At 36.4% G+C, this 527,613-nt stretch overlaps 70 protein-coding genes, 9 long non-coding RNA genes and 30 pseudogenes across 140 annotated transcripts; 47 read left to right on the top strand and 62 right to left on the bottom strand.

The window, feature by feature from the left end:
• Positions 1–7,942: 7,942 nt before the first annotated feature.
• On the top strand, positions 7,943–9,629 carry LOC147926427 (uncharacterized). Its single transcript, XR_015581353.1, has 3 exons — positions 7,943–8,390; positions 8,636–8,813; positions 8,930–9,629. It is a non-coding gene; the product is annotated as an uncharacterized LOC147926427 (long non-coding RNA).
• A 1,182-nt stretch (positions 9,630–10,811) lies between these two features.
• LOC104746177 (uncharacterized) lies at positions 10,812–12,102 on the top strand. The gene is made up of 3 exons (XR_760831.3): positions 10,812–11,244; positions 11,413–11,451; positions 11,669–12,102. It is a non-coding gene; the product is annotated as an uncharacterized LOC104746177 (long non-coding RNA).
• A 646-nt stretch (positions 12,103–12,748) lies between these two features.
• LOC104746176 (putative F-box/LRR-repeat protein At3g18150) lies at positions 12,749–20,034 on the bottom strand. Of its 7 annotated transcripts, XM_087489366.1 has the most exons (9): positions 19,802–20,029; positions 19,361–19,425; positions 18,761–18,971; positions 15,924–16,186; positions 15,732–15,799; positions 14,750–14,924; positions 13,594–14,040; positions 13,345–13,518; positions 12,749–13,225 (listed from the first exon to the last, which is right to left on the bottom strand). In XM_087489366.1, exons 6-9 carry the CDS (start codon positions 14,780–14,782, stop codon positions 12,944–12,946), a joined length of 936 nt encoding a protein of 311 aa, XP_087345492.1. In that variant the 5' UTR covers positions 14,783–14,924; positions 15,732–15,799; positions 15,924–16,186; positions 18,761–18,971; positions 19,361–19,425; positions 19,802–20,029; the 3' UTR covers positions 12,749–12,943. The 7 variants fall into 7 exon arrangements, 4 of the variants coding, with proteins under 4 accessions (XP_087345492.1, XP_087345493.1, XP_087345491.1 ...); XM_087489367.1 differs by having other exon boundaries at positions 15,732–16,186; positions 19,802–20,019; XM_087489368.1 differs by lacking the exon at positions 14,750–14,924 and having other exon boundaries at positions 13,157–13,225; positions 13,345–13,415; positions 13,501–13,518; positions 15,732–16,186; positions 19,802–20,034.
• LOC147926426 (replication protein A 70 kDa DNA-binding subunit D-like) lies at positions 15,831–18,441 on the top strand. Its single transcript, XM_087487061.1, has 9 exons — positions 15,831–15,851; positions 15,944–16,208; positions 16,288–16,384; positions 16,474–16,598; positions 16,719–16,803; positions 17,245–17,334; positions 17,446–17,480; positions 17,684–17,773; positions 17,861–18,441. The coding sequence occupies exons 1-9, from the start codon at positions 15,831–15,833 to the stop codon at positions 18,439–18,441; spliced, it is 1,389 nt and encodes a 462-aa protein (XP_087343187.1).
• Positions 20,035–20,471: 437 nt separating the features above from the next.
• Positions 20,472–21,821, bottom strand: LOC104748293 (F-box protein ETP1 pseudogene; annotated as a pseudogene).
• Positions 21,822–22,121: 300 nt separating this feature from the next.
• LOC147926425 (carbamoyl phosphate synthase small chain, chloroplastic-like) lies at positions 22,122–26,691 on the bottom strand (annotated as a pseudogene).
• An 8,897-nt stretch (positions 26,692–35,588) lies between these two features.
• On the bottom strand, positions 35,589–36,701 carry LOC147926424 (putative F-box protein At3g17620 pseudogene; annotated as a pseudogene).
• Positions 36,702–37,534: 833 nt separating this feature from the next.
• On the bottom strand, positions 37,535–46,925 carry LOC104767607 (putative F-box/LRR-repeat protein At3g18150; annotated as a pseudogene).
• On the top strand, positions 39,812–46,319 carry LOC147926423 (uncharacterized; annotated as a pseudogene).
• Positions 46,926–51,113: 4,188 nt separating the features above from the next.
• On the bottom strand, positions 51,114–52,713 carry LOC147926422 (putative F-box/LRR-repeat protein At3g18150 pseudogene; annotated as a pseudogene). Its single transcript, XR_015581628.1, has 3 exons — positions 51,830–52,713; positions 51,581–51,754; positions 51,114–51,461 (listed from the first exon to the last, which is right to left on the bottom strand). The product of XR_015581628.1 is annotated as a putative F-box/LRR-repeat protein At3g18150 pseudogene (transcript).
• Positions 52,714–53,816: 1,103 nt separating this feature from the next.
• Positions 53,817–55,074, bottom strand: LOC104748292 (F-box protein ETP1 pseudogene; annotated as a pseudogene).
• Positions 55,075–65,670: 10,596 nt separating this feature from the next.
• Positions 65,671–66,741, bottom strand: LOC104748290 (F-box protein ETP1 pseudogene; annotated as a pseudogene).
• Positions 66,742–72,753: 6,012 nt separating this feature from the next.
• Positions 72,754–74,178, bottom strand: LOC104748289 (F-box protein ETP1 pseudogene; annotated as a pseudogene). Its single transcript, XR_015582216.1, has one exon. The product of XR_015582216.1 is annotated as an F-box protein ETP1 pseudogene (transcript).
• A 2,418-nt stretch (positions 74,179–76,596) lies between these two features.
• LOC147926421 (uncharacterized) lies at positions 76,597–77,406 on the top strand. The gene has a single exon (XM_087487060.1). The coding sequence runs from the start codon at positions 76,597–76,599 to the stop codon at positions 77,404–77,406; it is 810 nt and encodes a 269-aa protein (XP_087343186.1).
• A 564-nt stretch (positions 77,407–77,970) lies between these two features.
• Positions 77,971–78,476, top strand: LOC147926420 (uncharacterized). The gene is made up of 2 exons (XM_087487059.1): positions 77,971–78,422; positions 78,467–78,476. The coding sequence occupies exons 1-2, from the start codon at positions 77,971–77,973 to the stop codon at positions 78,474–78,476; spliced, it is 462 nt and encodes a 153-aa protein (XP_087343185.1).
• A 103-nt stretch (positions 78,477–78,579) lies between these two features.
• LOC147926419 (uncharacterized) lies at positions 78,580–90,641 on the top strand (annotated as a pseudogene).
• A 7,544-nt stretch (positions 90,642–98,185) lies between these two features.
• Positions 98,186–101,263, top strand: LOC147926418 (uncharacterized). Its single transcript, XM_087487058.1, has 4 exons — positions 98,186–100,414; positions 100,502–100,721; positions 100,959–101,020; positions 101,105–101,263. The coding sequence occupies exons 1-4, from the start codon at positions 98,186–98,188 to the stop codon at positions 101,261–101,263; spliced, it is 2,670 nt and encodes an 889-aa protein (XP_087343184.1).
• Positions 101,264–101,498: 235 nt separating this feature from the next.
• On the top strand, positions 101,499–104,457 carry LOC104746175 (target of rapamycin complex subunit LST8-1). Its single transcript, XM_010467592.3, has 10 exons — positions 101,499–102,526; positions 102,647–102,748; positions 102,838–102,950; positions 103,158–103,227; positions 103,380–103,457; positions 103,543–103,659; positions 103,754–103,836; positions 103,913–103,992; positions 104,071–104,130; positions 104,216–104,457. The coding sequence occupies exons 1-10, from the start codon at positions 102,419–102,421 to the stop codon at positions 104,320–104,322; spliced, it is 918 nt and encodes a 305-aa protein (XP_010465894.1). The 5' UTR covers positions 101,499–102,418; the 3' UTR covers positions 104,323–104,457.
• A 152-nt stretch (positions 104,458–104,609) lies between these two features.
• LOC104746174 (small ribosomal subunit protein RACK1x) lies at positions 104,610–106,279 on the top strand. The gene is made up of 2 exons (XM_019237387.2): positions 104,610–105,661; positions 105,971–106,279. The coding sequence occupies exons 1-2, from the start codon at positions 104,783–104,785 to the stop codon at positions 106,070–106,072; spliced, it is 981 nt and encodes a 326-aa protein (XP_019092932.2). The 5' UTR covers positions 104,610–104,782; the 3' UTR covers positions 106,073–106,279.
• A 350-nt stretch (positions 106,280–106,629) lies between these two features.
• On the top strand, positions 106,630–107,740 carry LOC147926417 (putative F-box protein At3g17620 pseudogene; annotated as a pseudogene).
• Positions 107,741–108,001: 261 nt separating this feature from the next.
• Positions 108,002–113,019, top strand: LOC104746173 (pentatricopeptide repeat-containing protein At3g18110, chloroplastic). Its single transcript, XM_010467589.3, has 4 exons — positions 108,002–111,630; positions 111,772–111,972; positions 112,109–112,199; positions 112,350–113,019. Exons 1-4 carry the CDS (start codon positions 108,104–108,106, stop codon positions 112,854–112,856), a joined length of 4,326 nt encoding a protein of 1,441 aa, XP_010465891.2. The 5' UTR covers positions 108,002–108,103; the 3' UTR covers positions 112,857–113,019.
• A 45-nt stretch (positions 113,020–113,064) lies between these two features.
• On the bottom strand, positions 113,065–117,192 carry LOC147926416 (uncharacterized). 5 transcript variants are annotated; one of them, XM_087488881.1, is made up of 8 exons: positions 116,447–117,103; positions 116,000–116,046; positions 115,535–115,929; positions 115,225–115,424; positions 114,918–115,070; positions 114,468–114,782; positions 113,600–114,103; positions 113,065–113,512 (listed from the first exon to the last, which is right to left on the bottom strand). In XM_087488881.1, exons 3-8 carry the CDS (start codon positions 115,802–115,804, stop codon positions 113,200–113,202), a joined length of 1,755 nt encoding a protein of 584 aa, XP_087345007.1. In that variant the 5' UTR covers positions 115,805–115,929; positions 116,000–116,046; positions 116,447–117,103; the 3' UTR covers positions 113,065–113,199. The 5 variants fall into 5 exon arrangements, with proteins under 5 accessions (XP_087345007.1, XP_087345005.1, XP_087345008.1 ...); XM_087488879.1 differs by adding an exon at positions 116,285–116,325 and having other exon boundaries at positions 115,535–116,046; positions 116,447–116,545; XM_087488882.1 differs by lacking the exon at positions 116,447–117,103 and adding an exon at positions 116,285–116,325.
• A 282-nt stretch (positions 117,193–117,474) lies between these two features.
• LOC104746171 (DNA-directed RNA polymerases IV and V subunit 2-like) lies at positions 117,475–123,122 on the bottom strand (annotated as a pseudogene). Its single transcript, XR_015582100.1, has 8 exons — positions 122,989–123,122; positions 122,313–122,741; positions 121,561–121,788; positions 120,558–121,439; positions 120,001–120,292; positions 118,979–119,859; positions 118,576–118,883; positions 117,475–118,212 (listed from the first exon to the last, which is right to left on the bottom strand). The product of XR_015582100.1 is annotated as a DNA-directed RNA polymerases IV and V subunit 2-like (transcript).
• A 288-nt stretch (positions 123,123–123,410) lies between these two features.
• Positions 123,411–126,301, bottom strand: LOC109124589 (beta-glucosidase 44). The gene is made up of 12 exons (XM_010467580.3): positions 125,875–126,301; positions 125,732–125,790; positions 125,582–125,657; positions 125,427–125,498; positions 125,255–125,342; positions 124,903–125,155; positions 124,705–124,820; positions 124,377–124,597; positions 124,215–124,246; positions 124,036–124,138; positions 123,741–123,921; positions 123,411–123,654 (listed from the first exon to the last, which is right to left on the bottom strand). The coding sequence occupies exons 1-12, from the start codon at positions 126,116–126,118 to the stop codon at positions 123,558–123,560; spliced, it is 1,542 nt and encodes a 513-aa protein (XP_010465882.1). The 5' UTR covers positions 126,119–126,301; the 3' UTR covers positions 123,411–123,557.
• Positions 126,302–135,631: 9,330 nt separating this feature from the next.
• Positions 135,632–136,971, top strand: LOC147926415 (uncharacterized). The gene is made up of 5 exons (XM_087487057.1): positions 135,632–135,662; positions 135,963–136,045; positions 136,396–136,504; positions 136,640–136,785; positions 136,888–136,971. The coding sequence occupies exons 1-5, from the start codon at positions 135,632–135,634 to the stop codon at positions 136,969–136,971; spliced, it is 453 nt and encodes a 150-aa protein (XP_087343183.1).
• Positions 136,972–167,711: 30,740 nt separating this feature from the next.
• On the top strand, positions 167,712–168,311 carry LOC147926414 (uncharacterized). Its single transcript, XM_087487056.1, has one exon. The coding sequence runs from the start codon at positions 167,712–167,714 to the stop codon at positions 168,309–168,311; it is 600 nt and encodes a 199-aa protein (XP_087343182.1).
• A 2,855-nt stretch (positions 168,312–171,166) lies between these two features.
• LOC147926413 (uncharacterized) lies at positions 171,167–175,579 on the top strand (annotated as a pseudogene).
• Positions 175,580–180,462: 4,883 nt separating this feature from the next.
• Positions 180,463–184,348, bottom strand: LOC104746169 (ABC transporter E family member 1). 4 transcript variants are annotated; one of them, XM_087488464.1, is made up of 10 exons: positions 184,092–184,348; positions 183,156–183,273; positions 182,916–183,001; positions 182,618–182,833; positions 182,445–182,534; positions 182,054–182,358; positions 181,763–181,958; positions 181,459–181,644; positions 180,846–181,361; positions 180,463–180,761 (listed from the first exon to the last, which is right to left on the bottom strand). In XM_087488464.1, the coding sequence occupies exons 2-10, from the start codon at positions 183,256–183,258 to the stop codon at positions 180,642–180,644; spliced, it is 1,818 nt and encodes a 605-aa protein (XP_087344590.1). In that variant the 5' UTR covers positions 183,259–183,273; positions 184,092–184,348; the 3' UTR covers positions 180,463–180,641. The 4 variants fall into 4 exon arrangements, with proteins under 4 accessions (XP_087344590.1, XP_010465884.1, XP_010465883.1 ...); XM_010467582.2 differs by having other exon boundaries at positions 184,097–184,346; XM_010467581.3 differs by lacking the exon at positions 184,092–184,348 and adding an exon at positions 183,624–183,989.
• A 6,388-nt stretch (positions 184,349–190,736) lies between these two features.
• Positions 190,737–193,489, bottom strand: LOC104746170 (beta-glucosidase 43-like). Its single transcript, XM_087488463.1, has 12 exons — positions 193,258–193,489; positions 193,102–193,160; positions 192,932–193,007; positions 192,762–192,835; positions 192,604–192,691; positions 192,269–192,521; positions 192,063–192,178; positions 191,756–191,976; positions 191,596–191,627; positions 191,397–191,499; positions 191,124–191,304; positions 190,737–191,027 (listed from the first exon to the last, which is right to left on the bottom strand). The coding sequence occupies exons 6-12, from the start codon at positions 192,455–192,457 to the stop codon at positions 190,931–190,933; spliced, it is 939 nt and encodes a 312-aa protein (XP_087344589.1). The 5' UTR covers positions 192,458–192,521; positions 192,604–192,691; positions 192,762–192,835; positions 192,932–193,007; positions 193,102–193,160; positions 193,258–193,489; the 3' UTR covers positions 190,737–190,930.
• An 8-nt stretch (positions 193,490–193,497) lies between these two features.
• Positions 193,498–196,602, bottom strand: LOC104746165 (actin-interacting protein 1-2). Its single transcript, XM_010467579.2, has 6 exons — positions 196,053–196,602; positions 195,707–195,868; positions 195,428–195,614; positions 194,735–195,160; positions 194,130–194,537; positions 193,498–194,038 (listed from the first exon to the last, which is right to left on the bottom strand). The coding sequence occupies exons 1-6, from the start codon at positions 196,442–196,444 to the stop codon at positions 193,781–193,783; spliced, it is 1,833 nt and encodes a 610-aa protein (XP_010465881.2). The 5' UTR covers positions 196,445–196,602; the 3' UTR covers positions 193,498–193,780.
• A 1,046-nt stretch (positions 196,603–197,648) lies between these two features.
• On the bottom strand, positions 197,649–199,985 carry LOC104746164 (putative GPI-anchored protein At4g28100). Its single transcript, XM_010467578.3, has 2 exons — positions 198,895–199,985; positions 197,649–198,183 (listed from the first exon to the last, which is right to left on the bottom strand). The coding sequence occupies exons 1-2, from the start codon at positions 199,561–199,563 to the stop codon at positions 197,842–197,844; spliced, it is 1,011 nt and encodes a 336-aa protein (XP_010465880.1). The 5' UTR covers positions 199,564–199,985; the 3' UTR covers positions 197,649–197,841.
• Positions 199,986–200,985: 1,000 nt separating this feature from the next.
• LOC104746163 (mitogen-activated protein kinase 9) lies at positions 200,986–205,506 on the bottom strand. Of its 2 annotated transcripts, none has more exons than XR_015582275.1 (11): positions 204,782–205,406; positions 203,610–204,018; positions 203,379–203,506; positions 203,230–203,289; positions 202,961–203,118; positions 202,491–202,646; positions 202,229–202,366; positions 202,014–202,087; positions 201,822–201,923; positions 201,466–201,697; positions 200,986–201,370 (listed from the first exon to the last, which is right to left on the bottom strand). XR_015582275.1 is itself a non-coding variant. In XM_010467577.3 (11 exons), exons 1-11 carry the CDS (start codon positions 205,133–205,135, stop codon positions 201,305–201,307), a joined length of 1,869 nt encoding a protein of 622 aa, XP_010465879.1. In that variant the 5' UTR covers positions 205,136–205,506; the 3' UTR covers positions 200,986–201,304. The 2 variants fall into 2 exon arrangements, 1 of the variants encoding a protein (XP_010465879.1); XM_010467577.3 differs by having other exon boundaries at positions 202,969–203,118; positions 204,782–205,506.
• Positions 205,507–209,816: 4,310 nt separating this feature from the next.
• Positions 209,817–212,917, top strand: LOC104746162 (uncharacterized). The gene is made up of 4 exons (XM_010467576.2): positions 209,817–210,541; positions 210,710–211,603; positions 212,123–212,188; positions 212,312–212,917. The coding sequence occupies exons 1-4, from the start codon at positions 210,272–210,274 to the stop codon at positions 212,621–212,623; spliced, it is 1,542 nt and encodes a 513-aa protein (XP_010465878.2). The 5' UTR covers positions 209,817–210,271; the 3' UTR covers positions 212,624–212,917.
• A 1,058-nt stretch (positions 212,918–213,975) lies between these two features.
• On the bottom strand, positions 213,976–217,621 carry LOC104746160 (pentatricopeptide repeat-containing protein At3g18020-like). The gene is made up of 2 exons (XM_010467574.3): positions 214,791–217,621; positions 213,976–214,652 (listed from the first exon to the last, which is right to left on the bottom strand). The coding sequence occupies exon 1, from the start codon at positions 217,555–217,557 to the stop codon at positions 215,503–215,505; it is 2,055 nt and encodes a 684-aa protein (XP_010465876.1). The 5' UTR covers positions 217,558–217,621; the 3' UTR covers positions 213,976–214,652; positions 214,791–215,502.
• Positions 214,321–215,290, top strand: LOC104746161 (phosphopantothenoylcysteine decarboxylase). The gene is made up of 2 exons (XM_010467575.3): positions 214,321–214,662; positions 214,799–215,290. The coding sequence occupies exons 1-2, from the start codon at positions 214,321–214,323 to the stop codon at positions 215,081–215,083; spliced, it is 627 nt and encodes a 208-aa protein (XP_010465877.1). The 3' UTR covers positions 215,084–215,290.
• Positions 217,622–219,613: 1,992 nt separating the features above from the next.
• On the top strand, positions 219,614–222,071 carry LOC104746159 (WUSCHEL-related homeobox 1-like). Of its 2 annotated transcripts, none has more exons than XM_010467572.3 (4): positions 219,614–219,964; positions 220,063–220,422; positions 220,544–220,605; positions 221,341–222,071. In XM_010467572.3, exons 1-4 carry the CDS (start codon positions 219,829–219,831, stop codon positions 221,830–221,832), a joined length of 1,050 nt encoding a protein of 349 aa, XP_010465874.2. In that variant the 5' UTR covers positions 219,614–219,828; the 3' UTR covers positions 221,833–222,071. The 2 variants fall into 2 exon arrangements, with proteins under 2 accessions (XP_010465874.2, XP_010465873.2); XM_010467571.3 differs by having other exon boundaries at positions 220,060–220,422.
• A 3,172-nt stretch (positions 222,072–225,243) lies between these two features.
• On the bottom strand, positions 225,244–228,562 carry LOC104746158 (phosphoethanolamine N-methyltransferase 1). Its single transcript, XM_010467570.3, has 11 exons — positions 228,209–228,562; positions 227,815–228,068; positions 227,566–227,703; positions 227,331–227,474; positions 226,833–226,943; positions 226,596–226,737; positions 226,222–226,502; positions 225,982–226,143; positions 225,841–225,894; positions 225,673–225,747; positions 225,244–225,564 (listed from the first exon to the last, which is right to left on the bottom strand). Exons 1-11 carry the CDS (start codon positions 228,222–228,224, stop codon positions 225,466–225,468), a joined length of 1,476 nt encoding a protein of 491 aa, XP_010465872.1. The 5' UTR covers positions 228,225–228,562; the 3' UTR covers positions 225,244–225,465.
• Positions 228,563–235,155: 6,593 nt separating this feature from the next.
• Positions 235,156–236,539, bottom strand: LOC104746157 (protein C2-DOMAIN ABA-RELATED 4-like). The gene is made up of 4 exons (XM_010467569.3): positions 236,430–236,539; positions 236,060–236,303; positions 235,858–235,953; positions 235,156–235,758 (listed from the first exon to the last, which is right to left on the bottom strand). Exons 2-4 carry the CDS (start codon positions 236,201–236,203, stop codon positions 235,468–235,470), a joined length of 531 nt encoding a protein of 176 aa, XP_010465871.1. The 5' UTR covers positions 236,204–236,303; positions 236,430–236,539; the 3' UTR covers positions 235,156–235,467.
• Positions 236,540–236,671: 132 nt separating this feature from the next.
• LOC104746155 (outer envelope protein 64, chloroplastic) lies at positions 236,672–240,869 on the bottom strand. The gene is made up of 13 exons (XM_010467568.3): positions 240,527–240,869; positions 239,910–240,062; positions 239,654–239,778; positions 239,018–239,143; positions 238,657–238,839; positions 238,434–238,572; positions 238,184–238,352; positions 237,944–238,078; positions 237,582–237,782; positions 237,363–237,490; positions 237,223–237,274; positions 237,046–237,115; positions 236,672–236,952 (listed from the first exon to the last, which is right to left on the bottom strand). The coding sequence occupies exons 1-13, from the start codon at positions 240,727–240,729 to the stop codon at positions 236,870–236,872; spliced, it is 1,767 nt and encodes a 588-aa protein (XP_010465870.1). The 5' UTR covers positions 240,730–240,869; the 3' UTR covers positions 236,672–236,869.
• On the top strand, positions 236,695–239,607 carry LOC147926412 (uncharacterized). 2 transcript variants are annotated; one of them, XR_015582274.1, is made up of 2 exons: positions 236,695–237,847; positions 237,918–239,607. It is a non-coding gene; the product is annotated as an uncharacterized LOC147926412 (long non-coding RNA). The 2 variants fall into 2 exon arrangements; XR_015582273.1 differs by having other exon boundaries at positions 236,712–237,804.
• Positions 240,870–244,925: 4,056 nt separating the features above from the next.
• On the bottom strand, positions 244,926–246,417 carry LOC104746154 (uncharacterized protein At3g17950-like). 3 transcript variants are annotated; one of them, XM_010467566.3, is made up of 2 exons: positions 245,914–246,417; positions 244,926–245,686 (listed from the first exon to the last, which is right to left on the bottom strand). In XM_010467566.3, exons 1-2 carry the CDS (start codon positions 245,986–245,988, stop codon positions 245,123–245,125), a joined length of 639 nt encoding a protein of 212 aa, XP_010465868.1. In that variant the 5' UTR covers positions 245,989–246,417; the 3' UTR covers positions 244,926–245,122. The 3 variants fall into 3 exon arrangements, with proteins under 3 accessions (XP_010465868.1, XP_010465869.1, XP_019092657.1); XM_010467567.3 differs by having other exon boundaries at positions 244,926–245,679; positions 245,914–246,052; XM_019237112.1 differs by having other exon boundaries at positions 244,926–245,660; positions 245,914–245,969.
• Positions 246,418–246,929: 512 nt separating this feature from the next.
• Positions 246,930–249,032, top strand: LOC104746153 (uncharacterized). Its single transcript, XM_010467565.3, has 5 exons — positions 246,930–247,313; positions 247,424–247,473; positions 247,784–247,910; positions 247,998–248,105; positions 248,189–249,032. Exons 1-5 carry the CDS (start codon positions 247,196–247,198, stop codon positions 248,809–248,811), a joined length of 1,026 nt encoding a protein of 341 aa, XP_010465867.1. The 5' UTR covers positions 246,930–247,195; the 3' UTR covers positions 248,812–249,032.
• A 60-nt stretch (positions 249,033–249,092) lies between these two features.
• On the top strand, positions 249,093–250,419 carry LOC104746151 (uncharacterized). Its single transcript, XM_010467559.3, has 5 exons — positions 249,093–249,373; positions 249,487–249,635; positions 249,760–249,849; positions 249,922–250,080; positions 250,164–250,419. The coding sequence occupies exons 1-5, from the start codon at positions 249,274–249,276 to the stop codon at positions 250,242–250,244; spliced, it is 579 nt and encodes a 192-aa protein (XP_010465861.1). The 5' UTR covers positions 249,093–249,273; the 3' UTR covers positions 250,245–250,419.
• On the bottom strand, positions 250,303–255,994 carry LOC104746152 (uncharacterized). Of its 9 annotated transcripts, none has more exons than XM_010467562.3 (12): positions 255,234–255,906; positions 255,030–255,136; positions 254,667–254,924; positions 254,219–254,461; positions 253,961–254,110; positions 252,518–253,686; positions 252,095–252,171; positions 251,914–251,995; positions 251,711–251,836; positions 251,520–251,626; positions 250,839–250,996; positions 250,303–250,754 (listed from the first exon to the last, which is right to left on the bottom strand). In XM_010467562.3, the coding sequence occupies exons 2-12, from the start codon at positions 255,087–255,089 to the stop codon at positions 250,545–250,547; spliced, it is 2,640 nt and encodes an 879-aa protein (XP_010465864.2). In that variant the 5' UTR covers positions 255,090–255,136; positions 255,234–255,906; the 3' UTR covers positions 250,303–250,544. The 9 variants fall into 9 exon arrangements, 6 of the variants coding, with proteins under 6 accessions (XP_010465864.2, XP_010465865.2, XP_087344587.1 ...); XM_010467563.3 differs by having other exon boundaries at positions 255,036–255,136; positions 255,234–255,904; XR_015582261.1 differs by having other exon boundaries at positions 250,359–250,754; positions 251,922–251,995; positions 255,234–255,891.
• Positions 255,995–256,092: 98 nt separating this feature from the next.
• Positions 256,093–257,205, bottom strand: LOC104746150 (F-box protein At3g17710 pseudogene; annotated as a pseudogene).
• Positions 257,206–260,415: 3,210 nt separating this feature from the next.
• LOC104746149 (uncharacterized) lies at positions 260,416–261,746 on the top strand. Of its 2 annotated transcripts, none has more exons than XM_010467557.3 (4): positions 260,416–260,939; positions 261,040–261,136; positions 261,240–261,294; positions 261,393–261,746. In XM_010467557.3, the coding sequence occupies exons 1-4, from the start codon at positions 260,805–260,807 to the stop codon at positions 261,511–261,513; spliced, it is 408 nt and encodes a 135-aa protein (XP_010465859.2). In that variant the 5' UTR covers positions 260,416–260,804; the 3' UTR covers positions 261,514–261,746. The 2 variants fall into 2 exon arrangements, with proteins under 2 accessions (XP_010465859.2, XP_010465858.2); XM_010467556.3 differs by having other exon boundaries at positions 260,707–260,939; positions 261,037–261,136.
• Positions 261,747–262,082: 336 nt separating this feature from the next.
• Positions 262,083–265,661, top strand: LOC104746147 (uncharacterized). 4 transcript variants are annotated; one of them, XR_015582271.1, is made up of 6 exons: positions 262,083–262,564; positions 262,648–262,697; positions 262,780–262,867; positions 262,957–263,073; positions 263,226–263,346; positions 264,179–265,661. XR_015582271.1 is itself a non-coding variant. In XM_019236879.2 (5 exons), the coding sequence occupies exons 1-5, from the start codon at positions 262,157–262,159 to the stop codon at positions 263,274–263,276; spliced, it is 714 nt and encodes a 237-aa protein (XP_019092424.2). In that variant the 5' UTR covers positions 262,083–262,156; the 3' UTR covers positions 263,277–263,534. The 4 variants fall into 4 exon arrangements, 1 of the variants encoding a protein (XP_019092424.2); XR_015582269.1 differs by having other exon boundaries at positions 263,773–265,661; XR_015582268.1 differs by having other exon boundaries at positions 263,617–265,661.
• Positions 263,421–264,077, bottom strand: LOC104746148 (mavicyanin-like). Its single transcript, XM_010467555.3, has 2 exons — positions 263,886–264,077; positions 263,421–263,779 (listed from the first exon to the last, which is right to left on the bottom strand). The coding sequence occupies exons 1-2, from the start codon at positions 264,067–264,069 to the stop codon at positions 263,574–263,576; spliced, it is 390 nt and encodes a 129-aa protein (XP_010465857.2). The 5' UTR covers positions 264,070–264,077; the 3' UTR covers positions 263,421–263,573.
• LOC104746146 (kinase-interacting family protein-like) lies at positions 264,162–265,557 on the bottom strand (annotated as a pseudogene). Its single transcript, XR_015582267.1, has 2 exons — positions 265,430–265,557; positions 264,162–265,254 (listed from the first exon to the last, which is right to left on the bottom strand). The product of XR_015582267.1 is annotated as a kinase-interacting family protein-like (transcript).
• Positions 265,662–265,721: 60 nt separating the features above from the next.
• On the top strand, positions 265,722–269,850 carry LOC104748286 (putative cyclic nucleotide-gated ion channel 19; annotated as a pseudogene). The gene is made up of 12 exons (XR_015582264.1): positions 265,722–266,462; positions 266,630–266,758; positions 266,930–267,106; positions 267,187–267,285; positions 267,376–267,513; positions 267,609–267,857; positions 267,963–268,211; positions 268,306–268,451; positions 268,545–268,622; positions 268,713–268,842; positions 269,043–269,289; positions 269,390–269,850. The product of XR_015582264.1 is annotated as a putative cyclic nucleotide-gated ion channel 19 (transcript).
• LOC147926411 (uncharacterized) lies at positions 269,838–270,480 on the top strand (annotated as a pseudogene).
• A 323-nt stretch (positions 270,481–270,803) lies between these two features.
• On the bottom strand, positions 270,804–273,772 carry LOC104746145 (surfeit locus protein 1). Of its 2 annotated transcripts, none has more exons than XR_015582265.1 (6): positions 273,367–273,709; positions 273,177–273,277; positions 272,446–272,690; positions 271,824–271,998; positions 271,321–271,604; positions 270,804–271,218 (listed from the first exon to the last, which is right to left on the bottom strand). XR_015582265.1 is itself a non-coding variant. In XM_010467552.3 (6 exons), the coding sequence occupies exons 1-6, from the start codon at positions 273,560–273,562 to the stop codon at positions 271,149–271,151; spliced, it is 1,065 nt and encodes a 354-aa protein (XP_010465854.1). In that variant the 5' UTR covers positions 273,563–273,772; the 3' UTR covers positions 270,804–271,148. The 2 variants fall into 2 exon arrangements, 1 of the variants encoding a protein (XP_010465854.1); XM_010467552.3 differs by having other exon boundaries at positions 272,452–272,690; positions 273,367–273,772.
• A 76-nt stretch (positions 273,773–273,848) lies between these two features.
• LOC104746144 (uncharacterized) lies at positions 273,849–278,837 on the bottom strand. Of its 2 annotated transcripts, none has more exons than XM_087488462.1 (11): positions 278,544–278,837; positions 277,950–278,246; positions 277,778–277,855; positions 277,155–277,687; positions 276,321–276,939; positions 276,079–276,233; positions 275,495–275,685; positions 275,262–275,395; positions 274,585–274,916; positions 274,374–274,477; positions 273,849–274,215 (listed from the first exon to the last, which is right to left on the bottom strand). In XM_087488462.1, the coding sequence occupies exons 5-11, from the start codon at positions 276,936–276,938 to the stop codon at positions 274,145–274,147; spliced, it is 1,605 nt and encodes a 534-aa protein (XP_087344588.1). In that variant the 5' UTR covers position 276,939; positions 277,155–277,687; positions 277,778–277,855; positions 277,950–278,246; positions 278,544–278,837; the 3' UTR covers positions 273,849–274,144. The 2 variants fall into 2 exon arrangements, with proteins under 2 accessions (XP_087344588.1, XP_010465853.2); XM_010467551.3 differs by having other exon boundaries at positions 276,321–276,932.
• A 4,435-nt stretch (positions 278,838–283,272) lies between these two features.
• LOC104746142 (uncharacterized) lies at positions 283,273–284,031 on the bottom strand. Its single transcript, XM_010467549.3, has 2 exons — positions 283,606–284,031; positions 283,273–283,510 (listed from the first exon to the last, which is right to left on the bottom strand). The coding sequence occupies exons 1-2, from the start codon at positions 283,906–283,908 to the stop codon at positions 283,349–283,351; spliced, it is 465 nt and encodes a 154-aa protein (XP_010465851.2). The 5' UTR covers positions 283,909–284,031; the 3' UTR covers positions 283,273–283,348.
• A 1,383-nt stretch (positions 284,032–285,414) lies between these two features.
• LOC104746141 (F-box/kelch-repeat protein At3g16740) lies at positions 285,415–286,992 on the top strand. Its single transcript, XM_010467548.3, has one exon. It carries the CDS (start codon positions 285,685–285,687, stop codon positions 286,885–286,887), a length of 1,203 nt encoding a protein of 400 aa, XP_010465850.2. The 5' UTR covers positions 285,415–285,684; the 3' UTR covers positions 286,888–286,992.
• A 68-nt stretch (positions 286,993–287,060) lies between these two features.
• Positions 287,061–289,288, bottom strand: LOC104748284 (TPR repeat-containing thioredoxin TDX-like). Of its 3 annotated transcripts, none has more exons than XM_087488773.1 (6): positions 289,270–289,288; positions 288,794–288,858; positions 288,495–288,635; positions 288,305–288,418; positions 288,052–288,082; positions 287,061–287,566 (listed from the first exon to the last, which is right to left on the bottom strand). In XM_087488773.1, the coding sequence occupies exons 3-6, from the start codon at positions 288,594–288,596 to the stop codon at positions 287,232–287,234; spliced, it is 582 nt and encodes a 193-aa protein (XP_087344899.1). In that variant the 5' UTR covers positions 288,597–288,635; positions 288,794–288,858; positions 289,270–289,288; the 3' UTR covers positions 287,061–287,231. The 3 variants fall into 3 exon arrangements, with proteins under 3 accessions (XP_087344899.1, XP_087344898.1, XP_010468253.2); XM_087488772.1 differs by lacking the exon at positions 289,270–289,288 and adding an exon at positions 288,952–289,027; XM_010469951.3 differs by lacking the exon at positions 289,270–289,288 and having other exon boundaries at positions 288,794–288,876.
• Positions 289,289–289,415: 127 nt separating this feature from the next.
• On the bottom strand, positions 289,416–293,184 carry LOC104746140 (F-box/kelch-repeat protein At1g24800-like). Of its 3 annotated transcripts, none has more exons than XM_087488769.1 (7): positions 291,893–293,184; positions 291,156–291,270; positions 290,795–291,069; positions 290,211–290,484; positions 290,042–290,136; positions 289,788–289,882; positions 289,416–289,655 (listed from the first exon to the last, which is right to left on the bottom strand). In XM_087488769.1, exons 1-2 carry the CDS (start codon positions 292,937–292,939, stop codon positions 291,169–291,171), a joined length of 1,149 nt encoding a protein of 382 aa, XP_087344895.1. In that variant the 5' UTR covers positions 292,940–293,184; the 3' UTR covers positions 289,416–289,655; positions 289,788–289,882; positions 290,042–290,136; positions 290,211–290,484; positions 290,795–291,069; positions 291,156–291,168. The 3 variants fall into 3 exon arrangements, with proteins under 3 accessions (XP_087344895.1, XP_087344896.1, XP_087344897.1); XM_087488770.1 differs by having other exon boundaries at positions 290,211–290,665; positions 290,765–291,069; positions 291,893–293,153; XM_087488771.1 differs by having other exon boundaries at positions 289,788–289,874; positions 291,893–293,153.
• A 6,737-nt stretch (positions 293,185–299,921) lies between these two features.
• Positions 299,922–301,563, top strand: LOC147926410 (uncharacterized). The gene is made up of 4 exons (XR_015582257.1): positions 299,922–300,158; positions 300,387–300,570; positions 300,672–300,877; positions 301,077–301,563. It is a non-coding gene; the product is annotated as an uncharacterized LOC147926410 (long non-coding RNA).
• A 5,503-nt stretch (positions 301,564–307,066) lies between these two features.
• Positions 307,067–308,978, bottom strand: LOC104746137 (uncharacterized). Of its 3 annotated transcripts, none has more exons than XR_760823.3 (7): positions 308,601–308,978; positions 308,469–308,509; positions 308,237–308,388; positions 308,063–308,112; positions 307,695–307,809; positions 307,324–307,405; positions 307,067–307,247 (listed from the first exon to the last, which is right to left on the bottom strand). It is a non-coding gene; the product is annotated as an uncharacterized LOC104746137 (long non-coding RNA). The 3 variants fall into 3 exon arrangements; XR_015582741.1 differs by having other exon boundaries at positions 307,324–307,398; positions 308,601–308,927; XR_015582740.1 differs by lacking the exon at positions 308,063–308,112 and having other exon boundaries at positions 308,601–308,966.
• Positions 308,979–309,603: 625 nt separating this feature from the next.
• On the bottom strand, positions 309,604–312,935 carry LOC104746136 (protein TIFY 6B). The gene is made up of 7 exons (XM_010467545.2): positions 312,493–312,935; positions 311,258–311,463; positions 310,888–311,102; positions 310,689–310,779; positions 310,290–310,596; positions 310,138–310,198; positions 309,604–310,066 (listed from the first exon to the last, which is right to left on the bottom strand). The coding sequence occupies exons 1-7, from the start codon at positions 312,575–312,577 to the stop codon at positions 309,964–309,966; spliced, it is 1,068 nt and encodes a 355-aa protein (XP_010465847.2). The 5' UTR covers positions 312,578–312,935; the 3' UTR covers positions 309,604–309,963.
• A 3,088-nt stretch (positions 312,936–316,023) lies between these two features.
• On the top strand, positions 316,024–323,323 carry LOC104746135 (putative serine/threonine protein kinase IREH1). The gene is made up of 18 exons (XM_010467543.3): positions 316,024–317,079; positions 317,452–317,516; positions 317,618–317,800; positions 317,879–319,219; positions 319,315–319,487; positions 319,638–319,881; positions 320,030–320,122; positions 320,198–320,338; positions 320,421–320,513; positions 320,689–320,893; positions 321,187–321,272; positions 321,518–321,606; positions 321,705–321,756; positions 321,836–321,892; positions 321,976–322,152; positions 322,268–322,345; positions 322,691–322,879; positions 322,986–323,323. The coding sequence occupies exons 1-17, from the start codon at positions 316,362–316,364 to the stop codon at positions 322,775–322,777; spliced, it is 3,882 nt and encodes a 1,293-aa protein (XP_010465845.2). The 5' UTR covers positions 316,024–316,361; the 3' UTR covers positions 322,778–322,879; positions 322,986–323,323.
• An 812-nt stretch (positions 323,324–324,135) lies between these two features.
• Positions 324,136–326,074, top strand: LOC147926409 (uncharacterized). The gene is made up of 2 exons (XR_015582256.1): positions 324,136–325,492; positions 325,896–326,074. It is a non-coding gene; the product is annotated as an uncharacterized LOC147926409 (long non-coding RNA).
• A 318-nt stretch (positions 326,075–326,392) lies between these two features.
• On the bottom strand, positions 326,393–329,273 carry LOC104746134 (putative inactive receptor kinase RLK902). The gene is made up of 2 exons (XM_010467541.2): positions 327,625–329,273; positions 326,393–327,234 (listed from the first exon to the last, which is right to left on the bottom strand). Exons 1-2 carry the CDS (start codon positions 328,982–328,984, stop codon positions 326,663–326,665), a joined length of 1,932 nt encoding a protein of 643 aa, XP_010465843.1. The 5' UTR covers positions 328,985–329,273; the 3' UTR covers positions 326,393–326,662.
• Positions 329,274–330,509: 1,236 nt separating this feature from the next.
• LOC104746133 (uncharacterized) lies at positions 330,510–333,586 on the bottom strand. Of its 3 annotated transcripts, none has more exons than XR_015582254.1 (11): positions 333,036–333,420; positions 332,886–332,954; positions 332,683–332,781; positions 332,465–332,589; positions 332,024–332,219; positions 331,743–331,939; positions 331,530–331,659; positions 331,292–331,452; positions 331,151–331,212; positions 330,986–331,067; positions 330,510–330,878 (listed from the first exon to the last, which is right to left on the bottom strand). XR_015582254.1 is itself a non-coding variant. In XM_010467540.3 (11 exons), the coding sequence occupies exons 1-11, from the start codon at positions 333,300–333,302 to the stop codon at positions 330,698–330,700; spliced, it is 1,548 nt and encodes a 515-aa protein (XP_010465842.2). In that variant the 5' UTR covers positions 333,303–333,586; the 3' UTR covers positions 330,510–330,697. The 3 variants fall into 3 exon arrangements, 2 of the variants coding, with proteins under 2 accessions (XP_010465842.2, XP_087344584.1); XM_010467540.3 differs by having other exon boundaries at positions 331,743–331,918; positions 333,036–333,586; XM_087488458.1 differs by having other exon boundaries at positions 331,743–331,918; positions 332,683–332,792.
• Positions 333,587–334,700: 1,114 nt separating this feature from the next.
• LOC104705262 (glutamine synthetase cytosolic isozyme 1-3) lies at positions 334,701–337,053 on the bottom strand. The gene is made up of 9 exons (XM_087488457.1): positions 336,729–337,053; positions 336,419–336,458; positions 336,230–336,333; positions 336,079–336,127; positions 335,887–335,993; positions 335,698–335,785; positions 335,410–335,613; positions 335,278–335,331; positions 334,701–335,197 (listed from the first exon to the last, which is right to left on the bottom strand). Exons 1-9 carry the CDS (start codon positions 336,800–336,802, stop codon positions 334,853–334,855), a joined length of 1,065 nt encoding a protein of 354 aa, XP_087344583.1. The 5' UTR covers positions 336,803–337,053; the 3' UTR covers positions 334,701–334,852.
• A 5,861-nt stretch (positions 337,054–342,914) lies between these two features.
• On the top strand, positions 342,915–344,132 carry LOC104748282 (putative F-box protein At3g23420). 2 transcript variants are annotated; one of them, XM_019236878.1, is made up of 2 exons: positions 342,930–343,529; positions 343,770–344,132. In XM_019236878.1, exons 1-2 carry the CDS (start codon positions 342,930–342,932, stop codon positions 344,130–344,132), a joined length of 963 nt encoding a protein of 320 aa, XP_019092423.1. The 2 variants fall into 2 exon arrangements, with proteins under 2 accessions (XP_087343048.1, XP_019092423.1); XM_087486922.1 differs by having other exon boundaries at positions 342,915–344,132.
• A 9,810-nt stretch (positions 344,133–353,942) lies between these two features.
• On the bottom strand, positions 353,943–354,527 carry LOC147926408 (F-box/kelch-repeat protein At3g16740-like). The gene has a single exon (XM_087487054.1). It carries the CDS (start codon positions 354,525–354,527, stop codon positions 353,943–353,945), a length of 585 nt encoding a protein of 194 aa, XP_087343180.1.
• A 13-nt stretch (positions 354,528–354,540) lies between these two features.
• Positions 354,541–354,993, bottom strand: LOC104748281 (putative F-box protein At2g11200 pseudogene; annotated as a pseudogene).
• Positions 354,994–355,845: 852 nt separating this feature from the next.
• LOC104748279 (putative F-box protein At3g16820) lies at positions 355,846–357,133 on the bottom strand (annotated as a pseudogene).
• A 1,494-nt stretch (positions 357,134–358,627) lies between these two features.
• On the top strand, positions 358,628–361,146 carry LOC104748278 (uncharacterized; annotated as a pseudogene).
• Positions 361,147–362,471: 1,325 nt separating this feature from the next.
• Positions 362,472–365,106, top strand: LOC147926407 (uncharacterized). Its single transcript, XM_087487053.1, has 8 exons — positions 362,472–362,966; positions 363,057–363,260; positions 363,335–363,424; positions 363,490–363,597; positions 363,692–363,917; positions 364,006–364,355; positions 364,442–364,732; positions 364,819–365,106. Exons 1-8 carry the CDS (start codon positions 362,472–362,474, stop codon positions 365,104–365,106), a joined length of 2,052 nt encoding a protein of 683 aa, XP_087343179.1.
• A 13,074-nt stretch (positions 365,107–378,180) lies between these two features.
• Positions 378,181–380,835, bottom strand: LOC104746129 (dihydropyrimidine dehydrogenase (NADP(+)), chloroplastic). Its single transcript, XM_010467537.3, has 7 exons — positions 380,104–380,835; positions 379,618–379,881; positions 379,354–379,524; positions 379,140–379,252; positions 378,860–379,046; positions 378,664–378,773; positions 378,181–378,577 (listed from the first exon to the last, which is right to left on the bottom strand). Exons 1-7 carry the CDS (start codon positions 380,386–380,388, stop codon positions 378,421–378,423), a joined length of 1,287 nt encoding a protein of 428 aa, XP_010465839.1. The 5' UTR covers positions 380,389–380,835; the 3' UTR covers positions 378,181–378,420.
• Positions 380,836–381,479: 644 nt separating this feature from the next.
• Positions 381,480–383,622, top strand: LOC104746127 (UV-B-induced protein At3g17800, chloroplastic). Its single transcript, XM_010467535.2, has 3 exons — positions 381,480–381,911; positions 382,073–382,365; positions 382,709–383,622. Exons 1-3 carry the CDS (start codon positions 381,771–381,773, stop codon positions 383,505–383,507), a joined length of 1,233 nt encoding a protein of 410 aa, XP_010465837.1. The 5' UTR covers positions 381,480–381,770; the 3' UTR covers positions 383,508–383,622.
• On the bottom strand, positions 383,519–385,455 carry LOC104746128 (purple acid phosphatase 17). Its single transcript, XM_010467536.3, has 3 exons — positions 384,780–385,455; positions 384,504–384,660; positions 383,519–384,423 (listed from the first exon to the last, which is right to left on the bottom strand). The coding sequence occupies exons 1-3, from the start codon at positions 384,954–384,956 to the stop codon at positions 383,768–383,770; spliced, it is 990 nt and encodes a 329-aa protein (XP_010465838.2). The 5' UTR covers positions 384,957–385,455; the 3' UTR covers positions 383,519–383,767.
• Positions 385,456–386,407: 952 nt separating this feature from the next.
• On the bottom strand, positions 386,408–387,994 carry LOC104746126 (uncharacterized). Its single transcript, XM_010467534.3, has 4 exons — positions 387,668–387,994; positions 387,421–387,503; positions 386,798–386,853; positions 386,408–386,712 (listed from the first exon to the last, which is right to left on the bottom strand). The coding sequence occupies exons 1-4, from the start codon at positions 387,837–387,839 to the stop codon at positions 386,634–386,636; spliced, it is 390 nt and encodes a 129-aa protein (XP_010465836.2). The 5' UTR covers positions 387,840–387,994; the 3' UTR covers positions 386,408–386,633.
• A 4,113-nt stretch (positions 387,995–392,107) lies between these two features.
• LOC104746124 (putative 3,4-dihydroxy-2-butanone kinase) lies at positions 392,108–396,539 on the top strand. 2 transcript variants are annotated; one of them, XM_087488244.1, is made up of 19 exons: positions 392,108–392,385; positions 392,802–392,939; positions 393,025–393,137; positions 393,218–393,265; positions 393,381–393,452; positions 393,527–393,616; positions 393,845–394,018; positions 394,116–394,199; positions 394,283–394,338; positions 394,518–394,648; positions 394,727–394,819; positions 394,909–394,967; positions 395,073–395,216; positions 395,303–395,346; positions 395,451–395,534; positions 395,610–395,683; positions 395,769–395,881; positions 395,974–396,069; positions 396,155–396,539. In XM_087488244.1, the coding sequence occupies exons 1-19, from the start codon at positions 392,346–392,348 to the stop codon at positions 396,281–396,283; spliced, it is 1,782 nt and encodes a 593-aa protein (XP_087344370.1). In that variant the 5' UTR covers positions 392,108–392,345; the 3' UTR covers positions 396,284–396,539. The 2 variants fall into 2 exon arrangements, with proteins under 2 accessions (XP_087344370.1, XP_087344371.1); XM_087488245.1 differs by having other exon boundaries at positions 392,119–392,385; positions 395,303–395,343.
• Positions 396,540–396,703: 164 nt separating this feature from the next.
• LOC104746123 (glutamate decarboxylase 5-like) lies at positions 396,704–399,293 on the top strand. Its single transcript, XM_010467532.2, has 7 exons — positions 396,704–396,744; positions 397,126–397,224; positions 397,364–397,568; positions 397,670–397,870; positions 397,976–398,444; positions 398,526–398,578; positions 398,669–399,293. Exons 2-7 carry the CDS (start codon positions 397,142–397,144, stop codon positions 399,137–399,139), a joined length of 1,482 nt encoding a protein of 493 aa, XP_010465834.1. The 5' UTR covers positions 396,704–396,744; positions 397,126–397,141; the 3' UTR covers positions 399,140–399,293.
• A 673-nt stretch (positions 399,294–399,966) lies between these two features.
• On the top strand, positions 399,967–405,077 carry LOC104746122 (uncharacterized). 2 transcript variants are annotated; one of them, XM_010467531.3, is made up of 9 exons: positions 399,967–400,484; positions 400,575–401,343; positions 401,527–402,142; positions 402,403–402,932; positions 403,010–403,120; positions 403,480–403,837; positions 404,021–404,246; positions 404,435–404,656; positions 404,748–405,077. In XM_010467531.3, exons 1-9 carry the CDS (start codon positions 399,991–399,993, stop codon positions 404,890–404,892), a joined length of 3,471 nt encoding a protein of 1,156 aa, XP_010465833.2. In that variant the 5' UTR covers positions 399,967–399,990; the 3' UTR covers positions 404,893–405,077. The 2 variants fall into 2 exon arrangements, with proteins under 2 accessions (XP_010465833.2, XP_087345108.1); XM_087488982.1 differs by lacking the exon at positions 399,967–400,484 and having other exon boundaries at positions 401,200–401,339.
• Positions 405,078–406,336: 1,259 nt separating this feature from the next.
• LOC104746121 (NAC domain-containing protein 54-like) lies at positions 406,337–408,349 on the bottom strand. Its single transcript, XM_010467529.3, has 3 exons — positions 407,999–408,349; positions 407,574–407,851; positions 406,337–407,031 (listed from the first exon to the last, which is right to left on the bottom strand). Exons 1-3 carry the CDS (start codon positions 408,153–408,155, stop codon positions 406,723–406,725), a joined length of 744 nt encoding a protein of 247 aa, XP_010465831.1. The 5' UTR covers positions 408,156–408,349; the 3' UTR covers positions 406,337–406,722.
• Positions 408,350–412,256: 3,907 nt separating this feature from the next.
• On the bottom strand, positions 412,257–415,979 carry LOC147926406 (putative cyclic nucleotide-gated ion channel 20, chloroplastic; annotated as a pseudogene). The gene is made up of 11 exons (XR_015581627.1): positions 415,819–415,979; positions 415,616–415,763; positions 415,403–415,501; positions 415,178–415,315; positions 414,838–415,065; positions 414,474–414,719; positions 414,225–414,370; positions 414,044–414,121; positions 413,800–413,914; positions 412,751–412,998; positions 412,257–412,649 (listed from the first exon to the last, which is right to left on the bottom strand). The product of XR_015581627.1 is annotated as a putative cyclic nucleotide-gated ion channel 20, chloroplastic (transcript).
• An 839-nt stretch (positions 415,980–416,818) lies between these two features.
• Positions 416,819–420,648, bottom strand: LOC104746120 (putative cyclic nucleotide-gated ion channel 20, chloroplastic). The gene is made up of 11 exons (XM_010467528.3): positions 419,814–420,648; positions 419,521–419,712; positions 419,324–419,422; positions 419,097–419,234; positions 418,749–418,997; positions 418,406–418,651; positions 418,127–418,272; positions 417,952–418,029; positions 417,701–417,830; positions 417,313–417,559; positions 416,819–417,211 (listed from the first exon to the last, which is right to left on the bottom strand). Exons 1-11 carry the CDS (start codon positions 420,306–420,308, stop codon positions 416,934–416,936), a joined length of 2,298 nt encoding a protein of 765 aa, XP_010465830.3. The 5' UTR covers positions 420,309–420,648; the 3' UTR covers positions 416,819–416,933.
• Positions 420,649–423,107: 2,459 nt separating this feature from the next.
• On the bottom strand, positions 423,108–425,187 carry LOC104748275 (putative cyclic nucleotide-gated ion channel 19; annotated as a pseudogene). Its single transcript, XR_015581626.1, has 8 exons — positions 425,173–425,187; positions 424,869–425,117; positions 424,554–424,771; positions 424,297–424,442; positions 424,138–424,215; positions 423,920–424,049; positions 423,499–423,737; positions 423,108–423,382 (listed from the first exon to the last, which is right to left on the bottom strand). The product of XR_015581626.1 is annotated as a putative cyclic nucleotide-gated ion channel 19 (transcript).
• Positions 425,188–434,811: 9,624 nt separating this feature from the next.
• Positions 434,812–438,551, bottom strand: LOC104746115 (putative cyclic nucleotide-gated ion channel 19). Its single transcript, XM_087488858.1, has 11 exons — positions 437,806–438,551; positions 437,522–437,713; positions 437,346–437,444; positions 437,129–437,266; positions 436,787–437,035; positions 436,451–436,696; positions 436,195–436,340; positions 436,025–436,102; positions 435,808–435,937; positions 435,376–435,622; positions 434,812–435,262 (listed from the first exon to the last, which is right to left on the bottom strand). Exons 1-11 carry the CDS (start codon positions 438,256–438,258, stop codon positions 434,985–434,987), a joined length of 2,256 nt encoding a protein of 751 aa, XP_087344984.1. The 5' UTR covers positions 438,259–438,551; the 3' UTR covers positions 434,812–434,984.
• A 699-nt stretch (positions 438,552–439,250) lies between these two features.
• On the bottom strand, positions 439,251–443,115 carry LOC104746118 (uncharacterized). 4 transcript variants are annotated; one of them, XR_760820.3, is made up of 6 exons: positions 442,664–443,115; positions 442,531–442,580; positions 442,361–442,448; positions 442,155–442,271; positions 441,882–442,002; positions 439,251–441,611 (listed from the first exon to the last, which is right to left on the bottom strand). XR_760820.3 is itself a non-coding variant. In XM_010467527.2 (5 exons), exons 1-5 carry the CDS (start codon positions 443,069–443,071, stop codon positions 441,952–441,954), a joined length of 714 nt encoding a protein of 237 aa, XP_010465829.2. In that variant the 5' UTR covers positions 443,072–443,115; the 3' UTR covers positions 441,697–441,951. The 4 variants fall into 4 exon arrangements, 1 of the variants encoding a protein (XP_010465829.2); XR_760819.3 differs by having other exon boundaries at positions 439,251–441,455; XR_002035354.2 differs by having other exon boundaries at positions 439,251–441,049.
• On the top strand, positions 439,339–441,066 carry LOC104746116 (kinase-interacting family protein). 2 transcript variants are annotated; one of them, XM_010467524.3, is made up of 3 exons: positions 439,339–439,466; positions 439,665–439,735; positions 439,927–441,066. In XM_010467524.3, the coding sequence occupies exons 1-3, from the start codon at positions 439,339–439,341 to the stop codon at positions 440,823–440,825; spliced, it is 1,098 nt and encodes a 365-aa protein (XP_010465826.1). In that variant the 3' UTR covers positions 440,826–441,066. The 2 variants fall into 2 exon arrangements, with proteins under 2 accessions (XP_010465826.1, XP_010465827.1); XM_010467525.3 differs by having other exon boundaries at positions 439,420–439,571.
• LOC104746117 (mavicyanin pseudogene) lies at positions 441,159–441,816 on the top strand (annotated as a pseudogene). Its single transcript, XR_015582434.1, has 2 exons — positions 441,159–441,342; positions 441,449–441,816. The product of XR_015582434.1 is annotated as a mavicyanin pseudogene (transcript).
• Positions 443,116–443,477: 362 nt separating the features above from the next.
• Positions 443,478–444,524, bottom strand: LOC104746114 (uncharacterized). Of its 4 annotated transcripts, none has more exons than XM_010467521.3 (4): positions 444,277–444,524; positions 444,091–444,190; positions 443,934–443,988; positions 443,478–443,835 (listed from the first exon to the last, which is right to left on the bottom strand). In XM_010467521.3, the coding sequence occupies exons 1-4, from the start codon at positions 444,409–444,411 to the stop codon at positions 443,715–443,717; spliced, it is 411 nt and encodes a 136-aa protein (XP_010465823.1). In that variant the 5' UTR covers positions 444,412–444,524; the 3' UTR covers positions 443,478–443,714. The 4 variants fall into 4 exon arrangements, with proteins under 4 accessions (XP_010465823.1, XP_010465824.1, XP_087344982.1 ...); XM_010467522.3 differs by having other exon boundaries at positions 444,091–444,187; XM_087488856.1 differs by having other exon boundaries at positions 443,478–443,849; positions 444,277–444,500.
• Positions 444,525–447,820: 3,296 nt separating this feature from the next.
• Positions 447,821–449,822, bottom strand: LOC104746113 (putative ADP-ribosylation factor GTPase-activating protein AGD15). Its single transcript, XM_010467519.3, has 8 exons — positions 449,383–449,822; positions 449,227–449,285; positions 449,043–449,133; positions 448,897–448,951; positions 448,716–448,806; positions 448,418–448,616; positions 448,118–448,274; positions 447,821–448,033 (listed from the first exon to the last, which is right to left on the bottom strand). Coding segments are annotated over exons 1-8 (705 nt in total). The 5' UTR covers positions 449,434–449,822; the 3' UTR covers positions 447,821–448,031.
• Positions 449,417–453,051, top strand: LOC147926405 (uncharacterized). Its single transcript, XR_015582516.1, has 2 exons — positions 449,417–449,842; positions 449,993–453,051. It is a non-coding gene; the product is annotated as an uncharacterized LOC147926405 (long non-coding RNA).
• LOC104746112 (putative metal-nicotianamine transporter YSL5) lies at positions 449,953–453,202 on the bottom strand. The gene is made up of 6 exons (XM_010467518.3): positions 452,388–453,202; positions 451,983–452,140; positions 451,778–451,875; positions 451,559–451,693; positions 451,272–451,461; positions 449,953–451,169 (listed from the first exon to the last, which is right to left on the bottom strand). Exons 1-6 carry the CDS (start codon positions 452,812–452,814, stop codon positions 450,042–450,044), a joined length of 2,136 nt encoding a protein of 711 aa, XP_010465820.1. The 5' UTR covers positions 452,815–453,202; the 3' UTR covers positions 449,953–450,041.
• Positions 453,203–453,307: 105 nt separating this feature from the next.
• Positions 453,308–455,033, bottom strand: LOC104746110 (uncharacterized). The gene has a single exon (XM_010467515.3). The coding sequence runs from the start codon at positions 454,736–454,738 to the stop codon at positions 453,545–453,547; it is 1,194 nt and encodes a 397-aa protein (XP_010465817.2). The 5' UTR covers positions 454,739–455,033; the 3' UTR covers positions 453,308–453,544.
• Positions 455,034–455,428: 395 nt separating this feature from the next.
• LOC147926404 (uncharacterized) lies at positions 455,429–457,103 on the top strand. Its single transcript, XR_015582514.1, has 4 exons — positions 455,429–455,893; positions 456,005–456,291; positions 456,543–456,611; positions 456,709–457,103. It is a non-coding gene; the product is annotated as an uncharacterized LOC147926404 (long non-coding RNA).
• A 221-nt stretch (positions 457,104–457,324) lies between these two features.
• Positions 457,325–457,708, top strand: LOC147926403 (uncharacterized). The gene is made up of 2 exons (XR_015582515.1): positions 457,325–457,463; positions 457,550–457,708. It is a non-coding gene; the product is annotated as an uncharacterized LOC147926403 (long non-coding RNA).
• A 429-nt stretch (positions 457,709–458,137) lies between these two features.
• On the top strand, positions 458,138–459,977 carry LOC104746109 (nucleosome assembly protein 1;2-like; annotated as a pseudogene). The gene is made up of 6 exons (XR_015581624.1): positions 458,138–458,172; positions 458,570–458,604; positions 458,695–458,745; positions 458,849–458,910; positions 459,009–459,310; positions 459,398–459,977. The product of XR_015581624.1 is annotated as a nucleosome assembly protein 1;2-like (transcript).
• Positions 459,978–467,031: 7,054 nt separating this feature from the next.
• On the bottom strand, positions 467,032–470,408 carry LOC104746107 (cation/H(+) antiporter 19). Its single transcript, XM_087488851.1, has 4 exons — positions 470,105–470,408; positions 469,623–469,935; positions 468,529–469,530; positions 467,032–468,444 (listed from the first exon to the last, which is right to left on the bottom strand). The coding sequence occupies exons 2-4, from the start codon at positions 469,818–469,820 to the stop codon at positions 467,242–467,244; spliced, it is 2,403 nt and encodes an 800-aa protein (XP_087344977.1). The 5' UTR covers positions 469,821–469,935; positions 470,105–470,408; the 3' UTR covers positions 467,032–467,241.
• Positions 470,409–470,583: 175 nt separating this feature from the next.
• On the bottom strand, positions 470,584–472,222 carry LOC104746106 (rhomboid-like protein 14, mitochondrial). Its single transcript, XM_010467510.3, has 2 exons — positions 471,771–472,222; positions 470,584–471,600 (listed from the first exon to the last, which is right to left on the bottom strand). Exons 1-2 carry the CDS (start codon positions 471,984–471,986, stop codon positions 470,812–470,814), a joined length of 1,005 nt encoding a protein of 334 aa, XP_010465812.2. The 5' UTR covers positions 471,987–472,222; the 3' UTR covers positions 470,584–470,811.
• On the bottom strand, positions 472,211–473,136 carry LOC104746104 (transcription factor HY5-like). The gene is made up of 3 exons (XM_010467506.3): positions 472,920–473,136; positions 472,641–472,833; positions 472,211–472,539 (listed from the first exon to the last, which is right to left on the bottom strand). Exons 1-3 carry the CDS (start codon positions 472,984–472,986, stop codon positions 472,335–472,337), a joined length of 465 nt encoding a protein of 154 aa, XP_010465808.1. The 5' UTR covers positions 472,987–473,136; the 3' UTR covers positions 472,211–472,334.
• A 2,945-nt stretch (positions 473,137–476,081) lies between these two features.
• Positions 476,082–477,597, top strand: LOC104746103 (auxin-responsive protein IAA31-like). Its single transcript, XM_010467505.3, has 4 exons — positions 476,082–476,627; positions 476,725–476,936; positions 477,041–477,125; positions 477,225–477,597. Exons 1-4 carry the CDS (start codon positions 476,503–476,505, stop codon positions 477,277–477,279), a joined length of 477 nt encoding a protein of 158 aa, XP_010465807.2. The 5' UTR covers positions 476,082–476,502; the 3' UTR covers positions 477,280–477,597.
• A 174-nt stretch (positions 477,598–477,771) lies between these two features.
• Positions 477,772–480,317, top strand: LOC104746102 (chromatin structure-remodeling complex protein BSH). The gene is made up of 10 exons (XM_010467504.3): positions 477,772–478,017; positions 478,110–478,198; positions 478,322–478,416; positions 478,739–478,810; positions 478,922–478,969; positions 479,045–479,128; positions 479,235–479,273; positions 479,393–479,475; positions 479,567–479,629; positions 480,072–480,317. The coding sequence occupies exons 1-10, from the start codon at positions 477,968–477,970 to the stop codon at positions 480,169–480,171; spliced, it is 723 nt and encodes a 240-aa protein (XP_010465806.1). The 5' UTR covers positions 477,772–477,967; the 3' UTR covers positions 480,172–480,317.
• A 1,334-nt stretch (positions 480,318–481,651) lies between these two features.
• LOC104746100 (uncharacterized) lies at positions 481,652–482,408 on the bottom strand. Its single transcript, XM_010467503.3, has one exon. The coding sequence runs from the start codon at positions 482,345–482,347 to the stop codon at positions 482,102–482,104; it is 246 nt and encodes an 81-aa protein (XP_010465805.1). The 5' UTR covers positions 482,348–482,408; the 3' UTR covers positions 481,652–482,101.
• Positions 482,409–489,760: 7,352 nt separating this feature from the next.
• Positions 489,761–492,427, bottom strand: LOC104746099 (putative F-box/kelch-repeat protein At3g17570 pseudogene; annotated as a pseudogene). Its single transcript, XR_015582512.1, has 2 exons — positions 492,011–492,427; positions 489,761–491,147 (listed from the first exon to the last, which is right to left on the bottom strand). The product of XR_015582512.1 is annotated as a putative F-box/kelch-repeat protein At3g17570 pseudogene (transcript).
• Positions 492,428–492,882: 455 nt separating this feature from the next.
• LOC104746096 (putative F-box/kelch-repeat protein At3g17570) lies at positions 492,883–495,351 on the bottom strand. The gene is made up of 2 exons (XM_010467499.3): positions 495,132–495,351; positions 492,883–494,278 (listed from the first exon to the last, which is right to left on the bottom strand). The coding sequence occupies exon 2, from the start codon at positions 494,257–494,259 to the stop codon at positions 493,096–493,098; it is 1,164 nt and encodes a 387-aa protein (XP_010465801.2). The 5' UTR covers positions 494,260–494,278; positions 495,132–495,351; the 3' UTR covers positions 492,883–493,095.
• Positions 495,352–495,405: 54 nt separating this feature from the next.
• LOC104746097 (putative F-box protein At3g17560) lies at positions 495,406–496,603 on the bottom strand (annotated as a pseudogene).
• A 2,163-nt stretch (positions 496,604–498,766) lies between these two features.
• Positions 498,767–499,889, top strand: LOC104746098 (RNA polymerase II C-terminal domain phosphatase-like 5 pseudogene; annotated as a pseudogene). The gene has a single exon (XR_015582513.1). The product of XR_015582513.1 is annotated as an RNA polymerase II C-terminal domain phosphatase-like 5 pseudogene (transcript).
• Positions 499,890–500,020: 131 nt separating this feature from the next.
• On the bottom strand, positions 500,021–501,368 carry LOC104748274 (putative F-box/kelch-repeat protein At3g17540 pseudogene; annotated as a pseudogene).
• A 4,088-nt stretch (positions 501,369–505,456) lies between these two features.
• On the bottom strand, positions 505,457–507,185 carry LOC104748273 (putative F-box protein At3g17560 pseudogene; annotated as a pseudogene).
• A 406-nt stretch (positions 507,186–507,591) lies between these two features.
• Positions 507,592–508,857, top strand: LOC104746095 (uncharacterized). Its single transcript, XM_010467497.3, has one exon. The coding sequence runs from the start codon at positions 507,737–507,739 to the stop codon at positions 508,673–508,675; it is 939 nt and encodes a 312-aa protein (XP_010465799.1). The 5' UTR covers positions 507,592–507,736; the 3' UTR covers positions 508,676–508,857.
• A 7,484-nt stretch (positions 508,858–516,341) lies between these two features.
• Positions 516,342–520,458, top strand: LOC104746094 (CBL-interacting serine/threonine-protein kinase 1). The gene is made up of 12 exons (XM_010467495.2): positions 516,342–516,972; positions 517,075–517,137; positions 518,242–518,313; positions 518,408–518,515; positions 518,601–518,681; positions 518,772–518,951; positions 519,046–519,264; positions 519,357–519,461; positions 519,561–519,677; positions 519,782–519,844; positions 519,951–520,025; positions 520,134–520,458. The coding sequence occupies exons 1-12, from the start codon at positions 516,763–516,765 to the stop codon at positions 520,194–520,196; spliced, it is 1,356 nt and encodes a 451-aa protein (XP_010465797.1). The 5' UTR covers positions 516,342–516,762; the 3' UTR covers positions 520,197–520,458.
• Positions 520,459–520,828: 370 nt separating this feature from the next.
• LOC104748272 (putative F-box protein At3g17500 pseudogene) lies at positions 520,829–521,971 on the bottom strand (annotated as a pseudogene).
• Positions 521,972–527,613: the final 5,642 nt, after the last annotated feature.

The following is a 527,613-nucleotide window of genomic DNA, read 5'->3' as shown; positions in this document are numbered from 1 at the left end:
AAATATGTTTTAACAATTTATTTTTACTAATGAATAACCAAAAAGACTCTTTATCTTCCATCATTATTTCACTGACTCCAATTTAGAACGAAAATTTATTTTTATAATTCTATCAAGTGTTTATATTATCCAAATGAAATTCATATTTTTTAACAGAGATTAAAAAAAAAAATTGGTCTTTATTCAAACAAACAAAAAAAATTGCCCAGAATACGGATTTGGAAATGACTTCTACAAGTCGTTAAAAATAAATCATTTTAATTAAGTTAGAAAAATAATTTCCCCTAAGAACCAGTCGGAAAAAAGCAGCTAAACATTTTTTTGGGAGATTTCGTAACATTTTTTACAGTTGTGGTCATTTGATTTGCGCTAGACTTGAAACACAAGAGCACATTTGTGGATGATAAGAACTGCTTACAGCTTTTCCTAAATCTATTTTTGTGATAATTCCATCCTCTACAATGATATAAGCAGCTATGTAGCGTTCTCCCATTTCTCTGTACTCATCAAAAACAACGACAACTTTCTTCTCCTCGTCAACAAAGAAACTCCCACAGCTATCCGAAATCTTTAAAACTTCCACCGCAAAGAACAGCTTGCTCCACGACACTGTTTCGGGATCAATCTCTGTCGTAATCCATATCTCCGTATATAACACTGCAAGTTGCTCATCTCTAACACTAGATAGACTTATAGTTTCTCCCGTATAAGGGAGAAACAGTGCCGTGCCAGCCTTTCTAGGGGCTTAAGGCAAATTTTAAAGTGTAATTATTATTTTTAACTGATAATTAACATAATATATATATCTTATATATATATATAACTAATAAAGAGGTCTAAAACAACAATTATACGTCTAAAAGATCTTAAATTTTATCTTTTTTTTTCTAAAACATCATATTCATTTAGAAGCATGTTCTGCATTTTTTTTTACAAATTCAGAAAACATAAATAGTAACCAATATTCATGTAACAGGAAAACTAAACAAGAATCAGTCTTTATATGTTATAAACAAAATCAAAATATAGCAAGTTAGCATAAATTGTAATACCACTATAAAACATGAAACATAAATTATAATATACAAATACAAGAAGACTTCGTAGAAACACATTTGAGAAAACAAAAATAGTTAGGATTCTTAGATTCTTAGAGCTTAAATAAATAAATAAAAGAAATATTATTTTTTTTTATATAAGAATTTGGTTTTGAACTCAAGTAAGAAACATAAATTAAATTTTGTTTTGAACCATTAGACCAAAATTTTATATATTATGTGGGGCCTGAGGCTAATGCCTTTTTGTTACACTATAAGCACGGCCCTGGGGAGAAACGGTAGACTTAGATGCGGTCCAAATGTCTCTCTTGTAAAATCAAAACAGACTAAGAAGAATACTCTTCCTCCTTCATTAGACTTTGACTGAGAATACCAATAAGTATTTCCTTTGAGAGACACGCCACGTTGATGATAAGGTATAAACCAGTCCGCAGTGATAAGCGTATTGATATTATCCATCCGCGTTACAGAGTTGATATAGTCAAGTTCATAAAAAACGTATCCCGGAGTACATTCACCAAATCTTAAAACTTTATAGCTGCGGCCGCTCGATTCTCTCGTCTCGTATCCAATAGCATACTTGTCCATCACGTGCTTTCGGTTGAAATACCGGGTTTGGCCGCAATACGGATTCCAAACAACGAACCTAGTGCGGTCTCTTGTGATGCATAACAATAAACCATCGCAGTGAAACACTTCAGACATATCGACTTCATCTAAATCGGTTAGGCTAACGAGTTTACCTAGATGGTTTATTGATGGGTTAACGTTATTGTGAATTCCATGGAGGTTGACGCTCATCAGATTAACTCGATCATTCATCACCACAACCACCTCTCTTGCTGCTGCTGCTTTGGCTCGAGCAACGTGCTTCTTTGGTTAACGTGTTCCACTTTTTGCAAACGAATCGCACTGCTCTCATCGATGTTACTGGAAGCCTAACGAGCACTTTCTCTACCAAATCGCTTGGAAGATCGGAGAGCATCATCAGCAAAGATTGGTGTAACACAAGTAAGTTAGGTTAAAACTTAGAAGCTTATGAAGAAAGTCTCCTCTGCTTCTGGTGGTTACAAATTTTGAAAGACACAAAAAAACCCTAGCTCAAGTGTGTGCGCCAAGGACGATCGTCGGCTAAAGAATCTTAACTAGTGGGCTTTTAATGTGGCCCAAAATAATATTTAGACGAGCGAGACTGAGAAAGGAAGAGTGATATTTGTTAGTGTCCCTGCTGTCCGAGGTTTTTTTATTAACGATCACATCTTGCACCAGAACCGCAACATTAGAGTAGTTAAATGATGGCAGAACCGTGAAGATTGAACCTTTCTAAGACCAATCCAAAGATCAGTAATGTAATTGCAATCAAAATCGTCTCCTTTTAATACAGTGATTAAAGTATATATAATTATATGTATACGAAGTGACAAGATGAAACCAACTATAATTCTATTTGAAGATGTGGCTTCGTCTGATCGAATCTACTTCAACTCTTTAACGAGAAAAATAAAGAGGATTTTAAGGTAAATGTACCGGTAAGGTGTTGCCGATTATTGTGTGTACTGTTAGCGTCTTCAAATCAGGTGAGTTTTGTAATATCCTCTCTATACCAATAATAACATTACGAGAAATCGATGTCTTAAGAGTCAAAGCTTTGACTTTGAACATCGGCAAAGGAACACCAAGTAACTCAGCAAGAGATAAAACCTAACAAAAATCACGTTAAAGTTAGTGAGCATGCGCATAACATAGACTCATAGAGTTAGGCATGTCCTTAATATAGAGAATCAATCCATCGATCATCACTCGTCGTGGAGTGTACAACCAACCTACTCATTCAACATGCGTAAAAGTATATATAATTATATGTACGAGCAGGAGTTCTAGGCATTAGAGAATGCAGAAATAAAGGTCAAAAGATACCTGAAGAAGGATTTCCTCAAAAGTAAGCTTCTCTACATTTGTTGGATATGGGTTTCACCCAGCCTTAACATACTTTCCCACATGCTCATTATTGAAATAGTCACCCCAAAGTCCAGAAATATTGGCTGACCAAAACTCTCTTATCGAGCCGACAAAGCTTTTAGAAGACCCAATTGAGACGGACAGCCCAGTAAATGACGGCCCACATAAGAATGACCGCCAACTTTGCTTGGAGACAATCCCACATTGATCCCGAGGCAGAGAGATGAAGCGTCCCATCAACTATAAATACCAAGAGAGCAGCTTGTAGAAGGCATCAAGTAATCAGGGGCAAGATTCTGGAGTAAATCTGATTCTAAGCTATAGTTCTGTTAGTCAATTTGAAAATACAATTCTCTGTAATTAGCCGATCGGCTTATAACGGTTATATTGTAATTCAACGATCTTTGACTATCTTAATAAAAGTCCTTTGTTTCGCCTCCCTTAATTAATATTCCCGAGCTAGTAGTCCCACTCATTCAACAATTCTGCAACTCTTTTAGCAGCTTTAGCACCATGTTTTGAAGAATATCAGCTTCAATGTTATATTGGAATGGGCTAATGCAAATGGTCAGTTTAGCTTCGGCTAAAGACGAGACATCAACTAAAGTAAATAATGAAGACTTAGTGCTTGTCAATATGAGACAATGGAGATGTGGCGACACAATCTGCGTTGGCCCATAACCCGAAGCGCTTTCGTTGATTTCTAATGTTCTCAAACACATCGATTTGCTGAGATCAAGAATCCTGAGTTCACTGTAGAAATCCAACTTTAAGCTCTCAAGAATCGGACAGCCAGATAGAATCTTAGCAATGGATTCATCAGTGAGAAAACAATGACGCAAGTACAACTTCTGCAGGGATGTCCAAGACACGGGGCATCTAGGAGGTCTCGTAGCAGAAATGCATAACCTAATGCTGAGTTTCTTGACAGATGTATTGATGTAGAAGAAATCAGGAAAATTATACTCAGTTAAATCCAGGGATATATTCTCCACGTTACGGGACATGAACTTGATCCATTTGCAGATGCCGATGAAAGTGGTAGTATGGAGGTGAAACTTCATCATCTTTAGAGCTGTGTAGTGAGTAAGGGTTTCGCTAACTAATATTTCGGCATAACTATTTTGTCTTTCACGTTCTGATTATGCTAGTCCAAGTCAATCTATCAAAGAGTACTAGTTTCGATTTAGTATAATAAATTGATGTGCGGTAGACAAAAACTAATTAATTAAGCTTAAACTTCTATGCCAAAATCAACCACCGAATCGCGAAATTTTTGTTTTTAGCTTTAACCTAACTTTAAGCACAAGTACAATCTCATATATAGCGTACCTTTTCTTTTGTTTACATGACTGACAATGATGGCGCAGCAAGAAACGCAGCGTACCACCAGTCACATTAAATGTTGTTTGAAAAGTGCTTATCGGCCATATCAATCATCTTAATTTAAGAATGTAATAACATTTAGTTATATGAGTGCAAAAAAAACAAAAAAAAAGCTCTCTCCTCCTTTTTTCTCTCCACCTTCTCTCTAAAAACCTAAACCTAGTTTTGAGCCGCCGCCTTTCCGGTTGCCCTCCCGGCACCGGAGAGGGCTTTTGTTCCCCTCTTTTCTTAGCTGCTTCTACTGTCATCGTCACCCTCTGTGAGGTGGTCCTTCGTCTCTGATATGGTTCTCTTGTTGGTGGTTTCCGGCGATGTCTAGGCGCGTGAAGTGGAGTCTTCTTTGGGAGGTGTCTGCTAGTGAAGGCTCGACGGACTTGCTTGAGGACGGCAGCGTTTGTTCGTGGCTGGATTTGGCAGATCTGGGTGGAAGACTTTGTGTGTTGGGACTCGCCGAAGGGTTTGTTGGCTTTGGTGAGAAGTGAGAGCCGCGGCTTCTCTTCGGTGAACTCCGGTGGTCAGATCTGGTGTTTCTCTCACTGGATCTTGACTTCTCTCCGTCCAGTCGAGGCGTTACTTCTCAGTTGGGGTTGGCTTCTTTGACAGGTAAGTTTGGGCGGTTCTTCATTGTGGGTCTTGAATCTACAAGGGGAAGGCAGTGGTGGGTGGTTTGCATCTCCGGCAACAGAGGCGTGGTTTGTCTTCCTCTGATGCAACTGTGGCTTCGGTTTGGATGGTCGGGAAGCTTCTAGATCAAGCCGCGTTTGGTCGCGGTGGAGCTTTTCCCTTGGTTCACCCATCCGCCAGAAGCTGCGGTTGCGGCGGAAGTCGGAGGAGGGCAGGAGGGTATTGTTGCATTGTTGCGGTGGTTAACCTAGATGTTTGACATCCTTAGGGGCTATCATGGGATCCGGTTTATGGAAGATGGATTGAGCCATCATCCTCTGTAAATCGCCATGACTTTGTGTCCACCAGACCGGATTGAAGCAAACCTACCTGGAGGTTGCGGTGGTTGCCGGAGCTGGAAGAGGCGTGTTAGATCTGAGTGAGCGGGTTGCTAGGCACGGGACCTGTCTTCGCGGAGCCTGTCATTGGTGGTTTGAACTTGTTGAAGGATCTGTAGCGGGTCAAGCAGTACACCGGAGAAGAACCTGAGACAGAGTTTGGTTGCGGATGTCAAGGGTTTCGATTTGGTGTATCCGCCGCAAAGCCGTGGATCCTGCAACCACCGGCGTTCTTGTTCAAGCTTCTGTTTCAGGTCATTCAGCAGGATCCGATCGTTTTTCCGGCGAAGGCATCGACCGCCGTTTTCTCCTTTTTGTAACTGCTGGACCTTTGTAATTAGTTCCAAGGCCGAGCCCATTAGTGGTAGGCCCATTATCAATACTAATATTAATAGAAAAGTTTTTTTTTTTTAAAAAAAAAAAAAAAAAAAAAAAAAAACATTTAGTTATATGTGATCAGAGTCAGATAGATTGATTCATTCAGAAGCAAACATAAAATAAATGATTCACAATTCGTGATTGTGCGGTGACATGACACCCATATGGTCATTGGAGGACAAATTTTCAAGATATTCTAAGCAAAGAAAATGGTATTTGTGGGATATATATATACACTAGATTAGGACCGTCCGATGTGCGGGTTTAGAGTTTTTAAAATGAAATTAAATTTAATAAAGAATTTAAAATAAATATTTTTAGTAAGTAAAAATTATCTATAAAAGTCGATAGATACACCGAAGTGTCCAATGTGGTATTTGTTGTAATAAGTGTGATTCTGTGGTTGACACTATTAATCACGTTTTCTTTGAATGCCCTCGCTCTTGTGAAGTTTGGGATTTATCTCCGACTCATGTCTCGTCAGAGGGTTTTCCATATGAGTCGGTGTACTCGAATTTGGATTTTGTTTTCTAGAGCGATAAGTTAGCCTGGGAAGAGGCCTCTCTTTTATAGCGGTCATGTCAGCTCCATCTCTGTCTTCGGATGTCCAGATTTCTTCACCTCGTTGTCAGAGTCATGGTTCTTTGAAAGCAACCAATTTGCATTCAGGATTGGACTAGCGGTGTCGCGTTGGTGAAGAGCAAACCTTGTTGTTGGGGGCCAAGTCTCTAAGACGGAGCCACACCCCCTGCATTCAGAGTTAGAAGCGTTGTATTGGGCCATGGAGCGGATACGTGCTGCAGGGATCGCTTGTCAACATTTCGAGACTGATTGTGCTGAGTTACTCACTATGGTTCAGTCCCCTAAAGATTGGCCGTCCTTCTCCAACGTGCTCGATGAGTTCAACTCGCTGGAATCCTTCCAACTATTCTCCATCTCTTGGTTCCCGCGTGCGTCAAATACGAAGGTGAATTGTCTTATCCGTGTTTCGCGTTCTCTTATCTCTGAAATTTCTTTTGTAAACCCCTTCTCTCCGGCTATGGCAACTAACCAAGAAATTTTTTTTAATTTATTGTTTGCATTGAAAAAGTAAACATATACACTTTTAGTTAAGAAAATAGTTGTACATGAGTTCAAATTTATTAAAATTAAATTAAATTTAACAAAGAATATATATTTATTTAATTATTTTCGTAAGTAAAAACAATGTATAAAAGTAAAGAGATAAACTTTTAGTTATAGAAAATAGTTGTTTTTTTGCTATAATACACTAATGTATATCCATTTACAAAATCTACATTACCATTTGAAGTGTATTTGTACACACAAATATATTTTAGTGTTAAAATATATTCATTATTCTTTACTATTATCAACAAATTGTCTTTATGAACATATTAAATAATCTATTATATGTCTCTTCACTTTAACATTTTTATAGTTACCAAAACGCATACGTTAATCTGACATACTCCTATCTTATATGTTACAATAGCAGTCGTTTTAAATAAATTATTTGATTGCTGAAAAAATTATGAAACGATCTATTTTTATTTTAAATCTTTTACTTCAAAAATCTCTTTCTTTATGTAAATGTAAGTATATACATTTTTCTAGAAACAGTAATTAGTTGTATAATTTTCACAATCATATTTTTATCTTATATGAAAAGTAATCATTTTTTTGTAAAATTAACAACTTAAAATTAAAATAAGTAAACGATATTACAATTTCGAATTTTTGATATATATATATATATATAATTTGCTTATAATGATTTTTTTTTATGGTAGGTTTTGTATTTTTACGTTTTCTTTTCTAAAAATTTAATAATTTTAGAATGGACATGTGTCAACATCCGAATGATCTAATTGATATGTGTCAAGATTTTATTAATTAGTAATTTTGACATCAAACTTTATATAATAAGATATATGTAGCTGCAAATGTCATGTGGCTGGAAATTTTTACCTATACAGGAGAAACCTCTTGACTAGTCCTACATGTCGATAGTGTGGTGAAGATACTGAAAGCAAAAATATAATCTTACAAAATCTTACCTTACACTACAAGAAATATAGGCATTGGTAGCATATTATTGTAGCGCAAATTTACTAACTGCTACTAAAAGTGTCAAAATCATCGGAAGTGAACTCTATTATAGCATTATTGTAGCGCTATGAAAGATTTTCAATAAGCGGGAATCCAAAAATCATTATTGTAACTGGAAAATCATCGAGGAGGCAAAACACTTACCCAAATTTCTAGTTTGTCCGCCAAATTAAAACTTAGCTCATCTTTTTTTCCCCTAAAAAACAACATTTATACAAAAAAAAAAAATTCAATTCATTTATCCCTAATCTAAATCGAAGAAAATTTCCCCTCTTCTCTCCACTTCTCCTCTCTCTCCGATCTCTACTCTCCCTCTCAGTCTCCGTCTCTCTCCACGTCCGCTTCGTCGGCGATTTCTCTTCCTCCGCCGCCACCACTTTCTCCTCCATCATCTCAGCCGCCGTCACCAGAGGTGGCCGTTCACGGGGTTGCGAAACTGAGTCTCATGACCAGCAACTCGCCAAAGCCTTGACCTTTCCTCACTTAATCCCAATTGGTACTCTTATTATGAACTAATCAATCTTCTCAAAAATACTAATTTTTAGGAATCGATGTTTCTTTGTAAGTCAATGAATTTCTCAATCTGATTTTGTGTCTGTAATATCTGGGTTTATAAAGTCTGTAGCTTTTTGTTTGTTTTTCGCTGTCCTTATGTAAGATATGATAACAAATTATGTGTATTTTTTGTATTTGGATGTGTTCTTCGCTAAACATCAGAGTTTTGGTTTGTAAAATTTTTAGGTGTTGAATCAACAATTGGAGCAGGGGTTTATATTCTTGTGGGAACAGTGGCGAGAGAGCATTCAGGACCTGCTCTAGCCTTTTCATTCTTTATAGCTGGTGTTTCTGTAGCACTCTCTAGCCTTTTTCCTTCAGCTGGAAGTGCCTATCACTACTCTTACATTTGCTTTGGTGAAGGGTATCATTTCACTTGCTTGTTTAGTTATCTAGCAGTTTGTTGCGGTTTCATTAACCACTCGTTGAAGGATTTGGAGCCTTTAATGTTTTGCTTTTGAATTTTGTGGGATTCTGCAGAGTTGCGTGGTTAATTGGCTGACACTGATTCTGGAATACACTCTTGGTGGTTCAACTGGCGGAGGGAGAAGAAGAAGAAGTCCTTATCTGATTACGCGTCTGAGAGACGGGGCGATGTTATTCGAAGATCTCATCGAATGTTGCGATGGCAAACTCAATCCCGTCAAATTCTTTTCTGCTGATGAGATCTGCAAAGCGACCAACAATTTCAGCGACTCGAATCATATTTCTGAATTATCTGATTTTGGCTACGAATGGTATTCAGGTCAAACAGAGAACCATCACAAAATATTCATCGATAAAGTTGTAAGAGGTCCAAATTTGATGAAGTTTACTTTGACACGACATAGCAGTTTCATCGATGGTGAGTGGTCACAAAAGCTTCAGGAAATTGATTGGATGTTGTCTTGAGTTTGCTGGTCGAGTCACAGTTCTTTGCCTACATTGGATTTGATTCAGTTGCAAATATGGCAGACGAGGTTAAAGATTGTGATGCTAAACTTAGATAGAATACTTGCAAGAATGTGGGACGAAATGGGGATTTGTGAGAGTTTAGTATATGAGACTTGTGAGTTGTGACAATTTTTATTATATTTAGCATTTTGCATCTTTTTATAGGAAATGTATTCTGAATTATGCAAATTTTATACTACTAACGGTTTGTGATAATTCAATAAAATAAGTTAGAGATTTTTTTTTATATCAATCTCTTAACATTCTCCAGAATCACTAAAATAACATTATCAACTCACAACAAAAATAATTCATGATATTTATGAAATATCATTAATGGTTAATATTTGTAGAATATTTTTCTGTTTCAAAATTAAGAAAAAAAATATAACGAATTATTATTTCATACTAAAAATATAAAATAAAATAAAAATTATTACAAAATACAAAATAATAATAAAACGTTAGTTGAATTTTTGATTTAGAATGTAGGATTTATGGTTTGGGATTTAAGGTATAAGAGTATATAAGGTTTGAAGTATATATAAATCTACTTATAATATAAATACAAATACTAAACTTTTAATTGTAAATTATTAAATTTTCTACTTAGAATAACAATGAAAATATAGAAACTATTAATGTTTTATATTGTCTTATTACAAAATAGAAATAAGAATGAAAGCAATAGAGTCTTTGATGTTAGGGTATAGGGTATAAGGGTTGTGATTTAGGGTATATGGTTTGAAACTACTAACTCTTAACCATAAACACTAAATTTTTAATTGTAAATTATTAAATTTTCTACTTAGAATAACAATGAAATTATAGAAACTATTAATGTTTTATATTGTCTTATTACAAAATAGAAATAAGAATGAAAGCAATAGAGTCTTTAATGTTAGGGTATAGGGTATAAGGGTTGTGATTTAGGGTATAGGGTTTGAAACTACTAACTCTTAACCATAAACACTAAATTTTTAATTGTAAATTATTAAATTTTCTACTTAGAATAAATATAGAAACTATTAATGTTTTATATTGTCTTATTACAAAATAGAAATAAGAATGAATGCAATAGAGTCTTTGATGTTAGGGTATAAAGTATAAGGGTTGTGATTTAGGGTATAGGGTTTGAAACTACTAATTCTTAACCATAAACATTAAATTTTTAATTGTAAATTATTTAACACCAATATCATAAAATATATCAAAAATAAAAAAGATTCAAGTATTACAAAATTAATCTAGTAATTTTGAAAATATATATTTCAAGTATTACAAATTTTAAAATGTAAATAGAAAAGCTGGTTTCTGATTGGTTGATCCATAGAGTTAAGGATCACCCCTTATCTAATACACACCGTTGATTTTATTTAAATCAATGGACTACCTTCCTTCTTTCTGACTTCCCTTTGCTGTCTCACTCACGCTCCTCTTTTCTTCTTTTTTTTGTTTGTTTGTTTGTTTGTTTGTGTGTGCGAGAGAAACTCTTCCTCTTCTCTTCCTCTATAGCTTCTCTCTATGTCCACGATTTTTCATTAGCTTCTCTCTATGTCCACGATTTTTCATTAGCTTCTCTTCTTTGCCTTTGAGCTACCGTTCTCATCTTATCCCTCCCATCTCCAGATGATTCGCCGAAGACCAAACCCAAGGCAAAATCGGATCATTTGTAGCAATTGGAGGAAGCGAAATCACAATACCACCACCGAAACTTACTTGTTCATCGGAATCAAACACACTCAGTATCATTCTGTGATTGATTTTGGTTTCCGTTTGTTATTCCCAGGGACTGATGCTGGTTCACTTTCTGGGTTTTCAGCCAAAGGTCTTTCTAATTTGGATTCTCCCCTTCTCTTCAGGTCAGATTTGTTTTGTTCTAGCTTTTGTTCTTGTGATTTCGATTAAGTTAATGGTTTGAATCTTCTGCTAGTTTTTTCTTTCTCGTTTAGGTTATTAATTAAGATCGAAGATGAGATTTAGTATGGCTTTTCTCAGATTGATTTTGAATCTGATTTATGTGTGTGTAGGAGCAAGTGATTAGAGTAGCTGAAACGGAGACATCACATGTATATAACTCAGTTTTCTTCATGAATTGTGAAGTTCTTTGTTCCTCTTCCTCTGATCCTTCTAATAGAGGAAGGATTTACGTTGTTCTGTGTTTGGTATTTGGTTTTGTTTATTTACGTTGTTGTTTGATGGTGAACTTTGCAGAGAAAAACTTCAGCTGGTGATCCTGGGACCATATGTCTGTCTGCTTATGTTATTTCGGTTTCTTGATTTCAGGTTGTTCAACAAAAAACTGCTTCTTGCTTGTGTTTGATAACTGTCAAGAAGGAAGACAAGCTTGAGTTCAGGAAGATCCTTGAGGTATGGCAATTGTTATTGGTCTCTGCATATGCGTTATGACTCTATGAAGAAATAGAGAGTTCACACAAAGCCAAAGGCTCTAAGGTGATCTGCTGATGGAATGGCGTTGGCTGTTAAATGGTATGAGTTGGAGATCTACTAGAGCTGCTTTGGTTTCTTTATGACTTGGTTTGGTGAAGAAATGTACTTGCCTTTTTTTTATGACTTGGTTGGTGATTCAAGCATTTGTATTTTTTGGGTATTTGATAGAATGATTCTATATAAAATGTATGGTTTATAAATTTAATGTAATATTAATTTTATTTATGAATCAATTTGCAATTTATATTTTATGCAATATAGGTTTCAAATAATTGAAATATAGCACATAATAATATACATTAAACAGCATTAACAAAATGATACAAAACAATATTTTACAGCACTAATAAAAAGATACAAAACAATATTTTATAATACTAATAAAATGATATAAAATAATATTTTACAACACTAAAAAAAAGTTATGAAAAACTTTATTATAGCATGAATCAAATGTTACAAAAGATTATTTTATAGCAGAAGATTAGCGCTATAATAGCTCTGACTATCGTAGCATTTAAAAAATGCTATGGTAAGGAGGGGACCTACTATAGCTCCTCATTATACAGCGTTTTCAAATGCGCTACGAAAGTCCTTTAGTAGCATTTTCCGTGTGCTACCAATGTCCATATTTCTTGTAGTGTTAGTAAATCAAACCAGAAAATTAAATCTTACACTCTATAGTCTATACACTATTACAAGCTCACTTGTAGTAAAATCAAAATAACATATCGCAATATATACGAATGTATCATTCATTAATTATATTGGATATATAAACCATAAGCCAATTCTTCACATAATTAAACACATTCTCTTATTTCCTCCACAATACTCGTTATAAACTTATAATCATAAATGTGTGTATATAAACCCATCATTCAATGGCAATGAAAACTTAGGGTTGAGAGAATATATAAGAAGAATTTTACATTATATCCTAACTTGTTTTACAAATAACGAAATGTCTTCTTCTACTATATATGAGGTTCGATGTAAAATATTCAGTAATATTAAATAAAGTATTACAGTACCCATTATCAAAGAAAAACAAATATTCAAGAAGATTCGGAACGAACCTATATATGACTCACCACTCATCATCTGATGTCAGGGATCGGTTTGATTATATAGGAGCGCAATGGAGACGTTCTTGTGGGAAAGTGTTGGAACGACCACCTCTTCTAACTTAAACGAAGGGTAACGTTCATCAAATATTACGGCTATATTGTCTAATGTCTTTGTGTTTTTAAGCACGAGTTCCAACAGTGAAGTCACGTGCTTTGGCTCGATAGAGCAACCGACCTTGTTAAAAGAGACCCCATCTTTTGACCTCCAACATTGATCCGGGTTAAAGCCTTGCAACTCCAAGTAGTCGTCTAGAGCATAGTCCTGCTCAACAGAAAGAAGATACAAAAATGGTTCTTGGATATATATTCGAACTGATCAGAGATACTTAGAAGAGATGTCAAAAGGAAGGTAAATTAAAAGAGGTTAAATGGTAACTATACCCGTATGTAGTTGGAGCTCTTTACGCGTACTGTTAGCTTCTTTAAATCAGGTGAGTTTTGCAACAGTCTTTCTATACTAGGAATAACATATTGAAAGATAAGTGTCTTGAGAGTCAAATCTTTCACCTTCAACTTAGGAAAGGGAACACTACGAACCTCGGCCAAAGATAAAATCTATCAAAAAAAGCAAAGATCAAATTAATTATGATTAATTAGAGAAATGCAATAAGGAGGACGATCGATACTTACATGAAGAAAGTTTCCCCCAAGAGTAAGCTTCTCTACATTCTGCAACTTTTCTAGCATCTTTAGCACTACGTCTTGAAGGAAACCAGCCTCGACGTTGTTCAATACGAAAATGCAAATCTCCAGCCTAGCTTCGGCTAAGTACGAGACATCAAAAGAAGTACATGCTAACTGTGAGTTTATTACCAATATGAGATTATGTACATGCGGTGCCAGAATCTGTGTTGGCCCCGGAACCCAACTGTAGGGGTATATATCTAGTGTTCTCAGACACAATGATTTGCTGAGATCAAGAACCTTCAGTTCACCACACGTATCCAATGTTAAGCACTCGAGAACCGGACAACCAGATAGAATCGCAGCCATGGATTCATCAGAGAGAGCACAATCACCCAGGTACAACTTCTTCAGAGATGTCCAAGACACCACCGAGCATCTGGGAATCACCATCTTACAATTGAATTTAAAGGTGAGTTGCTTGACAGAAGAACTCATGTAGAATACATCAGGAATCTTATACTCATCGGAATGAATATTCCATATATCCAACAATAGATTCTCCACGTTACGGGACATGAGGAACTTGATCAACCTGTCTATGTCTTGATCGTCGCCATCTCTAATTTATCTAAAAGCTATTTTAAGATTTTCTAGGGTTTTGTTTTTATGATACCGCTCAACTCTACGGAATTTTTTTTTTGACCAAAAAAAAAAAAAACAGAACAGAAAGTGAGTCTCCTCTACTATTAGGGCATGTCTATTGCACATAATTTACATGAAATGCACAAAAGAAAGAGAGAAAAATAAAAAAAAGAATAATAAAAAGAAAAAAAAAAAGAAAAAGAACAAAAGTTGGAAAGAGAGAAAAGAGTGTCTCTGCCGAGACACAAAAACACTGAATCTAACATGTGTCATCATTTAACTGGCTGGGGGGAAAAATAATAATAATTAATTAGATTAAAATAAAAATATTATTATTTATTCTCTTTGACACCCAATTGGCAGTATCACCAATGAAATTGCTCTTAGGCCCAAATCTATAAAACAACAGAAATAAATCTGTAACTAACTAAAGTTACTAAAACAAAAAACTCAAGTTAAATTTCGAACAAAATTTAATTTCCTATCAAACAATATCATATATCAAGGTGTATTGTACCATCGTATATATTTGGTGTATACGTGCCTCCATCGTTTCGACAAGACGGAAGTTCTGATGGCGAACTTGGTCGGAATAAAGGAGAGGATGTGTTGTAGGGTTGCATCGGGTAATTAAGAGCTTATCAAGTCGTCTACTCCTTTTGATCACATACGTCTACTGCTCCTTGGTTTTTCTGGCGACGTTTGGCAGACGTAAATAAGTCAAAAGACGACACATTTATATTTGCATAACTTAAGGTTAAACGACGACAAATCAAAGAGTTTATCATGAGTAAACATCTTCTGATATGTTTCAACTTTGGATGGCCCAAAAAAAAACGTGTGTTTTTGTGAATGGGTAATGATGACTTCTAGTTGTTGTACAACTTGTACTTAGGTGAAAAAGGAAGACAGTTTTGTCATCTTCTTATAATTAAAAGAGGAGTACGTTTTTATTAATGTCCGAAATTCTCACTGTATTTACAGCAATTGCCACTGAATACATATAGAAGGACAATCAATCGATTAACTGAGCAGGGTAAATGTGTCAGAAATTATTTAAAAAAAAAAATCACCCACACAGCAAGGATCCGCGTGTTTTTAAGAAACCCGGCTTCAATTACCCTAAGGCCCAGATTAATACATATCAGCCATATTATCAATATCTATAGGTTTTAAAAATTATCCACAAGCCCAATACACACTTAAAAATATGCGAAGGTATTTTTTTTGGTAACTATTCAAACAAAATCTTCTCAATCAATCCCGCCCTCAAATCTCTCTAATAATCTTGAAAATCAGCAAATTCTATCAGATACATAATATAATCCTAATCATAACCAAAAATCCCGCAATTATCAAAGCAAATCCTATACGATACCCTAGAACACTCGACCACTATAAATAATCCAACATCAAACACATTCAAAACTCATCAAGCAAAAATCAATTCTCAAGCAAAATTCAGCAAGAAACTATCAATGGCTGCAGCTTACGCTTACCTTCGCGACGTTAAGCCTTACAAGACTTCTTGGAAGGTCCAAGTAAGGGTTCTTCATTCATGGAAGACCTACTCAACAAGATTTGGTGAAACTTTCGATATGGTGCTCTCAGATGTCCAAGTAAGTTTAAATATTGCTGTCTTCCATCATTCACCTCTAATTTTATTTTTTTGTAATGCAACTACAATGTACCTTATAACTTCTTTTACCAGGGGACGAAGATTCACGCTTCTGTCAAGAAGGACTTGATCAGTCGTTTTGAAAACAAGGTCGTGACCGGTCAATGGAGAACTGTCGAGAACTTTGGTTTGAGTATCGCCACTGGTCAATTCAAGCCTACTGCCCATCGTTACAAGATGTCTTTCATCACTCAAACCATTGTCAGTAGGATGGACTCTGTGTCTGATGATCCGTATTTAACTCTGTCCCCATTTGTTTCTGTCCTGTCCGGAAACCTGAATGAAAACCATCTGATTGGTGAGTTATTTTAATTTTACCATATCGAATGTTTAAAGAAAACTAATAAATTTGCTAATTCAATGACATCATTCATCAGATATTGTTGGTCAAATTGTGAATGTTGGGGAGATGGAAACCATCGATGTCAGCAACAGACCCACTAAGAAGATCAGTTTTGAGCTTCGGGATGAGAGGTAACATTTTATTCTAAATACGAAATGTCTGAAAACATATGTCATCCTAACATTCACAACATATTTTAATTGTGCGTTGCTTTTATTAGTGATGATAGACTACCATGCACTTTGTGGGGTACATTTGCTGAGCAAGTGCATAGTGCTTGTGATCCTGATGCTCAAGCACGTGTTATTTGTCTGGTGAGATTTGCAAAAATCAAGACTTACAATGGTAAGTTTTAATCATTTAACCTTATCATAGAGTAGTATTTTTTTTACTTAAAAAACCGCAATGTTGTAAGTTTTAACCAGTTCGGACCTATAAAATCTTCAATGTGTTTTACTCTTATAGAGAAGAGGAGTATCTCCAATGCTTTCAATGCATCTGTGGTGGTAATTAATCCCGACTATGCAGACATCCTAGAGTGGCAGAATAAGTAAGTTTAACTACATATATTTAAAACCACGTTATGCTTAGTGTATATTGGGTTTTATCAGCCCTACTCAACATATATATATATATATATATATATATATATATATATATTTGTATAAATGTTAGGTTGCCAAATGATGGGCTTGCTATTACCTTAATTGAGAGGAGACAAAGGAATAATTTGCAGTTAGCAAATGTAGGCGAGTTCTACCAGAACTTCCCAAGGAGGAACATACAAGCTATTTTGGATATGACTGAGGTAACTAAGGGAAATGTATCAGTGTGTTAAAATTATTAACCTTATAATTTTGTTCCATTCAAATTATATCAGTGTTTTCCCAATCCGAATATATACATATGTGTAGGAAGGAAAGGTCAAATTGATATGTACTATTTATGCCATAGATTGTGATTGGGCTTGGTACTATATCTCGTGCAAAAGGTGTAACAAGAAGGTTACACCTATCAACGCAATCACCAATGGTTCTGTCTCAACTGCAAAGAAACCCCAGTTCTGGTGTATGGGTGTCGAGTACATGTTACTAATGTTCTCGCAAGGTATACACATTGAAATATTTTATCAATTTATACACAATTATAGGTGTATAATCTCCATACTCATCTTTGAACGTTATGGTCCTAGGTACAAACTACATGTCAACGTTATGGATAATTCTGGTGAGTTGAAGTTGATGCTCTTTGATAGCATGGCCACATAGATTGTAGGCTGCTCAGCAAACTCACTCATTGATGGTCAATTTTATGAGGTATTTGATATGATTAACATACAGCAACAACTTAATAAGGGAGTTTAGTTGATCCTATTGATTCCATAAGTAGGGCCGTATATGGTGATTTGGAAATGTTGCATACAAAAACAGATCCGAAGTTTTTCCAAACAAGAGCTATTTTATGTCCAACAAATAGTGATGTTAACACCATCAATGAAAGACTGCTTGAGAAGCTCCAAGGTTAGTTTCTACTTTTAAATCAGGCAAATTTTTAGTTTTTCCGATCTTAGTTAAATACAATAATAACGTGATCATATATCTATACAGGTGAAGAAATGGTGTACTTAAGTGTTGATAGTATCGATCCTCAGGACAGCGAATCATTAAACAACCCTGTTTTCAGTTCAGACTTCTTAAATAGTATAAAGCTCTCAGGGTTGCCAAATCACAGTCTTCGTCTTAAGATTGGTGCTCCTGTAATGTTACTGAGAAATATATATCCTAAAGGTGGTTTATGCAACGGTACACGATTGCAGATTACTCAGATGGGGATTAATGTCCTTGAAGCTTGTGTTATTACCGGTAAAAGAGTTGGAGAGAAAGTGTTAATTCCAAAGGTTTTAATTAAACCGACTGATACTAAACTTCCTTTCCGGATGAGACGAAGACAATTTCCATTGTCTGTAGCTTTTGCCATGACTATAAACAAGAGTCAAGGACAATCACTCGAAGAAGTTGGTCTTTTTCTACCTCGACTAGTGTTTTCTCATGGCCAGTTATATGTGGCCCTTTCTAGGGTCACATCGAAGAAGGGTTTGAAAGTGCTTATCTTAGATAAAGATGGAGGGACAACAAAGCAAACGATGAATGTTGTGTTCAAGGAAATTTTTCAAAATCTATGGAAGTAAGGTCTGGTTTGGTGTTTTTTGTTTTAAATTTTTTAATTTCAAGGGTGAATTTTGTTTTTGCAGTCTTCTATTAGTAAAACATTTTGGGGATGTTTGGTTTGTTTCGTATTTGAAGAAATTTACTTAATATAGCTCTTAATATTTCGTATTATACTGTTATCTAAACTAAGCATAGACCATATAAAACAAAAGAATGCTGTTTTAATTTCTAGGTTTAGATTTAGATTTTGTTTTGTGTTCGTTATTTGTAATCAAATGACCATTCATTCATAGAATAATTTACCAAACAAAGCCAAAAACAGAGAGCCATGTAACTAACCGAGTAAGATGTCATCAGTGTTTCCTTTTATTTGACTGTAATTGTTGATTTATAAGTCCAGCTTTCTGCAGAAACGTTGTATACATGGATAGACCATATATTATTGAATGAGGAAGTTTACAGAATATTGTAATTTATGTAAACGAAATCAAACTCAAACTTATCTTGCTTTGGTGTTGAATGATTATACTTTACCAACCCCAGTTGTCACCTGTAAGAGATAAATTGGTTAAGATCTGAATTCATCTTATTATAAAAATTTTCAAAACACAGACCCTTAAAATCAAATTTAAGGACAGATTGTAATAGAGTGAATTGAATATATCGATATAACCCTCTTTACTAAAATTTAGACTCTAAATTCGAACTTAGATACACTTACGATGAGAACAACAGTTGAAAGGGACTAAAGAAATTTGCTTTATATTTAGTATTATACTGAGTTCTGAACAGAGCATAGTCGGTTAAAAACATCTTAATGCTGTTTTGATTTATTTAAAACTGGTTTTGGTTTTGTTTTCGTTCTTTGTAAACACATGACAATTCCTCGAAAGTCTAATTTAGAAAAGAAAGGCAAAAAAAGAGAGTCATGTTACTAACCAGTTTAGGACGTCATCTGTATTTGCTTTTAGTTGACTGTAATTGTTGATGTTATAAGTATCTGTCTACACAAGAGTTGTAAACATGGAAAGAACATATGTTAGTGTATGACGATGTCTACAGAACACCATGAGATCTGAAGCTGAAATCAACATCGAACTTATCTGGCTTTTCTTTTGAATGAATATACTTTTATAACATAAGGAAATACCTCGAATTGAATGATTAAGATGTTAGATAATCTTATAACAAAAAAGCCCAAATCACAGTCGCTAAATTCAGAATTTAACAACAGACGATAATATATGTATATTCGTTATTCGCTTCGAGAGAATAATACAGTGAGTTTAAAATACATTTATAAAGAAGACCGAATGGAGAGAGTTTAAAATCTAATTATTAAGAAGACCGAATTGAGAGAGTTTAAAATCAAGAACTTACCAACCAACAAGATCCGAGACTGAAATCAACAAACTCATTTACTGGGTTTGCAAAACATCCGATTGAAATCTTCAAAGTAGACCAATAAGTAATTAAATATAGAAATCACGGAGGTGAGAATTATAGGATTCCAATCGGGATCTAAGCCGCAGAAGAAAGAGTGAAGGTTGATTAAAAAGAAAAAAGGAAGAAGGTTAAAAACAATCAGATAGACTCCCGAAGAAGCACACCAAAAGTCAAGTATCTTTTTATTATTTTAGTTGGGCCTTTTTATTTTTTTTTGTCCTAATGTCTATATTATTTATAAGATTATTACAAATGTTTTACTAATGATTTCTACAATATCCCAAAATATACTTCCAAAATGAAATACAGAAACACAACTTTGCACTATATATTAATTATTAATTATACACACCAAACAATTCAATGTATCACCACAAATAAAATAAAATAATAAACTTTAAAAATTGTACTCAAATTATAACTAAAATTTATTATAATTTTGTTAAATAGTTATTAAATAATTACAAAACAAATTTTCTTTGTAATAAATATAAAAGTTCAAAAGTTCAAAATTTTAAAACATTTGACCCGCGGTGTACCGCGGGTTCGAACCTAGTTGAATTATAAAAATGCTTGAAATTTTAGACATAAGACACTTATTCTTTCAATAGACATACGTTTTGATCATAAAACGTAGTAGTGTTTTAAAGCAAGCAAGGAACAATACAAAACCACACATCTGGCTGGGGTTGTTTAGTCAATTGGTTTTCTTTTGCCTCCAGCAGGTAGCTCGATTTGGACCAAACTTGGAACGTAATAAAGAGGAGCTGGCCAAGGTCCTGTCTGATGTGTAACAAGCGGATCACAACCAGATTGACTGACTTGATTGTTCTCCCCGAGAATGAATATCTTATCGATGCAGTGGATGTAGCAGTCTTCTATCCATCTATCACAACACACGGCGAGTTTCTTATCCTCGTCAAGCACAAAATTTACTAGATCAGTAATTTGAAGATGAGGGCTCAAATCGAATGCTAAGACCTTGTTCCAGGACACCGCTTTGGTGGAGTCATTACCAATCTTACTTGTCACCCATATCTCAGCCTTGCATGTAGAATCGGGCTGTAAAAACACGGAAAGTTTCTCGTCTCTAACAACAGAAAGACTCAAAATTTTATACAATGGACACTGATAGGGAAGAGGCACAAACAGAGATGATTTCTCAGTAGAGAAATCAAATCTGAGCAATGACCAGCCAAGTTGCGGTTTTGATTTCTCCTTAGCAATAAAGTAAGTATTTCCCTTCAAAGGCACGATGTCTCCAGAGATCATACCGTCCCAGCCTGGTGGAGTGAGATCACCATCAGGAATCCTCCTCCACGAATCAGAGGAGTTAAGGTCGTAGATTTCGGTATCTTCGCCACCAGGATTATAGCACAAAATTTTGTAGCTTCTTTGACTGCAGGAGGACTTGTTGTTCTTCTTCTTGTAGTACCCGAGAACAAATGTGTTGGTATTCTTCCAACGATTGTTGGCTTCGATCCACCTGGTTTGACCAGTAAACGGGTTCCAAACCACTATTTGAGATCCGTAACTGCGGGTGCCTTCCTTGACGCATATCAATAAGCCGTCGCAGTGAAAGACTTCTGTTATATCAAACTGACGTGCATTTTTAAAGGGACACGGATGTGGTAGGCTAAGTTCTCTTTTTACCTCTACAGATGGAAGAGGAGGAACATCGTCTCCATGTGGGGGAAGATTGATTATGCTCAACGGACAAATCCGGCACTTCTCTGTCAAGATGAGAGAGTGAATCTCCTTTGGGGCATTATCAAAGTGCTCTCTTGCGAATCTCCTATCATCTTTGAACAAACGGTTCCATCGTTTGCAAGTTGCTCGTAACCGTTTCAGGGATGTGGCCGGAACGCGACAGAGTATCTCATCTACTAAATCGTTAAGAAGCTCCGGTATCGCCATCGATCTCAGTCTCAACTCCAAGTCTAGCTAGTGTTTTTGCTCTTGCTGACAAGGAAATTAAAAGCTTTTATGGTTGGAATTTCTGGTTTAGTATCGGTCAAAACTAAGGTCACAAATCTCTCAATCTCTCAATCTTTGTTCTCTCGTAAAACTTATATGTTATGCACCTTAGTTGCATCCCTATTTATATAAAACCAAAACCTACTAATCCTAATCCTATTTGGTAATGTATGTTTAGATAACTCCAAAACAATTCCAAGTCCTAATCTCTCTAGGAATTTTACTCCAAATAGGTTTAGGATAGCTTAAGTCTCAAGCTCCCTTCAAGCTTAAACCTTTACATAAGCTCCACAAACTCTCCAAATGCTGCATGCATGCAAAGATTACGAAAATTAGTTCGCATGATTTGTAACCAGACAATAAAAAAAGACAAGGGTACTGAAAAATAATGGGTTTCAATACCGTTATCCCAGTCTCGAGGTCCAGGAGAAGCCTCAGGGTGGTACTGAAGAGACATGGCGTTCATTGCCGGAAAGAGAGACCTGCGCAACTTCCGTCGTTTAGATTGACGTGAGTCATTTCTACTCGTCCGGGAAGAGAAGTTGGATCCACTGCATACTTATGGTTCTGCCATATAAATAATCCGTACTAACAAAATCAATCCCAAATCTTAACGCAAACACGCAACATTTACTGTACTAATAAGTGTGAAAAGCTGATTTTGAGAGACAAGTATGTAACTACAAGTTCTGAGAGTTTACATGTATAAACTAAGTTTTGATTAATATTTTTTAAGCTCACATAGCATTTAGACCAGTAATTGGACCATAGGTAATAATAAACTATAGATAGTAATTGGACATTTGGACCATACCTGATCAGCACTGATCTCGACATGGCCAGTACTGTTGTTACGAACTGGATGGTTTCCTCCATGATGACCGAACTTCATCTTATAGGTTTTACCTCCAAGGGCTTGTCCAAGTAACTGATGCCCCATACAAATTCCTCTTTTACTGCATAAGGCACTGCAGAAGGATCTCCTGGACCGTTGCTGAATATTATCACCATCTGTATTCATTTTTAGCGCCTCAGAAGCTGGCCACGTGGATGGGACAATCGTGACTTCACAGCCATATGATGCCAACCTGTCTTAGGATGTTTTGCTTGATCCCAAAATCATATGCATTAACCTTTTTGAAGTGGAAGTATGCAAAACAGAGTTAGAAGGTAGTGAGGAGTGAGGAAATCGATGAGAAGGTGAAATTAGAGAAGAGAAAGTAAAACTCACTCTGTAGGATTTCCTTGTGGTCTGAGAAGATTGTCTCAAATTCCCATTCAGTATTTGTTTTGTCAAACCATTCGTAGGGAGATTCACATAAATTAGTATTTAGAACCAAAAAAGCTTACAGATTCCCATAATGTTTCTCTCTGCTAGATAGTCACCAAGTATTTTCGTACATCTCCAGTTTGAGGTACTGCAAAGATTGTGACAAAAATATTATTTGGATGTATGCAATGAGGTATCAGACTTGATATGTTTACCTGATGCTTAGACTTCTTATCACGAAACCAGCCAAAAAAAACATTGCCTTGACTCTTCATCATCTGGGAGAAAGGAAATTATAACATATCTCAACCTGAGAAGTCATAACAGCGTGCAGCAAAAGTTTTAAAACTTCTAACTGGAATTTGCACTCACCTGGATTCACACCGGTGTTACCGATCTGAGGATTTGTCAATAGCACAAACTGGCCAGCATAACTAGGATCAGTTAGAATTTCTTGATACCTTTAAAGAAAAGATACAATGCGAGTCGGAGAAGCAGTACAACTCACTAGAGAGGTAATGTTCTGACTTTTATACAAATTTGTTAGCTTTCATCAGAATGAAATTATATTTGTTTAACAACTATTTCGTTATTATAGGCTTATTTATAAAGCCAATCTGAAGAATCTGGAAAGTCAAAGTAACCGGATGTACTCGAGAACGTCAACCAACCACTCTTTAAGCCAGCTTTGTCCAAATCCAGATTGGTTTAGATTTCGGTTATTGTTCCCAGTTTAGGTTTGTGTGTTTCTCTTTTACTCTGTCTTTTGCCAACTCTGTTAATGAGCAACTCTGTTTCGAACCTTCAATTACTCTCCCTTTAGATGCACATGAAATTTCTTTTTTCTGCGATGTTATCTTTACTTTTCCTATTAGGCTCTCGCACATATATATACGTGTATGTCCATTGTTCATATCAATTAGTTACAGAAATACCGAGAAATTATTTTATAAACCTTATACATGCATGGATAAGTTATCAGAGAATGAGTTTAGGAACTTCACTGCTCCAAAGTTCTTGGAGACATTCAGAACTTCAGTTGGTGCTGGAATCGTCTTACCAACTAGTGTATTCCGTATGGAGGTTTGGTTCTCATCACTACTCTCCCTTTTATGCATTTTTATCGAATGAGAAAGTGCAGTGATTAACACCAAAATTATCCATCGTTTTGTTTTGTTTTTGTTATGAGACAGCTTAACAACCACTGCCATATATTGAAGAAACAAGAACACGATCAAGCGAGATCAGGGGTTTGCGTCACATTCTCTGCCTCGTTCTGAGAAATTTTAGCTGAAGAAGGTACTCAAATATGATATTATGGCATTTCATTTTTTTCCAATCTTAAATCCGTGTCCCAGTGACTGGCAGAATATTTTGATTTGATTGTTGAATCGTGAAAACTTTACAAAGAGAGTTGATTTTTTTGTTATGTTTGCATGGATTTCTCATTTCTGGATCCACGAGGAATGTTAATAAAGAAAAAAATTGAACCACCGCTAATTGGTTAAATTACATTCGATTACAGCCTTTATCTTTTAGCTAAAAACTAGTTGAGTAACAAGTTGAACCACCATTAACAAAGAACTACTAACAAGACTGTCACGTCATCTCTCCTTTGAACTCAAATTTGTAGTTTATATATAGGCTTATCATGCGTCCACCTCTGCTTCTCCCGCTTCTCCCTCTCTCTCTAGAGTTATATATCTCAGCAAATTTTACCCCTAACAGAGAAGTTATGAGCACAAGGCAAAGAGCCATCACTTGGCTACAGATCTGGCATTTAAATTCTGCATGACAGTTCAGATGCTACCACCATTGCCATACTCATTGTGCTAAATATTATGCATTGATGCTACCACCATTTGCCATACACATATCAATGCTAACTTTCTTAGTTACGTTAACCCTTTTGGAAACATTGACTCCCTGATACTAAAAGTTCTAGGGAATCTTTAGCTTGAACCTCTCAAGTGCAAAAACTTATTCCACTTTCTAGAAATGATAACTTCAGATAGTTTAGGAAGGCACAGTCTAAAGGTATAAACACAGTGCATAGTGCATCATCTGCGCTAGATCTCATTCACCAGCAAGGGAGTAAGCTATGCAATTTACACCAAGTGCTAACAAAAAACTTTTGGATGTATACGCTGATTTCCTTACTGTGACAGAAAAACAAGTTCAACTTAATTTCAGCTAATGTCAGTAACTCAGTGACAACTGCAGAAAATCTTAGAGATAGCTTAACTCTCTAGGATATTATATATCAATAAAGCAATTTCAGTGTAAAGAAAAGCATTACATTTCACCTTTTCTGGTACATTTTTATATATAAGAAAAATTGAGAAAGATGTTGCGTACAATGGAGTTTGGCTCAAATAACAGCTTACCTGACAACCTGAACAGGATACCCCAATTTGCAGCCAAGTCTCAAAGCTTCGTTTGACTTTTCAAACTTCTGCTCAAAAGAAGACCGATCCTTTTTTTGTTAACAAAAAAAAAGAAAAAAAAAAAAAGAAAAGAAGACTGATCCTTTTTAGCAGTGTTCAAGAAAGCGCTAGACGGTATGTCAGGTGATGGTCCAGCGCCTAACGCCTAGTTAGGATTTAGGCGTTTTTAGGCGGTTAAGGCGTTTACAATACAAAACATTGTATATATGATAGTATATATAAAATTATGTAAAAATATATATTAGAAGAAACAAATAATAATAAATCGTAAACTAAAATTAGTCAAAATATACTTATTTAATTTAGATTAATAATATATGAACATTTATTACTATATATATGAATATAAAATTTAAAAATATATGTAGTTAAAAATAAAAAATATATATTAAAATAATATTATGTGATTTTAGGAGGTCTAAGCGGTCGTCTAGGCGTCTGATGAGCGCCTAGCGCCTAGGCGGCCGCCTAGACCGCTTTCTTGAACACTGCTTTTTAGTACATAAGGAACAATTGAGCTTTTGTTCAAGCGCAGCTAAAACATCAACATCAAGACCCGCGCTACTCTGTTTCTCTTCTTCTTCATCATCGTCATCACCTTCGAATTTACCACTCCGTGGCTCTTGCCTCTTCTTAGCCTTAGTAAACATCTTCTGATAATGAGTAAACATCTTCTGATATGTTTCAACTTTGGATGCCCACCCAAAAAACGCAAGCTCAGCTGTGATTTAAAATCGATGGTGGGTTGTGTTTTTGAGAATGGGTAATGATGACTTCTAGTTGTTGTACAACTTGTAGTTACTTAGGTGAAAAAGAAGGACTCGGAGCAGGAAGCTGAGACACTTTTTGTCATTGAATATAGAAATGCTTGAAATTTTATTCTTATTTCTTTAGACATGTTTTGATCATAAAACTTAGTGTTTAAAAGCAAGCAAGGAACACTACAAAACCACACATCTTGCTGGGGTTGTTCAGTCACCTCGGTTTATTTTGCCTCCAGCAGGTCGCTCGATTTGGACCAAACTTGGAACGTAATTAAGAATAACTGGCCAAACCAGCTGACCAAAACCAAATTCACTGACTTGATTATCCTCGCCGAGAATGAATATCTTGTCGATGCAGTCATCCATCCATCTATCACAACACACGACGACTTTCTTATCCTCGTCAAGCGCAAACGTTACCAAATAAGTAATTCAAAGATGAGGGCTCAAATCGAATGCTAAAACCTTGTTCCAGGACACCGCTTTGGTGGAGTCATCATCAATCTTACTTGTCACCCATATCTCTATGACAACCCGTCCCATTGACCCCACTAGCCCACTGCTAGCTTGCCCCCATAGGCCCGAAGCTGGCCCTGCAGGGCATCGATCCTAACCCCTCACTGGGCAAATGGAACTATTCATCCAAATCCACAGTAGGTTATTGGTGCGCCAGGCGTTCCTCGAACCCTGGTCCCCACCCTTTAACAACCTTCCCACAGGACAAGTTGCCACCAATTGACCTGGCAATAGCATATTATAAACGTTTATACTCTATGGATGATGTGGATCAAGAGGTGGCGAAGTTACCTTCGTATGGGTTTGTACACCTTTCAGAGTCAGAGGTTCTCCAGTTTCATAAACCGTTTACACTGTGGAGGTGGAACATTCTGTGCGGAGTATGGGGAAGTATAAAGCACCGGGACCATATGGGTTCCAACCGGTGTTCTATCAGGATGGTTGGGATGTGGTAGGAGACTCAGTGGTCAGGTTTGTGTTGAATTTCTTTGAATCTGGAGAGCTTCCGGAACACATGAATGATGCTTTGGTGGTTCTGATAGCTAAAGTACAGAAACCGGAGCTTATAACACAGTTCAGACCTATAAGCTTGTGTAATGTGTTATTCAAGACCATTACCAAGGTTATGGTGATGCGACTAAAGAGTGTGATGCCCTCTCTGATTGGACCAGCTCAATCAAGCTTCATCCCGGGAAGATTAAGTACTGACAATATTATTATTGTCCAAGAAGCTGTTCATTCAATGCAAAGGAGCTTAAGTTGGATTTGGAGAAGGCTTATGATAGAATCCGATGGGATTTTCTTGAAGACACAATTCATGCAGCAAAGTTCCCGGCACAGTGGATAGATTGGATCATGAAATGTGTTTCAGGTCCTTCGATGAGTATACTTTGGAATGGGGAGAAGACTGCTTCGTTTAAACCTTCCTGAGGTCTAATGCAGGGAGACCCCTTATCGCCGTACCTATTTGTGCTGTGTCTTGAGCGTTTATGTCATTAGATAGACCGGTCCATTGAGCTGAAGAAATGGAAACCGATTAGTCTCTCGCGGGGAGGACCAAAGCTTTCACATCTTTGCTTCGCAGACGACCTTATCCTGTTTGCAGAAGCTTCAGTAGCCCAAATAAGGGTCATTCGGTCAGAAAGTGAGCCTGGAGACTTTCTGTATTGCCTCTGGTCAGAAAGTGAGCCTGAAAAAGTCCAAAATCTTCTTTTCGGAGAATGTTAGTCGTGATCTGGGGAGGATGATTAGTGAGGAAAGCGGTATTAAGAGGGCATGGGATCTTGGTAAGTATCTTGGGATGCATATTTTGCGTAAGAGGATTAATAAGCACACATTTGGGACAGTTGTTGAGAGGGTGTCCTCAAAACTTTCAGGGTGGAAAGGTCGTGTGTTGAGTTTAGCACGACGCATTACTCTAACAAAGTCTGTGCTGTCTTCCGTCCCAGTGCACTCGATGAGCACTATTCTGTTGCCTAAATCCACTTTATCAAGACTGGATGCGTTGTCACGAGATTTTATCTGGGGGAGTACGGTGGAGAAGAGGAAACAACATCTAGTTGCCTGGAAGAAGATATGCTTACCACGACATGAGGGTGGTTTGGGTATTAAATCTTCTGACAGGATGAATAAAGCTCTGATCGCTAAGATTGGATGGCGCATAATGTCTGATAGAGTGAGTCTGTGGGCTTGTGTGCTTCGTTGTAAGTATAAGGTGGGTGATTATCCAGATATTACTTGGACTAGACCTAAGAATACGTGGTCTTCGACCTGGAGGAGTGTAGGATCAGGGTTGAGGGATGTGGTGTTCCCTGGTTTGAGGTGGGTTGTGGGTGATGGACAGTCAGTGAAGTTTTGGACAGACCATTGGCTCGGTGAGGAATCGATGGTTAACGGGAGGATTAGGGATATTCCCGTGGATCTGCTGGAGTTGAGAGTCTGTGATCTCTGGGTGGATGGTTTGGGATGGGACGTATCTCGCATTATACCATTTGTTTCTCCGTTGGATAGGCTACGGTTGGGAGCAGTGGTGGTTGATTCAGTTACTGGGGCCAAAGATAGGGTGGCATGGGGTCCAACATCGGATGGTCGGTTCACGTTGAGCTCTGCTTACAGCTTCTTATCGAAACAGTTGGAACCAAGAGCGAGTATGGGTAGCTTCTTTGGTCACATTTGGAGTTCCACCCTTCCAGAACGGGTTCGTGTCTTCTTATGGTTGGTAGCTAGCCAAGTGATTATGACAAATGCGGAACGTCATCGACGCCATTTGATTGACTCTGGGGTTTGTCAAGTTTGTAAAGGTGGAGTTGAAACAATTCTCCATGTCCTTAGAGACTGTCCGGCCATGTCAGGACTCTGGAGTCGAATCGTTTTTCCAAGTAAGAGGGGGTTGTTTTTTAGCCAATCACTGTTCGAATGGTTGTTTGGAAATCTGGGTGATATGGTCTTGCGGTTTGAAGTACCTTGGGCTACAATTTTTGGGATGGCAGTATGGTGGGGTTGGAAGTGGAGATGTGGTAATGTGTTTGGAGAGAATGGTAAATGTCGTGATTAAGTGCGGTTTATTAAGGATAAGGCCAAGGAAGTTTTGCAGGCACACGAAGCATTAAGACAGGGGACATCTACGCAGGTGATGATGGTGAGACACATTGCTTGGGTTTCACCAGTTGCTGATTGGGTTAAGTTGAACACGGACGGCGCATCGCGTGGGAATCCAGGGTTAGCTACGGCCGGGGGGTCCTACGTGATAGTGAAGGGTGCTGGTTGCGGGGGTGTGTGCTGAATATAGGGGTGTGCTCTGCAACGTTGGCGGAGCTCTGGGGGGTCTATTATGGACTGGTCTTTGCTTGGGAGAGGAGGGCTCATCGGGTGGAGTTAGAAGTGGACTCGGAGGTTGTGGTCGGGTTTCTTAAGACTGGGATCAGTGACACTCATCCCATGTCATTCCTAGTACATCTGTGCTATGGCTTTCTTAAAAAGGACTGGTTAGTCCGAATATCTCATGTGTTTAGAGAGGCGAATCGGTTGGCAGACGGGTTGGCTAATTATGATTTTGAGCAACCGCAGGGATTGTATCCTCTTGAGGATTGTCCTTCTTGTGTTTATTCAATTCTTGTCGAGGATACTATGGGGACGACGCACCCTCGTCATGTGCGTTTGTAGTATTTTTTTCTTTTTGTTTTGAATAAAGTTTGGGAGACATTGTCTCCCTGTTTCACACCAAAAAAAAAAGTAGGCCCCCACATGTTGAAGAAGGAAAGCACTTCAGTCCTAACGTCAATTTAAAAACATTCCGACTGAAACTTAGAGAGGGTTATTGGTTCTAATGGATTTAGAAAGCCAAACAAAAATCATTTATTATTTAATCATAGATTTGAAAATACTTATCAAAATCATGTGTTATTGGTTCTATGATTTACAAATACGTGTTAAAATCCCATGTTATTCATTTAATGATTTGTTTTTGGATTTCGAAATCCATGTTATGTTTTTAATGGATTTGAATGGATTTGAAAATGTAAAATAGAAGGATTCAAATCAAACATGTTATTTCAAAATCCATGTATTTTGATTTTTAGAATTTACAATTCCATACGCAGTGCCGGCTTAGATAGGGGACAAGCGGTGCGACCGCCCCATGTTCATAGATTAAGGAGACAAATAATGTAAGATAAAAGGACACAAAAAATAAAAATAATGCAAGATAAAGAGGTGATATATCATGGTTTTCGTGGTTTTTAACCATGATATAAGGAGTCTTTTAGAGTTTTTTGATTTGTTTTCTAGGATTTTTTTGAGTCTTTAAAGGTTTTCTAGGATTTTGGCATGAAAGGAACAAAATGGAGCAATTAGAGATATTTTGGAGCAATTCATCAAGGAAGAGAAGTTGGAATCGGATCAAAGCAATGGAATCAATCGACACCACTTAGGAGCATCGATCGACACCCTCTTCGGCCGATGAAGAATCACAAATTTGGAAGTTTTACAAATCTGCCCCAAAGTTTTCCATAATTGCAACTCAAGTCCCTGACGTGTTTTAGGACATATAAATAGTATTTTTAGGTTTTGCAAACAATTAAGTTTTATTCTAGCAAGTTTTATTTTTCTGCAACCCTGTGAGATTTTGAGAGCTTTGGAGAGAGAGATGTGCTTTGTAGAGAAGAATTTCTTGAACTCCCTTTTACTCTTTTAATTTCAATTGCTTATTATTCAGAAAGATGTTTTGTTCTTCATTGATTATGTCTCAGTAGTTTGCTTGTTAGGTTTAGGGTTTTTCACAGGGATTTTATGAATTAGTAGATCTGATTATTTAGGATTCATTATCTATCTAGATATTCATCTTAGGTTGTTCTTCATATTAATTCTTGATTGATCACCTAGAATTAACACTTTAGGAAAATAAATTGATATGAGAATATAATTGATTTTCCTGATAAAACCATTGATGAGCAAAATTACTTTATGCAAAGAGATTTGATTTAATAATTTTGTGAACAATCTAAACTTGATTTTATTGCTGCTTTTTAACCTAGAATTTTACAAAGAGATTTGGATTTTCTGGTTTTAAATTTAGATATTATTTGCAGTGAGAACTGATTTGATTTACAAACGTGTTTAAAGTTCTAGATCTGTTCTTAATTGTTTGAATCCTATTTATTCCCTGATTTAATAATTCATAACTTCCTGAGAAATTCCCTAGGCCTAGCTTTTTGATTTTCTGAATTTACAACAACTTTTATTTAATATTTTGCATTGTTTATTTTAATTCAATTTAATCTGTTTAGCATAATTATAAAACTCTATAATTTATTGTGTAGACTTGAGTTCTTGTGGAATTCGACCCCTAACTATTACAGTGATCTCTTAATTTGAGAGAGTAGCTCAGGGTTAAATTTGAGCATATCAAGAGGCACAAAAAAAGAAATAATGCAAGATAAAGGGGCACAAAAAAATCTATCTTGAAGTACATTTTTGTGCCATCCTCTCTTATCTTTGTATCCAAACAAGTCCCAACTAAATTTTCTACAATCATTACAACCAAACACAATCATTTCTTTATTTGATAATATTAATTTCCTAAAATCTATCCACCTAATTTAAAGCAATATGTTATATTAAAATAGAATTCTCCTTTCACTTTTATTTAATCTTATATTTAATTATTTGAATTACTATTTAATACAAAAAGTTAATAAAATTTTAGATTTTTTTTCAACATATGATGTGATTTGAATTTTTATAAACAGATATATATTTTAAAAATTATATTAGGATTTTTGTAACCAAACAAGTATTTCCAGATATATATTATTTTATATTTCAGTTATTTTAATATATAATAAATATTTATAATTAAAAGTTAAAATAACACGCAATGAAATTATATTGTGCGAATGATTTGGATCAATATGAATATAAATTTAATTATCATTAATTTGGTGTTTACACAGATAATCTATCATTTCATTATTTTGCTAACATTATCAATATTAGAATATTAGGTATATTAAATTGAGTAATCTTATTATATAAAGTTGGGTTTTGAAAGTTAGTTATTAACAAGATTTTGACATGTGTAAAAGTTAATATTTAATATGAGAAATTTGATTACAACAAAAATAAAATATTATGTTTTAAAAATATTAATAATGTGAAAAAGATAATGAACAAAAATTACAGAATTTATAAAAAAATACAAAGTTCTTTAAAATAATTATAAAAGATTATATATATATATATATATTTCATAAAATTCGAAATTATAATAGTATTTACTTATTTTTAATTTTAAGTTATTAATTCTACAAAAAAATAAAAAAGGGATTAAACAAAATATACAGTTAATTATCAATTCTAAATTTTGTAAATACTCACTTCTATATAAACATAGATCATATCATATTTAAATAATTTATTTAAAAAAACACTTATTTCAACTTTGTTTAATTGGGCAATTTTCTTTAATGGGAAGGTAAATTTTTTTTTTTTTTTTAAACCAAAATTTTCTCCTACTTTCTCCTTTTTTAGTTGGGAATAGATAAGATTAATATGTTGACCCGAAAAAAAGATTAATATATGCATCTTTTTTCCTAATACTTTATTTTAAAATTTCTTGTAGTATTATTAGATTGTTTTATTTAGTTTATATTTTCACCTTTGAATTATTTGGGATTCATATATTACCGTGCTTATAATTTTCTATTGTTTTTTAATTATGTCAAATTAATTTTCTTCTAATTTCTCAAGCTCGATTGGTTGGTCATAAATCCTTTTTTTTTGCGAACATAATTGTTACCATTATTCATTCAATCCCAAAAAAAAGATGACGAGTAGAAGCTTATCAACCTAATAGATGGATAAAATAGGCTAATCAAACACAAGCTTACAACAAACATAGATAAATATATTAGAAAAACATATATTATTGTTGATAGATCAATAGGAGCTCAAAGACTGTGACACCCTGATTTGCAGAAAGCTTTAAAAGAATTGATTTGGCCACATATGACACGAAAATGCACTATTTTTCAGTCAAGGGTCCTCAGAAAATTTCATGAAGGGTGACCTTCCTGGAAGTGATTGTCAGAACTGTGCGAGTGAGGACAAAACACAGAAAAAAATTATTTGTTGATTTGTAGGGTCGGTAAACAAGTTTTTAAAGTCTCCCAGACATAACAAACCGGCCATCGAATATGGATGGGACCACGGGCCGGGAATAGATGTAGAGCCCACTTAGGAATATGGGCCCATAGACTGAGAGTGGACATGGGCTCATTAAGGTGGCGGTTGAGGCGTTACAGAGACAGAGGCTACATCATGGTGTGACAAAGACACTTCCACAAATACTTTGAGAAATTTAACATTAGTTATTATCAAAAGATTTTGTGACGTTAGAAAAAAAGTTTTTTACTTTCATTGGTTGTCGGAGGCTCAGAGCAAGCCATTTTGAGATAGCAAAAAGACGTGAACATGGTCTCTCCAAACAGGAGGAGGACAAAGCCGATGTTCTTTCTATGGTGGAGAAGCTTGGACACAAGGTTATCTTCCCAAGGGAGGAAGGTAGAGGAGGTTGGATGCAAGGTTATCTCCCTAAGGGAGGAAGGTGGAGTCAAGGTTTTCGCCATGGTGGAGAAGGTTGGGCACAAGGTTATCTCTCCAAGGGATGAACGTGGAGGAGGTTGGATGCAAGGTTATCTCTCTAAGGGAGGAAGGTGCAGCCAAGGTTTTCTCAATGGTGGAGGAGGTTGAAGGCAAGGTTCTCTCCATAAGGGATAAGGGCATGGTGGTCATACATTATTGTGATTATACATCATTGATTAGTATATGATGTAATATATTTTTTATTCAAAATATTTTTTTGAGCTAATAATTTCCGTAATTAAAAAACTATGCAGAAGTGAAAGTAAAATAGTTGGTTTAATGTGTTCATATAGACATTTTCTAGGTGGTGATAAATGATATATTTGTAACATAGAGTATATTTAAGTGTAAAAAATACACTTTTATTGGTAACATACATAAAAGATTTGTAAATAGATATAAATAGTGTATTATAATAAAAATAAAATTAATAAATAACGTACAACAAATTGTAATATATTTTTGTTAAATTTAATTTAATTTCTAAAACTTTAAACCTGCACATCGAGCGGATCCTCATCTAGTATATATATATATATATATATATAGATATATTTTTCTTTAAAAGTTTATTAGGACTTAGGAGTAAGGATTAAGAAATTAAAAAAATGTTTGCCTAAAACCATGGCTTCTCCGTAACTATGTTCAGACCATAAGCATGTTACAGTGATTGATGTACCAGTTATTTCTCTGCAAAAACATGATTCCCTAGCTAGCTTCTAGGATTTACTAAGATCAAAACCCTCTGAATCACTTGAATCAAATATTGCAGAAACTGAATCTTCTTTGCTTCATAACCTGATACCCTTTTGATTCAACCTTGCAGTCAATCTCATCAGCTCGTTAAGAACCACTTAAAGCTTACAACAACCTGTTTCAATAAACTAGAGCCTGAACATAACCTTGTTTATGATAATGTAGAGAACAAATTATTTTGCGGTAAACTGTGTGTTAAATCCTATAATTAATATTCAAATATAATTATATAATCTTACACTAAACAAATCTAACACATAAATATAACTTAAATTTTGATATATTTGTTATAAATAATTATCTGTTAATTTCTTCAGAATGCACGGGGTTATTGATTTATAAAACAAACAAAAAAATTAAAAGAAATGGACCCGTGGTGTACCACGGGGTAAATCCTAATAATATAAGATAAAAGAGACAAAAACAAAATTTGTAACACAAAAATAGTTCATTAAAATATGTTTTAACAATTTATTTTTACTAGTCAATAACCAAAAAGACTCTTTATCTTCCATAATTATTTCAACTGACTCCAACTTAGAACGAAAATAAATTTTTATAATCTTATCAAATGTTTATATTATCAAAATGAAATTCATATTTTTTTAACATATAACAGAGGTTAAAAAATAATTTGGTCTTTATTTAAACAAACAAAAAAAATTTCCTAGGGACCCATGAAAACCTTGAGCTGACACTGTCCATACGGATTTAGAAATCACTTCTACAAGTCGTTAAAAATAAATCATTTTAATTAAGTTAGAAAAATAATTTCCCCTAAAAACCAGTCTCTGGAAAAAAGCAGCTAAACATTTTTTTGGGAGATTTCGTAACATTTTTTACAGTTGTGGTCATTTGATTTGCGCTAGATTTGGAACACAAGAGCACATTTGTGGATGATAAGAACTGCTTACAGCTCTTCCTAAATCTATTTTTGTGATAATTCCATCCTCTACAATGATATAAGCAGCTATGTAGCGTTCTCCCATTTCTCTGTACTCATCAAAAACAACGACAACTTTCTTCTCCTCGTCTACAAAGAAACTCCCACAGCTATCCGAAATCTTTAAAACTTCCACCGCAAAGAACAGCTTGCTCCACGACACTGTTTCGGGCTCAATCTCTGTCGTAATCCATATCTCCATATATGATGTATCTTCATTCTGAAATAACACTGCAAGTTGCTCATCTCTAACACTAGATAGACTTAGAGTATCTCCCGTATAAGAGAGAAACGGTAGACTTAGATGCGGTACAAATCTCTTTCTTGTAAAATCAAAACAGAGTAAGAAGAATACTCCTCTTTCTTCATTAAACTTTCGCCCAGCATACCAATAAATATTTCCTTTGAGAGACACGCCACAATGTTGAAAAGGTATATACCAGTCCCTAGTGATAGGCGTAGGGATAATCTCCATCCGTGTTTCAGAGTTGATATAGTCAAGTTCATAACAAACGTATTCCCGAGTACATCCATCAAATCTTAAAACTTTATAGCTGCGGCCGCTCGATTCTCTCGTCTCGTATCCAATAGCATACTTGTCCATCACGTGCTTTCGGTTGAAATACCGGGTTTGGCCGCAATACGGATTCCAAACAACGAACCTAGTGCGGTCTCTTGTGATGCATAACAATAAACCATCGCAGTGAAACACTTCAGACATATCGACTTCATCTAAATCGGTTAGGCTAACGAGTTTACCTAGATGGTTTATTGATGGGTTAACGTTATTGTGAATTCCATGGAGGTTGACGCTCATCAGATTAACTCGATCATTCATCACCACAACCACCTCTCTTGCTGCTGCTGCTTTGGCTCGAGCAACGTGCTTCTTTGTAAAACTCTCTTCTTTGGTTAACGTGTTCCACTTTTTGCAAACGAATCGCACTGCTCTCATCGATGTTACTGGAAGCCTAACGAGCACTTTCTCTACCAAATCGCTTGGAAGATCGGAGAGCATCATCAGCAAAGATTGGTGTAACACAAGTAAGTTAGGTTAAAACTTAGAAGCTTATGAAGAAAGTCTCCTCTGCTTCTGGTGGTTACAAATTTTGAAAGACACAAAAAAACCCTAGCTCAAGTGTGTGCGCCAAGGACGATCGTCGGCTAAAGAATCTTAACTAGTGGGCTTTTAATGTGGCCCAAAATAATATTTAGACGAGCGAGACTGAGAAAGGAAGAGTGATATTTGTTAGTGTCCCTGCTGTCCGAGGTTTTTTTATTAACGATCACATCTTGCACCAGAACCGCAACATTAGAGTAGTTAAATGATGGCAGAACCGTGAAGATTGAACCTTTCTAAGACCAATCCAAAGATCAGTAATGTAATTGCAATCAAAATCGTCTCCTTTTAATACAGTGATTAAAGTATATATAATTATATGTATACGAAGTGACAAGATGAAACCAACTATAATTCTATTTGAAGATGTGGCTTCGTCTGATCGAATCTACTTCAACTCTTTAACGAGAAAAATAAAGAAATCTTCAAAGTCTCTATTAATTAGAATGATGATGAAAGTAACTAGATTTCTTTATCCATCCAGCTTTTTTGTTACTTTCATTCTCAAGCCCTTTGCTCCAAATAGAATTATAGTTGGTTTTGAAACTGATCAAAAATTAAAAGCCTCTTTCCAAATGATAAGTCTACTTCGATCTTCTCTAGAGAGTGTTCATCATCTCAAATAAAGAACCACACCAAAAGTGACAAGTTATCCAATGAATCCATGATTGAAAGAAAAAAACAAAAAAGAAATTTAAAAAAAAAATAATTCGATAGATGTCTATGATTCACTACTAATCTAATGTCATGGGGATGGTTGAGAGAACAATAGAGACATTTTTGTTGCGAGAAAGTGTCTTCGAAACCAGCTTTTTAAACGTACTGTAAGGGTATTCTTCCAACAACACGACCATTTTCTCTATTTTTTTTTGTGTGTTTTAAGCATAAGTCTCATGAATGAAACCACGTGCTTTGGCTTTACCTTCCAACGTGATCTGTTCCAGTTTGCCCCTTCTTTTAATCTCCAACACTGATCCGGATTCAAGCCTTGGGAAGCCACGTATTCGTCAAGTTTAACCTTCTGTACAACACGAAAAAAACAACTTGCTTCTTGGATACAACATTCAAACTCAATTATAGTTGTGTCAAGAAAAAAATAAAAGGTAACTGTACCGGTAAGGTGTTGCCGATTATTGTGTGTACTGTTAGCGTCTTTAAATCAGGTGAGTTTTGTAATATCCTCTCTATACCAATAATAACATTACGAGAAATCGATGTCTTAAGAGTCAAAGCTTTGACTTTGAACATCGGCAAAGGAACACCAAGTAACTCAGCAAGAGACAAAACCTAACAAAAATCACGTTAAAGTTAGTGAGCATGCGCATAACATAGACTCATAGAGTTAGGTATGTTCCTAAATATAGAGAATCAATCCATCGATCATCACTCGTCGTGGATTGTACAACCAACCTACTCATTCAACATGCGTAAAGTATATATAATTATATGTACGAGCAGGAGTTCTAGGCATTAGAGAATGCAAAAATAAAGGTCAAAAGATACCTGAAGAAGGATTTCCTCAAAAGTAAGCTTCTCTACATTCTGCAACTCTTTTAGCAGCTTTAGCACCATGTTTTGAAGAATATCAGCTTCAATGTTATATTGGAATGGGCTAATGCAAATGGTTAGTTTAGTTTCGGCTAAAGACGAGACATCAACTAAAGTAAATAATGAAGACTTAGTGCTTGTCAATATGAGACAATGGAGATATGGCGCCACAATCTGCGTTGGCCCATAACCCGAAGCGCTTTCGTTGATTTCTAATGTTCTCAAACGCATCGATTTGCTGAGATCAAGAATCCTGAGTTCACTGTAGAAATCCAACTTTAAGCTCTCAAGAATCGGACAGCCAGATAGAATCTTAGCAATGGATTCATCAGTGAGAAAACAATGACGCAAGTACAACTTCTGCAGGGATGTCCAAGACACGGAGCATCTAGGAGGAATCGTAGCAGAAATGAATAACCTAATGCTGAGTTTCTTGACAGATGTATTGATGTAGAAGAAATCAGGAAAATTATACTTAGTTAAATCAAGGGATATTTTCTCCACGTTACGGGACATGACGAACTTGATCGATTTGCAGATGCCGATGAAAGTGGTAGTATGGAGGTGAAACTTCATCATCTTTAGAGCTGTGTAGTGAGTAAGGGTTTTGCTTATGGAGTAAGCCTGATCAAGTCGATCATAATCAAATGAAAGGGAAGGTATATTCACTACAAGAAAATTGGGTTTTAATAGCATAGTAGTATAGCGTTTTTGGCAATAATGCTATCGTTAGTAGATCTTTAATTTTTAGATAGCGTTTATGTATATGTAAACGCTATGTTATATTACATTAAAAAATGAATAAATTTTTTGTCTATTTCGGGGCTATGTTTAATAGCAATACCAATTAGTAAACGCTATGATAGTGTTAGGCGGTAAACTAAAAATTTGATCCCGCGACACTTAGAAAAATTTGGAGGCTATCTTTTCACTTCTCGACAAAAATCCCCAATTACCCACGAACCCTAAAATTTCATTTCTTCCCTCTCTCTTTTTTTTTGCTCGATTTTCACTGTCTATTTCCGAAATCCGACTTGTGTCCGACACAATTTTTACTCTCCCAACACAGATCTCCGACAATTTCACTCTCCGACACAGATCTTACTCAAAGTCTTTGCCAAATCGGATTGTCTCCCGAGTCTTTCCAGCTTCCCCTCGGTCGATTGTGGTTTTATTTTTCTGGTAAATCTCACTCTTTTGTACGAAATCTCAGTTTTGTTCATTCTTTCGATCTAAGGTTTTATTGTTCTGATTCTTCTGATATGTTTCTAATTTGTTACTTTCGTTTTTTTGTCGGTCGATTTCAAGGAAAAGTGAAGACAATCTAGAAGGTATTTCACTCCAACTTGGTCGATTTCGTTTTTTTGTTTTTTTTTTGTCGGTCGATTTCGTTCTTTTTTGTTGTGACTTAACGTGAGTGTATCTGATTACTTGTGTGCACATTTGGTCGGAGCTGTTGTAACATGGATAAAACTTGGGTCTGGTTACCAAGGTATTAACTTGAATGTTCTTCATCCATATCATTTCAGATTTGGGTTTCTTAGATTTTGTTTCTCTGATTACTTTTGTACGTTTCTTTATTACTTACAGGAATAGTCTTGAGTATGAGCTAGGAGCAACTAAATTTGTGTTTGATTCAGCAAGATGTTTGGGTAATCTATCAGATATGTTTTGTCCTTGCGTTGACTGTCGCAATGTGGTTCATCAGTCAAATGAGACAGTGTTGGAGCATCTGGTTATTAGAGGGATGGATCTAAAGTACAAGAGAAGTAAATGTTGGAGTAAACATGGGGAGATAAGGAATGAAAAGACAGCGGATGCTGATACATCTGAGTACGAGGCTTTTGAGTTGATTAGGACAGCTTTTAAGTCGAGTGAAGGCAAGAAATTGTCTGAGAATCACAGTGTAGAAGAGTTGGAGGGTATTGACAGTAAAGAGGAAATCGAGTTTAGAAAGAAGTTAGAGGATGCAGAAACTCCCTTATACTTGACGTGTGCTAACTACACAAAGGTTTCTGCAATCATGGCACTTTACCGGATAAAGGTCAAGAGTGGGATGTCAGAGAACTTTTTTGATCAGCTACTGACAATAGTACATGACATGCTACCTGGAGAGAATGTGCTGCCTACGTCTACGGATGAGATGAAGAGATTTTTGAAGGTTTTTGGTTTTGGTTATAATTCCATTCACGCCTGCATAAATGATTGTATCCTTTATCGGAAGCAATATGCGGAGTCAACAAGCTGTCCAAGATGTGCTGAATCAAGATGGGAAACAGATAATATAACCGGTGAGGAGAGGAAAGGGATTCCAGCAAAGGTGCTACGGTACTTTCCAATAAAAGATAGATTTAGGAGGATGTTTAGATCAAAACGGTTGGCTGAGGATTTGCGTTGGCACTTTACTAATGCTAGTGAAGATGGTACAATGCGGCATCCAGTGGACTCCTTGACTTGGATCCAGGTAAACGATAAATGGCCAGAGTTTGCTGGGGTTGCTAGAAACCTTAGACTAGGAATTTCTACTGATGGGATGAATCCATTCGCTATCCAAAACACCAAATACAGCACATGGCCGGTGTTCTTAGTCAATTACAATATGGCTCCAACGGAGTGTATGAAAGAAGAAAACATCATGTTGTCAATGTTGATACCTGGACCAACCGCACCAAGCAACAATATTGATGTATATCTACAGCCGCTGATAGATGACCTAAAAGAGTTATGGAATGATGGTATGGAGGTTTATGACTCGTTTAAGCAGGAGAGTTTCACTCTAAGAGCTATATTGTTGTGGAGTATCACTGACTATCCAGCATTAGGTACATTATCTGGATGTAAAGTGAAAGGGAAGCAAGCGTGTATTGTCTGTGGGAAGGATACACCTCATAGGTGGTTAAAGTTCAGCCGCAAACATGTATATATGGGTAACAGGAAGCGTTTGAGACCTGGACATCCTTACAGACGTAAGAAAGGGTGGTTTGACAATACGGTGGAGGTTGGTACTGCAAATAGAATTCAGAGTGAAGCAGAAATACTTGAGAGCCTTAAAGATTTTAGGAATGAATTTGGTAGACCTTTAGATAAGAAAGGCAAGAGAAGAAGAGTTGAGGCAGATGTTGATGATGCAAGTTCAGCTGATGAATATGAAGAAGGCGATGATCAATGGCGGTGGAAAAAAAGATCAATCTTCTTTGACTTACCTTATTGGAAGGTTAGTAGAAATTAATAAATGAAATTTCAATTTGGTTCTTAAATTTAACTACTATAGTGTGTTTTTGATTTTCACTTGTTGAATGGATATTGCAGTATCTGCCTGTGAGGCATAATATTGATGTCATGCACGTGGAAAAGAATGTGTCTGATGCACTATTATCTATTCTAATGCATAGTGGAAAATCCAAGGATGGGTTGAAAGCAAGGAAAGATTTAGAAGACATTGGTATTCGAAGCAACTTACATGCGGAGATACGTGGGAAGAGAACCTACTTACCTCCAGCTGCGTATTGGCTTTCTAAGGAGGAGAAACGTAAATTGTGCAGAAGGTTATCCAAATTCAGAGGTCCTGATGGATATTGTGCCAACATCTCCAATTGTGTGTCAGTAGATCCTCTCAGCATTGGTGGTCTCAAGTCACATGACCATCATGTCATAATGCAGAACCTGTTTCCGGTGGTTTTGAGAGGTTTACTGCCTAAAGGACCTCGTATAGCAGTGAATTGAGTATGCAATTACTTCAACAGGCTGTGCCAACGTGTAATTGATCCAGAGAAGCTAATTACACTAGAATCAGAGTTCGTGGAAACAATGTGTCAGTTGGAGAGATACTTTCCACCATCTCTTTTTGACATTATGTTTCACCTGCCAATACACCTAGCAAGAGAAGCACGCTTGGGTGGCCCTGTACACTTCAGATGGATGTACCCTTTTGAGAGGTAATTTCTATGTTCTATATATTTAAGATGTTAAATAATCTTGTATGGCCATAATTATAATGAGTTTTCTTATGTACATGTAGATACATGAAGACACTAAAGGCATATGTGAAGAATTTTGCAAGGCCAGAAGCTTGTATGGCTGAAGGCTACTTGGCGGGTGAATGCCTTGCGTTTTGTTTAGAGTTTCTTCAGAAGTCTGTTCTAGTTGAAGAAACACTTGCTCGCAATGAAGATGTTGAGGTAGATGAACATGTCCTTGAAGGTCGACCACTGCAGAAAGCCACAGAAAAGATTCTCACAGATAAAGAGCGAGACATAGCTCATCGGTATATTCTCATGAATACAGCAGTCATGGAACCATATATTGAGTACGGGTAAATTTGATTGAGTTTTATATTTACAATCTTGGACTTTTAGGAAATATGAGTCTAACTATGTGTAAAACAGGTTGCATTTGGAAGAACTGCAAGCTACAGATGCAAGATGCGCAAAGAATTCAACTCTATTATGGAAATATCATAACGAAAGGTTCCCACAGTGGATTAAAGAAAAGGTTAGAAGAATGTCAAATATCAATTTGTTAGTTATAAATTTGATTGTGGTTGTGTTCATGACAAATAATTGTTTTTTGTTAACTGTTAGATACCAAGTAACTCGAAGGACCATTCTAGTAGGCTGAGATGGCTTGCTTTTGGACCAAGACATATCGCTCAAACTTATAAGGGTTTTGTAGTAAACGGCCATCGCTTTCAAACAGATGATGTCAAGAGGAAGACTCAGAATAGTGGAGTAACTTATGAAGCATTCTCTATGTGTAGAGCTAGTTCTAAAGATACGAGACAAATGGCAGACATAGTAGCATTCTATGGAGTGATAAAGGAGATCGTATTGATGGACTACCACATGTTCCAGGTTCCATTATTTAGGTGTAGTTGGGCTAACAAAGGGAATGGAGTGAAAGAGGAAGACGGGTTCACACTTGTCAATCTCCATATGAATCAGACATCATTCTTAAATGATCCTTTCATTCTGGCATCGCAAGCTAAACAAGTTTTTTACTCCAGAGATGATGAGAACTCACCTTGGTATGTTGTTATGCGGGCACCACCAAGAGGGTACAACATGATGGACACAGTAGATGAGTTAGTTCCTGCACAATCATCAGTCCAGCCAATTGAAGATTTAGGAGATCATGAGACTGATGATGACAGTTTTTGTGTTAGGGATGATTGTGAAGGTGTTCTAGTATAAGATTTAATTAAAAACTTGATTGTGTTTCAGGTAACCAAAGACGATGAAACTTGTAGCTGATAAAGTAGTTCGTCGCAGTAAGCGCCAGGCGGGAGTTGATGTGAGTCCTGTATTATCCTTGAGGAAGAAGAAAAACAAGAAGGCTCATGTAACTGAAGGAGATAATAGTGCAGAGGAACCAGATCAGAGTGTTGAGATAATGCAAAATGTAACTGAAGGAGATAAGAACGCAGAGGAACCAGATGTTGGAGAAAGAGATGAGACTGAAGCAGAAGAAGACTCACCCCGTGTACAAGAATCTAACGCCTCTGAAACACAAACACAACAATCAGATAACATAAAGAAGAAGTCAAGAGGTCCAACGAGAATGCGCAAAGTGGCAAAGCATGATGACGATAAGGTGGATGTGGAGTTTAATGCTATGGGTGAGCATGTTGGCAGTGGATCAGTGACACTCTCCTCTTTCCTTGGTCCTCTTGTGAGAGAGCATGTGCTAGTACTGCTAGATGACTGGAGACATCTCGATGAAAGGACAAAAGACGTGATGTGGGAAGAAATTCAGGTAAGCTTGACTAAGTGTATATCTATCTATTAATAATCTGTAAATGATTTTAATGTTTTAAGTTGGCAATGTCTGACAGGTAAGGTTCAATTTGAAAGAAGATTGGCAAAAAGAAGCACTCTTAAGGCAAATGGGTGGGTTGTGGAGGGCTTCTAAATCTACGCTTTCTAGAAAAGTTCGAGCTACTAAAAGCAAGGTCAAATTACAGGAACTAAAGCCTAGCAACATCCAATGTGCATCAGCTTGGAACAGTTGGGTGAATAAATTGAATAGCACAGCTTCTAAGGTTATTAAAAAACTTCCCATTGATTATTTAACTTTTTTTTGTGTATATTACTTATGGCCATTTCTTTGTGTCAATAGGAGAAAAGTGAAAAATTCAGACGTATGAGGAAGGGTCAAATTCCTCACACCACCAGCCGCAAAGGAATGGTTCGCTTAGCTCATGAGATGGTATGTGTGCTTCTATATTGAATTGGTTGGTTGTATGACTACTTGAGATATTATAGAATTAGTTGGTTGTACTTGTAGAAAAAAAAGAGTTCTGATCCTAGGAAAGTTACTAGAAGTAAGGTGTGGATAGCAGGACATACACATTCTGATGGAAGACCTGTGAGGGAAGAATTTGCAGAAACGATTGTAAGAATCACCAATCATAATATTTGTTCTTTAAGTTATTTGAAAGTAGTTTATATATGTTGTGTATCAATTTTTATTTCAGGAAAAGATCAAGACAATTGATAGTGAAATGGACTCCACAACCACGGATAATGTTAGAGACGATGCTGTGAGTCAGGTACTTGGAAAAGACAAACCAGGAAGACTTAGGGGCATGGGCAGAGGCGCTACTGTTACCAAGATGGCATTCTTACAGACTAGAGACTCCCATGTCCAGAAGCTTGAAGCTACTCAAGCAGAATTACTTACCAAGATTGCAGATTTGGAGAATGTGGTCAGTAACTTAGCTGGTAAAAAGGTAACTATTTTAAACTGGTTCTGTCATGATGTGAAATTTTAAGATGTAATTTTGATTTAGATACCAACTTATATGGATGTTTTGGTTATCATGTCCTTGCAGAGTCATGATCCGGTTTCGCAGTCTGACTTAAGCGATGCTACCAAAGGAGGAATTAGGTGCCAGCTACTGGATTGGTGTTCGGCTAATGATGTGGTTGTTGGTGAAGGAGAATACTGTTCCAGTGAACCTACATATAAGATTGGTCGCATTCCATTGGGTCCTAATGCAGCAGCTGTAATTGTGAAGTATGCATCAATCCCAGAAGCATATATCTGGAGACCTACTCCAACCATTGTCTCCCTTAGTCAAGCTGTAGGAGGTAAAATCGCATGGCCCACTGACAAGATAATATTAGACGATCCCCTATCCCAACCTCCTACCACTGTTAGTGAAGAGGTAAATTACGACTGCTGTATTTCTCTCTAGAATAATGTGAATTAGATTATAATTTGACTGTATATTTTTTGCGACTCGTTAGCAAACGGATGCATCACTAGGAAGAGTTCACATCTTTGATTATTGGAATGGAAATGGGGATTTGATTGCTGAGGGTCTGTTGTTGTCAACTGATGCTAAACATTTGGTGAACGATATTGCACTGGGACCAAATGCTGCAGTTGTTAAGGTCCAGCTAGTGGTAAACCCGGATGCTTATTTATGGAGACCAATGCCTGAATTCTCAATCATGGGTGATGCACTAAATGAGACCATAGCATGGCCTATTGATAAGATAAACCTAATCCAAACACTTCCAACCGATGAATCAACCAGGAAATCAAGTCAGGTAAGTTTTTGCAACTAGTTTTTTTGCATGTCTGAATGGTTGAAACTTTGATTGCAATTGTTGATCTGATGATGTGTTATAATTTTTGGTTATAGAGTGCTAGTCCCAGCACTGGTAGTAGCAGCAAATGTGCCAAACAGAAGTGTATTCTGTTGGATATTGATAACTCTGGGCAGAGAGTTGCCACCGGTCGTGTATCCTCAACTGATCCAGCAGAGAAGGTTCATTTCGTCCCTTTATGTCCCAATGCTAGCAAGGTATGGGTAGAGGTTTCAAAGGTTGATGGTGCTAGAGTATGGAGAGCAAACTCTGAGGTTGAATTCATAGCTGATGCAGTCGGAACCACTGTGGCTTGGCCTAATGACAAGATTATATTCATTTGAGGCTGACACATTTGAATTTTATGTAGTACTATGAACTTGTATCTTTAGAATGTCTGTGGCTTTGTAACATTCAATCTTATTGGATATTTTAAATTTCTATTAAACAAATCAGAATTTCTATCAATTAAAAAAAATAATATAATTAAAAAATAAATAATTAAAATAAATAATAAAAAAATAAATGTAAACAATTACATTTATATAAATGCTATATTAATATTTAAAACAACAATTTGAAAACGCTGTTATAGAATATTTAATTGCAGACGCACAAACGCTATGGTAGCCGCGAATACGATAGCAGAACAAAAAAACACTATATAAAGTGTCTGACCTATAATGACGGGCGCAGATATAGCGTTTGTTAAAATGCTATGATATTGATAGATAGCGTTATTCAGATGCTATTAAAACCCAATTTTCTTGTAGTGATTGCACCATACATGCCTCCATCTTTTTGACAAGAGGGAAGTTCGGATGGCGAGCTTGGTCGGAACAAAGGTGAGGATATCTTGGAGGATCACATCAGGTAAGGAGCTTATTAAGTCTACTGCTCCTTTGATTCTCCGGGAGCTGCGACGACGACCTTTGAGGCGGCGGCCACCGACTCTTAAAGCGGCGGTGGACCTGTCGCCTGCCATCAAAATTTGCCTCTGTCTTTAGGGTTTATTATTATGGAACATCTTTGTTTTTTTAAAGCGTCACACGTTTTTATTATGGATCGCCTCTATCGTTTTTACACATACACTATCTCCTATCGTAATTATATATTAGGCCCTATATAATTAATATGTCGGCAGAACTATTTTGTCTTTCACGTTTATGCTAAAGTCCAAGTCAATCTATCAAAGAGTACTAGTTTCGATTTATTATAATAAATTGATGTGCGGTTGACAAAAACTAATTAATTAAGCTTAAACTTCTATGCCAAAATCAACCACCGAATCGCGAATTTTTTTTTTTATAGCTTTAACCTAACTTTAGGCACAAGTACAATCTCATATATAGCGTACCTTTTCTTTTGTTTACATGACTGACAATGATGGCGCAGCAAGAAACGCACCGTACCACCAGTCACATTAAATGTTGTTTGAAAAGTGCTTATCGGCCATATCAATCATTTTAATTTAAGAATGTAATAACATTTAGTTATATGTGATCAGAGTCAGATAGATTGATTGATTCAGAAGCAAACATAAAATAAATGATTCACAATTCGTGATTGTGCGGTGACATGACACCCATATGGTCATTGGAGGACAAATTTTCAAGATATTCTAAGCAAAGAAAATGATATTTGTGGGATATATATATATATATATATATATAGCTGCAAATGTCATGTGGCTGGAAACTTATACTTATACAGGAGAAACCTCTTGACTAGTCCTACATGTCGATAGTGTGGTGAAGATACTGAAAACAAAAATATAATCTTACAAGTTACAAAATCTTACCTTAGTAAATCAAACCAGAAAATTAAATCTTACACTCTATAGTCTATACACTATTACAAGCTCACTTGTAGTAAAATCAAAATAACATATCGCAATATATACGAATGTATCATTCATTAATTATATTGGATATATAAACCATAAGCCAATTCTTCACATAATTAAACACATTCTCTTATTTCCTCCACAATACTCGTTATAAACTTATAATCATAAATGTGTGTATATAAACCCATCATTCAATGGCAATGAAAACTTAGGGTTGAGAGAATATATAAGAAGAATTTTACATTATATCCTAACTTGTTTTACAAATAACGAAATGTCTTCTTCTACTAAGGTTCAATGTAAAATCTATATATAATAGCAAACCCACTTTTTTTTTGTCAACTTTTAATCCAACAGATGAGATTAGTTCCACTTTTAATTCAATGGTTTAAAAATATTACTCGTGTCTTTTCGTCGCACCCCCATCTTTCAAAAATCACACCTCTTAATTTTTGCATCTTTTTGTTGTACCTCCTGGTTTCAAAAATCACATCCATTAATTTTTACACATTTTTATTTCACACCTCTATATGTTACACCTCTTTGTTGTACCTCCATGTTTCACATCTATTAATTTTTACACCTTTACATTTCACACCTCTATGTCTTACACCTCTTTGTTTATTATATATAAACTTTTCTTGATTACATAAACAAGTTTCGAAAAATTGTTTTCAGAGTACTAAATAAAGAATTGTTATATTGAAGTGTTTTTTAACTATATATAATAGCAAACCCACTTTTTGTGTCAACTTTTAATCCAACGGATGAGATTAGTTCCACTTTTAATCCAACAGTTTAAAATTATTAATCGTGTCTTCTCGTTGCACCCCCATCTTTCAAAAATCACACTTCTTAATTTTTGCATCTCTTTGTTGTACCTCTTGGTTTCAAAAATCACATCCATTTTTTTTTACACCTTTTTATTTCACATATCTATGTGTTACACCTCTTTGTTGTACCTCCATGTTTCACATCTATTAATTTTTACACCTTTACATTTCACATCTCTATGTCTTACACTTCTTTGTTTATTATATATAAATTTTTTTTTACTAGATTACAAGTTTCGAAAAATTGTTTTCTGAGTACTAAATAAAACTAAAGAATTGTTATATTGAAGTGTTTTTTAACTAACTATATAATAGCAAACCCACTTTTTTGTGCCAACTTTTAATCCAACGGATGAGATTAGTTCCACTTTTAATCCAATAGTTTAAAATTATTAATCATGTCTTTTCGTCGCACCCCCATCTTTCAAAAATCACACCTCTTAATTTTTGCATCTCTTTGTTGTACCTCCTGGTTTCAAAGATCACATCCATTAATTTTTACACATTTTTATTTCACACCTCTATGTGTTACACCTCTTTGTTGTACCTCCTTGTTTCACATCTATTATTTTTTACACATTTACATTTAACACCTCTATGTCTTATACCTCTTTGTTTATTATATATAAACTTTTTTTGACTACATAAACAAGTTTTGAAAACTTGTTTTCTGAGTACTAAATAAAACTAAAGAATTGTTATATTGAAGTGTTTTTTAACTAACAAACATCAATCTCTAATTCAAGGTAATTTTATATATTTTCGCTGCGAATGACCTGTTAGTGTTTCTTATATATGAGTGTATGTGGCTTTTTAATTTGCTAAGTTGTGAAAGAGTATATCATTCAAGCATACGTTCTATTACAAAACACATGCGGGCATGTGGATTAATCTGTTCATGCATTGCAGGACAGTACTCCCAGAAAGTCAAAATCAATAGTGAGGCATGATGACATCCAGTGATGCCTAGAGTTACGGATAAGACAAAATTTTTTAACAAACATGGTATAATTTTATATAAGTTCTATTATTGACTTATTTAACCTATTTAATTTTTTTAACAAACATGGTATAAATATAAAAATATTTTTATTTTTTTGTTATGTAGGATGTCCATTAGATATAAATGATCCAGGTTAGTTTCCATTTTTTGTAAATAAAATTTTTAAAATTTTAGTTGAATTTTAATTTCTTATACTTTATGGGTATCAATCATTTTGATAATATATAGAAATATTCCAAATGAGCATGGAAATAGAGAGTGCCGAAGAAAAAGCCAGACATACTTGTGACAACACAAAATCAAATTCTAGAAAACGTAAACACGACCAAATGATAAATCAAATTAGGAAGAAAAGATCTTCTAGAGGTATCTTATTTAGTCTTTGGTGACTTTCTAATCTGTATATACAATTTTTTAAAAACATAATGTATAGGAGTCAAAAGGTGAGATAATATTATCACCTGTTTCACCAAATCGACTTCGTTTTCAATGTCATTGATTGAAGAATATGATGGCACCGATTCATAGACATAAGTGGGAAATCAATTCCTAATATATGGTGGTTCTGTACGTAATTACGCAAAACAAAAAATGTCAGGAAACCTAGAATTTGCAATAGGAGATATATTAAACCCATTAATTAGTTACTACTCACTAGAAATGGGAGTATCTAGGTTCATCCTACAAAATATTAACTTAGAGGTTTCAAAATAAAATATATCGAGAAATTTCAGCAACAAATTATAAGAATGCGAACAAAGGAGGAAATAAGGGAATAAACTTCTCACCACTACTGAACTAAAGTTTTCCATTAGAGCTCTACGCTTCGTCTCTCTCTCTCTCAATTTTTTTTCTGTAGATTTAGCAAATGTGAGTGGTTTGTTTTTTGTGTTTTCATTATTACGGTTTCGCGCGCTAATTAATAAACAAATTGGTTATTTGAATGTAGGTAAAAAACCTGTATCATCAAAAAAAATGAAACGGAATCAATTAATAAGGTATGGGGATTGTGATGCGTTAGTATGGCCTAAGGAAAGTACTGCAAAGGATCGGCAAACAAAAAGAGCTATATTTACAATATGTTGTAAACAAGGGCGTGTCAAATTGCCTAACATTCAAGAACCTCCGCTTCTGTTAAAAAAGATCTCTCTGATCTATCTTTCCGAAGACACATTAGAGTATATAATTCTATGCTCTCTATGTGTTCTATGGGTGCTGACATTGATTATTCAATTTTAAATTCAGCAGGTCTTTTTTGTTTTAAAGTGCATGGTGAAAATTATCATAAACTTAATAAATCAGAAAAATGAATACTGTAGATCCAGTTTAGAAACTTTAAAATCGAAATACTCTCAATGAGAGAATTATTATCAAAATTCCTCTCTAAAACATGACTTAGAGATATTAATTTCTTTAAACTTTCATTTTCCCGTGTGGCAACGCACGGGCCCGCTTCCTAGTATTCAGTAATATTAAATAAAGTATTACAGAAAAACAAATATTCAAGAAGATTCGGAACGAACCTATATATGACTCACCACTAATCATCTGATGTCAGGGATCGGCTTGATTATATAGGAGCGCAATGGAGACGTTCTTGTGGGAAAGTGTTGGAACGACCACCTCTTCTAACTTAAACGAAGGGTAACGTTCATCAAATATTACGGCTATATTGTCTAATGTCTTTGTGTTTTTAAGCACGAGTTCCAACAGTGAAGTCACGTGCTTTGGCTCGATAGAGCAACCGACCTTGTTAAAAGAGACCCCATCTTTTGACCTCCAACATTGATCCGGGTTAAAGCCTTGCAACTCCAAGTAGTCGTCTAGAGCATAGTCCTGCTCAACAGAAAGAAGATACAAAAATGGTTCTTGGATATATATTCGAACTGATCAGAGATACTTAGAAGAGATGTCAAAAGGAAGGTAAATTAAAAGAGGTTAAATGGTAACTATACCCGTATGTAGTTGGAGCTCTTTACGCGTACTGTTAGCTTCTTTAAATCAGGTGAGTTTTGCAACAGTCTTTCTATACTAGGAATAACATATTGAAAGATAAGTGTCTCGAGAGTCAAATCTTTCACCTTCAACTTAGGAAAGGGAACACCACGAACCTCGGCCAAAGATAAAATCTATCACAAAAAGCAAAGATCAAATTAATTGTGATTAATTAGAGAAATGCAATAAGGAGGACGACAGATACTTACATGAAGAAAGTTTCCCCCAAGAGTAAGCTTCTCTACATTCTGCAACTTTTCTAGCATCTTTAGCACTACGTCTTGAAGGAAACCAGCCTCGACGTTGTTCAATACGAAAATGCAAATCTCCAGCCTAGCTTCGGCTAAGTACGAGACATCAAAAGAAGTACATGCTAACTGTGAGTTTATTACCAATATGAGATTATGTACATGCGGTGCCAGAATCTGTGTTGGCCCCGGAACCCAACTGTAGGGGTATATATCTAGTGTTCTCAGACACAATGATTTGCTGAGATCAAGAACCTTCAGTTCACCACACGTATCCAATGTTAAGCACTCGAGAACCGGACAACCAGATAGAATCGCAGCCATGGATTCATCAGAGAGAGCACAATCACCCAGGTACAACTTCTTCAGAGATGTCCAAGACACCACCGAGCATCTGGGAATCACCATCTTACAATTGAACTTAAAGGTGAGTTGCTTGACAGAAGAACTCATGTAGAAGACATCAGGATCTTATACTCATCGGAATGAATATTCCATATATCCAACAATAGATTCTCCACGTTACGGGACATGAGGAACTTGATCAGCCTGTCTATGTCTTGATCGTTGCCGCTATAGCTGTTATGGAAGTGAAACTTCATCATCTTGCGAGATGTGTAGCGAGTTAGGGTTTCGTTTATAGAATCAGTCTCATATACTTCATCTTCACCATCGAATGAAAGAGAAAGTGTATCGCACCATACATGCCTCCATCGTTTTGACAAGATGGAAGATTTAATGGCGAACTTGCTCGGAAAAAAGGTGAGGATATGTTGTAGGATCTCATCAGGTAAAGTGCTTATCAAGTCTACTCTTTCACCGGCGGTGTTGCTGTCGTCCGCCATCTCTAATTTATCTAAAAGCTATTTTAAGATTTTCTAGGGTTTTGTTTTTATGATACCGCTCAACTCTACGGAATTTTTTTGACCAAAAAAAAAAAACAGAACAAAAAGTGAGTCTCCTCTACTATTAGGGCATGTCCATTGCACATATTTTACATGAAATGGACAAAAGAAAGAGAGAAAAATAAAAAAAGAAAAAAAAAATTAAAAAAAAGAAAAAAAAAGAACAAAAGTTGGAAAGAGAGAAAAGAATGTCTTGCCGAGACACTCAAAGACACTGAATCTAACATATGTCATCATTTAACTGGCTGGGGGAAAAAAAAATAATAATTAATTAGATTAAAATAAAAATATTATTATTTATTCTCTTTAACACCCAATTGGCAGTATCACCAAAGTTACTAAAACACTTAGGCCCAAATAAAAATTGCTCTTAGGCCCAAATCTATAAAACGACAGAAATAAATCTGTAACTAACCAAAGTTACTAAAACAAAAAACTCAAGTTAAATTTCGAACAAAATTTAATTTCCTATCAAACAATATCATATATCAAGGTGTATCGCACCATCGTATATATTTGGTGTATACGTGCCTCCATCGTTTCGACAAGACGGAAGTTCCTAATGGCGAACTTGGTCGGAATAAAGGAGAGGATGTGTTGTAGGGTTGCATCGGGTAATTAAGAGCTTATCAAGTCGTCTACTCCTTTTGATCACATACGTCTACTGCTCCTTGGTTTTTCCGGCGACGTTTGGCAGACGTAAATAAGTCAAACGACGACACATTTATATTTGCATAACTTAAGGTTAAACGACGACAAATCAAAGAGTTTATCATGAGTAAACATCTTCTGATATGTTTCAACTTTGGATGGCCCAAAAAAAAACGTGTGTTTTTGTGAATGGGTAATGATGACTTCTAGTTGTTGTACAACTTGTACTTAGGTGAAAAAGGAAGACTCGGAGCAGGGAGCTTTGTACACGAGGGACAGTTTTGTCATTGAATTATAAAAATGCTTGAAATTTTAGACATAAGACACTTATTCTTTCAATAGACACGTTTTGATCATAAAACGTAGTAGTATTTTAAAGCAAGGAAGGAACAATACAAAACCACACATCTGGCTGGGGTTGTTTAGTCAATTGGTTTTCTTTTGCCTCCAGCAGGTAGCTCGATTTGGACCAAACTTGGAACGTAATAAAGAGGAGCTGGCCAAGGTCCTGTCTGATGTGTAACAAGCGGATCACAACCAGATTGACTGACTTGATTGTTCTCCCCGAGAATGAATATCTTGTCGATGCAGTGGATGTAGCAGTCTTCTATCCATCTATCACAACACACGGCGAGTTTCTTATCCTCGTCAAGCACAAAATTTACTAGATCAGTAATTTGAAGATGAGGGCTCAAATCGAATGCTAAGACCTTGTTCCAGGACACCGCTTTGGTGGAGTCATTACCAATCTTACTTGTCACCCATATCTCAGCCTTGCATGTAGAATCGGGCTGTAAAAACACGGAAAGTTTCTCGTCTCTAACAACAGAAAGACTCAAAATTTTATACAATGGACACTGATAGGGAAGAGGCACAAACAGAGATGATTTCTCAGTAGAGAAATCAAATCTGAGCAATGACCAGCCAAGTTGCGGTTTTGATTTCTCCTTAGCAATAAAGTAAGTATTTCCCTTCAAAGGCACGATGTCTCCAGAGATCATACCGTCCCAGCCTGGTGGAGTGAGATCACCATCAGGAATCCTCCTCCACGAATCAGAGGAGTTAAGGTCGTAGATTTCGGTATCTTCGCCACCAGGATTATAGCACAAAATTTTGTAGCTTCTTTGACTGCAGGAGGACTTGTTGTTCTTCTTCTTGTAGTACCCGAGAACAAATGTGTTGGTATTCTTCCAACGATTGTTGGCTTCGATCCACCTGGTTTGACCAGTAAACGGGTTCCAAACCACTATTTGAGATCCGTAACGGCGGGTGCCTTCCTTGACGCATATCAATAAGCCGTCGCAGTGAAAGACTTCTGTTATATCAAACTGACGTGAATTTTTAAAGGGACACGGATGTGGTAGGCTAAGTTCTCTTTTTACCTCTACAGATGGAAGAGGAGGAACATCGTCTCCATGTGGGGGAAGATTGATTATGCTCAACGGACAAATCCGGCACTTCTCTGTCAAGATGAGAGAGTGAATCTCCTTTGGGGCATTATCAAAGTGCTCTCTTGCGAATCTCCTATCATCTTTGAACAAACGGTTCCATCGTTTGCAAGTTGCTCGTAACCGTTTCAGGGATGTGGCCGGAACGCGACAGAGTATCTCATCTACCAAATCGTTAAGAAGCTCCGGTATCGCCATCGATCTCAGTCTCAGCTCCTGTAAAGTCTAGCAGTTATGCTTTTGGTAATGTGAAGACTGAAGACTCTTTTTTATCGCGGGAGAAGAAAAAAACTTGACAACTTCGACTTAAGTTTAATCCAACCCTAAACAAAACTCTTTCGCTTGATCACTCACGGCTTTCTTGTTTTTAGAAAGAATGAAAGATTAAGAACTCAAAAGAATTATAAAGCGTCACTCTCTTGTAAATTTATTAATCCTTAGAAAATCACTCAAAACTAAGGTCACAAATCTCTCAATCTATCAATCTTTCTCTTGTAAACTCATATGTTATGCACCTTAGTTGCATCCCTATTTATATAAAACCAAAACCTACTAATCCTAATCTTATTTGGTAATGTATGATTAGATAACTCCTAAACAATTCCAATTCCTAATCTGTCTAGGAACTTTTACTCCAAGTAGGTTTATGATTTTTACTCCCTTCAAGCTTAAACCAACATACTTTACCCGTGATTTTTAATTGCTCCGTTTAAATCTTTTCATAAGCTCCACAAACTCTCCAAATGCTGCATACATGCAAAGATTACGCAAATTAGTTCGTATGATTTGTAACCAGACAATAAAAAAGACAAGCGTACTGAAAAATAATGGGTTTCAATACCGTTATCCGAGTCTCGAGGTCCAGGAGAAGCCTCAGGGTGGTACACTGGTACTGAAGAGACATGGCGTTCACTGCCGGAAAGAGAGACCTGCGCAACTTTCGTCGTTTAGATTGACGTGAGTCATTTCAACTCGTCCAGGAAGAGAAGTTGGATCAACTGCATACTTATGGTTCTGCCATATATATAATCCATACTAAAAAAATCAATCCCAAATCTTAACGCAAACACGCAACATTTACTGTACTAACAAGTGTGAAAAGCTGATTTTGAGAGACAAGTATGTAACTACAAGTTTTGAGAGTTTGCATGTATAAACTGAAAGCTAGAGTGAAGAACCCTAGTAAATAAGATAAAAGCGGCTCAAAATGATGATCTTTTTTGATAAGAAACTTGTTACATCACATAGAGTATATATAGCAAGGACTAGGTTTACAAGTCTTGATTGTTCCCGACACTTGTCATCATCTGCAGAGGATTGATGATCCAAGAGGAGCATATTTGTTCTTAACTTGGATCGTAGCATGAGCTGTCCTGATCGGTTTGACTGTACGAACTGATGCACATGGTGTAGGCAATGGTACACTTATGTTACCGTTGAAGGAGGCTTCATTGCTCAAAATCTTGATGGGCTTAACATTGTCGAGGCCCGCTACATTTCGTTTCTGGACCGAAACAACAAGGGCTGTTTTGTTGTTGTTCTGGTTTACATCCCCCCTCAAACTTGGTGTGGGAGGTACGATCACACCAAGTTTGTACTTCAAATCCTCAAACACCGGTATGGGCAGAGACTTGGTGAAGATATCAGCAAGCTAGTAGGCAGAGGGAATGTGATAGACGGTAAGAGAACCTTCTGCAACCTGTTCTCTAACATAATGGTAGTGAGTCTTAAAATGCTTGGACTTTTTGTGGAGAGTAGGATTCGCTGAGAGATAAACTACAGAAAAAATTATCACAGTACATTTCCGGAGTCTGTGTTAATGGCATCCCAATGTTTTCTAGGACGTCACGGAGCCAGTTGACCTCAGCTGCAGTGTCAGACAGACACCGATACTCTGCTTCAGTTGAGCTTCGAGAGACTGATGGTTATCGCTTAGCAGACCAGGTAATGAGATTGGTGCCAAGAAAGGTGCAGAAGCCACCTGTAGACCGACTAGTGATTTGACAACCACCCCAATAACTGTCACTATATGCTCACAGAGTAGAGTCAGTGTTTGGAGTAAACGAGAGTCCATGATCGATGGTACCTTTGATGTAGCGTATAACTCGTTTCAGGAGACTAAATCAGCTATAGTCGGAGAGTGCATCCTTTGACAGACCAAGTTAACAGAGAATTGAATGTCTAGTCTTGTCAGAGTGAGGTATTGCAGTTTACCTGCCAGGCTTCTAAAGAAGGTTGGTTGATCAAATAGTTCCTCTTGACCCTTAACCTTTTGAAGTTCAAGAGGTAATGGTGTAGGAGCAGGTGCACAATCAGTCATTCCTGCAGCAATAAGAAGATCCTTTGCATACTTGTGTTGATTAAGAAATAGACCATCATAGTGATGATGAGCTTGGATACCAAGAAAATAGCTTAATTTTCCCAAGTCCTTCATTCAAAAAACTTCACTTAGTGATCGAAGAAGCTTGTCAACCAGAGCAGGATTGCTGCCAGTTAGAACCATATCATCGACATAGAGTAGTAAGATGATAAGACCATTATCGTAATCATAGACAAATAGAGACGGATCTTTCAAGTTGCATGTAAAGCCAAACTGCAGGAGAAACATGCTAAATTTGTCAAACCATGCTCGAGGGGCTTGCTTTAGACTGTATATTGCTTTGTGCAGTTTCCAGACATGAGAAGGATTGACATCATCAACAAAGCCAGGAGGTTGTTGCATGTAGACTGTTTCTGTTAAGTCTCCATGGAGGAAGGCATTCTTCACATCAAGTTGTTTAAGTGGCCATTTGTAGAAAGTTGCAGCATGAAGAACAAGACGCATCGATCAGTTCTGACAACAGGACTATATGTTTCAAGAAAATCGACCCCTTCTTCTTGATCATATCCCTTGGCGACTAGGCGAGCTTTAAGCTTATCCAAACTGCCATCAGCATTGATTTTTGTTCGAAAAATCCACCTTCAACCAAGAACATTCATCTCTTCTTCATGTGGAACTAAAGAAAAGGTTCCAGTTTCAACAAAGGAATCGTATTCTTCTCCCATCGGCCATGCCCATCCTGGATGCTTCAGAGCTGCAGCAACAAATTTAGGCTCTTTAACAGTGGTATGAGTGATAGTAAGAGCATATTTAGGATTTGGTTTTCGAACACCATCCTTCCCCCTAGTGATCATAGCGTGATCATTAACAACTGGATCAGCAAGTGGAGGAAAGTCATGCTCAGAAAATAACGGAGCTTCATTGCTTGACTCAGTCTCTGAGATTTCTGGTGATTCAGGAACCGGGGAATCAACAGGTAAAGATGCAAGAATTGTAGTCTCAGGTTCTAGAAGGGTTGGTTCAGTTTCTGCAGGTGTGATAACCGAAACAACTTCTTGAGGAGAGACAGAATCTGCAGACGGGAGAGACTGAAAGCTTTGCTGCCAAGCAGAGAGAAGAAGCATTGTTGCTGTTGGAATCAAGTGAGAGTAGTCATCCACAAAGGGAAAAGCTTGTTCATCAAAGAGAACATGTCTACTGGTATAGACACGTCCAGTAGGAGGATAGATAGATCGATAACCTTTGTATTTATCGTTGTATCCTAGAAAAACACACTTCAAGGATTTAGGATCGAACTTGTTTGCTCCGTAGGCACGGAGTGTAGGATAACATACACTGCCAAAAACTCTCAAGGCAGAATAATCAGGCTTGAGTTGAAACAAGGCTTCATAGGGACTCTGAGAGGATGGTAGAACAGAGGAAGGAAGAAGATTACTTAGATTGGCAGTAAACAAGGCTCCTTATGCACCCTGAGGAGAATTCTCATCTTCATAGACCAGACCGTGTAATTGGTTGTGGTAAGCATGGGGCACTTGATCGAAGAAGAGGAGGAACCTACCTCCTTTACTTTTGCTAATGTCGTGCTTGATGACTCCGTGATCTCTCCCATGGTATCGTTACAATCAAAGCTCTGATACCAAATATAGAATTTATATTAAGAACTCACTTAGAATTTAAGAACAACACTAGAAGAATTACTCTCTTCTTATTAAATCTTTAACAAAAATCTCTCAAAAACCTAAAGCTCTCTTGTTCTCTCAAACTCTCTTGTATGTATACTACACCTTGGCAACTCTTTATGTAGAGAGATCTCTAGAACAATTTCCTTTTCAAAATAGGTAAACTAACATTATTTAGTCGATGACTCCTAAATAGAAATAATCATATTTCATAACTTGGTAGGATTTGGATAGCTTGCACCTCAAGCTATCTTCAAGCTTAATCAACAAAAACTTTGCAAAGAGAGTTGATTTTTTTGTTATGCTTGCATGGATTTCCCATTTCTGGATCCACGAGGAATGTTAATAAAGTAAAAAAATTAAAAGAAAAAAATTGAACCACTATTAATTGGTTAAATTACATTCGATTACAGCCTTTTATTTTTTAGCTAAAAACTAGTTAGAGTAACAAGTTGAACCACCATTAACAAAGAACTACTACCAAGACTGTCACGTCATCTCTCCTTTGAACTCAAATTTGTAGTTTATAAGGCTTATATTATAAGCTCATCATGACGTTCTTTGGTGCACGTAGCGTGCGTCCACCTCTGCTTCTCTCTCTCTCACTAAAGTTATCTCAGCAAATTTTACCTTCTAGGCATGCCTAACAGAGAAGTTATGAGCACAAGGCAAAGAGCCATGCATCACTTGGCTACAGATCTGGCATTTAAATTCTGCATGACAGTTCAGATGATTTCACCATTGCCATACTCATTGTGCTAAATATTATGCATTGATGCTACCACCATTTGCCATAGACATATCAATGCTAACTTTCTTAGTTACGTTAACCCTTTTGGAAACATTGACTCCCTGATACTAAGAGTTTTAGGGAATCTTTAGCTTGAACCTCTCAAGTGCAAAACTTATTCCACTTTCTAGAAATGATAACTTCAGATAGTTTAGGAAGGCACATTTCAAAGATATAAACACAGTGCATAGTGCATCATCTGCGCTATATCTCATTCACCAGCAAGGGAGTAAGCTATGCAATTTACACTAAGTGCTAACAAAAAACTTTTGGATGTATACGCTGATTTCCTTACTGTGATAGAAAAAAAAGTTCAACTTAATTTCAGCTAATGTCAGTAACTCAGTGACAACTGCAGAAAATCTTAGAGATAGCTTAACTCTCTAGGATATTAGATATCAATAAAGCAATTTCAGTGTAAAGAAAAGCATTACATTTCACCTTTTCTGGTACATTTTTATATATAAGAGAAAGTGAGAAAGATGTTGCGTGCAATGGAGTTTGGCTCAAATAACAGCTTACCTGATACCCCAATTTGCAGCTAAGTCTCAAAGCTTCGTTTGACTTTTCAAACTTCTAGTCAAAAGACTGATCCTTGTTAGTACATAAGGAACAATTGAGGTTTTTTCCAAGCGCAGCTAAAACATCAACATCAAGACCCGCGTTACTATGTTTCTCTTCTATTTTCTTCTTCATCGTCATCACCTTCGAATTTACCACTCCGTAGTTATTGCCTCTTCTTAGCCTTAGTAAACATCTTCTGATAATGAGTAAACATCTTCTGATATGTTTCAACTTTGGATGCCCCACCCAAAAAACGCAAGCTCAGTCAGGCGGCTCTCAGCTGTGATTTTAAATAGATGGTGGGTTGTGTTTTTGAGAATGGGTAATGATGACTTCTAGTTGTTGTACAACTTGTAGTTACTTAGGTGAAAAAGAAGGACTCGGAGCAGGGAGCTTTGTACATGAGAGACACTTTTGTCATTGAATTATAGAAATGCTTGAAATTTTAGACATAACACTTCTTTCTTTAGACATGTTTTGATTTAAATGCAAGGAAGGAACACTACAAAACCACACATCTGGCTGGGGTTGTTTTTAGTCACCTCGTTTTCTTTTGCCTCCAGCAGGTAGCTCGATTTGGACAAAACTTGGAACGTAATCAAGAATAACTGGCTGAGGTTGTTGGGATAAGCTTGAAGAAGAAGAGAGATTAAGTTAAAGTCTATCCTAATCCTACCGAGTAATGGTTTCCCTAAAGGATTATGATTAGATGAAGTTTAGGAGTTATCTAAACACAATTATAATTTGTATTAGGAATTATCTCTAATCTCTATAAATATAGAGTTGCCAAAGTTGTGGTAAACCTATGAGCTTGAGAGATTAAGATAGAGAGATTGTGAGAGAAAGCTTAAAGTTTTGAGTTAGTTACTTTAAGCTAATATAAGAGAGTCATTCTTATAAACATTCTTGTGTTCTTAATTCTTTCTTGCTAAACTAGATTTGGTATCAGAGCCTCCAGGTTCGTTATTTGAAACATGAGTGAGATAACCGAGACTAGCATCAAACCAAAAGAGAACGTACCTTCATCGATAAAATGTCTGATGCTAACTCCTATCAACTATACGGTTTGGGCTATGAGGATGAATGTTGCTCTGCGTGTTCACAAAGTTTGGGAAGCAATCGATCCTGGAACAACAGAAACGGAGAAGAATGACCTTGCAAGAGCTCTCTTATTCCAGTCCATACCAGAGTCGATGATTCTGCAAGTTGGTGATCAGGTTACTGCTAAAGGGGTATGGGACTCGATCAAAGCAAGAAATCTTGGAGCTGATCGAGTAAAGGAAGCAAAACTGCAGACTCTCATGGCTGAATTCGACAGGATGAAGATGAAAGAGACAGATACTATTGACAACTTTGTCGGTAAACTCTCAGAGATCTCCACAAAATCTGCATCATTGGGAGAAACCATTGAAGAAACTAAAATTGTGAAGAAATTCTTGAAAAGTTTACCGAGAAAGAAATACATACACATCATTGCAGCACTTGAGCAGGTCCTTGATCTGAAGACAACAACGTTTGAAGACATTGTTGGGAGATTAAAGACTTACGAAGAACGGATCGCAGAGGAAGAAGATTCACAAGATAATCAGAGTAAGCTCATGTATGCAAATTCGGATTCACAATCCTATGAATTCAACTATGAGGGAGGTAGAGGAGGAAGAGGTTCTTACCGTTGGAGAGGCAGAGGTCGAGGACGTTCTGGTTTCCAACCAAGAGACAAGTCGAGAATTACTTGTTATAGGTGTGACAAGGTTGGACATTATGCATCTAACTGCCCTGATCGTCTCCTCAAATTAATCAAAGCACAAGAAACTTTGAAGAAGGAAGATGAGGATAACACACAAGAAGCAGAGTCTCTTATGATGCATGAGGTGGTATTTCTCAATGAGAAAAATATGCAGTTAAAGAAGTATGAAGATTGCTCAGACAATACTTGGTATCTGGACAATGGTGCCAGTAACCATATCACTGGAAATCAAGCATGGTTCAGCAGAACTGACACTATGGTCACAGGGAGAGTTTGTTTTGGCGATGACTCACATATTGACATAAAAGGTAAAGGTTCGATCGTGTTTATTACTAAAATTGGAGAGCGTAAGGTGTTGCAGGATGTCTATTACATACCAAACCTCAAAAAGCAACATCATTAGCTTAGGACAAGCTACTGAAGCCGGTTGTGAGGTCAGGATGAAAGGAGGTTGTCTCACCTTGTATGATCGAGTAGGAAACTTGTTGTTAAAGACATTAAGGTCGAGGAACAGACTCTACAAAGTAGTATTGGAAGTAGACAATACTAAGTACCTGCAACTTGTGGCTTCTAATGATTCGAATATGTGGCATGAATGCCTAGGACACGTGAGTCTTGAAACCATCAATACCATGGCAGAAAAGAAACTAGTGTTTGGAATTTCGAATTTGGCAAAAGAGAAGGAGATATGCGAATCATGTTTGCTTGGTAAATAAACAAGAACAGTCTTTCCAAGAGCAACATCTTATCGAGCAACACAGGTTCTTGAGCTTGTCCATGGAGATCTTTGTGGTCCAATCTCACCATCTACACCTGCACACAAGAGGTACATTTTCGTCTTGATTGATGATCATTCTCGGTATATGTGGTCTTTTCTTTTAAAAGAGAAGAGTGAGGCATTCGGAAAATTCAAAGCATTTAAAGCAGTAATGGAACAAGAGTCTGGAGCTATGATTAAAACATTTAGAACAGACAGGGGAGGTGAGTTCATGTCTCAAGAGTTTCTGAGTTTTTGTGAGAAAGAAGGCATCAACAGGCACTTCACCGCACCGTATACACCGCAACAAAACGGTGTAGTCGAGAGGCGGAATAGGACACTGCTCGAGATGACTAGGAGTCTGTTGAAGCATATGAACATGCCCAATTACCTATGGGGAGAAGCGGTAAGGCATCCGACCTACATCATCAACAGGGTTGGAACACGAAGTTTGGTGTTTCAGACGCCATACGAATGTTTTAAGAAGAGGAAACCGAATGTAGAGCATCTTAGAGTATTTGGCTGTGTTGCCTATGCTAAGATAGAGAATACACATCTCAAGAAGCTCGATGACAGATCGAAAATGCTTGTGTACCTTGGAACAGAACCAGGCTCCAAGGCATATCGACTTCTTGATCCGACATACCGGAAAATCACAGTCAGTAGGGATGTTGTGTTTGAAGAGAATCGAAGCTGGAAGTGGAATAAGTCTCAAGAAGAATCTGCAGAATCAGGCTCGTTTACTCTCAGTTTTGGTGAGTTTGGTAATAATGGGTGAGAGAAACTGCAGACACTATAAACGAAACAGAGGAGAATGAAGAAAATGGAGAAAATAATGGTGATGTTCTTGGAGATGATGAAGCTACAGAATCTGAGACCGAAACTGCAGAAGAACAAGAACAGACACATGAGTCCTCTGTGTTGTCGCAGAACCCTGTTACGGACCAACAGCTGCAGCAGCCACTGGTTTTACGACAATCAGCAAGACAAGTGAAGAGACCTAGTTACCTGAATGACTATGTGTTGTTAGCAAACATTGAAGGAGAGAATCTTCTGTTGGTGACTAATGGAGAACCGTGTAATTTCAGAGAAGCAAGCGAGTTAAAGGTGTGGAGAGATGCTTGCGAAGAAGAAATTAGTTCGATAACAAAGAATAAGACTTGGAGTCTAGTTGATTTACCATTTGGAGTCAAGCCTATTGGTTTGAAGTGGGTTTTTAAACTGAAACGTAATGTGGACAACAGCATTAACAAATATAAAGCGAGGCTTGTCGCAAAAGGATATGTGCAGAGGCATGGGATAGATTTCGACGAGGTTTTTGCTCCTGTTGCTAGAATTGAAACAATTCGTTTCATTATCTCCTTAGCTGCTTCAAGAGGGTGAGAGATTCACCACTTAGATGTGAAGACAGCCTTTCTTCATGGTGATTTAAGAGAGGATGTTTATGTTCGACAGCCAGAGGGATTTGTTGTTAAGAACTGTGAAGAGAAGGTCTACAAATTGCACAAGGCGCTCTACGGGCTTAAACAAGCACCTCGTGCTTGGAACATCAAGCTAAACAACATTCTTGGGGACTTAAACTTTGAAAGGTGTACCAAAGAGCCATCTCTGTATAGAAAACGATACAATGATCAACTTCTCATCGTAGCAGTCTACGTGGACGATTTACTTGTCACTGGTTCGAGTCTTGGGCTGATACTTGACTTCAAGAAAGAGATGGGTGGAAGATTTGAGATGAGTGACTTGGGAAAACTCACTTACTATCTGGGAATCGAAGTTTTCCAAGGAGCTGATGGGATTTGGCTAAAACAAGAGAGATATGCGAAGAAGATCTTGACAGAGGCAGGAATGAACGAGTGTAACTCTGTTCTTATACCAATGGAGACTGGTTTAGTTCTTTCTAAAACAGAGGATCCTCGACGAATTGATGAACGAGTGTATCGAAAGAATATTGGTTGCTTAAGGTATTTACTTCACACTCGGCCTGATCTTTCATATGCTGTAGGGATTCTGAGTCGTTATCTGTTGGAGCCTAGAGAATCACATGGAGCTGCATTGAAACAAGTTCTGAGATATCTTCGTGGAACACTCGATTTCGTACTTCATTTCAAGAAAGGAGATCAAACTGGTTTAGTCGGATATAGTGACAGTAGCCATGGAGTGGATGTTGATCATGGAAGAAGCACAGCCGGTCATGTTTTTTATTTCAACGATTGTCCTATCACTTGGTGTTCGCAAAAACAACAAGTGGTGGCCTTGTCCTCATGCGAAGCTGAATTCATGGCGGCAACAGAGGCTGCTAAGCAGGCTATTTGGCTTCAAGAACTCTTTGCTGAAATCGTTGGAACCACTTGTGAAAGGGTGTTAATACAAGTCGACAACAAATCCGCTATTGCACTTACTAAGAATCCTGTCTTCCACGGTCGCAGTAAACACATTCACCGGCGTTATCACTTTATATGGGAATGTGTTGAAAATGGACAGGTTGAAGTGTTACATGTCCCAGGAGTTGAACAGAAAGCTGACATTTTGACCAAAGCACTTGATAAGAACAGATTCAAGGAGATGAGGAATCATATTGGAGTTCTCAGCATGTCAAGGAAAGATTTCAAGCTTAGAGGGGAGATTGTTGGGATAAGCTTGAAGAAGAAGAGAGATTAAGTCAAAGTCTATCCTAATCCTACCGAGTAATGGTTTCCCTAAAGGATTAGGATTAGCTGAAGTTTAGGAGTTATCTAAACACAATTATAATTTGTATTAGGAATTATCTCTAATCTCTATAAATATAGAGTTACCAAAGTTGTGGTAAACCTATGAGCTTGAGAGATTAAGATAGAGAGATTGTGAGAGAAAGCTTAAAGTTTTGAGTTAGTTTCTTTAAGCTAATATAAGAGAGTCATCCTTATAAACATTCTTGTGTTCTTAATTCTTTCTTGCTAAACTAGAGAGGTCCTGTCTGATATTTAACCAGCGGATCGAAACCAAATTCACTGACTTGATTATCCTCGCCGAGAATGAATATCTTGTCGATGCAGTCACCCATCCATCTCTCACAACACACGACGACTTTCTTATCCTCGTCAAGCACAAACGTTACCAGATCAGTAATTCGAAGATGAGGGCTCAAATCGAATGCTAAGACCTTGTTCCAGGACACCACTTTGGTGGAGTCATCATCAATCTTACTTGTCACCCATATCTCAGCCTTGGATGTATCATCGGGCTGTAAAAACACGGAAAATTTCTAGTCTCTAACAGCAGAAAGACTCAAAATGTTATACCCACTCAAACAGAGATGATTTCTCAGTTAAGAAATCAAATTTGACCAATGACCAGCCAAGATGCGGTTTTGATTCCTCCTTAGCTAAAAAGTAAGTATTTCCCTTCAAAGGCACGATGTCTTCAGAGAACATACCATCCCAGCCTGGTGGAGTGAGATCACCATCAGGAATCCTCCTCCACGAATCAGAGGAGTTTAGGTCGTAGATCTCTGTATCTTCGCCACGATAATTAAAGCACAAAATTTTGTAGCTTCTTTGACTCCAGGAGGACTTGTTGTTGTTGTTGTTCTTGTAGTACCCGAGAACAAATGTGTTGGTATTCTTCCAACGATTGTTGGCTTCGATCCACCTGGTTTGACCAGTAAACGGGTTCCAAACCACTATTTCATATGGGATGTTATCATCGTTGACGCATATCAATAAGCCGTTGCAGTGAAAGACTTCTGTTATATCGAACTGACGTGAATTGTTAGAACACGGATGTGGTAGGCTAAGCTCTCTTTTTACCTCTACAGATGGAAGAGGAGGAACATCATCTCCATGGGGAAGATTGATTATGCTCAACGGACAAATCCTCTGCTTCTCTGGTGCTCTTTCGCGAATCTCCTATCTTCAGTGAACAAACGGTTCCATCTTTTGCAAGTAGCTTGTAACCGTTTCAAGGATGTGGCCGGAACGCGACAGAGTATCTCATCTACCAAATCGTTAAGAAGCTCCACCGGTCTCGCCATCGATCTCAGTCTCAAATTAAGTTAGGGTTTTGCTTTTTACCTTTCCTCTTTCTTTGCCAACAATCAACATATATAATTGGATAGGAGCAACTAAAATGTTAATTTATGTTGAGAATGGAAATCTGATTTTATTTATGTTTCGAATTGTTGGTTTAATGTCGGTTCAACAATTGAATCGAGAGGTCTGTCTGAACCAATTAAACCATACCGCCATAATAATTCTCAGAATGGCTTCTTCTTCTTCTTCTTTTTTCCGATTGGGATAACATATATAGGGCCTTCACATAGTGATGCAGCTCATCACATGAAGTACAGAGTCAGGTCAGTTCAAGTAGTGACTGGTGGCGGTGTTCTTTTGTTTGAAACTTTATATATGTATATTGCTTATCTTGGTTAGGATTAGTATTTGAAATGGAAGCAATCGCCACATAAAGTATCTCTCTTTCTTCATGATGTGGCAGGAGATCTTCAGCTAGAGAGACCATTTGAAAGACAAGCTTATGGAAATCAATTTACTCTAATCTCTCTTTACATATGTTATCCCTTCACATTATTTAGTGCATTCTCTTACCTCAAAGTACTCTGCTTTTTGAGCGAGGGGTGAATTAATACAATAAACTCACAAATCAATCGCGAAACTGAATAATACGCTTAATTGACACCGGAAACTCTCGATGTTCATGAAAACACGGAGGAATCCTCACCGGCTCTCGAGTTGAGAGAAACCCAGCGATTACAGAAACAAGTTTTTAAGAGAAAGTTTCACAAAAGATCTATGACGATATGAAAAAGAGAAGATGAGCTAACAAGTGCTCTTTATGCTTCTAAAAAAGATTCTAACAGCCTCCCGCATCCAGCCGTCCACGTGTTATTTGAAGACTCCCACTTGCATTCGCACGTGTTGCTCCGCACGTGTGACTCTGCAACATAAAAATGTATCAAATCTCCCTCCTTTGCAGAGCCTTGTCCACAAGGGTCTTCAAACCTCAAACTCAGGAAACTTCTTGCGCAAGTCGAACAGAAATTCCCATTTCGCTACCTCCACAGGCTCATTAACCCACTTCACAAGAACCTTAGTAACCGCACGCCCATGTCTGTTAACCATCTTCCTCTCCAAGATCAGTTCCGGTTCTTTCTCAAACACATCAGGCAATATAGTAGGAAGGCTTGTAGCAGTAGGCACATTACCAACCAACTCCTTTAATTGCAAAACATGAAAGACAGGGTGTATCTTAGTCCCCTCAGGTAGATCCAACTTATAAGCCGCTTCACCACAACGATCAATAATCTTGTAAGGACCATAGTACTTTGGGGCAAGCTTTTGATTCGACCTCAAAACCACAGAATTCTGGCGATATGGCTGTAGCTTCAAGTAAACAAAATCACCAACATCAAAGTCTCTCTCAGAACGACGTCTGTCAGCCAGCTGTTTCATTCGATGCTGAGCTCGCATGAGATGAAACTTCAAGAGTTTTAACATATTCTCCCTCTCCTGTAAGGATCTGGCCACCACGGCTACCTTAGATTCTCCGGGTAAATAAGGAAGATGCACCGGAGGAACCTGACCATAGACTGCTTCATATGGTGTCATGCGAGTCGAAGTATGGTAATTAGTATTATACCAGTACTCTGCTAACGCGAGCCACTTACACCACATGTGTGGTTAAGCATGACACATACAACGCAGATATGCCTCCAAACAGCGGTTAACCACCTCCGTCTGACCATCACTTTGTGGGTGATACGCTGTAGACATCCTCAACTCCACTCCTTGCAATGTGAAAAATTCCTTCTTGAAATCACTGGTAAACACCGAGTCTCGATCACCCACTATCGAAGTAGGACAACCATGATGCTTAAAAACATTATCAAGGTAAGCCTGAGCCACTGTCAAAGCGCTATATGGGTGAGATAGAGCAATGAAGTGGGCAGCCTTACTGAGTCTATCGACCACCACCATAATAACAGACTTATTGGCGGACATGGGAAGACCCTCAATAAAATCCATCGAAACATCACTCCACACTGCTTCAGGAATTGGCAAGGGTTGTAATAGGCCAGGTGATGCAGCATTGTCAGTTTTACCGCGTTGACACACCTGACAACTTCGAATGTACGCGTGAATATCAGTGATCATACCCTTCCAATAAAACACCCCACACACCCTCTGATAAGTGACCTCACGACCAGAATGTTCCCCTACACCAGAACAATGAAGCCATTGCAAAATCATTTCACGAATCTTAGTATTATTGGGAACCACCACTTTGCTTTTCCTGCGTAACATGTTCTGCATCCATGAATAGTGCTTCTTACCATTGGGTTTCTCTTCAAGCAGCTTAATTATCTCCTTCAATTCTCCATCTTCTTCATAAGCAGCCTGAATCTCCTTCATCAAATCGCACTCCACTACAGTCATAGCCATGTGCAAAACCTCCGAACCCTCCACACGAGACAGGGCATCAGCAACCAGATTCTCCTTACCCTGCTTGTATTGTATCTCATAATCGAATTCAAGGAGCTTGGGTAACCGCTGCTGTTGAATTGGAGTGTTTAATCTCTGCTCCAACAAATACTTCAAACTCCTCTGATAAGTTTTAATAACAAAGTGAGCTGGTAACAGATAGTGTCGCCACTTCTGTACTGCGAAAATTACTGCGAGCAACTCCTTTTCGTAAATAGACAGGTGCAACTGCTTTCCCTTAAGTTGTCTACTTATGTAAGATATCGGATGTCCCTCCTGCATTAACAGTGCACCAATACCATGACCACACGCGTCAGTCTCTACCACGAAAAGCTTATCAAACAATGGTAACACAACACTGGTGTCTGGCACAGAGCTCGTTTTAGACCCTCATAAGCTTCCTGAGCCTCATCATTCCACACAAATGCATCAGTCTTAGTTAAAGCATGTAATGGTCTTGCGATTATACCGAAATTCTTCACAAACCTTCGATAGTAGCCAGCCAAACCTAAAAAACCACGCAACTGTTTAAGAGTATTGGGTTTCGGCCACTCCGCCACTGCTTTGATCTTCGCTGGATCCGTAGCAACCCCTTCACCACTAATAAAATGCCCCAAGTATTCAATTCTGTCTTCAGCAAAGTCACACTTACTCATTTTCGCAAATAAGCTCTCTTTTCGCATTGCCTCAAACACCATACGAAGATGCTCCACATGCTCAGTAATGTTCTTGCTATAGATGAGTATATCATCAAAGAATACTAAGACAAATTTCCTCAAAAACTCCTTAAACACCGAATTCATTAAGCTTTGAAAGGTGGCTGGTGCGTTAGTTAAACCAAACGGCATCACCAAATATTCATAATGCCCACCATGTGTCTTGAAAGCTGTTTTAGGAATGTCTTCTACTCGCATTCTCACTTGATGATACCCTGCGCGTAAATCAATCTTCGGAAAAACCTTAGAACCACCCAGCTCATCAAGTAAGTCTTCAATCAATGGAATTGGAAACCGATCCTTAACTGTTACACCATTCAGTTCTCTGTAATCCACGCATAACCTCCAAGTGCCATCCTTCTTCTTCACAAGAACCACAGGTGATGCAAATGGACTAGAACTTGGTTGTATCGTACCCCCTGAGAGCATATCTTCAACAATCTTGTCAATTTCATTTTTCTGATGAATTGCATATTTGTACGGCCTCTGAATCAAAGGGTTAGCTCCCTCCACTAACTGTATTTTGTGATCATGATTCTTCCGGAACGGGGGTAAAGCTTTTGGCTCCTCAAACACATCCGGAAAAACTTCTACTAACTCTTCAATCACCGGACTTGTAATTGTCTTACCACTTATATAGCATTCAATGAAGCGACCATAGTACTCTTCTCAGTCAATACTTTAGATACGCAAATCATTGACACTTGCACCTCATCATCCTCCATCTTCTTCAACTTCTTAGCTTTCACATCACGTACAGAACCATTCTGTATTCCATACAACATCACCCTCTTGTTTTTCCACATAAAGCTCATCTCTAACAGCTTAAATTCCCAGGTGATAGGACCTAAAGTTTCCAGCCATTGTACTCCTAATACCATGTCACAACCTTGAAGGGGAATCAACATCACATCAGACTTAAAAAATGTTGTCCTGAACCTCCATTGGAATCCTTCTACCTTTCCCCGAACTCCCAACTTCCTTCCATCGGCCACAGCTACTTTTGTCAGCTTAGAAGCCCTCACCTTGCACCCCAGCTTAGCCGCAACCTTTGGATCAACAAAATTGTGCGTAGATCCAGAGTCTAACAACACGTATATTGGCTTATTCCCATATAACCCTTTCACCCACATAGTCTTGTAATCTGATATACCCGAGACCGCATTAATCGAAACTCTTGGCATAAGCTTGTCATCCTGTTCACAGTCTTCCCAAACTTCTGTCTCATCTGCATCTTCCACTTCCATACTGTATAACTGTGTTTTCTTATGTTGTTGGTAATGCTCAGGCGTAAACTTCTCATCACACCAATAACAAAGACCCTTTGACCTCCTGTCACTCATCTCTTCCTTAGACAAAAATTTCTTTGGTGCACCCTCATTCACCTTGGCAACAGTACGAACTCCTTGAGGATCTCCCTTGGCCACATTACTTCCCTTAGTTGACTGCCAAGCTTGTGGTACTTGCTTCTTAGGGTGTGCCTTCTCATATAGCCTTCCCAAAAGCAAACAATGCCTCACAGTTTGTGGTTGAAACATTCTCACATGCATTTGAGTATCTAATCGCAACCCTGCCAAATAAAGACTCACCAAATATTCTTCAGATAGATTCACTCTTGTCTTAATAAGATCAAATTTCTGATGGTAATCAATGATTCCATCTGTTTCCTGTAACTGCTTCAGTTCAGCCATGGGATCATCGCATTCATCTTCAAATCTTTCCTTCAACAACTTCACATAACCATCCCAATCATAAAGCACTTCTAACCCAACACCAGACTGCAGAAACGAATAATGCCAAGTTGCAACATGTCCATCAAAATGAATTGCAGCCATCTTTACTCGCATCTCCCTAGGTGTGTAATCAACTCCAAAAAATTCTTCAACCTTAAACAACCACTCCTTAATCTGATTACCATTGAATCTAGGAAAATCATTTTTTTCCAAACGAGTCAAGTTACCATAGTGATAGTGAGCGTCAGATCTCACTGGATCAGATCTGATAACCTTTGGGGGATCCAAATGATTCGATCGAACCTCCTGCGACAGAGAAAATTCTGGTTCAGTTCGTCGGCTTCTATTACTGTTCTCACTACGATTATACTTCTCTTCTTCACGATCAGCTTCTCTCTGAACTTCCTTGCCACGATTAGCGGTAGTACGACTAAGAGCTTCGAACATCTCCGCCATATGCGTCCTCATCTGTTGATTCTGTTCTGCCATATGCTTCTTCATTTGCTCGTTTTGCTCCATCACCAAATCCTCCAAGCGCGTCATCCGCGACTCCAACGGATCTACCGGCGCAACTCCTTGGTTTCGAACTTCGATCACCTGAGAACGAGTTTCCACTCCCATTTCCAAGAATCGTGCTTGCTCTGATACCTTTAATACAATAAACTCACAAATCAATCGCGAAACTGAATAATACGCTTAATTGACACCGGAAACTCTCGATGTTCATGAAAACACGGAGGAATCCTCACCGGCTCTCGAGTTGAGAGAAACCCAGCGATTACAGAAACAAGTTTTTAAGAGAAAGTTTCACAAAAGATCTATGACGATATGAAAAAGAGAAGATGAGCTAACAAGTGCTCTTTATGCTTCTAGAAAAGATTCTAACGGCCTCCCGCATCCAGCCGTCCACGTGTTATTTGAAGACTCCCACTTGCATTCGCACGTGTTGCTCCGCACGTGTGACTCTGCAACATAAAACTGTATCATGAATATATAAACATTGTAGATTCTTAGAAACACTCGTTTATGTATTTGTATGGACTTGAGAGGTAAAATAATTTCCATCATTAGAAGCTGACCGCCTTTTGTATCAAATCACTTTGCAAACATTTTTAAAAGTCTCTATTTTGTTTGTAGATTCGTTTAAGACATAACACTTATTTGTTAGACATATGCTGTACGAGACATGTTTAGACCATAGTACTTAAATAAAACCGTGTTTTAAGGCAAGCAAGAAACACTACAAGACCACATCTTGTAGAGGTTGTTTTTAGTCTCCAGCAGGTAGCTCGATTTGGACCAAACTTGGAACGTAATTAAGAGGAACTGGCCGAGGTCTCGGATATGTAGTCGGATCAAAACCAAATTCACTGACTTGATTATCCTTGCCGAGAATGTATATCTTATCGATGCAGACTGTAGAGGCTGTCGTCGTAATCCATCCATCTCTCACAACACACGGCGACTTTCTTATCCTCGTCAAGCACAAACGTTACCAGATCAGTAAGTTGAAGATGAGGGCTCAAATCCAATGTTAAGACCTTGTTCCAGGACACCGCTTTGGTGGAGTCATCATCAATCTTACTTGTCACCCATATCTCAGTCTTGTATGTAAAATCGGGCTGTTAAAACACGGAAAGTTTCTCGTCCCTAACAGCAGAAAGTTTCAAAATTTCCCACCTTGGACGCTGATAGGGAAGAGGCACAAACAGAGATGATTTCTCAGTAGAGAAATCAAATTTGAGCAATGACAAGCCATGTTGCGGTTTTGATTCCTCCAGAGCAAAACAGTAAGTATTTCCCTTCAAAGACACGGGGTCTTCATGGAACGTACCGCCCCAGCCTGGTGGAGTGAGACCACCATCATCAGGAATCCTCCTCCACGAATCAGAGGAGCTAAGGTCGTAGATTTCTGTATCTTTGCCAGCAAGACCAAAGCACAAAATTTTGTAGCTTCTTTGACTGCAGGAGGACTTGTTGTTGTTGTACCCGAGAACAAATCTGATGAATGGCTTCCAACGATTGCTGGCTTCGATCCACCTGGTTTGACCAGTAAACGGGTTCCAAACCACTATTTCATAATGGCATGTGGTGGTGCTGATGGGGAAATCGCGGACGCATAACAATAAGCCGTCGCAGTGAAAGACTTGGGTCTCAAGTGACTTGTTAAAGGAATCTGGTAGGCTAAGCTCTCTTTTTACCTCTACATATGGAAGAGGAGGAGCATCATCTTCATGTGGGGGAAGATTGATAATGCTCAATGGACAAATCGTCTGCTTCCCTGTCATGATGAGAAATAGAAACTCCTTTGCGGCTTTATCCCGGTGCTCACTCGCGAATTTCCTATCTTCTTTGAACAAACGGTTCCATCTTTTGCAAGTAACTCGTAACCGTTTCAGGGATGTGGCCGGAACGCGACAGAGTATATCATCTACCAAATCGTTAGGAAGCTCCACCGGTCTCGCCATTGATCTAGTCTTAGCTGCTGTAAAAAATCTAGGTTTTTGCTCTTTCTTTTAAGGGTTTGTTTGAATTTTAGTATGTTTACTATCCTACTATATTAATTGAGAAGTACAAATATGAAACTAACCTTAAAATGTGTAAAAAATTACACTCAATTGCCATTAGAAAAACTTGATTAAGATTAATTAATTAAATAAATAAATATAATTAATTAAAAACGAAAATTGGGGACACATAAAATAAAATAAATTGTAGAAAAATAAAATAAAAACTATTAGAATCAAAACTAATTCATACTTAAAAAAACTAACAGCTAAGATTTTAAAAATCTAATCGAATAAAATCTATATAACCTCAAATTTTATCAAAAAACTTTTCCAACACGGGTTAAATTTTTTTATCAAAAATCTAATCGAATAAAATATATAACAGTTCTGTTTAACGGATTAGATTGTAAAAATTAATAAATAAAAGACAAAAGATATAGATATAGTATCTTATCTATTTTTAAAAGTTATATTACTTTTTAGCCACAGTTTTTAGAAAAATAAAATTAAGTTGCGATTTAAATATATTCAATGCTTGAAGGTGCTTATTACAGACAAGAAAAGGAAGACACAGGAAAAAAAATCATTATTTTTAAAGAGTTTATTCAAAACCTTCACTACCTATATTTAGTGCTCTTTTTACATGTCAGTTATATATTTTTACTTACTTCATAACTAGAATTGCGTTTAATTGACAAAGGTTTAAACAATTTTATTCATTACAGCAAATGTTTTATTGACATGTTTTCAATAAACACTTTTAAAATCCAAAAATATTAATATAAGCAAATCAAATTTTTAGTCATAAACCATTATAAATAATATAATAACTAAATAAACGATTACAAATTTTCATCAGAAAAAGCTCAGCCCGCGATTTTCTGCGGGTTGGTACCTAGTTCCCAATTAGAGAAGCAGTCATTTAACTCTGTCTGTCTTAGATATAGTGAGAAAACGAAGGAGAAAAGAAGGTGGCTGAGTGAGAGAAAGGAAAGTGGATGGGTGACTGAGAGGTAGAGGGGAACGTAGAAGTGAGAGAGAGGAAAGTGGGTGGTTGACTGAGAGATGGAGGGGAACGTCGGGTCAGCATCAAATTTTTTTTTGTTTTTCTCTCTTTTCTTATTTCATCTATATATTTTTTTTTATTTTTTTTTCTATTTTACTGTTACACCTCCTATATAGGCATGTAAATGGAGCGAATATCCGGTTTTTTTTAGATATCTCTATCTATAACCGTATTCGTTTTATCTGTAATTTGTTATCCATATTTGTATCCGAAAATTTCAGAAATCCGTTATCTGGATATCCGTTAAATATTCGATTATCCGCGAATATGCACGGATATTCATAAAAAAATATTTTTTAAAAATAATACGTATTTTAGACTCAAATACAGTGTATTTGTATAAAATATCACGTATTTTGGACAAAAATACCGGATATCCATAAAAAACAAGTATCCGCTTAAAATTTAGTATTATATGTATCGGTATCCGTATATAATACAGGATATCTAGGAAAAACGGATATCCGTTATTCGTTTTAAAATTTAGCACGATCTGTATCCGTATCCGTTTTATCCGCTAATTCACTATCCGTATACGTATCCGTTTGTCCAGATATCCATTTTCTTGGAGCGGATTCGGATACGAATATGAATATCCACGAATACCGGATAATAATCTCAGGCCTATATCTAAACCTAAAATACATTCTAATATAAATTAGTTTTTTTTAAAAAATTCAGATACATAAAAATCTATATTTTTAATAATTTGATATGCATTTTATTTTATTGTTTTAAATATATGTATATGATTGTTTTGTACACATTTATTGTTACATGGTTTTTAATCCGTACACACTTATTGTTGGTTCAGAATAACCATATACAACAATAAACAATATAAATCAGTTGTGATATAGAATATATTTAAAATAATAAAAATGCATATAAAATTATATTAAAAAAAAAGATAGATTGTTTTTGTATCTGAAAAATCGGTATGAAACTAAACTATATTATCTAATATTAGACTAACTATATAAAATAAAAAAGATTCCTAGTCTCTAGTATGTAGAAAATAGTATTAAGGATAACAAAGTTGGCAATCAAAAACAAGAATCCCTTATTTGGGCTCAAGACCTTCTTTCTGATCTTGTGTCTTCGACTAGGGTAAGAATAGAACTTTAAGACTGGAAAACCTTTTCTCTTCAGCCGTTTTCGACTGTTTATCCCAAAAAGTTGCTTAAGTTGCTAAGTTGTCCCAAGATTTTAGGGTTTGTGATTGTGGTTCTTCATATCTCAACTCAAATTCCGTATTAGTTCTATCTAACCCGTCTGTTCTGAAGGGGTGTGGAGTGGTTTTCTTCTGTCCCGGTGGTTTTAGTATCTCTGGTGTCGCTAGTGTGGAGTTGTCATGTCGTCTGCGATGGATAAAGCTATGTTGGCAATGACTCTTGAAGAAGAAGAAGAAGATCTTCCGTTTGTAATGCCGGATCTACTAGATTTTTTGTCAATGGAGAGGAACGCGATGAGTTTGGTGGGGCGTACTCTTAATCCAGCTCGCCAACCTATGAAGAATTTGATCCGGGATATGCCTAGGAAGTGGCAGAAGCCTGGTCGTATGAGGGGGGTAGCTCTATCGTGCGAGAGATTTCAGTTTATCTTTGACTCAGAGCACGATCTGTTGGAAGTACTAGCTAAAGGTACTCATACTTACAATGATTGGGCCCTTGTGGTGGATAGGTGGTACGCTGATCCTCCGACAAACTATCTTCAAGTCTTTCCTGTCTGGGTTCAAATTTGGAACTTCCCGATCAATTACTATACTGTCAAAGCCATTACAGCTCTCGGTGAGATTCTGGGGGAAGTCAAAGAGGTTGCCTTTGATCCGGAGAAAGCTCAGGTTCAACAATTCGTCAGAATCAAAGTCTTATTTGATGTATCAAGACCCCTCAGAGGGTCTAAAATTCTCAGTCTGCCTAAGGGTCAATCCACAACTGTGAGATTTCAATATGAAAAATTGCAGAAAAGGTGTTATGCTTGTCAGCGTCTTACTCATGAGAACACTGAGTGCCCTTTCTTGCTTAAAAGGGATGAAGCTTTGGCTGAGGCGAAAAGAAAAGGAGATCTCCCTATTAAACAAGCTAAAGAAAACTTTATCAAAGAATCAGACCCTCTTTTTGGTGTCCTGAGAGAGGATCAGGTGGGGATAGATAAGTCGATTGGAAGACAGTGAATAGCATCTGAGGTTTTGGAAGGAATGCGTCAGTATCTCATGGCTGAGACCAATGAAGATTGGTATGTTAAAGTGGAAAGAGTGAAAAAATCAGTTAGAGAGGTGGAAAAAGATCCGATTGCTAGTAAAGCGATTCTCAGGCTTGAAGAAGTGCCAATTGTCCACTCAGATGTGAATAAGGAAAAAGGTTTGGTCTTTGATTACTCAAAAAAAAGCGATCTGCAGGGAGCAAAGTCAAATGATCCAAAGGGCTCGAAGTTGATGGCAGCTGCAATCAAAGCAAACTCTTCTAGTCAGTTGTTAAGGTTCGAGGATAATCTGTCCTTAGGTGAATCCGGTGAATTCCTTGCTCTATCTCAGCCTTTTCAGGATAGTGCAACGGTTTATAGAGCTGGCTTCTATGAAGCTAGCTCTTCCGGCACTCATCCGAGAAAGAGGAGATCATTGGATACAATGTCGTTTGATAGTAGAGGAGATCATTGGATACAATGTCGTTTGGACTAATCCTTTGCAAACAAAGCTTGGTTTGATCAATTCCCAGAAGCCAATCAAGCCTTCCTAGATATGAGAGGATCTGATCAAAGACCGGTTTTGCTAAGCCTTATATCCTCCCAATCTGCTTATAAAGGTCATTTCCGCTTTGATAGAAGTTTGTTCCGCAAGCCTGAGGTTAAAACTGCTGTAGTCAAAGCGTGGAAACCAAGTGTTGGAGGTGCTGGCTTCCGGGTTTCTCAAAGGATTCATGAGTGTAGGAAAGCTCTAAGTGCTTGGAAAAAGAAAAACAGCTCTAATTCCCTGGAGAAGATTCATCTCTTGGAAAAAGCTTTGGAGCGTGTTCAGTCAGAAAGATGGCCTAATCTCCATCAATTGCATATCCTCAAGAAAGAATTAGCAAGAGCTTACCGAGCTGAGGAGGATTATTGGAGACAAAGGAGTCGTCAAAAGTGGTTGAGATCGGGGAACCGTAATTCAAGGTTTTTTCATGGATCAGTAAAAGGGAACAGGGCAAGAATAAGGTTAGAAGTTCTGAAGGATTTTAATGGGAATGCTCAAAGATCAGAAGCAGCTAAAAGGGAGGTCGCAATTGATTATTTCACCAACCTCTTTAAGTCTTCCAATCCATCCCCATTTGAGGAGTGGTTCTCCGACTTTCAGCCTAAAGTCTCTCAGAGTATGAATGATGATCTAATCCAAAAGGTGACGGCAAAAGAAATAAAAGCAGCGACCTTTTCTATTGATGCCAGTAGTGCTCCAGGTCCCGATGGTATGTCGGCAAGTTTCTTTCAACATTATTGGTCTACGGTAGGGCCACAAGTTGTAAAAGAAGTGCAACTGTTCTTTGAGTTTGGTTCCTTTCCGGCTAAGTGGAATTATACGCACTTGTTCCTACTGCCTAAACCTCATCATCCCTCTGAAATGAAAGACCTGAGACCAATCAGTTTATGTACGGTGTTATACAAAATCATCTCCAAGGTGTTGGTGAAAAGGTTGCAACCTTTGTTGACACATGTTATGTCAATTAACCAAACGGCTTTCGTACCAGAGAGGTTAATCACGGATAACATTATGGTGGCTCATGAAGCGGTTCATAGTCTAAGTGGGAAACAAGCCTTATCTGACAAATTCATGGCTGTCAAGACTGATATGTCCAAAGCATATGACCGTGTGGAATGGAGCTACCTGAGATCCTTGTTGGTTGCTATTGGTTTTCATCCTCTGTGGATTGAATGGATCATGTGTTGTGTCTCCACGGTCACTTACTCCATCCTCATCAATGACCAACCTTTCGGTATGGTAACCCCTCAGAGAGGTTTAAGACAAGGAGACCCTTTATCTCCTTTTCTTTTTGATCTGTGCACAGAAGGTTTAACCCACCTGCTCAACAAGGCGCAAAAGGAAGGGCTTTTAGAAGGGGTAAAGTTTGGTGATAATGGTCCGGAGATACATCATTTACTCTTTGCAGATGACAGTCTTTTCATCTGTAAGGCCACCTTGAACCAAAGTCATGTGCTTCAGTCGATTCTGCTGAGATACGGGAAAGTTACAGGTCAAGAGATCAACTTATAAAAATCTTCGATCACTTTTGGGGCAATGTAAGTGCTGAACTAAAAAGGGGTATCCAGAATAAAATTGGAATCTATAGAGAGGGTGGAGCGGGGTCTTATCTGGGAATGCCAGAGTGTTTCAGTGGATCTAAAGTTCAACTTCTGAATTACATCAAAGATAGAGTCCAATCAAAAACGAATGGGTGGTATGCCAAATCTTTATCTCAGGGGGGTAAAGAAGTATTGCTGAAGTCAGTTGCTCTGGCAATGCCAGTCTTTGTCATGTCGTGTTTCAAACTTCCCAAGATGACATGTGCAAAGCTAGCGAGTGTGATGGCGGACTTCTGGTGGAATAGTACAGAGCATGCTAGCAAAATTCACTGGCAAAGCTGGGAAAAACTGTGCCTGCCTAAAGATCTAGGGGGAATGGGGTTTAAAGATATTCAAACTTTCAATCAAGCTCTCTTGGCCAAGCAAGCATGGAGGTTATTATAGTCACCTTTGTGTCTTTTTGCTCAGGTAATGAAGAGTAAGTATTACCCTCACTCCAACAAATGAGTGCAAAATTGGGAGGACGTCCATCCTTTGCATGGAGGAGCATTCTGCATGGTAGAGACCTCTTGGTGAAAGGCTTAGTCAAGAACATTGGCAATGGTAAATCTACAAGAGTGTGGATGGACAACTGGCTCGAAGATGGGGAGATGAGACCGCCTTGGAGGAAAAATAGTATCTTTACTCCAAATCTGAGAGTGGCTGAGTTAATAGACAGGCGAAGAAGAAAGTGGGATCCTCAGAAACTACACGATAACTTTCTTCCTTGTGATATCCAAAGAATCATCAAAATCAAGCCTGCTGTGGACATTGAAGACTTTTACTCTTGGAAATTCAATAAGAGTGGTGACTTCTCCGTCAAATCAGCCTATTGGTTAGCTTCTCAGTTCAATAACATCACTCTTAGAGAGCAGGCTAATCAACTCGATTCGACAAATCCGTTGAAAGCTCAGGTTTGGAGATTCCCGACTGATCCAAAATTAAAAGTCTTTCTTTGGAAAATCCTCTCAGGGGCATTGCCTGTTGCTGAGGCTTTAAACAGAAGAGGTATGCACATTGATGAAGTGTGCCAGATTTGTGGCAACGAAGTTGAGTCCATTAACCATGTCTGTAACGCTCCCGAACCGCTCTATGACCACAAAGGTCATCGGGCAGCCACGAGACGCCACTTGCGGAACTGCACCGAGGTGATCCGGCCGAGGGACGGAAGCTGCAGACTTCCCGACCGGTCCTCCCTAGCACAATCCCACCCGCTACCGAGGTTGCTTAGGCTTTTCAACCCTCGCGGCCTGGTGCGTTGTGTTGGCCCGGACAAGGCCGAGTATCATTTGCAACTTGCCATGCTTTCCTGAAAACCGAATATATCACTTTAATAAAATATTTCCTCAAAAATAAATCATCAAAGTAATATATATAGATAGTCGGAAAACTTTACTCTTAGTCGTTTAAGAAAATATAGGGTTTTACAAGAAACACAAGAAAACCCTATCCGGTACCCTAACGTTTGCTCCGGCTCTAGACTCACTTAGGCTTTCCTGCAAGGCCAAAACGAAGAGTCATGAGTAATCTAGGATTACTCAGTGAGTCAGGATACCCCCTTCTATCCTAAACAGGATACTACTCTTCCCAAGCCGACTACCCCGGCAATCAAAGAAAGCTAGCAAGCCACAAAGCTAGCAATAACATCAAAGCAACACAGCTGGAAGCTTTAGCGGAAGCAAAACAAATCACAACCAAGCGAGGCAGATTCGATCACTACAAACCACTCGGAAGATCTCAACTCGCTACTCACCATGCAATACGACTAAAGAACACTTTAGACTCTTACTTAGACCCACTTGCTAAGACGTCTAGCATACTTGAAATACCGTAGACTCTTAGACCACACGCAACACGCAACACGCAACACGCAACATGCAAAGACGACTAGACATAATCAAGGAACACTTGAATGCTCTAGACTCTTTACACCTAGGGCCCGTCGATACCCTGTTCCATTCCAACACCTGCTCCATGCCGAGACCACACAGGTCACCAGCATGAGCCCACACACACTCAAGCCACATCGTCATGCAGCAGTCACGCCGGTAGCTAGCCAGCCGTGACAGTATCCCCGCGCGAGTGGTCTTCGGGAACTCACGCTTGACACTAATAATTGGAACAGCGGATCGATACCTTACTAGCTAAGACTCAAGAAACGAATTCAAGAGACTAAGCTACCACCACACACACACCATCCTCAATTCAAGCCGTGATATACCAAGCACACCAGCTTTATATCACGCAAGAAAACTAACATAGAATAATCAACAAGAAGCAAGAAATTAAATCAAGCAACTTTAAGATTATTCTTACATGCATGCACCCTTCATGCTTAAACCATTCAAATCCACTTCTCCCATGTAGATTCAGTCGCTTTAACCACTTACATCCCTTATATCCAACTCACGCATGCGATCAATCTCAACCAAATTTTTATGCATTAACATGCAATCCACTTTACTTCCCAATTCATGCATGAACCCGTTTTTAAGCAAAGCTTAACATTTTCAAATCCCTCCAGGATCAATCATGCATGTAACTCTTAAACCAGCCTTTAAGAGTTCAATTCACCCAATCTCTTCTTTAACCGCACGTCAAGTGAATCCTCCTTATTCACCGTGCAAATCAACTTATTCTCGCATGCATGCAATATCCTTTAACCGCAACAAAAGAAGCGACTCTACATGCTTACCACAGACTCACCTTTACGCGTCGATGATTTCCCTCGGACTTCACTGCACCTCACGATCAGACAGCTTCTCCTCTTGATCAACTCGATCCACAACCAACGCCTCTCCTTCGATCTCTCTCTCGATCGTTCTCGATCTCTTTCTCAACAATCACTTCGACACAATGTCGATGATTTCTTTCCCTCTCTCGATGATCTCTTCTTATCTCTCTCTCGATATAACTTAAGAGCTTTTGAGTGTTTTTGTGCTAAACACCCAAATGAAATCGTTTGCCTTGTATTTATAGGCAAAATTTCGAGGCTTCTTCCTTAATGCCCTTTGACAAGTGTCACCTACACCCCTTGCATGTGCTGCGTGAATCCCACCTCCAATGGGAGCTCGCCATTAATCCACTAATCCCCCTTGTATTAGTACATGAAAACTCCTCCATTAGTGCATGTAAAACTTCTTATTAGTGCATGTCACTTAATCAAGGCTTAATCTTAGCTCTCAGCCAATAGAGCTCCGCCAAATCCTCTTAATCGGCTTGATTAAGTTAATCCTCCCACTATCTCCTTAATCTCCTTAATTTTTTAATCCTTCCACTAACTCCACCTTAAATAAAATAATCTTCCCACTTTCCTTACTTCCCATTGGTCAGAATTTTGAGAAAAAGAATTTTCTCCCCAAACATTCGATCCTTTGTTCGGCACCTTCGACTACGTGTCTCGGACATCTAGACACTCTTTCTCGGGTCATCGGCAAAATTTCTCGGGCTCTCAACAATTTTCTCGAGTACTCGGCAACTCCTTCGATCCTCGATAAATTTTCTCGAGTACTCGGCATCTCCCTCAATCCTCGACACATTTTCTCGAGTACTCGGCAACTCCTTCCATCCTCAACAATTTTTCTCGAGTACTCGGCATCTCCCTCGATCCTCGACACATTTTCTCGAGTACTCGGCAACTCCTTCGATCCTTGACACATTTTCTCGACCAACTTTCCTCGACCTTCTCGGCCCTTTTTCTGTCTCCTGATCGGTCTTAGGGTCTCGGTCGTACATCCGGATACTCCGGTCTTTGGCTCGGCCATTGTCCAACTTACGAATATTTTCTCGGGCTTCTCTCGGCCATTCCCTTTTGTTTTCCTTCTTACGTCTTTTCCGGGCCATTTCTCCGATCCTTCATTTTAAGATTTCTACTCTTGGTGAGGGTCACTACATTCTCCCCCCCTTATAAGAATTCGTCCCCGAATTCTCACGCCTTCTCCTTCTCTTGGTGGTGTTACTACCTCTTTACAAAGGTATTACTATCTTGTGATTGCTATCACCTCCTTATTTTTTTCCGAAACCTCCTTTGTTTGGCTACCTCCTCTCCAACATCTTATACCACGCCTATAACACCGTTTCACTTAAGCACTCGGACCCCATGCTTATGCTTCTTGGAAAACTCCTTCATCTCCAACATATACTTGGCTCCTCTTGAATCCTTATGTTCTTTAAACACTAAGGCTTTTATCGCGATGCACCATGGCTTATTCGCTACTTTAACTTCTTAGCTCAATGCTTCTCTTTCTTCAGCTTGTTCCTGACTCTTTTCTTTTCTTCTTCAATTTATAGCTTGATTCCTTCCAATGTCTCGATACGTTTACCGTACTACTTCTTGTTCTTCCCAGCACATTATTTGCTGCTTTTTGCTGCGTTTTGCCCCTCTGGCTCTTCCCATCTCTTTACCAACAATCTTCTCTCTCCAATTCGTTTAACCTTGCCTTCCTTAAGGTTTTAACTTCTCCAATCTCCTGAGCCTCACGCTCCTTTGGATTCTACCTCCTCTAATTTCTTTAGCTTCACGCTCCTTGGGATTTCAACTTCCCAATTCCTTTGGCTTCACGCCCAAAATTTATTTTGCACTCCCCATAACCTCTTCCCATCTTACTTTGAATTCCACTTCAAACTTCTTCCTCGACTCTCATATTCTAAAGTTTGACTTGATATCTTTGCCCATATCTTGCCCCTTAGCATAGAAATGCTGTTTCTTTTGCCGTCGATTATTTTCTTGCACCCTCTTTGTCCATTCATAAATTGTTCTTCTTTCACGTATTATCTTCTTGCATCCTTTTTGTCCTACTCCTGGACCATGCACGAATTTCTTGCACTTTTCTGGTCATATATATTTTTTGACCTCTTTAATTTCGCCATTTTCAATTGATTTGCACTACTCTTTCCTCCCTGACTTTCTTTGCCTTCGACTGAACCTTCATCATCATTTCTTTTCTTTTCTCTTCTCCATCTTTCAATAATCAACTCGAACTGGCTGTTCTGGTCGGGTCGAACTCTCTCATGCTCTTTCTTGAGCTTCTTCTCTTTTGTCTGATCGTGCTTAGTGGTGTCTTACGTGAATCCTCATCGATTGCGTGCAAGTTAATCATGCAAATGCTTATGCAATATATTAACTATGCAAACCTATAAAACTCAAGCAACAATCAAAGCAAGTGATAAAACAAGCAAGGATTAGCATAAGTTTTATATAGCACAACACCACAACCACGGCTAGAGAAAATAAGGTACTTTTTACAAACCGCTTGAAAAAGCTACACAAGTTCTACACCATCCTAGCCGAGAATACTAAGGGTTCGGATCCTAGACACCAACAACATGGTTAAGTCTAGATACCAAAAAGAAATCATCCAACCCTTTACACTTACACCCAAAAAAACTTCCTTTACACCCCAGCATCCTACTGGTTTCTGAGCCTAGTACACGCCTCGCACGTGCACACCCACTCCCTATCTGGCTCATCAGGTGGCGGTCCGGCGGGAGATTCGGTTGAGGTAGAGGCAGCAGACAACGAGGCTCCAACTTGCTCCGTGGGACTTACACCACTCCGGCCGTCTCGGCCTGACGGGTTCTCTCATGTCTCTTCCATTCGCTGGTTAGCGCTCATCCTCTCTCGCACCATCCGATATGGACATTCATGAACATAATGTCCTCTGCCACCACACACGGTGCATACCATATACTCCGAGTCCAGAAAATGCTGAGGTCTCGTCCTCCAGCAATGATTGTTCGGATGTCCCGGTTCTCCACACGCCTCGCATCTCCTCCAATATCTCATGCCACTCGGGTTTGGGCAGCGATAGGCAAAATGCCCTCGCTCTCCGCACCATTCGCAATCCTCCTTTGACGGGTCACACATGCGTCTCAACGCCGGTCTCCAACAATGTTTTGTCCAATGACCGACGCCCTCACACAACTCGCAATAGGGCGTGTTCCTCATGTGGACTTGGTTTGGGTAGACCACCCTCTTCCTTGCAGTGGCTCGCACTCTCAGCCTGCCTCTTGGTTGGAACGTTATGGAGTGCATCTCCAACTCCCCTTTCGCCTGCAACTCTTGGTAATACTCCCTTGTTCTCTTCAAACTCGAACTACTTTCTCCAATTTCCATCCTTAGTTGCTCTCGGTTCTGCCTTCTCAGCTCGTACGCCTTAACGAGCATTTCCAAATCCACGTCAATTGGTTCCTCTTCTTGCTCCTCCTCTTGTCCCGGCAACACCATCTGCAATGGCACGGCTCTAATGGGACTATTGCGCCTTAGCACAATCTGATTTGACTCCACTCGGTCCGGCACAATTTGGTTTGGCATTAGGAGATCTGGCTCCTCTCGGTCTCTCGCAGCTTGACTTGATTCCCCTTGTTCTCTCATGACTTGGCTCGAACTGGCCCATCGCCTTACCCTCTCTCTAGGCTCCGTACTAGCCTCAATTTCTCGGTCTTGGTCTCTCCTTGGTTCCACTATAAAAGTCGGAATCCCCTCGTCGTCACTTGACACAAGATCGATCACCTCTAACTCCTTGGTCGGCTTCTCGGTCTTAGAGTCTCCATCTACCGGATTCCCTTCTCCATTGGCTTCCGGTACTATGACTTCCCCGTCATTCTCGTTTACTCGCTCCGGTGAGCGCATCCCATCTATCATAAGTACGATCCTTGCAACCGTATCGGGTCTCTCTTCCGCAGGTCGCTCTTCACTAATGTCTCCGGTTTCGGGTACCACACCCGCACCACCAGCATTACCTCCTTCCTCCGGCACATACACGTCCGTCAAGAAATTTAGGATTTTATCAACCGCCTCCGGATACTCCCTCATATAATTTTCGGGACTGATATCATCGCCCTGGTCCTCCACAAGATCCAATAGCAATTTCTGTAGCCTGTCGGCTAACTCCACTTCCGCCTCTCTGTGATCTCCAACGGGAAGCGTCTCAAACTTGCCTTGCGCGTCCATTCGAACTTGAAGACGGCTCGGCTCCCCAATCTCCAACACAATAGTTCGATCATCTTGATCAACTTCCACTTCCCCCATTTCATCTAAACACTCAGACGGATCGGTCTCGATCGACCAATTGGTGTCGTCCGCGTCGAACACCCCGTCCTCATCCCAGTCATTCGAATCACTCGGCTCTCGACTGGTTTCTGATTCCGTCGACAAATACCCATTGTGATGCCCACAATCCTCATGTCTCGGCCCCTTATCCCCTGAACCATCCCCGCAACCTGAATCACCTGAATACATCTAAAACCCACAAGAAACAAGGTTAGATGCTTAAATCATTCTAAGGTTCAACTTAGACTAGACAAGCAAACGGTCCGGATAAAATTCCATGCTCTTGCGACACATTACTTGATAAAACATTGAAATGCACAAGTGCTCGCGGGTTCGAAAACACCGCTCTGATACCACCGTTGTAACGCCCCCGAACCGCTCTATGACCACAAAGGTCATCGGGCAGCCACGAGATGCCACTTGCAGAACTGCACCGAGGTGATCTGGCCGAGGGACGGAAGCTGCAAGCTTCCCAACCGGTCCTCCCTAGCACAATCCCACCCGCTACCGAGGTTGCTTAGGCTTTTCAACCCTCGCGGCCTGGTGCGTTGTGTTGGCCCGGACAAGGCCGAGTATCATTTGCAACTTGCCATGCTTTCCTGAAAACCGAATATATCACTTTAATAAAATATTTCCTCGAAAATAAATCATCAAAGTAATATATATAGATAGTCGGAAAACTTTACTCTTAGTCGTTTAAGAAAATATAGGGTTTTACAAGAAACACAAGAAAACCCTATCCGGTACCCTAACGTTTGCTCCGGCTCTAGACTCACTTAGGCTTTCCTGCAAGGCCAAAACGAAGAGTCATGAGTAATCTAGGATTACTCAGTGAGTCTGGATACCCCCTTCTATCCTAAACAGGATACTACTCTTCCCAAGCCGACTACCCCGACAATCAAAGAAAGCTAGCAATAACATCAAAGCAACACAGCTGGAAGCTTTAGCGGAAGCAAAACAAATCACAACCAAGCGAGGCAGATTCGATCACTACAAACCACTCGGAAGATCTCAACTCGCTACTCACCATGCAATACGACTAAAGAACACTTTAGACTCTTACTTAGACCCACTTGCTAAGACGTCTAGCATACTTGAAATACCGTAGACTCTTAGACCACACGCAACACGCAACACGCAACACGCAACATGCAAAGACGACTAGACATAATCAAGGAACACTTGAATGCTCTAGACTCTTTACACCTAGGGCCCGTCGATACCCTGTTCCATTCCAACACCTGCTCCATGCCGAGACCACACAGGTCACCAGCATGAGCCCACACACACTCAAGCCACATCGTCATGCAGCAATCACGCCGGTAGCTAGCCAGCCGTGATAGTATCCCCGCGCGAGTGGTCTTCGGGAACTCACGCTTGACACTAATAATTGGAACAGCGGATCGATACCTTACTAGCTAAGACTCAAGAAACGAATTCAAGAGACTAAGCTACCACCACACACACACCATCCTCAATTCAAGTCGTGATATACCAAGCACACCAGCTTTATATCACGCAAGAAAACTAACATAGAATAATCAACAAGAAGCAAGAAATTAAATCAAGCAACTTTAAGATTATTCTTACATGCATGCACCCTTCATGCTTAAACCATTCAAATCCACTTCTCGCATGTAGATTCAGTCACTTTAACCACTTACATCCCTTATATCCAACTCACGCATGCGATCAATCTCAACCAAATTTTTATGCATTAACATGCAATCCACTTTACTTCCCAATTCATGCATGAACCCGTTTTTAAGCAAAGCTTAACATTTTCAAATCCCTCCAGGATCAATCATGCATGTAACTCTTAAACCACCCTTTAAGAGTTTAATTCACCCAATCTCTTCTTTAACCGCACGTCAAGTGAATCCCCCTTATTCACCATGCAAATCAACTTATTCTCGCATGCATGCAATATCCTTTAACCGCAACAAAAGAAGCGACTCTACATGCTTACCACAGACTCACCTTTACGCGTCGATGATTTCCCTCGGACTTCACTGCACCTCACGATCAGACAGCTTCTCCTCTTGATCAACTCGATCCACAACCAACGCCTCTCCTTCGATCTCTCTCTCGATCGTTCTCGATCTCTTTCTCAATAATCACTTCGACACAATGTCGATGATTTCTTTCCCTCTCTCGATGATCTCTTCTTATCTCTCTCTCGATATAACTTAAGAGCTTTTGAGTGTTTTTGTGCTAAACACCCAAATGAAATCATTTGCCTTGTATTTATAGGCAAAATTTCGAGGCTTCTTCCTTAATGCCCTTTGACAAGTGTCACCTACACCCCTTGCATGTGCTGCGTGAATCCCACCTCCAATGGGAGCTCGCCATTAATCCACTAATCCCCCTTGTATTAGTGCATGAAAACTCCTCCATTAGTGCATGTAAAACTTCTTATTAGTGCATGTCACTTAATCAAGGCTTAATCTTAGCTCTCAGCCAATAGAGCTCCGCCAAATCCTCTTAATCGGCTTGATTAAGTTAATCCTCCCACTATCTCCTTAATCTCCTTAATTTTTTAATCCTTCCACTAACTCCACCTTAAATAAAATAATCTTCCCACTTTTCTTACTTCCCATTGGTCAGAATTTTGAGAAAAAGAATTTTCTCCCCAAACATTCGATCCTTTGTCCGGCACCTTCGACTACGCGTCTCGGACATCTCGACACTCTTTCTCGGGTCATCGGCAAAATTTCTCGGGCTCTCGACAATTTTCTCGAGTACTCGGCAACTCCTTCGATCCTCGATAAATTTTCTCGAGTACTCGGCATCTCCCTCGATCCTCGACACATTTTCTCGAGTACTCGGCAACTCCTTCCATCCTCGACAATTTTTCTCGAGTACTCGGCATCTCCCTCGATCCTCGACACATTTTCTCGAGTACTCGGCAACTTCTTCGATCCTTGACACATTTTCTCGACCAACTTTCCTCGACCTTCTCGGCCCTTTTTCTGACTCCTGATCGGTCTTAGGGTCTCGGTTGTACATCCGGTTACTCTGGTCTTTGGCTCGGCCATTGTCCAACTTACGAATATTTTCTCGGGCTTCTCTCGGCCATTCCCTTTTGTTTTCCTTCCTCTTCCTTCTTACGTCTTTTCCGGGCCATTTCTCCGATCCTTCATTTTAAGATTTCTACTCTTGGTGAGGGTCACTACAATGTCCTTTTTGGTTGTTCGCTGGCTAGACAAATCTGGGCTATTGCTGGAGTTCTATCTCCAGAATTTGGTTTCCACAATGGTTCAGTTTTCTCTAACTTACACTATTTGCTAGAGAACCAGGTTAACAAGCAATGGCTTGAGGAAATTAGAAATTCTTTCCCTTGGGTTCTGTGGAGATTATGGAAAAACAGGAACCATCTAGCTTTTGAAGGTGAATGTTTCTCTCCACTGGATTCGGCTCAGAAAGCTAAAGATGATTGGATTGAGTGGAAGGAAGCTCAAATAGTCAAGGATCAGGAGGATAGACCCAAAGGTTATCATCAGGGGGAAGGGGTAAACAATCAGTCAGGAGGTATCATTCAAGAAAGTGAAACTTGGTTACCTCCTCCTATGTTTTGGCTAAAATGCAGCATAGGGATCTCATGGTCCAAAAGGAATAGTTTGGTGGGTGGCGCATGGGTTCTGAGAGATCACTCAGGAAATGTTTTATTACATAGTAGGAGAGCATTTTCGAGAGTTGCAGATCAGAAAGAAGCACAACTTCTCTGTTTACTTTGGGCCATTGAGAGTATGCGAAGTCACAAGGTTGAGAAGGTATTCTTTGCTTTTCAAGGAAGTTTTTGTTTTAATGCTATCAACAGACCGGCCGCCTGGCCTTCCTTCAGATATCAATCAGGGGGGGTGTGTGCAGCTCTCGGTACCTTCAAAGCTTGGAAATTTTTTTTGGAAAACTCAATTTCAAACAGAGGTGCGCTCTTAATAGCGCAAAGTGTTACCAATGATGGCAGGCTCAATTCGTATGTTGCAGCAAATTACCCAGTTTGGTTGCAGCAGGTATTCATAAACGAAAGGCCGACTCAATCTGGATGATCTTGAGTTTTTTGGTTCTTGGTTGTGACTTAAGAACTTTCTTTTTGGATAAGCACTATCCGTGTTAGTGCAATGTTTGGTTGTAAGTAGGAAGGAAAGGTAGTTGTCGGTTGTGTAGGTTTTTAGCAACAACTGTCTGTAAAGTTAACCAAATCTATGATCCAATATATAATTCCAGTTGACCCAAAAAAAAAAAAGATTAAATTTATCTTTTTTCTCTCTCACCCACACACTATTGGTTTCCCTCTCTCACATAATTTTCTCTCTCTCACCTATAACTCACACACTATTTCTTTCACAAATGGACCCTACAACTATTTTGCTAATTGCAAATAGTAAATGTATTACTTTCCTAATAATCTTTTGAAAATGTACTAAAACTCAACTTATCTCTTTCTTTAATGGGGACAAATTTTTAATTAAAGCTTGATGGTTGGAATTTCTGGTTTAATGTCGGTTTGATATGAAGCAAGAAGTGATTGAATTGGTTCTTCTGCGGTTTGCAGTGGTTAAAGAGTTAGGGTTTTGGTAAAGTGAAAGACTTTGGTAAAGTGAAAGACTCCTTTTTATCGCGGGAAAAAACTGGACAACTCCGACTTTTGTTTAATCCAAACCTAAATAAAACTCCTTCGCTTGATCACTCACTGCTTTACCCGTGATTTTTGATTGCTCCATTTATATATTTTCATAAGCTCCACAAACTCTCCAAATGCTGCATACATGCAAAGTTTAGGCAAATTAGTTCGTATGATCTATTTAGCGTATGACTGTAACCAGACAGCTAATTAAAAAGACAAGGGTACTGAAAAAGAATGGGTTTCAATACCGTTATCTATTGGAAGATATATTTACATATTTATGTTATATGGGTAATATACTCTGTTGTAGTTTAGGAAGTTGTATAACTTGGTACACAAGTCTAGTATATTCGTGTCTCTCTTGTGTATATATATCGGCTGTATTGGTTCAAGATTAATAACACAAATATTCTGAATACCTAGCAATCTCAAGTTTAACATGGTATCAGAGCCAAACACCTAAAATCTCGTTTTCTCGATTTGTTTCTCTCGTCTCCGTTTTTGTTTCTTCTCGTTTTGGTTTCTCTTGTTTCAAGTTCTGTTTTGTCTTGTTTCTGTTTGATCCATCACGATGGCAGAAGAAAAAGCTGTTGTTTCCAAGGTCTCTGACTCCACCGTAGTCACGCCTTATACTTTGTCCTCTGCTGACAATCCAGGATCCATGATATCTTCGGTCTTGTTGACAGGAGAAAATTACTATGAGAGGGCGACAGAGATGTTCAATGCCCTGCGCGCCAAGAGGAAGATTGGTTTTGTTGATGGATCAATTCGTAAACCTCTTGAGGTTAGTTCTGAGTTGGAATCATGGACGAGTGTGAATTCCATGGTTGTTGGGTGGCTGCGCACGTCGATCACTCCGCGTGTGTGATCTACGGTCTCTTTTATTAGTGATGCAGCAGACTTGTGGGAAAACTTAAAAAGCCGTTTCTCTGTTGGAAACAAGGTGCGCATACATCAACTTGTGTGTCAGCTTGCATCATGCAAGCAGGAAGGTCAGTCCGTCATGGACTACTATGGACGTTTAGTGAATTTGTGGGATGAGCTACAAAGGTATCGTCAACTACCGGTGTGTACGTGTGGTGCGGCTGCGAAGATCGCGAAGGATCGAGAGGAGGAGAGAGTTCATCAGTTTGCCATGGGACTGGATGAATCTTGGTTTGGCAATGTTATTTGTCAGATTGTTGATGCAGACCCACTACCCGATTTGGCGCAGGCTTATTCAAAGACTGTCCGTGAGGAGCAGAGACAAACTGCGAAGAAGAAAGAGTAACAGTATGATACAGTCGGTTTTGTTGCTCAACAAACTGTTTCAGTTGGCAACGAAGTAGTGGAAGCTTCTAGTTTGGCAACCCATTCTGGTCCTTCGAATTTCTCTCAAGGAAACAGTAGGAACAGAGAACGCTCGCTGCTCTGTTCTCATTGTGGAAGAACAGGGCATGAAAAAGATTTTTGTTGGGAAATCGTTGGATATCCTGAATGGTGGTCAGATCGAAACAAAGGAAGCCGTCAGTCGGGACGTGGTGGTCGTGGTTCGAATTTCGGGGGAGCTGGACGTGGTAACAATTTCTCTGGTCGTGGTCATGGTTATGCGACGGTTGCTCATGCTACCAGTCCACATGCTTCCTCGTATCCTAGTTTTACACCAGAACAGTGGCAAGCAATAAGCAAGATGGCCTCGGAGAAGTCCATCTCCAGCTCAGACAAACTATCCGGTAAGATGTTTTCCGTTAAGATACACGAAGAACTTATTCTTGACACCGGTGCATCACATTATATGACTGGGAATCTTACGTTGTTAGTCGATGTAACAACGACTCCGGTGTGCTCCGTAGGTTTTGCTGATGTAAGTAAAACGACTTTGGAAAGCATGGGCGTGTTCCATGTTTCCGATCAGATTACTCTACATAATGTTTTATATGTTCCAAATTTGAACTGCTCCCTGATCTCGGTTTCAAAGTTGTTAAAACAAATTGGTGGTATTCTGTTGTTTACTGATACATTGTGTGTTGTGCAGGACCATTTTTCGAAGACGCTGATTGGAGCCGGGGAAGAACGTGATGGGGTCTACTTTGTTACGGATGTGAATGATGTGCGTGTGAACAAAGTTGAAGCAAGAAGTGATCCTACATTGTGGCATCGACGGCTCGGGCATCCTGCATTTTCAGTTTTATCTACTTTACCTTTGAGTTCTGGTGTTTTCAATTTGGCTAGCTCTGGTCCTTGTGACGTTTGTTTTAGAGCTAAGCAGATAAGAGAAATTTTTTCCGATAGTTATAATAAAGCAAAGGAATGTTTTCCATTGATTCATGTTGATGTTTGGGGTCCATATCGAGTTTCAGCTTCCTGTGGAGCTAGATATTTTTTGACTATTGTTGATGATTTTTCTAGAGCGGTGTGGACACATCTTTTGCTCGAAAAATCAGAAGTTCGTCAAGTTCTTGAGAATTTTTGTGCCTATACTGAACGGCAGTTTAATAAACCAGTTCGCATGGTTCGAAGCGACAACGGGACTGAGTTTTTGTGTCTTACCAAGTTTTTTAAGAGTAAAGGCATTGTTCACCAAACATCATGCGTGGCTACCCCGCAGCAAAATGGACGGGTGGAAAGAAAGCATTGTAACATTTTGAAAGTTGCTCGGTCACTCCTCTTGCAAGCCAGTCTTCCAGTTTCGTTTTGGGGAGAGGCAATTCTAGCAGCCACGTATCTCATTAATCGAACTCCTACCAAAGTCCTCCAAAATAGAACTCCGTATGAGCTTCTTTATGGGGAAAAACTTTCCTATGATCATATCAAGGTTTTTGGTGCATCGTGTTATACACATCGTCGTGATCGTGATAAAGATAAATTCGGAGAGCGAAGCCGCAAATGTATCTTTCTGGGATATCCTTTTGGTAAGAAAGGATTGAAAGTATACGATCTTGACACCAAAGAATTTTTCGTCTCCCGTGATGTCATATTTCAAGAAGATCAGTTTCCTTTTGCTTTACAAACTGGTGCTCATGATTCACCGACCTCGTTTTTAAATAGTGATGTTATTGATGATGATTGGTTGGTTCATCTTGCTCCCACGTCTGACGAAAGGGGGAGTCCTTCTCCTGTTTGCGATCAACATGCAATAATTAATAATGGATCTCCATCGCCTACAGGTTTTGTATCTCCTTCTCATGATTCCCCTGCTCAAGAAGACACTGCTCTTCCTGATAATGCTGTTGTGACACCTTCTGTTGATGATGAGCTAGGTCGTGGACGGAGGCAAAAGACTCAGTCAGTTTGTTTGCATGATTATATCACATATTCAACGCGTTGTCTTCCTGACCCCCATCACGATTCCCCCGACTTCATCTCATGCTCTTCGTCTACGGTTCAAGGTACACATACTCCATATCCTCTCACAAATTATATCTCTGATGAAAAATTTTCACCTGCACATCGAGCGTTTTTAGCAGCGGTTATCGATGGTGTTGAACCGACATCGTTTAAGCAAGCTATGAAAGATCCTCGTTGGACTAAGGCTTGTGGTACAGAGATTGCAGCCATGGAAGACAGTGGTACGTGGAGCATTGTGGATTTACCTCCTGGCAAAGTTGCTATCACAATAAGTGGGTGTTCAAACTTAAATATAATGTTGATGGCTCCTTAGAACGTTACAAGGCCCGGTTGGTTGCTTGTGGTAATCGTCAAGTCGAAGGTGAAGATTATAATGAGACATTTTCCCCGGTTGTGAAAATGACTACTATTCGTAGTTTACTTTGTTTAGTTGCTGCTAAAAATTGGGAAGCTCACCAGATGGATGTACACAATGCTTTTTTACATGGGGATCTCGACGAAGAGGTCTATATGAAGCTTCCCGTTGGTTTTCATCATTCGGCTCCAAATAAAGTTTGTCGTCTTCATAAATCTTTGTATGGGCTTAAGCAAGCTCCGCGTTGCTGGTTTGCTAAGCTTACTAATGCATTAGTACGATTCGGTTTTGTTGAGTCGTATGAAGATTATTCTTTGTTTATCTACTCCAAGAATGGGATTGAGATTCGTGTGCTTGTATATGTTGATGATTTGTTGGTGTGCGGCAATCATTCTCATATGCTTAAGCGATTTAAAGAGTATTTGGGGCGTTGTTTTCATATGAAAGATTTGGGTAAGGCAAAATATTTTCTTGGGCTTGAGATTGCTCGGAGTTCTGAAGGTATCTATATGTCTCAACGGAAGTATGTTCTCGACATTGTGTTTGAGGTTGGTCTTCTTGGGTGTCAGCCTTCACCAATTCCAATGGAAGAAAATCATAAAGTGGGTCTAAGTAAGAGTGCTTTTATTCCCAATCCGGAGGTGTATAGACGTTTAGTAGGACGTCTAATTTACCTTCTTAATACGCGGTCGGAACTGTCTTTCTTTGTTCAACTTCTTTCCCAGTTCATGAAAGCTCCGCGCGTCGATCATTTGGAAGATGCGCTTCGTGTGGTGAAATATTTAAAGGGCACTCCGGGACAAGGGATTCTTTTAAGCTCCGATTCAGATTTAACTCTTACGGCTTATTGTGAGTCTGATCATAACTCTTGCCCGCTCACACGTCATTCGTTAAGTGGTTTCGTCATGTTTTTAGGTGGTTCTCCTATTTCTTGGAAGACAAAGAAGCAAGATAAGGTGTCTCACTCCTCTGCAGAAGCTGAGTATCGATCTATGAAGAATGCGTTGATGGAAGTTTTATGGCTACAGAAATTGTTTATCGATTTGGGCTGTTCTCAGTCTCAGCCAGTTCGTTTGTTCTGTGACAGTCAGGCTGCTATCCATATCGCATCTAATCCGGTGTTTCATGAGCGCACTAAACATATAGAGTCTGATTGTCATGCGGTTCGGGATGCTGTTCAAGATGGTACGCTCATGTTGGTACTGAAGATGAAATTGCTGATATTTTTACCAAGGCTTTAGGACGTGTTCCGTTTGAAAGATTAACATCCAAGTTGGGATTTGTGATCTTCATGCTCCAACTTGAGGGGGAGTATTGGAAGATATATTTACATATTTATGTTATATGGGTAATATACTCTGTTGTAGTTTAGGAAGTTGTATAACTTGGTACACAAATCTAGTATATTTGTGTCTCTCTTGTGTATATATATCCGCTGTATTGGTTCAAGATTAATAACACAAATATTCTGAATACCTAGCAATCTCAAGTTTAACATTATCTGAGAAGGCACTGCAGAAGGATCTCCTGGACCGTTGCTAAATATTATCCCCATCTGGATTCATTTTCAGCGCCTCAGAAGCTGGCCACGTGGATGGGACAACCATGGCTTCACAGCCATATGATGCCAACCTGTCTTAGGATGTTTTGCTTGATCCCAAAATCATATGCAATAACCTTTTTGAAGTGGAAGTATGCAAAACAGAGTTAGAAGGTATTGAGGAGTGAGGAAATCGATGAGAAGGTGAAATTAGAGAAGAGAAAGTAAAACTCACTCTGTAGGATTTCCTTGTGATCTGAGAAGATTGTCTTAAATTCCCATTCAGGATTTGTGATATATCATGGTTTTTAGGTGTTTTTAGCCATGATATAAGTCTTATCTATAGAGTCTTTTGGTGTTTTTAGAGTCTTTTTGAGTCTTTATAGGATTTAACATGGATGGGAGCATAATGGAGCTAAATAGGAGGATTTGGAGCATAATCAAGCATTGAGGCTGAGTTGCAAAGTTGGGAGACGAAATTGAGAGAGTGCATCGATCGACACATTGATAGCATCGATCGATGCTAGGCCAAATACGAAATTGGAAGTTTTCCCACAAGTTTTGAAGATTTACAAATCTGCCCCAAAGTTTTCCATATTTGCATCATTAGTCCCTGGACGTGTTTAGGAATATAAATAGGATTTTTATGGTCATTGTTTAGACCTAAGCTTTATTTTTTTCCCTGCAACTTTTTGAGAGCAAAACCCTGTGAGATTTTTAGAGAGCTTTGGGAGAGAGAGATCTACTTTGAGAGAAGAATTCTTGAACTCCTTTACTTCTTCTTTAATCTCTTGATGCAATTTATTCAGAAGATGTTTTGTGTTTCATTGATTATGTCTGAGTAGATCTGCTAGTTAGGTTTAGGGTTTCTCATTAGGGATTTCATGGATTATTAGATCTGTTAATTTAGGATTCATTATCTTTCTTGTTCTTCATCATAGGTTGTTCTCAATGCTAGATCTTTGATTAGTCATCTGGATTTAGATCTTAGGATTATTAATTGATATGAGAATATAATTGATTTTCCTGATAAAACCTTTGGTGAGCAAAATTATTTTTTGCAAAGAGATTTGATTTAGTAATTTTGTGAACAATCTAAACTTGTTTTTAAAGCTGATTTATTACCTAGAATTTTGCAAAGAGATTTGGATTTTCTGGTTTTAAATTTAGATAATATTTGCAGTGAGAACTGATTTATTTTATAATTGTGTTTAGAGTTCAAGAACGGTGCTTAATTGTTGAATCCTGCTAATTTAATTAATTGATCTGATTTTCCATGATTTCCTGAGAATTTCCCTAAGCCTAGCGTTTATTCCTATTGATTTACAACTCCTTTATTTTCTGTTTTTGCATTGCTATTTAAATTTAATATTTTGATTTAGCATAATTAAAAGAGTAATAAGTCTATTGTGTGAATCTAGAGTTCTTGTGGATTCGACCCCTAAGTACTACAATTGATCTCTTAATTTGAGAGAGTAGCTCAGGGTTAAATTTGAGCATATCAAATTTTGGCGCCGTTGCCGGGGACTCTTTTGATTTACCATTAGATTAAAGTCTTTGATTTTGTCTAAATTTTTCTTTTTCTATTTTACTCACACGCTTTTGTTTCTTTTCTCTTGTGTGTTTCAGGTACATGCCTAAGCCTAGCACCAGGAAAAATCCTACTGGTCCGGTTGTTAAGCTTACAAACCAAGAGTTAGGACAACTAGAGCGTGAAAACACAAAAGCAGCCAAATCAGCGAAGATGGCCAATATAATCATATTGAGACCTGATGAGGCTGGGGTTTTGAAGGATCAAGAGGGTAATGTGTACAACGAGCAAGGCCAGAAACTTGATGCTGAAGGACAGGTTATTCAGGAAGAACTCGTCGTGGTTGGTGAGAATGCAGATGGCATCGATCGACGCAACGTCGGCATCGATCGACGCAACCAGGACGGCATCGATCGATGCAATGCTGGCATCGATCGACGCAATGCCGGTGCCGGTGCGAATGGTGCAGATTTGGGTGGCAATGACCAGCAGATTGTTCAGCCTAGACGGGACAACAATGGAGAGCTTGTCAAGACTCTTGCGGACTTCAACAGACCAGACTTATTCTATGAGAACCGTTCCGCAATTGTCCCTCCTCCATTCCCAAGGAATGACTTTGAGCTGAAGCCTGCCTACTTCGCTCTTGTTGGACAAAGGCCATTCCAGAACTTGCCAAATGAGAAGCCTCTAGATCACATAGAGCACTTTGAGGACATAGTCACAAGCATCAAGGCTAATGGAGTCACTGAAGACTACCTCTACTGCAAGCTTTTCCCCTACTCTCTTGCTGGGGAAGCTTCTCATTGGCTAAGGCAGCTCAAACCAGGATCTCTGACAACCTGGCATGACATCAAGGTGGCATTCTTGAACTATTTCTATGATGATGCGATGTCTGATGAGCTGAGGATCAAGCTTTCCACCTTTAGACAAGGACCAACTGAATCTTACAAAGCTGCTTGGGTGAGGTTCAAAGCATACCAGAGGGACTGTCCACATCATGGATTTTCAGAGGTGCAATTGATCAGTATCTTCTTTAGCGGGATTGACTGGAGGTATCAGATGGCTTTGGATGCTGCTAGTGATGGGAACTTCAAGACAAGATACCCAGATGATGCTGAGAAGTTGATAGAAAGGCTAGCATCAAGCGACAGTACCAAGAATGCAGACTTAGAGCGGAAAAGAGCACATGAAGGCAATGGTTCAAATCAGTTTGCTGCAGCGAATGCTAAGTTGGATACAGTGCATAATCTTCTTGTGGGAAAGAAGTCTGTCCATTTTGCTGAAGATGTTGAGACTTTTGAGCCAAAGCCAGAGATTACAGAAGATGTCAACTATGTATATGGAGCTGGCTATCAAAATCAGAGATTTGGTCAGAAGAATTCCTTCACAGGAAATCCAAACAGCAACTTCACAAGGAACTATGGTTCTTCATCTTACCAACCCCTCCCTCCACCCAGTTCAGAGAGCAAGATGGAATCAATGGTTGAACAAATTCTTCAAGGTCAGCAGAAGTTAACAGTAGACTTCAATGGAAAGATTGATTCTGTTTACACTGAGCTGACTGGGAAATTTGAAGCTCTAAACACTCATGTCAGGAAGCTAGAGAATCAAGTGATTCAGACTGCTGGGTCTGTTAAAAGACAAGAGGAACTTCTTAATAGAAAAACTGAGAACCCCCACCATGCTTGTAATGCGATTTTGGTGAAGGAAGAAGATGAAGATACGACAGTCGGTCCAGCATCGATCGACACTACTCAAGAGCATCGATTGATGCAATCATCACCAAGTGTCGATCGACACAATGTCAGCATCGATCGACACACCCCACAGACAACTACGGTTTCTGTTCCAGTTCAACCATCCGATTCACAACAAGCCTACAAGCCTAAGGTTCCTTTTCCTAAGCCTAGGAGGTCTAAGCAGGAGATTGAAGAAGCTAGATGCAAAGCTATGATGGAGAAGGTGATGATAGAAATGCCTTTGATTGATGCAGTCAAGTTTTCTCCTGGTATTAAGAGATATGTGAAGAGGATGGTCACTAATGGTTTAAGCCCTGAGGAAGGAGCTTTGCTTACAAAGGATGTCAGCTCAATTCTGTTGAAGCAGCTCCCACAGAGGAAGAAGGATAAAAAGCAGGAAGTTGTTGTTTCTAAGGAAATTAGTGCAGTGATTCAGAGTAGGATTGCAGAGAAGTTACCAGATCCTGGAAGTTTTGTGTTAGATTGCTCTATCTCCACAGGAAGGTTTCCTCACTCTCTTTGTGATCTTGGTTCTAGTATCAATTTAATGCCACATTCTGTTGCTGTGAGACTTGGGATGACGGATTTCAGACCAACTAAGATATCTCTTATCTTAGCTGATCGGTCCAGAAGGATTCCTGAAGGTGTCTTAGAGGATGTTCCAATCAGGATTGGAGATTGCATAATTCCCACTGACTTTGTGGTGCTGGAATATGACAAAGAGCCTAATGATCCTCTCATCTTAGGACGCTCTTTCTTGGCTTCATCTGGTGCCATCATTGATGTTAAGAAGGAACACATAGCTCTGAATGTAGAAGATTTGGTTATGAACTTTGAGATGGACAAGTTGAGAAGGGTTCCAACTATTGATGGTCAGACATTTTCTGTGGAGGTTGTTTCTGATGACAATCTGATCATTGAGCTTCATGTAGACAGTACTGCTGGGTATGTCGAGGAGTTGGAGACTATTGAGAAAGTGAGCAAGCAAGCTGTTAAGCTTGAAGATTGGAGTGGGGATCATCTAATCAGTACTAGAGACCATGATGAGGTTCTAATGCATGATAAGTCGCTGGTAGATGACGTTTTTGTGATGGAAACACAGATTGCTGAGATTAGTTGCAGAAGCGTTGAAGAAACACGAGTTCAGAGACTTGCATCGATCGATGCAGCTGTTGCATCGATCGACACTCCTTCCAGAGACGGCTCGGACTTGTCCAAAACTGAAGATTCTCGCGTTGGATCCTTAGCTGCAAGTGCTAGACCAGTTGTAAAGCTGAAATCTCATCATTCCACAGTCCAGAACCCAGAGGTAAGGCCAAGGTATGCATCTCCTTCTCCCAAACCTTCTCCTATCATCAATAAGACTTTCAAAGGTACAAAAACTGTTGTGCAGTTAACCAAGCCGCGAGATTATCGCAGTGTGCTTGTTTCTTCTGTTGATGATTTTCCAGGACTTAAAAGAAAGCCACCCATCCCTCAGTCCCGTCCTGGTCCTGCTCCTCACATCCTTGTCAAACCTCATGCAGCTAAAGCCTACACACCCCTTGGATGAAGAGGACATCCTCTCAGAAGCATTCACTGCCATGTTCCGATCCACCGGATGCCTGAGATCCGACACAGTCAAGCTAATGACTGAAAACTTATGATAAACCAGAAGCACCAAATGATTTAGCCGACCACACAGAACCGTCTTCTAAATACAAGCCTAGCGTAGTATGATCTCCAAGGTTTCTCCAGAAGACCTATAAAACCAGTAAAATTAGGAATTCACACACCAAGTGATAAGAAAAGAACTTCTCTTTATTATCTGAATGAACTGTTTACAACTGATAACGAGATCGGCCTCTAGTCGCAGCTAGATCATAACCGATTACTCAAAGTCACATAAGACTCTGTTTCAACCAACAAACAACATACCAACTAACTCCTTTTTACAAAGTTTATATACAAAAAAAAAAATCTTCATTTACTCGCACGTGTTCTCTTCCTGATTCACACGTGCTCCTCCTTCTCTATTCTTCCTCCTTGTGTAGAGCTGATGGGGCTTATCACACACATCCTCATCTCATATATAATAAACTAAAAGAAACTATTCCCAAAAAGGAGGATTAAATCACTAATTTAAGAGCCAGGATTGATAAGAAGGTGAGAGCGTTACCAGATGCAACGAGCGTCTGTAGAGGTGAGCGAAGAAACAGAACATTGGACGACGGAGACTTTTAACTCCTTCACGACGGTTCAACGACGGGTGGGATAGACAAGCCCGTCGGAAAAACTTCTAAAAAGCTTCCAAAGTTTCACTGAGTTTCTCTGTTTTTAATTTGATCCTCATAAAATATCAAAATGGCCCCTTTACTTATTCAGACATGTCTATATGACCCCAACAAATAAATATTTATACAAAAAGCTCCCCGCGTTATTTTTTTCTAATTATGATCAGTAAAACCCTATTATTTCTTGTCTTCGTCTTCTTCTTGTTCCACTTTCTTTTGTCTTCCCCTTTCTCTCCAATTTATTTACAGTTTTTCGTTTTCTTCAATTCGCGAAACACACACTAGCTTGAAGATTCTTGTTGGGATCAAGTACTCTTCCTTATTATTTTTTTCGAGAAAAGGGGTTTGATTGGTTTTGGGGGGAAGGAATCAGCAAAAACAAAATTACGAAATGGTAGGTTCATGATTTCGATCGGGTAAAAAATCGATCGAGAATGAGTCAGCCTTCAGTGATTCTTGCTACGGCTAGCTATGATCACACGATCCGATTCTGGGAAGCCGAAACTGGTCGATGTTACCGTACCATTCAGTATCCTGATTCGGTTTGTTTTTCTCTCTCTCTCTCTCTCTCTCTCTCTCACTTGACTTTGTGAATTCTGTATCAGATAGCTTATGGAGTACAAGACTGATACAAATTACTGTTTTTTTTTGTATTGATTCAGCATGTAAATAGATTGGAGATAACCCCAGATAAGCGTTATCTAGCAGCAGCTTGCAATCCTCATATACGTCTCTTTGATGTCAATTCCAACAGTCCTCAACCTGTAATTATCCTTTCTTTCTTTTTTCTTCATTTTTGGTGTTTTCTTTTGTATTTTTCTATGATTTTGAAGGAGTGTTGGTGCGTAATCAGGTGATGACCTATGATTCACATACCAACAATGTTATGGCAGTAGGATTCCATTGTGAGGGTAAATGGATGTATTCTGGATCAGAGGATGGCACTGTTAAGATTTGGGACTTGAGGTAAAGGTTATGTCATCTTCTTGTTTGTTTCTTTTAGCTTAATGTTTAATAGGTTCATTCATTCGATGTGTGGATTCTAGAAATGGACAAGGATACTCAATACAAAGTTACGAAAAATCCTTAGAACATTCCTGAAGCATACAGACCTTATTAACTTGATTTGTATTCTTAGCAACAAGTTTGCTGACTTGTAAACCAAAAATGCAGGGCTCCGGGTTGCCAAAAGGAGTATGAAAGCGTTGCCGCAGTTAACACTGTTGTTTTGCACCCAAATCAGGTACATCAAACTATCCCAGTCATCTGTTAGTGTCGTGCTGTCTTGGTAGTTTGTTTAAAGAGAGCTGCGGTGTTACTGCTATTGAAACAGTTGTGCTTGTTTTTCTGGTAGGTATCTGTTTGGTCTTTATCTGAACTTTCTCTTTTGTACAGACTGAATTGATATCTGGAGACCAAAATGGAAATATACGTGTATGGGATCTCAGAGCAAATTCGTGTAGCTGTGAACTGGTAACCGCCTTTGACACGTGTTAATATCTTTATCCTAGTTACATTTCTTAGAATCCGTAGATAATCACTTGGGGTGTAAATATAGGTGCCAGAGGTTGATACAGCTGTACGGTCTTTGACGGTTATGTGGGATGGGACAATGGTGGTTGCTGCTAACAACCGTGGAACATGTTATGTATGGCGCTTGCTGCGTGGAAAGCAGGTAGTTTTCTGATATGTAAACATTTCTTTAGTCATGCAACAGTCGCGTTCCTGTGATTTCCCATGCCACTAAACACTCATTTATCTTCTTTCAGACACTGACCGAGTTTGAGCCCCTTCATAAGCTACAAGCTCATAATGGTCACATCCTTAAATGCCTCCTCTCTCCCGCAAACAAGTAATGTGTTTCGTTTTCTTTTTCTTGAAACCATTTACTTCTTCTTCTCTCTTCAAAGTTGTATATTTGTTAGCAGATATCTAGCGACCGCGTCATCTGATAAAACCGTCAAAATATGGAACGTCGATGGTTTCAAACTAGAGAAAGTTTTAACAGGTATGGTCTCCATGTTTTTTGCTAACATGATTCGTTCTCCCTTTACCTTTTCTTACAGTCATTAATCTTATTGAACAGGACATCAAAGATGGGTCTGGGACTGCGTATTCTCAGTTGATGGTGAATTTCTTGTAACAGGTACTGATCTCTATCTTAACTTAAAGCAAAAATATAAACAGAACAATCTTTCAAACTGTTTGTGATTTCTGTATTATCTGAACAGCATCATCGGACATGACGGCTAGATTGTGGTCAATGCCAGCGGGAAAAGAAGTGAAGGTGTACCAAGGTCATCATAAAGCCACTGTGTGTTGTGCACTCCACGATTAAAAACCTTAAGAAGAATGAATAAAAGCTAAAATTATGAACAACAAACAAACCACGATTGTGTTCTTTGTATTGTGTTTTAGAAAAACTCTTGGCAGTGTACATCATTATTCTCAATCGGAGTCGTTTTTAATTGCTCTTCTGATCTTTCTGCGATGATCAAACATTTCTCAACTCCACAACCCAAAAAAAAAACACAAACAGCTCCAACTAAAACTAATATCATAAGAAGCCCATGTACGGCCCAAATTCTGACAAGGAATCGTCGTCGGCCCAAATAAGCAGTGTCTCCTTGCTGAAACCACCGCACACCTAAACCCTAATTTCTTCAGTTTTCTTTTGACCTAGAGTATAAATAGCGACATTTCACTGAACCTCCAAATCTCTCGCTCTGTTACGCCATTTTCGTGAGTAAGAAGAAGAAACACTAGAGTCTCTCCCCCCCACACCAAAACCTCTAACCATGGCCGAGGGACTTGTGTTGAAGGGCACTATGCGCGCCCACACCGATATGGTAACCGCCATCGCTACACCGATCGATAATTCCGACATCATCGTCACAGCGTCGCGTGACAAATCCATCATCCTCTGGAAACTCACAAAGGACGACAAGTCATACGGTGTTGCTCAGCGTAGGCTCACAGGTCACTCTCATTTCGTTGAAGATGTGGTTCTCTCATCTGACGGTCAGTTCGCACTCTCCGGAAGCTGGGACGGTGAGCTTCGTCTCTGGGATCTCGCTACCGGCGTCTCAACCCGTCGTTTCGTCGGACACACGAAAGATGTGCTCTCCGTTGCGTTCTCCGTTGATAACCGTCAGATCGTATCTGCGTCTCGTGACCGTACGATCAAGCTGTGGAACACACTCGGTGAATGCAAGTACACGATCTCCGAAGGTGATGGTCACAAGGAGTGGATTAGCTGTGTTAGGTTTAGCCCCAACACGCATGTGCCCACCATTGTCTCTGCTTCGTGGGATCACACCGTCAAAGTGTGGAACCTACAGAACTGTAAGCTGAAGAACTCTCTTGTTGGACATACTGGTTACCTTAACACTGTTGCTGTCTCGCCTGATGGTTCGCTGTGCGCCAGTGGTGGTAAAGATGGTGTTATCTTGTTGTGGGATTTGGCTGAGGGAAAGAAGCTTTACTCGCTTGAGGCTGGCTCTATCATTCACTCGCTTTGTTTCAGTCCTAACAGATACTGGCTTTGTGCTGCGACAGAGAACAGCATTAAGATCTGGGATCTTGAGAGCAAGACTGTTGTTGAGGACTTGAAGGTTGACCTCAAGGCTGAGGCTGAGAAGGCTGATGGTGGCGTTGGAACTGGTAACCAGAAGAAGGTATGTCATTATTCTTACAATTTCGACTTGGTTGTCCGATAGTGATTGGTTCTCTTGTTTATACGAATCAATTGTTTGTGCTGCAATTGATTGTTTTAGTGAATGCACCAAAAAGTAGTTATGAATTTGTACTAGTGTTTATGGCCAAAAAATGAATTTTTGGTTTGAAATTGCATAAATATATGTTCCTAGGATTAGCTTTCAATCTCTGAAATGGTACTCTGCTCCAAAGGTTTTGACTTTGATGTTAACAGATAGGAAGAGATTGATTGATTATGTTTCTAAAGGGATTGTGTAATGAAAATGCAGGTGATCTATTGCACAAGCTTGAACTGGAGTGCAGATGGAAGCACATTGTTCAGTGGTTACACTGATGGAGTTGTCAGGGTCTGGGGTATTGGTCGTTACTAGAGACAAGAAGAAGAAGAGGATGAAGAAGACTGATGAGTGTTACGAATTCTCCAGAAAAAAAATTAGCTGTTTTTTTAAGTTTCTCCAATTTTTCCAGACTGGGTCAGTAATGTATTAGTCCCTCCCAAAACCTCTATGTTGGCAATTTTTGTTTAAATTTCCAGAAAGAACAACAAAGTCAAAACGCCGATACATTGGTTATCATTAGATCACTGTCTTAAAAGGGCACGATTTTGATTGCTATTTACATTACTGATCTTTGGATTGGTCTTAGAAAGGTTCAATATTCACGGTTCAGCCATCGTTTCACGACTATAATGTTGCGGTTTTGGTGCAAGATGTGATTGTTGACATCTCAGTCTCGCTTGTCAAAATATTATTTTGGGCCACATTAAAAGCCCACTAGTTAAGATTCTTTAGCCGACTTGGCGCACACACTTGAGCTAGGGCTTTTTATGTCTTTCAAAATTTGTAACCACCAGAAGCAGAGGAGACTTTCTTCTTAAGCTTTTAAACCTAACTTAGTTGTGTAAGTGTAACACCAATCTTTGCTGATGATGCTGTCCGATCTTCCAAGCGATTTGACAGAGGAAGTGCTCGTTAGGCTTCCAGTGACATCGATGAGAGCAGTGCGATTCGTTTGCAAAAAGTGGAACACGTTAACCAAAGAAGAGAGTTTTACAAAGAAGCACGTTGCTCGAGCCAAAGCAGCAGCAGCAAGGGAGGTGGTTGTGGTGATGAATGATCGAGTTAATCTGATGAGCGTCAACCTCCAGGGAATTCACAACAACGTCGACCCGCGAATAAACCATCTAGGTAAACTCGTTAGCCTAACCGATTTAGATGTCTGAAGTGTTTCACTGCGATGGTTTATTGTTATGCATCACGAGAGACCGCACTAGGTTCGTTGTTTGGAATCCGTATTGCGGCCAAACCCTGTATTTCAAACATAAGCGAAAGCACGTGATGGACAAGTATGCTATTGGATACGAGACGAGAGAATCGAGCGGCCGCAGCTATAAAGTTTTAAGATTTGATGGATGTACTCGGGAATACGTTTGTTATGAACTTGACTATATCAACTCTGAAACACGGATGGAGATTATCCCTACGCCTATCACTAGGGACTGGTATATACCTTTTCAACATTGTGGCGTGTCTCTCAAAGGAAATATTTATTGGTATGCTGGGCGAAAGTTTAATGAAGAAAGAGGAGTATTCTTCTTACTCTGTTTTGATTTTACAAGAAAGAGATTTGTACCGCATCTAAGTCTACCGTTTCTCTCTTATACGGGAGATACTCTAAGTCTATCTAGTGTTAGAGATGAGCAACTTGCAGTGTTATTTCAGAATGAAGATACATCATATATGGAGATATGGATTACGACAGAGATTGAGCCCGAAACAGTGTCGTGGAGCAAGCTGTTCTTTGCGGTGGAAGTTTTAAAGATTTCGGATAGCTGTGGGAGTTTCTTTGTAGACGAGGAGAAGAAAGTTGTCGTTGTTTTTGATGAAGAGAAGAACAGAGAAATGTGGGACCGCAACATAGCTGCTTATATCATTGGAGAGGATGGAATTATCACAAAAGTAGATTTAGGAAAAGCTGTAAGCAGTTCTCATCATCCACAAATGTGCTCTTGTGTTCCAAGTTTAGCGCAAATCAAATGACCACAACTGTAAAAAAAAATATATATTTAGCTGCTTTTGTAAAATCTCTATTTTGACAACTTTTGTTTCGTTTCAATAAAAGAACCAAGTGTGTGTCACAAAAGCTAATTCATGGGTTATATCATCATATCAATGTATCAAAAGGTCCCTCACCACTGTTTTGGTTGCGTTTTACATTCTTGATCGTTTTGATCTAACCTCACACTAAAACGGCAAGGTGTGTGTTTATAATAATCTCAGACAGCACGGAGTTTTTTCCACAGGGACACTAAAAATGTATCATTGTCTCTCTCTCTCACAGATATCTTATTAACGGCACAAATGGCTGCAACGGATTAATGAAGCCGAGAGGAGAAGATAGTAATGGCGGTGGTTTCTGCAGGTGCTTTAGCTTTTCCTCCTTCTTTATCCGTCCGCGCCACCCTTAATCCTGAGACTAAAGATGAACAACAACAAGGGAGCACTAGCTCTACCCAGAAATTTACTTACAGTCGAGCTTCTCCCGCAGTCCGATGGCCACATTTGAATCTCCGTGAGACTTACGATTCCACAACTTCATCACCGTCGCAACCCGTGTCCCCCACCGATACAACGGATTCAGGCGAAGTCGTCGATTCGATTGGCTTTAACGAGCAGGAAAAGACGAAAGACGATGAAACCGCCGCCGTCGCCGTCGTGGCGAGTCGGAGAAGGAGAGTGAAGAAATTGAACAAAGTGGCGCTGATTAAGGCCAAGGATTGGAGAGAGAGGGTGAAGTTTCTTACGGATAAGATTCTGAGCCTAAAACCTAATCAGTTCGTTGCGGACGTTCTCGATGCTCGTCCCGTTCAGATGACTCCTACGGATTACTGTTTCGTTGTTAAATCAGTTGGTCAGGTGAGCTGGCAACGAGCTCTTGAGGTTTTCGAGTGGCTCAATCTCCGTCATTGGCACTCACCTAACGCTCGTATGGTTGCGGCTATACTCGGTGTTTTGGGAAGGTGGAATCAAGAATCGCTTGCCGTTGAGATTTTCACTAGGGCTGAGCCAACGGTAGGAGATACTGTTCAAGTGTACAACGCGATGATGGGTGTTTATTCTCGTAGTGGCAAGTTTTCGAAAGCACAGGAGCTGCTCGACGCAATGCGTCAGAGAGGGTGTGTTCCAGACCTTATTAGTTTCAATACTCTTATTAACGCTAGGCTTAAGTCTGGTGGGGTGACTCCGAATTTAGCTGTTGAGTTATTAGATATGGTTAGGAATTCGGGTCTTAGGCCTGATGCTATCACTTACAACACTCTGCTCAGTGCGTGTTCGCGGGATTCTAATTTGGAAGGTGCTGTGAAGGTTTTTGAGGACATGGAAACTTATCGTTGTCAGCCTGATTTGTGGACTTATAATGCCATGATATCTGTTTATGGAAGATGTGGGCTTGCTGCTGAAGCTGAGAGGCTATTCATGGAGTTGGAGCTTAAAGGTTATTCACCTGATGCAGTGACATACAACTCTTTGCTCTATGCTTTTGCTAGAGAAAGAAATACAGAGAAGGTGAAGGAGGTGTACAAAGAAATGCAGAAAATGGGGTTTGGGAAAGATGAGATGACTTATAACACGATCATTCACATGTATGGCAAGCAGGGACAACTTGATCTTGCGCTACAGCTTTATAAAGACATGAAAGGTCTGTCAGGTAGAAACCCTGATGCTATTACTTACACTGTTTTGATCGATTCACTTGGAAAAGCAAACAGAACCGTGGAAGCCGCAGCTATAATGTCTGAGATGCTTGATGCTGGGATTAAACCAACTCTGCAGACGTACAGTGCTCTAATCTGCGGTTATGCCAAGGCTGGGAAGCGAGAAGAGGCTGAGAATACTTTCAGTTGCATGTTGCGCTCAGGTACTAAACCTGATAATTTAGCGTATTCTGTAATGTTGGATGTATTACTAAGAGGCAACGAGACAAGAAAGGCGTGGGTTTTATATCGTGATATGATTTCTGACTGTCAGACACCGTCTCACAGTCTGTATGAGTTGATGGTACTTGGACTTATGAAGGAAAATAGGTCAGACGACATTCAGAAAACCATTAGAGACATGGAAGAATTGTGTGGCATGAACCCACTAGAGATTTCATCAGTTCTTGTGAAGGGTGAATGCTTTGACCTTGCTGCTAGACAGTTGAAAGTGGCTATCACCAATGGGTATGACCTGGAAAACGACACTCTATTATCTATCTTGGGTTCCTACAGTTCATCAGGCAGGCATTCAGAAGCGTTTGAGTTACTTGAATTTTTGAAAGAACACGCCAGTGGATCTAAAAGTCTTATAAATGAAGCTCTAATTGTTATACATTGCAAAGTTAACAATATTAGTGCTGCTCTAGATGAATATTTTTCTGACCCATGTGTTCATGGCTGGTGTTATGGCAGTTCCACCATGTATGAGACTCTATTACACTGCTGTGTAGCAAATGAACATTACGCTGAAGCTTCTCAAGTTTTCTCTGACCTGAGACTATCTGGCTGTGAAGCTTCAGAAAGTGTTTGTAAAAGCATGGTTGTTGTGTATTGCAAGCTTGGCTTTCCAGAGACAGCTCATCAAGTGGTTAATCAAGCTGAGACAAAAGGCTTCCACTTTGCCTGTTCGCCTATGTATACTGATATCATCGAGGCTTATGGAAAACTAAAGCTATGGCAGAAAGCGGAGAGTGTGGTTGGCAACCTAAGACAAAGTGGACGAACACCTGATCTTAAGACATGGAACAGCTTGATGTCGGCTTATGCTGAGTGTGGCTGTTATGAACGGGCAAGGGCTATTTTTAACACTATGATGAGGGATGGTCCATCTCCTACTGTTGAATCCATCAATATCTTGTTGCATGCTTTGTGTGTTGATGGGAGACTTGAAGAGCTCTACGTTGTTGTTGAAGAATTGCAAGATATGGGCTTTAAGATTAGCAAAAGCTCCATTCTTTTGATGCTTGACGCATTTGCCCGGGCTGGAAATATTTTTGAGGTAAAGAAGATATACAGTAGTATGAAAGCAGCTGGTTACTTACCCACAATTCGCCTTTATAGGATGATGATTGAGCTTCTCTGCAAAGGGAAACGAGTTAGAGATGCTGAAATTATGGTCTCTGAAATGGAAGAGGCCAATTTCAAGGTTGAGCTCGCTATATGGAATTCCATGCTGAAGATGTATACGGCTATCGAGGATTACAAGAAGACAGTTCAAGTATACCAGAGGATAAAAGAAACTGGACTGGAACCAGATGAGACCACTTACAACACTCTGATTATAATGTATTGTAGAGACAGACGACCAGAAGAAGGGTACTTGCTGATGCAGCGAATGAGAAATATTGGTCTGGACCCAAAACTGGACACATACAAGAGCTTGATCTCTGCTTTTGGTAAGCAAAAATGCCTTGAACAAGCTGAACAACTGTTTGACGAGCTTCTCTCCAAAGGTTATAAACTAGACCGTTCATTTTACCACACGATGATGAAAATATCCCGAGATTCTGGAAGTGACTCCAAGGCAGAAAAATTGTTGCAAATGATGAAGAGTGCAGGAATAGAACCAACACTTGCTACAATGCATTTGCTTATGGTTTCATATAGTTCGTCAGGAAATCCCCAAGAAGCTGAAAAAGTTCTTAGTAACCTGAAAGAAACAGACGTGGAACTAACAACTCTGCCTTATAGCTCAGTTATTGATGCTTACCTTCGGAGCAAAGATTATAACAGTGGAATAGAAAGGCTTTTGGAAATGAAGAAAGAGGGCCTGGAGCCCGACCACAGGATATGGACTTGCTTTGTTAGGGCAGCGAGTTTCTCCAAGGAAAAAAGTGAAGTCATGTTGCTGCTGAAAGCTCTTCAAGATATTGGTTTTGATCTTCCTATCAGGTATGGATGATCTGATGTATTCCATAAAAATGATTGGTCTGTTAGTCATGTTTATGGTTTTATTATTAAAGATATTATAATTTTGATACAGGATCATCATATGGTACTAATAATTATGTGTTTTTTGATGATACCTACCAGGCTTTTAGCTGGAAGACCTGAGTTGTTAGTTCCTGAGGTGGATGAATGGTTCGAGAAACTGAGACCCATAGAGGACAATGCTGCTCTTAATTTTGCTAATGCTCTTTTAAATCTTCTTTGGGCGTTTGAACTCAGAGCTACTGCATCATGGGTATTCCAATTGGCAATCAAAAGGGGTATCTTCAGTCGCGATGTTTTTAGGTCAGTCGTCTAAACATATGTCATGAATGGTGTCAACACTCACCCTTAAACTGGTCAACACTTGTTTCTCGTGAAAACGTTTTCGAATGCACCGAGTATTTAGCAGTCACATTTACGATTGACGTTGATTTTTCAGGGTGGCGGACAAAGACTGGGGTGCTGATTTCAGAAGATTGTCGGGAGGTGCAGCACTTGTTGCCCTGACTCTATGGCTTGACCACATGCAGGCAATTTCTCTCTTTCTTCTCTCTTAATTTCTCTGCATCTTCGCATCATATTTCACAAATCCCTTCATAACTGAAGATCGTATGACATATAATCATCTCATATTCACCAATAACCCTCAACCTCTGCTACAATTCTTTTCCCATTTTCAGGATGCATCACTTGAAGGGTACCCAGAGTCTCCAAAATCAGTTGTCTTAATCACAGGGACCGCAGAATACAACGGCATATCCCTGGACAAAACGCTGAAGGCATGTCTCTGGGAGATGGGTTCTCCATTTCTTCCCTGCAAGACGAGAACTGGGCTTCTAGTGGCCAAAGCTCACTCTCTGAGAATGTGGTTGAAGGACTCACCATTCTGCTTCGACTTGGAGCTAAAAGACTCGGTGTCCTTACCAGAATCAACCTCAATGGACCTGATCGACGGGTGTTTCATAAGACGTGGACTTGTTCCTGCGTTTAACCACATCAAAGAGAGACTTGGCGGATTTGTTTCACCAAAGAAGTTTTCGAGACTGGCATTGCTACCAGACGAAATGAGAGAACGAGTGATAAAGACAGATATAGAAGGACATAGACAGAAGATAGAGAAGATGAAGAAAAATAAGGGAAATGAAGTGATTAGTGTTAACCCTCGAAAGAAGTTCGTCAGAAAGTAAGTAAGTGATGTCATGATATCGTACTATCATATTACACATTTGTAATTATTGTATACAGTTTCGATTTTTCTTATTGTCATTAGAAATTTAGAAATAAGCGTCTTCATGTAATATTTATCAATAGGATTAATAAATTAAAAAGAGTACTACAATTTACATCTAACAACTTTTTCCCGTTGAATTAAAAATTGTACTTAGGTTCAACTTATTTATTGTTAAATTCAAGATATTTTCTTTGTTGTTAAAAAATCAGTGAAACTATTGGTTTTCTATAAAGATGCGTGGATTAGACGTATTTTATACATACAACAAATTTCAAAATTTTCAAGAGCGAAAGAAACACCTAATTTGGTGTGTCTTGGTTCTCGATAGGAACTACTGCAGACACTTTCCTTCTCCTCCTAGGCGTAAGTTTTTTTAAACCAGTGGTGTTGTTCGAAGTTTCTGCAACACGTTTGCGCCTTCGTCTTTGTTTCTCCTCTGCAATGTCTTGGATCTCGTTAGACGGTTCCACTTCCAACAACCTCTCCTCTCCTCCATTGTTTGGTTCATTTTCACGAACAGTCTCATTCTCTTGTCTACATACATCTCCTGAGCATTTCTCTAATCTTTTCCTCCGTCTCTTTGGTTGCCTCTCTGCATCTGACTTCTTCTGTCTGCATCAACAAAACAGTGAATTTAGATTCACAAAAGCTGTGCAATTGCGTGTGTGTGTGTGTGTAAGGAATAATCTATTAACTTACTTGGCTTTGCCTTTCTTCTTCAGGGCTACACTATCGGGTTCTGGCTCTGGAGATATATCCGGTAGTGCCAATATAGCGCCTGTGACAAGAGCAGGACGCTCTGATTCCCGGTCAACAAAATTACCTACAATAGCTTCTTTCCGTAACCTTCTAGCTTCTTGTAAAAGAGCCACTTGATGAGGATATAAAGTCTTCCATCTCCTCAGGCACTGATTGTCAGTACGACAAGACAGATCCGAAGCCACCTTGGACCAGCTATATCCATGTTTTGCAATTGCTTCTCTCAACTTTTCATCCTCTGCCTCAGTCCACTTTCCACGATTTAATTTGGGCTCTAAACAATTTACCCATCTCTCTCGACACTGAGTCGCAGTACGTCCAGGAACAAACTGAGAAATCTTATGCCAGTTTTGAGATCCGAAGAGTGTCACAGCTACTTTCACACGTTTGTCTTCCTCTAAGCTCCATCTTCCTTTTCTTGTAGGGCGAAGGGACTTTTTCCATCTGCGAATAGAGAGGAAGGAAATCAGATAAACCATTTAAACATGCATCTGAATGCATAAACAAACACATTCTAAAATCCTAGAAAAATGTCATCAATGGGTGTATATTGAGGTTATGATAAAATCCCACATCGGCTAAACATGGACTTGATGGGTGGTTTATAAAACCCTATAGACTTTTTTTTTCCCTAACAAACTAGCTATTGAGACAATTGATCGGACTAAAATATATTAAATTCATATAATTTGGTAGATGGAGGGAAACGTACGAGGCTACCTCTTCTTAGACAAAATAGTCAAACATACTGCAGAATTTGATATCTATCTCATAAAGAAAGGAGTGAATGTAAAAGATAAAAACTGACCTATTTGAGCACTGAGGTCCAGTTCTTCCTTTTAATACATTTGCAACAGATTGCCAGTCGTTATCGCCAAATAACTTTACTGCAGCACGAAGTTGATCATCTTCCTCTGAAGTCCATTCTTTCTTCAATATGCTTGCATTCAAGCTTCTCTGATATCGAGCCAAACATTGAAATGGGGTCCTATTTGTCCCTAGTGATACCGCAATATCAAGCCAATCTGTAAAACCCTTTTCTTTTATAATTAGGAGTAGGTTTTTGTCCTCTGCTTCAGTCCACGGACCGTGGTTAATCAATGGATCTTCCGAGCTCATCCACCTACAATGAGGCAAGTTAAAAAACTGAAATCTCAAAATAAGAGACAGAGTGATGGTATATGAAATGTGCACTCATAGATATGATTAAAGGCTGATTTATCTTCAAAACCAGAGTTCAACTAGAGGAGGAACTTACCGAGCTTCACATTCTGCAGCAGAACGGTCTTTGATATCCAAGGAATCCCAATTAATTTTCGGAAGAAACTGCCTAATCATTTCTGGTGTTATCTCAAGATTTCGGATCGATTCATTGATGGCGTCTATATCATATGTAGATCCTTCCAAATCACTGTTAAGAAATTGCGGTCAGTCAAACTCTTTCAGAAAAATATAACGAAAAAACTTGAAACTAATTCTGCATCTGAAATTATCAAAGCAGCAGATTTAAGGGTACTAGGCACCAGAAGATGATAGCACTTTAAAAGAGGATGAGCAAGTAGTACCTGGACTGTTCAATAGCTTCATAAAGTAGTATCTTTTGAACTTCTTGTTTTAGACCTTTTGCAAGGTTTTTGTTCTCCTGAGTAGACCATTTTCTCCGTTCCACTGAAACTGGATATTTCTCTAGTGCCATCCTATAATCTGCAACACAAGGGTTTTCCGGTGGACCCAACAGCAACGGATATGTCTTTTTATCATTACCCTAACAAAAAAAACATGGAATTTAAGATAAGAAATTTTTTCCATCAGAGTCTAGAGAAAAAAAAGACTACAAAACAACAGCAGAGGCAGGAAGACAGATCAAAGTATTACCTCGGAGCTATCACAAGGCACAGATTTTCGTGTTGAGATTAACTCCACACGAGGATCTTTCCTCTGAACAAGTGCCAGTTTCGTTCTTCTCTTGCAAGAAGCTTGAAAATCTTTTACTATTTTAACATTTTTCTTGTGTTTCTCGTTCTGCTCGATTGTTGCTTCAAGTACTTCCAATTTTCTTCTAAGAAATTTCTGATATGCCCTGTTCTTCCTGATTGCATCAACAAAGGCTTGTGCAGCTTCAGGGAAAGTTGAACTCTCTGGCATAAGAGATAACTGGCTTGTCTCCAGGTGGTCATGATGCTCAGCGGAAGTATTTTCATGTACATCAACAGAACGGCCATCTTGTACATCCTCAGAATCTGGCACTGTGACAATCGATTTCCCGTGATCTGGAAAGCTTTCACAAGTATTAGATCTACTCAATATTTCGCGTGAAGGTTCATTATCCGAGTCATGTACCTGCTTTTTCTTCCCGGCAGAATCATTCATGAAATTTCCCTCCGGATCTGCAAAAGAATAGTAAGAAATGACCAATCATAAGCATATTTTCCAATAGAGGATAAAAAAAAAGACAAAGCAAGCCCACATTCTAACACACGAATTCATCATATCATCAATCAACAAACATAAGAACAGAGAGCTTCTAACTGATTCCATCAGGGACAATACATAGATGCAAAAAATACACTGTTCAACCTCAAGTAAATAATATGAAACCTCCGACACCTTTCTCACTGAGTGTACCTTCTATATAGAATCATACAAAGAAGCTTGAGAAGCAGAGTCTTCAGATAACCATAGAAGGAACATTTCCAGAAGTTAACACAGAAACAATAATCTAACGAAATCAGTAGCTATAACCCAAATAGAAACAAAGTAAAGACAAAACTTCACAATTGAGCTCACCAAAATTTGCATAAGCAGAGAATCGTCTACGAATAACACGAAGAGTTTCAAAGGCGCCATCTTCGTCATCGTCATCATCGTCGGATAAACCAATGGGAGGAATGGGCACATCCATAGACAATGCTAATTGGCTCGTAATACTACGAATCATCTCGAAATCATCTTCACTCTCCGAATCCGAGGGCAATGATAAACCCACGGGAGGACCACTACTCAATTCCGAATCCTTGGACGATGCGAATTGGCTATTAATGCTACGAAGCATCTCGAAATCGTCCTCGTTCTCCGAATCCGACGGCATCGTTTCACCACCGCCTCCATCAGCTTCAATTGAATTGGTTTTAGCAGCGAATTGATCGGAATTAGCGTCGGAGACCATACAGGCGCGTCTTATGTCCTCGAAGTCTTCAATGTCGTCTTCCTCGTCATCGTCATCATCGTCGTAAGCCTCGTATAGGCTATTCCGGTTCATAGCGTTACAGATTGAGAAAAGTGTCTATTAGGAAAGCGAAATCGAATCAAAAAATCGAAGAACTTGAGAAACGGCTCCGAGAGAAAAGGTTTTTATGTGTATGCCTCTGGGAGAAGAAGAACGAAGAAGATGAAAAGGTTTCTCATATAAGGGTTTTATTTATGTTAATATGGCGGCATCATAACAAACGGATCGGGTCGAGTTGGTTCGGATCGGATGTTGATTAGGTCGTAATCGTTTGGGACAATTGTGAAACCTTTGGGATATTAAACACGAAATTTTAATTCATTTAACAACCAAAACATATAGAACCGGATTATATTGTCTACCATTAACGGTTAAAGAGTCAAATCTCACAAAAGTGGGTTAGTTCATAAGATCATCATTAGCGGTAGCAACAACAAGGGTTACTCAAAATAATGTATTTTAATTATTTTCTTTAAATATTATTATATATTTAAATAATAAATCAATATAAATAAAATTGACCAATCATAGACTAGTATACTAAAGAGCAACGATTCTTCCGAGACTTGCTAAAGGAACGTTACTCACCTTTTTGTTTGGTTTATTATTATTTTTGAATTTTTAGGAGAAAGTACCTTTAAGAGTATCGATCAGTAAAGATGCTTAAGGCTTGGTTTTTGGTTCGGATATTTCCTACCGAATCAACCAAAACCAACATTAACCAGAACTGAAACTGAATTAAACTACACATAACATGGTCTTGTAGGTACTAAACTAGGCCATATATACCGATAAAGTATAGACATAAATACTAAAAGAAGGGACTCAGCAGAGCTTGGTGTCGAAGTTGAGAGTGATTCTCATGCTGAACAGCTCCTGACACAGAAGCTTAGCTCCATAAGGAACATAAACCCTTATTACATGGTCTGAGGATTCGCAGACTCTACAGTATGGTCCTCTGATCTTTCTTCCACTGCTTGGAGTCCTCTCGATCACATTCGCATATGTTTTACATTTCCTGCAGATGTGCATCTGAGAAGAGTCACTGAGGGTGAAGAGACGCTCGTGCAGATTAGCAGAAGCACCGTGAGCAATCAGGCAGTCTCTCTCCATTTCTCCAAACTTTATCCCGCCGAACCTCTTCCTGTCTGTAACTGGCTGCCTTGTGAGCGGGTGGACTGGTCCAGTGTTTCTGAATTTCACTTTATACTCTGACATGTGGACAAGTCGCTGGTAGAAAGTTGGTCCCATGAATATCAGAGAGCGCATCATCTCGCCTGATCTACCGTTGTAGACCCTTTCGTTTCCCCATCTTGAAAACCCAGCCCTAACCACAAATATTTACCATTGGCTTTTCAGTCTTACATAGATATTTTCCCATCATATATAAGTCATGCTCACTTCTAGTACTCCTAGGAAACAAAACAAACATCCACGATGATCCACGATGACGAGTTTCAAGTAAGGTGCTCAAATCTAGTTTAGTGCCTATCATGTCAACTTTTAGAAATTTTGTAGCCAAAGTACCCCAAGTTCAAACATCTTCAACAAAGCAATATAATTAATAATTAGTTCTTGCCCTTAAAGTTCCAGTTGAACTCCCTAGGAACCAATGTCAATATATAAGAGCATATAATTCAATATTCCGTTTTACGAGCTAAAACCAAAAGTCAAAGTGTGAAGAACGTACCTGTGAAGCTGCTCTGTGATTTCAGTGATACTCGGAGTGGAGAAAGGAGTGGCATGACGTGTCAATTTAGTGTATGCGGCAGAGCTACCCTCCTTCTTTTGAATAGGACAAGCTATTCCTTTGGAGAGAGCAGCCTCCAAGAGTTGACCCGGTGTTTGCCTAGAAGGGAAAGCGTGCGGGTTTATCACAATATCAGGAACTATGCCTTGGATTGTGAAAGGAAAATTCTCTTGTTCCTCTAGATAGCCTAAAACACCCTTCTGGCCATGCATACTGGAAAACTTATCTCCAAGGCATGGAGAACGAACCTGCAAGATGTAAAAGCCAATCAATGATACATTTGAGTCATCATAGGAATGCATTCTCTGAAAGACAGCTCGATGCAGTATGATCTAGAACTTACCTGTCTCAGAGAAACTGCAGCAAAATTCTTTCCATCGTCATTAGATGATAATACCACTTTTTGCTCAAATCCTTTCTCAGTGTGCTTAAGCTTTATACTGTGATCGGCCCCAGAATCAGTGCATCTGCCAATGACAATATCGCCAGTACTCATGTTAGCACCAATGAAAGGAAACCCGTCATCATCAAGGCTGTCTACCCTGCCGATTTTGCTCTGTGTCTTTCCAAACTGAACAAGCTCATCCATCTTCTTCCTCTTCTCCGAGTCTTTGCTATCAACCTCTGATTTGTAGCTTCTAATCTGCTCTGAACGGAACATACCACGTTCCAATGAAGCCTTGTTCATCACAATGGAGTCCTCTTGGTTGTACCCAAGATGAACATTCACAGCAACAATTGCATTCTGGCCATTAAACAGCACTTCTTTTTAAAGACACTCTGACGCCAATGTCTTGAAAAGTGGCTTCTGGGGATAGTACAGCTGCTGGGACAGAGTACCGCAGCAGATGTTAGGGTTCGTTGATGAGAACCCAATGGCTTGTTGGCAATGCTTTTGAGACTGGTAAAGAACTCTTCTCCCATGATCGTGATTTGCAAATGGGACAATTGCACAGCTCACACCCAACAGGAATGACAGGTCCAGTTCGAAATGCGTGTAATTCTTTGGTTCCTTCAGAAGATGATTGATTCCCCATGCCGTATTACAGTCTTCTTCTTCAATTCGAGAATCCCTTGGCCAAGAAGATGGTCAAAAGGATATTGCGTTGGTTTGTCTTGCTTCAACTTGTGGAGATTTTCCACAACCAATAGAGGTCGGAGTAGTCTGCCAGCGTCCGTGAAGATTCTCACCTCATTGTCATCTTTATCTCGCTTGATTTCCATCTGCAAAGAATGTTGTGATGCATATATTTATTAATGATATAAGACACAGATACATTTCTGAAATAGAAAACATCTAAAGCAAATACCAAGCAGCACAAGAATATCGAAATAACGCAAGACATTTGCTGAAACAGAAGATACCTGACGAAGGAAATCATTTTGGCGCCGCACTCTTTTTAACTCAGCGACAAAGGATTCAGAATTGTTACATAATCCTACCCAATCTCCATTGAGAAGAACTTTTTGTTTGCCACACAATGGTGTGCTAGTATCATCCATCAGCTCTTCCATTCCACAATCGAAGAACTTCTCCACCACATGTTCCAAAACTTGAGTGCTAACAAGTCCTAGAAGAGACATGTTCTTCACAAGGCCACAGTTTTCGCCATCTGGACTTGACAAAAAGCATACTCTGCCCCAGTGAGAAGGATGCCTGTGGCCAAGGGACAAAAAAACAAGAAAGACAGTATCAGGAAAAGTTCAACAGATAAATTGGCTAAGGGACAAAGAAACAAGAAAGACAAAATCAGATTTTCTTAATAGCAATATCATCGGATTTCCAGTATCATCTATACAAGATCAGTATTATACACAGATGGGACTCTCCAGAAACAGTGGTGGCGACATTATATAGTAGATTAAATAAGTTAGTACGAATATCTTGAAAACATTCTGAAGACAATGTAAAAATCACTTACGAATATCTAGCATCTCCAACCTTTGCCGGTATAGAGAACTTGCTGCCGCGTTCTCCTCAGATCAATCAGAGTCTGCAATGGATTCGCACGACCCAGGTTAGCTACATCACCTGAAACCCTTTCCATCTTCCTGAAAGGGTGAGACCATGCTCCAGTGGAGAAGGCTCTATTAAGCCCATTTGTCATTATGGAAGCATCCAAATAATGCTCAATAGGCTTCAAATCACCCTCGCCTGCAAGGTGTTTCTGCATGGCCTTGGTCATGCTTCTTCTGGCATGTGTCAAATGCACCCTTATCTCCCTCTCCAACAGTTCTCCAGCGAGTTCAATTCGCTTGTTCCTGAAATTGTCCCTGTTTTCACATTTTCTTTTCCCAGAATATGCGCTCAGAAGGCTTTTCACCATATAGCCAAGGAATCGGGCTTTTTTCTTCAAACCTTAGAGGCCTGGAAACAGATATAGGCGGAGGCAGTAATCCACACTTTCAGCAGGAGGGAATTTGGTGCTTTTAATCTGTTCTTCAACATATGCTAGCACTCTGTTCCCATGGCGAAAACCTTCACAAACTGCATCAGCTTCATGGACAAAAGCAATGAGACTATTGGTAATGCTTGCATCATTTCCATCAAAAGCAATTAGATCCATCGTTTCTTTGTCTGACAAAACACCCAGCGCAAAGAAGAGGAGCCAGACTGGAATCTCAGTCGACAAGAAGTACACTGTCAGTACTTTCTCCTTTCTCCTATAGTCTTATGATTTCTGATTCTCCGCGAGGCGCACAATAAATCTATTCCTTTTAGTTTCAGACCTGAAGGAGACTGTCCACGGTGAATTGGAAATCCACAGTCTCTTTGTGCACATATGTTCTTGAGTTATAAACACCTGCAAAACAAAATATAATCTCGTTAGAAAATATTTCTATTAATCTATGCACTAAGATAGTTCAAAATAGAAATCCTATGATAGCGAATATGCAAAGACATCCCAAACTGGTTAAACTCACCTTCTCAGCCCCCTTGATCACAAAATATCCACCCTGATCAAATCCACACTCCCCCTTTTTGCAGTTGTCCTTTCCTTTCTTGCTAGTTTTGCAAAGTACAGATTTCACCATGACAGGTATACTACCAATGAGAATGTCCTGCTTTTTGACATCTAGAACCTTCTTCTCGACATATTCATCTTGTCCCGTCTTGAATTTGTCACTTTTAACAACGGTTTTTGTGAACACCTAGTCAATTTATAAGGTGAAGAGGCAGTTAGACAATAAACTAACCCGCAATGAGAATAAGATACATGGACAGAAACAACAGAAACAACATCAAAAGTCTGTCAGTATAAGAATCATTACAAACAATCACGAAACACTCAATTAACGCACAGTGAGGGAATGGAGAAGAACTAAACAACTAAAAAGCGTGAGATGTTTTTCTTTCTATTTCAAACCAGGTGTTGTTTCACACTCGACTACAAAGTGATATTTAGCTGGCCTTTGTGAGTTATCATCAAAAGTCTGACGGTATAAGAGTCATTGCATACAAGCATGAAACACTCAATTAAAGCACAGTGAGGGAATGAAGAAGAACTAAAAAACGTAAGATGTTTTTCTTCTATATTTCAAACCAGGTGTTGTTTCACACTCGACTACCAAGTGATATTTAACTGGCCTTTCTGAGTTTTCAAGCAAGGGGAATCAATCATCAAAAAAAGACAAGCTTACTTCAATTCAGACAAAAATTAAGTTAGTTATGTTACCTCAACTTGGACATTTACTTTCATCCTTGCATAGTATGTCATGTTCTGAAGCCTGGCATGCCATGGGAAAAAATCAAGCTCCTTGTCATCCGAAAAGAACGTGGGCTTCTCCAAGGAGACTTTACCGAATTTCACAGTTGCGTATCTCCAACCAGTTTCTTTCTTATTAGCTGGTTCAAAAGACGGTTCCACGAGCATCTCCCCAAAGGATTCAAACACGTTCTGAAGCCCGTGTTCAATAAAGAAGTTGTCGGAGTTGAGCTGATGACTTATGAGTCCATACTTGTCAAAAAAGGATGTTGCAGCTTGTTTGCAGAACCTCTGGAGAGAACTTTCACCAATCTTAGAGAGATTGATCTGCCCAGCAGCCTCGATCTCGTCAATATCCATCTCATTAATGTCCATCTCTCTGGTATACCTCAACACACACTGTACGAACAAAGGAACCAAAAACCCCAAACACAGACAGATTAAATGATTAATCAAGTCGTGAAAAAAAAAAATCATGAACCACGAAAATGCATGTTGTGATCTATAATGAATACAGCTAACTAACACATGATACAACCACAAATTTCAACCCTTAGAACCGAATTATTCTCCAAAACAAAGGAAACCTAAAGCATATTCTCAGGAATTTTTTCAAAAGCTCAAAAGCAGAATCAAAGCGTAATACCTAAATCGGGTACCTGAAATTGCTTAAGCTGGCACGAAAACGGAGTAAAACGGCGGTGTCGGAGGAACAGAGAGTAAACGTCGCCGGAAAATCGTTGAAGATGCGGAGAGATTCGCCGAAGAAGACGAAGAGAGTACTAAAACCCTTAGCCTCAGTGCTTTAAGCGAAGCCAGTCAAGACCGAGTGTGATGAATTAGAGAGAGTATCGCTTGTTTTAAAATGACGGCTATGTCCTTTAAGTTTGTTCTCGCGTTGGTCTCCATTTAAAGGGTAATTCCTTCAATTTGAATAAGAACTCTTGTTTATTTTTTTTTAACAATTTTGAATAAGAACTCTATGCTGCAACTTTAGAAATTTGTATGTCCTCCAAATGCGTTACGTTCTATATGTGGATATGAACAAGAATGCAGAACGCAAATCTATTACTACTTAAAAACTTTTTATTGCCGTAGAAAATAAGAGTTACAAGGTACAATTCACTCCGTTCAAAATAAACAAAGCAACTGTTATTTATTCAACGATCTATCTCCATCCCTTAAAATCTAAAACCATCCATGGGCACATTGAGATCATTTGTTGTTTCGTTTCAGAAGTTTCCTAAACCATCGAGCAGACATCTTGGGGTACCTCTTCAAGGTTTTGTAATCAACATAGACGATCCCAAACCTATATATAATAAATGAAAAAAAAATATATTATAACTTGTTAATTCTAAATATCATTTATTGGTATCGATTTTTTGACTAGCTTACCTTGAAGTGTATCCTGATAACCATTCGAAATTATCAAGCAAAGACCACGCAAAATATCCAACCACATTGGCTCCATCATCCGTGGCCTTCTTAAGATTGGTTAAGTAATCTCTATAATACTTGATTCTCGTCGTGTCATGTAGTCCTTGAGCTAGAGTCACGTTTCCCGGATCATCCATACCTAATATAAATGTTCAACGTACCAGTTATAAAAACTCTTAACATCTCTATTAATCTCAGAAAAAAATTAACAAAACAAAAAGAATTTAATTGAAATATTTTGTTTCTCTAGTACCATTTTCAGAGAGAATCATAGTTGGGTTGCCGTAGCGTTCCTTTATATACATCAAGGCCTTGTACATTCCCCATGGTACGTTGTATAACCATGTCGAGTGAGCCTATAATATAAATCGTTTAATTCATAATTTGAGACACTTGTATATTGATTAGCCATAAAAAACGAGTTTATCTCACCCTTGGACCAATTGGCTTCCCCAACTTAGCAACTGCAAGTGGATAAAATATCTATTTGTCAAAATCATATAATACTCATGACTTTCACGATCAAAATCTAAAGATTAATTGTAAACAAAATCCAAAATCTATATATTCGTAGTGAATGCTCCAAAAACTTACAGCCAAACTCTACGTTCCAATCTTGTTGATAACCCAAATCCTTAGGTTTGGTGGTAGGATGTGGTTCGGACATGTAATAAGTCGTGTATTGGTTTATTCCCACGTAATCTATGGAACCTTTCACCATTTTCACTTCTTTAGCTGTGAATTTTGGAAGCCTATCTTTCACAATGTTCTGCATTGTCTTTGGATACTCTCCATATACTAATGGGTGAATAAACCTTTCAACATTACCCGAAAACAAAATATATCCCTATAAGCTCACCAAATTTGATGGTAAAATATGATTTTTCTATATGTAAAAAAAAAAATAGTTTGAACATTTTACCATCCGATATGGAAGTCTCTTGCTCTTTGAGCTGCATAATTATCTGCTTTACTTCTAGTAAGCGGCTCGTACCAAACGAAATCTAAAAGTATCCCAATTCTTCCCTTTTGTTTAGCCTGCAGGCTCATACCAAAAGAGTCATATAAGTTTATTTCATCATATCACATCAAGAAAACATATAAGAAGTTATTTGTTTACTTGATAATATTTGCGGTATCTCTGGACTGCTGCTGCATGGGCCAAGATAAGGTGATGAGTAACAATGTATGGCTCGGTCGCGGAGTTTCCTTCAGTGCAATTTCCAAATGCTTTAGAGCATCTACCCGGAGCAAAAATGCCGTTATCATAACCTAAAGCAGCTACAACACGCGGCTCATTAAACGTCATCCAATTCTTCACTCTGTCTCCAAATGTCTTGAAACAAAACTCTGCGTAATCCGCAAAATCATTCCTGCAAATTTTGCATCATCAAGTTTGTAACTTTTGTGGGATTTGTAAATGAGACTGATCGAAAATGAGTATATATTTAGATATAAAGGTTGGTGCTTACAGTACTTGTCTACCAAGCAAGCCTTTATACTTCTTTTCCAAAGCCAATGGAAGATCGTAGTGGTACAAATTTGCATAAGGTGTGATCCCTAATTTAGTGTTACATTAGATATGTTATACTTTATTTTACAATCAAATCAGTTTTATACGAAACGTTATGATGATTTTAATACCTTTTTGAACCAAGTAATCGATCAATCTATTGTAATAAGCAACTCCTTTCCAGTTGACTTTACCGCTCCCCTCTGCACTCATAAGCTTTGAAGTCACTATTATACTAATCTTAATCAAAAACCATATATGATTTTTTACTTATATTTAATAATACCAGGGAATATTCTGGACCATGAAATTGAAAATCTGTAAGCATCGAAGTTGAGTTTCTTCATCAAATCCACATCTTCCTAAAATGTAATTAAATCAGAATGTATAATAAAGTATATATGTATGATTCTTAAGGATTAGTAGTTTAGTGTACCTTGTAACGGTGATACTGGTCCACTGTTATCTCAGCCGTGGCATTCTTGGCGATAGTCCCTGTTTTGATAATTTTTAATAGTGTTGAGAAAATATGATTAATCAAGAAACCTTTCATGATTAGCAGTTCAAAGTGTAAATTACCAGGAATCTTGACGAAGGCGTCCCAGATGCTTGGGCCACGACCATCCTGATGAGTCTCGCCTTCAACCTGATAAGCTGAGGTGGCGGTTCCGAACAAGAATCCTTTTGGAAAACTCTTTCTACTGAGACCTCCGGTGTCCAATTTGATGTTTTGTATGGACGGAGAGGATTCGCCGGAGGTGAGAGAAGAGAGGAGGAGGAGAATGAGGAAGATAGGCCATGGATGTGAGATAAGGTGTCTCATTGTGAGTGAGTTTTGAGTTGACTGTTTGGTTTGGGTGTCTTAAGGATATTTATAGGCTTTTTTAATTAAGCATCTGTTCATGATGTGATAAGATGAACAAATGGCTGGGACTAGTCACCATTTAGATAAAAAAAAAGAATATAATCCGATTTAACAATATGTTTCTAAAACATTTTAATAATTATCTAAATGTCTAGTCAGTGAAATAAAAATGAGATTTGTTACCACAGAGATATTATTTCTATATGATTTTCGTTACAAAAATAGATTTGTTACCAAATTATAAATTTAAAGTTATGGATGTTGATCCATTCGGGATTTACTGCCACTATTAGATGAATTTGTTTCATGCAACATATAATTTATGCATTGTTTTATCATATATCAAACTTTTTAAATGTATGAACCTTTATGAACTTGACTTGAGCAAAACTTTTCATGTTTGAAGGCCTAAATTTCCGGGATGTATTAGAGAGAAAAAGTTACAATTTAGAAATGATCGCCAAATAACTATTTTAATTTAACTTTTAACATGTTTTTCTGTACATCATAAAAATATAAACTTTAACATGTTTTTAAGTACGTATGTATGTTATATATAACAAACGCAGATACTTCTTGTTTTCTTGTGCTGCGATGAAATGTGGATCATTTTCAAAACCGTACGTATCGATGATATTTATTTTGGATTTTTTCTTGAATCGTTTTGAAATATACTACAAGGATTGCAGAAATTACTCTGTCTTCTTTCCTCCAGAGTCCAAACTATATAATAGTATAATCCAGTTACAATGTTGCTTATCTAATTAACAAATTTAACCAAATCGGTATATGTCCCTTTTTATAACTTTTCTCATAATAACATATTAGTAAGTAGTAATATATACGTACGAGAATTTTTTTTTTTGAAAATAAAAGAAAATACGTACGAGAATTAGAGAAGGAAAAAGACAAGAATGCTCGGAAGAGAATTATCGTGTTCCGGTCCACAAATTGAGAAAAGACAGCACGCGGATCGTAAAGCGCCAAAGGGAAAAAAACGTGAAAGCACAGAAGACAACAAGGCCAAACTGGTCAAATCACAATCCATTAAGTTCAGTCCTCGTGGACCTCAAGACAGGACCATGCATGCCCCATTTTCTTAGACTTGTCCCCCCATCTTCACGTGACTACGTAATTTTTTTCTTTTTTTCTTCTTCCTATAACTCTCGATCGAAATCACAACAAACGGTGAGTGAATAAAAACAAAGAAGAAATCAAGAAAATAATTTGTAGCCGACACATTTCAAAGAACGTTCATTAGGCTTATAATTAATATCCATTGATGTGATACACGATACGGAAAACGACTAAGATTTTTTTTTGGTCTAAGAAACATGTGATCTGAACTGAATCGTGTTATAAGATTTTCCGTGGTATAGGAATATGATTACATCCATTATTGAGAGTTGAGTGACTTCGAGTGTAGCAAAGCTTTGTAGTATAGCATCTTATTATTTAATATCGCAACGCGACAGTTTATCATGATTCATTTTTGTCATTTACATGCAACATTTTCTGATAAAGGTGTCATTTATACATATACGAGCTTGGTAAGTATATTCTAAGTTACCCTATAGATTTAATTAACATCAACATATTTTTCTCGTAAAGGTGATACACTGATACAGGCCCGGCCCATAGCACAATCTCGTGAAGCAAGGGATTAGGGCATGAAAATATATGGGGCATATTGTAGAATTATTTTTGTAGGTTTTTATGTTTTTTTAAAAAAATTAAGCTTTTTTGTTGATTTTGCAGGCAAAAGTGTTTAAAGAACCATATTTTAAAAATAGATTTTGTTTTTTACCTTTAATTTTATTCAAATACTTGGAGATTACATTTTTACATATAAGGCTATAATTCAGATTTTTTTTTTTTTTTTTGGGCAAAAGGCTATAATTAAGATTTGAAGTCATCTACACTAAGAAAATAAACCCAGTGAAATTTGCTATAAGGCTATAAATAAGATTTGAAGTTCATGTTGAACCAACAGTAATATAATAAATTATCACAAAAATATACTGAAGATAACTAAAACATATAAAGAGTGTAGTTAAACTATATGTAACTATTGTAAGCATGCTTGAATTTTGATTTAAATAACTCATAAAATCAAACAAGAAGGGTATTATTTTTGTTGTGAAAGGATTTTGTTCTTCTTTCTGGTGATTTTGTTAATTAGTTTTAGTTGTGAAATTACGAAGGGTTTAATTAATTACTCTTAGTAAAGTTTACTATAGATGGGACCTCTAAAATCTATTTTAACAAGGTTGTAGACCAAAGTCAGAGGAAACACGACATTTGCTACCATTCACCATTATCTCTCACTCTCATTCTCGCAATTCTGATTTCCCTAATGTTGATGTATGAAATCGACAATATAAATGATAAGAATATAAGTGGGATGAATCGGATCTGGTCCTTTTATTTAACGTAGAATCTTACCGAAGGGTTTTCAGAAAAATGACAATTACAGAGCTAAACGCAGTTAATACGAAAATAATTGATTTTCTCCCAAAAAGTGGATCCCGAGCTCAGACAATGACCTCTGGTATTTATAGTGGGCCACTGACCTAGGGTCCCTCTGTCTCTCTGTAAAATGACGATTTTGCCCCTACGGCCCGATGGGCCAAATCCAAGACTTCAGGCCCAAAACTTTTTAAGATCTCCTGTGTGGACTTCTGTAAATGTTGGGGGCGAAGCCCATATCCAACAATGGTCTCCCCCTAGTCCGATGAGCGATGGCTTGCTTGAGCTCGTTGGGTACAGTTCCGCGTCTCTGGGTCCGTCGTTTTCCTAGATGTGGTGGATTTTGAACGGGAGTTTTAAAGGGTCTTATGCGTAGCCGTATCTGTCGATCGGATCCCGTGGCGCCATGGTCACACGGTGTGAAGATGGTTGAAGAGACAGAGGTCTCGCCGTGATTATGGTTGTTGCGCGATGGCTTGTTGAATTGGAGTCTTGTGAAACATTCAAGGTTTTGGCGCGATAGAGAGGTGGTGCACAGAGTCCGAAGGAGTGCTGGTCTCAGCGCGATGGAGCATTGACGCACGGAATCCAAAGGCTCGCTGGTATCGGCGCCTCGTCTCGTTGTCTGTTCCTCTAGGAGCCTTGGATTTGTTGACCTTGTAACGAGTATTGGCGTTGAGCGGCTTGATACGAAGCATAGAGCGACTTGATACGGGGCGTGAAGTAACTTGATACGAGGCATGGAACGACTTGATACGAGACGCATAGCTGCTTGACATGAGTCGAAGAGCTGCTTGACATGAGTCGAAGAGCTGCTTGAGACGAGGTGCGCTCGAAATCTTGGCATGTTCACTGTTGGGGGACGCAGCTGGAGCGATGTTTGGGGGCGCCAGCAGGTTTGCGGTGGAGACAATGTCATCCGCGAGATAGCTTGTTGCGTGTGATAAGTGTGCTCGAGCATACGTGTGGGCAGTACGGTGTGATATGCGTTGTTCATGGGCAAGCTGATTGTCGGTGATAGCGAGCTGCGAGGTGACGAGCTTGAGGTTTGGCGTGCGAGATGGCGTGCTCAAGGACTTGTCCTGGTGCCTTGGTTTTTTGGTCGTGGTCAAGGCTTATGCCGTCGAGACTCTGCGAGATCGAGACTTTTGCTGACGAGGTGACTCAATGGATATCGTACGGGAATGTGTATTTCAAGTGGCGAGATGACAAGGATGAGATCACGATTCTTGGTGACGAGGTCAAGGTGACGAGTACGAGGGTTAGCGAGATTGATCCTGCGGGTTCGAGATTGAAAAGGTCCGTGTTGCGGATTCGAGATTGTCGAGCTACAAAGCGTCAAGCTCGGGAGTTGCCGAGCTAGAGAGTGGCGAGCTCAAAGCTTGTATACGAGATTGCAGCGAGCTCAAGACTTCTGCGTATGAGAGCTTGACGAGCTCAAGTTTGATGACGTTGTCATGTCTTGGCGAGATCAATTTGGCGGGGTCACCATATAATGAGATCACCGCTTCTGGAGAAAATGATGGGCTTATACGAGTCGAGACATGCGCATGTAGTAGGACGGTGCGATGATATGGCTTGACGTGGCTTGGAGCATACGTGACGCTGTGGTGTCGAGGCGTGCATACGAAAATGGTTAGATGACTTTTGTGATTGCGCCTAGACGTGAAGTCGTTTCGTGAAGATGATCTTCGTGTCTCCGCCTTGATATGAGGTCGTGCGACTTTTGGATTGGTTTCGAGTTTGGATATGTCGTTATTTCCATTCTTCATTGCGTGTATTCAATCGTGGGGGTAGATCATATACTTTGATAGAGGCATGCTTCTTTGCGATGTTCATGTTTGTTTTGCAAGGTCGCATCTATGTCTCGCTTTTCCATACTTATTACTTTTGCTGAGAGTTGATGCGAGAATGTGGTGCCGCCTCTTCGTGACGATGATCTCGAGCCCTTCTCGGAGCTTGCTATCTGAGGAGCCGCCAAGACTGCCCAAGAGTGATGTGTCTTCGTGTTTTCGTTTATTGCTTTTGTTCCTTTTTTTTTGTTGTTTTTTTTATTGTGAACTCGATTGCTGATTGCTTTTGAATTTTTCTTTTTTTTTTGTATTGAAAACTTGATTGCTTTATGAACTTGGTCATTCATACTTTATTGATGATTTTTGCGCAAAGGTTGATTATTGCCGATTTGTTCGTTTTCTTCATTATAATGAAGTTGCTTTGAATTTTTATTTTTTTTTGTTGCGGGGCATATTTTGCGGTGCAGGACGTCTCCTGGCTTATCCTGGATATGTTATTTCCCGTAACGCTGAGAGCAGACAAGACAGACTTGTCGTACTAGTTAGGTGCGTTCAGTCGTGACCGGCTTACCCTGTAGGTGCTGCAAGAATAGCGAGAGTGTGCGAGTCGGGATCTTCGGCTTATTCACTCTGCTCTTTGCTAGCTTTTGCGAGTCTGGGCTCGGCTTATAAGTCCTTACCAAAGTAAGGACGTGGATTATTTCACCACTGCACCCATGCGGAGCGCTTGCGAGTATGGACTCGGCTTTTATTCTTTACAAAAGTAAAGTTTGTGGATTATTTCACCACTGCACCCATGCGGAGCGCGTTTAAAATCGTACACCTGGCCAGGGCGACGATGTGACTCATTGGGTGCGGCTTTTGCGTCCAGCTTATCCCGTGAGTACTTAGAGCACGACATTGTCGAGCGTGTGTGTTTTTTTTTTTTTTTTTTTTTTTTTTTTTTTTTTTTTGGCTTGAGAGGTTCTCGTTGCGCCAAATATGGCAAGTATTGCTCCTTGATGCGTGATGGTGAATGTGCGGTGGTTTGCGGGCGGCGCTGTCTGGTGGGTGCGCGTACGATCTCCGCGTGATGGTATGGTAGTTGACGCAGATGCAACATGGCTCGTGTGACGATTTGTCGATTCTAATGCGTGTTCGATTGGCGTGTTAGTAGATGTCGCATGTTGCGATGGAGAGGGTGCGAGATAGAGAGTGGCGAGATCGAGAGTGGTGGGCTCGAGCGAGAGTCGCGAGATCGGAAGTGCGAGATCGTAAGTGGCGAGCTCGAGCGAGAGTTGCAAATGTACGTTGCTTGGTCCGGCTCATTGGCATCTTCGTATCTGCGAGATGGTGAAATAGTCGTGTGGGGGCGAGATGCTACTTGGCGAGATGGTTTGATAGTCGGCGAGGTGGGGAGGTAGCAAGGTCAAGATTCTCGATGGTGAGGTGGCAAGGTCGAAATTCTCGGTGGCGAGGTGGATGTGCTATTGGCGAGAAGCTTGTTCAGTTTGTTTGTTCGAACGCTGTTCGTTTGCAAGGTTGATGGGTACGAGATAGCGCGGTGGCCCTGTCGTGATGGCTTTGGTATGTTGGCTGTTGCGGTAAACGCGATGGTGTGGTAGCGGATGATGATCTCTGTGGCGAGATCAAGACTTTGCGTACGAGACTTATGGCGAGATCAGGGGTTCGCGTACGAGACTATGGCGTGCCTGACTTGGCGAGATCGAGGTCGTGCTTCAGAGATTGGTGTGTTTGCGAGGCCAAGGCTTAGCGAGATTGATGTTTCGAGTTTGAAACTGGCGAGCTCAGGCCTAGCGAGATCGATATTGCGGGTTCGAGATCGACGAGCTCTGTATTGTGGATTCGGAAGCGTCAAGCTTGAGGGTTGCCGAACTACAGAGTGGCGAGCTTGAATCTTGTATACGGGATTGCTGCGTTTGTCGTTGCAAGATTGCAAGACTGTGTCGCGTTGGCGCGCTCAATACTTCTACGTACGAGACATTGGCGAGCTCAACACTTCTCCATACGGAATCATTGGCGAGCTCAACACTTCTCCGTATAGAATCATTGGCAAGCTCAACACTTCTCCGTATGAAATCATTGGCGAGCTCAATACTTCTCCGTATGGAATCATTGGCGAGCTCAACACTTCTCCGTATGGAATCATTGACGAGCTCAACACTTCTCCGATGAGATCATTGGCGAGCTCAACACTTCTCCGTATGGGATCATTGGCGAGCTCAACACTTCTGCGTATGGAATCATTGGCGAGCTCAACACTTCTCCGTATGGAATCATTGGCGAGCTCAATACTTCTCCGTATGGAATCATTGGCGAGCTCAACACTTCTCCCTATGGAATCATTGGCGAGCTCAACACTTCTCCGTATGAGATCATTGGCGAGCTCAACACTTCTCCTTATGGAATCATTGACGAGCTCAACACTTCTCCGTATGTAATCATTAGTGAGCTCAACACTTCTCCGTATGTAATCATTGGTGAGCTCAACACTTCTCCGTATGAGATCATTGGCGAGCTCAACACTTCTCCTTATGGAATCATTGACGAGCTCAACACTTCTCCGTATGTAATCATTGGTGAGCTCAACACTTCTCCGTATGTAATCATTGGTGAGCTCAACACTTCTCCGTATGAGATCATTGGCGAGCTCAACACTTCTCCGTATGGGATCATTGGTGAGCTCAACACTTCTCCGTATGAGATCATTGGCGAGCTCAACACTTCTCCGTATGGGATCATTGGCGAGATGGTGTGACTTGCGTCATTGTCAGACAGAGCGATTGTCGGCGAGATCGAGAAGTTAGCGAGCTACGAGGTGACCAGCTTGAGGGTTCGCGAGATGCTGTGCTCGCGAGATGCTGTCAAAGGTGTTGCATTTGATACTTGTTGTGTTTGAGGGCTGATGAGGTCGAGATTGTGGCTTGATCGATGGTCACACGTCCGGATGCTTGACGAGGTTGAGTGTCGCGCATAGTGTCCATAGCGTCGCGGTTGTTCGGAGTGTCGCCAGCACCTATACGATCAGGAGGGATAACGCCATTGGTGACGCCATTTGTTGGAGCGACACGCGTAGCGCCTACGGCTTAGCGGTTGGTTGGGTTGACGCAAATGGTTATACGAACAGGGGACGTAGCGCCTACGGCTACACCATTGGTGGGAGCGACACGCATAGCGCCTACGGCTGTGCGGTCAGTGAGTGTTGCGTCCTCGCCCGTAGCTGCTTCGGTCATGTTGACGCTTTGGAGCTGGTTCATCCTCGCACGGGTGCACCCCCATATGGTGCGCCTGGGAGATACGTCGCGGGCGGCGTAAGAATCGACGCCTTCGTTGCTCGGGAGATCGGTGTGAGACATGCTTCTGGTTTTTCGAAAACGCCTTATCTTCAAATTCTCTTCGTCAAAATGAAAGGATTCCGTTCAGCCCCACGGTGGGCGCCAAATTGTTGATGTATGAAATCGACAATATAAATGATAAGAATATAAGTGGGATGAATCGGATCTGGTCCTTTTATTTAACGTAGAATCTTACAGAAGGGTTTTCAGGAAAATGACAATTACAGAGCTAAACGCAGTTAATACGAAAATAATTGCTTTTCTCTCTCTAATTGCCCAAAAAGTGGATCCCGAGCTCAGACAATGACCTCTGGTATTTATAGTGGGCCACTGACCTAGGGTCCCTCTGTCTCTCTGTAAAATGACGATTTTGCCCCTACGGCCTGATGGGCCAAATCCAAGACTTCAGGCCCAAAACTTTCTAAGATCTCCTGTTTGGACTTCTGTAAATGTTGGGGGCGAAGCCCATATCCAACACCTAATAGGTTGCAAGTTTCTTTACGGCTCACGACTCGTTCAGGTGGTCTTGACCAAAAGGACTAAACAACAAAACATATATTTTTCCCACACAAAAAAAAAAGTCAATCATCATCATGAAGTTCTCAATCTCAGCACTGAAGCAGGTACAACCAATCTTGAGCTTCAAGAACAAGGTTGTTAAGTGATTATCTCGCCGATAACTCACAAAGAACTTTGAATCGAACACGAACCACACAGAAAACAAATGACAATCAGAAAACAAGAAAGAGAACAGAGACACCGCGAGTTTTACGAGTTCACGCCCAAATCGGAACGCTACGTCTCGCCGGAGGTTTTCTCCGGAATCCACTAGAACTTCTTTTAATCAGAACCGATTACAAGATCTCTCAAACTCTTCTTTTTCTCTCGTTTTGATCTAAAACTTCAGATCATAACAAACTCTCAGACCTATCAAAAAACGATAAAACTCGAGAGACCTTTTAAACAGAGTCAACGATGACTACAACTCTCACGTACGTGCGGGATTGTTTGCAAAACTATAATTCCTATTCCTATCTCTTCATTCCCTCTTTTGGTCTATCTACATCCCCTCCGGAACCGGTAATCTCCGTTTGATTTCCTTTCAGCAGGTGCGCAGCAACTATTCTTTCACAAGCGGATTACAGGTATAAAGGTGGCAAATAAATGTCCGCCAATTACACATCTGCTATTTGCGGATGATAGCCTTTTTCTGCAAGGTTTATAGGGATCAATGTGGGGTTGTGTTGAGTATTTTAAAGCAGTACGAGGCGACCTCGGGACAGCAAATAAATTTTGAGAAATCTTCAATTCAGTTTGGTCATAAGGTTGACGAATTGTCTAAGGCGGAGATGCAGGGGGTCCTCGGGATAACCAATTTAGGTGGCATGGGGTCGTATTTAGGTCTCCCGGAGAGTTTTGGGGGGGGGGGGGTCCAAAACGAAGGTCTTCTCTTTTGTTAGGGACCGGTTGCAGAATAGAACAACTGGATGGTCCGCAAAACTATTGTCGAAGGGGGGAAAGAAAGTGATGATTAAGTCAGTTGCGACCGCTATACTTACTTTTGTGATGTCTTGTTTTCGGTTACCAAAAACAATAACATCCAAACTTACGAGTGTTGTGTCGAATTTTTGGTGGAGTTCTAATGGCCAGTCAGGAGGTATGCACTGGATCGCCTGGGAGAAACTTTGCTGTAGCAAGCAGTTGGGTGGTTTGGGTTTTAAAAGTGTTCATGATTATAATATGGTTTTGTAGGCTAAACAGTTATGGCGGTTGATGGATTTTCCGGACTCACTGTTTGCTAGGGTTTTTAAGAGTAGGTATTACCGAAATTCAAATCCTATGGAACCCATACGGTCATATTCTCCTTCCTATGGATGGAGAAGCATCGTTTCAGCTCGCTCTCTGGTAATTAAAGGGCTTATTAAAAGGATCGGCTCTGGGGAATCCATTTATATATGGGATGATCCCTGGATTCCAGCTCAATTTACGAGACCAGCTTTTAGTAACGGTCCTTTAAGAATCCAAATATTCGATTGACTCATTTAATTGATCGTCAAACGAATACTTGGCTTAGTGATTTGCTCTTTGAGCATTTTGATCCCATGGACGCAGCCTTGATAGAAGCTTTGCCTTTAAGTAATTGCTTGCAGGCTGATTAATTAGGTTGGCATTTTATTAAACATGGAAAATATACGGTTAAATCAGGGTACGCGGTGGAACATTCAGGGATACCGCATACCTTTCAGGCTTCTGGGGCCGGTCCAGAGATTACTTCTCTTCTTGCTAAGGTTTGGCGGGTCCCATTCCCACCAAAATTACAGCATTTCATGTGGCAAGTCTTGACGGGCTGTATTTTGGTATCGGCTAATTTGAGACGACGCGGGGTGGATTGTGAAGCCCGGTGTGCATGATGTGGGCAAGAGGTGGAGGACATTAATCATGCCATTTTTCTGTGCCCACCGGCTCACCAGGCCTGGGCTTTAGCACATTTTCCGATGGGGCCGCATCTGTTCCCTACGGAGTCTGTTTATACTAATGTGGATCACTTTTTGAGTTCTACAAACCCGGGTTCAAAAGTGGTAGCCTTTCCCTGAAAATGTGGTATATCTGGAAAGCACGAAATGCTCGGGTTTTTTAGAATCAGGTCGAACGACCCGATGAGGTTGTCCGGGTGGCGGTAGGTGAGGCACAGACTTGGCAGCATGCACAGGTGGAGGCAGAGTTGGACGAGATTCCCTCCTCTCCTAGTATTTTGCCTTCTCGGACTCCGGGATGTCATGCTCCCCTCCCATTGGTGTTTTCTGGCCATCATTGCTTTGTGGATGGTTCTTGGAAAGCAACATTTTTTGCAGGTGCATGATGGGTGTGCACTTCTTCACAAGGGTCCCCTATGTTACACGGCGCAACCAACTACCGGCGTAGTCTTTCTCCGTTACATGCAGAAGTTGAAGCATTCATTTGGGCGATGCGCTGCATGATTGGACATGATTTCTGGGAGGTGGTCTTTTTCACGGACTATTCTGATTTGGTGAAGATGGTGTCTTCGCCCTAGGATTGGCCCGCCTTCAAAACTTACCTAGACGATATCCTGATTGAGAGGGAGAAGTTTTCTTCTTTTTATTTGGTTCAGGTTTCTAGAAACGCTAATGTACGAGCGGATTCTTTGGCACGACGAGCGCGTTCCTCTCCTCATAAATTGGCTCGTTTGAGCTAATTTCTTTTTGTTGACAAAAATAAAATAAAATGCATTTTAATGTAATTTAATTTTTATTTTAAATTGGTTTTCAAAATTAAGCTGGATTTATTTATTTGTTCATAAAACTGTGAGGAAAAATATGCACAAATATTAACTGTAATTTCCTTTTCTTTGTTTTTTTTTCCCTAAAATAATTATAAAGAATCAGAAATTTAGATTTGATTTATTATGTATTTACAATGATTTCCTTATTTAATTCTGATGTATACTTTCGATTTGTTCCTGTTTGAAGGTTTGTTTGTGTTTGATTAGAATTTTACTTTTGATTTGTTTGTGTTTGAAGCTTTGGTAAGGATAAGTCAAAACTTATCTGAAAGATTACAAAAGTGTTTACAAACAAGTTTGATGGGTCATATTACAGTTGGGGTTGTGTTTCTAATCAATGAAGAGAAAGATACTTCATGGAATTCGCAGTAAACTTCTACTCCTTTCAATTTGATTTCTGTATTTATAGCTTTTTTTGGTTTTTTGATCACTAACACTAGTCTTCTTTTGTAGAAAACACACACCTGGGATCCCTCACTAACCGGTGTGGTTCAAGAAAAGTTATATGCCATTTGTAAAAACCGTATGAAAGACATGGTTTCCAAGGCAGCAGCTCAGCGAGATCAAGTGAAACCGACTTGGATTGAGAAAGCTATTTGGAAAGAATTTTGTGACTATTGGAACACAGAAGAAGCCATGGCAAAGAGTGCAACCACTTCAGCAGCTCGAATGTCTGACCGTAATGGTCTTGGCCCTCACAAGCATGTACCAGGGCCGAAGTCTTACTTACAAATCGAACAAGAGATGGTGAGTTAACCTTTTCATTGTTTAATAAGTTACATCAGATGGTTCCTAACCTTTTCATTGTCTAACATTTCAGAAAGTGGAATTGGGAAGACCGCCAACTATTCCTGAAGTTTTCTTCATGAATCATACCAAAAAAGATGGTACTTTTGTGGATAAGAAAGCGCAAGCAGTTCATGAGGCATATAAGAACAAAAAAAGGGAAGCTAAGTTGGCTGCTCTGGATAATGATGAGTCTTCTGATGATACTTCACGTTGATCAGAGCTATCTCACGAGGAGGATGATGAACTCTTTCTTCATGTAATTTTGTTTCTTTCTAATAAGCTAATAAGTTTTTCATTGTTAAGTAATTATGTTAACTTTTTCTCTCTATTTTGTTATGGAGTCTACTTTCATAAATGATAGAGGAACATACTTTGGAGTTGGAAGCCTAGGGAGTTACATCAACGGGAAGCGGAAGTTCCCTGGAAGCTTTTCTTCTGTCACAAGCCTGCAAAAACAGCTTGAAGAAGCTAACCGCAAACTAAAGCAACAAGCAGCTCTACAAGCAGAGCGTGAAGCTGAAGCTTTACGGGTTGCATCTGAGCAACAAGCAGAGATCAAATGCTTGGTGAGCTTCCTCAAGACTAACCCAAACTATGTCGCCTTCCTCGAGTCTCAAACCAATGACCCCGACCCTGCTAATGTTCAAAGTTTGGTTCCTTCACTATCCCTCCTTCCCTCATGACCTTAAAAACTTTTGTGATGGTTGTACTTAAACTCTTGGAATGGTTATTTAGATGTTTTCTAGAACTTATGTATGTTGAAACTTATGTCTTTTTTTAATTTCATGTTTGTTATGTTTTAGTTATAGTTTTCATATTCAGTTTTGGTATTACAAAATTAAATAATTCAATTTGCCCGGATTAAAAGAAAATTTGATAAATCGATAATTAAACAGTCGTAAAACAGTCACCAAAACGTACACAAATCAGTAACCAAAACTGTCGCAAATGAGTAACCAAATCAGTCGCTAAAGCGTTGCAATTCAGTTGCCACTTTTAGCTACTTTCAGCGAGAGAAAAACGACCAAAACTATCAGTCGCCAATTAGTAACTCCGTGCCGACTCTTTAGCGACTGATTATTTTAGCGATGCTCTGTTTAGCGACTACGTCAGTCGCTAATCCGTCGTTCCTAGGTAGTTTGCGACTGTATAGTGACTGTTTTTGTATTCGGTAATTCCATGTTTTCTTATAGTGGCACGGATTGAGCAGGCGCCACAGGTGTACACTACTGTGGAGACAGGTGGAACTAGTGCTGTGGCGATCACATGTATAATATCTCGTACCCAAAGTTTGTGAATTTTAGTATGTTCAGATTTTGTGTTTTGCCTGTGATAAAGTGTTAGGTTCTCAGTACATGAGGTTTATGTAGGGACCTCGTTGGTGGGCGGGTTTAGGTCCCATATTATGTTCGATTCTGGAGTGCGGCAAGGGCGCTAATATCATAGGAGATCCTGAGGAGGGAGCGGGAGTTGTCAGAGGTTCGAGAGGCAATTTCCTAAGAGTTCTTGGACGAGCGAGGGGAGTTGATATTGAGATTACAGTGGAGTCGTGGCCAGCGGATTTGCTTTCAGCCCGGTGGAGTTGTATGATGTTATCCTGGGGACAGATTGGTTGCATCGTCATATGGTTCACCTTGATTGTCATCAGGGTAGAGTTGAGTTTGAGCGTAGAGGAGGGAAGTTTGTTTTTGAGGGAGTTAGACCAACTTCAGGGAGTCTCGTGATCTCGGCCATGCAGGCTGGGAAGATGATCCAGAAGGGACGAGAGGCTTATTTGGTCACGATATCGATGTCGGAGTCAGTGGGGGCAGTCTACGGTTATTGTTATTCAAGTTGTTGAGGAGTTTGAGGATGTGTTCTAGTCGTTGCAAGCGTTACCACCTTCTCGGTCTGATCCTTTCACTTTTGAGCTAGAACCAGGGACAAAACCGTTATCCAAGACTCCTTACAAGATGGCTCCAGCAGAGTTGGCAGAGATGAAGAAGCAGTTGGAGGATTTGTTGAACATGGGATTCATTCGTCCTAGTGTATCACCGTGGGGAGCACCAATGTTATTTGTTAAGAAGAAGGACGGGAGTTTCCGCTTGTGTATTGATTATCGGGGTTTGAACTGGGTCAATGTTAAGAACAATTACCCTCTTCCCATAATCGATGAGTTGTTGGATCAGCTGAAAGGTGCTACTTGGTTCTCCAAGATAGATATGGCGTTGGGTTTCGATCAGATTCCGATAGATGAGGCAAATGTGAGAAAGACTGCATTCAGGATGAAATTGGGCATTATGAGTTTGTGGTGATGCCGTTTGGGTTGACTAACGCGCCGACAATGTTTATGAGGTTGATGAACAGCGTGTTTCAGGAGTTTCTGGACGTGTCTATCATCATTTTAATCGACGATATCCTGGTTTATTCCAAGAGTCCTGAGGAGCATGCAGTGCATTTGAGAGCAGTTCTGGAGAAGCTGTGGGAGTAGAAGTTGTATGCTAATTTGAGCAAGTGTAGTTTCTGGCAGCAGCAGATGGGTTTTTTTGGGGCACATTTTGTCTGCAAGGGGAGTATATGTAGATCCAGAGAAGATTCAGGCCATCAAGGATTAGCCTAGATCGCATAATGCCACATAGATAAGAAGTTTTGTTGGATTGGCAGGTTATTAGAGGAGGTTTGTGCAGGGTTTTGCGAGCAGAGCACGAACGATGACTAAGTTGACAAGGAAGGATGTTCCTTTTGTTTGGTCACACGAGTGTGAAGAGGGTTTCACAAGCCTGAATGAGATGCTGACTACTATGCCAGTGTTGGTGTAATACCCGAACTCGATATCCCGAGCTGGTCAGTGGGTTGACTCCCTGGCCCGGCCCAAAATACGCTTCCGCTGTGAAATCACTGACAATCCACGCAAAACAAACTCTTGACTTAACTAACCTGCAAAAGAAAGAGGAATGAGCAATTGATAATTACTCAGTGAGAGAAAGCCTTAGGCTCCCGAAGTTTTCACACCCAAATACGCTTAGACAATCAAAAAGTCTAAACCTAAGACAAGCAGCAATCATTGTGTCCTAAATCCTGTGACACACAAACATCAAACAAATGGGACTACGTCCCATAACCATCGCCGTGCATTACCGGATTCCCCATGCTTTCGCACTTCTTCCTGCATATTTTCATTTGCGTATCCAGATTCCTCTTGCTTCTCGCACTTCTTCCACACACAACAACGTGTTGGCTCGTCAGCCAATCATGATCTACCCGCATTCTGCGCCCGTAGACCACCACACAACTACAAGGATCTCTCCTTGCACGAATCTCTGCGGCTCACCGCATCTACGTGCCCTTGGCACCTATCTCCTTACACTTATTTTATCACAACAAAACTTGCATTCACGCAATCACGCCATCATCAATCAACACGCATAAAATATCCATTTTAGTTCAATACCTAACTCTAAGATACTAATTCTCTTCCTTAAACTTTTAATATATATATATATATATATATTTATTTATATCTATATATACATTTTGCAAGTACATTTAGCAAATAAATCCTAGAGTTGCCACCTATTTACAAGACTGCCATTATATTAAATTTTGATTTAAACATTGACTATAAATAAATCATATCAAATTCGGATATTTAATTTCAATAATAACTTCCCATAAAACTGTACTAAACAGAATAACTCTCCTTTAATATGAGGGACCCGAGATTTCCTATAAAACTGCACCAACTTTAGTGAATGGAAGCTTGAATCGTTTACAGTTTCCATTGAAATGTTTTTAACAAGCTAATATATTATTAATATTTATATTTTGGATCAATACTAACTACAATCAATTGATATAAATTTTCTGTTTTAATAAAAAAACACTTCACCATTAGAATCCACTTGCACAACTATAAATACAAAAGTGTCAACAAATATAGAAATAAAACAACAAAAATTAAAAAATCAAATTATAATATAATAAAAAATAGTATAATTGTTTACTAAATTAAATTTAATAAACAATAAGGATATATATAATAAACCACAACATGTAGTTAATGGAAATTATACACTAAATAATTATAGTACATTCAACAAATTGAAAATATAAAAAATAAATATATATGTAATATAATCAATAAATTATATATATATATATATATTAAAAAATATAGACCTGCGGTAAACAATAATTAAATTTAATAAGCAATAAGGATATATATAATAAACCACAACATGTAGTTAATGGAAATTATACACTAAATAATTATAGTACATTCAACAAATTCAAAATATAATCAATAAATATATATGTAATAAACAATGGTTAATCAATAAATATATATGTAATAAATATATAATAACCAGTTGTGGCCCAATGGTTGACAAAAATATATATATATATATATATGTAATATAATCAATAAATTATATATATTATTTTTATTTTTTAAAATATAGGCCCGCGGTGTACCGCGGGTGAGTATCTAGTACTTATAAATATTAATACACTCAACAACTAAATACGGTTACTTATAATATATTCAACTCGTAGGTATACTCAGCTTAACCCAAGACTAAGAAACTATCCAAACACATCTGAATACGTAGAAGACACCAACTAGTCCTCACCTTAGCCACACAAATCGAATCGAACAAACACCAACGGAACCAACCCACTTCAACAAGAACTCTCAATCTGCAACGGTTTAAATAGAAACAATCCATAAATCAATCCAAACCAAAATCTTATAATTTAATAAAAACCATCAAACGTCACGATTGCACAATTCACTTCACTTCACGGTACACCTAGGAAGAGAAGTGATGTTCATATATTTTACCTTGTTTTCCTTTAGTATATTCACATCTTTTGCATCATTTACCATCTAGTTTGGCCATTATTGCATAGCTTTAAGACTGTTTGTGCATTTAGGATAGAGTTGCATTGCATTTTCATATTTCTTGCATAAACAGGTGATTTTGGAGCCTAAAGAGCATGAAAGCAATGCTGAAGAAGATTGGAGCTAAGAAGAGAAGAAAACAAGGGAGTTAGAGCTGAAGAATCAAGGCCCGGAGGTCAACTCGATCACTCACTCGACTGAGTGCGGAGAGGGACTCGACCGAGTGGAAGGAGTAGAAGAAGAGCCAAATCGACCGAGCACATGGTCGAGTTGACCGAGCCGTCCTTCTATTTTGTCTTTTAGCATTTTTAGGGCTTCCACTCCTTTTCTATATAAAGCCTATACCCTCAGCCACCAAAGAGTCTAGCTTTTTAGATATTCCTTAAACCTAGTATTTACCCTTTTGGGAATTTTTACTTTTTGCTTTTTAATATTTTAGATTCTCTCTTCTACTTTTGAAGGAGAACAAAAGAATTCTTGGATTTTGTTGGTTTCATAACTTTCAAGATATTAAGAATTCGTGTTTGATTCCTTCTTCAATATTGTAGATCTCTATTTCATCTATCTAATCATGCAAGTTTCATCATTTTCTGGGTTTATGACTTTGTTGTTCATCATGTGTGATTGTGAGTAGTTTGCTTAGATCTTAGGGATGGTTTAGGCTAGATGATGGTTGTGGTTGTTTGATCTGGTCAAGCTTGATTGTTTTAGATATCTTCTAGGCTAGATATCCTCTATGCTGATCCTATAACCGAGAGGGTAGGGTTTGATCTTAAGCTTCTTAGCATCACACCAATGTCTAGGTTGCTAGCTAAGGCTAGATCTAGAGATTATCATTAGGCATGCTAAGAGATTAGATATCTTGTTTGATTTTTGACTTGAATGATCTGTTGTTTAATGCTTGCTTTTATATGTTCTTTGCTATGTGAGAACTAGCCTAGATCTGTATAAGCCTGATTGTTTTTGCCATGAGAGTGGATTAACATGTACCTTGAGATCATTGTCTAGAGATTAGCTCATGTTGCTTGAAGTTTGTTGATCAAGTTAGATTACCACAATCCAGAGTCTAGCCCATGAATCCATCCCTAAGACCTTGCTTTTCTATTGATTTTCTAGTTTAAATCATGCTGTTTGTTTGCTGTTTGATTTGCTCATGTATTGCTCTGTTTTATTTGTTCTGCTCTGTTTTCCCGATTTGACCAACTCGACCTAGTACTCGATCTACACTCGATCGAGTGCTTGCTCGAGCTCAACCCCAGATTTTCTTATTTCTGTTTGCATTTGTCCTGTTTCATTTCCTGTTTCATTCTAGTCTTATTCATGTTGCATTCATTTAGTTTCTGTTCATCTTGTTCATCATTTGTCTTGCATTAGTTCATTAGTATTCTATCATCTCTAGTTTGTTTTTGTTTAGTCTCATCATATTAATCAGCCTGTTCCATTTGCATTTAGTTTCTTTTCCTGTTAGTTTCCATATCTTGCATTTCATACTTGTCATTAGGATCTTAGTTTCAAATCATCTTTATAGTTGGCTCAACTTAGATAAATGTGCATGTTCTAATTGCTCACAACCCACTCTGATTTGGATTGATACCTCTTATACTGCAACTGCATAAGAGGAATTGAAACCCTCAGCACTCTTCCCATTCATTCATATCTCTTTCTTACCATCCATCATTTCACCACCATTGGGAAAAGTTCTTGTTTCAAGAAGCAAGACTATGAGGGCCAGTACATTTTGTTTGGATGTACCGTTTTGAAAGGTATTGGTTTCAGTTTTATACTTAAATTTATAAAATTGAATGATTATGTGTAGATATTCATAGTTTCTGTTCTGACTAGGTACTTGAAAATTTTGAAAGACTATGTAAGAAATCGAGCAAGACCAGAATTAATATAACTTGTTTATGCATTTGTTTATTTGTTATTCAGAGAAAGGTAGCTGAGTTGGAGAGTGTTGCTCATTCAACAACAAAAAATCCAAAGTCAGATGGTCTTTCTCAATTGTTAGGAGCTGATAATCCTGGTCGGTTAAGGGCAATGGGCAGAGGGATGAGTATGAAAAAAACTGTCTTTTTTCCAAGTCGACAGTAAGTGTATGGCTGAAATGAAAGAAAAGCAAGTTAGTTTACAAGGAAAAGTAGATGACTTACAAGCTGTCATTGAACATTTGAAGGTTAGTAGTCTTTTAACATTAATGCATTATTAGAGTGAAATGGTATTGATTCATCAGTTCTAAGTTACCTTTGTTTTTATGTAACAGAGAGGAGAACCTGAGATTGGGGAAAATTTCAGCTGCAAGGGTACGTAATCATGTAATTTGTTTTTTGCCAGTAGATATATCATTTATTTTTAACTTACATCTAACTTTTAACGATGAAAATATTTGTAAAGTGTCACTAATAGAGCACATCCTAAGTGTTTGCTTCTGGATTATAGTGGTACTGGTGAGATTGTTGCTGAAGCTCCTATGATGTCTTCTGATCCTCAAGACTTTGTGAATGGGATTACATTAGGGCCTAACTCCTATAAAGTATTGGTAGAATCTGCAATCAAACCAGATGCATTCTTATGGAGACCTGCAACTAACATCCTGAATATGGAACAAGCTGTCGGAGAAATGCTTGTCTGGCCAGATAACAATTGCATTCTCCAAGAAGACAATGCGCCAAAGGTAAAAATAACTGGGTATTTTGATAATCAATAACATATATTTTCACATGTGTCAGAGTCCAAGTACAGCTTTTGCAAACAAGTGTACACTACTGAATTGGAGGGAAAATGAAGAAGTGTATGTTGCTGAAGGGCGTTGGCAGTCAAAAGAACCAGATGCATTGGTTAATAGACTTCCAATCGAACCGAATTCAGTAAAGGTATTGGTGGATGTGGTCTTGAAATTTGAGACATTTATATGGAGACCTACAATAGAAATTAGTATCATTGAGGACTGTTTGAAGACTTTCGTAGCATGGCCTGCAAGTAGAGTTGTGTAAGAAACAACCACAGATGAATCTCCACTGTCTCAGTCTCAGATTCCAACTCCTAATATGCAAACTGTCTCATCTCATAATGAGATATATGAAGCAACTCCTTCAGTCCGTGTAAAGAAAGCTATAAATGCTATAGACTCACCTGTTCGGAGATCACCGGTAATGTGCTTCACTTCTTTAAGTGTTATTTATGTTATCGCTAATAGTATGGCCTGCCAATATATAAATTGTTGATGTTGCTTATAATATGTTGTTATATTTTCAGCGTAAAAAGAAAGAGTCAATTAGCAAAGAAAATCAGAAGTGCAAATTGTTGGATATTATTGGGAAGAAGCGGGTCATTGCTAAAGGACGTTGGTCTTCAAACAATCTAGACCAAGTTGTCCATTGTGCTCCATTGGAACCTAATGCAGTACGTGTTTGGGTAGATGTGGTGAAGGTTAATGATGCTGCTGTTTGGAGGCCCTCTTCTGCTATCGAGTGTATGAAAGATGCAATTGGTACAACAATCGCATGGCCAGAGGAAAAAGTGGTAATGGTTTGAACTGAAGTACCTTTGTCTAGATTATGGGAACTTATGCTATTTAGACTTGTGTTGTTTAGCTTATGGTAACTTATGGTATTGAGACTTGCGAAGTTTAGCTTATGGGAACTTATGCTATTGAAATATGTATGTTGAGACTTATGTATTTTTTGGATTCAAGTGTATCTGTTGGATGTTTTATATTATATATATTTTCATATAAAACAGGTTCCACTTTTAAAATGTAACCATATAATAGCTCTAATATGAATAGGTAATATAGCACAATAGATCTTAATAGTATAAAAAAAAACTAATATTAAAGCATTATAGGAAATATCACAATAATAAAATATTGCAACAATATAAACTATAACAGCAACGAAATAATGTTATTGAATAATATTTAAGAGCATTTACCGATGCTATATTTTAAAAAATTATAACGCTGACATTACGCTATTATATATAATGATATAATAGCATGAGTAAACAACCAGAGACTCCATCTCCTGCTCCTGAGCCGAAGCTACCCTCTTCCGACTCAGAGCATCTGCAACCGTGTTAGCCTTTCCAGGGTGATAGGCTATCTCCAAATCATAGTCTACCACAAGCTCCATCCACCGCCTCTGCCTCAAATTCAACTCAGGCTGAGTGAATATGTACTTCAGACTCTTATGATCTATAAACACATGTACCTTTGCACCATAAAGATAAGATCTCCAAATCTTCAGGGCAAAAACTACAGCACCCATCTCCAAATCATGAGTAGGATAGTTGCCTTCATGCACCCGCAACTGCCGCGAAGCATAGGCAATCACCTTCCCATGCTGCATTAGAACACACCTCAAACCAACTATAGATGCATCTGTATAAACCACATAGGGTTCCCCTGCTCAGGCAAAGCCAACACTAGCGCAGTAGTCAACATCTCCTTCAGGCTTGCAAACCTTCCTCACACTCTTTTTACCAAACAAAAGGAACATCATTTCCTGTCAACTTAGTCATAGGACGTGCTCTGCTCGCAAACCCCTGCACAAATCTCCTGTAATATCCTACCAATCCAAGAAAACTCGTGATCTCTGTGGCATTCTGCGGTCTAGGCCAATCCCTGATAGCCTGAATCTTCTTAGGATCTACAGAAACCCCGTCTGCAGACACAATATGACCCAGAAAGCCCATCTCATGCTGCCAAAAACTGCACTTGCTCAACTTAGCAAACAACTTCTGCTCCCACAGCTTCTCCATAACTGCCCTCAATGCACTTCATGCTCCTCAGGACTCTTAGAAAATACCATGATAGCATCGATGAAAATGATGACAGACACGTCCAGAAACTCCTGAAACACGCTGTTCATCAATCTCATAAGTGCTGCTGGCGCGTTAGTCAACCCGAAAGGCATCACCACAAACTCATAATGCCAATACCTCATCCTGAAAGCAGTGTTCCTCACATATGCCTCATCTATCGGTATCTGATGATAACCCGACGCCAGATCTACCTTAGAGAACCAAGTAGCACCCCTCAACTGATCCAACAACACATCGATCCTAAGAAGAGGATACTTGTTCTTCACAGTGACCTGGTTCAAACCCCAATAATCAATACACAAGCGGTAACTCCCGTCCTCCTTCTTAACAAATAACACTGGTGCTCTCCACGGTGATACACTAGAACGTATGAATCCCTTACTAACAAATCCTCTAGCTGCTTCTTCAGCTCTGCCAAACAAACACTCAAGTATGCCGGCATCAAGTCGAAGCCACCTGAATGTCAACCCTCTTGTTCTTCCAAGAACCTCTAGTAACTTGTCTCTTAGGGAAAACTTCCACAAGATAGATTAATCCAAAATTAGCTTTCCGCTTAGCTATTCTCCACAGCAAATCATCAATACGAGCGTAATAAAACAATCAAGTACCATACATTCACATATTCCGATTCACCGTATCAAATGCTTTGCAGACCGCCAACTTAACCTACTTGACTTGTTTCCCCCCAGCAAGCTTACCAAAACCTTAAATCTAGTAACCCTGTCCATCTCCAATGAACTTCATCCACCATCGTCGCAACGATTAGTTTATCCTGCCATGAAGGCTTCTCGTGAATCTTATGTACATGGCAACCATGCCCTTACCAGCTCATATCTGCTGCAGCTCTCCTTCCCGGGACTCCAGCACCGCCGGCCACTCAATCCTGGCACATCAGCCACACATTCTTGACCACTCCGGTCATAAAACCCTGGTCCACCGGCCAACATAATCCTAAAATCCAAGATTAAACCATCATCACTCTCGAGGTCTACATTCCGTCGTTATGTTCATACTCACGTTCTATACATTGCTTGCTCCCAACTCTTCCTCTCTTAGGTCGCAACCTTTGAGCCATACCGATCTCACTCTCAGACCAGCGTCTTCGAGTTATACCGTCTCACTCTTGGACCACAATCCTCAAGATCTCGGTATCAGGGGAACTACTCATCCCCTCAGGGGAACATCATCCCCTCTGCCACTCTCGGAGCCCTCATCCCCTCAAGCTATCGGTATTTAGGGGAATCACCATCCCCTTAGGAGCAACAATCCTTAACGACTATAAACATCTCTCGACACAAAATACCTCCTGTGGTCCGAGTATAACATTGCAATGTTACACCTGCCCACTAAAATTCTAATATCCAACTGGATTAACCCCCAAACATAGAAATATCTGCTCCAACTACATATGTCCACCTATCCGCCTCTCTAGGTCCGATACCCCTTGAGAATAATCTCATACCGGTCATCTACAACCGCTCCATCCTCTTAACATAAGGTGGAAAGTCCTCAACATCCGCAGCCCTCGGTTGCACCCCGCCACATGCGGCACAACTGGAGACTACACTGGTACCCTTCTCGGTAACCGCTCCAACAGCACGCCAACAGATCCGCCAAGCGATCATCTCGACCCTGGGCTCCACCTGCTGCAACCCCACACCTGGGTTCCCAGCACCCCCGGCACGCTCACCGGCTAACCCCCTCTGGTCCCTCCTGATACGCTTGCGACCCTCTGATGTACCTCCTCGTAGAAGCTGGACTCGGGACCCGCCCAACAATGACCACGACCACGTCCCCGTCCACGACCAACAACTCAAACACCTTAACCACTGATCTTCCAAGAACAGAGGCTAACAAGCATAAAACAAATCAATACCACACAAAGAAACATAACAATAACTCACCGTGGAATCTCATTGAAGGCTCGAAGAGGATGTTTTAGGACTCCATGCCACACACAATTGACTAACTCACATAATCAATCAAAGCATGCAATCCGAAACATCACAACAGAAACCTAGCGAACCCAAACCTAGAACCGTAAGGGCTCAGATACCAAAATGAAACGACCGACCCTTTTTAAAAAAAATAATAATTAAATAATAAAAATAATAATAATAATAATAAACTACAGCTAGTGGTCCCATACCCACTAGCTAGCTAACCACAATCACAACCAATAGCGGAAATACCAATCTCAATAAATAATAATCCAATAATAATCTAATATTCATACCAATCTCAAACAAATGATCCAGCAACATAAATCAATTAACCAGCAATCCTAAACAATATTCTATGACACAATTCTAGCAACCTAACAATGCCAGATAAACAATCAGTCGAGCCCCTAGAACATCCTCCTCTTCATTGCCTTGATTCCACGATCACACTTTGTCTTTACCTGCACCACAAACACATATTGCAATGCATGAGTATTTTATAAACACTCAGTAAGGCAATCCTCCCATCTACTGGGCTATACACACAAGCAATAGAGTATCAATAACCAACACACAACAATCAACACACAACAAACAACGAACCAGGACTCGGCATCAACCGATGCCAACATGCATCGACTAATGCCAAATGGGGAAGCATCGACCGACGCAGAAGCTGCATCGACCAATGCAAGTGTAACTTGCATCGACCAATACCCAATCTGCATCGACCGACGCATGCTCGACGCAACACGAAAACCCTAAAGTTCTACGCGCCGTCCTCGCACTTGCATCGACCGACGCAAGCTATGCATCGATCGACGCAACGTCGAGCACCGTGATTTCCCCGAAGCTTCTCGCCAGATTTTGTTCCTACAACCACAAAAAACTCAATCCCGAGCCACAAGAAAGCTTCCTAACGTCCATAGCAACGATCTAACAAGTCTAACAACCCAAAACAAGCAGGTTAAAGATTCCTCTAGCTTAGATAAGCCATGGTCATGCACTTACCTTTGCCAAAGAAGAATCTGAACCTTAAACAACCAAGAACAAGCCTCTAGGAAGCTCCTACAACGATCCCAGCTACAGATCTCTACAGGAACGCCTCCAATCTCCCAGAATTCTCAAGAACACTCAAGAACAACTTTTCTCTCTTTCTCTTTCCTCAAAAACGGCCACCCCAACCACGAATGAGACAAAACTCGCATCTAAGGGTTTTCCTTAACCCAAAACGCAGCGTTTGACTTAAGTCAAAACGCACAGAATTGAACCAGCATCGACCGATGCTCCTACTGCATCGATCGATGCACACCCTAAACCGGGATTCCGGTTCGCGGGTGTTGCAAGCATATTTGGCTAAACTATCGGCAAGATGGTTAGCTTCCCTATAAATATGTTTAACCCGGACTAGCCAGTCCCTGGAAAGAAAGCCATAGCACTGACGTACTAGGAAAGACAGGGGGTGAAAATCACTAATCCTTAACTGAAGAAAACCCACAACCATCTCAGAATCCACCTCCAACTCCACACACCGCATGTTACACTCCCAAGCGATGCAGAGGCCATAATATACGCCCCATAATTCTGCTTAAGGCGCAGAGCAAATTCTGATATTTAGAACAAAACCTCTACACCATTCCCCATTACGATCTCATAAAACACCTCCGGCAGAAGCATAACCCTGGTTCCGTCTTGAAGCTCCAACAGTATTCAATTTTACCCAACCCTCACTTGGTAGTATGGTTTTAAAAATAGGCAAAACCACCCAACGACATAGTGGAAACTAGATGTAAAAAGAACTGTTGTAATTAAAGACTAAACTATTGATAAATATGTGAAGAAATAACCATTTTGGATATAAAGTTGAAAAAATTTAATAATGATTTTCCTAAACCCAATTAGAGAACAATAGAGATGACTTTTTATTTTCCTATTTGTTTATTCTTTTCATTGGTGTGTAAAATGTAAAATATCAAACACAATACATAAAGAATTCAAATCTTTGTGAAAAAGTCGAGAAAGTGCATTCATTTTTAATAAAAAGAAAGTACACAACATTGTTTTGGTAGACTTTATAATTTTTATAAATAAATACAAATAGGTTATACATAGGTTATAGATTAATTCATATAATAATTGGTTACAAGTTGATAGTTCATATATTAATGGTAACAAATAAAACCTTAATTGTAACCGAAAATCTTAAACGGGATATTTCAAATTGATAGTTCATAGATATTCCAAACTTTATTTTCGGAAGATCACATTGTTTCCAAAGATCTACATTCACAATATTACCCATTTATTTTTCTGAGATTTTATTGATAGATTACAATGTTAACCAAGTTATTAAAAGGGGTAAAATATACTATCAATCATAAAAAGAATTACACAACTTTTTTGTATAATAAAACGGAAGTACACAACTTTTTTTTGTAGAATATATAATTTTTATAAGTTGGTTGCAAAATAGATAATATATTAAATATAGGTTGGTTACAAAAAAAAAGTTATAGATAAAATCCGTGGGCTATATGAAATTACGAATACACTTAAGAATATCTCAAAGAATCCTCTTAAAGATAATATTCTAATGATTTATACAATTTTCAAAAAAAAATTTGATTATTTCAGATATTGTTACACCATATATAATGTTAGGCATAAAAATATACTGTTAGGCGTAAAATAAAATAAAATCCTGGCAATTAATCACACTTAATCGTGTCTTTAAAACCGGACCGGAAAGTGAACCGGAAGTCTTTCGGGTCACTGGGTCAACAAGTCGGACCGATTGAATTACGGGTCTTGTTTGAACTACGGGTCAATTAGTTTATTAGTTTGATTACATTTTATGAATATAACATCTACTTTTCTATAATTATATAAACAAAGCATACATAGTTAAGTACTAAACAATTAAAATTAAACTTTTAAATGATTAGATAAAATAATTAACTGGTTCTTTTATAAAGAAAAACATTTTTTTTTTAATTTAGTTTGAGTTTAAAGTGTGACCAAAATAAAATATTTTAATTTGAGACCGACAACTCGGTCTGACCCGCCGGTTCAACCACCAGTTCGCGGGTTTTTAACGGGTTTTTCTGGTTTTTTGCGGGTTTTATTTGTTAGGTTTTTAGAGGTTACCCGGAATGGAATACCTATCAGGTTGTGGTTGGATCGAACCGACCGGCCGGTCCGGTCCTGGTTAAAAAACATTGATATAAATCATTCATATCTCCATTTACCAAAATACATTCTTATATTCATACAAAAAAAAAAATAATAACAATAACTTTTCAGTTTACAAAACTAAACCGTCTTATATATTATATTTTATTTTAAAATTATAATACAGATAAAAGGAATTTCAACCCGTGGTCTAGCACGGATCCAAATCTAGTGGTGTCTGATTTGGTCAACAAAATTTGTGAACCTAGTGTTAATTTTATCTTAGGTGATTTTATCTTTTAAATTCAGCGTATGGAAGCATCTTAGCTTTTGAAATTCATTCAAAAAGAGGCTCAGTGAAACTAAGGTGACTTTGATTTTTTTTTAAACCAAAAGCTTTAGAAAAAAAAAACATGTGATGGTTATTCGAGATAGGGTTGATGCAACTAATTTGGTTATTGCTTTGAGGAAGAAATCATGTTATGCTACTTTAGAGAATCTCGTTTTCTTCTTTGTCGTAGTAGCAATAGATTTCCTCATCGTAATAACCATTAGTTTTTTTTTTGTTTGGTCCGTAATAATAGTATTGTAGCCAAGTTTAAAGAAATAAAAATTCTTATGATATTTGATATTTGAGAGTTAAAAAAACATTTTTAAAACATTGTTTGCTGTTGAAAACACACAAAATACTGTTCTGGTTTTGAAAGTTTATTTATATCGCTTAAGAGAAGTTTTGGTGTTGTTAAAAAAACAAAAAAGAAAAAGAGAAGATTCGATGGAAATGTTTCATGTTTTGATTTAGAAACTAAAATCATGCCAAGGTGATCCATAGTTCTTAACTAATTACTTTTGTCAGTGGTATAGTTGATTCAGCTTCAATGACGATTGTCCTGTAGTTCAACACCTATTGTTTGCAGAGGACAGTTTCCTGTTCTGTCGTGCAAGTAAGGAGGAATGTGAGGAAATTCTGGGATGCCTACATCTATATGGTAAGGCGTCTGGTCAGCAGATTAATTTTGAGAAGTCTGCGATCACCTTTGGAAGCAAAATGCTAGACACAACTAAGGTGATGGTTAAATAGGCATTGGGGATTATAGCAGAGGGTGGAGCTGGCTCTTATCTGGGTTTACCAGAATGCTTCAGCGGCTCTAAACAGGCTCTTCTAGCCTTTATTGGTGACAAGCTTCAGAAACGATTGCATAGTTGGTATGCTAAATCCTTATCCTTAGGTGGAAAAGAGATATTACTTAAATCTATAGCTATGGCTTTGCCGGTGTACACAATGTCTTGTTTCAGATTGAGTAAACACCTATGTCGAAAAATCAAAAGTGCCATGCGTGAGTTTTGGTGGAGTAGCTGCCAGGGACAAAGGAAGCTAGCATGGGTGGCTTGGTCTACAATGTGTAAATCTAAAAATGATGGTGGTCTGGGATTCAAAGATTTGGGGGATTTTAATCAAGCGTTACTTGCAAAACAGGCTTGGCAAATCCTTAACAACACGGAGTCTCTCGTGTCTCACTTTTACAAAAGTAGGTACTTTCGACGTTCATCTATCTTAGAGTGTGGTTCGGGGTCGAGACCCTCATACGCATGGAGGAGCATATTGCATGGACGTCATCTCTTGAAGCAAGGCTTAATGAAGACGATTGGAAATGGCATGGATACCTTTGTCTGGAAAGAAAAGTGGATCTTTGATAAGCATCCTCGAGCTCCTTACCGGCTAGATACTTTTTTCAATGTCAATCTGAAGATAGCTGAGTTGCGGTACTCAGTAGACTGTCAATGGGATACCGAGAACGTGCATGCTTTGTTTCTGCCTGATGATGCTAAACAAATTCTTTCTATGGAGATTGCATCAATAAAGAGGGATCGATACATTTTGGCCATACATGCCTTCTAGAGCTTATACGGTTAAAAGTGGCTACTGGTTACTTCGTACCTTGCCTACTCTTTACAAGCCTAGAATAGAGGACATGATTAAGCTAACAACTCTGAAAGCGAAAGTGTGGAAGATAAAAATGGTTTCGAAGATTAGGACTTTCCTGTGGCGAATGCTCTCTGGTGCTCTAGCTGTCTCAGAAAGACTTGCTTCGTGAGGTTTAGCTGTGGATACCAGATGTGCAGTCTGTGATCATAGCGAGGAGATGATTTGTCATTTATTGTTTGTGTGCCCTGTTGCACGTCAAGCTTTTGCTCTCGCTAATATACCTTTGCCAGCAGCGGGCTTTTCTGAACATGACTTGGTGCATAATTGGGAGTATCTTTCAACCTTAATGCAGGATGGGAGAGTTCCGGAGGAGATAAAACAGACAATCCCTTGGTTGTTGTGGGAAATATGGAAGTGGAGGAACACATTGATATTTTAGGGGAAACATAGCGATATACAGGAGATGGTGGATAAAGCTTTCACGCACTCGTTACACTGGTTTGCGACTGTATAGTGACTGTTTTTGTATTCGGTAATTCCATGTTTTCTTGTAGTGGCACGGTTTTAGCAGGCGCCACAGGTGTACACTACTGTGGAGACAGGTGGAACTAGTGCTGTAGCGATCACATGTATAATATCTCGTACCCAAAGTTTGTGAATTTTAGTATGTTCAGATTTTGTGTTTTGCCTGTGATAAAGTGTTAGGTTCTCAGTACATGAAGTTTATGTAGGGACATTGTTGGTGGGCGGGTTTAGGTCCCATATTATGTTTGATTCTGGAGTGCGGCTAGGGCGCTAATATCATAGGAGATCCTGAGGAGGGAGCGGGAGTTGTCAGAGGTTCGAGAGGCAATTTCCTAAGAGTTCTTGGACGAGCGAGGGGAGTTGATATTGAGATTACAGTGGAGTCGTGGCCAGCGGATTTGCTTTCAGCCCGGTGGAGTTGTATGATGTTATCCCGGGGATGGATTGGTTGCATCGTCATATGGTTCACCTTGATTGTCATCAGGGTAGAGTTGAGTTTGAGCATAGAGGAGGGAAGTTCATTTTTGAGGGAGTTAGACCGACTTCAGGGAGTCTCGTGATCTCGGCCATGCAGGCTGGGAAGATGATCGAGAAGGGACGAGAGGCTTATTTGGTCACGATATCGATGTCGGAGTCAGTGGGGGCATTCTACGGTTATTGTTATTCAAGTTGTTGAGGAGTTTGAGGATGTGTTCTAGTCGTTGCAAGGGTTACCACCTTCTCGGTCTGATCCTTTCACTTTTGAGCTAGAACCAGGGACAAAACCGTTATCCAAGGCTCCTTACAAGATGGCTCCAGCAAAGTTGGCAGAGATGAAGCAGCAGTTGGAGGATCTGTTGAACATGGGATTCATTTGTCCTAGTGTATCACCGTGGGGAGCACCAATGTTATTTGTTAAGAAGAAGGACAGAAGTTTCCGCTTGTGTATTGATTATCGGGGTTTGAACTGGGTCAATATTAAGAACAATTACCCTCTTCCCATAATCGATGAGTTGTTGGATCAGCTGAAAGGTGCTACTTGGTTCTCCAAGATAGATATGGCGTTGGGTTTCGATCAGATTCCGATAGATGAGGCAAATGTGAGGAAGACTACATTCATGATGAAATTGGGCATTATGAGTTTGTGGTGATGCCGTTTGGGTTGACTAACGCGCCGACAATGTTTATGAGATTGATGAACAGCATGCTTCAGGAGTTTCTGGACGTGTCTATCATCATTTTCATCGACGATATCCTGGTTTATTCCAAGAGTCCTGAGGAGCATGCAGTGCATTTGAGAGCAGTTCTAGAGAAGCTGTGGGAGTAGAAGTTGTATGCTAATTTGAGCAAGTGTAGTTTCTGGCAGCAGCATATGGGTTTTTTTGGGTCACATTTTGTCTGCAAGGGGAGTTTATGTAGATCCAGAGAAGATTCAGGCCATCAAGGATTGGCCTAGACCGCATAATGCCACATAGATCAGAAGTTTTGTTGGATTGGCAGGTTATTAGAGGAGGTTTGTGCAGGGTTTTGCGAGCAGAGCACGACCGATGACTAAGTTGACAAGGAAGGATGTTCCTTTTGTTTGGTCACACGAGTGTGAAGAGGGTTTCACAAGCCTGAATGAGATGCTGACTACTATGCCAGTGTTGGTGTAATACCCGAACTCGATATCCGGAGCTGGTCAGTGGGTTGACTCCCTGGCCCGGCCCAAAATACGCTTCCGCTGCGAAATCACTGACAATCCACGCAAAACAAACTCTTGACTTAACTAACCTGCAAAAGAAAGAGGAATGAGCAATTGATAATTACTCAGTGAGAGAAAGCCTCAGGCTCCCGAAGTTTCCACACCCAAATACGCTTAGACAATCAAAAATTCTAAACCTAAGACAAGCAACAATCATTGTGCCCTAAATCCTGTGACACACAAACATCAAACAAATGGGACTACGTCCCATAACCATCGCCGTGCATTACCGGATTCCCCATGCTTTCGCACTTCTTCCTGCATATTTTCATTTGCGTATCCAGATTCCTCTTGCTTCTCGCACTTCTTCCAAACACAACAACGTGTTGGCTCGTCAGCCAATCCTGATCTACCCGCATTCCGCGCCCGTAGACCACCACACAACTACAAGGATCTCTCCTTGCATGAATCTCTGCGGCTCATCGAATCTACGTACCCTTGGCACCTATCTCCTTACACTTATTTTATCACAACAAAACATGCATTCACGCAATCACGCCATCATCAATCAACAAGCATAAAATATCCATTTTAGTTCAATACCTAACTCTAAGATACTAATTCTCTTCCTTAAACTTTTAATATATATATATATATATATATATATATTTATATCTATATATACATTTTGCAAGTACATTTAGCAAATAAATCCTAGAGTTGCCACCTATTTACAAGACTGCCATTATATTAAATTTTGATTTAAACATTTACTATAAATAAATCATATCAAATTCGGATATTTAATTTCAATAATAACTTCACATGAAACTGTACTAAACAGGATAACTCTACTTTAATCTGAGGGACCCGAGATTTCCTATAAAACTGCACCAACTTTAGTGAATGGAAGCTTGAATCGTTTACAGTTTCCATTGAAATGTTTTTAACAAGCTAATATATTTTTAATATTTATATTTTGGATCAATACTAACTACAATCAATTGATATAAATTTTCTGTTTTAATAAAAAACACTTCACCATTAGAATCCACTTGCACAACTATAAATACAAAAGTGTCAACTAATATAGAAATAAAACAACAAAAATTAAAAAATCAAATTATAATATAATAAAAAATAGTATAATTGTTTACTAAATTAAATTTAATAAACAATAAGGATATATATAATAAACCACAACATGTAGTTAATGGAAATTATACACTAAATAATTATAGTACATTCAACAAATTGAAAATATAAAAAATAAATATATATGTAATATAATCAATAAATTATATATATATATATATATATATATATATTAAAAAAATATAGACCTGCAGTAAACAATAATTAAATTTAATAAACAATAAGGATATATATAATAAACCACAACATGTAGTTAATGGAAATTATACACTAAATAATTATAGTACATTCAACAAATTCAAAATATAATCAATAAATATATATGTAATAAACAATGGTTAATCAATAAATATATAATAACCAGTTGTGGCCCAATGGTTGACAAAAAAAAAAAATATATATATATATATATATATATATGTAATATAATCAATAAATTACATATATTATTTTTATTTATTTTAAATATAGGCCCGCGGTGTACCGCGGGTGAATATCTTGTACTTATAAATATTATACACTTAACAACTAAATACGGTTACTTATAATATATTCAACTCGTAGGTATACTCAGCTTAACCCAAGACTAAGAAACTATCCAAACACATCTGAATATGTAGAAGACACCAACTAGTCCTCACCTTAGCCACACAAATCGAATCAAACAAACACCAACGGAACCAACCCACTTCAACAAGAACTCTCAATCTGCAACGGTTTAAATAGAAACAATCCATCAAATCAATCCAAACCAAAATCTTATAATTTAATAAAAACCATCAAACGTCACGATTGCACAATTCACTTCACTTCACGGTACACCTAGGAAGAGAAGTGATGTTCATATATTTTACCTTGTTTTCCCTTAGTATATTCACATCTTTTGCATCATTTACCATCTAATTTGGCCATTATTGCATAGCTTTAAGACTGTTTGTGCATTTAGGATAGAGTTGCATTGCATTTTCATATTTCTTGCATAAACATGTGATTTTGGAGCCTAAAGAGCAGGAAGCAATGCTGAAGAAGATTGGAGCTAAGAAGAGAAGAAAACAAGGGAGTTAGAGCTGAAGAATCAAGGCCCGGGGGTCAACTCGATCACTCACTCGACCGAGTGCGGAGAGGGACTCGACCGAGTGGAAGGAGTAGAAGAAGAGCCAACTCGACCGAGCACATGGTCGAGTTGACCGAGCCGCCCTTCTATTTTGTCTTTTAGCATTTTTAGGGCTTCCACTCCTTTTCTATATAAAGCCTATACCCTCAGCCACCAAAGAGTCTAGCTTTTTAGATATTCCTTAAACCTAGTATTTACCCTTTTGGGAATTTTTACTTTTTGCTTTTTAATATTTTAGATTCTCTCTTCTACTTTTGAAGGAGAACAAAAGAATTCTTGGATTTTGTTGGTTTCATAACTTTCAAGATATTAAGAATTCGTGTTTGATTCCTTCTTCAATATTGTAGATCTCTATTTCATCTATCTAATCATGCAAGTTTCATCATTTTCTGGGTTTATGACTTTGTTGTTCATCATGTGTGATTGTGAGTAGTTTGCTTAGATCTTAGGGATGGTTTAGGCTAGATGATGGTTGTGGTTGTTTGATCTGGTCAAGCTTGATTGTTTTAGATATCTTCTAGGCTAGATATCCTCTATGCTGATCCTATAACCGAGAGGGTAGGGTTTGATCTTAAGCTTCTTAGCATCACACCAATGTCTAGGTTGCTAGCTAAGGCTAGATCTAGAGATTATCATTAGGCATGCTAAGAGATTAGATATCTTGTTTGATTTTTGACTTGAATGATCTGTTGTTTAATGCTTGCTTTTATATGTTCTTTGCTATGTGAGAACTAGCCTAGATCTGTATAAGCCTGATTGTTTTTGCCATGAGAGTGGATTAACATGTACATTGAGATCATTGTCTAGAGATTAGCTCATTTTGCTTGAGGTTTGTTGATCAAGTTAGATTACCACAATCCAGATTCTAGCCCATGAATCCATCCCTAAGACCTTGCTTTTCTATTGATTTTCTAGTTTAAATCATGCTGTTTGTTTGCTGTTTGATTCGCTCATGTATTGCTCTGTTTTATTTGTTCTGCTCTGTTTTCCCGATTTGACCAACTCGACCTAGTACTCGATCTGCACTCGATCGAGTGCTTGCTCGAGCTCAACCCCAGATTTTCTTATTTCTGTTTGCATTTGTCCTGTTTCATTTCCTGTTTCATTCTAGTCTTATTCATGTTGCATTCATTTAGTTTCTGTTCATCTTGTTCATCATTTGTCTTGCATTAGTTCATTAGTATTCTATCATCTCTAGTTTGTTTTTGTTTAGTCTCATCATATTAATCATCCTGTTCCATTTTCATTTAGTATCTTTTCCTGTTAGTTTCCATATCTTGCATTTCATACTTGTCATTAGGATCTTAGTTTCAAATCATCTTTATAGTTGGCTCAACTTAGATAAATGTGCATGTTCTAATTGCTCACAACCCACTCAGATTTGGATTGATACCTCTTATACTGCAACTGCATAAGAGGAATTGAAACGCTCAGCACTCTTCCCATTCATTCATATCTCTTTCTTACCATCCATCATTTCACCACCATTGGGAAAAGTTCTTGTTTCAAGAAGCAAGACTATGAGGGCCAGTACATTTTGTTTGGATGTACCGTTTTGAAAGGTATTGGTTTCAGTTTTATACTTAAATTTATAAAATTGAATGATTATGTGTAGATATTCATAGTTTCTGTTCTGACTAGGTACTTGAAAATTTTGAAAGACTATGTAAGAAATCGAGCAAGACCAGAATTAATATAACTTGTTTATGCATTTGTTTATTTGTTATCCAGAGAAAGGTAGCTGAGTTGGAGAGTGTTGCTCATTCAACAACAAAAAATCCAAAGTCATATGGTCTTTCTCAATTGTTAGGAGCTGATAATCCTGGTCGGTTAAGGGCAATGGGCAGAGGGATGAGTATGAAAAAAACTGTCTTTTTTCCAAGTCAACAGTAAGTGTATGGCTGAAATGAAAGAAAAGCAAGTTAGTTTACAAGGAAAAGTAGATGACTTACAAGCTGTCATTGAACATTTGAAGGTTAGTAGTCTTTTAACATTAATGCATTATTAGAGTGAAATGGTATTGATTCATCAGTTCTAAGTTACCTTTTGTATTTATGTAACAGAGAGGAGAACCTGAGATCGGGGAAAATTTCAGCTGCAAGGGTACGTAATCATGTAATTTGTTTTTTGCCAGTCGATATATCATTTATTTTTAACTTACATCTAACTTTTAACGATGAAAATATTTGTAGAGTGTCACTAATAGAGCACATCCTAAGTGTTTGCTTCTGGATTATAGTGGTACTGGTGAGATTGTTGCTGAAGCTCCTGTGATGTCTTCTGATCCTCAAGACTTTGTGAATGGGATTACATTAGGGCCTAACTCCTATAAAGTATTGGTAGAATCTGCAATCAAACCAGATGCATTCCTACGGAGACCTGCAACTAACATCCTGAATATGGAACAAGCTGTCGGAGAAATGCTTGCCTGGCCAGATAACAATTGCATTCTCCAAGAAGACAATGCACCAAAGGTAAAAATAACATGTATCTATATAACTGGGTATTTTGATAATCAATAACATATATTTTCACATGTGTCAGAGTCCAAGTACAGCTTTTGCAAACAAGTGTACACTACTGAATTGGAGGGAAAATGAAGAAGTGTATGTTGCTGAAGGGCGTTGGCAGTCAAAAGAACCAGATGCATTGGTTAATAGACTTCCAATCGAACCGAATTCAGTTAAGGTATTGGTGGATGTGGTCTTGAAATTTGAGACATTTATATGGAGACCTACAACAGAAATTAGTATCATTGAGGACTGTTTGAAGACTTTCGTAGCATGGCCTGCAAGTAGAGTTGTGTATGAAACAACCACAGATGAATCTCCACTGTCTCAGTCTCAGATTCCAACTCCTAATATGCAAACTGTCTCATCTCATAATCAGATATATGAAGCAACTCCTTCAGTCCGTGTAAAGAAAGCTATAAATGCTATAGACTCACCTGTTCGGAGATCACCGGTAATGTGCTTCACTTCTTTAAGTGTTATTTATGTTATCGCTAATAGTATGGCCTGCCAATATATAAATTGTTGATGTTGCTTATAATATGTTGTTATATTTTCAGCGTAAAAAGAAAGAGTCAGTTAGCAAAGAAAATCAGAAGTGCAAATTGTTGGATATTATTGGGAAGAAGCGGGTCATTGCTAAAGGACGTTGGTCTTCAAATAATCTAGATCAAGTTGTCCATTGTGCTCCATTGGAACCTAATGCAGTACGCGTTTGGGTAGATGTGGTGAAGGTTAATGATGCTGCTGTTTGGAGGCCCTCTTCTGCTATCGAGTGTATGAAAGATGCAATTGGTACAACAATCGCATGGCCAGAGGAAAAAGTGGTAATGGTTTGAACTGAAGTACCTTTGTCTAGATTATGGGAACTTATGCTATTTAGACTTGTGTTGTTTAGCTTATGGTAACTTATGGTATTGAGACTTGCGAAGTTTAGCTTATGGGAACTTATGCTATTGAAATATGTATGTTGAGACTTATGTATTTTTTGGATTCAAGTGTATCTGTTGGATGTTTTATATTATATATATTTTCATATAAAACAGGTTCCACTTTTAAAATGTAACCATATAATAGCTCTAATATGAACAGGTAATATAGCACAATAGATCTTAATAGTATAAAAAAAAAAACTAATATTAAAGCATTATAGGAAATATCACAATAATAAAATATTGCAATAATATAAACTATAACAGCAACGAAATAATGTTATTGAATAATATTTAATAGCATTTACCGATGCTATATTTTAAAAAATTATAACGCCGACATTACGCTATTATATATAATGATATAATAGCAGGAGTAAACAACGCTGTTGTATGGGGGGTCTATTATAGCTTGGGCAGACACAGCATTTTGTAAATGTTGTGTATCACATATAATAGCATTTATCGTATGATGAGAATAAGCAAATTTGTTGTAGTGTATACGATTACGACATCTCATGTAAATCTATATATAGAGTCCTTAATAACATAAGGAGAGCATCGAGCTCTACCGCTTTACACAAACTTACAGTATTAACATACTTATATGTGTAAATGCGTTTTAGAGAAGAGAGAGGAGAAGTAATTTATTGATATGGCAATTGTTGATCATGAATAGGGATATTTTGAATTTTTGATCATTAATATACATTATAGATAGCATATAATAGTTTTATGGTTAGAGATGTCATTGAGTGATTTATTTTTCTTTCTTGGTTCTTCCTGCCAAAATCTTTTTTACTATTGGGTAAACACATTGGTAGTATAGTTTTTTTTTTTGTGGGAAAAAGGAGACAAAGTCTCCTAAATTAAAACAACAGAAAAAAGAAACTACACTCGAACACGGCGTGGATACGCAGACCCATCCGCATCCGCTCGCAACTCAACAGAGAGAGAGTCCGGACAAACATCCGAAAAATGAAAACCCAAAGGAAAAGAAAAAGCATATTTGGCTAAACTATCGGCAAGATGGTTAGCTTCCCTATAAATATGTGTAACCCGGACTAGCCAGTCCCTGGAAAGAAAGCCAAAGCACTGACATACTAGAAAAGACAGGGGGTGAAAATCACTAATCTCTGACTGAAGAAAACCCACAACCATCTCAGAATCCACCTCCAACTCCACACACCGCATGTTACACTCCCAAGCGATGCAGAGGCCATAATATACGTCCCATAATTCTGCTAAAGGCGCAGAGCAAATTCTGATATTTAGAACAAAACCTCTACACCATTCCCCATTACGATCTCGTAAAACACCTCCGGCAGAAGCATAACCCTGGTTCCCTCTTGAAGCTCCATCAGTATTCAATTTTACCCAACCCTCACTTGGTAGTTTGGTTTTAAAAATAGACAAAACCACCCAACGACATAGTGGAAACTAGATGTAAAAAGAACTGTTGTAATTAAAGACTAAACTATTGATAAATATGTGAAGAAATAACCATTTTGGATATAAAGTTGAAAAAATTTAATAATGATTTTCCTAAACCCAATTAGAGAACAATAGAGATGACTTTTTATTTTCCTATTTGTTTATTCTTTTCATTGGTGTGTAAAATATCAAACACAATACATAAAGAATTCGAATCTTTGTGAAAAAGTCGAGAAGGTGCATTCCATTTTAATGAAAAGGAAGTACACAACATTGTTTTGGTAGACTTTATAATTTTTATAAATGAATACAAATAGGTTATACATAGGTTATAGATTAATTCATATAATAATTGGTTACAAGTTGATAGTTCATATATTAATGGTAATAAATAAAACCTTAATTGTAACCGAAAATCTTAAACAGGATAATTCAAATTGATAGTTCATAGCTATTCCAAACTTTATTTTCGGAAGATCATGTTGTTTCCAAAGATCTACATTCACAATATTACCCATTTATTTTTCTGAGATTTTATTGATAGACTACAATGTTAACCAAGTTATTAAAATGGGTAAAATATACTCTCAGTAATAAAAAGAATTACACAACTTTTTTTTGTATAATAAAACGGAAGTACACAGCTTTTTTTGTAGAATATATAATTTTTATAAGTTGGTTACAAAATAGATAATATATTAAATATAGGTTGGTTACAAAAAAAAGTTATAGATAAATTCGTGGGCTATATGAAATTACGAATACACTTAAGAATATCTCAAAGAATACTCTTAATAGATAATATTCCAATGATTTATACAATTTTCAAAAAAAAATTTGATTATTTCAGATATTGTTACACCATATATAATGTTAGGCATAAAAATATACTGTTAGGCGTAAAATAAAATAAAATCCTGGCAATTAAACACACTTAATCGTGTCATTAAAACCGGACCAGAAAGTGAACCGGAAGTCTTTTGGGTCACTGGGTCAACAAGTCGGACCGATTGAATTACGGGTCTTGTTTGAATTACGGGTCAATTAGTTTATTAGTTTGATTACATTTTATGAATATAACATCTACTTTTCTATAATTATATAAACAAAGCATACATAGTTAAGTACTAAACAACTAAAATTAAACTTTTAAATGATTAGATAAAATAATTAACTGGTTCTTTTATAAATAACAACATTTTTTTTAATTTAGTTTGAGTTTAAAGTGTGACCAAAATAAAATATTTTAATTTGAGACCGACAACTAGGTCTGACCCGCCGGTTCAACCACCAGTTCGCGGGTTTTTAGCGGGTTTTTCTGGTTTTTTGCGTGTTTTATTTGTTAGGTTTTTAGAGGTTACCCAGAATGGAATACCTATCGGTTTGTGGTTGGATCGAACCGACCGGCCGGTCCGGTCCTGGTTAAAAAACATTGATATAAATCATTCATATCTCCATTTACCAAAATACATTCTTATATTCATACAAAAAAAAATAATAATAATAATAACAATAATTTTTCAGTTTACAAAACTAAACCATCTTATAAATTATATTTTATTTTAAAATTATAATACAGATAAAAGGAATTTTAACCTGTGCTCTAGCACAGGTCCAAATCTAGTGGTATCTGATTTGGTCAACAAAATTTGTGAACCTAGTGTTAATTTTATCTTAGGTGATTTTATCTTTTAAATTCAGCGTGTGGAAGTATCTTAGCTTTTGAAATTCATTCTAAAAGAGGCTCAGTGAAACTAAGGTGACTTTGATTTTTTTTATAACCAAAAGCTTTAGAAATAAAAAACATGTGATGGTTATTCGAGATAGGGTTGATGCAACTAATTTGGTTATTGCTTTGAGGAAGAAATCATGTTATGCTACTTTAGAGAATCTCGTTTTCTTCTTTGTCGTAGTAGCAATAGATTTCCTCATCGTAATAACCATTAGTTTTTTTTTGTTTGGTCCGTAATAATAGTATTGTAGCCAAGTTTAAAGAAATAAAAATTCTTATGATATTTGATATTTGAGAGTTAAAAAAACATTTTTAAAACATTGTTTGCTGTTGAAAACACACAAAATACTGTTCTGGTTTTGAAAGTTTATTTATATCGCTTAAGAGAAGTTTTGGTGTTGTTAAAAAAAACAAAAAAGAAAAAGAGAAGATTCGATGGAAATGTTTCATGTTTTGATTTAGAAACTAAAATCATGCCAATGTGATCCATAGTTCTTAACTAATTACTTTTGTTAGTGGTATAGTTGATTCAGCTTCAATGACGATTGTCCTGTAGTTCAACACCTATTGTTTGCAGATGACAGTTTCCTGTTCTGTCGTGCAAGTAAGGAGGAATGTGAGGAAATTCTGGGATGCCTACATCTATATGGTAAGGCGTCTGGTCAGCAGATTAATTTTGAGAAGTCTGCGATCACCTTTGGAAGCAAAACGCTAGACACAACTAAGGTGATGGTTAAACAGGCATTAGGGATTATAGCAGAGGGTGGAGCTGGCTCTTATCTGGGTTTACCGGAATGCTTCAGCGGTTCTAAACAGGCTCTTCTAGCCTTTATTGGTGACAAGCTTCAGAAACGATTGCATAGTTGGTATGCTAAATCCTTATCCTTAGGTGGAAAAGAGATATTACTTAAATCTATAGCTATGGCTTTGTCGGTGTACACAATGTCTTGTTTCAGATTGAGTAAACACCTATGTCGAAAAATCACAAGTGCCATGCGTGAGTTTTGGTGGAGTAGCTGCCAGGGACAAAGGAAGCTAGCATGGGTGGCTTGGTCTACAATGTGTAAATCTAAAAATGATGGTGGTCTGGGATTCAAAGATTTGGGGGATTTTAATCAACCGTTACTTGCAAAACAGGCTTGGCAAATCCTTAACAACCCGGAGTCTCTCGTGTCTCACTTTTACAAAAGTAGGTACTTTCGACGTTCATCTATCTTAGAGTGTGGTTCGGGGTCGAGACCCTCATACGCATGGAGGAGCATATTGCATGGACGTCATCTCTTGAAGCAAGGCTTAATGAAGACGATTGGAAATGGCATGGATACCTTTGTCTGGAAAGAAAAGTGGATCTTTGATAAGCATCCTCGAGCTCCTTACCGGCTAGATACTTTTTTCAATGTCAATCTGAAGATAGCTGAGTTGCGGTACTCAGTAGACGGTCAATGGGATACCGAGAAGGTGCATGCTTTGTTTCCGCCTGATGATGCTAAACAAATTCTTTCTATGGAGATTGCATCAATAAAGAGGGATCGATACATTTGGCCATACATGCCTTCTAGAGCTTATACGGTTAAAAGTGGCTACTGGTTACTTCGTACCTTGCCTACTCTTTACAAGCCTAGAATAGAGGACATGATTAAGCTAACAACTCTGAAAGCGAAAGTGTGGAAGATAAAAACGGTTTCGAAGATTAGGACTTTCCTGTGGCGAATGCTCTCTGGTGCTCTAGCTGTCTCAGAAAGACTTGCTTCGTGAGGTTTAGCTGTGGATACCAGACGTGCAGTCTGTGATCATAGCAAGGAGACGATTTGTCATTTATTGTTTGTGTGCCCTGTTGCACGTCAAGCTTTTGCTCTCACTAATATACCTTTGCCAGCAGCGGGCTTTTCTGAACATGACTTGGTGCATAATTGGGAGTATCTTTCAACCTTAATGCAGGATAGGAGAGTTCCGGAGGAGATAAAACAGACAATCCCTTGGTTGTTGTAGGAAATATGGAAGTGGAGGAACACATTGATATTTTAGGGGAAACATGGCGATATACGGGAGATGGTGGATAAAGCTTTCACGCACTCATTACACTGGTTTGCGGCTCAATCTATGGATAGTAAACTAGATCAACGCACGGGTGTTAGACAGCAATTCCTCGAGTTTAAATGGAGGAAACCAATGGTTGGAGTCATTAAGTGTAATGTAGCAGCTTCTTGGCAGAAGAACTCAGATTCGGTTGGAGGGGTTTGGATTGCTAGAGATAATCAAGGCCAAGTTCTTTTTCATGAGAGAATAGCTTTAGAAAGGAAAAATATTGAGATCTTAGCAGGTCTAAGGGTTTCCCGATGGGCTTTGGAGGCATTGCAAATATTACAGGTTACTCGGATTGAAATGGTGATGGATAATGTTGCAGTAATTGCGGCTATTAATAACCCCAGAGATTGGCCACGCTATGACTCATTGTTGCAGGATATAAAGCAACTCTTATCAAGTTTTGATTATTGGGAGTTCCACCACGTGGCTGGATCGGCGAATAAATTTGTTGTGGCTATAGCCAAGAGTGTGACGAGAGAGGGCAGGTTTCAATCGTATTTGTCGTTGGGAGGACCAGCTTGGCTGAATGATCAAGTACGAAGAGACAATGAAGGGCACAATTGATGGTTGCTGTTGCCTGATTGTTTAGTGTGCTCTACATGTTCCGCTTGGAGGGTCGATTGACCTCAGTATCAACAATTCCACTTAGGGTCTGACTGGTTCAAACGCTGCGGTTGTGGTTGCGGTTGCGGGAGATTGCGGAAGCAAGCGATTACGGTTTCAAGCGTTATTAAGCGTTTTGAACAACTGGTTTAGCGGTTTAAAATTGGTGCGTTTGCGGGAGGTTTACGACTGGTTGACCAGCGGGTGCAATAGCGGTTGGAACATAATAAATGTGATATATAATATATAAATGTTTTAAAACACCAAAACTTTTATTAAACTTGATTTATAATTAAAATTTATTAAAAAAATGCTAAACTAATTATTCAAAAAACAAATAAATTTCATATTGAAATACATATTCCTTTATGCATTTGGCTTATCACCAAAAATTTAATCAAGTAATTTGATAAATGACAAAACATATGCTTTAGATCGTAGATCTTTTCTCTTTTCTCTTAGATCGTGGGTCAGTAGTTGCATCGGTAGGAATGGTCAAGTGAGAGTTGAGAAGAGTCACTGGTGATTTGTTTTAATATTTTTTACAAATAATCTTATTTTCTTAAATTTCTGATGAAATATTATATTTATTTAGATTTTTTTGAACTTATGTGCGATGTGCCATAAAGTTTACATCAAGTTTTTCGGATTATTGTTAATTGAAATATTATTTTCTTCTAATTGTTTATTTTATAATCTCTGCAATTGTATCTGTAATTCATTTTCTCCCATCTTTAATGAGTAAAATGATTAGATAGAAGACATAACAAAAAAAAATTCATTATCATTGATTTCTTTTAAGTTTTTTTACAAAAAAAAAAAATTTCAACCGCAATCGCCCGCAAACGCAAACGCTTGCGGGAAGCAGCTTTTGGAATTCAGTGATTTGGAGCGATTGGAAGCGATTAGGAGCGATTGAGAGCATTTTGTGTGATTGGTTCCAATCGCTAGCAACCGCTACCAACCGCAAACGCAGCATTTGCGGGAGGTAGCGGGAGAACCAGTCAACACCATAGATTTTTTCTTTTGTATGTTGTAGTTGTAGACCTTTTAATGGAGTAGAACGTGTCAAATCATTTAATGTGGTTAAATTGAAAACATAAAACGTATAAGAGTATATAAAAAAAATTATGATGTTATCATGAAAATGGTTGTGGATCAATTGGTATAGGAGCACATTTTAAACGATCATTTGTTGATATAGCGGGTTCTGATCGCAAGTGTTGCAGTCTCTTTAAAAAAAAAATACAATTGAACTAAACTAGAAACAACACAGAAACGACGTCGTTTATATAAAACCGATTCTATACAGTTTTAGAAAACGACTCTTCAAATTGCATTAAATCGGACGAAAGAGAGAACCAAAACCGAGTCTAAAACCGGAAATGTCTACCTATAAACTGCAAGATGAAAACGAATTGTTCGTAGATAGGGTATTGCAAATCTTTGACCAGTTGCGTGCGTCTTTTGGAAACTAAGAGATCCGATTACCAGTTGCTCGCCCGCCTCGCTCTCAAGGTCGGGTAATACGATGGTAACTGCTACGAGTAGGCCGGTGAGGTTAGGTGAAAAAACCATATGATGAGGATATGTGGATGGTGTACCGGCCACCAATCATTTGACTATAGATGAGCCTTCAAAGCTAGGGTGGGATACTGGGATTGGTCAACGAAACACTTCTTGTGGTAGAAGGACGAGTAAATGTAAGAGAGGAAAGAATGAGACGATCAAGAATGTGATTTTTGTTCCCATGCTCAACAGAAACCTGTTAAGTCTTAGTCATATGATATCAAGAGGTGAATGCATTATCGGTCTGAGGATGAATTTGTGGGAAACCATGTGGATTTGCTTTGCCTTTGAAGATGATTGAAGCTAAGCTAACACTACAAGAAAACCTGCGATATGTGACCATTGGTTGTGACGAAAATTGTGGTCGCAAATATTAGCGACTACTTTATAACGTATTTGTGACTAATTAACGACCAACACTAATACCAAGACAAATCAGTCGCAAATTAACGACGATGTGGGGAAGTCGGCGAGTAGTCGCAAATTACGGACCCTTTTGCTACGTTTTTAAGACTTGTCAAAAAAAGGTCGTAGTTTGCGACTAATTTGGGACGTAACTGATGGGGTTGCAAAAAGCCATCGCTAAATCGTCACAAAATAAGACTTATTTGTAACTCTCGTAAAGTTTTGTTGTTCCGTCACAAATCAATCGCAAAATAAATTTAGAAAACGCTGGAAACATTAGTATCTAATCACCTAATTTTTTGAGACGCCCAGAATGTAGTCGCAAATTCGTCACAAATATTCGACAGATGGGCAAAAACGTAATTTACAAACAATTCATCTTCTTCTCTAAAAACCCTAAGCGCCGCTGCGAGTTTCAATCGGAAATTTTGGTGTTTTTTCTGTTTTGTTGCGCATTTTCTTATGTGTTTTCATCAAAATGGAACAAATCTACGGTGAATATAGCGATTTGTAGCAAAAAAATGAAGTTTTAGAGAGTTCTATTATTGGAGTTATGTGCATTACCGGGTAGACCAAAATCATCGCCGCCAACCACTTTCTAGTGTCTCCACGGCGCTTATTCAGCCGCCATGGCGAATTTTTACAACCCCCTGACCAATTTTTACACCCTTGTGTTAGCCTAACTCAACAACTTTGTGGTGCGACCTCCTAAATGTAGTCACAAAAGCGTCACAAATATTTGCCTATATATATCAAGCTCCCCTCACTCTTCGTCACTTTGGTTTGGGTAAGGAAAAAAAAAAACAGAGAGAAAAAGAAAAAAAAAAAAAAAAAAAAAAAAAATGTGGAATTCTAGATCAAGAGAGTGGATGTACAACCGGATTGATCCAAGGATAAACAATATCTCGAGAGAATATTCGGCGGGTGTTGATGAGTTTATCGAATTTGCTTGTTCTCAGCTGCCAATGGCCAAAAGAGGTAAAGGTAAAATCCCGTGCCCTTGCATAATTTGTCAGAACGAGAAGTCTTTGAAAGCAGAAATTGTTTCGACGCATCTGCATGGTAGAGGATTTATGCCACATTATTTTGTTTGGTCTGAACATGGTGAAGATTATGATGTTACTGGGGCAGGAACAAGTAGTCATTATGATACTGCAGATTATGCTAGCGGTTGTCAATCAGTAGAGCATGATATAGGGAATGTATATGCTGGGATGGTGAATGATGCATTTCAGGGTTCGACGACATTTAATGCAACTGATGGAAGTGGATATTATGTTCAGGAAGAACCGACTCATGAGGCAAAAAAGTTTTATGATATGTTAGATGCTGCGAATACTCCTATTTATGAAGATTGTCGTGAAGGTCAATCGAAATTATCATTGGCTTCTCGATTCATGAATTTGAAAGTAGACCATAACATGTCTGAAAGTTGCGTGGATGGATGGGCTGAGTTGTTCAGGGAGTATTTACCAGAGGATAATCAAGCAACTGGTTCATATTACGAGACAGAATCTTTGATGCGAAAGTTAGGTTTGCCGTACTATACATATGATGTATGTATAGACAATTGTATGCTGTATTGGAAAGCAGACGAGAATTTGGAGCATTGTAAGTTCTGTGCAAAACCAAGATACAAGACTAGTGATGGACGAACTAGAATACCATTCAGCCGTATGTGGTATTTACCTATTGGTGACAGATTGAAGAGGCTGTATCAATCACAGAAAACTGCAGCAGCGATGAGATGGCATGCTGAGCATGAGTCACAAGATGGAGTAATGTGCCATCCATCTGATGCAGCAGAGTGGAAGAATTTCCAAAAGCTGCATCCTTCATTTGCAGAAGAAAAGAGAAACGTTTATCTTGGATTATGTACAGACGGATTTAATCCTTTTGGGATGTCGAAAAATCATTCGTTGTGGCCCGTCATCATCACACCATACAACTTGCCTCCAGACATGTGCATGAGAAGTGAGTATCTGTTTCTTACGATACTAAATTCTGGACCAAATCATCCGCGAGCAGGTATTGATGTTTTTCTCCAACCACTAATCGAGGAGTTAAAGGAATTGTGGAGTAATGGAGTGGAAGCGTATGACATTTCATTAGATCAGAATTTTAACCTTAGAGCTGCTCTTTTATGGACAATCAGTGATTTTCCTGCATATGGTATGTTGTCGGGATGGACTACACATGGAAGAATATCGTGTCCGATTTGCATGGATGATACAAAGGCATTTCAGTTGCCGGCTGGTAGAAAGACATGTTGGTTTGACTGCCATAGAAGATTTCTTCCTGCAGGGCATCCACTACGAAAAAATAAAAAAGATTTCCTGAAAGGTAAGCATGCTTTAAACGACAATCCACCTCAATCTTTGACTGGTGAGCAAGTTCTGTATGAGCGTATATGGCATGTGCGACCTCCTAAAACTTCTGAAGTTGGTGGAAATGGTCATGAAGTCAAGGTTGACGGCTATGGTACATGGCATAATTGGCATAAGGAAAGTATACTTTGGGAGTTATCATATTGGCCGGATTTGACGCTACGACACAATCTTGACATGATGCATATCGAGAAGAATGTCCATGATAACATCATGTATACTGTTATGAATGTTAAAGACAGATCAAAAGACAATGTGAGGTCAAGAGTAGATATTGCACGATTTTGTGATCGGCCCAAATTGCATGTGGATGATCGAGGAAAAGCTCCATTTCCTATTTGGAGATTGACGGCCAAAGCGAAACAATGTTTACTAGAATGGGTGAAAAACGATGTTAGATTCCCTGACGGATATGTAGCAGATTTAGCTAATTGTGCAGACATCAATGGTGGAAAGTTCTCGGGTATGAAAAGTCACGACTGCCATGTATTTATGGAACGGCTTCTCCTGTTTGTATTTGCAGAACTGCTACCACGTAACGTTCATCTTGCATTATCAGGTATTTATATAAACTTAATAAATTTGTCATATGTCTATTGAAGATTGTAATTTTGATGATACATTATATTACAGGGCTTGGAGCATTTTTCCGGGACTTAAGTAGCAGATCATTAGATATATCCCGCGTCCAAATGCTCAAGACTAACATAGTCATGATTTTGTGTAATTTAGAAAAAATCTTCCCACCTTCTTTCTTTGATGTCATGGAGCATCTACCTATACATCTACCTTACGAAGCAGAGCTTGGTGGTCCAGTCCAATATAGGTGGATGTATCCTTTTGAAAGAATGTTTAAGCGTTTAAAAGGCAAGGCGAAGAACAAAAGATATCCAGCAGGTTCAATAGTTCAATCATACCTAAATGATGAGATATCTTTCTTCTCATAACACTACTTTGCTTCAAACATTTCTACAGCTAGGATTCGAAGGTAAAATCAATTTATGTACATTTATTACATTATCTTATTATTTATATTGTAAATGCTAAAATTGTTCTTCTTTCAGGGCAAAACGATATGATCCAGGTGAAGTGCCCATATATCCTATACCGGTACCGGATATATTCACACAAGCTGGACGTCCTAGTGGAGTAAGTAGTGAAATTTGGTTAAGTGAAAAAGATTACAAATGCGCACATGCATATGTTCTACGGAATTGTGATTACTTCCGGCCGCATGAGAGGTAATTATTAAGTCAATGTTTATAAATAGTTTGTGCAACGATATTGTTTTGATATTTGTTTCTCTCTGATTTGTATTACTTAGGTTGTTAGAAGCCCAAATCCGATATGAATATCCAGAATTGTCTGATGAACAAGTCACATCAAAAAGAGATGAAGATTTTGCTTCCTGGATTGGACAATATGTAAGTCATTTACTATCTATATTGCCCAACTTAATATTTGCTTTTATTTGTCTTCAATATGATGTTAATATGGTGGATTATGTAATATAGGTTAATACAATGAGAGATCAGGAGTCTTTTCCTCCATGGGTTTATGATATAGTCGAAGGTCCTGAAAATTGTGTCATCTCGTGGCCCGTTTATTTTACAAGAGGTTACCTGTTTCACACTCAAGATCATGGACGTACGAAAAAGACAATGGATTATGGTGTATGTGTCAAAGGACAAAACTATTCAGAAGATTCAGAAGAGGATGATTTTTATGGAATCTTGGAAAATATCATTGAACTTCAATATCCAGGTTTTTTAGGATTAAAGATCACCCTCTTCTACTGTAAATGGTATGATCCTACTATTGGTAAAGGCACTCGAGTAAGAGATGGAGGCATTGTTGACGTGCTCGAATCAGGGAAATATCATAACTATGAACCATTTATTCTAGGTAAAGTTCTGTTAACCAAACGTTGGTGTTTATATGCAGCAAACACTTATCAATTCATTTAACTTTGCAGGGTCTCAAGCTGATCAAGTTTGTTATCTTCCATACCCGTGCATTAAACGACCCCGAAAAGTGTGGCTCTCAGTTCTCAAAGTCAATCCTAGGAATGTTGTTCAAGGAAAATTCATCAACGCAAATGAGTCAGTTATATTGCAGCAAACAACTGATGATGGATTGACGGGTTTGATTGAAGAAATCGTAGTTGACAGTTTGGTTGTCGACCATCTTCCCGATGAATTCATCGATTTTGAAATCGAAGACACAGAAGCAGAAGACGAATTCCAATGTAATGCTTCAACATCTGAAGAAGAAGATGATAATGATGAGGATGATGATGATGATGATGATGATGATGATAATGTCAATGAGGATGATGAGAATTAAGACTTTCCTTAACATTTAATGTGTGTTTGTGAGACAAAACTATTGTATGATATTTGTTAGATTGTAATATCAGGTTCAAATGGTGTAACAGAACTAATTAATGTCTGCAATTTTTAAAAACAATATAAACTATATATATGTCGCAAATTAGTCGTTAAAGGGTCATCTATTTGCGACTTATTTGCGACTAACACCTGAGTTCGAGACGAATTTGTAACGACTTTGCGACGCTCGTATTTTACTTGGACATTTATCTAGTCATATTTTGACAATTGTCTACATTATAAGTCTTATAATGACTTACAACATTAGACTTGAGAAATATAATCAGTGGCATACAAATATTATAGAATTCTAAATATTTGTAAGAATTTCTTAAAAATCTAAAACATTGCTTAATATATTAGGTAATGTTTAGTAATTCTTTGTAATGATCATAACTTAAATGCATTTCATGATTATTGTCATGTAAAGGATTAATCTTGCTCAATTGTTGTAATTTCATTGATTCTGACAGATTAGATCGGCTGGTAGATCGATCAAAAGCTTTAAAATTCATTAGAAAGTTTTGTGACTCTTTAGATTGGTCACAATAAGGTAGCGTTTTTGCGTCTGTTTCTTGAAGCAGTTACAAAGTGGTCGTAAATCAGCTACAAAAAGACGATGAATTTGCGACCACCGCCTGATTTTGGGACCACTTTGCGACTAACACCTGAGTTCGGGATGAATGTGTAACGACTTTGCGACGCTCGTATTTTCCTTGGACATTTATCTAGTCATATTTTGACAATTGGACAATACTATAAGTCTTATAATGACTCCAACAACATTAGACTTGGGAAAATAAGCAATTCTATATAGTCAACTTATGGTTTTGTATCTTTTTAATAATTAATCAAACCATAACATGTAACATGATATGTAATGAGTTTGCAATTTCATAACTTACAAACATTGCATGTGTTTTTACTAATTTAACTTGCTTGACTTTTAATTATTGTAATATTATCCTTACATCACAATAGATAGGTGTTATTTCGATCATAAGTTAAGAAATTCGTTACAAACATTATGTGACTCTTAGATGTTAGTCACAAATTCGTCTCTCCTTGTTACATTTTGCGACTTATTAGCGACCATTTCGAACTTCTTTGCGTCTGTATTGCGACATAATTGCGACCGATGATTTTCAGATTAAAATTTTGGGTTTTCTTTTAGCGGCAAAACCTCCCTCCTAATATTTGATTATAATTAACATTTTGTGACCCTTTTGTGACTACGAAAGATTCCTAAAGCTAAAACAAAACCCATTCGACACTTAGTAAATATCGACATAACCTTTTAGATCTAGGGTTTTGCTCTCTTGCTCTCTTTCTCTCAACCCGAAAATCTATCTTCAGTCTCTAATTCGATCAATTTCTCAATCTCTCTAAACCCAATCTCTCTGTATTCTCATTGATGGCTGGTAAATCGACCAAAGGACGAGGAGGGAAGTCTGTTGCTCCCCGAGGTAACAAGGCGCCAAGAATTTCAGGCAAATCGACCCAAATTTCAGGCAAGTCGGCCCAAACTTCAGGCACGTCGGGGGTTCAAGTCGGCGGTTCAAGTGCTCCCACACGCGGCGGTTCAAGCGGTTTGAAACGTCCTCTCACACGCGGCGGTGGAAAAGTATCCGTAGGTGGAAAGTCATCTTCTGAGTCGTCTACCCCCTCTTCAAACGCCACACCTTCCGGTTCTCCGTCTCCGTCATCTCATCCACGGCGTCAGACCATTTTTCCTCCGGTGCTTCTTCAAGCGTCTACTTCTACTCCACAAGCTTTTCCGACAAACCTGCCATCTCTTTCTCCTCCACAACAGACAGAGAGACAACTGTCAGATACTAATCCTCCACAACTTCCACCGAGACAACGACCATGGAATGAACCAAATCTTCCGCAACACGACCAAGCACCTCCACCTCGTCAGCCACAGTTCGATGAGGATGAGTATATGGAAGAGGAACAGGCTGAGAGTGATAACGATTCTAGTGATGGCGAATGGGAATGTCCACCGGAAGCTCGAGAACCACCGGTGCCGCTAGATTATGATGCTTTGATTGACGGTTTGTTGCAGCTTCATGGGCGAAATCATCTACCAGTCTTGAGTAAGGACCATATTGAAGGCGTTGAGACCATATGGTAAGGAATCTTGGCTTCTCGTTTGAGTAATTTCTGTTTTGGCTTTTGAATTTGTGTTTGAGTTTATGATAGAGTTATCTTATGATTTTTGGACTGGTTAGAGTTAGCTTTTGATTCTCTCTAATGTCGATTTGTGATTCTGATTCTGTTTCTGTACTTTTGTTTATCTACTTTATATTTCCTTTCTTACAGGTTTACCAGGGACAAGGGTAAATTGTCTAGAGTGATTTCCACAATATTCAGAAGGAAGTTTGATGGTCCTTACTATAGCTGGAGTGTTACTCCTCTCCATATTCAAGAGAGATATTTCAGGACATTTGCGGTAAGTATTGTATCTCTTACCATTGTTTGCTGTCCAATCAGATTACTAGTGTATTAACAATTTTCATTTTTTTGTTTGTAGAAAAAGTATACTTGGGATGGAGCTATTACTGATCTTGTCAAGCAAGGATTCTTAAAGATCGCCAAGAAACGCATGAAAGGAATTGTCAGCCAAGCTAAAACGGGAGGCGTCAAACCTATTTGGATTACCAAAAAGCTTTGGTAACACATGTGGAAGTATTGGGTCACCCCTGATGCAGTGGAGAAGAGTGAAAATGCATCGCTCTCTCGTAACTCTGATCGTAACGGTCTTGGTGTTCACAAACACTTATCGGGCCAGAAGTCTTACTTGCAAGTTCAACAAGAATTGGTAAAGTACTTTCCTATTAGTTTTGCTGATTCTAATCACCAACCTAACATTTACTTTATACGATTTCTTTTTTTAACCTTTGCTATTTTTGTAGGAGGAGGAATTGGGTCGGCCAGTTTCTATTGGAGAAGTGTTTTTGAGAACACATACAAGACCTGATGGAACATTTGTCGATCAAAAAGCGAAACAAGTAGCTGAAGCATACGAGAAAAACTTGGAAGAAATCATGACTCAAATGGATGGGGATGGGCCAGCAAATTCTGAGAACGCATCTGAAACCTCAGCTATTCGGAATCTCTCTATTGATCAACAGAATGAGATCTTTCTAAAGGTAATTTATGTCTAACTCTTCTTAACATTGTCTTTATTTTATACCTAGAGCATGATGCTACTTTCAGATTTTTTTGGCTTTTTAATCATTTTCTGTTCATGTTTTCAGTGTACTCAAACAGATGACAAGGGAAATCCTTTTGGGCTTGGACGACTTGCTGAAACTGTGGCCAAAGGGAAAAGAAAAGAGACTTCTGAAAGCTCCTCTCCCTCATCTATGTTGGAGTTGAATCAGAAACTTGAAGATGCTCGTCGTAAGCTCGTGAAACAAGATGAAGAACACCAACAAGCCCTTTCTCGACTCTCAACCTTGGAGAACCTTTTCTCATTCATGAAGAAAAAAGATCCAGAATTAGCTGACTATATGGATGCAACTGCCGCAGGCACTGCACCAGCCACCAGAGAAGGCACTACACCAGCCACCGGAGAAGGCACTACACCAGCCTCCATACCTGCCAATGAACAAACCGTCAATGAAAACGGTTCAGTCATTCTCTCTACCTCTCAGAATGAATCTTCTTCTACAATTCTGAACTTGTTGTTTATGTTTGTGTTCTCTTTTGGATTTATCTCTTTTGTTGGAACTTGAATTATCTCTTCTGGGACAAGAATGTTGTTTGGAACATGAATGTTGTTAATGTTTTGGTTATGGATTGCGTTTTTTGGTCAATATGGTGTTTTAGGTTTCATATTTGAATTGTCAGGATTTTTAGCATTTGATTTCAGCTTTCTAAATTAGTAAAACAATAATAGTAGTGACTACCTGGTAACAAATAAGTCTCAAAATTGTGACTAATTTCAGACCAAAACATTTACGCAAGCTAACAAAATCGTTGCCAATACGTTACAAATTTCTGACCACCCAATGTCTCTAACACATTAGTCGCAAAATTTTCACACTCTTTTCTCACCGTTTCGCGACTAATGACACGCTCATTTCTCTCCAAACCAGGAGTCTCTAATTCGTCTCAAATACACATGAATCACAAAAAGGTCACAAATTCGTCGTCAAATTTACTACTAGCTTGCGACTACATTGAGACGAACTTTGTCACTTATTTGCGACCACATTTTCGTCATGATTCCCCGACGCACAACTCGTCCTAACGTAGTCGTATATACGCGTTTCCAAATGCAGTCACGTTTTGGTCTTTAATTAACGACTAAAATTTACAGTCTTAAAGGAGTCGCTTATTACCGACCAAATTTAGTAGTCATAAAATCGTTGCAAAATTGCGACACTTTCGCGACACTTGTCATTTTGCGACGAGAAATTTGTGACCACTTGAGGACGTCGCTCAAACGTCGTAAACAGGTGTTTTTGCGACCTATTTGTGACGATTACCGGTGTCACAAAACGCAGGTTTTCTTGTAGTGTAATCTCACCTCTTAAATATCCCTGCCTTTGCTTTGGTAGTAAAAATTTTAACTAGTTATTAAGGTGGGGGGGGGGGGGACACACATGCCTTTATGTGGTTTTATAATGTTTAGTCTAGTGTTCAAAAACTACTTTTTTCTTTTTTATTAGTTAGATGCAATGTTTTTTGTTAATTAATGGTGAGACCAATTCTAGCTAGTAAGTAGATAAATCAAAAGGTTTTTCACTTGTTAGGAAGATGACCAAAGTTGAGAAAACAGCAAAGTGACACACATGGAATGGAAGGATGAATAGATCAAGGAATGTTGTCAGTACAGTTTTTTTTTTTAAATATTAATCTTATTATAATTATCTTTTTATAAATTGTTTTAAGCAAATATTTTGTTTATATAAGATAAGATTATAATTTTCTTATAGTTATCTTTTAATATTTTTAAATTGTTAAAACCCGAAATAACATATATGTTCATGCATCCTAAGATATATACTCCCTTTTAAGGTTTTACATACAAATTAAGATAACATATAATTTATCTCTTTTGCATAAAATAATTATTAAAGAAGATGAATTCAACCAATAACAAAATAGAATTTAAAATATCATTGGTCAAAAAAAATTAAATGTATGGAAAATTGAAAACATCACTTAAAATAAAACAAAAATATTTTGCTTAAACATAGCTTAAAAGTGAAACAGGGGGAGTATATACTAATGATGAGAATATTGCATACATGTATATTATTATTACCTTCATCGATGACATACGATAGGCTTCAATAATTTGTCGATGAGATACGATAGGCTTCATGCAAAGCCGACACAGAACAAAGTTAAACCGGCTACATTAAAAGTTTTAAAACCGATATAAATTACCATGAAATCTAGAGCCGGCACAGCAGATTCCGTCTTAGATGGTCTAAGTAGGACATAGTAAAAAAAAACAACAACAAATTTTAGGCATTAATGCATATCGAATAAGCTCTCTTTCTCAATATGTTGACCGTGAATTAATCATCTAAGTAGTAGTATGATCCAGCAAGCTTTTGCTCCCTGTCCTTGGTGGACTCTAATTTGTTGATCCTTGGCCTGAAGTTAGTCGGATCTCGTCTGAATGTGATGTTGAGGTGCTGCAAAAGGTCAACAAGTTTGAATTCAAGCTTTTAGAGGGAGGATTAGTCTTATAACAAAACACGAAAAAGTGTTTGATTTACCGATAAGAAAAGGTTCATTCCGCTGAGGAGGGACTGTGGAGAATGAGCAGTACATTTGAGGGCAGGCTGTCCTTCGTAGACGATGACTTTGTCCGCCAGATAGGTCGCCATTATGAAGTCATGCTCCACGACAAACGCGGTTTTCTTTGCGTGTAAAATGAAACGTTTAATGACCTTTGAAGCTGTGATTCGTTGCTCAGAGTCTAGATACGCACTTGGCTCATCAATCAGATAGATATCAGCAGGTTTCCCGAGGCATAGAGTTATGGCAACCCTCTGCCTCTCTCCACCAGAGAGTTTGCTTATCTGTTGATCCAACAGCTCCTCAATCTGAAGCGGTCTCACTACATCCGACACAAACTGGGGATGCACATATGCATGATGAATCTTGTTATGCAGCAACTGTCTCACCGTACACACACGCTTCGAATCAAGCCCTTGCGGTTTGTATGATACATTAAACTCTGGCATTATAGCTGATTCTTCTACACCTTCTTCACGTGGGAATGCACCTGCCTTTGAATTAGGAAACAATGTTTCATTACTTTCAAAGTCTTAACCACAACAATGAAGAGAGAGAAAAACAAAAAGGAGACAGAGGAACTCTAGCTACCAGCATCCGGATGAAGGTTGTTTTCCCTGTACCGTTCTCCCCAAGCATTACAATAATCTGAGAGTCAGTGAACTCCCCTTCCATCACATCCAGCTTGAAATCTCCAATCTTTTTACTCATCTTTGGGTATTTGTATCTTGCGTAGGACTTCACTTCCCCATCGCCCTCTTGTGGAGTATCAGAAACCTTGGAAAGAAACAAAAATTAATGATCAGTCACCAAAACATCCACTTATATTTTTGATTTTCTAGTGGGAGGGACATGACAAAAGAAAAAAAAAAAAAAAAAAAAGCGTTTTACGTACCTTGAAGGTCAGAGATTCCTCCCTGAAACGCAAGTTTTCTGTGGGGATAAACCCGGCCAAGAACACGTTGATTCCTTCTCTAACAGAGAAGGGGAGAGTCACGACACCGTATGCTGTGGGTTTTCCATACAAACAGCAAACGAAATCCGACAAATAGTCAAGGACGCTGAGGTCATGCTCCACCACAATTACGTAGCTGCAACAAAATCCAATGCCGCTATGTTAAGCAAAGTATCCTAATTGTTATTATGTTCAAGAAAAAACAGAGAGATGAAGACGATAGAATCGGACTTGTCATGTCTGAGGAGAGAGCGTATAACTTGAGCAGCTTTGAGTCTTTGCCTCACATCCAGGTAACTGGATGGTTCATCAAACATGTATATAGTGGCCTTCTTCAGGAAAACTGCAGCAATCGCAAACCTCTGCAGCTCTCCACCAGATACATCTGTTGGTTCACGCTCCAGGATCTTGGTCAACTCCAAATCAGCACAGATCTCCGCCATCATTCCTTTCTCGTCAAGCTTCTCAAGTGTCATGCCAAGCTTACCTGGAGCATATCTTTTTATTTGTTCTAAATGTTGTGGCTTCATAACGGCCTGTCATGCATATGTTAGACTCAACTTAGTACACTGCTTCCATGGGAACAAATATCAAGATCAATATATTTCCACCCTAGGCGAACCTTTAGATCCTCTTCTACGAGTCGGGTGAAATAGCTTTGAAGTTCTGACCCGCGGAAGTGTTTCAAAATTTCCTGCCAGTGCGGAGCATTCTGCCCAACATCATAACATATAGTATCAGTTACACGAGAGACGCATAAGGAATGTTAATCCTTCAAGAGACTACAACGATTACCTCGTATCTGCCAAGATTTGGTTTTTCTAATCCAGCCAAGATTTTGAGAGCCGTTGATTTACCAATACCGTTTTTGCCAACCAAACCTAAGACTTGCCCCGGCCTTGGAACTGGAAGCCTGTGCAATTTGAACGAGTTTCCCGGATAGCGGTAGATTGTATCTTTCTCCAAGTCCTTGGGAAGATTGACAATCTGAATGGCTCCAAAGGGGCACTTCTGCGATTGTTGCAAAACAAACGGATCTCACTTAATTATGTGTGTCCAAAATGAATGAATGTGTTGTAACCCAAATAGGTACCTTCACACAGATGCCACATCCTACACACAGCTCCTCTGATAAGAGAGCAGCCTTGGACGCTGGTGTCACCTCGATACAAAGCCTCCCTAGAGAGAGGGCGAGAGAGAGAGACAGAACAGAGGAACAACAAATCGTGTGAGGCACACCAGGATCCCACAGACGGGAAAAAATAATAATAATATCATTCCACACAGTAAAAGAAGTTAGCGAGAGAGTGGAAACGTGGAGAAAGGTGAGTACCAGTCTTGACAACAGGACAGCCCTTCTTGTACTCCTGGCGGCATTTCTTCGGCTTGCACCGGTCATCATTCACAATAGCAATCCGAGTCAATCGATCTGCCATCCCGCAAGGACGATACTGCAAGGTATGAAAAGTAAACAATGTAATTAAACAAAAAGGATGTTGCTTTGGAAAAAAAAAAATGGGTGCTTCGAGATGTATAAACATGAAAATAAACCCCACATAAATCCGCCAAAGTCCCCTGCTCTGCTCTGTTTCACTTTCTATTCTTGTCTTCAAGTAATAGTTTTATTAACTCAGTTCAATTCCTCTAAGAGCTTTTACTAAAAGTTCACAAATGATGTAAAACAGTTTTTTGGTTCGAATTAAGTTTACATATAATTCAAAAAATAATAATAATAATAATAAATAATTTACAGAGCTGATTAATTGATAAGAACAGGTGAGACGAAAGGTCTAAAACCCACATGACCAGAGGAGAGACATAGAACCAAGCACATCCAGACCAAAACGTAGAATTAAAAATCACAGAATCCAAGAAGGAACGGATCAGATCAGGGCTCTAATATATATCTTGAATATTATATTATTATGTATTTTCTCTGTTTCACCAAGATTGAAGTTTTAGAGAAATTTCTTTATCTCCCAAAGATTGATGTTTTGAATATTTTTAATAATTTTTGTTTTAATGATTAGTGTATGGAGTGTAAAAATGGGAAAGTGGAAAAGTGAAAATAATAAATTATAAATTAATCATATATTCCCTCTATCTTAATATGTGTGTAAAATACTAAACTTCAATTTTTGTGAGACAGAGGGAATATATTTTATACACACCAAAAGGCAGTGAAATTAATTATATAGATCCACCCCACGAGTCAAGCCAATAACAATCTAGTCCAGACACAGGAAAAAGAGAGGGAAAAGTGTATCACTTAACCAGTACAGCGCAGACAGATCGGGCGATGAGGAGATGGATCTACGGTTGAGGCAGCAGATAAGGGTTTGGTTACTACCCAACCAATTTGCTTAGATCTTCTCGCGAACAACAACCCAAATCCAATCTATATAATATATTAAATAAATAATAAAAATAAATAAAGTAAAAGTTGTGTCCCAAAAAACAGACAAAAAAAAAAAAAAAACATAGACGACTACAAGCAACGAAACGGAGAAGAAGAAGCACAACTAGGGCTTTAACTTCTAAGGGCATTTTTAAAGGGGTAACTTTTTTTTTTGTGTTCTTAGATTAAATATATTAGTAAAATAATCTAAGATCAGTAGTTAAGATTTTTGGCTAAAAAGTAGTTATAGGGAGAATATGTTTAAGATCATAAGATTTAATAATATAATATTCTTAAATATATTACAATTATAAAATCTAATAAATTTGGTATATAATATTACAATTAAACTTATTACAATCTTATTATATAAAGTATGGTTTCAAAAGTTACTAATTCATAAGATCGCGACATGTGTCAAAATCTTATTTATATTAGATTATTAAAATAATAAGATTATTGAAATAATAATAAAATCTTATTATTATGTGGTAAAAGTTATTAATTCATAAGATCGCGACATTTGTCAAAATGTTATTATGTTGTATATTACTAAAATTTTATTATTATGTAAATTATACAATTTTGTGATTCTAAAGAAAAATGAATCGTCTAAACAAAAAAAAATCTATACAGATAATTTAGCAAAAAAGATACATAGTTATCCTAAAGAAAATCCTAAAATTTTTACAATAATGAAACTTATATAAAAAAAAAATCCTACATTATATAGAATTCCTTGGCCTAATCTTAAAAGAAAAAAATCTTATTATATAAAGTTGGATTTTGAAAGTTAGCTATTAACAGGATTTTGACACGTGTCAAGTTATTAATCTGAGAATTTGACATGTGTAAAAGTGAATATTTAATAGGAGGGATTTGAGATTATGACAAAAAAACAAAAAAATTTGTTTAAAATAATTTAAAAAGATAATTATAAAAAATAACAAAAATTAAACTGTTTTAAAAAAAAATTATAAGGAGGTATATATTTCATAAAATAAGTAGAACCTTATCAACTTAATGTTGGATAAAATAGGCTAATCAAACACAAGCTTACAACAAACATAGATAGATAGTTTGGAAAAACATAAACCGTTTTTGATAGATTCATAGGAGCTCGGAGACAGAGGCTACATCATGATGTGTAAAAGATACTTTCACGAATACATTGAGAAATTTAACATTAGTTAATATCAAAAGATTTTGTGATGTTGAAAAAAGGCTTTTAATTTTATTAATTGCCGGAGCATGTCATAAAGTATATATTTTTTGCCTAACAGTATATATGGTGTAACAATATATGGAATAATCAAGATTTGTTTTTTTTGAAATTGGAATTAGAAATATTCTCTTTAAAAAGATTTTTTGGGAAATTCTTAAGTGTATTTATATAACCCACAAATTGACCAATTAATGTATAATCTTTTTTTGTAATCAACCTATATTTAATTTAGTCTATAACCAACTTATAAAAATTATATAGTCTACAAAAAAAGTTGTGTACTTCCGTTTTATTATATAAGGAATTAACATTGTTGCAGCATTTTTGATAAAAAAAACACTTAGAGGTAGTACATATTTACGACCAATACCATTATCATTAAATATATTAGATTTATAATTTACAATAGTAATGTAAGATTTCTGATTTTTGTTAACAATTATTCCCGCTAATTGCGATTTTCCAAAACAATTGGATCAAATTGTGTTTATTCCAACAAAAATTTGTACTAAATCTAGAGAATATGCCTTATGTTTTCTATAATTAATTTATGCAATACATTACCAAAAAAAAATTAATTTATGCAATAAATATTGAATAATAACATTTATTTCAAATTGTTATATTTTCTAAATTTAAAGTTTGTTCGCATTAGTGTATCATTTGACTGGCTGGTGAAATGAAGGGATTTCTCAATTTATAAATTGATTGTGGTTAGTTTGATTCATTTCTCTACGCTACCTACAAATGATTTCTCTAGACAACATGAATTATGTATGTATGTGTCATTTTTTGTGCTAAAAATTTGAGGAACCTGTTGGTTTTAGTGGTGGTTTGGCTTTGTTTTATAATAAAGATAAATTTGATGTTTTAATTTCACAAGAGTAATCGGTTAATTGATGTGGAAGCGGTTCACTACAAGAAAACACACCGTTTATGAATCCCAAAATCATCACAAAACAGTCACAAAATGGCTGTTTGCGAGTATCTAATGACTATTACAGATAGTCACTAAAAAATGGTTGCAAAATAAGTAAATCCCAGTATCGTCACAAATTTACGGCCATTTTGTGACATTATAATATGGTCGTGTATTACAGACTAAATTGTGACCATAATTATATCACAGATTAAGGACACTTTTGCGACAAACTACAAAAAAGAATTAATAAAAAATAATTCATATATATATTTATATTATTTTGTGACAGTTTTTATTTAAATTAATCTATATTGGTATTAACAAACCACCCAAACTGGGAATTGAATAAGTGTTACAAGATTAAACCAGCCACAGAATCGCGGTTGAACCGGATGCTAAAATTAACAAAAAAAAAAAACCTAATCACACAACTGAGCTCTCATCTGCCGCAACTAGATTTCATTTGTCGACGATCCCCCGTTGCTTGCTATGCTTCTTCCGCCAAGTCTCTTTGGTGGTTTCGTGGCGTCAGATCTGTTTCTGTTCTTTCAGCCGCTGCAACCAGATTCGTTTGTCGACGATCCCTCATTGCTTGCTATGCTTCTCCCGCCAAGTCTCTCTGGTGGTCTCTTGGCGTCAGATCTGTTTCTGTTCTTCAACGACGAAACAAAAGGCGGTGAGAATCTTTCATTGTCTAAAGCTTGTAAATCTGAGAGACGGAGAGAAAACAAAGGCGGAGAAAAAAGAGCGGTTATGGTTTGAGTTTAACACTTTCAATCTGTATGACCTAAGAGAGAAGCAGTGGAAAGGAAGAATGAATCTTAATCTCAACTCAACAAATCGCGAGAAGGAGAAGAGAAACGAAAAGACAGACCGAGTACCTGTAGGAATAGAATCAGAGCCAAAATTTTGGTTTGAATTAATTAATATATTTTAAAAAGTACCAAAACATTAGACGGTGTTTATATGCATAATTTATCTGCCGTCATAAATTAGGAGGCTTTACGTCATTTCGGAGACAAAGCTGTTTCCAAGCAACTGTGCAATACCACCAAAAATAATACTCCCTCCGTTTCAAAATATAGGATGTTTTAGTGAAAACATGCATATTAAGAAATAATTACTTTTTAAAAGTTTAACCAATCATAAATAAGTCTACATAATATAAAATATAAATTTAATCTAAAAGTTGTATAGAAAGTTGGAAACATCCTATATTATGAAATAAAAATATTTCTCTAAACATCTTATATTATGAAACGGAGGGAGTAATAATTAAAGTTTAACAATATTATAGACCCACAAATTTTAATGAACACATCTTACATTATATTTATATTATTGTCACACGAGTGTCCTGTATGTAGATAAATATCAAAGTCAAAAGAGGAGCACTGTCCTTTATTCGAAGAGGGTAATAGATATACACGTGTTCAAGATTCGACCAGGAGAATGACTCCCAAAAGTACAATATAGTATGTATTTTATATTTCATTAAACTAAAGTGTAGTTCTTTATCAATTGAATGACTAGCCCTGGGCATTCGGATGACCCGATCGGGTTCGGATCGGGTATTTCGGATTAAGGGGTCCTAGACCTATTCGGGTATTTCTAATATTCGGATCGGATTTCGGATAAACACCCATCGGGTTCGGATCGGATCGGGTATCTAAACTCAATCCGAAATTAATTAAACCAAACTCAATTAAATTCAATAAACTGATCAATAACCATAAACATAAAGAGACCAATGTTCAAAATTCAAACCATAATCTTGTTCAAACAACCACATAACAAGAATGTTAAACAAACAAATCCATGTCTTAATAAACCAAGTACTAAACGAGAGAGACAACAAAGTAAACCAAAATTAAAACAACAAAACACCTTGTAGAACTGTCACCAGTTGTAAAACCAAAACAATAAAACACCTTGTAGCTTTAAGTAGTCGAGACCTTACTCTTCAATGCAGAACTCTGAAAACAAAAGAATTGGATGAGCTAACATAAACTATAAGAGAAGCAATAACAAAAAATAACAATATCAAGTGATATACAAACCTTTTTCAAGTCGATCTTCATATTCTACTTCTGCCAGAATTTGAGCATTGGTAAGAACTCTTGATTCAATTGCAATGTCTTGATTCTATTTGTTTTGCATTTTTCCTTTTCAATATTTTTTAATATCTAAAAATAATATTTTGGTATCTAGAGTTTATGAATATGATAAAAAAAATATACAATTAAGTCTCTATACAATAAGTAGAATATCTCATAACTAAAATCCTAAAAAGAAAAAAATGTTGCACCTAGTAATGTATAAATACTCGAGGTTTTAATATTAACCAAATGTATTAAAGTGGCAAAATGGTTACAATATACCCTCTAAATGCTGTAGGTGTTGGGTTTGAATCCCACTACTTACTATTTTGCAGTGGTATTTATATATGTTCAGATTAGTTCGGGTACCCGTTCGGATATCGGGTAATACCCGATCGGGTTCGGGTATCCGATCTTAATAAATTCTAGACCCATTCGGGTATTTTAGAACTTCGGATACGGGTTCGGGTCGGGTATTTCGGATCGGGTTCGAGGTTCGGGTTTCGGGTTCGGGTATTTTGCCCAGGGCTATGAATGACTGATTGTAATCCGATCAAATTACAAAAGATAGCTTAAACTTGATTAGTAAATTTAAGAATAAAAATGAAACAAGATAGATGTGGCCTTTTGTTGTTGTTGATTATGCGCATTTAAAGATTAAGAAACCCTGGTTAGCGAGTTGTGACCCTCTCTTATAAGTCTCTCTACATTGTATCCAAGTTCATAAGGAAAAATCACATTTTAAACCTTCAAAGTGTCACTGAATAAGACTTTAAACCTTGAAATTATTTCATAAACACTATAAAAATTAGTGAAGTGACCTTAGTGCAGTGGCAGAAGGTAAGTTCATTTGTAGAAGGCACCATCACATCCGGGATCGAGTCTCGGCTCCTACGAATGTAGGAATTTGGCTAATGGGCCGGCCAGTTGTGGCTCAATGGTTGACAAAAAAAAAACACTATAAACATTTAAAATGATTTTATTAACGCTTTAAACCTTAAAACTAACATTCTCACATACGGTTCTGAAACGGAGAATTCGTTACATGAATTCTGGCAATGTAGTTGGGCTAAACCTTTTGCATAAAAATTCACAAAATTTTGTAGATAATTTGATAAGCCAATGATTTTTTTCCGTGCCCCAAAAAGGAGTTTTGGTTCAAATCCTTTGAAACAATTAGAAAATTACAAAAATTGTTTGTATCGCTATTAAAAATGACGGAACAGTAATATTTGTCAACGTAAAATAGTTAAACTATGCTTGATTTAAATATTTGTTTAATTTTTTATTTAATTTAATTCAATTATTTATTATGGTTGATAAAAAATTTTAAAAAAAAACTAAAAAATATATCAAAGCAATAAAATGAAGAATTAGAGGTAAGATTAAAACATGTGATAAATGTAAAATTGAAGACGACAATATATTTAGATTCATTGGTTTTCAATGAGAAGTAAATCGATTTAATCAGAATCAATAACAAATGCATTTATTAAAAAGATTAATAATATGAAGAGTGACGTTGTAAAAGTTTGTCTACAATGAAGATGAATATAAATTTATCTTTTTCTCTTTTTATTTATTTATAAAAACTAAAACTAATTAAACTTTAAATTAAACCAACATAGTTTAACTATTTCGCATTGACGAATATTATTTTTTATAGCGGTACAAACATGAAAGTTAGCTTGAAGGTTTAAAGTGTTAGTAAAATTATTTTGAAAGTTCAAAGTGTTAGTAAAATCATTTTAAAGGTTTATAGTGTAGTGAAATTTTATCGAGGTTTAAAGTGCTACTCAGTTACACTTTGAAGGTTTAAAATGTGATATATACATATATGGTTACAGATTTTAAGCAATTTTACAAATTTTTATTAAAATATTTTTTTTTTCTCTTTTTACAAATTGGTTATGAAATTAAACATATTGTTCTTCAGTTTAAGTATGGTTATATTTTTTTTTTGCTAAATAAAGTATGGTTATTTATATCATATGAGTTTGCAAAAAAAAATTATAGGGCATAATTTTTTTTTGTGTTGGGCATTAAAAAATGCCAGGCCGGCACTGCACTGATACTTATACGATATAATATCAGGTTTCAAAAACAAACATAAAATGTAATAAGAAAGAAAAATCATGCAGTCTCAGTAAAAAAAACTCAGTGTATTATATGCCCACACACATTACTGAAGTTACGTGGTATATATACTAGAAGAATTTTTTTTTATAATATATACTGTTGCTGCTTTTGAATATTTTGAAAAGTCAAAGGGAGAGTTCTCAAGTTTTTTTTTTTTTGTTAGCAAAGATCAGAGAGTTCACAAGTTACGCAGTCGCATGCATAGTCACCTCACAATCCATCAAAGCACAAAAGGGAGATAAACGACCCTATAGTTCTTTTAAGGCTTTATATAACAATCACTTGTAACTCAATATATCATAATCTATTCATAGACACATTGAGCTCAGTTTTGATCCCGTTTCAGTAGTTGTTTGAACCATAACGCAGACATCTTGGGGTATCTCTTCAAGTCCTTGTAATCCACGTACACAATTCCAAACCTACGCGGAGGAGAGAAGTCATTAGAACATATACTATAACAATTTATCAGAAAGAATCATATAAACCAATAACAGATTCATTAGTTAATTCAAAACCTTGAGGTATATCCTGATAACCATTCGAAATTATCAAGCAATGACCACGCGAAATATCCAGTTACATTGGCTCCATCGTCTACTGCCTTTTTAAGCTGCGCTAAGTAGCCTCTATAATAATTTATTCTCGTTGTATCATTTAGTCCTTGAGCTAGAGTGATGTTGCCCGGATCATCCATCCCTATAAATATTGTATTCAAATTTTAACACTCAACACTTATATAACAAACACAAAAAAGATTAAACTCAAGACTTTATCGTTAGAATATATACCATTTTCCGAGAGAATCATAGTTGGATTACCATAGTGTTCCTTAATGTACATCAACGCCTTGTACATTCCCCATGGTACGTTATATAACCATTCCGAATATGCCTAAATAAATTTAGATCACTTCATAATCAAACACTAGTAATTAAAGAGAGTTAACAATAAAAAAAAAAAATAAAAAAAAAATGAAATATATCTCACCCTTGGACCAATTGGTGTCCCATTCTTTGCAACTGCATGTGTATAGACTAAGAACTCTCAGTATGCACTTGATTTATATAATATGTAGCACATTGACATTGTCACAAGACGAGATCATTCATAACGGATAAACATATATATATACGAACACAGAACTTACAGTTAAAAGCGACGTTCCAATCTTGTTGATAACCCAAAGCCTTGGGTGGTGTGGAAATTTTAGGATCAGACATGAAATAAGTCGTGTATTGGTTTATCCCAACGAAATCTATGGAACCTTTCACCATTTTCACTTCTTCCGCTGTGAATTTTGGAAGCCTATCTTTCACAATGTTCTGCATTGTCTTTGGATACTCTCCATATACTATTGGGTGAATAAACCTTCAAAATATATACTCTTATAAGCTCACCAAAACTCTTAAAGGTAACGTATGAGTTTTTAGATTTCTAAAAATTTGAACGTTTACCATCCAACATGAAAGTCTCTTGCTCTTTGAGCAGCGTCATTGTCTGCTTCACTACTTGTAAGTGGCTCAAACCAAACAAAATCCAGTAGAATCCCAATCCTTCCTTTTTGGTTCTCCTGAAAATGTATGGTTCGATGTTTAGTAGTCATGATTTAGTTGTTTGGTATCATACAAACAACTTGAAACTTGAAAGAGCCTTTATATACCTGATAATTTTGGCGGTATCTCTGGACGGCTGCTGAGTGTGCCAAGATAAGGTGATGGGCAACAATGTATGGTTCGGTCGCGGAGTTACCATCAGTGCAGTTTCCAAATGCTTTAGAGCATCGACCAGGCGCAAAAATGCCGTTATCATAGCCTAGAGCAGCTACAACACGGGGCTCGTTAAACGTCATCCAGTTCTTCACTCTATCTCCAAATGTCTTGAAACAAAACTCTGCATAATCCGCAAAATCTTCCCTGTAAAAATTGCCTCATTATATCATATCAAAAAAGATTTTTGCAGTAAGAAACAAATGATAATATACAGTTTGGTGCTTACACTACTTGTTTACTAAGCAGGCCTTGATACTTTTGTTCCAAAGCCAGAGGAAGATCGTAGTGGTACAAATTCGCATACGGTTTTATACCTAACAATTGTATCATGTTCATTATAAAAAGGGTAAAATCAAATTTGTACAATTATAGAATGATTTATACCTTTTAGGACCAAGTAATCGATCAATATCTGTTGTAATAAGCAACTCCATTCCAGTTGATTTTACCGGTTCCTTCTGTTTTCCATAAGAAGTTATATATAAACCAATCTTTAGATCTGAATATATAAGCACTGTGAATATTTTTCTAATAATATTTTACAGTAATAATACCAGGGAAAATTCTGGACCATGAAATGGAAAATCTGTAGGCATCGAAGTTGAGGTTCTGCATCAAATCTACATCTTCCTGAAATGTCATTAACATGATGAACTTTGAACACCACCAATGTAAATTACATATATGCATTATGATTCGATAAGAATACTTTATGATTAGTTACCTTGTAACGGTGATATTGGTCCACTGTTAACTCAGCCGTTGCATTGTTAGCTATCTTACCTGTTTTTTTATATACAATAGCATAAAAAGAAATCTAAATGGTTAGTTAATAGTTTTAGTGAAGTTGTAATTAGATTGATAATGAGATTAAATTAACCAGGAATCTTGACGAAGGCATCCCAAATGCTTGGCCCACGACCGTCTTGGTGGGTCTCTCCTTCCACCTGATAAGCTGACGTGGCTGTTCCGAACAAGAATCCTTCCGGAAAACTCTCTCTGTTAAGATCGCTTGTGTCCATAGGTACGCCGTCTCCGGACGGCAAAGATTCGCCGGAGCGAGAAGCGCAGAGGAGGAGGAGAAAAAGAAACATGTGAGATAATTGTAAATTCTCCTCTGTTTAGTGGTAAGACGAAAGTAATCAAATAGTATTATATGGAGTAGTAATCTCTCTCAAGTCCAATTCTCTCTCTATCAGTAATCTTCTGATAATATGAAAATAAAAACAGACCAAAACAGAGCATTCATTTTTTGACAAAAGATATGCCGACAAAAAACAAAAAGACACACACACAAGTCATCAACACAGCCACAGCCAAACGGAGGAGATCCAAAAGTCTTCAAAAGTAGTTGAAGCTTTTCCAAAGTTACAATATATCTTTATAATTTACTCAAAGTCTTCTTATTGGGGAGTTAAGCTCCAGACGCGGATACAAGCATCTTCACCAGAACTCACTACATGGGAATCATCAGCAAAACCCAGACCATATACTCCACCTAAGTGAGCTCCTTTTATGGTCATCCTTGACGAAGCTGGTTTGTCCACTTCATACACGATCACACAGGTGTCTAAGGATCCTGTAGCAACCATACTGCTGTTTGGAGACCAAGCTAAGCAGTTTATGCGTGCGCTATGGTACAACATGTTCTTCAGCTTCATCTGTTTTTTTAAGAAAAAGGAACCGATATAAGACCTTGTGTTTTGTGTTCCAGATTCATGGGGGAAAGGTTTTAAATAATCTTAAGTTTACCTCTCTGGAGACTCTGTCCCACACAACAGCTTCTCTGTTCAAATCAGCTGATGCAAACATAGAGAGATCCGGAGAGTAACGTATGACACTGATGGCGCCTCTGTGTTTCTCGAGAACTGCTTCCTCAGTGAGTGAGTCGCCACTAACAGAATACAGATGGAGTTTACCGTCTTGGCCACCGACGATGGCTTCGGTTCCATCAGGTGTTACTGCCAAAGCAGTGACAGTGAACCCAAGGTTGATGGTTGACACTACTTTCCCACCACGGAGAAACACAACTCCTGACTCAAAGGTCACCAGAAGTAGATCCGGTGAGAGTGGTGCAAGGCTTAGATCTTTTGGTTGATTTCCAATGTCAATAGCCTCTTCATTTGTGCATTGATCGTCTTTATAGGAAATCCTAGATATCTGAATTAAGAATCACATAGTGAAAGAATGCGAATTAGTTGCTTCAATATTAATAATGCTTGTAATAATTAATATCATTAACACTTGTTACGTCCTTAAATTCATTCGACACTCCCCTAAAAGAAGTCAGATCAACACAAAAATTAAGGTGACATGTCCTAAATGTGAGAAAAAAATAAAAGTGAGAACCAATTTACCATATTGTCATATCCGGAGGTCACAATCTCTTCTTCATGAGCAGCAAAGCACTTTATTTGAGTGTTCTGTGTCCTCTGCAATTTACCGCTGAAACCACGGCCTAGCATCCATTTACATATGAGACCATCATAACTACCAGATAATATGTAGTCAGTATTTCCTTTGAGGACAGCTAAGGAAGAGACGTTCTTCATATGCCCCGAAAACTGAAAGGGGGATTTATCAAGATCACTTGCTGAGAATATGCTGATCGTGCCACCTAGAGAAACAGTGACAATATGATCGTTCTGCCACAGACACCCAACAAGCATATCGTCCACTCCTCCTGATGATCCAGGACAATTCAATGTTGTGTTCAATGTTCCGCTACCGTTTTCTGACATATCCCACACTTTGGCTGACTTGTCTGCAGAAACAGTGATGACCTGGTTGATGATTCAAACATATACAACATGTAAGTACATATGTAGCACCAACCATATATTGAACAACTCATTGATCTTCATATATACACTTAAAATTCTAGACCACAAATGTAGCTCATGTACACACATACTAGAGAGGGTCAGAGTGATATATTTCAAATGCTATTCTATAAACCCTGTTCAAGCCTAATGTAGTTTGAGACTAATATGACGGAATCAGAAAAGGATTCGAGAAACACGGTACAACAATCAGAAAGAACTTAGTACCTGTTTACCATCAGGACTCCAGCTAACTGCATAGATGCTACCTTTATGCCCATCTTCAGGTGAAAGCTCTCCAAGTTTCTCACAAGTCTTTCCATCATATATAATCCCCTTTTTATCTGAACTAACAGTAATAAACTTACTTCCATCTGGTGCAAACCTCACACAGTTGACAAAGTTGGAATGCTCTCTGTTGACCAAACACAAACAACAAAACTTGTAAACAATTCGGAATCACACAAGCAAGGAACAGAACAGATACTAGAAATTGAATAATCTGACCTGCTTGAGAGCTTGAACTTGAAAGGAGGACCTTCATAGAAATTCACCAGAAAATCTTCCCCACAAGTAACAATACGGAACGGTCTAGTTGGCTTGATAGCACAGCTAAGAACTCTCCTAGAATGTCCATCAAACTCTCCCACATTTGATCCTGAATCCCACCTAATAAATGTGAAACATTTCGTTAGGCATCAAATGAGTCAAAAATGATCAGTTCAATGTGATTCAATCCGATTCAACAAATTCAATACAAAACCCTTTAGTCCGATCAAATCAAAGTCAACACATTTCACATAAAAATCAAATTTTTATCAAAGAACCAAAACAAAAAACAAAAAATGCTCACATGAAAGCACGAACAAGAGATTTCCCTTTGCCATCACCAGAAGCAACGATCCTCAACCCATCAGCAGACCACTGAAGATCATCGATCCGACCAGCCAAAACCTTAAACTCTTTCTTCAACACATGATCATTGTAAGCACCCCAGATTCTAACAGTACCCGACACATCACCCGACGCGATCCACTCTCCGTTAGGTGAGTATCTCGCAACAGTAGCTGGGTAAGCGTGTTCCCCGTAGATAGATACCTTTAAAGGGTTGTTGAGGTCGAGCATCACGACGGATCGACCATTAGTGTAGAGGATTGTATCGGACTTCGAGTCACCGGAGATCAGGATCCCTCGACCTCTCTCCGTTGACGGGACGCACGCGTAGGTTTCGGAAAGCTCCATCATAATCGAGAGACTTTAGCAGAGATCGTTTTGGGTTTTACGAGAAGAAGAGACCACACAGACGAAGAAAGAGGAAGGACGGTTTTGAGTCTTTTTGAGTTTTGTTTGACATTCAGATTAGCTGTTTTTGTTTAGCCTTTTTTAATTAATTAAATTAAAATAAAAAGATTATGTAATACTCCCTCCGTTTCAAAATATAGGATGTTTTAAGCAAAGCACGCAGATTAAGAAGTCTTTACTTTTAACAAGTTCAACCAATCAGAAATAATACTGCATAATATAAAATACTAAACTAATCTAAAAATTGCATTGAAATTTGAAAGCATCCTATATTATAAAACAACAAACTTCTCCAAAATATCCTATATTTTGAAACGGAGGGAGTAATAATCATTGTTACAACATTCACTTCTCTGGCAGAAACTGATTAAATTAATATACAAAAGAAGAAAAATCTGACGTGTAGTCTTCTAAGACCTACACTAGTTTGTATTTAGTCTTGTTGTTGTTGCTGATCACGGATGTTTATTAGATACAAAATAATCATATGCTTTATGTTTTTCCTACAAATGTAGAGGTTTATTAGTGGAGTGGATTAAACATGGTAATGTTGAAATTTATAGATTAGAGAGTAAGACTAATTGGGTGTTATATTCTCAAAAGAGGTATATATACGGCCCATGGGCCAGTTAATAAAGCCCAGAGTAGCTATATTTGCTATATTGCCAAGTCAATGAATCGCTAGCAGTTGATTGGAGAATTTGATGTCTATCTAACACCGACACAACTTGTTGTGAAATATCTTTGTGATAAAAAATAAAATAAAAAATCTCATGGAAGCATTCGATTATTGATTGAAATTTTTATTGGAGTGTATGAGAAAATTTAGTTGTCAGTCGTGGGGCTTTACATCTCTTGGTCGCATTATAATACATAGATGAATGTGTGTATTATTTGTTTATAGAGAACTTCCTTGCGTGGTTAGAGAGAAGATAAGGAAACATAAGAACAAAGCTGTCACAAGTCTCTCTGTCTCTCTCAAACCAGCCACACCACCTCGTCCCCATTACTCACATGCCCCTTTCTCTATTATTCTTCTCTCCCAAAAAAAAAAAATGAAATATTTCTGATTGATTGCGCTCATATTTGATATGATCGCAAAAATATTGTTGAAATTTTTGAAATTTGTGAATTGTGGTTTTCCAAATTTTAATTGACAAATTTTTGGATGTAATAATGTTTAAAAGAACATGGCTACAACAACAACGACAACAACAAAAAAGCTAATTTACAAAGACAGAACAGAACCAAGCCCATCTCTTTTTCTATCTGAATTTCACTTCACTCAACCAATCACGTAATAACACGTGCCCACATCACAATCAAAATCCACTACCACGTCACCACGACCTTAGTAAGACTAATGTAATGACGCTGTAAAGAAAGAAGTGGACCAAGCAGTGCGGATACTGAAGTGAAGTTGCCAAGCCACTAGAGAATTCGGAAGAGTCGACGGCTAAGGGCATGCCGTCGCTGCCGATAGCACACGACCGTGGCTCCCCACCTTGGTTGAGCATGACGGCTCGGAGGACGGAAGTGACAGTGGGGAAGTAAGCTGTACGGTTCTTAGCAAGAAGCCAAGTGAGACCCATGAGGACACAATCTTTGTTGTGCATCTTTGCTGTTCTGTTTCGATCTTCTTTCGATGGGTGTCTTGTACCTGAAGTTTTCTTCGGGTTTAGCTGCAAAAAAGAAACAAAAGCCAGAAGCGTGTTTAGTTTGCTTAGGTTTTGTTACTGTTGACTAAAGTAATCATTGAGTAATTAGAAAGTAGAAAGGTGGAAGCTAGTGGCTAAGCTTTTTTTTAGGTTATGGTGGGTTTGGTGATTAAGATACAGAAGAATGAAAGGAAAAATCAAAGACAACAAAGTAACGCGTGAGGATCACGGCTTTTGTAAGCGCCTATGTGTGTGTAGTGTGTGTCAGACTGTCAGATAGAAAAAGAACAAAAAGCTAAAGAACAAAACTTTTCCCAAATTACCATTCGCCATGGATGATGGCCAGATCAGAAAGAATCCTAGATTACATAATTCCAAATCTTCTTCAATCCTCACTCACTCACTCATATACTCATATAGTAAACCCTAACGTGCTTAAACACTAAATATCATCAAAGCATCAAGAAAAGTGATTACTTTTGGATTAGACCTCCTTATACATAGTTAACTAGTCGATCAAATCATCATTACTCATCCTAAATACTGTCTATATCAGTAAATCTAAACCAAAACCAGATGCTAAAACACCATAACAGATTATCTAAAGTTACTAGATTTATCTACTACACACACATTTCACTATGTTAGATTCCAATTGAACTCCACAGTGACAGCTTCTAACAGTCAATCCAAACAGAACCCATCAAGCAATTATAGGAAAGTTAGAGACTTTACCTTATAGAGACTGTTCAAGCACTTGTTACAGCCAAGCAGAGGAGACAATCTATCAGCATTGTTGTGGCTACCACTCAAACAATCAGTCTCTAATCTAGTAACCCTCTCGTCTCCAACGAGTCTCCCTTCTTCGTTAACTCTAAAAGCCTCAGAACAGCTCAACGGATGCAATCTGATTCCGCAGTAGCAGTAAACGACGTCGCAAGTCTCGTTCGGTCTGGTGAGCTCAATCCCTCTCTGCCTCAACGATTTCCCCAATCCGTCGACGCAAGTCTCCGAGTCATCGGGAAGCAAAGGCATGTCTTCTTGCGTCATCGGGGAGGAGGATGCGTTTCTGGCGGCGGCGGAAATGGAGCGGCTAAGAGCAGTGGTTGAGTAAGCAGAGTAGAGCCACGCGCCTAGAACAGGGCAGCATCGTCCTTTGTGGAGCTTTTTGCCGGTGCAGGCTGATTTGATTCCGTGGAAGAGGTCTTCAGGTAAATCGAGAGGGCAGCCGGAGAAATCTGATTGCTCCGGGAAAGCGGGTATGGTTGCGGGTGGGGATGATTTGACCCGGAATGGCTGGACTGTGACAGTTTCTTCTGGGTTTGGTGAAACGGGTGATAGAATGGTGAAGAAGGAGAAGAAGACGATGATGAGGTGAATGGGAGAAGGCGCGTGTTGGAACATCGCCGGAACAATGGAGACAAGAGTAGTAAGACTAGACTAGCAAAAGAGAGAGAGACAAAGAGAGTGTGAATGAAGAGATGTGTAATAAAATATCACAAATGGGAGATCTCGATTTATACCAATTTAATATTACTCCTAGTTCCTACTACTACAGTCTACTACTCTTACTCTACTAGTAGTACTTATTTCAAAGAAAAAAAAAATGGTTCGTTAATATTTTTCATTGTAAACAAAAACATTTTCTTATGATTCGTTAATATTTTTCATTGTGTATGATGATTATAATAGAAACTATGGTAATCTACTAATCCATGGTGGCAAATTAGTAGTATTAGTAACCTGAAATTAGTTGAATCACGGGACGATTATTCTTCGCATTGAAACTTGAAAACTACAGAGTGCGACTGATCGACAGGTTCACTTGTTTTAGTTTTATAATTCCAATACATAAGACTTGGAAGGATTCGTTTAGTTTAGTATTATACTTACGATACTCCACTACTTTTGCTTTGTTTTTTCTTTAAAACCCAATGTACTAAAATCCACACATATATACTTAGATCTGATAATGTAATCTGTTTAATCGATCAAATTAGCATAATGCGATTTTATGAATATATAAATAAACTATATAAAAGTAGGATGGGTTTGTCTCGTAAAGCATATAAAGTTATTCGTTTGGCTGACAAAATAATGCAATTAATTTTTTTTCGCAAATTAAACACTGTGAAAAAACAAAAGAACCATGCGCAAATGCAAACTGTAAAATAGTAAAAGTTACGAATTTAGTTTTGTTATGTTTAGTATTTAGCTGTTTTGTCATTTTTATTTATAATTTAAAGATTTTGCTCTTACTTCCATGGAAAATAAAAGACAAGAAAAGAAGAAATCGCACCCAAGCCAGGAAATACTACTACTAAAGTTGGATAGAAGTAAAAAGGAAAAAGAGAGAATTATGTGGAGCTCCATGTTAAAAAGGTAACGTCAGGCACGCGAAATGGTCTTCTAGTAGTAGTAGTGAGAATTAGTAAAAAGCTGCTTAAACTATGACATTACAATCCCTTTTTCGGGAATGCCATTACAAAAAGTAACGACTACTACTGTAGTAGAGTTACAAAATGGTATATATATACTCACTTTGGATATAGACTAAAATTCACAACATTATTGTATATTGTGGACTAATTTAAAGTTATGTATGATATGTACAGTTCGTAACAGTATTTTCATCGGCTCCCTCTAAAGCCATTAGTAAACCAAAAGCGAGAGAACAAAGAAAAAGCAAATGGGACGACCAAAAAGAAGAAAATCAACAGTAAATCAAAATCATTCTATATCATTTGAGGACGAAGTGATCATCATACTCACTTACTGTATATAACATGTATAGTTAGGCTTAGCTTAGGCATATAACATGTATAGTTAGGCTTAACTTCGCTTTGGCATATTCATCGCCTGATAAGGTCAAATACTTGTAAGACATAAATCCAGGGGTTAACATGTAGTAAAGCCAAACGTCTGGGGGTATTTCCACAATTCTTCATCCATTTTTTTTAATACAACTCGAATTGATGGACAAATTGAAGACCAATGAAGGTTAACTCGTTTTGTTCATTGCTCATGTCTCTCAGTATCTATCAAAGATCATAACATTTCTTCTTTTCTCTGTGAGAGATGTGTATACGAATTGTAGAATCAGCCGCCTACTGTTAGCAACAAGTTTCAGTCCCCAATATCTGAATCAAGTGTGGAGAGCCGCAACCTTTTGAGACAAAGCATCTACCGTATCATTGTTTGATTCCCCGTGCTGTAAAAAGTAAACAAGAATGTGAAGAACAAGAGTATAGAAACTTGTACTCTATTCTCTATATAGATATCTCTATAATGCTTCTTGGTTTTTACCTCTGAGTTGTTTCTTTGTTTCACGCCAATGCATTTAGATGCACTGATGCTGGCACTTTTTAGCAAGCTGCGAGCGCTGTAACCAGTATAGCTCGTCCCATTCCTGTAATCTGAGCCCTCGTGTTGTGACGTTGGAGGGCTTTCGAGGGTCGTGGCTAAAGAAGCTGCGGATCTGTTCTCGATTTCGTGATTCTGTGATTCATTATCTTTCTTAGGACCAGGGACTCTCTCTCTGAAACAGAAAAAGGTTCCAACACAACACAATGGAATGAGAAACAAACTTTAAAGAATCGGGGAAGTCTGATGACTTTTAAAATCAGTTTTACGGACAAACCAACGAACAAAAATTGTATTACCTAGGCAAAGAAGCGTGTTGGCGTTGAAGAGGTGAGCCTCTCTCACCCTTACCGTAATTTTCCTCAAGGTGTGCAAATTGTCTCTTAAACCGATCAACACCACTGCATTTTCATTTAGATTACAAAATCTTTATCTTACTTCTCATAATTCGCAATAAATTATAATTTCAGATTCCAAATGATTTTATATACCTTGGGTACATGAAGCTAGTCTGTTCTCCACCTCGAAGATATTCTTGCAGCATCTGAGGATGATACTCTAATATCTGCATTGTTTCATTTTCAAGTTTTGTAAGGATTACGATTATACAATGCAAAAAGAGAAGAAGATACATTTTGCCATTGTTCAGAGCTTAACCAATCCAAACAAGTTTAGTGAAGCAAAAAACAATAAGAGATTAGTGTACCTCTCTATAAATCAATTCTCTCACATCTTCTTTCGTTATCTTCCTTCTTTCAAACTCAAACACAAGCTTTGGAATCGGTTGAGTAGATGGTTCCCGGTCCACGTTTGCCAGACCATAGAAGTAAGGATCTGCCAGTGCCTGTATACACGCGCACACACACAAACATGTATATAAAAAGTTTCCTTTTCTGAGAGCGATTGAAACTGCTCTGAAACTTTGAAGTGGAAACGCTAGAGAAAAAAGTACAACACAGGAGCTTTACCTCTTCGGCTGTGGGACGGTCTTTGGGATCAAATGCAAGAAGACGGTGCAGTAAGCGAAGGGCCAACGGGTCTACATGAGGAAATTTGTGAGTGAATGGAACTGGCGGTTTTCTTCTCATATTGGCCAGGTATCTCCTCGCCTTTTCATTACGAATCTGCAACACAACACAAAACACTGACCATCATTACAGGAACTAGAAAAACTGATCCATCCTGGTCTTGTAACGTTATAACAATAGTATGCTCATATTTCTGTGGCCACATACCTACATGAGCTTTCCTACCAATTTATATGAATTCAGCCCAAACTAGCCTAAACTACTCGCCACAAAACCATGGCTGAAAGGTACTACCTACCGTACTAGTAAACAAATAGTCATCATTTATAAAACTTTCAACTCATACGACATAAGACATCAAAAGAACTGTTGCAGCCAAACTGTAGCAAAGAGAAATAGAAGAACTCTACCAACTAACCCTTGATATAGCTTCGGGAGGCGGAGTACCGAGCAAATCAGTCATAATATCCAATTGGTGCACCACATTCTTCCCAGGAAACAAGGGCTTCCCAGTGAGCATTTCTGCAAATATGCATCCTATGCTCCATATATCAATGGCAGGAGTATACTGCAGCAAGGAAAGAAAATCCGTTTTAAGCTAAGTTTGTGATGTCATATAATATGTGAAACATACAACTTTTGCAACAAGAAAATAAAAGAAACGAGAATCGAATTTTACTTTGGAGAAGAAAGAGCCACAAAGTTCTGGTGCACGGTACCATCTTGTAGCAACATAGTCCTGCAAAGAAGCGAAAGCCATTTTGATCACAACACTTAATGCATTAGAGAATATAAAATAGAAACTTATGATTTCAGTCTGTAACATACAGTCCAGAATATAGCCGAAGGTGCATCATTAAAGGACACTCGAGCAAGACCAAAGTCGCAAATCTTCAACTTGCAGTCAGAGTTAGCTAGAATATTTTTAGGCTTCAAATCACGATGAAACACATTAGCTGCATGCAACAAAGAAGAAAGATTTCGTTCAGGTTGAGTTAAAAGCAGTAATAGACTAAAGGGAACAACGAAAACACGAATTTCTCGAGCCAATGCACTCGCCTGTGTGTATAAACTTCAGACCACGAAGAAGCTGGTAGAGGAAAAACTGGTAATGCTCAGGTGTAAGATCATCATTCGCCTTGATAACTTGGTGAAGATCTGATTCCATCAACTCGAAAACAACATAAATGTCTCTGAATTCACGGCGTGAAGGAGGAAGCATCACGTGTTTAATCTCCACTATATCAGGATGCCGGAGCAACCTGAGAAGCTTGATCTCTCTTAGAATCCGTGTTGCATCAGAGACGTGCTCAAAGACATCATTAATTTTTTTAATGGCAACCTTTTCTCCAGTATGTGTGTCGATTGCAGATGCTACAACCCCGTAACTTCCTTTCCCTATAACTTCTTGGATTTGGTATCGGCTGGCTTCACCATATTCTGTAAAGAACTCAGTCTCCAGTGCAACCTGCGATTGTACAAACATGACAGCATAAAACACCTATTACGAACTTTAGATTGGAAAGACAAGAATTCTGCCTACTCCTCCAAATTCTATAGATCATCTTCTAGATTAAGAATGAGACTATAGGGAATCAAAAGACCAATTCAAAGCCGAGGCAAATGAAACATAATGAAGAAGAAACCAAATCAACAATGTAAACCATTCTACTAGTTCTCCAAATCCTTCAATAAGGTGCCATAGATTCAGATCATACCAGAGGACATCAAAAACCAATTCAAAACCGAGGGAAAGGAAGTATAATCATGAAGCAACCAAATCCACATTGTAAGCATTTTCTGACAACATAAAAGTACTGACATCTAAGACTGTTGATCAAAATCTTTGACAGTTCCATAAAGTCAATTCGTAACAAAGATCCAAACCATCAGAGACAGCTACCTTGCAGTTTCCAAAATTTCTAAGCAAAGAAACACCAAGAATATAGGAATCCCAAAAAAGTGTTTGCCCTTTAGTAACTTAAAAACCCAATGAGATTAAACAATGATTTGCTACAGTCCCTTCCAATGAAATTGGAGAAATGAAACAGAAACTCATTCGAATCCCAAAAAGTGTTTGCCTTTTTAAAAACAGAAATCACCAAAAAAAAAAGGTAACAAATCCCAATTTTGAATCTGGAGAAAGCAAACAGATTAGACGAAACGACAGATCCATGGGAGAAGCAGTAACCCCCAAATGGTTTCCATAAATAAAATTAAAAAAAACGAACCTTTTTATGAGGATCCATAAGAATGTAATTTCTTCTAGGAACCCTAATGCACTTCAACCCAGACAAATCAAAATCCCTAACAAGCGCGAATCTTTTCGATTCCTCTTCTGCTCTTTTATCTTTTCCTTCTTCTTCTTCTTCTTCTTCCTCTTCGTCCTCTTCTTCTTCTTCGTTTCTGTAAATGGTTGTGAGCTGAGACCGTAAACTGGTAACAGATAAACGATCACTTGTAGAACCACAGTGACGAGAGCTGTTATTGCTGTTGTTGTTGTTGGTGATCAGATGATTAGAAGCATTCCGAGAATGAGGATGATGATGACTATTATTAACGGTGGTGCTGTGACTAGCACCCATCAAACACCCTCCTCCACCACCACTCTTTTTTTTTTTTAATTTCTTTAATTAAAATTAGTAAACAAAAATGTTTCTTCAACTCGTTGACTCTACGCACGAATCTCTCAGGTATGGCGTGCTTCTCTCTTTCGAATTCGACTCTCCATTATTGTTTTATATTTTTTTCCTTTGCTGTTTGGGCTTCTCTCTTGTCCGAAGGATGCGGAAGCTAGAAGAAGAAGAAGAAGAAGAAGGTGAAAGGGGTTTTTTTTTTTTGGCACGTGTGGTGCACGTGAAGCGTGTGTCACTCTTTACCCCTTTTAATTAAAGGGGTATGTTTGACTATTTTACAAAAGTCACATGGATTTTAATCTCTCGTCGTTTTCATAATTTCGCTTTATAACAACAACTAATTTAGATTAAAAAGTGTTAGGAAAAATTAGGCTAACAAAATACTCCCTCCGTTTCAAAATATAAGATGTTTTGGAAGAGTTTATTGTTTTATAATATAAGATGTTTTCAAATTTCAATGCAACTTTTAGATTAGTTTAGTATTTTATATTATGCAGTATTGTTTATGATTGGTTGAACTTGTTAAAAGTAAAAACTTCTTAATCTGCGTGATTTGCTTAAAACATCCTATATTTTGAAACGGAGGGAGTAACAAATTGTATAACTGTTTTTGATAAGGACCGTATGATATTAAAATTTTCAAAAAGCGTGTTTGAGAAGAAGAAAATAAGAAAAAGAAACGGTGATGGTGGTGGTGTTGGAGGTGGGTGGGGCCAAAATGGCCTTTTGGTTTGAGATATTGTAAGATGACAGCCAATGTCTGCCCTGTAATTCTTCTAATGCACGTCTCCGGTCGTGTGACTTGAGAGTTGAAAGGACCCTAAATCCCTAATGACCCAAAAAATAATCATAATTAACAATTCATTTTTCAAACCAAAAAAAAAATGATCATAAAAAAAAAAGTTAACTATGCAGCACACAGACAGGCCCATCTCATCTCATGTTGAGATCTCATTACTATAAGTGAACCTTGTGCCGTCAGGGATGATAATTCGGCCCGTTAAGTATTAGCATGTAATGAAGAAATTGACTCACGCGATCGACCCCTTTTGAAAAGAATTGTAATGCCCATTTTGGTATCGTCTTTGCTTTGCGAAAGTGGTGATTTTGTGACTCATAGTTGGCAAGTTCACTCTTTAGTCTTTACCAATTCTCAGAACGTTATTTCAAAAATCAAATGTAAAACAATATTTTCCTAAGCATAATATGTATCAATCATAAGTGATGATTAGCAAATTACTTTAGCTTAATTTGTTATAGACTTGTAGTTGACAAGTTTTCATGAACTGTTTTTGTAGATAGAAGACAACTACGATTCCATTTCGTGGTTATTACATATATGTTTCAAGGGTTTGATTTCTTAGACATGAGTTTGGTTTTATCTCCCTTCGCATATAAATGGTCTTTATGTGTTTTGAGATGCTAGTTAAGTCATATGGCGAGAAATAGATTTTTACCGTCCATCACAAAATATATGCTTTAGAAAGTTACTTATTCAAGTGCTTTATCTGAAATTTGAAATACAAATCGAATATTTCAATACGAAAATACTTATATTTGTGGACTTATCGCATATTCTATAGATTTTGGTCTACAATAATCAGATTGTCCACGTACGTTAAGCAGTACACATATCGTAGTCATGTCATGTGGCTTTATTGGTGGTCATCTTAAGTCTTTTATCAGCCACACTTTGTTGGTTTCTCTGTTTGGCTATTGTTCAAAAGTTGAAACTATTCGAGCACACGCACGCACACATAGGACACAACAACGCATATAAGCATACATATGTCGTTGTATGAAAATGACGCTACTCAGGGTGATATTTGGGGTTTGACTGGTGACCCATTATCTGGTTTTTATTGCGCTAACGTACTATACTCGTCCATAAATTCGTATTGTATTGTCAGTAATATCAGGACAATTTTCTTGTTCATCCATTTTGGTTACCGGCCGTGACGTATGAAGGGACGATGACTCAACGGATGAGATAGGGGTGGCGCAGCTGTTTACCCCCAAAGATTTATAAATTGGTTTTTAGTCCCATTGATTTTACTTGACATTTGCTAGTACAAAGGGTAGTACAAATGGTAAAATATATTCCAGACATATCATTCACTCGATATAAAAATAGTTATGTAAAAAAATTGCTTCATCAAACTGACAGTTAAAAGAAACAGCTATTTTCTATATATAGGAAGGTATTGGATAGCAAAAAAAACAGAAAATAAAGAAAAATATACTGGCAGTAACTTGTTTTTTCCTTACAGTTACATGTTTTGAAAATTCTGATTCTTTTCCAATTGTACTTGTTCAACTTTATGTTTCCGTTTAAAATTAAAAATTAGTGCTGATGCCAATGTCATTTGCAGATCCATAACTTGCTTATATTGTCAGATCTTACAACTAAGTTTTTCATCTATTCACTTGTAGTTATAGTTTTCTCTAATTTTCATATACTTTCTTTAATAACTAACATGATCATATCCTTTTAGGATAAAATACGTATTTCTATGACTTAATTAGATATATAAATAACTGCGAAAAAATAAACCTAACCAATATAGTGAGACTTTGCAATGCGTTTGAATGCGTTGGAGTTTTTTTGAAATTTCGTAAAAACATAACTGTTAATACGTATATGTGACTAAACCTATGTTTTTGTTGATTAACTAGTGCAAAACGTACGGTAAAGCATAAAGTAGATGGGACACATATATACTATATGTTAACGGGTTCGATTTTTCTACATCTTCGGAATCTACAATTGATATATGACATTCTCTACTCTTTTTTTTCAAATTACAGTGAATGTTATGGAAATAGTAACAACGATTTTCCAACTAATACGATTTCCACAACCAAACTACCCATAGATCTTACATCAAATATAGTAAGATGACATGACACACTTTGTATGCATCTCTCAAGATTACTAAGCACACAAGTTTTTATGAATCTTCTTCTAAATATCTATAATACTAACTTAAACATACTAAATTGTTAATCAAAAAATAAGTTTTGCCAAAAACATTGAAAAGATAATTTTGTAATTAATCTTCAAGTTAGATACGTGAAACTTAAAATTTTAAATAGAAAAGACCCTTATGTTAAATATATACAACCGACATTTGTAGTATTAAACTTCGTTGAGATATGCATCTAAACTTTGGATTTCACAACTACCAATTATGTTTTCCATATTTTAAATTTTATTAAAATTATCGTTCACTAATCACTACTTCTTGTTTTAGTTATATTGGTTAAATAAATTCAACTTATTTGTGATACACGACAATACAATAATAATGTACAATTAACACAATAAAAATTATATAATGAGTTTTTAAAGTTATTGTTCACCATTTATTACTCTAGTTATAATGTTTTAAAAATTAAGCTTGTTTGCAATATACGACAATACACTCAAATTTTCTCTTTTAAAACTTACTAATTACATATTTTCATATGTCGAGTTATTTTTTTTTATAAATTCAATATTATTATTTTAATCATATTTTAAAAATAGATTAAGCTTGATTGAGATACACAACAATACAATAAAGATCTGCATTTAAAACTTATTAATTATATTTTCATATCTAAATTTTCTAAAAATTTCCATTCACTATATATTGTATTAATTATGTTGTTTAATTATATTAAGCTTGTTTTCGATAAATGACAAAACAATTAAAATTTACTAATTATGATTATCATATACATAGATATATAATATAAATTAATTATCTATTAAATGTATTATGCTTATTTACGATACACGACAAAACATTTAAAATGAAATTAAAATTTACTAATTATGATTTTAATATACATAGATATATGATATAAATTAATTATCTATTAAATGTAATATGCTTATTTACGATACACGACAAAACAATAAAATGAAATTAAAATTTACTAATTACGATTTTAATATACATTGATTATATGATATAAATTAATTATCTATTAAATGTAATATGCTTATTTACGATACACGAAAAAACAATTAAAATTTACTAATTATGATTTTAATATACATTGATATCTAATATGAATTAATTATCTTTTAAATGTACTATGCTTATTTACGATACACGACAAAACAAGAAAGATTACTATTCATTTTATTTAATTTGCTTTGTACTTTTACATCTATGTAATTATGTAATGAAAAAAAAAATTAAACAAATAATGATTTTATATCATTATTAATTACTTTCTTTTACATCTTACACTAATCAGTATGAAATATTTTTTGTTAGCTGTAATGAAAATATTTGATTCAAAAGCAAGTAATTGTAGTATATTCTAATGGAAAATATAACTGATGTATCATTTAATTTCTTAGGATTAAGGGTCATAATATGTACATTTTTTTTTTAAATCATAGTAAATATAACTTTTGAAATTAAATAAAGCTAAAACAAAAGACCTTGAATTTGAACTTAGTAAATTGCATATTGACCTCAACTTATCATATAGTCATTAATGGAGTTTGATACTTAATGCAACAGTGTTTGGTATACTTTTTTTACACTGAAAGCGAGGAGGTCTTCTAGAAAATGTGCAGTCCATTTTTAAAAATAATTTAGGGTGAATTTTATTATTACATATGGAGCGTAAATCTAGCAATTTTGTAATAGAGAAAAAAAAAACAAAGTAAAGAAACACAAATCTCATAAAATATAAAAATAAAAAACAAAAATGAAACGACACGTCATCGATCCTCGTCAGAACCATTGATTAAAAACAAATCTACGGTCAGATTTAATAGTAATCTCTTTCGTCATTTTGCATATCTCTCTCCTCTACTCCTCCGCCTCCTTCTCTCTCCAACCTAACTATATTTATATATTTCTCTCTCAATAATTTTTATTTTCACAAAACCAAAAGAAAAAAAAATCAAAAGAGCTGAGAGCAAAAAAAAAAAAAAAGAAAGAAAAGAAAAAAAAAACCCTAAATCTAAATCTCACCTTCCTTCCTCCTCTGTTTTTTTTTCTTTTTTTTTTTAACTGTGTATCTTCCTTCTTCTTCTTCTTTTAGCTCTTTGGCTTTCAAAAAAAAAAATCCAAATCAATGGATCCATCTCTTTCCATTTCAAGTGATCCTCATCATCATCATCATCCTCCTCAGTTCACACCTTTCCCTGCTTTTCCCACCTCACACCCTTTTGCCTCCGGCTCCGGCGCCGTCCCTGCTCTTAATCATCCTCAACATCCTTTAGTATCTAATCCGTACATGAAGAACAACAACAACAACAACAACCATGTCTTCCAACCGCAGCCGCAAACTCAAATTCCCCAACCGCTGATGGCTACCAATCCTAACCACCCTCCTTACTCTGAAGTAAGTTCTAAATCTTTCTTAAAGTTTCTTCCTTTAACTCAATTCACTTCTAATCTTATCTTTAAAGTCTCTACCTTTAACTCAATTCAGTTATGTTTCTTTTTCTTTTTCTCTTTATTTTTTTTGGGCTAATATATATTTTTTTTTTGAATCTCTCTGTATGTGTAGATGATTTGCGCTGCGATTGCCGCGTTAAACGAACCGGATGGTTCAAGCAAGATGGCAATTTCGAGATACATCGAGAGATGTCACTCCGGTTTACCAGCTGCTCATCCTGCTCTGTTGACTCATAGCCTCAAGACTTTGAAGAACAGTGGTGTTCTTGCTATGGTTAAGAAGTCTTACAAATTCGCTGGTTCCTCTGCTCAACCTGAGAGTGTTGCTGTTGCTGCTGCTGCTGCCGCTCAAGGTCTCGATGTTCCCAGATCTGAGATTTTTCCTCAAGTTAACAACACCGTCAATGATCCCATGTCTGCCTCTGCATCTGGCTCTGCTTCTCAGCCTCAGAAACGTGGTCGTGGTCGTCCTCCTAAACCTAAACCTGAGGCTCAAGCACAGCCACTACAAGCCATTCAACCTAATCAGGTCCAGTCTAATGGACAGCAAATCTGGCAACAGGCACCTAGACCAACTGAAGCTGTTCCGGTTGCGGTTACAGAGTCGGCAAAGAGAGGACCTGGTCGTCCAAGGAAGAACGGAGCATCTGCTCCTGCTGTTGCACCAATCGTTCAGGCGTCGGTTATGGCTGGAATCATGAAACGTAGAGGTAGACCACCGGGTCGTAGAGCTGCTGGGAGACAGAGGAAGCCCAAATCCGTCTCTGCAACTGCCTCTGTGTATCCTTATGTTGCTAATGGTGCTAGACGCAGGGGAAGGCCTAGGAGAATTGTTGACCCTAGCAGCAGCGTTACCGTTGCTCCAGTAAGTGGTCAAAATGTGGCGGCTGTTGTTGCTCCAGGGATGAAGCGTGGACGAGGACGACCACCTAAGATTGGTGGTGTTATTAGTAGGCTTATGAAGCCTATAAGAGGACGAGGGCGTCCCGTTGGTAGACCCAGAAAGGTAAATTCTCACTACATCCCAATTCTGTTTTTTTTTTTGTGATCTCTGAGGTTAGTGTACTATGTATGATTGTGTTCACTGCTCCGCCGTCAAGATAAAAGGTTGATACTTTGTGTTGCAAATTGCAATCATTGTGGAATTAAGTACCATGTCACTTTCCGCTTTTGAGCATTGTCTGTTTTCGAGTATCCCATATCTGTCTGACTTAGTATCTATCCAGTGTTTTTATTATATTCTGTGTTTTTTTTTGGGATAATTAAGACCAAGTGGTCGGTGATGTCTCGCTTTAGCTTGTAATAGTTTTATCAATTAGTGTGTGAACTAATCTGTTTTTATGGTTTCTGAGTCATAACGTAGTCGTGTTCACTGGTATGTGTATGTATATTCTTTTTTTTTTTTTAAGTAGTAACGTGTTCAATTGAGTTATGTTCAAAAGACTTTCTTGATTTAACCATTTAGTGTCTATCTTTGAATTTGTTGTATTGATTATCTAACATTATTGCCGTTTTATGAACCTAGATTGCAACATCAGTCACCACTGGGACACAAGATTCTGGAGAACTCAAGAGAAAGTTTGATGTTTTTGTAAGTGTTGTTGATAATATAATAAACATTTTGGTTATGTGCTTCATTTGATTCGTTTCTTGATTTAAAATTCCCCATTCTGCTTTCTTAATGTTTTGGTTTTGGTCTCTAAATATGATTCAGCAAGAGAAAGTAAAAGAAATCGTGAAGGTGTTGAAAGATGGAGTAACTAGTGACGATCCTGCAGTGGTGCAAGCTATAAAAGATCTGGAAGGACTAACAGTGACGGAGACGGTTGAGCCACCACAAGCCATGGAAGAAGTGCAGGCAGAGCCATTGGAGACTTCAGCACCAGAGACTGAAGCTCAAACTGAAGCTGCTGAAACGCAAGGAGGACAGGAACAGGGACAAGAAAGAGAAGGAGGAGAAGCACAGACCGAGACCGAGACCCAGACTCAGACAGAAGCAGAAGCAATGCAAGAAGCATTGTTCTGATTTCTGAAGAATAATTATAAATAATAAATCAATCTAGACATAATATAGCCTTGGTGTTTGGCGTTAGGAGGAGTGTTTTATTTATTTCTAGTTTATTTAGGTTTTGGGATCGTATCTTTAATTTATATTAAAAAAAAACTATAAGGAATTTTAATTTTTTTTCGTAGGTTTTGTTGTCTGCATAAGCAAAACAAAAGACTCGTTAATGGTGTTGTTGTCGGTGTGTCTTTAACCAAAACGTTTAAGACGTGGCTGTAAATTAGCTATGTTTCTAGTGTTCCATCTTTTCTTTCTTATGCCTGTGCCTTTGGTTTTTCAATCTGTCTTCTACTTTGCTTGCGAATCTTAACATCATAAGTTGTCGTTGGTATCTTCTCATAACTGCTGGTACAAATGTATTCACCCCAAAATTTATTAGAGGTGAGGCAGTATTCGATGTGTTGACTTTGACATTGTTTAGCAAGTAAATTTAGTTCTTTTTTATATGTTTGAAACTTGTTTTTTTTTTTCTTTTTGTTGAAGAAAAAAATCATAAACATTTGGCAAAGGCCATAACAACTAGGTTCGTGCTGTGCATGTCTTTTATGTTAATAGAGTATTTTTGGCATCATCAAACAGCCATTACTTGCTTAGATGGTTAAAGTTTATAACTAAAAGAAAGATATGAATTTTCACCAAAAACAAAAAAAATATGAAATGTCTCCTTTTAAAAAATCTAGAGTTTTTTTTAGAGTTATTAGTTTCTGATTTTGTTCCTTGACAATAAAATGTACATCATTATGAATACAAATTATAGTGTAAAAAAAAAAAATTGTCTTTAGAGATTTTATCAATAATTTCTACGTTAATATGTGGCACGGAAAAATATAAAGTTTACAAAAAAGTGCAGTTGAAAAGGTACTCTTTAATTATGATAAATTTATTATTTTGATTTTGATTAATCAATTTCATAAATAATTTCAAAGTAAAATATGTGTCACGAAGTAGTGTGGATCTTCAAAAAGAAGAAAAATGTACATGCAACTGAAAAATATATTTTCAATTAGTTCATCGTTTAATTTTATTATTTTGGATATAACAAAGGCATTTAATATTATGATTATACCGTTTAAATAGATTGTTTTCCGTGATATACCGTATAATAATAAGTTTACAATGAACACCTTTAACAAGAAAAAAAGTTTACAATAATTGCTAGTTTCCAGTATACAACTTATTGTTTTGGTCTCTGTGTACATCTATTTAAACGGAGTAATAAAAAAGGACTTTTAACATTGATTAAACGGTGTTTTATTTTTTTTGTACAATGGCTTAAGCGGTGTTATCAAACTATTGTTACATTGTATCTTCAATTTACAAGGTAAACGGTAAACCTTTCAATTAGTAAAACATAATACACATTTAGCTGCTTGAATTGTTTCAGCAATCTTGAGATTATGTTTTGGTTTGCATAATCGAGTTTGTGCAGTACCTTTTAATGGCCCATTTGACTATTACAGAAGAGAGAGGGCCTAAAAATAATGAGTCAACGGCCCATTTGACCAGCGGCTAATGAGTAAAAATGATTATCCCACTCTCTCTCTTCCCTCTAAAACATTTTGGTATTCTTCGAAAGCAGATCAGTTTTTTTTTTTGTTTAGGGTTCCTCGCCGAACCATTCTCGCTACTTGCTAGATCTCTGAAGGTGTTAAAGCGCCATGGAGAATGTGAAAAGAGACAGGCAAGATATGGAAGTGAACAACACCATACCGCCGAGGAAGCCTCGTGTACTACTTGCTGCTAGTGGAAGTGTCGCTGCTATCAAATTCGGCAATCTCTGCCATTGTTTCACCGAATGGGCAGAAGTGAGAGCCGTCGTTTCCAAATCATCTCTTCATTTCCTCGATAAATTGTCCCTCCCACAAGAAGTGACTCTGTACACTGATGAAGATGAATGGTCAAGCTGGAACAAGATCGGTGATCCTGTCCTTCACATCGAGCTTAGACGCTGGGCTGATGTTTTGGTCATTGCTCCTTTGTCTGCTAACACCTTAGGCAAGGTAAAACAAAACAAAACAAAACATCTTTTAAACCACTCTACTTAGCTTCAATTGTGTGAATTGTGGAACATTCAATTGTGTGAATTGTGGAACATTCATGGAGATCTTTTTTTTTTTTGTTTTCTTACCTTTATAGATTGCTGGTGGGCTCTGTGATAATCTGTTGACTTGCATCATACGAGCTTGGGACTACAGCAAACCACTTTTTGTTGCACCAGCGATGAACACATTGATGTGGAACAACCCTTTCACTGAAAGGCATCTTTTGTCGCTTGATGATCTGGGAATCACACTCATTCCTCCTATCAAGAAGAGACTGGCCTGTGGAGACTACGGTAATGGCGCTATGGCTGAGCCCTCTCTTATCTATTCCACTGTCAGACTCTTCTGGGAATCGCAGGCTCATCAGCAAAGTAGTTAAACCATGATTTCCACATGCATTTGGTCGAAATGATCTATCTTAGATAATAGATTCTATCTGTCTGTACGCTTTTCTTGTATATCTTAAAATAGCTGTCTGGATTTATGTTTCTGGAGGAGTAGAATTGTTTGTTTTTTTCCTCGCTCTTAACTCTTTTAAGTATTGTCTTCAATTCTGCTGATTATTCACCTTTCTGAGGTTACTGAACTTTAGAATTTGCCGGCAAAAATCTGACAGAGAAACAAACAAAGCAACTTCTTTACTCTCACACAGCGTTGGTAAAAACCAATTCTCAGATCAGTAGTCTGTGTTTTCCTTCCCCCAGTGATCATGATATCAGAAGCCACGAATTGCTTGAGAACCAAAAATATGTATAGCTTTTGAAACAGCCTATTAGAGGATGCAGAGTTTAAAACTAACTATCTCCTTCCACAGCTAGAATCATGTAGTTTATTTAGTATCCGCCATGTCACAGCATCAGGAGCCTGACCGTTCTTCCTCATCTCCACCAACATCTCGTACGCTTCTGTCTTCAACCCAATTCTGCTACACTCATCAATCACAGTATTATAGCACACAACATTAGGGATTGCTCCAGAATCTGCCAGGTCATATAGGAAATGGCAAGCATCAACTACACAACCAGACCGACAAAGCCCTTTGAGAAATGCCGCATACACAAACACATCATGTCTGCCTGATGGCCATATCACATCATCCCAGAACTTCTTCGCCATATCCAACTCACTAGTCACGCACAGCCCGTCAATGATTATAGCATATGTAGTACTATCCGCAGTCACACTCGCCTTTTCCATCTGATCAAACACACGCATAGCTTCATCTCCCTTCTGCATCTTGAACAACCCACGTATAACAGCATTGTATGTAACAACACCTGGCTTAATCTTCTTCTCTGGCATAACCCGATTCAACACATCCAGAGCTTCTTCTGCTCTTCCTTGAGTGAGCAAGCCACACATAACAGTAGTTAAAGTCACAGCATCTGGTGCACAAAACTTCCCTGTCATCATATCACCTAGAACTTGCATAGCATCATCCACCCTACCCATCTTGCAAAACCCATTAATAACTGTGTTAAGTGTATACTCATCAGGCCTACAGTCTCCCTGAAGCATACTGACCATTACATTTAGAATCTCGGTCGGGTTATCCATCACGCAGAGAGCTCGTAGATAGATATTATAGATTCTAGTTCTATCTACTCCTTCTTTTCTCAACATCAGCTCTAGAACATTCCTCGCTTTACCAACGTCCAGTTCCTTGCATAGACTCTCCACTAGGAGCTTATAAGTATACTCAGACGGAACAAACCCAAATTCAGATCCCTCTTCTAGCAACTGATAAGCCCTCATACAACCACGATCCTTGCACAAACCATGAATAATAGCATTGTATGAAGTTCTTCTCGGTTTCAACCCTTTACTCTTCATTATATAAACAATCCTCGCAGCTCCATGGTTTCTCCTGTAAAGACACAAGGAATCTATCATATGCCCGTAAGCAAATTCAACGTTCACGGAGTCGCATTGTGGCATGTTCTCTGCAATCTCGAAAACGTCATTGAAATAACCTTCCCTGCACATAGAATCAACGAGATTCGCAAAAGCTGCTGATTTAATTGATACATCAGTCTCCTTCTTCAAGTATACCCAGAGTTCCTTCATCAGCCTCCGTGCCGTTTCAACATCTCTCATTTTCAATAACCCATCAATAACAACACTCATTGTGAGAGAATTACGCTTTACGCCACGCACACGCATTTCGTCGAACACTTGATGAGCAGCTTTAATCTCTCGAATCTCGAAGTAACCACCGATCAAAGTAGTGTAAGTCACAACATTTGGGAGATGTCCCATGTTCCTCATATCTTTTAAGATCATACGCGCATCGAACACCCTACGAATCAAACAAAGCTGATTGATCAAACGGTTGTAATTCGTCAACGACGGCACGAACTCTCTCTTGACACCGATCAAACGGTTAATAACACCCAACGTACTATCCGGAGATCCCGAGTCTAGCAATCTCGCAACGATAACATTGCAGGTTCGTTCATCTGGGATAAAACCCGAATCGACGAAGAGGAGACACCGACGGTGAGCTTCGTCGAATCTTCCGGCGTCACAGAGAGCGTGGATCACACTGTTGAGGTTAAGCGAATCAGGACGATAACCACGAAGGCAGAGTCCGTCGAGAATACGAAGAGCTTCGTCTGGATTCTTCTGTACGGTGCAGATACTGTGTATTCGTCTTCTCCAGTAAGCTTTATCGGTTACACTGCGTCGACGATCTTCAGCTTTTGTTGGATCATCTTCTCCTCCTTCTCTGTGTGTTCGAGGTTCGACGTTATCAGTGATCATTACGGAGGCAGATGAGAAAGAGAGGGGTTTAGTAGAGAAGAAGAAGCCATTTTCTCTGGCTAGAAGTCGAAGGCGAGTGACGAAGATCATAGCTTTTTTTGCAGCGGTCTCTCTCTGTTTCGCTTAAACTGGCTTTTATATAAAATGAAAAGACTTTTATTATCATATGTTTTTTTTTTTTTTTTTATCCTTGTTAGATGGGCTTTCATTGGGCCCAAAACTTTGACGTTTGTAGACCCAATTCAATAAATGTTCGGGATAGTTGGAAAAACTAAAGATTATACTCGTATTTTTTTAAAAATTAAACTGTAGTACGAATTTCCAGTTATACAATTTATTTTCAATTTTGCTAAAAAAAATTATTAAAAATTTTCTAAAGAGATTAGTCTATGTTTTAAATTTGTTAAATGAATAACACTAAATTACAACTAAAAATTAAAAAAAATCATAGACTATATATAACTGACTTGTAATATATCTACATGTGTGTGATATATTTAGCTTGGAAAATATCTCTGTTAAAGAGAAATGTAATGATTCAAGTATGATATAAACTAGCTTTGCTTCGGAACAAGTAATACAAGATTGCTGAAAGTCAGAACTGTTTTACAAATTTGATCTTATATGAATGATTTAATTAATACACAATCACTTGCAAGCCACCAATCATATATATATGTGTGAAGAACATTTTGATTAAAATTCATAATTGACAAGATCCCTGTTCACTAATATGAGACGGATGATTTAGGATATGTCATTGTAAACAATAGTTTTTCATCATCACATAAACATTAAAACAAGTAAGGAAAAGAGAAGGATCGTCTAGTTCCAAACTTAAGATTAGAAAATTTTCTAAAAAAGGAGAAAAAAACAAAAGGATTAAGGGGGGCTTGGGAAAAGACAGAAAAGGGGGATTTAAGATCCCAAAGAGAAAAAGAAAGGAAAAGGGTTTTATAGAAAAGTGGGTTTGAGAGAGACAAAGGAGATGAGGTGAAGAGTGTAAAGGAGAGAAAGCCTATATATGGGGCAGTTGAGAACAAGAATAATAGTGAAAGCCACCACACACACACACACACATATATAATATGATCTCATATTTCATAAAAACAAAAGATCAATACACAATACTACTAGTATATAATAATACTCAGTAATATAGTATTATATATATGGAGGAAAAAAGAATGAATGAGAAAAAAAAAAACAAAACAAAAAACAAAAGAGGGGAAAAAAAGAATGAAAGAAAAGGAGTGATGGGGAGAGATGGGAGAATGTAACGTCGCTATAAGCTCCTTCGCATCTCCCCATATCATTCATATCATATCATATCATATCATATCCCCCAGAATTCCACGCCTCTCTCTCCTCTCTCACTAGCTAGTCAACCTCATCTACCTTCCTCTCCTTTTCTCTCATGATATCTTCCTTCTAATTATAGCCACTAAATCATATGGTACATATGATGCTAAGATTGTATCTCCAAAAATTGCTTAGTGAAATTTGATATAGATGATCAATGAATTTATTGACTTGGTTAATTAATAGTGGGTTGTTAATTAATAGAGGGATAAACTCAACTTAATATATGTGGTTGGGAGGGAAGTTAATATATTTGTATGTCAGTATTATGTATAGTGGTTAAGTACTTTCATCACCCGCAGTGTAACCACGGTTTGAATAGTATTTTAGTGGTACACATTGTTCATGCATGGAAGCTTTGTCTTTGCAATTAAAGATATATATGGGCTTAATGTCTATGAATCTATTACATGTCACATTAATCGTATTGTGTATAAAACCAAAATAAATAAATAAAACAATCGTCGTCAAATAAACAAAACCATATAGATTATATACTTCCTACAAATGTAGTATATGGTATGATGCTATATATACACGTTTACTAGAAGCAGGGATTATATGATGCTATATATATCTTTTACATTAAACTATATCTGTGTGCATGATTTGGCATCCGGGTATATATATATATTTTTTTAAAAAAATAGAACAAATACAAAAACAAAGAAATGTATAATATTCATATATATGGAGAATGTTAATATTTTGTAAAAAATAAAAAAGGAATGTGTTAGACTGCCTATCTCTTTCTATATATATGGTTACAAAACCCCATTTCCATGCTCTCATTCACATATACACAAAGATATCTCAACTTTATCACTCGACTTCAAAGCCAAAATAGCCAATACCTCTTTCCACCATTTGTCTATTTCCTCCTTCAACCATATATCATTTACATCTCCTTGACTTCAGAACAAAAAAACCTAATATATAATTGTACTGCTCTTTCTTTCTCTCTCTCTCTCTCCCTTCAAGTGAAAAAAATATATCAAAATGTGGACGATGGGTTACAACGAAGGAGGTGCAGATTCCTTCAACGGAGGAAGAAAGCTTCGACCACTCATCCCACGTCTCTTTTCTTGTCCCACCGCCGCCCCAAACACCAACTCTGACCACCGCTTTAATATGGGTCAGATCATCCTCTCTCTCTCTCTCTCTCATACGTTCCCTCTGTCTTTCTTTTGTTTGTAATGCTCACTTTATTTATTGCTATCATTTTCACAGCAGTGATGACGATGACGGCGGAGCAGAACAAGAGGGAGCTGATGATGCTAAACTCAGAACCTCAACATCCGCCGGTAATGGTGAGCTCACGGTGGAATCCAACGCCGGATCAGTTAAGGGTTCTTGAGGAGTTGTACGGACAAGGAACAAGAACTCCTTCTGCCGACCACATCCAACAAATCACCGCACAGCTACGACGGTACGGAAAGATAGAAGGCAAAAACGTTTTCTACTGGTTCCAAAACCACAAAGCTCGCGAACGCCAGAAACGGCGACGACAGATGGAAACTGGCCATGAAGATTCGGTCCTTAACACAACGAGTCTTGTCTCAAACCACGGATTCGACAAGAAGGACCCGCCAGGTGAGATACCATATATAGAAACAACTAGAGACTTTTTGTATTAAATTTTTTATTTTGGGTTGATTAGACATTTAGCTTCGATATTGACATATTGAAATTTAATTTTTATTTGATTTTGCAGGTTACAAAGTTGAACAAGCCAAGAACTGGATATGTTCGGTCGGATGCGACACACAACTAGAGGTACATATCGATACATGTTTTTTTTGGTTACAAACTTAACAGTACTTGGTGGTCTCCTGTTGGGCGCATGAAAGGGAACGTAATTAAGGATAGTGAATAATTAGCATATGATTACAAATAGAATCTCTTAAAGAATAAGTGAATTCTTCTTTTGGAAGTTTGGGTAAGTTTGAAAGAAAAACAACAAATTAAGGCAGAGAAGATGAGAGGCGGTGGAAAAGACCAAAAAGTTTAGTTTATCGGGAAATGCAAATAAGAGTTAAGTAAAATATATATTCTCAGCATATAGTATAATTGTAGGAGTATTAAAACTAGTTATTTCGTTTATTAAAAAAAGAAGAAGTAATTAATGGATTGATCCAAAAAGCTGCAGAGACTTTCCTTTCTGTCGGGACAGCTGCTACGTACGATCGATCCTTTAGATATATGTCTTCTTGTTTTTCCTCAAAACCTCTAAATATTAATGTGCTTTTACACTCCAACTCATGTCATGCTTGAATAGACTGTTTTGACCTTGGTCTTTAACGGTCTCATTCCCCTTCACCCTTGTCCATATCTGGAATTTGTTTTGACTGATTAATTTTGGGTCTGTGTGTGTAATGGGGATTTTTAGGCATAAAGTTTGTCGGTTAGCCTAAATATTTTGACTTATTTGTTACCAATTTTTACATTTTCCAACGATAAACAAATTGACTAATATGAATAATGTTCTTTTTTTGTTGGGTATATAATTAGAAACCTACACATGATGATCATCAGGAGGAGCCAGCGAACATACGGGTAGAGCGCAATGGTCGTTGTGGAGGTGACGAGAGACGAAGCTTTTTAGGGAGGAACGTCACGTGGCAGATGATGCAGTTGCCACCTGGACTCTACCCTTCTTCACATCATCATCAGCGGAACCTCATTCTCAATTCAACAAATGTTTCCTCCAACATGATCTCCACTAGCAATGTGAATACTGTTTCTGCTAAAGATTCGGTCACGTTTTCACCTGTGCTTCTAAGCACGAGAGAAGCAACGAACGCAGAGACTTGTCGACGAAATTATGATGACAATAAAGGTCAAGAACGTCATGAAGAATGCTCCAACGGTGACTCGGATCATCAAGAACAGACACTTGAGCTGTTTCCATTGAGAAAAGAAGGGTTTTGTAGCGATGCTGAGAAAGAGAAGGAGATCAGTGGCATTCACTGTTTCTATGAGTTTCTGCCGTTGAAGAACTAAACCCTAATTGATGTCTTTCAAGAGCAAGACCTTTATTTTTGTTATTAGATGATTAGTTTAATTAATCAACCAAGTTGGAGAGAGAGAAAAGGGGTTACTTATTTAGGGTTTTTGTCTGGGAGTGAGCGCAGGCGTGTCTTTATGGTGTTGATGTTAACATTTCATAAGGGTTTGCCTTAAAATGCACTTTGGACCACTTTCTTTAAATATTAAAAATGAACCAAACAAATTTAAGAAAATAATCGAATGACATGTGATTTTCTCATTAGTTTTTTCTTTTGTGTGGATGTGATGAATTAGGGTTTGGATCATGAAACTTGCTTGATTTGGTTGGTGAATGAAGCTGTTTTGGTGCATAGGTGATGGGATCAAGTGTTACGAAAACGGGAACTCGTTACTCTACATATTTTTTCTTTTACCCGTTAAATCTTTATATCTACACACTCATGATCTATATGTAATACTATATGTATTTGCATATATAATGCATATGTCAATGTAGGCATCTGTTCCTATGAGTTATAAATGCGCGAGAGACAAAAAGAATTGGGTTGATGTTGAAGTGACTAAGAGAGTGGGGAAAATTAAATTGGTTAATTTGGAACTTGTTTTGTTTTCTCTTCGCTTGCATGCTAACAAAATGCCTTTACATATGCTATTTATGTATACATTAACTTCCTCCTATTCAACGTCCCTCAACCAACAATTTTACTTTGTATTTGCATATAACATTTTTAATTTCATCACATATTTCTTTTCGGGTTCATACCCTACTAAACTACACAAAAATATTTCACTTAAATCCGAGTATTTTGTTTATTTTTTCTATATACACAAATTTTTTGATTAGAAATACGAATATTTTTTTTAAATAACTTTAGATTAAGAGTACAATACTAACTACTCTAATTTGAAATAATATTCCGATAAACTAAACCATTTTCTCTATGAGTTTGTACTTAGCAGACACTTCGATGCTTAGGTGGGTGTCTTCTACGCAATTGAAAGTTTTTTTTCTTTTATTTAAAAGCTACTGTTTTGACACAAAATATTTGTAATTAGTTCACAATATATATTATTAACGAATGGAGGGAGGTATATAAATTAAATAGCCTACCCAATATAATTTTCAAATGGGGGGAAAAGACAAAAAAAAATATGAGAGTTGGGAAGTGGGAACGTGAGAAAAGGAAAGAAGAGCGACTTTTAGAGGAGAGAAGAGACAAGACTTAAAAGAAAAACAAATTAACTGAATAGCTTATTCATAGAAGAAGCCCCGACACTTTCCTTTCTCTTCCCAAAGATTCATTCATTCTTTTATGTCTTTTTGTACGATTCAATGAGACCTTTTTCTTTATTAATAGTTTTAGATGCAAGATCCATAGTAAAAAAAAAAATGTTTGCATTGCTTATTTTGATGCATTATCATTCCCTCCGTCTCACTTTGTATTTGGCTTTATTTCTTTTTCATGATGATTGAGTGTTTGTGATTCTTGCGAGCATGAAAGTAAGCAAAAACAAAAAACATGACTTTAATTATACGAAAAAGTAAAAAAGCAAGAAGAGAAACATATGAATGGGTACGTACGTATATAGTCAACAGATTACCACACGTACTATCCTATTAATTATATGTTGTTGTTAGGAAATAAAGAAACACGAATCTTCTCGTGAATTGTAACGAAGATTAATGGTAAAGTGTAATTGTACGATGTAATCTTTTGGTTATTCCCATGGATCGTAAAAAAATCTATGTCTCCTCCTTTGATTCACTGTGACGTGTTATAATAACACTATATATGCATGTATGACCAACATGGAAAAGTTACATCCCTACATATAATTTGAATAGTAGTTATTGCACGAAGCTGAAGGTGATAGGCTTTCTAAGAGTATATATATATAGTTTATAGTTTTATACTAGCTAGCTAATAGATACAATGCTTGACATTATTTCATGCATGGATGGTTTTAGCCGTGGGTAATTCGTATTTGTCTTTAGCTACAGAAACCTCCAGCTGGTATATATAGCTGAAGACTTAAAATGACTACAAATATCTACAAGAAAAAATAAAATCGTCGAATTAGTAGTCGTCATTGATTTGAACACTTTAAAAAACCCCAACTGTGGAAGAGACAAATTAAGAGAGAGAGAGAGAGAGAGAGAGAGAGAGAGAGAAAGAGAATTGACAAGACTGAAGGAGGGGTGTGTCTGTGAGGGACAAAATGGTGGCAGGCATGAGGTGGACCATTGGTTTGGCTTGGCTGTGTGACTCACCCACCCGGCTCCTCTCTCTATTCTCTGCATTTTCCCTATTTTGGTTAAGCGTTCCATGTGATTCTTCTTTCATTCGCATCTATCTCTCCCTTAAGAACAAGAACCAAGTTATATCAAAAACCAAATGATTAAAGCCTATTTTAAAGCTTTTCCATTATAAATTGTCAGTGATCTCTCTTATCATGAGGTCATCATAATAACACCATTACATATATGTCACGTGTGTACGTATATACATATATTTATTTATATACTACACATGTCGACAAAAAAAATATAATACGCATACACATTTAACACTATATTTACAGTGTTCTGACAATGTAAGACTGAGGGACGTAGGTATAAATTAATAGATTTGTGGTTTCTTTCTAAAACGAATATGATGTCAAAAATAAAACAAAAAACGAATGTTTAACAATATCTTTAAAAAATAACATCGAACATTAAAACCAAAAATAAAGAAAGAAAGAAAACACCAAACAGCTAACATGTTTTTTTGAGTTACTTGACCATTGGGGTAAAATTAATGGATTTTGCAAATAAATTGACTGTATGAGATTGAAATTGACACTGTTGATTACAGAAATAGAACAGTGTAGGTGTCTATAGCAGAGGTAGGGTTGGGTCAAAACCTAAATAGGAGGGGAGTCTGACGAATCTAGTCTTGAATGTGTGTGATTTCAAGGCTTTTCTCTTTTACCTCCACACACTACGTTGCTGTGTCCCCCTATGGCTATGGGTAACCCTATGGAATGTTTTTTTTTTCAATTAGAAAATTTAAATATTTTATGTTATTCCCAGGCCTCTCCTACTAATTTCTCTACCAGGAAAAAAAATAAAAAAAATTCAGCAATGGTTAGTTCAATAAAAGTGCCTAATATATTCGATGAGATCTAAATTGCTTTTTAACAACTTACGGTTTCAAACATTCAATACAATTTAAATACTTGGGGGCCTAGAACACAGCTAAAGGGATCTAATTAAAAAAATAGTGAGATAATTTGGCTAAAACGCTGAATCAAATTTAATGCCAATAAAGGAGATGTATATGCCTAGTTCGGTGTAAGTTGATCCTAACCGTAGCCAAATTTCCAATTGAAACTCAAGTCAAAGCGTATGACACAAATGCATTTCGAGAATTCTTCAAATCAAAGAGTACATTTTAATAGAGAAGTCCTTAAACCGGACCAAACATAATTCGGCTTACATATCAATTATCACATAACAAGAAACAAAATATAACACCACTCAAGATCGCATAACACTGACTGCATCATGCTTATCATCACCTAGCGGAAATGACATGTTTATTGAAGAAAGAAATAAAACAGAGGATATATTTTTTTGATTGATTAATTCTTGTTGGCGATGAAGAGTCCCCATTTCTGTTCATCCGATGCACACCTCTCCAGCTTTGCCTTCCATCCTCCAACAATGTCATCGTAATCCTCCTGCGTTTTTGTGAGATGCATCAAAATTTGTATAAGAGAGACGGCTTAAGATATTGTGACATCATAAAAGTTTTCATTTTCAGATACTGAAAGAAGAAAGATACTTACTTTGGAGAAGTCGGAGATGAATTCTTCCTTTTCTTTCTCCACACTCTCTAGTTCACGTCTCAGGACTTGCGTAAACTGTAGATACATAACACCAAAAGAAACATACTCTGTTATAGCTACAGTCCTTGGGTTTTAAACAAGGTATGTATGTATGTTAGTTTCATTCACCTGATCAGTCCGGTCCTCTGCGATCACGTCTTTGAAGCCAGCATCTTTTAGCATCTACATTGAAGATTTAATGTCAAAAGGCATATAGACAAAGGGCCTTGAGGACAGCAAAAACATATATCATTGAGACACAAGACAAACCTGCCCATAAGCTTGAACGTCATGGAGATCATATCCTCTCTGTTTGATGTACTCAGAAAACTCAACAGATGGAGTTTTTGGGCTTCTACAGTAGTCACTGATGAGAACTTTACCTCCCGGCTTAAGCCACTTGAAGAAAGTCCTGAACAAAGCTGGTTTGTCCTGAAATAAGAGAGAGAATGAGTAAGAATTTGTAATGACATAACTTCGAACAGAGAACAATGAGCAAAAGTTGAGTACTTGGATGTGCAGAATGGTGTCTCGGCTGTAAATGACATCAAACGAATTATCTGGGTAGTGTTTTGTGGTGCAATCCGCTACCTCAAACTCAACTGAGCAGTTGAGTCCAATAGCACGCTCCAATGCGAAAGATATCATGTTGACAGACAGGTCGATACCAACAACATGGACATCAAACTTCTCAGCCATATAGAAGTCACCTCCACCAATGCCACACCCAACATCTAGCACTTTCTGTCCTGGTTTCAAATTCATTTTCTCTACAAATTCTTTGGTTGTCTCTGATCCACGAAACATGACACAAACACACTTAATATTTAATACACAGAACATCACGAACACACAACACAAGCAAAAACGAATTGGGATTTTACCAAGTCCGCCAGTGCTCACAAACCCTTGACCAAAGACACGCTCATAACGTAGGATTCCACTGGACTTGTACTGAACATTGTCCAAGAAACGCTGGAAGCCTCTGTCATTTTCTGAGCTGACTTTTTGCCAAATCCAACAAATCTGCATCCCACAAAACAAAGAATGTTATTCATGATTCAGATCTTAACGATAATAATAGGAAACTAGACAATCTCGATCAAAAGAGATTTGTTTGCCTGATTCTGATTCTTCTTGTTCTTCACATACGCTCCAATGCACTTGCATCCAATCATAGAGAGCTCAAATGAATTCCCAGCAGCATCGCGTGTCTGACATTCTTGAAAGATCTGCATATATTCACCATCAGTTTTAGTCAGTAAAATACAAATGCAACATAACTACTACGTGAATGTACTTAACGTTTTCCAATAATCTGCTTGAACAGATTTAGGGACAAAATACTACATATATGGTGAGGTGTGACCACTACATTACTTCAAAGTCCGATTAACCAAAACTAACAAACACCCAAAGCATAAGATAACATTTATGTCTCAGCCAATAAGAGGACATTCAAGTGGTTATGTATCCTTTACTATTCACCTCAACCCACTGAGACTTCCATAAATCTCAACATATTCTCAAGCATAGCCATTCTAATTTCTAACCACTAAACAATTGAAATTGCAGTTCCGGAAATGTAACTATCAACTAGATAAAAGAGAAGTAGGAACCTTGGAATAGAAACGGGGTTCACGGTAGTGAGTCGGGTTGGATTTGCGCTTACTGTCCCCAGATTGGTGGAAGCAAGATTCACGAAAGAAGATGTATCCACCAACCTTGATCCAACCAAGCATCCTTTCAGCCAAAAGCTCCACCTGAATCCAAACCAAACAGTTGCTTAAAAACTCAATTCCATTCCTCATCTTTTTATCTTGAATAAAAAAAAATAAGAGATCATCTTAATACCTCTTTGTCAGAAAGATACATGAGAAGCCAGTTGGAGAAAATCAAGTCAAGGGATCCATCAGTAATCTTAAGGTCAGGGGATGTAACATCAGCACACATAAACTTGACGTTCTTGTAATGTCCATTGACAGTCTCATTCTACAAGAAAGAAAGAAAGAAATGTAGCATACATACAAGATTACAAACAAAGTGTCATGAAAGCAAAGAAACATTAAAACTAAGAAAGGTGAATTGATCAAAAAAGAAAACCTTCTCAATGACGCTATCAATGAAGTCAAGAGCAATGAGTTCACCAGCCTTTTGAGCCAATTCACCAGTGAACCTACCAATACCAGCTCCAAGTTCCAAGACAGATTTGCCTTCATATGAAGGGAGTAAAGAGAGAACCTCAGGACGTTCTTCCTTGTCGAGATCAGAAGCACGAGAGTCAAGCATCATAGCTTCAACAGTCAGATCAGCGGAATGCTCAATCCAGTAATTCTTCTGGATATCACGCTCTTCCTCTACGCTCACTCGAAATCACATCAAATCAAAATCCAAAATCAATTTCTCACATTCGCTTCTATTTTCCCTAAGATCTCCAAATTTCGATTAATTTTAAGCAAAATCAAACGATTACGATGAATAGGATCAGTGATCATACCGTACGTTGCAGCCATTTCGAAAATTTTGGGTTATAAAAAAAAGATATGTTTCGGAGAGAGTTTTCTTAATGGCCTTCGACGGCGAGTCTGGATCTAGAGAAGCTTCGAGATCTACGGTTGACGGATCGTCCTCTCTGCTGCATCAATTCTCTCACAAACGTCTGAGACGAAGGAAAAAAAAATGTAAAATTCAGATCTGAGCGAAAGAGTGTGAGAGAGTCTGAGTGTGTGGCTCTCATCAGGTGCGCGCCCTTTTTTATAGGGGGAGGGGGAACGATGCGGCGTCACCTTCGGAGCTCTCGTAGACTTACTTTTTTACTTACCTGACTGTAAAACTTTTTTACTAAACCGTCGAGTTATTTAAACCGGTTATTATAATAAGCGTATAATTTATTTAGTCATTCTGTCAATTCCTTAAGTTGTGGTTAGCCCTGAGATGGAACCGGATATCCGACCAAATTGAAGGTCTCCGCATCCGTATCCGTATCTGGCGGATTCGTAATTCTATTCTCCGGTTCCGATTCCGAAATACCGGATATCCGGTTGTCCGGATATCCATAAAATTTTAGGATATCCACGGATATCCAGATCCGGTATATCATGAATAACACCTGTTTGAGTATTATAAATATCACCTGTTTTAAAAAATGAAACGATTCTAGGGATACATTAAATTTATGTTTGATACACCAAATTACCAACAGTCAGCAAAAAGATAGCAAAAAAGTACAAAAGATTCAAGTGATGTATCTTGATGTCCCCATTCATCTTCGTGTTCTTCCATGAAATCTGAAAAAGAAAGAAAAATATGTGTTAGACATGAAATTCATACTAATTTCTAGAAAGACTATTTTGATTTCAAAATATAAAGACTCTAAGATCAATTACCTCATCCTCACACACCATTCAAGCCTTGGTCATGGCTGTAAATTTGAAGTCTTCACTTCTATAGAAATAATAACAATCATTAGCACTTGAAAAGCTATAAAAATTCATAAAACTAGAAGATATATAACAGAAAAAACATTACCAGATTCAATAAACTCAAGCTCAGCAACCATTTCTTCTACTTTTAAATCTTCATCATTGTCATGGTACCAATCTTGGGTACAAATAAGAGCTTCCACAACTCTTGGTGTGAGTGAACTACGAAAACGATCTAGTACTCGACTACCTGCACTAAATGCAGATTCTGATGCAACAGTTGACACAGGTGTAGCCAACATATCCCTTGCCATCAGTTAGCCCTGAGACCTATTATCCGGGATCCAGTCTCCGATCCGGGATCCGCCCATATCTGCTCCGGAAAACCGGATATCCGGTACAGGCGGATCCGGATTCGGATAGTTGATTTACAAATCCGGGCGGATCCGGAGTCGGAGCCGGATAGTGATAATAACTAGAACCGGATATCCGGATATCCGGGTATATATATATATATATATATTATACATATTTTAATTGGGCTTTGTTTGTTTTAATTGGACATATTTTAATTAGGCAAACATATTTTAAAGTCCAGCAATTTATTAGAGCCCATAAGCCCAACAATTTTCACTTCATCGTGAATGGCAAAGAAACACAATTATCCCGACATTGTTATTAGGTTACGCCGCTTTCTCAAAGAAGAAAAACAAGGTCCGCCATTGTTATTGTCTGGTTGCTTGTGGTTGCGATTGTGAGAAAGAGAATAAAGAGGGATCGAAACTCAAGGCTTGATTCTTCTACTACATATCCTTCTTTGGAGCTTCTTTGAAAGGTAAACAAACTCTCACACCATTCAAATCAAGTATCTTCCTGAATAGTAATGAATGTGTAATATGATTTTTTTTTTTTTTTTTTGTGCTTGACCTTGTTAAACTGAATGTGTGTTATGTTTTGGTGGTGCTAAGATATAGAATATAAGTAACTCTTGATTTGTCTTCGATTTGGGAGAGAATTGTTGTGTGATTGATTATATTGAACTTCATTTCACTCTTTAGTTGCGTTTCACCTGAAGTATATATTAAATAAGGTTTTATTTTTCTATATAGATGGAAGCAGAAACTACAAAATCTACAGCCAGTTGTGGCAATGCTGATGAGAGTGCTGAACCTGAGATGCATGAGAACACTCAAGATACAAATTTTTCTGCAGCTTCTGGGTCTGACGTATCAAAGAAAAAGTCGATAGTTTGGTTGCATTTTGTGGAGTCTGAAGTTCCTGGTAAGGCTAAGTGTATGCATTGTTCTGGATTGATCAGTTGTAGAACTAAGGATGGTGTCACAACTAGTGCAATGGGAGGTCACTTAAGAACTTGCAAAATGATACCTCGGGAAGAAGTTAATGGTGAAAGGGGTGGAAAAATAATGAAACAGTCAACTTTGTTTAATCAGAATCAAGGAGATGGTAGAGCTGGGAGTAAAGTGTCATCTTTGTTAGCATTTAGTCAGTCGGCTAGTCGCAAAGCATTGGTGGAAATGATTATCATGGATGAGTTGCCTTTCCGATTTGTTGAGCATAAGGGATTTATACGGTTCATGCAGATATCTCAACCTCTTTTTGTAATGCCTTGTCGCAAAACTGTGACTAGAGATGCATTGGAGATTTTTGAAGATGAAAGGAGCAAACTTAGAAAGTTTTTTAGGAACTATAAAGGCAGTGTCTCTTTGACTACCGACTGCTGGACATCTATACAGAATATGAGCTACATGTGTCTAACTGCTCACTATATAGATGATGCTTGGAGGCTACACAAGAGAGTCATCAATTTCTGCATTGTTGATAATCATACTGGTGAAACAATAGGTAAAATGATTGAAAAGTGCTTGGTTTTTTGGGGAATTACTAAAGTGTTCACCATTACGGTTGACAATGCAAGTTCTAATGATCTTGCATTAAAGTACTTGAAAAAGAAGTTGACTTCAGGGGAACAACGGTCTTGAATGGAGAATTTCTTCACATGAGATGTGGCGCTCATATTCTGGGGTTAATTGTGAGAGATGGTCTTGTAGAGGTACATGGTGCAATCTTAAGGATCCGAGCAGCTGTTAGGTATGTTAGATCTTCACCTAGTAGGCTGAAAAGGTTTAAAGAATGTTTAGAGCATCAAAAAGTTGAGACAAAGGCTGGTCTTTGCTTAGATGTTGAGACAAAGGATCTAAAAATAAAACCAGCCTTTGTCTCAACATCTAAGCAAAGACCATCCTTTGTCTCAACATCTAAGCAAAGACCAGCCTTTGTCTCAACTTTTTGATGCTCTAAACATTCTTTAAACCTTTTCAGCCTACTAGGTGAAGATCTAACATACCTAACAGCTGCTCGGATCCTTAAGATTGCACCATGTACCTCTACAAGACCATCTCTCACAATTAACCCCAGAATATGAGCGCCACATCTCATGTGAAGAAATTCTCCATTCAAGACCGTTGTTCCCCTGAAGTCAACTTCTTTTTCAAGTACTTTAATGCAAGATCATTAGAACTTGCATTGTCAACCGTAATGGTGAACACTTTAGTAATTCCCCAAAAAACCAAGCACTTTTCAATCATTTTACCTATTGTTTCACCAGTATGATTATCAACAATGCAGAAATTGATGACTCTCTTGTGTAGCCTCCAAACATCATCTATATAGTGAGCAGTTAGACACATGTAGCTCATATTCTGTATAGATGTCCAGCAGTCGGTAGTCAAAGAGACACTGCCTTTATAGTTCCTAAAAAACTTTCTAAGTTTGCTCCTTTCATCTTCAAAAATCTCCAATGCATCTCTAGTCACAGTTTTGCGACAAGGCATTACAAAAAGAGGTTGAGATATCTGCATGAACCGTATAAATCCCTTATGCTCAACAAATCGGAAAGGCAACTCATCCATGATAATCATTTCCACCAATGCTTTGCGACTAGCCGACTGACTAAATGCTAACAAAGATGACACTTTACTCCCAGCTCTACCATCTCCTTGATTCTGATTAAACAAAGTTGACTGTTTCATTATTTTTCCACCCCTTTCCCCATCAACTTCTTCCCGAGGTATCATTTTGCAAGTTCTTAAGTGACCTCCCATTGCACTAGTTGTGACACCATCCTTAGTTCTACAACTGATCAATCCAGAACAATGCATACACTTAGCCTTACCAGGAACTTCAGACTCCACAAAATGCAACCAAACTATCGACTTTTTCTTTGATACGTCAGACCCAGAAGCTGCAGAAAAATTTGTATCTTGAGTGTTCTCATGCATCTCAGGTTCAGCACTCTCATCAGCATTGCCACAACTGGCTGTAGATTTTGTAGTTTCTGCTTCCATCTATACAGAAAAATAAAACATTATTTAATATATACTTCAGGTGAAACGCAACTAAAGAGTGAAATGAAGTTCAATATAATCAATCACACAACAATTCTCTCCCAAATCGAAGACAAATCAAGAGTTACTTATATTCTATATCTTAGCACCACCAAAACATAACACACATTCAGTTTAACAAGGTCAAGCACAACAAAAAAAAAATCATATTACACATTCATTACTATTCAGGAAGATACTTGATTTGAATGGTGTGAGAGTTTGTTTACCTTTCAAAGAAGCTCCAAAGAAGGATGTGTATAGGCCTGGGCATTTGGGTGTTCGGATCGGGGTCAGGTTCGGGTAATTCGGGTTCAGGTTTTTCGGGTTTACGAATATAGGATCCGAACAGGTGTTCATATAATTTCGGGTCAGGGTCAGGTTCGGTTCCTCTCGGGTTCGGGTTATTTGGATAATGACTTTAAAAAACCTGTAATGTATCCAAAATATATTCGGTTATGGATAGTACCTACTCAAACATATCCAAAGTACCCACAAAACCTGAAATGTACCCAAAAAACCCGAATAACTCGAAAAACAAATGAAACTGCATAACATGAAATCTTAAACAAATGAAACTGAGCATATTATGTCTCGCAAAACAATTCAAACACATACCATGTCTCGCAAAATAAGCATCCCAACAAAGAAAAGCATGTCTTAAAATCTTAAACATCCCAACAAAGCAAACGAAACTTAAACATCCCAACAAAGAAAAACATGTCTCGCAAAAACATGTCTAGCTGCTATGAACGGAGAACCCAAAGATAAGACTAACAGCGGAATTAGGTTTTGGAGATCCAATTTGAGAGTTTTGGTTTATAAAAGCCAAAGATTCTTGAAATCGGACAAAAATTGGCAACTTCGACATGTTTATGCAAAGTAAAGAAGATTCACAAGGATTCAAGGAGAAGAGATTAAGGCAAACGGAAATATGGCAATATATGTGATATCATGTATGAATAAATGTGTTCTTGGGTTCAAACAGATATCGTCGGTTCCTCGAGTTCGGTTCGGGTAATACCCGATACCCGTGGGTATTTGGAAACAAAAACCGAGTGGTTATTTATACAGAAGCGGGTCGGGGTCGGGTCGGGTTTTTGCAGGTCAGGGTCGGGTCGGTTCCTCGGGTTCGGTTTATTTGCCCAGGCCTAGATGTGTAGTAGAAGAATCAAGTCTTGAGTTTCGATCCCTCTCTATTCTCTTTCTCACAATCGCAACCACAAGCAACCAGACAATAACAATGGCGGACCTTGTTTTTCTTCTTTGAGAAAGCGGCATAACCTAATAACAATGTCGGGATAATTGTGTTTCTTTGCCATTCACGATGAAGTGAAAATTGTTGGGTTTATGGGCTCTAATAAATTGCTGGACTTTAAAATATGTTTGCCTAATTAAAATATATCCAATTAAAACAAACAAAGCCCAATTAAAATATGTATAATATATATATACCCGGATATCCGGATATCCGGTTCTAGTTATTATCACTATCCGGCTCCGATTCCGGATCAGCCCGGATTTGTAAATCAACTATCCCAATCCGGATCCGCCTGTACCGGATATCCGATTTTCCGGAACAGATATGGGCGGATCCCGGATCGGAGACCGGATCCCGGATAATAGGTCTCAGAGCTAGTTGTGGTTAATATTTGTTTGACTATATAGTTTTCATACACTTCAAAATACAATAGGTTGAGTAATTTTTGGGGAGTTGGTGGAAGGGAATCTCTAGATCGTTCATTGGGAACCGAGATTTTTGGGGTCCCTTGGGATCTATCAAACTACTTAAATACATTTATTATACTTATCATTTTAGTATACTATACAATCGAATCTTTGAAAATATCATATACTACTAGCTCACACTCACTCTTGTCACGGTCTTGACAATTTGTTGTTGGTTAGATCACTCATTACAGTGACACGTCGTAGTAAAGGACAGCTATAGCTCACGTGTTTTGTCGCCGTAAAGCGCCATTGTGCATCACTCATTCGTCTACATCTGGATTCTCTTCACCTACCCTTTCCCTTTTCATTTTTGGATTCTTTTCCTTTTTTTAATTTTTCTTTCTTTCTTTATAGACTTAATAGTTATGGTTAATAATTAGCCGTGTACCAAAATTACCTAAGCTTGTGTCTCAGTAACGTACACTTAAACCTCTTTTAATACAGGATCATTCATGATTGAGTTTGGGTCAAATTTAGTTGTTTCGAACTTTCGATTTACTATTAATACAAAAAATAATCGTTTGACAAAATAGATATATACGTATCGATGCGATATGTATGTGTTTTTTTGTAACGATCTAATATTGAGTATAATTTGTTAATCCATATTCCGTAACATATCATTGCATTTAGTATATAACATGATTTCCTCACAAATTTACCCTACATACAAGGGGTGTGTAATGAGACGATTACCGTTTAACTTTGACTTTTTCAAAACCTTTTGATCACGTTTGTTTTTAAATTTTTATCTATAAACACTACATGAGTTGTGTTTTATGAATACGAAAACACTACATGACTACATGACTACATGATGAGTTGTGTTTTGTTGAAAACGAAAACACTACATGAGTTGTGTGTTAAAACAATCAACCTTTCACAACTTTATGGAACAATAAACAAATGGATATATAAGATATTATATATATATATATGCATGTTAATTAAAGCCTTAAGGCATTGCTAACCCGAAATATACATCCACACAACCACGACTCGACTTGGACTCGGTCACCATTTGGGAATAATACTTTCCCCTCAACGTTCTTAATCCTTATATCCTCATGGATTAATACGCGTTTCTAATTCTCTATCCTTTAAGATCCAATTACTTATTTCACCCCCACTTTAATTATGTTCTTGTTTTGATTTTGTGGTTTTAATAAAAAACCTCAACATAGCGGTAAAAAAACGACTCATAGACCCTTGGAGCCAGGGAGGTCAATCCACTGAAGCTGAGCCTCGACCTCTCCGCATTCCACGTGTCGCAATCTGAGAACGAGATCTTGGACGAGCTTACCGTCAACCCAAGTGACTTGAGACTGCTCAGCTAGACAGTTGTGACGACTGGGCTGAACCGTGGTAACAATGGTTCCACTAGGAAGTCCATCGAGTTGCATCCTCAAAGCCTGAATATACGGCTTTATCTCGAACTCAGCATCACCCATCTTGTCGTCTTTGCTAAACATGTCGTGATCGTACACCGTCTACATATAACATATTGTATACTAGTTTTTATCAATATAAAACAAACATCATACGTTAAAAAAAACTAATGTATGGTTTAGAATGTACGTAAGAAATACCAAGAGGACGTTAAGATTGGAGTCTGTAACGGAGAGAGTCAGATCTTCATTCCATTCTGGATTTACATCTTTGTTGATAACACGAGTCTTTACTTTCTGCAAAACAACAAAAAAGTTAGAAAGTTTAAGAATGTTTTCGATGTATGAATGTGAGCTTGGTTACAATATATTGAGAAGTTGTAATATTGATGATTGGATTAACCTGTTTGCCCATTTTGACGACGACATAAGGATCGCTGCTGCTGATATCACGGACAGCTAGGTTGACGCCACGTTTGATGCGGATTCTAAGAAGTCCCAAGAGATCGTCCATTAGTGAGCTTCTCCTCGGACACGCCATTGTCATTTCCTTTTACTATTTCTCCCGATGATCTTCTTTCTTTCTCACTTTTCAAACGATCTGTTTTTTTTTTCTTAATATTTTTTTTATTTAACGCTGCAACAACCTAATAGGCAAACGACACATACATTTAGACTTTAGTTTAGTTCTCAGGGAAAAAGCACAAACGAGATAAAGGGTTTTCAAAATCTGTCTGAAACTTTATGTATTAAAACTAAACAAATCAACTCACCCGTGAATGATGATTCAAATGTGTCTCTTCAGTTTCTTCGTCGAGTTTTGTTTCGTTTAAATTTTCATCGCTAAAGATTAGGGCAAGTCTCTTTGCTAAAGATAACGTACGAGAAAAGGAATTGATAAAGAGGAGCTTATTTGAGGTTGACTAGAAGTCGACCGGGAATTCCGGTATCTAGTGTTTAGGATTAACACTAATTTTTTGATACCCAATTTTGGAGAACGTTAAAATAAACAGTATAGAAAATATAATTTCCATTTCCGGCGAAGACTTGCAAAAGGTACTTGCAAAAGGTATCTACTAGATAAGAATGCCTAAATAATATCAGGCGCAAAAGAGAAGCGTAACAAAATTGGCCTATACTCTTGGGAGAAATTCTAAGGAGCAACCGTTTTCTTTTCTCAATAATCGGTGAGCCACGGACAAAAGAAGCTCTCTCACGGGAATACTTTTCTCAGTCTCTCTGCTGATAGAGCCGCTCGTTTGTTGTTTGGTTCCAGCACAAGTGCGTATCTGAAATCTGCAGTTTTTAAAGAAAACAGACAAAAAGATAAATCTTTTGAGTGCTATTTTGCCAAATTCTACTAGGCTAAAGCCAATTTGACTCTGTTACCTTCTATGGCTCCCTTGTAATCGCTTAACATTTCTCTTGCGGTTCCTCTTCGTAAATAGGCTTTGACGTTCTGAAAGAAAAATCCAAAAACCCATCTTTGTGTTAGAGTGTTCTTACAAACCAAAAGAGTGTTATATTACAAGAGAAACCTGCTTCTGTGTGTTTAAAGGAAGTTACCTTCTTGTCGAGGGTGATTGCTTTGGTACAGTCTTCTTCGGCTTGAAGAAAGCTGTATGTAAATGATTTGTCAAGGCAATCTCGTCATATGGAAAGATAGCTCACTAAAAAAGGTTTTTAAGGATCTGAAAAACATTTACCCTCCAACTTCAAGATATGCAGCAGCTCTGTTACCATAATAGGTAGCAGTCTTGTCACTTAGCTTTATAGCTTCCGAGTATAGACCAATAGCTTTTTGCCATTGTTTCTCTTTGAATGCTTGGTTACCCTGGTTTACATTATCACGGGACACAGAACAGATTAGATTAAGGAGGATAAGATTATTGAGAAAATGAGACCTGCAATGGAAATTAATTGACCTTCTCTTTAGCAATCTCGGCTAACTCTTCTTGCCTGATAGTCTTTTTAGAAGATTTGGGATCAGCAACAATGCTCGAGTACTCTTGCAAAGATGCATACATTGTCCGCACCGTATCTAGTAAAAAGCGGTCACCACCGTGTCTTGCTATGAAAGAAACTGAAACAGGGCACTTTTCATGATGTCCGAGCGGCAGAGTCACCTGAATATCAGCATGATAAATTGTAAGACACATACACTGTGGACTGGGTTTGCTAATGCTGACAGGTCAGTGGGTGCTTTTGATATGTGTGAGGGCACAGAGGTCATACTGACATCATTTTTACTACCATGGCAGGTAAGAGAGAAAGAGAGAGGTTTAACCTGACAACATCCTGATATGCTAGCAATGCTAAGCAGACTTGAAGCTCGATTTTGATAGTCTTCAGAGGTTATCTCTTTGCTACCAAGTTTTGGAGGAACAGATGGCATTGTTGGAACAACCAGAATGCCATCATCCTTGACGCATAATGTTACAGTGTGGGGAACAAAAGAGAGATCAGTAAACACACATATAAACTAATTGGCTCAAGTTGTGGACATCAAATGGAAGAGCAGGAATACCTTGAGAAGTGAACCAATAGCCACTCGAATCTCGTTTCTGATTGCATTCAAGTTCTCAATTTCTTCACTGGTTAGTTCTGGGTTCTCACAAATTTGGGACGAAATCACAGGATCAATAGCTGGCTTCACTGTGTTGATCCAATCCCCATGATTTTGAAGAAACTCGTGCCTACAATACATGCCAAGATTGTTTTAGAGTTCAAAATCAAGATTCACTCATCCTCTGTTGGTGAATAAACAATCGGCAAACCTTTGAAGAAGCTGCATCACATTCGCTAGTAGTCTTGATGTTGGGACCTTATCAACGGCTTTTGTCCTAGCAAACTCTTTCAAGCTAGGAACTTTAGTTTCAATATAGTTCTCGAAGTTCTGATGCTTCAGCAATTGTCCTAAATATGAAACAAAGGATAATGCTGTTATAATCGGAATATGCAACAGAGACGGGGTATCATCAGGAAGAGCAAAGGACATACTTCCAAAAAGCTTTTCAGCTGATTTGATCACCACCTGGGTAATCCGGTCCACGGGGATCTTTAACAGCTGAAAACAGTCATCGGCTAGTATGATTTGCCTTGGATTCCGTTGTGTGGCAAATGGAAGTTGCAAGAGTACATGGCCAACACGATGTAGAGTGATTGGATCGCGGGCAAACCATCCTGAAGCCAATATCTATTGATAAGAATCGACATAATGCTCATATAATGCAAAGTATAAAATAGTCATATGAACGAAGCCATCTTGCGTTATGAGTATATAGCAATCAAAACCTAGCCTATATAAGATCCAAATCATTCCACCACAAAAGGTATTATTCAAAGATTTATATATCCATACCAACAGAGTCAAGACTTGAAGATACTGGTATGATTCCTGTATTTGAAATAGCCCCATGAGAAGATTTGAATCCAAGAACGCCACAGTATCCTGCAGGCACTCTTACCCCGCCAGCTGTGTCGATGCCTGCAATGGTACAAGTAATCAAAACTATATTCTTAAGTAATTAAACCAGAACCAACCATTAAACGATTAAGATTTCAGAGAATTATATAAGAGGCCAAATAAGTTCACGAGCTCTTAGATAGCCCTAGACAGAAAAGTAGGGGTGTCATTCTCTCTTTAGGGATTTACTCTACTGTAACTCGAAGTTTACAGGAGAGCATGTTTTGGTTCAGTGATTCTTACACCCCCAACAAAGGCTTCGGTACTATCACGTTTATGATGACAGCAGTATGCATGCAAAAGTGACCTTACATCGACATCATGCTTGAAACTGCAATATGGTGGCGGTTTAGATGAAAAAATGTAATCTAAATACCAAACATGTTAAGAGTAGTTTCAGAATTTTCCTAAGGAAGATAACCACCATCAACCATGTTTTGAAAGTAATTGGCAATGTTTTGTTACTAAATGAACTAGTTATATCATACCAAATTTTCCTGACAAGGAAAAAAGTATCTAATGAACTCTCACCTAACGCAAAATCCACAGCTTTAGTAGCTACAGCAACAGCAGCGCCACTGCAAGCGCCACCAGGAACACGAGAAGGAGCTGCAGGATTTGTAGGTGAATCGTAATGCTTGTTTTCTCCACTGATACTGAAGAAAACAAAAAACCGCAATACAAAGGAGTCAAAATACTTGAACCCTGATAAAACAGAAATCTCAACACTGGAATCACAAACGACAGGGCATTAACCAAAACATATGTGATCGAAACAGAGACAAACCTAAACGCAAGTTCATCAACTACAGTTTTACCAACACAGGTGGCTCCACCTTCAACGAGAGTTGAAACCACAGGACAAGTTGAAGAAGCAGCTTCATGCGTCCTAACCCAGTCTGGATGACCGAAGCCAGTCACGTAGCCTGAAATATCGAATCTGGAAAACAAATGAAAAGGAGAGAAAGAGTGAAATTTCCCGCTTTTAACAACAAAAATGTCAAAAGTTCATAGAAGAGTATGAAATTATACACATATAGTAGATAAATAAGTCCTACTCAAGACTGTTTTAAGTAGACTAGACTAAACATGATTCTCATCCAAAACTAGGGTGATAGAACCTTAAAACATACAAACACAATCTCCAAAGATCCAACAGTAAAGTCTACCAACAAGCAAAAGTTGCTCAAAATCAATCAGCCATATACTCTCTAAAGCTCAAGAACAGAATTATAATGCGCCGGAGAAGAGTAAGAACGGAGTCAACGCAGATTCCAATATTTGTCAAACAAAAATTTTGACTACCCTAACCGAAACTTGTCAATCTAAAATCCCCAATTCAAAAATATATATATGGAGAGCAGGGCCGGAGAGAAGAAAGGGGGAAACAAAGGAGAGACTCACAAGTCGGAAACGGCGAAAGTGAGGCCGGTGAGAGGATGAGGAGCTTTGGGAGGAGGAGGTGGAGGAGGAGGGAGAAGCAAGAGTTTATCGAGAAAGGCGCCGAAATCTTCACGGACAGTCTTCTTGAGCTTCTTGGAAATCATAAGAATCCCAGCGAGTCCTAAACCAAGAAGAACCCATAGATTCGCAGCCTGAGACGCCATCGATGACGTTTCTTGTGCTCACTGCTTCTGCTGCTGCTTTTAAGATAAGAGAGAAAGAGACCCTAAAATGTGAATAAAAAAGAGTTTTTGTTTTGTGTGCGTTGCGTTGCTTGAGGTTTATTCTCTTTTTTTTTTTTACTACCATGGTTTTTATTTGACGTCGTTTTATAATGATTAATTCAATAATAAAATATAATAGACAAACATATAATATAACATACCAAACATTTTTCCTATAATTTCACTCAAAGTTTTTTAAAAAGTTAAGCATATCAAAATAAAAGCTCTGATCAAGTGAAAAATAGTTATAGATGATGTGTTCCAACTTCAAATTATAAGATTTCGCCCCCTAATTATACTAAACTATGATTTGTTTTTCTTTCAATTCTTTAGTTTTTTTTGTCTTGTGCACATCAATTTTTTTTAGCTATTCCATCATTTAAATTCCCAAAATTCAAAAATATTTTGTCATTTCAAAATTTTGCAGTCAATATATATTTTATTTATGTATCAAACACACCAAAAACGATAACCAATATACCATACGAAAATAATAGGATTTAACTCATATTGAAGTATCATATTAATAATATTTTATTTTTTGAGAATTTATTAAAAATGCTCCTTTTGATATACCCCTTTTCAAAAATACCCTTTTTTCTGGCCATTTTTATTTATGCTCTCTTTTAATTTTTAATGACCATTTTACCTTTAGATGAAAATTATTTTATTCAATAAAAAGAAAAACAAAATTTTCCTGCCAAAAAATTTCTGACATATTTTCCTGCCAAAAATTTTCCAAAAAAGTTTTCCCGCCAAAAATTATTTTGTCAAAAAACTTTTGATAAAAAATTTCGAAAAAAAAAATTTTTCCGCCAAAATTTTTCCCGCCAAAAAAAAATTACAAGGTTTTATAAGGTTTCTACCTTATAAAAGCCTTATAAACACCTTGTAAAGGCTTTTACAAGATTTTTTAAAGAGTTTTAAAAGGTTTTTTAAACAACTTGTAAACGCTTTTACAAGATTTTTAAAAGGTTTTTAAAAGGTTTTCAAATGGTTTTTAAAAGGATTTTTAAAAGGTTTTTAAACACCTTCTAAACCCTTTTACAATGTTTTTAAAAACCTTGTAAAAGTTTTTATAAAATTTTTAAAAGGTTTTTAAACACCTTTTAAATGCTTTTAAAAAGTTTTTAAAAGCGTTTACAAGGTGTTTAAAAACCTTTTAAAGCATTTACAAGCTTTTTAAAAGCATTTACAAGGTTTTTAAAAGCGTTTACAATGTGTTTAAAAACCTTTTAAAAACCTTGTAAACGCTTTTAAAAGTTTTTTAAAAGCATTTACAAGGTTTTTAAAAGGTATAAATTTCAATATTTTTGGCGGGAAATTTTTTCTTTTGGCGGGAAAAATTTTCGATTTTGGCGGGAAAAAAAATTTTGGCGGGAAATTTTTTTGGCGGAAAAATATTTTCGATTTTGATGACTGTACATTCTTGCTGTCACTCAAAAAGGGTAATTTGGTCAATTTTATATTTAAAGAGGGGTAGTTTTAAAAATGGTCAACATGAAGGGGGTATTTTTAAAAAGAGATATGGAAAAAGGGGCATTTTTGAGAATGCCCCTTATTTTTTTAGTATTATCAATTCAATACTGTCATATAATATAACTCGTCCTGCAATATAACATGTTTGTATTGTTTTAAAAATTTAATATGTTTATATATTCATAATTTTAAATTTTTTATTAAGTTAAGATATATCAATTAGAATATTTTAAACTTCTTCAAAGTTTAAAATTTACTATATACGCCTAAATTAAACAGTTCTACTAAAAATCCGAATTAAACTCGCGATATACCCTGGAACTATATTTGTTTAACACAATCTTAATTAAGTTTGACATACATTGGTGTTGTTAAAAATATTTAAATAAAAATTTAACATGTATTGAATTATCAGACTAATGATATATTTTTATTATTATTGATTCAAAATTGTCTCGTCATATATATATATATATATATATATATATATATATGTATAACTCTTCATGCAATATAACTCGTCTGTGTTATTTAAAATTCTTAATATTTTTAAAAATTCATATTTTTAAACTTATAAATATATGGTAAATTTACTATATATGTATGTTAAACACACACTTTTTTATATTAATAGAGTAATATATGTCCGTTTAAAAATATTCAAATAATATTATATACAGAAAATATACACTTTTATTAATTTTAGGTATTATATGATGATTCACAACAAATAAAAACTAAATTCAAACAAAGATGATAGGAGAATAAAAACAAATCTGGAATAAATCTTTTGAATATTCTATATTAACTGTAAAATATTATTATCTCACCAATCTCTACCAAATTAATACAACACAATACTATTTTTAAGTATTTCACATAAAGAATGCAAGTAATATTCTCAAACTATTATTGTATCATAATTTTAAAAATAAAAAAATACATTAAATTATGGATCTCTTCTTTGGTACGATAATACTTTTCCACACAATCTATACTAATAAAATAATCAAGCAAACGTTATCGACCTCGACTGGGGAGACAAAGAAGGCGACGGTCTAAACTGGGTTTTACGACGATGGGTGGTTCGCGACCAGTTGACATATCAGGAAACAACATTAGCACACTGTCTATCCAAAATCATAAATTAATTTGCAGAGAAGGTGATAATTCAATCCTACAATAAATCTACATGTGAATGATAAACTATTTTGATTTGGATGTTATTTGTTTATTTGGATGTTGTTTGGATAATTTTCCAATGAATTCATGACCTTTCATCTTGTTTGGCCTATGCATTTTCACCTTGATTGAGCATATAAAATTCTAATCAATTGTCATAGCCTTGTGATTAATCCAAGTTAAATTATATTACTAACCAAGTTAGATTATTATGACTTTGTTCTTTTGTGTTGCACTATAGTGTATTTTTTCAAACATGAACCACAACTTTACATGCATAAAAAAATTTGGCAATAGATATGAATTTTGTGCATAAATCTATAGTTAGGATCTTAATAAAATTGAATGCAAATATGAAAATGCGTCTGTAGTTGTTCTGAAAATGTGCATTGTGATTTTGATGCTATGAAAAAGGACATTGTTTTAGTATGCTTCCAAATTTTCATGTTAACATTAAGATATTCTTGTTGTTTCTTGACTTTTGGTTTGATACAAAATTCATGTTTAATGATTAATCTTAAATGGGTTGGAGATGATCTTTTCAAACTGCGAGATATATAAAAAGATCGTCTCAAACAAAACTTTCCCATATATAGCTTATTTGGAAGGCTCAGTCATCTTTTGTAGTTTGATTACTCATATGAGAGATAATCCCTTGTAGTAAATATGAAAGTTAAGATTTTTAGAGAACTTAATTTTACATGCAAAGCTTTTTGCCATAATCTCTACAACCTCAATTTTACACAAAAAGCTTTGCATGTGCCATCAGCGCTCAATGCTTTTTTCTTACTAATGCCATGAGCCATCTAATAAGCCTTCATTTCTCCTTAATCGTTCATTATTCCCCAAATAATTACTCTTGACGACAATTACATCCCATATTTCTACAAAACCATGATTCCGATTCTAGAAACTGAATTACAAATATTGGAAATTCTAAATACAACAAAAACTTTGAACATTCCCTCAAATTCATTGATGGGTCAGCCGCGAGACAAATGAAAGAGCTCTCACCCCACAATTTACATAGGCAAAAATCACATCGACATTATTCATCATATATCCCCAACACGAGGAGGGCCATACAACATGTCATCAGCTTCCTTATACCAAAATTCATGAAACATTATAGGACTAGACATCTTCAAAATAATACTTGACTTCAAAAAGCAACGATTTCTATGATGAAAATACTCAACGTAACAATCATATGCTACACTAAAAAAATGACGAAACATAACTTAAGAGGTGCTCTTTCAAATTGTGAGTTATAAGATCGTCTCCTATTGTCTCAAGCAAAACCTTCCCATAGCTTATTTCGAAGACTCAATCAACTTTTGTAGTTTGGAAACTCATATGAGAGATACTACCCTCGTATTAAATATGAAAGTTTGAGAAATATTTGCCACTGCCATCATCATCTCTAAATGGTTCTACAACCTCAATTTTACACAAAAACCTTTGCATGTGCCATCAGCTCAATACTTTTTTCTTACTTCATTTCTCCTTAATCAATCATTACTTCCCAAATAATTACTCTTGACTACATTATATTACATCCCATATTTCTACAAAACCATGATTCCGATTCTAAAAACTGAATTACAAACATTCAAAATTCTAAATACAACCAAAAAAATCAAAACAAAGACACGCATAACGCCGCCGTGTATTATCCTCCGCCACCGCTGCATATACCGGTTAAAGATACCGGAAATCTACAAAGCGCCGTTGCCACAGGCGTACCTTCTCCAGTAACCATCTCAGCTGAAGCCGGAGGAAGCACCCTCCCGTCGGCGAACAATGCCCGCTCTCCCATAACCGGCTGCTGATCTTGGTACCGCGCCACCGCACCCTCTAGCTCCGCCGCCTCCGCTGCGTTATAAACGGCTTCATCTCCAAACCTCCGTTCCACCTCTAGATACTCTCCGAGCGACGACCGCTTCGAATCTCCGGTACCACGTTGGATCATACCGGCGTCGTCATCGTCGTCTCGGCAAAAACGCCACCATTTACGGCGGCGATGACGCTCAGGCTCAGCGGAATTCGATGAAGGAGGACGCTTCCTCTGGTGGAGGCGTCTTGCATTGGAGCTGGAAGCTCGTGAGATTGCTACGGAAGGTGACACGTGGCGGTGAGAAGAAGCTCTGAATGGCATCGGCATGGTTGCAGTGAAACTAAACCCCATAAGCGTCCCAAGTGTGATGCTTCTGTCATGGAAGAAGGATCCTGTAGACTAAATCCTCACATCACCAATTAAAAAAGCAAAAACCAAAATCAAGACTTCATCATCTGGGCAGTTCTAAAAACTCAACCTTTGGAACTATAAACTAGTCTTCTAGTTAAAAGGTTGATACTTTAAAGTATAAAGCTTTATGGGGTGAATGAAGCTCAATCTATGATATGTGGAAGTAGTAGACTAATTGGAATCTTTAACAAGTTTTTAAGATTGTAGGAACTGACCTCAGTATCAAGATCGGAGGAAGAGACGGAGGATATCGTCGGAGAAGATGGGACATGATTGCGTGGATCTTGCATCTCCTCTGTAATCGCTGGTTGGAGATTGTGTATCGCTGAACTTTAAAACGACGTCGGATTGGGGGAGTTCGAAATGAGAGAAAGAGGAAAGTGTTTTTTGGTTTTGGTTGGGAGATGATAGATAGATAGATAGATATAGGTGAGGAAGAAGAAAGTGACAATTGATTTGCTTTTTGAAATGATTGTGCTTCTTTTGTCAAGCTTAAAGACCTCTTTGCCATCTGTTACACTATTTTTCTTTCGATGGCCTGAGCCTTTTGATAAATTTTTTCGAATAATAAAATTTGATTTAGTGGTTTCTTGTAATGGGGAATATCGGAATCTTTTTATGGGAACAGTTTTTGTTGTTAACCTTATGGTAAAAGCTGGTACATATGGTGGTTGAGACTTGAGAGCATATTGAAATTTGCGAAAAGAAAATTACAGTACAAAGTAAGCTTTTTATAGGTTGCATCGTTTTTTTCATAGGATACCTGAAAAAGGTTGAGCTAATATCTAAATTCACGCGAAGACCCTGTTTATGATAAAATGTATATTTCCCTTGCTTTTCTCGTCACAAATATATAATCCCCACTTATCAATCTTTTGTTTAATAACTTGCTAATGAAAAGAAAGTTTCATTTAAAATATATATATATTTAGTAAAATTGTTGACTATATCAAAATTCTATCTTTGTTTTTCTTTTTTTCTCTATAGTTTTGGATTTTAGTTGATAACTTTTTGGATCTTTTACCAAAAAAGTGGGTAACTTTTGGATTTTTATGTTTTTGTTTTCTTTCAGCTGAGAAATACCCTCTTTACTTGGGTAAAAGTACAAGAAAATACCCTTCACCTCAATTGTTTGTAAATTATACTACTAATCAAAAGAAATTTTTGTTGTTAAAATAAATAATTTATTTTTGGTGAAAGATTCAAAATTAAAAAATTTCCTATCAAAATTGTTGATAATTAATTATATCAAAACTCTATCTTTTTTATTTATTTATATAGTTTTGGATTTTTGGTGGATAACTTTTTTGTCTATATAGTTTTGGATGACGTCAACACTGATCAGTTACGAGATTACGGATTTGGTTTATAAACTCAAAACCAAACTGATCACTTCCCCTTTGTTGTGTTTCTCTCATCAAAACATTTGAGTCCATCGGATCACTTCGCTTCTAATCTTAAAACCCTAATTTATTTAATCCCTCGAGGCCTCCTCTAATGGCGGAACAGAGCAAGAACACTCCAGAGATCTTCGAGCTCAACAATGGCACCATGCAGGTCAAGATCTCAAACTACGGCGCCACCATCACCTCTCTGTCTGTTCCCGACAAGAACGGTTCCTTCTCTTCTCTTCTCTTCCTCCTTTCTCTGATCATGATCTCAATCTGTTATGCCTCCAAATCTCAATCCTCTGATTTATCGTGTTTGTTTTTTTCTTATTCAAAGGGAAATTAGCTGATGTTGTTCTCGGATTCGACTCAGTGGATCCGTATGTGGTAATCTATCTCGAATTCACATAATCATTTTGTTTGATCTCCATATAGATTCAACCGATCTTGGGTGTGTTTGATTCTCAATATTCAAACTCATAGTGAAGAGATAGATAGTGTTATTAGCAACAACAGATCTTATGAGTAGTGTCTGGATCATACTGTTAAGACATTTATATGGTCACGTATCTTGTGGTATAACGTGTGACGATAATTCAAAATAATATGAATTATGTAACAGTAGTAATGAACTTTTTTTTGTGTGTGGGGGTTTTAATCTATGAATCTGATATATATGATATGATTGTGTTAACAGAAAGGGCTTGCACCATTCTTTGGGTGCATAGTTGGTCGTGTGGCAAATCGGATCAAAGAGGGAAAATTTAGTCTTAATGGAGTCGACTACACTTTGGCCATCAACAAGCCTCCCAATAGTCTCCACGGTATATACATATATAACAACTTTTTCTTCTTCTCTGTATGCTTCTATAGCTTTCAATGAACTTAATATCGGGTTTAAAACTATATAGGTGGTAACAAGGGTTTCGATAAGAAGATATGGGAAGTTGCAGGGCACAAGAAAGACGGTGACAAACCTTTCATCACTTTCAAATATCACAGTGCTGATGGAGAAGAAGGTCCTGACCATATTCATTTAGTTTCTTTATGATATCTATGTGATTTGATCAGCTATATAATGTATACCGTCCTCTACACACAGGTTACCCCGGTGCAGTTTCTGTCACGGCTACATACACACTCACCTCAGCCACGACGATGAGACTTGACATGGAGGCTGTTGCGGAGAACAAAGACACTCCCATCAGCTTAGCTCAGCATACATACTGGAACTTGTCGGGTCACGACTCAGGAAACATTCTCGACCACAAGATTCAGATTCTGGGGTCTCACATCACACCGGTTGACGAATACACAGTTCCAACAGGGGAGATCTTGCCAGTAAAAGGAACTCCTTTCGATTTCACAAAGGAGAAACGGATAGGCGAGTCTATAGGAGAGGTTGGTATCGGATATGATCATAACTACGTGTTGGACTGTCCTGATGAAGAGAAGGAGGGGCTGAAACACGCAGCGAAGCTCAGTGATGGTGCTAGCTCAAGGGTACTGAACTTGTGGACCAATGTGCCTGGAATGCAGTTTTATACAGGGAACTATGTGAATGGAGTTGTTGGGAAAGGGAATGCGGTTTACGGGAAACATGCGGGTGTGTGCCTTGAGACGCAGGGTTTCCCGAACGCGATTAACCAGTCGAATTTCCCGTCTGTTGTGGTTAAAGCTGGTGAGAAGTACCAGCACACGATGCTGTTCGAGTTTTCAGCTTGAGCCTTGAGTGAAGAAGGGTTGGCTTTCTAGGGGATAGATGATTGATGTTGGGGGAAATAAAGTGCCGGTTGATTGGTTCATTGAATCGGTATTTTCAATAAAAAAAACCAAACTGAACCGGGTTTTTTGACGACATTATAAAAGTTGTTTTGTTTTTTTCACGAGTATAACTTAACAGTTGGTCGTCCATTTGTGAATGAATCTCCCATTGTTTTTACTTACACGAACTAGGACAAAAAAAAAGAGTCCAATTAAAATAAGCAAAAGACACGCACCTCTTCTTTTTTTTTTGCGTGGGTGGGAACAGTACACTGAAACTGAAGAAACAAAAGACTATGGGCGCGTGGCGTGAAATATCAACCACCCATCTCTCTAATCTCTTCGTCTCGCTATTTAATTACTCTCTCTCTCTGGGTTTCGATTTTCACATGTAACCACGGACTAATTGGGTTACACACAGATATGGCTTCTCTACCGTACGGAGTTTCGAATCTATGCAGAAATCAGGAGGTTCTTCTGTCTTCGGCTATACCGTTTCGTCCGGTTGGGCGACAATTCACAGGTTTTTTCACAGTTGATAGAATTTTCTCACAATCGTTTTCGACAAAACTAGTGATTTTTTTTATAGCTGAAGCGGTGGTAAAAACTCTCCTCTGTTTGTTTGAGATGATGCAGGATTTAGAGCTGCGAAGAAAGTCTTATATAGATTCGAAGGACATGGATTGTCATCATCACTAGTAGAAAAGAGAGAGAAACAAAGAATGAGATGTAGAGTTAGCTCAAACTCTACTGAAACTGAAGACGACTCTGCCACAAAGACCAAGGTCTCTCCTCTCTCTATCTCTCCAAAATTTCAATTTTACATCATCATCATCACCCTAGTCCGTAGTAGTAGTAGTCTCTCATGTCCTGACGCAAACTCTGTTGTGTAATAATTTGGTTCCATAGACGACACCTTTTGGATACACGAGAAAGGATGTTCTGTTGATAGGAGTTGGAGTGACAGCACTTGGTATCGGCCTAGAGAGTGGACTTGAGGTAATTCATTATCTTATATACTTGATATCTACCTTCTCCCGAGTACTCATTTGTTATTGTGAAATGGGGTAGTATGTGGGAGTGGATCCGCTGCAAGCAGGGAATGCAGTTCAGCTGATACTGGTGCTGGGTTTGACTTTGGGTTGGATTTCTACTTACATCTTTAGAGTCGGTAACAAAGAGATGACTTATGCCCAGCAACTTCGTGACTACGAGTCTCAAGTCATGCAGGTTTGTACTCTTCTTAATCAGGCTTTTTGATTACATAACTTTACCCAACATTAACATATATTGGTTGGTTTGGTAATGTGCAGAAACGGCTAGAGAGCTTATCCGAGGCAGAGTTAGAGGCATTGATGGCACAAGTTGATGAAGAGAAGGCCAAAGTTGACTAGGTTCTCTCCTTTGTGTTCCATCACTTGCAAAAGTTTGTAAAATAAAAACAGCACAGGCTTTCATTGTAAAAAAATTTCCAAATATTTTTCTGTTATCTTCCTTCTTGCTTGCTGTTTGTTGTATGAGAATGATACACACTTACTTACATATACAAATCGAAAGATATTTTGAACACATCACCGGTGACAGGACCATCAAGGGCTTTATACAAGATGAATCAAAACTCATGAACAAATTGAATCAAATGAATATGAAGTTATGAACAAATAGATCATGTTATAAACATTCGAGACTTATCTCTAACCCAAATGCCTTACGAGCAACGGGTATTCTGTCGAATCTGGGTGAAGTCCATTGACTAGAGCCACAAATTTAAGTACACAGTCAGTGCTGAGTAACTTAAGCTTCCATGTTACTGACTTCACTGTCCTTGTTTGTCTGGTTTGAAATGTGGAATCCTTTTGCTTGATCTTCAGTGACAAGCATGGGCTTCCTCGTGATTCAATAACCTGGATAAATAGACAGACTGCACATGAACAACTGAAGAAATACTGACATTATTGAGAGCAAAGGGAAAGAATAAACATTGTTACCATCTCAAATATGTCGGAGATGGAGCAGGTTGAGTCAAGTGAGAAATACGGAGCAGAAGAAGCATCTGTCAGCAGAGAACTCAGCTGCCTGAAGTCTTCATTGCATATGAAGAGGTGTCCGCCCGCCACAAAGAGCGACCGTGGAAGCCACGTCACTTCTGTTCAGTTAAATAGAGGAAAATTTATTAACACTATAGTATATGGTCAGTGCTAATAGTAATACAGCTCGATATACATGACTTGTAAGCTAGTAAAACCCTATTAAGAGAAATAAATCATTCTCAATTCGCCAGAGTATCATAAACTGCGTCTAATCTGCATATTTATTAGACTAGGACATCACATTGAGTATTAAATAATTTCTTTAGAGTAGCACTGACTAGCCAAAAACCTGAGATTTGCAGGGTCCATGTAGATCAGAGACTTCACAGAAATGCCATCTATTATAGCTCAAATGATAGATCTAATGTTGTGGGTGTGAGCTTACACACTACATATCAAATCATGAGCTATTGATCTTGATCTGGTCGAACGACTATCTAGGCAAAATCATCGGGTTATACACTTAGAGATCTTACTTCACTTATGGTTTCAGGGTCAAATGGCATGTATATTGGACATTTGAGGTGAACCATTTCTCACTCAACAATCAATGTTATGAAAAAGAGAGAGAGCTTATACCTCCAAGAGTGCTGCTATGAAAATGGAGAACATTATACTGGAATATACTTGGCTTCAAACCCCTACATATATCTTTCTCAAACAATTCCACTTGAACATTCTCCAAACTGCCATTTAAGTTTCAAATACATGTCAAATCAGAAGACAGAAGAAGAATAGTAAAACAGCTGAAGAAAAAGATAATGGTTCACCTTCCCAAAGAACATTTTGAATCTGTAACCTGAGAATCCAAGAATTTTATGATATTGAGTAAAACTGTTGTTTTCTCAATGCTCCCTGTTATGAAAATGTACTCCGCATCCTCCCTAAAGCGTAGCCTAAACCAAAAGGAAAGCTAGAGGTCAGGGACATGGGCACATAATCAAGTTTAAAAGCAGAGCCATTAAAAACTAACCTCACAACCTGAAGTCCTAGACCAACTGAGACGTCTTGTATATCATCGATCGTATGCGAACACAATAAACTTAAGTTGCTCTCTGCAGGCACGAGGATTCAACGAAAAGTAAGTCAATATCAACAGAGCATAACACATTCGGAAAAGAATAAAAGCGGACGATAGGGAAGAGCAGTCTAACTTTGTGAATCAGCAGTAGAGACACCCACGAGCAGCACATACAGTTTTTCTTGGCTACTCAGCAGCAACACCACTTCCCTGCATTTACAGAGTACTGTCAGGGGGAAAAGAAGAGCTGCCACTCTTGTAAATTCATGACTAATTTGTAGTTATAATAAATCTAAAGAACAAATTATTCATACATGTGAATGGCAAAGGAACCCAAAACATCTCCATCCAATTCCATCGACTAGTTTTCCATTTTCAAATTGAATATCACAAAAGCCTATCAAGTCTAAAGAAGCAGATCTATGCGACCTCAGTGACTTTTTTTTACTCAGTATGCCTCTGTCAAAATATCATAAGTCTTTTAACTATAGAAGTGACTCAGATTACTTTCTTTCACCTGAACTGAAACCACAATTATAGAGAGAACAAAACTTACTGTTGTTTGCAGGTAGATTCTTGTGGTAGTATACAGTCACACGTAACGAATATCCTACAAGTCTCATCAACGCTGGAATCTGGCTGTGTTGATGTAAAGTATTCCTCCACTAGACCACCTATTACTTCAAGGGATTTTTCAGGTCCCAAAAATCTAGTACTTCTCTTACTGTTACAACCCGTAGTCAAGGAACCTTCTTGAAAATGATCAGAAATATATTCATCTTCACTAGAATCACTGATATCTGCATCACTTCTATGAGTTATTTCTCCATTATTTATGACACTATTTTCCTCCAGTAAGGAAACATCTCTTTTTCTATGCTTCCTCTTGCTTTTCCGTTTGTCAAACCAATGGTAAATCTGGTTAACACCAGAAGCAAGCTCACTTCTATGCAGTTTCGAAAGAATTTTAGTGGTCTTTGCTTTGAATGAATCATCTATCCTCCAAGTCTTTATGATGCTACTCTTCTCTGGTCGAGAGTCAAGGAAGTTTGTGCCTTTATTCCCACTAAGAGTCAACGCATCCTGTTCAGGATTTGATTGCTCAGAATCATAATCTTCATTTTCACTGCAGCTGCTTGTGCTATCAGAGGATGCCACTGAATACGAATCTGCTGATAGCTGTAAGATTTCTTCCACCAGGTTCTGACGCCGGTGTAAGACATCCTTTTGATAATGAGGGGGTGATGAGGGTAAAACTGATCCTGTCATATCCTGAGTAGCATCCGATGTTGACATGCTTCCATTTTCATCTGGCTTCCCATCGAGAAAAAATGCTTGATGCGTCTGACTTGGATCTGTAATTTGGAAACCTGGTAAAGTCCCTGGTGCATATCTCAATGTTTGACCATGATGCTTTGGTCCATTTGTATTCTTCGTGTAATACTTTTCCTCTGAATCAGTACTGTTCTCATTTTTTCTGTCATCCACAAAATCTTCTGATGGATGATCTATCCACTCCTTAAACTCTCGAAGCCAAAGAACAGAACGTTCTTTCTTCAACTGTTCAACTTTACTTATTAGACCAAATACATCAGCTTCGTGATCAGACTTGATACTCTCCTCTTTGCTTAGAGTCCCGGGGTCACATGAAGCAGACTCTTGATCAGAATTCACGTAGGTGCTTTCTTCCTCACTATCAATAGACGCAAGCCGATAGATTTTCTTCTGTGAAAAGGAAAAAGAGGACGATTATCAGTTTTCAATACGTATTTATACCACAAAACAAACCAAGAAACTGAAACTCTCGAAGAGCACATAGAGAAGCTGCCTATCGAGTGATGTGTATGTTCAAAACGCTTTTCAGAAAGCCATACCGTACTACACCTGTGGAATTGGTTTGGATATATTCTTATGTTGTTCATAGTGTCACGCAGGAGAAAGGGCCACAACAGCCACAAGCAGATTATAAATATGTAAAACTGAACTTTCTGCTGATTACCTTTTTTCTATTATAGCTACCTTCATCATCAGCTTCCTCTCTGGCCGGCGAGTAGAACCCATAGCTGGCAGGCTGACTTTTCCTACGGGTGACAACAACCTGCCTCTTCCAAAATTCTCTATTCCCAATATGTTTGCCATCTAGTTTCAACTGAAAAATCCGCACAGATAAGAAAAAGCATTTTGAGTCAAGCAGAAACTGAAAAGGTGCTATTTCTGTATTTTAATAAGATTCTATAGTCTCTAAAACAAAACTTACATCATTTGGACGAGCAACGTAGCTGAGGACATGTGCCCTATACCAACGAGCACAACAAATTGGATTTCCTTCCAACCACAGGTCTGTCAAGAATGAAAGACTCCCAAGAAACTCCAGTTCTGAAAAGTCGGAAATAAGGTTGAAAGAAACATCAAGGCCTTCAAGTGACTTCAAATTCTCAATCCCATGTAATGTAGTCAGCGCATTATTCCTCAAAACAAGTTTAACTAGGTGACAGGATACCTGCATAGTCCAAAAAATAGGTATATGGGTCATACTATTTCCTTATATCTTCTGTCTGTTCAAACTATGCCATAGTATTTTTAGAACTATCAAGACTAGCTAAATGGTTCAAGAGATAGTAACTAAAAAAAAATACAAATGTTAAGCAACTTCAGATCGAATGAAATCTATAAATGGACACGGAGAAATTCTGAAATTTCCTTACCTCACTCAAGTGAGAGATTTTTCTAAGTTGATTGAACCCGAGATCAAGGAGCTTCAACTTGAAACATCTCCGAAGATTATCCACCTTTGCAAACTTGTTCCGACTCAGATCAAGCGACTCAACAGATGGAAGAAGCTGCAATGACTCATCCATGAGCATAAGACGGTTACAAGCGCAAGAAACGAAAGCCAACTTATTCCACAGTGGTGAATCCTCAATCTCGGCGATTCTACTAGCGAACACATGCCGCAACGCATCCTACATTTATTCAGTGGAGGATATACCCGGAAATATATTAGTCAGGGACTTCCAAAAACGAGTCAAAAGACAAGCAAAGCACATGAAAAAAAAACAAACTCATACATGAACCTTTAGTGTCCTGAAACCTCTGAAGAAATGACATGAAAACCTTGCAGCGTTCATTTTCCGATTCCAAATATACACTAATAGTTCCAACTATAGTCTACAGCCTAAAGCAACACAGAACAGAACAGAACAGAGCTATAACCTCACTCAATGCCATATTCGAAATGCACTAAACAAAGGAGAAAAGAGAAAAAAACTCACAGTGGAATTATGGCAGATCAACTTCTCCAAGGTGTGCCTGAGTTCGAGCAAGCCTTTAGCAGAAGAAGTAGACAAATCACAGCCACGGAGTTCCAAAACCTTAAGCTTAGAAAAAGGAAGAAGAGAGAGCGGCGTAGGATCACGAGCCGGTGAAGGAAGAGAAGAAACGACCTTGAGAGAAGGGAGGAGGCGGAGAATACGACGGAGCTGCTCGAGGGCACGGAAATCGCCAATGTCGGAGACGTAGGCGCGGAGATAGTCAACGGGAGCACCGGAGAGCATACGCTCGAGTTCACGGAGAGATTCGAGACGGAGATGAACATAATGAAGGCCAGCGGGGTTGAGTTTGAGAACATCGGTGGCGTCAATAAGCGAATCAGCTCTCTCTTCAAGGAACTTTTGGAGATTCTCTAGATATCGATCTCCTGTTATGATCGCCATGGGAGGAGATTAGGGATTTGAATTGTTAGAAAAAACCGAATTATAAAGGGAGAGGCTCAGACGCGGTGAATTGAGAAACCGCCATGGATCAAAGCTCTGATGGGGAAGAAGAACGATGATGATTGATTGATTGAGTGAAAAAGATGGCAAATAGGAAACAGCGAGGATGATTCTCTCTCCTCTGGCGGAATAAACAATAATAATATTATTATATTACACCTTGCCTTTCCTTACATGCGATGCTTTTAATAATCAAATTATAGTATTGTGCAATTACGAAATTTTAAACCATGGTTTCACCACTAACATAACTCTCTTTCAAACATTTCCGTAGTTACTAATTAGTATGAGTTAAAATAGTTAATACAATTTTTATGGAATTCAGATTTGTAACTAATTAAGAAAAAAGCCAGAAAATTTAAACTTGATGAGATACCAAAGGAACCGAGATCAAACTTGGAAGATAGAGACAGTGAGAAAACCAAACAATCTCAGAATCTATCGGAATCTTCTTCAACATATCTTCTCCCCTCACCATATAGATGCAAGGCGCTCCAATTTCGATGTCGAAACAACATATGATTAGCGTATTGTCAAAGATGAAGTAACTAATGCCACAAAACATTTTGAGTAGCTTAGGCAAGTTAGTTGTTGGCAAAGTCATTAACTTAATCCACACGGCATCCTCCTCTCTATCAATCTTCGTTTCCCAAATCTCAATCTTCCTTGTTTCGTAGCATTGCTTTAACAAGGAAAGCCGATCTTCCTTGAAAGCAGAGAGGACAAGTACATTGTTGTTATCATAGCCCACCGGACACGGCAGGAGACAAAAGGGTTTGAACATCTCCATGGAGAAATCAAAGGTTTCGATGAAACACTCATGAGTCTCGCGATTACGAGAGACCCAATAGAGATTCCCGTTCACGGACAAATGATCCGGGGAGGGGCACTTCTTATAAGGAGGAACATCAATATACTTGAACGTATGGGAAGAACACTCGTAGATCGCAACTCTGTCGTAACCTTCCTCGAGAGTGGCTCTGACTCTACGGAAGCAAAGAAAATACCCCAAGATTTTGTAGTAACCCTTTTCGGGTCTACTACTGTCGTATCCTACACCGCAAACATTGAAATCTTTTTTATCCTCGAAATCTATCCATCCAACCTGTCTCAACCACGGATTCCAAACCGCAACACCATGCTTCCAAAATTCACGAAACAATAAACCATCACAAGCCGTGATGGTGGTATATCTCAACTCCATTGGCTGGCAAGGAAAATCATAAGGTAGCTCACGCAGCTCTATCGTTCCGCCGCTAAGTTCTACGTCTATCGAGTACATCTTCTTCGATTCGGTCAGCAAGATGATTTGGGGACGGGAACGAGACAAGTGCTTGCTGGCGAATTTCTTGTCGTTGAAAAGACCGTTCCAGTGTTTACATACTGTCCTGAACCGAACAAGAGATTGAGCTGGAAGCCGAGACATTATCTCTTCCTCCATATCCCAAGGTAACTTTACTGACGCCATTCGGTGTTCTGTTTTACAATTCCTTTTTTCTTGGTCAAACTGTTTTTTAAAATAATTTTAGTTGCTTAATGCTCTGATTAATAGTATATATATTGGAGAATTTTGTCCCAAATAGACGAGGAAGTTCAAATAAAATAAAATCTATCTATATATATATATATTGTGGACAAAGATAAAGTTTTCTTTTGGTTAAACTGTTTTTTTTTTAAATAAACTTAACTTCTTTTTTTTTTGAGTAAACCTGTTTTTATAAGCTACAGATTAATCTGATATATATAAATATTAGAGAATTTATCCCACAAAGAAAAAAAAGGATTGTACAAAAAATTAGAAAATCAATTCTCATTCCTCAAATTAATTTAAATAAGAAAAATTATAAATTCAAACAATTTTTGAAAACACATATGCAAAAATATTTTCTTTTTAACAATTTTAAAAAATAAAATATTTTCTGATTCAAATTCTCGTGGAATTGAAAAGATATTATTATGGTAAAGATAAGAGGAACCGTGAAACCATATTATGGTAAATATTAAACCAATAATCCTACTCTATTATATTAGATTTCACGGTTTCACCACTCACATAACTCTCTTTCAAACAATTCCGTAGCTACTAATTTTTTTTTATTATAAATCTATAACTAATTTTTCTTTTTGCAGAATAGAGAAATCTATATTATATAGAATGGATGAAGTTTGCTCTATTTTATAAAGGTTTTAACTTTTAAGTATGAGTTAAATAGTTCATACAATTTTTATGGAATTCAGATTTGTAACTAATTAAGAAAAAAGCCAGAAATTTAAACTTGATGTGATACCAAAGGAACCGCGATCAAACTTGGAAGATAGAGACAGTGAGAAAACCAAACAATTTCAGAATTTATCGGAATCTTTTTCAACATATCTTCTCCCCTCACCATATAGATGCAAGTAGTAATGTTAAAATATGACTATTCTACCCATTTAAATCATGTCCGTTTAGGACCCGTTTATACTCTACTCATTTAGATCCTGTACCCGTTTAGACTCTGCCCATTTATTTGGCCCGTTTAGATGGATTTTTTTTTGCTTTTTTTTTTGCTTTTTTTTTTCTTTTAGAAAAAAAAAACTAAAGCTTGTATAACTTGTATATTTAACATTAATGATATATGAATAAAAGTATAATAGAGATTAGAAATAATCAAATTATTTTAGAATAACATAAGTTCACTAAACAAACTTAACATGATAATCTCATAATTTCCAATTTCAAAATGCAAAAATTATAAAAGTACTACTACATAGATAAATCTCATGACCATAAGGCAACAGAGAACCATAAACAACAGAAGCAACATATATTCAATGCATGATAAATCTCCTGATCATAAGGCCTTCGAAATGCTTGCGGTAGTCTTGACCGTGGATGTCGAGATCTTATAGACTGTGGTAATGGAAATAGCAGCGATGTACTAGCACGAGCTACCTGGAGAAATAATGAGAGTGCCAGTGCTTGTTTCCAAGAAGATGGTTTTCCTTATGGAATCTATTTGAAAGCAGTCATTCTTACCAATCATTCTAGTCTCTTCACAAGATATAGTTACTCTCTCTTCTGGGGGTTTCAGGTAACTGTGTTTTTTTTTTGTTTTCTTTTTCTTTCAGTTGTTTAGTAGGAAGCTAAAAACAAATACTCAACTACTTTGCATTGATTGGCATATTTGGAACTCTTCATTAATGTCATTTTTTTGTTTATAATTCTCAAAGCAAATCAGCGCTCTTGCTGGTAACCAAGTCCCAAGCTACTTTCTAGGGGAGGTGTTCTTTACCATGGGTATCATTGGTAAAATTTAAGCAAACTATAAGCAAAATATATATATATTTCAGCAAATTATAAGCAAAATTTAAGTAAATATAAAAAGTAGAAAAAGGTTCAAATTTAAATCGCCAAACGCGGTCATTAATTATTAAACTATACCAAAAAATGTAAATTTGTTGGATCTTACAAGGAGGGCGGATTTTTCATAATCTATAACTATTTATATGTTCTTATATTTTAATCTTTTCTTGTGGTTTCAATGTTAAAATTCTTTTTGATATAAAAATTTCTTCTTATATGCCTGCAGGGTGACCGAAGTCCTGAAGATTGTTATTCATCTTGCAAGAATTTATTTGCGAAATTGAATTTCTTGCATTATCTTGCCTCTCAATAATACAAGAACTGGTACACTGGCAGTGGCAGAAAAATAATTTATAGGTATTAAAACAAATTTTTAATATAAATTTTGTTAAAAAGAATACACCTTAAAATGTATCATGTACGCTTACATTTTTTTTTTTTTTTGGTATGAACATGTACGCTTACATTTTGTAATCGTTTAATCATTGTTTAGTTTGTCACAATATTATCTTGATTTCTCGATTATATTATATGATGCAAGATGCATACAATAATGCGGAACATCTTAAGTAGCTCAGCCTCGAACCGTATAAAAGAGCTAAAACGAATTTATGCTAATCATGTAGACCTCTAAATATATTAAAGCCCATTACAAAGATTTAATGGTGCATCTAGGTTAGGCCTAAATTATTGTTGGAGTAAGCTTGAAGAAAGCTTAAAGTGGTAACTAGTCCTAGTTCTATTATGTTTGTGGTGTTAAAGAGATAAGGATCAAATGTCTAGGAGTTATCTAGATATGTGAGGATTCCTATTAGGACTAGGATCTACGGCAAGAATCAATAAACCTATTTTTAGAAGGATCTTGAGTCATTTTTCATAAACCATTATGTAACGCAGGGTTCGGTAGATATGAAGGAGAATGTATATGCTCTACCTCTACCAGTGGGGCTAGAAGTTAAGAAACCAAATCAAAAGAATGAGATTTTCTCCAACGAATTGAATCAGAATAGAAGAACCACCATAGCACCACCATCAAGCTGGGCTACTTTCGTCTGTAAGGCCAAGATTTCAGGCTTCTCTTTTTTACCTTCTGTGATTTTTTTGAGGTTTTGATTCTTAATCTCTAATGTGAAACAAGAAGAGAATGAGATGAAGTTTTTGGAAACTAATCATCATGTGGGCTTTTTAATTATAGTCAACAGGTTGGCAAAGATTGGGATGACAATGAAAGTTGGTTCTGTTTTCTATTTTTATTCATTTATAATCCAAAATTGGTTGCTTGTAACTAAAGCATTTTTCTAAATACAATGGAAGAGGGAACATCTTGAGTATATATTTGACAAAAAGAAAGCAATACCAACTCACAAATGTGTATTATTATTTTGAATTGATGGAGAAGTAAACATCAATTGGATTGGTCCATACTCCATAACAACAGTAATGATTTCAATAGTCAAAGCTTTGAGTCACTGACTCATTGTTTCTCATTTGGTTTGAACTCTGTTTGGTTTAGTTAGTTTGGTTTAATAATAGAAATCGAATAAAATTGAACCGAACTTTAAAAATCGATCCGGTTTGGTATATTTGGCAACGGGTTTATTGAGAAGAATCAGAGTTAGCCAGATTCAAAAAGGCTTAATAGAGAGATGGGCCTTAGGGCCGAGAGAGGATCACAAAAGGAACAGAGCAATTGTGGTGTGTAGTAGACTGAAAGAGTGACGGAGATGGCGGCGAACGTGTGTCTACCTCCCGCGGCGGCGATGGCTGTCCGGCCAGAGGAAGGCGTTCCGAATTCTAAACCCACGCAGAGCGAAACTAAGCTCTATCTCACCAAACCTTCATGGAGAGTCAGAACTCAGGTGTGAAACCAAAAAAACCTCAATTTCTATATTTCTCTAGACTTTTGATATCTGAAATTAGAAAGAGCTGAGTGCTAAGGGGATATTCGATGTTTAGCAGTCCGGAGCAAAGACGTGTGTGAAGAGAAGGGAGAAAGACCGATGTGTAATCTGCCATGGAACTGGAAGAGTTGATTGTTTCAACTGTTGCGGGAAAGGTAATGAAACAGAACTTGTCTCTCTGGTTCTTGACTTTAATAAGTCTCATAAAGAAAATTGAATTCTTGCTTTTTTTTTTTTTTTGTGATAATATGATTAAAGGGAGGACGAATTGTGTGGATGTGGAAATGCTTCCAAGAGGAGAATGGCCCAAATGGTAACACATATTTTGAAGACAAAAGATGTTCTTGTGGCTTTGTATCTCTCTGATATATTTGATTCAAGAAATCAAGAAGTTTAGAGTTTTGGTCACAGGTGTAGGAGCTGTGGAGGGAGTGGATTAAGTGACTGTTCTCGCTGTCTTGGCACTGGAGAGTACAGATACATTATGGGATTCCGCTTCTTAAACCAAGACGATGATGTCGATCCACAATAATGATTTGCAACCTTCAATGATCATGTCCTTTCCAGTTATTGTAGATGTTCAATAGGCTTAAGACCTTTAGTTAATGTAAATGGTTGCTCCTGACTTGTTGGGGTTTGTTTGTAATCTTCATAGTCATCATGTTTCAAGTGAAGAGAAATCGCCACGTCTAGTGTCTTTTGAATCTACACGTCCTGTACTAGCCTGTCTTCATATTTAAAGAGTCAATTTTAGTTTTGAGCTGACTAATTTGATCAAGAATCAATGTCTTGTGATGTTTATCTTCGTCTTTGAGTTGGAACAAAACTCAAAACTCTTGTTTGAGTGTTTGGGAAACGAAGCTCAATTGGCTGAAAACTAAGAAATAAATTAAATAGATAATGGTTTTAACCGGTTTGACTAAACCGGAATTGATTTCACAATTGTTCACAGAAACTCAATTAAACTAAGAATATGAAAATAAGAAATAAATTAAATAAATAAATGGTTTTAACCGGTTTGACTAAACCGGAATTGATTTCACAATTGTTCACAGAAACTTAATTTCAGCCAATTGAGCTTCTGTGAACAATTGTGAATTCAATTCCGGTTTAGTCAAACCGGTTAAAACCATTTATTTATTTAATTTATTTCTTATTTTCATATTCTTATCGTTATGGCTTCCATTGCTTTGCCGGCGTTAAGCTGCCGGAGCTCAGGAGAACAAGTGAAAGAGATTCGCGTATGTACGAATCGTACCTGCCGGAGACAAGGCTCCTTTCAGATTCTCGAGACTTTAACGGCTCTCGCACCTCCCGAACTCAGAGTCACTCCCTCCGGTTGCCTCGGCCGATGCGGCGCCGGTCCAAACCTCGTTGCTCTACCTCAAGGTCTCATCCTCCGTCACTGCGCCACGCCTTCTCGTGCTGCTGAAATCTTGTTCAGCCTCTGTGGTGACGGTGGTCGTGAAGCTTCTTCGTCCTCTGCCGTCGCAGACGCTCTCACCGCTTTAGCGCTCACCAACAATGCTCTCTCTCAAATCGATGGAGGAAACTTCTCGGAAGCTGAAGCTCTTCTCACTCAGGTCTGTAGAATTTTACATATTTGTCGCAGTTTCCTCTCCCGTTCTTGTGGAGCTTGCTTGACCATAGATGTGTATGGTTGCAGGCTTTAGAGTTGAAACCTTACGGTGGCTTGCATAGAATCTTCAAACACAGGTAACAACAAGGACCAAAATTTTAATCTCTTGGTTACTGTTTCTTCAGAGATTGTTAGATTGTTAGAATCTGGTGATTGCAGAGCAGTAGCAAAATTGGGAATGCTTGATCACTCTGGGGCTCTTGAAGATATAAGCCGAGCTCTGGCCTTAGCTCCTAACTATTCTGAGGTATACTATGGAATGATACTCTTTTTAATTTTGTTGATTCCATGTTTGAATTCTTATTTTAATTCTACTTTTATGACTTTATTTACCAGCTCTACATTTGCCAAGGTGATGTCTACGTAGCAGAAGGTCAATATGAACTCGCAGAGAAGTCATACTTGAAATGTCTAGAGATAGATCCTTCTCTTCGCAGATCTAAATCATTCAAGGTTTGTTTTGTTACATGTCTTGCCTCCTTTATTTAGCACTTAAGCATAGAGGTACCTTCCCAATGGAAGATGAGCTGATATGCATGTGGCAGGGTGAATGCTCTGTTCGAGACATTTTACAAAAATTGTTTGTGTTTTAACTATCATTACAGGCCCGGATTGCAAACCTTCAGAACAGAGTTGTTGATGTAGATGTGACATAGAAGTATTCTGACATTGGGAGTTGTATCTGGATGCATACTGATAGATGTCTACGTGTTTTTCATAAAAAAGGTAATTCTTTTTCCTCTACTAGACGCTTACAAGAAATGTCTCTTTTTTTGGGTAGAAGGTTGGGGTTTCCAGAATGGCAAGGCATGCATATAGTTTATTAGTGTATCAAGATGTAATGACATTGCGCTGTATATATAATATTATTCAGATGATATTATCAAAGTTAATGACATTATTTTGGTACCTAAGACTACCCAAACGCCTATCTTTGATAAACATTACGGTACTCAAGGAGCTACGTTAATGCTTAGCTTCTGGCCATTTTCACAGTGATCATCCACTCCGCAGATGAACCATAGCTTTCCAACTTCTGATATGATTATTGAGTCGTTGCCTTTGGTGAAGAGAGATGTGTAGTTGTCTGTTCTACAATCCGTGTATGCTGTAGAGTTAACTTGCATAACATTATGCTGGTCACTTTTGTAGTTGAATACTGTTGAAGAAGATAGAGAGATTTAGCAAGGTGAAAGCTGAACAAGTGAGATGGGATTCAACTTTGATTTTGCTGAATTTAGAAATCCAGGAGTTGGAACAATTACCTAAGACATCGCCTACATGAAACTCTCTTCCTTGTGTCCAGTTGGTATAGTTTGTAAAGAGCTCCCAGCCACTGCTGTCGCCAACTATATGTTCTGTTCCTTCAGATATTAGCATGAGAGAAGATATAGAGAAAATGGCATAGAGTATAATCGTGCCGGAGACTCGGCTTCTTATATGAAACATTGCTATCTCCTAACCTATTGCTTTCTCAGTTCTTTCAGAAATACAGTATGTTTATATAGCAGTAAGCATTAGTGAGTGGGAAGGTCATGACATTGTTGTGTTTAACCAGATAAGTGAGTCATGAAAACCATACATATGTGGATCAAGGAGTCACACATTGTTTGCGGGCTACAACAAACAGTGCATCGGGGCGATGCACTGAAAAGCATTACACATAATAAAGCGATAGAGCATACACACAGAGTCGTGTATGCATTTTTCATAGTATACTAATACACCAAAGGATTAAGCTAATTAGGCAAGTTGAAGGTGCAACATGATGGAGCAGCAGCTGATGGCTTTGTAAACAGGTTAATGTTGTTGAGCTTCTTCAACCACTTGAATCCAGCTTTCTCTTCGGCTTTGTTCTCCTTCTTCTTCTTGGTCTTATACTTATCCAGGCCAAAGCATCCCGATTAAAACCTTATCATAGGCGGGCTCCGAGTCCCTCGATGCCTGAAGCGAGTAGATGCGGTTCTGGAGAAGGCAGACCTTGTGAAAATGATCATCTCTCATCTTAAGCACACACCGAGCGAGCCCAACAGCTTCGTTCTTCATGAACAACGCCTCTGTGGCCAGCTCTCTGTTCTCCTCCAAGAGAGAAGTGAGCTTGTAGCCAAGATTAGCGTTTTCCAACAGCTACTTCCTTCTCCATCTCCAGCAACATGATGAACTTCTTCAACAGCTCAATAGTCTTGGAAGCTTCGTGAAACTGCTGCTCTTTGTAAAGTAACTCGTGTTGCACAATCTCTTTGTCCAAGTTTGCGGTTACGAGTTGAGAAACAAGCTCATCCACTTTCTCTGAAACAGCAGAAGAATCTTGACTCTGTTGAAAGGATAAGTTGCTGTCGAAACTGATCTCACTGACGGAATCAATGTCTGAAATGCAGTCGTCGTCCTCGTTGTCGTCTTGGAGAGTGTGATTAGGACGAGAGATTGTGGGTTTAAGCAGCTGCAGATTCGGTTTGGTAGGATGAGAAGAACGACCCAGGAGAGTAATGTAGCCGTTGTAGAGGTCAAGACAAAGCGAGAGAAGGAGGGGTCGTCTCTGGTAAAACCATTCAGCTCGTTGAGCAAATGTATCATCATCTCCTTTGTTTTCTTCAAAAGCAGACACACGAAGGATTTGCATCTGAGCTTCAAGATCTGTTTCCAACATTTTTTCAGACAAGAAGTGATGAGAGATAGAGAAAAGACAAACTGAAAAGAGAAAGAGAAAAAGGGGGGTCCACTGTTTTCTTCTGTATCGAGCTTTTGTGTTTTGAAAATGTGAAAAGCTCCAAAAAGAAAATGAGGAGAGAGAAGAGATTTGAAAATGTACCGGAGAGAGATGACAACTGTGGAGGAGGATGAGTAGCTTCCATGGATCTTTTGCTCTTCATCTTCTTAAACCTGGAAGAAGATATACACTTGTTTTTAGTTAGTGGTTTGTGTAAATCTTATAAAGCAAAATGAGAATATATGCAAAGATCAAGAAAGAGAGAGAGAGAGAGAGACATTGATGAATTTTTCAAGAAGATAATAAATGTTACAGAAAAGGATATTTTGGATCACTGAACACTAGTATTAAAAAAGGATCGGAGTGGGAAAGAAGATACAAACCAAGAAATAGTAGCGAGAGAGAGAGACACAACTGATCAGAGTAGTGCAGAGAGCATATTTAACAGGCAAAATCCGCCAAAGCAACAAGCATTTGATTTTGTACCATTCATGTCTTAACACGTAGATTACGTATTTGGACTTAGTAGTTACGGCCCGTTTACTATTGCGCTTAATAAATCATAGTATTGTTGAATTTTGAGATTCAGTGGTTTACTGACAAGTCTGACATAACAAAAATTGATATAAATACAAAGTGTGGTGTAGAAAGGAATAAAGAAGAGAAAACACTTAATGACCTGCCTGAAAGAGAGAGGGTTATTCTAATTTCTAAGTGGAGAGAGCTACGTACATATTCTCAATTCTTCACAAACGCGTATCTGTGTTTGTGTATTCACTCACACTCACAATCACACGCTTTACTTATTTAGTAGTATCTGCATTCAAAAAAGCTCAAGTGTGAAGTTTGGTGAGACCATTCCAATTTATTCTTTTTTGTTTTTGTTTTTTTCTCTCTGTATTTAATTTATATGGGGCCATACTATTATTTTTTGAAAAAAATTAACAAAGTAGTAAACAACACACAAATTCCTCTCGTTTGGTGCAAATGAGTGGTTCGCAGAACTGAAGTTCCACCGGTCAAAATGTGTAAACCGATCTTTTTCCCCAAATTAACAGCTTCGTCGTGAATGAGCTTCGTCCTGTATTTGTGACCCATGTTATAATTGAGCTTCTTTCTTCTCCGACCCCCTCAGGTTCGCTTCAATCCTTAAGCTTTTCATGTTTGTATTTTGCTAGGTTTAAGTTGATTTTTTCTGGTTTTGTTTTAAAGTATATGGGTTCATGATTGTTCATGATTGTTTTCATGTTTGTATATGGGTTCATGGTATAGCTTTAAGTTTTTATTTCTTTCATTTGACAGAACTCGATCTAGTGGAACTTCGAGCACTTGTGATATAGTTTTGGTAGCTCAAATCATCACATAGTCCAAAGCAAAGACCTGCAAAAAGCTCTTAATTCGACAATCAAGTTGGTGCCACTAACTCAAGAGGTGAGCTTTGTTATCGATCTCTCTTTCTATCTCTCTCTCACTGAGTTTATTGTATTTCTGCCTCTAGGGTATGACTATGTACATTGTTGCCTTTTCTACTTACCTTTGAGAGACTCAAGTAAACATAGCTGACATAAAGGTCTTTCCTTTTGTATTGTTTTTCTTGTTTAGTTCTACACTGCTAGAGGTTGGGTTAAGCGATTTGCCTCCTCTGCTCGTAGACGCTTACCAGGAACCATGAATCCTCATTCCAAATTCGTTCAAGTCTGGGCAAGAATCTTAGCCTTTTCAAGCTTAGTGGCCATTTTTATAGATCCTCTCTTCTTGTTCCTCTTTTCGATCCATCATGTATGTTCCCTTTTTCTTGCTCATCAATCTCTTTCTTGTGTCTGTCTACGTTTAGTTTCATGAGTTTAGTACTACTACAGGAAAACAACTGCATAGCTATTGATTGGCCTAAGACAATAAAATTGGCGTCTATTAGAAGTATAACGGATCTTATATTCTTTATGAACATGCTGCTTCAGGTGTGTCTCCTTTGTTCCCATCTCCTTACCCTATATATGTAAGGGAACTTTATTGGCTTTAATGCTTCTCTGGTCATATATGTGTTGCAGTTTAGGTTGGCCTATGTAGCTCCTGAATCTAGAATAGTTGGTGCCGGCCAATTAGTTGATCATCCAAGCAAAATTGCTCGCCATTACTTCCGAGGAAAGTTTTTTCTTGATCTGTTCGTAGTGTTACCCATTCCACAGGTATTCTAGTATTATTAACCTTCAAATGTTTTTGATTGATGTTAACTCTAATATTGTCGTTTGAACGGTAGATTTCTTCTTTCTTTTGCTTGCAGGTTATAATGTTATGGGTAATACCAGTATACTTGGGCATACCTTCGGAAGAATATGAGAAACAGATATTAGGCGCTACGATTCTTCTTCAATACCTTCCAAAGTTATGTAGACTCTTACCTCTTCTTGCTGGACAAACACCGACCGGCTTCATATTTGAGTCAGCTTGGACCAATTTTGTTATTAATCTTCTAACCTTCATGCTTGTTGGTCATGGTGTTGGTTCTTGCTGGTATTTTTCTGGTCTGCAGGTATACAATAATATATAGGACACAAATATATGTAATTATATATTCTCTCCTTACATCTATCAGAAGAGTTCAATATTTTGTTCTTGGTGTTTTGCTCTTTTTCAGAGGGTTAAGGCATGCTTGCTGAATGCTTCGGATATATCTGAGGATGTACGTGGATTTCTTATCGATTGTGATAATAGTAGAAGTTTTGCATCGGAGTCAGAACAAGCTCTCTGGAGAAACAGTTCTAGTGTCAATGCCTGTTTTCAAGAGGATGGTATTACGTATGGAATCTTTTTGAAGGCGGTGAATCTTACCACCCAACATAGCTTCTTCACTAGATACAGTTATTCCCTGTTTTGGGGATTCCAAGTAAGTTCATTTCAGGTTTGGTTTCTGTTGCAACGTCTATTAGTCTTTGAATCACTCTTTAACTAATCTCAATTTTTTTTTCCAATATTGAAAGCAAATAAGCACACTTTGTGGAAACTTGACCCCAAGTTACTCAGTGGGAGAAGTTTTCTTTACAATGGGTATAATTGGACTAGGGCTTTTGCTTTTTGCGCGGCTTATTGGTAATATGCACAACTTCCTTCAATCTCTCGATCGAAGGTAATCACATTTCATGAATTAGTATTTCAATATTATTCTTGGCTAAATCACCTAGTGTATGTCTTATGATGACTTGTTCATGTCCTGTTTCAGGAGGATGGAGATGATGCTGAGACGGCGTGATGTGGAGCAGTGGATGAGCCACAGACTGTTGCCAGAAGATTTAAGAAAGTTTGTGCACTGTGGCAGTTGACTTTCGTAGCCTATGTAATGTGTCCTTAAAAAACTAATCCAACTTAATAAATTGTTCAACGTTTTCAGGAGAGTGCGTGAGGCTGAGCGGTACAATTGGGCTGCGACTAGAGGAGTTAACGAAGAGTTGCTCTTTGAGAATATGCCTGATGATCTCCAAAGAGATATAAGACGACACCTCTTCAAATTTCTCAAGAAGGTAAACTTCAATAAGTAACAGCCACATTAAAGCATTAATAATTAGTATCCATCAGTCAGTATTCTTTTTGTGTACTTAATAATAAGACTCTATAGTTTTACAGATTCTAGTTCTGAATCTAACTGTTTATAGATAATAGGCATAGATTGACCACTACTGAAACTCAATTATAAGACTTTGAAATGTTAATTTGTTTGCAGGTGAGGATATTTTCCTTGATGGATGAAACAATCTTAGATTCCATCCGTGAGAGGCTGAAACAGAGGACTTACATATGGGGTAGCAGGGTGTTGCACAACAAAGGTCTAGTTGAAAAAATGGTATTCATCGTGAGAGGTGAGATGGAGAGCATTGGGGAAGACGGTTCTGTTCTTCCTTTATCAGAAGGCGACGTTTGTGGTGAAGAACTTCTAACTTGGTGCCTTGAACGCTCTTCTATAAACCCCGGTACTAATAAGATTTGACTCTGTGTTCATAACTTTAACTTGAAACACAAATCTTGTTAGAAGACACTTGATTGAGGAAAAGCTTCGAACTGAACTTGCAGATGGGACGAGGATAACGATGCCACCAAAGGGATTGGTCAGCAACAGAAACGTTAGGTGTGTGACAAACGTGGAGGCGTTTTCGCTGAGTAGCTGATCTTGAAGATGTAACGAGCTTGTTTCCAAGATTCTTAAGAAGCAATCGAGTACAAGGAGCCATAAGGTACGAGTCTCCTTATTGGAGGTTACGAGCAGCTATGCAGATTCAAGTGGCTTGGAGATACCGAAAGAGACAGCTCCAGAGATTATACACTGCTCAGTCCAGTTACAACCGTCAAATTGGATGATAATGTTTTGGTTTGGTAGATTAGTAATAATATCTAAGTAAAAAGACTAGCAGTTGTGGTACTCATAGTAGTAATATATAATATGCCTCGATGACTCATTCGTTTGTAATCTATAAGATGTCTCAGTGATTCACTCATTAGTGATATTGAAAGCTGAGTATGAAACTTCTTTCTCATGAGTGTTTTCTTAAGTTCCAATGACAGACATACTACAATGGGCTGTTGCAGATACAACTGAGTGGTTAACAACAACAGCTAAACCAATGCACCAGACGCCAAATTTTGGAAGACCTACGGTGATATGGCAAAAACCAGAACAAGGATGGGTTAAGTGTAATTATGATGTATCACACAAGGAGGGAGACCAGGATTCTGGGATGGGCTGGATAATATGAAACTCCAATGGTATATTTATGGATTGTGGATATGGTAAATACCAAGGAAGACATACAGTTGAAGAAGCAGAATGCACTGCATTAATATGGGCTTTACAGAGTACTTGGGCACTAGGGTACCGAGTTGTGGAATTTGAAGGAGATAATCTTACAGTAAACAGGTTAATCGATGATGGCCAACATAACTTACGTCTCCAACCCTATTAGAAGCATATCAAGTAATGGAAAACGATGTTTCATGCGACAAAATTCATGTTTCGCCATCGTGAAGGGAATTCTTGCACTGATTTATTAGCTAAAACTGCAATCTCATGTAATTCTCAATGGGCTTTATTCCATAATTGTCCAGCTTTCCTAACAACTCTTGTAAACAATGATTATGTTAACGCGCAAGCTAATAAAGTATTTTAGAAGGAAAAAAAAAATTAAGCACTGTTAAATTAGCTAAGAGTATATGTGTTCTTGAATTAACACTGGTTAAATATAGTGACCGAGTGAGTTTAAAAACGGTTGAGTGTTTGATTTATATATCAAAAAACAAAAAATTAATAATAAAAAGATACAAACTAAAACAAAAGAATAGATAAATAAATAAATAAAATTCAAAATATCTCTATGTCTCGTAACCCTTTTTCATCTAGAGGGAACATGTCTTTTTAAATAAATAAATAAAAAGATACAAGATGTTATACAATTAACACGAACCAGTGCTGATATTCTACTAGAAAAAACAATGATCACAACCTTTTGGTATATTCGATGAACCGTTACAAATTGAAATTTTGATCTTAATATATAACAATCTTCAAATAAATATGTTCTACGATCACGTCTCTCGGTTATTTATAAATCGTCAACGAAACCGTATTTTACCTACAAATGACTTCAAATTCGAACTTTCTTCCATCGTAGAATAAGAAAATTACAAATTTCCATCAAGTTATCACAACATTAAACATTTCACTGAGTCCTTTTTCCTTATGAGAGCTTAAACCTAAATCCATCATTCACAGCTGCAATTATTACTTCAGCAGACAAGTGATAAACAGGATAAGATTTGATTTGAGCAGAGATATATTTTATCTGCGGGCAGACTTTGGCTTGAGTCTCTTGTAAGCCATGAAAGTGACAGCCGCAGAGAGAGAATACCTGTTCAGCAATAGACAGACACAAACACAATGTCATTCATTCACCATAGCAATTAACACCAGACAATGCCAAGAACGCCTCATGTATCTGTATTGAGTTTACCATGTTATTGAGTAGTTGAGATGGTCCTGTGGCATGACTTTACTACGAATCAAGGTGTTTATGTCCTTAGGAACAGGATACGGTCTACTACGATCTATGTCTTCATGGACGTCCTCTACATATATTGTGTTTTCAGGAAGGCCTACGGCTCGAGCCATCGCGGGAACATCTACATAGAACCACTGCCCGGTACTTGGATCATTGGATGGAACAAATATGCTCGGGTTCTCCCCTCCCCTGATCACACCTACGACTTCTACAGGCTTAACCGCAGGTACTTGCTCCTGCAAGATTTCAGTTTTCACAAGTCACAACGTATGCAAGAGACTCGATAAAGACAAACCGAATTAGTAAATCGTTGCAAATAGCTGAATTCAATCTGTCTCAATTTTTCTATCCCGATACATCCAAAAGATTACAGTTCCAGCTAAAACAAATATGTGAGAATCCGGCCTTATGATAAATGAACGAAGTTTTGAACAAGAGGGTATAACAAAACCAACCTCTGTAATCACTGGCGTCTTAGACCAAAATTTCCACCAGGAATTTCGTTCGTCGGAGATTGATTCAGCTTTTGTTGACTGGTTTATAATGAAGTCAGCATCTGCGGATTCAGATGACTTCTCTCTCCAACTTCGAGGAACCCATCCACGATTCACCAGGATAGGTGACTGCATGCTAGAAGACAAAGGAAAAAAACAATCCGACTTCACTAAACAGTTGACAGCTAGAGCTAAAAACTACAACAAAGCCAAGACCAATCAAGGCGTAAGTGACACTGCAGCAGAACACCAAGAAGAATAGTACCTACTTAATTCTCAAAATCTTTACAAGTTAGATGCTGTCTAACGGTTATTAACCAAACCATTTAAGAATGTCAATCTCTGCCCATCAGAATCTCCAAAATAATAAGATTAGAGTCAGACAATCATGGACAAGTGTTCAGAGAGTATAATGGGAATAGAGAAACCAGTGGCCTATTACACTCTGAGAAAGGGCTTTAATAATTTCACAGCCAACACTGAAAACATGAGGATAAGACCCTAATTTTTAATCTATGCGGCTGACAAGAAAGCCAATAAAGGGTAATATAAAGATTTATAAGCAAAGAGTAAGGATCATTACCCTCACCTATCCAGGTCACCAGGGATCGGCATTAGAGGTGTGATGACATAGAATCCATTTTCAGTAATTCCCGATATGGATCTAGACCGTGGACCCAAATAGATAGACCTTTGCTCGTCAAATACACCCTTGCAACTAACCCTTCTAAATTCTAATGCATCCAGATTCTTATCAGGAGGATGTTCTGTATTTAGCTTCATTGGTTCCATATTCAACCGTTGCAGTTGGTAATCCAGTGTTTTGAACTGCGTTAAACAGGAGGAAATAAAGCTTTAGAGTCTACTCAGCCAAAAGCACCATATAATGTTAAATGTAGCAGCTTCAGCAACTATTTGGACGATGAAAAGAAAAGACATCAAGTAACGGAATAAAGAGAAAGTGCAACCAAGACATAGGCATGGTAGCCAGTACTGAGCATGGGTTAACAATTCAATAAGAGTGTCGTCAGATCACTTATATGAAAATTTAACGAACATTTGAACATCAATGTGATATAATTCTCATTTGAACTTAAGTGGTCTATATGGCGACACACCTAATTACACTACATTGCCTCAGCATAGATCAGACTGTGACTCAGATCACACAGATCACGAATCTAGAATCTAGTTACTCTAACTCCTTTACTGCTCCCAAAAGCCCCACAAGAACTGGTGTGAAGCACATTATATAGATTCCAGCAAACAGAATAATACAAACTATAACTCAGCTAGAGACATAACTACACGGACCTTTTCCTCTCTTCTGACGATCTGCCATGACCCGAGGCCGAAGGTAATAGCTCCAGGCAAGAACAACAGCAATTGTGACCACTTGGACCCTCGTTTCTTCTCTGAAACAAAAAAAGGGTTTAAATTTTTCACAAATTGATTCTTACTATCCCCAGATTTCAAGCTCAAGCATCGGAATACATATATATACCTTGCGGTGGAGCAGAAGAACTCGATTGGCTTCCAAGTGCGGCTGAGCTAGAGGAGGAAGAGTCGGCGACGGCAGAGAAGTGTCGTGTCCAGAATTGATTCGGTAAAGAAGGAGAGGCAGAGATACTTGTTGTGGTGGAGCACCAGTGGCTCCGAGCGTTCGATCTCGTAAGGAGTTTAGACAACGATGTCGCCATCTTCGTCTCTCCAAGATTTTTGATCCCGGAGGTCTAAAGGGTTTTTGCCTTTCACGACGACGACGACGACTTGGGTCACTGCGAACAAAATGGCTTCAGATTTTGCCGAGCTGTGTTCCCCTGCATTTGGGTGTACCTATGTTCCGGTGCTCATGATGACTTTTTTTTTGTGCTTCATTTTGTAACTTGTTTATCCATTAGGACCATTACAAATTTACATTACTTTGATCATGTAATATATTATGTAAACAAATTTCTGCTTAATCCTCGGTTATAATGATCTGAGTTTTTATAAGCAAATAGTAACAGATTGTATAAATTTGATACCAATGAATCTCTTGTCTCTCTGCGAACAACGAAGAAGCCAACGAACGCAAATACATGGTTCAAAACTTCAAATAAATAAGAAAAACACGAGTGGTTTTTACAACATAATTATCTTCAAACCTTGAAACATCGAAACCAAAATCAATTTTCAACACACCATCTTTGGATGAGCCTGCTATTGAGATGTAACTGCTCTCTGTGTTTGATGACTCTTGTTGGCTCTCTAACAATAGGCAAAAGTGGTTTTGGGTAAGACTAGAAAATCCCAGAGGAAATGCTTGAAGTTGCGTTTATCTTCAGAGACTGCTCTGGAATGTATCTACGACCTGTCATACAAACGAGCCCGTTGGTCTTACACTCCCATTAAACATGAGCATCTAACATTCTATATATGATTAGGATTCATTCCATAACATATTGAAGACTCGAAGCAGCACAAGTGTTTCTAGTCATTTGGTGAGAACTAAGAGAGTTTTTTGCTTACCTTTCTCCTTTGCGTGGATCTGGAGAGTATCAAGCGTGATTATACCATCAGTCAGAGGGAGCAGCTCTAGCTTGATCGTAGCTGTAGACTTCGAAGGAACACATCTGATGCATTTAGAAAGTAAAAACCCGTTATCAAGTTATAATGGTAAAAGACGGGTAAACCAATACCAAGAATAAAGCTCATTGGATATTATTTATTAGATGTTTACCCCAAGGGAACTCGACTTTGTAGCCAGAGATGTGTGCAACCTAAGCCGCTCTTCGGAACAACATCTGAAGGATTGGAAGATTCACCATTTGTGTTCTCTGTTCTTGTCTCCAGTGGAATTGGTGGTAACGATTGGTGTTTACGCATCGTTGTGTTGCGTTTCTCGCTTTGTACCCTCTCCGTGAACTCTGAGAATCCTAGGAATGGACTTACAGGGGACGTTGGCGTGGAGTTTAGGGAAACTACAGACGGAGGTGATGTGAAGGATGCAGGAGCGAGAACGGTCAAAGACAGATCTTCTGATGTCAAATTCGATGCCTGAAGAGTTAAAATCTGAAACCAGTAGAGAAAAAGTATGAGGTGCAATAATAAACACGCCATTTGGGATATAAGTTGGGTGATTCTGCAGATGGCCAGTGGTTTGGTTTAATTTGAAAATTAGAACCACACTGCAGTAAAGGGATTTGTATCTATTGCATAGTTTCTTATTTAAATAAAATTATACAAAGCCAGCCTGAACTGACGAAGTCACAACTACTGGCCAGAATTTAGGGATAACATCTAATTAAAGCTCGAATACTTTAAGTAAACACTAGCAGTTACTTCAGCTGCGACTGCTTTTCATCAGTTCATGTAATGTTGCATTTAACTTCTAGAGATAGTCAGAGAGAGAATGACCTGAACAGGTAGTTGAGAGGCTCTCCCATGAGGACCACAAGGCTCTCCTGACATCTCAGACGCAACAGAGATCATCAGGTCCCTCGAAACTCGTGGTCTCCATTTTGTCCGTTGTTTGAAAAACAGCCTTGATTCTGTATCCAACATTGAAAAAAAAAATTACGAACCAGCTATAGATCTGAACAGAAGAAAGACACAAAACATGGCTACAAACCATGGCAGCATAGTTTTACCTGTGTAGTTGCACCGACATGACACCATAACCGCATACTGATCACCACTTAAACCGCTCCCTGTTCTTTCAAAATTTACAGTTGGAAGAGATAAACTCGATGATTTGAGTTCTTTTCTTGCAGCAGAGGGCTTCAGATTACTCCCAACAGAAAATGCAGGTTTCACGATGAATGAGTGCTCCTCACCTTTCCTAAAAGGTTACAAGAAAAATTTAAGGGTAGGTAAATGCACTCTATAATGTTCCTAAAAGCTGAAAGGGGCATTCTAACTCTGGTTTTAGTTTCCAACCGACTATGCTTGTTGAGGCTAGTTTCTCTTAGAGATTCAGCTAGATCTAATAAGTAGTTTTTCGATGTCTTAGTCACTAACCAAAATTACCTAATACTAAGGATTTTTTTTAGTATTTTTGTCTATCACATCATTGAAAACTTCTGAAACTTACTGGCCATTCAAACAACCCAAGAGAGGATACCTAAAGCAAAATGCTGATATCTAAATCCATCAATTATATCAGGAAGAGTGATGGGGGAAAATTTCAATACAACAGAAACCATTCCGAAGAACTTTAGGAAAATAGGCTAACCTGAGAGTTAAATTCGGCAAACTGTGCTCGTTTCCAGCTTCAATACATGCAATTGGTACTGAGGAAGGGGAAGCACTTTTCCCAGCCTCTTCAAAAACAATTGTTATGGCGTCTATGTATATTACAATATCTGGAGCGTGGATAGGAGCCACATTCTGCCAGGAGAAAAGGCAAATTAAGACGCATCTCAGAAAATAACTGACCACAGTAACAGCAAATTTTAACAGCAATGAGAGACACACCTTTATTTGAACGCAGAGAAGATCATCTGTATTGCAGTCAGCTGCAAAAGAATTTATCTCAATCGGTTGGATGATCTCGAGTTTCCTCCTCCACCTTCTACCAGGAATGCAGATACCTTCGAGTCCACAACGAACAGAGAACCTATCCCGCTCCAATGGGACACCCCGGAAAGATAAAAGCTCTTCAGTCCCAGACTTCTTACCGTTTCGTAACGTTTGACCAGAGTAACTGTCCCAATCTTCAATATCAAATGATGGTTTTGAGCTTTGTGTTTTCATGGGTCCAGTAGTAACTGGTACGGTGTTTGGAGGTAGAGCGGACATGGAGTAGCTTCTAAAATGGCCGAATGAGAAGAGTTGAGAGCCTGACGTAGAAGAAATCGCTGGCTTGTGTGCGGAGCTGCTTATACTTGGGCTAGGGGTTACAGGAGGTGCAAGAGAGCGGGGTTGTTGAGAAATAGTGTTATCCAACGGTATCAACCACTTTAAAAGGTTCCCATAAGGATCCTTATCGTTTTCAGAATTCTGGTCCTTGTCCTGATGCTTTTCAAACTGCAGTATCTCTATGATAGGTTCTTTGGGACAGTCTACAATATAAACTTGTAAAGAGACCTGCATCCTTCCAAACAAAAGTGTTGACTGAGAATCAGTAAGTCCATTAACTAGGTTATAAAAAGTTCAGAATATATGAACGAGTAGAGTGGTAATTCACATAAATTAGACAACGCATTACACAAGAAGATGAATTTTCACTGGTTCATATTTCATTTCAAACAACAGACTACCATAGATATTAGCAAAACAGAAGACAGTAACAAATTGACCATCACATACCACTATATCTCCATTGGGTAAGGCACAGCATTTTGCCTTACTTCTAGCTACACCTCCAGAAACATTAGGATCGAATTCTCCTCTATCTACAAAAGCACTAACACAAGGTCTACTTTTCTTCTTTTCATCCATCTCTGTATCTTCGACCAGAGAGCTTTTCTTTGACCAAAGTGGCTCACCAGACTCTGCAATCCTAACAAAGAAATGAGACTTCTGAAACCTGGAAAGCAAGTCTTCTGTTCGTCTCTTATGATCTTCCATCCTCAAAATTGATTCACCATCAGACAAGTCCTTTTGTGAATCCAAACTATCTTTACCAGGGCTGTCACCATTCTGAGTTGCAAACTGAGCATCAGGACTCATTTCTCCATCCCCTGACGGTGTACTCGCCCCATCAGACATATCTCCATTTTGTTTGTCAGAAGCCTTTCTCTGTCCAGTTCTGCTCATAACCTCAGCAACCTTAAAAGGGGTAATGATCTCTGCGTCTCCTTTACTCTCAGATAAACATGCAAGGATTTGAATCTGCTCCCCTAAAGTCAAAAAATATCTTTGATGTTCAGTATCTACTCGCAGTTTAAACACGCAAATGATTGAGATGATCTGAGAAACAACATACATACCAGGAAAAACAAAGGAACGATCCAGTGAACGTAACGAATGAATATCAACAGACTCAGACAAGTTATCCGGGATTTCCTCTGTAGATAAGACATCACCAAATCAGGATAACTAACAAAGACGAAATCAAAAGCTTGAAAATTTTGAAGTAAAAGGAGAGCAAAAGTTAATTACTATATGGAATGGCGATCCATCCTTGTTCCTCAGAGACATCTGAGAATCTCTCCATACAAGAGGCACCAGACTTTGGAATTGACTCTCCACTACCATCATCGTCTCTAGATCCATCAGCTACACGATCAAGATCTTCAACTGATGGATATTGTGGGAAAGGCTCTTCAGCTATTAAACCTTCCAAAGTTGCTCCTGACTTTGTTGTTTCGGGCTGAGGTTGAGGCGGAGTAGCTGGTGGTTCGCTCACCGGAGGCCGATGAGTAGCGGAAGAAGCAGATCGAAGCAAGAAATTCATTCCTGCATCATAGAAGAATCAAAAATTTTAGTCAATTTTAGAAATCCCAAATCCATTCCTCTCTCTCTAACCGATAATAAAGTTTACAGATTTATCAACAATCCCAACTTTATCGCATCTAATAATCACTTGACTGGATCCAAACTCAGACAAAGGGGCTTAAAAATAAAAACGAAATCGATAACGCAGCCGATCCAGATCACACTCAGAATTGAGCAGATTTAGCAACGGGGACACGCACTATAAAAGTAAAGAAGAAGGAGCGAGCTACTTGTGTGATTCTTGGGAGCGGTGGTTACCTGATTTGGTCTTCTTCGGGTCAATTCGATCTGCAAAATCTATTGCTAGGAGATTGATTAGGTAGTAGTTAGGTGTCTGCCAGAAGCGCGGTAAAAGAGAGACAGAGAGAGAGTGCGAGAGAGGTAAAACATAGACACCTCCGGCGATGGACACAGTCGTACAAGCTTATTCCTTAAACTCTTTCATTATCAGTTTTTTTTTGGGTGTTCTGTCACATACACACAAAAAAAAAAAAACATACAGTATTTGCTAATTTTTGTAAATTTATTCCCCATCTCAAAATAATTGAGGTCAATTTTACAAAATCAAACGTATTTACAATATAATATTTACAGTTTTTAAAAATAAGTTTTTACTATTCCGTATAATAGATATACTTTAAAAAGGATATTATATTTCACATAATAAATTTGTTTTTACACTAATAGTCTAACACATTATTATATTACACTAGATTAGGTTTGGGTATTAACGCGTATATAAGAAAAACTAGAATTTGTATCCGCGCACGCGGGATTTTAATTTAAAATATTTCTTATGAATAGAAACTGTTGAGCTCAAATATAATCATTCCATCTTTTGAGTAGAAATCTATATAAATAATAAACTTATTTTACTCAGTGATATACAACATATATATTTTTGAAGATAATATTTCTTTGTTATATCCATTTGCGATTTTACGTGGGATGCTAGTTAAAAAATTTATCAATAAGAATCGTTGAATATGAATATAGTTTGAAGATTAAAGATAAATCTATATAAATGCCGTAATTATTTTACTAATCTATATATAACCTATATTGTTTAGTATCGCAATAATATTGTCGACAATCTTCTGACCTTTTATCTTTAAAAAAGTTCATTCCATATTCATATCACATGAAAACATAATTTTAAAAGTTCTAACGTCAATATCGATTGTTGACCTAATTATAGAGACCATTTAAGCATATCGATATCCTACATTAAATGCGAATATACAAAGTTTCATGAGCAGTTTTAGTGTTATGTCGCTACAATGAGGTTGTTCAAATGCATTATCTGCCATAATAGAATTTCCGACTAAGTCAAAAATGCTTAAATGATTAAATGTTAAACCTCACAATGAATATCTATTCACTAATCCAAGTTACATATTTTCCTAAAATCTCATATGTTATTTGTAGATGTTAATTTTGTTATGCAACCCTAGCTTCGTCTTCTAAAAAAAAAACATAGTGTACTTTAAATATGTTGTTTTTGCCAATGTTTTGGGTTAAAAACATTTCATGTTTAGATTTTTATAAATACAATTACATAACTTGTTTTTTCACTCCGTCATGCATTAAAATCCTACTTACATTCTAAAACTCATTAATCCATTCTAAATTTTAGAATATAATCATTTTTTGGTTATAATTTTATAATAACATTATTACTAAAACAAATTTATAGTATTATTTTTATTATTTTAAAATTTTTATTTATTTTACTTAATTCATTTTTAGATAGTTATTATTTTTATTATCTACTAAAAAATTATATTATTGTTTATATTATTTTAAAATTTAATTAATTTTAGTAATTCGTTTATTTATTTATTTTTACTATTATTAATTGTAAATAATAAATATGTAATGAATGAATATTAAAAATAATATTTTTTATGCAAAAAATAAAAAAAAAATTGATTAGTTAGATGTTGATGTGGAAGAAGGAGAAGTGAGCAAAGTTAACTTTATATATATAGATAAGGTATTAATGCGTATATAAGAAAAATATGTGAAGTTTTAAGTTGCATTCAAAATATTATATGTATGACATTTGATTTTTTTTTAAGCTAGATTAAGAGTTCACACACTACATTCTGCAATAAAATTTCTTCATATATTATATGATAATAAAATTATATTTTAATTCTATACACTCAATCTCCATGAGTAACATTTATAATTTTCATATCAAAAAAATGTGCATTGTATCAAAATTATATCTTACTTAATATTTTTTTTAAAACAAAAAATTAATAAAACATAATTCTCAAAGATAAAACTGAAAACTAATATTACCTCATATTTGAAAAAGTAACAATATCTTAAATATCTTTGTTTTATATTTTGTAATCTCATACTTAATAGTTTTAGTACTAGTCCAACTAATTTTAAATAAAATTATACTGACATTATCATAAATTAATCAAAAATTCATAGACGTTTATTATTTTTTCTCAAAATTTTTATGCCTGAAATTAGTAAGAAAAGATGAATTTAAAGGTATATGCATAATATATAAACATATGCTCTAAATTACATTATCATATGATTTTTAATGTAAAATTTGATCTCATAGTTAAATTTTGAACAAAAAAAGAGGGAAAATATAATATAATTTATAAAATTATCAGGTAGATTTACTTTACAATATGAAATATCCTTATAAAAATAAGACAACTTCATAAGAAGTTAATTTTTGACAAAAAAAACTTTAATAATATAACAAGGTTTAGTATGGTGAATTTGAATAAACTGTTTTATTATGAGAAAATTTATTTGTTTATATAAAGGTGAGTATCTACAATCCTTTTTCTTTTAGGATAAATAATTGATAGTATAATTTATTTAATTATGGTATTATACTAATTAATTGTATACTTTTCTTATTTTTTTTCTTATAGAATAGTAATTTAAAATTAGAATGAGTATTAGTATCTTTTTTATATTCATATATGAACTATCTTTTATATTTATTAAATTGTTAGATTTTTAACACATTAAATTTTGTATACTTTATCACTTTTCTGTATAAATTTCTTTTTACTATATGATTATACTAAATAATAATTACAAATATTTTCCTTATTAATTGTACATATTTCCTGTTGAAATTAGTAATTTAATTGATAACTTTCCTTTTAGAATTAGTTTTATAATATATTACTTTTTATTTTATATACTTTTCAAAAATATTAATTGTAATCCTTTTAATTTTATTTTTTTTTAATTTTTCCTATAATTATTAAATAATTTTTTTTTCACACATGTCAAAATATTATCGATATACTCGACACATGTCGTGATTATATGAATTACTAACTTTGAAAACTAAACTTTATATAATAAAATATCACTTTTGACTTCACTTAATTGACTTGCATTTGTTTGATAAAGAAAATAATGTTACTAATGAGCCATTTGGATGATTTTTTTTTTTTTTGGGCATAAAAAGTCCAATTTTTTAATGAAAAAAATCTGAACCATTTATTGTAAAATTTGGTATTTAGAAAACAGTTTGAGATAGTTGATCAAAAAAAAAAAAAAAAAAAAAAAAGAAAACAGTTTGAGATAAATTAAAAGAACCTCTAATCTTGTTTGGATAATTTTCCAATGAATTCATGACCTTTCATCTTGTTTGGCCTATGCATTTTCACCAAAATTATTATGACTTTGTTCTTTTGTGTTGCACTAGAGTGTATTTTTTCAAACATGAACCACAACTTTATGCATCAAAAAATTTGGCAATAGATATGAATTTTGTTCATACATATATATAGTTAACATCTTGATAAAATTGAATGCAAATATGAGGATGCGTTTGTAGTTGTTCTGAAAATGCGCATTGTGATTTTGATGTTATGAAAATGTACATTGTTTAACCATTCTTCCAAATTTCTATGTTAACATTAGGTTATTCTTGTTATTTCTTGATCTTTTATTTTGATTTGATACAAAATACATGTTTAATGATCAAAATACATGTCTAATATTATAATTCTTGTTCTGAGTCAAATCGATTTTGTAAAGACCTTCGGTTCGTGGCTAGATGACATAGCTATTGAGCGGCAGTCCTAATAATTCCCTGGTTCCAAGGAGTACTCGCCACTAAAATAAAATTTAATTGATTGTAAATATTAAAATTAGAATATTATTAATCAAGTTTTATGTAATTTGTCCATCTAACATTCGTTTTCAATTAATAAGCAAGTTTAAAGAGGGTGTGACTAAAAGATATGCAACTGTTAATGGTATTTTCTTTAGATTGATATTATTATACAGATTAAAAGTATGTATTTACGCATCGAGTGGATATTAAAAAATGAATATTTGATACTTGACCTTTATCTGATTCTAAGATCACACATCCCTTTTTGAGACGACGTATACGGGTAACGGATATTAGTCAGTGTCCAACCTTATACAATTAAAAATAATAATCCTAAATCAATTTCAAAATTTAGTTTATATGAAATACTATTATGTCCGTGCAACCTAGTTTATAGAAAAATGAAAAGACCAAAGTGATTTATTCTTGTAAGCCCAATAAAGGATTAAAAAGACAAGCCCATTAAGGCACCACCGAAAAAAACAACTAGGGTTTACTACATCTACATGTGGCCGTCGGTATATAATACACCCACCTCCACTTCAACTTTGGAATCTGAAAGTTTAGTAAGTACATTTGATTCAATCTTTAGGTCTCTGATTCGTGTATGTGTATATGTTTGTATGTGAATAATGTTGATTAAGGCAGCACGTCACTGATGCGCTTGAAAAGGTGGTGCTTTCGGTCCTTTTAGTTGCCAAAACTGAGAAATCTTTATGTTTTCAGGAGCACTAATGCTTTCGTTTGCCCTTGTCCTTGGGCTTATGAACTCAGTAGCTCCTACATTACGTGTTCCTCTTTCAATATTGTTCCTCTTTCAATATTGTTCCTCTTTCAATATTGTATTTGCGTCTTTCATATATCATAGGCAAAAAAAATATGAAGTTTGATCATATATATACGTTGAAGCACTTACAAAACCAAATTAGGATTATTAGATTCGTCAGTGTTTCTTGAAAAAAGGACCTATTAGCAGTGCTAACATGTCCTGTGCTGTTGAATCTCTGGTTCCTCCTTGAGATGATGTTGCAATGTTTGATTCAGACATTGATGAAAGCCCTTGATCCTCTTTGCTTTTCTGGACCACTTCATCACTTTGGACATACTGCGATTAATTTGTAAAAAAGAACATGATTAGTGTAATTAAAGTAAAATTCACAAATCTATAATCAGTAAAAAAAAACTTTGGAACTAATTTACCTCATGAGCAAAGCTTAACAAGTCATCAACAGTGAGATCTTCGTTTTCTGAATCAGTCATGACTGGTTGAACCATCTCCGGACCATCATTATTGCTACGCTTAGCTTCATCTCCCATCTTCCTACGAACTCGTTTAGGTTCCTCCGAATTGAGATTTGAGTCTTTCTCTTTGGGTTTTACGTTTCTTCTCGGTCTTTTCTCAGCCTTTGGTTTCGGAGCTTCTTCCGGTTCTGATACGTTGCGTGCAGCAGATGCTTCACCGGTGGAAGCGCCACCGAGCATCCACGGTGGTAACCGCCTCATATTCCCTCCGTGTGTGAATTTCTAGAAAGTTAATTTTAATTCGTAAATTCAGAAGTCTGATTAGAGCAAACAAATAATTTTACACTGGATGACCTCATCCCTAATGGGCTAATTCAAGGCCTTATTGTGTCCTTAAAACCTTTACACGGTATATAAAGATACAATTAGCCCATTAGGGTAAAAAATACAAAAATATTTTGCCTTTAGATAACTACAATTCTCCATTAGGCGCCACTTTTCTCGGACTCGGAAAAAAGATAAAAAGCCATGATCAGTGACACCACAAAAGTTTAATACTCTGTTTTTCATTTGCACTCATGCTTTGTTTCTCTTGCGATTGCATCCAAAGAGGCGAAACGTGGCCAAGATCGGGTTATTTCTCAGACATTTCCACCTGAAAACAGGTAACTGCTAGTGTAGTAAGTGTTTACCCGTTCTCCGTCATCTTCGCAAACAGTTTGATTCCCCGGTGGAATAGGATGAGATCATGAAGTGCCTTTGACATGTGTCCAGATCTCAACCGTACATAGATAAATCTTAGAAAGAAAAAAACCTCTCATAGTCATATATATCCGGAAGATATATGAGAAGAAAAGTAAAAGGGTTACTTGAAACACAAGTACAACGATGATATCCAATCTTCCAAGGGATATGGCGGAGGAGGTGCTTTCGAGGCTTCCCGTGACATCTCTGAGAGGAGTGAGATCTACATGCAAAAATTGGAACCGTCTATCCACAAATCGGAGCTTTGAGACCAATATCTCTGTATCTCTTGCTCCATATACCGTTAACAATATTGTGGAGGATGAAAAGGCCGAATTTAATCCCTAACATAATATAACTAATCGTTATCACTGTTAAAATTTCAATTAATAATAAATCAAATTGTCATGATGGTAAAAGTATTTTTAATCTGATGTAACCGTAAGTTTATCTTTAATTTACAACTAGCTGTCAAGATGTTTTTTTTTTTTTTTTTTTTTTTTGTAAATTAAAGATAAACTTGCCAAACAAAAATCATGCGAGTAGGCTTTTGTTACGTCATGATTGTGTGCGTGTGTTTGGAATTTTGATCTTCTGTTTAAAAGAATGTTGAAGAAAAAGTAGAGAGCTGAGCGCAATGAAATTATGGAGTAATCGTAAGATTTTCTAGGCCGTTCAGAGACTGGTTTACCGATTCAGCTGAGTTGATCACAAAGCAATTTGAAATCAGGTAAGATAATCAGCTAAATGTATATGGTTTCCTTTACAGCTGAAGATAACTTTGTATGTAGATCAACCGATCGACTAAAATGATTTAGCAAGAATAAACCAGAGATGTTAAACCAGACCACAGATGCAATTAAAATTAGCCCATATGACTCGCATTTGGCTGTTTGGACATGCCTATCTTCCAGTAAAACCCATATAGAGCAATTCGATCTAACCAGCTAACTACGAAAATGGGAACAATTTGTAAGCCGAGACTTTAACAGTCCTTGGGCCATGACCTTAAAGCCCGTGTTTTATAAGTCAACTTACCAATATACTTTACTTTGGTCGGAAGGGGAAGAGATCTGAAGTGCCTATCGTCCACATGTCACCCACACAAAAGTTCTGAGAAAAAGCCCTCTCGTTTTGATTGATTGATAGATAGATAGATCCGGAAGGTGTGCCAACAAAAAATAAGAGACAGATCCGGAAGAAATCGGAGGAAAAGGATAAGAGTTTGGAAGGTTGACCTAACTTATTACCACTACAGATTCAGATTTTGAAACACAAGAGGACCACACCACTATGCTATCGAATCTTCCAAAGGATTTGGCAGAGGAGGTGCTATCTAGGCTTCCGGTGACATCTCTGAGAGGAGTGCGATTAACATGCAAAAAGTGGAACCGTTTATCCACAAATCGGAGTTTTACAATGAAGCACATCGGTAAAGCCAAAGCAGCAGCAAAGAATTATCACAGGAAAGAGTTTCAGGTGGTCATGATGATCCAATATAGGGTTTGTTTATTCAGCGTTAATCTCTTCAACCCATCTATAGACTGTATAGGTAAACTTGTTAGCCTAGACGACGTTGCAGATCGTGTAGAGATATCTAAAATCTTTCACTGCGACGGTTTACTGTTATGCATCACCAAAGACAGCTCTAGTCTTGTTGTTTGGAACCCTTGTTCAGGGCAAACCAGGTGGATCAAACCTAGGAATTCTTACCACAAATTGTTCGACCGGTACGCTCTAGGATGCGAGAGGAAGGACAAGTTTCGTAGCTACAAAGTCTTGAGATTTCTTGATGATTACGACTCTAGAGTGAAGGGCCGACTTCGTGAGTTTGAAATCTATGATTTAAACTCTGATTCATGGAAGGTTGTTGATGTCAATCCCGACTGGGATATAGAGTATCATCAGCGTGGTGTGTCTCTCATGGGAAACACTTACTGGTTTGCTTACGAGAAGCTTCCAACTGCAGTACAAGGGCAAGTGCGTGTAATCTCAGACATCCCTGATTTCTTACTATGTTTTGATTTTACAACTGAGACTTTTGGACCGCGTCTGCGACTGCCTTTTCACGCTTTTTATGAAGATACTGTGACTCTATCTAGTGTCAGAGATGAGCATCTTGCGGTGCTATTTCAACAATGTGGTGGGTATACCGTGAAGATATGGATTAGTAGCAAAATTGAGCCCAATGCAGTGTCGTGGAACAAGTTGTTCTTAGCGGTTGACATGAAACCACTCACTGGTTTGGGTTTTCAGTTTCTGGTTATAGGTGGGAGTTTCTTTATTGATGAGAAGAAGAAGGTCGCGGTGGTTCTTGATAAAGACAGAGGTTGCAGAGGTAAATCTCGCCCCACTCGCAACATAGCTTATATCATTGGAAAGAAGGGATACTTCAAACAAGTGGATCTTGGCGAGTCTATAGACGCTGGTTGTTGGCCACTTGTGTGCTCTTATGTCCCTAGCTCAGTGCAAATCAAGCAAGCTGCACCACCCTAATCTATCAGCTTGTACTTGTCGTTTATTTGCTCTTATGGCCTCTGTTCTCTTTACTCTGTTCATTCTATTTTATCCAAGTTATTGCGTATCAAAATACCCCTAAAATAGTGATCAAGTCTACATTTTTTTCCTTCTTTAGCATTGCTAATTTAGCTGAAAAAGAAAGGGATCTCTGCTCTTTTAAACCCTCTTTTAGCTGTTATATTTATTACTGATCTGATCTGTCATGTAAACAAATTACAAATCCTAAGAAAGTTATTCTACAAATTTAAATTATGGGACAAACGATTGTATTGCATAGATACAGTACACGCGAAGAGAGTAATGAGAGAAGAGATAAGCCCTTACTTAGAAGTAGAGTGCTGTGCAATCTTCTGCTCAAGGGAACCTTTATCAGCTCCGACAACCTTGTCTACCTCTTTGCCATCTCTGATGAAGCAAAAGGTCGGGACGCTGCTAATGTTCCAAGATGCAGCCACGTCGTTGGCCTCGTCTATGTCAACTTTCAAGAAAACGACTCTCGGGTGCTGTGTTGCCAGGTTTGAGTACAGAGGAGACATATAACGGCACGGTCCACACCATGTGGCTGTGAAGTAAAGGATGAGCAGACGCGATGCCTTCTTAGCGGCCTTTTTCTTTGCTTCTAGTTCGCTTGTTGAGTGGATGCTAATCACTTGTCCTGTATCATCAGGGAGAAAAGATGGTCATTTCCATTTTAACATGCAAATTTCATTTTAGGTGTTATAAAAGCTTTGTGTGAATATTCTAATATACATGCAAATTGCTTTTCTCACTGTGGAGTCGCATACTTGTGATAAGCATATTAAACCTGAGGAACCAACGCTATCCAAAAGAAACAGAACGCTACTGAGGCGTCAACACACCTATCCCCTAAATTTGTTTTTGTTGGGAGGTTATGGTTAATGGTTTAGGTCTGGATTTGCAGAATTTCTCATGTAAGTAATGCACATAAAGCAATAGGCGGGATAAGCAAGCTGGTTAGCGTCCTTATCAAATGGATTTAATGGCTAATAAGAGCTTTGATTCTTAGTGGGTGCAGACAATTCATTGCAACAAGTTTCACAGATAAATCTTCCGACACAGGTTCTTTGCAGTAATTTCATGAAGTAGAGAACCTTTGAAAGATATGGATAGAATGTTTACCGTCTTTGAGTGCAGCCTGAGCTTCTCGCTCCTGCATTGATAGAATTCAAGAGCAAGGAGAAGCAAATGATCAATGAGCGTGAGATGTTTGATATGATATGAAGTTGATTATGTCAAAAGAGGTTATATTGCTACTCTCACGTGGAGAAGAATCAGGCTTATGTGCTTTCTGCTAAGAACGTAAAATTATACAAAGAGAGAGCTACACAATGGCATAATATAATTTTCAATCATGGGTATGTGTCGGTCTGACCTGGGCTTCTTGCTGTTGTTGTCTCTCGCGCTCAGCCCTTTGAAGCTCCTTTTCTTTCCTCAGGCGTTGATATTTTCTGCGGTGTTCTTCGATTCTCTTTGCATTGGGTTCAACCTGTGAAGTACACATTATGAGAGCGTACTGTTGGTACAGTGATATCACAGTGATATCAAGAGGTTTCCACAATTACCTTCTTAAGAATCGTCCCTATCTCCTCGTCGTAATCTAATTTTGAAGCTACATGTAGATCAACTGCAGCCTCTTCCCATTGGCCTAACATGGCCCTAGCCATACCTCGTGACTTGTACCCCTTAGCTGAATCAGGGTTGAACTAAACCCCAGAATAAACTAGTTTAGCTAGTTTATGGAAGAAAACCATTGGGATACAACATTACTTTCACAAGCTATACAACTATTGAGACATAAACTTGCTTTACCAATCCATATTCTGCACAAACAAAACAAGTTTATGTCAAGAGAAATGATCACCTGTAAAGCCTCGTTGGCATCGCGAATTGCAGCATTTGGCTTCTTAACTTTTAGCAACACACTAGCTGCAGGATAACAAATACTCAGAATGATGACTCACATGAAAAGAGAGAGAGAGAGAGAACTAGTAAAATTGGGTTTAGTTCAGGTTCAATCACATCAGAGTTGTCCAGTTCAACATCAGACTCCATAACATCATCATCATCATCATCATGTTTAGGAGAGAAATTTGGTTTAGTCTCAGCCATATCTTCATAATCTATTTCCTGCATTGTGGTATCATCATCTGAGTCTTGTAAGAAGAACCACTAATTAACCATAAAGATACACTTCCCAGAGAAGGTTTTTGGTAGGATCAATTCCAGACCAGGTTATTAAAAACGTAAAGCAAACGTGACCTGATAATTCTACCAATGCTCCAAAACCCAAAAAAGAAAGAAAGAAACATGAGAGTTGCGATAAGAGAGACACCGTACAGTTTTCTCAATCTTGGGAACTTGAGCTCCTAAACTGGAGGAGAAGACAGGAACGAACATCGATTAGAAGAAACTCTCACAGCTCCATGGAAAAGTCTACAACATACAATTGAGAACCATTGGAAAGAAAGAGAAGATTAAGTCACCTTCGGAGATACTCCTTGAAGAAAGCCAGAAAAGGATTTGATTTCAACTTTTCGACGAATCTTCTAAGCTCTGCTACCTGATTCGCATCCATCATACTCTCTCTCTCTCCCCGAAAATAGCTTGACGAGACTGAATCCTTCAGCTCCTTATTATGATCGTACGGTGGGAGAATCAGCCGGAGCACGGTGGTGTCTGCTCTGCTCTCTTTGCGTTATGCTGCCATACTCCAACGGCGTCCTCTACCATAATTTAAACAAATCAATTATCTTTTATGATCCAGTATACACAAAGATAACTAAAAAAGCAGATCCTTCTGTTATTTAAGAAGACACAAAATTGCAGGAATGTGGAAGGCTTCGTTATCCCATTACCTGGTCCACTGGATCAGTCAATTCAGAGAATGCATTTGCCATTTCACGGCCACAGACGAACAGCTCAAATCATTCAGTCAAATGAACCTGCAATGCTGTCGTAGAAAGAAAAGAAAAAGCAAAAAAAGAAGCTATTTACACATTGAATAGATTTCATAACATAAGATGAATGATATAGAAAATGGTGACAGTGTTGGGAAGAAAGGTAAAAATGGAGTCACTGCCAGGAAACAGGGCTCTAGCAACAACTTTACCTGCGATGTGGCTTGGCCAAAGGAGATATTTCGATTGGGTAGTCCAAGACAAATGTGGGCTGCACAAGCTTTGGCTCTATAACAACTTCAGAAACCTGAAAACGTGAATTGATTTTCAGCACATAAATTCCCAGATTTGATAGTAAAGTGTCAATTGAAGAAGCTTCACCTCATTAAGAAGATGGCCTAAGGAAGAGCAAGCTATGATTCCAGATTTGTCCTTGGGCTCAAGCACGTCTTGGAGTGCCAGCAGAACTGTGTCTTCATTCCCGATATCTTCCCCTACCTCACTGAAATCGGTTCCTGTTATCTCTTTAACAAGATTAGCTCACTGAATCGATTCAAGTTATCTCTCTGTTCCATGCACTGAAAGACTGAAGAACTGGAGTTTCAACCTCCAAATATCCAAAAGACTCAACTGTCTTGCGCATCTCTGAAACAATCTACTACAACAAAACAGAAGAAGAGGATCGTTGATCTGTAAAAATAAAATAACTCCAACAACCTTAAGTGAGTGTCAAATGGAAAATCAATTGGTACATCGTGAGGTAAGCATTTTGTTTAGAGATCGTGCACAAACGAAACTAGACGCTACTTTCGCCCTTCCCCGAAACACATCAGCCACTTCAGGATTAGCAAATCATATCAACAGAACTAGTAAGAAACACAGTGAGCGGAACCCGAATAAAACTTATAGACTTTCTTTAATGAATTAGGACCCACCGATTTACATAGAGAGAAGATAGAGCTCACCGTTGGCGGTGACGTTTATCAATATCAGTTAGACCATGACATTTGTCTGGCAGAGGAAGGAGAGATTTAGTGAGAACTGAAAAAGAATTCACACATAGAGAAAGCTCCCCTGGAAAGTTATACACACTGGTGGAGAAGCCGAATGTGACCAATGGTATTCTCCGAGTCTACTCTCATTTCGTTGGCTAAGTTGGATATTTAGTGACATCATTTCTTGCTCGAGCTTCGTGACTGGCAGTCTCTAGCGTAACTATATTGGAAAGAAGTTCCTGAGCCTGCCCAATTTTCCAGAATCATCAGTGAAAACATAAACGGTAGTTTTCAAAATGCAATCACAATAGCATGAGTTGAAGAAACACACAGGATGTGGAACACTAGAAGAAGGAGATAACTCCCAAGGATCTTTCTCCATGACGCTCTCTAAAAAGGTATGCAAATCTATTTCTTCTTGGAAGTTGCAGTTGCAATCTTTTTACCTGAAACATAAACATTCTTTCAGCACTTTCCACATAATAACCACTTCTCTTATTGAGTTCAGGAAGCTCAAATCCTCTTACAGTAAGCAAGCTCTTATAAATTCAATGTATGTTCATACCTCTGGCATGGTATGCAAAAACATAATCCAGAAGTTGAGAAAAAGAAGAAGAAATGGTAACCACTTGCTTAGATTTCAATTCAAAACTTTTATCCTCTGGAGTTTGGCTATTGGTCATAATAGTAATGATAGATCATCATCATCTACTTGGGATTTTGATGATGACTATTACCAATTACCCGGACTCCGATGATGATATTCAAATGACGACATGGACCAAAAGATATACATATTGATGACATGGACCAAGAGACTGTCATGCTTGGCTTGCGGATGGTTCAATTCTCATTTGTTTATTTTGCAATTGAAAGTTGACAATAGCAATTCTCATTTGTTTTAGCAAAGTGAGCAACAATCTGACTTAGCAGTGGACAACGCAAGAAACAAAAATTGAACAAGTGACAGGAGATAGGAAAAAGACGAAATCCTTAGTTATTAGCTGATAGATAGATAGAAACGTAACAAAGATGATGATTTGACTAGCAGTTACGTTCATCTCTTACTTTCCTTTTGCGCGGTTGGTGGTTGAGTTGCACTAAGCTTGGGAGATAAGAAGAGGAGCACACAAGGGGGGGAAGAAACACTTGCGGAGTATATCCGAAATTGCCAGGTTCCCCGACATAGACATTGGGAGCTTCTCCGAGACTCACAGATTTAAAGAAACCGTCGTCTCCAATGATAAAAGCAGTGTGGTACCGGGCACTCTCGGTGTGTAGAAATCCGTCTACATCGAAAACCACGGCGACTTTCTCTTCCTCGTCAATGAAGAAGCTCCCAGCTTTATGGTCAAACCGAACAGCATCAAAACTACTACTAGTGAGTAGTGGTCTCATATCTACTTTCAAAAACTTGCTCCAGGACACAGCACTAGGATCAATCTTAGTGGTAACCCAAATCTCCAATGTTTCAATTGAGTCATCACCCTGCTGATATAGCACAGCGAGCTGTTCTTCTCTAACACATGAGAGGGTCACAGTATCTTCACTATAAGAGTGAAACGGAATAGGCAGACGCGGTCCAAATCTCTCTGTTGTAAAATCAAAACAGAGTAAGAAATCTTCATCATCTTCCTCTTCCAATCCAACGCTGGCTGGTTTGTGTATTGAAGCAAAAAAGTCACGCCCTGTCTTCTCATGGGCAAAAAAATAAGTATTTCCCTTTAAAGACACGCCGCGTTGATAGTATTCTACCTCCCAGTCGGGTCTGACGTCTAGAACCCTCCATGAGTTAGACCCAAAGTCATAGATCTCGAACCCGAAATAGTGTTTTAAATCGATTTTGTGGTTACGGTTGATGTCGTATCCCAGAGCATACATGTCCAAACTTGTACGGGGTCCTCCTATCCACCTTGTTTGCCCCAGATAAGGGTTCCACACCACGAGCCTTGATTTGTCCTTGAGGACGCATAATAACAAGCCGTCGCAGTGAAAAACGGTAGATATCTCGACTTGATCAAGTAAAGCTACCTGCTTTATAGATAGATCAACCAAGTATTCTTCCTTGCGGCGGAGATGGAATCTGACTGAACAAACCTTGGAATCCATCGTCATGAACCCCAAAAACTGCTGCCTTGATGCTTCTGCTTCACCCACAATCCAATCTTTGGATAAGGCGTCCCATAATTTGCTGGTGGATCGCACTGCCGAGTGCCGACAGGGATGTTATCGGAACCTTGGTGAGTATCTTCTCCCCTACCAGTTTCGGTGGAAGATCGCATATCGTCTTACTACTCATTCTTCCAACTTTACACAGACGCAGCCGCCTATACTCCTATATATATATATATATATAACTTTTTTTTCCTCATATCTATAGTAATATTTTTTCACCAAATTTTGACAAAAAAAAAAAAAAAACATTTTGGAAACAATTAACATTTAATGTATTTATTTAAATATTAGTTAACAAAAATTTCAAAATTAATTATAGATAAAAGTTTAAGAAATAAGGAAGAGAGAGGTTTAGCATGACGGATCCTGGGGAACTAGCAGTATCCTAAAGAAATAGAACGCTACTGAGGTGTCAATACACCATGAGTTTCCCATTATATTATCACCTAAAATACTTTTTGTAGGGAGGTTATGGTTCATGTAAGTAATAGTGCCGGCTCAAACATTTATTAGGCCTCTGGGCAAATTTTTAAAGGTACAGTAGACCTTTTAACAAATTTTTATTTATTTTGATAAAAAGAAAAACTAATTCTATACGAAGTCTTATATTGATATATATTTTTATTTTGACCCCTTTTGTTTATTAAAAGAAAAAATTGGACCCTTTTTATACATATATATATTATTTGACCTCTTTTGTTCATACAACAAGAAAATTTGGACCCCTTTTATACATATAAATTATTATTATTGACCCTTTTTGTTCATATAAAAAAAAAGTGGACCCTTTTTATAAATGTAAATTTTTTTCCCGGATCTTTGATAAGGGGCGGTCGTACTATCCATCCCTATAGTTGAGCCGGCACTATAAATAATGCACATAAAGCTGTGGGCGGGATAAGCAAGATGTCTAGCAGCCTTGTCAATTAGATTTAATGGCTAATATGAGCTTATTGAGTACAAACAAGAGTGACCAGAGATGATGTCTTTAACACCTACCGGCTGGGGAGGATCATTGTCTAGTTCAACTACATCGGAGTTGTCCAGTTCAACATCATCATCATCATGTATAGGAGAGAACTTGGGTTTTGTCTCAGCCTTATCCTCATAATCTCTTTCCTAAATTGTGGTATCATCATTCAATATGTTAAAAAAAGAACCATTAATCAACCATATAGATACATCAGCAGCCTATAAAAGGTTTTTGGTAAAAATCAATTCTACACCAGGATATTATAAACGCAAGCAAACCCAAGTAGCAAAAAATATTAAGTAGAACTTTTCATTAATAGTAATTTAAAATTTTATTTTTATTTGATTTCTAAATGTTTATATTTAAATATTATATAGATTTCTAAATTTATATGCGTACTTAGTATAGCGACACAACTCAAGGCCATGAATATGGCATACCGTTTGATAAAGATCGGACCAGCCTTCTCCTGAAGTTACTCCAAAACGAATTGCCAAACATGATGCCACTATTAATTTAAATATACAACTTTTGGTTGACTTATTTCTAAATCTTAAATCGAAGCAACCAACACAGACATCAAAGCAACAAAGAGAAATTGACTTACTTCATCATCTAGCTTCGATCTTTCTGTTGTTTACTTTTTATTTTAAATCTTAAATTCTTGTTAACTTTGCTGATTAAGGCACATCGTTAAACTTAGAAACTGAGCAATTAGACAATATACTTGGTGCAGCTTATGTTCAATTCAAATTTTGTGGGTTAAACTGTCCTGAGTAAGAATCAATTAAAATTTTAAATTTCTAAAAATAGAAAGTATTTAAGAAAATAATATCATCATAAATTAACACTTTTGAGTAATATCAATAGTTTACTCTACATGTTCTAAAGTAATAAACCGTAACCTCATGAAAACAGAAGTTAAAGCAGTAGAATATTATCATAACCTTATTTGGCTTGACAATACTAATGATGAAAGACAAAAAAAAATTTTGAAGTCTAACGCTATAAGTTGATATTCAAAGCTTTGGTTGATGTTAAACGCTATTTGGGCATCTTTTTAATTTTTAATAAGGTTTCAACGGAAGAACCAATGAAATGGTATTCTAACAACAGAGAAGCTCTCTACTTTGATAGATACGCCAAAAAATGATGGAATGTGGATATCGCCTTTGACCACATTATAATAGCTGCCATTAGTTACTCATCTTCCCATGAGACGAGTGGGCCACAAATCTACAATCTTCAAGATCTTATGGTCCATGGTAAGATATACGTACGTAAGTACTATCTAATCATTGACTGTTTTTGTTTTGTGAATTTATAATAATTGACTGGTTACTTACATACTTTATTTGTTGTTGTTTTTGCAGATTTGCTTGGAATATTTTTTGAGTCTCAGAGACGATGGTTAGAAGGGCTTGAGATTCAACTGATTTTAGATAACTTGGGTACCCTGACTCAATATTTGACGATGCCCCCAATTACGACCATCCAGGACTTTTCCTTACGTTTTTGCCCTGGGAACAAGAGTTATATAGAACTTTCATTTTATGGTTGAAAATAAGGAATGTTATTTAATCCAGATTTTGGTTAGGTTGAGACTATTTATATATACTAGATCAGGTCCGCGTATTAACGCGGATATAAGAAAAATATGTGAAATTTTAAGTTGTATTCAAAATATTAATTTTCTTTCATTTGATTTTTTTTAAAACCAGATTTAAAGTCCACACACTCCATCCTGCAATACAATTTCTTTTTATATTATTACGTGATAATAAAATTAGATTTTAATTCTATGCACTCATTCCCAATGAGTAACATTTATAATTTTCATATAAAAAAAATGCATTGTATCAAATTTATACCTTACTTAATTATTTTATAAAAACTAAAAATTAATAAAACATAATTCTCCAAAAAACACTGTAAATTAATTTTATCTCATATTTAAAAAAGAACAATATCTTAAATATATTTGTTTCATATTTTGTAATCTCATATGTAATAGTTTTACTACTTGTCCAACATTATCATAAATTAATCAAAAATTCAAAGACGTTATTATGAGAAAATTATTTATGTAAAAGTGAGTATCTACAATCCTTTTTCTTTTATGATTAATAATTGACAGTATAAGTATTTTTATTATGGTATTATAGTAAGCAATTGTATAATTTTCTTAATTCTTTTTCTTAAAGAATTAGTAATTTAAAATTATAATTAGTATTATTTTTTTATATACATATATGAACTATCTTTTTATATTTATTAAATTATTTAAACTTTAATTTCTTATAATTTACAAATATGTTAAAAAAAAGTTTTTGTATAACACATGACAAAATCTTTAATTGTTAAATTGACACGTGTCGCAATCACATGAGTTACTAACTTGAAAACCAAGATTTATATAATAACATAACATTGAATACGCTGTCAAATCATTCACCTATTGAAAAACTTTAAAAAAATTACATTAATTTCTTCTTTTGATTATCTTATTTTTCTTACATTATGTTAACCACTAATTTTGACACATTAACCTTTATGTTAATCACTTATGTTTATCACTTATATGTATAAATTTCTTTTTATTATATGATTACAATAAATATTAATTGCAATAAAATTGCAAATATTTTCCTTATTAATTGCACATATTTTCCTATTGAAATTACTAATTTAATAGATAACTTTCCTATTAGAATTAGTGATAGACTATATTATTTTTGGTTTTATATACTTTCAAAAAAAAATTGTAATCCTTTTATTTTTTATTTTTTAAAATTTTCCTACAATTATTAAATAATTTTTTTTAACACATGTCAAAATATTGTCGATATACTTGACACATGTCGCGATTATATGAATTACTAATTTTGAAAACTAAGGTTTATATAATAAGATAATTTTTTTTTCCTTTTTTTGTAATAGATTTTCTTTTGAGTACGAATTATTAAATTGAGAATAATTGTAGTAATTATGTTACTAGATTAATTATGATGGGTTTCGTTATGGATGATAATTGAAAGTTCTTAATTGTGTTTATTTGAAGATTTTTCTAACAAAACTCTCTTAGAATATCGGGGGATTATTTAATCTGTATTTCTCTTTATCTTTCTCCAATGGGTATGTCGTAATGAACTACAAATTCAATGAATGTGTATAGATGTATTTCCATAACATTATTATGGGTTTCAGTTATTATTAGTAGGATTGATGTGTATTTTTCAAGAGAGCAAGTAGGCGAGGGCAGACCTGACCTGCATGTTCGCTTTGTCTGCGGTACAACGACTCAGGACAGAAATCTGGAGAGGTTTATTTACGAAAAAATAGTACCGTGTCCGAGTAAGTTTTTAATTATATCAGATTTTATTTTAACTGTGTAGGTTAATCTGATGATTTTAATAATAAGATATTAATCAATTTATATAAAAGCAGTGATGGGACAATTTAATTAGATTTTGTGTTTGTTGAAAATACCAATAAATAAATAAATAAATAACATCGCCTACACCGAACATACAGTGCTCTTTTGTGGTTGTGTACCGCTCGAACCGGTCTTGTATTCGGGATAACTTAACCACGGCTGTAGTCATCGTAGGGAAAAAGGTATATTTCAACCCAAACAATTTAGAAAGTGTGTATTGTTTTAGAAATTACCTATGCAATAGGTTGATAAATCATTGATTTTGTGTGTTAAGAAAATTTTTTTTGTAATTATTTTATCCAAAAATATTATTTTTGATTTAAAAAATCAATGACGTAATAATTTATAAGAGCTGTAATTATAAATATTCATTGAACTTAATTATGCTATAGATAGATAAAATTATTAATTTCATGATTTAAAATATATTTTAAAAAAATTTGCCCAAATAATATTATTTGGTAAAGAAAATAATATTAATTTTGTTAAGGGTAATTTCCATAATTATAACATGGCTCGTCAGTGTCCTATTTATGCACCAAAATACACTGGCTTGTTATTTAGGTAAGAAAATACACTTTAAAAATTGTTCAGGAAAATACACTGTCTTGTCTACTAGCTACTACTATGAATTTAAAATTTGTCATTCTCGTGGACCCAAGGTACTACTACTATAAGCTCTTTGCTGTTTCTTTTTTTGTTTTTTTATATTTTTTGTTGTTGTCTTAATTAAATTATTTGTTTGATTTTGGTTAGTGTTGAGAGATCAAAGTTGGCGAACTGGTATATACGTAGTTTAGCCTAACATTTATTTTATATTTCTTCTTTTTTTTATGGTTAATATTATCACATTTTCAATTGTTTAATAGAGATCTTGTCTTTAGGTTGGAAACTTATGGCAAACAAATCGAGATTGATGGTAAAACATGGAAATTGGAGGTAACGTGTTTAATACTAATAGATCTGTGTTTGTTTTTACCAAAGAAAAAAAAAAGATCTGTTTGTTACTACGTTCTTAGTTTTTTTTTTTTTTTTTTTAATACTACTAGATTTATAACCTACACGTTGTGAGGGATTATAACTTTTTAATTATTAATAAAAATCGTTGAATATAATTATAATTATTTAATATAAATATATATATATATATATATATAGGTAAAGTTTATTTTACTAAGTGATCTATAACTTATCTATTTCTTTAAATATTTTTCACAATTAATTCTTTCTTTATTTTCCGATATACATTCGTCATCTCTTGCATCTACTCTCTTTTCACATTTTTATTATCTCACTTATAATATATTGATTATGAAGACATATCATAACTATTTTTCGCTTTCCAATAATTTTTTTACCGGTTGGGTAATCATTACTTACTAGTGTAAACATAAAAATTTTTAGAGAGTATACCCACTCTTTGTTGCAAAGTCTCTTACTACACATAAATTTTGTTTTCTAATAATAAAACTCGTTTTTATCAATAAACATCATATTATAACATCAAATATTACATTTTCTCTTAATTGTTTGATAAAAGAAAAATTATGTTCATATATATTATTTTTTTTACTTTCAAATATGTATAGTTTATTATGGTCTATATATAGTGTTCTTTTATTTTGATTCTCCTAAATTTACAAACTCATAAGATTATTATAACTTTTTAAATATGTGTATCTATCCAAAAATAGAATTCTTTATAAAGTTTAATTATAATTCTACAACCTACCACTACTATTGTAATTGTTTTTATTACAAATAGCTTTTTCAAATTTTAGTATATATATTTTTTTTTTTTGCTGTGTGTGATGTTCAGAATAAGTTTTATTTAGTATATTTTATTTCAAGTAACCTTCTACATTTCTCTTAAATATATACATTATTTTAATTTTTGAGCATTTGATTAATATATATATATATATATATATATATATATATATCTTTGTTTATATAATCTCTATTCATATTTTACTTTGATATTTTTATTTTTGTATTTATTTTTTTATTTTTTAGCTTTTATTTTAGTTTAAATTATTTAAAATGACTGTTTTTAATAATAATAAAATATTACACAAACAATTGAATTAATTGATGCATTAAATTTAGATTTTATGTTTTTTAATGATGTGAATTAATTTATTAAAATTGAAAATAAGAATTGATAAGGTGGATAAAGGAGAAGAGAGAAAATTTAACTTTATATATATAGATTCTACATTTTTCTGAAATATATACATTATTTTAATTTTTGATCATTTGATTAATATTTTATCTTATATATATATATATATCTTTGTTTATATAGTCTCTATTCATATTTTAATTTGATATTTTTTGTATTTTTTATTTTTTTAGTTTGTATTTTAGTTTAAATTATTTAAAATGATTATTTTTAATAATAAAAAAAATATTGCACAAGTAAATGAATTAATTGATGCATTAAATTTAGATTTTATGTTCTTTAATGATGTGAATTATTTATTAAAATTGAAAATAAGAATTGATAAGGTGGATAAAGGAGAAGAGGGAAAAACCAACTTTATATATATAAATGTTTCAGTTTACAGTGTAATGCTTGTTTGACCAATTATTATATACAAAATAAGAATGAATTAGTTTCTTTTTATTTTCATGTAGGGATTGTCATTAATCCGCACCGACACGCATTGTTGTGTTTTTGTGTTTGATGTCAACAACCGAAACTCATTTGCAGTCTAGCTTCTCATATGGACAACTTCGCTAGCAGGGTATACATAGCGTTCATACTATTATGTTTTTTATTTTTTAATTAGGTCCATCCAAATCCCTACGACTTTAAGTATATTGTCTTAGGGAACAAGATTGAATATTGATAAAGGCACCCCGAGTGGTAAAGATGTCCATTATCATTCCTTTGAAATTATAAGTCGATATTCAATACTTTGGTTAATGTTAAACGCTATTTGGGCGTTTTTTGGGCGTTTTCTTACTATAAGGTTTCAACGAAAGAGGCATTGGAGTGGTGTTCTAACAACGGAGAAGTTCTCTACTTTGATACATCCGCCAAAGAAGGTATGGATATTGCCTTTGACCACATTATAAGAGCTGCCATTAGTTACTCCTCTTCCCATGAGACGACTGGGCCCAAAATCTACAACCTTCAAGATCTTCTCGTCCATGGTAAGTTATACGTACGTACTATCTAATCATTGATTGTTTTTGTTTCGAGAGTTTATAATTGCATTGGTTATTTACACACTTTATTTGTTGTGTTTTTGCAGATTTGCTTGGAATATTTTTTTAGTCTTGGAGACGATGGTTAGACGGGCATGAGATTCAATTGATTTTAGATAACTTGGGTACCCTGACTCAATATGCGATGAAGACCCCTAACTACTAACAGCTAGGACTTTTTCTTACGTTTTCGTCCTGGAAACAAGAGTTTAACCATCTCGAGTGGACCAACCATTATGAAGGCAAAATACAGGTAGTAATACCATTTCTAAAAGCAGAATAGCCAAACGATTTTGGCCATCAACCCGACCATAATTAGACATTCGCAACTCGCAAGTGTTGTGAAAATTGTTTTTTTTTGTTCTTAAGTAGTCTATTATGGTATTCTTGTGTAACATATTTATATGGCATTCTTGTGTAACATATTTATATGGCATTCTTGTTCAAAACAGAACATATTTAATAGCGTGAAGTTGTTGGCGATTGTGATTTCAACGGCAAATATAGAAGCTTCAGAGAGAAGAAAAAAAAAAAAAGAAACCAAAAACCACTTGTATCAAAATTTTGAATGCGAGCTTCATTTGGTTACATGAAGAAAGAAGATAAGGAATGGAGTTGTTATCTTACTCCCACTTCACATTTCCATGCCTAAATCTTTGCACAAGCTTCTTGCAAACTCCTCAGGTTCACTCTCAAAATTGTTTAGGTCCTGCAAACCACCAATCAAGCAGCATCAGAGACTAATAGTACACAATTCATGGTTGAAATTGTTCAAGATCACCAAGTATCTTCATAATCATTACTAACTATGATACTACTATTTGTTGTCCTTTAAAAAAATATCAAAACAAAAACAAAAATTACTTTAAAAAATGGGTGAATTACTCAAATGTTACTCATTTTAGGTAATATTACCAGAATCTACAAAAAACTTTTTTATTACTAGAATGTTTCGGGTATTTTCAAAATACCCAGCGTGCCCCTGTTTTATGTTACCAGAAAAAACGTTATTACAAAAATGCCATTGCCACGTCAGACGCCACGTCAGAAATCGCTGACGTGTAACCATAACTCAGCCGTAACGCGATACAGAGTATGTTGCGGCTGAGTTATAGGTATGTTGCGGCTGAGTTATCGGAAAAACATTTGAGTAAGAGCGGACGACTGACTTATGAAAATCTGGCTGAGTTATGCTCATAAGTCAGCCAAGCGTTATGGCTGACTTATTAAATTTGGCTGAGTTATGCGTATAACTCAGCTGTAGTAATGGCTGAGTTTTCACCTGATGGTTGAGTTGTCAAGATTTTGGCTGAGTTATCGCAACGACACGGCTGAGTTGTCAAAATTTTGGCTGAGTTATCACAACGACACAGCCGAGTTAACATTTTCCGCCTGGCTGAGTTATGAAAAACGGCTGACTTATGAGATGTAGTTACGGCTGAGTTATGGTAAAAAAACTATAACTCAGCCGTCATAGGCTGACTTATCGACAAGTCAGCCGTTTGACGGCTGACTTATTGGCAAAAGATTAATTACTAGAATGTTTTTCAGTTACGGCTGACTTATCAAACGATACAGCTGAGTTACATATTTTCAGTTCATGAAGCGGCTGAGTTTGGCAGCAATTTTTTTTGCTTTTTAATTACTGTAATGTTTTTCATGTTGTGGCTGAGTTACATTGTTAACTAAACTTCTTTGTTACATTGCAAATTAAAAAATTAACTACATGCATGCCATAATATTTAAAATCTTATCATATTTAGGTCTATGTCTATTTTCATTTCAAATGATAATAAAAAATAATAATTTAGGATAAATAAAATAACTAATTAAAAAAGTTATTAAATAAAAGAAAAACAGTTAAAATTATTTTTTTTGATATATGAATTAAATAAAAACGAAAAAAATAATTTTTTTGTAATATATAAATGAATTTTCATTTTTTTAATTAAAAAAATAGATAACTCAACTTACCACATCTTTAACTCATGAAAATTTCCATGATATTGAATAATCGTTTGTGTTAACAATTTTACAAAGGATATACCTCAAACTTGTACATCAACCATAACACATGATTATTCAAACTCAACTTTAAAAAAATTAGTTTTGTTAGTGATTGGTAACATTTTTGAATAAAATTTAGGTCTATGTCTATTTTCATTTCAAATAATAATAAAAAAATAATAATTTAGGAGTAATAAAATAACTAATTAAAAAAGTTATTAAATAAAAGAAAAACAGTAAAAATATTTTTCTTGATATATGAATTAAATAAAAACGAAAAAAATAATTTTTTGTATTATATAACTGAATTTTCGTTTTTTTTTTTAATTAAAAAAAATAGATAACTCAACATACTACATCTTTAACTCATGAAAATTTCCATGATGTTGAATAATATTTTGAGTTAACAATTTTACAAAGGATATACCTCAAACTTGTACATCAACCATAACACATGATTATTCAAAATCAACTTCAAAAAAATTAGTTTTGTTAGTGATTGGTAACATTTTTGAATAAAATTTAGGTCTATGTCTATTTTCATTTCAAATAATAATTTAGGAGAAATAAAATAACTAATTAAAAAAGTTATTAAATAAAAGAAAAACAGTAAAAATTATTTTTCTTGATATATGAATTAAATAAAAACGAAAAAATAATCTTTTTTGTATTATATAACTGAATTTTCGTTTTTTTAATTAAAAAAAAATAGATAACTCAACTTACCACATCTTCAACTCATGAAAATTTCCATGATGTTGAATAATATTTTGAGTTAACAATTTTACAAAGGATATACCTCAAACTTGTACATCAACCATAACACATGATTATTCAAACTCAACTTCAAAAAAATTAGTTTTGTTAGTGATTGGTAACATTATTGAATAAAATTTAGGTCTATGTCTATTTTCATTTCAAATAATAATAAAAAATAATAATTTAGGAAAAATAAAATAACTAATTAAAAAAGTTATTAAATAAAAAAAAAACAGTAAAAATTATTTTTCTTGATATATGAATTAAATAAAAACGAAAAAAAATAATTTTTTTGTATTATATAACTGAATTTTCGTTTTTTTATTAAAAAAAATAGATAACTCAACTTACCACATTTTTAACTCATGAAAATTTCCATGATGTTGAATAATATTTTGAGTTAACAATTTTACAAAGGATATATCTCAAACTTGTACATCAACCATAACATATGATTATTCAAACTCAACTTCAAAAAAATTAGTTTTGTTAGTGATTGGTAACATTTTTGAATAAAATTTAGGTCTATGTCTATTTTCATTTCAAATAATAATAAAAAATAATAATTTAGGAGAAATAAAATAACTAATTAAAAAAGTTATTAAATAAAAGAAAAATAGTAAAAATTATTTTTCTTGATATATGAATTAAATAAAAACGAAAAAAATAATATTTTGTATTATATAACTGAATTTTCGTTTTTTTTAATTAAAAAAATAGATAACTCAACTTACCACATCTTTAACTCATGAAAATTTCCATGATGTTGAATAATCTTTTGAGTTAACAATTTTACAAAGGATATACCTCAAACTTGTACATCAACCATAACACATGATTATTCAAACTCAACTTCAAAAAAATTAGTTTTGTTAGTGATTGGTAACATTTTTGAATAAAATTTAGGTCTATGTCTATTTTCATTTCAAATAATAATAAAAAATAATAATTTAGGAGAAATAAAATAACTAATTAAAAAAGTTAGATTTGTTAGTGATTGGTAACATTTTTGAATAAAATTTGAATTAAGTCCATAACTCAACTTAAGTCAATAGTAACACATGTTACCATCTATTTACTATAACACAGCCATAACTAACTATAACTCAACTTAAGTTAAGTCTATAACTCAACTTAATTTAGTCATAGCCTATATCATCTATTTACTTTCAGGTTTTTCTTGTGATAACTCAACCATAACTAACTATAACTCAGCCGTCACATGACCTTTCGTTTTCCGGTAAATATTATAACTCAGCCGTAAAGTCATATATATCATCCATTTACTTTCAGATTGTTTCTTGTGATAACTCAGCCATAACTCACTATAACTCAGCCGTCACATGACCTTTCGTTTTCCCGTAATGATTATAACTCAGCCGTCACATGACCTTTCGTTTTCCCGCAATGATTATAACTCAGCCGTAAAGCGATATTTTGGCGTGAAACCATTTGTTAACCTAATAATAGACATATTTCCATTCTAAATTTAAATTTTGAGTTATAATAATTTTAATATTCAATTGTTGGAGAAATACTTTTGAAAAAAAAAATTCTAAATATGAATAATAATTAGTTAATTATTTGCAATAATATATTGTGATAAAAAACTCACTTAATGAATTTATTATGCGTGTGGATTTGAGCAGACACAAAATTAGTGATTTTTCGCGCTTCCCTAACAACACTTTTTGTGACATCGAGTGACGTTTTAATACTTATTAGGAATCTGACAGAACAAAAGACCCAAATATTATTTGCAATAATATCTTGTGATAAAAATCTCACTTTATGAATTTATTATGCCTGTGGATTTGAGCAGGCACAGAATTAGTGATTTTTTGCGCTTCCCTAACAACACTTTTTGTAATATCGAGAGACGTTTTAATACTTATTAGGAATCTGACAGAATAAAAGACCCAGGAAAGAAGAATACGTTTTCATATTATTGAGAAGACCCTAAACGATAACTGAGCCATAACTCAGCCAACCCTCAAATTAGAATGACTAAATAACCGAGCAAACCGAACCGAACCGGAAACTATTTTTTCCATTATTTTCGGTTAGTTATTGATATATTCGGCTTGCTATCGGTTATATTAAGTTAATCGACCTAATTTGGGTAACATTTGGATTATTTATGGTTATATATTCATTTAACCGACACATAACCGGAAATAACCGAAAAAATAATTTCAAAATTTTTTAAATTTTAAAATGATTATCATATTAGTATATCCAAATTACCACCTTAAACCAAACAAAATATAACCAAAACCAAATTGTTATATTAAAACCCATAATGTTGGAAATATGAACCCTACACCTCAAACCCTAACCCTAACCCTAACCCTAACCCCTAAATGTCATGTTTTGAATGTTTTACACATTTTGATCAGACTGTATAAAACTCAATATTTGTCTATAATTATTACTTTTTATTACTTATAATGATTGTAATATTCATTTTTTCATTCTATATTTTAATTTTGAGTTATAATAATTCTAATTTACAAATATTTCATAAGTCAGCCGTTTATGTCGATAGCTCAGCCATATCAGTCAATTGTTTGAGAAATATTTTTATTAAAAAAAAAAAAAAAAATCAAATTCAAATTCAAATTTTGAATTCCTTTTAAATAAAAAATCGCTAAAATCTCATTTATTACGCGTGTTGTTCTTAACAATAAACATAATTATTGTTTGTGTCTCCCCAACAACACTTTTTGTATTCTCGAGAAGGTATATAATAAATTAATATATTTGTTGCATAACTCAGCCATAACTTTACCATAACTCAGCCAACCCTCAAATTAGAATGACTAAATAACCGACCAAACCGAACCGAAAAAAATAATTTTTCCAATTTGGTATTTTTGAATTGGTATGTTTGGTTATTTTCGGTTATATTAGGCTAATCTACTTAATTACATTATATTTTGAATTATTTATTAATCTAACCGACCCATAACCGGAAATAACCAAAAAAAATTTGATTTTAAAAAATATATTTAAATGGTAATAATATTAGTATACCCATATTACCAACTTAAACCCAAACACATTAAAACACATTAGAACCAAAACTAAAAAACAAATAATGTTGGAAATATGAACCCTACATCTCAAACCCTAAACCCCAACCCTAAGCCTAACCCCTAAAGGTCATGTGTTATATGTTTAATATTCTGGTGCGAATGTGTAAAAATCAATCTTTCTCTATAATTATTACTTTTTATTGGTTATAATAATTGTAATATTCATATTTCAGTTTTACATGTAAATATTAAGTTATAATTATATAAATTTACAAATATTTCATAAATCAGCCATGTAATTCAATAACTCAGCCATCACTTAGTCACTTCGTCGGAATTTTTTTTTTTTATTCGAATTTTGAGTTCAATTTTTTTAATTATTTTGTATAATATATTGTGAAAAACTAACTTTATAAATTTATTACGCGTGTGGATCTGAGCAGACACATAATTATTATTTGGGTTTCCCCAACAACACTTTTTGTAATATCGAGGCAAAAGACCGAACGAAACAAAGTACATAACTCAACCATAACTCAGTTGTACATAACTCAGCCATAACTCAGTTGTACGAAGTACATAACTCAGCCATAACATATATGTTTATTTAATGTTTACTTATAATTCAGCCGTGTAAGTACATAATTCAGCCATAACATATATATTTATTTAATATTTTGGTACAGCTTTGTTAACAAAGTGTATTACAATGATTGGTAAATAAAACTTCAGGTGCATCACCTCCCCAAGCTTCATAAGGTCCAACATCAGCTTTCTCGGAGGCCAACCTCACGTCTCCATCTGTGCCTTTGGATCTACCTATAGCAAGATCAGAGCAATTTAGAATAACAAAGCTGAATATATATAACAGAACAAAATATATCTCAGAGCTTACTTGGTGAATAGTACGGAGACCAAGAGCCCCAGAAACAGAGAACTCGATCCCTGCTGCTGATTTAGCAGCTTCAAGCTGCAACCTAACAATTTTACTCTGAATCAAGACCAATATACTAAACCACGAGAGTAGATAAAAGGTCATGAAATGGGATGTAATGGCTATTGGAAATGAGAGCAGCAACAACTATATACATATGTGCTATACAAGCTCAATTTCGCAAGTACATAACTAGCAAACCTCTCATTATTTTCTTACAAAAGGGAACCATAAGGCGAAACCAAAGTAATTTTGGTCACTATCCTAGAACAAAAAAAATTCTAAACATCTTAGATGGAGGCAAAGAAAATATTATCTCAATGGTAACTTACCGAGAAGGATCAATTCTTCCATATATATATTGCAGTACACATGCTTCCAGATGGATGGTTGACGTGATAGATTAAGCTTCATCTTCTAGCAACTCGGTAGCCCAATAGCTTTTAACTTTTTCCAGTGCACCAAAGAAAGATAGAGTTCACTAGTTAGTACAAACAAAGAAAGATCATGACTACTTCAGAGAGATGCAAATATATCACACATAGAAGTCAATCCATGTACTAGCAAACATAAATAAATGCTGCAAAGCCTACAATACACAGCTTAGCCCCATCCAGCGTTACTCGTATATAATGCAGAACAAAGAGCAAGAAAGATCAAGATCATTTTACAGCGTTCTCCCATTCAACCAATTCCTTACTTTCTGATACTCTAAACGGTAACAAACATTTTGCTGATCATTCCGTCGACCTAACAGTTCAAAAATTAGACAAAAAAAAAACAAAAAGCCTCAATGAGAATTTGCAAACAACATTTGAAGAACATTGCAAGTTCATGAAATGTTATGAAGAGTTAAAACTGGTAACTAACTTACCCAGTCAAATTGCAACAAGTAAACCAAAACGCAGATGCGATTGCTAAGCACATCACCAGAACAGCACGGCGAGCCTTATCGATTTCATCAGAAGAATCGTTCACCACGAACGACTCGACCTTGTCGAGAAGCTCCGAGTCAACAAAGAGGATCTTAAATATTAAAAAAAAAATCTCAGATTTCTCATTTATAGCAAAAAAAAAAAAAAAAAATTTGGAGACTTTGGACATACCCAGAACGAAAATCAACAGGATGAAGTAATTCGTGCTATAGCTGAAACAGAGATGAATCAAAATTAACACATAGGGTTTGCAAACACGAATACGCACATATATAGAAAAAGAGGGTAAAGAGTAAAATATACTAGTAGAGATTGCATTTGAGACGGCTCATCCATTTAGAGAAAGATCGAGGAAAGGCGAATCTGGAGAAGAACTCAGCCAAGGAACAAGGACTCGTCGACCATTCAACCTCTCTTAGAGCCTCCGAGAATCTGAAGGTAATTGGCGTAATTCAAGCTCGTAGCTGTAACTCTGACTCTCACGGCTGTATCTGATTTCAAAGGCGGGATCGGATGGGTCTTGCTCACCTCCACCGGCGATTCTGGACTACCTGGCTCCGTTGCCGTCGGATCTCCCAGTTCTTTTTTTTTCCGGATTATAAAGACTAGAACCTTTTCAGTTTCCCTCTCATTGATATAAACAAGAACTATCGATTTATTCTAAAAAAACTGTTTAATGATGTGGTCAACCAAAAATGATGTGTATTTTAATTTGCTGATGTGTATTTTTTTTCAATTTTTTACTTAAAATCGAAAAACAAAACTCAAGAGGTAAATTGTAATTACATTCAAGACACTAAACATTTGAGTAATTTTCAAAAGATTTATAGATATTAATAATAAACCAATTTTTGGATAACATTTCGGTAATTCTTTCTTAAAAAATTACGTGTGCATTGTTCTTTTTTTTCGACCACATGTGTCTTTTTATTATACTACTATTTGTTATTGCAATCAAAAGATATTTTTAAAAAAAAACTAAAATTGTTCTTTTTTTTACAACATGTGTGTCTTTCTAAAACAACAATAAAATTACTTGTTTGTTTTGTAGTCATCAAGGATCACTGAAATAACTAAAAAAAAAATTGTTCGTTACATAATTGTTGTCTTCTACTATAGTTTTTTACTATAGATTTTTCAGAGTGCTAAATTAGATATATATATATATATATATATGTACAAAATTATATTCACTTGTTATTCTAGTATTTCAAATTTGGATAAAACGATTAATTATTTATCCTTTTTTTTCATATTTGCACAAACACAATATAATCTTTCTTTTTTTCTCTAACATTCACGTACGTTTATAGTTAGAGAAATAATATATAAAGGAAACAGAAGCGAAACAGTTCCATTGTATGAATCATACAAATGCGAGCTTCAGCCTTACGTGATATATACAAAAGAAAAGAATAAAGAAACAAACAAACAGTTTCTACTGATTCTCTCCCAAGTACATGTCTGTTTTGCTCTCATAAGTTCCATTAGACCAAAATCTAGTGAACAAAGTATACACTATCGTATATATATATATAAGCTAAGAAGAAACTCAGTGTAGCCAGAGAATAAAAAAAATTAACTGAGAAACTGAAAGGCCGCCATTGAAATGCAAATAAGGGTGTGGAGTAGTCTAAAAGCAACCTTCATCTTACTGTAGATGACATTAGGTTGCAGAGCTCAGAGAAGAACTAATGCATTCAGACATTGATCTGCGACAATCTGTCGATGACTTCTTGTCTACGCAATATGGCGATACGCTCGTGACCCTGCAAAACGCACACACGAATCAGGGAAACTATTGAATTGTGTATTAATGTGAAGAGTTTGTTGTGTATACCTTTCTTTGCGTTTTTCTAAAAACCTAGCCAGAGATGCTTTGCGAGCCAGGGGTAAAGCAACTACACAATAAATAGATTGATGTTACAGCAATAGAATTACTACTAAGCTATGTTCGAATTTAGTATCAGGGATATATGACTCTGTGTTTACCTGTTGGAGCCATTACGCTGGTAGAACCTGAAACAGCTACTGAGCAATTGATATTGGATGCGTTAGTTTGGTTGTCGTGACATGTTGATGTCAAGCCTCTTGTTAGTTTTGCTGCTCCAACTCCATTTGTGCTACTTCCAGCTTCAGGACTAAGATAAGATATCGTAGGCATGAAGCTAGGAGGCATAGCTGAAGAATCAACAGAGGCACGAGTATGATGGACCGCATGTTGATGATGAGTTTGAGGTGGTGAAAAGGCTTGAGGCATAGGAGAACCATTCCCAGCTAACAACATTATCGCCTTTGCCTGAGATGGAGGAAATGAAAGAATAAAGCAAATGAGTAACCATACTAAACTAATAAAAGAGATGCATACATGGAAGAAGATGATTGAGTTACCTTTTCAGGAGATATGTCATCGTAAACACAAACCGAACCGGCATAAAAGATCGTCAACTGCGCAGGTGCCCCTATTGGCTTGGAAGAAGATCTGATAAAACAAGTCTTTAATTAGTCAACTATGAAACTGTAGAAAGAGTTTATGTAACCACAAGATATGATATGATGACTTATCAGAGAAGGGAGAAGCAGTGGGTACCTAATATCAGTTGTCCCTACAACGGCGCCGGGAGGAGGAAGGATTGAAATAGGAGGTGCCATGATAGGAACTCCTATCAAAGGTTGTGAGTTATTACTGTTGCTGATGAAGCTTCTTCCTCCTTGTGCATAATGATGAGACTGGAAACCCGGCATGGACATGGAAACTGCATTAGTTTCTTCCTGTTGGTTGGAATTTGGGAACATTCTTACTCCCTGAGAGCAAAAAGCCATAACAAATGTGTAAGGAACTTGTTTGGACGAACTTATCTAAAAATGAGAAGCTTAGCTTACGGTTGAAATGAATCAGTTATTATATTAAACCAAGATTACATCCATGCATCCAAAAAGGCACATGACATGATAGATACCTGTACAGAACTGTAAGGAGCTTTGCGGTTTGAATCATAAACATCTGCAACTGATGATGGCATGAAGGAACCAGAGTGCGGCAGATGATAATTTCCAGACTTTCTATGTCTCTCTTCTTGAGATGATGGCCTGAAAGATAGAAACTGAGAAGAAGCAGCAGAGACTTTGTTTGAGAACGACCAGTTCATTCCTCCTCTGTTGGGAGCTACAAAAGAAAAAAAGGAAACAATCCGACTTTTATCAGTTTAAAGTCAATCTGTTAACCATAAATGTCTCGAGATCTTACATTAACAAACACCGAACCCAAAAAAAAAAAAAATTAACCAACAATGTACAGAATCTGATACTGTTGACAAATTCAACGAGGCAAAACCACTTTTAGAAAACCGTGTCTAATTTATTATTAAAAAACATTTATTCAAAGTCATTGTACGAAACTAGAATAATTTAAAACTTTTATTTTGGTTTTTAAGTTAAAGAGAGATTCAAACATTAAAAACTAAACACACCCACATGTCGATGCACTACTTTTATGGAATGGCACGTTTTTGGCTTATAAAGAAAACAAAGTCGAAATAATGGTGAGAAACTATACATTTCACATTATTGGTACCCTTGATCAACACACAATCAAATATTCAATCATCTTATAAACTAACCCAACTCTAACTTTGAAGTATTAGTATTATTTAAATCTTCCACCTACTACCAACCGTCTCTATATTTTAATTTCTTATATTAATCCCTTCTTTTCCAACATTTTACGTATTCGTTTTTTTTATAAATAAACTAATTAAAAGTATATCTCAGACAATTATAAGTCCCTTTCAAATAAAATATCCCTCTTGTAAAAAAAAAAAAAAAAAGTTACCGAGTTTAAACCTAAGACAACGTTTTACACAGGGATTTTTCTAAAATAACAAAACTAGTTTCCTAAAATCCAAATGATCCACACAGTTCATCTCCCGAGACAATGTTCTGCTCTGAGCCAAGAGACAAACTGACAACTCTCAGTTCCCGAGCAAGCCATAAAAAACACAGGGTTCCAAAAACCCAATCTAGTTCTATTAGTAACTCCTAAGTCCTAAGTCCTAACGCATAATTGTTCCAGATAATTACAAAAAAAGATCGACTATTTGGTTTGGGAAATTAAAGCTAACAGAGAGATTTGGAAAAACATAACCAAATAAAGATTGATTCATCAAAAGAAGAGGAATATTAATAATTCAAAAACCTGAATCTCTAGAGCTTTCGCTGGTTTCCTCCTTGACAGTGATCGGAGAATTTTTCGAACCCAATCCCAAAAAATCCCTCTCCATCTATATAATAAAACCGTCACAACCGAATACAAAAAAATAACTCGATCTCAAAACCCTCGCCGATTAAAACGCGTGTTAAACGCCGGAATCAAAACAGATACAGCTTCGGCGCCGGGGGGGGGAAAGAAGAAAGAGAATAAAGAGAGACTTTTGAGGGAGAAAATGAAAAAACGTGGAATGAAGTTAACAACACATCATTCATTACACAGCGATTCTTCGTTTTTATTAACAAATCGCATGCGACATGTGAATTGTAACATTAAATTAATTTCAGTTTTAAGATTTTTATTTAAGAAAAAACAAAAAAGATTCCTTTCTCTCTCATTTTCTATTGGTGCAAAAACCAGCTTACAGGTTGTCACCGGATATAGTCGGTCAAAAGACACGTGCATCGTCGTGCAGTGTGTGGGCGTTTCTTTTGGTGGTCAGACACGTGTCGAGGCACGTGCGTTATTTTTTTCTTATAACGTGAATCATTCACGAGGGAGATGCAAACCGGCTATCTTTATTTATTACTAGTAGTACTTTTTTATTACAAGAAAAAAGACTTTGTTTTTGTCGGCTAACGCGCGAAATAGATCGCGTGAGTTGTAAACTCGTTTTGTCTCTCACCGCTCAATCTAATTTAGTACTTCTTCTGCTACTACTTTCGTGCACGTTCTCTCTTGACCAAAGATAAACATATGCACGTTGCGTTTTTGGCAAACAAAATGTTTATGTATCCTCTGTTTTTTGTTTTTTTAATCTTTAACTAACCGGGTGGTACGAATTGTTAAAGACTATAATTTCAAATCTAACTTTCATAAAATGATTTTAAAACACAAATCTAAAAATAATTATTGCAGAATTTGTATTATAGTTCCACAACTCAACATTATTAATCTAGTATTCCCATGTGATGTGTCATTATACTCGAATATTCAATCACTTTTTAATTTATTATTTTTGTCAGTGTACTTTATTAATAGCATACGAGTATTATATACAAGTTTGTTGGGCTAATTTGTAAGTTGCTTAAAACTAAACTTGTTATAATATTAAGGTAAAAATTGCTGGTACCAAAAGTAAATGGTTCTTTAATGTAAAAATACTACTAAAACCACTCGTTGACATCGTTTTTGTGTATTAATAGATGCATGTGGTCCGGGGGAGGAAATTACGCCATTTCCTGCGTCACTTTTCTTGTTTAATTTAGTATTTAGTAAAACTATACTATATATAGCAATGTTTTAAAACGTATTTAAGTATTTCATAATATAGTGATAAAGTTTTATAATTGTCTTTTAAAATTGAAAACCACCAACAAAACAAAAGTATACTATATAAAATGGAAAGCAGTCAAGCACAACAACTTGACCATGTCTACCACGATAACATTTGTGAGTCTAGGGAATTGAATGTGTAGCATACGTCATTTTCTCCAGCCTTTATTTTATCTATTTCTTGCTCTTTTTTATATATATCACAATAATATCTAGTGGATTAATAGGACAATACCACAATGCAGTTTAAACATTTTAATATACACAAATATTCCATATAATAGATCAGATCAAAGTGGACCTACAGATGCGAAAATTAAATCAAAATGATGCCATCAACGTTTCCGTCACGCTATGATCCACATACAACACCCAAATTTTTATTTTTTTTTCACCACAACACCCAAATTTAATTCTGGTTTTACATACTACAAAAGTACAAATAAGGGATTATATGCACGACAAAAAAAGGGGATTATATCTAATATATATTGCTAAACAAAATATATGCAGGCATTATGGAAAACGGCGGGAGTATATCTAGAAGAAATGAATTATCAGAAATTCAGAATAAATGAACAAACAATAAAAGAGTCGGATATCAATTAAGGGATATCCGGATATGATAACAAAATCAGTAATAACAAAGAGAAAATCTAGGGACATATGTATATATGATATATAAAAGCATCTAACCAGATTTGGATCGACTTGAGTACTTGCAATATTATTTTGTTTTTGTTTCTAGTTTGGTGCTTCAATGGATCATTTGATGACTCATCCTCGTTCTCGTCGAGTCAGATCCAGAAAAGAGGCTTGGTTATTCTATTTGTTAGCTAAAGGCCCTCTAGTCTTCATGTTCATGGCATTTCTCTACTGGTGTTACATGTATGTTAGTTGTTGGGAGATCCAGAACTAGTTACTATTCCGTGGCTTGTCCCTATCTTTTATCGACTCGTCAGCCTAATTACGGCCTTACTTACTGCCTTTACACCGGATTGATAATATCCGTAATTATTTACCCTGATATACGTTCGAAGCTGCGAAGATTCTGGGGCCAAAATGAATCTCCGCTCCTTGAGATTATACAGAAGTTAGAGAGAGTTTAGGAAAAGACGAAGAAAAAGTTTGTCCAATCTGTCTCGAAGATCTCACTATAGGTTTTGGTTATGTAAGGCTAAGAGATTGTATGCACAAATACCATCGTGATTGCATTGATCAATGGCTTTCGAAATTCGAAGAATAATGCATGTTGTCCTACATGTCGTGCTTTTGCAAAATTACAAGCGGTTTACCTTTGACTTAGATTATCCTGCTAATCTTCTTTTAAACAATTTTGTATATTTTCATATCCATCAATTTGAGTTTTCAATATGATGATATCGAATTCAAAATCTCATCGATAGAACTCTTTGAGTAATGAAAAAATATTTAGCTAAATGAAAAAAAAAACAATGCAAAAAAGATTATAAAATAAAATAAAGCAAAACGAAAAAATAACCTCAAAAACATTTATAAATTGGAACATGAGGAGTAGTAGAATATCTGAATATGTACTTCTTTCTTCTTTAAAGATGTAATTTACATTTAATAAAAGATAAGTTTAATAATGGCTTATCCGCCTGTATACAAAGCTTACGTAACGTAACAAATCTGGTAGATTAGACTGGAATGACAGTAAACAAATATTGTCAGACTAACTCGATTCGAAATGTTGGTCTGAAAGTAAAGAGAAGTAGATCAAACTCTTCTCGAACTGTCTTGATCTCTTGTGTGACTTGTGAGTTCGTTTTGTTGCCTCCTTGACATGTCGCCACTAAAAAAATAATGCGAAACAAACAGCTCTAATTATCAATATGCAAGACCGTTCTAATATAGGCCCAAAAGCCCAAATATATGGACCGCACGAAGTTGGAACTACATCCATCAAGCCATGCACATCTTTGTAGATCAGCTGCACTTAGAGAAAACATAAAGATCGTTTTCTTGTTTACTTTTGTTTATGTGGATTCATGTGTTATTTGTGGTTATTAAAGTAACAATATAAAGGGTTAATTAAATTTTCAATGGTGGTGGATATGAAAATGAGTTGTGTTTTTGTTAATAAATTAATTAATGATTTCAACATATGTAAATTAATTATGGTTTCTCAAATAAAAGAAAAGGGTAATCAAAAGTCAAAATATAGTCTAAAGACTCTAAACCAGTATTGACCGTTTTCAATTTTCTAGTAGTAAAATAATTAAAATCAGTAAGCACTCCTGAATCTAGGCTTCTCCTCCACTACAGTTACGCCTTCTTCTTCTTCTTCTTCTTCTTCTTCTTCTTCCTCGTCGCTTCCTCAAATCTCTAACCTCGAAAACATCTCCAGAGAATCATAGAGACCCATAGAGCAAGAGAGAGAGAGAGAGAGACAATTGTTATATTGAAGTCGGAGTGTTGAAATTGACAACTGGATTTTATGGTTGGATTTGGTGTGTAGCGTGCGATTAGGTTTTGAATCGATCAAAAAAAAAAAAAAAATGGTATTCAAGAACAAGCTCTTCTTCTCTTCGAAGAAATCTGGATCTTCTAGTCCCGATAGCTCTAATAGTCCCAGATCTGTTGGCTCCAACTCTCCGATTCGATCAGATAAGAAGAAGTCTAAATCCGCTTCCAAGGATGAACCTCCGATCCCTAGTCCGAGTTCCGTTACTGGAGTTGGTTGCAAACAGACGCAGGTTAAAGATGGTTTGAAGAAGAAGGATGGTTCATCCAAGGGCAAACAAGTTTCATCTGAAGTTCAAGCTCACTCGATTGGGAAATCGAACTTGTCTCCTAGTTCTGAACCGAAGAAGAAACCTCCGCCGACGGAGGTCAAGGAGGGACCTGCTTTTGTTTCTCCAATCATGGCTTCGTCTCTGGGATTGAACCGGATCAAGACGAGATCCGGACCGTTGCCTCAGGAGAGGGTTTTCAATTATAGGAATGATCCAGCTACGAGCAATCTTTCGAAGATGGGTGCTGATGGAGACTTGGGATCAGGTTCAGCTACTTCTGGCTCTGGTAGTGGCAATAGAAAGAAAGAATCTGGGAGTAGCAAGCTAGGTTTAGAAGAGATCATGGGTCGCACTCGGCCGAGTGACGCTAATAGTGATCGTGATAGTATTTCACCTGATACTGGACCACCGAGGAGCCTCAGCCCTACTTTGCCGCCATCAGGATCTCGATTGCAAAATGCTGCTTCCTCATCCGGAACTGGTATGTCCTTACTCCTTAGATTCTAATAACAGTTGGTGTGGGAAACTATGTTTTCTGTCTTCATCCTTTCCGTTGCTTTGATGTTAAATGGGAACTAAGAGAGAAATACGCATTGTTAGCTTGCTGTACTGGTAATTTGATGTTAGTATATGTGCCCGTCTCATCCCTGATAATCTTGTTCCTTGTTCTGCCTGTTATAAGTATGTTAGCTTGTAAGATATCATAGGCTTGCTACTTTTAAGTATCTTCATCTGTGTGTTGATAACTGGAGCTTCATCACTGCATAAACGCATCTTACACTGTACTATGTCCAGATAAGTTTTGCCTTTTCAGTTCTTATTTCTCAAGTTTTCTTTTATTGGTACTTCCCAGGTCGCTCTGAGATCTCATCTGGTCGCTCTGGCCCTCTAAGAAATTCAGACTTTTGCACCCCAGAGGTACCTCATTCTCCATCACATAATTTTCTTAAGTGGTTCTTCCTATGTGTATTAGTTTTAACTTTCAAGTGATCTTGGTGACTTGACATTTATCTTTCTAGAATTCATATGAATGGGAAAATCCCAAAGAGTCAGAGTCACCACGTTATCAAGCCTTACTTCGTATGACAAGTGCTCCACGAAAGAGGTTTCCTGGTGACATCAAAAGCTTTTCTCATGAGTTGAACTCAAAAGGTGTACGTCCCTTTCCATTATGGAAGCCTCGTAGGTCGAACAATGTGGAGGTATTCTAGAGCCCCTTATCTCTATTAACCGCTTTGTGATATTTTTGTATGCAGAATCTAACCATCTGTCGTTTCTAGGAAATATTGGTTTTGATTCGGGCAAAATTTGATAAAGCAAAGGAAGAAGTAAACTCTGACCTTGCAGTATTTGCAGCAGACTTGGTGGGAGTTCTTGAGAAAAATGCAGAAAGCCATCCTGAGTGGGAAGAAACGTTTGAAGATTTGTTAATTTTGGCTCGAAGTTGTGCTATGACTACTCCTGGAGATTTCTGGCTTCAGTGTGAAGGCATAGTTCAGGATTTAGATGATAGGCGTCAAGAGCTTCCTCCAGGAGTCCTTAAGCAGCTTCATACTCGGATGCTTTTTATCCTTACCAGATGTACTAGATTACTTCAGTTTCACAAGGAAAGTTGGGGGGAGGAAGAACAAGTTGTACAACTACGTCAGTCAAGAGTCTTGCATTCTATAGAGAAAATACCTCCTACTGGGGCGGGAAGGAGTTCCAGTGCTGCTAAGGTCTTAAAGGTACCATCCACCAAGAAAGCTTATAGTCAGGAGCAGCGTGGTTTGGAGTGGAAGGAGGACGCTGTTGTACGCTCAGTGCCCCCTCTCTCTCCGCCTGAAGATTATTCTCTTAAGGAATCTGAATCTCCTACAAACATTGATAGAATGTCTTCCTGGAAGAAACTTCCTTCACCAGCACTGAAAACTGTGAAAGAAGCGCCAGCGTCAGAAGAGCAGAATGATATCAAAGTTGAACCTCCAAGTATAGCGCCAGCGCCTGTTGCTATTCTCAATTTTCCTCCAGCAAAAGATTCTCATGAACAGTCCTCCAAGCATCGGCACAATATTTCTTGGGGTTACTGGGGGGAACCGCCCGTTATTTCGGAGGAAAGTTCAATAATGTGCCGTATCTGTGAGGAGGAAGTTCCCACGACTCATGTGGAAGATCACTCCAGAGTTTGCACATTGGCTGATAAATATGACCAGAAAGGACTGAGTGTTGATGAGCGGCTGATGGCAGTTGCTGGAACACTTGACAAGATAGCAGAGACCTTCAGGCATAAGGATAGCTTAGTAGCCGCAGAAAGCCCAGATGGTATGAAAGTATCCAATTCGAATTTGACCGAAGAAGCTGATGTTCTCTCCCCAAGGTTGAGTGATTGGTCGCGAAGAGGGTCAGAAGACATGCTTGACTGTTTCCCAGAGTCTGATAATTCAATTTTTATGGATGATCTGAGAGGTTTACCGTTAATGTCATGTAGAACCCGTTTTGGTCCCAAGTCTGACCAAGGCATGACAACTTCATCTGCCAGTAGCATGACTCCTAGATCCCCGATTCCGACCCCTAGGCCTGATCCAATTGAAATGATATTAGGAGGCAAGGGTACATTCCATGATCAAGATGATATTCCGCAGGTTTGTAATGGATGTGGTCCGTACTCATAATTTTTCTTGTCTTTTGTTATTAAAACACATCTGATAAAATAACACTTAATAACCGGATGACGCAGATGAGTGAACTTGCTGACATTGCAAAATGTGCAGCAGATGCCATTCCGGGTGATGATCAATCCATTCCATTCTTACTTTCTTGTCTTGAAGATCTGAGGGTTGTCATAGACCGCAGAAAGTTTGATGCACTTACAGTAGAAACTTTTGGGACTCGCATAGAAAAGTTGATTCGGTAAGCTCATCGATGCTACTTTTGCATGCATATACATCTATACTCTGAAAGATGCTTTATGGTATTCTAGAACTGTTCTCATGTCAGCTGGAATTATAAAGAGTTCACTTCAGAATTTGTTTTTTAAGTATAATATTCCTGATTATGTAGGGAGAAATATCTGCATATGTGTGAGCTAATGGAAGATGAAAAAGTTGACCTACTAAGCACTGTAATTGATGAAGATGCTCCTTTAGAAGATGATGTTGTTCGGAGCTTGAGGACTAGCCCAGTACATCCGCGAGACCGCACATCCATTGATGATTTTGAGATCATAAAACCAATAAGCCGGGGAGCTTTTGGGCGAGTGTTTTTGGCAAAAAAGAGAACAACAGGAGATCTATTTGCAATCAAGGTAAACGATTTGGTGCTTTTGTTCTCTTTTCAATTCTTTTTCTTTTGTTACAAAAGATTCTTCTTTTTATTGTTAGGCTAATGTGGGTAGCAAAATCTTTAGTAGTGTTTTCTCTAATCTTGTGTTAAACGTTGGCCATGCTCCACAGGTTCTGAAAAAGGCAGATATGATCCGTAAGAATGCAGTTGAAAGTATACTTGCTGAACGTGATATACTGATCAACGTTCGCAATCCCTTTGTGGTGAGCAGGTCTAGCCTTTAAGCATTTTCTAAGAAGAGAGATTTACTTCTTTTAACATTACTTTGTTTTGATCAGGTTCGTTTCTTCTATTCTTTCACTTGTCGCGACAACCTGTATCTCGTAATGGAGTATCTGAATGGAGGGGATCTGTATTCGTTGTTGAGAAATTTAGGTTGCTTAGAGGAAGATATTGTCCGTGTATATATTGCCGAAGTTGTAAGTTCTGCATGTTTATTTTTATTAACAGTATATTCCATAGAGCTCTCGAAAGTGATTTCATGATGAATTTCTATGTCAGGTCCTTGCTTTGGAATATTTGCATTCTGAGGGTGTTGTTCACCGTGATTTGAAGCCAGATAATTTGTTGATTGCGCATGATGGTCATATAAAGGTATATTAAGAGTTCATCTGCCACCTTTAGAAACTTGTGGGTAGTGTTATCATTTATTAGTCCTTTCGAATACCTCTTCTGTCTTGATGTTTGAGGTTTACGAAATGTAGCCTTTGCACGTTAGAGAGACTTAAATTAAGACCCTTGATTTCTTTCTTGTATTGTATCTGAGCAGTTGACAGATTTCGGTCTCTCTAAAGTTGGTCTCATCAACAGCACGGATGATCTGGCTGGTCCTGCTGTAAGTGGGACGTCACTGCTTGATGAGGAGGATTCGCGATTAGCGGCATCTGAGGATCAGCTTGAAAGGCGCAAGAAACGGTCGGCTGTCGGTACTCCTGACTACTTAGCGCCAGAAATTCTTTTAGGGACAGGGCATGGTGCGTAAACTTTTCTGATCTTGGTGTCTGCTTGTCTTTTATTCAAAATTGTTTGTTTAGTAGAATCATTGGTACTCAGGTGGGATTGGTAATTTTAAGTAGGAAAAAAAAAACTGCTTCTAGTTCATTTCTGCTCTACTACTCTTGTTGGGTTATATGCTAAGTACGCTGGACCAATGACTTCCATGATATATCTTGCTCTAGGCCTGTCTGGCAGTAGTTTCAGATAAATATGTTTCGTTGATCACATCCCAAGACTGCAAAAAATGTTATATACTTGCATTATCATTCAGGTGCAACTGCGGATTGGTGGTCTGTTGGCATCATTCTATTTGAACTCATTGTGGGGATTCCACCCTTCAATGCGGAACATCCTCAGGTCAGAGACTAATCATTGCTTTGTTTCTTATTTATACTTTGCTAGAGGAACATGTGTTTTCTCAAACTCGTGGGAACTAAATTTCATACTTGGGTGGTCTTTATATGCCATGTGTATTTTTGTATTGACTTCTCAACACCTCTAAACTTTATTTGAAATCAGTACCAGTATGTATGTTGCTATAGACTGTGCTTTTACTTTCAGTTTCTAACATTTGAATATGCATTTTCTTTGGTTTATTGTAGCAAATATTTGACAATATTCTCAACCGTAAGATACCATGGCCTCATGTTCCAGAAGAAATGAGTGCTGAAGCCCATGATATTATAGATCGGTAAGAGATATTCTACCTTACACAATATTGAGTATTAACTCCAAAGAGAACAAGACAGGTTATATTGTCTTTTACATCACGTCGTCTTCTTTTGCTAGATTTTTAACAGAAGATCCTCATCAGAGACTTGGAGCTAGAGGGGCGTCTGAGGTAAAGATGGATGTCTTTTTCTGTGATGAATAATTCGAACAAGTTGTAAACTGTTAATGTCATTAATTTCATAACTCAGGTCAAGCAACATATCTTCTTCAAAGACATCAACTGGGACACACTAGCAAGGCAAAAGGTGCATTTATATATCTTATCCTTTTAAAGACATAAGCTTTGCTATTTGATGCCTTCTTAAAGCTTAACGCTAGTTTGCTTTAGGCTGCATTTGTTCCGGCTTCAGAGAGTGCAATTGACACAAGTTACTTCAGAAGTCGCTACTCATGGAACACATCGGATGAGCAATTTTTCCCTAGTGGTGACGTTCAAGATTATAGTGATGCAGATAGCTTGACTAACAGCAGTGGTTGCTCGAACGATCATCATGAAGAAGGGGAGGTAACATCTGCTAGTCCACCCTTCGATTTTTATATCCTTAGAATTAGTCGGAAAACTATCATTAATGTTCGTTGGATGTGCACTTTCCTTGAACTGGATCAATGTTGCTACACAGGCTGAAGAATACGAAGGACACACAGAGTTTGAGTCTGGCGTACCTGTAGATTACTCTTTCAGTAATTTCTCGTTTAAGGTACTAACTAACTCATGATTGACCTGTTAAGATCCAATGTTGTTCAAGTTGCAATTGGTTGGTGGTGGTTTATATAGTTGTTGATAATTCAAAATCCAACTTTCGTTTTTTGATTAATCTATGTATTGGTTTGTGGCAACCGGTGTACTGTAAGTTATGTTAGCTGGGGAAGAGTTGGAAGTATGGAGATGTTTTAGGAACCATAAGGGGACTGATTGATAGTCTTTGAACTTGTCGTTTCTGCCTCCAGACAACTTGAAATCTGGCGTGTCTTTGTTTGAGTGGTTGGGTAATAAGAACACAATGCATAGCATTCTGAGTTTTCTCTCCTTGATGGTTTTGCAGAACCTCTCTCAGTTGGCGTCTATCAACTACGATCTTCTGTCCAAAGGCTGGAAAGATGAGCCACAACCAATTCCGCATCACAAGTAACATTCAGTTTGTGGATGTTTTTTTCTCGATTCCTTCGGTGTTATGTGAGTCAGTGTAATGAGTACTCTGCCATTACCGGCGTCGTTTGTATACTCTGTAAATGTAAGTCATCCGTTTCTGTTGATTACCTTGTTCATCACAAAGTCAATCTTGTAATCTCCATTTGGGGTGACAATTTTAAACATGTTTCAATGTGTTGTATCTGCAGAGACAGGAAGAGAGAAAACAAGAAAAAGAAAAAAAAGAAGAGAGAATGGATATTGGAACATTATGGGACGCAAACGCAGCAACAAACGTGATGTATCGGTACTTTCCCCATATTTCTATAATCACTAGGACATGAGAGTGGTGAGGTAGCGTTTGCGTTTTGAGTAATCAGGGGAAGCCATCGGTCTATGTAAAGGATAAGGGAGAGTTCACAACCTATTTAACCTTTAACTAGAAGCGGACCCGCGCGGGGGAATGTTCAAAGAACATAAATTCATAATGGATTGGTACATGTTATATTTTTATTTCATGCTCATTATAATATATATTTTGTTATGAGTTTGGACATTGGATAAAATAATAGAAGGAAAAAAAGAAAGTGAACGATAATATACTGAGTTTTGATAAAATAAAATAAAAAGATAGAATTTTAATATTTTCATGAATTTGGATAAAATTAAATAATGAAAAATGTATTAATTTATAAAAATAGATATATGTAAATATTGTGTTAGTAATTAAATTTGGGATTTTTGATAAAAAAATTAATATAAACATAAAAGAGTTTCCAACTAACTTTTCTACATGTTCTGTCCCGTTGTAAAATTACATACATGTTATGACACGTTGCAAAATTATATACACGGGATATATGTATCCACACAAAAAAATGTTTCAGAAAATCTATAAATTATGGTTAGTTTTTTAATTAAAATTGAAAATTTTATAAGAATTTCTGTTAAGGATCCAAACGAATTAGATAAACTTAAAATCAGTAGGAGTAAATTAAATTTTTGTCATTTTCTTGGTTTCATGGTTAGAAAACACTTATTTAAAAAGCATTTCATATTTTTTTTTTAAAAAGCATTTCATGTAATAAGTCCTAGTTTTTACTATCAAATGATTCCTAGTTTATTGTAAAGTTTCTTTTAAACACTTTACATAGAAATATATGTCTGATTTTTTTCTATTGAAGTATTTTGCTGTATGTAATCTCAACAATTTAGTTTAGTGGGCTCTTTAGTATTGTCTTATAAATAATCTTAATGGACTAAGTTAGGCCTTTTCGTAAAATTATTCAATTTAGCATTAAACTAAACAATTTTTTTTTAACTCCCTTCGACAAAATCGAGAAACCCAAATTCTAAACCAACCTTTTCCATTCTTCATCACTTCCCTTCAATTTTGTTCTTCGATCCATGTCAATATTGAACAGGTCTTCATATCAATTATTTCAAAACATGGTAATTTTCTATTCTTTTTTTTGAAGAAAGCATAACCTACCACAAATTCGAAATCGGGAAAACGCTGCTGCAGCCAAAGGGTTTATATGTACAGATCGGCAATTAATAATTCAACAAAATCACTTTGGCTTTACTGAATTCAAAGAGTTACGAACCAATTGCATGTATTTTGGTAAGTTATTTCAGTTTTTAAGTTTAATTTTGCAGATTGTCATTTGGTATTTTTCGAATTGATTGTCATGCTCTCAGATTGTTATTTTGTTTCCGGAAGGAGTTGATAATTTTCGTTCTCAAACAGTGGTATGATTATATATATTCTGTCAATTTTGATTTCATCTGTTTTATAAGTTTAGGGTGATTGGAAAAATTTGTAAGTTGAAGCAAGAAAAAAAAAAAGATTGGTATCAGTTGAGTTGCCAATTATTTTACAAAAGCTAATAAAACTTTATTTATGATTGTTTCAATCCATGATTAACTTAAAACCCGACAAATAAAAAATGGCAAACTAAGTAATGATATATGAACGGTATTGAATTTTTAAACTCATCTAACAACATTTCATTCTTGTAATAAACCTCTTGCAACACATGCTTATAAGTAAACAATACATAACTTTGCAAATATAAAATTTACATAGATATACCTTTGAAAGAATTGACCTTAGCAAATCGCTCTGTTTGCCTAAAAAAAAAAAGGCAAACATATGATCATCTTATGCATGTTGTTTTCGCAAGCTAAAAGAATGTTTTCAGCTAAAGACCCTCCATAGTGTACACGCTAAGCGTTCATCTTTTGAGAAAGAAAAAATAGTAATTCAGTAGCATAGTGTTAAAAAGTTACAAATTAATATATGTATAGAACAAACACGAACTCATTAGTACATTGTATCCCTGAGTTCAAACTCGATTTTGTTTTTAATCCTATCCTCCATATCATGAGTTTTCATTTAGCCGAAATTAACTACCTCAATGGATTCTTGCAAAAAAAAACTACAAATAAACTTACATATAAACATATAAGCTAATGAAAACGGATATGAAACATACAAAAACTACTAATATAAGCTTATTCCATGGTATCTGATAAAACCATTTATATAGTCTCTCCGGAATAGACGTTATATTGCTTCCAAGAATGAATGACTTTCACTTGAATTCTCCAGCCTGTTATGAATTGTTTAATGGACTGCAGGTTTATGATAGGCACGAGAGCGGCAGCCATTGAAGAAGGCTTGAAAGAATACAGAAAGGAGAAAGTAAAGAAGGTATGGTGATTGAAGCTTCGATTAGTATCATCGTATTTATAGGGAGTATTCTCCATTAGGTATGATTTGATAGTATAGTTTATGGTATATTCGTGGAATGTGGGTAAAAATCTTAGTAGTTATTTAGGTAATATATTCTTAACAATGATGATATATTTTCTTGGTGCAGTTAAGGATAAAAAAATAAATCAGATTTTGAATTAGGAATATTCTTACTCAAAATGCGGCTTTGTAAAAATTTGGAATAGTCTTAGAAGATTGATATCTGTCAAATTAATTTTATTTGAATACCGTAATCAATGTCTTAGAAGATATCAATCAATTGAATACTGTAATCAATGTCTTTAATTGTTTGATTTGATAAGAATATAGACTAATCTAATGTAGTTTCTCTATTTTGCAGCCCTTTTTTCTGCAGCCCATAATAGCCCATTATTCCGTGAATGAAGGTGTAGTAGAAGTTCTTCAATAAATCCTTTTTGATATCGAATTTAGAATTTCGGGTAATTTGTAATTTAAAACCCGACCCATAAGATTTAAAAGTCACTTTTAACCTTAATGAAATATTTGCAGTCAAATTTCGACAGGGGCATTTTCGGACAATATGAAAGTTGTACTTCTCTTTTACTAATATAAGGATGATTTCAAATACCATTTAAGAATTAAGACATAACCCCAAACTTACTTTTTTCTTGTACTTATGTTATGTGGATAACAAATATCATAAAAGAAAAAAACCAAGCAAAACATACCAAAACAACAGTATAACATCTCCCCAATAACTATCACGCCATTGGACCGCAAGAAGTTGAAGTTAACGTGAATGTGTTAATGATTTACTTTTTTTATCTAGACTATTTTTTTCTATCGTCCGCACGTAATCTTATCAAAGAGATAAAAAATCTGAAACAATACTGAAATAAAGTTAAAAAGTTAAAAGCACTAATAATTACAACCACAAGGAACTCCTCATCATCAGTGCCCCACACATGAAAGAAACAAAAAGGAACACCAAAATTAAAAACATCTAATTAACGACCCCCAACTCACTCTAATTCCCCGCCATATTCTTAAACTAACACTTAATCATCAAACACAGAGAACGCCGTCGTTACGTACCACCGATTCAAGTCATGAGCCTCTCAAGTCTCATCCTTTCATCGAATGTCCTTAGCCCACCTGATCTGAACCCGGTTGACGCAACTCCTGGATCCTCCTCACCACCTCCACCATCACTGGTCGCTTGTCAGGGTGCTGCTCTGTACAGTCAATGCCCAGCTGCAGCATTTCCGCCATCTCTTCTTCCACCATCAGCTCCGAGTCAAAAACCTCGTTCCTCCACTCCTCTCTTGCCACCGAATGCACCCACCTCGCCAAATCCATTCCTTCCTCGTTCATCACCGAGTTAGACGGCGCTTTTCCGGTGAGCAGCTCTAGCAACACCACACCAAAGCTGTACACATCCGCTTTCTGTGAGACACGCCTCGGGTCAGTCACTTCGGGGGCACGGTACCCAGTGGCCCGGTTTGGGGTTGTGGATGAGGCACTGACGAGTTGAGCCAGGCCGAAATCAGAAACTCGTGCGTCATGGGAGTTTGTTAAGAGGATATTGGAGGACTTGACGTTTCCGTGAGAGCTCAACGGGTCTTGTGAGTGAAGATAGTCTAAGCCACGAGCAGCTCCAAGGGCGATACGTGATCGGATTTCCCAGTTCAACGGAGGCCGGCCTGCGCCTTTGTTTCCTGTAGCATAGCATGACATTAGGCTCAACACATAAAAAACTATTGTCTGAAAGTAGAACACAGGATATCTGGAGTTTTTATTGTTCAAACACAAAACTAGAAGATCAGTTATCACTGTCAGTCAAAGAATCCAAGGTTATCTACTGTTCCCACTAAAATTCATAGACGTTCTATGTAAACCATGTGAATGTCAAGTATATGATATACATCACTAAACCATGTCAATAAATCTAACAAAGCAGGTTATATTGTATTTGTGAATTTGACATATCTGTCTTAAACAAGCAAATCCATTACTAACTACGTTGCAAATAAACCAAAATTCATTTTTTGATAAAGCAGAATAAAAATCGCAATTTGTAAGCAGAGACAGAGATATATAAGTCTCACCGTGTAAGAGAGCTGACAAGCTTCCCATAGGCATGAAGTCATATACAAGTAGCTTCTCATCTCCACTGTAATAGTAAGCTCTCAATGGCACCAAGTTCTCATGATCCATCGCTCCAACAACCTCAATCTTCTCCTTGAACTCTCTATCCGCCATCGTCACATCCTTCAACCTCTTCACAGCCACTAATGTCACCGCATCAAGCACCGCCTTATAAGCTGTCCCAAACGTTCCTTTCCCCAAAACCTCAGCTGAAGCTCTCAACAGATCCTCCAGATCAAAAACCTTAGTCGCATTCCCAAAGAACACAAGTTTCTTCATCCCTGAACTGTTCACTTCTGCAGCTTTCATCGCAGCAGGGTTGTACTCGTTCCCATAGCTCCCACTCTCCGGTCCCTCCACAGCTGCTTTCTCCCCGGGAATCTCAACTTCATGTTGCTTAACAGTGCCAATGTCGACAGCCCTTGTCCTTTCGTTTCCTCCCTTCTTCCGGAAGAGAACCATCAGAATCAGAACAATCAAGAAAAAACCAACCACACATCCAATAACTATTCCAGCTATAGCTCCACCGGAAAGCTTCTTCTTTTCTTTCCCCCCCTTGCTTCCTTCAAGAGTTCCAGGTATGTTCCCAACAGAAATTGGCTGGCTTGGTACAGTTCCTTCATTAGAACAGACACCAAGCGGTTTGCCACAGAGTGAAGTTCCCACAAACGAATCAGAGTCAAACTTCTCAAGACTCTTAGGTATAGATCCGTTCAACAAGTTATTAGAAACGTTGAACTGATCCAAAGGCAAATCCAAGTCAAGAAGAGAGCCAGAGAGCTTGTTGTTCTCCAAGTAAAGAGTCTTAAGCCTAGTAAGGTTCTTAAACCCTGAAGAGATCTCACCGGTAAACTCATTCTCGGCAAGATTCAACCTAACGAGGTTACTAAGACTAAACAAAACCTCCGGAATCTCACCGGAGAATCTGTTACCTTGCAAGTACAAACGCCGAAGATCTGAGCAGCTTCCGAGATCCAAAGGAAGAGTACCGGTGAGAGCATTGAGACGGAGACTGAGCGTACGGAGCTGAGTTAAATTACCGAAAATACCCTCTGGGATATGACCGGAGAGAGTTTCTCCGGGAAGACGAAGGGCGGTGACACGACCACCGTCGCATACGACGCCGGTCCAGTTGCATGGCGTGGTGTGTTTGACGTCCCAGAGTAATGTACGACCACCGACGGCGGAACGAAGGGACAGAAGAGCTGATTTGTCGGCGGAGAGATCTCCGATTGACGGAAGAGGAAGAGTGAGGAGGAGGAGAAAAACGGAGAGGAATATGGACAGTCTCGCCATGGAAGAAGCGAAGAAGAGTCGCATTAGAGAGAGAGAGAGAAACCCTAGAAAAAAGAGCTCTCAGTGAAGAAGAAGAAGAAAGCTGTGTGTGTGTGTGTGTGGTTTACAGTGAAGAAGAGAAGAGAAGCTAGTCAACACTTAACACTCTCTCTCTCTCTCTTTTTTTTCCACTTTTAATTTTTTTAGTTTTTGAATAATTAAAATTAAATTAATTTTGTTTTTGTAAATGTGACAAAAACGACATATCTCAAAACAACAGTGACGTATGTCTTTTTCTGTGCTTCGACAAAAATATTTGTTTTATTTTCTTTCTATTTATTGATTTATTATGATTACTTGTTGATATTTTTAGAATCTTATGTTATCCAAATGTTAAATTAAGGCCTTGAATGTTTTCTAGCTATATTGTCTTATCTAAATTTTTCTACTAAATAAAGATCTTTTTGTTAATTATTAATTGGATTAACAAGAAATAAAATTAGCAGGTGGGTGTTATGATTAAAAATGAAATTCCCTGAATGCATCTGAGTAAAGTGAATCACTCTTCTCAAGAATTTTAACACTTAGTAATAATTCATTTTTTTTTTCTTGTCTCTATAGTATAAAAATAATAATGCATGCCTAGTTGTAAAAGAAAGAAAAGGAAGAAGAAGAACATGGGTATGCAGAGAAGGGTAGGACCATAAAACATGTAAAAAAGCCAACAATAATTTAACAGCATTCATAGTTTTTTCTTTTGTTACAGAACTAACGCATTCTTTTGTTTTGTGATTGTCTCCATTCTTCTTCTTCTGTGTTATCAGATTCGATTTTTATTTTTCTTACGATATGAATATGAAACAACACTCTGTATCATCATCAATCAGTAGGGTCCCATTAATCGTACTCTCTTTAGTCTTTACTATCAATCAAATAATATCTCATGGTCCACAGAGTAACTCTTAATTTGGTTTCAATTTTTTTGGATCATTCCACAACAAAGAAAGAATTTAAAAAAAGAAAAAGCCACCATGATCTTAGTGATATGTAGTTGAGCGTTACACTTTGGGAAGGGAGGAGGCAGGCAACGGCTAAAATGAAACTTGGGCAAGTGTAGTCTCATTTCCATCGCACATGTGGATGGATAACACAGTTTTGTAGTTGGAATATTATTTTTGTTCTCTCTAGCTGTCTTTACTAGAGTAGTAGTATTGTTTACTTTAGAAGATAAAGACGTTTTAGTCATAATGTAAGTACTAAGTATAGTAGCTGTGTTTGAGACCCACTTACGCGATAATGACTTTATAGATTTGGGATTATGGGAAACCTTTTCTTGATTGCGTAAAAAGCTTCTCTTAATAACATGCAACCAAAAAAAACAAAGTTATTTAAACGATCTCTTATTTTACAGAAGTTGTCCTTACACTATTGCTATACTTATTATAGAATCCAGAAAAAAAAACTCTCCATGTGCCCTATAAATTCTCAACACCTCCACTTTGGTTTTTAGTACTTTGTTCAAATTCAATAAATTCAACATGAGTTAGTTGTATCACGGATTCGGGAAAGATTTCGGTTTAAGCCGGTTTAGCAAACATAACCATTGGTCAACAAGTACTAGCAGTAGCCGCATCGTTGTATCACACAACTCTAAACCATATACTGTATGTATAAAATGATAAAACATACATACAACAAGATCATATCTCTTCTGTGAGAAAACAATTTCAACCTAGAATCTAGAACTGTGAACAAAAATTAAGGTTCCTTCTTTTGTTTCAAACGATTACCTTTCTTCTGAACCAATGCAACAGCCGAGGTTATAACGCACAGAGCCAAGACTGAGAGAACAATTGAAGTATCTCCCACTTTCATTCTTCGTAGGGGCAATGATGGGTTCAAGCTCATAGTCCCAAACTTTGCTCTTGAATCTTCTGGTCTACAAAACACGCGACATTTAAAACTATATATATTAGACCAGGATGCATGGACAAGACAACAATGCTGTGTCCTGTGAGATTGCTGGGAAAGGTTACATGAGATTACCTTATGACATTCTTCACTTTATGCCACCAAGACGGTTCTTTTTTGGGCTCTGAACCAAAACTATGCTCTTCTTGACGAGTTTCTACAAACGGAGGTTATAAAATTAGCTTGAACATTTTTTAAGAAAGCTATTAGTTTCTGAAATAGATTCGGATAGCGTTGTACCAGTATCACTGGTAGATCTTCTGAGTGATGAGAATTCCTCTACCAATTTTCGCTCCCTCTCACTGCCATAAACGTTGTTTCAAGCAGTTTTTAGTAAACAATGCGACATAAGGGATATAAGGGAAGTGATTTGACACAAACCTCAGGTTCTTGGGGATCGAAACCTTCACTACAAAGCAATGGTCTCCCCGGATTGAAGGTCTATCCGTGTCTGGAACTCCTTTTCGATATAACTTCACTGTGTCGCCAGGCTGAGTTCCTGGGGGAATACGAAGATCCATTCTTCCCTCAACTGTTTCTACCTGAGAGAGTAAGTGTCATGTCTTTAAGATTCTCACTACCGAATAACGTCAAAACCGAGAAACAAGTTTATAAACACCTTTGTGATTGCCCCGAGTATCGCATCTGTGAAATCGATGTTGATATTGGAGTATAAATTAAGCCCTTCCCGCCGAATTCCACGCTTCTCATCAACTTGAAGCACAACGAACAAGTCACCAGCTCTTCCACTGCGGATATTAGAAACCATATTGAGAAAACAATTGCCAAAGCACTAATTATCAGAATTAAAAAATAGCAGATTCTTCTGTACCTTCTCTTGTCCACGTTACCTTCTCCTTGAATCCGCATTGTAGCTCTATCGCTGACACCAGGAGGGACAACAACATCCATTTTTTTCCTAGACCGTAATCTCCCATTGCCTATGCACTTTCGACACTTCTCAGTGATGATTTTGCCTTCACCACCACATTTGGAGCAAGTGGACACCTATATAACACAGATTATCATCTATAGCAAGTGTCATCGGAAATTTCAATTTCCATTTTAAGAATTAGCAAGTGATCGGAATAGTATTCAGGTATAACGAGTTACCTGAGACATCATTCCAAAGGGCGTTCTCTGTGTGCTCATCACACGTCCTTTACCATCACAACTACTACACTTTTTAACGGCGGTACTGGATTTAGCACCTGTTCCTCCACAACCATCACATGTTTCTAAATAAGAAACCTCAATCTCCCGTTTCACTCCAAATACTGCCTCTTCAAAGCTCAACCGCAGGTCATACCTAATAGAAACGTCCCCCATCATCAAACCAGAAACAAAGATTAGGAGACATAAATATAACATCCTCCATTTTCAAGAAAATAAAACAAATTCAGCAGACAGAGAAGACCAGAAGATTAGCATAACAAAAAGTATAACCATAATCACTGATTTCCTCTAGCCAATTCTCGCCCAGTCAACAAGTAATGTAAGTGATCAAATGCCTATTCAAGGAAAAAAACACAACTTCGAATAAGAGAAACTTACCGAATGTCAAGGTCTAAGCTTCTCTTATTCATGAAATCAAAACCCATCCCTCCTGATTCACCCATTCCCCCAAAGATTCCATCAGAACCTCCAAAGAATGCACTGTACAAGTCAAATGGATCCACCTAAAAGAACAGGAAAACAAATAAAATCAACTTAGAAGATTATAAAAAAATCCTAAAGATCATTAGAAATATCTTCATAGAGGACTCACTTACCCCTTGTGAAGAAGAATCCTGTGAACCATTAAAATCTCCTTCTAAACCAGCCTCACCGAAGCGATCATACACAGATCTCTTCTCCTCATCAGATAACACCTACACATATACTTCAATTCCCATGTCTAATAAGCAACAAAAAAACATCACAAACGAAAACACAGATTCCATTAAAACTAGGCATTCAAAAGAACTTGTGTTACCTCATAAGCAGCACTAATCTCTTTGAACTTATCTTCTGCACCAGGGTTCTTGTTCATATCCGGGTGATACTGTTACACCATTACAAACCCTTCACCTTCAATTCAATTCGAGAATGAACAACAAAAACAAAAAAGAGGCAAATCACGAACCTTGCGCGCGAGTTTACGGTAGGAGCTCTTGATCTCCTGCAAGGTAGCGTTTCGATTGACTTTCAAAGTGGAGTAATGATCTGTTCCCGCGGCCATGGTGACACCACGACGGCGATTTCCGCCGGGAAACCCACATTTCCGAACACGCGAAAAAATCGGTGGATTGGGAGGGAAACAGAGTGACGCATTGGGTTGAGGAAAGTGATGACGGAAGCTATGAGCTGGGTTAATAGATGGAATCAATGAACAGCGAGCCATTGCAGCCATTTCATCTCCCACCCTCGAAGAAGCCACCGGAAGGGAATCTCAGAGAAAAGGGTTTTACCGTGGTTTTTGCTCAGTGGTCAATCTACTTTACATTGGAGAGCAAGATAGAAGAATCTCCAAGGCTTATTACAAAACGACGTCATTTTTAATTGATGTTGAATAATACTTTGGGCCTAAAAGCGTTTAGAGCTTAGTTACCCAATAAGGCGGCCTTCTTGAAAATTTTGAGACGATACGTTAATTAGAAAGAAAACAAAATGTGCTATTTTATTTTATCCACATACACTAAAAATATAGAAAAAGGAATGTAACCGTGAATTTAAATATTTGCACCTATTTTTAAGAAAAATATTTTTCTTTTTTTATTTTTTAAAATAAATATATTTCTATATTACTGCTTTTAAATAAATAAAAATTTAAGAAAAAAAAAAAAGAAAAGGAAATTGATAACAATAGCCACGAGTTTTTGCATGCGGATATAAACAGAGGTCCATGTTCAATGAATCATCAGCATTCAAACCTAATACGTATTCAATTCAAAGAATATAAAGTTTCCTAAATTATTACTCTTTTGAGTCTTTTCCTAATGGAATTTTTGAATCGGAATCTGCATTATTAAAACTCATAACCACTTCTATAATTCCATAGCCAATCGTTTAGGTTTCCTTTTTCATGTAGGTCGACAACACCGATCATAACTTTATATTCTTTTCCATTTCTTTAACTTAAAAGTGAAGTCAAGTGGGTTGGGGGGGGGGGGGCGTCATGATTTGTTTTCTTAATTTAATTACTTTAATAAGGAACGTTTTACAAACGGCAGCAATAATTAAAGTGTGTGATACTACTATGCACTGAAGTTGGTGACTGGTACTTAACAATGTACTTGTTGTGTTTTGTATGACTTCTGCCAAAAACTTAGGAAAATGCTATCCCATACTACTTTTCGTCATATCTTTTTTTCTAGTTTAGTAATGCCATTATATTTTTCGTCACTGACTACAAATTTTCTGAGTGGAAAGAGTCACTCATTTATTTCCCACTGACAATAAATACAAACGATATCAAAAAAAAGTTTATTTTGACTTTTCCTACCATAGCTAGTTGTGAACTTCGATGCATGAGTCTAGGAGAGCACGTGACGAGCATTACGCTGTTCCCACCTAATTCTCCACCACCCTTCGTCTTCGGAATTAATCTTCTACTAGTACTATTTTTATTGATAAGTAATAGGTCACATGCCAAATAGTATTATTATTGTCAAGAATATTCGACGTTATCTAATCGCTAAAAATCCTATCCAACACCAACTACTAAACCCCGACAAGTTCAACCTCCGACGCACCGGCCGAACTTTGTTATTATCATTAACTACTAAATAGTAACATTATACACTACTTATTTTCACCTTAAGAATCGCTTATTTTTTTTAATTATTCGAAACAAACCACAAAATGTCACAAATACGCCATTATAAGAATTTATTTTTAATCGAAAGGTGCAATCACAAAAGAAGAAACCAAACAGGGCAAATCAAATAATGAAACATGTCATCAACCGAGGATGGTTGTTTCAGCGATCATGGAGGTGACAACATAAGGATCCATGTTAGAAGCTGGCCTTCGGTCCTCGAAGTAACCTTTACCTTCCTTCTCAGTGTCACGTCCCACTCTGACAGAAGCTCCACGGTTCGCGACTCCCCATGAGAAGGTGTTGATGTCTGCGGTTTCGTGCTTCCCCGTGAGACGACGCTCGTTGCCTTCACCGTAAGCAGCAATGTGTTCTTTGTGTTTCAGCTGAAGCTTCTCTATTGCTTTCTTTATCACTTGTAATCCTCCATCGTTCCTCATGGTCTTTGTACTGTAGTTGCAGTGAGCTCCAGCTCCATTCCAGTCACCCTGAACCCATTCAAGAGAAGACGAAAACTTGACTTGTAGTAAATGGGAAATGAAGCGTTAGAGAGTAGTAAGAAACTAACCGGGACTGGTTTCGGGTCGAAGCTGACATTTACACCAGAGATCTCAGTGATCCTCTGTCAAACAGAGAAGATGCATCAGCAAATTTGAAGCTTTTGTATTCGTAATAGGACCCATGTTAAGTAGATTATTACCTCGAGAAGGTATCGAGCCACCCAGACTTGATCACCAGCAGAAATACCCTCAACAGGACCAACTTGGAACTCCCACTGGCCAGGCATGACTTCTCCATTGACACCGGAAATGCCAATACCAGCGTAAAGGCAAGCCTTGTAGTGTGCATCCACAATATCACGACCAATGGCTTTGTCAGCACCAACACCACAGTAGTAAGGTCCCTGTTTCAATTTAAAAATAGAAACTTTATATTAGATTGATACGTCACAACATGTTGTGAGAACATTAGGGTAATTGGATTTTACCTGAGGGCCAGGGAAGCCACCAACAGGCCAACCAATAGGCCAGTTCACACCCTTTTGCATCAAAGTGTATTCTTGCTCAATCCCATACCTTTTGAACCACAAAGAGAGACAATTAGTTATATTATAAGATTTGCAAAGAAATCTATAATAACTACTAATCCGAAACTGATCATAAGAAGAAGAGTGTACCATGGCACTTCAGAAGCAACGTTGGGATGGCTGAAGATCTTAGCAGCGTTGTACCTCTTGTTAGTCGGGATCGGATCACCAGCTGGTGTGTAAGCATCACACATCACCTGAATATATATCACAATAATCAATTATTAAGATCCAAAATGAATATGTCACACCAATCATATCACATATCAAAAAACAACCCACCAGAATGTTGTTGCCTTTCCTGAACGGATCCTTGAATATCGCCTGAGGGCTTTTGATTCATCAAAAAAAAAACACAAGACCAATGTTAAAATATGAATTTGTTTATGCGTATAGAGATAGATATATATATAGAGATGATCGAAGAGCATACTATAGAATGACTTCACTGTCTTCTCCAGCAGCTTGACCAGTGCTAGATCCATCGTAGTTCCATTTGGGAAGCTTTGATGGATCACTCACTGGTCCTGGTAGTGTCTATATCATTCAAAAACAGATCAGATCAACCAAAAAAACAGAGGATGAGATAAATAAACACAAGGAGATTTATATATCAAAGTACCCTGGCTTTGCTTCTAATGTCCATGCCAGATCCACCGATCCTGTTCATTCAAAAGTTCATACAAAAACTCAACAAGAAGACAAAAAAAAAAAAAAAGAGACGAGCTTTATGTTATACACGTCTTAATCTAACGCAGGACAGCGAAACATTTATGTTCATACCAAAAAAACTCAAAAACCCATTAAGAGATCAATACCAAAACATTAAAAAGAAACAAGCTTTTTGATCGACAGCTATAAGAACGAAACAACAACGATAAATGAGAGACTTGTGATATAGAGAAAACAGAGAGACGAGAGAGAGATCGAACCATATGTATTCGGCGATGATTTTCTGGGTGGCATCAGAAAGGTTGAGGTTAACGAGATCTGAGAGCAGAGACATGGCGGCGTCGTAGTGAATGAAAAAAAATATAATCAAAGTGCTTTAGAGAAGAAGACGATCAATACAACTTCTCTCCTGATACTGTGTTTATATTATAGAGAGAGTTTTTTTTTTGGAAATAATTATAGTTAATATATTATTTTAGTAAATTAGTATTTTCTTTATTGTTGTGTGCCAGTATTATCTTTAGTTTTTTTAATAAAAATAATATCGTCTAAATTGTATTTTTATTTTTCAGGTAAGATTCTCCTGAGATTACTACAGAATATAACAATAATATTTTAATCGACAATTATTGCCAAAAACGAAGAGTTTATACTTCCTCTGTATCAAAATACTTAATGTTCTAGAATTTTTACATGAATTAAGAAAAACATTTAATGTCTAGTAATAAATGTATTATTTATTTATAATAACATATTTTTATAATTATTAACTAATAGTATTTCATCAAACTTTTAAATTCTCATTTAATGATTATTGAAATTTGCAATTTCTTAATATTAATTAATAAAGGTATACAGAAAATCATCCTTTGTGATACAAAAAAAAATACTAGAACATCAAATATTCTGATACAAAGGGAGTATACAAAACGGAACTAATATGCGTTACGACATAAATATAAATATTTTCCATTTTTTCATATTATGACGATCATCAAAACATTTCCAATCATTTGTTTTTAGTACAAAGCTGTTTATGTATAAACTTTGAATATATTTATGAAAAGGAATTGGTAAAAAAAAGAATTATTATTGATGAACACGTAAACGAAGGCAGGTAGGAAATGTAATGGTTTTTTTTTTTTTTTTTTTTTGCAAATACAGCTTCTAATAAAGTTGTGGGCACTCTTGTCTTTTAGCGTACATGATTATAATCTTCCTTAATCAATTATTTCTCATAGTTGCCCAATCTTGTTTGTTGCCTTCATCTTCGCATAGAACTGATGTGTATAAAAATAGGCATGACCATATATATTGTCCTCTATAACCATATTTACTTAGAGAACCAATCAGTTTAGTTTAAGACAAAAGCATATAATCAATCTACTGAGCATTATTGGTTTAAGTAAATCATGGTAATTAATATGGTTGTGTGATGACGTGATTGTTTTAGAGAAGAAGACGATCAATACGACTTCTCTCCTGATAGTGTGTTTATATTATATTTGAGAGCTATTTTTTTTTATTTTGGGAAAAATTATACGTATTTCAGTAAATTAGTAATATTTTTATTTATTGTGTGCGAGTAATATCGATATTTTGTAATAATAATAATATTTTCTAAACTTATTTAATTTACATATTTTTAAATTAAGGGTCTGACTGGTCAAATCTAATGTTTGCGGTTGCGAAAGATTACGGAAATGAGCGATTCCGATTTCAAGTGTTATTAAGTGTTTTGAATAACTGGTTTAACGTTTTAAAATAGATGAGTTTGCGGGAATTTTACGACTGGCTGAACAACTGATGCAATAGTGGTTAAAACATAATAAATGTAATATATAATTATATAAATGTTTAAAACACCAAAGACTTTATTAAACTTGATTTATCATTAAAAAAATTAAAACGAATTATTTTAAAAATAAATAAATTATTAAATTTAAACTCTAATCCTCTTTTCTAAAACTAAACCGACCTAATTTACTTACGAAAAAATATATATAATTTATTTTCTTAACTTTTTTTTGTTTTTTTTCTTTTAATTTTATTATATTTTTATTTTAATTTAAAATTATTTTTTAAATATAATATAATATGTATGGATTTTGATCAGAAGTGGATAGAATGGATAATGGCTTGTGTATCTTCAGTAACATACTCTGTCTTGATCAATGGAACCACTGTTGGTTTGATACAACCAGCTAAAGGGATCAGACAAGGTGACCCTTTATCACCCTACCTCTTTATTTTATGCGCTGAAGTCCTTAGCCATCTAGTTGAACAAGCTGCAAGTATGAGGAGACTTCAAGGCATTAAAGCAAGTCTTGGTGGACCGTCGATAACCCATCTACTCTTTGCGGACGACTCTTTATTCTTTACGTTAGCAAACGACAAATCTTGCAAGACCCTGAAAGAGATATTTGCTGCCTACGAACACGCATCGGGCCAAGCTATCAATCTTAACAAATCATCTATCACGTTTGGAAGTAAGGTCAGTCACCTAACCAAACGTAGAATCAGGAACATTCTTGGTATTCACAATGATGGAGGTGGTAAATATCTAGGTTTGCCTAAGCAGTTTGGCAAGAAAAAAGCAGAAATGTTTCAGTACATTTTAGATAAAGTAAGAGGGAGAACTCAAGGATGGAATAAACAGTTCTTATCCCAAGGGGGAAAAGAGGTGCTACTTAATCAATAGCTCTTGCAATGCCAATATATTCGATGAACATCTACAAACTTCCAAAAGAAATTTGTGAAGAAATAGATGGCATAATATCAAGATTCTGGTGGGGATCCACAGATGAACACAAGGGTATGCATTGGTTTGCTTGGAACAGAATGAGTTTGCCTAAAAGAGAGGGTGATTTAGGTTTCAGAGATTTGGAGCATTTTAACATTGCAATGCTCAGCAAACAAGCTTGGCGAGTCCTCCATCATCCGAACTGTCTAATGGCTAGGGTCCTCAAAGCTCGTTATTTTGGTGACACTAATATTCTCAATGCTACAGATAAATCAAAATCTTCTTATGTCTGGAAATCTATCTTGCAAGGAAAAGAGTTACTGAAGAAAGGTATGAGATTTCTTATTGGTGATGGGTCATTGGTTAATGCGTGGGTTGATCCTTGGCTACCAACTCACCCTCCGAGGGCACCAAGACCCAAGGCTAATGACACGGCAAATATGTGGGTTAAAGATCTACTCAACTCGGACAGAACAGGTTGGAATGAAGACAAAGTACGGGACCTAGTTCATGAGGAGGATGTAAATGCAGTTTTAGCTCTGAAAGTGTGCAGTGAAGCAGAAAATGATCTTCTAGGATGGCATTATACCAAATCGGGTATCCACACAGTTAAATCCGCATACTGGGTTTCAACACATACTACAGACGAAGTTGTTACTCCCCCTCCCGGAAATGTCACCATAAAAACTGCAATTTGGAATCTTTCTACATCCCCAAAGATAAAAACATTTCCTCTGGCGTTTAATTTCTGGTGCATTGGCAACAGGGGCACAGTTAAAAAGAAGGCACATTAGTCAACAGTCGCTTTGTAAACGATGCTGCACTGAAGAAGAAACAACCGACCATCTGTTCTTTGGCTGTGAATATGCTCAAGCTACTTGGCGTACATTAGGTATTCCGTGCACAGCTATTTTGGATCCATTGCTTAATATAGACGACAAACTGCAGATACTGTTAAGAATCAGTGCAAACAAAGAGATTGAGGGATTCATGAATCAGCTACCTCTATGGATATTATGGCGCCTTTGGAAAATAGAAACATCTTAACTTTCCAAAGGAAGTATATACATTGGAAAATATGTATAATACAGGCAAAAAGAGATGCTAGAGAATGGATCGACGCAATGCTATTCAATAATAACCTCACAGAGACACGGAACAGAACAACAAACTCGTTTCAACATCGACAGACGTCAAGAATAAACCCAGATTGGATCAGATGCAGCTATGACGGTTCTTACCGAAATTCAGAAACAAGGTCAGGGGCAGGTTGGATTTTACGAGATAGTAATGGGTCATTTATTGAAGCAGGGCAAGCAGCAGGAGCTATTACAAACAGTCCGCTGGAAAGTGAACTTCAAGCTATGACTATGGCAATGCAACATGCAAATAACTTGGGCATCACAAGAATTCACCTGGAAGGAGACAATCAGGAACTTACTAATCTCCTCAACAACAAGGGATTAAACTTTGCAGTATATAACTGGATTTGTGAAGTCAGGAAATGGAGCAAAAAATTTGACAGGGTCACCTACAACTGGATTCCAAGAAAAAACAACAAAAAGGACTCGGAAATTCTCCTCTACACTATTATCGTTATATACCAAACTTTCTGTTTCCCCTGTTACATTGTGAAGATTCTTTTCATCATTAATAAAATAGATTGAGTTAAAAAAAAAAATATAATATAATATGGGCGAATTTGCGTAGTGACCAATTTCTGATAACATGTTAAGAATATAGCACACTAAATCGAGAAATTAAGTGGGTAACCATAGCTCCTGTCGAGATTACCATTTTAGGCCCAAGTGGCATACACGCGCATGCAAGGTGGTGGTGTTTGGGGTGGACGTGGCATGCTACTCGGCTATGTTTCTAGTGACCAAGCTTAAATGGAATTATTTCAAATCATTAACATAACCGTGAGTTAATATTTACAGTTCAAATTTTAAGTTACAGAGCAAAGAAGAACCTGTTCTTTCTTCCTTAAATAGAGTATTCAGGTCGCCTTAACGGGCAGTAAAAACTGGAAATGTATTCAACTACTTCTTTAGGAAGGTCCATCACTAGTTTCGTCTCAGCATCTTCTAGTAACCCGAGCAGGTTAGGCTTCACGAAAGCTAGTATGTTACACCGAATCGAAACTGACAACGGTCCATCGCATACCAGATGGGGTTTAGTATCAGCTTTGTACTAGGGTTTAGTGTTGTCAAATGTAGGGTAGTAAACCGTTTCTTCAGCAGTCCTGTGTTTGTATAGTTTCGTCGCAGAAACTTGAACCCTATAGTCCTTGATATGAAACAGTCTATGCCATACTTTTACACTTGGTTAATGTGAGGTACTAACCCCTACAAGATCATATATTGACAACCCAAACGTAGAGGTTAACATTTGTGGATCCAAACATTTCTGCCAAACCGTAAACAAACCAAAACCGCTTAAACACTAATCAATTGGGGTTTAGTGACTACTTTGCACTAGGGTTTAGTGTTGCAAAGGCAGGGGTATCAACCTTCTGTTTATCAAAACTGTGTTTGATACAAGCTCTATATCATTCAATACAAACAATTGTAAAACCATGCTGGAACCAATTGTAGTATCAGCAACATACATAGTTTAATATCAAACAGTATATGTAAAACATTAACATTGATTAATGTGAGACACTAAACCCTACAAGATAATAATTTGCCAACCATACCAAACAATTAACAAGTCTTCTCTAAGTGGTCGTCTTAACGGGGCAGTAAAAACCTGAACACACTATCAGGGTTTGTTACTACATACATTGTATATAGTATAGAAAAAGTGAAAATGGTATGGTTCACTATAGCGATTAATATGGAATAGGACAACAATAACAATTCCATTAAATTCATTGAGCCATACAGGTTTCAAATCCACGAAACGAAAAGTATCAATAATAAGGAAGAAGGAATCAAAGTGTACTCAAACTAAACCGAATGGTCAATCATGAGACATCAAATATTCGACTACTCTATTGCGACAAACAGATACTCCACATATTACAGTCGTTGTGGAGTTGGAGAAAACCACATATTACACTCGTTTTAGTTTCGAGACGAGTCACAAAACACCCAATCGGAAACCCTGACAACTACTACACCCCCTTGCCGATAATCTATTTAATGGCAATTGACGCCGGTTTCTCCAAGAATCGTCGGCAAACACCTCGATTCCGTTTATATCTCCTGGACTCTGCAAGTAGTTTCCTCGCCGTCGAGCTTCTTTTTTTTTTCTGGAGCGGCGTAAAACAATATCCGCGGAGAGGTGTAACACGTCAGCCCTTGCTTTAGGCGGGATGCGAGACAGACGTCTTTTCGACTTCAACAGGGTATAGATGAAAGAGAGAGTAGGCAACTGTTGATCATGCAACAGGGTTAAAGAGGTAAATAATATAGAAAATATAGTCTGTATGCACTTTTAGTGGTTACAATAGTCAGTTGGTGAATTATAATTCGTTTTATGGGTATACGATGCAATTCCCCATATGTATATTGTTATATTTTGATTGGTTAATTAGGTTACGGTGAATCGAAAATTTTCCTTATTTATCTGTCTCACTCAGCCACGTATGTATGCATCTCTGATCTCTGAAGCAAGAGGCGGAAGGAAAAAATTAGAAATCTGTAAACTTTTACGGAGGAAAAGAAAATGTTTTTTTTAATTATATTTTATAAGGTTACATCGATCCTCAATGTCCAATCTTCCAAAGGATTTTTCGGATCTTCCAAGGGATTTGGCGGAGGAGGTGCTCTCTAAGGTGGTTCCGGTGACATCTGTGAGAAGAGTCCGATCTACTTGCAAAAAGTGGAACACTTTGACCAGACGTAGGAGCTTTAAAAAGAAGCACCTCGGTGGTCAAGCCAAACTAGCAGCAAAGAAAAGAGAGTTTATGGTGGTCGTGATGATGGATTTTAGGGTTTATTTGATGCGCGTAAATCTTCACACCAAGGTTGAATTTTGCATAGAACGTCAAGGTACACTTATTTTCCCCGACGCTTCAGATCAAATACTTGTACGTCAAGTCTTTCACTGCGACGGTTTACTTTTATGCATCCTGAAAGACAACCCTAGGCTCGTGGTTTTTAACCCGTATTGTGGTGGGCAACCCCGGTGGATCGAGGCCACATATAGTAGTTATCACAGATGGCAGAACTTTTGCTATGCTCTCGGATACAATAGCAGCACCAAATCCCACAAAATCTTGAGTTTATTTATGTCTGATGATCACGAAGGACCCGAAGTTGTTGAGTTCAAAATCTACGACCTTAACTCTTGTGATTCTTCATGGAGGGTTCTTGATGTCGACCCTCGACAAGACTGGGTCATAGTTTCTGATAGCCGTGGTGTCTCTCTCAAGGGAAATACATATTGGTTTGCTCAAGAGATGTATTCAGAAACCCCCAGCCAAGGAGACTTTAGTTTTTTAATCTGTTTTGATTTCACAAGAGAGACGTTTGGGCCGCGTTTGCCTCTGCCCTTTGTGTGGTTTCCTGAAGATACTGTGACTCTATCTACTGTTAGAGATGAGCAGCTTGCTGTGTTATTTCAGCGTGAAGATTCATTACAGATGGAGATCTGGGTTACAACTAAGATTGCTCCCAACTCGGTGTCGTGGAGCAGCAACTTCTTCTTATCAGTGAATACAAAAGTACTCACCACCGTTGATGATGAGGCGTTTATGTTTACGTATATGTCGTCACAATTCTTCATTGATGAGGTGAAGAAAGTCGCTGTGGTTTTTGATAGATGCAAAGACTCGAGGATGATGCGCTACACAGCTTACATCATTGGACAGGACGGATCCTTTAAAGAAGTCGATCTTGGAGAATCTCTAGACCAATTTCGCGCACCATTTGTGTGCCCTTATGTTCCAAGTGCAATGCAACTTGAATAGTCCATGTTACAATACCTATAATCTTTTTTTTTTTCTTTCTCTTTTGTCATCTTCTTTGAACATTCATTTGTCTCTCATCCTTCTTTCTGTTTTCCATATTTGACTTCGTTTTGCTGCCTTGGGTTAGCTTAATTTCCTCCTTGTGTTGTAGTACTGTAGGTAGACTCATTGCAAAAGCCTCTTTCATTTTTCATGTTGGTGTTCTTGCAAATAGGCTGCTCTGATGTGCTGATTTATGTACAGCAGAGTAGGCTGCGTTTAACTTTAAAATTTGCAAAGTACGTTTGCTTAGATTTTGAGTTTCCCATTTTAACTTTTTTGTCAGTTATCATTTTTAAAGAATGCAAGTGGCTGCTAGGCTGATACGCAGAAGATTGAATGATTTCTTGGAGTTAAGTTTTGTCCTTTGGTACTCCCTGTTCTTAGTGCCCGTTGCTCAATGGTTTCTGTATAGGATCGTACAAAATGATGCAATGCTTCTTCGAACCACCATGAGTTGCTTGATTTTGATATTCAGCTACGGTTACTCTATGATGACATTTTTACATTTGAAACTCCATGAGTAAATTTACTTCATGAGTTGGTAAATTACAAAAAGCATAGCTGATGCGTACTTCATGAGTAAATTACAAAAAAAAAAAAAACTGAACGAACCCAAGTAAATTTTTGGTCAATTTAATTCGACATGATTAATTGTTGAGAAAAAAGAAAAAGAAAAAGTAAACCGAATGTTCATAATCTATATATATAAAGTTACCTTTTGTCACTCCTGATGCAGCCACCTCAGCTGTCACGTCAGCCACTTCTTCTTTAATTTAATGGGCTTTATAGATTTTAATAAGCCCTTTAAACAATCATACAAATGACAAACTGATCAACTAAATTTCATCTAAAATGTGTAGGCCCAACACTATTTCATTCAAATTTTCTAGACCCATCACTATTTTTAAATCCTATGAATTCAATTTTTTATTTTAAAATAAATTTAAAATATTCATTTAGTGCATATTTTTTGTTAATTATAATTAATCGAAAGTTTAAATAAAAAATAATTATGTAAAATAAATTAAATATTAAAATAAGAAAACAATACTATAATTTTTCATTAGTGGTAATAATATAGTTAAAGATTTCTATTAAACTGATCATAATTTAAAATTTCAAATATCAAAACAAGGCAGTCCAAGCAACACTTTTAAAGAATCAAGGAAATACAACTAGAAATCAATTAAAATTATTTGGCAGCACTTCACAATCCATCACCAAAGACAAAGACGCAAAGAGATGAACACACATTTAATAAACTAAAAAGATTCAGATATATGAATGCCATAATCAAATAACCGTAACACAAAATTATATGAAAAAGACAACCGAAGAAACAAAAAAACAACCCAGACTTTATAAAATTACAGCAAGATAAACAAGAAAATTAATTTTCCCCAAAACACAACTCACATCGAATCGAAAAATCACTCACAAGACAAACGGAAAAAACAATTACAACAAATAACACAAAACAACTCACAACTTAGTTAGGAAACCTAAATAAGCCAACATATTTTCATATAAACAAATTTGCAACCCAATTGACATTCACCTTTAACAAAATCAACAAGGGATAATCAAATATCCCCAACAAATGCCAAGCGAGTAAGGAATCAACCAAATATGCAAACCCCCCAAAAAAAATCAAGGGAAAACGATTACGATAGGAATGGCTGAAAAAAACGATTACGAGCATCAAAGACATAAGTTCAATCCTCAAACAGACCTCTAGATCGGAAAATTGCTCTTCTCCTATCCGTTCACGAGGACATCGGATTTTGAAAAAGAACAAATCAATTTCAACTCAATAACATACAAATAATGGCCGAATAAACCCACAAATTATAAGCCTTACAGAGAAATTGGGCCCGAATGAATCAAACAAAAAATAGCCTAGAAAAGAGAAATGTAAGTTATTTATTTTATTTATTTTTTTTTAATAAAATCCAAAATATTTTTCACTCCAAACACTAAAACATTGACAAAAAGATTACTCCAACAGTTTACAAAATACATATAAAAATATTAAATAACAATTCAACCACAAAATGGAAAATAATAATAAATTAATGACAACTAACAGCTACAGCAAAACAACAACTTCAACTAAACAATGTTAACTTCTAATAATAATTTTTTTTTAAAGCATTATAAACACACAAGATGATCTCAACTTTTTCTTTAAAAACCGCAAACTAAATTATACTTACTGCAAAACATATTTTTATTAAAATATCCAACAAAACAACATAAGCAACCAAAATTAAATACAAAAACAAACGTAAAGATGAATTTACAAAAACCAAAAAAAAATATACAAAACAAAACTCGGAATACACTTTAATCTAACTACCGCGCGTAGCGCGGGTCGATTGCTAGTCATATACATAAAACTAGGTTTCACTATCTCCTTATTGGTGCATTTAGCATTTCATTTCTTAAAAAATATTATTTATTTATAATTAAATAAAATGTAATAATTTACATTAATCTATACTTTAAATATACACTTTACTACTAAATTGTAACTGAAATTACATTAATTATGAATTGACTATTTTTTTCTATTCATTTTCATTGAAACAGACTATATATTATAATTGTAACTCTTATTATATTAGAAATGTAACTTTCATCCATTGAAATTCTATAAATAACCATTCTCACATCATCATCCATCATATCTCAAATTCTAAGTATTTTCTTTGTTTTGTTTATGTTCTTACATGGGTTCAAAACTCATGGTAAGAGTGTGATTATATATTTTGTTAGATTTATTTTATATTTCAGATGATTTTATAGGAAATATATTTAATTGATACTTAAAAAATAATTTTGGAATTTGATTATTCAATGTTTTAGGTAAGTTTTGAATATCATAGTAAATTCCATTTTTATCATTAACAATATTTTTAAATAAGTGGTATATTTTGATATTGTATGATTTGAAATAATAAAGTGTATTATGTTCATTTTGGAAATTTGTTTGTTATATATTAATTTTTAGGGAGAATTTCAAAAATACATCTTTTTCAATACCACTCTTTTCAGAAATACTATTTTAAAAAACTTTATTAAAAAAAAGCATCTCAAAATTTTTTCATAATTTTATAATTATTACATAAACTAAAATTAATTAACATAACTAATATAACAACTAGTAACTAGTAACTAAAGAAAATAGAGTGGATAAAGAGAAGAAATGTGCAAAGACTAAGCATGAACCGTGCATCACTCACCACCGAAGAAATGGCTACTTCTACGAACTGATCCACAGTGAATTCAATTACCACTAGCGCAAATAGTTATATATAAATGTGACCGAATAAGACTCACCGGCATTAAAAAAACTCACACTACAAAGTACACCAATTTTTTTCTTTTATACGCCAAAGCAGCGGAGCTAGGAATTACTCGTATAGGGGTCAATAACTTTTTAATAACCAAAATCTATTGAAATAAAAAATTGGGGCATTCTCAAAAATGCCCTTTTTTCCATATTTCTTTTTAAAAATACCCCTTCATGTTGACCATTTTTAAAACTACCCCTCTTTATATACAAAATGACCAAATTACCCTTTTTGAGTGACAGTAAGAATGTACAGTCATCAAAATCAAAAATATTTTCCCGCCAAAATTTTTTTTCCCGCCAAAATCGAAATATTTTCCCGCCAAAAATATTGAAATTTATACCTTTTAAAAACCTTGTAAATGCTTTTAAAAAACTTTTAAAAGCGTTTACAAGGTTTTTAAAAGGTTTTTAAACATATTGTAAACGTTTTTCAAAACCTTGTAAATGCTTTTAAAAAGCTTGTAAATGCTTTAAAATGTTTTTAAACACCTTGTAAACGCTTTTAAAAACTTTTTAAAAGGATTTAAAAACCTTTTAAAAATTTTATAAAAACTTTTACAAGGTTTTTAAAAACATTGTAAAAGGGTTTAGAAGGTGTTTAAAAACCTTTTAAAAATCCTTTTAAAAACCATTAAAAAACCTTTTAAAAACCTTTTAAAACCTTTAAAAACCTTTTAAAAATCTTGTAAAAGCGTTTACAAGTTGTTTAAAAAACCTTTTAAAACTCTTTAAAAAATCTTGTAAAAGCCTTTACAAGGTGTTTATAAGGCTTTTATAAGGTAGAAACCTTATAAAATCTTTTAAAAACCTTGTAAATTTTTTTTGGCGGGAAAAATTTTGGCGGGAAAATTTTTTTTTTCGAAATTTTTTATCAAAAGTTTTTTGACAAAAAAGTTTTGGCGGGAAATTTTTTTTGAAAAATTTTTGGCGGAAAAATATGTCAGAAATTTTTTGGCGGGAAAATTTTGTTTTTCTTTTTATTGAATAAAATAATTTTCATCTAAAGGTAAAATGGTCATTAAAAATTAAAAGAGGGCATAAATAAAAATGGCCAGAAAAGAGGGTATTTTTGAAAAGGGGTATATCAAAAGGGGCATTTTTAACAAATTCTCTAAAAAATTTAGTGGAGGTCAATAAACATATTTGTAACTATTTTATAGGGTCAATATGCATATCTTCATGATTTTTTCTGATTTTTGATCTAAATATACAAGTAAATTATTATTTTTTGTAAATCCATAGGGGTCAATTGACCTCCATGCTAATACACTGTCTCCACCACTATGCAAAGAGAAACATTAATACGACAAAAATAAAATAAAAAGTTGGATTTTTCTCGCTGAAATCAGAATTATGGGTTTTCTCTCGCCGGAATCAATGGCTAACTTTACGAATCTTTAAAATCTAGATCTGATTCGGACCACTACAGATACCGATATGAATGGGACTTGGTTCCTCAAGCTTGGAGAACGAACTACGCATCAAACTATTTGGTAAGCACAAAAAAATTCACAATATTTACTTCTAATATATAAAAGATAAAGATACAAAAATTGATTTTAGCAAAACAATATACTTGATTTGAGGGTATGTTTGCAAAAGAGTATAGAATAAGAGTATTTTTGCAAATACATTTATATTATATATTGAAAATAATTATCAATGATTTTTATTTAACTATTAGTTTAGTTTTAAAAATGAAAATTAACTAATTATAAGAATGAATACATAAGAGATATATAGAAAGTATTTAGATATAGAATAATATATTTTTAATTATTAAAGAACATAAATGATTTCATATAATAATTTATTATTTTTGATTTTGTTTTTGGTTAACGGGGGAGTCAATGATGTCATATAGTTTATGTATTCTTCTATGCTTCATGTAGCTAGGCATCTTTTTATTTTTCTAAATTATTGTCAATTATTATTTTCCAAAATTTCTATAAAATTCTTAATATACATATATATTATAAAAAGTTACACTAGCGTAATAAAATCTTGCTTCATGGAGCATTATTGGTTTAAGTAAATCATTCCTTTAACCACTTTCACGGAATCAATACAATCTTTAAAGCTTGAGTCTATGACTATGATATTTTTATTATTGGCCAAAAATTAAGCCAAGTTGAACGAACAAAGAAAACGATGTGGGCCTCTGGCTATGGATACAAGATGAATGAGTTGATTTTGAAACAATTGAAAGGAAGAGCCTTTGTGATTTGTTTGTGAATGAAGTTGCAGAACCTTTATTGAATGGTCACCATCACTTCACCAGGCTAGTAACTTAGTTAGAAACCATACTCTCAGTCTCCTTCACGAACCCATCTCTGGTCCAATCTTTGTCGGATTTCAAGCCTCTCTTCTCGGCTTTTCTCTGTTCAACAAAGCTAGCTTCTTTCTGTCTCTTAACTAAATCTGTGTGTGTTGTAAAGTACTGCAGCGAATGCCTAAGGCAACAACAAACAACATGACAAAAACTGCTCAGCAAGGGTAAAGAAGGATATAAAAGCCAATAAGAAAAGTTGTTCATACCCACTGAAGTCTTCACATGACCATAGCCGTGCATCATCACACCAGTGCATACCTTCCAACAAAAAGCACGACAGCTATAAGAACGAAACAACACATAATTACCTTTTGCCGAAACAATTATTGCCGAAAACGAAGAGTACAAAACGGAACTGATATGCGTTACGACATATATATACAAATATTTTCCACTTTTTCATATTCAGACGATCTTCAAAACATTTCCAATCATTTTGTTTTTAGTACAAAGTTGTTTATGTATAAACCTGAAATATATTTATGAAAAAAAGAACTGGTAAAAATAGAATTCTTATTAGAATTATCAATTTATCATTGATGAACACGTTAAAACGCAGGTAGGTAGGAAATGTAATGTTTTTTTTTTCTTTTTCAAATACAGCTTCTAATAAAGTTGTGGGCACTCTTGTCTTTTTGCGTACATGATTATAATCTTCCTTAATCAATTATTTCTCATAGTTTTAAGCCCAATCTTGTTTGTTGCCTTCCTCTTACCATTATTGGTTTAAGTAAATCATGGTAATTAATATGGTTGTGGGAGGACGTGATTGTTTTAAACCATCTCCAATGGTTTTCCCTATTTTTACCTCTAAAATAGAGGAACTCTATTATAGAGGTGACTTTTGCTCCAATGGATATCTCTATTTTTTCCTCTAAAAAGAATATTCCATAGAGATTCCTTTTTTAATTTTACTATTAATACCTTCTATTTATAAAAATTGCAAACTAACCCATTTATTTTAGTATTTGTGAAATTTTCATAAAATTATGATATTATTTAAACTTTTAGGGATATTGATGGTTCCGGAAGTAATTTACCAGAATATTAAATAATTAGTTTTTGTTGTATTAAAAATAATATTATGGTATGAATAAAAACTAAAATATTTAAGTTATTTATATTTAATAAGATTTTATATAAATTTTCTTTTGCAAATAATAGTCTCAAATTTTAAAAATGTTTTTCTATACAAAAACCTTTAAAATTTTTCTATACGAAAACTTTTAAAATTTTAAACCAAAATATTAAAATTAGTCAAATTTAACTTTATAATCAATTATCCTATTAATATACAAATTAAATTATTATTAAACTATTTAAATATATATTTTATTTATGGGTTTTGTTAGCAAGATAGTTCGGACTAAAACGTGGGCAGGTCATTTAATTATTATTAAACTATTTAAATAAATATTTTATTTATTTTGATCATATATATAAAAGAGTTAAAAGTTCAAGGACCATTTTATAAATAAAAAAGTTCAACTCTATTATAGAGGAAAAAATAGAGTTCCTCTATATATAGAGGAAAAAATAGAGATCTCTATTATAGAGGTAGAAATAGAGATGAGTTGGAGTAGATTTTACTCTAAAATAGAGTTAAAAAGCAAATATAGAGGTGGGTTGGAGATACCCTTAGAGAAGAAGACGATCAATACAACTTCTCTCCTCATAGTGTGTGTTTATATTATATTGACAGCTATTTTTATTTATTTTTTTGGGAAAAATTATAGTCAATACATATTATTTCAGTAAATTAGCAATTTCTTTATTTATTGTGTGCGAGTAATATCTATATTTTTTAAATAACAATATACTGTCTAAATGTATTTAATTTTTATATTTTTCAATTAAGGTTTGACGGGTTCAAACACAGCGTTTGCGGATGCGGTTACGGAAGATTACAGAAGTGGGCGGTTGCGGTTTCAAACATTATTAAGCGTTTTGAATTATTGGTTTAGCGTTTTAAAATGGATGCGTCTGCGGGAGTTTTACGACTGACTGAACAACAGATGCAATAACGGTTAAAACATAATAAATGCAATATATAATTATATAAATGTTTAAAAACACCAAAAACTTTATTAAACTTGATTTATAACTAGGATTAACCCGTGGTACACTGCGGGACAATATTTTTAATTTTAAAAATTTAAAATTTATATTGTATTTATTTGTTATTTTATTATTGTTTTATTAATTTTAAAAATATAAAATTTTACAGGTATTTGATATAAGTATTCAAAGTATAGGATTTTTGTAGTGTTTTCAAGGTTTTAACCTGTGTGGTATATGTATAGTATAGTAATACATTTATCTCCTGGTACACATCTAAAAGTGTTTTAAAAAAACAATTCCACTTAACTCTCTATATGGTATTAATGCCAACTTGTCTCACCAAAATCCAAAAAAAAATTTGCGTAAAAAAAAATAATCAAAACAAGTTTTTTTATCAAGTTTAATTATGTTAATTGTTTTATTAAATTAGCATATTTTTATATTTTATAATTTTTCCATGTCAATATATAGTTTATGATAATTTTTAGAGTTTTAATTTTTTTGGTAATTCCTCAAAAAATAAAAAAATAAACCAAATTATATGGGGGTTTTCAACATATTTAATGCGACATTTTATAATCGGATTTTTGGTTTAGGAAATTTATTAATGTTAATATAATTATGAAGATTGTAAACTTTTGTTATGGAAAATTTGTTGTATATCATTTAAATTTGAGAGATTCTAGCATCCATAAAAATAGTTTTGGAGATTTAATGGGTTAAAACTTTTATGGGTAAAGTTATTTTTGGAAAAATCGGAATGTATAAATGTTGTTAAGATGTTATGGCATTAAATGTAACAAATGTTGGTCAATTTAAGAAAGTTTAGTATTTGAGTTTCTCTGCAATGTTATTTGTCGAATTGTTTTAGGGATTAAGTGCTGTAAAAAAAAAAGTAAAACTTAAAGGGCATAAACCAAAATGTACTTAAAAAATGTTAATATAGATATATATGTAGTACTAATATCCCAAAAATAAATTAAGAATAAATTGCTTTTAAATAGAAGTCATCTTTATTACTATATTCAAAAGTCAAATCCAAAAACTCACTATATAATCCATCTAACTCTTGGAAAAAAACTTAAAGGAATTGTCATTAATTTTTTTATATTTAAAATTAACTAAAAGTTTAAATTATATTTATCATTCAAAAACTATTTTGTTAAATCAAGAACTGGAGGAATTTCTTTGCTTTTAAAAGAATGAATGCTAGAGAATAATTTTAAAAGCTATAAAAACCGTTGAATTGAAATTTTATTTTATTTTGTCTCATGGCAAAAAAATGAAAACAGTTTAAAAAGACAAATATATATATAAATTTTTAAAAATACGAATATTCGAATAAACACAACTTTACAATGAAAAGTTTCAACTTGTAAAATTAAACCATTAAATGAACAGTGGCAATTTTTTGTAAAACACACAACTGAAAATTTTTACAGATTTTTAAAAAAAAAAAATATCCAAAAGATATCATGAAAAAATATATAGATTTTGTTGACATTCATTCAGTTTGCTATTATATATAAATTTTGTTCACGTGAAACAGAGAGCAATTGCATCATGCATAACAATACTCTTTTCTTTTCAGCTAGCTAGCCAAATGCTTAAAGAGAGCTTCCAAGTATAAAGTCCAAAGAAGCATATTGGAAGAAAAGTTGGAACTTGGAATAGCCAATTGAGAAATCAGATAATTAACTGCTTATTTATAATAATTGTTAACTTTAGAATTAATCATTAATGATTGAAGATGACAAAAAGAAAACTGTAAAGTTACATAGAGATCAAAACTTCGTAATTGGACTAACTTAATCAACATGATTGCCTCGTGGTGTAGCCTGCTTGATTTGCACTGAGCTTGGAACATAAGGGCACACAATTACTGGGCAATCATCTTTGTATATATATTCTCCAAGATCCACTTTTTTAAAATATCCATCCTCTCCGATGATATAAGCTACGCAGTGCATCTCTAAGTCTCTATCAAAAACTACAACGACTTTTTTCAGGTTCACAGCTACGAACAACTTGCTCCACGACGCTGACATAATACTGCAAGCTGCTCTTCTCTTACACTAGATAGAGACACACTATCGTCTTGGCGATAGTGAAACGGTAAATCTAGTGGCGGTCCAAATCTCTCCGTTGTGAAATCAAAACAGAGTAAAAAGAACTTTGGGCTGTCTCTTACTCTTACTCTTACTCGTCCTTCCACTCTTAGTCTGTACATGTTTTGGAAATGTAATTTACACCTGTCTATTGCTCGTCCTACGAATCTTTCTCCGATTGGTTTCCTTCGAGATAAAGAGCAAGATGGCCTTTGCATAAACCAGTTAGTATCCCTTAGAACAAGCCAGTAAGTATTTCCGTTGAGAGACACGTCACGTGTATAAAACCGCAAGTCCCTATCGGGAGTGAGATGAATATCAATATCCTTCCATGAATCAGACTTAAAATTGTAGATTTTATACTTAAGACGTCGTTCCTGCATGAGTCCGATATTATCTTGAAAAATCGAGGTCATTTCCATAGATCTCAAGATTTTGTGGCAACGATGCGACTTCATCTTCTTCTTCTCGTATCCCAGAGCGTACGAGTCCATGTCGCATTCGTGGTCAATCGGTTCGATCCACCTTGTTTGCCCACGATAAGGGTTCAAAACCATAAGCCTCGAATTTTTTTTTTCCGGTGGTGCATAACAACAAGTCACTGCAGTGGGAGACGCTATATATATCATCAACTCCATCTCCATCGTTTAGGTTAATGAATTTACCTTTCCGATTGATAAATGTTTCAACGTCCTCATCATTATCAAGTCCACGGAGATTGAAACTCATTAGATCAACACTAGCACTGATCCTCATGATTGCCCTAAACTCTCTCTTCTTCGTTGCTGCTCTTGTTTTACGGATGTGCTTCTTTGTAAAGCTCCGACGATGTTTGAACAAACCATTCCAGTTTTTGCAAGTAGTTCGTACTGCTCTAAGAGATGTTAACGGAACCTTAGAGATCACTTCCTCTACCAAATCTAGCGGAAGATCGGACAGCGCCGTTGTTGAATCCTTCATCTCCAAGTTAGGTCAAAACTCTTTTCGTACCTTCCGACTATATAAATAGTGAACACGTCTGGCGGCAGTTTGAAGACATAGAGACCTGAGATGGGCTAATAGTGGGCTTGTTAGTCTTGAGGGCTTATTAGTGTGTGACCAAGTCATTTCAATTTTTATTAATCTAGCGATCAACTTTATCAACATCAAAAAGCAAAAACATTGATAACCATTGTGGAATTGTTCATCTCGATTGATGATATATGCAAATGCATTCCCAAGAACAACAGCCTATAGCCTATAGTATATAGTAGTAGCAAAGTCAGCTTGATGAGCTGTGAAACTGCATACTCGCTGGGTTTAAAACTCAACATCACCAAAGTTTGAGCGAATCACTTAGTAATCTCATTGTGTATAATATGAGAGAAGTAACGCCACAACAAAATTATATATGTTTTTACATTTGAGCCATACGATATGTTGATTTAAAGAGAGGAATCATATTATTAGCTAGTTCTGGTAAGCCTCGGTTCCTTGCTTTCATGTGTTGCTTTTCACATGACAGAGAGAGCAACTGCATCATGCATAACTATTTCAGCTGACTAGCAAAATGCTTAAAGAGAGCTTCCAAGGAAAAAACCAGAAGAAGCATTGGACTATTTCAAATAAATGTTGAAAGAACCAGTAAGACCGTGAATAAAGTAGAGATGGTACTGAAAGAAAAAAAAAACACAGATAACAAATTGGTCTCGACTTAGACCATCTCCAACGCCTACATGGGACTAAAGTTTCTAAAATATATATATATATCATTTTGTTCTCAAGTTCCTGATTTGAGTAAAGGGAAGACAAGTGAATGACATGTGTCCTTTTTCAACTCTCATTGAACTTCACTAGTAAATCAAATATGGTTGCCTTGTGGTGGTGCAGCTTGATCGATTTGCATTGAGCTTGGAACATATGAGCACACAACTGGCAAACCATTTTTGTTATATTCTCCAAGATCCACTTTTTGAAATATCCATCCTCTCCAATGATGTAAGCTACCTTGCGCGTCACCGTTGCTTTGTCGTTATCAAAAACCATAAAGACTTTCTTATCCTCGTCAACAAAGAAACTCTCATGTTCAAATGGGAATCGAGCATAAGTAAGAAGTGTTTTCCTATCCACTGCTAAGAACAATTTGCCCCAAGACACTGCTTCGGGCTCAATCTTAGTCGTGATCCATATATATCTCCATCTGTGATGTACCCTTTCGACGAAATAACACAGCAAGTTTCTCTTCTCTAACACTAGATAGAGTCACGCAATCACTATCAGAAGAGCGAAACGGTAGACTTAGCCGCGGTCCAAATCTCTCTCTTGTAAAATCAAAACAGCGTATAAATAACACCCTTGCTAATTCTTCGTATCTTGGCCACCTTCCAGTAGACCCGTTAGTAATATATCGAGCAAGCCAGTAAGTATTTCCCTTGAGAGACACGCCACATTTATGAAACTGAAACTGCATGTCGCCGTTGGCAGTGGGAGTAATATCCTTCCATGAATCAGAGTTTAAACTGTAGATTTGACACTTAAAACTTCTTACTACAATATTGTCTAAATATGTGTACATAACTCCTGATGATCTCAAGATTTTGAGGCTACGATGTGAGTTCTCCTTCTTCTCGTACCCCAGAGCGAAGGAGTAGCTGGCAGATGTGATGTCCTCACGATAATTGGTTTCGATCCACCTAGTTTCCCCATGAAAAGGGTTCCAAACCACAAGCCTCGGTGTTTCTTCTTTGGTGAGGCATAGCAACAAACCACTACAGTGGAAGACGCTTGAAATATGGACTACTCCATCTGCATCGTTTACGCTAATCAATTTAACTTTTCGGTTTATAAATGATTCAACGTTGTAGTCTTCTTCATTGTAAATTCCAACACTCATTAGATAAACACTATAACGCATCCTCACGATTGCCATGAACTCTCTCTTCTTCATTGCTGCTCTTGATTGACGAATGCGTTTCTTTGTAAAGCTCCGATGTTTGAACAAACCGTTCCAGTTTTTGCAAGTAGTACGTACTGCTCTAAGAGATGTCAATGGAACCCTAGAGAGCACTTCCTCTACCAAATCTTGTGGAAGATCGGACATCACCGTTGTTGAATCCTTCATCTCCAAGTTAGGTCAAAGCTTCGAAAACTCTGTTCGTATCTTCCGGCTACAAAATTAGCGAATATGTCTGGGTGCAGTCCAAGACTTGAAGGCATAGAAACCTAATGGGTCAATAATGGACTTCAAAATCTTAGTGGGCTTTTTAATCAAGTAATGGACTTCGTCGACATAAACAGCAATAACAACAACTGTGGATGGATGAGAGAGTTTTGTTTAACCAATTTAAATTCTGTCTTACGTTACATAATGGGAATTGTTCAGCTCGATGATATATGCGCAGACATTTCTAAGAACACCTCCCATACCCATAGTATGATAGTAGCAAAATCAGCCTGATCAGCTTATGGTGAAAGAATAGTAACGGAAAACCCAACAATGATCAGCTTATGGAGAAAGAATAGGAACGGAAAACCCAACAATGATCAGCTTTTTTCATTTTTCTTCCTAAGTAGTTCTTAAAAGCGAGAAACGTATATATCTTATGATTTACAAGAGACAATTATTTCAACACACCATCACTTACGGCTTCTCTATTTATTTAGTTTCATACTATATAGTATATATAATATGGTATATATAATATGGTTTCTTAAACGGAATGTAAGCATTACATTCTTATTAATACAGTTTCAGACTTTCAGTGATAACCTTGACCACACGCATGCCTAGTAAATTACTACTCTTTCTCTCTTCCTAATAGATTGATTTTTTAGGATTTTGTTATCACTACAAGAAATTTGACTATTGATAGCATAAAAGGATAGCGTTTTTGATGTTTATGCTATCTTTGAGTGAACCGTATATTAAAAATAGCGTTTGGTTATTTGTAAACGCTATCTATGGTTAACAGCGGGAATTAAAATTTGACGCGGGCCAAAATTTGGTTCCTAAAAATTTGTAAACGCTATTGAAATTAAAAGGGGGAAAAAATTCGTCATTTCCCTAAGGCAAAAAAAATAGATCTAAGGCAAAAAGGGTTTTCATTTTTCTCTCTTTCTCGATTTTTCCTCTCAATCGACTTCTCAGTCTCTCAAACTCTCAAACTCTCAAACTCTCAAACTCTCAATCGACTTCTCGACTTTTCCTCTCAATCGATTTCTCTGGCTCTCAATCGATTTCTCAGTTTCTATTTCTCTCTTCCTCAACTCGGTTTCTCTTTCTCGATTTCTCTGGCTCTCAATTGATTTCTCAGTCTCTAGCTATTTCTCTCTTCCTGAACTCGGTTTCTCTCTCTCTCGCAACTCGATTTCTCTGTCTCGGAACTCCATCTCTCTCTCTCTCAACTCGATTTCACGGTGGAAACCCTAATCAAGGAGTACACTCGATTCTCACACTCAGATTAGCCGGGTGGGTAATTTTATCTTTGCTTGTTCTCTGATTTGTTGATTTTTTGATAGGGTCTTGTTGGACGATGAGTTCACTCTGATTCTCACACTCGATTCTCTGGTTTTAAATTTGAGTGTATGTGGAGCTGAGTTACGGTCTTGTTGGACGATGGATAAGTCATGGGTTTGGCTACCAAGGTATGACATTATTTCCGGTTTTTTCATTGCACAGAAGTCTTGTTTTCATAGAAAGCTTCAGTATTTCAGAAATACAGTGTTTTAGCTTTTCTATGTATATGTTTGGTCTTGAAATTCGTTTTTAACAGAGATATGCTATTGAACTTTTTAATGTTTGTTGCTTACAGGGCTAGCCTTGAGTATGGGATAGGAGCTAGAAATTTTGTGAATGCAGCAACAACAAGTTTGGGTAATCCTAGTTCTATGCTATGTCCCTGCACACATTGCCGGAATTTGTCTCATCAAGGAATAGAGACTATGTTTGATCATCTAGTGATTAGGGGAATGGATGAGAAATACAAGAGGAATTCGTGTTGGAGCATTCATGGTGATAAGAAAATTGCTCAGCCAGATGAAGATCCAAGCTCTGAGTTTGAAGCTTATGATTTGATTAGAACAGCCTTCTTTGATAGTGATTCAAAGCCCAGTAGCCATAGTGAAGATCAGAATGATGATGTTGATAGTGTAGAAGAATCTGAGTTTAGAAAGAAGCTACAAGATGCGGAAACTCCTTTGTATTCAATCTGTCCCAACTACACCAAGATATCTGCAATCATGGGGCTTTACAGGATTAAAGTGAAGAGCAGTATGTCGGAGAACTTTTTGATCAGTTGCTCAAAATGGTTCATGAAATGCTTCCTAAGGACAATGTGTTACCGAGATCAACAGATGAGATGAAGAAGTTTCTGAAAATTTTTGGGTTTGGATATGACAAGATACATGCATGCAAGAACGATTGTATCCTATACAGGAAGCAATATGCAGATATTGAAACCTGTCCAAGATGTGGTATCTCCAGATGGGACAGGGATATGAATACTGGTGAAGAGAATAAGGGGATTCCAGCAAAGGTTCTAAGGTATTTTCCAATTAAAGATAGATTTAGGAGGATGTTTAGATCCAAAAGAATGGCTGAAGACTTGAGGTGGCATTTTAATAATGCAAGTACAGATGGTACAATGAAGCATCCAGTTTATTCATTAACTTGGGCCAATGCGAATGATAAATGGCCTGAGTTTATTGCTGAACCAAGAAACCTCCGCCTAGGCCTTTCCACTGATGGGATGAATCCTTTTGCCATCCAGAATACGAAGTATAGCACATGGTCAGTATTATCAGTGAACTACAACATGCATCCGACATTGTGTATGAAGGCTGAGAACATGATGCTCACTCTTTTGATCCCTGGGCCAACTGCACCGAGCAATAACATTGATGTCTACCTAGCTCCATTGATAGATGATCTGAAGGATTTGTGGCATGAAGGTATTTTAGTTTATGACTCTTTCATGAAGGAGAATTTCACACTTAGAGCAATGTTGATGTGGAGTATAACTGATTATCCAGCATTAGGATCATTGTCAGGATGTAAAGTCAAAGGGATACAGGCATGTATTGTTTGTGGAAAAGATACGCCTTCTAGATGGTTAAAATTTAGCCGTAAGCATGTGTATTTGGGCAACAGAAAGAGGCTCAGACCTGATCATCCATACAGAAGAAGAAAGAAATGGTTTGATAATACAGTAGAGAAAGGAAGTGCAAGAAGAGTTGAAACTGGAGTAGAAATCTGTGAGATGCTTAAGGATTTCAAAAATGATTTTGGTAAATGTATAGAGAAAAAAGGGAAAAGGAAAAGAAAAGGTATAAGTGAAGATGCGGAACCATCGAATGATGAATCTGATGAAGACGATGGTAGATGGAGGTGGAAGAAAAGGTCCATCCTGTTTGAGTTACCTTACTGGAAGGTATATAGATTCAAATTTCAATATAAAGTTGCATATCATATATATATTGAACTAATTCTTCTTCTTTTGTGGTAGGATATGCCGGTTCGTCACAATATCGATGTAATGCATGTGGAGAAGAATGTTTCTGATGCTATGTTGGCTATGTTGATGCAATCTGTTAAGTCAAAAGATGGGGTGAAAGCAAGGAAAGATCTCGCAGACATGGGAATTAGACAGAAGTTACACACACAGGAAAAAGGGAAGAGGACTTATTTGCCTCCAGCTGCTTATTGGCTGTCCAAGTCTGAAAAAAACTGAATTTTGCAAGCGGTTAAGTTCATTCAGAGGGCCTGATGGTTATTCTGTAAATATATCCAACTGTGTTTCAGTGGATCCTCCTATGATTGGTGGATTGAAGTCACATGATCATCATGTGCTTCTTCAGAATCTCTTACCAGTAGCTTTGAGAGGATTACTACCAAAGGGTCCTAGAATTGCAGTGATTAGACTATGTAATTTCTTTAAGAGGTTGTGTCAGCGAGTTCTTGATCCAGAAAAGCTAATATCACTGGAGGCTGAGTGTGTAGAGACCTTTTGCCAACTAGAAAGATATTTTCCTCCATCCCTTTTCGATATAATGTACCATCTTCCAATACATCTAGCAAGGGAGGCACGTTTGGGTGGACCTGTTCATTTCAGATGGATGTACCCCTTTGAAAGGTAATCATCTTTGAACTTTGAAAATTTACAGGTTGTATTTCAATAGTTTACTAACATAGTATTTCTTTATTTGGTTGAGATATAGGTACATGAAAACACTAAAAGCATATGTCAAAAACTATGCAAGGCCAGAAGCTTGTATGGCTGAAGGTTATTTAGCTGAGGAGTGTATTGCATTCTGCATGGAGTTCCTACAAAATTCTGTACCGGTGGAAGAAACAATCAACCGTAATGAAGATGTTGGATCCCCTGGGGGAATACTTGAAGGACGCCCATTCCAGAAGGCTGCTCAAGGGGTATTAAGTGATAAAGAGAGAGACATTGCCCATAGATATGTTCTAATGAACATGGCAGTGATGAGTCCATATGTAGAGTAAGTTTGTCTTTTGTCTCATCTTATTTCTTATAGTTTAACAACTAAGTTTGAAAGTTTAATGTTTACAACTAACTATCTGATGTTCTGTAACAGTATGCACCTTGAGGAATTGCAATCAATGGATGTGAGATGTCGTAAAAGTGAAACTCTTTTATGGAAATTACACGCAGATAGGTTCTCACAGTGGGTAAAAGATAAGGTTAGATCTTGTATATTTACACAGTATTATTTTCTTATTACTATGTATATATAGTAAATAACTTTAAATACTTTGTGTGGATATGTAGATCCCTGGTAACTCAGAACATCATTCAGAGAAATTGAGATGGTTAGCTCATGGACCAAGGAATATAGCTCAAACCTATAAGGGGTTTGTCATTAATGGGCATAGATTTCACACTGAGGACGTAATGCGCAAGACTCAGAATAGTGGAGTAACTTATGAAGCTTTTAGCATGTGTAGAGCTAGTGCTAGAGATAATAGACAGATGGCGGACATGGTTGTGTTCTATGGAGTTATACAACAGATAATTATGCTAGATTACCATATGTTTCAGATACCACTATTCAAGTGTAAGTGGGCCAACAAAGGAAATGGTGTAAAAGAAGAAGAAGGATTTACACTTGTGAATCTCAATGTCAACCAATCTGCCTACCTCCAAGATCCATATATTTTGGCCTCCCAAGCTAAACAAGTTTTCTATTCTAGAGATGACTCCTCAAGTTGGTCTGTAGTGATGAGGGCGCCACCAAGAGGGTATCATGAGCTAGAGACAGAAGAAGAGTTTGTAGTTGCACCATCCGTTCCGCAAAATGAAGATTTTGGAAACGAATCTTCTGATGATGAGAGTTTCTTTGATAGAGAAGATTGTGAAGGGGTCTTAGTAGTGAATTAATTGGATTAGGATTACTTGTACTAAAATTTATTACAGTTCTGTTTCAGGTATATGAAAATGTCGAAGAAAATGGATACAATCATTCCTAGACGCAGTAACCGTCAGCTAGGCATCCCTCCAGTCCCTGAAAAGCCCATCCGGAAACGCAGTAAGGCTGTGGAAGAAATTGGATTAGAAAGAGAAGAAGACAGGCAGGTCAATGATGTTGATAGTGATGAGCATCACAATGAAGGCCAAGAAGATAGGCAAGTCAATGGAGATTTAGAAGAGCAGCAGGCTGATCTAGAAGAAAATGTGCAATCAACAGCTGGAGAAGCTCAGGAAACCAAGAAAAGGAGAACAAGAGGGCCAACTAAAATGCGTGGAGTTGCTAAACACCATGAAGAGAAAATTGAAGTTGAATGGAATTCTCTTGGTGCACATGTAGGTCGAGGATCAGTCTTGCTTTCATCCTTCATGGGTATTTTGGTAAGAGAGCATGTGCCAGTTCTTCTTGATGACTGGAGATATTTGGATCCTAAAATAAAAGACATGATGTGGGAGCAAATTCAGGTATTTCCTAATTACTTTTGCTAATTTACCTCTTATATGAGTCTGTGTACTAATCATCAAGTTGTTTAAACTGTTTCACAAATATTGTAGGCAAGGTTCAATGTAACTGAAGAGTGGCAAAAAGAGTTTCTTTTGGGGCAGATGAATAATACTTGGCGGTCTTCTAAGTCTAAGCTTGTCTCTAAAGTACGAAAACTAAATAATAAAGAGGTTCTGGAGTTGAAACCAAGTAACATCCAATCTGTTGCAGCTTGGAAAAAGTGGGTGAAGTCTAAGACTAGTGCAGAATTTCAGGTTGTGTATTTCAAAATCTGTAATGCTTGAATATGTTTTGTTTGAATCTTTATTGATTATGGGCTTGTTTATAGGTTGTAAGTGAAAAATTCAGGGAACTGAGAAAGGGGCAGATTCCACACACCTCAAGTCGTAAAGGAATGACTCGACTAGCTGATGATATGGTATGTGGATGTTAATATTTGCTGTTATTTTTCACGCAAAGCTGATGTGGTGTTGTTAACTGCAGAAGAAAAAAAGTTCAGACCCAAGCAAAGTGTCAAGGAGCAAAGTATGGATAGCAGGACACACTCATTCAGATGGGAGACCTGTGAGAGAGAAATTTGTCGATACTGTTGTAAGTGACATGGGATTGTTTTGTTTGAATCTTTATTGAATATGGACTAGTTTTATAGAACTCACATGAATTCTGTTTTCACTATTTGTGTCAGGAAAAAATAAAATCTCTTGATAGTGAAATGGCATCTACAGCTAGCACTAGCATTAGAGAGGATGCTGTGAGCCAGGTGTTAGGAAGAGACAAACCTGGAAGGCTTAGAGGGATGGGCAAAGGGATCACTTCAACAAAGCTAGGATTCCTTCAGGCTCGAGATGCACATGTGTATGAGCTTGAGAAAACGCAGAAGGAATTGGTCAACAAGGTTGAAAATCTTGAAAATAAACTTCAGTTCTTGTCTAAAGGGAATAAGGTTAGTTAATCTTTATCTCACATTGGTCAACAATGCTTGATGATTCCAATGTATGCTTTTAAAATTCAACTTCTTCTGTGAACAGCCTGATGATGTTTCTACCTCGGACCTGGGTAGTAGTTGTAGACATGATGTTCGTATGTGTCAACTACTGGATTGGTACTCAAAAGAGGATGTTGTTGTCGGTGAAGGAGAGTACTGCTCGTCTGAACCAATGTACAAGGTTGCTGATATTCCAATTGGTCCTAATGTCTCAGTTGTCATTGTTAGGTCTGTACTAGTAGAAAATGCTTCTCTCTGGAGGCCAACTAAAACTGTTGGATCACTTACCCAAGCTGTGGGAGTCAAAATAGCATGGCCAGCTAATAAAATCAAGATGGTTGATTACCAAACTTCTGATTCATCGGTAAAATTTTGATTTTGGTTGATTTTTATGAAACTGTATTATTATCATTCCTTGTTCTGATATATATTTGTTTATGACTGACTTAGGTACATGACATGGTCATCATCTACGATTGTAATGTGGAGGAGGATGAGATAGTTGCTGAGGGTCATATATGGTCTACTGATCCAAACGAAGTGATCAATGATATTCGTATTGGTTCAAATGCTGCAGTAGTGAAGGTTGATAAGGTGGTTAAGAAAGATGCTTATCTGTGGAGACCAACTACTGAAAATTACTTGATGGAGCATGTATTTCAAGATTATATTGCCTGGCCAATTAACAAGATCAATACTCAACCTTCAAGAGAAGCATCACCAAAAGCATCATCACCTAAGGTATAATTTCCAGTGACTGAATTTTAAGTTAGTCAAATGTTATATAATGATCTTGAGTTGATCTTTAATTTTGTTCTGAGTGGTAGAGTATAAGCTGCAGCGTCGCTAACAGCTCAACAAATGGAAAGAAGACTTGCATGTTGTTGGACTGTGAAAACTCAGGAGAGATCGTTGCAGAAGGTATAGTCATGTCAGCCAATCCGGAAGACACAGTCCACTGTAAACCCTTAGGACCTAATGCTAGCAAGGTATGGGTTAAAATTATAAAGATTGGAACAGCCAAAGTATGGAGACCAAGTGCAGAAGTGGAATGTGTTGCTGATGCTTTAGGTACAACAGTGGCATGGCCTACTGATAAGATTGTAGGGTCTTGAGTTCAACACAATTGTGTTAGAAACAAACTAGGGCCTTAGCTTGGAACTTGAACAATTGTGTGGTGTTTATGTTTGGCTAACTAGTTTATAAGTTTATTGAACTATTGTGTGGATTATGTTGGTTAGTTGGATTGAAAACCTAATGTTATTTTATAAAAGTTTTCTTCTTCACTTCATTTTGTCGTAAATCAGGAATCCAAACAAATAGCATAAAACGAATGCTACAAAAAGTAATATAAAAATGTAAATAGTCTAAAAATAACGAAATATAATCGCTATTGTATACACTTAAATATGGCGGTTATAAAAACGTTATAGTTTTTGTCAACATTCAATAGCTCGCTAAAAACGTTATTGTTTATCAACATTCAATAGCGCGCTGAAAACGTTATTGTATATCAAAATTCAATAGCACGATAAAAACGTTATCTAAAGTGTCAGACTTTTTATCGCGGGCGATGACATAGCATTTACCAAACCGCTATCATATGATACGGTAGCGTTTTTCAGGCGCTATCAATAGTCAAATTTCTTGTAGTGTATTGTTCGTAAAAAATTGATGTTGTATACTAAAAAATTGAAATGAATTTTTTTATTTTTATGTTTTTCTCTATATGACATGTTATCTTAGATTTATACCAAAAAGTAATTATGTGTTAATTTATAAAACTTTCACTTTTCCTTAATATATGTGAAATTTTCAAAACGTCAATCTTAGAGACAGAGGGAATAGTTTATTTTTTGTTTTACATGCATACAAAATGGTTACAACTTACAACCACTATTTTTTGTGTTTGTTATCCTCACTCCTAAGAAAGTTGACCCATGCCTAATAATAAAAAATTAATCATTAACATAGTAAATACAATAATCATTAAATTTTGGCCCAATAATGTTTCACATATTGGAACTTTAATTCTCAAAAAAGGAGAGAGCATAACTCATTTTTAAACATGCAAAACTCATACAATTTTTGAAAAATATTTCTATTACATACTATGACCCATACCCCTCGGGGGAAGTATTTAAAAAAGAAAATTAAATTTCAAATTTTAAATTATATATTATGTAATCATTTGAAAATAATAGAATAGTTTGAATACATAAATATTAAACATAAACTGTTAGTAAAAACACAATTATCAAAATGAAAACTTATAATAGAAAAAATATTATGGTAAAGAGACTCAACTTTACAAAAAACATTGTTTAAATATTATAAATATAAAATATTTTATGAAGAATTATGGTAAATAGCTAAAACTAAAAAAATATTATGATAAAGGGATCCTAACTGAGAATATTGAACTAATGGTTGTAATGAGTAAATGCAAATTTCTAATAATTAATTATAATTACAAAATATAATTAATAATGACTGCGAATATATCAACGAAAAATTAAAATTAAAATACACAACTTCTTAAAATAATATAAAATTTAAATATTATAACAGTTTTTTATATGAAAAGTTATGATAAATAGATGCAACTGTAAATTATATATTATGTTGTATTGAATTTTTATATTGCTATAATCATTTCTAAAATGTTAGTTAGGTTATAGAATAACGATGAATATTAGACATTAATATTCAAATTATTTAGATTCAACATAAAACATAAAATTTGTTTCAACGAACATTGATTTGTTAGTTATTGATGTTGAGCAATGTCTGCATCAATCTTGAGTGATTTTCTCCTTTAAGGCCCAACCCTTCCCCTTTATTAGAACATCTCTATATAAGATGAAAAAGTTCAATTTTAGTTAATGATGATTTTTACAATTAAATGTAGACAAGGATGAATGAATTATTAACTTTTGGAATGGAAGATGAAAAGAGGCTATATGTTTCAAAATTAACATTAATTATGGACATGTGGCAGATGCTGTAATGTGATGTGACACTCATATGAAAAGAGTTAGCCAAATTTCATATATACTAGGTCGGTATCCACGCTACGTTGCGGGTTGTTTTTAAATTATTTTATATTTTATATTTTTTGAAATGGTATTTGATTTACGTTGTTTGGAATCAGATATCATAATTAATAAAGTTTTTTTGTAGTGGTCAATGGTAACTCTTTTTGTTTTACGTATTTTTATTATTTGTTGTAGTTTTCAAAGTAAAAAAAACAAAAAAAAAACAAATTAGACTTAAACAATTTGTGGTTACTGTAGTTTTTGCTACACATTGGTATGTGAGTCCGAAGAAATGATTTTCAAAAAATTAAATATTTAGATAAATAAACATTAAAATTTACTTTAATGATATATAAATTGGATGATATTGTATATATATATGATTGTTTTTTTTATTATAACTCGAACTTACTCATTATATATATATCACTACCAAGTACAATATTTTTGCCAATCAAGCTCAATAATTGAAGCCATCTAATTTAGTTCAATTTTCCAATACAACATGATAAACCAGAATAAGATTTGTCTTTGTAAAAATTATTCGTGGACGTTGATTAGCTAGCTTGACAACCTTGAAAAAAAGTGTTTGGTTTAAATCATTGTCTCCTTATCCACAAGATATCCTTTATAAAGCTTTGAAGTCTTGGCCATGCTTTGGAGGACCAACGGCTTGAACCAAACATCTTGAATCACTTTTAGACATGCCACTTTGAACTTAGGTTGTCAATATATGCATATCCAAGATAGATCTTAGCTTTGGAAAAGCCTTAGCTTTATACTTATTGACCGCACCCATATGGTTTCTAAGAATCAATCACATGCAACAAATGTTGGATCCTTCCCTCCATGTTGTATTTTAGTTTGTTTGGAGCTGGTAGCTGCCACTTTAGCAGGCAACTAAAATTTTCTAAAATAAGAAACCAAGTTTGAGTGTCACAAAGCAGTACCATAAGAACAGGGCCAGCTCAGGAATATTTAAGTCTATGAGCTCAAATAAAATAAATGGACCTTTTTCTCTGTGTTTTTGTGAGAAGAAAAAAATTTGGACCCTATTTTCTTCCCAAAAAAAGAAAAAAATGACTAGACCCTGTGCATTTGCATCCCTGGCACATGTCTGGAGCCGGGGCTGCATAAGAAATGCCCTGAGAGAAATTCCAGGCGCCATGAAAGGAATCCAAGCAGAATAAATCTTCCCTAAAAAAAGGAATGCCAAAACCAAAGTCATGGACCATTGGTACTCTTTTTTTGGTTGTGTTGCAATATGTTCCTCTATTGGCTCTGGGATTTAAACTCTTTATTAGTACCAGTTTCATCTACTTCGATGCTTTCTCAACAAAATACAATTTGCAAAACTTAGCTGCCTAGCTTACAGAAGTTGGTGTTTATTAGATGTTCACTTCAACCTTTCTTAACAAAAATGACTACACCTATTTAAAAAAAAAACAAGAAACTTAGATGATCAAAAGAGAAAAAAAGTTATAAAACCAACTAACCCAAAACGATGCAATTTCTTTGATAACACAACTACACTAGAACCTCTATAAATTAATACTCGGTAAATTAATAATTTCTATAAATTAATAAATTTCTCTGGTCTCAAGTTGGGACTAGTGTAATTTTGGACACTATTCGATAATATAATAAAATAATAATTTTTTTGAAACTCTTTTGTAAATATATGGTCCCATCAATAATATAAATTAATAATTATATAAAATTATCTAAATATATGTATATATATCTACATATTAATTTTTATTAGAGTTCATTTTTAATATTTGTACTACATAAAAATCTTTGAGTGATATCTTCAAAACATGATAATTATATTGTTATTTTCATTGTAATTGATTTTATAAAAATATTAGTTATAAAGATTAAATCTTATTTTTAATATTTTTTTTACCAAATTAGGAAAATCTCTCTATAAATTAATAATTATTAATTTATCGATAAATGAAAACTTCTATAAATTAATAAAATTTCATGGTCCCGACTTTATTAATTTATAGAGGTTTTACTGTAATACCTAAAACTCACCAAACAAAAAATATTAAAAGAGTTCACAAACATGGAAAATCATGTGGAGTCAAACCTGAAAGTAGTTGATGTGCCATCAAATCTAAGATTTGGATAAAGTAATCGTGAAGCTTGCCAAAGGTAGAAAGAAGCTGTAGCCGGAGTAGTAAGCTACAAATCGTTCAGTTCTTAATGAACAATTTTTTTCTCTATTTCTACCTACATCGCTCTAAGTTTCAACACATATGTGAAATTAAGCAATCCTAAGATCCTACAGTCACATTGAGGTTGTTAGTGAACATGAGTACATGACCATAGGTATATGAGCAACGAAATTCATCTAATAATGCTAAAAGGCTGTTTTGACGATAAAATGATATTGTGTTAACAATTTTTTTGTGAACCAAAGATCAAGCATGTAAATGGCATTATACCGTTTACACAAAATATATTTGTAGGAATTACAAATATCCGTTTGGAGCTGATGAACTTAGTAGAAGGAGATAACAAACTTGTTGATTTTCTGTTTTGGTGACCCAAACACCCTATTGACGAGCACCGCCGTGTGGATTAGAACTCTTATGTCGCACTTTACTTGGGTAATTCTTCTAGGTCAGTAAGATTAGAAAATATAAATGGAACTCAAACCCTAAAAAAAAAAAGGAAATTAAATAGCTCTAGGGTCTGGTTAATGTACCTCTAGGTTTAAATTAAAAGATGAATCAGACCTCGAGGATTTCCTTTTAAGATTGGAATCTTGGGGAGTCACCGACTTCTGAGATGTGGTTACGGAACACCGCGGTGATGAGATCAGAGGAAGATTGAAGTTAAACGAATGTTGACTGAGAAGCATCAGGTGGCAAATCAGAGTTTATCATCATCTCAAATCGAAGAATTACTTTTGTTCCTTCGTCGAGAAATCTAGTTGGCTAATATTGTGCTTAGCTGTATTAATTATTTTAATTTGATTGGTTATTCATTTTAACTGGTGAAAAATATGAAAGTTTTATTGTATTGATGATTGATGATTCAGGTTATTATTATTATTTTTTTCTTTTGTTTTTCTCATCAATAAATCATGTCGAATTAATTTGATCAAAAATTTACTTGGGTTCGTTCAGTTTTTTTTTTTTTACTCATTATACGGTTTAAAATCAATTACGAATTAGACCATATCAAAGACATCATGTGAGTGCGTATCAGACATAGGAGAAGAAGTGAAGAACCAAGGAGCTAAATATAAAAGTACCTTTCCTTGACCAAATACATGAATAGAACCATCCAACTGAAGAAAGTCACTGGAGCATTACTTTTGGTGACAACATTACTTTCAAAGCGCGTGATGCTTCTCTAAGTTTCTCAGCAGATGTTGTTGCTTTTGAGCATGTTGAAGCCTCTAAAGTTTGGTTACCCTCACCCTTAAAGACCAGTTGCTATATATGAATACATTGATGAATGGTACACAACAACAAGCACAAAGAAAACGTTGTTGATAAATTTCAAGCCTAAAGGTAAATAAAAATTGTTTTTTTCTAAATTATTGTCAGTTATTATTATTTTATTTTTCTCATATTAAAGCCCAATCTTGTTTGTTGCCTTCCTCTTCGCATCAAACTGATGTGTATAAAAATAGGCATGACCATATATATTCTCTCCCACAACCATATTATGTACTTAGAGAACCAATTAGTCAGTTAAAGACAAAAGTACCTAGACAAAAGCATATTGAGCATTATTGGTTTTAGTAAATCATACTGCTTTCACGGAATCAATTCTTTCAGTGAACAGCCTTATAAGAGTAGCCTCCTGGAGTTGAGTAACTGCAAAACACTAATAACATCTGAGTGAAGAATGGTTCACGGAACCAACACCTTTGAGTGATCTATGATATTTTTATTATTGGCCAAAAATTAAGCCAACTTGAAGGAAGAAAGAAACTGGTTGATATGGATACAAATGGTACACAACGAGAAGAAAATTAAGCTACATAGATTTTAGTTATTTCTTACCAAGTGAGATTTAACAAGTTGATTTTGAAACAATTGAAAGGAAGAGCCTTTGGGATTTTGATTGTGAATGAAGTTGCAGAACCTTTTATTGAATATTTTGGGTGGTCATCAACTTCATCAGGTTAGTAACTTAGTTAGAAACCATACTCTCAGTCTCCTTGACAAACCCATCTCCGGTCCAATCTTTGTCAGATTTCAAGCCTCTCTTCTTGGCTTTTCTCTGCTCAACCGCTTCTTTTTGTCTCTTAAGTCTGTGTGTGTTGTAAAGAACTGCAGCGAAATAAACTGATTAACCATATTCTTTGTGGTTGTGTACCGGTTGAACCGAAATAAACTGGTTACCTTTTCTCTGCTCAACCATATTCTTTGTGGTCGTGTACCGGTTGAACCGGTTTGTATTCGCATTAACTTAACCCGACTAAATTCATATCCGGTTTATATTCTTAAATTGGTCCCTAATGCATTTAATCCTTGTAAATTATGAATTCAATGTCTTTTGTTAAATGTTATGCTGCATACATAACATAATTGCCAATGTATCAGAGTATCAGACATTCACGTCTTACTTTTATAGTTAGAGAAATAAACTGATTAGAGTAACAAAATCAAAATTCTACACCACCAAAAAAAAAAAAAAATCAAATTATATGACATATCACTTTTTGACTAGGAGTAATTGACCTCCATTCGTTTGACATAGAAAATAATGTTACATAGTCATTTGGGTGATTTTTTTTTGCATAAAAACTCTATACTTATAATGAAGAAACTAAACTATTTTTTGTAAAAAAATGGTATTAAGAAAACATATTAAGTTAAATTAAAATAACCTCTCACCTTGTTTAGATAATTTACGAGTGATATCATGACCTTTTATCTTGGTTTGCCTATGCATTTTCACCTTGATTGAGCATATACAATTCTAATCAACTGTCACGATCTTGCGATTGATCCAAGTTACATTTACATATCACTAACCACTTCAACTAAAATTATTATGGCTTTGTTCTTTTGTATTGCACTAGAGTGTATTTTTCCAAACATGAACCAAAACTTTATATACATGACCAAATGTTTTGGCGATAGAGATAGATTTTGCGCATACATATATAGATAGGATCATGATAAAATTGAATGCAAATATGCAGATTTGTTTGTAATTCTTCTGAAAATGCGCATTGTGATTTTGATGCTATGAAAAAGCATATTGTTCTAGTTTGCTTCCAAATTTCCATATTAACACTATGTTGTTCTTTTTATTTCTTGACCTTTTATTTTGGTTTGGTATAAAATATATATTTAATGATCAAAATTTATGCTTAATGAAAATCTCATTCGTACCTATGTATGTAGTGGTTTGCATTATAGAAAAACAGACCAGCGCGCCTGGGCAAAGGCGCAGGACGCGCTCTTCCGTCGATCCCTCCAGATATAGGAAAAGGGAGTTAGCCATTGATTCCGGCGAAATTAAACTCTAATTTTAATTCCGGCAAAGAAACCCTAATTCGACGAGAAAAACTTAAACTTTTTATTTTATCTTTTGTCGTATTAGTGTTTTTGGAGTATAATAAAAAAAATTGGTATACTTTTACTGTGTGAGTTTTTTCTAATGCCGGTGAGTCTTATTTGATTGCATTTATATATAACTAATTTGCGAATGGTGTAGTTATAATCACTGTGGATCAGTTGGTAGAAGTAGTAGTTTCTTTGGTGGTAAGTGATGCACGGTTCGAGCCTAGTCTTTGCACATTTCTTTACCTTTTTCTTTTTCCCCTTTTTCTCATTAATTAATCATGTTGAATTAAATTAACCAAAAATTTACTTGGGTTCGTTCAGTTTCTTATTTATTTACTTGACTAGAATTTAACCCGCGGTAAACCGCATGTATATAGTTTTATTATTATTTATATTTTATATTCTATTTGTTTGTTAAATATTGAGTGTTTTATAAATAGAGAAATAACCTAATTTTCCGGCCGCTTGTGCGACTAAATGTTTATATTAATTTTTTAACATGTAATATACTATATGACCATTTGTTTATTATATTTAGTTTGCTTTGTTTAGTATTTGAGATTCTATTTTGATTTTTAATTATTATAACAAAAAATAAGGAATCTAAATACATAATAAGTCTTTTTCTTCAACAATAAGTCATTTATATGATGTGATTAAGTCACATTTTTCCTAATAAATTAATTATTTTACACAATCTTAGGTAAAACAAATTGATTTTATATGTCAGATATTATAATATTTATAGTGTTGGTAAATAATAAAATGAGGATTTAACCCGTGTTAGCACATATTTAATAATATTTTATTAATTCCAACATGTCCTTTTTATAACCACATTATATAGTATTTTAATTTTTTTAATTTTACATATTCATAATATTTTTAATTTTATTATATATATATATTAATTATAATATTTAAATAATTAGGAATCGAAGTTCTTCTTATGTTAAGAATCAAAACTCACAGGTTTAGAAAATAAAATGGAAAATATATCATAGTTTATGTCTATATACAATATTGATTGCTGTTTTTTTATTTTTGGTTGGAATGAAATGTAAAATATTTAGGAAACAAAATCTGAAATGATGTTATTTTGGAAAGTTTTTAGGGATTAAATTTGTAAATAAGTTTTTAAAAATACATATAACTTCAAGAGTAAAACACCAAATGTACTTCAAAAATGTTAATATAGATTTAGGAAACAAAATCTGTCGTGAAACTATTTTTGGAAATTTTTTAGGGGTTAATGTTGTAAATAAAAATTTAAATAAGTAAAACTAAAAGGACATAACACAAAATGTACTTCAAAAATGTTGATATAGATTCTATTATACGATTTAAAATCAATTCCGAATTAGACCATATCAAAGACACCATGTGAGTGTGTATCAGACATAGGAGAAGAACCAAGGAGCTAAAATATAAAAGTACCATTCCTTGACCAAAAACATGAATTAGAACCATCCAACTGAAGAAAAAGTCACTGGAGCATTACTTTTGGTGACAACATTACTTTCAAAGCGGGTGATGCTTCTCTAAGTTTCTCAGCAGATGTTGTTTGCTTTTGAGCATGTTGAAGCCTCTAAAAAATTCAACTGAAGAAAAAGTCACTGGAGCATTACTTTTGGTGACAACATTACTTTCAAAGCGGGTGATGCTTCTCTAAGTTTCTCAGCAGATGTTGTTTGCTTTTGAGCATGTTGAAGCCTCTAAAGTTCGGTTACCCTCACCCTTAAAGACTAGTTGCTATATATGGATACAAGATGAATGGTACACAACAACAAGAACAAAGAAAATGTTGTTGATAGATTTCAAGCCTAAAGGTAAATAAAAAGAGTGTTTTTTCTAAATTATTGTCAATTATTATTTTCCAAGATTGCTATAAACCCCTGAATATACATATCTTATTATATAAAGCTTGATCTCAAAATTACTCGTTAACAAGATCGTGACACGTGTCAAATATATTGATTAGATGTTGACACATGTCAATTTTTTTTTTAAAAATAAACGTAGTAAGAATGCTAATTATATTTACAGGATTTTACATGTTTATATTTTAAAAAAATTATTTCTCTAAATCAAAAAGAAAACTAACAAAATCAATATATTTTCCACTGTATGTTAATTATATTATATGTGTGTTCTCGATAAAATTTGAGAATTTGTTAAAAATGCCCCTTTTGATATACCCCTTTTCAAAAATACCCTCTTTTCTGACCATTTTTATTTTTGCCCTCTTTTAATTTTTAATGACCATTTTACCCTTAGATGAAAATTATTTTATTCAATAAAAAGAAAAACAAAATTTTCCCGCCAAAAAATTTCCGACATATTTTCCCGCCAAAAATTTTTCGAAAAAAATTTCAGCAAAAAAATTTTGATAAAAAATTTCGACATAAAAAATTTCCCGCCAAAAAAAATTTACAAGGTTTTTAAAAGATTTTATAAGGTTTCTACCTTATTTTATAAACACCTTGTAAAAGCTTTTACAAGATTTTTTAAAGAGTTTTAAAAGGTTTTTAAAACAACTTGTAAACGCTTTTACAAGATTTTTAAAAGGTTTTTAAAAGGTTTTAAAAGGTTTTTAAAAGGTTTTAAAAGGTTTTTAAAAGGTTTTTAAAAGGTTTTCAAATGGTTTTTAAAAAGATTTTTAAAAGGTTTTTAAACACCTTGTAAACGCTTTTACAATGTTTTTAAAAACCTTGTAAAAGTTTTTATAAGATTTTTAAAAGAGTTTTAAAAGGTTTTTAAACACCTTGTAAACGCTTTTAAAAAGTTTTTAAAAGCGTTTACAAGGTGTTTAAAAACCTTTTAAAAGCATTTACAAGCTTTTTAAAAGCATTTACAAGGTTTTTAAAAGCGTTTACAATGTGTTTAAAAACTTTTCAAAAACCTTGTAAACGCGCGTTTACAAGGTTTTTAAAAGGTATAAGTTTCAATATTTTTGGCGGGAAAAATTTTCGATTTTGGCGGGAAAATTTTATTTTTTGGCGGGAAAAATTTTCGAATTTGGCGGGAAATTTTTTTGGCGGGAAAATATTTTCGATTTTGATGACTGTACATTCTTGCTGTCACTCAAAAAAGGGTAATTTGGTCATTTTGTATATAAAGAGGGGTAGTTTTAAAAATGGTCAACATGAAGAGGTATTTTTAAAAAGAGGTATGGAAAAAAGGGCATTTTTGAGAATGCCCCATAAAATTTGACATGTGTAAGCAATAATTTAATTTATTAAGCATGTATATAATCAATAAATAATGAATAACAAAGTTAAAAATAATAACATAAGTTATATGTTAATATATTATACGTGTGTTCTCGATAAAATTTGACATGTGTAAGCAATAACTTAATTTATTAAGCATGTATATAATCAATAAATAATGAATAACAAAGTTAAAAATAATAACATAAGTTATTTAACATAATTTTAGTTGGATATAAATTATATTTATCGTTGTAATATAAATTTTTATTTTAAGTAAGTACACAAAACCTTGAAAGAAAACGAACTCAAAAAGGAAAAAATTCAATACATGATGTGTATTAGTATAGTTTTACATATTTTATTTTAAAGATTTTAATGCATGTAGTAATATGAGAAACCAGAAAAAAAATAGAAAAAATGAATTTGTAGAAATAAATTTTTGGATAATTGATGAAAATTGACAAAAGTATTACTTATGAAATTATGACATATAGAAGAATAATATTTAGGACAATTGATGAAAATTAACAAAAGTATTACTTATGAAATTATGATATATAAAAGAATAATATTTAGGATGTTTTTGGATTTCCAAAATTTTGTGGATGTTAACTGATTTTTTTACTGACTATTTTTATTGTTAAATTTAAATACTAAGCAATATATATATTATCTCATATGATGCTCATATTTTTTTTTATTAAAATTTTAACTCTAATCCATGAAGAAGTGAATTATGGTTTCACGATGAAATAAATAGTTAAATATGATTATTAAACTGAATGTCTAACGATGAAATTTATTTTAGATTAAAAAGTTTTCAAATATTAATGTTGGGTATAATTTTATCTTCTCTATTAAATAGAGAAATTTCATGGTTAGTTCGACAAACCCGATAAATCAAGAGAAGCAGAGAGAATATTTACAAAGATATTGGATAGAGTCAACTCATATTCTACATGACAAAGTCAATACAAGTCTGCCAATCTACTAAGAGGAAAGTTGCATGACCGAGTCTGTCAATGGGTTGAATGTCACGTGACTGACTTTGTCAATGGATTGAGAGTCATGTGACCGACATTGTCACTGGGCCAAGAGCTGGTGACTTACTTTGTTTATGGGCTAAGAGCTCGTGACTGACTTTGTCAATAGGCGAGAATCTTGCGACCGGCTTTGTCAATAGACCGAGAATCTCGCGACTGACTCCGTCAATGGGCCGAAAGTCACATGACTGGATTTGTTAATAGACCAAAAGTAATGACCGACTTTACCAGTGGACCAAGAGTCTCGAGACCGACCCTATCATAGATAGAGTCGGCAATCCCAAGACATATCCTAAGGGATTATGGTAAAGAGTTCTCTATATAAAAGGAGAGCGGCCTCCAAGAGAGGGGGATCGAGAACAAAGCAAGAGACCTAAAACGCAAGACACACGACTCAACTCTAGAATGCGGCTAGGGTTTATAGATTGATTCGCTGTGCCTTGAATTCTTGTATTTGAGCTTGAGACTTTGATCAATAAAAACAACTATTCAACATCTGTTTCTTGTTTCCGTAGTCTTTAAATGAATCGACTACTTTTGCCCAAACAATTAATATGTATAATTTAAAAAAAATGATTTAAAGTTATTAGTATTTTTGTAATGCATATGTTAAAACATAAGATAACTCGAAATAAATTATAATTTATAGGAATGAATCTTCAGTTATTTGATGAAAATGTCTCTATATCTTCATATATGTTTTTCTTTTATATATTTCACTCATTTAAAATTGATTATGACATGAGGTAAAATTACTACTTATAAGATAGCAACATAACAAATATATCTTAAATAATGTTGATTCAGTTTTTTTGTGAATTATAATTTGTTAATTTTTATTTGTATTTTCAATTCTTACTAAGATATAGATTTGATATGATGTATTAGTTGTGTTTGATATAAAATATTTAGTTCTATGCATTAAGAAGAAATGTGTAATTAAACTTAATATATGGTTTATTAGGATAATATAAATATTTAAATGGTACTCCCTGTGCTATAAAAGTTTTTGAGTAAAAACATAAAGATTACTAAACAATAAATATTATCTCATTTATAAAACTTCAACCAATAGAAAAATATAATGCATAGTTCAAATAGTCATAAATTGTGATATTAATAAAAATTATATATAGAAATTTGAGAAAATATTATAAAATAGAGCAAAAAAAAGCCTCAAAACTCTTATATAATTGAAATGAGTTAGTATTAAAATGAAATATGAGAAGTTCATATTCAATATTCAAATGTTACAAAATAAAATCTAAAACCAAGTATATTACTATTTGGTTATATTATAAAAAGTTTTACACTAGCGTAATAAACGTCTTGCTTCATGGAGCATTATTGGTTTAAGTAAATCATTCCTTTAACCGCTTTCACGGAATCAGTACAATCTTTAAAGCTTGAGTCTCTTATAACTATGATATTTTTTTATTATTGGCCAAAAATTAAGCCAAGTTAAACGAACAAAGAAAACGCTGTGGCTATGGATACAAGATGAATGAGTTGATTTTGAAACAATTGAAAGGAAGTGCCTTTGTGGGTTTTGCTATGCTTTAACCATCACTTCACCAGGCTAGTACCTTAGTTAGAAACCATACTCTCAGTCTCCTTCACGAACCCATCTCCGGTCCAATCTTTGTCGGATTTCAAGCCTCTCTTCTCGGCTTTTCTCTGCTCAACTGCTTCTTTTTGTCTCTTAACTAAGTCTGTGTGTGTTGTAAAGTACTGCAGCGAATGCCTAAGCCAAACAACAAACAACATGACAAAAACTGCTCAGCAAGGGTAAAGAAGGATATAAAATCCTATAAGAAAAGTTGCTCATACCCTCTAAAGTCTTCTATCGTAGAGAAGTTGTGCTGTCTCATGAAATCTTGAAGCTCGGCGCAAAGGGTTTTCACATGACCATAGCCGTGCATCATCACACCAGTGCATACCTTCCAACAAAAAGCAGTAAACTAAGTTTCTCACGGAATAAAGTTTAAAAACATAAAAAAGTGAGGAGAGTGTTGAGTATAGTCACCTGTACAGTATTAGATCCGAGGAGAATGAATTCAGCCGCATCATAGCCAGTTTCAACACCTCCAATACCCGAAAGCGAGTAATCATTCCCACTGAACTCAGATTTCATCATTTTGGCTATGCTCATAACTTTCGCAAGCGCAATTGGGCGAACAGCCTTATAAGAGTAGCCTCCTGGAGTTGAGTAACTGCAAAACATTAAATACATTAGCATTTCTTGTTATGTATTACAAGAGTTGCTTAACTTTTTTACGTTTATAAGAATGCTATATATAGCTAACCCTTCAACACATGGCTCAGGACGCAACGTCTTCATATCAATTCCCATTACACTCATGATTGTATTGATAGCTGCAATTCCTTCACAGCCTGACTTAAGAGATACCCTAGCAGGCTATATTTACAGATTACAAAAAAATATATATATATATATGGTTAAAGGAGAGCAAAACAGAGTAGCAATAACGGTTTTGCATTAACTTAGATGTCACACACCTCTGTTATGTCAGTGATATTAGGAGTCATCTTAGCCCATACAGGAACTGTAGCTTTAGCATTAATCCATCCGCAAACCTCGTCGAGAAGGGCACAATCTTGTCCAACAGCAGCACCCATTCTGCGCTCTGGCATACCGTGAGGACACGAGAAGTTGATCTCTAAAGCATCCTACAAAAACAAGTATCCAGAACAATCTCTTTAACATGTATCAGAAAAGAGGAGAAAACTTAAGAATCTGTGTTTGGGAGGGGGAAAACTCACAACACCAGTTTGTTCAACACGGTCGATGAGCTCTTCCCAAGCAGTTTTGTTGTATTCCTCCATGACGGAAGCTATAAGGATCCGATCAGGGTACTCTTTTTTCAACTGCTTAAACTCTTTGAGCATGGTTTCAAGAGGTCGGTCACTAATGAGTTCTATGTTCTGCCACCCAATTACATCTGCTTTGGCTGATCCATTTGATCCGGTTCGTAGCCGGGCATATCGAGGCGTCACGTTGATAACTTTGGATGCATCTAGTGATACCTAAATAAATCATCCAACCACAGATTCAAACCAAACTCAATCATCATCATCATCATCATCATCATACACAAACACACCTAAATACTCTGTTCTTGGTACTATGATTAGCAGAATCAAGAACTAGAAAACTCAATATAGTCAACGCAGAACAGATTCAATCATCATCAAAAGTCAAATCTCAATTTCGAAGGAATGATCAGATTGAAGAGAAAGAGAGCTTACGGTTTTGGCGATGACGGCTCCCCAACCTTCATCAAAGGCTCGCTTCATGACGGTGTAGTTGGTACCCGGTGGACCAGACCCGATCACGAAAGGATTGGGCATTTTCAAGCCATTAACAGTGACACTGAGATCAGGCTCAGATTCAACGGCTGCAGAGATCTTTAGACCAACTCTAGTCGGAGGTAGAAAACTCCGGCGAGTTGAAGAAGGATCGAAGTTAGCTGATAAGCTGGTTTTAGAGGCGAGACCAGAGAAACGGTTCAAGGCGAAACTCATGGAAGCCATGGTTTACAGATCAATATTCAAGAAGTTATCAAACTTGAGACGTGAAAAACTCAAGAATTATAAAAGAGAGAGAGAGAGAGAGAGAGAAGATGGCACGCAACAGAGTGTTAGTTAGGGAGGATTTGGAAATGTGTGAGTTGTTTGATCAAATCGAACAAGGTAAAGAAGAAGATAGGTAAGAGAAGAAGAGTGTCTTGTAATAATTGGTCGGTTCTTCAACCTCATGCCACGTGAAAATAATTGCAAGTTTTGTAACGTAAGTTCCTAAATTAGTTGATTAATGAACCACCCAAAGTAATAATAGACCCATCTTCCGTAAGATTAAAAAAAGCCATTAATCTAGTTTTAATCATTCGTATTTAACAATTAAAATTTTATTCTCTATCTTATCTCTTGTTCAACGGAGTGGATAAAACTTAAGATTCTCTGTTTCTATCTCTATCAATTACCAACAAATCAAGCAATGGATATTTTCTTAAAAAAAGATTACTCAATATATACGCCGACTGAAAAAGAAAAAGAAAAAAAAGACGTGGAAATGGCAAACACGTAACGGAATCTACCGTGAGGCTAAGGTTTGTTTCTAGAGAAACGAGTTATTTGGGCACTAGTGGCCGTGGGGGTAAATTAGCCCATGCGTCACAAAACAAAACAAAACAAAACGTTATAATAGTAATACGTGTAAGTGGGAATGGACACAACAGCAGTTGGTGGCTCTCATCGTTTCTCTTCCTTTGTTTAGTTTGACTGACTCTACAGTACTTTTCTCGTTTAATTTGCGCAAAGTGAAACTTATAAGATTAGTAAAAAAAAATAGAAAAATTAAAAATCCTAGTGGATGTGGAAAACATGATTTAAGCTTCACCATATTAAGTCAGTCACCCTATAATTTATAAGAAATTCGTGATTGCACAAAAATACGAACTACAAATGTGGTTTAGAGTTATATGACTTGAAATATTTTTCATTCGAACTTTCTAGTGCAGTTTTTTTAGATATTTGATATATAATTGTGTTCAAATCTTTAAATAACACTACAAAAAGAATTATTATTCGATTTTATAATATCGTTATTGTACAAGGAAGGACACACAGTGACCACGACCTCATCATATAATTTCCATGGTCACAAAATTATGTAAGCGAATAATATAATTTCTTGAGAATTATTTTCATTTTATGATATAAATAATCAGACCCGTCTCTGTTTTGTCAAAGAACTAAACCAACCAAACAAAGTCTGTTTACCAGTAATATCAATCGATCGCCATTTTTTAATACTTTTCTCTCTCTCTCAAAGCTCTTCTAGAGTTTCTTCTTATCTCCAACGGTCCGACCAAAACTTCGATTTCTCTTCTCTTTTCTACTCACAGAGAGCAACCATGGATGCCGTGACGGCGAGTTTGGTTCGATCTCCCGTCTTACCACCTAGAACTTCCGACAACGGTTCTGGATCTATGTTCCTTACCGCCAGTGGCCCTGGGTTCACGCGTTCTGGTTCAAGACTTCGACTTCGTTTCAGGGTATGTCTCAAATCTCTTCTTCTTGATTCAATTAACCAAATATTCTGATCCGGTTGTTTTCATGTGAACCTGAAAGTTCCAAAAAAGTCAAGCTTTCCAATATTTTAAGGATTTTTATGTTCTTGGTGCTTTTTTTAAATGTTGGTTTTATCTATTTGCAGCAAAACGCGTTGCAAAGCTTAACAACGACTGCTAAAACTCGGAGAATTTTTGTGGTTAGAGCTTCTTCAGCGTCTAGTGGTGATGCTTCCTCTGGTTCAACCCCTAAACCGATCGCACCGCTTCGCCTGGAGTCGCCTGCTGGTCAGTTTCTGTCTCAGATTTTGTTGAGCCATCCTCATCTTGTGCCTGCAGCTGTTGAACAGCAGCTTGAGCAGCTCCAAACTGATCGGGACTCTGAGGGACAGAACAAAGATGCATCCTCTGTACCTGGAACCGACATCGTTCTTTACAGGTTTGTTACAACAATCTATGAACAATAATTTTAATTACCGCACACTGATTTCTTGACAACTATTATTAATCTTGATATTAAATCTTGCTTGAGGTCGTAAGTAAAAGAGATGTTTTGTGAGCTTTTCTGCGTCTGTAGATATAAATACCATAACGAATTTGGATAGTCATGACTCATGATATCGTTACGTTGGACAATTCCATAACTAGCAGTATGGTTGTGGTCTATTATCTGTTTTAAATCCTCCATCTATATATATACACATAAGAGACCTAGTGCTAAGACCACAAAGCTTTGGATTTGAATACGAGTTTGATTATGGGAATTGTTTTTCGGCTTGTAGGAGGATTGCAGAGTTGAAGGAAAATGAGAGAAGAAGGACATTGGAAGAGATTTTGTACGCATTGGTGGTTCAAAAGTTCATGGAAGCTAACGTATCACTTGTACCATCAGTGACCCCATCTTCTCATCCATCTGGTCGTGTTGATACTTGGCCGACCAAAGTAGAGAAGCTTGAGCAGCTTCACTCTCCCGAGATGTACGAGATGATTCACAACCATCTAGCACTGATTCTTGGAAGCAGAATGGGTGATCTAGCCTCTGTTGCACAGATAAGCAAGCTCAGAGTTGGACAAGTTTATGCTGCTTCTGTCATGTATGGATATTTCTTGAAGAGGGTGGACCAAAGGTTTCAGCTTGAGAAAACCATGAAGATTCTGCCAGGTGGGTTGGATGATAGTAAAACAAGCGTTGATCAAACAGAGCGGCCTTCGGCTGTATCGTCTCACCCAGAGGTTGGTGCATTTGCTGGCGGAGTTAGCGCTAAGGGCTTTGGCAGCGAGATTAAACCATCCCGGTTAAGGTCATACGTGATGTCGTTTGATGCAGAGACGCTTCAGAGATACGCCACTATAAGATCAAGAGAAGCAGTTAGGATCATTGAGAAGCACACAGAGGCATTGTTTGGTAAGCCTGAGATCGTATTAACACCGGAAGGTACTGTGGATTCATCCAAGGACGAACAGATAAATATCAGCTTTGGTGGGATGAAGAGGCTCGTCTTGGAGGCTGTGACTTTCGGATCGTTCCTCTGGGACGTAGAGAGCCATGTGGATGCAAGGTACCACTTTGTATTGAACTAGAAAATGGTCTGTAATGCAATAATAGACTAACTTATGTAACATAAAGAAGATACCCTTTAAGGGTATCATTACAGTTGTATCAAAATCCGAGATAAAAGATCGTACATTTATATGATATTGTGATGGGATAAAGCTAGAGCTAAAATATGGTAGGGATGCTAAAACTAAGCAGGAAGCCTACCTAGCCTGCAATAGGACTTAATATATGATACAAAATTACAATGAAGCCAATTTTATTAGGCATTTTTTTGTTTTTTACTTCAAACTGAGGAATGAAGAAGTTGTTTAGAAGTAACCCATTTGTGCAAAACCTCACCAAAGACATCATAGAAGACAATCTCTGCGTCTGAGTGAGTGAACCGAGCGGACATGAACCCTTGACCATCATAATAGAATTTCAGAGCCTTGGGATTGTTGGTCACTGGGTCAATATCTCCTCTCCAAGCCTTGGATCCAGCACCGCTAGTTAAAAACTGGATAGGACTGTCTTCATCACTGATATGTTGAAGACAATGATCGTGTCCGTTCATGTATAGATCAACACCGTTCTCTTTAAGAAGAGGAAGAAGCTCTTCGTTGAGCTCTTTCGTGTCTCCATGGTGTCCAATGCTTCTCATCGCATGGTGACCAACAACAATCTTCCATCTCGCTTTAGAACTCTTCAGAGAAACTTCGAGGTCACGGAGGAGAGCTTTAACATAAGAGTTGCGAGAAGGAACCGCGCGCCAATCGTACGTGTGACCATCTGCTTCAGTGTAGTACTCTTTCACAAAAGGAGTGGTGTCAACGAAGAACATCTCTACTAACTCTGCGTCCACCACGAATGATCGGAGACAGATCCAACGGCTGTCGATTTCACGAAGAACAGAGCTCAGCTGAGCTTCAGCATCACCTCTATAGTCATGGTTCCCCAAAACTGCATCATTTTCATTTGATGAGAAACTCAACCAAATTGAATCAAAAGGTATTGGGATTATGTAAAGGATGGATTATTACCACTGTACCACTGTTTCTGGAGACTAGGAGCAGTGTAGATGTTAGAGAAAGACTGTTCGAAATTTGGATCGTGTTCACTGAACAAGCCATTGTCGTAGAAGTTGTCTCCCGTAGAGACCACGAAATCTAAACCTATCTTCTCTCCGACCCTTCCCATCTGCGTAAATTAATTAATTGAACTGATTAAATTAAACACGTCACTGTACGAGGAAAGAGAATAATACTATTAGAATATTCCATATATGTAAATGATACAAATAATGTTGGGACTAAAACCTGATAGGCAACGACAGACTGATTAAAGGAGCCACGGCGACCCCAATCTCCGATGACTAGAAAACTAACGGAACCGTCGCTTTTGGCCGGCTCGATAAATCTCTGAAGCTCACCGTTCGACACCACGAAGAGGGTGGCGCAGATATACAATATAAGCAAACTCAGACGAGAATTCATGATTAATTGTTGTTCACGGCGGCTCACACAATTATATATATTGGGAAATTCGAAAAGTAACGCTTGAGGAAACGTACTTTGGTAGTTTCTATGGATCTCTCTCTGTATATGGAGAGAAAGAGAGAGAGACGGGATTTGAGATGAGAAGAAGAGAGAAACGAGAGTGGTGAAGGAGACGATGATGAAGGGAAGGAAGAGGAGGGAGAAGAAGATGCTTTTTAAACCGAAAAAATCTTAAAGAGAACATAAAAAAAGGTGCGGTTAAAGATGCTGAAGGATATTCCCAACCAGTGGCCGCATCTTTTTTATTTTCTTTCGCTCTCGATTTCTGACATCCACCTCTCATTTTTTTCTTTTCTTTTTTTTTGGATCTCTGATAGACTCAGAGATTTTGGTTTTGTTTGTGGTAAAATCTAATTTCTAAAAAAAATTATAAGTATAAAACCCTAAGTTTAGGTTTTGAGTTCTTGGTTAATAAATAAAAAGTTACAACAAAGTTGTGGTTTTAAAATTTCATTAACAATAATAAAGTTAGCAGAAGGGAATCTGAAAAGTGGCTTGCGGACTTTTAAAAGGTTTTGAATATTCTAGATGATTAATTTAATTATTATTATCTATAAGAAGGTATTTGGGGAAATATTATGTGCTCAATCACATTACCAAAAAAAAAATGTGCTCAAGCATGATTGGGTTTTGATTATTTTAATTTTAGTAGAACCCGGTTGTGTCACGAGATGGTATTGCTATTGGACCACATATACTTCACTTTCCGACAAGTTCTAACAGCGGACAACGCCGTTTTATACCTCTCACAGATTGACACGTCACGTTGCTTTACAGTTTAGTGTTCACTGTACACTCTCCACTTCCATTGTAATAAATAAACTAATACTAGTGTAATCTTTTGTTAAGATCGTTTAATAGTATTTCCTTATTTTTAGTTTAAAATACGTTAAAATAATCCGGGCCGTAACAAATAATGCCCCAACCATAGGTAACCGCTGTTTTGGTATAGTCAAAGTCAATACGTGACTAGTTGCTTTCCCGTTGGTTCTGGAATCCTTTCATGTTTGGTTCGATAATGGGGTTTCTTGACTTATTCCTTGTTTCGGATGTTCATGTCTTGCGGTTACAAACCTAGAGAGGGTCTCCTCTATACACTTTCAAACACATATTTCCTCCTAGTTCTAATGGGCATTTAACCGAGCTGCTCCAGCTCTATAGACCGGTCTAGATATAGTGTTCCAGCCGGCTCAGTCTGAATTAAGCAAGACCAGCATGTAGTTAAAGCCAAAACGCAAAACCAGACAGATTTAATAACTCTGCTCTGTCGGGATCAGCTCAGACCAGACCATCAAAGCCTATAAAACCCAGCTCAGCTTGGCTTTGGCAGGGCAGTCCCAAGTCAATCCGCATACAATAACAAATTTTACTCGAAGTACTGATCTAGGTTTCTTGCAACAACTATAATCTGTAAAGGTGAATTCTGGACGTGAAATAAACAGAGCCTGTTTGTTCCTCGGAAAGTAAACCAAAAGTTGCAAAAGGAATAAACACAAAAAGGGTCTGCGCAAAGATATTCTCAAGATAAACCAATCCTGGTCTCATTCAGTTTTTTTGGATCTACTCACAAGCCGTGGTAATACTATAACAGAAGAACCAGACTTGGGGAGACTTCTACTCGTCTTTGCATCTCTTCTCTAATTCCTCCAAACGCTCAAGATCTTTGTGGTACTTGCAGATGCGGAAGATGCACCTGTTAGTAAATATGAGAGAAACAGTCAAATACATACATAAGTGCCAAGTATAAAGTGTGGAGTGTGTGATAGTTGATAATGTACCAGTAGAGAAGGATCCCAGCTGCACACAGAACCACATTCCTCTGAGCCTTATAGATCTGAAACACAAGTAAACCAGTAAGTAAGCTGAGTTGAGACAGAAACCCAAATTAAATGTAGTATGTAACAGATAGAGCCCCCCAAATTCAAGCGCAAACTGTAAAAAGCTCAGATAAATGTTGAAATCTCATCAACATATTCAGAAGAACATAGCATAAAAAGAATACGGCACTACTAGATGTATTCTGACAAATCTTTCAAAGGAAATATATCTGAATGTTTCCACCAATATAAGATTCCTTGCATAAAAGTTTGCTATAGACATGACCTTAGATTAATACTAAGCAGTGACACTAACTCTGCGAGTCTCTGACCAAATATGCAATTGGTAGTGCTACTGAGAACTCATTTTTTTGTTTCATTACTGAGACATCCTAAACTTAATTCAACTAAATTAAAGCAACTAAACTCGATCATCAGATGATTCTACATTATTATAAAACTTCATCAAAGAAGACATATACATGAACAAGTATCAGTATGAACTAAAATAAGCTTCAATTCTAATATCAATAGTGAAGGCACGATCATAAGTTCAAATGTTCTGTAGATGATGACGAACTTACAGATTTCTCGTAGCGATCACGCTCTGTAGTAGTGCAAACCTCAGATGAGCACATTAGCCTATGCTCGTTCTTCCAGTATATATCTGACAAGAAACACAAACGATTCACATGAGTAATTGCCAAAACAAACCAAACATATAGATACCAAATCACACTCAACTCGAGACCCTAGTTATAAAGACCGTATCGAATCTGAACAAGGAAAAAAGTGAACAATCAGATGATCTACGAGCGAGAGAGAGATTACCGAGGAGCTGAAATCCAGAGAAGGCGACGACGGAGGCGGCGGGATTAAGTATGAGCGAGACAAGTGATACGATGCGTTTCTTCAGGAGCATTGGGTAAGGGAGAGTCAAGATGACGGCGATGGCTACCTCGGCGGCAACCACGTACGACAGAATCAGCCATTGCAATGCCATTGTCTTCTTCTTCTTCTTCTTCAAGAGATCTCTCTTTCTCTCGTTTTTTTTTAAGATCCTCTTCTTCCGTAGTGAAATTGAAAGAATGATTATGATCTGTGATTCTTCGTGCGTCCGACACGTGTATCTATCGACGCCGTGTCCATGTGCCGGCCGGTATTGACTTTGTTTTTTTTGGTTTCTCGACATTTTTAATTGATGGGCCTTTTATGGCCCAATAGTCACTATGTTAGTGAGTGACTTCATTGGTTGAGAGACCCACGCATTAACTCCCGGTTCAGAATGGTTAACACTGTTTGGTTCGATTTTTTTCCGGTATTTAATTATTTCTTGGGAGGCATATCCTACACTTCCAATTTTTTTTTCATGGCCGGCAAAAGATTTTCTATCATGACTACTTTAAATTTAATTTTGTTTGACTTAATTAAAGGGCAAGGTTATCTTATCTTATTAATGAAAGAAATCTGGAAGTAATAAAATAGGAAGGATAATGTTCCATTAGATTTGGACAAATGTTCAATTAGATTTCCAAATCTTCAAACCTACATGGCTACATATAATTATCAAATAGATAAGCTTACTTGTAAAACTTAAGTATAGATAATAAAGTTGAAAAATGTTACGACACTTTTTATTTTTTGGGTCAACATGTTACGTTAATTAAGGCAATTTAAAATACAGAATTATAAGAACAAACTAGAAACGAGAAAAACTAATGTTAAATATGCAGAATAGTTATCCTTAGGATAAGTTTTAAAATACCAAAATATAATATTTTAATTTTTCAAAAATGATTAGACAAAGTTAGTTTTCTGTGCATTTTTTTTTTTCGGTTGAAGGTTCAGATCAACTATGGCTCTGATTGGTAACATGGTTTATTTAAGTTGAGTTGCATAGAATATTATAATTTGATGGCTTTGATTGGTAACATGGTTTATTGAAGTTGAGTTTAAGCATAATTTAATGTAATTTGCAGTAAAAATTATGTAGTAAAAACAACAGTTTGATGTAATGAATCACTGTAAAAATATGATTTATTAATTTTATCAAAATTACTGACTGTTGACATTTTTGTGGTAGATGCTGTGGTATGTATTATTTGATTATAATTATTAAAAATATTAGTGAATATATTTCACAAAATAATAAAAATAAAATAAATAAAATATATAAATAATAAAATAATTTTAATATACACAAAGTTAACTAAACTTCTTTGTTACATTGCAAATTAAAAAATTAACTACATGCATGCCATAATATTTACAATGTTATCATATTTAGGTCTATGCCTATTTTTATTTCAAATGATAATAAAAAATAATAATTTAGGAAAATAGAAAATAACTAATTAAAAAGGTATTAAATAAAAGAAAACTGTAATCATTATTGTTATTGATATATGAAATGAATAAATACAAAAATAATATTTTTTGTATTATATAACTGAATTGTCATTTTTTTATTAAGAAAATAGATAATTCAACTTACCACATCTTAACTCAAAACTGTAAATCAACCATAACACATTGTAACTCAAACTCAACTTTAAATTTTTTAGTTTTTTGTTGATTGGTAACATTTTTAAATAATCTATGAGTTAATTCCATAACTCAACTTAATTCAATGGTAACTCATGTTACCAATCAAAGCCTATATAAAAAGTTAGTTTTGGATAAGACCATTTACAATGGACATGTTGAATTATTTATTCAATAGTTTAATAGAAGCAATGAGGGTGTTGAAAGTAAAAAAAACATGACGTGGATTAAACATAGTTGAATTTTTTCAACATGTTGAGAAAACAAAATCTGGGACCCCTGATGTCACGTGTCATCATGCGAATAGAGTAAGCAATGTGTGGGGTGTACTCACGGTAAAACATATTAAATAAAAAATAAACTATCTCATTTATTTAGAATTTTAAAGATTCTTTACCCCTTCTAACTATTTTACATCAACTAAATTATAATAAATTATTTTATTTTTTAGTATAGTTTATATCAAAATTTATCATTTTTGTGCTTTATAAATAGAGACTTGTTTCATTTAATTTGGACAATAAAAAAAATCCATCTTTTTACTAGAATTCTTCTAATTATCCTTTAATAAACTATTGTTTAATTTTAATCAGTAAATGTTATTAATTAATCAAAAACAAAAACATAAAAGAAGATAAAATATAAAATAAAAAAAGTAGGATAAGGTGTTGAATTTAGTTAAACAGAACTATTGTAGAAAAAAAAAATTGAGAGGGTGTTAAATTATTATGTGGAAGAAAGAGAAAATGAGGTGGAAGAAAAAATGATGATGTGGAGTAAAAAATAAGGTGTTGAATACTTAAACCAATGTACATAGTCTAAGACTTGATTGTAAATTCATAAAGAAAAAGTAATTTCATGATAAAATATAGAAAGAGGAACCCAGGGAGATAAAGGCAAATATAAAACTCACATGGAAGTTATTGCAAATCAAGACATTTAACGAATCATAAAGTTGACTTCAAACTTTGTAACAAAAAGAAAGGTTTTAGAAATAACATAAAACTTAATAGGAATAATCTAATTACAAATTCTAAGCAAATCCATAGTTTGCGTAACGTCAGTTCTAATTTTTTTGAAGAAAACACTTCCTAAAAAACCCCCTTTTCTCTCTCGTGAAGACTCGTTCGCCCTAGCCGCCGCCAAGGTTTCCTCCTCGTTTCTGACCTCTCCGGCCACCGGCGCCTCTCGCCGGAGTCGTGAGAGGGTCGTCCTATGTTTGCTTCCTTCATGTCTAGTTGTTGTTGAGCCTTTCTCAGTCCCCTCCGGCGGATCTGGTTTCGAAGATTTCGGAATGGCGTCAAGGGTTTGTTCTCTCCGTTATCGGTGAGAGCTCACCGAGGTTCGTCTCCTTTTGGTCCGTGATGGTGAGCCGCGATTGCCCTGTCTCGTCGATGTTTCTGTTGAATGAATTTTCAGATCTGGTTTTTCCTTGGCCTTGGTCGTTGATGATGATAGACGGTTTGTTCGGCTTCTACTACGGCCGAGATGTGTTTTGCCTTCTCTCCGGTAACATCTGACCTTTGTATTCTCCCGTCCTTGGTAGTGCTGCGTTGGGTCTCTTTGTTTAGAAAGTGTCTAGGTTACCTTTGGCTACATTCTCATCAAGTCAAGCTCGTTTGGTATATCCCCAGTTTGTTTTGATGGTGGCTTTAGGTTGTCCTTGTTAAGTCAGCTTTTAAGTCTCTTAATTTGCGGTTGTTGATATACTTGGGGGTTTGAATCCGGAATTTTTCTCTTCCTCTTCTTAGAGTCCTCTTGTTGGTTTGAGATTAGTTGTTGCTCTAGGTTCGTTCTTGGTGTGAGCCATTTGGATGTTAATTTGTTGCTGAGTCACCTACTAGCCTTCCTTCGAGTTTCCTTTTGGAAGTCTTAGAGTTAGGTTTTAGTCAAAGCAGTGGATTAGTTCTCTATTTCTTCTCTTGCGAGGACGTCGTCAGTTTTAAGTCTGTAGGTGGCTGAAGCTGGTTCGACGAGTGTCCGCGTGTAAGAATAGCTGATCTTGCGTGGCTTGTCTCCTATCGTTTTTAAGGTTTTTGCCTTCTCCCTAGTGTTTTTAGCTATCTCTATTCGGCTGGTGAGGTGTGCTAGTAGTTGTATTTGAGTCTCTGGTCGTGTTTGTCTCCTGCTTTCTTCCTTGTCGATTTGCTCTCTAGTTGTCCTCGGTGTGTGGTATTCCGGTCTTCTAGTTCTTTCGACATAAACAGGGTTCTAAGGAAGCTTAGTGGGATTCTCTCATGCCTTTGTTCATTATAGAGCTTAGTTCCTTTTATTTTCCTTGTATTATCATTAGTTTGTAATCTCTCTTGCCTCTTGTGGCTATTAGTCTCTGGGGACATTCATGTAGTCCGCCAGCATATGTTTCCCTTGTTTGGGTATTTGGTTTTCTTTCTGTTGTAATCCACCTTGGTTTGTAAACCAAGTTTATCAATAAAATTCCAGATGACAAAAAAAAAAAAAAAAAGCAAATCCATAGTTTTTTCTTGTTAAATAGAAAAGAATTACACATTTTATAAGTTATATCATCCAATTCCAATACAAACACAAACACAGACGGCTAAGCGCGAGTACTGGGACCAAGGCGCGCGCGTTGCTCACGACAACGTATCCATGTCACGTGTTCAGCACACAGTGACCATTTAGAGTCTAATTACGTAATAAATCTATTCTAATAAATAATAATATTACAAAATTCGTCATAATCTATATCTTATCCACTTTTAAATTGGGCCTGACCCATATTAATTCTATTTAACTTTGGGTTTTCTCGTACGGAACGAACTCCCCATTTGCGTCTCTCTTCTTCTTTGCTTTCTTCTTACTTTTCTCTCTCACGCGTTGCTGTTGTTCACTCTTTCTCTCTCTCCTTTCTCCGGATTGCCTTAAACCTTCCTCTACAATACTCTCCTCTTACATGCGAGCTTCTCCGATTCTCTGTTTCTGATCGCTTCATACCTTCGCAATTATGGTTTTCGCGGCCAAGAAATTCATCAACAACCCCAACGGTTCGTGCTCTTCTTTCTTCGTTCTTCTTTTTGTTTTCTTGCCGTTTATCTTTTCGTCGCATCCTCTGCTCTGTTCGGTGTCGTTGTTTCGTTCTCCGCCGTAGATTTAGGTCGATGAGAATTGTGAACTGTTGACCTATGTTATCTTCCCCGATTGTTGTGTTACTATTTGCGATTTCTTAATTGCATTGCCTGTTTCTTGCTCATAAAATTCGCCTTGGTCGATTTTACCCCCCTGATTTTGTTTCGCGATCTTTGAAATGCTTACTCCGTCACCCTTGTGTTCGTTGCATGGTCATCACGATGTCTTGATTTCCATGGTTTAGGGTATAATTTACATCTTTATGGCATAGAACTAGCGGTTTGGGACTTTTGCTTTAAGAGAATTGAATAAAAGAATGGTTTCCTTTTTGTAGATGTTGTAACTGAGTTCATTGAGGGTCTCGTTGAAACTTATCATGGACTTCAGTATTTGGATGGTTTCCCTGAGGTTAAGGTGGTTATACGAGCTGATGTCTCGGCTGAAAAGTACGACAAGGTTGCCGTTATATCAGGTGGGAGTTTTGTGACCAGAGATTATTATGTGTTTTGGTTTAGGATTTTGAAAGTCTCTAAAGCAATGCTACTTTTTTTATGCAGGTGGAGGCAGTGGGCATGAGCCTGCACATGCTGGTTACGTTGGAGAAGGTATGCTCACAGCGGCTATCTGCGGAGATGTCTTTGCCTCCCCACCAGTTGATTCCATCCTTGCTGTGAGTATTCCAGATGGGGCTTTCTATCTTTTCTCTTCTGTTTATTTCGATTGAATGATAAATTTTTTGCCCAATTCCAGGGAATTCGAGCTGTAACTGGTACTGAGGGATGTTTGTTGATTGTCAAGGTAGTTAGAGTGGGAAAGAGAGCCACATTCATACAGTTCTATTGTTGCGAGGAACTATAGAGTCTTTTCTTTGTGTTTGTGATTAATCTAGTTTCCCCATCAACTCTCTTGGCAGAATTATACTGGTGATCGCTTGAACTTTGGTTTGGCTGCTGAGCAAGCAAAATCTGAAGGTTACAAAGTTGAGGTAATACATGCTCGTCATTACCTTTTCATAGTTGAGAGCTTTTGTCAGACAGAATGACATGATCTGTTTTGTAGACGGTAATTGTTGGAGAGGATTGTGCATTACCCCCTCCACGTGGTATCGCTGGACGCAGAGGGTTAGCAGGAACAGTTCTTGTTCATAAGGTTTCTCACTCCCTTTCCATCCTTTTTCTTTATCACACTCTAAACCAGTTTGTTTAGTATGCGTGTGCTGCTCGTCGATATTGTTTTTGTTCAAATTGTGATGTCTGAGACCTTGGGCTGCTATATATTGATTTGTTTGTTTTGTTTTCTCGAGCTTAGAATCAAAACGAGGTTCTGAATATAAAGCTTAAGGCATCAGTTTATTTTATTTGCTTCTGCTAAGGACAGGTTGCGGGTGCAGCAGCAGAGGCTGGTCTTTCTCTAGAAAAAGTTGCGGCTGAGGCAAAATGTGCATCAGAGATAGTTGGTACCATGGGTGTTGCATTATCCGTCTGCACGCTTCCTGGACAGGTTACATCAGATCGTCTTGGCGAAGAAAAGATGGAACTCGGGCTTGGAATTGTATGTCACTTTCTTGTATTTTCGAGTTTCCACACAAATTCACTTTCTTCAGTGTTTTGGTTCATACGCTGACATCGCAATTCAATCTGTCTCTCAGCATGGAGAACCAGGTGCTGCTGTGGTTGACGTTCAACCTGTGGATGTGGTGGTTTCCCATGTTCTTCAGCAGATACTTAATCCTGTATGTGCTTAATTTGTGCTATCTTTATGGTACTTTCTTGTTTCCATAGTCAAAGAGATCTGATTATTCTTTCATATCTGCAGGAGACCAATTATGTTCCAATTACTCGTGGTAATAGAGTGGTTCTCATGGTTAATGGGTAAGCCCCTATCGATGTATTTTCTATATATATTGGTATCTCCGTACCTGTCTATTATTCCATTATTTTAGCTGGACCAAATGCTGCTGCTGTGATATCAAATTTGTAGAACTAGATGGTGATCTCTGAGTATATTGATTGGTAGCGGAGAACTTAGTTACGCCTTCTCAATTTTTCAGTTTGGGAGGCACCCCTTTAATGGAACTTATGATTGCTGCTGGAAAAGCAGTCCCTAAACTGCAGTTGGAATTTGGACTTGCCGTTGATAGGGTGTATACAGGCCTTTTTATGACTTCTCTTGATATGGCAGGTGAGGTTCTGTAGATTTTTTCATTTTGTTAAGTGGTACATACTCCTGTTGTTACTCTGACGATGCTTCCTTTCTCAGGATTCTCGATTTCAATCATGAAGGCTGACCAGTCGATTTTAGACCGATTAGATGCTCCAACCAAGGCTCCAAATTGGCCTGTGGGAACTGATGGTCCGTGAGATTTAAGCTGCTTCCTATTTCCGTGATTTATTTCCTTGGAGTATAGTCTTAGATACAAAAAAATTTGTGCTACATTGCAGGCAACCGGCCACCAGCGAAGATTCATGTTCCTGTTCCTCCTTCTCGATCAATAGCCGAGGTATGCATTACAATTTACATTTTTGATGAAAATACGTCGTTTAGAGGTTTCAAGGGTTGGTGACAAATGTTTTTGGTAAATTTCATGAAAATTTGTCAATACCAGTCTCATAACCGACCTCAAGAGCTGAGTAAAGAAGGTCGAATCCTTGAGGCAGCCATTCAAGCAGCAGCAACTGTGATCATCAGTCTAAAGGATAGTCTGAATGAATGGGATGCAAAAGTAGGCGATGGTGACTGTGGGTCGACAGTAAGTTTTGTTTGCAGATATTGCCATGCATACTTATATTTTGTTCATTTAATATTATCTTACATTTGCCTGCATCAATTGTGTAGATGTACAGGGGAGCAACGGCTATTCTGGAGGACATGAAAAAGTAGTGAGTCAATTTGTTACTTTTACTCCCTCATAACCTCTCTATATGTTGAGTTCTTCACAGAGATTGTTGACAAAACTTTGAACCATGTCTCTTTTCGTTTCTAGTTATCCACTGAATGATGCTGCAGAAACAGTGAATGAGATTGGTTCATCAATCAAAAGAGCCATGGGGGGGACAAGCGGAATAATGTAACTCTTGAAATTATTTCACATTATTTGTTATAGTAAAGTAAAGTGACATTATGGGTTCTCTTGTGAAAACAGTTACCATCTCCTCTGCAAGGCAGCATACGCGGAGCTAAAAGCTAACGCTCAGTCAGAAGTCACTGCCAAACACTGTGAGATCATGCTTGCTTGTATGTGGTTAGTTAGTATCTTATAAGGCACATGCTTGTTTTGACAGTTAACATTATTTTGAATCAGGGTCTGAAGCACTCAAGTCATCTATTACTTCAGTCAGCAAATATGGTGGAGCAACTGCAGGCTACCGAACAATGCTAGATGCTCTCATTCCGGCTTCACAAGTTCTTGAGGAGGTGACAAAGAGCGGCTTACTTTCTTTCCATACTGAAGATTTGAAAATTGCACCTTGCAAGTAGTAATGAGTTTTTGTTTTTGATAAGAACAGAAGCTGAGCGCAGGAGAGGATCCAATATCGGCTTTCATTCTGTCTGCTGAAGCAGCAACTGCAGGAGCGGAATCAACCATACAGATGCAAGCACAGGTGAGTTTAGCTTACTGTTTCAGTCTGCTTTTGTTATGTTAAGTGGTTTTCATATTGAGATGACGGATGAGATTGTGTAATACAGGCTGGGAGATCAAGCTATGTATCTGCGGAGATTCTTGCAACGGTTCCAGATCCAGGTGCAATGGCTGCAGCAGGATGGTACAGTGCCGCAGCAAGAGCCGTGAAGGAGCAGTGTCAAAGCTCATCATGATCTCCCTCCCTGAAGTTTCTTCCTTTATTCCCCGGATATATGAATTGGGATTTTGGTGAGAGAGGCTTTATGAGCACTATTGGCTCTCGTGTATGTACCGTTTAAGATTTCTGACTCTGTGAGGGCGCTCTCCGTTTATGCAATTTTTTTTGGTGGTGCGTAATACTGTGAGAGTTTTGACTTCCGGAGAGAACGAGACTATATTGTTGGTATTGAATTCTTAAATGACTATGAGAAAGAAAAATGTTTTTGTCTACTCCATATGATTAGCATCTTTCTGGATTCTCAAATATCTCAATAAATATTTATATATCACTATAGGAGATAAACATGAATCTATATTGATAGAGTTGTATCTTTGTAGATCCCTTATTGCTCTCTCAACAAGTATATAAGCTGCTGTAATCGTCTCTCATAAATAAATACAGCAGAAGCATTCTCTAATCCGTATACAACAGAAGGTATTCACAAGATCAACTCTATATTTCAGATGGTATTAGTGTAATATGATAATCTGATCTGTAATATTGGGAAGAAGAGATCGACCACCCACCAATCAGGAAATAATATGTGGCTTTGTTTATGGTTTTGAATCTTCTTCTGATGTTGTTCTCTGTTTAATGGTTTGAGGAAATAATATTTATGTTTTATATAATCGCAAATAATGTACCGAAGCACAATTCAAGGGGAAGAGAGGGTCTCAAGGGGGACAAAAAGGAAGGAAGTTTGTTATATGAACGTCTTAAATTAGTTTATAGAGAGTTTTGTTTTCTTACGTTCTTCTTTATATTTGTCCAATAGCTTCTGACATTTATTTTCCTCTTCTGATCTCAACGTTTCAGCATAACTCAAAACACAATGGTACTCGCAACCAACTCTGACTCTGAAGAGCATTTGCATTCCACTTTTGCTTCCAGATATGTCCGTGCTGTTGTTCCCAGGTTCCTCTCTCTCTCTCTCTCTGCATCTTTCCGGATTATTTCCTCACTTTAGCTGTTTTTTCTTTCTTTCTATGTTACAATGTCTATGTTACAATGTTAAATAGTTGTATTTGCTTGCATATATATTATATTGAAACAGGTTTAAGATGCCGGACAATTCAATGCCCAAAGACGCTGCTTATCAAGTGATCAATGATGAGTTGATGCTTGATGGCAATCCCAGGCTTAACCTAGCTTCCTTTGTCACCACTTGGATGGAACCTGAGTGTGACAAACTCATCATGGATTCTGTGAATAAGAACTATGTTGACATGGATGAATATCCTGTCACTACAGAGCTCCAGGTTCATCTCTCTCCCCATCATCTTTCTATATCTAAATTTACTTAACAACTGTTTTACAATTGTAATACTTCTTTATTTGGCTTTTATTTTCTCGTCTTCAGAACCGGTGTGTAAATATGATAGCTAACTTGTTCCATGCTCCCGTTGGAGAGGGAGAGGCTGCGATTGGGTGTGGTACTGTTGGTTCATCAGAAGCTATCATGCTTGCCGGTTTAGCTTTCAAAAGGAAATGGCAACAGAGGAGAAGAGCTCAGGGTTTACCTACTGATAATCCTAACATTGTAACTGGAGCCAATGTTCAGGTCTCAATAAACTTATTCCTATCCTTCAAACATCACATATGCTTTGGATATTGATCTGTTTCTCTTAAAATTTATTTAAACTTGTGTGTATGCCTTTTCTGGCAGGTCTGCTGGGAGAAATTTGCAAGGTACTTTGAGGTAGAGCTCAAAGAGGTGAAACTAAGGGAAGACTATTACGTGATGGACCCGGCTAAAGCTGTAGAGATGGTGGATGAGAATACAATCTGCGTTGCAGCAATTCTAGGATCTACACTTACAGGAGAGTTTGAGGATGTGAAGCTATTGAACGATCTCTTAGCTGAGAAAAACGCAGAGACGGGTTGGGAAACTCCTATTCACGTTGATGCAGCCAGTGGAGGATTCATTGCTCCTTTCCTCTACCCTGATCTTGAATGGGACTTTAGGCTTCCGTGGGTGAAGAGCATTAATGTCAGTGGTCATAAGTATGGACTTGTGTATGCAGGAGTTGGTTGGGTTGTCTGGAGAACTAAAGATGATTTGCCAGAGGACCTTGTCTTTCACATCAACTACTTAGGAGCTGATCAACCCACATTCACTCTTAACTTCTCAAAAGGTTTGTAATTACTTGCTTGACCAATCTATTCATCATCACATTTATAGTCTAAAGCAAAACTCTTTTTCTTTTTTATTGCAGGGTCGAGTCAAATCATTGCTCAGTACTATCAGTTTATCCGGCTAGGCTTTGAGGTACTTGCATAACAGTTTCATACTTTCATCTTATTAGTGTCTCGCTGACATCTAGTTTTATCTAATGATCCTTCTTGGAAATTAAATTAGGGATACAAGAACATAATGGAAAACTGCATGGACAACGCGAGGAGGCTAAGAGAAGGAATAGAGATGACAGGGAAGTTCCACATTCTGTCTAAAGATATCGGAGTACCACTAGTGGCATTCTCTCTCAAAGACAGTAGCAAACACACGGTGTTTGAGATCGCAGAGTCTCTGAGAAAATTCGGGTGGATCATACCGGCTTACACCATGCCTGCAGATGCACAACACATTGCTGTGCTAAGAGTTGTAATCAGAGAAGACTTTAGCAGAGGCCTTGGAGATAGACTCATAACTCATATCATTCAAGTAATGAAAGAGATTGAAGGGCTTCCTAGCCGAATCGCGCATATAGCTGCCGCAGCAGCGGTTAGTGGTGATGATGAAGTTGAAGTAAAGACTACAAAGATGTCGTTGGAGGATATCACTAAGTATTGGAAACGCCTTGTGGAGCACAAGAGAAATATTGTCTGTTAAAGGGTATAAGTCTTATTCTTTGGACTTATCATGTTCTTGGTAATAAGGGTTTGAATTTATACCATTCGGTGGGAACTATTTTGTTTTTGTTTTTTCCTTTTCTTGGAATCATTTATATTTTGATGGTACCATATAAACAGAAAGAATTCATTAATCTCTGAGTGATCATAATACTACTGTACTTGTAGTTGTAGGGCTGTTCTCTGATTAACTGGAACCTGCCCAGCCAAACCATATGATAAAAAGTCAATTCCTCGGCAGTGTGGACCATGTGATACTGAAAATTTTTAGCTGCAAAAGCAATAGCCCCATCCCACACACACACGCGCGCACATTGCATATACAAATATCACCGGCTACAACACTCAAATACTATAACCATTTGGCAAAAATCAAAACTGAAGAAGGGACTATTTTTTATAAGCTACCAGTGAAACAAAATGCTGAGACCAAAAATGATCCATAGGTCACACATCAAATTAATATACAAAAGGTCGACTACTTAATATTTCGCTCTGTATACCTAGCTTGTCACATTCACATATAAAAATGCAATCCAGTTGGAGAAAGATTGAAACGATTTAACATATATTTCTCTGATGAGCTCATTATTTAGGTTCTATCCAAGTTTATAACTTTACATGGAAGCAAAAAGAAAACAAAGAACATAGATGATATAGCATGGTGAGCATACATATATAGCCATATAGGGCTCAGTAGAAAAGAGTAAAACTTATTCGAGCCCATTCAGTCTTTCTATAGGCCCAATAACCAACGAGCCTTCGCAAAAATTATATAGCGGCGAGGTGCAAAAAATTACCAAAATCGGAATTTTTCTTTTTTCCCGGTGGATGAATATGTCGAATACACCAGAGGACGGCGACGGAGCTTCGATAACCACAGGCGGCTTGTTCCCGATCTTCCCTACTTCTACGAACTCCGTCTCAGTTATTTCCAGTAATAATACTCAATGGCTTCGCAACGCCAGCTTCACGACGGATCTCTCCGTCATCAACGCCGCCGCGGCTTCGACGGCTCCTTACTTATCCGAGGTCGAAGAAGATGAAGAAGGAGATGCCGATGAGAATATTGGTGAAATCAATCAGCCTAAGGTTTACAATTTGATTGAAGAAGAAGCGTCCTGGGAGTCTGATGACGACGACGATGTAAAGAGGAAGGGGAAGAAAAAGAAGAAGAAGCGGAAGAGTGGTACTGCGCCTGATGAATCTCGTTCTAAGAAATCATCAGTTAGGGACTCTGATGAATACTATTCGAAACCTGCCAAGGATTATTACTTAGACACTCGTCCTGATCCAGATAATTTGGCTTATGGTTCTATTTACAGGTACTTTGCTTATCTAGTTATGGCTAGTTTGATTTCGTTTTTTGTGCAATGCGTTTAAGAATCTGCTTGTGTTTTTTGTTTACAATGCAGGATGAATGTACCTCGTTATAAACTTGACAGTTCTCAGAGAGTTTCTGGGGAAGGTTCTCTAAGGAATTATTTGCGGAATCGGCGTAGCTCTATGCTTGACGCAGAGATTGATATTGATTCTTTGGAGGGTAGAGGAAAGTCTGATACTCGATATTGGTATGCAAAACATGCTGCTATGGAACGTAACAAGAACTTCAAGCGTATTCGTTTATCTGCTTCAAGAGAAGCTGTGGATTCGTCGTTTGATGATTTCATTCCATTGGTGGAAGATGAGGCTGTTCAAGAAAGTGACGAGGAAGATGTTTTACCAAAGGACTCAATGATGGGAGCATCATGGGAGGATGAAGTGCTTAAGAAAACGCGAGAGTTTAACAGAATGACGAGGGAGCGTCCACATGATGAGAAGGCGTGGCTAGCATTTGCTGATTTTCAAGACAAGGTTTCAAGCATGCAATCTCAGAAAGGAGTTCGCCTGCAGACTTTAGAGAAGAAGATTAGTATACTTGAGAAGGCTTTTGAACTTAACCCAGATAGTGAAGAACTGTTGATTGCACTTCTCAAGGCATACCGAATCAGAGACAACGCAGATGTGTTGATCAGTAGGTGGGAAAAGGCACTTATGCAGAATTCCGCTAGCTACAAGTTATGGAGGGAGTTTCTATGTGTTGTTCAAGGGGAGTTTTCCAGATTCAAAGTATCGGAAGTGAGGAAAATGTATTCTTATGCGATCCAGGCTCTTTCTTCTGCTTGCAGCAAGCGACATAGGCAGGTTCTTATTTTATAGTGCTAACTGTTTAAGGGTTGATGAATCACTTCAATACTTATCTGTTTACTTTAGTCATTTTGAGTCCATCTGTTTTATTCCCCCTTATTTAATCACTGACATTGTTGATTATCTTATTATTAGCAGTTTGACATTGTAAGGTCTAATTCTATTTATTGGATTGTGCAGGTGGAAACAACATCTGAACCATTGGATTCTGCTGCCATCCAGCAGGAACTCGTTCTAGTCGATATGCTAGTTAGCCTCTGCAGGTTTGAGTGGCAGGCTGGTTACCAGGAGCTGGCCACAGCGTTATTTCAAGCAGAAGTGGAATTCAGCGTCTTTTGTCCATCTTTGTTGCTTACTGAACAGAGTAAATTAAGACTGTTTGAGCACTTTTGGAGCAGTAATGGTGCTAGAGTTGGAGAAGCAGGAGCTTTTGGATGGTCACTGTGGCTGGAGAAAGAGGAGGAAAACAGGCATAAAATTTTGAAAGAAGAATCCTCTGATGACAATGAGGTAGGTGGTTGGACAGGTTGGACAGAACAGGTCTCAGGTAGAAATGGAGATAGTGTTGCTTCAGCTAACAATGTAGAGGTTGATGTTGATCGAGAGGGTCTGGATGAGGAAATGGAAGACGAAAGTAGCAAACCTGAAGATGATACTGAAGCTATGCTAAAATTATTGGGCATTGATGTCAATGCCGTGGCCAGTGATGAGGTTAAAGATACATCCACTTGGGTTAAATGGTTTGAAGAAGAGGTTTCTCGAGATCTCAGTCAATGGATGCCTACTCGGAAAGCTGGTATCTATCACTTCCTTTACCTTCATTATCTCTGTATGGTTTTGTTCATCTTTTCTCTTGGAGCATACAAAGGTCTAAATGTGTCTATTGGATGAGCTTTTGTCTAAGTGGGACTAGTCGCTCAGACTTTTCTATCATTCCGGAGCCATTAGTAGATAAAGTTCAGTCTCTGTAGATATGTTTGATAGGATTACTTGCAATTTTATCTAAATAACATTAAACATGCATGATGTGGTTAACCTTGTTTTAATCTTTTATAGGTGAATTCCCTAGAGTTGATGAAATGGGCGAGGGTGAAGATGAAGATCAGCTCTCGAGTGTTGTACTATTTGAAGATATTAATGGATTTCTATTTTCCTTACGTTCAAACGAGGCCCGCTTATCTCTGGTATACCAGTTCATTGATTTCTTCGGTGCACATATGTCCCCATGGACTTCCAGCAACAGTTTGTCATGGAGTGAGAAAATAAGTAGCCTTGAGACATTGCCAGATTCTGTGCTAGAAAACTTGAGAAGTGTACAGGAATGTTTATCGAAATCAGATAGTGTCGACAGTTTCAGCTTGGGGTCTCTTTTAAGTGGCAGCTGTGACATATCTATGCGGACTGAGATGATGAAGTTTCTCCGCAATGCCATCTTGCTTTGTCTAAATGTTTTTCCGCGAAACCACATTCTGGAGGAAGCTGTGCTTGTTGCAGAAGAGCTGTTTGTAACAAATATGAAAACATGTGAGGTAGCAACTACTCCATGCCAAGCTTTGGCCAAACGTCTCCTGAAAAGTGACCGGCAGGTAAGCCCCATTCCAATGTGTTGGTGTGGTCTGTTTTTTCTTTAATTCACCTGAACTGATTCCTTCTCTGTAAACAGGATCTACTACTTTGTGGAGTTTATGCACAGCGAGAAGCTGCTTCCGGAAATATGAAACATGCAAGACGAGTCTTCGACATGGCACTGACTTCAATCTGTGGCCTCCCTAAGGTTAGTTTCAGATGTTCGGCTATGTTGTTAGCATATGACACAAATTTTCATGATTCCACCTATGTGCCATAGTTTTGGGTTTATTGCTGATTCAAATTTTCACTTACTGGTCCCGAAACTGGTGCATAGGATAATATCTCATGGACGGATCATAGTAGAGTTATTAGTTACAGGACAGTCTCGTCTAAGTAATGTATAGGGAAGCATGGCCTAGATAATATAGCTAGAATAGGGTTTCTTATTTGACGTTACTTTTTGTGCACTTGTGCATAGAAACATCAGTCCAATTTCTGTGTTTGCTTTGGATTTTATTTGGCATTGCAGAAGCCATGCTAATGTTATTTCACCAATGATTACAGGAATTACAGTATAACGCTTCTTTGCTATCTTTATGGTATGCTGAATCCGAAATAGCCAATAGTAGCAGCAGAGGTAGGGATACAGAAGCATCATCTCGTGCTTTGCACATTCTGTGCTACCTGGGAAGTGGTCTAGCTTACACTCCATATACTTCCCAGTCTTCAAGCATGCAAATCCTTAGAGCACGCCAAGGCTTCAAAGAGAAGATCAAGAAGATACAATCAGCATGGTCTCATGGTGTCACTGATGATCAATCAGCGGCCCTTGTTTGTTCCGTAGCTCTATTTGATGAGTTAACAAATGACCTTACTGGTGCTGTTGAGATCCTGGAGCACATGTTTAGTTCTGTTCTTCCAGGTAATTCCGTGATCAAATGACATTCTTGGGTTCTCTTACTGATTTCCATACTAATTTACATGACTGCATCAGAAATGTTTCCGTGTTCAAATAAATTTCACTTAAAAACGTGTATCATGCATGCACTGTTTATCTGAATTTGTATCACATCGTTAAGATTTTGGGCTATTGTGAATTTTCCAGGAAGAAAAACTCAAAGTCATCAACTTGAGCTCTTGTTCAATTATTATGTGAGAATGCTTCAGAGACACCAGGACGATCTAACTTTGTCACAAATTTGGAAGCCCATATCAGAGGGACTGCAACTGTATCCTCTAAATCCGGAGCTTTATCTAGCTTTGGTGGACATCTGTAATCACCGTATGACATCCCACAGACTGAGAATGATGTTTGATGACTACTCCCGCAAGTAAGCTTTTTCACAAACTTGTTAAAATTAAACCCTCTATCTTAGGACAACTGCCTAATTTAGATATGGATGCCTAGCTTAAACTGTTAAAGATGAACAGTTTACATGTTTATGGTCTTCCTCTTTGAACAAGGGTTATGTTTATTGATATCTCGATGCTAAACTAGTTTAATATGTTAATCATGCAGGAGTCCATCTGTCGTTGTTTGGCTATTTGCACTTTCTTATGAGTTGAGTAAAGGAGGCGCCTCACACAGAATCCGTGGATTGTTTGAAAGGGCATTTGCACAAGATACACTAAAAAACTCGGTCATTCTATGGCGTTGCTACATAGCATATGAGATCGACATTGCACGCAATCCATCAGCAGCTAGAAGGATTTATTTCCGCGCCATAAATGCATGCCCATGGTAAGAGCATATAACCAATCTAAAGTTCTTTCTCCAGATTGCACATATTATCGAGAAATCATTCATAACATATAACATAATGGCATGGCAGGTCGAAAAAACTATGGCTGGATGGGTATAGGAAGCTTAGCTCAGTCCTTACGGTGAAAGAGATGTCAGATTTACAAGAAGTGATGCGGGACAAGGAACTAAACATTAGGACAGATATCTACGAGATTCTTCTTATGCAGGGATGAGATCATTGAGATGTATATATAGTTATGCTCTGTTCTGGTTATTGAGAATTTACCGAAGTGTAGAAGAAGAAAATGAAATGATCGTATGTTGCAACCCCTTCACTTTTGCCTTTTTCCTTGTTCTGTTTAAAAACCATCCAAAAGAATTCCGATTAAAGGTCGCTTACTGATATTTCTGTCGGAAATCGTTTTGCAAGTCATTCTACCATTTTTTGTTCTTGTATTTCATGCAGTTATATGTTACTATATATATACAATCACACATAATCTTATAAATGACAAAAGCTAATTTGTGGTCTATATCTGCTTTTTTATGTCAAGTAATTATTGTGAGAGATATTATAAGTTGCTACTTGCTAGGCTTGAGATCTATCAGTCACAAAAAACAATGTAAAAGTACAAATAAGTAGGCCATAGGAAGACAAAAAAAAAACTTGGTGCAATACATTTAATTAGAGTGAATTATATAGGACATTTCCCAGGCTCCAGAACAAACAACGTAAAGAGAACGGAAAGCAGACCAAAGTAGATGAGGACTAGCGTAGCGAGACACGTTCTTGAGCTTCTGGTTTAGACAAAATCTTCATTCTTTTGTTCAAGAGGCCTACAACATCGCAGAGGTTCAAGAATCAGTCAACGACTCCGTAGACCCCCCTACAACAACACATTTGTCATAATAAATTATCTAAAAATAAGTCACTTGATCACTTGTAGAGTTCTACGTAAAACCCATTTTTCAAATCTCATATTAGGAGATATATCTGGAAAGGGTCCAATGTGGAAGATGCATGTACATTTAAACGCAAAAGATATGGTGATGTGTGGCAGGTTCAATGGAGGATTTTCAAAGCTGAAGGAAGGCTGAAGTTGTCTTTTGTTAAAGGACATGAGGTGTATAGATATATGTTCTTTTCTGGTTATTGAGAGTTTACAAAGTGTAGAAGTAGAAAGAGAGATGATCGATCGTAAGTATTACAGATGCGTGAGAAAAAAGAAAGATCAATCTCCTTGATCGCAAGGCAAGGGATCTTTCTTTTTGGAAGAGAGTGAAATCAGAATCTTAGATTTACACTTCATCAAACCCTTCACTTTCTCCTTTTACTTGTTCTGTCCTATCATTTAATAGAATAGACAGAGAACCATCAAAAGAAATATGATTAAAGTTTTTTTCTTTGCAACATAATTTACTACTCTCTTTTTTTGGTATTACTTGGCGAATATTACAGCTTAAAAAGTTTATTTTACCATTAGAAACCCCATTTCGTTAATTTTGTTATGTTATATACTTAAATATCATGATCTCACTCCATGGTCAGCTGGAAAAATTTATCTCTGACAATGAATATTTGACCTAAAAAGTTGAATGAAACTTGCTTTTCACGCTATTTTATAAGACTAAATGCAGTGGGAAAATAAAATAAAAGAACAAGTACGTAAAAGTATAAGTCCAAATTTCCCCATCCATTAACTTGATCTGGTTACACCCATGTGAGGAAAAAGAACAAAGGCACACCAGTGACTGATGATATCCATAGAGCCGTGAAATCAACGGATAATAGTATCATCAATCCAACAAAAAAAAAAAGGTATAAAAAGACAAAAATAAATACAATATCCAATAAAATCACGTGATTTTCCCACACATTCCCACAATTAGAAGAAAAAAAATCAGTTAAGAAGCCAAGAACCCTCAGGTTTTATTTCAACGATTGTATTATATAAGTACAACAAAAGTGTACCTAAGTGTTTACGTTATTTGCCCGATAATTCTATATTCTTCTCTTCTTTTTTTTTTGCCCCCAAATCCCAATTCTCTTTTGTTCTTTATAGTCAATAAACCCCTTGACCATGTCCCATAGCTGCGGCGTTAGATGACGTGTCCCATGCGTCATCTGTGATAAATTGCATCCACGAATCGTCTTTATCGTCGACTACTTCTTCAACGCAGGCAGATGATGAAACTCCCACTTCCGGCGACATTGTCTCGTATTCGTTGTTATTGTAATTATTGTTATTATTGGAATTGATCTCCATTGACGCCGTCGTGAAGCTACATTGTCCCATTTGTAATTGCTGTTCTGATTCCAACTCTGAACATATTCCGTTCTTCTTGAACACCCGACATAATGCATACGAGTCCTGCAACCAAACAGTTTATGTTTCTTATGTTAGAATGTTTTAAGATACTTTCTATGTTAGAATGTTTAAAATACTGAATAAACGTTTTTGGTACTTATTCATATGAAAGTCATAAATAAATAAAAGAATATATAATGGATGTGAATATTTGTCTTATATAATGGATAAACTAGATATGCTTTTGTCTTCGTCGCAGTAAAGACAAAGCGAAACCCTAATGAAGCTTTTGTCAGCTTACAGCAAGAAACGAATATATATATCATTATATCAAGCTAATACGCCTTAGTTTAAATATTAAAATTAACACATCTTTCGAATAATGTATATACTAGAAGAAATGGAGAAATAACATGTTCGCTTTTTTTATTATAACAAATTTAATAGCCATGCATCTCTACGTAATTATCCTTTTGTTTGTGTATATATAAAATACAATTTGATTATATGTTTAGTAACTATATAATATACTTTACTAATTACTATCATTTTGGTAAATAGACCGAGTCGTGAAAGAAGGATAAATTATCATCGATCTTCTTTACCTGGAGTGAAGAGGGATCGTCACAATCCTTATCATCGAGACGATACTCATGCATAACCCAATCAGTACGGATCCCTTGAGGAGCTCTTCCTCTATAATAAACCAAAGTCTTCTTCATCCCAATAGCTCTGCTTTGACTCGTCACTCTTCTATCTTTCCCGGTTGATTTCCAATATCCACCTCTCGTTGCTCGGTTCGTCCTAAACCCGTTTGGATACTTCCGGTCACGTGGCCCAAAAAAATACCATTCCGGATCTCTACTTGGTAGAAACGATTTCTCTACAGTTTTATTTATGGATCACAACAATTAAAAATCAGTTGATATCAATATATAGCGCAACGATGAGACTATATATAATTCGACAAAAAAAGTTAAAATTTTCTAGTTACTGTAAAATGTAATTAAAAAATGTAAAACATACGTACCAGCGAGGTCCCATGGCTCACATTTGTAGAGATCAACCTCGGGAATTATATCAAGCTCGATTTCTTGACCGTTGATCTTTCTTTTCAGATAATAGTTTACGAGTTCTTCGTCGGTCGGATGGAACCTAAAGCCTGGAGGTAATCCAACCGGAGCCATAATAACTCTCTCACAGACAATTAACAATATCGTGTTCTTGGTGCGTCGTTCACCTCATTTATCTTCTCCTACTCAAACTTGTACATATATATATACACACATTAAACTTACATGGTCACTAAATTGATTAATTAAATATTATTTTCTCTTTACTAAATATTGTTATATCTCTCTCTCTCTCTCTTTCTTTCTTTTTCTCTCTTCGTCCTTCTTTTTGTTGTTTTTATCTTTCGCTTTATCTTTTTTGGAGATTCTTGACAAACGTTACTCGCAAGCTCCTTGGGCTTCCTTCGTTGTAAAAAAAAAGGTCCCAGTTTGATCGCGCTATTAGCATAATAATATAAATTTATAGTACACATGTTGTGTATATATGTGCTTGATTGGGCTCATTAGAAATTTCCTCCTTATGTAATAAATGAAGTAGCGCAATGACGTAAAAAAAAAAACGATTTTAATCTTAATTCAGATTTAAAATAATGCTCATAATAATCGAAATAACCCGTAATAGTGACTCATAAAATAAAATAGGATACATTTGTGATTAAGTACCCCAACAACAATTTGCTACTTAAGAACACGATTAAGATTTAATTAATATTATATGATATATATATATGTATACAAACCGAAAGAGTTAAAACTGCACGTGTTGAAATTGCATGAGAAACATTTTGTTACATTTATTAAGAGATTTACGTACGGAAAAGGATGTTGATGAGTACTTCTAATTCTAACCAGTAGTCGATAGACGAAATACTTCAGCATATAAACCTCATGGTCTAGATTGTCTAGTAGTCTAGTCTAGTACCATTTTCGTTGTGGTAAACCTTAACTATGGTCTAGTTGTTTAGTGACACTGACATCTCTCTTCGTTGTGGTAAATCCATTTCTTGTGCGGCTATGCTCCTAAAACAGGACATGCATGCACAAGTCATCATTAGACCACGGCCATTGGCCGTTACTCACACAAGTACTTTTATTAAAAATTTAATAAAAAGAGGAGAGAGACAAGAAAAGGAAGAGAAACAATTTCTCCTGAAGGAACTAAAGAAACAGTTTTCAGACAAAATAATATAAGTGTCACCCTTTAAGTGGAACAAATATTAAAAAATAAATAAATAAATAAAAATCTGCAATAAAAATAATTTTTCTTTTTTTTTGGTGAAAAAAATAATTTTTTTATTTTGTTAAGTAACGATTCACCGTTTCTCCTACTAATGATGCCCTTACACACTTGGTGATTTAGCCAAAAAACTATTGAAATACTATTTGATGAACTGACCTTCGATCGAGAGATTGAAGGAAGTTGTGCATATTACCAATAAGCCGCGCAAAAAGCAAAAGCCCTAGTCCAATGATACCCATTGTAAAGAAAACCTCTCCCACTGAGTAACTTGGGGTCAAGTTTCCACAAAGTGTGCTTATTTGCTTTCAATATTGAAAACATTTTGACATTAGTTAGACTTAAGTGATTCAAATACTAATATATAGTTGCAACAGCAACCAAACCTGAAATGAACTTAAAAATAGATCCCAACTTACTTGGAATCCCCAAAACAGAGAATAACTGTACCTTGTGAAGAATTTAGATTGAATGGTAAGATTCACTGCCTTCAAATAGATTCCATAAATACTAGTATTCTCTTGAAAACAAGCATTGACACTAGAACTATTTCTCCAGAGAGCTTGTTGTGACTTCAATGCAGAACTTCTACTAGCACAATCGATAAGATTTATACGTTCATCCCCAGATATATCCGAAGCATTCAGCATGCATTTCTCAACAAGTTTACATTTATGTAGTTATAGATTATGACAAAATCGCCCCCTAGTAAGATCCAACAAGTTTACATTTTTTTGGTATAGTTTAATAATTAATGACCATATATTTTTGGTTTGGGCGTTTGGCGATTTAAATTTGAACCTTTTTCTACTTTTTATATTTACTTAAATTTTGCTTATAGGTTGCTGAAATATATATATTTTTTCCTTTTTCATTGCTTATTTTTTCGTCAAAACATATTTTTCTTATTTCAAAATGTTTAGTTACTAGACAATATAGCACGGGTCAACATTTAAATAAAAAATTATAATAGAAAAATTAAAGTTATTGTTATATTTTTTAAAACAAATTATTTTGTTTGAGATAATATTTGTTTTAAATTATTCTATAAATCTATATATGTTTTTTTGAATACTAATTATTTTAGAATATTATAGTATTTTATTTTTGATATATATATATATATTACAAATTTATATTGTTTGTTTGTTGTATTTGCATCATTTTTTTTGTGAAATATGGAGTAGGAATTTGGCTGATGGGCCGGCCAGTTGTGGCCCAATGGTTGACAAAAAAAAAAGCCACAAAAAAAAAAGAAAAAATTGGTGGGATAAGATGTTGTAATTTTATTTAGGGTAATATTAGTAGATAGCACAAATATGGAGTAAAATAAAGAAAATACCACAATAACATTTTTTTTTTGGAAAATACCATAGGGCCCACTTTTTTTTTGAGTAAAAAGACACAATCACCCTTTTTTGTTTTATTGTTAGATAGAAAGAGTGAAAGATTTGGTGTAATTTTTAAAAATAGCATGTAATATTTATATTTTACATGTTATATTGAACTAAATAGCGTTTAATTGTAAAGCCAAACCGAAAAATAATCTTGTTTTAATTGTAAAATCTAAACTCTAATCATCTCATATGTGAACCCAAACCGACATATAATATGTGAATCCAGACCGACATAATATGTGAACCCAAACCGACATCTAATTTCGTTCTAATTATAAAATTTAAACCCTAACCATCTCATTTGTGAACTCAAACCGACATATAGTTTCGTTCTAATTGTAAAATCTAAACCCTAACCATCTCATTTGTGAACCCAAACCGACATATAATTTTGTTCTAATTATAAAATCTAAACTCTAACCATCTTATTTGTGAACCCAAACCGACATATAATTTCGTTCTAATTGTAAAATCTAAACCCTAACCATCTCATTTGTGAACCCAAACCGACATATAATTTCGTTCCAATTGTAAAATTTAAACCCTAGTCATTTTATTTGTGAACCCAAACCGATATATAATTTCGATTCAGAAAATAAAAATAACATGATATTTAAACAAATAACATGTAATATATGTAATGAGTATAAAAATAATTGTATATGAGAAGAGAGAATACATTGTGGGTCATATGGTAGTTTCTTAATTATTTTTGATTTTTGTGGTATCTAGTGCATATTCCTTTTTATTTAACCAAACTATTGTAGAGGATAAAAATGATGTATGTGTTGAATTTTGATGTGGAAGAGAAAGAATATGATGTAGAGTGTAAAAGAAAAAAATTGGGTGCTCTAACCATTATACATATAGACTATAGTGTTATAGAGGAAATGACCAAAAAAAGGGCAAATAAGAGTTTACTAAAAGCTACGACTGGTAGCAAATTTGACTAAGAATGTACTTTAGTAATCAAAATACCACAATGATTTATATTGCAATATTTATTCAACATTTCAAGACCCAATTTTGCATGGAGAAGGTTTCGAGAAGAAAGAATGAACTCAGACACAAAAATATAAGGCATACGATTAATCTGGAATAAGTGTATTTACTGTAAATAAGTGTGTGAAAAAAACAGAAAACCACATGGTTCGTCGAATGACATTTCCATTTATATAATTTATCGACCAGTTGTAAATATACTAGTACTAATCTACCAAACCAAAAACATTATCATCATCTACCAACCAAATGTCAGTTTCCAAGAAAAGAAATGTATCTTATGGAATTGTAAATGGGACAAATAAAGTTTCTATACTTTGTTGATTTGTTCAACATCATGTCTCTCACTCGGAGCTGGAAAACAATGTAAAACAACTTTAACTAAATCAAGCGACTTCTCTACCTCCAGATTTCCACAAGTAGGAGATTAATTAGTACAACGTACCAACTGATTTGAATCTGACATTTCCTCTCTTAGCTGAGTCATTGATTCTCTCACTTTCATTCGTTTTTCTAGCAGGAGCTTTCAGAATTAGGATATATTCTTGGTCACTAATTGACAATTGAATTCTTGGTCAATTCAAGTGAAGCATTGAGCTATATCTTATAATACCAAAACACCATCTATATGACAACCAACCAAGTAACAAACCACCAAACTTACAATATAACCATCAAGAATGAAGAATACAAACTAACGGCTGTAACTAGACTGAGGAGTGTTTAATCTATGAAGCCGTCTCCTACGGTATCTCCACGCCACTTGAATCTGCCTAGCAGCTCGTAGCCTCCAATATGGAGACTCGTACCTTATGGCTCCTTGGACTCTATGGCTCCTTAGGAATCTCGAGAACAAGCTCGTTACGTCTTCAAGATCTGCTACACACAGCGAAAACGCTTCTACATTTGTCACACACCTAACATTTCTATTGCTATGCAACCCTTTTGCTGGCATCCTTATCCTCGTCCCATCTGAAGGTTTCAAAACATACTCAGTTCCAAAGCTAAAGTGCTACATAACGAACCAAAAACGTTTGAGATTTATAAACACTGAGTAAACAAAGGGATGGTACCGGGGGTCACAGAAGAGCGTTCAAGGCACCAGTGAGGAGTTCTTCACCACAAACATCGCCTTCCGATAATGGTAGAACAGAACCGTCTTCTTCAATGCTCTCACTATGAATACCATTTTCTCAACTAGTCCTCCGCGGTGCAACATTGTGCTACTCCCTATGTATGTCCTCTGTTTCAGTCTCTCATGGATGGCATATAAGATTAATTCATCCATCAAAGAAAATATCCTCACCTGCAAACCCATCAACTTTTCAATATTATATCATTCTCAGCAAAGGTTATGAGCTATACAGCTAGATTCCAGAAGTAGCTCTTTGAAACACTATGGAATTGGGATATATGCACACAGAAGTTTGAGAGAGAGAGAGAGAGAGAGAGAGAGAGAGAGAGAGAGAGAGAGAGAGAGAGAGAGAGAGAGCCATGCTAAGGGAAATAGACTCTGATGCTTACCTTCTTGAGAAGTTTGAAGAGGTGTGGTGAATTACACACTTCTACCCTCTGTCTCACTCACACAGACAGAGGTTTGTTATCTCTCTCTATTACTCACTCTTACGGTTTCATTGTCTTAAAAGAGAGAACAAGAAATACTTTTCTTTAAGAAACTACATTGGAGTAATAAACTAGGATAGATTCTTACACAACACTTACACTACTTCACCAGAAACTTACACACACAAGCATGCTCTCAGACACATATTAACTCTAGAGTCTTAGACTCTTGCACGAGTCACCCTACTACATATTGGGACTCTAAACACACTTTCACACTTGACACAACTTTAACAGCTACTTCCAACTCTACTTTAGACCTAGCTAAACATAGATTAATGACACCATTTTTCTTCTTCCTTATTGAGTCTTGAACAATCCAACGGCCCATAAGACAAAAACACAAAGCCTCAACTTCCTCCTTCTGTTGACTTCTCTCTTCACGAGTCTCATCTCCGACGCGTCGTTTCTGCTCTGTTCTTCTGTTGCTTTGCTTCTCATCTTCATCACACTGATTCATTCTTTTTTTGTTGCAGGTTTGATCAAAGGCTCAAACTACAACAAGGTGTCGTCTTATATCTCTTTGAATGTCTTCAGGCATACTCTCAAGGAACAATTCTTCGTTAAAGCCTCTGGTAACAGCCCAGTTATACCACTCAGCCTGTCGCACCCTCCTGAAGATATTGAACAACTATTCACTTAGTGTTATAGTGACACTACAGACACTGAGACCAATGTAATTCTTCAAAATAAGAATCTTAAATTGAGAAGCAAAGTTTAACAGGGATGGATAATTCACATACTCTCTTATATCTTCTGGCAACCGTTTATGGGTCATCCATTTATCCAACTCACGCCATTTTAGCGTCATTTCAAAATTCCTAAGATGGACAAAGCAACATGTCCAGAGTACTTAACCAACCATTATGTCTTGTACTATAAGTTTACACTTTACAGTGATGTAATGATCGAATTTATACATACCTTTTCACGAGAGATTGAAGGAAAACTTGCATATTACCAATAAGAAGCGCGAAAAGCAAAAGTCCTAGTCCGATGATACCCATAGTAAAGAAGACCTCCCCTAAAGAGTAGCTTGGGACTTGGTTTCCAGCAAGAGTGCTGATTTGCTTTGAGAATTATATATATACAAAAAAATGAAGTGTTCCAAAGAAGTTAATTGAGTACTTGTTTTTAGTTGCATACTAAAACACTGGACAACCCGCCAATTACCTGAAAACCCCAGAAGAGAGAGTAACTGTATCTTGTGAAGAGACTAGAATGATTGGTAAGATTGACTGCTTTTAAATAGATCCCATAAGGAAAACCATCTTCTTGGAAACAAGCATTGGCACTCGCGTTATCTCTCCAGGTAGCTCGTACTAGTACATCGCTGCTATTTCCATCACCACAGTATATAAGATCTTGACATCCACGGTCAAGATGACCGCAAGCATTTCGAAGGCATTGATTAACTCTCTGTTAAGAGACAAAAGAAATAGCCAACAGCATGAAAGAAATAGACAAAAGAAGGAATCAATACTTTTAATTTTCTGTTGCTCAGGACAATATGAACATTTTGAGAACTTTGTCATACCTGCAGACCAAAAAGATACCAGAAAGAGCCAACAGCATGTCCAGCAAGCACGAAGATAAGAAGATTGATAACAAAATAAGTCGACGCTGACTCAATGAAGCCGGTCGGTGTTTGTCCAGCAAGATAGGGTAGAAGTCTATATAACTTTGGAACGTATTGGAAAAAAACTGCAATTCCTAAAAGGTTGTTCGCGCCCAAGTGTTGTGGTATTACCCACAATAACAATATCTGTAAACAAAAGAAAACATAATAGGAGAAATCTGGCTGTGTAAATGAACATTTTCTGATGACCATTACTTGAAACCAGTAATAACTCTTTAACATTACAAATTTACAATACCTGTGGAAGTGGCATCACTATGAACAAGTCAAGGAGAAGCTTTCCTTGGAAGTAATGGAGGGCAATTTTCTTCGGATGACTAACTAAGTAGTAACCACCAGCCACCATAGACTCTGGAGCTACATAAGCTAATCGGAACTGCAACAAATATACAAGAAGTGAGCACTAAAGCCAGCAGATTTTGTTTCAAAAGAGATGGAGTAAGTATAAGCAAAGGAAAGACACCTGTAGTAGAATGTTTATAAAAAATATAACATCTGTTACAGTTTTAACAGCTACAAATGCTTTAGTCATCGGCCAATCAATCATAATGCATTTGTTTCGCTACATTTAACAAAACAGACATGGTTAAAAAAAAAGTGGTTAAAAGGCAAGATAACAACACAGGAGAAGCAAAAGATAGAGAGACATATATATATCAGAAAAAAAAAAACATACCTCTTGGACTTTAATGAGGAAGAAGAAGAGAGGATCTACAAAAATAGCTAACAAGCATGAAAAGGCATGAGGTATGTTTGAAACTGTATTATTTTTTATTACTGTATTATTTTTGTTAATCCGAAGTAGAAGAAAAAAAAAATCGAAACTTTACTTTGGAATAAAAAATAGAAGAATGAGAAATGTGACGTCCCTGAGTTTGCAGAGGACCCGCAACCATAGCTGAGTTGTCGAATCCGTCAATGGAGGGAGTAGGGTTTGAGAGCGAAACGCTACGAGTTCTGGAAGCAAACGCTCTGGTACGAGATGGTGAGTCTGAAATTGGAAGCACGAGAATATCATCGTTTTCGTTCGGGGAAGTCATTTCATTACAAAACAAGTGACAAGAGCAAAGTGTTTTAATCTGAATCTATCTTCTGATTTATGTGGCACTTGGCCATAGACTAGTTTATACAACATAGTATAAAAGGAGATATATGACCTTACCGAGGAAATGACCAAAAAGGGGCAAATAAGAGTTGACTAAGGTATCTAATTGACTAAGAATATACTTTAGTAATCAAAATACCACAATGATATTGATATATATAGCAATTTTTCTTCAACATTTCAAGACTCAATTTTGCATGGAGAAGGTTTCGAGAAGAAAGAAAGAACTCAGAAACAAAAATATAAGGAATGAGGTTAATTTGGATAAGTGTTATTTACGGTAAATAAGTGTGTGAAAACAAAAAAACAAAAAAGAAAACCACATGGTTCGTCGAATGACATTTTCATTTCTATATTTTATCGATTCATCTACCAATTGTAAAAATATACTAGTACTAATCTACCAAACCAAAAACATCATCATCATCTACCAATTGGAACCAAATGTCAGTTTCCAAGAAAAGAAATGTATCTTATGGAATTGTAAATGGGACAAATAAAGTTTCTATACTTTGTTGATTTGTTCAACATCATGTCTCTCACTCGGAGCTGGAAAACAATGTAAAACAACTTTAACTAAATCAAGCGACTTCTCTACCTCCAGATTTCCACAAGTAGGAGATTAATTAGTACAACGTACCAACTGATTTGAATCTGACATTTCCTCTCTTAGCTGAGTCATTGATTCTCTCACTTTCATTCGTTTTTCTAGCAGGAGCTTTCAGAATTAGGATATATTCTTGGTCACTAATTGACAATTGAATTCTTGGTCAATTCAAGTGAAGCATTGAGCTATATCTTATAATACCAAAACACCATCTATATGACAACCAACCAAGTAACAAACCACCAAACTTACAATATAACCATCAAGAATGAAGAATACAAACTAACGGCTGTAACTAGACTGAGGAGTGTTTAATCTATGAAGCCGTCTCCTACGGTATCTCCACGCCACTTGAATCTGCCTAGCAGCTCGTAGCCTCCAATATGGAGACTCGTACCTTATGGCTCCTTGGACTCTATGGCTCCTTAGGAATCTCGAGAACAAGCTCGTTACGTCTTCAAGATCTGCTACACACAGCGAAAACGCTTCTACATTTGTCACACACCTAACATTTCTATTGCTATGCAACCCTTTTGCTGGCATCCTTATCCTCGTCCCATCTGAAGGTTTCAAAACATACTCAGTTCCAAAGCTAAAGTGCTACATAACGAACCAAAAACGTTGAGATTTATAAACACTGAGTCAAAAAAAGGGATGGTACCGGGGGTTACAGAAGAGCGTTCAAGGCACCAAGTGAGGAGTTCTTCACCACAAACATCGCCTTCCGATAATGGTAGAACAGAACCGTCTTCTCCAATGCTCTCCATCTCACCTCTCACTATGAATACCATTTTCTCAACTAGTCCTCCGCGGTGCAACACTGTGCTACTCCCTATGTAAGTCCTCTGTTTCAGCCTCTCACGGATGGAATCTAAGATTGATTCATCCATCAAGGAAAATATCCTCACCTGCAAACCCATCAACATTTCAATAGTATTCTCAGCATTGGTTAATTTTTGTGAGATATACAGCTAGATTTCATAAGTAGCTCTCTGAAACACACTGAGAGAGAGAGAGCCATGATGTGGGAAATGGACTCTGATGTTTACCTTCTTGAGAAATTTGAAGAGATGTCGTCTTATATCTCTTTGAAGGTCATCAGGCATATTCTCAAAGAGCAACTCTTCGTTAACCCCTCTAGTAGCAGCCCAGTTGAACCGCTCAGCTTCTCGCACCCTCCTGAAAATGTTGAGCAAACTCTTCACTTAGTTTTATAGTGACACTACAGAGACCAATGCAATTCTTTGAAACAAAAATCTTCAACCGAGAAGCAAAGTTTAATAGGTATAAGTCCACATACTTTCTTATACCGTCAGGCAACCGTCTATGGCTCATCCATTGCTCCACATCACGCCGTCTTAGCGTCATTTCCATATTCCTAAGATGGACATAGCAAGATCACCAGAGTACTTTAGTAATTCAAAAACCAACCATTATCAACTTTTGTACAGTGATGTAATGATAGAATTTTCTACCTTTTACCAAGAGCTTGAAGGAAATTTTGCATATTACCAATAAGAAGAGCGAAAAGCAGAAGTCCCAATCCAATAATACCCATAGTAAAGAACACCTCCCCTAGAAAGTAGCTTGGGACTTGGTTACCAGCAAGAGTGCTGATTTGCTTTGAGAATTATAAACAAAAAATGACATTAATGAAGAGTTCCAAATATGCCAATCAATGCAAAGTAGTTGAGTATTTGTTTTTAGCTTGCTACTAAACAACTGAAAGAAAAAGAAAAAAAAAACACAGTTACCTGAAACCCCCAGAAGAGAGAGTAAGTATATCTTGTGAGGAGACTAGAATGATTGGTAAGAATGACTGCTTTTGCATAGATTCCATAAGGAAAACCATCTTCTTGGAAACAAGCACTGGCACTCTCATTATTTCTCCAGGCAGCCCGTGCTAGTACATCGCTGCTATTTCCATTACCACAGTCTATAAGATCTCGACATTCACGGTCAAGACTACCGCATGCATTTCGAAGACATTGGTTAACTCTCTGTAAGAGACCAAAGAAAAAGGGAAACAGACAAGATAAGTATTCTAAGCATAGCCGGCTGGATATATGAAAGGACATTATGAGAACTTTGTCATACCTGCAGACCAAAAAGATACCAGCAAGAGCCAACAACATGTCCAGCAAGCATGAAGGTGAGAAGATTAATAACAAAATTGGCCCAGGCTGACTCAAATATGAAACCGGTCGGTGTTTGTCCAGCAAGAAGAGGTAAAAGTCTATATAACTTTGGAACGTATTGGAAAAGAACTGCAGCTCTTAAAAGGTTTTTAGCATAGTTTGCTCCGGATACCCCCAAGTGTTTTGGTATTATATATAGTATCAATATCTGTATACGAAAAGAAGAGAAAGGAGAAATGTGTGGTAAACAACATTTTCTGATTACCATATTACTTAAAACCAGTAGTAACTCTTAACATTACAATACCTGTGGAAGTGGCATCACTATGAACAAGTCAAGGAAAAACTTTCCTCGGAGGTAATGGAAGGCAATTTTATTCGGATGACTAACCAACTGGCCAGCACCAACCACAGTAGACTCTGGAGCTACATAAGCTAATCGGAACTGCAACAAATATGGAAGAAGGGAGCACTAAAGCCAACAGATTTTGTTTTAAAAAAGAGATGGAGTAAGTATAAGCAAAGGAAACAAACCTGTAGTAGAATGTTGAAAAAGAATATAACATCTGTTATACTTCTTAAAGCTACAAAAACTCTAGTCACTGGCCAATCAATCATAATGCATTTGTTTCTCTACAGTAAGAAAGATGGTTAAAAAGGTTAAAAGGCAAGATAACAACACGGGAGAAGCAAATAGATAAGAGAGAAATATCTATGAAGGAAAGACATACCTCTTGGACTTTAATGAGGAAGAAGAAGAGAGGATCTATAAAAATAGCTAACAAGCATGAAAGGGCAAAGAATTTAGTCCAGCTTTGAACCACTTTGGCATGAGGATTCATGATTCCAGGAAAGTATCTAGTAGCAGAGGAAAGAAAACTCCTAGCCCAACCTTTAGCATCATCATACAGAGCTTTATGGGACTAGCAAGGAAAATAAAAGACTCTGTTTCAGCAACATTATTTACTTGAGACTGAAGCTATTTTAGTGAATGCGAAGTAAAAAATAAAATCAAAACTTTTACCTTGGAATCAAAAATGGCAGAGCCTCTAGAATGAGGGATTTGAGCTGCCTTACGGTTGTAATAAGAAGGACAAGTAGTACAGTAAGGATCATTACACATCCCTAATTGTCCAGATTTCAAGAGATTGGCGTGTTTCGAAACGAACTCATCGTCAAGCTGAGAAGAGACATCAGAAGAAGTAGTAGTAGTAGAAGGATGAGGAAGAGAGAGAGGTTCAGGGTTGCGAGTAGAGGTAAGAGGACCACTCATTTGAACTAAAGGAGGACGTCTCTGAGTTCGAAGAGGACCACTCATTTGAACTAAAGGAGGACGTCCCTGAGTTCGAAGAGGACCCGTGTAGCCTAAAACCACAGCTGAGTTGTCGAATCCGTCAATGGAAGAACTAGGGTTTGAGAGAGAAACACTACGACTCCTGGAAGTGAAAGCTCTGGTACGAGATGATGAGTCTGAAATTGGAAGCATGGGGATATCATCGTTCTCCTTGCGGGAAGCCATTTTCTTGATCAAAATCAAGGTTTCAAGAAAGAAAGAATCTTAGGTCATAAGGGGGAAAAAAAATCTGAGACGGACAAGGAAGATGGAATGAAGAAGCAGAAGAGTTTGAGACTTTTGGTTAATTGGTGTGAAGAAGAAGGACTAAGGAAATGAGACGACGATGACCAAGTCAGGGGTCTCCCCCGTCAAGGAAGTGTGTATTATTTGTAAGTAAGAAAAAAGAAACTCATTTGTCTGGAAAAGTCAGTACTTTGACTTTTTATTACATTGTTTATCTCATTGTCTCTTCTCTCTCTCTCTCTCTCCTCTGTGTCTATCTTTTTATTTTTCTTTGATTTCTGTTTATGCATTGTAATAGTTAAGTGATTTATGGAAATAAATCCATGAATATTACAAGTTAATGGTGGAAAATATTGAATATTCTGAATTAAGATGAAATAATTAAGATGTTTTCCTTTTAAATTTTGTTCACTATTTTGTAAATAATTCTGAAATATTTAATTACCAACTGTCACTAATTTATTGGAGGTAAATTGTCATTTACTACATTGCTGATTCTGTTTCTTTATCTTACTTTCTTACAGTTAAAAAGTGCCAAGTGTACTAGTAATTAAGATCAATATTAAATGGGCCAAAATTATGAGCCCAACTACTCGGTCTGATTTATTTATTCAACTCGTTTTAATCGAATGTGTAATTTTCCATTGGTTAACCATAAACCGCCAATAGAACTGAAGTGAACATTGGAAAAACACTCAGGATAAAGAAGTTTCATACTCAGTTTTCAATATCACTAATGAGTGACTGAGCCATCTTATATATATTACAACTACTGTATTTACCACAACCAGTAATACTTAGAAATTATAACTAACTAGGTGTTAGCTCAGTTTTTAAAATAATATAAATAATATGTTATTATTATTTTAATTATTCGGTGTTATTATTTTAAATAAAGTAAAGAAATCAAATTTTCTTTTGATGATAATATCTTTAGTGCAATTGAATTATATTGTATCATATATGCCATATGCCATATATTTTTGTAGTTGTAGTCATATTTCAAAATCATTGTGATATATATTTTCATAAAATTTATTTTGTGGTGTTAGTTATGCATATATTTTTATTTTTTTTATGGTGATAGTTTAAAGAGATTTAAAATGTTTCAAGTAAGAAAAAATCAAAATAATAAACAGTAGGTTTGCAATGTCTCATACATATATAACTAAGTGAGTCTAACCATAGATTATTAGACTAATATATTTTCCATAAAAATAAAATAGAAAAACAGCAACTACTTTATTAGGTTATTATCTTAAAGTCTTTAATTGTGCCTGGACTTTGATTTATATGAAATGATAATGTTTCATATAGAAAAAAATAATTAAATATATATATCATATATTACATGTATATCCTGTTCAAATAAACTGAACTTTTATTAAGTTAAGATATCATTGGTTAAATCAAGGAAAAATAATAATATTGTAGAATTTATAAAATTATATGAAATTTAAAATGTGAGACCATGAGGGTTATAATGAGATATGTATCTTTGTTTTAACAAATAACCTTTTAACATGTATCAAAGACAAATATTTGAGAGTTACAAAAGTGCATACTAATACACTTTTAACATGTTCTATTATATTAAACTAAATTCATTGAGAACACTACTATGATATTATTATGAGAGTTACATATAAACTTTTATACTTTTTCAACTCCTAAAATTAAAACCTATTTAATTTACAAGTGAGTGTTGGTGGGTCCATAATTTGATTCAAAAGTATAATATGTTACACATCCATCATTTAAAAGGAGTAGGAACATCTAATTCTCAAATAAAATTGATCTTTTTTTGTTAAAACCAACATATGTGAATTTAAATTTAACTATCGAAATTTAAAAAATAATTATGAATAGATTAGAAAGGCAAGAAATATAAAAGAAATATTTTATTTTTATATAAATAAAATAAAATTTTGAAAACAATGTTAGATATATATAATACTTTTTAAATTAAAATATAGAATCAAACTCTTACAACACATATGACATATAACAACATTTGATATTGGTGGGAGAGGAAGAGAGAATGATTACTTATAGATGATAATCCAAATTAGATAATGGAGATAAATATTTAAAAATAAGAACAATGTAAAATATATATAATACTTTCTAAATTAAAATATAGAATCAAACTCTTACAATACATATGAGATATAACAACATTTGATATTGGTGGGAGAGGAGGAGAGAATGATTACTTATAAGATGATAATCCAAATTAGATAATGGAGATGAATCTTTAAAATAAGAAAAATGTAAAATATATATCATGCAGTCTCTAAAATTAAAATTTAGCATTAAAATTTCACAATGATATTTCATTTGGTTTTTTTTGTAACCCATACAACAAAAATAAGAAATCAGAAAGAAACAAATGAAAAATGATTTGAGGTATTGTGGAAGAGAATGAGAGAATATGAAAATGAGAAAATAAAAGAATGCTAATATGAGAGAGTGAGAGAATGCTTATTTATATGATAAGAATTGATGGAAGTTATATTTAAAATTATGGAAGTTATAATTATAATTTATTGTATTTGAATAAAATTGAGTGGTGGAATATGATTAATGCATAATTTATTTTATTTCAGTTATAATTTTATTTTAATGTGTGAGTTATTGTATTGTGTTAATTGGGTCTTAAGTATTGTTTAAAGCAATCAAACAATTAGAAAAAAATAAAAAATAAATTAGAAAGTATTAAATAAAAATATGAATAGATTAGAAAGACAAGAAATATAAAAGAAATATTTTATTTTTATATAAAATAAAATATCTCCAAGCTACTTGAATCTGCATAGCTGCTTGTAACCTCCAGTAAGGAGACTCGTACCTTATGGCTCCTTGTACTCGATTGCTTCTTAAGAATCTTGAAAACAAGCTCGTTACATCTTCAAGATCAGCTACACTCAGCGAAAACGCCTCCACGTTTGTCACACACCTAACGTTTCTGTTGCTGACCAATCCCTTTGGTGGCATCTTTATCCTCGTCCCATCTGCAAGAGTTTCAAAACATATTCAGTTCCAAGATTTTCCTCAATCAAGTGTCTTCTAACAAGATTTTATGTTTCAAGTTAAAGTTATGAACACAGAGTCAAATCTTTATTAGTACCGGGGTTTATAGAAAAGCGTTCAAGGCACCAAGTGAGAAGTTCTTCACCACAAACGTTGCCTTCCGATAATGACAGAACAGAACCGTCTTCTCCAATGCTCACCTCTCACTATGAATACCATTTTTTCAACTAGACCTTTGTTGTGCAACACCGTGCTACCCTTTATGTAAGTCCTCTGTTTCAGCCTCTCACGGATGGAATCTAAGATTGATTCATCCATCAAAGAAAATATCCTCACCTGCAAACCCATTAACATTTCAAAGTCTTACAATTGAGTTTCAGTAGTGTTTAATCCAATGCCTATTATCTATACACAGTTGGATTCAGAAATAGATTATGGAGTCTAAGCACATAAATAGTATACTGACTGATGGGATACTAATTAATGCTTTAATGTGGCTGTTACTTATTGAAGTTTACCTTCTTGAGAAATTTGAAGAGGTGTCGCCTTATATCTCTTTGGAGGTCATCAGGCATATTCTCAAAGAGCAAATCTTCGTTAACTCCTCTAGTCGCAGCCCAGTTGTAACGCTCAGCCTCACGCACTCTCCTGAAAATGTTGAACAAATATTGAGTTGGTTAGTTTTTTAAGGACACATTACGTAGCCTACAAAAATCAAATGCCACAGTGCACAAACTTTCTTATATCTTCTGGTAACAGTCTGTGGCTCATCCACGGCTCCACATCACGCCGTCTCAGCATCATTTCCATCCTCCTAAAACAGCACAAGTCATCATTACACACTTGGTGATTTAGCCAAGAAATATTGAAATACTATTTGATGAAATGTGCTTACCTTCGATCGAGAGATTGAAGGAAGTTGTGCATATTACCAATAAGCCGCGCAAAAAGCAAAAGCCCTAGTCCAATGATACCCATTGTAAAGAAAACCTCTCCCACTGAGTAACTTGGAGTCAAGTTTCCACAAACTGTGCTTATTTGCTTTCAATATTGAAAACAGTTTGAAATTAGTTATAACTTAAGTGATTCAAATACTAATAGTTGCAACAGCAACCAAACCTGAAATGAACTTAAAAATAGATACCAACTTACTTGGAATCCTCAAAACAGAGAATAACTGTATCTTGTGGAGAACTTAGATTGAATGGTAAGATTCACTGCCTTCAAATGGATTCCATAAATACTAGGATTCTCTTGAAAACAAGCATTGACACTATTTCTCCAGAGAGCTTCTTTTGACTCCACTCGATAAGATTTCTACGTTCATCCACAAATATATCCGAAGCATTCACCATGCATTTCTGAACTCTCTGAAAAAGAGCAAAACAACAAGAAACAAATCTTGAACTCTTCTGATAGATATAAGGAGAGAATCTTTAAGAACACTGACTTATATATTATGTATACCTGCAGACCAAAAAGATACGAGCAAGAACCAACACCATGACCAACAAGCATGAAGGTTAGAAGATTAATAACAAAATTGGCCCAAGCTGACACAAATATGAAGCCGGTCCGTGTTTGTCCAGCAAGAAGAGGTAAGAGTCTATATAACTTTGGAAGGTATTGAAAAAGAATCGTAGCGCCTAATATCTGTTTCTCATGTTCTCCCGAAAGTATGCCCAAGTATAATGGTATTACCCATACCATTATTACCTGCAAGCAAAAGAAAGAAGAAATCTACCGTTCAAACGACATTATTATAGTTAACATCAATCAATAACATTTGAAGGTTAATAATACTACAATATACCTGTGGAATGGGGTAACACTATGAACATATCAAGAAAAAACTTTCCTCGGACGTAATTGCGAGCAATTTTGCTTGGATGATCAACTAACTGGCCGGCACCAACTATTCTAGATTCAGTAGCTATATAGGCCAACCTAAACTGCAACACATATATGACCAGAGAAGCATTAAAGCCAATAAAGTTCCCTTACATATATAGGGTAAGGAGATGGGAACAAAGGAGACACACCTGAAGCAGCATGTTAAGACGCCAATTTTATTGTCATAGGCCAATCAATAGCTATGCATTTGTTGTCCTGTAGTAGTACTAAACTCATGAAACCAAACGTAGACAGACACAAGCAAGAGATTAAAAGAGCAAGAGAAGGGAACATACATGGTGGATCAATAAGAACAATGTTCAACCATATAGCTCAACCATATTTCTGAACACATCATTCAATGTTCCCAACTTCATTTCTTTAGATGTTTTGGTTATTTATATAATAACCAGAACATGAACATTGCTAATTGACCGTTTATATAATAACATAATATTGAATATGCTATCAAATCACTCACCGATTGAAAATTTTAAGAAAATTACATTAATTTTTTATCTTGTTTATCTTATGTTTCTTACATTATGTTAATCACTAATTTTAACACATTAAACCTTTTCAAACCTTAATCACTTTTCTATATAAATTTATTTTTACTATATGATTATAATAAATAATCATTGCAATTAAATTGCAAATATTTTCCTTATTAATTGCACATATTTTCCTATTGAAATTAGTAATTTAATATATAACTTTCCTATATAATTAGTGATATAATATATTACTTTTGGGTTTTATATACATTCAAAAATATTAATTGTAGTCCTTTTATTTTTATAGGATTTTTTAAATTTTATATAATTATTAAATAAATTTTCTTATCACACATATCAAAATATTATTGATATATTTGACACATGTCTCGATTATATGAATTACTAACTATAAACACTAAGGCTTATATAATAAGATATTAAAAATTAAATTGATAAAATCAAAAACACAAGTATCATAAGATGATGTAAATAATAATAACAAAAAAATTACCCTTAAAATGATCATAAACTTATGAAATTTGATTATAAACAAAATATAGTATATTAAATTATGAATTAGAAAAAAAAAACAAAACAGGAAAGAATATAACTAAAATTAAATATAAAAAATCCAACCCGCAACATAGCGCAGGTTCCAACCTAGTACTTCTAATAGACGCCAATTTTATTGTCATAGGCCAATCAATAGCTACGCATTTGTTTTCCTGTAGTAGTACTAAACTCATGAAGTTAAACGTAGATAGACACAAGCAAGAGATTGATAGAGCAAGAGAAGGGAACATACATGGTGGATCAATAAGAGGAACAAGAAAAGAGGATCTATAAAAATGGCCACTAAGCTTGAAAAGGCTAAGATTCTAGTCTAGACTTGAACGAATTTGGAATGAGGATTCACGATCCCTGGTAAGCATCTACGAGCAGTGGAGGCAAATCGCTTAGCCCAACTTCTAGCATCATCATACAGAACAGTGTGAAACTAAACAAGAAAAATAATACAAAAGGAAAGACCTTTATGTCAGCTATGTTTACTTGAGTCTCTCAAAGGTAAGTAGAAGAAGCAACAATGTACATATTCATACCCTAGAGGCAGAAACTCTGGAAGTGTGAAATTGAGCAGCTTGGCGGTTGTAGTAAGAATGACAAGTAGTACAGTAAGGGTCATTACACATCCCTCGTTGTCCAGATCTCAAGAGGTTTGCGTTTTGGAAGACAAAATCTTCTTTAGGTTGAACATCAACGGTAGAGGAGGAATGAAGAGGTTCTTGAGGAGAAGGAAGTATTAGTGTAGATAGAGTTTATCTTTAGGTACCGTTATCTTGTATAGAACGATCCTAACAAACTCTTGTATAAATATGTGCCTTCTATGGTTAATGAGAATCAATCAAGTATCATATTCTACATGACATCAGAGCATCTGATCCAAACCTATTTTTTTTTCTCTGTGCCTCCTCTTGTCTTCTTCTCATAATTTCTCTTGCTTTCATCATGGCTTATGATGCCTCCTCTACCTCCTATGACTCAACTCATGTGTTTAACGTAACTGAACCTCACAAGACACTCATCTCCCTCAACATGAGTAACATCATCAAACTCACACCTAACAATTTCATCACTTGGCGTCTTCAGATTCGCTCTCTCCTTGAGACCCATGAACTTCACTGCTTCATTGCTGACGAAGACAAAGCACCGCCAGAAACTATCACTGCTGCTACCGGTGTTGATCAAGCAAATCCGAATTTTGCCGCCTGGAAGCGTCAAGACAAGCTTCTTTTCAGTGCCTTGCTTGACTCTCTCTCTCTTCCGGTTAAGTCCATTGTTGCTCGTGCCTCTACCACCCGTAACATTTGGGAAATCCTTACCAACACCTACGGTAAGTCCTCTCGTGGTCGAATTCATCAAATCCGGGATCAACTCAAGGCAAGCAACAAAGGCACCAAGTCTGTTAACGAGTTCATGTGCGGCATCCTGGAAAAATCGGATCAACTTGCTCTGCTTGGCAATCCTCTTCCACACGAAGATCTTCTTGATCACATCACTAGCAGTCTCGATGATGACTACAGAGCGATTGTGGAGATGGTTCAAAGACGTGACACACCGATTTCAATTGATGAGCTCCATGAAAAACAGATTACTCGTGAAAATGCTCTCAAAGCTGTCGGTGCAAACACTGTCTCTGTTCCTGCAACAGCCAATACGACACACCTCTCTCTTCTTGCACATTGTGGTGGTTTTGGTTTCTCTCGTGGTGGATTCCATCCTTCACGACCGTATCTTAGCCGGTGTCAAATCTGCGGAGTTCAGGGTCATGGTGCTAAACGGTGTCCGCAATATCTTCATCAGCCACCACACTTGCCTTACTCTGCTTTGCAGTTCTCTTACTCTGATCCACCGTACCCTCAGTATCGCGGGTCTGCTCCTTCTTCGGCACCACATCTACCACTTCCGTCTCCACAGTGGCGTCCTCAGGCTCATCACACTACCAGTGGCACTCAGCCTGATCTTACTCCCTGGCTCCTTGACAGTGCTGCCTCCCATCACATTGCTTCAGCAATCTCTCTCTGCAAACGCCCTATCACGGCAATGACAATGTGATGATTGGTAATGGTGCAGACTTGCCCATTACTCACAAAGGTTCAGTCTCCTTTCCCTCACACTTAAAACCTATTCAACTTCAGCATGTTTTGTGTGTTCCTGAAATGCGCAAGAATCTTATTTCGGTTAACAAGTTATGCAAAACAAATAAAGTTATGGTCCAACTCTGTCCATATGATTTTCAGGTGAAGGACCTTCACACGGGGACAACACTTCTCAAAGGCAAGGCCAATGAAGGAGTGTATGAGTGGTCGCTTTCCTCTTCCAAGCCTTTTATTTCAGCTTTTTCAGCAATAAAGTCTTCCCCTTCGGAATGGCACTCTCGTTTAGGACATCCAAACACTCAAACACTCCTTACCATGATCACCAAGTTCTTCCTTTGTATCCTCTACTTTATTTTGCAATTCATGTGCTATTAATAAGAGTCATAAGCTTCCCTTCTCCACTTCTACTCTCACTTCTACTCGGCCGTTAGAACTTCTTTTCTCTGATGTTTGGACATCTCCAATCATGTCTATTGATGTATACAAGTACTATGTGATTTTTGTTGATCACTTTACATGTTATACTTGGCTTTACCCTCTTAAAACAAAGTCTCAGGTTGCTCAAATCTTTCCCATCTTTAAATCTCTTGTCGAAAATCGATTCAACAACAAAATAGTCTCTTTATTCTCTGACAATGGTGGTGAGTATCTCGCATTAAGACAGTTTCTTGGCACTCATGGCATCTCTCATCTTACAAGTCCTCCGCACACACCAGAACACAATGGAATGACCGAAAGAAAACACCGCCACATCGTCGAGACGGCCCTATCTCTCCTCACTCATGCTCAGATTCCGCATTCCTACTGGACCTACTCTTTTGCAGCGGCGGTTTATTTAATCAATCGCTTGACCACTCCAAACTTGGCGGATCACACTCCTTATCAGCTCATGTTTCATGACACACCAAACTACTCCAAGCTGCGTACATTTGGCTGTATTTGTTATCATGGATCCGACCTTATGGCCAGCATAAGTTCACACCCAATTCGAAACCGTGTGTCTTCATGGGGTACTCTCTTACTCAAAGCGCTTACATTTGTCTTGATGTTGAGACTTCTCGTGTCTATATCTCTAGAAATGTAAATTTTGTTGAATCGATATCTTCTCTCGCCTCTTAGCCCAAACACAATCTCCTTCCCCTGTCACTCCTTCCTCTTATGTTGTCACTGCCTCTCTTGTTCCTATATTTCCTCAAACACCTGTCCTGGCTACTCTCCCGTGTTCTTCTCCTTCACCTGCACTTGGTAAGTCCTCTGTGGCGCAAGAGTCAGACCATAATGTTTCGGCTGCTGCTGTTGAACCCGATTCGATGGACTCCGCTTCTTCCACAACTCCAGTGACAAACAATCATCCTATGGTGATGCAGGGCAAGAATAACATCAAGAAAGCAAACACAAAGTATGGTCTTCATACAGTCCTGCGAGAGTTGGAGCCGAAAACTTTAACGCAAACATTAAAAATGAGAAATGGAGGAAATCCATGAGCACTGAATATGATGCCTTTGGTCGCAACCACACGTTTGATCTTGTTGATCGATCTCTTGCTACTAACATTGTTGGCTCTAAATGGGTTTACAGGATTAAGCGGAAGCCTGATGTCTCAGTGGACAACTATAAATCTCGTCTTGTTGCGAAAGGCTTTCATCAGCGACCAGGAGTTGATTTCTATGAGACTTTTAGTCCAGTCATTAAACATGCTACTATACATCTTGTTCTGGGTACTGCTGTTACTCCTGACTGGCCTCTGCAACAGTTGGATGTGAACAATGCCTATCTACAAGGCCCGCTTGAGGAAGAGGTCTACATGCTCCAACCTCCGGGTTTCATTGACAAAGATCGGCCTAATCATGTATGTCGCCTTAACAAAGCCGTGTATGGCCTTAAACAGGCGCCACGCGCATGGTACACTGCTCTTAAAGATTTTCTTGTGAGCATTGGCTTCAAGAAGTCCATTGTGGATGAGTCTCTCGTTGTCTTACGTTCCGGAACCTCCTTTGTCTACATGTTAATTTATGTTGACGATATTATCATTACCGATACTTCTATTGAAGCCATGAAGCATGTTACTGATCTTCCTGCAGCAAAATTCTCTCTCAAAGACTTATGTAAGTGATAACACTCTAATTTACATGTTTTTAGCATCCTTTTTTGTCCATATTTTGCATTGTTCATACCTCTAACTTAGCATTTTTAGACCATTTACTGTAGGAATCAAGTTTTAGAGCATTTAGGGTATTGCATTTCTGCATTTGCATATATTGGATGAAAACAGGTGCTAAGGAGCCAAAAATGGGGAAAAACAAGGACAACTCGAGCATGTACCCGAAGGAACCATCGAGCTACAAGAACAAGTCCGAACCCCAACACGATCGAAGAGGATCCAAGAGCGCGAAGAGCAACCCGAAGATCCACCCGAGGAGTTACCCGACTCAAGCCTCGTGTACCCCATCGAGTAGACCATCGGGCAGGTCTGGGAAGCTAGGTCAAATGGGTTTCCATATATAAACCCCCTCTTTCCCTAGCTCGCAAATGAGCACGCCGCAGACCCTCAAACCAGAGAGTGAGAGCTTCTGTGAGAGAACTGAGCGACTCAACATTTTTTCTTGTTTTTGTACTTTTAATTTGTAGTTTTTCATAGATCTTTTATCCCTACTCTTTTCTACTCTATTCTATCTATTTAATAATGTCATTTTCGTTTATTTCTATAGCTTTATCATTCGTTTCTATGTCCGAGTAGTGTAGCAAAGTTTCTAGAGATGGGATAGATGATTAGGTGTTCTTGATCGGTTAGGATGTTTTAGTTGATTGTTTTGATAAAATAAATTTCCTTCTAGGTTGATGTTCTTAATGCGGTCAACAGACCGACAGGTTGAGACTAGATCTAGGGCGTTTATAATGCTACAGGCCGAAAAGAGTAGATAAAATGCTTGATTAGGTCAATGCTAGAGGTATACTTAACTTTGAGTGACAAAATCAGATAAGTCTAAGTATATTGACAAAAATGAATTGTTCTTAATGCCTGCTTGTTCATATTGCTAGTGCGACAGTGTGGTAGTATGTTCAAGGTTGATTGTTACTAGTGCGACAGTGTGGTGACAAGGTTTTAGAGGTTCATTGTCTAGGAAATAATTGCTTGAGGCATGTAAATCATCCGTATCGGTCTAGAACACTTAGGATTCGATTACCCCCATCCTTAGGAACTTTCGTATTTCATTCTTTCCATTTTCCTTACTTACTCAACCACTTACCCGATCAGGTACACGATAACCTGCATCGAGTAATACCTCGAGCTGTTCATAGTTCATTTGCATACTCGATCACCCCACTCGATCCTGTACTCGATTGCTTGCATCGAGTGCTTAGGTCGTGTGGTTTACTTGTTTATATTCTTTTACTTTGTTTATATTAGGATTGTTAGAACCAAACCCCCTTATTGTTTGGCTTGACTTGCTTGATTCTGATTGCATCCTATCTGTTAGTATAACAACCATTTGGATTGATAACCCTTTGTACTACAACTGCATAGGGAATTGATACCCTAGGTGAAAACCAGTCTATCAGTAAGCTTTCGTACTTTCTTAGAATGGAAGCGTCTAGGACATGTGCTGGTCTGCATCTCACACAAACCAAATACATCACTGATCTTCTTCGCAAAACAAAGATGGCAGACGCTAAGCCTGTAGCTACCCCGATGTCATCTGGTCAGGTTCTCACCCTCTCATCTGGTGATCTTCTCTCTGACCCCTCTACTTATCGTGCAACCGTGGGAAGTCTTCAGTTTCTTTGTCTAACCAGACCTGACATTGCCTTCGCTGTTAATCACTTATCTCAGTATATGCATCAACCGAGAACACTCCATTGGGAAGCTGTGAAACGCGTTTTACGCTATCTTGCAGGAACTGCAAATGTGGGTTTGTTCTTCTCTGCTAAGTCTCCGTTTAACTTACATGACTATTCCGATGCTGATTGGGCTGGCAATCGGGATGACTACACCTCCACGGGAGCATACATTGCGTACTTGGGTCACCAACCTATCTCGTGGTCCTCTAAAAAGCAAACCGGTGTTGCAAGGTCCTCGATGGAAGCAGAGTATCGTGCCCTCACCGCTGCTGCCTCAGAGGTCAAATGGCTTACTTCTCTCATGATCGAGCTTGGAATGAAGTCCACTGATGTTCTGATTCTGTATTGTGACAACATAGGAGCCACTTACCTCTCTGAAAATCCGGTGTTTCATTCTCGAATGAAACATCTTGCCTTGGATTATCATTTTGTTCGTGAGCAGGTTCAAGGCAAGCATCTCCGGGTTGCTCACATTTGCTCTGCTGATCAGCTGGCGGATGCACTGACCAAGCCTCTACCTCGAGCACTTTTTTCGTGAGCTTTCTGACAAGATTGGTCTCTGTCTCCGCCATCCATCTTGAGGGGGCGTATTAGTGTAGATAGAGTTTATCTCTGTTGTTGATATAGTTTAACTTTGATAGAGCTTATCTTTAGGTATCGTTATCTTGTATAGGACGATCCTAACAAACTCTTGTATAAATATGTGCCTTCTATGGTTAATGAGAATCAATCAAGTATCATATTCTACAGGAAGGAAGTGAGGTTCAGTTCTGCGAGTAGGGTAAAGAGGACTACTCATTTGCACCAAACGAGGTCGTATTCTCTGGGTTTGAAGAGGACATGTGTAGCCTAAAACCACACTCGAGTTGTCAACTCCTTCAGTGGAGAGAGTTGGGTTTGAGAGGGAAAGACTATGATTCCTGGAAGTAAAAGTCCTAGAGCGAGCACGAGGATGTGTTACTTCTGGAATTGGAAGAATGGGGAACTCATCATTTTCGTTCGAAGAATCCATTCTTGGAGACTAATTGGCCTAGACGAAGATCAAGAAACTGGTTTGAGAAGAAAAGAAGAAGACCCTGAGAGTGAAAACCCAATAATATCGGAGAAGAAAGCAAAACGATGATGACAGCAGAGAGAAGATGATGACAGCAGAGACTAGGATTCTGTAAGCAATTGTGGATGACCTTTTTACAAGTAAAAGAAAAAAACAAAACAAATGAAATAATACATTGAACTTTGCATGAGAACAAGAAAAGAAATGGTAACATTTTAGATCTCCTGTTGAACCCATCAACCAAAATTGAAAAGGAGTTTGTTTGTTGTTTACTAGTGAGTACTTCTTAAAGTAAAAAGATTGGAAGAGAGTAAACATTAAGAAGCTGCCTCTCTTGTGTTACTTTGATAACTTTTTTCAAAAAATAATAGTATGCCCCATATAAATAAATACAGAGAGAAAAAAACAAAAGAAAGAAAGAATAAATTGGAATTCTCACCAAACTTCACAGTTGAGCTTTTTTGAAGGGAATATTGTCGGAATAGGCATTATTTGGCAAGGAGTGTTTCGGATTTGGGCACTTTGTACAGTAAAACCAAACAGTAACAAAAATATCAGTTGTTTCTAACTCTTTTGCCCTTTGCTGATTGAAGGGTTTTTAGACATGACGACAAGAGGGGGAGTTGATCACGACGGCAGCGGTGGCTCGTGGAGTTGTTTGAGAAGTGGCTGTGTTTGGGTCTGCAATTAGCGGTGGTGCCGTAACTGCTAGTGGGCGGTGGTTGATATTTCTTTAGAACGGCTTCTAATTCCCCAGATCCCGAAAGAAAACTAAACCCTACTAGTTCGTAATTGGAGAACCCAAATACAATTATCTAACTACCTTAAGGATGCTAAATTTTCTCATAGAGAAAACGTCAAAATCCAGAAAAAAAAACGATGAATTCAAAACAATTAATGTTTAATAGACCATTGAAAAAGAATTAAAGGAGAAAAAAAAAAAAAAAACTAAACCCTAATAGATAGTAAATGGAGAACCCAAACATTGTTTATGACATTTGATCCAAAAAATAAAACACATGACCCAGAAGAAGAAAGCTTCGAGCTTGGACTGGAAACGAAGAAGAGAATGAAGTCACCAAATAAAGGGTAAAACTGACTTTTACACAACACAAAAATACCTGTTTTCGTAAGAAAACTCGAAAGTGCCTAAATCTGAATACATTGCTAAGACAAATGCCTTTTTTTTAATTAACTCTTTTTTTAATGCATATACTAATAAATAAATAAAACGTGTGATTGTGAGTGAATAAACAAACACAGATACGTGTTTGTGAAGAATTGAGAATATGTTCGTAGCTCTTTCTTCTCTTTTCTCTACTTAGAATAACCCTCTCTTTCAGGCAGGTCCTAGTGTTTTCACTTCTTTATGGAAAAATTAAATATAATGAAATGGTATAAATAGTGTTACATTTATTACTTTGTACAACACACTTTGTATTTATAGTATTAAGTATATATGCTTAGATCAATAATTGACATTAATTATCATTAATCACCAATCACTCAGGAGAAAGAAGTTTCATACTCAGCTTTCATTATCACTAATGAGTGAATCACTGTATTACAACTATTTACCACAACCACTAATACTTAGAAATTATTACTAATCTACCAAACCAAAACATTATCATCCAATTCAACGGTTGTAACTGGACTGAGCAGTGTATAATCTCTGGAGCTGTCTCTTTCGGTATCTCCAAGCCACTTGAATCTGCATAGCTGCTCGTAACCTCCAATAAGGAGACTCGTACCTTATGGCTCCTTGTACTCGATTGCTTCTTAAGAATCTTGAAAACAAGCTCGTTACATCTTCAAGATCTGCTACACTCAGCGAAAACGCCTCCACGTTTGTCACACACCTAACGTTTCTGTTGCTAACCAATCCCTTCGGTGGCATCTTTATCCTCGTCCCATCTGCAAGAGTTTCAAAACATATTCAGTTCCAAGCTTTTCCTCAGTCAAGTGTCTTCTAACAAGATTTTGTGTTTGTTAAAGTTATGAACACAGAGTCAAATCTTTATTAGTACCGGGATTTATAGAAGAGCGTTCAAGGCACCAAGTGAGAAGTTCTTCACCACAAACGTCGCCTTCCGATAATGGCAGAACAGAACCGTCTTCTCCAATGCTCTCCATCTCACCTCTCACTATGAATACCATTTTTTCAACTAGACCTTTGTTGTGCAACACCGTGCTACCCCTTATGTAAGTCCTCTGTTTCAGCCTCTCACGGATAGAATCTAAGATTGATTCATCCATCAAGGAAAATATCCTCACCTGCAAACATATTAACATTTCAAAGTCTTATAATTGAGTCTCAGTAGTGGTTAATCTATGCCTATTATCAATAAACAGTTAGATTCAGAACAAGATTTTGTAACAAGTACATAAAAAGTATACTAAGTGATGGATACTAAGTAATGCTTTCATGTGGCTGTTGGCTGTTGCCTATTGAAGTTTACCTTCTTGAGAAATTTGAAGAGGTGTCGTCTTATATCTCTTTGGAGATCATCAGGCATATTCTCAAAGAGCAAATCTTCGTTAACTCCTCTAGTCGCAGCCCAGTTGTAACGCTCAGCCTCACGCACTCTCCTGAAAATGTTGAACAATTATTGATGTGGATTAGTTTTTTAAGGACATTACATAGCCTACAAAAATCAAATGCCACCGTGCACAAACTTTCTTATATCTTCTGGCAACAGTCTGTGGCTCATCCACTGCTCCACATCACGCCGTCTCAGCATCATTTCCATCCTCCTAAAACAGGACATACATGCACAAGTCATCATCACACACTTGGTGATTTAGCCAAGAAACTATTGAAATACTATTAGATGAAATGTGCTTACCTTCGATCGAGAGATTGAAGGAAGTTGTGCATATTACCAATAAGCCGCGCAAAAAGCAAAAGCCCTAGTCCAATGATACCCATTGTAAAGAAAACTTCTCCGACTGAGTAACTTGGGGTCAAGTTTCCACAAAGTGTGCTTATTTGCTTTCAGTATTGACAAACATTTTGACATTAGTTAAGAGTTATTCAAAGACTAATAGACGTTGCAACAGAAACCAAACCTGAAATGAAGTTAAAATAGACCCCTAACTTACTTGGAATCCCCAAAACAGAGAATAACTGTATCTTGTGAAGAACTTAGACTCATTGGTAAGATTCACTGCTTTCAAGTAAATTCCATAATTCATACCATCCTCTTGAAAACAAGCATTGACACTAGAACTATTTCTCCAGAGAGCTCGTTTTGACTCCAATGCATAACTTCCACGAGCACAGTCGATAAGGTTTCTACGTTCATCCCCAGAAACATTCCAAGCATTAAACATGCATCTCTTAACTCTCTGAAAAGAACAAAACAACGGGAACAAACCTTTAAGTCACTATATAGATAGAAAGAGGATCTTTAAAAAACACAGAGTTATATTATATACCTGCAGACCAGAAAGATACCAGCAAGAACCAACAGCATGACCAGCAAGCATAAAGGTAAGAAGATTAATAACAAAGTTGGCCCAGGCTGACTCAAATATGAAGCCGGTCGGTGTTTGTCCAGCAAGAAGAGGTAAGAGTCTATATAACTTTGGAAGGTATTGAAAAAGAACCGTAGCCCGTATAATCAGTTTCTCAGCTTCTCCCCTGAGTGTACCCACGTGTGCTGGTATTACCCATAATATCATAACCTGAAAGCAAAAGAACGAAGAAATCTACCGTTCAAACGACATTTTTAGAGTTAAAAATAATCAAAAACATTTTGAAGGTTAATACTACAATACCTGTGGAATGGGTAACACTATGAACAGATCAAGAAAAAACTTTCCTCGGACGTAATTGCGAGCAATTTTGCTTGGATGATCAACTAACTGGCCGGCACCAACAATTCTAGATTCAGGAGCTACGTAGGCCAACCTAAACTGTAACACAAGTGACCAAAGAAGCATTAAAGCCAATAAGTTTCCTTACATAGGAGATGTGAGAACAGAGGAAACACACCTGAAGCAGTATGTTAAAGGAGAATATAAGATCCGTTATACTTCTAATAGACACCAACTTGTTAGTTGTAGGCCAATCAATCGCTATGCATTTTTTGTCCTGCAGTAGTAGTAAACTCATGAAAACTTAGACAGTCACAAGCATGATATTGATTAGAGAAAGAAAAGGAAACATACATGGTGGATCAATAAGAGGAACAAGAAGAGGGGATCTATAAAAATGGCCACTAAGCTTGAAAAGGCTAAGATTCTAGTCCAGACTTGAACGAATTTGGAATGAGGATTCATGATTCCTGGTAAGCATCTACGAGCAGAGGAGGCAAATCGCTTAGCCCAACCTCTAGCATCATCATACAGAACAGTGTGAAACTAAACAAGAACAAAATAAGAAGGAAATGAGCTATTGTTTAGTTGAGTCTCTCAAAGGTAAGTAGGAAGCAAGCAACAATGTATATACATACCCTAGAGGCAGAAACTCTGGAAGTGTGAAATTGAGCAGCTTGGCGGTTGTAGTAAGAAGGACAAGTAGTACAGTAAGGATCATTACACATCCCCAACTGTCCAGATCTCAGGAGATTTGCGTTTTGGAAGACAAAATCATCTTCAGGTGGAACGTTAATGGAATGAGGAGGTTGTTGAGGAGAAGGAGGGGAGAGAGGTTCAGTTCTGCGAGTAGAGTAAAGAGGACCACTCATTTGCACCAAACGAGGTCGTATTCTCTGGGTTCGAAGAGGACCCGTGTAGCCTAAAAGCACACTCGAGTTGTCAACTCCGTCAGTGGAGGAAACAGTTGGGTTTGAGAGGGAAAGACTACGATTCCTTGAAGTAAAAGTCCTAGTAGTGTGAGCACGAGGTGGTGTTGCTTCTGGAATCGGAAGAATGGGGAACTCTTCGTTCTCGGTTTGGGAAGCCATTTTAATTGGCCTTAGACGAAGTTGTAGAAAAGGGTTTGAGAAGAAAAGAGAAGAAGACCCTGAAACCCAATAATATAGGAGAAGAAATAAAAAAATGATGATGAGACACAGAGAGACAAAGAAAAGAAGAAGGAGAAAGAGATGATGACAGCAGAGAGACTTGGGTTTAGTCTTTTTTTTTTTTTTTAGCTCGTTAGTCAAGCAAGTGTAGACAAAAGAAAACTAATGAAGTAGTAATATACATTGAACTTTGCATGAACCCATCAACCAACGCTGAAAAAAAGAATTTGTGTGTTGTTAATTAGTAGTGAGTACTTCTTTAAAGCAAAAAGGTTGGAAGAGAGAAAACCTCAAGAAGGTGCCTTTTGTGGTAACTTTATCCAAATATGTATTTTTTTATCTAATGCATAAGAAGAATTCTGATTTCTGAGCTCTACTATTTTGTTAACTGAAACAGGAATTTAAGGTATTGGTTTTTGAGCAAATAGATTTGCGAGTTTCAAAAATAATAGCTAGATTTGGAATTCGTATGCTCCATCCATATAAATACAGTACAGAGAAGAGACATAACAAAAGAAAGAAAGAATAAATTGGAATTCTCACCAAACAACTCACAGTTGAGCTTTTTTGAATGCACATTGTACTAATAAATAAATTAAGCGTGTGACTGTGAGTGAATAAACAAACACAGATAAGCGTTTGTGAAGAATTGAGAATATGTACGTAGCTCTTTCTTCTCTTAGAATAACCCTCTCTCTCTCTTTCAGGCAGGTAGGTCCTAGTGTTTTCTCTTCTTTATGGAAAAATTAAAGATAATGAAATGATATAAATAGTGTCACCTTTATTCCTTTTTACACCACATTTTGTATTTATATATTAAGTATATGCTTAGATCAATAATTGACATTAGTTATCATTAATCACCAATCTCTCATCTTTCTGCTAATTTTTTTCAAAAAATTTGTTGTCAGACTTGTCAGTAAACCACTGAATCTCAAAATTCAAAAATATGATTTATTAAGCCCAATAGTAAACGGGCCGTAACTACTAAGTCCAAATACGCAGGCCACGTGTTAAAACATGAATGGTACAAAATCAAATGCTTGTTGCTTTGGCGGATTTTGCCTGTTAAATATGCTCTCTGCAGTACTGATACAAACTGATCAGACGTGTCAGCTATCTTCTCTCTCTCTCACTACTATTTCTTGGTTTGTATCTTCTTTCCCACTCCGATCCTTCTTTAATACTAGTGTTCAGTGATCCAAAATATCCTTTTCTGTAACATTTATTATCTTCTAGCAAAAATCATCAATGTCTCTCTCTCTTTCTTGATCTTTGCATATATTCTCATTTTGCTTTATACATTTATACAAAGCACTAACCAAAAACAAGTGTATCTCTTCCAGGTTGAAGAAGATGAAGTGCAAAAGATCCATGGAAGCTACTCATCCCCCTCCACAGTTGCCATCTCTCTCCGGTACTATTCCTCTTCCCATTTTCAAATCTCTTCTCTCTCCTCATTCTCTTTTTGGAGCTTTTCACATTTTCAAAATTTCAAAACACACAAAAGCTTGATACAGAAAACAGTGGACCCCCTTTTTCTCTTTCTTCTTAGTTTGTCTCTTTTTCTCTCACATTACTTCTTGTCTGAAAAAATGTTGGAAACAGATCTTGAAGCTCGGATGCAAATCCTTCGTGTGTCTGCCTTTGAAGAAAACAAAGGAGATGATGATACTTTTGCTCAACGAGCTGAATGGTTTTACCAGAGACGACCCCTCCTTCTCTCGCTTTGTCTTGACCTCTACAACGGCTACATCACTCTCCTGGGTCGTTCTTCTCATCCTACCAAACCGAATCTGCAGCTGCTTAAACCCACAATCTCTCGTCCTAATCACCCTCTCCAAGATGAAGACGACGACGACTGCATTTCAGACATTGATTCCGTCAGTGAGATCAGTTTCGACAGCAACTTATCTTTTCAACAACAGAGGCAAGAAGATTCTTCTGGGGTTTCAGAGAAAGTGGATGAGCTTGTATCCCAACTGGTGACCGCAAACTTGGACAAAGAGATTGTGCAACACGAGTTACTTTACAAAGAGCAGCAGTTTCACGAAGCCTCCAAGACTATAGAGCTGTTGAAGAAGTTCGTCATGTTGCTGGAGATGGAGAAGGAAGTAGCTGTTGAGGAAAACGCTAATCTTGGCTACAAGCTCACTTCTCTCTTGGAGGAGAACAGAGAGCTTGCCACAGAGGCGTTGTTCATGAAGAACGAAGCTGTTGGGCTCGCTCGGTGTGTCCTTAAGATGAGAGATGATCATTTTAACAAAGTCTGCCTTCTCCAGAACCGCATCTACTCGCTTCAGGCATCGAGGGACTCGGAGCCCGCCTATGATAAGGTTTCATCGGGATGCTTTGGCCTGGATAAGTATAAGACCAAGAAGAAGAAGGAGAACAAAACCGAAGAGAAAACTGGATTGAAGTGGTTGAAGAAGCTCAACAACATTAACCTGTTTACAAAGCCATCAGCTGCTGCTCCATCATGCTGCACCTTCAACTTACCTAATTAGCTTAATCCTTTGGTGTATTAGTATACTATGAAAAATGCATACACGACTCTGTGTGTATGCTCTATCGCTTTATTATGTGTAATGCTTTTCAGTGCATCGCCCCGATGCACTGTTTGTTGTAGCCCGCAAACAATGTGTGACTCCTTGATCCACAGTTTGTTGTAGCCCGCAAACAATGTGTGACTCCTTGATCCACATATGTATGGTTTTCATGACTCACTTATCTGGTTAAACACAACAATGTCATGACCTTCCCACTCACTAATGCTTAATGCTATATAAACATACTGTATTTCTGAAAGAACTGAGAAAGCAATAGGTTAGGAGATAGCAATGTTTCATATAAGAAGCCGAGTCTCCGGCACGATTATACTCTATGCCATTTTCTCTATATCTTCTCTCATGCTAAAATCTGAAGGAACAGAACATATAGTTGGTGACAGCAGTGGGTGGGAGCTCTTTACAAACTATACCAACTGGACACAAGGAAGAGAGTTTCATGTAGGCGATGTCCTAGGTAATTTTTCCAACTCCTGGATTTCTAAATTCAGCAAAATCAAAGTTGAATCCCATCTCACTTCTTCAGCTTTCACCTTGCTAAATCTGTCTATCTTCTTCAACAGTATTCAACTACAAAAGTGACCAGCACAATGTTATGCAAGTTAACTCTACAGCATACATAGATTGTGGAACAGACAACTACACATCTCTCTTCACCAAAGGCAACGACTCAATAATCATATCAGAAGTTGGAAAGCTATGGTTCATCTGCGGAGTGGATGATCACTGTGAAAATGGCCAGAAGCTAAGCATTAACGTAGCTCCTTGAGTACCGTAATGTTTATCAAAGATAGGCGTTTGGGTAGTCTTAGGTACCAAAATAATGTCATTAACTTTGATAATATCATCTGAATAATATTATATATACAGCGCAATGTCATTACATCTTGATACACTAATAAACTATATGCATGCCTTGCCATTCTGGAAACCCCAACCTTCTACCCAAAAAAAGAGACATTTCTTGTAAGCGTCTAGTAGAGGAAAAAGAATTACCTTTTTTATGAAAAACACGTAGACATCTATCAGTATGCATCCAGATACAACTCCCAATGTCAGAATACTTCTATGTCACATCTACATCAACAACTCTGTTCTGAAGGTTTGCAATCCGGGCCTGTAATGATAGTTAAAACACAAACAATTTTTGTAAAATGTCTCGAACAGAGCATTCACCCTGCCACATGCATATCAGCTCATCTTCCATTGGGAAGGTACCTCTATGCTTAAGTGCTAAATAAAGGAGGCAAGACATGTAACAAAACAAACCTTGAATGATTTAGATCTGCGAAGAGAAGGATCTATCTCTAGACATTTCAAGTATGACTTCTCTGCGAGTTCATATTGACCTTCTGCTACGTAGACATCACCTTGGCAAATGTAGAGCTGGTAAATAAAGTCATAAAAGTAGAATTAAAATAAGAATTCAAACATGGAATCAACAAAATTAAAAAGAGTATCATTCCATAGTATACCTCAGAATAGTTAGGAGCTAAGGCCAGAGCTCGGCTTATATCTTCAAGAGCCCCAGAGTGATCAAGCATTCCCAATTTTGCTACTGCTCTGCAATCACCAGATTCTAACAATCTAACAATCTCTGAAGAAACAGTAACCAAGAGATTAAAATTTTGGTCCTTGTTGTTACCTGTGTTTGAAGATTCTATGCAAGCCACCGTAAGGTTTCAACTCTAAAGCCTGCAACCATACACATCTATGGTCAAGCAAGCTCCACAAGAACGGGAGAGGAAACTGCGACAAATATGTAAAATTCTACAGACCTGAGTGAGAAGAGCTTCAGCTTCCGAGAAGTTTCCTCCATCGATTTGAGAGAGAGCATTGTTGGTGAGCGCTAAAGCGGTGAGAGCGTCTGCGACGGCAGAGGACGAAGAAGCTTCACGACCACCGTCACCACAGAGGCTGAACAAGATTTCAGCAGCACGAGAAGGCGTGGCGCAGTGACGGAGGATGAGACCTTGAGGTAGAGCAACGAGGTTTGGACCGGCGCCGCATCGGCCGAGGCAACCGGAGGGAGTGACTCTGAGTTCGGGAGGTGCGAGAGCCGTTAAAGTCTCGAGAATCTGAAAGGAGCCTTGTCTCCGGCAGGTACGATTCGTACATACGCGAATCTCTTTCACTTGTTCTCCTGAGCTCCGGCAGCTTAACGCCGGCAAAGCAATGGAAGCCATAACGATAAGAATATGAAAATAAGAAATAAATTAAATAAATAAATGGTTTTAACCGGTTTGACTAAACCGGAATTGAATTCACAATTGTTCACAGAAGCTCAATTGGCTGAAATTAAGTTTCTGTGAACAATTGTGAAATCAATTCCGGTTTAGTCAAACCGGTTAAAACCATTTATTTATTTAATTTATTTCTTATTTTCATATTCTTAGTTTAATTGAGTTTCTGTGAACAATTGTGAAATCAATTCCGGTTTAGTCAAACCGGTTAAAACCATTATCTATTTAATTTATTTCTTAGTTTTCAGCCAATTGAGCTTCGTTTCCCAAACACTCAAACAAGAGTTTTGAGTTTTGTTCCAACTCAAAGACGAAGATAAACATCACAAGACATTGATTCTTGATCAAATTAGTCAGCTCAAAACTAAAATTGACTCTTTAAATATGAAGACAGGCTAGTACAGGACGTGTAGATTCAAAAGACACTAGACGTGGCGATTTCTCTTCACTTGAAACATGATGACTATGAAGATTACAAACAAACCCCAACAAGTCAGGAGCAACCATTTACATTAACTAAAGGTCTTAAGCCTATTGAACATCTACAATAACTGGAAAGGACATGATCATTGAAGGTTGCAAATCATTATTGTGGATCGACATCATCGTCTTGGTTTAAGAAGCGGAATCCCATAATGTATCTGTACTCTCCAGTGCCAAGACAGCGAGAACAGTCACTTAATCCACTCCCTCCACAGCTCCTACACCTGTGACCAAAACTCTAAACTTCTTGATTTCTTGAATCAAATATATCAGAGAGATACAAAGCCACAAGAACATCTTTTGTCTTCAAAATATGTGTTACCATTTGGGCCATTCTCCTCTTGGAAGCATTTCCACATCCACACAATTCGTCCTCCCTTTAATCATATTATCACAAAAAAAAAAAAAAGCAAGAATTCAATTTTCTTTATGAGACTTATTAAAGTCAAGAACCAGAGAGACAAGTTCTGTTTCATTACCTTTCCCGCAACAGTTGAAACAATCAACTCTTCCAGTTCCATGGCAGATTACACATCGGTCTTTCTCCCTTCTCTTCACACACGTCTTTGCTCCGGACTGCTAAACATCGAAATACCCCCTTAGTACTCTTATTTCAGATATCAAAAGTCTAGAGATATAGAAATTGAGGTTTTTTGGTTTCAAACCTGAGTTCTGACTCTCCATGAAGGTTTGGTGAGATAGAGCTTAGATTGCCTCTGCGTAGGTTTAGAATTCGGAACGCCTTCCTCTGGCCGGACAGCCATCGCCGCCGCGGGAGGTAGACACACGTTCGCCGCCATCTCCGTCACTCTTTCAGTCTACTACACACCACAATTGCTCTGTTCCTTTTGTGATCCTCTCTCGGCCCTAAGGCCCATCTCTCTATTAAGCCTTTTTGAATCTGGCTAACTCTGATTCTTCTCAATAAACCCGTTGCCAAATATACCAAACCGGATCGATTTTTAAAGTTCGGTTCAATTTTATTCGATTTCTATTATTAAACCAAACTAACTAAACCAAACAGAGTTCAAACCAAATGAGAAACAATGAGTCAGTGACTCAAAGCTTTGACTATTGAAATCATTACTGTTGTTAGGGAGTATGGACCAATCCAATTGATGTTTACTTCTCCAGCAATCTATACTATTAAAAGGGAAGCATTTTTAATAAGTAAACATAGATTAAGAGATTATTACATAAAATGCTACTCAAAACAGAATAAGGATATGTATAAATTGTGGAGCCAAACAGAAATAACTAGTGAGGAACTGTGGAGTTAAACAAATATTATATGTGATATGTTTAGCAAAAAAATCGGAACCAAACAGATTGATATTTAATTGTAGTAGCCAAACAAATATAAAATGATTATTAATACATAAAAATTGGAGACAAAAAATATGGTAACACAATATACCCACGTAATTAGCTACCACACTTAAAGCAAAGAAAATCTATCCACGTAATTAGCATATCATACTTTATTACCATTATGAAAATTCAATTTTAGAATATCTTATACAAAAATATATATGCGGTTAATTAAAGAAACGTATTTAACAATTTACACGCAAATTTTTGGAAACTTAACATAATCTAAACGATTTCGAAATATTCTAATTTACAAAATCTTAGCAATTTACCAAATCTTAGCAATACATTTTAAACGACTTCTTTTGTTGTATAAATATTATAGTAATCTAAATCATTTTCAACTCAACAAAAACTCTTAAATCTATTTTACTCTAAAACCAAAACCTTTTAGCTTCTTGTGTTTTCTGTTAAATTTTTTTTCCAGATTGTTATATGCATATTAACATGTTCTGTTTAATATTTGTCTCTCTTTTTATTTATAATTATTTGTTCTTTGTTAGATTTTATTTAAATAAACTAACAACTACAGTGTGTTTATGTAGGTTTTACAGTAAACATAGCTTGAGAAGCCTAAGGAGCCGCCTCCTAATTTAAGATCATAAGTTGAAATTTTGTATACAGAGATTATAACATATGCTAATTTTCAGAGTGATTTTCTAAGTATAGGTTTAAGAGCATGAAAAGATGAATTATTTTTGAATAAGACAGTGAATTCTGAAAGTATTCCAGAACCTATAGTTATTATTTTCTATATTATTTTGTTTCTGTTTTTTGATTAAATACTTTTTTTTCCATTTTATAAAGCAGAGAGGATTAATATTCTCACCTCTATTTGTATAAAATGGCATGATCGTGCATATGCTTATGTTTCTTTGCTTTCTATTATGACTTACACCAATAAATCTTCAAGCTTATAAATTCTTTGTTAATATGTTAAAAAAAATAATCTATTTGGGGGATGCCATTGCAGGGAGGATTTGGGAAGGTCACAACATATTGTGGTTTAATTGTGTAGGGTCTACAGAACTGTCTTCTAATTTCATGTTGATAAAATTTTATATTTAAAAAATATAATAGAAATTTTCCATTGGATATTTAAATGGTCGTCACAACCTTCTAAGTGCAAGTTATCAGTGTAAAGGTTATTGGCACAACAATACAATAAAGATCTTATGTTTTTGTGACATTGGTTATTCATTTCTAATTTGTTAGCCATTTAGTCATTTACATTTTGTAGTTAAGTTATGTTACTTTATGATATAAAGTAAGAGATTAAATGACGACTAAACCTGAAAATTATGTAGAAATTCAACTCAACATAAGACATGGATCACATAAGAAGCAAGTATGAAACCATTTTAAAATAGCTTAGGTACCCCTAATTGGTGAAGGCTTTTAAGGTTTAAAAGTATTTAAAAGTTGAACAATTGTTGGGTTCACCCCTAGGGGTGAACCACTCTTATTCACCCCCTATTAACTAAGGAAACAAATGATTAATTAAAGAAACAAAATCTGTATATCAATTATTTTTATAATTGTTAATTCTAAATATTATATTATAGTTTTTAATTATAATATCAAAATTCAAATTACTTTTTTATAAACCCAAACCGACAATTTTTTTAATTGTGTAATTTAAACTCTAACCACTCTTTTATAAACCCAAATTGAAATACAATTTTGTTTAATTGTAAAATCTAAACCCTAACTACTCTTTTATGAACCCAAACCGACATATAATTTTCTTCAATTGTAAAATCTAAACCCTAACCACTCTTTTATAAACCCAACCGATATATAAATTTGTAGATTGTAAAATCTAAATCCTAAACCCTAACCACTTTTTTATAAACCCAAACCGACATATAATTTCGTTTAATTATAAAATCTAAATCCTAACCACTAATTTGTAAACCCAAACCGACATATAATTTTGTTTAATTATAAAATCTAAACCCTAATCACTCTTTTATAAACCCAAACCGACATATATTTGTTTTTAATTGTAAAATCTACGCTCTAATCATTTTTTTATAAACCTAAACCGACATAATTTCCTTATTAAAAAATCTACAGAATTTGTTTCCTTTATTTGTTTTGTCTTTTTATTTTAATTTTGATTTATTTTATAAATATGATATATGACATGGCGTTTTGTTGTATTTTGATTGGTTAATTAAGAGGGGGTGAATATAAGAGGTTCACCCCTAGGGGTGAAACCAAGAATTTTTCTTAAAAGTTTTAGAAGTATTTTATTTGTCAATCCCGCTTTTATGACGTTTTAAAAGTTTTAAAGTTTTAAAGTTTTAACAGTCACATATTTTTAGGTTATTTGCAAACTTTTAGAAATAAACAAAATATATTATTATATACCTAACTTTCAAATATATATTATATAATATATAAGATTAATACATGTTAATTTAATCCATCACTAATCCGGTTCAAATGCGTGCCTATCGGGAGAGGTTTGACCCGCTTGACAATTTAGACCATTCGGTTTTGGAAGTTTTAATTTTTTTGACAGTTTTTTTATCCAATTTCATAGCTCAGAGGTTTAATACAAATTTAACCAGTCACTAATCCATTTCACAATTCTATTCGGATCTATCTTCATATGAAATCTAATTTTATTATTTCAAACATTGATAAATTGGATGAAACTAAACCAATATAAGTTTAAACTGTAAAAATTATAACCAATAATTATATTAATAAATATATCATCGTAAATAATATATTACAAAATTTAAAGAAAATTTAATTTTGAAATCATTCCGTGCGGGTCTGAATCTAGTTCAAAATAATAATACACATTTGTGAGTTGGTTATTGCTTTCTTTTTGTCAAATATATACTCAAGATGTTCCCTCTTCCATTGTATTTAGAAAAATGCTTAAGTTACAAGCAACCAATTTTGGATTATAAATGAATAAAAATAGAAAACAGAACCAACTTCTATTGTCATCCCCATCTTTGCCAACCTGTTGACTATAATTAAAAAGCCCACATGATGATTAGTTTCCAAAAACTTCATCTCATTCTCTTCCTGTTTCACATTAGAGATTAAGAATCAAAACCTCATAAAAAATTCACAGAAGGTAAAAAAGAGGAGCCTGAAGCTTGGCCTTACAGTCGAAAGTAGCCCAGCTTGATGGTGGAGCTATGGTGGTTCTTCTATTCTGATTCAATTCGTTGGAGAAAATCTCATTCTTTTGATTTGGTTTCTTAACTTCTAGCCCCACTGGTAGAGGTAGAGCATATACATTCTCCTTCATATCTACCGAACCCTGCATTACATAACGGTTTATGAGAAAAAATGACTCAAGATCCTTCTAGAAAAAGGTTTCTTGATTCTTGCCGTAGGATCAATGGTGATGAAAATGAATTTGTTTGCATTGAGAAAGTGAACTTTGTGAGAGATACCACATACCGCGCGAATTCTTGTTTCTGGAGGTGTTGCGTGAAGAACATGATTACGAAGGATCTCTTCGTCAAGTGAAAGAGTTCTTTTCTTTGGAGTTTCAGGCTTAAATCCGCTCTCTACCAAGTGACTAACTTTGCAGCTTAGATTACTAACTATAGGAGCCGGTTGAACTCCTTTAGGTGAAACCCATTTCTTCTCATTATATCTAAAAAACAAACACAAACATAAGAAAACAAGATCCAAGCTAGAGTTTGTGTTGTAAGCAACGAAGGCAACGCTTTCTAGCATAGTAAAGAATCAATACTTGGCTCTTATAAACATGTCGCTTGAACTTCTCTCGAAATGAGGAGGCATTTCTGATTCCCAATACTGATTTGCCTTAGCATTACCGGTAGCTAGACCCGAGAATAAGATGCATTATGGGATTGTTATGATGAATTCAACTACTGAATGGGTTTCATTATATAACAAAAAGAGGAGCTTACATTGCATGAAAGCAACCTGATCTGGAAGCCATGTATCCAAAGTTATAGACCTTACCTGTTTTCAGAAAATTCATCAGTAACACTAAATTTGTATGATTCATCTTCAACACAAATCAATTAAAAAGAGAGATGATTTAAGGAGGCACCTGTGAGATATGGACGCCAAGGCTACGATGGATTCCAGAGCATTGCATACAAATGAATATCCCAAGGTTCACACTTGCCCATCTTGGTGCCCTGTAAAATAAAGATAGATCCAACAACACAAAGCTCTTACCATTTTTGTTCAATGATCGTTATTAAAAAGATGTTATCATCAACCATGCTTACTTTGATCTACAATCTGCACATTCTCGATTGTCCTGGTGCTTCAAAAGTGCTTCCAATATCTATAACCCACACAAATCTCTAACCTTTTAGCCTTCCAGACGCAAAATCAAAAAAAAAAAAAGAATGAGAGGGGAAACAAAAAAAAAAAGATGTGACCTTGGAATGTTTGGCGTTAAGCTCCTTGGAAACAGAGGCCTTCCCGTTCATTCTGATGAAAGATAATCACAGAGACAGAGAGAGAGAGAGAAAGAGAGAGGCAATTGAAAAATCAAACCAAGTTTGTAAACAGAGAGCGAAATTGATTTTTTTTTAAGGAAGAACGGATTTGAAGGAGAGAAGAGGGAAAGAGAAAGAGAGAGAGAGAGAAGGAGAAGTGACGGTTTCTCTCGTTACCCCTTTTATATCTGTCACTGCGACACCTCATCTCTCTATTTTTGTTAGTTTTTAATCGAAGATGATGGAGTCAAAAGACTCAAAGCAAAAAGTACGGATTTTTCAAATTCCTAGCTCTCGAAAACCCGATTTGATCACTCATGCTCAAACCTTCGAAAACCCAATTGAAAGAATCGATTTTTCTTCTGAGCACAATCGACGATTCCACCTCAATTTTGCTCAGGTTAGCATCTTCTCTCATCTGAGCCTCATGGGTTACATCAAAAATCTATCTTTGTGTCCTTAATCCACCCAAGTTTGGGGTTTTTCATGTGATCTATATGGTTACGATCATGAATCTAAAAGATCTTTATATACGAGTTACGTCATACAGGTAAAAGGAAAAAAATTGAAGAAGCATCATTACACTTATATTTGAGTTTTTAAGAAGATCTACTCAGGAAGTTGTCGACCTTTGAATTGGTTGCAGCAGAGAGAAACTTCATACAAACAGGTGGGTTTACTCCAGCTATAGCGAGCACTGAGCTTGGCAAAGACCAAATGCCATCTCCACATATCAAACCAGAAGCCACCGCTGTTCCAAAAGCTTCAGCCTTAGCTGCATCTACTCTTTCCCAGATGAAAAGTATTAAACTTCCCACACACATGTCAATTGCAAAGTAAGGTCCCAAGAAGAACGGTATAGCCATTGCCATTGGAAGAGGAATGAACCTTCCCCATTTGCTCTTGAGACTATCTTTTACTATGTTTACTAGAATCGCCACACTGAAGAAGGCGTAGCATAGAACGAGGCATTCTCTTGGTAGAGATGAGACACCTTCCACTCCTAGTTTAGCCATACTTCGATATACTGTAGCAAACGGTGCAGGGTATTCACTGTTTGGGAGTCCTAAATCATCAAACGCCTTGTAGAATAGCCAGAACACGCAAGGTGATACCACACAACCCATTGCTGTTCCAATCACTTGGCTTACAAACATTGACTTTGGTGATGATAACGTGAGGTAGCCTGTCTTAAAGTCCTGTGTCAGATCCGAAGCTGTCGAGACTATATTCATCATGACACCACATGCTGCTAGACCAGCCAGCATACCACCATGCTCAGAGCCAGCCCAAGCTCCGATTGTGAATATGGCGAGCTTTCCATAAGTTGAAGCCAAGGACCAGTCTGTGAGTCCAGCTCCATAAGCGTTACAAAAAGCTAAGACAGGCGCGCAGATATATATGACCAGAATGTAATACCATCTTAGCTGGTGAAACATGTGAGGGAGGATGGCTGTTGATGTTGCAGCGATTATGATATAACCTCCAACAGCAAACCAAGTCGGGATTTGGTCTTTGAGGAAGAATCTTGTACGACGTTGATCATCATAAGACTGCTTTGGGCTTAATGGGGAAGCATGAGGGTCTTCTTCTAGTGTGAAGGAGGTTCTTGAAATAGACGTTGTCGTGCCTCGAAGCTGTACAAATAGTCCTGAAAGTGTCCGGCTCAGCACCTTGCAAAAGTTGTATAAGCCATCTCCTAGGATTATAGCAACAGCTATAAACACCTGAAAGAAAAAAAAACATAGTTCAGTACAAAGAGATTAACTTGAAGCCGAACGATTCATAGAGAGAATTAACTGAGAAATGTTATAGAGAGTTTAGTTTGCCTTGTAAGCTTGGAGACCATGCATGCTGCTGGATGGGACATTATCAGGGAACCAATCTCCCTTTTTGGTTTCAATAAGAGGCCACATTATCCCCCAAGAGAGGATTCCTCCCAAAAGGACAGAGATGTTGATTATATACGGACATATCATTCCAACACCAACATATGTTGCTGAAAAATCAAAGTAGAACCTGTTTGTATATCAGACTCTCACCAGAAAGGAACCAGATTGTGGTTCAAGCCAATGCTCTATAATTTCGAGTTATGTGAATTGTTTGTTGAGCTTACTTGTACTGGTAAGCTTTGAGTCCAAATGTTGGGAAGTTGGAGAACCCACAATTTTCTCCACCAGTAAAGAACCATTGGAAGAAACTCCATAAGAAGCTTATAGAGAAAAATTTCCCCAACACCCTCACTTGTTTCCTGATGCAGAGAGCAGCATGGAGTCAAAAAGAAGCAGAGAACTCAAGACTTGAAAGTGCATAAAGTGAAGTGAAAGGTTAGTACTTTGCTAGCTTGACTCCTTGAGGGGTGTGAAAGCTGTTGATAAGATGAGCTGTTGCAGTACCACTTGGGTATGTTAGTTTGAAGTCTATTACCATTATCTGCAAACTCACAGAAATTGACAATGCAATATCTCATAAATCCATTGTTCCTTTTTGGTTCACAAGAGAGAAAGCAGGAAACAAAAAAGTTATGAGTTATGACCAACCTTTCGCAGGGGAACAACCGAGAAGAGGCCAAGGAAGCTGACAACAAAGAGGAAACCCATAATCCAACCCAAAGAAGGGTTCTTCACCCCACGGTAAGCATCTCCGGATTGGTTTGCAATTCGTTCACTCATGCCAAAGAGGTATGTTCCAAAGCCTCCTGTATAAATTTCATATACCCAAGTAGATGCATTTATTATAAAGCAAAAACCTTGACATAACTAGAAAGAGAGAGAGTTTGCCAAAAAAACTAGAAAGAGAGAGAAAGCAGGTGAGTGATGAGTACAAAAGACTCGACACATTTGTACTTTTATATCAGAATGTCACAAAACACACGCAAGAAAAACTACGGCAAGATGCAATTAAAAACTGATTTCTAATTCAATGTGAAGATGAGTTTTCTTTACCGCTAAAGGCAATGCCAGAAGAAGCAACAACACAGGTCTGAATAACAGTATTCTCCTGGCGAGTAAATGGCTGTTTCAAGAACCCAGACCTATGGAGCATCTTGGTCCATGTCTTGACAAAGAAGAAACCCAGAAGACCAGCTGAGACGTTGAGCGAAGGTATGATTCCCGTTGTGAGGTTAAGCTTCATAACAATGAAGCTAAACAAGATGCTTAGGAAAAAGCTCACTACAAAAGCCCTCAAGGTCAGCTGCTTCTTCCAAGAAGGTACTTCTCTACTCTCAAAGATCTTCTCCACAGATTCATCCTCTTCCTCTTCATCTTCGTCTTCTTCTTCAACATACTTGTTCTTGGCTTTCTCTGATTCTGGACTAAAACCAGTTTCCTGCAACTCATGTTCCACAATCTGACGATCTCCTTTTCTCATCCTTCCTCTTTCTTTCTCGTTTTCTCTGTTTCTTAGATCTACGAGAGGGTGAGATGGTGGAGCAAGTATTATTGGAACGAGAATCAAAGCTCTAAGGAGTCAACTTGGACTCGTTTTTAACATTCTGACAAATCAGATAGCTTTATTCTACTTTATTTACTTAAAATTCCTTGTCGGTATGTCTGTAAACAGCTATTTATATTTGGCAATTAAGTTGTTAATGGTTTACTAAATCAACACAAACACCATTAAGTTCTTGCAAGTTCTTATCCAACATGCTTGGACACACAACAAATATCTTCAATCATTTTATAGAAACAGTGTTTTTGAGTGCTCTCTAGACCACAGAAGTAAATAAAAAGTCTATACCTTTTTTATTTAAAAGGATAATGACAATTGAAGATAAGGAGACATACAAAACCAATGGTGTGATTTATTTCCTTCATCTCGAAATGGCATATCTTTCTCAATAATAAAATGAGAAAACAAGAAAAGGACCAATCTATAAATTATATATTCCCATAAACACTACAATCTGATTTACACGTGAGGACCACACTATTACAGACCTTTTTTTTTTCAACTTTTGATTTTTTTAAGAAAACACTAGGAGACACAACAACGGTTCAATTCCTAAAAATGTCATCTTTTGTTTTTTTAGATAACGCTTCTAAAAGAAACTTGTCATTTTGCTTTGGAAGAAAAAACAAAACAAAACAAAACTTGATCTTTAACCAGTGGAGCTGTGATTATAGAACCTTGAACATTGTGAAGCAGGTCTTGAGAGCAGAGGTGCAACTTCGATCGGACACGTGGACAAACCAACGACTGGATCAGTCTCCATACAGTTATAGGACAAACAGAGAGAAACAGAGTCTGGTAGTTGGAGACCAGAGTTCCAAGGGAATCTCGTGAAGTAGTTATGTTGCAAGAAGAGCTGTTTTGTTGTACCGTTGATTAAGCTCTTGACGTATTCCTTTGGAATGTCTCCTGTGAGACGGTTATTGTTCAAGAACAGAGCCTCTGCTCCGGCGAGCGCGGGAGGTAAGTCTCCGGAGATTGAGTTATGGCTTAGATCAACAATGGAGCCCTGTGGTAACAATGCCGGCGCTATGGAGGTGGCGATGGATGTGAAGTTGTTTCGTTGTAGGAACATTGTTGAGATTGTGGGGCTGAAGAGCGAGTTAGGGATTGCGCCGGTGAACTGGTTCATGCTGAGGTCGATGTATATCAGCTCTGTTAATGGCTCTAAGGCGTTGATTGTGCCTTGCATTGAGTTTCCGGAGAGAGATAAGTACCGGAGAGTGATCGGGAAAGCGGGTGGGAGTTCGCCGGAGATTTGGTTCAGCTTTAGGTCTAAATGGAACAAGGGGCTAGAGACAGGGTTAAGGTTGTTGGAGAAATGGTTTGAGGCTAAAACAAGGACTTTGAGTTGAGGGAGAGTAGTGAGAAAAGGAGGGAGAGAACCTGAGAGTTGGTTATAGCTAAGGTCAAGTGTGTGGAGGCTTGAGAGAGATGATAAAGAAACGGGTATAGGACCGGTTAAGCGGTTTCTTGTTAGGGAGATGACTCGAAGGAGAGGGAGGGAATCGAACCGAGGAGGGAGAGGACCGGTGACAGAGCCGGGGTAAAGAATGAGTTGGGTTAAGTGGGTTAGATTGGAGATGGAAGGGGAGAGAGAACCGGAGAGATTAGGGCCAAGAGATAAGCCGGTGACACGGCCAAGAGAAGAAGAGCAGGTAAGGCCTGAGAAGGAGGAACAAGGGTCAGGGACTGTGAAGTCCCAGGATGAGAAGAAGGCTGAACCGGGCATGTCGGTTAAAGAGTCTCTGATGGATTCCAAGGCGGCTCGATCCGTTGGAGCTAATGAAGAGAAAGTGGAGTGGACGAGAGTGAGCAGAAGGAGAAAGAGAGTGTAGCTCATGTTGTGTCTTTTTTTTAGAGAGTTGTGTTGTTCTCTTTCGTCAAATGAGTAATAAGTTTGGTGAGAGGTTTTTTAAAGAAAGAGGAGAGAGCGTGAGAGAAAAGAGTAATAATGAACTACACAGCATGTGTGTGTGTGAGTGAATATGTTAACGTTATGGACTCTTGTTCGAAAATGTGTTAGTTTATTTATGATTACGCCTCTTTTTTCACTCTTGTCGGTGACATTGGCGGTTGTGGTCCCTTTTTTTGCATTCAAATCTCTTCAGGAGGTAATTTAAGATTTGGGAGATTCCGGTTTTTTACTCTCTTCAAGTTCGATCTATTCGGTTTGACAAAATTGTGTACAGATATGCCAAACCTATAATCTTAGCTGATGAAGTAAATAAGTGTATAAACTTGAAATTAAAATATACGGAAAAGTCTTCGTTTATTTGATTCAATTTCCACAGCTATGGATGGTTAAGTTGTACTATATTAGAACTAGAAGTAAGGTTTGGTTTTGGTTTTGGTTTTGGGTTTTGGTTTGGGAAATTGGCAAGAATAACCCAAAAAAAAACTATAGTTAAGTGAGTAACTTTCTAACCATTTAACTATTATATACTTTGTATTATCTATAATAATGACAACTATATCCTCATTGCATAAGTAACAGTTGCCACTAGTCATTGTGTTTTCTTCTCTCTTCCTTAGGTTGACATATATATTCTTCTCTTCCCATTTTCTCTTTTTCTATTTACTTAGGGAAATTACCTAGAATATTACATAAAAGTAAGTTTATTACTAGACTAACACGTTGAGATTTCTGTCTTACTAGAATAACACATAAAAATTTGCAAATTACTTTTATATTCTGAGTTGTGTTGTGTGTTTTATTACGTTTTATGTCATTCTCTTTTAAAACAAAGGGCAAAATAAAAAGATCATAAACCTGATCCCTTGAATCATTGTGTTGTTTGTCTTACAATAGTTTGGAGAAACATATTTAATTATACAAAGAAAAATCATCAGCTAAATTTCTTCGATCTTCATGCTAATCTAAAGGAAGCTCTCTCCTCTGTTTCTCTCACCTGCGATTATGTTTTCGATGGGCATGTTCATCTTCTTGTTTATTTCCGGAGTTCCAATGGCCATTGGATCGATCCGCCGTTCACAGGCAAGTGATTTGGTTTCTCCAATAGGCGGTGGCCTGTTTGAATTCTCCTCCACTCGATCTCTCGAGAGGATCCGTTCGAGATCTATGTTGTTTTTGCTTTCTCCTTTCCAGATTTAAGTCCGGCGTCGATGTAATAAGTCCGGCATCGAGTCGTCAAGCCGCTGGATCATCGAGTTACTGTAGACGATTGCAAAAACGTATTTGTTTATTATCAGCCGAAGCGACCGAAGCTTGACGACGAGGCTTAGTTAACTCTGATTCCTTTTCAAAGTAGCGATTTTCAGGGTTTCTCGCTGAGCAGGAGGAGCAAGAGCTGGAGAAGTATGCTTAGAGAGCAGGAGGAGTATGCTTAGAGAACATGATAAGTTCGATTTGTTTTTGGATTTGTTCAGATCTTTGTAAGCATCCTATAGATCATGATTGATTCTCCGACAAAATATCATATTTCTTCGAAAGGGTTTCTCTGAATCTGTCTAAGTAGTAGTTTTGAGAAAACTTACCGTTTATAAGATTTGAGAAAGTTAGTTCATGAAATCTTTGTTAGTTTTATCCAGTTTATAAGGGGAAAAATTGTTATTGATTGTGTCCCTGTGACTCTTCTTTCTGTTTATATTCTCCTTCAGCTAAAGTTGATTCCTTTGGTTTGCAGGTCATAGTTGCATTTCCAGATGATGGAGCCTGGAAGCGTTTCCACAAGCTCTTGGATCACTACCCCACGGTGTGTAGCTATCTAAACTGATATTTCATTAATCTTCATTTGAACATCTTTGTGACATTCACGATATCTAATGGATCTCAATCTTGAATCATAATAGGTTGTGTGTATAAAAGTTCGTGAAGGAGATAAGAGAATAGTCAGGCTGAAGGAAGGTAACCCCTCTGGTTGTCACGTTGTTATCGTTGATGATCTTGTGCAGTCTGGGGGTACACTCATTGAATGCCATTGGAACCCTCATGAACAATCTCCCTGCATTTTGCATCTACCTATAGCAAACTTCAATGACTTCTTAAACACACAAGTGTTAAGATAAAAACTAAGGAGAGGCTCTACGTCAAACTTGATTAAGTCTTTCATGCTAACTTGTGTTAACATTCCAAGTTCAGACTAGTTTTGATCGAGAATACTTGTTATTTCTTTAATCTGCAGATGATGTTTTATGCAAATCTAGTCTGAAATTGTCAAGAGAATTGGCGGTTTCATTTGTCTTAACTGTTTCACTTTCTTTTTTGTCACACAAAAAGTATTGGCAGCTCATGGAGCCACGAAGGTGAGTGCTTATGTAACTCACGGTGTCTTCCCAAAGAGCTCGTGGGAGCGTTTCACCCACAAAGATTACATGAACTAACTTTCTCAGATTCAAATCACATTTTTTGTGAGAATTACATTTTTAAGATTTGAGAAAACTTGCCGTTTTCTGTGATGAATGCAGATGGATTTCCATTGATCTCTTTAAGATCAGTGCCAAATGCATGAGTTTTCATGTTAGAATTTTTGTTATGTCTGCAATTTGTGAGTTTTGGTTGACTTGGGATTTGTGCTTCTTTCAATGGCTGATTAATGTGTTACATGGTATCGTTATTGATACTCTTTAGTTTATTGGATTTTTTAATCAAATTGCTTATATCCTTGTATTGAATTGAAAAACTTGATTGCAGGAGCTATGATTTCAAGCATATTCAAGAAAGAAGAATATATGGGTTCTCATATATTATGAACAGTGGAGAAAACACGTTTCATCAAGCTTCATAATTCTCTTAGTGTTGGTGAATTACAAGGCCAAACCGGCGACTGCTGCAATGGAAAATAAACAAAAAGGTTGGTTTTCTCAACTTCTCTTGTAGATATATCCTTGAAGTACGAATTAGCTTATTAATTCTACAAGGAACTCTATAATATTTTTTAGTGATAACTTGACTAAGGAACTATGCATAGATAGTGTTTGATGAATGTTTCAATGAAACTTGAACTTATTTTGTGTTGGACTTGAATTCAATAACACACAGTCTTTGTTTTTTTTGGAATTGCACATAGACGGTTAGCACAAAGGTGGCTGGTTCCGGTGTTATCACAGCGGGTTTTGAGTTAAAGCCTCCTCCATATCCTCTAGTACGTTTTCTTGAATTTGTTGTTTTCATGAGTTGGAAACTAAGTTTCTTAGATTAGAAAAGACCCTGCTTTTAGATGGTTGATACAATTATATTAGACTTTGTTCTTTCTACTGCTAATCATTACTTTCAATTTAAATGACCGTATGCAAGAACAACAGCATTTTATCTGTGTATTTATTTCTTGTATATCTAGTTTAGATTGAAAACTGTGTTCCTGCAAAGAAAGCTCGATTGATTGTATTTGATATTACTTTATTTGTTTCCCTTCTCGAAGTTGTAAATGGCATAAGATTATATTGGGTTTTCTAGTGATGCAGTTTTTTCGGTGGTGTGATATTCTTTGCATGTGTGCAGAAGCTACAGACTTTGGTTAGATTTTTGGTCTCTCCGTTGTTATATACTTCAGGTTTGAATCATCAATCCACACTCTTCAAAATACATTATTCTCATCATGAATTTTGCAGCTCTACTTCATTGTTTTTAAGATGGAAAGAATCAACTGGTACAACAACTTGGTCTGATTTGATTTTGGTTGTTATGCAGAATGGTATGACACCATTGAAAAAGAAGTGACAAAGATCGGAAGTCCAAGGTCCAAGAGGGTAGAGAATTCACAAATTTATCTTGTAATTTCTACTTTTATTATGTAACATAGGTCTTTAAAACCTTAATTATCATTTTCATATTTGAAGGTGCAGGGGAAGATGTAAAATCAGAACAAGGAAAAGAGAAAGCAGCTGAAGGTAATTTTATCAATTTACTCTAAAGTTTGTATATTTTATTAGGTTCTAATGATGATGATGAACACATGGCCTTTGTAAATGATATAAAATTGTCTTTCTTCAGAGAAAGGAGTGCCAGATTTCTGGCTTATTGCATTGAAGAACAATGAAATTACTGCTCAGGAGGTTCGTTATTAGAACATTTCTTATTCTTTTTGGGTAATAAAAGGGCGACTCTCTATATTTTATTAGGTTCCTTATGTGTATTTTTTCCATGGTTTTAGATAACTGAGCGAGATGAAGGGGCTCCCAAGTATCTTAAAGATATCAAGTGGGAGTAGGGTTGAAAAACCAAAAGGTTTCAAGCTTGAGTTTTCTTTTGATCAGAACCCTTACTTCAAGAACACTGTCTTGACCAAGACATATCCTGGAAAGTGTTTGACACAAAAGATTCTTAAAAAAGAAGCCAAAGAAAGGATCCAAAAACACTAAGCCGATCACTAAGACTGAGGACTGTGAGAGCTTCTTCAACTTTTTCACTCCACCCCAAGTTCCTGACGATGATGAGGATCTTGATGATGAAATGGTATGTCCATCTCCCGTTGCACTTTAACTTTTGATTCAGTACATAAGATTGTGTTAAACATTAATATGATCATTGAATCTTGCACAGGCTGATGAACTCCAAGGCCAAATGGAACACAACTATGATATCGGGTTTATACCTTTTTATTTCATCTTCTGTTCTCTTCATTTAATTCCTCAGTCAAAAGATATGAATCTACTGTTTATCCCATCTCGCACTGTGTCATGGTTCAATGGTGAAGCTGTTGAGGCAGATGACCTTGATATGGAAGACCACGATGATGAGATTGACGAGGATGATGACAAGGAGGAATAAACTGATCAAGGAAAGAAGAACAAAAGGAGGGTAATTACTGTTTATCCAAACTTGAGGTTCATGTAGACACCTGGAGGTCTCTCTCGGGGTTGGATCGAGAGCAACTGTGTTGAATCACCTACAACATCTGGCCACCCATAATGTGGCTCAGCCCTTCACCAAAAACATGATCCAAAGATATATTAATAAAGCACAAAATTAGATAATATGTTTAGATTTAAGCTCTCTCTCTTACTCATAGGACGTTTCTTCATCCACCACTATGTCCCAGCTTTCTCCCGTTGTACTCTTTTGTATTTATGAACCTTTCTGCAATCACATACATAATAATATTAGACCTCTGTTGTTTCAACTGCTCATATATGCATTTGCAGCTACATTTGAAAAAAAAAATGCATTTTCATATAACAAATATTTACATCAAAGGGAAACAAATCATGTTGTGGATTCATTTAGTAAATACATTAAGGCACAAACATCCGAGACAATAATCAAAGTTCCTTACCCGTTTCCAAAGTGTTCCTCTCCCCACGTTCTTGACCAACCTACAATCATGTGAGATAATCGAGTCACATGGGATCAGAAACGTATCAAATGAGATGAGGGAAATCAAGGAAGAAGAAGAAGAAGGAACTCACCGTCGCTGTTAGGTGATACATGCCATGTCTCTCCCTGACGTGAACCTATCCCACTGAAAAATTTCTCTTCCCACTTGTCACCCCAATTGGTTCCCAACTCTGTCTCAGCCCATTTTTCAGCCTATCCCACTCGGAACGTATAGACTAACCAGTGACCGAAGCATTTAGAACTTGTAAATAAAACAGAGTAGTTAGAAGTGAAAACCATTTGAGGACAGATCCTCTTCCATCATAACGTTCTCCCCACTTTACCCACCGAATACAACAGGATATTAGTAAAAATTTATTTGGTATACACATAATTATACATAGTTGTCCAGTTGTACTTTCATATTCATAGTTGAACTTTTGCATTTTTTCGTATTTCCAGTTGGACTATTATATAAATTATTAATTAGCAGTTGGCCACAAGATTTATCATTATTAATTAGCATATACAAGGTTTTCATAACACAATGTTCATTATACTTTGGGTTTCACCTCTTTTGCTTCATTTGAGGTGATCACTTACTAAGTCTTCCTTATACTATAAAGAGTGTTTTATGTGAAAACGATAGTATATATTAGAAAGTGATAAATTATTGTATTGTTGATTAAACATGGTTATTTAATAGTTCAATATGTAAAGAAATTCTTATAAACCTTAATTATCATTTTCAAATTTTAAATATAAATGCAAATCTAAATATATATTTAGTTGTACCTAGTTGAACTGAGTATTATATATTTATGTTATCTAAATATTACCCTCTATAGTTAAAATGTAATTTTGTGTGGTTATTATTCATTACCTCTCAGAAATATAATAAATAAATAAACAATTACGAATCACATAGGTTGTTCTAGTAACATCTCTTACTTTTTCTAGTAACATCTTTTACTTGTTCCATTTATGGTGAACAACAACGACAATATTAGCTAGGGTTGCAGAAGAAGATATATTGAAGATGACTACAAAATTACAATAATATCATTCATTAAAACGGATTTATGGACACTAAGCAAAAGAACGTTATTTACGTACACTAATCTCAAGAACATTTTGTATGTATAAGTTCATATGTACGTACACGTTTATATGTACGTACACGTTCGATTTTAGGTTTAATGAACCCGAAATTACCATAATATCCTCGTCTTCTACCTCTAACATACGACTGAAAACCCTAATTTCCCCTGCCTCAATTTATTTTTTCACGACTTATATGTCTATTTTTTTGGTTTCACTTGTGGGGTTTTTACTCAACTATTATAGATTTTCGTCTCAACATCTGATTTCTAAATTAAAAACCTATAAAAAGTGAGTTATATAGATTTTCGAAACGATATCTTGCTCTTCCATGGATGAACCCAGAGGAAAGATTAACGAAACAGAGTAGGAAAAAGACGTTTGCTCCGGCCGACAAACAGAATACGATTGATGAATCTGCTACAAACGTTATTACATGAAAACCATAGATCGGAAGAACAGCAAATGTGTTTAGATCTACCTCCAATAAGTCTATCGCAACGCTAGACTGTCTTTGACAGCTCAAACAAATTCGTGTTATTCTGGTAAGACTTTACAGCTGTCAAAAATGCTTACTAAATCTACCACGGACAAGAAACCTACCATCACACTCTGAAAACTATTTCAAAAAAACAAACTAGTATACCAAAAATATCTGAAACGAGAGAAGGCTGTCGAATAAATCTGTCGCAACAGGCCATTAGTCTACCATAAATATCTTTTGGGTCATATTGACTGTTGAAGGTGTACATCAGATATTTTTGGTATACATAGTTTTTGATACACATATACGTCCACCGATAAGTGTACCAACACTACAACTAAGTGTACCATCTACGTCGACGGCAAAGTGTACCAGCACTACAACTAAGTGTACCAAAAATATTTGACGTACACCTTTAATCAGTCCACGTGTGTAAATCTACCATCAAAGGATCGGTAGACTTAGTCCCAACTTCCAATGTTTTTTTTTTCTAATGGCATTAGTCGTAATTACGTTTTTTCCCAACACTAGTTTCAGGGGTAGTATAGGTACAATGGGTTAGTCTAGTAATAACAAACAATTGTATGTTACTTTTGTAATAAGGAAGCTTTTATGCAATATTCTAGTAACTCACCCTTTACTTTATTGTTTTCATTTAATTTTTATTTATATTTTGCATTAATAATTCAAAACTCTTACTAATTATATTTCACAACCTCATTTAAAAAATATAGAGTTTCTGAGTTTATCTTATAATTTTGAATATATCATAAACGAATAGTGTTAACTAAAAACCTAATATATAACTAAAATTAAATAAGTATTCCTACTATATAGAATAAAACAATTGAAAATACCTAAACGATCTATATGTTATTAGTAATATTCCACTTTTAATATCGTTCTCAAGTTCAAATTTATTTAAATTGCATACCTACATAAGTTTTGTTATAATTAAAATTATCTAAACGATTTAAATGTTATATATTTTGTGTTCCACACGTTTAACTCAATTGCATGGGTTGCCTATGTTGTATCGATTAGGGCATATCAATTTTTTTTTCTATTGTGAGTTTAATTTGATCGTTTGGATTGCTTATGTTATATCACTTAGGGTATATATTTATTGTTCCACGCGTTTAACTCGGTTGCTTGGATTGCCTATGTTGTATCCCTTAGGGTATATCAATTTTTTTCTGGTGTGAGTTTAATTTGATCGTTTGGGTTGATTAATTTGAATCGTTTAAGGATACAAAATCTTTTTAGTATAACCACCACAAGTGATACCACCTTACAGTCATTACCACTACCATTAATTTATATTTATTAAAAATGTTTTTTTTCTATACTATTTAGTTTTGTTTTATACTATTTCATTTAAGTGTTGTAAACAAATATTATTCTACTACCATATTCATTATTATCATTTTTGCCATCACCGTCGTTTAACACAGCTGTTTGAGTTGCCAATGTTATATCACTTAGGGTATAACGTTTTTTCTTTGTTGTGCATTTAATTTGGTTGTTTGTGTTTTATCGCTTAGCGTCTACATGGTTATTTAGGTTGCTTATGTTGTATCCCTTAGAGCATACACAACAGAGAAATTCCTCACCGTTACTCAAAAAAAAAATTATTATATAACTAATCAAAAGTTGACAACTGTAGAAACATCATGAGAAACGTTGCTATGTAAAGAAATAAGAGAGCGGTTCTTTCTCTTTCTCTCTCCTAATTCTATTATTTTATTATTTTTTGATAAAGAAAATTTTGGGAGAGTAACATCGTTGTAGATGACCTTAGGGTATAGCACTTATTTTTGTTTTGCGTTTAAGTCTGTTTGAGTTATTTGGGTACCATACTATTTTTTTCTATACCATTTTATTATAAATACTATTCATCATTTAATGTTTTCAACATCCGATTTTAAAAATTCAAGTAATGTCGAATGCAGAAAAAATATTTTACATTTTTAAGATAAATTTTAGTATTTCAATTAATTTTGTTGAAAAGGTATATCACATTAAAATGTAATGGGGTAAGAACTATTTATCCAAAAAAATAAAGAAATTTATTGAATAAAAAATTGACATTATACTCCAACACTTTCGTTGGGCTGCATAGTATTTTGTATGTAAACAATTTTCCATCACATTGGCTCGTTTGAGCTAATCTTTTGTTGACAAAAAAAAAAAATAGCGTTTCGTTAGGCTGTGTGTGTCATCCACATTACCCCTTTTTGTCTTTTTGCATTAGCCAAAAGTCATTCACTTAATTTCTTTCATTAGTGTGCTATATTTTTAGTTTATTTTTTTTTGTTTTGGTCATCTGGCAAATTCACCCTTTTCGTTTTTAAAAAGTTAGGTTCAGTTTGTAAATCGTATTCTAACGGTAACTATCATGTTGGAGGGGAAATAACAAATTACTATATTTATTTGGCAGTATACTCGTAAATTTTTGTTTAATACAGTCTGAATTAAATCAGTTTTATTTGATATGTCTTATATTGGTGTTGTTAAAAATAGTAAGACGAAGATTTATTTTTTTAATAAGATCAATTCAAATTTGTTCCGCCATGCAATATAACCTTGTCCATGTTATTCTAAATATGTTTTAAAAAATCATAATTTGAATTTTTTTTTGTTAAACTTGGATAAATTAATTAAAAAGTTCTACGAAAAAATCGAATTAAACCATATACAAACTTTGAATTTGGAATCGTATTAGGTGAAGCTTCCTAGTCATTCGGATTTGTATTCATTTTTATCTTATTTATAATGTGACTGAATCATTCTCTAAATATTTATACCGTTGTGAGACGTTAAACACGCACTTATTATACTAAATGACTAATATACATATATGTCCATTTTTAATTTAGATTCATAATATATGCAGAGATTTTTTTTAGTAACTTTATGTATTATATGATTATTCAAAACAATGAAATAAAATCAAACAAATATGATAGGAGAATCATAAATTTAAATATTGACAAAATCTTGTAAACATCTATATTATTAATTGTGAAACATTATATGGATATTCAAAATATTTAAATTGTGTTTGGTTATATGGATAGTAGAGAGAATTAATTAAAGTTATTTGGATATGGATATAAGCAATGACATAGATTGTAGTTATTTTGAAAATGAAAATTTATTTCAAAACTGTACATCAAATATACTAGTATAGAATTCAGAGAGACAAAGGGAATGAAAGAGGACTTTGCTCTATTAAAGTTACTGATTAATTCATCTATACAAGAATTTTTGAAGTACACTTCTAATTATTAATCAATTCATTTGTACAGATATTGTTGAAAAAACTTCACTATGGCAAATTCCCAATTATGTAGAGCTTTAAAAGTATCACCATAACGCTATGAAACAATTTAGAGGAAAATCTTTCAGATGACATAAACTTTCAAAGCAATTAGATTAAAGACATGTAAATGAAATTATGTTCATTTACCTCTTGTTTGATATCCTCAGCAAAACGGTGGCATGTGAATTGATCTTTGGTTTGATTTCAACAATTTGCAGTAAACATTGTAATCAGATATGAGTTCGGCTTTTTGGGTGAGATTATTTGTATTTTGCGATGAAATTGTCTTGGCGTAATCTATATTGTTGTTAGGATTTCTATAATTTTTGAATTGTCTAGGTTTTCTAGTATGTATATTCACAGGCTTCTCTATGGTTTAGGTTAAGGGAAAATTTTATTAACTTTTTATTTGGCATAATTTGTGAATCTGAATTGTTGTTAGGTTTGATTCCAATAATTTTCGTAATTGTCTATGATTTTCTTATATGATCTTGGTTTTGTTTTCTATGTTCTTAGGGCTTCTTTGTTGCACATGTAGTGAATCTTCAAAATCTAACTTTTGAAGATCACAAGTTGCAGTCTATTTGCAATAAGTCAACGACATATTGGCTAACCGAGGAAGATATTGACTACATCCAGCAATATCGCCTACTACACCCACGTCTCGTTCCTAGATCTGGACCTGGCTGTTTTCCCAAAAATGAAACCAGTGGACTGTTTCTGTATGATGTGCCCTCTTACAAAGATGACAATACTTGGGACAATATCAACAACAGAGGAAATGTGGAATCAACAGATATTGTGAGTTACTTCCTTGTTTGTCTTACAGTTCATTTGATTGTATCACATTATACAATACACATTGTTCTTTTGTTCTGTAGGATATTGGGAAACCCAAATTCCACATCGGAGTTGCGACGGATACTTATACAAATGATTTGTAATCACTTTTTTGTTTGAAATTACAAAAGTGATTACATAAAAAATTACACTATAATGATTTGTAATCACTTTTTTTTTTCTTGTCACTCGATTTGTAATCACTTCTAACCATAAATTTTTGCATAGAACAAATGAGAGACATACTTATATATCGTTGAAAATGTTTTTTAAGTCAAGCAAAGATGCAAAAAAATGAAGAAAAATAAAAAAGAATACTAATTAGTCCATTTACATTACCAAAAATTTATGTCCTGCTTGATAATATTAGAAGTTAGAATTAATTTGGTCAATTATCAGTTTGTTTATCTTTTCTTATATGCAATATGATATTGAACTAATTTAATTTTTACAAAGTTATATACTTATATGCATACCATATCAGTGAAACTTGAATAATCAAGCAATGATGCAACCTGTAGATGAACAGCGGAAATGGAGAAAACAAACCGAATTCCCTTATTTGTTCTTCAGAGGAAAATTACGTAGAGACCACCAAACGTAAGACTCATCTAGAAACAATGTAAGATTGTGACCTTTTAAAAAAAAAAGTCATGGTATATTGGTATGTATTCATCTTTTTAATTCTCCATTGGCTGACAACGCTCATGTTTGATCCGTATTCCACATCGTTGGCAGTGGACACCATGATGGATAAGTTTGTTGAAATTGTGATATATGCGGCAAAGAGTTATCCAATAAGGTGGCAGATCATGTTTGGTTTGCATATATCGTCCATGTAAGAGCTTAGTCTTAGAGTGATATTTGGTTCCATCTACCCTTGATCATCCGTCAGATTAAGGACATTCCCCGCAACCCAATTTCCCGATGAGTGTGTAGAGTCCAGATTTCGTGTGTTGCCGACAAAAACTCATCCATATGGAAAGGTTTGGCTAATGGCTAAACTTCTAATGTCTTCGGGAGCATAAATGCTTCTACAGTCTCCACCTTGCAATTCAAGGTCTATTTTGATAATAAGGTCGAGTGACATGACATACATAAGAAGCCAAATCAAGAACTTGAAAAATATTATTACGAAAATTTAGGTCTGATTTTCATGCCCAAAATCTGATGGTGGTAATAGGGGAAAATACAAAAGAAGAACGAAGACACTCCAGTCTCCAGTACCAACCAAAAAGAAACCAAAATACTGTATTTCGAGAGACAAAAATAAGAAACGGAGACTTTTTTTGGGTTCTGTAATAAACTGATTAGATCCGATCACACGGTAGTGTCAGAAATGTCTCTGGAAGACTGGTCGTAATTAGCATCTTCCTCAACGAGCGGCCGTGTATCTGCTGCTGGATCGTATCCCTGAACAACGAGCACCGACGCAGTGGTGGAAAACTCTGATGAAGACAACAAACGGCCAACTGGTCCTAACTCCGGACAATCCGTACTGTGAACCAACGACACAACAGCTGCAGTTCTTCCAACGACGAAGAGATTGCATTTGTTCATCGACTTGAGCGTCGCGTTGATATCGTCTTTGCTCTCAACAACTCTTTCCTCGTAAGACAAGGACTCCTTTCCTCTTGGATCATTCATCAACTCCTTCACAAACTCTTCATCAGTCTCTTTTTCTTTTTTCTCCTTTTCGTCGGGCGCACTCGTCTCAAATGTCTTCAATGTTCCTTTCGCAGCTACAAATTTGAGAACGGTTAGTGTGATTCCTGGATGCTCCACCATTTTCATACCGTAGGCGAGAGCTTCTCTGTCGTCCAAGCCTCCGAAGAATGGAACCACAACTTTATAAGCCACTTCGCTGGCTACAACCTGGGATGGTCCTCCGAGTCCTCTGTCTACAAGAATCCCAACTGAGCAAGGAGCTCGTTGTAAGATCCGGTTGTTCACTTCATGGAACCCATGTCCGATTGACTCCATTGTTCCATCCGCTCTCTGATGCTTGTGAAACGGAAGCAGTATCATTGCTACTCGTTTCTGATGCGCGCTTGTGATTATGTCTTTGTGGATGCTAGTGAGGTCAGATATTGCAGTCATGGGTCTAACCGCTACAGCCCTTAGATGCTGGTAAGCCTCGAAGGCAATCACCATCTGATCTGTTGATCTCTCTATCTTGTTCCAGATTGGGAGTCCGTTGTTCCGAGCTTTGTGAACCATTGCGATTGCTGATGACCGTTCAGAAAGCTCCATCATATGCATCGCGTATACGCAGAGGCGTCCCTTTTTGCCTGTTCCTCTTGATGATTCAATCAGATTGATCAATGTTGGGATGTTGCGGGTACTGTGGAAGCAAGCAAGTATCCGTAGCTCAGAATCATGATCTTTCCTTTGGATGGTTTTGTGCTTGTATGGTGCTCCTTTTCTTGCAGGCTTGTATATCGCTATCACAATCGGAGTTGTAATGAAGGTTGTGAACAATGCCATTAGGACTAAGATCGCAAATGCTTGATCATTCAGCACCTGCTCGACAAAAAACAATTAATTAGATCACTCGGGTTCTTATAAAAAAAATACTGCTTATACATGGCTTTCAAGAATCTATACCTTCCGGTCCTTGCCAATGTTAAGAACAATGAGCTCTACTAAACCTTTGGTGTTCATAAGGAATCCAAGTGCCATGGCTTCTCTGAAAGGAACCTTGCAGAGCATGGCGGCCCCAACGGTTCCAAAAATCTTACCGAAACAAGTGGTGAGTATGACAAGAACTAGAAGTCCCCATGACACCCCTCCTCTGATAGTTGTTACATCGGTTTTGAGACCGCTAGCCGCAAAATACAGCGGTAGAAGAAGCCCAGAGACCAGATCCTCTATCTTCTCTGTCAAAGCTCTGCAAAATGGTCCTTCTTTAGGAGTTACTATTCCTATCACAAACGCCCCGAAAAGCGCGTGTATCCCAATAGTGTCTGTCACAAAGCTTGCTGATAAAACCAAGGTTAGAGTGACACAAACATAGAGTTCCTTCACAGGTTCTCCCTCAGGACAGCGTCTACCCATATAAGCAAGCAGAGGTTTGATTGCCACAACTGCAAATATCACAAATCCAGATCCACAAAGAAGAACCCAAACAGATACAAGCGGAGAAGAGTCATCTCCTGAGACAGCAATAGCAAGCGCAAGGAGTATCCAAGCTACAACATCGTTCACCCCTGCTGCTGACATAGCCATACGTCCAATGTCGGTTGTTAGAAGCTTTAGCTCAGCTAGGATACGAGCAAGCACAGGAAAGGCAGTGATTGATAAGGCAACACCCATGAAGACAATAAAAGGAAGCTGATGGACTCCTTTGCTTATGGTAGCACTGAGAACAAAAGATGTTCCTACACCGAGTATAAAAGGAAGTGAGATCCCAGCTACGGCTATCAACATTGATTTCTTTCCTGTTTTTCTGATCGCTGCAAAGTCGAGCTCAAGCCCAACGAGGAACAAGAAAAACAGAAGACCGATGTTGGCGAGTGTGTCTAAAACGGTCAAGCTCTTCTTTGGGAATATGGTGTCAAGATACACCTTGCTTCGTCCCAGTGCGGAAGGTCCAAGCAGTATTCCTCCCTACAGATGCATCCATTTTAGTATCCGTTGCTATGTGATTATCATCAGAAAGAAAAGAAAAAAAAAATACAAAGTGATTGCATGAAACTCACAATGATCTCAGCAATGACTCGAGGCTGTTTGAGAGGTTTAAGAATGTAAGCCAGCAGCCTTGTGAACACAACCACCAAGACGATCTGTAGGATGATCAGAGGAAGCGCGAAATCAAGAGGGCTTTCGTTTTGGAAGGCTCCATTTGAGGTTGCCTTCATCGGACCCGGGCAACTCCCTGTAACATTGGTGCCTGCCATCCTATAGTCGAGGTCTACTTACGGGTTGATGATTGGTTGAGAAACGAGACACTGGTTCAGCCTTCAATACTGTCTTGGCTGCTCCCTCATTGCACTGCCAAGCGAGGTATCAAACCTGAATGAGAGAAAAAAAGGAAACGAGATTTTATTATGTTCTGTTACTGTTGTTTTTCATAAACAGAATCTATATTCAACAAGTGAGTATATATAAAAGGGAAAAACAGAAAACTAATAATGTGTATAGTTTTGCTAATAATAGGTAGAGGAGATTGAGGCGGACATACCAACTCCAGGGTGGGCATATACCTCGCACATTTTCTATTTATAGAATGTCAGTTACTTAACTTCCAACCATATCGCATCTCTACTTCACACATACGAACTGGCCTACAATGTCTCAACGTTTTCATCGCTGTCTTGTCCTTTTGTCCTGAAGTTGCAAAGCACCTTGTATCTGTCCCGTAAAACCTGAGCATTTGATGACTTACCTTCCGAAGCTTCTTAAACTTTAATCATTTTCACATAACATTATTGTATATGCATCAGATAGACGATCTGGTTTCACCATAATTACGCAGAGATTTGAATGAACATACGTAGAGCCAAGAGAAAGATTAAGATTATGACTTTCCTTCTATGCATCATAAGTGTTATCTAACCAAATAAAAGGGGGGCTAAGATCGAAAGAGTATGTGTTCAAGATACTATGTTATGTGAATCACTAGCTGCATAACTAAGACTGCTTGCGATAAACCGCTTCTTCTAGCAAAGAACAAGATGCTCCTTATCAAATCACTCAATCAGTGTGACCTAACCAAAAATTACAAAAAAAAAAATGCCTTCTTTTTTCCATTACTTTCGTAAAATCATCAAGGAGACAAAGGAGAAGACAGATTCGAAGAAAAAAAAAACTAGATGCTACTGCAATGAATGATTCAACAAAGCTTCATTCAAAACCCTTCCTTCAGCTCTACAAATGCAGGTCCAGAGATCAACTAAACCTTTCAACTCTTCGACGGCGCAGCTCATCTATAGGGAGATCATTAGAAGAAGACAATGCTGGTCCCTGATTAAGTGACCATCCATTTCCTCTAGCTCGTCCAGAGCCACACATCTCGCAAGCACTTAACCAACCAGAATTGTCATATGTACACGACTGACATCTCCAAATACCAGGTCCGGCTATCCCAGTCTGGCCTCTACCCACTCTTCCTCTCCCTGTAATCCTTCTTCTCCGAGACCTAACCATACCATTCAAAAACCTCAATGGCCAAGTCACTAGTCGTGTCACACCTCTAACCGCCAGAGTGACTGGATCAGATCCCGAGTAAGAACCCTTGAGCTTCATATAGAGAATACCAGCAAGGATCCCACCCAAATGCCCAAGAAACGAAGCATTAGGTACAAACATCTGCACCAGAACAAGTTCTGCCCAAGCAGCATACTTTGTCGGAACCAAGATACCATAAACACTGGAGTAATCCTCAGCCTGAGAATTAAGAACAACTTTCAAAGCAAAGAGAACACCAGAGAATCCAACAGAGTACTCGTTGTAATAAGCTCTTTCGTAGTCGCAGAAGAAGAGAAGCGATTTGGCTAAGAGCAAAGTGACTCCTTGAGACATACCAATAAGTGCAAAAACCATAGAAGCAAACTCAGTGCTTCCCATAGATGTCTCGAGCTTGATACCTTTCCAGAGAAGTGACATCATGTTGTATACTAAGTGAGGCTCGTTTACATGGTAGAACGCTGATAGAAACAAACGTTTCAAATCCTTATGCTGTTCAACAAAAACACACACAAATCAATATTAGAACTAATAATCTCAAATTGAGGATCTTGATTAGGTCAAGTTAAACAAAATCAATCCCTAATTTCCCCAAAATTGTCGAAATTACAATCAATTTCTATTGGAGAATGAAGGAATTAAAGGATTTGGGGGTTTTTTACCTTGAAGATGAGGTGAGGATTGAACCAGACCTCACTGATGTGAGGTATAACGGGATCGATCAAAGCAGGTCTGAGATAGACGAGAGTGTTCGCGGCAAGAAGACTCGCCGTCACCGGTGGTTTCCACGGCAGTCTATAGTATTCCGCGACGGCGCTTAGAGCGAGAAGCGGTAACATCCCTCCTCCACTTCTTCTCCCTTCACCAAAATTCGCCATTAGTGAATGATTCTTTTCTTCTAATCTTTTAATAAAAAACTTCTCTCAAAGTAATTAGGATTTATACATATATATATATATATATATATAGCACAGCTTGGTCTGTACGAAAACAAGTTCTCTAGATGCTTCGTTTCACTCACATTTAGAACATGTGGGTCCCACATTAGGACCCTAATTTAACTAACTAATTCTCAAATCCCATAATTGAGAATTATGTTTAGTGATGCTTAATTTGGATTTTATTTATTGGAACAAAAATTTGTATACAAACGAAAAAAAAAAAAATAAAAAAAAAAAAAAGGAAAAGAACATTGAACATTGTGTTAAATATATAAGCATCTTGGTTTAGTGATTGTTGGTGTCATCAGGTTTAGGCCTAGTGTTAATAAGCATTTTACGAAGCATTGTGTTCTCGTTCGTCAGAGTTGATATCTTCTCTTCAAGCTGATCGTTGTTGTTCTGTAGCTCGTTAGCTCTTGATTCCAAATCACTTACATACACTTTCTTCCTCTCTCTCGCTTGTTGCGCTGATACTCTGTTCCTCAACAATCTGTTTTTTCATCACCAAATACTTTTTATTAACCATTTCAAATTCCACAATTAATTAAAAACCAGATGCAAGAATGGTTTTTACTAGCTCATTATATATACCTCTTGAGGCTTCTATACTCTTTATCAACTGGGTTACGTCCACGGCGGCGTTTAGCTGTGGAGACTGCTCCGTTTTGAGTCGTGTCAAGCTCCTGGTTATTATTCACTCCGTCGTCGGCACTGCTGCTTAAAACACATGTCGATCCAGCTGCTTCCATGTCAGGAACCATCAACAACTCCTCGTCACTCTCCTCTGATATGATTTATATACAAAGACCTAGTTTCTCAAAACCAAATTTAAGATACAATTAACTCAAAAACTTTCGTTGTAACACTTACCAGTTTTGTGTTTCTTGGGTGAAGAAGAAGAACTTGAGTGGTTCCCATTAGGTCGTTGAAGAGACATCAATATATTTTCTTCCTTTTCAGATTTAATTTGCTTCTTCAAGACCAAAGTAGAGAGGTAAAGAGGTTAAAAGAGAATATCAAACCAAAAGAAATTGCATCTTTCTTTCTTCTTTTGGACCACTCAAAGTCAGCAACTCGGTTCGAACACAAAATAATGATTATGAAGTTTTGGTTGGCTTATAAAAGAACACGTATCTTTATGTAAGACCACAAATGCAACAGTTTCAATCCAATGGTTGAAACTCTCAGCGCGTATATTATATGTTATTCTTGTTTTCTTTTTCCCATTATGTATATACGACTATACGGTAGATACCCGATTAAACTTATTAATTGATACATTGTGTTGTGTTTTTGCTTTTAAAGTCTCTTGTTCATGATTTCTTATGGAAACAAACCTTTATTGACAGAGCGTGTGGGTTTAACACAATGATTACTGTCTAGAAACGATACGAGCGTACTTGCAGACAAAGTCAGGGGCTGTATTGTGTCTATTTGCATGGCGTAATAGGCATGCACAAACTCATCATGTGGTCATCTATCTCGTTTTCTATTTCTTGGTACATAAATAACTCTCTCTTTTTCTTTTTTTTTATAAAGACAGCTAACTAATGTTCTGAATTTTTAAAAAATAATTTCCATCAATTCTAAAATCAGTCAATCATTTCAAAGCATTTTTCATGGTTTGTCCTCATGTTCTTTTTTGCATGTACCATAACTAGTTTAAGTTTCACTATGTTTTCTTAGTCTCAACATTAAAATGTACTAAGCAAACTTCAACCATAGTCCATAGGGATTACATATCAGATGTTAGGTTTATGCGGAAACAAAAACTGGACGGTCGAATCGCTCTGTCTAGCATCTAACACTTTTTTGAACATTGTCATAATTTATACTAAAAATTTGCAATGCTATATACCAAACAGAACTTGATAGTTCAGCTAAAAAATTTAACAATATTCTTCTATATATATCGTAGATTAAATTTTGAGGGATGTGTATGAAGTCCTCCGGAACCGGAAAATCACACATAAATAATGTGAAAAAATTTATGAGGTTGTAAAGAAGAACACACTTAAACCTTCGTTTGTATTTTCGACCATACATATTTTTTGATTCAAAAACATATCGACTTTATCAAAAAAAATAACAACTCATATCGACCGACCTATATATACATCTTCCCGGACCCATGATTCACCTTTTGATTTGTGCTCTTTTATTCGTTTTCCTCTGTCATACTATATCACAATACTCATGAGTTTGTGTATCACTCTTGAAGCTTGAAGGGACCCCATGCCTTAAAATCAACTAAAAGCATTTGATGTCTTTTTTTAGACGAAGTAGGAAGTACCATCCAAATAATTGATTTTCATAAGCAGCAGACATTCATTTTGTTTGTAGAGGACTATAAATGATTTGATTGTTTTGAAGCTGTATGCAAACGTGGAGATATGATTGCTTTTTGTCTATGCATGAACATGCCACGTTAATATACGAGTACATATCATGATAATGATCTTCATTTGCTATAACTTTTTGGCACAGTACTATTGCATGCCTCTCTATATTACTTCTACAAAACTTGTCCTTTAATTTACGATGGTTACTTAGAAATAATCGAGCTACAAGCTACGGTGATAATCTTTTATCGTTCACGTGTTCGGTCTGATAAATTGATGAGAGTAAAAACACAAACGTGTTTAGGAAGAATTAATATAAGACTCTCATCAATTTATCATGGTATCAGAGCGGTGAATCTCGTGGATCTCTATTCGTATGGGTTAGGGTTTTGTTTGCTTTTCTATGATGTTCTATCTAATGTCCATTGTTTTTCCTTAAAAAAAAATTCCTAATTGTTGCTTGCTTTTCACTCTTTTTATTTTATTCTTCATTCTCGTTAAGAAACTGAGCATATTGGGTTGGTTGTGTCTTTGGATTTTCCAAAAAAAAAAAAAAAAAAAGATATTGGTGCACAGATACAAGCTGATGCTTTAGTATATTTATACATTCGTGAATATACTAAACACTCTAAATCAATATTAATATTTATCTAATATATTATAGAATAATATTTTTATGATTTATATTTTCGGGTTTATCATTTTGATTGTCGATCTCGGTCGATCTCCAGTTTTTCATCTTTTAATATGGTCAGAATGAGTTTTGTGTTTTAAAAAACTTGAAAAAAAAAAACTGATAAAACTCTTTCAAATCAAGATATGCGAGTAATAACTCCTTGGACATACAAAATATTGAAAAATGATTATTTATCTTTTTATAAAGAAGTTAGCTGATAATATTAGTCTTAAACTATAAAGAGGGCTAGACATTCATCATTAGACTACTAGACATTATAAAGTTAATTATATCGAAATTCTCACAAAGAAGGATCCCTAGAGACCAGACATGCATGTCCAAAGACAGATCGTATAATAGCTCATAGGAGTCTTATCGATCCAACATCCAAGGTAGGCTTTATAACAAAGTAAATATTGGAATACACTTCCCATGATGATTCTAGAATCTAATATTATCAATACAGCCAATGAGCATTATGTGATGTAACAACTTATGTCTACTCACCATAAATCAATGAATTTTATTTTTAGAATAAAAAGAAAATTAAAAGATTGGGCTCCTAGCTAAGAGAGACAATCGACAAAGCTAAAAGAGACATTAACAGGAAACGTATAGTTAAAGAAAAGAACACTGTCTGCTCCACAAAAACAACATACACAAAACTCTTCAAGCCTCCTTTATTTTTATTGGTTCTGCAATTTTCAATGGTCTATAACATTAATGTGTCATAAGAGACAATTGAGTTTTCTTATCAACAGAAGAGGTCTAAAAATTTTTGATCCCCCAAAGTTCATAGTCTATATCAGATAGACTCAGTTTTCAAATATTGATGGTAAGAAAGTGAAAGTGATGTGATGCTCTGTTTCTGTTTACGGCTAGACAATAAAGCTTTTTTGGCCTTTATCTCTCCTAATTAAAGAATCTGAGCAGTTGAGAAATTTTTATAAAAAAATCAAAGCCCTTAACATTTTAGCTCCAACATCATTTGGACACATTCCTTGGATACCTCCTGTATACGGAAACTTCGAATCTTACATGTAAACAAATCTCAAAACCACAGTTTGACATTTTACTACTAACAAACTCCAAAGATCTAAACATATGAGTTAAGTATCTAATCGGGTAATTATTACAGTGGTTTTCAGAAATCAATGTGTGTTCATATATGGAAGATTGAAAGTTCATAGTTAATGTGGGGAACCTTTGTTTCTAATATTTGTTACATTTTTTTTTTAAATAAGTTGATTAAATCATTTTAAATTAAAATCTATGCTATCGAATCACCTACTAGTCTTTTATTGTTTACTAAACAGAGAGAAATAGAAAAGAGAGAGAGAGAGAGAGAGACATGAAGAGCACTTTCAAGAGAGAAGAGAAGGGAGCATGTAGTTTCAGTTCCAGGTGAAGTTGCCATCTTCAAAGGATCTCATCAATGGAGTTTTCTAACTCTTGTTCTTCATTTTCTTCATCCTCTGTCGACAGTACTAAACCTTCACCGTCTGAATCTTCTGTTAATCTCTCCCTTAGCCTTACCTTTCCATCTACTTCTCCACAAAGGTCTTCTTTCACATCACTTCTCTGTTTTCCCTATGTTCTGTTTTTGTTCTGTTTTAATTTGTCCACATTTGTGTTTTGAATCTTTTTGTGCTAATAGAGAAGCAAGACAAGATTGGCCACCGATAAAGTCTCGATTAAGAGATTCACTAAAGGGTCGTCGTCTTCCTCGTCGTGATGATGACACATCTCTCTTTGTTAAGGTTTACATGGAAGGTGTCCCCATTGGGAGAAAACTCGACCTTTGTGCATTCTCCGGCTACGAGAGTCTCTTAGAAAACCTCTCTCATATGTTTGATACTTTAATCATCTGTAAGTAATTAACAACACAGAGAACTATGTTAAAAAAAAAACAACATCCAATGATCCAACCACCAAACCTAACACAATAGTACATTGTCTTTGGTTTGTAACAGGCGGTAAACGAGATAGAAAACATCATGTTTTGACATATGAAGATAAAGATGGAGACTGGATGATGGTCGGAGATATTCCATGGGAGTATGAATTATCTTATATCTTGATCTCATATTATTATATATTCATCGCTTATAGGTAACTTATCTCGTATTTTGGAACCGATGTTTTTTTTTTGTTCAGTATGTTTCTTGAAACCGTGAGAAGGCTAAAGATCACGAGACCGGAGAGGTATTAGAAGTTTAGAACCTTGGATCGTTCAAGGCTGTGGTCTCACAGTTTTGAGAAGCGAGGGAATAAGGCATTGAGGAAGAGACTTGACGTGGCTGCATATTGCAACAAAGGCGGAGAATTAATGCATATATCTATCTATATATGACGCCGTTGAGTGTGATTTTTTTCCCCCTTATAAAGAAATCACAATATCCAAGACTTTTTTTTTTTTTTTTGGTTCTGAATAGAAATCTAAAATTTCTTATACGACATGTTTGTTGTAATCGTGTTCCTTCGAATGTGTACATGACTATGAAGAAAACACGAACGTTGTTACTTGTTATGGGGAGCACGAACGAACATGGAATGTGGTAGCGAAGAGAGAATGATTCTCTTTGATGATGTGCCTTCATGTCAATCTCGTTGATTCATTTTAGTATTGTTAATAATGAGGCCTGGTTAAAACCCAATAAACGCTTCTTACAAAGTCTGTCTAAAGCCCAAATACTAATATGATAATCACACAGAAAATAGTTAGGGGTGAAATTGGTAAGAAATCAGAATTCGCGGGCGATTCTGAAATAAACTATAATTTACTGCTCTAGCGCCGGAGAAGAAGAGAGAGATTGAAGTTTCCACCTCTCTCTCTCTCCGGCTCTCTTCCTTGAAAGCTCAATTCGTGAAATTGGAAGGGAAGGGTTTAGGGTTTAAAGATGAAGGCTTTAGGGTCTAGTGGTTGGAAAGGTCCCGTCAAGTTCAGGATGTAAGTTTCATTCATCTCTTTCCTCTATTCTTCTTCGATTACTTTGTTTGAAATTGATATCGAGTTTTCATGGATTCTATGGTTGGAGCTAGGCCTACTGCTGAAAACTTGGTACCTATTCGTTTAGACATTCAATCTGAAGGTCAACGTTACAAAGATGCTTTCACTTGGAACCCTTCAGGTTTCTCTCTCTCTTAAAAACCCTACCTTTTTGTTTGTCATCTTCTCCACTAGAAGCGCTTTGTTGTATTATATGTAAGTGGTGATTCACTGATTCTTGTTTTTTTTTGGTATTGGAATTAAGACCCGGATAATGAAGTCGTTGTCTTTGCCAAAAGAACTGTTAAAGACTTGAAACTTCCCTCTGCATTTATCACTCAGATTGCCCAATCTATTCAGGTTGTTACTTAAGTTTCTCTCTTCTGCTATGTTTTTGTTGTTAAGCTCTTTCACTTGTCATAGAGATGAATGATACGTTAAGCATTTTAGGTTACCGGTTAGTCTTTTGTTAGTTAGACATTCGACTTATTGTTTCTAAATCTTTAGGTTTAACTCAAGAAGAGACCTGATTGTAGCATTGTACCATGAGTTGTATATCTCTAGGATTACATTGTGTGATGTATTTATTGCTTTGGTTTTGCTCTACTCTGTTTTTGTAAGGGTTGTAATCGTTTCTTTAGAAATCTCTCTGCTTACATTGGTCATTTTACTGCTTTGTCAGTCTCAGCTCTCAGATTTTCGGGCATATGAAGGACAAGATATGTACACTGGTGAAAAGATCATACCAATCAAGGTATTATGATACAATATAACTTTTTTATCGTTCTCTCTTTGTTTATGAGTAATTTGCTGAAAAAGATGAAGTTTTAGAAGCTGATAAGCTATCTTTCCCTTTCTTTTTCAGCTTGATCTCCGAGTTAACCATACCCTCATCAAAGATCAGTTCTTGTGGGTGAGAATACTTGGTGATCTTGAACTGTTTCAACCATGATTTGGTCTCAATGCAGCTTGATTGCTGGTTTTGCAGGACCTAAACAATTTTGAGAGTGATCCTGAGGAATTTGCGAGAACCTTGTGCAAGGATTTAGGTGTTGAAGATCCCGAAGTTGGAGTAAGATAACCGTTCAATTTTTACCGTTTCATTATGCAATCAAATGAAGCTTGATTTTAAACGTTTAATACAATTGTTCTTTGGTTTCTTTTTCTCTTCTCTGAAGCCTGCTGTTGCCTTTGCAATAAGGGAGCAACTTTACGAGGTAGAAAATTAAATCGTAGCATTAAGATACTGTTAATTGTAATTCAGTATAATTTTTTACTGTCTTGAACACGAATGCCAAACTTACTGACCTATCATGTCGTTGTTTCTGCTTTCCAGATTGCAACTCAAAGTGTGGCTTCAGCTAAAGAGAGTAGATTAAGTAAGAAAAGCCGCAGAGGATCTGATCATGGTTCAGCGAGGTCTTTTCATGTTGCTCCCTATTTGTCCAATATATCTTGTGGTAATAGTAGAGCCTAGCTCAAACAATAAATTTGCATCTTTCATGTGCAGCAAAGCAAGTGGCCTGTCAATGGACTTAGTGAAGTTATTCAGCTTTAAGTCCAGTGTAGTTAGGTAAGTGATTATCCTGCCCACTTATATTTTCTCTCTGAAAGTCTCTTGTTAAGACCTGTTGTACGAATAACTCCTTGCATCTAGATTGTTTATAATATGATTCGAAATTGTTACCTATGTATACACTTATATGCCACCTCTCTTTTGTTAGTTAATGATCCCTTTGTTTGGAGCTGGTCCGTTCTCAGATTGCTTTAATAGTTGACCTCTGTTAATTTTAGATTTCATTGAACAGAAAAAAAAAAAAAAACTGAATCACTAGGTTGCAAGTCGTTTGATTGCAAATATTGATGAACTTCTTCGTGCATTGCTTATCACTAAATGAGAGTTTTCAAACAAAATAAGTTTTATGGGTAAACAAATTGACTTGCAAGACCAAGCAAAAGTGATAAAAAATAATAATAAGATCCATACATAACAATTTTGAGCATGACTTTGACAGGAAAAGGAAAGACTTGGATGTTTATGAACCAGTGGTGGATCTGCTAACAAGTGAGGAAGTTGATGCGCTTGAAGCCAGGGAAGAAAGACATGCAAGGTAAAGAGTTTGTCGACATGTAAAATATTCCTTAGGGCAGGACTCCGAAAATGAATGATAAAACGAACTCAAAATGTGTTGTATTTTCCTTAACTGGAGTTTATGATCTTATTGAATTTCAATAACTGGAAACTTTGGAGTTTTTCAAAATGTTTGATGTGAGAAACCGAATCCTTTAGGTGATAAGTCATGGCAAATGTGCCATGGCTCATGGCTTAAGTTTGAGATTTCAGTTTAGGAAACCCTGGTTAAGTGAAACACCAGTGGGTGTAGAATGAGGAATCTGTAGATGATTATACCTCAATGGGACATGTTAGGTTTACAGAAGTTGAGTTGAGTGAGACCATCTCTTGATGAAGATGGTTCCCAAACTTTGAGCATGTTAAGAATGTTAGAGATAGTAAGAGAGAGAGAGTATGGATTTAAAAATTAAGGGGAGAGGACAAGGCACGTTGTGGGAATCAAGTGACCCACTTGAGACTTTAATAAGATCTCATCATCAACCATTAACCTCACTGTCGAATACGGTCGTACTTTTTCTTCTATTCTCTTCTCTTTCCCCACTTTTTTTTCTCATTGCCTGTTCAATGATTGGGTCCCCTTCAAGCTCAAGCTGCTGTCATCTTAATTATTTTACTTTTTTTTTGTTCGAAAATAAACAAAATTATTGGGTTTATTATTAATAATTTTGTTGGAATTTTTGTAGTTTTGTGTAGAGATTATTGATCAGTTTTTGTTGTGTAGAATTTATGAGTTGTACTTGTGCCCTATCCTTGGAAGGGTACATGGATAAACAAGTTAATGTCTTGAATCGGCTGATGCTTTCTTCTTTATTATAGAATCCATTTGATGAATAAAGTTAAAACTTGAAGCTGGTTTTAATATTCGGTGTAATTGTATAATCTTAATACTCGGAAGTCTCGAACCAATATAACATCAATCAACCTAACTGTAATTGAAGAAAACTATCTTACTTTGGTTCAACGTACTTCTCTAAATGAACATATAAGGTAACTAATAAAAAGAAAGATAATCATTTGTAACATTTGGGTCTATTTTTGAGTGTGAAAAACTGAATCTAACTGGAATTAAACCAAAAAAGATCTAAATGTTTTAGTTTTTGTGGCTACAAAAGATTTGGGTCTACGTGAGACGAACTTGTTTTTTTTTTGTTGACTAAAAAAGTAATGAGCGTAAAGCCTAAACTCTTTGTGTCTGTCCGAAGTTAGGGACGTCAGCTCAGTCGATGGTTGTGTGTATTGAGACAAAATTAGACCGTTACCGAAAGTGCAAACTGTTCCTAACTTCTACGTTATAAGAGAATGATAGAATAATTATAATTTCTCCTTTTTATATTTATCAATATTGAGTTACAATTTGTTATCATTTATTTACTAATATATATTTGACGGATTAGTTAGTTGGTCTAAACACAAAAGATGGTCGGTGACTTGAATTACGTACTGTTACATTGGAACAAATCATGACTCATTAACTCAATGATGGATTATTATTTTCCCTGATTGATAATTTAACACATGTGCAACTTAAGTCAATAACTGACTTTTACATTATGGAGAACTAATAACTTGAATTCTCAATCAAATAATGCTAATCATCTCACATACAAATGATATATGAATTCAAGAAAGACATTTTTTTCTCCAAATAAAAAAAGATCCCACCGTGATTTACTCTCAGGGATTATCAAAGGGGAACATGAAACCATCTAACTTCTCGACGATAACTCGTCGGAAAAAATATCCACTAGACCCTTAAAAAAGAAGCCACGACCACATAACAAGAAAGGACAAGGAGGAAGGAGGAAGGAGGAGGAGCAGGAGGAGGAGATCACCATGGCGGGCTAACACCCTTTTAAGATATGTACAAAAGGTTGATCATAATACCATTTTTTTGTGTGTTTGGTTTTGGGGTTAAGCAGTGAGGTTATTGGAGGAGTTAGATTTGTCAAGAATAGACCACATGACGAGAACGTCGTCATATCCACAAGCCATGACTTCTCCTTGAAGCTCTTGAACCATTCTCTTCTCGTGTTCTTCCCTCGCTTTCGCATCCATTCTTCCACCGCGGGAACCCTTCTTTGGTGATTCTTGCGGTTGGTTGAAGAATGTTGCCGCTTTCTTGAATGGTGTTGCTATTGTTTTCTTCCATGATGCCATTTTAAAAAAAAAGTTTTTTGTGTTTACTCAATTCTTGAAATAAAGTATTTGTTCTTTTTAATCAGAGATTCGGATTGAGAGAGCTCGAGAACGACTTGTTATGTGTATTTATACACGCACACACTCTCTCTCCCTCTCTCTATATTATATTTTAATAACAATTATTATTAATAAACTAAAGAGTAATTAGTAATGCTAAAGCAAAGGGGAGAGAGAGATAGAGAGAAAGAGGCAAGATCCGCGATAGGAGCTTTCAAAGTAATTAGTATGTTTTATTAACTTTTTTACTTTTTGTTATCCATTGAACATCGTTTAGGCCTCTCCCTACCCTCCCACATGCATCCCCACGTGATCTCTTCCTCTCTATCTCTTACATTCAATTTATCGACAAGTTGTGTAATAGTAGCATGTAACCAAACCGGATCAAACCGAACCAACTCAAGATGAAGCCACGAGTTTGCCTTTTCCCACTCCCTCGGTACTGACATTTGTAATCTCCAAGTGCTTACTGCAGTCTCTCATTCCCATCCACTTCCTATTTGATGTGCCCATCTCCCTTTTTTATTTATTACATCAATCTATGTAGATATTTCTTAATTTTTGCTCCATCATTTCAATAACTTATCTAGCAAACTGCAAACCTAGCTATAATCTTTTATGAGTTATATATGAGCGAGAGATACTAGATGCACACTTCTATGACGTGTGCAAAAACAACGTATGGGTTATAAAGCTTAGAGTTCTTCTGTTCTCAGAGACATATATTGTATAAAAACGTACTCATATAAATATGTACGTACCAATTAATTATAGTACGTCTACAGCAAAAACAAAATCATGATTAGTAATTAATGTTAAAGTTAGTTAATCAAATTTGGTGGCTATGAATAAATGTATATACTACTAAAGAATTTAAAGGACCAATATGGCATAGGGGATTGAGGTGGGCACAGATTGGTCAGCAATAGCCCATGTGAATTCCACATGTTTCTCTGCTTCTCTATCTCTTTCTCTTTTCATACATCTCTTTGTATTTATAATTTTTATAACCTATTTTTCATATATAGTAGATATATATCATCGTATAATAATTCATTTAATCGATAAAAGTATACAAAACGTCAAATGAAATAAATATTATAAAGAGATATCAATAGTTTTGCATTGCACAAAATTTTCTCTCTTTTTTTACTTGCACTTAAACTTTTACTTCTTTGATAATCTGAACATCAACATTTTGTTGACTTTTTTAAAATTAGTTAGTTGTTTAATCTGAGAGTTGGTTTGGTAATCCAGTTTTAGGTATATATATGGTTTCATACTTAAATTAAATGAAATTTTCTGTTTTCATATATACCTGCTTTAGATATAAGAAACTTATACCTTTGATTTTCAGTTTTGAGTTTTTCTTTAATCGAACAACAATTTTAATACGGAATTAACGTTACTAAATTCAATCGTGTCCACGCACCAGATTACAAGATTCCTTTTGCATGTACACGATACATTATCTATCTTTAGTTTAAGTAAAAGGGAACCCAAAGTAGTAAAATTGACGTAGCTTAAAAGTAAGGATTTCAATTTTGATGTTTTGATATTAGATTTTAAAATTAAATAAATGCTTTAAAAAAAGCATCTTGTGCATGAGAGGAACCGTGGCAGTGCATGTATCATCTTCTCGTTACAATAGAATCTGTTGTTTTAATCTAAATCCTTTTCTATAGAAACATTATAATTAAAAGTCTGACTCTGCTCTTTTTTAATTTGTTTATAGCATCCCACATGACAGCCAACGGACTCTGCTCATTGGTGCGTAATTATTTTCTCTATCTCTCAAACATTTTTGTATTTGATACTATAATAATATAGAGAAAAAAAAAAGAGAGTTAAATATATAAATATTGTAGAACATGATTTGGTTCGTGGTTCTATGATCACACATTCGGAGGTACCCTCGAGACACGATGGATTTAATCAAATGGGTATAACTTTTTTTATGGGTTAATAATTGGTCATAACTTAGAGATGTAGTTTCTTGCTTCTACTAATTTTAAAATTTGTGATGATAATTTAAAGAAGAAAAAAACAAGACAAAGTCCTGCAGTTTTCAGAAATCGAATCCTGATGGTTATATTCAAAATTATATATATATAAATGTTTTAATATTAAACTGGAAGAAAAATAGACTTGATTAGTTATATTTTGGATCACTGAACTGAACCAACCAATCTTCGAAGAACAATTCGAATACTTAAGTTTTTACATTTGTTCCATAATTTTTTTTTTTTTAAAGATACAAAACTTGTAATAGTCATACAAGTAAACCGGATGGACAGTTGTAGTGTTGACCGGATGGGTATTTGTTAGATTTTTTCCCAAAAGGTTTAGGTCGGTGAGGTTCAAAAATACTATTACAAGAAAACAACATTTTGAAAACAAGAGATTATAAAATCTAAAGAGTAAAGAAGTAGAAAAAGAGGAGCTAAATTGTTTGTTTGTTTCTGTGTTGACTGATGAAAACTGGTCGGTCCGTAATATTAGGTGACTTGGTACGATTTTTTCCGGTGCCTCCCTAACTCTGACTTCTTCCTTTTCCCCTTTTTCTCTCCTTACACACTTTCCTTTTTTTTTTTTTCTTGTAACGTTTTTTTATAATTCTTTTCAATGTTTTAAGATAAAGATTTTCAATCAGCTTTGAGTTGACTTATGACCTTTATTTTCGCGTTTTGTGCCAAATAATAAAAGTTATACATTTATGGTTGTTGAAATGGTTCTTACTGTACTTGAAGACTTGAAAGTGTTTATTAGGGGCAATGTACTTGTTACGCCGACACATAAATAAGGGATAAAGTTTTCTCAAAATGGTTTTTAACTGGCAAAAGAAAGCCCATGGGTTGTACAACTCTATACAGATTTAGGCCTATTGATTTCTATTTTTCTTTTTGCTGATTAAGGTCTAATGGTCTATGTGCGCTGATTATGTAACTCGGCATTATAATAAAACCTCGAATTTGTAATTTATTAACAAATAAAGTTTTTAAAAACAGTTCTAGTGTCTTCTTCCTTGTCCATAAGAAATGTGGTTTTGAATTTCTCTGTTTTTTCTTTTTTTGGTAGGAAGTGAATTTCTCTTTTATAAATCGGAAAAGTAAACCAACTCGAAAATGAAAAATAACAATTGTACAAAGGGTAGGAGAGATTGTTTTGTCTATAATTTCTCTCATTTATTTTGTGTACACAACCTCTCCCTCTCTCTTTCTCATCATATAAGGAAGTTTCAATAAATTGTGAAGTAAGATTATATGTAATGATATATTATATTTTAAAGTAAAAATCGAAGTAACTCTAAAAATGAAAATACACAAGTGTAAAAAAGACGGTGGAATCAAGGCCTTCTAAATCTCATATTGTATATCAACAAACAGAAACTAAACCATAATTCTAACAAACAAAGGGTGTACTAAGTTATTATTCTTACCATGAACTTAATTAACAAGATACAAAAGAAACATGAACATGATGGAAAACAAAACATGACGAATACAATAAAGACAAAAAAGACAAGGAAGAGCATGGAAAACAATTCAGGGAGTGAGGGTTTTGTAGTTAGGATCAGAAACTCGGTTCTCGTAGAACCTAGCTATAAAAGAAGTGGCTCTTCTATCGACCCCTGGCTCAGCGATCCAAAGCCGACCATCTTCATCACTGGTCATGATTCTTGACCTTATAATCACTCCTTCCTCGCTCCAATCATCTCCACTGTTCGAACAGCACGGTAACAAAGCTCTTATCACTGAAAATGTTGACGTTTTTTTGCTCTTACCCATCTCGATTTATCTTATACGTGCAATCACATATATGTATACATCTAAGTTCACATATTTATATATAGGAAGGTAGAAAGAGAGAATATAGGAAGTTGCTACGAAATGGTGATATACAAATACAACCACTCGTGTATATAATATGCTCCTAACACGTACGTACACATTTGCATATCTCATATATAATATGATCTATACGAGGTTTAAAATAACATTATTCTCTAAGGAAAACGCAACGGAGACCGACCGATGGATGCATGGCTGTAAAAGTGAAGAACTCCTTTTGAGATGAGAATAAATTCTCATCCTTTGCATGTATGTACGACGGAGGAGAGGACTCAAGCACATAGTTTAATTAATATACAAGTATAAATAAATTAATAGTAACTAAAGTATAAGAGATGTATGTTCTGCATCATATATTTTAGTCCTAAATATCTATACTACCAAACTATATTCTTCAATCGTCAGCTTTTTACCTTTTATCTTTACTTATGTATAAGATTGATTTATAATATCCAATATTGATTATCTTCTACATAAGTTTCAATGATATTTTGTCATTTTTGTTGATGTTGATCATATCAATATTGAATATTTTTTGTTGTCAACCTTATGCAATATAGCGTTTGAAACAACACATCACATATCGACGATCACAAAAGCTACCACAAATTCAAAGCTAAATCATGGTTATTATTTTGTCACTTTTTTAAGTGAACTTTTGAATTGTACAATATCTATACTATTAATTGGGGAGTACACTTAGGGATAAAAAATATATATATATATAACATATATACATGTTGCCAAACACACCCATTTGTATACATAATATATAAAAAAAAAAACTTCCCTAAAACAATGGTAACAACTATTAAAGAAATAAATAATTAACTTTTTTATAATTGGTTATAGATTTCGTATCTATTTTTGATATGGGTATAAAGCATAAATAATTAATTTTGAATATATTAAGTTTTCCAAATATTTTTCTAAATTAAATATTAAACATGTATAGTTTTCTAAATGAAATTAAAGCCAACAAGATTACAAAATGAAATTTAAAATATTATAAGAAAAACGAAATTATTTCTATTAATAATTCCTTGAATTTATATAGTTATTATAATTTTATAAAATAATAAGAGTTTTCGTAATTAATAACATACCAAAAATGTAACTATTATTTAACAAATGAATCTACTTAATTTCGAATTATTTATGAAAATAATTTAACTTAAATTTAAATAGATAATTTATTTTAAGAAATCTTGAAATAAAATCAGTAATTATTTACCAAATTACTAAAATTTATGGATTATTTCTAAAACTAACCTTATATATTTACTCATCGTTATAATAGGAAAATAAAGACAATTAATTCAAAATCCAAATCTAATCATCCATATAGATTCAAACATATTTTATATGCATTAAATGAAAACTAAATAAGTTTTTAAAAGATTTTATATAAATTTTTTAGTTTTAAACGTAAAAGTAAAAATGTTTACTCTTTCCAGCTTATAAATAGAGAAATCGACCTAACATTCACATACATATACAGATATACACCACTCTAGCACTATTTTTGTATCTCTTTGTTTCTGCAAAAAAAAAAAAAGTGTCTCTGTATTGAGTTTGCATAATATGCCTTGCTAACATCTGCTATATTCTTTTTTTAGTTCGCCAATATTATGTACTATGTCCAGTTTATGATTTATGATTCTTATGATTTGTTAAATTTATAATTTTCTGTCGTGTATATAAACATATATAAATCAAGTTTTTTTTTGAAAGCATACATTTTCTACCTAGAGATTGTATATAAGAGAAGATTGTAGTATGAACGGGTGTTCATCCAATTGACATAGCATCTAAAAAAATAAGAAAATTACATCTGATTGCTTAAAGAAGTCCACATTTTTTATATGAATCCGATAAGTCACAAAATACTATATTAATGTTTGTTTTCTTCAGTTTATATATATATATTTATTTAAGAAACTTAAGTAGGAAATTCTTATTAGAGTATGTAGTTGAGGTTTGTATTAACATTAATTAACTTTTAAAACCAGCAAATACAGCAAGGGGTACGTATACATAAACTATACAAGTACAATTAAATTTTCAATGACTATATTGTAATCATTTGTATGTATTAAATTATATTATTTACTTATTTTTACAAAGATAGGATGTTAACATTCTTTATTAAAATGGAACTATAATTTGGGATGTATATGGAAAAGAAAACAGAAAAACACACATGGCAGTAAAATTTTATAACATGAGCACCTTGAATTTTGTTAAGTCATGTTATCTTTAAAAAGTCTATTAAAATTTTCCATTTGAGTGTTTGAGTGTTAATCTCAATATGTTTTAAAATTTTATAGACTTTTAAGTCATGGTTACCTTGAATATCTAATGAAACATTCAAGGTAACGATGACTCATAGTATAATTCATAGTATAAAAATTTCTAATCCAAATTTTAAAGTACTGATTAACACTCAAACACCCAAATATTCATAAACCAAAATGACAAAATTTTGGGTTAATGACGTTATACTATATAAATATGTTTACACATACTAAATAAATAATTTTAATTCTTGACATGTTCTATTAAAGATTAAATTCAAAATAAAATAAATAAAAATACATTAAATATGTTCTATAACAGCTACAAGTATTTAAAAGAACATAATCTAATATAGGTGAAACATATATAAAATAGTAAGAATAAAGAAGTCAATTAATTTTGTAATATTATTATTAAAACATATGATATATAGATATACTATGAATTATATTTATGTTTATTTCATACGAGAGTTCTAAAATTTATGTTTTCGTCCGGTTTCCTCCTGTTTTCAATCGGAAATACAAATTTTTCCCATATTTGGAATGTCCCATATTGAGAATGCTTTCTGTTATTCAACAAAAATTTGAGAACGGGTGTAGTACATAATGGAACCTGACAAAATGAAAAGAAAGTTACAGCCATCCTAAATATTTGTGTATGTTTCAAACGGGTTTTCATCGCTGTTAGCGGTTATATATCCAATTTGATAATTCACAAATTTAATAGAATCTAACCAATCATTTATTTGATTTAGTTTGTTACCAGTCCAACCGTTATGTTGTTCCAAATTTTTAAAATAATGGTGAAATCATTATTATTTTAAATTTTAAAACATTAATAAACCAAACCAAATATCAAATTAAAATTTCAATTAGTATAAGTTTGATTATATATACAAAAATTATTTTGTTTATAAACATAACCCCGCACGTACGTGCGGGTCCCAACCTAGTTTAATATAATTAAGGAATACATATCCATTGGAGTAGGACGTTTCAATTAGTTGCTGATAGTGCTACGTACATCTATATATATATCCATAAAGTATACGATCATGATTTATAACCACTTAAAAATAGATTGAAAAATACGGTTTGGGTTCAAAATATTTTCCAGGTGTAACAGAAAAGTAAGCAAAGTAGAACCAAGAAAGATCGATCGGGGTATGTATATTGTTATTTGGAAATCAAATATTTTGTGAGCTTTGGGCTGAGGATTGATCTTTTATGAAAAACCATAGGATAGATCTAATTTGATGTGATGGTGACTAAACCTCTCATGAACAATGTATTTGAGTAAAGATCATCACCAAAACCTAGAGTTTCAAAAGCAAATGAGAGCTAAAAAGATAAACTAAGGAACGTCAGCTACTCAGTCAAGTAACTAAACAGAGACAAGTCAACCATAGTTAATCCAATTACTACCTTTTTCTTTTGCATCCGGGATTCACTTGACCTTGCTGAATTTGAACCAGACTTGGAGCATAGCTGACGAGACATGGCCAAAGGGAAAATGATTCCCTTGTAGTAGTCTCTTTATAGATTTCTTGGTATATATTCTCTCCGACAATGTAAGCTCTTGCCAGGTAAACATCAGTGTCTACATCACAAAACACGACCATTTTTTTCTCCTCATCCACCAAAAAACTACTCACATTTACCATCCTTGTTACCATCAATTTAGGGAAATCCACTACCAAGAAACTGCTCCACGACAAGTCTTTGGCCTCCTCGATTTTAGTATTGGTGACCCATATCTTCATCTCCGAAGGATCATCCTCTGTATTCTCATCAAACCTCTCATATAACAACGCAAGCTTCTCTTCTCTAACAACTGATAGAATCGCAGTCTCGACAACACCATCAGCATCATCAGTTTGAAAAGGAAGAGAGAGACGTCCAAACTTTTTTGTTGTGAAATCAAACCTGAGTACGAATTTACCGAAGGGATCTTCTGTATCTGAAGCAATCCAGTAAGTATTCCCCTTCAATGACACGCCCTTGGATTGTAAGGTACAAATAGGAGAGACGTCATGAAAACTCCTCCATGAATCAGAGTTAAACTCATAGATATCAAACTCCGCACCTAACGGGCTCAATGAGAATGACTTATACCTTAGGATATGGTGGCTGTTGCAATTTTCTTTCTCTTTTTCGTACCCTAAAACAAACTTATGGAACAGTGCGTTGCTGGATCTGTTTGGGATCCACCTGGTCTGACCAGTATAAGGGTTCCAAACCACGAGTCTCCTGTCAGTAGTGGTGCACAATAATAAACCGTTGCACTGAAAGATATCAGATATCTTGACATCTTCTGGATCATTCTTACTGACAAGTACACCTGTTGCGTCAAAGGACGGATCAACACTGTCGTGGATGCCAGGGAGATTGATACTAACTGAAGAAACCCTGGAATTCATCAGCGAGATAAACCCTCTTCCCGCTCTATCCAAGTTCTTCTTGAGGAATCCCGGATCTTTGAACAAAGTGTACCACCGCTTGCAAGTAGTTTTCAATTGTTGTAGATATCTGGCCTGAACCCTTGAGAGTATTTCTGCTTGTAAATCCCGTGGAAGATCCGAAAACATCATTGTTTGTTTGTCTTGTGTCCTGAATTTACATAGAAAGAAAGCAACAGCGGGTTAGATATTAATGAGGGCTTTAAGTAAACCTCTAGGCTTGTCCACTTATATAAGAATTAAAGGACATTTCATGCAAAGGTTAAGGAAGAAAACATGAGATAAACAGAGATAAAGAGCTGCTAGAACATGACTCATAACCTTTAAAAAATGACAAGGAAGAACACTAAAAACTTGGAGAAAACAGATATGAAAGTCCAACTAAACTACATATAATGTCCAAGACCAGATTCCACATAAGGTTACCTAACCAGAGATTAATGAGTGTCTAAAGAATCTAGAAACAGATTATAACCACTGTTCTGTATCATCATGATGATCCAATTAAAATCTCAGCAAAGCAAAAAGAATTCATCAAAAGAATACACAGAAGCATAATGGCTAAGCACAATCACTGCTGCTAAGCTTTCAAATGAGCCTTTCTAATCAAATTAAGATTTCGTCTTCCATCAAAAGAAGCTAATAAATCATTTAGGTTTCCATAGTCCCAAATCCATCGTTCTTGCTCCTTGAGCTCATCATATACCTCACATTTTTTAATTCCAATTTCCATAAAGCGCACCAAGCAGAGATACAACGATTCAAACTCATTATCACAAATTCAGGAAATCAAAACAGATAACTAAAATTGAACAAAACAGTAGCCAATAAATATCTCAAAAAAGCATTGCAGGTCAAGGAGATCAGTTAACAAACCCTAGAATACGATGATGGAACACGAAACCGAACAAAAACAAGATCGATACATCATTAAATTTAGAACAATCGAAGAACAAGGAATCAAAAACCGGAAAAACGAAGAAGAGTAACACTTAGTTAGAGGAAAGAACTTACACAAACGAAGAAGCGTAAGGATCCGACGGAGAAAAAGTGTCTTCACCGACGGAGAAAAAGTGTCTTCTCCGGTGAATCGATGATCGGAGAAACGAAGCGAAGCAAAGCAATGAAGAGGGTTCCAAGGGTTTATTTATATTCTCGGCAAGTGTTGTATCAGCTAACGCTCCAAATGGTTCCAAGGGTTTCGGCAATCCGGTTCGTTTAGGGCCTAAAATATATTTACCGCTTCGTTTGGGCCTAAAATATATTTACCGCTATGTTTGGGCCTAAAATACTTTTACCGGTCCAACAAAAAAATTCGTTGCATTGGAGATTTCAATTGGTAAGATAAAAAAAAAATAAAAACTGATCTCACATCAGCGGAAGGACATGACAATTGAGTTGTTCAAAAAAAAAAAAAAAAAAAAAAAAAAAGACATGACAATTGACAAAGGAAACAAAAGAAAAATTACATTGCCGGATATAATTAAACCAATCTTGGAACATAACCAAAGAGAGTGAGGCAACATCTTATGCCTTCAAATTCTGAAAAAATAAAACCAGAAGATACTTTAACTCATTCGACACGAAAACATAGGGAGTCGTTGAGGTTTTATATCCACTGTTAAGAACTTTCTCCATGCCACAAACGTGGTCTCAATCTTATTGGTTATCCATATCTCCACCTTTAGCGTCTGATAGTGCTATATATCCAGAAAGGATAGGATCAGAATGTATAGCCACTTACAATAGATTGAAGAGTTCAGCTTGGGCTCAAAATATTTTCCAGGTGTAATAGAAAAGTAAGCAAAGTAGAACCAATAAAGATCGGAGTATGTTTATTGTTATTTGGAAATCAAATATTTCGTGAGCTTTGGGCTTTGGATTGCTTTTATGAAAAACCATAGCAGGATTGATCTAATTTGATGTGATGGTGACTAGACCTCTCATGAACAATGTATTTGAGTAAAGATCATTACCTAAACCTAGAGTTTCAAAAGCAAATGAGAACTACAAAGATAAACAAAGGAACGTCAGCTACTCAGTTAAGTAACTAAACAGAGACATGTCAACCATAGCGAATCCAATTAGATTGACTATAATCACCTTTTTCTTTTGCATCCGGTATTCACTTGACCTTGCTGAATTTGAACCAAACTTGGAGCATAGCTGACGAGACATGGCCAATAGCAAAATAATTCATCTGTAGTAGTCTCTTCATAAACTTCTTGGTATACATTCTCTCCGACAACATAAACTCTTGTCCTGTAATTGCTGTCTGTATCACAAAACACGACCATTTTTTTCTCCTCATCCACCAAGAAACTCCTCACATTTGTCATCCTTGTTACCATCAATTTAGGGAAATCCACTACCAAGAAATCGCTCCACGACAAGTCTTTGGCCTCCTCGATTTTAGTATTGGTCACCCATATCTTCATCTCCGAAGGATCCTCTGTATCATCATCAAACCTCTCATATAACAACGCAAGCTTCTCTTCCCTAACAACTGATAGAATCATACTCTCCACAACACCATCAGCATCATCAGTTTGAAAAGGAAGAGAGAGACGTCCAAACTTTTTTGTTGTGAAATCAAACCTGAGTACGAATTTACCGAAGGGATCTTCTGTATCTGACGCAATCCAGTAAGTATTCCCCTTCAATGACACGCCCTTGGATTGTAAGGTACAAATAGGAGAGACGTCATGAAAACTCCTCCATGAATCAGAGTTAAACTCATAGATATCAAACTCCGCACCTACCGGGCTCAATGAGAATGACTTATACCTTAAGATAAGGTGGCTATTCCAAGATTCTTTCTCTTTTTCGTACCCTAAAACAAACTTATGGCACATTGCGTTGCTGGATCTGTTTGGGATCCACCTGGTCTGACCAGTATAAGGGTTCCAAACCACGAGTCTCCTGTTAGTAGTGGTGCACAATAATAAACCGTCGCACTGAAAGATATCAGATATCTTGACATCTTCTGGATCATTTTTACTGACAAGTACACCTGTTACGTCAAAGGACGGATCAACGCTGTCATGGATGCCAGGGAGATTGATACTAATTGAACAAACCCTGGAATTGAGCAGAAAGAGGAACCCTCTTTCGGCTCTACTCAAGTTCTTCTTGAGGAATCCCGGATCTTTGAACAAAGTGTACCACCGCTTGCAAGTAGGTTTCAACAGTTGTAGATATCTGGCCGGAACCCTTGAGAGTATCTCTGATTGTAAATCCCGTGGAAGATCCGAGAACATCATCGTTTGTTTGTCTTGTGACCTGAGTTTACATAGAAAGAAAGCAAAAGTAGGTTAGAAGTAAACCTCTATGCTTGTCCAGTTATAGAAAAATTTAAGGACATTTCATGCAAAGGTTAAGGAAGAAAACATGAGACAAACATGAGATAAAGAGCTGCTGGAACATGACTCATAGCTTAAAAAAACGACAAGGAAGAACACTAACAACTTGGAGAAAACAGATATGAAAGTCCAACTAAACTACATATAATTATGTCTACGACCAGATTCCAGATAAGGTTACCTAACCGGAGATTAATGACTGTTTAAAGAATCTAGAAACAGATAATAATAACTGTTCTGTATCATGATGATGATGATTTAGATCCAATTAAAATCTCAGCAAAGCAAAAAACATTCATCAAACGAATACACAGAAGCGTAATGCCTAAGCACAATTACTGCTGCTAAGCTTTCAAATGAACCTTTCTAATCAAATTAAAATTTTGTCTTCCATCAAAAGAAGCTAATAAATAATTTAGGTTTCCATAGTCCCAAATCCATCGTTCTTGCTCCTTGAGCTCATATTCCTCACATTATTTTAATTCCAATTTCCATAAAGCGCACCAAGCAGAGATACAACATTCAAACTCACAAATTCAGGAAATCAAAACAGATAGCTAAAAATTGAACAAAACAGTAGCCAATAAATATCTCAACAAAGCATCGCAGGTCAAGGAGATCAGTTAACAAACCCTTGAATACGATGATGGAACACGAAATCGAACATAAACAGGATTGATAAAACATGAAATTTAGAACAATCGAAGAACAAGGAATCAAAAACCGGAAAAAACAAGAAGAAGAGGAACACTTAGTTAGAGGAAAGAGCTTACACAAAACGAAGAAGCGTAAGGATCCGACGGAGAAAATGTGGGAATCAGTGTCTTCTCCGGTGAATCGATCGGAGAAACGAAGCAAAGCAAATGAAGAAGAGGTCCTCGCAGCTAACACTCCAAACGATTCCAAGGGTTTCGGCAACCCGCTTCGTTTGGGCCTAAACTATTTGTTACCGCTTTGTTTGGGCCTAAATTTTTTGTACCGGTTTAACCAAAACAATTCGTTGCATTGGAGATTTCAATTGGTTAAATAAAAACCGTATATCTCACATTAAACCAAACTTGGAACATAACCAAAGACAGTGAGGCAACATTTTATGCCTTCAAATTCTAAAAAATTAAAACCAGAAGATACTTTATATTCATCTTTTCTAACAATGTATACTTTGTTATCTCTGTCACAACACACAGCAACTTTCATCTCCTCTTCGATGAAGAAACTCATCCGACACGAAAACATAGGGAGCTGCGTTTCTATATCAACTGTAAAGAACTTTCTCCATGACACAAACGTGGTCTCAATCTTATTGGTTATCCATATCTCCACCTTTAATGTCTCGCAGCTCTGATACAACAACGAAAGATGTTCTCCTTTACCAACCGAGAGAATCGTAGTATCAAGACAATCTGCTTCTTGATGAAAAGGAACACACAAATGTTGGAAACTCTCTGTTGCAAAATCAAAACTAAGTAGAGAGTAGTCGTTGACTCCTCTTTGCTTAGACAAGTACACCCAATAAGCGTTTCCCTTCAATGACACGCCATAAGATTTTAAGCAACCTTTGGGAGTGATGACCTCAAGAGTCTTCCATGAATTAGAGCTAAAATCATATAAGTCTTTTCGGGGAGTAGTAACACCAAGATATCTCCTCCTTGATTTAGAGCTAATATTCTTCAATTCTAGATCATCTTTGGGAGTGACATCAAGATTCCTCCGTGAATTTTGGCTTGTTTCCAATTTTTTGTAGTAAATATCCGGAATCCTCAAGATTTTGTAGCTATGGCACAAATCGCTGTTGTCGTATCCAAGAATATAGTTATCGTCTATCCTGCCACGATTTAGCTGTTGGAGCCATCTCTTTTGCCCCGTAAACGGATTCCAAACCACTAATCTATTTTCTCTGGTGGTGCATAACAATAAACCATCACAGTGAAAGGCTTGAGATATATCTGCATATGTATTACGATAGGGGTCGACTAGGGTAAGTTCACCTTTCGGAACGACGTCCATGCTAACTCCATGGAGATTGTAGCTCATCGAGTAAACCTGAAAATTCAATAGCATAAGCATGGTACTGCCTTGTGTCATAATATTTTTTTATGAATCCTCGATTTTTGAGTAAAGCGTGCAATCTTTTGCAAGTAGATCGTAATCTTCGTAGACATGTGACAGGAACCTTAGAGAATATCTCTTCTATCACATCCTGTGGAAGATCGAAGATTAACTTTGTTTTGATTTCTGACCTCATCTTTGCATATAGGCGACGGTAACTTAGTTAGGGTTTTAACTTTAAGTAATCCTTTAACGCATATCCACTTTTTATTTTTATTTTTTTCTCTCCCTTTCATAGATGAATTCGTAAACACATTAAAAATAAAAAGAATTTATTCTTATTAATTAAAAAAAATTTATATACTGTATAAAATATCTAGCAATAAATAGTTCTTGACTTTTTTTTGTTAATGTAATAGTTATTACCTTTACGTCTTTAAATTTCAGAAAGTGAAATCCTGCATACCCCTCTTTACTTTTTTTTTTCTTTTTCTTTTCTTTGTACTGTTGTAAATTTTCCTTTTTAGTCTATGGTTAATTAATTGTCTCGTTAAGATAAGTAATAAATTATTTTGCTCGTTTACCTTTTATAACTTGATTAAGTTTTTAAGATTGTCAAAACGTGTCATATATAATCTGATTAAGCTTAGTCACATGTTGATGGATCAAATGTGTAGATTTTAGATAGATGGACAAATCAGAAAAAGTGTAATTTATATCCGATTTTCCCTTTAAATTATTAAATATGTAGAATATTAGATTAATAGTTAATTATTTTTATTTATCCTACTATATTAATTGAAAAGTACAAATATAAAACTAACCTTATAAAGTGTAAAAAATACATATATCTTAAGATAAGTGTTTAATTTTTCAGTCAAGGTAAAAATATAATTTTAATATGAGACTAATAAAATCTGTTAAATAATTATTAATTTCTAAAAAAGATAGTTTCTCTCTCAAGTTAACTATGGACAAAATTACTAATTAATTTTTAAAAACTGTAAACCAATCAGAATTTTAAAAAGTAAGATTTTATATCTAAGTATCCTAATTTTTATTTTAATAACTATATTAGAAAATTTTAAATTATGATTCAAGTATCATTTTCTTTTCTTTCATTTACAAATTGTTTTGAATTATCATATAATACATATGATAAATAAATATGAATATATTTTCTGCATATGTTGCGGTTTGAATTTTTAAAAATAAATATATATTACTTAATCTATGAAGAAAAATAAACAATATAAAATAGTAATATACATCAAACAAATTAAAATATTATAATATGATAAAATAATTAGTATTTAGAAAGATATATATAAATTTACCAAACAGTTGTAATATAAAAAGTAAATACTGTCTCAAACAAAATTTTTTTTTAACTTATTGTTATATAATAATTTTTGGATAAAATATTGAGGATATTTCCTAGTTATTTGTAAACGTATTTACTTTATTAGCTTTTGAAAAAAGGTTAACTAATTCATTTGGATCACCTTGGTATAAAAATTTAATCTAAAACACCCTTTTATATATTATAGAACATGTATCGGATGTGTTAAATATTGCACGCGATAAACACAATAGCTATATATAATATAAAGAAACACTAATAAAGAAAGGAAACAACAAGTATTGTGGGAATAAAGATCAACTGATATAGCTTTTGGATAACTTCAAAACAACTCAAGTGAGATTACAAGTTTGATATTTATTAGACTAATAAAATCTTTTAAATAATTATTAATTTTCAATTAAAAAGTTTCTCTCCCTAATTAATTATGGATGAAACTACTAATTACTTTTTTAAAAATTGTAAACCAATCAGAATTTTTAAAAGTAAGATTTTATATCTAATTATCCAAATTATTATTTTAATAACTATATTTAGAAGATTTTGTTGATATTTTAAATTATGATTTTCCTATCATCTTTCTTTTATTTCCTTTAAATATTATTTTGAAATATGTAGAATTTTTTTCTGCATATGTTGGGATTTGAATGTTTAAAAACAAATATATATTATTCAATCTATGAAAAAAAAATATGTGTTTTAATCTTCCACATTGGTGGGTTGATAAAACTAAATTTTGTGGTTGATACAATAATAAATTTTATTTTCTCATAATTAGTATATAATAATTAATAATTTTAAATATTTCACAAAATAATAATGTAAATACAACAAACAATATAAAATGGTAATATACATAAAAAATAATATTCTGAAATAATTATTATTTAGAATCTGGCCGATTAAGATTTTCGATAACTTCAAAACGAGTTTGGTATTTATCCTCAAAACTATATTCTCCTCTTTAGTTTTGCTCCCAAAATCTCTGATCAGTGCTGAGTTATTTACAAATCAAGGGTTTTTTTTTTTTTTTGTTTACTATAAAGGAAGGAGAAGGACTATACCAAATCAATCGAAGAAATCATGTTTGTAGTTGAAAGTGATTACATGGAAGTCGAACCGTCGATCAACGAGTCGTCTCCGTCACTGTCGTCATCTCGTAGTTGCGATCACTGGTACGTTCGTTACGGAGTCTGCATCGCCTGTAAATCGACGGTGAACAAACGGCAAGGCCGAGCATTCAATTATCTCATCCAAGGTTTGCAGCTAAGCCACGAAGCAGCCGCGTTTTCGAAGCGTTTTACAACGCAATATCATATTGTCAACGAGAAGAAGCTTCATCTCGTCCTTGACTTGGACTACACGCTTCTCGACTCTATTAGGGCTTCACTTCTCTCCGAAACAGATAAGTATCTACTCGAAGAAGCGAGTTCAAGGGACGATCTATGGAGGGTTGACACCGGATTCTTGACAAAGCTACGGCCTTTTGTTCACGAGTTTTTGAAGGAAGCCAACAAGATGTTCACAATGTATGTTTACACAATGGGTAATCGAGTATACGCCAAATCCGTGTTGAAGGCGATTGATCCCAAGAGAATCTATTTTGGGGATAGAGTGATAACAAGAGACGAGAGTCCGTATGCGAAGACGCTTGATCTGGTTTTAGCTGAGGAACGTGGAGTGGTCATTGTGGATGATACGCGTGATGTTTGGACCCATCACCAGAGTAACCTAGTAGAGATTAATGAGTACCACTATTTCAAAGACCTCAATGGCCCAGAAGAGCCAATTTCTTCTTATACGGCGGAAAAGACAGACGAGAGTAGTAGCGATGGTGAATTGGCTAAAGTTCTGAAAATACTCAAGGAAGTTCACTGTGGATTCTTCAGAGTCAAGGAAGAGTTAGAGTCACAAGACGTGAGGTTTCTGCTTCAAGAAATAGATTTCAAACTTCTCACAAAAGACGCTTGATTTGGTTTATGTTTGGATCCATCACAAGAGTAACTTAGTGGAGATTAGCATGCACAACTAAATTAGATTAATGGCCAACGAGAGTAAAAGTCTTACTCAGAGGAGAAGAGAGACGAGAGTAAAAAACGAAGCTGGATTGGGCAATGTGGATTCTCCAGAGTTGAGGAAGCGTTTAAGAGTACCAGGACGTGAGATTACTACTGTTTATGTCTTTTTAAATGAGATTCATTATGTAGTAACTTCATTTTTTTATGTTCATTATATAAGATTCTGCTTACGTGTGATAATAATCTCTCCAAGATGTGAAACTTATAAGCAGAACAATGTATACGAGTAAAAGATAACTAGATAACCCTTTGAATATTTGACTAATCTTAGCTCAAAAGCACATCATCAAAACCAGAAAGAAACTAAGTAGTTCATTTAACTAACAACCTCCCTTGATTTCCTTTTCTTTTGCCTTTTGGGTGTAGTTTTCTGAATGTCAACCAAGCTTGGAACATAACTGAGGAGAAATGGCCAACCCATATCAGAACTCTGTGTAATATCTTTATAAACTTCTTTATGTTTATCCTCTCCAACAATGTAGATACTGGACCTTGCTCCAAATCTAGTACACAGATTGCTGTCTTGTTCTCCTCGTCCAACAAAAAACTCATCACAAACGGTAAATGAGATCTATCATAATCCACTGTTAAGACAAAGTCGCTCCAGGAAAAGTACTCTTTGGCCTCACCAATCTTGTTTGTCACCCAAATGTTCATCTCATTCGAGAACGCGAGGAGGTTCTGATGAAGCACCGCGAGTTTATCTTCACCAACGACAGAGATTGCAGCTGTATCTTCAGGATTGTCACTCTGATAGGGAAAGAGGAAGACTCCCAAAAGTCTCTCTTGTGAAATCAAAACTGAGCAAGAAAAAACAACGTTCGATGATATCTGCAGCAACCCAGTAAGTGTTTCCTTTCACAGACACGCCGCCACAACATAAGCCCCACGTATGATTATTCATTAGACTGCCATCAAGAACCCTCCATGAATCAGAGCTAAAGTCATATATCTCAATCTCAGTAACCCGGAGCTCCTGGTCCTGGCCGTCCTTCTTGTTATCATCATAGCGAAACCTCAAGATTTTGTAGCTACGGGGACAAGAGTTGTTGTTTTCGTATCCAATAGCAAAGATGTCATCACTCGTGAAACGAGTTCTGGGTTTAATCCACCGAGTTTAACCAGTACAAGGGTTCCAAACTACGAGCCAAGTGTTTCTCTTAGTGAAGGATAGAATCAAACCGTCGCAGTGAAAGATCTGAGATAATTTGACCTGTTTCGAGTCCTTTCGCCAGCTGAGTTTATCTGAAACCTCGATAGTTGGATCAACGCCGTCGTGAATCCCACGGAGATCGACGCGAATCGAGTGAACCCCAAAGTTCATTAGTACGATCATTTCCTTTGCGGCGGTTGCTATACCACAATTCTTCTTGACGAATCTCGGATCTCTGAACAAAGCGTACCATCGTTTGCAAGTAGTGTTCCATTTCGCCAGAGACGTCGCCGGAAACCTAGATAGTATCTCCGATTCCAAATCGTGTGGAAGATTGGGAAACATCACCGTCGTCCTCGTAGCTTCGGAAACCATCTCACTCAAGCTCACTAGTTTTGTTATGATAAAGCCCATGGGTTTTAAAAAGCCCATTTAGAAAACCACTCACTGAACATAAATCAAAACGTTTGATGACATAATTATGATTTGACATCAAAACGTTTGGTGACATTTGCTATGGTAAAATTATGATATGACATTGAATCTTCTATCCTGCAAATCTCTCTTCAGTCTTCAAACTATATAATATATAGCCGCACAAACGGTCGAGAAATTTAGTTATTCTTCTATTTGCAAAACGCTCAATATTTAACAAACAAATATAATATATAATTATACTAAATAAAAGTATGAGCTATAAGCTTCTAAGGCTGTCCACCTAAGCTTTAAAACAACCAATATGGATTCAACATGTCACTAATTAACATTTTTAGAAATTTACAGAATTTTATATATTAAGAATTACTTTAAACAACCTATCAGGATTTGACATGTCATTCATTAACATTTTCTAAATTTCCAGAATTTTTTAGAGAAAGAAAAATTTTAAATATATGGAAATAAAAAAACTATGTAAAATATCCCACATTGGCTATAATTTTTTTAGAAAATGGTTCAAACCAGTATAAATAAGATTAATATGTTTCCAACAACGAATGAGCAGGAAAGCTTGATTTATCAGACGTCCAAGTTTAAAAGTTTTATTCGGTTTGATCCTGTTTTTTATTTGATCAAACTAAAATCTATAGTAATAAAAGTAGAAGCTATAAGCTCTTAAAGCTGTCAACATGGGATTTAAAACAACTAATAGAGATTAGACATGTCATTAATTAACATTTTTTAAAATTTCCAGGATTTTGTAGATTCAAATTTTTTTAATAACCAATCGGAATCAGACATCTCAATACTTAACATTTTTGAAATTATGTAAAATTTCTATATCAAAATACTTATAAATAAGTGAATGTACAACAACCCACATCGGCTAGAAATTTTTTAGACAATGGTTGAGAACCATTATAAATAAGACTAATAAGCTTTCAACTATGAATGAGCAGGAAGCTTGATTTACCAGTCGTCCAAATTTTAAAATTTTATAAATTTAAAATATAATAATTATTCAGATTTTTAATAACTAATCGGGATCAGACATCTCAATATTTAACATTTTTGAAATTATGTAAAATTTCTATATCAAAATACTTATAAATAAGTGAATGTACAACGTCCCACATCGGCTAGAAATTTTTTAGACAATAGCTGAGAACCATTATAAATAAGACTAACATGCTTTCAACTATGAATGAGCAGGAAGCTTGATTTACCAGGCGTCCAAATTTTAAAAATTTAAAAGTTTAAATATTATAATTATCTATTAAATAAAAGTTAGAATTATAAGCTCCTTACGGCGTACACATAGGATTTTAAACAACCTATCGGGATTTGATATGTCACTGATTAATATTTTTAAAATTTACAGGATTTTCAATATTAAAATTTTTAAAAAGACCAATCGAAATCAGATATCTCAATATTTAACATTTTTGAAATTATGTAAAATTTTTATATTAAAAAACTTATAAATAAGTGTGTACAACGTTCCACATTGGCTATAAAAATTTTAGACAATGGCTGAGAACCACTATAAATAAGACTAATATGCTTCCTACTATGAATGAGCAGCAAGCTTGAAGGGTTGATGTAGCAAGACCCTTGATTTGATGTTGTTTGATTTAATTTTTGAGGTTTAAAGAAAAATGATCGACGACGAACACACTTTTTATTAGCTATACATGTGTTCATATTACTTTCTCTGCAAGTAATTTGCAATTTTATAGTATTAAGATTTTGGTTCAAGAAGTTTCAGTACATGTGGATCTAAAACCGAGTAAGTATATATATGAAAATATCAATAATTGAGTGCATGTGGTGACTATGCTAATCCATGAAATTTTAAGAGAAAATAGGCAATGATTTTGGTCTTGGAGTTTGATGGGTTAACAAGTTATTATGTGGAAGAATGTGAGAAAGCAGATGAGGAAGAGGAAGAAGAAGAGTATAACGACGAAGAGTATAACAAAGAATCGGACTGTAAAAGTAATAATGACAATTATCATGAAAATTTGTTAATAAAAATGACGAGAAAGAATATGAAGAGTAAGAAGACAATGGAAAAAAAATACGAAAACATAGATGGTGGCTGTCAATTAAATATGAGAAAACAAGATTAATTCATGATTCAAAAAGTGTTTCGTTTGTCTGGCCGTAAAAAAATGGTTTAGTATATGCAAAATCACAAGTTCGAATGTCCGATCAGCCTCTCCTGGACGTCCAGTTAAATCCATGATTCTTTTGATCAGATTTGATTTTTTAGCACAACTGACTTTTATATTTTTTTAAAATTTTGGTGTATCGGAAATAAAAGTTTGGCCTTAACAGTAATTTAAATTTTTCTATAAGATAATATTTCATAACTGTCATCAATCATATATAATTTTCGACAAAATATATCAAATAAACCCACGTGTAGCGTGGGTCCAAAACCTAGTGTAAATAGTAATAAAAATTATATGCACGTGGTGTACCGCAGATTAAAATCTAGTTAAAAAGTAAAAACGTTGACAAATCAAATATAAAAAATCTAGAAAAGTAAAAGCTAGAAATCTATTCAAATCGAAGCTAATTTGTACTTGAAAAAAATAAAAAATAAAAATTAACTTCTAATATAATAGAGTTTATTTTCTTCTTTAATTTTACATTGTCATGCCATTTGATTTTAAATAATTATTAGTTAAAAAAAAGTTCTCTCTCATATAAATTATGGACGAAAGTTACAAAATATTTTTTAAAAAATATAAACAAATCAGAATTTCAAAAACTAAAATTTTATATCCAAGTAGTCAATCAAATTATTTTTAATAACAAGATTTTGAATATTTTGTTAAAATATCAAATTATGATTCTCCTATCATCTTTATTTTATTTGATTTATAAATTGTTTAGAATTTTCATATAATACTTATGATTAATAAAATGCAGATTTTTTTCTGTATATGTTGTGATTTGAACTTTTAAAAACAAAGATATATTACTCGATCTATGAAAATAAAATGTGTGTTTTAATTTTCACATTGGCGGGTTGGTAAAACTAAATTTATATAGCTGATAAATTAATAAATTTTATTTGTTCATAATTATAATATTAAAATTACTACTTCATATTTCACAAAAATAATGATGCAAATACAAACAAACAATATAAAACTGTAATATACGTAAAAAAATACTATAATATTCTAAAATAATTAGTATTCAAAAAAAAATATAAATTTACAGAACAATAAAAAATAAATATTATCTCAAACAATTTTTTTTTTTTTTAAAAATATAACAATAACTTTTATTATTTTATTATAATTTTTTTTAAAATGTTGTGAGATGTATATGAAAAAACTAATGGGTATGCATCTAGTAACAATATACAATGCATGTGAAGTTCACATTAATAACCTGGATCGACTAGTTCGAAACAAGCTTCTCTCGTTGCAAACGCATACCTCCAAGTGGGGGGATGGACTGCAGCTCTGGTTGGCAACTCGCACCTAAACTCATTTCTACACCTTTTAAACACTTTCAACTTTCCTAACAATTTCAAAACAAGGACGCATTCATTGTAAAGAGGACTTTTTTCGGTTTGAATATATTTTCACGTTCATTCAAAAAAAAGTTCACATTAATAATATAAACTCGATTAGTAAACGCTAAATAAAAAATGAGCGTTCGGTATAGTAAAATTATGATTGACATTGGATCCTTAATTATCCTGCAAATCTCTCTCAAATTGAGAAATCCATCATATGTTCTTCTTTTCAGCCCTTTCTTATAGTATTTGGTATTATTAGCACCGTACCGTATATAGTTCTTAAATGGTGGTAAAGGATCTTATTACGTGCTTATGGATATAATATATAGTCTCTAATTAGGTGAAAAGTGAAAGCGATTAAACCACAATCTCTGCAGTTTTTTTTTTTTTTTTTTAAAGTAATTAAGATGGATTTTATGAATGAATGAGATTAGATTAGAAGCACTTCACTTCATATCTAGTGTCCACAAAAGAGATGCAAGAGATATTATTAACATTGCTGGATTTAAACGAATCTTGGAACATAAGTAAACACCGTTGGCGGACATGGGAAAGGCCAATAATTTAAATACAAACATTTGTAAATTAATGGTACTTGGTGGGATTCATCTTCTCCAACAACGCATACCTTGCTGTTGTTGTCGTCACAGAAAACGGCAACTTTCTTCTCCTCATGAATGAAGAAACTTATGGGATGCAAATTGCAGTTCATGATACCGGGTTTTAAATCCACATGTAAGAACTTGCTCCACGACGTAAATGTGGTCTCAATCTCTTTGGCGATCCATATGTCAATCTTTGATTTCCATATGCCCGTATGATACAGCAACAACGAAAGATGTTCTTCTCTAACAACTGAGAGAGCCATGGTACTAAAAGATGCTGCTTCTTTATGGAATGGCACACACAGATGCTGAAATTTCTCTGTTGAGAAATCAAAACTGAGTAATGAGTATTCATTGACTCCAGATGGACTAGACACCCAATAAGTATTCCCTTTCAAAGACGCGCCAGGAGTAAATAAATTACCATGGGTAGATACATCAAGACTTCTCCATGAATTAGAGCTAAACTCATAGATTTCCAAATCTTTTCTACTTATAACCCTCAAGATCTTGTAGTTATGGCACAATTCCTTGTTATTGTAACCGAGCGCATAGACCTCCCGTGTCCGCTGATACTGACTTATCGGTCGGATCCATCTGGTTTTCCCCGAGAAGGGGTTCCAAACCACACACCTGGCTTCATGCTTTCTTGATACGGCGGTGCATAGCAATAAACCATCACAGTGAAAGGCTTCATATATACCGAATTGATCTGAATTACTAAGGGGTCGATTAATTAGGCTATGATTACCTTTCAACCGTAGACGAGAGTTGAGGTGAACTTCATTGAGATTGGAACTCACTGAATAAACCTCATACCCAATCAACATGACATCGTAGTACTCTCTTTCAGTTTTATCAGAGTGCTTTTTGATAAATCCAGGGTCTTTGAATAAAGCGTGATGGTACCATAGTTTGCAAGTTGATCGTAATCGTCTCAAAGATGTCACGGGAACCTTAGAGAGTATCTCTTCTAGCACATCCACTGGAAGGTTGGAGATCATCCTTGTGATTATCTTACGTACAAAGAAGTTAATTAGGGTTTGATTATATTAATCAATAATCAGTAAGTAAAAAAACCTTCACGCTTTAACACTCTTATATAACACTAAGCTATCTAACGCGTGCTTTTTGTACATTCCAAATTTATGCATTATACTAATTAGAAACATGAGATGTATAATCCTGCTTGAAAAAGTTTTTCCGTTTCCTTGTTGGTTTACTTTCTAACGCTTGAAAGTACTAACTTCCCAAAAACAAGCTAAGGGGAAACTATACATTTTTTTATTTTCTCAAGACCAAGGTTCCATAATAACACACAAAAACATGCATGTAGCTAGAAGAAGGGAAAAAAATAGTATTGGAATGCATATTATTATTCCCTACTCGCAGATTTGCAAAAATGACAATATCTTTCTCTCATCATGATTTATGAAGCTATTTATTACATGGAGATTAGTTGGAATTAATAGATGATGATGAAAAGATGATATTCATGAGGAGGAAGATAAGCAGGAACAACAAGAACACGCTTTATTTCCGAGATTTTCGATGTCGAAAACGGTAGTTTTAGAGACAATGAGCAAGAACAACAACAAGAAAAACTCTCGTCTCTTCATTTTTTAACATCTGGGCGAGTCGGCAAGAATATTTTACTATTTTCCTAAATCCAATAATAGTTGGTTATGTAACACCTGTAAAGTAAAAAAACAAAACAAATAGTAGTACTAGTACAATTCATGGGAAAGTTCACCTAGTTAATATTCATGGGAAAGTACAGTTAATTTTGAAATCTCTCTTTTTTAACACTACGCGAGTCGGCAAAGAGTATTTTATCATTATTCCAAAAAATCAATTGTTGGTTACGCAACACGTGTAAAGAACCACTTAACACGAATCCAAGATCGAGAAGCCAAAAGAAGCTGGTACTCTCCACGTGGTTAGCCACGCGTCTCAAGCCTATCTCGTTTTCCACTAATACATAACAAGGAAGAAACCACAGCATCATTCCTCGGAGAACACCACATCACAATCAACTGATCTTTTTCTGTTAACTGATCATAGCTATCATATACTTCATTCCTGCGAGTCGAAAAGAGAGCTACGTTATAAGTTATTTTGTTTTCGTTTAGTGTTGATAAAGTAAGAATGGGGTTAGAGAGGAAAGCGTACGGTTTGGTTTTGGTATCTTTGGTACTTATGGCTATTGCAACGATGTGTTGTGTCCAAGCTACGATCGAGGAAGAAGCGGCTAAGGATGAATCATGGACTGGTTGGGCCAAGGAAAAAATCGGTCTCAAGCACGAAGACAACGCCCAACACACCGTCGAAGACGACGCTTGGAGAGCGAGTGAAAAAATCAAGGACGACGCAACTCATCACACCGTCCAGGACGACGCTTGGAGAGCGACTGAAAAAGTCAAGGACGCAAAAGACGAGGCTAAGCGTAAAGCAGAGGAAGCAGTTGGAGCGGCGAAGGATAAAGCGGGGTCGGCTTACGAGACAGCTACATCGAAAGCTAGCGAGGGTTTGGGTTCTGTGAAGGATAAGGCCTCGGAGAGTTACGACTCAGCTGGTCAAGTCAAAGATGACGTGTCTCACAAGTCAAAGAAAGTCAAAGACAGCTTGTCGGGAGATGAGAACGATGAGTCTTGGACTGATTGGGCAAAAGAGAAAATCGGAATCAAGAACGAAGACAGTAACCCTAACTTGGGAGATACGGTTTCCGAGAAGGCTAAAGAAGCTAAGGACGCTGCTAAACGCAAAGTGGGCGATGCTAAGGAGAAGTTGGAGGAAACGGCTGAGGCAACGAAAGAGAAGGCGAGCGATATGACGAAGGCGGCTAAGGAGAAGGCGGAGAAGTTGAAGGAGAAAGCAGAGAGAGATAGCAAGAGTGCGAAGGAGAAAAGTAAGGAAAGCTACGAGACTGCGAAATCAAAAGCCGATGAGACTTTGGAATCTGCAAAAGATAAGGCGTCGCAGAGTTATGACTCAGCTGCACGTAAATCAGAGGAAGCTAAAGATACCGTGTCACACAAGTCAAAACGTGTCAAAGAGAGCTTGGCCGACGATGAAGCGGAGCTTTAAAAAAATAGACGAAAAATAATCGTCGATGTGTTGAACACTGTTGAGATGTTGATGTTGTTTTCTTGTTCATGATCTTTTTATATGTAATCATGGTCGAATCTTTTCATGTTTTTTTTTTTTTGGTTTCGTAGTGTATATGTTGATCTCTTGAGATATATACACATATCGTACCTTATGAATAATGAGTCCATGCGTAAATAGTCTAGTCAGATCCGTTAGTAAGTTTGAGAGGCCCAATCCTTTAAAAGCAGCAAACGCCCAAAAAAGACGTCGTTATCCAATAAGTTTTCCAAACAACGCTTGTATGTGATGTTACAAACTAATTGACCGATTAACCTTAAGCCCTGAGTTGCCATTTATTAATTGAATTTAAAGTACAAAATGTTAAGTAATTGGAATCTCTCGCCATATGAATTAACATAAGACCGAACACGTATAGATCGTATATTAAACTACGCTTTTTGGGTCGTTTTGGCTTTTGCCCCCACTCCAGTGGTCGAGTAGTGTGGCTGGTGAGAGGAAGTTGATTGCTCACATCACAAACTTATAATAACAATACACTACGTTCTTTTTAATCATAAGGTGGTTCACTTTTTTCATATTGAAATATATATCAATAACCTCGACAAAACTCTTCGTCCCCACTTTGCTTATAATTGTTGGAATTATAATCATCTTTGGTGAAATTAAAATATATTCTAGTTTCACTTTTTGTGGTGATGTCAAAATGTGATACGACGCTTTTTGCTTTCTTCTTTCTTGTTCCCAAGGGTTGGAGATTCCCATAAAGCGTCAAGCAAATGTATATTTTAGCGTAACATATTATATCATGATCACATCACATCACATCACTTTTGAATTTGTTAATGTTACTCATTATTAGTGTATCACAAATATATTGCGTGTAATTGAATTATTATTATATTGTCCCTTATTATAGTTTCTGTTGGTGTCTATTCTAGTTAAGTTGATGATATGTGTTGTCATAAAAAAATTGAAATTGAACCATGAAACGTAAATTTGTAGGATAAACTAGTCGTGCCAGCCTTAAACGCATAGCGTAAAGTTATCAGTACACGACATCCTAATTTTCATCTTCATTTTTAGTTGGATTTCTCCGGAGAAAACCCAAAATTGAATCTCTTTAATTTTCTTCGAATAGATTTTGTATCATAAAGTATATCAAATAAGCAACCAATTTGGCCTTGTTGGGGTAGACTTAAACCAGAATTTGCCTCTTCGTCAATGGAAAGGTCTGTGTCATGTGTCTCTTTTTTATAAGTATAAAAACATTGATGGACAAATACTGTATATGTAGACTGAGTTTGGATAAGATTGGCAAGAGAAGGAGACTCATTTATCCACTTACGAATTGTTTAATGGGTCGCTTTTGGGAAATCCCTACGCTTGATAATTATAAATTTAAAAAAAATATTAACCACAATATGATATTTAAACACCGTCTAAATTGACGTGTAACTATTGTTGTGCAATCTAGGATCCGATCCTATACGAATTTACGTTATTGCTTATCGCAAAGTTTCCCTTTTCTATATAATACTCAAGTGCGCTAACGTCTACAGATAAAGAATATTCTCCACTAAAACAAAATTCAACATGAAACTTTCATAATAACTTGGAAAAGGATAAGGTGAACATTACACATTTACACACTAAGCAATTTGACATTAATTTAAAGAAAGATATATCAAACTTAGCACCGATGAATCCAATTATATTTATAATTTTAGACCCTTGCAGTAGTTTTATTATATTTATGCTATAATAATGAGAATCATTAGTTTTTCTTGTCAAAAACAGAACAATAATTATTACTTTTCTGAGTGAAATATAATGTAAGGGATCAATTACTTTTCATAATTCATTGTTATATCATGGATCATAAGCTTAAAGCCTAGAGATCATATGTAATACGCTAGGACCCGCTTACGATTACTAAGACGACCAAATTTAGATGCGAAGACATTCTACTCAAACATACATACAGGGGCCACTTAATTTAGATACCAATACATAACATATATCACTCTCAACATGGGCACACAAGATGTTATATGTGTTCAACTACCAATTTTGAGGTCAATAATGTCAAGATGTGGCTACTCTCATAGCCTAGCTATCGTGCTTTATTTCTTCTTCTTTTTTTGTTGTTGGATCGGGATAGGTAGCCTAGTGGTTTATGTTAATGTTATTACTGTATCACATAATGCATTAGTGTTGTTTAATTTTGTGTTACCACTTGAATTCAAATTCGCTAAATATGTTTACAAATATATATACTGTAGAAAAACTCGCTTGGATAAAGTAGACATATAATAAACTTATAAATCCATTTAAAACAAATTAGACATTGCCCAACAGCAAAAGAAACGAAGTACTATATATATCCACTGGCCAACTAAGTAACAATCCATTTGATAACCCTTAATTAATAAGGTTAATGACTCGCCATTCAATTTTATACTATTACTTATTAGAAAGGCGTTGGAGTTGATACAAATCTATATCTGTGGACACACTATCACATCCTTTACGAGGCCAAATGGTTCCACAGGTGACAAGTAGTCGCACTCCAGTCGCGACCTTGTAACAATGGTAAGTGGTAACCCATAATTGGTTGTGAGAAAACGATGAAACGTTGCTAAAAGCCTAATAGTATTTATTACGTTAATTATGGTGAAAGTTAGGTGTATGGGAGAACGTTGAATTTCATTATATATATATATATATATATATATATTTGGTAACATTTTTGTAAAAGAATGTTACCAAATATATAGCAAATGAAAGTTTAAATCTTTAGGCAAATCTTGAGAAACATATTTGGTAACATTTTTGTTTTGTTTGCTTGATTAATAAATATGAATCTTAGAAAACATATTCAGAAGTATTAAATATATATTTAATTAATTGTAACCATTGGGCATTATATTTTATTAATTCAATACCCTTTAACAAAAAAAAAAAAAATTAATTGTAACCATAGGATAAAAAAGAACGACGAAAAATAAAACATTAAATTTCGATTGCTCTCTCTTTTAGAAAGAAAAAATAAAAATAATTGTGGTTAGAAAAATAAAGAAGAGAGCAACCACATGGCTGAAATGGCCACACCCGTCAGTCATCAGTTGGTTGGTTGAATTCACGTGGTACTGCTGCTACTTCCACTCTCATAAATCTCATTCTTGTCTTCTCTTTCCCTACCACGTGATTAATATTTCCAAATCACGGTTTTATAACTTAGGAAAAAATCGAAACCGTATTAAATTTTGTTATTTTCGCTGTGGACCAATTATGTTATTACGATAGTCACTTGAGGAATACCGATTTTGTGTATCTCCAAACGTATGGTCCGCTAATTAACATATTATATATACATATACATACACTGTATATATTTGGAATATCTTTTGCTTTGGTTTTATTACTAAAAAGTATCTATTTGTTAACGGAACCATTAGGTTGTGAGCTTTCGAACATTGTTAATATATATCGTAGTATAAGTTTGTTCTAGTCGTCAGATTATATGGTATATATGGCTGTGAGTTTAATTAATATCTCTTAGTCAAGGTTATAATTAGGCTCGTATGTATGTAGGACGAAACGTGTATTCTCATTGTTGTTATACCAGTGTCCAGTGAGACACTATAGACAGGAAGCTATAGAACTGTAACACGTAGAATCAGACTCTTATCAATGTTTCTTAATCAATGGTTAAGTATCTCGTTAGTTTAACATTAAAGAGAAAAAACAAAAGAAAATTGTGGTATAAAATATTATTTGGTTTAAAGTTAAGTAAGTGCCTCGTGTAACTTTTTAAATTATTTTTAAAATATATTACGTACACACCCACACACACAAAAAAAAAAAATAAGAGAGAGAGGTTCGGAATTCTGATCGCACTGGCTAAATTATCAATGAAATAAGTAACTCACTGGCGGCAGCCGGCAGCAGCACTATCACCGGCCATTCATACACGTTCGAGACTCGAATAATTTTAAATTATTGGTCTTTTCTCCTTCCATATAATATCTATTTATTCCAGCCACATAATCTAAAAAAAAAATCTCTACAACTTTTCATAAAAAAAAATATTGGGAAAGGTATGCCTTGAGAAACATGAGACACATATGACTTTTTCTGTTTTTAATTAATTACCAAAAGAAATGTTAGAGGATAGGATACTGAGGAAAAAAACAAACTAAGAACCACTAAATCTTTAATAATCCGTGCTCTCTATATCTAGGACCTATGTTTTGCAATAAAACGGTACATCGAGTGGAAAAGTATGTACATATATGGTGTTTCCAGGTTCAAGAGATTATTCTGGTTTCATTTTGGAGGTTTTTCTTGATTATGAAAAAAAATATATATATTTTTGAATACAAAATATGCATAAGATAGAAATCATATAAATTGAATGGAACCATGCATCATGTGATCTAAACGTGAGCCGACAAAAACATAGAAATGAGATTTAAAATCACCAAAAAAATCTGAATTCTGTAGTCAATATATATTTAAAATATGAACTTAAAAAGTGTATCCTAAACGATTGTGTTTCTAAACGATATCGTGAATTGAATAAAAAATTTCGAAAAGTCTACAACCGAAATAATTAGTCTATACAAAGACAGAAACAATATAAAACTTTGATAGCGTTATCTTTTCTTCCCCAAATGGAAAGCACTACCGTAACGAAATGTTTTAAAACTAATTAATCAATCATGCACGAGAATATCTACGTTTAATTAAAAACTAAAACACTTATCTCTTAATATAATTGACCACGACAATGAATACGGAATACCGCCGGCCTATAGAACCAACTCGGAACTTTAGCAAGGTTCGACCGTTCGAGTTACAAAGAAAATCATATTTCAACTCACAACACTTCAAAATTTCCAAAAAAATGAACGCGTTATGACTATGAGCGAACGTGTTGTTCAACATGGGTCTTAAGTTCAAGTCTCATTTGACATTCTCTTTTCTAATAAAGCAAAATTGAAAAATAGAAACTGTAGTTAGACTTTAAATTGTAATTTTATGTATATAATAAATTTTTTATAATTTTTGTTAATGATTAATAAACTTTGTAATTATAAAATCGGACTGCCAAATCAAAACTGCTCTAGTAAAATCAGAATACCAAATTAATCTTATTATATAAAGTTGGGTTTTAAAAGTTAGCCATTAATAAGATTTTGACATTTGTCAAGTTATCAATCTCAGATTTTGGCATGTGTAAAAGTTAATATTTAATAAGAGGAATTTGAAAAATAAAATATTTGTTTTAAAAAATATTAATAATGTAAAAAAATAATTATCAAAAATTACATAATTTATTAAAAATACAAAGTTTTTAAAATAATTATAAGGAGATTATATATATATATATATATATCATGAAATTCGAAATTATAATATTATTTACTTATTTTTAATTTTAAGTTATTAATTATACAAAAAATAGAAAAGGGTTTTAAGTAAAATATAGAGTTAATTATTAATTCTAAATTTTGTAAATACTCACTTCTATATAAATATAGATCATCTCATATTTAATTAATTTATTCAAAAATACTGCTTTCAACTTTGTTTAATTGGGAATTTTTTTTAATAGGAAGGTAAATTTTTCTTATTTTTTAAAACCAAAATTTTCTCCTACTTTCTCCTTTTTCAGTTGGGAATAGGTAAGTAAGATTAATATATTGACTCCAAAAAAAATTAATATATGTTTCTTCTTTTCCTAATACTATATTTTAAAATTTCTTGTAGTATTTTTAGATTGTTTTATTTAATTTTTATTTTCATCTTTGAATTATTTGGAATTCGTATATTACAATGCTTATAATTTTCTATTATTTTTTTAATTATCAAATTAATTTTTTTCTAATTTCTCAACCTTGATTGGTTGGTCATAAATCTTTTGTTTTTTTTTTTTTTCAAACATAATTGTTACCATTATTCATTCAATCCTAGAGGGAGATAATGAGTAGAAGCTCATCAACCTAATGGATAGATAAAATAGGCTAATCAAACACAAGCTTACAACAAACATAGATAGATAGATTAGAAAAATATAAATCGTTGTTGATAGATCCATAGGAGCTCAAAGATTGGGACACTCTGGTTTGCGGAAAAGTTTAAAATAATTGATATAGTCACATATATCACCAAAATACTCTTATTTTTTTGGTCAAGGGTCTTGAGAGAACTTCATGATGGGTGACCTTTCTGTAAGTGATTGTCGAAACTGTGCGAGTGAGGACAAAACACAGGAAAATATCATTTGTTGATTTGTAGGGTCGGTAAACAAGTTTTTAAAGCCTCTCATACATAACAAACCGATCATTGAATATGGGTGGGTCCACGGGCCAAAAATAGGTGTAGGGCCCACTTAGGAAGGCGGACCCATGGATTGAGAGTAGATATGGGCTCACTAAGCAAAGTGGCGGTTGAGGCATTACAGAGACAAAGGCTACATCATGGTGTGTCAAAGACACTTCCATGAATCCATTAAAAATTTAACATTAGTTACTATCATAAGATTTTGTGACGTTAGAAAAAGGTTTTAACTTTCATAGGTTGTCGGAGCAAGCCATTTTAAGAGAGCAAAAAGACATGAACATATTCTCTCCACACAGGAGGAGGGCAGAGCTGAGGTTCTCTCTTTGGTAGAGAAGGTTGGACACAAGGTTATCTCTCCAAGGGAAAAAGGTAGAGGAGGTTGGACGCAAGATTATCTCTCCAAAAGAGGAAGGCGGAGCCAAGGTTCTCTCAGTTTCTTTCCATAAGGGATGAAGATGGAGCCGAGGTTTCTCCATGGTGGTCATACATTATTGGGATGATACATTATTAATTAGTATATTATGTAATATGTTTTTTATTCAAAATGTTTTTTGAGCCAATAATTTTAGTAATTAAAAAACTATGCAGAAGTAAAAGTAAAATAGTTGGCTTAATGTGTTTATATAGACATTTTCTAGGTGGTGATAAAGAATATATTTATAACATAAAGTATATTTCGATGTAAAAAAGTACACTTTTAACAGTAACATACATAAAAAAATTTGTAAATAAATATAAATCAGCGTATTATAACAAAAATAAAATTTATAAATACTACAACAAATTTTTATATATTTTTGTTAAATTAAATTCAATTTATAAAATTTTAAAGCCGCACATCGGACGGGTGAGTGATCTATAAAAGTACGAATTTTTTTTTTGTTTATAGCATTTCTTTCCGACTTAAACCAAAGTTCTTGTAATTCTTTTATATATATATATATAATAATTAATAATTAAAAAAAAATCAACATGAAACAAATGCAACAAAATGAAGTGGGCCTATGGATGGTTACAAGTACAAACACATAAAACTCACACATAAAAAATCCGCAAATACATCCTATCTAAAACATATTATTCTGACAAATCAATATACTCGATCTTGCGTATATTATACGTATAATTTTAATCAAAAACAGAAAAAAGGGGAATCCTTATAATGAACTGAGACATATTTCAATTTGATAGGAGTTTATATTTGACCAATAATAATTCATCTCCAAAAGTACGTTATTAAAAAAGATATTTCGATAATATTAAATCTTTACAGTTTGTTAGATTTATATTATTTGGTATTAAATATGTTTATTGTTGTTATCCAATAAAAATCTGGCTAACAGAACAAGACGATAAAAAAGAAACCAAAAAAAAAAAAAGGGAGAGATAAATATATTATTATAAAAGGAGGAATTAAAAAAGAAAAAAGTGAAAATATTAAAAAAGAAGAGAGGAAGCAATAAAAGAGAAGTAGCGTCCTCTCTTCAATTTCAACCGGCACTTTCTTCTCTTCTTCTTCTTCCTTCGTCGTCGTCTCTTCGAATATTACATAAACTTTGTTTTCTTATATATATATCTCCTTCCTTCCTGCACAGCACAGAGAGCTAGAGAGCCTTATATATCCATATACCATAACAGAAATAAGTCAACAGGAGATTCAAGAATCGATTTGATTTAATTTTTCTAAATACATATTAAAAAGCGAGTGGTATTGGATGGTGAGAAGAGAAGAGATAAAGGAGGAGAAGAAGGTGAAGGAGGAGGTGAGAAAGGGAATGCGTCTTGGGAAATACGAGCTAGGGAGGACGCTCGGCGAGGGTAATTTCGGTAAAGTTAAATTCGCTAAAGATACCGTTTCCGGTCATTTTTTCGCCGTTAAAATCATCGACAAGTCTCGTATCTCCGATCTCAACTTCTCTTTACAGGTTCCTCCCTATTCTTGCGTTTTTTTCGTTTACCATTTTCTAATTTTTTTTTTTTTATTTCCTCCGAGTTTGACGGATCCAATTTTTTAATTTTGTGAACAGATAAAGAGAGAGATCCGGACTCTGAAAATGCTAAAACATCCCAACATTGTTCGATTACACGAGGTGCGCTCGCTCGCTTATCCCATTTTTAATCTTTTTTTTACCGAATGATAGGTTTTTATCGCGTGATGATGACTAGTAGAAAAGTATTACAATGTTTTTTTTGGATTATTATTGCTTTGTGTTTTTTTGTTTGCTTGCGGTGTAGGTTCTGTTTCATTTTTAGTACTTACCTGAATAATATGACAGAAAGTATTTTACATGTTTGAGATTAAAATATAGTAAACTACTTTTAGTTTCTTTTTATCTATCAAATCTTGCTGACGAGGATTAAAAAACCGTCTAAAATCTTGGATAAAATACGTTTGTTGCTTTTTTTTTTTTTTTTTTTGGTATTTCTTTGAGTACTGTTTGAGAATATCCTATAACAAGTCCCTTTATGAAAAATTGTACTAAACTTTTGGGTCTTCGTTTTCGTACCCAAACACATGTTCGTTAACCTTGTTTTTCACGTTTCCCAATTAGCCACAATTTTTGTGGAGTATATATTTTTAAAAAAATAAGTTCCTTTAAACTATTGCATTATTGATATGGTGGCTTCATGGCTTGGATGGCCGGTAACACAAATCTGACCTATTCCATTCAATCCAAGGGTGGGTCCTTAATCGTGAAAAATGCAGGAGTTGTCGCTGAATCATTTATCATTATTGCTTAATCTTAGTACCTTTTTAAACTTTTTATCATATGGACCCACTTTGATCTTATTTATAGTTTAATTTTTAATTTTTAAGTTGTATTCTATACTCCACATGATTGTTGCTCCCTGATTATTGCTGTATCTTTGGGGTTTATTGTTGACGTGTAGTTATTTTTCAATTGCTTTGCCTTGTTACACGAGATGATTAGTCTTGACTTTTTGGTTAAGCAACCTAACCTACATTGTGGATTTCACATATTCGATACACGTATTCGTGCGTGGTCCACTTTTTTTCTAAGTTTGAGGCCGTGACTAACTCTGTCATGTTGTGCTTACCTTTTTATTTGTCTGTTTCTTGTATGAATGCAACTCCAATTTTAATATCCTTAGTCAATCTATGGATATGAATGCAACTCCAATTTTAATCTTCTTGTCAAGCTAATGGTCGCTTCCTTATGGTCATCATGCAGGTATTGGCTAGCAAAACGAAAATTAATATGGTCATGGAACTTGTCACTGGAGGAGAATTGTTTGACAGAATTGTAAGTCCCCTACTACTAACCTCTCTCTTTGCTTTCTCTTTTTTTAACAAGTGTCATTTAATTTTAAAGCTAAACTCACACTCATAACTCTCAGGTCTCCAACGGTAAACTAACAGAAACAGAGGGAAGAAAAATGTTTCAGCAGCTGATCGATGGAATCAGCTACTGTCACAGCAAAGGTGTTTTCCACAGGGATCTCAAGGTTTGTGCTTTTCACTGTCTTTCAAATCATGAAAACCTTATGGAATTAGTGCCCTGATGTGTTTTTTTTTTAATCTATATTGCAGCTAGAGAATGTTCTTCTTGATGCTAAGGGACATATAAAGATCACCGATTTTGGCCTCAGTGCTCTGCCTCAGCATTTTAGGGTACTTAGAAAACATCACGATCTTAAAACCTAACACAGCAAAAATATAACTTGTTGAATCCATTTACTAATTTTCTTTCTGGCATTTTAGGATGACGGATTGTTGCATACAACTTGTGGTAGTCCTAATTACGTTGCGCCTGAGGTTTTAGCTAACAGAGGCTACGATGGTGCAGCATCAGATATATGGTCGTGTGGTGTAATCTTGTATGTGATTTTAACCGGATGCCTTCCTTTTGACGATAGAAACCTTGCGGTTCTTTACCAGAAGGTAAAAAACCGCATCATCTCTTAAACATATTCCAATTCAAGACACACACATATTGAAGAAACTAGGTTGATAAAAGATTTGATATTAATTTCAGATATGCAAAGGAGACCCACCAATACCAAGATGGTTATCACCAGGTGCAAGAACTATGATTAAGAGAATGCTCGATCCAAATCCAGTCACGAGGATCACAGTCGTTGGTATTAAAGCCAGTGAGTGGTTCAAACACGAGTACATTCCTTCAATTCCCGATGATGATGATGACGAAGAAGAAGTTGACACAGACGATGATGCTTTCTCAGTTCAAGAAGTCGTAAGAATCTGTCGCCTCAACTCTTTGTTACAATTGCATTTGATTCGAGTACAGTATGCTCATTTCTCTGTTTCTTTTTTTGAACGGTGTAGGGATCAGAAGAAGGGAAGGGTAGTGATTCACCAACCATCATCAATGCGTTTCAGTTAATCGGAATGTCTTCCTTTCTTGACCTGTCCGGTTTCTTTGAACAAGAGGTAATTAAATAGTCTTTTACTCTGTTTCAGAGAAGTGCTCTCTGCTTGAGATAATGCATAGTAATAATAATAATTGTATTTTTTTTTTTGTATTCTCAGAATGTATCAGAGAGGAGAATAAGATTCACTTCAAATAGCTCTGCAAAAGATTTACTGGAGAAAATAGAAACAACGGTTACAGAAATGGGATACAGTGTACAAAAGAGACATGCGAAGGTGAGTCTTTAAAAGAAACACAACACGTTCTGTCTCTTCTTTAGCTACTTTGGAATATTTAAATCTGCAGAGGATCATTAACATGGAACTGCATTTTGTTTCAGTTAAAAGTAAAACAAGAAGAAAGCAACCAGATAGGTCAAATTGGTTTATCAGTAACAGCTGAGGTATATTAACAACTAGTTACATTATATTATACTATTTCACTATTTTAAACTTCTATTTAGAGAATATGTTTGACTAATGGAAGAAATTGTTATCATATCATAATAGGTTTTCGAGATAAAGCCGTCACTGAACGTGGTTGAGCTAAGAAAATCTTATGGGGATTCATGTTTGTATAGACAGGTATGCTACAAGTTGACATTTCTTAACTAAGATTCAATGGTTTGGATTTCTGACTACTAAACAAACATATCAAAGATGCAAACTGAATGTTAATTTTTTTGGGTGCAGTTGTACGAGAGACTATTGAAAGATGTGGGCACATCCTCGCCGGAGCAAGAGATAATAACATAGGTGTTGGTATTTTCGGCTGAAGAGATAGCTCTAATATTTTTATCTTATGGTACACCCATCCATGTTCATAATTCATTATCTTTATATATTTATATGAAAGGAGCTCGATTTATATAATGATTAGTGCAAATAACTGCATTAGTTACTAGTATAAACCGTGGCGTAGATCATTAAGAAGAATTAGAGCTTTTTTATTCACTAGTAGTACCACCTTTGTATATGCTCTTTTTTTTGGTGTGGCAAATTAGCTTATTAGCCAAAATCCCGAGAAGATCTCTTCATTTATTTTTGTAAATACCCAAAGCGCGCGATGCATTGGTGCACATATATAAATTTCTAATAGTAGTCTCAATTAACTTTACTCTCACTCATGGCCTATCAACATTTTGCGTCTTGTTAATGAAACAATTTCAGTTTTAAAGTCGAAACTTGAATGTAGTACAAAGAAGCGAGTAATCAAAGAGTAACAGGGGATGAAAATAAATATAAAAATGATACATCTCTTCTTAAATTAATCAAACGGCTTTCTCCACACACACACAAAAAAAAAAAAAAAACAACTCAAAAACGCAAATTAAAAAAAAAAAAAATCCTAGAGGAGATTGTAGAAATTACGTCTTTATCTGTATCGACTAAACCAAACTTGGAACATAATTGAAAATAAATGGCACACATGATTTCACAAAAGGATTGAAAAGACCACCCCTTGTATCTTCAAATTGGATTTTTATGCATTCACAGTCCTCTCCAACAATGTATACAAAGTTGTTTCTCTCAACTCTGAACTTTGGCTCACAAACCACGGCCATCTTTTTCTCCTTGTCCGCGACGAAGAAACTCACGTAAGTCGAAAACATAGAACAACCGGAACTGTATATGTCTACCGTAATGAATTTGCTCCACAACGCTGCTTTAGTATCAATCTTATTAGTCACCCATACATCCACCTTTGGAGCATCATAACGCTGAAGTAACATTGAGAGTTGTTCTTCTCTAACAACTGATAGAGCTATAATTTTATGATCAGTGACCGCAACTTTATATGGAAAAAGGAGTTTGTTAAATACCTCTGTAGTAAAATCAAAGCTGAGTAAAAATGTATAGTCGTGGTTCTCCTTATACAAACCATAACAATAAGTATTTCCCTTCAAAGACATGCCACGTGGGCGCGGGATACAGTTGCAAGTGACGTCATTGAGAACCCTCCATGAATCAGAGCTAAAGTCATAGATTTCATACTCCGTAACTTTTTTGCATGGCTGGCCGTCATCCCAATACCTCAAGATTTTGTAGTTACGGCAAGACTTGTTGTTTCCGTATCCAAGGAAAAACTTAGAGTTTCTCTTGTTAAGTAAACTGTGGTGGATCCACCTGGTTTGACCAGTACAAGGGTTCCAAGCCACGAGACTATGGTCCTTGGTGGTGCACAATAATAAACCCTCGCACTGAAAGATTTCGGATACATCGACTTGGTCTGATGATTTAGAACGAGAATCCTTTAGGTCAAATCCCTCCTTAAGTTCTATAGATGGAGCAGCAACGTTTTTGTGAATTTCATCATGGAGATTGACTACACTCATCTGACAAACTCTATAGTCCTTCAACATGAGGACCCCGAACTGTTTCGCTAAGTGCTTCTGCTTCACGACGAATCCTTTGTCTTGGAATAAACTGTTCCATAGTTTGCAAGTAGATCTTAACCGAGTCAAAGTTGTCGCCTCAACTCTAGAGAGTATCTCCTCTACCAATTCCGGGGGAAGATTCGGCAGCATCATTGTTTATCTTCTGATCTTTGGTAAAGACGGCTCGAGATCTGTATACGGTATATATATATATATATATATATATATAAACAATTAGGGTTTTGATTTTAGGGTCCAAAATTTTCAGTATTTATTATCTATACAAAGACTCTATTTACAACAGAGTCTCTATCATATTTTTAAAGAACACTAAATTAAAAGGCACATAGCACAAGGTCTATATTGAGTTTGAGCCGGCCGTGGTAATGCAAAGAAAGGTTTATATATATTTAAAAAAAAAAAAAAAAAAAAAAGACTCGTATCAATAGTAGATAAAAACGACGACAAAGAAAAAAAGAACAAACAAAAGAGATCAGATGCTTTTTGTTTTTTCTTGACAAACTAATTTCGATATTTTTTCCTTTGCGCCTAGGTATTATATATTACTGCTTGGGGGATTTGAACCAAACTTGGAACATAGTTGAAAATAAATAGTCCGTGTGATGTTTTTGGAGAATCTCAAACAAATATTTCTCTGTAATATTTAAGCTCTCCAATAATGTCGACTATGTGTCCGCTAGTCTCATTGATGCCTTTTATATATAACCTTCACAACACACGGCCATTGTCTTGGGTCGTCTGATCAATCTTATCATTGGTTTTCACCCAAATCTTCATCTCATGATTATCAAGCCTCTTATGTAACTCTGAAAGTTGTTCTTCTCTAACAACCGATAGAGCTATGTACAGTATGATAATTAGATTTCTGATTCAGAAGTATTGGAGTTAGATATTATTTACAGTTGCTTAGCTAGATTATCTTCTTATATTAAGCAGTTCCGAGTCTTAAGGGTAGATTCTATATCTTGTTATGGTTGAGATATTCCTAGATCGTAGATAACAGCTTATTCGAATGTATATATGTATGTACTTCACCAGATAATAAACACAACGTTTTTATCAATATTGATCTATGTTCATGGTATCAGAGCTCTGAAAATTTTCTTTGAAACAAAATTCTCGTTAACTTTGAGAGATGTTGACGAATCCAAACCCGAACCCGACTCCGACCCCGACTCTAGCAATGAACGCGACTGTGGAGGTGCGAAGAACCATCTCCCCATATGACTTGACCTCAGCCGATAACCCAGGTGCGGTGATCTCTCATCCACTCTTGAAAGGTATCAACTACGACGAATGGGCCTGTGGAATGAAGACGGCATTGACTTCATGCAAGAAGTTTGGTTTCTTGGACGGAACAATTGCAAAACCGGCAGATGGGTCTTCTGATCTGGAAGATTGGTGGACTATTCAAGCTCTATTGGTGTCTTGGATCAAGATGAGCATCGATCCGATGTTGCGCTCAACGATCTCGCACAGAGATGTAGCCAAAGACCTTTGGGACTACTTGAAAAAGAGATTTGCCGTGATGAATGGGGCTCGCATTCAACAAATCCAATCTGAACTGGCCTGTTGCAAACAGCGGGGACTCGCCATTGAAGCTTACTTTGGTAAGTTAAATCGCATATGGGACAGTCTTGCAGCCTATCGTCCCATAAGAGTGTGTTCTTGTGGATTGTGCACGTGTAATGTTGGTGCAGCACAAGAGAATGACGGAGAGGAGGACAAGGTTCATCAATTCTGGTGTGGTCTTGATGATCACTATCGTGCGGTCCGCTCGAGTCTTGTTGCACGCGTTCCGGTCCAGTCTTTGGAGGAAGTGTACAACATAGTGCGTCAGGAGGAAGATCTAAGGGCTCATGTGGAGGAGAAACCTGAGGTAACTTCTTTTGCTGTCCACACCAAACCACGTTTTCGTCTTGACGAGAAGGAGAAAGAAAAAGGGATGTTGTGCAAACTCTGCAATCACTATGGTCATGTTGCAGAAAATTATTATACTGTCATAGGATATCCCGAATGGTGGGGGGATAGGCCTAAGAGTCAAACAATTCAAGGACGAGGGCGTGGTGGTTCAAGTTCCACAGGAGGTCTGAGCAGTGGCAAAGGTCGAGGTTCAATGACTTATGCCAATCGTGTGCATGTTCCTAATCTTGACAAGGAAGGACATGAGCAAGCTAATCACGTCATCACTGACCAATATCGTGATGGAGTGACAAGTCTCACTGATCAGCAATGGCGTTCAATCAAAAGCATTCTCAATGCTGGGAAGGACACCACAACAGAGAAAGTAACTGGTAAGTCTTCTACACCGTCTTGGATAATGGATACTGGTGCTTCTCACCATCTAACAGGAAAGTTTGAGATTTTGTCTGATGTGCGTGATATGGCGCCGGTTTTGGTGATTATGGCTGATGGCCGAGAGCAGGTCTCTCTTAAAGAAGGGACAATACAACTTGGTCCTGATCTTGTTCTGAAATCAGTTTACTTTGTGGAAAATTTCAAAACAGATTTGATCTCTATGGGACAGTTAATGGATGAAAACAGATGTGTGGTTCAGTCGGCTGACACATTTCTTGTGGTTCAGGATCGCAGTATGAGGACGGTGATTGGAGCTGGTAAGAGAGTTGGAGGCACTTTTCATTTCTGCAAGGCCGTGGAGACTGCTCTCTCAGTTACACTAAAGGATGGTCAATCGTTCGAGTTGTGGCATAAGAGAATGGGGCATCCATCTCCTGCAGTTGTAGGCTTGCTTCCATGTTTTTCTGATTCCGCTTCTGTTAAAAACTTGAATAAGGCGTGTGATGTTTGTCTCTGCGCAAAGCAGACTAGAGATTGTTTTCACTCAGTATGAATAAAACATCTTTTGTTTTTGAATTGGTTCATGTTGATCTTTGGGGTCCTTATCGGACACCATCACATTCTGGGGCAAGATACTTCTTGACAATAGTGGATGACTATTCAAAGGGTGTTTGGATTCATTTGTTAAAAGATAAAACAGAAGCACCAACATGTTTGAAATTTTTTTTTGCTCTTACAGAGAGACAGTTCGACAAGCGTATCAAAACAATAAGAAGCGACAATGGTTCTGAATTTCTGACGTTGACAAGTTTCTTTCAAGCTAACGGTGTTTTACATGAAACTTCCTGTGTGGGAACGCCACAACAAAATGGCAGGGTTGAAAGAAAGCACAAACATATCCTCAATGTTGCAAGGGCACTGAGGTTTCAAGCCAATTTGCCTATATAGTTCTGGGGTGAATGTGTTCTTACAGCAGGCTATTTAATTAACCGTACACCCTCTGTCGTGCTGGGTAATATGACTCCGTATGAACGTTTATTTGCTAAACCACCAACTTATGGGTATCTAAAGGTGTTCGACTCTCTCTGCTATGCTCACAATCAAGCTACTGGAGGAGATAAGTTTGAATCAAGAAGCCATCGATGCGTGTTCATGGGTTATCCACAAGGCAAGAAAGGTTGGAGGGTCTTTGATCTTGAAAAATCAGAGTTTTTGGTATCGCGTGATGTGGTGTTTACAGAATCGATTTTTCCATATGATTCTGAAACAGCTTTGCCTATGGTCGATAACGATGAAGAAGGTCAACCCTTGTGGGCACCAATTTCATAAGGGATAATAGAAGATGATCCATTAATTCCGTCGATCCAGCTAAGGCCCAATTTAGAGGTCAGTCCGAATGACACTGGTTCAACAAGTAATCCAGTTGGGCCTGATCCTCAAATTTTGGCCCTAACAATTAATGAACCCGCAATTGACCACACAACTAGGTCCTTGTCTTCAGCGAACCGGAGCTGGTGGCTGCTGATGAACGACTGGGCAAAGGCCACCGAAAGAAAACACCATCGGTTCGCCTTAAGGACTTTGTTGTCAAACCTGTCACGACAACAACAGATGAACACGAGGTGAATGCAGCGGTTGTCTACCCGATTTCCGATTTTGATTCAATACATCTTTTTTCTGCGGAGCACACTGCGTATGTTGCAGCTGTGATTTCAGAAATCGAACCGCGTTCATTCAAACAGGCGATGCAAGAGGAAAAGTGGCGTAATGCAGTTGGTTCGGAATATGGCTCTTTGGAGGCCAACAAAACTTGGACCAAAGAAGATCTACCCCCGGTAAAAAGGCAATCGGATGCCAATGGGTGTTTAAGGTCAAATTTCAATCTGATGGCACAATCGAGCGTTACAAAAGCACGTCTGGTGGCTTTGGGCAACAAACAAGTTGAAGGTGAGGATTATGGCGAGACTTTCTCTCCAGTGGCACGGATGGGAACAGTGCGATTGTTTTTGGATACAGCTTCGAAAAACAATTGGAAGGTTCACCAAATGGATGTCCACAACGCCTTCCTTCATGGGGATTTGGAGGAAGAGGTGTATATGAGAATGCCTCCTGGTTTTCAATCAACAGATCCAAATAAAGTGTGTCGTTTGCGCAAATCACTCTATGGACTGAAGCAGGCTCCAAGGTGTTGGTTTGCGAAACTGTCTACAGCCTTACTGAAATATGGCTTCGATCAAGCTACTAGTGATTACTCTTTGTTTACGTATTGCAAAGGTACGACTCGAATACATATTTTAGTTTATGTGGATGATTTGATAATAACGGGAAGCTGTGAAGAAGCGACAGAGGCTTTCAAGAAATATTTGGACTCTTGTTTTCATATGAAGGATCTAGGTGAATTGAAGTTTTTTCTAGGCATTGAGGTTGCTAGAAATAGTTTTGGTTTTTATCTTTGTCAAAGAAAGTATGCACTAGACATAATTTCTGAAACTGGTTTGTTGGGTGCCAAGCCAGCTGATTTCCCTCTGGAACAAAGTCACGGGTTGGCTAGGTCTGCTTCACCTCTATTGGTAAATCCTAAGCCTTACAGGCGTTTGTTGGGGCGCCTTATCTATTTGGGAGTCACACGGCCAGACTTAGCCTTTTCAGTTCATATCCTGGCTCAGTTTATGCAAGAACCAAGGGAAGACCATTGGCAAGCTGCTTTGAGGGTGGTACGCTACTTAAAGTCTGATCCAGGACAAGGTATTTTGCTTCGTTCAGATAATGATTTCCAACTCACGGGTTGGTGTGACTCCGACTGGTCAGGATGTCCGTTGAACAGGCGGTCGGTTACAGGATACTTTGTGCAGCTGGGTACATCTCCGGTTTCATGGAGAACAAAGAAGCAGAAAACAGTGAGTCGTTCATCCGCGGAGGCTGAATACAGAGCTATGGCTGATTTGGTACAGGAGCTTCTGTGGGTTAAACGCATGTTACGCACACTAGGAGTGCATCATAATCAACCGATGATTGTGCGGTGTGACAGTAAATCAGCGATCCACATAGCAACTAATCCTGTGTTTCATGAGAGAACAAAACATATTGAAAATGACTGTCACTTTGTCAGAGATGAGGTTGTCACAAGAAACATTCAGCTACATCATGTTCAAACGCACCACCAACTTGCTGACATTCTAACAAAGCCAATTGGACAAGATGGCTTCTGGCGGTTCCGGCACAAGCTTGGCATTCATAACTTGTATGTTCCAGCTTGGGGGGGGGGGGTATTGTGCTTAACTAGATTATCTTCATATATTAAGCAGTTCCGAGTCTTAAGGGTAGAGTCTTAAGGGTAGATTATATATCTTGTTATAGTTGAGATATTCCTAGATCGTAGATAACAGCTTATTCGAATGTATATATGTATGTACTTCACCAGATAATAAACACAGCGTTTTTATCAATATTGATCTGTTCAAGAAGATTCAAAGTTG

This window comes from Camelina sativa, chromosome 15, assembly GCF_030686135.1.
Source record: "Camelina sativa cultivar CO46 ecotype springtype chromosome 15, ASM3068613v1".
NCBI lineage: Eukaryota > Viridiplantae > Streptophyta > Magnoliopsida > Brassicales > Brassicaceae > Camelina > Camelina sativa.
Note: the sequence above shows the minus strand (reverse complement) of the source record. Positions and strands in the feature narration are given on the sequence as shown.

Bases quoted from the DNA above. Each gene is read 5' to 3' on its own strand.
- LOC104746135 (XM_010467543.3), top strand. From the start codon at position 316,362: ATGGTATTCAAGAACAAGCTCTTCTTCTCTTCGAAGAAATCTGGATCT. The intron at 320,339-320,420 runs GTAAGTTCTGCA...TTTCTATGTCAG, and splicing joins GTGTATATATTGCCGAAGTT to GTCCTTGCTTTGGAATATTT. The intron at 322,153-322,267 runs GTAACATCTGCT...GTTGCTACACAG, and splicing joins ATCATCATGAAGAAGGGGAG to GCTGAAGAATACGAAGGACA.
- LOC147926416 (XM_087488878.1), bottom strand. From the start codon at position 116,918: ATGAACCGGAATAGCCTATACGAGGCTTACGACGATGATGACGATGAC. The intron at 114,783-114,917 runs GTAAGTTCCTCC...GCCTCATTGTAG, and splicing joins GCTGCAGAATGTGAAGCTCG to GTGGATGAGCTCGGAAGATC. The intron at 113,513-113,599 runs GTAAGTTAATAG...TTGTTGATGCAG, and splicing joins AAGAAGAAAGGCAAAGCCAA to ACAGAAGAAGTCAGATGCAG.
- LOC104746170 (XM_087488463.1), bottom strand. From the start codon at position 192,457: ATGACGTTTAACGAGCCCCGTGTTGTAGCTGCTCTAGGCTATGATAAC. The intron at 191,977-192,062 runs GTAAACGTTCAA...TATATTTTGAAG, and splicing joins AGAGACTTTCATGTTGGATG to GTTTATTCACCCAATAGTAT. The intron at 191,500-191,595 runs GTGAGATATATT...AAATTTATTTAG, and splicing joins GGACACCAATTGGTCCAAGG to GCATATTCGGAATGGTTATA.
- LOC104746162 (XM_010467576.2), top strand. From the start codon at position 210,272: ATGGATCCATCTCTTTCCATTTCAAGTGATCCTCATCATCATCATCAT. The intron at 211,604-212,122 runs GTAAATTCTCAC...TTATGAACCTAG, and splicing joins CCGTTGGTAGACCCAGAAAG to ATTGCAACATCAGTCACCAC. The intron at 212,189-212,311 runs GTAAGTGTTGTT...AATATGATTCAG, and splicing joins AGAGAAAGTTTGATGTTTTT to CAAGAGAAAGTAAAAGAAAT.
- LOC104746165 (XM_010467579.2), bottom strand. From the start codon at position 196,444: ATGATGGAGCTTTCCGAAACCTACGCGTGCGTCCCGTCAACGGAGAGA. The intron at 195,869-196,052 runs GTGAGCATTTTT...CACATTTATTAG, and splicing joins TCTCTTGTTCGTGCTTTCAT to GTGGGATTCAGGATCAAATG. The intron at 194,039-194,129 runs GTAAACTTAAGA...TTAAAAAAACAG, and splicing joins GGGACAGAGTCTCCAGAGAG to ATGAAGCTGAAGAACATGTT.
- LOC104746114 (XM_010467521.3), bottom strand. From the start codon at position 444,411: ATGGCGGCGAACGTGTGTCTACCTCCCGCGGCGGCGATGGCTGTCCGG. The intron at 443,989-444,090 runs GTAATGAAACAG...ATATGATTAAAG, and splicing joins TTTCAACTGTTGCGGGAAAG to GGAGGACGAATTGTGTGGAT. The intron at 443,836-443,933 runs GTAACACATATT...TTTTGGTCACAG, and splicing joins AGAGGAGAATGGCCCAAATG to GTGTAGGAGCTGTGGAGGGA.
- LOC104746100 (XM_010467503.3), bottom strand. From the start codon at position 482,347: ATGGCATCATGGAAGAAAACAATAGCAACACCATTCAAGAAAGCGGCA.
- LOC147926420 (XM_087487059.1), top strand. From the start codon at position 77,971: ATGAGAGGATCTGATCAAAGACCGGTTTTGCTAAGCCTTATATCCTCC.
- LOC104746094 (XM_010467495.2), top strand. From the start codon at position 516,763: ATGGTGAGAAGAGAAGAGATAAAGGAGGAGAAGAAGGTGAAGGAGGAG. The intron at 518,314-518,407 runs GTAAGTCCCCTA...CATAACTCTCAG, and splicing joins GAGAATTGTTTGACAGAATT to GTCTCCAACGGTAAACTAAC. The intron at 518,516-518,600 runs GTTTGTGCTTTT...TCTATATTGCAG, and splicing joins TTTTCCACAGGGATCTCAAG to CTAGAGAATGTTCTTCTTGA.
- LOC104746134 (XM_010467541.2), bottom strand. From the start codon at position 328,984: ATGCGACTCTTCTTCGCTTCTTCCATGGCGAGACTGTCCATATTCCTC. The intron at 327,235-327,624 runs GTGAGACTTATA...GCTATGCTACAG, and splicing joins CTTGTCAGCTCTCTTACACG to GAAACAAAGGCGCAGGCCGG.
- LOC104746153 (XM_010467565.3), top strand. From the start codon at position 247,196: ATGGCGGAACAGAGCAAGAACACTCCAGAGATCTTCGAGCTCAACAAT. The intron at 247,314-247,423 runs GTTCCTTCTCTT...TCTTATTCAAAG, and splicing joins GTCTGTTCCCGACAAGAACG to GGAAATTAGCTGATGTTGTT. The intron at 247,911-247,997 runs GTATATACATAT...AAAACTATATAG, and splicing joins GCCTCCCAATAGTCTCCACG to GTGGTAACAAGGGTTTCGAT.
- LOC104746148 (XM_010467555.3), bottom strand. From the start codon at position 264,069: ATGTTTCATATAAGAAGCCGAGTCTCCGGCACGATTATACTCTATGCC. The intron at 263,780-263,885 runs GTAATTGTTCCA...CTTCTTCAACAG, and splicing joins TCATGTAGGCGATGTCTTAG to TATTCAACTACAAAAGTGAC.
- LOC104746136 (XM_010467545.2), bottom strand. From the start codon at position 312,577: ATGGAGAGGGATTTTTTGGGATTGGGTTCGAAAAATTCTCCGATCACT. The intron at 311,103-311,257 runs GTATCTATCATG...TTTTGCTCTCAG, and splicing joins CTCCTTACAGTTCTGTACAG to GGAGTAAGAATGTTCCCAAA. The intron at 310,199-310,289 runs GTAAACACAGAG...TTTATTGTGTAG, and splicing joins CAGCGTAATGGCTCCAACAG to TTGCTTTACCCCTGGCTCGC.
- LOC104746110 (XM_010467515.3), bottom strand. From the start codon at position 454,738: ATGAGCTACACTCTCTTTCTCCTTCTGCTCACTCTCGTCCACTCCACT.
- LOC104746102 (XM_010467504.3), top strand. From the start codon at position 477,968: ATGAAGGCTTTAGGGTCTAGTGGTTGGAAAGGTCCCGTCAAGTTCAGG. The intron at 478,811-478,921 runs GTATTATGATAC...TTTCTTTTTCAG, and splicing joins AAAAGATCATACCAATCAAG to CTTGATCTCCGAGTTAACCA. The intron at 478,970-479,044 runs GTGAGAATACTT...CTGGTTTTGCAG, and splicing joins TCAAAGATCAGTTCTTGTGG to GACCTAAACAATTTTGAGAG.
- LOC104746151 (XM_010467559.3), top strand. From the start codon at position 249,274: ATGGCTTCTCTACCGTACGGAGTTTCGAATCTATGCAGAAATCAGGAG. The intron at 249,374-249,486 runs GTTTTTTCACAG...GAGATGATGCAG, and splicing joins GGTTGGGCGACAATTCACAG to GATTTAGAGCTGCGAAGAAA. The intron at 249,636-249,759 runs GTCTCTCCTCTC...TTGGTTCCATAG, and splicing joins ACTCTGCCACAAAGACCAAG to ACGACACCTTTTGGATACAC.
- LOC104746129 (XM_010467537.3), bottom strand. From the start codon at position 380,388: ATGGCTTCCATGAGTTTCGCCTTGAACCGTTTCTCTGGTCTCGCCTCT. The intron at 379,882-380,103 runs GTAAGCTCTCTT...TGATTTATTTAG, and splicing joins GAGCCGTCATCGCCAAAACC to GTATCACTAGATGCATCCAA. The intron at 379,253-379,353 runs GTGTGTGACATC...CTGTAAATATAG, and splicing joins ATATCACTGACATAACAGAG to CCTGCTAGGGTATCTCTTAA.
- LOC104746106 (XM_010467510.3), bottom strand. From the start codon at position 471,986: ATGGCGAATTTTGGTGAAGGGAGAAGAAGTGGAGGAGGGATGTTACCG. The intron at 471,601-471,770 runs GTAAAAAACCCC...TTTGTTGAACAG, and splicing joins ATCCTCACCTCATCTTCAAG to CATAAGGATTTGAAACGTTT.
- LOC147926414 (XM_087487056.1), top strand. From the start codon at position 167,712: ATGGTGGATAAAGCTTTCACGCACTCATTACACTGGTTTGCGGCTCAA.
- LOC104746121 (XM_010467529.3), bottom strand. From the start codon at position 408,155: ATGGCTCCGGTTGGATTACCTCCAGGCTTTAGGTTCCATCCGACCGAC. The intron at 407,852-407,998 runs GTACGTATGTTT...ATAAAACTGTAG, and splicing joins TGAGCCATGGGACCTCGCTG to AGAAATCGTTTCTACCAAGT. The intron at 407,032-407,573 runs GTAAAGAAGATC...GTTTGGTTGCAG, and splicing joins ACGATCCCTCTTCACTCCAG to GACTCGTATGCATTATGTCG.
- LOC104746112 (XM_010467518.3), bottom strand. From the start codon at position 452,814: ATGAGAAAAGGAGATCGTCAGATTGTGGAACATGAGTTGCAGGAAACT. The intron at 451,694-451,777 runs GTACTAACCTTT...TCTCTGCATCAG, and splicing joins CAAGGAGTCAAGCTAGCAAA to GAAACAAGTGAGGGTGTTGG. The intron at 451,462-451,558 runs GTAAGCTCAACA...ATATACAAACAG, and splicing joins CTCAAAGCTTACCAGTACAA to GTTCTACTTTGATTTTTCAG.
- LOC104748282 (XM_087486922.1), top strand. From the start codon at position 342,930: ATGTCCAATCTTCCAAAGGATTTTTCGGATCTTCCAAGGGATTTGGCG.
- LOC104746126 (XM_010467534.3), bottom strand. From the start codon at position 387,839: ATGGCATTGCAATGGCTGATTCTGTCGTACGTGGTTGCCGCCGAGGTA. The intron at 387,504-387,667 runs GTAATCTCTCTC...GTTTCTTGTCAG, and splicing joins CTCTGGATTTCAGCTCCTCG to ATATATACTGGAAGAACGAG. The intron at 386,854-387,420 runs GTAAGTTCGTCA...CTTGTGTTTCAG, and splicing joins GTGATCGCTACGAGAAATCT to ATCTATAAGGCTCAGAGGAA.
- LOC104746128 (XM_010467536.3), bottom strand. From the start codon at position 384,956: ATGAATTCTCGTCTGAGTTTGCTTATATTGTATATCTGCGCCACCCTC. The intron at 384,661-384,779 runs GTTTTAGTCCCA...TAATTTACGCAG, and splicing joins AGTCTGTCGTTGCCTATCAG to ATGGGAAGGGTCGGAGAGAA. The intron at 384,424-384,503 runs GTAATAATCCAT...AAAATGATGCAG, and splicing joins CCAGAAACAGTGGTACAGTG to TTTTGGGGAACCATGACTAT.
- LOC104746154 (XM_010467566.3), bottom strand. From the start codon at position 245,988: ATGCAAGATCCACGCAATCATGTCCCATCTTCTCCGACGATATCCTCC. The intron at 245,687-245,913 runs GTCAGTTCCTAC...GTGAGGATTTAG, and splicing joins CCTCCGATCTTGATACTGAG to TCTACAGGATCCTTCTTCCA.
- LOC104746127 (XM_010467535.2), top strand. From the start codon at position 381,771: ATGGATGCCGTGACGGCGAGTTTGGTTCGATCTCCCGTCTTACCACCT. The intron at 381,912-382,072 runs GTATGTCTCAAA...ATCTATTTGCAG, and splicing joins GACTTCGACTTCGTTTCAGG to CAAAACGCGTTGCAAAGCTT. The intron at 382,366-382,708 runs GTTTGTTACAAC...TTCGGCTTGTAG, and splicing joins ACCGACATCGTTCTTTACAG to GAGGATTGCAGAGTTGAAGG.
- LOC104748284 (XM_087488773.1), bottom strand. From the start codon at position 288,596: ATGGCTAGGGCCATGTTAGGCCAATGGGAAGAGGCTGCAGTTGATCTA. The intron at 288,419-288,494 runs GTAATTGTGGAA...TGTACTTCACAG, and splicing joins TAGGGACGATTCTTAAGAAG to GTTGAACCCAATGCAAAGAG. The intron at 287,567-288,051 runs GTAAACATTCTA...CTGATGATACAG, and splicing joins TCAGGCTGCACTCAAAGACG to GACAAGTGATTAGCATCCAC.
- LOC104746133 (XM_010467540.3), bottom strand. From the start codon at position 333,302: ATGGCTGCAATGGCTCGCTGTTCATTGATTCCATCTATTAACCCAGCT. The intron at 332,590-332,682 runs GTAAGTGAGTCC...CTGTTCTTTTAG, and splicing joins AGGATTCTTCTTCACAAGGG to GTGGATCCATTTGACTTGTA. The intron at 331,213-331,291 runs GTTTGTGTCAAA...CGTTTATGGCAG, and splicing joins TCGATCCCCAAGAACCTGAG to TGAGAGGGAGCGAAAATTGG.
- LOC104746116 (XM_010467524.3), top strand. From the start codon at position 439,339: ATGAATGGTACAAAATCAAATGCTTGTTGCTTTGGCGGATTTTGCCTG. The intron at 439,467-439,664 runs GTTTGTATCTTC...TATCTCTTCCAG, and splicing joins TCTCTCACTACTATTTCTTG to GTTGAAGAAGATGAAGTGCA. The intron at 439,736-439,926 runs GTACTATTCCTC...TGTTGGAAACAG, and splicing joins ACAGTTGCCATCTCTCTCCG to ATCTTGAAGCTCGGATGCAA.
- LOC147926418 (XM_087487058.1), top strand. From the start codon at position 98,186: ATGGCCAATATAATCATATTGAGACCTGATGAGGCTGGGGTTTTGAAG. The intron at 100,415-100,501 runs GTGCTGGAATAT...ATTGATGTTAAG, and splicing joins TAATTCCCACTGACTTTGTG to AAGGAACACATAGCTCTGAA. The intron at 100,722-100,958 runs GTGGGGATCATC...TTGGATCCTTAG, and splicing joins TGTTAAGCTTGAAGATTGGA to CTGCAAGTGCTAGACCAGTT.
- LOC104746140 (XM_087488769.1), bottom strand. From the start codon at position 292,939: ATGACGATGGATTCCAAGGTTTGTTCAGTCAGATTCCATCTCCGCCGC. The intron at 291,271-291,892 runs GTAAGAGATGAA...TTTATGTTTCAG, and splicing joins ACCAACCGCGCAAAAGGAAA to GTAAAAAGATTGCAACTGCA.
- LOC104746147 (XM_019236879.2), top strand. From the start codon at position 262,157: ATGGCTTCCATTGCTTTGCCGGCGTTAAGCTGCCGGAGCTCAGGAGAA. The intron at 262,565-262,647 runs GTCTGTAGAATT...GTATGGTTGCAG, and splicing joins CTGAAGCTCTTCTCACTCAG to GCTTTAGAGTTGAAACCTTA. The intron at 263,074-263,225 runs GTTTGTTTTGTT...CTATCATTACAG, and splicing joins GCAGATCTAAATCATTCAAG to GCCCGGATTGCAAACCTTCA.
- LOC147926407 (XM_087487053.1), top strand. From the start codon at position 362,472: ATGTCGAAGAAAATGGATACAATCATTCCTAGACGCAGTAACCGTCAG. The intron at 363,918-364,005 runs ATAAACTTCAGT...TCCAATGTATGC, and splicing joins CAAGGTTGAAAATCTTGAAA to TTTTAAAATTCAACTTCTTC. The intron at 364,356-364,441 runs GTAAAATTTTGA...TGACTGACTTAG, and splicing joins ACCAAACTTCTGATTCATCG to GTACATGACATGGTCATCAT.
- LOC104746103 (XM_010467505.3), top strand. From the start codon at position 476,503: ATGGAGTTTTCTAACTCTTGTTCTTCATTTTCTTCATCCTCTGTCGAC. The intron at 476,628-476,724 runs GTCTTCTTTCAC...TTGTGCTAATAG, and splicing joins CCATCTACTTCTCCACAAAG to AGAAGCAAGACAAGATTGGC. The intron at 476,937-477,040 runs GTAAGTAATTAA...GGTTTGTAACAG, and splicing joins GTTTGATACTTTAATCATCT to GCGGTAAACGAGATAGAAAA.
- LOC147926408 (XM_087487054.1), bottom strand. From the start codon at position 354,527: ATGGACTCGTACGCTCTGGGATACGAGAAGAAGAAGATGAAGTCGCAT.
- LOC104746161 (XM_010467575.3), top strand. From the start codon at position 214,321: ATGGAGAATGTGAAAAGAGACAGGCAAGATATGGAAGTGAACAACACC. The intron at 214,663-214,798 runs GTAAAACAAAAC...TTACCTTTATAG, and splicing joins CTGCTAACACCTTAGGCAAG to ATTGCTGGTGGGCTCTGTGA.
- LOC104746160 (XM_010467574.3), bottom strand. From the start codon at position 217,557: ATGATCTTCGTCACTCGCCTTCGACTTCTAGCCAGAGAAAATGGCTTC.
- LOC104746145 (XM_010467552.3), bottom strand. From the start codon at position 273,562: ATGGCGACATCGTTGTCTAAACTCCTTACGAGATCGAACGCTCGGAGC. The intron at 272,691-273,176 runs GTCCGTGTAGTT...TGTTTAACGCAG, and splicing joins TCGTCAGAAGAGAGGAAAAG to TTCAAAACACTGGATTACCA. The intron at 271,999-272,451 runs GTGAGGGTAATG...TTTGTCTTCTAG, and splicing joins ATCCCTGGTGACCTGGATAG to CATGCAGTCACCTATCCTGG.
- LOC104746115 (XM_087488858.1), bottom strand. From the start codon at position 438,258: ATGGCTTCCCAAACCGAGAACGAAGAGTTCCCCATTCTTCCGATTCCA. The intron at 436,103-436,194 runs GTAAGCACATTT...GTCCTGTTTTAG, and splicing joins CTTCAATCTCTCGATCGAAG to GAGGATGGAAATGATGCTGA. The intron at 435,623-435,807 runs GTAAACTTCAAT...ATATGTTTGCAG, and splicing joins TCTTCAAATTTCTCAAGAAG to GTGAGGATATTTTCCTTGAT.
- LOC104746159 (XM_010467571.3), top strand. From the start codon at position 219,829: ATGTGGACGATGGGTTACAACGAAGGAGGTGCAGATTCCTTCAACGGA. The intron at 220,423-220,543 runs GTGAGATACCAT...TTGATTTTGCAG, and splicing joins CGACAAGAAGGACCCGCCAG to GTTACAAAGTTGAACAAGCC. The intron at 220,606-221,340 runs GTACATATCGAT...GTATATAATTAG, and splicing joins GATGCGACACACAACTAGAG to AAACCTACACATGATGATCA.
- LOC109124589 (XM_010467580.3), bottom strand. From the start codon at position 126,118: ATGAGACACCTTATCTCACATCCATGGCCTATCTTCCTCATTCTCCTC. The intron at 124,598-124,704 runs GTAAAATGTTCA...TAATGTTGAAAG, and splicing joins AGAGACTTCCATATCGGATG to GTTTATTCACCCATTAGTAT. The intron at 123,922-124,035 runs GTACTAGAGAAA...CATTTATATTAG, and splicing joins TATGATTCTCTCTGAAAATG to GTATGGATGATCCGGGAAAC.
- LOC104746122 (XM_010467531.3), top strand. From the start codon at position 399,991: ATGAATATGTCGAATACACCAGAGGACGGCGACGGAGCTTCGATAACC. The intron at 402,933-403,009 runs GTAAGCCCCATT...CTCTGTAAACAG, and splicing joins TCCTGAAAAGTGACCGGCAG to GATCTACTACTTTGTGGAGT. The intron at 403,121-403,479 runs GTTAGTTTCAGA...CAATGATTACAG, and splicing joins CAATCTGTGGCCTCCCTAAG to GAATTACAGTATAACGCTTC.
- LOC104705262 (XM_087488457.1), bottom strand. From the start codon at position 336,802: ATGTCTCTGCTCTCAGATCTCGTTAACCTCAACCTTTCTGATGCCACC. The intron at 336,459-336,728 runs GTTCGATCTCTC...TTGAATGAACAG, and splicing joins ATCATCGCCGAATACATATG to GATCGGTGGATCTGGCATGG. The intron at 336,334-336,418 runs GTACTTTGATAT...TGAATGATATAG, and splicing joins ACATTAGAAGCAAAGCCAGG to ACACTACCAGGACCAGTGAG.
- LOC104746118 (XM_010467527.2), bottom strand. From the start codon at position 443,071: ATGGCTTCCATTGCTTTGCCGGCGTTAAGCTGCCGGAGCTCAGGAGAA. The intron at 442,449-442,530 runs GTAACAACAAGG...TGGTGATTGCAG, and splicing joins CATAGAATCTTCAAACACAG to AGCAGTAGCAAAATTGGGAA. The intron at 442,272-442,360 runs GTATACTATGGA...TTTATTTACCAG, and splicing joins TAGCTCCTAACTATTCTGAG to CTCTACATTTGCCAAGGTGA.
- LOC104746152 (XM_010467561.3), bottom strand. From the start codon at position 255,674: ATGGCGATCATAACAGGAGATCGATATCTAGAGAATCTCCAAAAGTTC. The intron at 252,172-252,517 runs GTAAGTTTTGTT...CTGTAAATGCAG, and splicing joins GAATCTACCTGCAAACAACA to GGAAGTGGTGTTGCTGCTGA. The intron at 251,837-251,913 runs GTTAGTTTTTAA...CTTTTGGTTTAG, and splicing joins CTAGGACTTCAGGTTGTGAG to GCTACGCTTTAGGGAGGATG.
- LOC104746144 (XM_010467551.3), bottom strand. From the start codon at position 278,244: ATGAATTTCTTGCTTCGATCTGCTTCTTCCGCTACTCATCGGCCTCCG. The intron at 276,933-277,154 runs GTATGTGATGGT...GGAAGGATGCAG, and splicing joins TACCCAATGGAGATATAGTG to GTCTCTTTACAAGTTTATAT. The intron at 276,234-276,320 runs GTGTGTCTCTCA...TTCTCCTGGCAG, and splicing joins TTCTCTGCGTTCAAATAAAG to AATGTGGCTCCTATCCACGC.
- LOC104746174 (XM_019237387.2), top strand. From the start codon at position 104,783: ATGGCCGAGGGACTTGTGTTGAAGGGCACTATGCGCGCCCACACCGAT. The intron at 105,662-105,970 runs GTATGTCATTAT...ATGAAAATGCAG, and splicing joins GAACTGGTAACCAGAAGAAG to GTGATCTATTGCACAAGCTT.
- LOC104746104 (XM_010467506.3), bottom strand. From the start codon at position 472,986: ATGTCTCTTCAACGACCTAATGGGAACCACTCAAGTTCTTCTTCTTCA. The intron at 472,834-472,919 runs GTAAGTGTTACA...AAATCATATCAG, and splicing joins ACCCAAGAAACACAAAACTG to AGGAGAGTGACGAGGAGTTG. The intron at 472,540-472,640 runs GTATATATAATG...ATGAAAAAACAG, and splicing joins GAGTATAGAAGCCTCAAGAG to ATTGTTGAGGAACAGAGTAT.
- LOC104746142 (XM_010467549.3), bottom strand. From the start codon at position 283,908: ATGAGGCGGTTACCACCGTGGATGCTCGGTGGCGCTTCCACCGGTGAA. The intron at 283,511-283,605 runs GTAAATTAGTTC...AATTAATCGCAG, and splicing joins TGTTAAGCTTTGCTCATGAG to TATGTCCAAAGTGATGAAGT.
- LOC104746157 (XM_010467569.3), bottom strand. From the start codon at position 236,203: ATGACAATGGCGTGTCCGAGGAGAAGCTCACTAATGGACGATCTCTTG. The intron at 235,954-236,059 runs GTTAATCCAATC...GTTGTTTTGCAG, and splicing joins TCGTCAAAATGGGCAAACAG to AAAGTAAAGACTCGTGTTAT. The intron at 235,759-235,857 runs GTATTTCTTACG...TGTTATATGTAG, and splicing joins CCAATCTTAACGTCCTCTTG to ACGGTGTACGATCACGACAT.
- LOC104746141 (XM_010467548.3), top strand. From the start codon at position 285,685: ATGCTATCGAATCTTCCAAAGGATTTGGCAGAGGAGGTGCTATCTAGG.
- LOC147926415 (XM_087487057.1), top strand. From the start codon at position 135,632: ATGGAGAAGCATCGTTTCAGCTCGCTCTCTG. The intron at 135,663-135,962 runs GTAATTAAAGGG...CGGTTAAATCAG, and splicing joins TCGTTTCAGCTCGCTCTCTG to GGTACGCGGTGGAACATTCA. The intron at 136,505-136,639 runs GTATTTTGCCTT...CTTCTTCACAAG, and splicing joins CGAGATTCCCTCCTCTCCTA to GGTCCCCTATGTTACACGGC.
- LOC104746095 (XM_010467497.3), top strand. From the start codon at position 507,737: ATGGGGTTAGAGAGGAAAGCGTACGGTTTGGTTTTGGTATCTTTGGTA.
- LOC104746123 (XM_010467532.2), top strand. From the start codon at position 397,142: ATGGTACTCGCAACCAACTCTGACTCTGAAGAGCATTTGCATTCCACT. The intron at 397,871-397,975 runs GTCTCAATAAAC...CTTTTCTGGCAG, and splicing joins TAACTGGAGCCAATGTTCAG to GTCTGCTGGGAGAAATTTGC. The intron at 398,579-398,668 runs GTACTTGCATAA...AAATTAAATTAG, and splicing joins TTATCCGGCTAGGCTTTGAG to GGATACAAGAACATAATGGA.
- LOC147926426 (XM_087487061.1), top strand. From the start codon at position 15,831: ATGGTGCTCTCAGATGTCCAA. The intron at 15,852-15,943 runs GTAAGTTTAAAT...TTCTTTTACCAG, and splicing joins TGGTGCTCTCAGATGTCCAA to GGGACGAAGATTCACGCTTC. The intron at 17,335-17,445 runs GTACATGTTACT...TTATGGTCCTAG, and splicing joins TTCTGGTGTATGGGTGTCGA to GTACAAACTACATGTCAACG.
- LOC104746113 (XM_010467519.3), bottom strand. From the start codon at position 449,433: ATGAACGGGAAGGCCTCTGTTTCCAAGGAGCTTAACGCCAAACATTCC. The intron at 449,134-449,226 runs GTAAGCATGGTT...TTTATTTTACAG, and splicing joins TGTGCAGATTGTAGATCAAA to GGCACCAAGATGGGCAAGTG. The intron at 448,807-448,896 runs GTAAGCTCCTCT...TCTCGGGTCTAG, and splicing joins TCAGGTTGCTTTCATGCAAT to CTACCGGTAATGCTAAGGCA.
- LOC104746175 (XM_010467592.3), top strand. From the start codon at position 102,419: ATGAGTCAGCCTTCAGTGATTCTTGCTACGGCTAGCTATGATCACACG. The intron at 102,951-103,157 runs GTAAAGGTTATG...CCAAAAATGCAG, and splicing joins GTTAAGATTTGGGACTTGAG to GGCTCCGGGTTGCCAAAAGG. The intron at 103,660-103,753 runs GTAGTTTTCTGA...ATCTTCTTTCAG, and splicing joins GCTTGCTGCGTGGAAAGCAG to ACACTGACCGAGTTTGAGCC.
- LOC104746107 (XM_087488851.1), bottom strand. From the start codon at position 469,820: ATGGCAGGCACCAATGTTACAGGGAGTTGCCCGGGTCCGATGAAGGCA. The intron at 469,531-469,622 runs GTGAGTTTCATG...ATGCATCTGTAG, and splicing joins GAGTCATTGCTGAGATCATT to GGAGGAATACTGCTTGGACC. The intron at 468,445-468,528 runs GTATAGATTCTT...TTTGTCGAGCAG, and splicing joins ACATTGGCAAGGACCGGAAG to GTGCTGAATGATCAAGCATT.
- LOC104746163 (XM_010467577.3), bottom strand. From the start codon at position 205,135: ATGGGTGCTAGTCACAGCACCACCGTTAATAATAGTCATCATCATCCT. The intron at 204,019-204,781 runs GTTCGTTTTTTT...GTACAATCGCAG, and splicing joins TTATGGATCCTCATAAAAAG to GTTGCACTGGAGACTGAGTT. The intron at 203,290-203,378 runs GTATGTTACAGA...GCTTCTTTGCAG, and splicing joins CTTCGGCTATATTCTGGACT to GACTATGTTGCTACAAGATG.
- LOC147926421 (XM_087487060.1), top strand. From the start codon at position 76,597: ATGGATAAAGCTATGTTGGCAATGACTCTTGAAGAAGAAGAAGAAGAT.
- LOC104746096 (XM_010467499.3), bottom strand. From the start codon at position 494,259: ATGATGTTCTCGGATCTTCCACGGGATTTACAATCAGAGATACTCTCA.
- LOC104746169 (XM_010467581.3), bottom strand. From the start codon at position 183,656: ATGTGCTTGGTTCTATGTCTCTCCTCTGGTCAT. The intron at 182,834-182,915 runs GTACCTATTTGG...CAACAATCGCAG, and splicing joins GATGTGGCATCTGTGTGAAG to AAGTGCCCCTTTGGAGCCAT. The intron at 182,535-182,617 runs GTAATCGTTGTA...GATGTTGGGCAG, and splicing joins CAAATCTTGGCAGATACGAG to AATGCTCCGCACTGGCAGGA.
- LOC104746176 (XM_087489365.1), bottom strand. From the start codon at position 15,788: ATGAAGAACCCTTACTTGGACCTTCCAAGAAGTCTTGTAAGGCTTAAC. The intron at 13,519-13,593 runs GTAAGTATCGAT...TTTTTTTGATAG, and splicing joins TTGGGGGAAACTTTCTTCAT to ATTTTATCTTTGGCCGAGGT. The intron at 13,226-13,344 runs GTATAGTTACCA...TCTGTTGAGCAG, and splicing joins AGAGCTCCAACTACATACGG to GACTATGCTCTAGACGACTA.
- LOC104746164 (XM_010467578.3), bottom strand. From the start codon at position 199,563: ATGTTCCAACACGCGCCTTCTCCCATTCACCTCATCATCGTCTTCTTC. The intron at 198,184-198,894 runs GTAAAGTCTCTA...TCTTTTTTGCAG, and splicing joins GCTTGAACAGTCTCTATAAG to CTAAACCCGAAGAAAACTTC.
- LOC104746155 (XM_010467568.3), bottom strand. From the start codon at position 240,729: ATGGCGTCTCAGGCTGCGAATCTATGGGTTCTTCTTGGTTTAGGACTC. The intron at 240,063-240,526 runs GTGAGTCTCTCC...TTTGTTTTCCAG, and splicing joins ACTTTCGCCGTTTCCGACTT to ATTCGATATTTCAGGCTACG. The intron at 239,144-239,653 runs GTGAGAGTTCAT...GTACCATTGCAG, and splicing joins AGCTGTGGATTTTGCGTTAG to GCATCGACACAGCTGGCGGG.
- LOC104746120 (XM_010467528.3), bottom strand. From the start codon at position 420,308: ATGGCTTCCCGCAAGGAGAACGATGATATCCCCATGCTTCCAATTTCA. The intron at 418,273-418,405 runs GTAACTGTGTTT...TAATTCTCAAAG, and splicing joins CTCTCTTCTGGGGGTTTCAG to CAAATCAGCACTCTTGCTGG. The intron at 417,560-417,700 runs GTAAACATCAGA...ATGGGTTTGCAG, and splicing joins TCTTCAAATTTCTCAAGAAG to GTGAGGATATTTTCCTTGAT.
- LOC104746124 (XM_087488244.1), top strand. From the start codon at position 392,346: ATGGTTTTCGCGGCCAAGAAATTCATCAACAACCCCAACG. The intron at 394,200-394,282 runs GTATGTGCTTAA...TCATATCTGCAG, and splicing joins TTCAGCAGATACTTAATCCT to GAGACCAATTATGTTCCAAT. The intron at 394,968-395,072 runs GTATGCATTACA...TGTCAATACCAG, and splicing joins CTTCTCGATCAATAGCCGAG to TCTCATAACCGACCTCAAGA.
- LOC104746158 (XM_010467570.3), bottom strand. The intron at 227,475-227,565 runs GTATTAAGATGA...GTTTGGATTCAG, and splicing joins TGTATCTTTCTGACAAAGAG to GTGGAGCTTTTGGCTGAAAG. The intron at 226,944-227,330 runs GTTCCTACTTCT...GAATATATGCAG, and splicing joins AACCCCGTTTCTATTCCAAG to ATCTTTCAAGAATGTCAGAC.
- LOC104746173 (XM_010467589.3), top strand. From the start codon at position 108,104: ATGGCGGTGGTTTCTGCAGGTGCTTTAGCTTTTCCTCCTTCTTTATCC. The intron at 111,631-111,771 runs GTATGGATGATC...GATACCTACCAG, and splicing joins GGTTTTGATCTTCCTATCAG to GCTTTTAGCTGGAAGACCTG. The intron at 111,973-112,108 runs GTCAGTCGTCTA...TTGATTTTTCAG, and splicing joins TTCAGTCGCGATGTTTTTAG to GGTGGCGGACAAAGACTGGG.
- LOC104746149 (XM_010467556.3), top strand. From the start codon at position 260,805: ATGGCGGCGAACGTGTGTCTACCTCCCGCGGCGGCGATGGCTGTCCGG. The intron at 260,940-261,036 runs GTGTGAAACCAA...TTCGATGTTTAG, and splicing joins CATGGAGAGTCAGAACTCAG to CAGTCCGGAGCAAAGACGTG. The intron at 261,295-261,392 runs GTAACACATATT...TTTTGGTCACAG, and splicing joins AGAGGAGAATGGCCCAAATG to GTGTAGGAGCTGTGGAGGGA.